We start from the raw sequence: 564,043 nt of genomic DNA on the forward strand, positions 1-564,043 counted from the left end.
GCCTGTTTGTTCATTAACTGCCACTGGTAGCTTTTCTTCCAATTCAGCCAGGCGCTCATGTGCTTCCTGCCAATCATCATCAGCTGCACCTGACCCAAAAATATCATCATTGAATTGATCAATCTCTACATCTTCTTCTCTCAGTCCCTGAAATTCATCTTCGTCTTCATCCAGAAGACAATCCTCCCAAGACTCATAGTGGAACATTCTTGGGGAGGTGGGGAGGGAGTGGGGAGGGGAGTGGGGGAGGGAGGGAAGAAGCACTGACTCCCTGGGCTCCTCCATGGGCAGGTCCTCCACCAGCTTGCGACCCCTGGCCACCTATTTCTGTTTCTCTTTTTTTGTTCCTATGAATTCTAGTTACTATCATGTATCATTTCCTTACTCCAATACAACTCTGCTGTCATTTACTTCCTTTATGCTGTTATTGTCAAATATATTACATTTCCATGTTATAGGCCCAACAATATAATTATGTACATACTGTATTATACAACTGCCTTTTAAATTTATTAAGAGAAGTAAAAAGAAATGTGCATTTGTGCTGCTTTTTGTAATTTTAATTATATTAATTTTGTTCTTTTTAAAAATGTGGTTTTGAATTTCCATGTGGATTTACTTGCTTTGTTTGAATAACCTTTACAATTTCTTATGTGGTAGGTCTGGGAAGGGCTTTATTTCACCTTCATTTTTGAAAGACAGTGTGTTACTGCTTGACAGAGCTTTTGTCGTTTGAGTACTTTGAATATATCATCCCACTACCTTCATCCCCTCCATTGCTTTGGATAAGAAGTCAGCTGTCAATCGATTGGTGTTCCATTGTAAGTGACACATCATTTTTCTCTTATATTTTTCAACATTTTCTTTCACTTTTAGCATTTCTAATATGATAGGTCTGTTCATGGATATCTTTGCATTCATTCTGATTACAGTTTGTTGAGATGCTTGTGAATAATGTTTATTCAACAAATTGTGGATGTATTTTGCCATTATTTCTTTGAATATTTTTGTGCTCATTTCTCTTTCTCCTTTCCTTCTGGTATTCTCATTACATGTATGTTCATGCACTTAAAAGTGCTCTGTTCATATTTTCTTGTTCTTCAAGGCTCTGTTCATATTTTCTTTGTTCTATTTTCTCATTCTATTTCATTTTATTTTCTTATTCTTTTTTCTAGTGGGAAGATGGAATTGAGGTTGCATAATTTCCATTGATCTGTTTGAAAGTTTTCTATTTACTCGCTGATGAAATTTATTTAGCCCTTCTAATGAATTTTTTATTTTGGTTACTGTAGTCTTCAACTCCAGAACTTACATTTGGTTCATTTTGTCATTTCTCCTTATTGATTTTCTTTATTTGATGAGATGTTATCTTTATATTTTCCTTTACTGCTGTGAATATATAATGGCTACATCGAAGTATTTGTCTATTAAATATGACATCTGTTCCCTGTCATAGGCCAACCTGTTGCCTGTTTTTTTTTGTTGTTGTTTTGTTTTGTTTTGTTTTTTTAACAGAGTCTTGCTCTGTTGCCCAGGCTGGAGTGTAGTGGTGTGATCTTGGCTCACTGCAACCTCTCCCTCCTGAATTCAAGCGATTCTCGTGTCTTAGCCTAGTTATAGGCACGTGCTACCATGCCTGCCTAATTTTTGTATTTTTAGTAGAGATGGGATTTCATCATGTAGTCCAGGCTGGTCTCAAACTCCTGAGCTCAAGTGATCTGCCAACCTTGGTCTCCAAAAGTGCTGGGATTATAGGTGTGACCCACTGCACCTGGCCTGCTTGCTGTTCTCCTGTGTATAGGTCCAACTTTCCCATTTGTTTGCATGTCTTAATTTACTTTTTATTATTTTCCTAATAAGTAGACATATTAGGAAATATACTGTAGTGATTTGCCTGTCCCCTTTCCAGAGCTTGTTCTTGTTGTTGTTTGCTTGGTTATGTATTTTGTGTTTTGGCTAAGCTATTTTAGTAAAATCGATTTCCCTTTCCCCTTGCAGTGTGAAGTATTTTGTGTTGTTCCTCAGCCTTAAACATATGCAGTTACCCTGGTGTGACAATGGTTTTAAACAGGAGTCTTTTTGACTATCTTTCCCTATCTCTCTGTTAAGATGACTGCCTCCTTGGTATTATTTCCGGCCCACTAAGCTCCGCTGCCTTCTATCTGGTCACTCCATTGTTTTCAACATTTCCTTGGAGCATAAATTATTAAGCAGTTTAATATAATTTAAGTCAGGCAGGGCTAATTTTTGAGGGCAGTTTTTAAGGTTTCTTTTGACCTTTGGAGGGCTCCTTAGCTGTCTCTTCCCATGGAATTATCTGATTAACTACCTGGCCTATGGTTTATGTCGTTGTGTTTACTTTGGGGGAGCTATTTGTTTGACACTGTTTCAGATAATGTCCATTCCTTTGGAGAGAGCTTCAGAGCTCTATTCTTATGGACTGCCACTTCCTCTGGACAAAATCTCTGAACCACCATTCTGGGTAATGGGCTGGGTGGTAGCCATCTTGTTTTTTATGTTATGAAACCTCTGCCTTAGAAGCAAGTGGAGGCAAGGGCAATCTGGGTCCAAATGAGTTCACTCTGCCTGGGTAGAGTTTCCAAACTCTGGGTGGGGCTGGGGGAAGCAAAGGAGCCCCAAACCTCTTAGTTGCGTTCACCAGGAATTTAGCCACTTTAACCAAGAGCTGGTGGGGATAAGAAACCCTGGAGGCATGCCCCTCCTGTTGATATATGACAAACCTTGATTGACAGCTGCAGCCCCATCATCTTGGCAGCATCCACCCACAGTGAAGCTTCTATCAAATTGAGCTGTGAAGAGTAAAAGGGAGTTGTGTCTTAAATGCCACAAATTCTCTTACCAAGTTCTTGGTTCTTACCAAGTTTTAGTAGAATTTCTTGATATTTCACTTCCTATATACTCTTTGGACACTTTCAGACCTCAAATGGCAAGGTTTTTATACATTTTTTTTGCCAGTTTTATTAGAAAATGAGTTTGCAGAGCCCCCCCATCTACCATCCAGAAGTGGAACTACATATAGTCATTTAACAATAGTTTAGCATTTTCTGTCATCTCATTCTGGAGAATCATAGATGTGGCAGAAATACATATTCTTGAAGAAAAAAATGTCTCCCTTATGGGTACTGTGATTTCAACAGGGTGTGGGATAAGTACATGACAACATGCATGGGATAGACACTCTGTTCTCTACAGATCTGTGCTTTGGAGTTAGAGAACATAAAAGATATATTGATGGTTATTACTTTTGACATGTGACAATCTAGTTGTAGCGTTTAAGATTAAATTTGGTTGTGAGTAAAATAGTAAAACTGCCCCAAATTAAAGTGGATAAAATATAATAAAAGTTAATTTCTCTGTCATATAATATGGATGTAAGCCTGATATTGTGGCCTTGCTCTAAACCAATCATGAATTTTACCATTCTGGCATCAGAAGGGAATGAGCACTCAGACTTATACAGAACTTGGAAGAATAGTAAATAATTCTGGTTACCCTTCACCCAGATTTCTCAAATATTAATATATTAAGCTAGTTTGTTTTAAGAGTTTTCCAGAATTGCCAAAATATTCACTTACATCCTACTTGCCATAAGTTATGTCACATGACAACACCTTGGAGAAATAACTGCAGTCCTTATTCTAGATAGTCATAGCCAACTATTAATAAAAATTACTGGTTCTATAATCATGAAAGCAGGGTAGAATGGATATGGGGGCCTAATAAATAACAGATCCTGACCCACTGAGGAATCCTGGAGATGGTTTCATTTTGATTAATTACAAATGAAGACAGTGAATCCCTGAGACCACAACTTGAGCAGAAGACTCATTGAAATGGAATGGTATTCTGGAAATTAAGACACACAGGTCCGTTTATCCCTCATACCCCAAGCTGGATGATCACAATACCCTGTAAAAGGATGACAGAAATCTTGTGTCTACTTTTTCTTCTTTTCTGGGGAGTCTATGAACATTCAAGACAACATCCATGACTGAATATTCTAAAACAAGTTTCTTTACAACGCTGCTCAGAAACACCATGACAAATTTAAATCAGAGCAATATCTCCAAAAATGGGAGGCAGATTAATGTATCATTTCAGCCAGGCCTTAAAAGGAGATAAACTTCTCAGCTATCACCATACATAAAACATAATTCAATAAAATACCAAATGCAAACAAGAGCAGATCATAGAAATGTAAGTTGAGAAAATTCAGAGTGAACTTCTGACCTTAGGATGACATTTTCAACTCTGAAACTATTAAAAGAATTCTAACAAAAGCAGCATCTTTTTTTCCATACCTGTAACTGCCATGTGCACTCACAGCAGCCAGATTTTTTGGTCTCTAATGCTTTTTTCCTCTAAAAGGAACCAGGACTCCCTAAGATAAGAGGGTATTAAATCATGAGTTGATTCCATGACTCAGGACAAGAGGCATGGGGGACATGAACCAACAAACAGGGTCAGTCTTAAACATCCTCTTATGGCCTGAAAACAATATTCCTTTAAAACATCAAAAGAAAAAAATAAGCAGTAAAAAAAAAATGTAAATGGATTCCTACTGGCCACATTATGTCAATTTGAGCATAAATAATAATAATTACTACAGGTGCTTCTCAACTTACAGGGAGTTATGTCCAAATAAACCCATCATAAATTGAAAACATCATACACCGTATGTGCATTTATGGTCTACAATATTTTCAATTTAACAATGGGTTTATCTAGATATAGCCCCATTTTAAGTCAAGGAGCATACTCTGACTGAGTATGTCTTAGTTTTGTGTTGCTATAAAGGAATATCTGAGGTTGGGTAATTAATAAAGAAAGAGGTTTATTTGGCTCAGTGTTCTGTAGGATTTACAAGAATCATGGTGCAACATCTGCTTCTGGTAAGGGCCTCAGGCTGCTTCCACTCATGGCAGATGAAAGGGGGCAGTGTATGCAGACATCACATGGCAAGAGAGGAAGCAAGAGGGTGAGGAAGGAGGTGCCAGGCTCTTTTGAACAACCAGCTCTCACAGGAACTAACAGAGTGATAATTCACCCCCCAATCCAGAGAGGACATTAATTTATTCATGAGGGATCTTCTCCCATGACCCACACACCTCCCATTAGGCCCCACCTCCAACATTGGGATCAAACTTCAATATGAGATTTGGAGGGGATAAATATCCAAACTATAGCAGCATATCACTTTTGTATTATTATAAAGCTGAAAATTATAAGTCAAACCATTTTAAGTTGGGGATTACAGGCATGAGCCACCGTGCCTGGCCACGATTTTTAAATTTGTACATACTTGGTTTGTAACTTTAACAAATATATTAAAGTGTTTTATTATGTTTGCAAAGGGACTCTGACTTCCAACACAGTACTGCCATGATTGCATGATGATAGAGTTTCATTGAAAGGCTGCCAGGGATCTTTCTTTTATGACAATTCTTAATGATACTACCAGGATGTGCAATGACCCAGAAAGGAGTTGTGCTAGGTTAATACCCAGGGAATCTGCTGATTTCAAAGAAGAAAGTTCAAGAGAATGGATAGAAAAAAGATGAAACTGGAAATAAAAAATAGGAACATAAGATTTGAAAGCCAAGTTTTATATAATCTTGTTTTATAAGTTGTATAACATCATTGCAATATCAATACCTGAAAAATACTTGGAAAATTATAACTTTACTTATGATTATAGATGCAATTACATGGTAAAAGATAGAATTAAGTAGTCTATTGAAAGAATAATCATCTGACCAGGGTATATTCATAAAAAGAAGAGCTATCAATATAAATTATCACTTTATAGATTTTTCAACACAATGGAATAAAATCACAAAGGATTATTCTTAATCTTAAAAAAAAATTAATCTAATTCATGATGCCACATCGGTATCATGTTTTGTTTTGGGGTTTTTTTGAGATGAAGTCTCACTCTGTCGCCCAGGCTGGAGTGCAGTGGCATGATCTTGGCTCACTGCAACCTCCACCTTCCAAGTTCGAGTGATTCTCCTGCCTCAGCTTCCCAAGTAGCTGGGATTACAGGAATGCACCACCATGTCCAGCTAATTTTTTTATTTTTAGGAGAGATGGAGTTTTGCCATGTTGGCCAAGTTGGTCTCAAACTCCTGACCTCAGGTGATCTGCCCACCTTGGCCTCCCAAAGTGCTGGGATTACAGGCATGAGCCACTGCTCCTGGCTTAATGGTATCATGTTTTACAGCTTGATTAAAAGGGTTAATATTTTTTCAAATTTTTATCAACAGCTCATGTACCAGCCATGGTATAGGTGCTGGTGATAAATGCTGAACAAAAATGAGGTTCCAGACAATCTTGGCTCCCTATACAATCCAAAGGGTGCCAGTTTTGTACTGAGTACAGTGTCAGCCATATCACACAAGTTGAATTATGTTGACGCTTTAATGGCATTCATTTCTCAGTAGTCTATTTCAATTTTCATTTTGTATTCAATCCAGGGCTTAAGTACACATGACTATAAATTTTCAGAGATGACAATGTCTCTCCATAGATTACTTACCCACTACAAACTAAATCTTTACAATGGACTTACGGCGGTTACCAGCTTACCCAAATGATCATCCTTAGTTTCACTAATGCAAGGACCTGTACTTAAATGTTTTCTGACAGTACAATATGACATACAAATAACCTACAAAGTATTCTTCCCCAAAACGTTAAATCTAGACCTAAGAAAGCCTCTGGACTTACTTTCCCTTGTAAAGAAAATACAACCAAGAACAAGGCTAAATGACACTATAAAGAAAGAAATCTAAACACATAGCCGACAACATGTCTGGGCTACTCAAAATTCAATGTCACTTTTTTAAAATGAGAAATGTTCTAGACCAGTGGCTCTCTAACTCTGGTTGGTATCACAGACACAAAACCTGGAGAAATAATAAAAAACAGAGGCCCAGGCTTATAAACTAGGGCTACACTTCTGTAGGTTTACTAAGTTCCACAGGGGATTCTGATACCCACCATAATTTGAGAGCATACCTTCATGGGCTTTCCATGCTACAATACACTAAAGAGAGATAACCAAATGCAATGCAGATTCTGCAATGGACTCTCCTTAGAAAATGAATAGCGGTAGGCCAGGCATGGGGGCTCATGCCTGTAATCCCAGCACTTTGGGAGGCCAAGGCGGGTGGATCACGAGGTCAGGAGATCGAGACCATCCTGGCTAACACAGTGAAACCCTGTCTCTACTAAAAATACAAAAAATTAGCTGGGCACGGTGGCGGGTGCCTGTAGTCCCAGCTACTCAGGAGGCTGACGTGGGAGAATGGCGTGAACCCAGGAGGCAGAGCTTGCAGTGAGCCCAGATCGCACCACTGCACTCCAGCCTGGGCGACAGAGCGAGACCCCATCTCAAAAAAAAAAAAAAAGAAAGAGAAAATGAATAGCTGTAAAAGATGGTTTGCAGGCCAATGAAGAAATCTGAAGATGGAATGATATTACAGAATTATGAATATTTTCCTTAAGGGTAATTATGGTACTATGGTTATACAATATTGTCTTTATGTTTGAGTAACACACATGCTGATGTAACAAGGGGTAAAGTGTCATGATATCTAAAACTTATTCTCAATGGTCTAAAACTTATTCTCAATGGTACAACAAATATACAAAAAATAAATGTGGCAAATTGTTAACAATTTTGAATCTAGGTGGGGGGGATATGTGTGTATATTTTACTATTCTTTCAAAACCCGCAACAATTATCAACTAGGTTCACCATCTTTTATGGGCAGGATTTGTGGTATCCCCAAACAATTACACTAGTAACAATTACACTAGTAATCAAAAAACACTGGTCACAGATCACCATAACAGATTTAACAATGAAAAAGTTTGAAATATTATGAAAACTAGCAAAGTGTGACACAAAGACATGAAATGTGCACATCCTGTTTGGAAAATGGTGCTGATAGACTTATTCACTGCAAGGTTGCTGCAAACCTTCAGTGTGTATAAAATGCAGTAACTGCAATGCACAATTAAGCAAGGTACGCCTGTATCCAGTAAAATATTTCACGGGCAGTAAACTGTGAACATGGCAGCTACTCTACATTCCTCACATCAATAACTTTCTCATCAAAATTATCTTCTCTGAACTCTAAGGCATTTAGTGTGGCTATAAAACATCCCACATTCCTTACACTCAAAGGAGTTCTCGGCTGTATGAATACTCTGATGTTGAGCAAATCCCAGGCCACGATGAAAGTTCTTCACACATTCTTTTATGTTCACAGGATTTCTCAACAATATGAATTCTCTGGTGTTGAGTAAATTTTTCATACATAGTGAAGGCTTGTCTACACTCCTTATATTCATAAAACTTCTAACTATAATGAATTTTCTGATGTTGAGTAAGCAGATCATTCACAGTAAGGGTTTGTTCACATTCTTTACATTCATAGGGTTTCATGCCAGTATGAATTCTGTGATGTGCAGAAAGGACTGAACTAAGTCTAAAAGTCTTCCCACATCCTTTACATTCACAGGGTTGCTCACCAGTATGAATTTTAACATGTTGAACAAGGCTCGAGCTACAAGTAAAGGTCTTTCCACATTCTTTACATTCATACGGTTCATACCAGTATGAATTCCTTGATGTGCAGTAAAGACTAAGCTAAATCCAAAAGTTTTCCACATTCTTTACACTCACAGGGTTTCTCAGCAGTATGGATTCTCAGATGTACAGTAAGATCATAATTACTGCTAAAGGCCTTTTCACATTCCTTACATTCATAGGGTTTCTCATCAGTATGAATTTTAACATGTTTAACAGGTTTGAACTATGACTAAAGGCTTTCCTACATTCTTCGCATTGATATGGTTTCTCACCAGTATGAATTCTCTGATGTACTCTAAGGTTTCTACCACTGGTAAAGCATTTCCCACATCCTTGACATTCATAAGGGTTCTCACGAATATGAAATCTATAATGTCCATGAAATTGGTAATGATATTGAAAGGCCTTCCCACATTCCTTACATTCAAAGGTTTTCACCCAAGTATGAATTTTCTGATGTTCATTAAGTTGCTACTGATGTCTGAAGGCTGTCCCACATTTCTTACATTCAAAGGGTTTCTCACCTGTACAAGTTTTTGATGCAGAGAAAGTTGTAGGTGAAGTCTAAAAGCCTTCCCACACTCCTTACATTCATAGGGTTTCTCACGAGTATGAATACTCTGAGGTTGAACAAGGTTTGAGCCACGATTAAAGGCCTTCCCACACTCCTTACATTTAAATGGCTTCTCACCAGTATGAATGATCTGATGTTGAGCAAGCTGTGTCAGTAGACCAAAGGCCTTTCCGCATTCTTTACATTCAAAGGGTTTCTCACCAGTATGAATTCGGTAATGTTCAGTAAGCTGGTAATGATATCTAAAGGTCTTCCTACACTCCTTACATACAAAGGGTTTCTCACTGGAATGAATTTTCTGATGCTGAATAAGGTTTGAACCACGACTAAAGCCTTTCCCACACTCCTTACATTCATATGGTTTTACACCAGCATGAATACTCTGATGTTGAACAAGGTTTGAGACACAATTAAAGGACTTCCCACATTCTTTACATTTAAATGACTTCTCACCTGTGTGAATGTTCTTATGGCGATTAAGCTGGGTGTGAAGACTGAAGGCCTTGCCACATTCCTTACATTCAAAGGGCTTCTCACCAGTATGAAATTTCTGATGTCGAATAAGGTGCATATGAAGTCGAAAGGCTTTCCCACATTCCTTACATTCAAAGGGTTTCTTTCCGGTATGAATACTTCGATGTTGATTAAGATTTGAACCACGACGAAAGAATTTCCCACATTCCTTACATTCAAAGGGTTTCTCACCTGTATGAGTTTTCTCATGTTAAGAAAGTTGTAGGTGAAGTCTAAAAGCCTTCCCACACTCCTTACATTCATAGGGCTTCTCACCAGTGTGAATACTCTGATGTTGAACAAGGTTCAAGCCACGATTGAAGGCCTTCCCAGTCTTTACATTCAAATGGTTTCTCACCAGTATGAATGTTCTTATGTCGAGCAAGCTGTGTCAGAAGACTAAAGGCCTTTCCACATTCTTTACATTCAAAGGGTTTCCCACCAGTATGCATTTGGCAATGTTGAATAAGTTGGTAATGATATCAAAAGGCCATCTCACATTCCCTACATACAAAGGGTTTCTCATTGGAATGAATTTTTTGATGCTGAATAAGATTTGCGCCACGATTAAAGCCTTTCCCACACTCCTTACATTGATATGGTTTTACACCAGCATGAATACTCTGGTGTTGAATAAGGTTTGAACTACGATTAAAGGACTTCCCACATTCTTTACATTCAAATGGTTTTTCACCTGTGTGAATATTCTTATGGCGATTAAGCTGATTGAGAAGACTAAAGGCCTTTCCACATTCCCTGCATTCAAAGGGCTTCTCACCCATATGAATCTTCTGATGTCGAACAAGCTTTGTTAGAAGAGTAAAGGCCTTTCTGCATTGTTTACATTCAAAGGGTTTCTCGCCAGTATGAATTCGGCAATGTTCAATGAGTTGGTAATGATATCGAAAGGCCATCTCACATTCCCTACATACAAAGGGTTTCTCATTGGAATGAATTTTTTGATGCTGAATAAGATTTGAACCACGATTAAAGGCTTTCCCACACTCCTTACATTGATATGGTTTTACGCCAGCATGAATACTTTGATGCTGAGTAAGGTTTGAGCTACGATTAAAAGACTTCCCACATTCCTTACATTCAAACAGTTTCTTAACTGTGTGAATGTTCTTATGGCGATTAAGCTGGGTGGGAAGATTAAAGGCTTTTCCACATTCCTTACATTCAAAAGGTTTCTCACCAGTATGAAATTTCTGATGTCGAGTAAGTTGTATGTGAAGTTGAAAGGCTTTCCCACATTCTTTGCATTTATAGGGTTTCTCTCCAGTATGAATACTCTGATGCTGAATAAGATTTGAACCACAACTAAAGTATTTCCCACATTCCTTACATTCATATGGTTTATGTGTATTATGAATAGGAGAAGCATGAGTATAAGCAGGCATTTCTTCATAGCTGATGATCTTCTGGTTGATATATCCTTCTTGATGTCCCTGTCGTCCCTCAAATCTACTTCTATATTCTGAGTCATTTCTAAAATAAAAGGCCTCGAGGCCAAGTGTTTTACTTATTTGCTTTATAACATGTTTGGGTAAATTTATTTCAAAAATATCATTTTCTGGAGATATTTTCTCAGGTCCATATTTTGACTCCAAATCTGAAAGAAATGAAGAAGGCAAACCTATTTTATTTTCCTATAACACACATGCATACAAAATCCATTAAACAAATGGCCTAAGTATAAAATATAATACTTTTAGGGAAGGGATCTGAAAAAGGAAAAGGGTGCCAATAATGAATTTATGTAAGATGGTGGTGTGCATAAGGGAACAGGTTAACTTTGTCAAATTTAGTTGTGAATCAAAACCATTTGGTAAGATTAAATATATTGATATTCAAGCAACTCAGATGTACAGAATCAGAATTTTTAGTGAAAAAAGCTTTTTTTTTTTTTTTTTTTTAAGACGGAGTTTCACTATTGTCGCCCAGGCTGCAGTGCAATGGCACAATCTCAGCTCACTGCAACCTCTACCTCCTGGGTTCAAGTGATTCTCTGGCCTCAGCCTCAGCCTCCAGAAGAGGTGGGATTACAAACGTCTGCCACTGTGCCTGGCTAATTTTGGTATTTTTAGTAGAGACAAGGTTTCACAATGTTGGCCAGGCTGGTCTGGAATGCCTAACATCAGGTGATCCACCCACCCTGGCCTCCCAAAGTGCTGGGATTACAGGTGTGAGCCATTGAACCTGGCCTCTATTTTTTTTTTTAAGAGACAGGGTCTCTCTCTGTTGCATAGGCTATAGTGCAATGGCATGATCACAGCTCACTGCAGCCTCAAACTCCCAGGCTCAAGCAATCCTCCTGCCTAAGCCTCCCAAGTGGCTACAGCTACAGGCACATGCCACTATGTCTGGACAATTTTTTTTTCTTTAGTCTTCCTGCAGTCCAAAGTCTGGCTAATTTTTACTTTATTTTTATTTTTACTTTGTAGAGATGGTGTCCCACCATGTTACCCAAGCTGGTCTTGAACTCCTGGCATCAAGCAATCCTCCTGCCTTGATCTCCCAACATGCTGTGATCACCAGTGGGAGCCATCACACCCAGCCAAAGCTGTATTTTTAATATCTCTACCAGATGATTCTGATTCAGATCAAAGTTTACAGATTATACTTAAAACTGGTTTTGAATGGTTTATCTTTAGTCTTAACACAAAATCCAAAAACCTTAACACAGAGAACAAAACTTCCTATCAGGGCACTGTCCTCCTTTGTGGCTGATCTCTAACCACTCCCTCCTTTTAGCAACCAGAACATGACATAACTTTTCTCTTATCTTCTTGCTTGCTTAGACTGCTTCATCTTCCAAGAATCCTCTGGCTTTGCTCTTTGTAACAAATATCCAACTCCTCTTTTTTTTTTCTGTTTATATATATATATTTTTAATTTTATTATTATTATACTTTAAGTTTTAGGGTACATGTGCACAATGTGCAGGTTTGTTACATATGTATACATGTGCCATGTTGGTGTGCTGCACCCATTAACTCGTCACTTAGCATTAGGTATATCTCCTAATGCTATCCCTCCCCCCTCCTCCCACCCCACAACAGTCCCCGGAGTGTGATGTTCCCCTTCCTGTGTCCATGTGTTCTCATTGTTCAATTCCCACCTATGAGTCAGAACATGCGGTGTTTGGTTTTTTGTCCTTGTGATAGTTTGCTGAGAATGATGGTTTCCAGTTTCATCCATGTCCCTACAAAGGACATGAACTCATCATTTTTTATGGCTGCATAGTATTCCATGGTGTATATGTGCCACATTTTCTTAATCCAGTCTATCATTGTTGGACATTTGGGTGGGTTCCAAGACTTTGCTATTGTGAATAATGCTGCAATAAACATACGTGTGCATGTGTCTTTATAGCAGCACGATTTATAATCCTTTAGGTATACACACAGTAATGGGATGGCTGGGTCAAATGGTATTTCTAGTTCTAGATCCCTGAGGAATCGCCACACTGACTTCCACAATGGTTGAACTAGTTAACAGTCCCACCAACAGTGTAAAAGTGTCCCTGTTTCTCCACATCCTCTCCAGCACCTGTTGTTTCCTGACTTTTTAATGATCGCCATTCTAACTGGTGTGGGATGGTATCTCATTGTGGTTTTGATTTGCATTTCTCTGATGGCCAGTGATGATGAGCATTTTTTCATGTGTTTTTTTGGCTGCATAAATGTCTTCTTTTGAGAAGTGTCTGTTCACATCCTTCGCCCACTTTTTGATGGGGTTGTTTTTTTCTTGTAAATTTGTTTGAGTTCATTGTAGATTCTGGATATTAGCCCTTTGTAAGATGAGTAGGTTGTGAAAATTTTCTCCTATTTTGTAGGTTGCCTGTTCACTCTGATGGTAGTTTCTTTTGCTGTGCAGAAGCTCTTTAGTTTAATTAGATCCCATTTGTCAATTTTGGCTTTTGTTGCCATTGCTTTTGGTGTTTTAGACATGAAGTCCTTGCCCATGCCTATGTCCTGAATGGTAATGCCTAGGTTTTCTTCTAGGGTTTTTATGGTTTTAGGTCTAACATGTAAGTCTTTAATCCATCTTGAATTGATTTTTGTATAAGGTGTAAGGAAGGGATCCAGTTTCAGCTTTCTACATATTGCTAGCCAGTTTACCCAGCACCATTTATTAAATAGGGAATCCTTTCCCCATTGCTTGTTTTTGTCAGGTTTGTCAAAGATCAGATAGTCATAGATATGCGGCATTATTTCTGAGGGCTCTGTTCTGTTCCATTGATCTATATCTCTGTTTTGGTACCAGTACCATGCTGTTTTGGTTACTGTAGCCTTGTAGTATAGTTTGAAGTCAGGTAGCGTGATGCCTCCAGCTTTGTTCTTTTGGCTTAGGATTGACTTGGCGATGCGGGCTCTTTTTTGGTTCCATATGAACTTTAAAGTAGTTTTTTCCAATTCTGTGAAGAAAGTCATTGGTAGCTTGATGGGGATGGCATTGAATCTATAAATTACCTTGGGCAGTATGGCCATTTTCACGATATTGATTCCTCCTACCCATGAGCATGGAATGTTCTTCCATTTGTTTGTATCCTCTTTTATTTCATTGAGCAGTGGTTTGTAGTTCTCCTTGAAGAGGTCCTTCACATCCCTTGTAAGTTTGATTCCTAGGTATTTTATTCTCTTTGAAGCAATTGTGAATGGGAGTTCACTCATGATTTGGCTCTCTGTTTGTCTGTTATTGGTGTATAAGAATGCTTGTGATTTTTGTACATTGATTTTGTATACTGAGACTTTGCTGAAGTTGCTTATCAGCTTAAGGAGATTTTGGGCTGAGACAATGGGGTTTTCTAGATATACAATCATGTCATCTGCAAACAGGGACAATTTGACTTCCTCTTTTCCTAATTGAATACCCTTTATTTCCTTCTCCTGCCTGATTGCCCTGGCCAGAACTTCCAACACTATGTTGAATAGGAGTGGTGAGAGAGGGCATCCCTGTCTTGTGCCAGTTTTCAAAGGGAATGCTTCCAGTTTTTGCCCATTCAGTATGATATTGGCTGTGGGTTTGTCATAGATAGCTCTTATTATTTTGAGATACGTCCCATCAATACCTAATTTATTGAGAGTTTTTAGCATGAATTTTGTTGAATTTTGTCAAAGGCCTTTTCTGCATCTATTGAGATAATCATGTGGTTTTTGTCTTTGGTTCTGTTTATATGCTGGATTACATTTATTGATTTGCATATGTTGAACCAGCCTTGCATCCCAGGGATGAAGCCCACTTGATCATGGTGGATAAGCTTTTTGATGTGCTGCTGGATTCAGTTTGCCAGTATTTTATTGAGGATTTTTGCATCAATGTTCATGAAGGATATTGGTCTAAAATTCTTTTTTGGTTGTGTCTCTGCCAGGCTTTGGTATCAGGATGATGCTGGCCTCACAGAATGAGTTAGGGAGGATTCCCTCTTTTTCTATTGATTGGAATAGTTTCAGAAGGAATGGTACCAGCTCCTCCTTGTACCTCTGGTAGAATTCGGCTGTGAATCCATCTGGTCCTGGACCTTTTTTGGTTGGTAAGCTATTGATTATTGCCACAATTTCAGAGCCTGTTATTGGTCTATTCAGAGATTCAACTTCTTCCTGGTTTAGTCTTGGGAGGGTGTATGTGTCAAGGAATTTATCCATTTCTTCTAGATTTTCTAGTTTATTTGTGTAGAGGTGTTTGTAGTATTCTCTGATGGTAGTTTGTATTTCTGTGGGATTGGTGGTGATATCCCCTTTATCATTTTTTATTGCATCTATTTGATTCTTCTCTCTTTTCTTCTTTATTAGTCTTGCTAGCGGTCTTTCAATTTTGTTGATCTTTTCAAAAGACCAGCTCCTGGATTCATTAATTTTTTGAAGGGTTTTTTGTGTCTCTATTTCCTTCGGTTCTGCTCTGATTTTCGTTATTTCTTGCCTTCTGCTAGCTTTTGAATGTGCTTGCTCTTGCTTTTCTAGTTAATTGTGATGTTAGGGTGTCAATTTTGGATCTTTCCTGCTTTCTCTTGTGAGCATTTAGTGCCATAAATTTCCCTCTACATACTGCTTTGAATGTGTCCCAGAGATTCTGGTATGTTGTGTCTTTGTTCTCGTTGGTTTCAAAGAACATCTTTATTTCTGCCTTCGTTTTGTTATGTACCCAGTAGTCACTCAGGAGCAGGTTGTTCAGTTTCCATGTAGTTGAGTGGTTTTGAGTGAGTTTCTTAATCCTGAGTTCTAGTTTGATTGCCCTGTGGTCTGAGAGACAGTTTGTTATAATTTCTGTTCTTTTACATTTGCTGAGGAGTGCTTTACTTCCAACTATGTGGTCAATTTTGGAATAGGTGTGGTGTGGTGCTGAAAAGAATGTATATTCTGTTGATTTGGGGTGGAGAGTTCTGTAGATATCTATTAGGTCTGCTTGGTGCAGAGCTGAGTTCAATTTCTGGGTATCCTTGTTAACTATCTGTCTGATGTTGACAGTGGGGTGATAAAGTCTCCCATTATTATTGTGTGGCAGTCTAAGTCTCTTTGTAGGTCACTAAGGACTTGCTTTATGAATCTGGGTGCTCCTGTATTGGGTGCATATATATTTAGGATAGTTAGCGCTTCTTGTTGAATTGATCCCTTTACCATTATGTAATGGCCTTGTCTCTTTTGATCTTTGTTGGTTTAAAGTCTGTTTTATCAGAGACTAGGATTGCAACCCCTGCCATTTTTTGTTTACCATTTGCTTGGTAGATCTTCCTCCATCCCTTTATTTTGAGCCTATGTGTGTCTCTGCATGTGAGGTGGGTTTCCTGAATACAGCACACTGATGGGTCTTGACTCTTTATCCAATTTGCCAGTCTGTGTCTTTTAATTGGAGAATTTAGCCCATTTACATTTAAAGTTAATATTGTTATGTGTGAATCTGGTCCTGTAATTATGATGTTAGCTGGTTATTTTGCTCATTACTTGATGCAGTTTCTTCCTAGCCTTGATGGTCTTTACATTTTGGCATGTTTTTGCAGTGGCTGGTACCGGTTGTTCCTTTCCATGTTTAGTGCTTCCTTCAGGAGCTCTTTTAGGGCAGGCCTGGTGGTGACAAAATCTCTCAGCATTTGCTTGTCTATAAAGGATTTTATTTCTCCTTCACTTACGAAGCTTAGTTTGGCTGGAATGAAATTCTGGGTTGAAAATTCTTTTAAGAATGTTGAATATTGGCCCACACTCTCTTCTGGCTTGTAGAGTTTCTGCCAAGAGATCCGCTGTTAGTGTGATGGGCTTCCCTTTGTGGGTAACCCGACCTTTTTCTCTGGCTGCCCTTAACATTTTTTCCTTCATTTCAACTTTGGTGAATCTGACAATTATGTGTCTTGGAGTTGCTCTTCTCGAGGAGTATCTTTGTGGCGTTCTCTGTATTTCCTGAATCTGAATGTTGGCCTGCCTTGCTGGATTGGGGAAGTTCTCCTGGATAATACCCTGCAGAGTGTTTTCCAACTTGGTTCCATTCTCCCTGTCACTTTCAGGTACACCAATCAGACGTAGATTTGGTCTTTTCACATAGTCCCATATTTCTTGGAGGCTTTGTTCTTTTTATTCTTTTTTCTCTAAACTTCCCTTCTCACTTCATTTCATTCATTTTGTCTTCCATCACTGATACCCTTTCTTCCAGTTGATCGCATCAGCTCCTGAGGCTTCTGCATTCTTCATGTAGTTCTCGAGCCTTGGCTTTCAGCTCCATCAGCTCCTTTAAGGACTTCTCTGCATTGGTTATTCTAGTTATCCATTCATCTAATTTTTTTTCATAGTTTTTAACCTTTTTGCCATTGGTTTGAATTTCCTCCTGTAGCTCGGAGTAGTTTGATCGTCTGAAGACTTCTTCTCTCAACTTGTCAAAGTCATTCTCTGTCCAGCTTTGTTCCATTGCTGGTGAGGAGCTGCATTCCTTTGGAAGAGGAGAGGCGCTCTGCTTTTTAGAGTTTCCAGTTTTTCTGCTCTGTTTTTTCCCCATCTTTGTGGTTTTATCTACTTTTGGTCTTTGATGATGGTGACGTACAGATGGGTTTTTGGTGTGGATGTCCTTTCTGTTTGTTAGTTTTCCTTCTAACAGACAGGACCCTCAGCTGCAGGTCTGTTGGAGTTTTCTGGAGGTCCACTCCAGACCCTGTTTGCCTGGGTATCAGCAGCGGTGGCTGCAGAACAGCAGTGGCTGTAGAACAGTGGATATTGGTGATCCGCAAATGCTGCTGCCTGATCGTTCCTCTGGAAGTTTTGTCTCAGAGGAGTACCTGGCCGTGTGAAGTGTCAGTCTGCCCCTACTGGGGGGTGCCTCCCAGTTAGGCTGCTCGGGGGTCAGGGACCCACTTGAGGAGGCAGTCTGCCCATTCTCAGATCTCCAGCTGCGTGCTGGGAGAACCACTACTCTCTTCAAAGCTGTCAGACAGGGACATTTAAGTCTGCAGAGGTTACTGCTGTCTTTTTGTTTGTCTGTGCCCTGCCCCCAGAGGTGGAGCCTACAGAGGCAGGCAGGCCTCCTTGAGCTGTGGTGGGCTCCACCCAGTTTGAGCTTCCTGGCAGCTTTGTTTACCTAATCAAGCCTGGGCAATGGCAGGCGCCCCTCCTCCAGCCTCGCTGCCGCCTTGCAGTTTGATCTCAAGACAGTTGTGCTAGCAATCAGCGAGACTCCGTGGGCATAGGACCCTCCGAGCCAGGTGCGGGATATAATCTCCTGGTGTGCCGTTTTTTAAGCCCATTGGAAAAGCACAATATTAGAGTGGGAGTGACCCGATTTTCCAGGTGCCGTCTGTCACCCCTTTCTTTGACTAGGAAAGGGAACTCCCTGACCCCTTGCATTTCCCGAGTGAGGCAATGCCTCACCCTGCTTTGGCTTGCGCACGGTGCGCTGCACCCGCTGCCCTGCATGCACTGTTTGGCACTCCCTAGTGAGATGAACCCAGTACCTCAGATGGAAATGCAGAAATCACCCGTCTTCTGCATCGCTCATGCTGGGAGCTGTATACTGGAGCTGTTCCTATTCGGCCATCTTGGTTCCACCCCCCTAACTCATCTTTTAAGCGTTAGGATAAATGTTTTCCTCAGAACATCTGAATGAATGAATAAGCCTCCGTAACATATGGGACATCATAAAACAACAAAATATTTGAATTTTCGAGGTCCTAGAGACAAAGAGAAAACATAAAGGATAGAAAATCTATTTAATGAAATAATAGCAGGAAACTTTCCAACTCTAGTAAGAGATGCAGACATCTTGATACAGGAAGCTCAGAGATACCCAAATAGATACAATACAAAAAGGTCTTCTCTATGGCATATTATGGTCAAAATATAAAAGTCAAAGACAAAAGAGAATACTAAAAACAGCAAGAGAAAATCATCTAGTCACTTACAAGGAAACTCTCATCAGCCTAACAGCAGATTTCTCAACAGAGAGAAATGAGAGAGAATGTGATTATACATTCAGTGTTGAAAGAAAAAAATCACCAGTCAAGGACACTATCCTCAGCAAAGTATTCTACAAAAATGAAAAAGAAATAGTCTTTCCCAGACAGCAAAAGGTGATGGAATTCATCACCACTGGACCAACCCTACAAGATATGTTTAAGAGTCCTACACCTAGAAGTGAAAGGACAATATCTACCATTGTGAAAACACACAAAAGTATAAAACCTACTGACACAGCAAACATACAAATAAGGACAAAGTTCTCAAATGTTACCCCTAAAGAAAACAACCAAACCACAATGATAAAAAATAAAAGAGAAAGGAACAAAGGATATACAAAACAACTAGAAATCAATTAATAAAATGATAAGAATCAGCCCTCACATATCAGTAATCACATTGAACGTCAATGGATTAAACTTCATTTAAAAGATACAGATGGGCTGAATGGATGAAAAAACATGATCCAACTATAAGCTGCCTACAAGAAACTCTTCTCACTGCTAAAGACACATATGGATTGAAAGTAAAAGAACAGGAAAAGATATTCCATACAAATGGAAACCAAAAGTGAGTAGAAATAGCTACATTTATATCAGAAAAAAACAGATTTTAAGTAAAAAACAGCAAAAAGAGATGAAGAAGGTCATCACATAATGATAAAGGGATCAATTCAGCAAGAGGATATAACAATTCTAAACACATAACACCAACACCAGAAAACCCAGATATATAAGGCAAATATTATTAGAGCAAAAGGGAGAGAGATACTGCAGTACAATAATCACTGGGGACGTCAATGTGCCACTCTCAGAATTAGATCATCTAGAGAGAAAATTAACAAAGAAACATTGGGTTTAAACATACCTGAGAGGATGAGGGAAAAAGGGAACTCTCATATACTGTTGGTGGGATATAAATTAGTACAATCACTATGGAAAACAGCATGCAGATTTCTCAAAAACCTGAAAATAGAACTACCATATGATCCAACAATCCCACTACTGGGTATTAATCCAAAGGAAGAGAAATCAGTATATCAAAATGATACTTGCACTTGTATGATTATTGTAGCATTATTCAAAATACCAAAGGTATGGAATCAACCTAAGTGTCCCCCAACAGACAAACAGATAAAGAAAATGTGATATATACACAATGGAATACTATTCAGGCATTTAAAAAATGAAATCATGTCATTTGCGGCAACATGGAGGGAATCGGAGGTCAGAAAGACAAATATCAGACTGAGTGCGGTGGCTCACACCTGTAATCCCAGCACTTTGGGAAGCCGAGGTGGGTGAATCACCTAAGGTCAGGAATTTGAGACCAGCCTGGCCAATGTGGTGAAACCCCGTCTCTATTAAAAATACAAAAATTAGCCAGGCATGGTGGCAGGCACCTGTAATCCCAGTTACTCTAGAGGCTGAGGCAGGAGAATTGCTTGAACCCAGGAGGTGGAGGTTGCAGTGGGCCAAGATCGCACCACTGCACTCCAGCCTGGGTGACAAGAATGAGACTCCAACTCAAAAAAAAGAAAGACAAATATCATATGTTCTCATTCATATCTGGAGGCTAAAAAAAGATCTCACAGAGGTAGAGAATAGAATGATAGAAACCAGAGGCTGGGAAGGGTGTGTGGGTGAGGGGTGTGGGATGAAGAGGAGTTGGTTAATGTTACAAACATACAGTTAAATATGAGGAATGACTTCTAATGTTCATAAGCAGAGTAGAGTGACTCTAATTAACAACAATGTATTGTATATTTCAAAATAGCTAGAAGACTTGAAATGTTCCTATCAGAAAGAAATGATAAACCCTCCTCTGGTGGATCCGATGGATACCTCAAATACCCTGACACTTGTTCATTACACATTCTATGCCTGGAACAAAACATAACATGTATCCCATAAATATGTACAAATATTGGGTATCAATTAAAAATGAATAAATAACTCTTGAAGAACTTCCCACATTCCTCACAATGACAGTCAAAACCCTGTATGATACGACTCCGACCTAACTCTCAGACCTCTCTTCCCGCTGTTCCATTACTTACTCCACCTTTGTGTTTCCTGCTCAGTCTGACTAGAGTACTTGAACCCTTACGTCACATCTCTATGCAAGCAAGCCCACTTCCAGACAGGTACCCTAAGCACCCAAGTGCTGCCATTCTCACCCCATCACTCCTATTTCCTTGTCTCTATAGCATTATTATTTGGTATTCCTTATCTATTCATTTGCTTACTTGTTTGAGGCATGTCTCACCAACTGCTGGTAAAGTCCATGACAGCAGTGACTTTCTCAGTCTTGTTCATTACCTGTACATTACAGTATTGACCAGAGCCAAGCACATGCCTTCTAGGAATGTGCACTCTATACATATTTACTGAACATGAATACATTTCTTAGTGAAAACACATGTAGAAATCTAAATGCAAAAGCAGACTTGGAAAGTAGCTGGATCCAAAATACGTGTTAAAAGTTTACACTGGGGGCCAGGAGAGTTTACACTGGGGGCCAGAAGCATTGGCTCATGCCTGTAATTTCAGCTACTTAGGAAGTTGAGGCAGGAAGACTACTTGAGGCCAAGAGTTCAAGATCAGCCGGGGCAACATAGCAAGATGCTGCCTCTTAAAAAATTTTAAAAACTGTTTAAAGTTTACACTGGGAAAGAAAGAGGAAACTCACTTTATTAAAAAAGGAAGAAAATAACAGAAATTAGGTGATTAGTAAATGATGAAGTTCCTTGGGGACAGCTCCTAGAGTGATCTTATTTCCTTCCCAGGTCTTGGGCATTTTTGTCCAATGGGGGACCTTGGGTTATTGAAGAAAGTTTTCCAAACCACATCTCAGGGGTGTGACTCCTCTCTGAGCACATGGGCTGTCCGGGACAATGATGGCTTCCCCCTGCCTGCTTTACTCTCACTTACCTGGATACCATCTGCTTGTTTCTTTACTTACAACAATCCAGGGCTCTTTCTCTTGCTCTAGTAATGTAATCACATCTGGCTTAGAAATGGAACTTCCTGCTTAAAAGAAATAACACATGTAGAATTTTTTTAATATAAAAATTTTTTTAAAACCCTGAGACCTAGTTAAACTTATAATAAATTACAAGCCAAAACAATATTGAGAAGAGACTCCAGATAAGAGAGGATTGAGTAAGGGATCAACTATGTTTAAAAAAAAAAAGCACTTTCATTTAAACTCATAATAGAAACTTATCCCTCAAGAGGAGGTATTATTTAGTGGTTAACAGCAGGAAACTTCAAGCCAGATTACCTGGTTGAAATCCTGTCTCTGCCACCCACTAGTACTTTGACATTAAGTAAGTCACTTGAACTCTCTGTCCTTCAGTTTTCCCAACTCTAAAACAGAAATATAATAATGCCTGTTTTATAGGATTGATACTAATATTAAATAAGGTAATATATGTAAAATACTTCTAACTCTCACTGATACGTAGTAGCACAAAGTTAAAAATTATTATGTTTATTGTCATTATTTATTTTGCATCCTTAGACATTTACAGCTCATTTTAAGAATTTTCACCCAACAGAAAAGCATACACTTCATGGCCTGAAACTTTCAACTACAAAACAAGTAACGGAATGTTTGTTGAAGGAAATGGAATATACTGACTTAGTGCTAAATAAGTTCTGTCAACCCAATCAGTATATGTAAATCATTGAGGCTGTGTTTTGTTTTGTTTTTCTGAGACAGTGTCTTGCTCTGTTGCCCAGGCTGAAGTACAGTGGCATGACCACGGCTCTCTGCAGCCTTGACCTCCCAGGTTCAAGCAATCATAGAGGCTCTTTTAATAGAAAAACTCAACACACTCTTCTCCTTACAGGTGGGCCAGAAAAACAAAAACAAACAAAGAAAATCTACAGTAATTCTGAGATCAAACATAATATGAAACCTGGTTCTTGAACAATATCATTCAACGAATATACAAGATTTCAAATTCAGCCCCATGGTCATGAAGAGAGAGAGGGGATTACAGAGATGACCAGCATAATGGAGGAGGCCCTGGTGCAGTAGGCAAGATGCAGAGGCTCCAGGGAGGTGCCTGTTTTCAACCCAACAAATCTCAATCCATTCCTTTGGGAATAAGAAGAAGGAATCCAACTACCTCTTAAAAGACAGCCCTGAAACTCATGATGAAGAAAGCTGATATTCCAGAGAACAGATACAAAAATAACTGGGACCAATGACCTTACCCAGTGAGATCAGGTGGCTGTAGTTCTCCAACATCACATCCCTGTACAAGGTCCTCTGATCAGGCTGCAGGCACTCCCACTCCTCCTGAGAGAAGTCAATGGCCACATCCCTGAATGTCACTGATCCCTGAAACCACAAACACATGGATTATGGTGAAATTGAAGAAAGTTGTCTCAAGACGAAAGGAGAGGAAGTGAAGGATTAAACTGCAATAAAGGAGCAATATGGAAAATTGCAGAGTGCCTACACATTCTTCAAGAATCCTGCTGCTGGCCTGGTGTGGTGGCTCATGCCTGTTATACCAGCACTTTGGGAGACCAAGGTGGAAGGACTGCTTGAGCCCAGGAGTTGGCAAACAGCCTGGGCAACATAACGAGATGCACTCCCTGGAAAAAAAAAAAAAAGAAAGAAAGAAAGAACTGTCGTGGTGGCATGTGCCTGCAGTCCCAGCTACTTGGGAAGCTGAGGTGGGAGTATTGCTTGAGCCTGGGAGTTCAATGCTGCAGCGAAGTGTGATGGCACTACCCTATCTCAAAAAAAAAAAAAAAAGGTGGCAGCATACAATTGAGGAATGCCGTTAATCCTCAAGCTCACTGTGGTATCAGATGATAGCAAAAGTATTTTTTCTTGTCATGACAAATGATTTTTATAAGCTGCGTAAAATTCAAAATAACTGACATATTAGATTTAGTCATATTTTTCTATTTATACATTTAAGATGGTCAGAGTCTCTAAGGTTTTCCCAAATTCAGAGAATCTGTAATCACCTACCACTCATGCCCTGAATAATCTCTGTTACTGCCCACTGTCCTCACTGATCACTTTCCTAAAAGCCTCATAAAGCAGAACACCTTGTCACGCTTGCAGACTGAGGCCACTCACTATGGAATTCTACCTTAGCTACCTAGAAAGCTCCAGTCTGTGGAGGAGTTTCAAGGTGTTCCCAAGTGTGGTCAAATGCGACAATCATCTGTAACTTATCAAACCCACAAGACCATGTCTCCCTGTGGGGACCAACTCCTCCACTGTTCCAACATTCTTTCTGACCAAGGACTGAGTTAAGCACAGACTGAATAACCTGCTCAAAGAAAACATCAAAGCCAGTGGGAAAACAGAGGTACGAATAGGAAGAGCACTGACTTTTATTTTTTGGTCACCAAACTTCACTGTAATGGGACAAAGTGGGGTGTAAGATCGTGGATCCTGGCCAGGCACAGTGGCTCACGCCTGTAATCCCAGCACTGTGGGAGGCCAAGGCAGGGGGATCATGAGGTCAGAAGATCGAGACCATCCTGGCTAATATGGTGAAATCCCATCTCTACCAAAAATACAAAAAATTAGCCAGGCGTGCTGTTGGGTGCCTGTAGTCCCAGCTACTCGGGAGGCTGAGGCAGGAGAATTGCTTGAACCTGGGAGGCAGAAGTTGCAATGAGCCAAGATCGCACCACTGCATTCCAGCCTGGGTGACAGACTCCGTCTCAAAAAAAAAAAAAAAAAAAAAAAAAAAAAAAAAAAAAAAAAAAATTGTGGATCCTTACGTAAGAAGGTTCAGGTTTAATAATAGCAGTCACCTAACCTAACCTGAAAGTCACCATATTTCAAGAAGACAGAAACACCAACTTACATGGACCATGTTTCTAGAATTACAAAATTGGTCAATCTTCCTCGGGCTTCTCCCCTGGAAAACAACAACAACAAAAAGGCTGTAAGTCAAGCTGTGTCCGAAAGCACTAGAACGAATAAATATTTTATCCTCCATTCCTATTTCTCAACTACTCCTGCTCACACGCACACTTCCACGCTTCTCCCGTCACTCCCTTTTTCCCTACACACACTCTCACAAATAAACTGGCAGTGAACAGGTGGAGTGTGGATGAAACCAAGCTCTCGCCTACATCCCAGGGAACCTGCGGCGGAAGCATGAATGCCGAGCACAGGCATTTCTGCCTTGAAGTTGCTCCAAAGAAACTCCAGCAGGAGGGCTTCCAGCCAGCCCTCCACTCTTGGGATACCTATCTTGGCCTAGGACTGGGCCTCTGATCCTGCTGTAAGCAATCCTCCTCCCCTAGTCCACCTTTCAGAGCTGAGAAGGGCTTGCATCATCCAATCCAGAACCTCTTTGTGAACTCAGGATTGGGTGCAGTGGGGCAAGGCATGAGAATTGGAAAGGATATAGACAGAATTGCATGGGCAGTGTTCAGCATTCTGAGTTCACCAAAAGCCAGCTGGTTAAGTACAGTTCAGAATAGCCATGTAATAGAATACGAAGTAATCATTAATTGTTCCAGACATATGATTAACAGAAAAATCAGGTTACAAAGCAGGATAAACAATAAGATTACATTTGTAAAATATATGTATATAGAAATATTAAGCAAAAGACTAATAGACCTCAATACAAAAATTTAGACAGGTATATGCAGGCTAACAGTGCTTATCTCTGTATTGTAGCCCCAATTTTCTTCTTTTTGCTAAAGAGTATGTCATAATTGTGACTATGCCCAGGCATTTAACTTAGAATATATAATTATATTCACACACACACACACACACACACACACATATACACATGTGTATGTATCTATATATGTACATATTTAAATGTACATACACATTTTTTTTTCTTGCGAGGAAATTGTTCTCCAAATTAGATGAAAGACACCTTTTATTTAGACATCTTCCTTTCAACTTGGGGACAAAAAAGGAAACTCTACTGAGCTCTTGTTTTTATGTAATAAATTTGTTTCCGTTATTTCCCAATTCTTGACCAACACTAAGATGTCTATGTTTTTCTATGTATGTTAGTACAATTTCTAAAAAAAATTGTCTACAAGTCTCTAACCAATTTCTTGTATGCATTAATGATGGTCATATTTCTACATCGGAATTCAAAAATAAAAATAAAACAGAGTTATCAGAGAGTGAGTACTTTTAATCATAAAAAACAAAAAACTGTGCCTGTCATGAGGATCAACAAAAAAGATTAATGTGACTATAACAAATAACATCAGCTAGTTCTAACATCCTTCAGCTGTATCTCACCAATATAATTAGACATTTTCATTATCAAGACTCTTCTCTGAATGAACACAATGCAGATAAGTGGCATCTGGAAACTACATGAGAAAATCTGTGGAATATACATCACCATGCTTGGTTCCCTTCTTCACCAAATAACTCATTAAAATACCATTTTGGATACAATTCCTACAGAATGCCTTACAAAAACCCTATCTTAGTATATGGGATTCATATACATGTAACATTTTCTTGAGTATCATTGTTCATAGCATGAATACTGCTTAATGGTATATCAAATATTTTTCTTTTCATAATTCTTTATAGACATCATTTTATTAGCTGCATAATACTCTATCACTTGAGTCTAGTATAATTTGCTTAGTGATTTCCATATTACAGGACACTTGATTTATATAAGATCATTTACAGTGTCATTCCAGGTATCACAATCTTTTGATTCTAGACTAAGGTTTTTCACCCTAGGCACTAATGACATATTGTGCTGTAGCACAATATTTTTTGGGGCTATAGGGAGGGTTATCCTGTGCACGGTACAATGTTCAGCAGTATCCCTGACCTCTATCCACTAGATCTAAGTAGCACCTCCCCCACAGTGTGACAACCAAAAGTTTTTAAACATCACCCCCGCTGAGAATCAATGTTCTATCTAGATCAATGGATCCAAACCTCATGGGTCACATACAGTTTTGATAGTCTTATGAAATCATATACTATTTCTCCCTCTAAAACCCACATTGATAAATTTCCATAGTACTTCAATACATTATTTCAAGAGCTCTGTGGTCCCCAAGACCATACGTGGAGTTACAGGAACTCAGATTAAGAATTTCAGTCCTACATTCTTGACAAAAATAGAAAAAAAAAATCCTAAAATGTGTATAGAACCACAAAAGACCCAAATAGCCAAAGCAGTCTGGAGCAAAAAGAACAAAGTTGGAGGCATCAAACTACCTGACTTCAATATATACTACAAAGCTATAGTAACCAAAACAGCATGATACTGACATAAAAACAGACACCTAGACAAATGGAACAGAATAGAAAGCCCCAGAATAAATCCATATGTTTACAACCAACTGATTTTTGAGACAGGTGCCAAGAACATACAATAAGGAAAAGACAGTCTCTTCAATACATACTGTTGTGAAAACTGGGGAGTCATACACAGAAGAATGAAATTAGACCCTTTTCTCAAACCATTATACAAAAATCAACTCTAAATGGATTAAAGATTTAAATGTAAGATCCCAAACTATGAAACAAATAGAAAAAAACGTACGGGGAAAGCTTCATGACATTGATCTGGGCAATAATTTTTTTTTTCTGGAAATGACTTCAAAAGCACAGGCAACAAAAGCAAACATAGACAAATGAAATTACATCAAGCTAAAAAAGCTTCTGCACAGCAAAGTGAAGAGACTACCTACAGAATGAGAGAAAATATTTGCAATCATGTATCTGATAAGGGGTTAATATCCAAAATGTGTGAGGAACTCAACAGCAAGAAAACAACCCAATTAAAAAATGGGCAAAGGACCTGATAAACACATCTCAAAAGACGACATATAAATGGCTACAGTATATGAAAAAATACTCAACATCACTAATCATCAGGGAAATGAAAATTAAACCTACAATAAGATATCACCTCATATGTGTTGGGGTGGCTATTGAAAAGACATAAGTTAACAAATGTTGGTGAGAATGTAGAGAAATGTGAACCATTGCACACTGTTGGTGAGAATGTAAAGTGACACAGACATTATGGAAAACAGTATGGAGGTTCCTCAAAAAATTAGAAATAGAACTACCATATGATCCAGCAATCTACTACTGGGTATTTATCCAAAGGAAATGAAATCTGTATATCAAAGAGACACCTGCACACCCATGTTTATTACAGCACTATTCACAATAGCCAAGATATGGAATCAATCTAACTGTCTATCAATGAATGGATAAAGAATATGTGGTATATATGCAGGTATATATACACAATGGAAAACTAGCCATAAAAAAAGGGAAATGCTGTCATTCGCAACGACATGGATGAACCTGGAGAAATTCATATTAAGTAAGCCAGGCACAGAAAGACAGATGATCTCACTCATCAGTGGAATCTAAAAAATGTTCATATAGGCCAGGTACGGTGGCTCACACTTGTAATCCCAGCACTTTCGAAAGCGGAGGCGAAGGCCGAGGCAGGCGGATCACCTAAGGTCCAGAGTTCGAGACCACCCTGGCCAACATGGCAAAACCCTGTCTCTACTAAAAATACAAAAATAAGCTGGGTGTGGTGGCATGCACCTGTAGTCCCAGCTACTCGGAAGGCTGGGGCAGGAGAATTACTTGAACCTGGGAGGCAGAGGTTGCAGTGAACCGAGATCACGCCACTGCACTCCAGCCTGGGCAACAGAGCGAGACACTCTCTCTCAAAAAAAGAAAAAACTTGATATCATAGAATTAGAGAAGAGAATGGTGTTTACAGGTCGGGGGTAATGTGGGTGAGGGAGGGAAGATGGTGTTGGCTGGGGAAATGTTGGTCAAAGGATATAAAATTTCAGGAAGATAAGAGAAATAAGCTCAAGAAATCTATTACACAACAACGTATCTACTATTAATAACGTATCTACTATTAATAACTATTCTGTAGTCTTGAAAAATGCTAAGAGAGTGGATATTAAGTGTTCTCACCACAAAAATAATAACTATGTGAGGTAATGCATTGCTAATTAGCTAGATTTAGTCATTCCACAATGTACATATACTATAAAACATCATGTTGCACACGATAAATACATACAATTTTATCTGTCAATTTAAAAAGAACTTCTGTCCTAGATCATTTGAGCAACTCACTCATTTTCTTACTATGCAAGCAGCAATCACAATGAATCACATATTCCCAATGCTCCTGTCCTATAGAAAGTCAAGGGAAATGACCTAAAATGACCACACGAAAACAAAAGCTAAAACATTAAACATTTATTAGTATATGCCTAGCACTGCTCTAAGAGGTTTTAGAGTATTAATTCATTCTAATGTTCATTACAAGCCTGAGAAGACCAGAAACGGACAGAACAAACATTCCAACCCAGATACTCTGGATCCACTCCCCTATTCTTAACCGCAACAGCGTACTGCCTCTCCCAGTTCACACAAATAGCCCAAAATGCAACCGGAACTGCCGAATCTCACAGAGATCTGGCAAGTATTACAATTATCATCTCATGGACTCTCCCGAAAAATCCTGACTCTGGTTGATACCAATTTCTGTGCAATCACTTTCCGATTCCTGAAAGCCTCACAGACGAATGGAAATCACCCAACCATCTCCATTCTTCCCTACTTGGAAAAGGAGGCCTGTAAAGACAGTCAGATACCTGGCGTGTGATTCCACAAACTAATCTTCTTTTCAAAGCAGAGTCTAAAATAAAGCTTTAATATAAACCTCTGGAGGACTATTTTTATACCAGCTTAGAAGAAGAGAGCGTACGGGAAGGTGTGAACGATTTGCCAAATGGCTCTGTGAATATTAAATGGCAAGGTGGGGAGCGGGCGGGGCGGGGAACGGCTCGCTGGGAGGCGGCACAATGGGAGGGGGCAAGAATCAATTTGCATATTCTCCTGAAATTCACTAAAAATTTACAGGAACCTCTATATTCTAAAATCAAAAACGCATTTCTTGAACAAATACAAAGCACAAACTCACCCTTGACTTAAGTGTGCAACAATAACGCTCTCATCCTCCTCCCGGTCCTTCTTTTGGATAATAATACGACTGGAGAAGGATACGGCAAGCGTGAGACTCCAGGCTTTTCTTGGAGCGCAGACTAAGTTTGAAAGCACCCTCCATGGCCACAACTTCCCTCACTTCGTACGAAATGAGAAGGAAATAAAAGGAGGAGGAATCGGTCTGAGTTCGAAGCTGGTTCCTGGGGACAGATCTCTGAGGGACGCTGGGTTCTCAACATGTAGCTGCCCTCCTGGGGGACCCTCAAGAGGCACTTCCAGCTCTCATATTCCCACCCCGAGTCCAGATCTGCAAAGCTTCATTCTCGGTTCAATATCTAACCTCCCTACTGGGGACATTTTCATTCCTCTGCTGCAGCCTCTGCAGCTTTGAAGGGGAAAGACGGAGGAAGCAGCAGGAGCCTAGTACCACCGGCACAGTGACACTCACACAGCCCCAGCAAAACGCACTGCGTCCACACGCCGTCCCGGTCCTGTGCACAGGGCCTCACGCACACACTCACACAGTCCCCTCCGTCACTCAAGATCGCACAATCCCCATCCTTTGATGCCCGCGCACACGCACGCCTAAGGATCTGGCAGATTCCGTCTGCGCCCCGGGTTCCTCCTCTGAGCGCCTCGCTCTCGCCCACCCGCACTGCCGGGTCGGTCAGGTTCGAGTCCCAGTCCACGAAGACCTCCCGCAGCCACCGATTTCTTCCTAGGACGTGAAGACCTTACCCAGCTAGGTCGTCAACCCCGGGAGACAGGAAGTGGAACCGCTAATTCCGGTGCGGTGGCCTCTGGGAAATACAGTCCTGAGCAGAAAGAACCTCAGAAGTCTTGGTCTATGGTCTGTTCAGGTTGATCCCAGCATACATTGGGGGCTCCTAAGGGACCCGAGCCTAATGGATTTGTGGGAGTTCCAGACTGTGGAGTGCAGAGGTTGCGGCCACGGGCGAGAATCCCCATCTGAGAGGAGCGTTGCCGTTTTCGGTGCGTCAGGGTAAATTACCTTTTCTCTCCATGCAGAAGAATGCAAATGAGCAGAACTTTTAAAGAAGAATTTAAAGTAAAATTACGTCAAAATGTAGCTGCTTTGACCTCTTCGTCTCAGATCCGAGCATAGGCTTCCCCTTTGTGCTATTTGAAGGGACTTAGGATAAATTTGAAAAGCCTGAACTAAAGAAATGGTTGGAGAGACTCCGTCTCAAAGAAAAAAGAAAGAAAGAAAGAAAAGGAATGGTTGGTTTTATACTAGAGCGGAAGTGTGGTTTACATGAGAGATTTCAGAATCAAATATACTTGATTTTTCAAGACAATCTTCCTGTTATCTGGAGAGAAAAACGTGATTCAGGACGGCATGGAAACAGATAAAAGTACACAGAGAATTACTTGCCTTATCTTGAAGGATGAATAATTAACACATTTTCTTAAAACAGTCTAAACAAATGCCAAAGGGGGTTTGTTTTTCGTAGGAAAAGCTTGATTTCACTGTTGTAATCTAGCAACATTGAACTTTCAAAATGATTTTTGTAGTTTCCTATGCTATATAAAGCGGAAACATGGAATAATGAAGAGCAAAATGTCTTTTCATTCCCGACTGTGACAGAAAACAAATAGCAAGATAACAAACTTAATTGGATCAATGATCACATTAAGTGTAACTGGTCTAACACCTTAACTTAAGAAGGTTGTCAGGTTGGATTTTTTTTTTTTTTAAAGTCAGACCCAAATACGTGCTACCTACAGGTAATACTTAAAATATAAAAGCACTAATAGGTTAAAAGTAAAAGGATGGAAAAATATATAAAATCCTAACACTAGTCAAAAGAAAGCTGGAGTGGCTATATTAAAAACAAAGTGACTTCACCAAAAAGACTATATCAGGGATAAAGAAAGTTACATCATAATAATGATGAAGGATACAGTTCATCCAGTGGAAAGAACAAACCTAAATTATGCTCTTAATACAGCTTCTAAGTATGTGAGTAAAAACCTATTAGATCAATAAAGTAACAGACAAATCCACAATTATAATCAGATATTTCAACATATCTCTCTTGGTAATTGATAGAACTAATGCAGAAAAGCAACAGGGTATAGATTATCTAAACAACATATCAACCTGCTTGATCTCATTTACACTTCTGGAACACTCTTCTCAAAGACAGTAAAATTCATCTTAGGTGGACAGGGGACACTTACCAGCATATACCATATTCTGGGCCATAAAACAAGTCTCAATAAATGAGTAAATGAACTCAAGTCATACAAAGCATGTTTTTGACAAAAATGGAATTAAATTAGAAATCAATAACAGCTCACTATATATTGTCCAAAGTAGTAAAAATTTGAAAATGTATGAATACTACGATAATTGAAATTATATAATGTTTGAAAATTTCCTTTATGAGTCATAATTTTCTGTTATATCCTAAAGGGTAAACAATAACATATTTGCATTAAAACAAAATAATGTTTTTGTAGTAAGGAAAAAATTTTAAGCTATCTATATTGACTATACATTAAAGAGCAGAATAATTATTTTTGGTATATATTCCAATGCTTTAATCAATTTCTTAGCCAGTATCACCATATTTTTAAGGATATTTTTTCAACACAGTCTATTATTTTTAAATTTTGATAAAATTGTATGTAATCTTTAACGCTGGACTTTATGGTTAATAAACTTGAAATTATAGCTACCTTCAAATGGCACTTCTCTGAACACCATACCTTTTAAATTGAGATATATACTCTGCATATACTAAGGTAATCAGAAGTCTTAGAATATATCCAATGAAATGGAAAATATCCTCATGAGTATTGTGAACATGGAATATTAGATTGCAAATATTTTAGCAGTTGATGTATTTTGCCTCCACAGTACATCTCTACTTTTTTTTTTTTTTTTTTGCCACTTAGTCTAGGAAGGGTACATTTATTTCAAAATTATTCCTAAAGCCAAACAAATTGGCTCAATTTATGATACCTTTGAATGTTAAGCCAAATTTAGGTGTTACAGAAACATAAACCTTCTCAATTGCATTCCATTCTAACACAAATTGTAAATGTATCCAGTTAGAAATGGGAGCGCCATCAAAAGACTACTGCCATAGCTGAAGAAATTCCTATGCAAAACTGAAGAATTTCAAAATTAAATCCTGTATATAATATGTTAGTTCATGACTTTATTTATTCAGTTTCTTCCTTAATTTGTAGGACTAAATCCCATTGTCTTCATGTTGGCAAGTTCTGATAACTGAAATTCTGTTGAATTTCTATACTGAATAGGAGTAAGGATAGATGATATCACTGTTTTGTGCCAAATCAACAGAATCTTAAACAACCAAAGGGTTAAAGAACAAATAAAAAGAGAATTTAGAAAACATTTGAGATAAATACAAATTTACTAAAGTTCATGAGATGCTTACTGCTCAGGGAAAAATTTATAGCTCTACATGCCTATAAAAAGGAGGAAAGATGTCAAATCAATAACCTAACTGTATACACTTAGGAATTAGAATATGAAAAATAGAAAAAAAAAAGCAAAGCCAGGAGAAGAAAGGAAATAATAAAGATAAAAGTGAGGTTAGATTAAATAGAAAATAGAAAAATAATAGAGAAAATTTACAAAATTAAAAGCTGGTTCTTTGAAAAGATCAAAAAAAGTGGCAAAACTGTAGCAGGACTGAACAAGAAAAAAGAGAAAACATCAAAATTACTAAAGTCAGAGCTGAAAGTGGAGACATTACTAAACTTACAAAAATGAAAATGATGATAGAAGAAAATTATAAACAATTGTATGTCAACAAAATAACCTAAATGGAAAGGAAAAAGTCCTAGAAACACACAAACTATCACTGACTCAAGAAAAAATAGAAAATCTTAACAGGAGTGATGTCAGCAAGATAGAAGAATGGGACTTTCCAGCACTTAGCTCTCACAGAAACATCAATTTAAACGTATATCTATGCATGAACAAACTTTCACAGGAGCTAAAGAATCCAAGTAGCTCACTCAGAGGGGATGGGAATGAAGCAGCTAGTAGACAACTGTCTCTGAGACAGCAAAAATGTTGGATTTAGCAAAGATCTGAAAGCAGCTATTTTAATTATGTTCAAAGAACTAAAACAAGCCATATGTAAAGAATTTAAAGAAGAGTATGACAATAATACCCTGCCAGAGACTATCGACAGAGAGATGGAAATTATTACTGCAATGAAAGAACCAAGTAGAAATTCTAGAGTTGAAAAGCACAATAACTGAAATGAAAAATTCACTAGAAGAACTCATAGCAGATTTAACCTGAAAAAAGAATTAGTGAACTTGAAAATAGGTCAAGTCCATAAAATTATGCAGTCTGAAGAACAGAAAGAAAAACAGAAGGAATAAAAATGAAGAAAGCATCAGAGGCATGCAGTACACCATCAAGCAAACCAGCATACATATAAGAGGAGGGTCAGAAGGAAAGAAAAAGAAAAAATGCTTGAAAAATAATGGCCAAACTCTCTGTGAAGTTGATCACACACATGCACACACACCTACATTTACAAGAATGTGAACACACTCCAAGTGGGATAAACCCAGATATTAATACTTAATCAACATGTCTCAAGGAGAGCTACCCCAGAGTCAAATTGTCAGAAGCCAAGAACAAAGGGAAATCTTGAAAACAGCAAGGGAAACATTATTCATCATATAAACGAGATTCTCAACAGGACTACTGGCTGACTTCTCATCAGAAACAACAGAGAACAAAAGGCAGTGGGATGAGATTCAAAGTACTAAAAACAAACAAACAAAACAAAACAAAAAAACAAATAAAACCCTACCAGTCAACCAAGAATTCTATATCCAGAATATTCTCTCTCAAAATATAGATAAAATAAAGAGAATTGCAGATAAGGACTGAAAGCCTTTGTTGCTAGCAGACTTTCCTAATAAGAAATATTAAAGTTCTTTAGGATGAAGGTGATGGTCACTGGAATCCACACAAAGAAATAATGAGCACTGATTAAAGTCATTACATAGGTAAATAAAAGATAATATACACTTTTACTTTTTTATTTTAACTGATTAAAGATAACTGCATAAAACCATAATTATACAATTGTATTATTTTGTTCATAATGTATAAAGTTGTAATTTGTGTCACATTCATATTACTATGATAGCACAAAGGAAGGGAGCTATATTGGAGTAAACTTTCTGTATACTATTGATATTATTTTATTTATTTTGATTTTTAAAATTTTATTTCTAATTTTTTGTAGAGACAGGGTCTCACTATATTGCCCAGGCTGGTCGTGAACTCCTGGGCTCAGGCAATCCTTCCACCTCAGCCTCCCAGAGTGCTGGGATTACAGGTGTGAGCTACCATGCCTGACGACTATTGTTATTATTTTAGCAATAATCTCAATTAGATTTTTTTAAGCTAAGATATACATTCGTTCTTTTTAAAAGCTGAAAACAGACGGAAAACAAAAGGATGGAAAAAGATACAAATAGGTACCATACAAATGGTGATCAGAAGAGAACAGGAATGGTTATACTACCATCAGACAAAACAGACTTTCAAAATGTTACTAAAGAAAAAGAGATTTATTTAATGATAAAAGGGCGAGTTAATTAGAAAAATATAACTACAATGAACGTATATGCTCCTAAAAACAGGAGGCTACATACATGAAAGGAAAACTGGCAAAACTGAAGAGAGAAAATGACAGCTCAACAATAGAAGGTGGAGATTTTAACACTCTATTCTCAATACATATAACAACTAGACAGAAAATCTGCAAGGATATAGAAGACTTAAACGACACTACAAACTAGTTTGTCTTAACTGATGGTTGGTTGAACACTCAACCAACAATAAAATACATACTCAACATGCAACATTTTCTAAACTAAACAATATACTAGACCTATATATGGCAAATCACTCTGACCACAGTGAAAATAAAATTAGAAATCAAACACTGAGGAAATTTGGGAAATGTAAAAATATTTTGAAATTATTCAACACATTGCTAAATACCCCATGGATCAAAGAATAAATTATAAGAGAAATTAGGATGTATTTTTTATTTTACTTCCTAAAAATAGAGATGAGAATCTCACTATGTTGACCAGGCTGGTCTCAAACTCCTGGCCTCAAGCAACCCTCCCATCTTGGCCTCCCAAAATGCTGGGATTACCGGCATGAACCATCGCACCTTGCCTAGAATGTATTTTTAATAAAAACAAAAACAATCCAAATTTTTGGAGCAGCTAAATATGTTTTTATTTTTAGCTTTAAATGCCTATAGTGCTAGAAAAGAATAAAGATGTAAAATCATTTGGTAGACTTCACCAGTGAAACCATGTAGTCTTTGGCTTTTCTTTGTTAGGAGGTATTAGATTGCTATTCATTCTTCTTACTGGTCATAGGTATATTCAGATTTTCTATTTCTTCATTATTGAGTCTTAGAAAGGTGTGTGTTTCTAGAAACTTTTCCATTTTGTCTAGGTTATCAAATTTATTGGAATACCATTGTAAAAAGTACTCTTGAATAATGCTTTTTATTAGTATACAGTTGGTAGGAATGGAATGTTCCCTGTTTCATTTCTGATCCTAGTTATTTCAGTCTTCCTCTCTTAATCAATCTGCCTAATGGTTCTCAATTTTGTTGAGCTTTCCAAATAACCAACTCTTAGTTTTACTAATTTTCTCTATTTTTTATTCTCTAATATGTTAATCTCAAGCCTAATATTTTCATTTCCTTCCTTCTACTAGCTTCAGATTTAGTTTCTTCTTCTTTTCTAGTTTCTAATGGCATAAAGTTAGGGGGCTGACTTGAAATCTTTCTTCTTTTTTAATGTAAACACTAACAGCTATAAAATTCCCTTAACACTGCTTTTGCTGCATCCCATAAATTTGGTATGTTGTGTTTTCATTTTCATTTACCTCATTTTCATTTGTTTTGATTTCTTCTTTGATCCACTAGTTTAGAGTGTGCTTAGTTTTCACATACTTGTGGATTTTACAGTTTTACTTATGCTATTGAATTCTAGTTTCAATATTTTAACATTATGACTTCTTCTGTGGCCTAAGACATAGTTTATCCTGGATAATAATCCACATGCACTTGAGGAAAATGTGCACTCTGCTATTGTTGAGTGGAAATGTTATGTATATATGTGTGTTAGGTCCAATTGGCTCAAGTCTCCTATTTCCTTATTTATCTTCTGTCCTGTTCCTCTACATATTATTAAAAGTAGTGTATTGAAGTCTCCTACTATTATTGCATAGATGTCTATTTCTTCCTTCAATTCTGTCAATGTGTCCTTCATATATTTTGGAGCTCAGGTGTTTAGTGTATATGTATTTGTAATTGATATATCTTCTTGGTAAGTTGACCCTTTTATTATATATTCTTTGTCTCTTCTAACCTTTTTTAACTTATATTTTGTCTGATATTAATACAGCCATGCCCACTCTTTTTAATTGCTGTTTGCATGAAATATCTTTTTTCATCTTTTCACTTTCTTTTTGTTTGTTTTTTAGACAGAGTCTCGCTCTGTCGCCCAGGCTGGAGCGCAGTGACACGATGTCGGCTCACTGCAAGCTCCGCCTCCAGGGTTCACGCCATTCTCCTGCCTCAGCCTCCTAAGTAGCTGGGATTACAGGCGCCCGCCACCAAGCCCGACTAAGTTTTTGTATTTTCAGTAGAGACGGGGTTTCTCCATGTTGGTCAGGTTGGTCTAAAACTCCTGACCTCAGGTGATCCGCCCGCCTCGGCCTCCCAAAGTGCTGGGATTACAGGCGTGAGCCACTGCGCCCAGCCCATCTTTTCACTTTCAAACTATGTGTGTCCTTAGACCTAAAGTGACTTTCTTATAGATAGCATTTAGTTGGATCTCGTTCATTTATCGTCTCCCAATCTATGTCTTTTGATTGCCAAGTTTGATCCATTTACATTTAAAGTAACTATTGATAAGGAATGACTTATTTTTGCCATGTTGTTTTTTTCTGTATGTATTATAGTTCACCCAGTCCCACATTTCTTTTCTTACTGCCTTCCTCTGTGTTGATTTTCTGTAATAACACATTTAAATTTTTTATTCATTGTATTTTTGTTATTTTCTTAATGGCTGCTGTAGGGTTTATTATATACATCTTAGAATCAGCTTCAGAATAATACTAACTTGATCCCAGTGAGATATATAAATGTTATTTATATAGTTCTAATCTATCCTACTTTTCAATTCTATTATTGTTCTACATTATTATGTCTACACATGCTACAGACTCAAAAATACATTATTATACTTATTCTGTATAGGTTTATGTCTATTAAGGATGGAATAGAGTATATATATATTTATATGGTATTTTTAATATATAGCTTTTTATTTACTATTTCTACTTCTTTTTATTTGTTCCTATGAATTCTAGTTACTATCGCGTATCATTTCTTTACTCCAATACAACTCTGCTGTCATTTACTTCCTTTATGCTGCTATTGTCAAATATATTACATTTCCATGTCATATGGCCAATAATACAATTACGTACATATTATACAATTGCTTTTTAAATCTATTAAGAGAAAAAAGTAAAAGAAATGTGCATTTATGCTGCCTTTTATAATTACCATTTTGTGTGTGTGAGACACAGAGTCTCACTTTGCTGCCCAGGCTGGAGTGAAGTGGCATGATCTCAGCTCACTGTAACCTCTGCCTCCTGGTTTCAAGCGATTCTCCTGCCTCACCTTCTGAGTAGTTGGGACTACAGGTGCACACCACCATGCCCAGATAATTTTTGTATTTTTAGTAGAGACGGGGTTTTGCCATGTTGGCCAGGCTGGTCTTGAACTCCCAACCTCAGGCAATCTGCCCGCCTTAGCCCCTCAAAGTGCTGAGATACCAGGCATGAGCCACTATGCCTGGCTATAATTACCTTTAATTATAAATATTAATTTTGTTCTTTTTAAAAATGTGATTTTAAATTTTCATGTGTTTTACTTGCTTTCAGTATTAATAACTTTTTTTTTTTTTTTTACAATTTCTCATATGGCAGATCTGGGAGGGCTTTGTTTCACCTTTTTTTTGAAGGCAGCATTACTAGAAATAAGATCACGGTTCACAAAGCTCTTGTCCTTTGAGTACTTTGAATGTATCATCCCACTGCCTTCATCCCCTCCATTGTTTCTGATGAGAAGTTTGCTGTTAATCTATTGGGGTACCCTTGTGGCACATTGTTTTTCTCTTACAGCTTTCAACATTTCCTTTCACTTTTAACATTTTTACTATGACGTGTCTGTTTGTGGATATGTTTGCATTCATTCTGTTCACAGTTTGTTGAGATGCTTGTGAGTATAGATTAATGTTTGTTCAATAAATTGTGGATGTTTTTAGCCATTATTTCTTTGAATATTTTTGTGCTTCTCTTTCTCCTCACCTTATGGTATTCTCATTACATGTACACTGGTGCACTGAAAGGCGTCCTGAATTTCTCTGAGGCTCTGTTTATATTTCTTTGTTCTATTTTCTCATCCTATTTCTTCATTTTCCTATTCTATTTTCTAATGGGAAGATGGAATTGAGGTTGCATAATTTCTATTGATCTATTTGAAAGTTTTCTAATTCTTCTGCCAGCTCAAACTTATTTAGCCCTTCTAATGTTTTTTTATATTAGTTATTATAGTCTTCAACTCCAGAATTTACATTTGGTTCATCTTATGATTTCCTTTATTGATATTCTTTATTTGATGAGACATTATCTTTGTATTTTCCCTTACTGCTGTGAATATATATATAATGGCTACCTTGAAGTTTCTGTCTTTTAAATCTGATATCTGTTCCCTGTCAAAGGCCATTTCTGTTGCCTGCTTTTTTCCTGTTTATAAGTCGAACATTTCAGTTTCTTTGTATGTCTTACAATTTCTTGTTGATAAGTGGACATATTAGGTAACATACTATAGCGATTCTGGATACTGATTCCCTGTCCCCTTCTTCAGAGTGGTTTTTGTTGTTCTTCAGAGTGGTTTTGTTGTTTGTTTTGTTTTGTTATTTGTTTTCTGCTTTGACTAAGCTATTTTAGTGAAGTAGCTTGCAGTGGGAAGCATTTTGTTGTTCTTCAGAGGGTGCAGCCTTGGACATATGCAGAGTTACTCGTAGTTATTTGTTTTGTGTTTTCACTAAGCTATTTTAGTGAAATAGCTTGCAGTGGGAAGCATTTTGTTGCTCTTCAGAGGGTACAGCCTTGGACATACGCAGAATATACCCTGGTATGGTTTTAAACAGGAGTCTCTTTGACCATCTTTCCCTGATCTCTCTGTTAAGATGTTTGTCTCCTTTGGTATTATTTCTAGCCCACTAGGCTCCACTGGCTTCTGTCTGATCAGTCTACTGTTCTCCACAAGTCCTTGGAGCATTAATTACTAAGCAGTTTGGTATAATTTAAGCCAAGCAGGGCTAGTTTTTGAGGCCAGTCTTTAAGGTTTCTTTTGACCTTAGAAGGGCTCCTTAGCTGTGTCTTCCCCTGGAATTACCTGATTAATTAGCTGACTTACGGTTCATGTTGTTTTTAATTAAGGGAAGTTTCTGACACTGTTTCAAATAAATTCCATTCTTCTTGAGAGAGCTTCAGAGCTCTACTCTTATACACTGTCTCTCCCTCTGGACAAAATCTCTGAACCACCATTCTGGGCAATGGGCTGGGTGGTAGCCATTTTGTTTCTCTTGTGAAACCTCTGCCTTACAAGCAAGCTGAGGCAAAGGCAATCAGGGCCCAAATCTGAGTTCACTGTGCCTGGGCAGAGCTTCCAACCTATGGGTGGGAGCGGGGGAAGCAATGGAGCCCCAAGCCTCTTAGTTGCATCACCAGGAATTTAGCCTCTTCAACTGAGAGGAGGTGGGAATAAGAATCCCTGGAAGCCTGACCCTCCTGTTGTTATAAAACTTGATTGAGAGCTGGAGCCGCATAATCCTGGCAGCATCCACCCAGTGTGAAGCTTCCATCAAACTGAGCTGTGAAGACAAGAAGAGAGTGGGCTGTGTCTTAAATACCACAAATTCTCACTGCTCTTACCAAGTTTTAGTAGACTTTGTTGTTAGATATTTCATTCACTGTATACTCTTTGCACTCTTTCAGATCTCAAATAGTAAGGTTTTAAAAATAGTTTTTGTTTTTTGTTTTTTTTTTTTTTACTTTTACTTGTCTTGCTGGTAAATGAGCCTGCAGAGTCTCCCTATCCTATCATCCAGAAGTGGAACTTCATACAGTCATCTAACAATCGTTTAGCATTTTCTGTCATCTCATTTTGGAGAATCATAGATGTGGCAGAAATACATATTCTTGAAGAAAAAAAATGTCTCCCTTACAGGTACTGTGGTTTTAATAGGGTGTGGGATAAGTACATGACAACATGCATGGGATAGATGCTCTGCTCTCTGCAGATCTGTGCTTTTGAGCTACAGAACATAGAAGAATATATTGACTGTTCTTAGTCTTAATATATGACAATCTAGGTGTATCATTTAAGATTAAATTTGGTTGTGAGTAAAATAGTAAAACTGCATCAAATTAAAGTGGATAAAACAAGATAAGGTTAATTTCTCTGTCATATAATATGGATGTAAGCCTGATATTATGGCCTTGCCCCAAACCAATCATGAATTCTTCCACTGCTGGCATCAGAATGGTATGAGCTCTCAGACTTACACAGAACTGGGGAAAATCGTAAAGAATTTCTGGATATCCCTCACCCAGATTTCTCAAATATTAATATATTAAGCCAGCTGTGTTTTAAGAGAGGTTTCCAGAACTGCAAAAAATATTCACTTACATCCTACTGGCCATAAGTTATGTCACATGACAACATCTTGGAAAAATTAATGCAGTGCTTACTCTAGATAGTCATAGCCAACTGTTAATAAAAATTACTGGTTCTATAATCCTGGACTCTAATCTGTAATAACAGACTCTGACCCGCTGGGGAATCCAAGGAGAAAGTTTCACTTTCCGCAATTACAAATAACCACAGTGCAACCCTAGAGACCACACTTGTGCAGAAGACTCATAGAAATGGAATGGTATCCTAGAAATTAGAACACACAGGTCTCTCATCCCCCATACTGCAAACTGGATTATCATAATACCCTATAGAAGGATGACAGAAGGCCAGGCTTGGTGGCTCACGCCTGTAATCCCAGCACTTTGGGAGGCCGAGACAGGAGGATCACGAGGTCAGGAGATCGAGACCATTCTGGCTAACACGGTGAAACCCCGTCTCTACTTAAAAAAAAAAAAAAAATACAAAAAAATTAGCTGGGCATGGTGGCGGGCGCCTGTAGTCCCAGCTACTCAGGAGGCTGAGGCAGGAGAATGGCGTGAACCCAGGAGGCGGAGCTTGCAGTGAGCCGAGATTGCGCCACTGCACTCCAGCCTGGGCGACAGAGCGAGACTCCGTCTCAAAAAAAAAAAAAAAGGATGACAGAAATCTTCTGTCCAGTTTTTTTCTGGAGAATCTATGAACATTCAAAATATTATCTATTGTCGGCTGGGCGAGATGTCTCACACCTGTAATCCCAGCACTTTGGGGTCTGAGGCGGGCGGATCACTTGAGGTTAGGAGTTCATGACCAGCCTGGCCAACATGCTGAAAGCTGTCTCTACTAAAAACACAAAAATTAGCTGGGCGTGGTGACAGGTATCTGTAATCCCAGCTACTTGGGAGGCTAAGGCAGGAAAATCGCTTGAACCTGGGAGGCAGAGGTTGTGGGTGAGCCACGACTGCACCATTGCACTCCAGCCTGGGCAACAAAAGCAAAACTCCATCTCAAATATAAATCTATCTATCTATCTATCTATCTATTATCCATTATTGAATGTTCTTCATAACACTGCTCAGAAACACCATGACAAATTTGAATCAGACCAATATCTCCAAAAATGGGCAAGCAGATTAATGTGTCATTTCAGGCAGGCCCTAGCAGGAGATAAACTTCTCAGCTATCACCATACATAAAACCTTATAATTCAATAAAATATCAAATGCAAACAAGAGCAGATCATAGAAATGTAAGTTGAGAAAAATCAGAGTGAACTTCTGACCTTACAATGACATTTTCTACTCTGAAACTATTAAAAGAATTCTAACAAAAGCAGCATCTTCTTCCATACCTGTAACTGCCATGTGCACCCATAGCAGCCAGATTTCTTGGTCTCAAAGGCTCTTTTCCTCTAAATAGAACCAGGACACCCTACGAGGGTACTGAATCATGGGTTGATTCCATGACTCAGGACAAGAGGCATGGGGAACATGGACCAACAAAGAAGGATCAGTCTAAAACATCTTCTTAGGACCTGAACACAATATTCATTTAAAAAGTGAAAAGAAAAAAAGAAGTCAAAAAAACAAATGTAACTGGACTCCTACTGGCTACACATCAAATTATCATAATTACTACAGATGCTTCTCAACTTATGACAGCGTTATATCCAAATAAACCCATCACAAATTGAAAACATCATATGCCAAATGTGTATTTATGACCTACAATATTTTCAACTTAACATAGCCCCATCTTAGTTTGAGAAGCATACTCTGACTGAGTATGTCTTAGTCCATTTTGTGTTGCTATAAAAGAATATCTGAGGCTGGGTGATTAATAAAGAGGTTTATTTGGCTCACTGTTCTGCAGAATGTACAAGAATCATGGTGCGGCATCTGCTTCTGCTAAGGGTCTCAGGCTGCTTCCACTCATGGCAGATGATGAAGGGAGAGCCAGTGTATGCAGACATCACATGGCAAGAGAGAAAACAAGAGGGTGAGGGAGGAGGTGCCAGGTTCTTTTGAACAACCAGCTCTCACAAAAATTAACAGAGTGATAGCTCACTCACCCCTAAATCCAGAGAGGGCATTAATTTATTCATGAGGGATCTTCCACCATGACCCAAACACCTTCCATTAGGCCCCACCTCCAACACTGAGATCAAACTTCAACATGAGATTTGGAGGGACAAATATCCAAACTATAGCAACATATCACTTTTGCACCATCATAAAGCTGAGAAATTGTTAGTTGACATTGTTGGGGACCATCTCTATAATAGTTCATTGGAACAAGTCTGTTAAAAATCATGTTCATACTGATACACAAAACATGTAATCATCATACATCTAGTATCATGTCACACTCAAAAGATAAATGGTTATAAATTTTACAAAAGGAGGCTGCAGTTAGGAATGTTTAATTTACTGTTTGTTGATAGTAGGTGAGAAAGAACTGTTCATATGCCTTTTTTCCACCAACTTGATGTTTGTTTAGAATGTATAGTTACCTATTTGTATTGATCTGTAAAAGCAAGATGGAACAAATACAGAAAAGTTTGAGTAAGCCAGACACTTTTGGAAGGGGCAGTGTACTAGAAATGGGAAAAATGTATCCATATTAACGGCTACTCATAACTCCTATGAATCAGGTAAAAGGAGGTCCAAATAAAAATCAGTGCTAGGGAGTGAAGGTCAGACTCACAAACCAAATAAACGAAATATTCAATACATTTCACAATAAGAAAATACCCTAATGTCCTAATGAAAAAGAATAAAAACACATACTCGATCCTCTTCTCCTAGGAGATGAAATATATTGTTTTAAAAATGAGTTACTCCAATAAGATATGAATAAGCAATACATAAATATATAATAAACATAACAGACCAGTTAGATATATAATAGACAACAGATTAAATACTGCTGACTAAGCACAACTTAAGGGGATTATATAATTAAATGTATCCAAAAAAACCATTATTTAATTGACCTGTCATTTTCTAATACATCTTTGTTACTAAAAATTTAAGCAACTTAGTAACCATGACTCTGGGTCATCTGATATCATAATGTGGTTCAAGGTCCAGCAATCTTCTGTTTCTTTGATTGTATTTCCTTGTTTCAGGACAGGTAAAAATGTTAATAGCATAATAAAGACCAAACTGTCCAATTATCAAAACTGTGAAGCAGCACCAATGTCAAAGAATTACAAATAAAAGGAATAAGAATTTTTTGAAAAGCAACTAAAATTGAGAAAATTCTTTTTGTAAGTGAATTCAGTATGTTCACTGAGCTTGTAAGCAAGGAAATAGTCTATGGATGCCTTCTCTGCTTTTAAAAGTAGTAGGTGATTTTTAAATTTTTACATACTTGGTTTGTAACTTTAGCAAATATTTTAAAGTGTTTTATTATGTTTGCAAAGGGACTGTGACTTCCAACTTAGAAATCCCAAGATTGCATGATGATAGAGTTTCACTGGAAGGCCTCCTGGGATCTCTCTTTTATGACAATTCTTAATGAGATACCAGAATGTGCAATGACCCATAAAGGAGTTGTGCTGGGTTAATACCCGGGGAATCTGTTGAGTTCAAAAAAGAAAGTCAAAGAGAATCAATATGAAAAAGATGAAAGTGGAAATAAAAAATAGGAACATGAGACTAGAAAGCCAGGTTTTAAATAGTCTCGTTTTGTAAGATTTATAAGATCATTGCATTAACAAAACCTGAAAACTGTTTAGAAAATTATAACTTTACCTATGATTATAGATACAATTAAATGTTAAGAAATAGAATTAAGTAGTCTATCAAAAGCATAATAATCTGATAAGGGTATATTCACAAAAAGAAGAAAGCTATCAATATAAATTATCATTTTATAGATTTTTAAATGCACTGGAATAAAATCACAAAGGATTATTATTGATCTTTAAAAAAGTTAAGCTCTCTAATTCATGATGCCACAATGGTATCATGTTTTATAGCTTGATTTAAAGGCTTAATTTTTTTCAAAGTTTATCAACAGCTCACGTACCAGCCATGATATATATAGGTGCTGATGATAAATGCTGAACAAAAACAAGGTTCCAGACAAAACAATCTTGGCTCCCTGAAAAAACTAGAGGGTGCTAATTTTGTAATGAATATACTGTCAGCCTTATCACACAAGTTGACTTATGTTGACAACCTTAATGGCATTCATTTTTGAATAGTCTATTTCAATTTTCATTTTGTATTCAATCCACAGCTAAAACACACATGACTATAAATATTCAGAGGTCAAAGTCTCTCCATAGATTGTTTATCCACTACAAATTAGATCTTTACAATGGACTTATGGCGGTTACCAGCTTACCCAAATGATCAAACTTAGTTTCACTAATGCAAGGACCTGTACTTAAATGTTTTCTGACAGTAAAACATGACATACAAATAGCCTACAAAGTATTCTTCTCCAAAATGTTTAATCTGACCTAACAGAGCCTCTGGACTCAAATTCCCTTGTACAGAATATGCAACAAAGAGAACAACGCTAAATGACACTATAAAGAAAGAAATCTAAACACATAGACAATTTTCCTGGGCTAATCAAAATTCAATCTCATTTTTTAAGAATGAGGAGATGGACCAGGCCTTTTCAAAACTATCAAGCAGATAGTCAGGGCCTGTGAAGTGTGCCAAAGAAATAATCCCCTGCACTGTAGGCCATACATTTCAATCCCTGTATCTTGTTAAGTTAATCCCCTCCTTGTTAAGTTTGTCTTTTCCAGAATCGAAGCTGTAAAGCCACAACTCGTTCTTCAAATGGAGCCCCAGATGCAGTCCATGACTAAAATCTACCGCGGACCCCTGGACCGGCCTGCTAGCCCATGCTCCAATGTTAATGACATCGAAGGCACCCCTCCAGAGGAAATCTCAACTGTACAACCCCTACTACACCCCAATTCAGCAGGAAGCAATTAGAGCAGTTGTTGGCCAACCTCCCCAACAGCACTTGGGTTTTCCTGTTGAGAGGGGGTACTGAGAGACAGGACTAGCTGGATTTCCTAGGCCGATTAAGAATCCCTAAGCTTAGATGGGAAGTTGACCACATCCACCTTTAAACACAGGGCTTGCAACTTAGCTCACACCTGACCCATCAGGTAGGAAAGAGAGCCCGCTAAAATGCTAATTAGGCAAAAACAGGAGGTAAAGAAATAGCCAATCATCTATTGCCTGAGAGCACAGCAGGAGGGACAATGATCAGGATATAAACCCAGGCATTCGAGCCGGCAACGACTACCCTCTTTGGGTCCCCTCCCTTTGTATGGGAGCTCTGTTTTCACTCTATTAAATCTTGCAACTGCAAAAAAAAAAAAAAAAAAAGAATGAGGAGAAAGGAGAAATGTTCTAGGTCAGTGGCTCTCTAACTCTGGTTGGTATCACAATCACCTGGAGAAATAATAAAAAACATAGAGGCCCAGAATTATAAGCTAGGGCTTAAGCCTCTGTAGCTTTACTAAGTGCCACTGTTGATTCTAATACCTACCAAAATTTGAGAGCCTACATTCATAGGATTTCCAGGCTACAATACACTAAAGAGAGATAACCAAATGCAATGCAGATTCTGCAATGGATTCTCCTTTGAATATGAATAGCTGTAATAGATGGTTTGGAAGCCAATGAAGAAATCTGAAAATGGAATGAGATTACAGAATTATGAATACTTTCCTTAACGGTAATTATGGTACAATGGCTATATGATATTGTCTTCATGTTTGGTTGATACACATGTTGATTAAATAAAGGGTAAAGTGTCATGATGTCTAAAACTTATTCTCAATGGTACAACAAATATACAAAAAATAAACGTGCAAATTGTTAACAATTTTGAATCTAGGTTGGGGTATATGATTGTATATTTGACTATTCTTTCAAAACCCACAACAAGTATCAACTAGGTTTACCATCTTTTATGGGGAGAATTTGTGGTATCCCAAAGCAATTACAATAGCAACATCAAAAATCACTGGTCATTGATCACCATGATAGATATATAACAATGAAATAGTTTGAAATGTTCTGAGAATTACCAAAATGTGACGTAAAGACATGAAATGCACACCTGACGTTGGGAAAATGGACCTGATCGTCTTGCTCACCACAGGGTTGCCACAAACCTTCAGTTTGTATAAAACACAATAACTGCAATGCACAATTCAGCGAGGTATGCCTGCATCTGGTAAATTATTTCATAGGGAGTATATTGTGAACATGACAACTACCCTATATTCCTCATTCAAAGACTTTCTCACAAGAATTATCTTCTCCGAACTCTAAGGTATTTAGTGTGGCTATAAAACGCCCCACATTCCTTACACTCAAAGATTTCTCAGAAGTATGAATACTCAGAAGTTGAGCAAATCCCAGGCCATGATGAAAGTTCTTCACACATTCTTCTATGTTCACAAGATTTCTCATCAATATGAGCTCTCTGGTGTTGAGTAAATTTTTCGTACACAGTGAAGGCTTGTCCACACTCCTTATGGTCACAAAATTTCTAACTATTCTGAATTTTCTGATGTTGAGACAGCTGATCATCCACAGTAAATGCTTTCCCATATTCCTTACATTATAGGGTTTCTCACCAGTATGAATTTTAACATGTTGAACAATGTTTGAGCTACAACTAAAGGTCTTCCCACATTCCGTACATTCACAGGGTTTCATACCAGTATGGATTCTTTGATGTGCAGTCAGGACCAAATTAAATCTGAAAGTTTTCCCACACTCCTTACATTCATAGAGTTTCTCACCAGTATGAATACTCTGATGTTGAACAAGGTTTGAGCCACTATTGAAGGCCTTCCCACATTTCTCAAATTCAAATGGCTTCTTGCCAGTATGAATGACCTGAAGTCCAGCAAGCTATGTCAGAAAACTGAAGGCCTTTCCACATTCTTTACATTCAAAGGGTTTTTTACCAGTGTGAATTTGGTAATGTTAAATAAGTTGGTAATGATATCTAAAGGTCTTCCTCCACTCCTAGCATACAAAGAGTTTCTCACTGGAATGAATTTTCTGATGCTGAATAACGTTTGAACCACGAATGAAGCCTTTCCCACACCCCTTACATTCACTTGGTTTTACACCAGCACGAATACTCTGATGTTGAACATGGTTTGAGACACGATTAAAGGACTTTCCACATTCCTTACATTCAAGATGGCTTCTCACCTGTGTGAATGTTCTTATGGCGATTAAGCTGGGTGGGAAGACTAAAAACCTTTCCACATTCCTTACATTCAAAGGGTTTCTCACCAGTATGCAATTTCTGATGTCGAATAAGTTGCATATGAAGTCGAAAGGCTTTCCCACACTCCTTACATTCAAAGGGTTTCTCACCAGTATGCAATTTCTGATGTCGAATAAGGTGCATATGAAGTCGAAAGGCTTTCCCACATTCCTTACATTCAAAGGGTTTCTTTCCAGTATGAATACTTCGATGTTGATTAAGATTTGAACCACGACGAAAGAATTTCCCACATTCCTTACATTCAAATGGTTTCTCACCTGTGTGAGTTTTCTGATGTTGGGAAAGTTGTAGGTAAAGTCTAAAAGCCTTCCCACACTCCTTACATTCATAGGGCTTCTCACCAGTGTGAATACTCTGATGTTGAACAAGGCTTGAGCCACGATTGAAGGCCTTCCCACAGTCTTGACATTCAAATGGCTTGTCACCAGTATGAATTCGAGAATGTTCAATAAGTTGGCAATGATATCTAAAGGCCATCTCACATTCCCTACATACAAAAGGTTTCTCATTGGAATGAATTTTCTGATGCTGAATAAGGTGTGCACCACGATTAAAGCCTTTCCCACACTCCTTACATTCATATGGTTTTATACCAGCATGAATACTCTGATGTTGAACAAGGTTTGAGCTACGATTAAAGGACTTCCCACATTCCTTACATTCAAACGGTTTTTCACCTGTGTGAATGTTCTTATGGCGATTAAGCTGGTTGAGAAGACTAAAGGCCTTCCCACATTCCCTGCATTCAAAGGGTTTCTCACCAGTATGAATCTTCTGATGTCGAACAAGCTTTGTCAGAAGAGTAAACGCCTTTCCACATTCTTTACATTCAAAGGGTTTCTCACCAGTATGAATTTGGCAATGTTCAATAAGTTGGTAATGATATCGAAAGGCCATCCCACATTCCTTACATACAAAGGGTTTCTCATTGGAATGAATTTTCTGATGCTGAATAAGGTGTGCACCACGATTAAAGCCTTTCCCACACTCCTTACATTCATATGGTTTTACACCAGAATGAATACTCTGATGTTGAACAAGGTTTGAACTACGATTAAAGGACTTCCCACATTCCTTACATTCAAACAGTTTCTCACCTGTGTGAATGTTCTTATGGCGATTAAGCAGGGTAAGAAGACTAAAGGCCTTTCCACATTCGTTACATTCAAAAGGTTTCTCACCAGTATGAAATTTCTGATGTCGAGTAAATTGTATGTGAAGTCGAAAGGCTTTCCCACACTCCTTACATTCAAAGGGTTTCTCTCCAGTATGAATACTCTGATGCTGAATAAGATTTGCACTACGACTAAAGTATTTCCCACATTCCTTACATTCATACGGTTTATGTGTATTGCAAATAAGAGAAGCATGAGGAGTATAAGTAGGCAGTTTTTCATAGCTGATCATCTTTTGATTGATATTTCCTTCTTGATATCCCTGTAGTCCCTCAAATCGTCTACATTCTGAGTCATTTCTAAAATAAAAGGCCTCAACGCCAAGAGTTGTACTTATTTGCTTTATAACCTGTTTGGGTAAATTTACTTCAGAGGTATCATTTTCTGGAGATGCTTTCTCAGGTCCATATTTTGACTCCAAATCTGAAAGAAATGAAGAAAGCAAACCTATTTTATTTTCCTATAACACACATGCATACAAAGTCCTTTCATCAACTGAAACCATCAATTCAAACCAATAAAACCTTTATTGATTTTATTAGCCAAAACCAACAAAGTTGGTAGATAGAACCTTTCTCATATCACTTCTGTTTCCAGTGGAAGCAAATGCACATCTGAGCCAGCCTGGTTATGTACATGTAAAAATCGGAAAACGAACCACAGAAGGTTGAACCTAACTAGGTCAACTATCTGTTGAAACATATTGATATGTTCTATAGGACTTAAGACCATGAGACCCATAGTTTCATAGTCAGTAATTAGAATGTCCAGGATGCAATCCAAATATACTGGCATATACAAGAAAATTTCAACTCACATTGGAAAAGAAAATCAACAGCAGCATTCTGCCAGGGGCCTGGGAATCACCCCACCCCTGCTTACCACAAGAACCAGCACGTACAACTGGGGGGCCTAAGGTCAGGTCCAGCAGACCCAGCTCTGTGCCCAAGTCCCCAAGCACACCATCTGGGGACCCGGGGATCACCCTGATCCATCTACCACCTTTGCTACCTAAGCACTCATCACAGAGGCCTAAGGTCAGACACATACAACCTGCTGTTTCCTCCACAACTGGTACCCACCGGTACTCACAACCAGAAGTTCTGGGGACTGGCCCACCCAGCCCATCACAGTCACCTCCAACACCAAGCACTTACTGCTTGGGAGCCAGAAGATTGTCCTGTTCACTACTACTACCATCACCCATGCCACACTTGCTGCCCAAGAATCCAAGAACCCATCCACCTACCCAGCATACCACTACCACTGCCAGCACTATCCAAACTACGAGGAGGCCAAAGAATCAATGTGCCTAGACACACTAATACTAGTACCAGCATACACTATGCTGGGGCCCCAAAACAGGCACATCTGGACTGCCACTGCCACCACCAGAGCCCAAGGACTTGCCTACCTTGTGTCCTTGTGCTAGGCCATTCTTGCATTAAAGGAATACCTGAGACTGGGTAATTTACGAAAAAATGAGTATTAACTGGCTCATGGTTCTGCAGGTTGTACATGGCGCTAGCATCTGCTCAGCTTCTGGAGAGGCTTTAGGGGCCTTTTACTCATAAAAGAAGGCAACACAGGACAAAGAATGTCACACAGCAAGAGAAGGAACAAGAGAGAGAACAAGAAGAAGTGCCATATACTTTTAAACAACCAGGTCTTGCAAGAACCCACTTACTATTGTGAGGACAGCACCAAGGGGATGGTGCTAAGCCATTCATGAGAAATCAACCCCTATGATCCAATTACCTCCCACCAGGCCCCATCTCCAACACTGGGGATTACATTTCAACATGAGATTTAGAAGTGAAAATATCTAAACTATATCACTCCTCATCCCCAATAAAACTTCACCGTACCCTCCACTAACCATTACAACCAAAGCCAATGAAGAAATCACAGACACCAAAGGCACTGTTTACAGCCAAAAAAAAATCATAACACTACATAACAACACTACTGCACACGCCCAGAATCAAAGCAAAAATGCCCTATCCAACCCTATTAACCATAGATACATCTTTAGGAAAAAAGCCTCCCCTACAAAAGCAAATTCAAAAAAATGGGAATAGACACAGGAAATAACAAAAAAAAAAAAAAAGAAGGAAACATGACATCTCCACAGGAACATAATAATTCTCCAGAAACATTCCAATGGGGGAAAAATGCTATATCCTAGCAAAAGAATTCAAAATAATTATATTAAAGAAGCTAAGTGAGATACAAGAGAATTCGGAAGAACAATACAAACAAATCAGAAAAAAAAAACCTCAGGATAAGAAGAAGAAACTTACCAATTTCATTATAAAAAAGAACCAAACAGAAATTCTGAAACTGAATAATTCATTGAATAAAATATAAAATACATTCAAAATCTTCAACAACAGACTAGATCAAGTAGAAGAATCTCAGAACATAAAGCCAATTCTTTTGAAATAACCCAGTCAGACAAAAATAGAAAAACAAAAAAAGAAAAAGAAACAAAGACTCTATATGGGACATCATAAAACAACCAAATATTTGAAATTTTGAGGTCCCAGCGATGAAGAGAAAAAATAAAGGAAAGAAAATCTATTTAATGAAATAACAGCTGGCAACTTTCCAATTCTAGCAAGAGATGTAGACATCCAGATACAGGAAGCTCAGAGATACCCAAATACATAACAACACAAAAACGTCTTCTCCATGGAACATTATGGTCAAAATACAAAAGTCAAAGACAAAGAGAGAATACTAAAAACAGCAAGAGAAACGCATCTAGTCATTTACAAGGGAACTCTCATCAGCCAAACAGCAGATTTCTCAACAGAAAGAAATGAGAGAGAATGAAATGGTATATTCAAAGTGTTGAAAGAAAAAACTTGCCAGTCAAGGATACTATCCTCAGCAAATTATAAAACATAAATGAAGAAGAAATAATCTTTCCCAGACAAAAGCTGAGGGCAGACCAGCTCTACAAGATATGCTTAAGAGTCCTACACCTAGAAGTGAAAGAATATCTGCCATTGTGAAAACACACAAAATTATAAAACCCACTGACACAGCAAACACACAAATAAGCAGAAAGAACCCAAATGTTACCCCTATAGAAAACAACCAAACCACAATGATAAAAAATAAAAGAGAAAGAAAGGAACAAAGGATACACAAATCAACTAGAAATCAATTAATAAAATGACAAGAATAAGCCCTCACATATCAGTAATCACATTGAATGTAAATGGATTAAACTTTTCATCTAAAAGATATAGATGGAATGGATTTTTTAAAAAGTGACCCAATTATATGCTGCCAACAGACTCATCTCACTGGTAAAGACATATATGGATTGAAAGTAAAGGAATGGTAAAAGATATTCCATGCAAATGGAAACCAAAAGTGAGCAGGAATAGCTATATTTATATCAGACAAAAAAGATTTTAAGTCAAAAGCAGCAAAAAAGAGACAAAGAACATCACTGTATAATGATAAAGGGATCAATTCAGCAAGCGGATATAACAATTCTAAACATACTATAATCCCAACAACAGAACACCCAGATATATAAGGTGAATATTATTAGATCAAAAGGGAGAGAGATGTACTCCAGTGCAATAATCATTGGGGATTTCAACACCCCACTCTGAATTACACAGATCATCTAGATAGAAAATTAACAAGAAACACTGGATTTAAACTTCACATTAGACAAAACAGGCCTAACAGACATTTACTGAACATTTCATCAAATAGCTACAGAATACACATTTTCTCATTAGCACACAGAACATTCTCTAGGATAGACCATATGTTAGGATGCAATTCTTAACAAATTCTTCAAAACCAAAATTATATCAAGTCTTTTCTGAGACATGGAATAGAATGAGAAATCAGTAACAAGAGGAACGTTGGAAACTGTACAACACATGAAAATTAAACAACCTGCTCCTATATAACCACTGGGTCAAGAAAGAACATAAGGAGGAAATTAAAAAATTTCTTGAAACAAATGAAAATCAGAATACAACATACCAAAACCTATGGGATACAGCAAAAGTACTGCTAAGAGCGAAGTTGATGGCAATAAACACCTACATTGAAAAAGCAGAAAGACTTCAAATAAACAATCTAGCGAAATCAGGGTAGAACTAAATAAAATACAGGCTAAATAATACAAAAGATCAATGAAATGGAAAGTTGTTTTTTAAAAAACATAAATAAAATTAATAAACCCCTAGCTAGACTAACCAAGAAGAAAAGAGAAGAAATAAGCAAAATCAGAAATAAAAAAGGAGATATTACCACTGACACCACAGAAACAGAAAAGATCATCAAAATAGAAAAGCTGAACAGGCCAATAATGAGTAATGAGATTGAATCAGTAATAAAATGTCACCCAAAAAAGAAAACTCCAGGACTGATGGCTTCACTGCTGAATTCTATCTACCAAACTCTCAAAGAACTAATTCTCCTGAAACTATTCCAAAAAATTTCAGAGAAGGGAATTCTCCTTAACTCTTTCTATGGAGCTGGCATACCATGAAACCAAAACCAGACAAGGAAGAAACAAAAAAAGAAAGTAGTTCTAACCTAAAGTCACATGAATGCCTATGTTTATTGTAGCACTATTCATAATAGCGAAGACATGGAATCAACCTAAATGTCCATCAATGGTTACCTGGATAAAGAAAATGTGGTACATATACACCAAGGAATACTACGCAACCATAAAAAAGAACAAGATTATGTGCAGCAATATGGATGGCATTGGATGCCATTATCCTAAGCAAATTAATTAAGGAACAGAAAACCAAATACTACATATTCTCACTTATAAATGGGAGCTAAACACCGAGTACACATGGACACAAAGAACAGAAAAACAGACATCAGGGCCTACTTGAGAGTAGAGGGTGGGAGGACGAAGATCCAAAAACTACCTATTGGGTACTATGCTTATTACCGGGGTGGTGAAATAATCTGTACACCAAACCCACCATAACATGCAATTCACCCATATAACAAACCCACTTATGTACCCCTTGGACCTAAAATAAAAGTTGGAAAATAATAATTAAAAATAAATAAATAAATGGTGCTGGAAAACTGGATATCCGTATGTGATAGAATGAAACCAGACCCCTATTTCTCACCGTATGCAAAAATCAACTGTAAATGGATTAAAGACTTAAATGTAAGACTCAAAACTATAAAACAACTAAAAGAAAACATAAAGGAAGTGCTTCAGGACATTGACCTAGGCAAAAATTTTCTGGTTCACACTGCAAAAGCACAGGCGGCAAAAACAAAAATAGACAAATGGAACTATATTAAACTAAACGCTTCTGCAGAGCAAAGGAAACTATCATCAGAGGGAATAGACGAAATTAAATGAGAGAAATTATTTGCAAACTATTTCTCTGACAAGAGACTCAAATAACAGCAAAAAAAAAAAAAAAAAAAAAATCCAATTAAAAAGTTGGCAAATGGGCTGGGCACGATGGCTCACACCTGTAATCCCAGGGCTTTGGGAGGCCGAGGCAGGCAGATCACCTGAGGTCAGGAGTTCAGGAACAACCTGGCCAACATGGTGAAACCCCATTTCTACTAAAAATACAAAAATTAGCCAGGTGTGGAGGTGGGCACCCGTCATCCCAGCTACTTGAGAAGCTGAGGCATGAGAATTGCTTGAACCCAACAGACAGAGGTTGCAGTGAGCCAAGATCACATTACTGCACTCCACACTGCAGGACAGAGCAAGATTCCACCTTAAAAAAAAAAAAAAGTTTACCCTGGGAAAAAAAGAGGCAACTTACTCCACTAAAAGGGGAAGGAAATAAGAGAACAGAAATTAGGCGATTAGTAAATGATGAAGTTCCTTGGTGATGGCTTCTGCTGTAATCTTTATTTCCTTCCCAGGTCTTGGGCATTTTTATCCAACAGGACTTGGGTCATTGAAGAAAGCTTTTCAAACCATATCTCAAGGGTATGACTCCTTTCTGAGCACATGTCCGGGACAATGATGGCTTCCCCCCGCCTGCTTTACCCTCACTTACCTGGATACCGTCTGCTTGTTTCTTTCCTTACAACCATCCAGGGCTCTTTCTCTTGCTCTAGTAATGTAATCACATCTGGTTTAGAAATGGAACTTCCTGCTTAAAAGAAACGACACATGTAGAATTTTTTTAATACAAAATTTTTTTTTCAAATCTTTGTGACCTGCTTAAACTTACAATAAATTACAAGTCAAAACAATATTGAAAAGAGACTTCAGATAAGAGTGAGAGGTTGAGTAAGAGAACTCTTTTCTAACTATGTTAGAAAAGGACTTTCTTTCATTTAAACTCAGAATCTTATCCCTCGAAAAGAGGTATAACTGAATGGTTGAGAGCAGGAAACTTCAATCCAGACTGCCAGGTTCAAATCCTATCTCTGCTACTCACTAGCAGTATGACCTCAGGTAAGTCACTTAAACTCTGTCCTTCAGTTTTCCCAACTCTAAAATGGGGATGATACAATACCTATTTTATAGGATTGATACTAAGACAAAATAAGTTATATATATGCAAAATACTTCTAACATTGCCTGATATACAGTAGCACAAAGTCAAGAATTATTGTTTATTATTGTCATTTATTTTGCATCCTTAGACATTTACAGCTCACTCAGTATATTCACTAAATGAAAATACATAAACTCCATGGTCTGAAACTTTCAACTGCAAAACAATGGAATGTTTATTGAAGGAAATGAAATGCATTCCCTTTAGTGTTAAATGAATTTCTGTCAACCCAATCAGTATACGTAAATAACAGACATTTTTGTTTGTTTGTTTTTGGTTTTGAGACAGGGTCTCGGTCTATTGCCCAGGCTGGAGTGCACTGATGGGTACAGCTCACTGCAGCCTCAACCTCCCAGTGATCATAGAGGTTTCTCTGATAGAAAAATTCAAGACACTCTTCTCCTTACAGATGGGTTAGAAAAACAAAAACAAACCAACAAACAGAAAATCTACAGTAATTCTGAGATCAAACATAATATGAAATCTGGTTCTTAGACAATATCTTTCAATGAATGTACAAGATTTCAAATTCAGCCCCATGGTCACGAAGAGAGAGGCAATTACAGAGAGGACCAGCGTAACGAAGGAGGCCATTGTGGAGTAGGCTAGATGCAGGGGCTCCAGGGAGGTGCCTGTTTTCAACCCAACAAATCCCAATCCATTCCTTTGGGAACAAGAAGAAGGAATTCAGCCACCTCTTAAAAGATAGCCCTGAAATTCATGGTGAAGAAAGCTGATATTCCAGAAAATAGATATAAAAATAGCTGGGACTCAATGACCTTACCCAGTGAGATCAGGTGGCTGTAGTTCTCCAACATCACATCCCTGTACAAGGTCCTCTGATCAGGCTGCAGGCACTCCCACTCCTCCTGAGAGAAGTCAATGGCCACATCCCTGAATGTCACTGATCCCTGAAACCACAAACACATGTATAATGGTGAAACTGAAGAAAGTTGTTTTAAGATGAAAGGAGAGGAAGTGAAGGAGTGTAGTGTAAGAAAAAAGCAATATGGAAATTCACAGAGTGCCTGCACATTCTTCAAGAAGTCTCCTGCTGGCTGAGTATGGTGGCTTATGCCTATAGTCCCAGCACTTTGGGAGGCAGAGATAGGAGGATTGCTTGAGCCTAGAAATTTGAGACCAGCCTGGGCAACATAATGATATCCCATCTCTGCAAAAATTAAATAAGTAACTGTGTGTGGTATCACGTACCTGTAGTCCCAGCTACTCGGGAGGCTGAGGTAGGAGTATTGCTTGAGCCCAGGAGTTCAAGGCTATAGTGAACTGTGATCACGCCACTGCACTCCAGCCTGGGCCACAGAGCAAGACTCTGTCTCAGAGAAAAAAAAAAAAAAAAACAAAAAACAGGTGGCATACAATTAAAGAATGTTCTTAATCCTCAAGTTCATTATGGTATGAGAGGATAGCAAAAGTATTTTTTCTTGTCATGACAACTGATTTTTATAAGCTGCATTAAAGTCAATAGAACTCACATATTAGATTTATTCATTTTTTTTCTATTTATACGTTGAGGATGGCCAGGGCCTCTAAGGATTTCCCCAATTCTGAGAATTTTTTATTTTTTATTTTTTTTCTGAGACAGAGTTTCACTCTGTTACCCAGGCTGGAGTGCAGTGGCACGATCGCAGCTCACTGCAACCTCCACCTCCCAGGTTCAAGCGATTCTCCTGCCTCAGCCTCCTGTGCAGCTGGGATTACAGGTGCACACCACCACAACAGGCTAATTTTTTTTTTCTTTTTTTAGAAGAGATGGGGTTTCACCATGTTGGCCAGGCTAGTCTCAAACTCCTGACCTCAAGTGATCCACCACCCACCTCGGCCTCCCAAAGTGCTGGGATTGCACGCATGAGCCACCATGTCCAGCCAGAGAATCTGTAATCACCTATCATTCATGCCCTGAATTATCTTCTCCCTGCTACTGCCCACTGTCCTCACCGATCATTTTCCTAAAAGCCTCATAAAGCAGATCACCTTGTCACACTTGCAGACTGAGGCTACTCACTATGGAATTCTACCTTAGCTACCTGGAAAGCTCTAGTCTGTAAAGTTTCAAAGTGTTCCCAAGTGTGGTCAATCATCTGTAACTTATCAAACCCATAAGACCCTGTTTCCCTGTGGGGACTGATTCCTCTACTGTTCCAATATTCTTCCTGACCAAGGTCTGAGCACAGAGCACAGACTGAATAACTTTTTCAAAGAAAACATCAAAGCCAGTAGGAAACAGAGGTACAAATAGGAAGAGCAGTGACTTTTTTTTTTTTGTCACCAACCTTCACTGTAATGGGACAAACTGGGGTGTAAGATCGTGAATTCTAGGTAAGAAGCTTCAGGTTAAATAATAACAGTCACCTAACCTGAAAGTCACCATATTTCAAGGAAAAGAGAGAAATACAAACTTACATGGACCATGTTGCTAGAATTACAAAACTGGTCAATCTTCCTCGGGCTTCTCCCCTGGAAAACAACAACAACAAAAAGGCCACAATTAAAGCTGTGTCTCAAAAGCAAATAACTATTTTATCCTCCGTTCCTATTTCTCAACTACTCCTGCTAACATGCACACTTCCACCCTTCTCCCATCACTCCCCTTGCCCCCACACACACTCTCTCACAAATAGCTGGCAGTGAACGGGTGGAGTAGGGATGAAACCAAGCTCTCGCCTGCATCCCAGGGAACCTGAGGCAGAAGCATGAATGCCGAGCACAGGCATTTCTGCCTTGAAGTTGTGGCTTCCAGCCAGTCCTCCATTCTTGGGATACCTATCTTGGCCTAGGACTGGACCTCTGATCCTGCCCTTAGCAGATCCTCCTCCCCCAGTCCCACCTTTCAGAGCTGAGAAGGGATCGCATCATCCAAACCAGAACCTCTTTGTGAAATCAGGATTGGGTGCAGTGGGGGAAGGCATGAGAACTGGAAAGCATATTTGCACCGGCAGTGTTTGCACCAAATTGCACTGGCAGTGTTCAGCATTCTGAATTCAGCAAAAGCCAGTTGGTTAATACAGTTCAGAACATCCACTTAATAGAATACAAAGTAAATATTAAACGTTCAAGATATATGATTAACAGAAAAATCAGGTTACAAAACAGGATAGATAATATGATTACGTTTGTAAAATATATGTATATAGAAATACTAATAAAAAGACTAACAGACATTAATAGAAAAAAATTTAGAAAATTATATACATGTTAAGAGTTCTCCTCTGTGTATTGTAGCTCCAATTTTCTTCTTTTTGCTTAAGAGCATTTCATGGCCGGGCACGGTGGCTCACACTTGTAATCCCAGCATTTTGGGAGGCTGAGGCAGGCAGATCACGAGGTCAGGAGATCGAGACCAACCTGGCCAACATGGTGATACCTCGTCTCTACTAAAAATACAAAAATTAGCTGGGTGTGGTGGTGCATGCCTATAATCCCAGCTACTCAGGAGGCTGAGGCACGAGAATCGCTTGAACCCAGGAGGCGGAGGTTGCAGTAAGCTGAGATCGCGCCACTGCACTCCAGCCTGGCAACAGAGCGAGCCTTCATATAAAAAAAAAATTGTAACTACATCCAAGCATTAACTTGGAATATATATAGTTATATTCACACACACACACACACGTGTGTGTATATATATATGTGTGTGTATATATATTTATATATATGTGTGTGTGTGTGTATGCATCTCTATATATGGACATATATAAATGTACATACACATTTCTTTCCTATGAGGAAACTTCTCCAAATTAGATGAAAGACACTTTTTATTTAGATATCTCCCTTTGAACTTGGGGGGTAAAAATCAGGATACTCTAATGAACTGTTGTTTTTACTTAACAAGTTTGTTTCCTTTATTTTCCAATTCTTGACCAACACTAAGATGTCTATGTTTTTCTATGTATGTTGGAGCAATCTCTAGAAAAAATTGTCTACAAGTCCCCAACCAATGTCTTGTATGCATTAATGATAGTCTATTTCTACTTTTGAAGTAAAAAATAAAAACAGAGTTATCAGGAAAAAAACCTGAGCCTGTCATGAGATTCAACAAAAGAGGTTAAAGTGACTATAACAAATAACATCAGCTAGTTCTAATATCCTTTAGCTGTATCTCACCAATATAACTAGATATTCTCATTATCAAGATTCTTCTTTGAATGAACACAATGCAGATAAGTGGCATTTGCAAACTATGTGAGAAAATTTGTGAAATATACACCACCATGCTTGGTTCCCCTCTTCACCAAATAACCAATTAAAATGTTATTTTAGATATAATTCTTATAGAATGCCTTTAGATAGAATTCTTATAGAATTCTTATACAAAAACCCTATCTTAGTATATGGGATTCATATAAAACATAACAATTTCTTTTTGGGGGGCAGGGGTGGAGTCTCACTCTGTCACCCAGGCTGGAGTGCTGTGGCCTGATCTCGGCTCACTGCAACCTCAGCCTCCCAGGTTCAAACAATTCTCCTGCCTCAGCCTCCTGAGTAGCTGGGATTACAGGCGCCTGCCACCACTCCCGGCTAGTTTTTATATTTTTAGTAGAGACAAGGTTTCACCACGTTGGCAAGGCTGGTCTCAAACTCCTGACCTCAAATGATCTGCCTGCCTCAGCCTCCTAAAGTGCTGGGATTTCAGGTGTGAGCCACCGCGCCCCGCCCCATGTAACATTTTCTTGAGTATTATTGTTCATAGCATGAATATTGCTTAATGATATATCAAATATTTTTCTTTTCATAATTCCTTATAGACATCATTTTATTACCTGCGTAATACTCTATCACTTGAGTCTAGTATGATTAGCTTAATGATTTCTGTATTATAGGACACTTATTTTATACAAGATCATTTACAATGTCATTCCAGATATCACAATCTTTTGATTCTAGACTACAGTTTTTCACCCTAGGCACTACTGACATATTGTGCTGGATAATTCTTAGATGGGAGAGTGGGGAGAGCTATCCTGTGCATAACACAATGTTTAGCAGCATTCCTGACCTCTATCCATTAGATCTAAGTAGCACCCTCCCCGACAGCATGACAACCGAAAGTTTCTAAACATCACCCCAGCTGAGAACCAATGTTCTATCTAGATCAATGGATCCAAACCTCATGGGTCACATAAATTTTTTTGATAATCTTATGAAATGATACACTATTTCTCCCCCTAAAACCCACATTTATAAATTTCTATAATACTTCAATATTTTATTTCAAGAGCTTTTGGTCCCTGAGACCATAAATGGAGTCACAGGAACTCAGGTTAAGAATTTCTGTCCTACATTCCTTACAGAAACAGGAAAAAAACAAAAAATGCTAAAATTTGTATAGAACCACAAAAGACCCAAATAGCCAAAGCAATCTTGAGCAAAAGGAACAAAGTTGGACACATCAAACTATCTGACTTCAAGATATACTACAAAGCTATAGTAACCAAAACAACAAGGTACTGACATAAAAACAGACACATAGACCAAAGAAACAGAATAGAGAGGCCCAGAATAAATCCATATATTTATAACCAACCGAGTTTTGAGGAGGGTACCAAGAACATACAATGGGGAAAAGAGAGACTCTTCAAAAAATACTGTTGTGAAAAGTAGGTATCCATACGCAGAAAAATGAAATTAGACCCTTATCTCAAACCATTATACAAAAATCAACTCTAAACAGATTGAAGACTTAAATGTAAGATCCTAAACTATGAAACAAATAGAAGAAAACATAGGGGGAAAGCTCTGTGAAACTGATCTGAGCAATGATTTTTTTTGGGATATGACCTCAAAAGCACAGGTAACAAAAGCAAAAATGAACGAATGAAATTATGTCAAGCTAAAAAGCTTCTGCAAAGAAAAGGAAACAATCAACAAAGTGAAGAGACATCTTGTAGAATGAGAGAAAATATTTGCAACCATATATATGATAAGAGATTAAGATCCAAAATGTATGCAGAAGTCAAACAACTCAACAGCAAAAAAAAAACCTGATTAAAAGATGGGCAAAGGACCTGAACAGGCACATCCCAAAAGAAGACATATAAATGGCCAACAGTTTATGAAAAAATACTCAACATCACTAATCATAAGGGAAATGAAAATTAAACCCGCAATAAGATATTAGCTCATACCTGTTAGGGTGGCTACTGGAAAGACAAATGTTAACAAGTATTGGCAAGAAAAGGGGAACGCTTACACACTGTGGGTGAGAATGTAAATGGGCACAGCCATTATGGAAAACAGTATGGAGGTTCCTCAAAAAATTAGACATAGAACTACCATATGATCCAGCCATCCCACTACTGGGAATATATCTCCAAAGGAAATGAAATCCGTATGTCAAAGAGATATCAGCATACCCATGTTTATTGCAGCATTATTCACAATAGCCAAGATATGGCATCAACCTACGTGTCTAACAATGAATAAATGGATAAAGAAAATGTGGTATATATGCAGGTATATTTACACAAGGGAATACTATTTAGCCATAAAAAGCAGGAAATTCTGTCATTTGCAAAAACATGGATGAACCTGGAGAACATCATATAAGTGAAGTAAGCCAAGCACAGAAAGACACATGATCTCACTCTTCAGCCGAATCTAAAAAAGTTGATATCATAGAAGTGGAGAGTAGAATCGTATTTACAGATCTGGGGTAATGTGGGTGAGGGAGGAAGGAGGGCAGTGTTGACTGGGGAAATGTTGGTCAAAGGATACAAAATTTCAGGAAGATAAGAGAAATAAGTTCAGGAGATCTATTACACAACAGGGTATCTACAATTAATAACAATATTCTGTAGTCTTGAAGAATGCTAGGAGGGTGGATATTAAGTGTTCTCACCACAAAAATGATAACTATGTGAGGTAATGCATTGTTAATTAGCTAGATTTAGTCATTCCACAATGTATACATACCATAAAACTTCATGTTGCACATGATAAATACATACAATTATATCTGTCGATTTAAAAAGAATTTCTGTCCTAGATCATTTGAGCCCCTCACTCATTTTCTTAATATACAAGCAGCAGTCGCAATGAATCACATATTCCCAATGCTCCTGTTCTGTAGAGAGTCAAGGGGAATGACTTAAAATGACTACACAAAAAACAACAGTTAAAACATATTAAACATTATTATATGCCTAGCACTGCTCTAAGGGGCTTTACAATATTAATTCATTCTAATGACAGAACCAATATTCCAACCCAGATACTCTGGATCCACTCCCCTATTCTTAACCACAACAGTGTACTGCCTCTCACAGTACACACACACACACACACACACACACACACACTCACACACACACACACGCCTAAAACACAACTGGAGCTGCCAAACTTCAGAGAGATCTGGCAAGTATTACAAATATCATCTCATGGACTCCCTGGAAAAATCCTGGCTCTTGTTGATACCAATTTCTGTGCGGTCACTTTTCCACTACCGAATGCCTCACAGACAATGGAGATCATCCAACCATCTCCATTCTTCCCTGTTTTGAAAAGGAGGTCTGTAAAGACCAACTGATGTCTGGTGTGTGATTCCACCTAAACACTAATCTCCTCCTTCTCAAATATGGGTCTAAAATGGAGCTTTAATATTAACTACTGGAGCTGTATTTCTATACCAGCTTCGAAAAAGAGAGCGCACGGGAAGGTGTGAACGATTTGCCAAATTGTTTTGTGACTATTAAGTGGAAAGGTGAAGGAGGGGGCACGAATCAATTTGCATATCCCCCTAGTTTCACTGAAAATTTAAGGGGAATCTCAATATTCTAAAATCAAAAACGCATGTCTTGAACAAATACAAAGCACAAACTCACCCTTGACTTTAGGTGTGCAGCAGTAACGCTCTCATCCTCCTCCAGGTCCTTCTTTTGGATAATACGACTGGAGAAGGATACGGCAAGCGTGAGACTCCAGGCATTTCTTGGAGCGCAGACTAAGTTTGAAAGCACCCTCCCTCCATAGCCACAATTTCCCTCACTTCACACGAAATAGGAAGGAAGTAAAAGGAAGAGGAATCGATTCAACCAGTACAACCAGTTTGGAGCTGGTTTCTGGGGACAGAGCTCTGAGGACGCTGTGGTTCTCAACATGTAGCTGCCCTCCTGGGGAACACTCGGGGGCACTTCTGCGCTTTCTTGTGTAAAGCTTCATTCTCGGCTCAATATCTGACCTCCCTACTGGGGCCATTCCTCTGCTGCAGTCCCCGCAGCTGTGAAGCGGAAAGAGGGAGGAAGCAGCAGGAGCCTAGGGGCACCGGCACAGTGTCACTCAGCAAAGTGCGCTGCGTCCACACGCCCTCCCGAGCCTGTGCGTAGAACCTCACGCACACACTCACACAGTCCCCTCCGTCACTCATGATCTCACAATCCCCCTCCTCTGATACCCGCGCACACACACGCCTGGGGATCCGGCAGATCCCGTCTGCACCCCGGGGTTCCTACTCTGAGCGCCTCCCTCTAGGCCACCCGCACTGTCGGGTCAGTCAGGCTGGAGCCCCAATCCGCAGAGATCTCCCGCAGCCACAGATCTCTTCCTCAGACGTGAAGACCTTACCCCACTATGTCGTGGACCCCGGAGACCGGAAGTGGACTGGCGCGGTGGCCGCTGGGAAATACAGTCCCGAACAGAAAAAGCCTCAGAAGCCTTGAGCTGTGATCCGTTCAGGTTGATCCCAGCATACTATGGGGGCTAACCCCTAAGGGAGCCGGGCCTAGTGGATTCGTGGGAGTTCCAGCCCGCGGGGTGCACAGGTTGTTGCCATGAGCAAGGATCCCCATCTGAGAAGAGCGTTTCCCTCTCGGAGCGTCAGTATAACTTACTTTTTCTCTCCATGGAGAATGCAAATGAGCAGAACTTTTAAAGAAGAAAGAAGAATTTAAAGTAAAATTATGTCAACATGTAGGTGCTTTAACTCCTTTGTCTCAGACCCCAGCGATAGGCTTCCACTTCTCTGTGCTATTTGAAGGGGACTTAGGAGAAATTTGAAAAGCTTGAACTAAAGAATTGGTTGGTTATATACTAGGAGAGGAAGTGTGGTTCACATTGGAGATTTCAGAATCAAATGTCCTGGATTCTTCGAGACAATGTTCCTGTTATCTGGAGAGAAAAACGTGATTCAGGACGACACGGAAACGGATAAAAATACACAGAGAATTACTTGCCTTATCTTGAAGGATGAATAATTAACACTTTGTTAAAACAGTATAAACAAATGCAAAAAAGGGCTTGCTTTTCCTAGGAAGAGCCTGATTTCACTGTTGTAGTCTAACAATATTTAACTTTCAAAATCATGTTTCTAGTTTCCTATGCTACATAAGGAGGAAACATGTAATAATAAAGAGCAAAACGTCTTTTCATTCCAGAATTGTGACAGAAAACAAATAAGACGATTAACTCAACCATATCAATAATCACATTAAATGTAAATGGTCTAAACACCTTAATTTAAAAAGATTGTCAGATTGGATTTTTTAAAAAGTCAGACCCAAATGTGCATCAATGATAGACTGGATTAAGAAAATGTGGCACATATACACCATGGAATACTATGCAGCCATAAAAAAGGATGAGTTCATGTCGTTTGTAGGGACATGGATGAAGCTGGAAACCATCATTCTGGGCAAACTATCACAAGGACAGAAAACCAAACACCAAATGTTCTCAGTCACAGGTGAGAACTGAACAATGAGAACACTTGGACACAGGGTGGAGAACATCACACACTGGGGTCTATAGTGGGGTCAGGGGAGCGGGGAGGGATAGCATTAGAAGATATACCTAACGTAAATGACGAGTTAATGGGTGCAGCACACCAACATGGCACATGTATACATATGTAACAAACCTGCACTTTGTGCACATGTACCCTAGAACTTAAAGTATAATAAAAAAAGATAATTAAATAAATAAATAAACAAAAAGTCAGACCCAAATGGGTGCTACCTACAGGTAATATGTTAAATGAAAAGCACTAAAAGGTTAAGAGTAAAAGGATGGAAAAATATACACCATCCTAACACTAGTCAAAAGAAAGCTGGAGTGGCTTTATTAAAAACAAAGTAGACTCCGGACAAAGACTATTACCAGAGATAAAGAAGGGCATAATAATGATAAAGGAGATAGCTCATCGAGTAGAAAAAAACAAACATAAATTTTGCTCCTAAAAGCAAAGCTTCTAAGTATGGGAAGAAAAATCTATTAGATCGAAAAGGAGACAGATCCACAATTATAGTCAGATATTTCAATATATCTCTCTTGGTAATTGATAGAACAAACACAGAAAAGCAACAGGGTATAGCAGATTTGAGCTACATATCAACTTACTTGATCTCATTTATATTTGAGAACACTCTCCTCAATGACAGTAAAATTCATCTATGTGGACAGGGGATACTTACCAGTATAGGCCATATTCTGGGCCATAAAACAAGTCTCAATAAATGTAAGAGGATTTGAGTCATACAAAGCATGTTCTTTGACAAAAATGGAATTAGAAATCAATAATAGCTGAATATATAATATATTGTCCAAAGTAGTACAAATTCGAAAATGTATGAATACTAAGGTAATTGAAATTATGTAATGTTTGAAAAATTCCTGTATTAATTATAATATTCTGTTATATCCTAAAGGGTGAAACAATAACATATATACGTTAAAGCAAAATAACAATTTTGTAGTAAGGAAAAAAATTTTTAAGCTATTTATGTTGACTAAACATTAGAATAAAGAGGAGAATAATAATATTTAAGTATATTCTGATACTTTAATCGATTTCCTAACCAATATCACCATTCTTTTTAAGTATTTTCTTTCAATGTGGTCTATTATTTTTAAATTTTGATAAAATTTTATGCAGTCTTCAATGTTGGACTTTATGTTTAATAAACTCAAAATTATAGCTACCTTCAAATGACTCTTCTCTGAACACCATGCTTTTTAAATTGAGATATATACTCTGTATATACTAAGGTAACTAGAAGTCTCAGAATATATCCAATGAAATGGAAGATATCCTCACAAGTATTGTGAATATTGAATATGGAAAAATTAGATTGCAGTTCATATTCTTGTAGTTAATGTATCTTGCCTTCAAGGTACATCTCTTTTTTTGCCATCTCTTTTTTGTACCCTAAGAAGGGTACATTTCTTTGATAATTATCTTTACAAGGCAAACATATTGGTTCTATTTATGATTCCTTTGAATGTTAAGCCAAATTTAGATGCTGCAGTAACATAAGGCTTCTCAACTGCGCTCCATTCTGACACAAATTGCAAATTGATCCAGTTAAAAATTGGAGCATCATCAAAAGACTATTCCCATAGCTGAAGAAATTCCTAAGTAAAATTGAAGAATTTCAAAATTAAATCCTGTATGCCATCTGATATTTCATGACTTAATTCATTCAGTTTCTTTCTTAATTTGTAGGACTAAATCCCATTGTCTTCATGTTGGCAAGTTCTGATAACTGAAATTCAGTTGAATTTCTATGTTGAATAGGAGTGGTAAGAGAAGACATCTTTGTCTTGTGCCAAATCAACACAATCTTAAACAACCAAAGGATTAAAGAATGAATACAAAAATTTAGAAAATATTTTAGATAAATACAAATAAAAACACATGTTACCAAAGTTTATGATATGCTTACTACTAAGAGAAAAATTTATAGCTCTACATGCCTACATAAAAGAAGAAAGATGTCAAATCAACAACCTAACTGTACAACTTTAGGAATTAGAACATGAAAAATAGCAAAAATAAATAAATAAATAAAAGACAAGAAAGGAAGGAAATAATAAAAATAAGAGTGGAGTTAAATAGAGAATAGAAAAATAATACAGAAAAATTACAAAATTAAAAGGGGTTCTTTGAAAAGATCAAAAGAAGTGGCAAAATCTTAGCTGGATTGACTGAGAAAAAAATAGAAAAGACTCAAATTACTAAAGTCAGAGGTGAAAGTGGAGACATTACTAACCTTACAGAAATGAAAATGATTATAGAAGAATATAAACAATTGTATGCCAACAAAATAAACTAAATGGAAAGGAACAATTCTTTTTTTGCAATATTTATTTATTATTATACTTTAAGTTCTGGGATACATGTACAGAATGTGCAGGTTTGTTACATAGGTATACAAGTGCCATGGTGGTTTGCTGCACCTATCAACTTGTCATCTACATTAGGTATTTCTCCTAATGCTATTCCTCCTCTAGTCCCCCACCCCCGACAGGCCCCAGTGTGTGATGAGGAACAATTCTTTACACAAACTGTCACTGATTCAAGAAGAAATAGAAAATCTTAAGAGGAGTGATGTCAGCAAGATTGGAGAATGGGACTTTCCAGCACTTAGCCCTCACATCAATTTAAACATCTGTTTACTCATGAACAAACTTTCACAAGAGCTAAAGTATCCAAGTAAGAGATTAGAGCACCTTGCTGCAGCACAGAAACAGGAAAAGATACATTAAAGAGGCTAAGAAGGACCGTTTTGCATTACCTAGTCCATCACTCTCCCAAGCCCAGAAATTATAGTGTGGTGAGATACCCTCCGTGTTAGAGGATGAATAAAGTGAACACCAACTTTGCTGTGGACCCTGGCAGCAGGACTACTCCACTGAAACCCAATGACCAGCTGGCCCCCTTGACCCAAACTCCAAGTTGGCACCCTCAGCTCCAGGCACAAAGCTGGCACCCACAGATCCAAGCTCCAGGATAACCCCCATGGATACAGGCTGTCAGCCTACCCAGCCCCTGTGGCTCCAGTCTTTAAGCTGGCTCCCATGGTCCTACACTCCAACAAACCCAGGGTTCAAACCCACTCCACCGCATCCAATATCCAGACCTGGCCCAGGAGACCCCAAGTGCCAGGCCAACTCCTAGAGACCAAAGCTTTAGAACCACACCTAAAAACACAGGCTCCAGGCTGGCCTCCATATCCCTAGGACAGCACCCACAGCCTCAAGCTTCAGACTGACCCCTGTGGAATCCAGACCCAACTGTGCCCCAGACCAGACCCAAGCTCCAGGCTGGTTCTTGTGACCCTATGCTCCAGTGGACCCAGGGTCCATGCCTGCCCAAGCAGATTCTGGAAGCAGGGTGACCCCTATGAGCTCAGGACCAAGGCATATTATGGGCCTATGTCCAGAACACCCCAGCAACAGGTCAACCTCTGTGGACCCAGACTTCAGGCTGGTTCCCATGGACACTGTCCTCAGGCCTATCCATTTGTTGACCCTGGCACCAGACCAGCATGTCTGATAACTTCAGCAGTAATCCCACCCACAAACTTCTCTATACAGCCCACCCAATATCTCTGATGAAGGGCTTTCACTACCAAAGCCAGTCTGTAAAGACTAGAAGGGATGCCTACTTCTTCAAATGTTCAACACCAAAGCAAGTTCACAAAGATCATGAATAATTAAGAAAACATAACACCAACACAAATCAAAATAAACCATCAGTAACCAACTCTAAAGAAATGAACATTTACAAAATGCCTGGCAAAGAATTCAAAATGACTGTTTTAAAGAAACTCAGTGAGCAAACAAGAGAATACAGATAAACACTAAACAAAATCAGGAAAATGATATAGGAACAAAATTAGAAGTTCAAAAAAAGAGATAGAAAACATAGAAAATTTTTGCAAACAAAAATTCTGGAACTAAAGAACACAATAACAGATTGAAAAATTCCATAGAATGCCTGAACAGCAGACTTAAGCAGAATAAAGAATTAATGAGATTGAAGACAGGTCATTTAAAAGTTAAAGCACAGGCCAGGTGCAATGGCTGACACCTGCAATTCCAAAACTTTGAGAGGCCAATGTGGGAGAATTGCTTGAGGCCAGGAGTTGAGACCAGCATGGGCAACATAGTGAGACCTTAATTCTATAAAACAAACAAAATTTTTTAATTTAAAAAACTTTAGCTGGGCGTGGTGGTGCAGAGCTGTAGTCCTAACTACTCAGGAGGCTGAGGCAGGAGGATAACTTGAGCCCAGGAGTTTGAGGCTGCAGTGAGCTATGTTCATGTCAGTGTACCCTAGCCTGGGTGACAGTAAGACTCTGTCCCAAACAAAACAAAACAAAAAAAGCTAAAAGGATTAAAAATGACTATAACTACAACAATTTGCCTATGGGTACATGATATATACAAGATACAAATTATACTTTGGAAGGCTGAGTTGGGCAGATCACTTGAGGTCAAGAGTTCAAGATTAGCCTGGCCAACATGGTAAAATCCCTTCTCTACCAAAAATACAAAAATTAATTGGGCGTGGTGGCATTTGCCTGTAGTCCCAGCTACTCAGGAGGCTAAGGCAGGAGAATCACTTGAACCCTGGAGACAGAGGTTGCAGTGAGCTGAGATCATGCCACTACACTCCAGTCTGGGTGACAGGGTGAGACTCTCCTGTCTCAAAAAAAAAAAAAAAAAAAAGGTACAAATTATGACATCAATAATGTAAAATATGAGAAGAGAAGAAAGAGTGTAGAATTTCTTTTTTTTTTTTGAGACAGAGTCTCGCTCTGATGCCCAGGCTGCAGTGCAGTGGTGCAATCTCGGCTCACTGCAAGCTCCGCCTCCTGGGTTCATGCCATTCTCCTGCCTCAGCCTCCCGAGTAGCTGGGACCACAGGTGCCCACCATCACGCCCGGATAATTTTTTATATTTTTAGTAGAGACAGGGTTTCACTGCATTGGCCAGGATGGTCTCGATCTCCTGACCTCGTGATCCACCCGCCTCGGCCTCCCAAAGTGCTGGGATTACAGGCGTGAACCACTGCACCCGGCCAAAGAGTGTAGAATTTTTGTATGCAGTTGAAGTTAAATTGTTATCAGCTTAAAATAGGCTACTACAATTATAAGATGTTTTAGGTAATCCTTATAGTAACTACAAAGAAAAATACCTACAGTAAATACAAAAGAAGACAAAGAGAAAGGAATCAAAGCATATCACTACAAAATATCATCAAATAACAAAGGAAAACAGCAAGGGAGAAAAATGGAACAAAGGAACTACAAAATAGAAAACAATTAACAAATGGCAGTAGTAATGAATAATTACTTTAAATGCAAATGGATTAAATTTGCCAATCAAAACACATACAGTGGTTGAATGGATTAAAAACAACAAGATCCAATAATATTCTGCCTACAACAGACTCAGTTGTAAGGACACACATAGGCTGAAATTGAAGAATTGGAAAAGATATTTCATACAAATGGTAACCAGAAGACACCAGTGGTTGATGGGTGCAGTGGTATATTCCTGTAGTCTCAGCTACTCAGGAGTCTGATGTGGGAGGATTGCTTGAGCTCAGGAGTTCAAGGTCAGCCTGGGTAACATAGCAACACCCATGTCTATTAAAATTTTTTAATTAAAATGGAAAAAAACAGAGAACAAGGGCAGCTATGCCTATATAAGACTAAATAAACTTTAAGTCAAAAAACTGTCATGAGACATAAAGAAACATTATTGTATAGTTATAAAGGGGTCAATTCAATAAGAAGATATAATAATTATAAATATATACGTGCCCAACAATGGAGCACCCAAATCTATGAAGCAAATGTTAAGAGAACTGAAAAGGGAAAGAGATAACAATACAATAATAGTAGAGGACTTCAATACTCTACTTTCAACCATTGATAGATAAAACAGACAGAAAATCAATAAGAAAATAGGGGACTTTAACAACAGTAGACACCAAATTAGGCATAATAAACATATATGGAACATTTCACCTAACAGCAGCAGAATACACATTCTTCTCAAGTGCACATAGAACATTCTTTGGAATAGGTCACACGTTAGGTCACAAAACAAGTCTAAACAAATTCAAGAAGATTGAAATCATGTCAAGTATCTTTTCTGACGACAATGAAATAAAACTAGAAATAACAGAAAGAAAATTGGAAAATGTACAAATATGTGGAAACTCATACACTACCGAACAACCAGTGGGTCAAAGAAGAAATCAAAAGGGAAATCAGAATATATATTGAGATGGCCAGGCACGGTGGCTCATGCCTGTAATCCCAGCAGTTTGGGAGGCCAAGGTGGCTAGATCACGTGAGGCCAGGAGTTTGAAACTAGCCTGGCCAACATGGTGAAACCTCATCTCTACTAAAAATACAAAAATTTGCCGGGCGTGGTGTTGCATGCCTTTAGTCCCAACTACTTGGGAGGCTGAGGAACGAGAATCACTTGAACCCAGGAGGAGGATGCTGCAGTGAGCCAAGATCATGCCACTGCACCACTACACTCCAGCCTAGGTGACAGAGCAAGATGCTGTCTCAAAAACAAACAAACAAAATATATATATACATATATATATATAGAAAGAGAGAGAGGGGTGGGGGGAGGGAGAGAGAAATACAAATGGAAACACAGCATACCAGAAGTTATTGGATGCAGCAAAAGTGCTTACAAGAGGGAAGTTTATAGTATAAATGCTTACATTTTAAAAAAAGAAAAAATTGTCACAAATAAATAACCTAACAATGTACCTCAAGGCCTACGGAGAGAAAACAACAACAACAACAAAAAAAACTGGACCTAAAATTAGCATAAAGAAGGAAACATTAAAGATCAGAGCAGAAATAAGTGAACTCATGACCAAAAAAAGGTTAATGAAATTAAGAGTTGGCTTTTCTGTAAGTCAAAATTGACAAATCTTTAGCTAGACTAAGGAAAAAAAAGAGAGAAAACTCAAAAAATAAAATCACAAATAAAAGAGTAGACATTACAAGAAATGCCACAAACAAAAGGATTAGAAGAGACAACTATGAACAATTATATGCAAACAAACTGGCTAACAGAAAAAATAGATAAATTTCTAGAAACATATAATCTGCCATGACTGAATAATGAAGAAATAGAGCCTGAATAGACTAATAACAAGTATGGAGATCAAATCAGCAATCAAAAACCTACAAAGGGAATCCCAGGACCAGATGGCTTCACAGCTGAATTCCATGAAACATTTAAAAACGAATTAACATGAATTATTCTCAAACTCTTCCAAAAAATTAAAGATAAAGGAATGCTTCAAAACTCACCTTATAAGTTTAGCACTGCCCTAATACCTGATACTCCCATCACAAGCAGCTAGAAAAAGAACAAATCAAGCCAAAGAATGTATAAAAGGAAGTACCACATATAAGAGCAGAAGTCAGTAAAATATAAAACAAATATACAATAGATAATGCAATATCGGAATTTGGTTCTTTTAAAAAATATATATAATTTAAAAACCTCTAGCAAAATGTATGAGAGAGAGAGGAGTGGAAGAGGGAGAGAGGAAAAGGAAGGAAGGAAGAAAGGGAGGGAGAGAGGGAGGGATAGAAGGAATTACTAATATCAGAAATGATAAATGAGGTCTGAATACAGACTCTGTAGACATTATAAGCCCTCAGAAATAATGCCGCATATCTACAACCATCTGATCTTTGACAAACCTGACAAAAACAAGCAATGGGGAAAGGATTCCCTATTTAATAAATGGTGCTGGGAAAACTGGCTAGCCATATGTAGAAAGCTGAAACTGGATCCCTTCCTTACACCTTATACAAAAATTAATTCAAGATGGATTAAAGACTTACATGTTAGACCTAAAACCATAAAAACCCTAGAAGAAAACCTAGGCAATACCATTCAGGACATAGGCATGCGCAAGGACTTCATGTCTAAAACACCAAAAACAATGGCAACAAAAGCCAAAATTGACAAATGGGATCTAATTAAACTAAAGAGCTTCTGCACAGCAAAAGAAACTACCATCAGAGTGAACAGGCAACCTACAAAATGGGAGAACATTTTCGCAACCTACTCATCTGACAAAGGGCTAATATCCAGAATCTACAATGAACTCAAACAAATTTACAAGAAAAAAACAAACAACCCCATTAAAAAGTGGGCGAAGGATATGAACAGACACTTCTCAAAAGAAGACATTTATGCAGCCAAAAAACACATGAAAAAATGCTCATCATCATTGGCCATCAGAGAAATGCAAATCAAAACCACAATGAGATACCATCCCACACCAGTTAAAATGGCGATCATTAAAAAGTCAGGAAACAAAAGGTGCTGGAGAGGATGTGGAGAAATAGGAACACTTTTACACTGTTGGTGGGACTGTTAACTAGTTCAACCATTGTGGAAGTCAGTGTGGCGATTCCTCAGGGATCTAGAACTAGAAATACCATTTGATCCAGCCATCCCATTACTGGGTATATACCCAAAGGATTATACATCATGCTGCTATAAAGACACATGCACATGTATGTTTATTGCGGCACTATTCACAATAGCAAGGACTTGGAACCAACCCAAATGTCCAACAATGATAGACTGGATTAAGAAAATGTGGCACATATACACCATGGAATACTATGCAGCCATAAAAAATGATGAGTTTATGTCCTTTGTAGGGACATGGATGAAACTGGAAACCATCATTCTCAGCAAACTATCACAAGGACAAAAAACCAAACACCGCATGTTCTGACTCATAGGTGGGAATTGAACAATGAGAACACATGGACACAGGAAGGGGAACATCACACATCGGGGACTGTTGTGGGGTGGGGGGAGGGGGGAGGGATAGCATTAGGAGATATACCTAATGCTAAATGACGAGTTAATGGGTGCAGCACACCAACATGGCACACGTATACATACGTAACAAACCTGCACATTGTGCGCATGTACCCTAAAACTTAAAGTATAATAATAATAAAATTTTTAAAAAAGATAATTAAGATAAAACAATAAAAACTTTTTGACATTTGACAATTTAGTTAAATGTCCAATTTTCTTGAGGAATAAAACTTGTACAAATTGACATAAGAAATAGAAATTCTGAATTATCCTTAATCTATTAAAAAAAAGGACTAGTATTTTTTTAATTCTCCCAAAAGAAAATTCCAAGTCTAAATTGCTTCACTAATGAATCCTTCTAAACATTTAAGAAATATCATCAACCTTAGACAAACTCATCCAGAGAATAGAAAAAAATGGAAACATTTCCCAACTCATTCTAAAAGTCCAGTCATTCTGATATTAAAACCTGACAAGGATACTTCAATTTGTATCTTATAAACATAAGTACAAAAATCTTTACCAAAATAATAGCAAATCAAGAAAAATATAAGAAGTATAATATATCACAACCAAGTAGGGTTTAAGAAATGCAAGGGTAGCATAACATTAAAAATCAATCAGTATAATTCTGGTATATTAACAGAAAATACAATCGTCTTGGTAGATTCAGAAAAACCACTTGATAGAAGTCAGTAGTTAAAACACAGCAAACTAAGAACAAAAAAAGCTTCCCTATTTTTATAAATATCATCTAATATGATTTGCTAAAGAACTTTAAAAAGCACTTTAGCAAATCATAAGATTTTTAAAAATGATTTAAAAGTTCATTTTAATCATAAGATTTACAAAGAACTTTAGCAAATCATAATTAATGATGAATTATTATAATTAACGTGAAAAATTGAAAGCTCTTCTTCTGAGATGAGAATTAAGCAAGGATACCCATTCTCACCACTTTATTTGAGGCTCCATTCAATGCATTAAAGCAAAACATATGAATAAAAGGCGTATCAATGGAATGAAAATAGACAACCTGTTGTTACTCACAGATGACATCATGGCAAAAATAGAAAATAAAAATGAATCTACAGCAATGTATTATATAATTTAGCAATGTCACTGGATTTAAATATAAAGTACAAATACAAAAAAGAAATATTATTTCTGTGTAATTTCTAAATACTACCAACAAAGAAATATAAAATGAAAATTTTAAAGTGGTGCCATTTAAAATATCAAGTATCTAGAAAAAAATCTAATAAATGGTGTAGAAAACTTCTACACTAGCCTAGCCCAGTGGTTCATGCCTGTAACCCTAGAACTTTGAGAGGCTGAGGAGGGAGGCTTGCTTGAGGGCAGGAATTCAAGACGAGCTTGGGTAACATAGTGAGACCCATGTCTCTACAAAAAATATTTAGCTGGGCATGATGGTGTGCCCCTGTAGTCCCAGCTACTCAGGAGGCTAAATTGGGAGGATCACTTGGGCCCAGGAGGTCAGGCTGCAGTGAACCATCATCACGCCACTGTACTCCAGCCTAGGTGACAGAGTGCGACCCTGTCTCAAAAAAAAGACTTTGGGAGCCTGAGGTGGGAGGATCACTTGGGCCCAGGATTCTAGACCAGCCTCAGCAACATGGTCAAACCCCAAAAATTTTATAAAAATTAGCCAGGCATGATGGCACACACCTGTAGCCTGGGAAATCGAGATTGCAGTGAGCCGTGCCACTGCACTCTAGCCTGGGCAGCACAGCAAGACCTTGTCTCAAAACAAAAACAAAACACAAATTGTTCCTGGAAAAAAATTAAATAAGACCTAAATCAGCAAGGGATACACTGTTTATAGATTGAAATACTCAATTTGGCTGGATGCTGTGGCTCACACCTGTAATCCCAGCGCTTTGGGAGGCCAAGGTGGGTGGATCACCTGAGGTCAAGAGTTCAAGACCAACCTGGCCAACATGATGAAACCATGTCTCTACTAAAAATACAAAAGTTAGATGGGCATGGTGGCAGCCACTTGTAATCCCAGCTACTCAGGAGGCTGAGGAATCGCTTGAACCCAAGAGGTGGAGGTTGCAGTGAGCTGAGATTGTGCCACTGCACTCCAGCCTGGGCAAAAAAAAAAAAAAAAAGATTGAAATACTCAATTTTTAAAAAATATCAATCCTTCCAAATAGATATATACATTAAATGCAACCCCAGTGAAAATTCCAGCAGGATTGTTTGTGAAAATGTATAGGCTGATTCCAAAATGGAAATGGAAAGATCAGAGATGAAGAAAAGTTCATTGAAGAGAAACTGAAGAAAAGAACAGAGCTGGAGGGCTTACTTAAAAGCCTTTATAATTAAGATAATGTAGCAATGGCACAGAGTTAGACAAATAGACCAATGGGAAAGAGTAGAGATTACAAAACTGAAGTAAAGACAAAACTGTATTCCCAAAAAAGTTGTGCCTAAGTGTCCCAAAGACATACACAAAAACAGTGCTGTTATGACAGTGGAAAAATACAGTGATATGAAAATAAAAACTGGCTGGGCATGGTGGCTCATGCATGTAATCCCAGCACTTTGGAAGGCTGAGGCGGGCAGATCATCTAAGGTTAGGAATTCGAGATCAGCCTGGCCAACATAGCGAAACCCCATCTCTACTAAAAGTACCAAAATTAGCTGGGCGTGATGGCGAATGCCTGTAGTCCCAGTTACTCGGGAGTCTGAGACAGGAGAATCACTTGAACCTGGGAGGCAGAGGTTGAAGTGAGCCAAGATTGCACTACTGCACTCCACGCTGGGCAAAAGAGCAAAGCTCTGTCTCAAAATAAATAAATAAATAAATAAATAAATAAATAAATAAATAAAAAGAAAGAAACTAAAAATTTCAACTACATGCAATAGTATGTATGAGTTTCAGGACATAATGTTGAGCCATAGAAGTCAGGCACAATGAGTATATGTACTGTGTGATTCCATTTATACAAAGCTCAAACACAATGAAACTAATCTACAGTTTTAGAGATTTGGATAGTGGTAACCTTTGGGATTAGTGACTTTATTATGGCATGAAAGTAGACCCTGGGATGTTGGTATTACTCTGTTTCTTAACCTGGATTTTGTTTTCAGGAGAGTATTCAAATTATGAAAATGTGAAGGTCTGTACACTTATGATTTGAACTCTTTCCTTTGTGAATGTTGCACTGAAATAAAATGTATGGGAAAAAAGACATAAGGTTAGGTAAATAATAGCCTGGAACTTTCATAAATCTTTTTTTTTTTTTATCTTTTGAAAAAAGATGTTACACTGTCACTCAGGCTGGAGTGCAGTGGCACTATCATGGCTCACTGCAGCCTCAACCTCATGGAAAATAACAAGTGTGATGTCAGTCTGAGGTCGGACAGGCAGTTGTTGGGCAGATGTCCTTGCAGAAGTATTTTTTTGTGTAAGATTACAATGGCCTTTGTGCAAGGTTGTGGTTTTGTTTTGTTTTGTTTTGTTTAGACACAACTCAAGTGATCCTCATGCCTCACCTCCCAAATACCTGGGACTGTAGATGCACGACATCTTGCCCAGCTCGATTGTGAGTTTTGCAAAGTCTTTTCTGTTATCAGGCATACAAGCTGAGAATCCCCTCTTCATAGCCCTCTTCATCCAACTCTATTTGTCAGGATTTGTTTAACATTAGTGATTCCATTTTGATTCTGGAAACTTTCACATTTCCCTCTTTCATTCAAGATCTTTCTCCAAAAACATCACTGATCAATCATCCTGTAGTTAAATTTTTATGTCCCTTAATGCTGACATGAACCTGTTGCAGTTGCTGGTCTTGACCCACATTGAGGGAAGTGATTGGTGACTAGGAATCAGTGTGAAAACCCTTTGAGCCACATTTAAACAACAAGGGGGATTTCAAAGGAGTGGCTGTTATGCCAAGTCTACGTGGAATCCATTACTAAATTCTATTTTGTCTGTTCTGTAGTTTTTTGGTAATCATCTGAAAGTGCTTGGCTAGCATTATTTTATTAGGAGTTGTATTCTGCAAAATTAACAAGTAACAAATACAAAGTTTTTAAAAGGGACAAAAACAAAGTAAAACTAACTGCAGTATGACAATCCCAGTTTGCATAATGGTCTTGAGACATGAACCTAGGCTTAAAGACAACTAATTGAATATAACAAGTGACCACAGAAAATTAGATGAGACCTATTGTAACCATGTGGCCTGTTTTCTTATTTTGTGTATATGCGTCTCTACTTTCCCAGAGGAATCTATCCAGGTACAGCATGTAACAGTATTAGCAATAGTACAGACCTTTTCTTATTTAACCAATAGATGCTAAAGGATTTCTTAGGTTAAGATTTCTTAAGTTACCAGCAGAAGCTGTTGAACGTAAAATTTCATTTACACCATAATATGGTTTGGCTCTGTGTCCCCACCCAAATCTCATGTCAAATTGTAATTCCCAGTGTTGGAGGAAGGGCCTGGTGGGAGGTGGCGGACTTCCCCCTGTCCCCCTTGCTGTTCTCGTGAAAAATGTGTAGCACCTCCCCACCTACGCCCTCTCTCTCTCTCTCTCTCTCCAGCCATGTGAAGATGTGCCTGCTTCCCCTTCACCTTCCACCATGATTGTAAGTTTCCTGAGGCCTCCCCAGAAACAGAAGCCTGTACAGCCCACAGAACAATGAGCTGATTAAACCTCTTCTTTATAAATTACCCAGTCTCAGGTATGTCTTTATAGCAGTGTGAGTGTGGACTAATTACACCATTATCCTGATAAGTGAAAACGGTAACATTAAGGGGAGCCTTGGGGAAAGCTGTTTACAACATAACAACATCAACTTCTCCTCCTGACTGGTAGTTTGAATGTCTGGGCATGACATTGGGTGGTTTGGAGAACTTTTTGTATGGTCCATACATCTGGCATGAGGCTTGTTCCTGAAAATTCATCTAGTTTCAGCTTATAGGGCTTTAGGAATGGAGCAGATTTTGTTTTCAGTTGGAGAGTTGTAGCCAAATATTGAAAAAAATTAGGAGAATTCATGAATGGGTCTAGTCTATAGGTAGATGACAAAAACTTGAAACTAATGCACAGGGCTACAATCTAATCTAATAATGGGTGTATTATAGTTTTTCTTTGAAACAAAGTTTTTCCCTCTACATTGATAATATAAAAATCTCAGATTTGGCAGGGCATGGTGGCTGATGCCTGTAATCTCAGCACTTTGGGAGACCAAGGTGAGTGGATCACTGGAGGTCAGGAATTCCAGACCAGCCTGGCCAACATGGTGAAACCCTGTCTCTACAAAAATACAAAAAATTAGCTGGGCATGGTGGCACACACCTGTAATCTCAGCTACTTGGGAGGCTGAGGCAGGAGAATCACTTGAACCCAGGAAGTGGAAGCAGAAAAAACATCTCAGATTTAAAAACCTTTTGAGATTAGGAAGCCAAACCTAGGCAGATGTTAGATTTTACTAAGAATCTTAAGGTTGTTGGGCCTGCCAGGAAGTGACCATTTTTAATCACTCATTGTAAGACTGGGAACTCCTGAAGCTAGGCATCTAGTGTACATTATTAAATGTGGCATTTCAGTCAAAAACCTTGGTAATAGAGCCAATGTTTCAAATTGCAATCTGGTTATAAAGAAAGCAGGTCTTTATTAAACTTGTGTAAATGAAAACAAGAATACTCACAAGTGGTTTCTGAATTTTGGAGAAATCAAGTAGAGAGAAAAAGCAAATGCTTCCATGTTTGTTGACAAAAGTACAATATACTTATTTACAAATTGTTGTAAACTATACCTTATGAAATAAAATGTCCTTAAATCTGGAAAACAAAACATTTAAGTAAAGGATGTTTTAAATAAAAGTTATAAAACATTATCTTTATCAGTTACTTAATTTTATGTAATTAATTTTTTGTTGTTCTTGATCCCAATTAATAGTTTTATCAGTCCATCAGTTTCTTTATTAGAGTTCTTGAAATTTTTATTTAATCCATTGATCTTAAAGCTGTCAGAAATCTGTGTTCAAGCCTGGTGCAGTGGCTCACACCTGTAATCCCAGTACTTTGGGAAGCCACAGCAGGAGGATAACTTGAGGCCAGGAGTTCAAGTCTAGCCTAGACAACATAGTGAGACCCCCTCTCTACAAAAAAATAAAAAAAATAAAACCAGCCAACCACAGCTGTGGACACCTATAGTCCCAGCTACTCGGGAGTCTGAGATGGGTAGATTACTTGATCACAGGAGTTCATAGCTTCAGTAAGCTATTATCATGTCACTGCACTCAAATTGGGTGACAGAGGGAGACCCTGTCACCAAAAAAAAAAAAAAGTCTGTTCAAGGGTACGTGTTAGAGTTGCTTTCTTGAAAAGCAATTTTGAACCATGGCTGATTATAAATGTTTTTAGAGAAGAATTCAAAACAATTACTGTAAATAACAAAAACGTAGACTAGCCATGAAGGCTCCCAATTTATCAAAACAGAATCACACATCACTGTAAAATCATGGTTATTCATTTAACCAGAGTGATAATCAAAAGGCTTCAAAAACAATACAGAAAATTTCATGGATATGAAAACTTTAACCCTTTCAAAGCTCACTTTTTCTAAGTAATCAAAAACCTAATAAAGACAATGTAGGAATTATCTTGATAAAATGTAAAATCTTTGGGGTTTTGTTTAAGACCAATTACAAAAAGCTAAATTAAAAACTTCTTGTATTCTAATTGTTTTTCCTTATGGGAAGCAAGTTTAGGTAAGCTGGAAGTCAAATCTAATGAAAAGGGTACTTGAATTTTATCAGACACAGGAAGAGTTTGTCCAAGGCTGTGAGTAAACACTATATTATAGAGGAATGTAAATAAGAAAACTAGTACCTTGAGCAGGGGGGAAAACATAGCTCTTAGTAACAGCATGGGAAGTTTCCTGGTTACACGAAGCAATTCAGACACATCAAGAAAAGCCAAGAGTACAGAATCAAGTTATACTGGAAGAAAGCACTGCTTTTCTTGACCTGCAAGATAAACATTTCAGCATTGGGCCATAACAGTAGGATTAAAACCGGGGGGTGGGGGGTGGGGGAAGTTACAGCAATTTTAAAAAAAAGGTTGAATGAGAAAGTTATCACCTCAGCCAAGCAAAAATGATATACCATTTCAAGGGGAGAAAGAACAGAAGGCAATGATGTATGACCATCACATCACATGCAGTGAGATACAGCGAAGGATGAACTTCTCATAAATAAATCTGAGAAGTTCCAAAAAGAAAACAATTTACCTTGAGAATAAAATCACATTCTGAATGAAAAAGATAGCATTTCGAACCTCAAACTAGGGAGGTTAATTATATCTCAGGAAGAAATAGAAATAATATAGAAAGATGGTTGTTAAACAGATTTCAGAATTAAAAACCAGAACCTCTTGTAATTTTATATAGAGCAAATCAATACTTTAAGAAAACCTTATTCTAACATAGAGGACTAAATTTTTTTAGTTTTGCATTAGTGCTTTTTTTTCTTTTTTTCTTTCTTTCTTTTTTTTTTTTTGTTTTTTTTGTTTAGACAGAGTCTTGCTCTGTCATCCAAGCTAGAGTGCAGTGGTGCCATCTCAGCTCACTGCAACCTCCACCTCCTGGGTTCAAGCAATTTTCCCGCCTCAGCCTCTTGAGTAGCTGGGACTACAGGCACCCACTACCATGCCCAGTGAATTTTTGTATTTTTACTAGAGGGAGGGTTTCGCAATGTTGGCTAGGCTGGTCTCGAACTCCTGACCTCAAGTGATCCTCCCAAAGTGCTGGGATTACAGGCATGAGCCACCATGCCCAGCCAGCATTTTTAATATCTGTATTAGTCCATTTCCACACTGCTATAAAGAACTACTTGAGACTGGGTAATTTATTTTTTTTTAAAAAAAGGTTCAATTGACTTACAGTTCTGCATAGCCAGGGAGGTGTCAGGAAACTTACAATCATGGCAGAAGGTGAAGGGGAAGCAAGGCACGTCTTACATGGCTGCAGGAGAGAGAGAGAAAGAGAGAAAGTGCCACACTTTTAAACCATCAGATTGTGTGAGAACTCACTCACTATCATGAGAACAGCGTGGGGTAAACCCACCCCCATGAACCAGGTCCCTCCACAACACATGGGGATAACAATTCAAGATGAGATTTGGGTGGGGACACAGAACCAAAGTGTATCAATATCAAACTTCAGTCTTTAGAAAGACTAAATTACAGCCAAGTTGATCCCACACAAAATTCTTTTTTTTTTTTTCTATCGAGACACAGTCTCACTCTGTTGCCCAGGCTGGAGTGCAGTGGTGTGCTCTTGGCTCACTGAAACCTCTGTCTCCTGGGTTCCAGTGATTCTCCTGAATCAGGCCCCCGAGTAGCTGGAATTACAGGCATTCACCACCACAACCAGCTAATTTTTGTATTTTTTTAGTAGAGACAGGGTTTCGTCATGTTGGCCAGGCTGATCTCGAACTCCTGACCTCAGGTGATCCACCTGCCTTGGCCTCCCAAAGTGCTGGGATTATAGGTGTGAGCCACCATGCCCAGCCAAATAAATTTTCTTTTCATGAACTTTATCACAATTTATTTAGACTATTGACAACATGCTTGGACTTTCTACTTTGTCCTATACTTCCTTTTTCTTAAATAACCAGTCATTTTACTTTAGGACAAAAATTTACCATGAAAAGATTCTTTCTCATACAAAATTATTCTTTTATTTTTTAACCTCCCTTACGAAAAATACATCTTCATATTCCTACCTTTTCTCACATTTCTCTCTCCTACTTATTGGTTCCTTTCTATCTTGTTTGATCTGAGAGCCTAAGCTTTAAAAACATTTATCTATTCCTTTTTCTTTTAGATTACTAATTTTTCAAATAAGTGTTTTATCATCATACACAATTGTTAGTCAGACAACTCCAAATTTATTTATTTATTTTTGATACAGAGTCTCACTCTGTCACCCAGGCTCGAGTGCAGTGATGCAATCTCTGCTGACTGCAATCTCTGCCTCCCGAGTTCAAGTGAATCTCGCGCCTCAGCCTCCCAAGTACCTGGGATTACAGGCATGGGCCACAAAACTGGCTAATTTTTGTATTTTTGGTAGAGACAGGTTTTGCCATGTTGGCCAGGCTGGTCTCAAACTCCTGGCCTCAAGCAATCTGCCCACCTTGGCCTCCCAAAGTGCTAAGATTACAGGCATGAGCCATCACACCCAGCCTAAATTTGTATTTCTAAAAGGTGTCTCGGTTGTTGGTTACCACAGAGTTGTAATTTTAAAGCTATTAATTCGAAAGCCCTTTAAAACTTCTTCTTTTAAAAATCTTGATTGGAATGCCATAAGCAGTGAGTTTTATCTCAACACCAGCAGAAAGGTCAGCAGATTCCAAGTAGGCAGAGAAAAAATTAGAGAGATAGAGAGCTTAGAAGACTCTACATGTTAACTCTATAGTTGCAGATTTTTTTTTAATAATGACCATCTAAGCTCTGAATTTTCCTTGCTGTAATTTGCCCATCAATGTAAAAATGTACACAAGAACAGGCCATAATATGTGCCAACTATAGTGGGTCCCAGAAAATCTGGCATGCCTTATTCATGTTTGAGAATGCCATTTTTTTTTTATTATACTTTAAGTTTTAGGGTACATGTGCACATTATGCAGGTTAGTTACTTATGTATACATGTGCCATGCTGGTGCGCTGCACCCACTAACTCGTCATCTAGCATTAGGTATATCTCCCAATGCTATCCCTCCCCCCTCCCCCCACCCCACCACAGTCCCCAGAGTGTGATATTCCCCTTCCTGTGTCCATGTGATCTCATTGTTCAATTCCCACCTATGAGTGAGAATATGCGGTGTTTGGTTTTTTGTTCTTGCGATAGTTTACTGAGAATGATGATTTCCAATTTCATCCATGTCCCTACAGAGGACACGAACTCATCATTTTTTATGGCTGCATAGTATTCCATGGTGTATATGTGCCACATTTTCTTAATCCAGTCTATCATTGTTGGACATTTGGGTTGGTTCCAAGTCTTTGCTATTGTGAATAATGCCGCAATAAACATACGTGTGCATGTGTCTTTATAGCAGCATGATTTATAGTCCTTTGGGTATATACCCAGTAATGGGATGGCTGGGTCAATGGTATTGCTAGTTCTAGATCCCTGAGGAATCGCCACACTGACTTCCACAATGGTTGAACTAGTTTACAGTCCCACCAACAGTGTAAAAGTGTTCCTATTTCTCCACATCCTCTCCAGCACGTGTTGTTTCCTGACTTTTTAATGATTGCCATTCTAACTGGTGTGAGATGGTATCTCATTGTGGTTTTGATTTGCATTTCTCTGATGGCCAGTGATGATGAGCATTTTTTCATGTGTTTTTTGGCTGCATAAATGTCTTCTTTTGAGAAGTGTCTGTTCATGTCCTTCACCCACTTTTTGATGGGATTGTTTGTTTGTTTCTTGTAAATTTGTTTGAGTTCATTGTAGATTCTGGATATTAGCCCTTTGTCAGATGAGTAGGTTGCGAAAATTTTCTCCCATTTTGTAGGTTGCCTGTTCACTCTGATGTTAGTTTCTTTTGCTGTGCAGAAGCTCTTTAGTTTAATTAGATCCCATTTGTCAATTTTGGCTTTTGTTGCCATTGCTTTTGGTGTGTTGGACACGAAGTCCTTGCCCATGCCTCGGTGCTCGACACGTTCAGAGAAACTTCTCTAGTAACAAACTATAGAAATGATCCCTGAAAGTATAGTCTTGAGAATGCCATTTTGTTTCTTATTCATCTCCTGGGAGCAAAGAAAATCTTCTAAGTCCTGTAAGGGAATTCAGAAGTTTTTAAAAAATTATTATTTTTTTATTTTATTATTTTTTTGATATGTAGTCTTGCTCTGTTGCCCAGGCTGGAGTGCAACGGCGCCATGTTGGCTCACTGCAACCTCTGCCTCCTGGATTCAAGTGATTCTCCAGCCTCAGCCTCCCGAGTGGTTGGGATTACAGGCTTGCGCCACCATGCCCAGCTAATTTTTGTGTTTTTAGTAGAGACGGGGTTTCACCATGTTGCCCAGGCTAGTCCGAACTCCTGACCTCAGGTGATCCACCCACCTCGGCTTCCTAGTGCTGGAATGATAGGCCTGAGCCACCGCACCCGGACAAATTCAGGAGTTTAGACCAGCGTTTTAGATGGTGGTGTCTGCCCTGGTAGCTGTAAAGTAGCCCTCGTGCATCCATCATTTAGAATATTTACTTTTGCTCCCGTAAGATTTTCAGAAACAAGCAAGGAAAAAGAGTCAAACCAAATAGAAGGAAACCAAGATAAGAATGTTCCAAATATTTTAACCCAGGTGTGCAGATCAAACAAAATATTAAACCAGAGAAGGTGCACAGACCAGAGAAGATGTGCCTCGCAGACAGGATGTAAATACTTTAGAAACCTAGAGCATTCAATGCAGAAAGATACTTGTCTCTATACCCGGAAGGACTTACCAGAAAAGACAAAAAGTCTTATTTCAGGAGGGATGTATGGTCTTTCATAAAAATGACCTTATCCAAACAAGATCCCAAATAAAGTCAAAAAGCCTCCAACAGAAGGAGGGAGGATCACTTGTAATTTGCCCATCACCAGGGCAGAAAAGGTGAGCCAGGGAAGTGACTCAGTAAGTACTGCACACTGGTTCCAAGTATCAACATTTCCTTCTTTTTGTTTTTGTTGTTGTTGTTTCTTTTTATTGAGACTGAGTCTCATTCTGTCGCCCAGGCTGGAGTGCAGCTACGTGATCTCACCTCACTGCAATGTCCACGTCCCGGGGTTCAAGCGATTCTCTGGCCTCCACCTCTTGAGTAGCTGGGATTACAGGTGCTTGCCACCACACCCAGCTAATTTTTGTATTTTTAGTATAGACGGGGTTTCACCATGTTGGCCAGGCTGGTCTGGACCTCCCAACCTCAGGTAATCTGCCCACCTCAGCCTCCCAGAGTGCTGGGATTACAGGTGTGAGCCACTATGCCTGGTCACCATTTCTTTTGCTAGTGAACTTTTTCAGGTCCTGTTTCAAACACCATATATGTCAACCTATTTAACAAACAGAAAGAGTCTCTCTAAAAGAAAAGATATTTGTTTAGCAATAGAGCATTGCAATGGGAATCTGTATACCATAGTGAAATATGTGCAAATTCAGGGAGATAAAGGAAGACAAGGGTTTTTAAATGAAAAAATGAGGAGGATTACATAATTGTTTTGAAATAATTATCCTTGGCTATAAAGATCAATAACAAGTCTGAGACTGGACAGGGAATTGTTGAGCAGATGTCCTTGCAGAAGTATTATTTGTATAAGGTTATGGTGGACTTTGTGCAAAGTTGTGGTTTTTGTAGTCTTTTGTGACAGTTTTTGTGATCAGGCATACAAGCATGAAAACCTTCTCTTCATGTTCTCCCCACGCTTGATTTGCCAGAGTTTTCTTTTTCATTTTTCTTCTTTTGGGACAGGATCTCACTCTGCCACCCAGGTTGGAGTACAGTGGTGTGATCATGGCTCACTGCGGCCTCAAACTCCTGGGCTCAAGCAATCCTCCTGCCTCAGCCTCCCAAGTAGCTGAAACCGCAGGCACCTGCCACCACACCCAGCTATTTTTTTTAATGTTTTGTAGAGATGGGGGGTCTCACTATGTTGCCCAGGCTGATCTTGAACTCCTGGTCTCAAGCAATCCTCCCACCTCGGCCTCCCAAAGTGCTGGAATTACAAGTGTGAGCCACTATTCCTGGCCCATGATATGTCAGTTTTCTTAACATTAGTGACTCCATTTTGATTCTGACAACTTTCACAGTTCTCTTACTAATATATGTTGTTGACAGCCTTCTCAAAGCAAACCTTCCATCTGAGCTTTACCCATACATATGTGTATATGATACATGACTAGCCACATGTATGATGCAGGTGCCTTAAAGACAGAGCAAACTACATGTGCTAAATAGAGTGTGCTCTTACCTTTACAGCCAAACCACAGCCTCTTCAGTTTGTCAGTATCAATAAACACCACCATGACCAATCCAGTTGCTCATGTGAGAGACTCGTGAGTCATTAACCATACTAACCTTTCTCAAACAACCCTTTATGAGGGCAAAGTGGCTGATGCCTGTAATCCCAACACTTTGGGAGGCTGAGGCAGGAGGACTGTTTGAGGCCAAGAGTTGGAGACCAGCCTGGGCAACATAGCTAGACCCCATCTCTAAAAATAAATATAAAAATTAGCCAGGTGTGGTGGTACGCCACTGTAATCCCAGCTACACAGGAGGCCAAGTGGGAGGATCGCTTGAGCCCAGGAGTTCAAGGCCACAGTGAGCCATGATCACACAACTACATTCCAGCCTGTGTGACAGCGTGAGACCCTATCTCTAAAAAATTTTTTTAAAGTACAAAAGAAAAAAAGACCTTTACGAAACACTTGCTATGTTTAGTGCATACTTCTTTCCCAAGGAATTATTGTGCAAGTCCAACGCTCTCCTTCATGCTGATTCTCATCATCTGTATCAGAGCCATCATCCCCTCTCACCTAGTTTACTTCAAACATCTTCAAAAGATCAAAACATCAACAGTTGTTTTGAAGATGTTTGAAGTAAACTAAGTGAGAGGGGATGATGGCTCTGACACAGATGCTTTTTCCCATGTTTACGCTTACTCAATTCAATAAACTATGCTCATAATTGTTAGGTAAACTAGACAATTTTTTAAATGTCTCCTGTCTCTTTGATAAAGTCCTTAAATTACCCAAAATTACTGTTGGGTACAAATTCCTAACCTAATCGATAAAACATGGCAGATGTTCACGGCATCCTAACTCAGTAACCTCAGCTCCTGCTCAATTCTCTTCTTGTTGGAACACAAGGCATAGCACACAGAATTTCCTTTCATTCTTTGCATGTCCTTTGTTCCTTTCTGCAAATGTTGTTCAAACAATGGTTTCCATTTGCCTAAAGTGCCTGCTATGGCTGGTTAACCTCTAAAATATTTAGGGAGCAGCCCAACCTGCAGATACAAAGATGTCAAAAAACGAAATTACAACACATTTACTTTAAAGACCTTAATTTATTTTATTTGTGATTCTAGAATCAAGCAGCACTTTATTCTACAAAATAGAATGAGTAGAGTTGCTGAGCAGAGCAGGGTGGTTTTACAGACAGAAAAGGGCTTAGGAAAACAGACACAGAGAACAGAAAGTGCCTTGGCCATTTCAAAGTTACTTCCCCTGTAAAGGTTAAAGCAGAGGGGGTTTCAATATCATGCCAGCTAAAACTGGTCAGGCCGGGTGCAGTGGCTCGTGCCTGTAATCCCAGCACTTTGGGAGGCTGAGGTGGGCAGATCACCTGAGGACAAGAGTTTGAGACCAGCCTGGACAATATGGTGAAATCCCGTCTCTACCAAAAATACAAAAATTAGTCGTGGGTGGTGGCGCATGTCTGTAATCCCAGCTATTCGGGAGGCTGAAGCATGAGAATCGCTTGAACCTGGGATAGAGAGGTTGCAGTGAGCCAAGATCACACCATTGCCCTCCAGCCTGGGCAACAGAGTGAGACTCTGACTTAAAAATAAAATAAAATAAAATAAAACTGGCCTGCTTGGAGATTTGGCTATCATCTCTCTCTCTCTCTCTCTCGAATTATTGGAAGGTCAGATAAATAACCTAGTTTCAGCTTGGTGGCATGGAACTTCAGCAGGAGTAACTCCATTTTTGTTTGGTCTGTTGAGCCTCATGCAGGGGCTCAGCCCAAACCAATGGCTAAACCATTGGCTAAATGGTAAAGTTTATTTAACAAAGGGGAGCTTTCCATGGTCCTGAAACAAACTACCCTGAGCTCCTCATTGCAGCAACCTATGCAACTACAACTATCATTGGTTCTGTAATTGTTTCTTTGATGTCTGGATTCCCCCACAGACTTTAAGGAAGTAGATACCTTTCTGTTTACTACTGAATAGGAGTGACACAGGGAAGGTACTTCTTCACAGTATGAGATGAGTGGATGAATGACTAGAGTATAAAACGCTGTCAGCAACTGGGTAGGCTCTACAACTTCCTCAGCAGGAGGACCAGAGGCTGGAAACATGGGTGTCACTTTTTAAGAGCAAAAGGGGGCTGATGGTTGGAAAACCAGATACTAGAAGAACGCTGGTTTTCATAAGCCACACCTGTGGATTGTCAAAAAGAAAAAGCACACATTTCAAAAGCAGAAGAGAAAGAAAAAAATAAGGCAAAAGTGCTCACAAGTATCAGAATAGATTTTGTGGCTCTGGTCTCTGGGGATATTTGTGAGCACTGTTTAGTGCCATGAATGTATCAGACTTGCCACTTGTACCTGTGAGGGAAAAAATATCTTGGAGCCACTGGCCCCATGCCATGATTCCCAAGCAAAAAACATCAATACAGGAGAAAATAACTGAACACATTGATTTTGTAATTGTATCAACTAATAGATGAGAACAATATCCAAGGTTTGATTTCACAGGGATATTTCTGCTACTCCATTGGCTAGTCATTCTCATGGGAACAATGAGATTTACCAGCAAGTGAAACACCCAGCTCACAATACAGGGAGAATTAATATGTTTGGGGGGTTTGAATTTGAGTTCTGCCCACCTGGAGTTTGTGGGGTTGATACTTAAGGCCTGGAAGCCACCTAAAAGACAGGTGGTGTTGAGAGAATTTCCCCAGGCCACTCTGTGACAATAAAAGACAAGTTTACATCCGACATCATCCAGGAAGTATTGCAACCCAAAAGCTGCCATCTTCTGAGGGATTCCTCCACAAAGAAGGATTGATGTATTGGCTAACACAAGATGGTTGGTTATTTGCTCTAACGGTCTCAATCTGTGTCTCCTAAAAAGAGAACAGATATAATAACAAAGGAGTAAAGAAAATTCCCCACAATCCCTATTCCAGTCTGTGTAAAGATAATCACACCCATTGCTACATCAATAGATAGCATTCCCTCAGTGACTGAGAGATGATGCTTTTGCTCAGATCCAGGAACCTGGAGAAAAATGGAAGGAACACATGAATTTCTTCAAGTGAAATGAAATGTACTTAATTTCTTTCAAATCTCCTTCCTGGGACCCCTATGCTATTGTCACACATAAAAATCCCATCCATGAAGGTTTTTTCTCCTCACCACCTAGTATATCTTTCTTGGTACCTATAACAACAGAAATTATCTTACTGGATTATCTTATTTCTATTGAAGGAAGACCATTTCCTCCAATGGAAAGATGAAGGTCATGAAGGCAGACATCTTGTCTACCCTGTTTTCAGCCCATAACTAAGGTTTAGAACAACATACTGTTAAGCAGTCAGTCAATATTTATCACATGAATAAATGAATGAACTACTGAACAGAGTCATTATTTCCGTGTCAAAAATTATTTCAATGTGTTCTTTACCTTAATAGATTTATTAACATGGGAAGCAGAATCTCTCCTTGATAGTTAAAAATATCTAGTGCATTAAGCTAATTGCATTATTCGAAACTACATATCCTTGCTTGATTTGGGGGTTTTGCTTTGTTTTGTTTGTGTAAAAATTTGGTCTTCTTGAGAGACAAGTGTTCAGTGTCCTATGTTGCACTTGATTCTATCAAATACTCTTTGTCAAGCATGATCTTTCTATAATCCAAAACAAATTTTGGACCAAGGACCCAAACTGAATTAGGCAGAGTACCTTAATAATAAAACATTAACAAAGATATAGTCCAGGAATACACATGATTAATATCAAAATGAACATTAGATATAATCTCATCTTGGCCGGGTGCAATGGCTCACGCCTATAATTCCAGCACTTTGGGAGGCTTAGGCAAGAAGATCGCTTGAGTCCAGGAGTTCGAGACCAGCCTGGGCAACACAGCAAAACCCTGTCTCTACAAAAATAAAACAATTGAAAAACAAAACGAACAAACAAAAAAGAATTCATCTCATTTCATTGGGGAAAAAGACTAACGTGACCACAGGCACCACAATTATTCAATATTTTTCTCACCTGGTCAATAAAATGGAAGGTAAAGTTTATCCCTCTTTGGGAAAGTTAGATGATTTTTATGTTACATTCAAAGAAACAACTAAAATATTTAGAAGTAATAAGATAGTAATTTGCCCAAATATAACACAAATAAAAGAATACACTGTGTATAAACACTTTGAAAATCTTAGGAGTAATCTAGATCAGTAATATGCCAGAAATATGAGCATTCTCAATCAAAAAGTGGAAAATAAATCTTGAATTAGTAGAATGAAATTCCATGTTCTTGGATGGAAAGACATAATGTGCTCTCAAGATTTGAAATTTCCTCAAATAAATTTGTAGATTCAATTCATTATGAATCAAAATTGCAAGGGACTATTTTAGGAGCTATACAATTTGCAACAAATTTTAACTACATTGCTCAAGAAAATCCAAGTCATTTTCCCACTTTTTTAAATGAAAAGTTTTCAACATACAGAAACTTAGCCATTTATTTAAAAAAGAAATGGATTAATTTCCTACCTAATTTCCTAAAACCTAATACAGCAATTAAAGTGTGTAGCACAAAAAAAGAATAGTCACACATATCAATGGTTCAGAACATTGTCCAGAAAAGTTATTTATAAGTTGGAAATTCAGCAAATTAGAATATAATTGATCAATATTAAGGATCTAGAAAAACAGATGAATGATTTGGGAAATATACAATTGGATGGCCAAATCAAATCATACAGACAAATTTCAGGGCAAAAAGAAAAAAATTAGGAAGAGATGGAACTCTCTTTTCTCACACACAGAAAGAAATAGCAGAGGCGCATTTGGCCACAAACCTGATGGCTAATCCTATGTGGACTCTTGGCTTGAGCAAAAAGAGGGGAGATGCCTCCCCAAGATCCATGTACCCTGAGGTTCAGTGAGATTTCATTAACTCACTAAACCTTTGCCAGCACTGACCTCTGTGGTAACCACTGCCCTGAACTGCATATATTCTTTCAAGGTTTTTATTGCTCCCCTGGAACACAGAGCAGAAGGTAGGGTCTACATCAGGTATGTGATTATAGGGTCAGTATCACATCTCAGAATCCAATTCTCAGATCCATGTAGCTATTACAAGGGAGGGTCCAGCTGAGAAAATTCACTAGTAAACACGCCTTCTTCTGTAGTTGAGTCTGGTGTTTATTCCAAAGAGTATTATGTGGATTTGAAGGTCAGAATCCTTAATACATGTAATTTTCTGCTGCACCAATTCTAATAAAATTCTGGACAATGCCTTGAAATTTTCACGCAGTGCATACAGAAAAATGTTCAGTATAATGAATTGCCCAAGTGCAGTCTCACCTTGACAAGGTCCAGTGGAAACAAAAGACACTAACATTTATTTAAGATAGCTTGTGCACCAGGCCTACAATTTTCTCTATTTTAATTTGAATTAATCTTGTCCCCATGCTTAAAGAATCTCAGGTTAAGAACAAACATTCTGCAGAAGGATGGGCTAAAAATCAAAGAACAAATCAAGGAACAGAGGTGGAAATTCAGACAGAACTTATACAGGGAAAGAGTTAAGGAGACATTGCAGGAAAATGGGTAAGAAAAGTAAATAATCTGCAATGACCAGAGAATATCTCTTCACAGTGAAAATGGGCTCTATTATGACTCTGGTATAGTCTCATGAAAAAGCATTAATGGTCCAGACATTGCATAGATTCCCATGTCTAAATATTCACCCTTTTCTTTCCCAGACGATTTTTAAGTCTGAAATAAAAACTCCACTCACCTAAGTAACCTCCATTCCAGGATGTTTTACCTAATGTTTACCAGATTTGTCCTGAGAGAGAAAGCTAAGCCTTTAGTTTTCATTGCCTTGACCTCATCTCTCTCTAGAGCTGTGCTTATTATGTTATTTCTAGCATCAGTGATAGTGTCTCCAAGAAAAATCTCTACACATTTTTTTCTCAGCATAATTAACTTATCCAAATTAATTATGAGTGTTTACAGAGAACATCCCAAGATGCTGCCAGAGGTAGCTGGAGAAAAAGTTTTCTGAACTCCCTATAGGGGTGAGGTCAAATAATTATGAGGCCTAAAACGTGAGGGATTGGAGAATAAACACATGATTCTGGCTATATTAAAAAACAACTCTAAGGGGTATATTTCTTAGAAGAGAATTTTTGGGTTCCTAAAAACCTGATGAATTCTACCTATTAAAGATTTAGTAGAAAAAAAAAGAGAGGAGAGGCGTTCCAAAGATAGAACATGTGGGACATATAAACAAGGTAGCAAGTGTTGACCTAGAACCCATTATAAGAGGTAAAATAAATGAGATGAGGTAGTGTGGTGGGAACCAACCTACTATGGACCAAGAGTATGTGGGGGTGAGGAAATGGAGGGAGGGAGTGTGGACCACTCTCTCAGTAAATATCGTTATAAAGGGGTACCCAGGGATTGATGAGGTTAAGGGAGAATTTAAATACTCATAGAAGGCTGGGTGAGGTTGGCTTATGTCTATAATCCCAGCACTTTGGGAGGCTAAGGCAGGAGGATTGCTTGAACCCAGGAGTTCAAGACTAGCCTGGTCTATAAAATTTTTAAAAATTGAAAACTTAGCCAAGTACAGTGGTACATGCCTGTGTTCCTAGCTACTTGGAGGCTGAGGTGGATCACTTGAGCCCAGGAGTTCAAGGCTGCAGTGAGCTATGATCACACTACTACACTCCAACATGAGCAACAGAGAGAGATCCTGTCTCTAAAATAAATAAATAAATAAATACTTATGGGTAAGATCTGGCAGATCAGAATGTGTTGAATTTAAGTAAACATATTTACATTTGTTAGATTGAGGCCTATCATTAGTTTAAAAAGAGTATAATCCATGGCATAAGTAAAGGAATTAATCTTAATTTTAAAGAGGAATATATCACTCATTAACATAAATTTAGGAAAAAAGAATGAGTGTAAAGTGAGGATTAATCTGAATTGTGTAAGGAAATAGAGGGATTTCTCAACTAGGAGAGGCTGAAGATGGCTTCAACTTCGCTAAGAAGCAGGAGACAAGCATATTTGAAAAGAGATAGAGAAGCATAGAGACCTGAGAGTAATTGAGAATATTTGAAAGCACAGCAGTGGATAATGGCAGGAAGAGTTGGAAGATGAAACAGAAGAGGGCTGTTGGGCAGAATCATAGCAGGGATTCGGATTATTGCCAATGAAACATTTATGACTGATGCCAATCTACCTGGTTGCTTATTCAGCTACACAAGACTTCTATAGTGTAACTATGGGAGAAGGGAAATGGAGACCAGATTCAATTAATAGGTTTTCCAGTTCAGAGTCATGGAATGACAATAAGAAAGGAATTATGGATACCGAAATAGAAAGGATTGACAAAAATATTACACTAAAGAGAGAAAGAAAGATTGAGATGAACTGGCATGACATAAATTGAGACTATATATTAATGGCCCAGAAGCCAATGAAAGAGAATAGAAAGATGTGTAGGAAAAAAAGCTGCAAACATCTACATGGAGACCCCCTAGAGTCTTCATAGGACACTAAATTGTGCATTCATAGGGTGAAATTCCATAGGATTGGGCATTTAAAAACCAGAAAATGGTGAACTAAACAATTCCCAGAGCTCAAAGACGGACAATGTTCAAGATATGACTGGCTTAGCCAGGCGCAGTGGCTCATGCCTGTAATCACAACACTTTGGGAGGCCAAGGCGGGCAAATCATGAGGTCAAGAGTTCAAGACCAGCCCTGGCCAACATGGTGAAACCCCATCTCTACTAAAAATACAAAAATTAGCCAGGTGTGGTGGGCGTCTATAGTTCCAGCTATCTGGGAGGCTGAGGTGGGAGAATTGCTTGAACCCAGGAAGCAGAGGTTGCAGTGAGCTGAGATGGTGCCACTGCACTCCAGCCTGGGTGAAAGAATGAGACTCCATCTCAAAAAAAAAAAAAAAATTAAGTCACTGGATGGGATTAACAATAGGTTACACAATGGAGAAGAAAAGATCAGTGAATTAGAAGAAATAGCAACAGAAACTATCCAAAATGGAGCAAAAGGTGACTATCATCATAAAGACAAAAGATGACAAGCATTGCTGAGGGTGTAGAGAAGAAGGACCCTTGTACATTGTTAGTGGGAATGTAAATTAGCCATTATGGAAAACAGTACTGAAGTTCTTCAAAAAATTAAAAATAGAGCTACCTTAGATCTAGCAATCCCACTTCGGAGTATATATCCAAAGAAAAAGAAATCAGTATCTCAAAGAGATATCTGCACTTTCACATTCATTGCAACATTATTTACAATAGCCAAGATATGGAAACAATCTAAGTGTCCCTCAACAGATAAATGGATAAATTATGAGAGATATATATTTTATATATATATATATATAAATATAGTTCACCTTTTAGAAAAATAAGGAAATCCTGCCATTTGTGACAACATGGATGATCCTAGAGGACATTCTACTAAGGGAAATAAGCCAGATGCCAAAAGACAAACACTGAATGATCTCACTCCTATGTGGAATCTAAAAAAGTCAAATTCATAGATGCAGAAAGTAGAATGATGGTTACAAGGAACAGGAGTAGGCAGAGGGATCTGGGTCAAAGGGTACAAAGTTTCAGTTATGTAGGATGGATAAGTTCTAGAAATTTAATGTACAGCATGGGGACTATTGTTAATAATACTGTATTGTATGCTTGAAATTTGCTGAGAGTACATCTTAAGTGTACTCATCACCAAAAAAATGCTAACTATGTAGACAGATGGACATACTAATTAGCTTACTGCAGTAATCAGTTTACCATGTGTATGTATATCAAAAAATCATGCTGTACATATTAAATATACACAATTTCAATTTTTTAAATAGAGCAAAAGAGATAAATAAAATATTGAATTTTTTTTTAAAGGAACAGAGCTTCCTTTACCTGTTAAATACTATCAGATGGGCTGTTATACATGTAATTAGAATCCCAGAAGGAAAAAAGGAAATATACATACATGTGTATTTTCTGTTTTTGTTTTTGTTTTTGTTTTTGAGACAGAATCTTGCCCTGTCACCCAGGCTGGAGTGCAATGGTGCGATCTCGGCTCACTGCAGTCTTCCCCTCCCAGGTTCAAGTGATTCTCCTGACTCAGCCTCCCGAGTAGCTGGGATTACAGGCACCCACCACCACACCTGGCTAATTTTTGTATTTTTAGTAGAGATGGGGTTTTGCCACGTTGGCCAGGCTGGTCTCAAACTCCTGACCTCAGGTGATCTGCCCACCTCAGCCTCCCAAAGTGCTAGGATTACAGGCGTGAAAACTCAGATGTTATTGTGGGAAAAGGTCTGCTGCCAGATTTCAGAGAAACCACCAAGAATTTTGGTAATCACATGACGTAGTGATAATGGGATATAGTGAAAAATTGGAGATTTGAGAGTCCTCAAATACTAATACCCAGATTCTTATGCTACATGCAGGCACAGCTAAAGAATTAAGCTGAAAAGCTCTTTAAAATAGTATGAAAATTCCCAATTTTTACATAACAAAGAAGCAAAGTACCATAAGGCTTTTATATGAATGCCATCAACAGCCATGCCTTAAGAATGTGAGCAAATGTGAGCAAATGGAGATAGACTAAATCTTGCAAACTTTGCAAATGAGCTCTGACCACACTCAGTACCAGCTCAGATTAATGTGATCAACTGCACAACTGTCTAATACAGAAAAAAGGTCACCTAAAACAATAAGGCTTAATACAATTAAAAATTATGAGACATTCTAAGATGCAAGAAATGTGACTAATAATCAACAAAAACAATATCAAATTTAAGCAAACAGATGGCCCACATATTGGAGATAGTAGACAAGGGCTAAATATATTTCCTCAAAGAATGTGGGGCTGTGCATTTTGCTTGGCTCCAAGGGACTGGCACAGACTCTTGCCTTGGTTTTGGCTCTCTCTACTGCAGTAGCTTCTCCAGCAGCAGCAGCAGAAGCTCTAAAGGGACAGAACACTTTCCTCCCTACTCTTTGGACTCAGACATTTAAGGAAATCTTTGATAGGTCTAACTACAGAGATAGTCAAACAGAATTTTCAATCATCACACACAAAAGGAATAAACACTCTGCAAAAAAAATTTTGAGAAAGTCACAAATGGATGCTCTAATCCTCAATGAGCAAAAATCAGCAGTCTCTGAGGAGTTAGAGAATCATTTTTTCAGAATTACCACATTATAATATTGATAGTATCCAGCTCTCAAAAAAATTACTAAGCATACAAATAAATAGGAAAATATGGCCCATTCACAGGAAAAAAAAAAATCTGATAGAGACCACACTCGAGGAATCTCTGACATTGCAATTACTAGTGAAAAACATTAAGTCAACTTTTAAACATGCTCAATGAGTAAAGGAAACCATGAATAAAGAACTAAAGAAAACCTGAAAATTACGTGTGAATAAAGTGAGAATACCCCTGAATACCTATAAAGATATAGAAAGGAACCAAACAGAAATTCTGGAGCTGAAAAGTACAATAAGTGGAAAATTCACTAGAGGTATTCGACAGCAGACTTGAGCAAGAAGAAGAAAGGATCCGTGAACTTAAATTTAAGGCCATCAAAATTATTCAGTCTAAGGAGCAGAACAAAAAAAAAGAATGAAGAAAATGAACAGAGTCCCAGGGATCTGTAGGACACCATCAAGTGTACCAACATATGCATCATAGGAATTCTGGAAGGAGAAGAAAGGAGCAGGAAAAAATTAAAGAAATAGTGGCTGAAACTTCCCAAATCTGATGAAAGACAAGAAGCTACACCTAAGCTCAACAAATTTTATCTTAACTACATGTAAACTCAACACACTTCAAGCAATATAAAGTCAAAGAAATTTACAGGTAGATTTACAAGTGAATCATCACATATGATAGATGCTCAATAAGATGAACAGTTGATTTCTAATCAGAAACCACAGAGGCCAGAGGGCAATGGTATGACACATTTAAAGTTCTAAAAGAAAAAAACTCAACCAAGAATTCTGTATCTAGCAAAACTGTCCTTCAAAAATAAAGGAGAAATTAATAAAGGAGAAGCATAAAAACTGAAGGAATTCATTACTAGTTGACCTGCCCTACAAGAAATGTCAAAGGGACTCTTCAGGCTGAGATAAAAGGATATTAGACAGGAACTTGAAGCCATTAGAAGAAATAAAGAACACTGGTAAAGGTAACTACACAGGTAAATACAAAATACAATTTATTGTAATTCTTCTCTTTTCCTTTGTGATGTAAAAGACAAATACATAGAACAATAATTATGTTATTGTTCTATTGTCTATGTTAATGAGAATTCAGTGTGTAAAGATATAACTTATGAGAATAACAAGATGAAGGAGAAAGAAGAGAAATGAATAAGAGCAGTGTTTGTACTCTATTGAAACTAAGTTGTTATTATTCAAACTCTTAAACAGCCAAGGGTCGAAAAAGACAGCAAAGAGAAATTAGAAAATGCCTTGAGACAAATTAAAATTAAAATGCAACATACTAAAACTTATGGGATGCAGGGAAAGCATTACTAGAGGGAAATTTATAGCTATGAATGACTACATTAAAAGGAGAAAAGATCTCAAATTAATAACCTAACTTTACACCTTAAGACTCTGGAAAAAGAAAAGTGGGCTAAACCTAAAGCTAGCATAGGAAAGGAAATAATAATGATTAGACCAGAGATACACAAAATACAGAATAAATACAATAGAGAAAAATCAACAAACCTAAAATTGTTTCTTTGAAAAAAATCAACAGAATTGACAAACCTGTAGTTAGATTAAGAAAATAAAGAAAGAAAACTCAAATTACTAAAATGAGAGGGGAGAGTGAGAGCATTACTACCAATTTTACAGAGATAAAGGGGATTATTAGAGAATATTAGGAACAGTTGTACACCAACAAATTGGATAACCTAGATAAAATGGATAAATTCCTAGAAACACACAGTCTACCAAAACTGATGCAAGAAGAAACAGAAAATCTAAATAGACCTATAACTAGTAAGGAGATTGAATCAATAATTTTTTTAAAAACACTTTATTAAACCCCTCCAAAGAAAATCTCAGGACCAGAAACCTTCATTGGGGAATTCTACCTAACATTTAAAGAAGAATTAACACCAACTCTTCTCAAATTCTTTCAAAAATTGAAGAAGAGGGAGGACTACCTCATTCATTCTAAGAGGCCAGCATTATGCTGATACAACAGCCAGACAAAGATACTAAAAGAAAACTACAAGCCAACATCCTTAAGGAAGATAGACGTCAATATCCTCAACAAAATACTAGCAAACCAAATTCAGCAGCATATTAAAATAACTATTCACTATGAACAAGTGGGATTTATCACCAGAATGCAAGAATTGTTAAACATAGAAATATCAATGTAATACACATTAATATTATGAAGGAAAAAAACCCAAGATCATATCAGTTGATGCAGAAAAATCATTTGACAAAATCCAACAGTGTTTCATCACAAGAATACTCAACAAATTAAGAACACAAGGGAACTTCCCCCAACATGATAATGATCATATATGAAGAACGTCCAGAGGCAGTGGCTCATGCCTGTAATTCCAGCACTTTGGGAGGCAGAGGCAGGAGGGTCATTTGAGCCCTGGGCGGCATGGTGAGACTGCATCTCTACAAAAATATATTAAAAGAAAATAGCCAGGCATGGTGGCATGCACTTGTGGTCTCAGCTACTCAGGAGGCTGAGGTGAGAGGCCGAGGTGGGAGGATTGCTTGAGTGCAGAAGTTGAGGCTGCAGTGAGACATGATTGTGCCATTGCATTCCAAGCTGGGCCTCAAAGCGAGACCCTGTATGAAAAGAAGAAAACCCACAGCTAAAATCATACTCAATAATGACAGACCGAATGTGTTTCCCTGGATGATTAAAATGTTCTAAATCTGGACAGTGATGACGGTTCCATAACCTTATGAATATACTAAAAACCACTAAATTGTACACTTTTATAAAAGTATGCATTTTATGTTATGTTACTTATATCTCAATAAAGCTGTTATTTAAAATGAACATGATATGGTCTCCACCAACAAGAAGCACAGAAACAATTTTGGGACGTTACAGAATTGAAAAAGATGATTTCTCAGCAACAAAGTCCTTATGTGCACAATAAAGTGATTAATATTTCCCAGGTGCTTTGCTAAGAAATATATATTGAGAGCTATGAGAGAAGTCTTCTCTTGTTTCTTTTCTTGTTTTTTTTTTTCTGATTGTTACTTTAACTTTTTTCTAGAGAATCTGTTTAATTGGGAAAATGCCAAGGTAAATATTCTCTATTGACATGATTCAACATTTTCTGTATAAATACTGATAAATGCTTATCGAATTAATTCATATTTAAAAGAATGGACATTTACTTGGGTCATATTGGTGTTTCTATTGGTGAGAATTTTGACAAAACCGAGATGCACCTTCTTTTTTTTGTTTTTTGAGGATTGTAGTTTTTTTTATTATTATTATACTTTAAGTTTTAGGGTACATGTGCACAATGTGCAGGTTAGTTACATATGTATACATGTGACATGCTGGTGCACTGCACCCACTAACTCGTCATCTAGCATTAGGTATATCTCCCAATGCTATCCCTCCCGCCTCCCCCCACCCCACAACAGTCCCCAGAGTGTGATGTTCCTCTTCCTGTGTCCATGTGTTCTCATTGTTCAATTCCCACCTATGAGTGAGAATATGCGGTGTTTGGTTTTTTGTTCTTGCGATAGTTTACTGGGGATGCACCTTCAAAGGGGAAATGAAGAATAATTTATTTATTTTTTCTAATTTTTATTTATTTAAAAAAAATTTTTTTGAGACGGGGTCTCACTCTGTCACCCAGGCTGAAGTGCAGTGGCGCAATCTTGGCTCACTGCAATCTCCACCTCCCAGGTTCAAGCGATTCTCTCACTCCAGCCTCCCGAGTATCTGGGACTACAGGCACCTGCCACCACATCCAGCTAATCTTGGTATTTTTAGTAGAGATGAGGTTTCGCCATGTTGGCCAGGCTGGTCTCGAACTCCTGACCTCAAGTGATCTGCCTGCCTCAGCCTCCCAAAGTGCTGGGATTACAGGCATGAGCCACCATGCCCAGCAAGAATAATTTAATAAAGAGAGTATTTACAGAAATGTATGGACGGGGTTAAGGGAAACCAACAAGGGATAGCAAACTATTTGAAGCTAGCAGCACCGATAGCCATTGCCCCTCCTCCTAGACCAGAAGGAGTTGAGGAGAAAATGGTTACCAAAGCCCAGGATACAGCAAGACCCAAGACAGCCTGGCAGAGAGGGGCTGGAGGAATGAATGCTCTGACATCATTGCATCTACCCTTTCATCCTCTGCTGAAGCCTCCCATTCACTGACCTCATCCAAAGCCAAGAGGTGAGTCCACTGATGTAATCTACACAAGCCAGCCTCCTGGGCACATAATAGAGTGGAGAAAGGTAAAGGGTGGACCTAGGAGGGAAAATGAAAAACAGCTGGCAGAGATCAATCTATTTGCTCCTCACTTGCTCTTTAGAATGGGGGATTCCAGCCAACCCAGGTTTTTAACCAAAGAGCTAAAGACACAGCATGAAAGGAAGGAGAACGCTCTTTGTTGCCACAACTGCAGTAATTGCACTTGATCTTTGTCCGGATGAAAAAAAAAATCTACTGTCAATTCAGCCATATTTCCATCAGAGGTCTTCATAAAAGGCTGCAGAAATGTGTTAAAGAAATAATTAGTAGCGGGATGTGGTGGCACGCACCTGTAATCCCCAGCTACATAAAAGGCAGGAGGATCACTTGAGCCCAAGTTCAAGACCAGCCTGAGCAAAATAGCAAGACCTGGTCTCAAAATAAAGAAATAAATAAATAATTTATTTTTAAAAATAAGCAATTAGCAAATATAAAACATGGCTGCTATAGTCACCACTTCTATAACTAGTCCTGAGGCCAGGGTGCTGAATACATAATTAATTGATTGATTAGAAATGCAAGAGACTATTCTGTCATTAATTATAATTGCATGCATGCAGTTGCCCTGGATATTTCCTGTGAAAGACTTTATCATCTTAATTATAGATCTTCCAGAGACAACCTTAAATAAAATGTATAGATATGTCTCTCTTTTGCGCAGGGGGTGGAGGGGTACTTAGCACATGGACACCTTTTTGTGTTTAGAGAATTCACTATTTTATTTTATTTTATTTTTGAGACAGAGTCTCACTCTGTCACCCAGGCTAGAGTGCAGGGGTGTGATCTCAGCTCACTGAAACCTCCACCTCCCGGCTTTAAGCGATTCTGCTGCCTCAGCCTCCTGAGTAGCTGGGACTATAGGCGCACACCACCACACCTGGCTAATTTTGTATTTTTAGTGGAGACGAGGTTTCGCCATGTTGGCCAGGCTGGTCTGGAACTCCCGACCTCAGGTGATCCACTCGCCTCGGCCTCCCAATGTGCTGGGATTATAGGCTTGAGCCACCGCACCTGGCTCATCAGACCATTTCATTGTCATGTTTTGAACATTGTTCTGGGGGGCTTCGACTCTCAATGGTTTGTTAAGGAACTCTTTTAAAAAAAAATAAACTCTTTGTATTTTTAATCAGCCTGATTCAGCTTCTGTTGTGTGTCTGTTACAAAGAAGTAAGTGAATTTACAACATCTTGTCCAATTAAATAGGATTTAAAGCAGGCACTTAGAAGCTGCCTGAAGAGGAGTGATTACCTTAGAATTAACAGGCTGTTGGATGTCAAGGCCCATGTTAGGAAAGATTATGAAGATTAAGAAAAGAAGACCCAGAGCTCTGCTCAGATTAACTAAATTCCCAAGCTGTAAAGTAATTACCCCAAGACCCATGGTCAAAAGAAATGGATTATGATCCCTGATATAGGAAAAAAAAAAACCTACAAAACCCAGAATAAGGAAGAGATAAGCGACCGAAAATATACCATCCAGATCATTAAATCATTTGGAATTAAGAAAATGTTTACTGCAGTACTGGTTCTCACTCCTACAGAAAAAGAAAGGAAGGATAGAAAAAACCATATTGGTTTTTGTTTTTGTTTTGTTTTGTTTTATCAGAGAGCTTTGAAGTATTTAGCATTTTGACCTGGTCTTTAATGGTCCAATATTTCTCTACCATGACTGGCAAGATTTGTGTGGCTGGGAATTTAATCAGAAAAGTAAAGAGAAGTGATTTCCCCACAAACTCTCAGATACACGTGGCAGATGTGGTTGGTTCTGGATCTTGAATATAGCACCATTATAATGTAGAGAAGGCAAAGCACCATAGGACCGTAACTTGCAAAAATTTTCATGCAAAGATTGCTCCCCCAGGGCCAAAAGTTGGAACTTTAAAATTATTTATGGACCCAATCCCCTTTCTGAAGGTGAGTTGATGTACCCCTGTGCAGTAGTATTTGTCTATTACATTTTTCATCAGACAGTACTTTAGACACCAAGCTTTCTTTTCTGAGTGGCTGCGTAAATTTATAGTCTTAGCACTCTATAACAAGGGGTAAGCATAGCAATGAAATATCACTGAGGAATTTATTGATCCTTTATTGAGATATGGCGACATGATTGCAGGACAGAAAAGAATGGATTCTTGCTTCTATCATATCCTAGACATTAGAAGGGGAAGTTGGAACCCACTTTCCCATGTGTTAGCTACATTTGGAGAGTGTTGAAAATAATAATAGCACAGCCTTTTAGAGCTGTTATGAAAAATATCACTTAGGGCACAAAGAACAGGAAAAAAAAAAAAGAGGCCAGACATGGTGGCTCACACCTGTAATTCCAACACTTTGGGAGGCCGAGGCAGGTGGATCACCTGAAGTTAGGAGTTCAAGACCAGCCTGACCAACATGGAGAAACCACGTCTCTACTAAAAATACAAAATTAGCCAGGTGTGGGTGGCACATGCCCATAATCCCAGCTACTCGGGAGGCTGAGGCAGGAGAATCATTTGAACCTGGAAGGCAGGGGTTGCGGTGACCCGAGATCGTGCCATTGCACTCCAGCCTGGGCAACAAGAGCAAAACTCTGTCTCAAAAAATAAATAAATAAATAATAAGAAAAAGAAAGTAAATTACCCCCATTCTTATCCCTTTATGTGTTAATTAATTATGGAAAACAATAGTGAAAGTTTCCTGACCCTGACCCCTAAAGGTCACCACTTGTATTAGTTAGCCCAGCAGCCATAACAAAATATCAGACTAGGTGGCTTAAAAAATACAGATATTTGTTTTCTCGCAGTTCTGGAGGCTAAAAGTCCAAGATCAAGGTATCAGCAGGTTTTGGTTTCTTCTGCGGCCTCTCCTTGACTTGCATGTGGCCACCTTCTCACTGTGTCCTCACTTGGCCTTTCCTCTGAACTTACACACTCCGGGTGGCTTTTCCTCTTCATATGAAGGCATCGCTAATATTGAACTAGGGCCCCACCCTTATTGCCTCACTTGACCTTAATTACTTTTTTTTTTTTTTTTTTTTTGGTGAGACAGAGTCTTGCTCTGTTGCCCAGGCTGGAGTATGCCCGAGTAGCTGAGATTACAGGCGTGTGCCACCATGCCTGGCTACTTTTTTTGTATTTTTAGTAGAAACGGGGTTTACCATGTTGGCCAGGCTGGTCTTGAACTCCTGACCTAAAGTGATCCACCTGCCATGGCATCCCAAAGTGCTGGGATTACAGGCATGAGCCACCATGCTCAGCCCTTAATTACGTCTTTAAAGGCCCAGTCTCCAAATACATTACGCTGTGGGTTAGGCTTCAATATAGAAATTTGGGGGGAACACTTTTCAGTTATAGCCCTCATCCTATGGGTCCCCCGAATTCATGTACTTCTCACATGCAAAATACACTCACCCTCATTCCAACACCTTCAAAAGTCTCAACCCATTCCAGCATCAATTCTAAGTCCAAAGTTTCATCTAAATCCCATCTAAGTCAGGTATGAGTGAGACTCAAGGTATGACTCATCTGTGGCAAAATTCCTCTGAAACCTGTGAACCCAGGAAACCAGACAAGTCACATGTGTCCAAAATACAATAGTGGGACAGGCATAGGATAGACATTCCAATTCCAAAAGGGAGAAATTGGAAAGAAGAAAGAAGCAACAGGTCCCAACTACATCCAAAATCTAGCAAGGTAAATTCCACTAGATCTTAAAGCTCAAGAAGATCTTAAAGCTCCTTTTGCCAGGCACGGTGACTCAAGCCTGTAATCCCAGCACTTTGGGAGGCCAAGGTGGGCGGATCACTTGAAGTCAGGAGTTCGAGACCACCCTGGCCAACATGGTGAAACCCCGTCTCTACCAAAAATACAAAAAAAAATTAGCCAGGAATGGTGGCAGGTGCTGTAATCCCATCTACTCGGGAGGCTGAAGCAGGAGAATCACTTGAAACAGGGAGGCAGAGATCTCAGTGAGCCGAGATCGTGCCAATGCACTCCAGCCTGGGCTACAGAGTGAGACTCCATTTCAAAAAATAAAAATAAAAAAAAGAATAATCCTCTTTGGCTTGATGCTTTGAACTCTGAGCCCACTGGGGCAGCAGCCTCACCCCCACAGTCTTGAGTGGAGGCCCGATTCCCATGACCTTGCGGGTCCACTTCCAAAGCTCTGGGTGGAGGCAGCCTAGCCCACTGAAACCAAGGAAGATATAGCCCCACCCCTTGAAATCCAGAAGGAGACAACTCTCCCTTATTCTGTCCCACCTCTGGCCCTTTCGTTGAAGCTGGCAGCATGTCTTCTGGTAAAATCTCATCTCTATTTCTGGTTTCTGCCAAGATGGCTGATAAAAACCATGAGTTGTACCCATGTTCTTCTCATCACATGATTTTCCAGGCAGACACCTGGTACTCTCTCAGAACATGCTTTTTCATTTTTTACAATATGCATAGGCTAAGAATACTCCAAATCTTCAAGTTCTGATTACCTCAGGTAATCCACCCATCTCAGCCTCCCAAACTGCTGTGATTACAGGCGTGAGCCACCGCACCCGGCCTGCATGAAGCAGTTTTCATCCTTGCCGCAATTCCAGGGGGCTAAGTGCTGGGCTAGCACCATTTCTCAGATGAAGAGACTGAGGCTCAGAGAGGTGAAGTGACTCATTCAAGATCACACAGGATGGAGCTGACTTCCAAACTGTTGATGTGATCCAAATATCCCTGCTCTTTGCCATCACCTCACATTTTACTTCCAGACTCAAACGTATGCCCTTCAGGTACAAGTTTCAGTTACCATTGGTTGTTGTTACTCTTTCCCTCCCTCTGCTAGAAACACTGAACTGGGACAAAGTGGGTGCTTTGTTCACTAAGCATATGGCTTAAACGTATCTCCTTGACTACATCAGATCTTCCTGGAAACAACACGTCAACTTCGGAGCATTTTTCTGAACACATATTATGTGCTAGGGGTGTCCTCAGTATTTTGTATGCATCAATTCATTTAATCTTCACAGCCACCCTGGGTATTACTATTAATCCACTTTACAGATGAGGAAATTGAAGTACAAAGAAATACTTTGCCCAAAGTCATACACCTAGGGTGTCAGGCTTTGTCAAAGCCAGGATTTGAATTCAGCCAGTTCACATTTTTAACCATACTATACTGTAACTTGGAGGGTCTGAAGGATGCACAAGACGAGGTGAATTTTTTGCCAAGAAGTCCACACTCAACCTCTGGGGTAGGCTGAATAACGGTCCCCAAAGATGTTCACATCCTAACCCCCAGAACCTGGGAATATACTGCAGTTTCCCTTACATGGCAATAGGGATGTTGCACATATGAAGCTAAGGATTTTTTTTTTTTTTGAGACAAAGTCTTGCTTTGTCACCCAGGCTGAAGTGCAGTGGTACCATCCTGGTTCACTGCAGCCTCGACCTCCCAGGCTCAGCAATTTACCCACTTTGGCCTCCCAAAGTGCTGGGACTACAGGCATGAGCCACTGGACTGGCCGAAATTAAGGATCTTGAGATGGAGAGATTATCCCGAATTATCCAGTGTGCCCAATCTAATCACCGGATTCTTATAAGAGAGAGAAGATGTAAGGACAAGGCAGAGGTCAAAGAGGAGAGAAGAAGCCACGCTGCCGGCTGTGAAGGTTTTACTTGTAGTGACTGTGAAGCCACTGCCAGTAATAAGCAGAGAAGAAACAGGATCTGATTTGCATTTCAACAGGAGAATGACTTCACAGGGAAGGGATAGAAGCAGAGAGTCCAGTTAGAAAACTATTGCAATATCCCAGGGAAGAGGTGATCTGTGTCCTGGCCCAGGTGTTTGCATGTGGAATACTTCACAGATAAAGCCAATGGGATTTGCCGACATATCAGACATGGCATACGGAAGAAAGAGAGGAGTCTGTCAAAGATGACTCCAAAGATTTCAGCCTAAGCAAAGGAAAAGATGCAGGTGCTGTTAACTGAGACGGGGAAGCCTGCAGGATAAGCAGGTTTGGGACGGAAGATCAGGATCTCAGCTTTGGATACAAGTAATTTGAGAGCCCATTAAACATTCAAGTGCAGAATTCAGAGGAGAGGTTTGCAGTGCCAATATAAGTTTGGGACTAACGGTGGATACAGAGATACCCTGTCCAGATCCCTCTTCCAAGCAGGATTTGCTGCTTCAGCCACTGGGAGTGCTGTCAGCAGACAACTTTCTGCTATCAAGTCCTTCAGGACCAGCCTCAATTGCAGAGAGCTGCCTTGCCCAAATGCATACCTTTCCGGGGAAAGCCCCAGTAAGGAATATAAGGCCCAGCAATCTCAGCCAAACAGATAACAAGTCTAATAAGCTATTCTCTTCATAAATTTGTACGGCTAAAACAGAATACACGAGACTGGGTAATTTACAAAGAACAGACATTTATTTTCTCATGGTTCTGGAGGCTGAGAAGTCCAAGATCAAGGCGCTAGCAGACTCAGTGTCTAATGAGGGTCTTATCTGTGCTTCCAAATGGTGCCTTGAACACTGTGTCCTCCGGAGGGGAGGAACACTGGTAGAAGGCGGAGGGCAAAAAAGGATAAACTCCCTTCATCAAGCCCTTTTATAATACCATTAATCCATTCACGAAGGTGGAGCCTTCATGACCTAAACACACCCCAAAAGTCTCACCTCCCAACACTGTTGGATTGGAGATTAAGGTTCCAACACACGAATTGTGGGGGACACATTGAGACCATAGCAGCTATCTATGCTGCAGAGCTCTTGCAGGGTTGACCATGGCCAAGGTTGTGCTACGTCTAATTCAAATTCTCCATCTGCTCAACCCTGGCTCCCCTCTCCCTTCCACAGGCGTCAACCCCTAATAAGTCTCTTGCACCCCAAACTGCATCTTAGTGTCTGCTTCCAGAGAACTCAAACAGCAACAGCCCTCAACAGCATATAGACGGTTATGCAAAGCCTAGAAGTTACATTTACCTTATTAACAGGTTCTTAAAGTATTTCATGCCAACTTCCCAAAAAAATAGACTCTTCTCTGTCCAGTGAGCCTAACATCCTGACCTGGAGAGGCAAGAGCAGGATTTTTTAAAAGCACTTCATAGAGGCCACAGTAGGAAAGGCCAAAGATGCCCAACCTCATCAGTATTCAGAATATTCTAATTAACACACAATGAGGCCAGGTACGGTGGCTCACACCAGTAATCCCAACACTTAGGGAGGCTGAGGTGGGAGGATCGCTTGAGCCCGGGAGTTCAAGACCCACCTGGGCAACATAGCAAGACTCTGCTCTCCACAAAAAGAAAGGGAAAACCCACAATGGCATACCATTTCATACCCAGCAGACTGTCGAAAATGTAAGTCTCTCAATATCAGGTTTTAATCCATAGAATAAAATAAATATCCACACTTCTGGGCCAGGTGCAGTGACTCACACCTGTAATCCCAGCACTTTGGGAGGCCAAAGCGGGTGGATCACTTGAGATCAGGAGTTTGAGACCTGCCTGGCCAACATGGTGAAACCCTGTCTGTACTAAAAAAAAAAAAAAAAAAAAAAATTAGCCAGGTGTGGTGGCACACACCTGTAATCCCAGCTACTCAGGAGGCTGAGGCATGAGAATCGCTTGAACCCAGGAGGCAGAGGTTGCAGTGAGCAGAGATCACAACACTACACTCCAGCCTGGGTGACAGAGTAAGACTCCACCTGAAAAATAATAAATAAATAAATAAATCACACTTCTGCATGGATCGAAATAAAAAAATAAATACATGAGGAGAAGGGATGGTTCTATCTTTCAGTAGATTTACAATTTATAAATGAAAAAGGAGAAAGGAATATGAAAAATTACCATTAGTCAAATGTCACAGCAATAACTGTTGCAGACAAGATCCACCAATGGATGCTAAAATTTGTGGGCACAAGTTTGAGAAGGAAAAAGACTTGTATAGTCTCAAAGGATCTCCTTCAAGATAGTTTTTGATTACCAAGGGGAAAATAGTAACTTTACAGTGGAGATGTGCAGCATACAGCAATTTAAGTGATCAAGGTCAGCATCACCAGCAATAAGATACACTGACATCAGGTGCCTCCTGATATCATGCACTGAGAAGGACACAACATCATTTATGTGGTGTCCTTGGCAAAAACTCATAACCTTAGTCCAGTCATGAGAAAATGTCAGACAAGCCCAAATTGAGGGATATCCTATAAACTAACTGATCAGTACCATTCAAAAGTGTCAAAGTCAGTTGGGCATGGTGGCTCACACCTATAATCCCAAAGCTTTGAGAGGTTGAGGCAGGAGGATTGCTTGAGGCCAATAATTCAAGATCGGCATGTGCAACATAGTGAGACCCCTTCCCGAAAAAAAAATTAGCTGGGCATCACGGCATGTGGCTGTAGTCCTAGCTACTCAAGAGGCTGAGGCAGGAGGATCCTCTGAGTCCAGGAGTTGAAGGTTGCAGTGAGCTATGATTTCACCACTGCACTCCAGCCTGGGCAACAGAAAGAGACCCTGCCTCTTAAAAAAGCAAAGTGTCAAAGTCATGAAACACAAGCAAATACAGAGGAAATGTTCTTGTCTAGAAGAGACACAACAACTGAACACAATATGGGAGTCTGGAACAGAAAAAAGAAAAAAAAAAGGACATCAATAGAAAAAGTGTTAACATTCAAATAAGATTGGTAGTTTAGTTGATACTGTGATACCAATGTTAATTTCCTAGTTTTGATCACTGTGCTATGCTAATAACAATAGAGGGAACAGGATGAGAGATATGCGGGACCTCTCTATACTATCTGCACTTTTCTGCAAGTCTAAAATTATCTAGCATTACAGCTTCCACCTCACTCTCTGCATTAACTTGCTCACTGTCTGGCCCTCCCCACAGTCCCCATGACGTTGGCCTAGCTTCCCCCAGAGCAAGTGGACCCAGAGGAGTGTGAGTGAGCCCCCTTGGAAGGGCATTCTCCAGTTCCTTTAAACCCTTCTGATGACTGAACCCCAGGCCAGTGTCTTTGAACCAGAACCATGTGGATAAGCCGCTCTCAAATACTTGACCCACAAACAGTGTGTGAGACAATAAATGTTTACTGCTTTGACCTCCCAGATTTTCTTTTTGAAATTCAGAAAGTTGTTGTTGCACATAATGGCGACTAGATGGCACCAGAATTCCAAGGATAGAAGCAGGCTGCCAGCATCATGAACTCAATTGCCTCTGAGTTTGTTTACAAATTTATTGCAATCCCAATACAGATATCATCAAGGGTTTTTGTGTGTATGTGTGTGTGTTTTTTTGTTTTGTTTTGTTTTGTTTTTTGCCCCAGACCCAGAAAGAAGCAGTACCAGCCGTGGCTGCCACCAACAACTTAGGCAGTAGCTCTACCAAATACTTAAAACAATACAAGTGGCCAGGCGTGGTGGCTCATGCCTATAATCCCAGCACTTTGGGAGGCCGAGGCGGGTGGATCACCTGAGGTCAGGAGTTCGAGACCATCCTGGCCAACATGGTGAAACCCCATCTCTACTAAAAAAACAAAAAGTAACTGGGCATGGTGGCAGGCACCTGTAATCCCAGCTACTCGAGAGGCTGAGGCAGGAGAATCCCTTGAACCCGGGAGGCAGAGGTTGCAGTGAGCCGAGTTCGCACCATTGCACTCCAGCCTGGGCGACAAGAACAAAACTCTGTATCAAAAAAATCAAAAATAATAAAAATAATACAATAAAAATAAAACAATATGCGTCCTTGCCATGGTTGGAGCTAAAAAAAAAGTAAATAAGAACAATATTTTAAAATGTGTTACTGATGCATGAATAAGCAGACAGATCAAGAGAAGGTTAGAAAATCCAAAGACAGAAGCAATTGCTGATGGAGATTTATATGATGATGTAGTAATTTCTAATTCAGGAAGGGACTTTAGAAAAGGTTTTAATTTAGTAGTGTAGAAGCAACTAGATGACCACGTGAAAACAAAGAAGCTTGAATGCATTTCCCACCCCATATACCAGATTAAATCCTAAACATATCAAAGATCTAAATGAAAAAACACAGCCTCACAGATAATAAAACACTGGTGAGTTCCCTCATGACCGGGGAGGGTGTAAATTTTCCAAACTATTACTCAAGATCCAGAAGCCATAAAAGAGAATTTTGTTAAATGACCAAACAAAAAAAACAAAAACCTTTTGCGTGGCCACAAAATAAGCCATACACAACCAATGACTACAGATGACAAAATAAGAAAAATATTTACCACTTATATCACAGAAGAGAAAGAGTTAAAATCCCTAAAATATAAACAGTGTCTAAAAATTAAGAGGAAAAAAAAACAAGAAACCTATTGAAAGCAGGCAAGATACATAAACAGAGAGTTCACGTTAAAAAATGCAAATGCCACCTAAATTTATAAAAATAGCCAGACACAGTGGCTCATCCCTGTAATCCCAGTACTTTAGAAGGGAAGGTGAGGGGATTGATTGATCCCAGGAGTTTAAGACCAGCCTGAGCAAGATGACAAAACCTTGTCTCTAAATAAAATAAAATAAATTAGCTGAGTATGGTGGCACACACCTGTGATCCCAGCTACTCAGGATGCTGAGGTGGGAGGATGGGAGGACTGCTGGAGCCCAGGAGTTCAAGGCTGCAGTGAGCTATGATTGCACCACTGCACTCCAGCCTGTGTGACCGAGTAAGACCCTGTCTCAAAAAATAAAAAATAAAATATCACACCTGTAATCCCAGAATTTTGAGAGGCTGAGGCAAGCAGATCACCTGAGGTCAGGAGTTCAAGACCAGCCTGGCCAACATGGCATGGTGCATGCCATGTTGCAGCCAGGCAACATGGTGCAGCCAGGCATGGTGGCATGCACCTGTAATCCCAGCTACTCAGGAGGCTGAGGCAGGAGAATCGCTTGAGTCTGGGAGACGAAGGTGGCAATGAGCCAGCCGAGATTGCACCACTCCACTCCAGCCTGACTGGCAAAGCAAGAGCCTGTCTCAAAAAATAAAAAATAAACTAAAGCTCAACCTCACTCATAATAAAAGAAACACAATTAAAACTGCCTTGAGATCCTATTTCTCACCTAACAGATTAGCAAAAATCCAAATGTTGGACAGCCCTCTTGTTGGCAACGCTGTGGGGAAACAGGGACTCTTCCATTTTACTGATGGAATATAAAAAGATAAAACCTCCATGGAGGAGAATTTGGCAATATCTAGTGAATTTGCCCTTTGACTCAGCAATCCTACTTCTAGGAATTAGGTCCAAAGACACAGACAGAAATAGGAAACTTCATATGAACGTGCCTCTTCACTGGAGCCCTATGCATGATAGCAAAAAACTGGAAACTATTGCAATAGCCATGAAGAGGGTGCTGCTTAAGTCAACTATGCTATATCCACAAATACAGAGCACTGTACAGCTGTGAAAATGAGTAAGATATATTAAGATTACATATATATGTGATGTGTGTGTATGTACAAGTGTGTACACACGTGTTTTTTGTTTTGTTTTTTTGACTTTTTTTTGTTTTGTTTTGAGACAGAGTCTTGCTCTGCCGCCCAGGCTGGAGTGCAATGGCACGATCTCAGCTCACTGTAACTTGCGCCTCCCAGGATACAAGCCATTCTCCTGCCTCAACCTCCCTAGTAGCTGGGACTACAGGCACGTACCATGACGCCCTAATTTTTGTATTTTTAGTAAAGATGGGGTTTTGTCATTTTTACCAGGCTGGTCTTGAACTCCTGACCTCAAGTGATCCGCCCACCTCAGCCTCCCAAAAGTCCTGGGATTACAGGCGTGAGCCACCGCACCCGGCCCATGTGTACACACATATATAGTCACCTCCAAGATGTAGTTAAGTGAAAAAACCAAAGTGCAAATTGGTATGAACAGGATGTACCTTTTGCTCAATAGAGAGGAAAATGAATACATATGTTCATTGGTTTATATTTTCCAAGTAAATGGAATGTCAAAACAATTTTTGCAATTGGGACTCAATCACCCACAAAACAATGGTTTTGGTTTTTTGTTTTCTTGAGACAGGGTCTTGTTCTGTCACCCAGGATGGAGTGCAGTGGTATGATCACAGCTCACTGCAGCCTCCACTTCCTGGGCTCAAGTGATCCTCCCACCTTAACCTCCAGAGTAGCTGGGACTGCAGACGTGTGTGATCACGCCCAGCTAATTTTTTACTTTTTATAGAGACGGGGTCTCATTATGTTGCCCAGGCTAAAACAATGTCTTAAAGTAATTTAAGATATATTAATTTGACATAAATCCCTAATGGGGTATATATATCCTCCTGGAAAAAAAAGCACCATAAGAAAATCTTAAACTATATTCAGTCATCATATTACTAGTGATAATATTGATATTTTAAAATTTTATATATTCACATATATATTCAGATATGCATATATATTCACATACTTCAAAACGTATGCTGATGTCACTACAATTCAAAATTCTCTTTTTTTCTTTGAGAATTCAACATTCTCTGAATAAGAAAAAAGAGGCATAATAATAACATTTTAGAAGTTGTAAAGGGCAAAACTAAACTATGGACACACATTTGGATAACTAATCACTATAAAGAAACACAGAGATGATTGCTATAAAAGTCAGGCTGGCCAGGCACGGTGGCTCACACCTGTAATCCCAGCACTTTGGGAGGTCCAGGCGGGCGGATCACCTGAGGTCAGGAATTCAAGATCAGCCTGGTCAACATGGCGAAACCCCATCTCTACTAAAAATACAAAAAAATTACCTGAGTGTGGTGGTGCACATCTGTAATCTCGCTACTGGTGAGGCTGAGGCATGAGAATCACTTGAACCTGGGAGGTGGAGGTAGCAGTGAGCCGAGATCATGCCACCTCACTCCAGCCTGGATGACAGAGTGAGACTCTATCTTAAAAAAAAAAAAAAAAAAAAAAAGTCAGGCTGAGGGTTAATTTTGGTAGAGAGAAGGGAGGGGCTGGGCCTGGGCGCCTGGGCTAGGGCACGTGGAGAGGCTTATGAACAGCTGGCAAATTCTATTTCTTGACTTAGATGTGGTTACAAGTGGCTTGCCTTAAAATAACACAATTTGTGTGTTTCGCTGAATTTCAGGAACTCCTATTTTAAGAACTTCCTGGGGTTTGTTTTTTTTTTTTTTTTAACAAAGAAATGTAGTACTTTGTTTTTTAAAAGGAAGATTTTTATTATATGAATCAATACCTAATAAATTAGAAGCAAAGCCTCTTGTAGAGAAAAAGATCCACCAATAAGGAGATCTGCATTTCTTCAGGGAAAAAAAAAATCATCACCATCACAGAATCGAAAACAAAGGAATAATCCTACAGATTTGGGAAGCTGGGGACTTTGCCTTTGTTTTCCTTATTTTAAATTAGGAATGCTGGCTGATGAAATCAGGGCACCCTGTGAAAAGAACTGTACCAGACATCTTGATCAGCACTATTTTGGGCCTCTGTAATGTCAAATAATTTTGAATATATTTTTGCTTTTACAACGTTATGCTAGCTGTGAAACCACTTGAAATGCAGCATTTCCTGACAATGACAAAGCTCCTCCACGAGAAACTCTCTTTCTAATGTGTTAAGAAATAGACTTACGTCAAAAAGAAAAGCATTCTCTATGAAACACAAACGCTTTGGAAGTGTCTAAAGGTGCCACAAAGGTTGCAATTCTCTCTCCACTTGCAAGAATTTTTTTTTTTTTTTTTTTTTTCCGAGATGGAGTCTTGCTCTGTCACCCAGGCTAGAGTGCAGTGGCTCGATCTCGGCTCACTGCAACCTCCACCTCCCAGGTTCAAGCAATTATCCAGCCTCATCCTCCCAAGTAGATGGGATTACAGGCACATGCCACCATGCCCGGCTAATTTTTGTATTTTTAGTAGAGACGGGGTTTCACCATGTTTGCCAGGCTGGTCTCAAACTCCTGACCTAGTGATCCACCCACCTCAGCCTCCCAAAGTGCTGGGATTACAGGCGTGAGCCACCAAGCCTGGCCTTTTTTTTTTTTTTTTTTTTTTTTAAAGACAGGGTCTCACTCTGTTGGCCAGGCTGAAGTGCAGTGGTGTGATCTCGGCTCACTGCAACCTTGAACTCCTGGGCTCAAGTGATCCTCCTGCCTTGGCCTCCCAAGGTGCTGGGATTACAGGTACCAGGTGAGCCTTCACACCCGGCTCACTTAAAAGATTATAGTGAGATCAAACGTGGAGAACTTCTGATCCGGATTCAAATGGTCTAGATTTATATTCTGGCTCCCTCACTTACTAGCTGTGTGACCTTAATCAAATCACTTAACCTCTCTGATTCTGTGACCACACACATAAAACTGAGACATGACAATGCCTACCTCCTAGAGGTTGTCGTGAGAATAAACTGTTTTAACAGAAGTAAGACACTTAGGATAGGTCAAAGCTACCTTGAGCTTTACTAGGCCAAGGGACCAGAGAAGCTCAGATCCAAGCACTCCATACTGAGTGGCCATGCTGCAAAACTCCCACAAACCCCAAATCAACACAGATTGGCTGGGTAAGGTGGCTCGCGCCTATAATCCCAGCACTTTGGGAGGCTGAGGTGGGTGGATCACTTGAGCCCAGGGATTTGAGACGAAAGAAAGAATGAGAGAGAGAGAGAGAAAGAGAGAAAGGAAGGGAGGAAGGGAGGAAGGGAGGAAGGGAGGGAGGAAGGAAGGAAGGAAGGAAGGAAGGAAGGAAGGAAGGAAGGAAGGAAGGAAGGCAGGCAGGAAGGCAGGAAGGCAGGAAGACAGGAAGACAGGAAGGAAGGAAGGAAGGAAGTTAGTTTATTCTCTTACCGTTCTGGAGGTCAGAAGCCAACAATCAGCTTCCCTGGGCAAGCAAGCAAGAAAGAGAAAAGAAAGGAAATAACACAGATTTATTCTCTTATAGTTCTGGAGGTCAGAAGCCAGTAATCAGCGTCCCTGGGCTAAAGTCAAGTGGTTGGCAGGGCTGATTCTTTCTGGAGGCACTGAGGGAAGACCTCATGTCCTTGTCTTTTTAGCCACCCATATCCCCTGGCTCGTGGCCCCCTCCTCCTTCTCCAAAAGTGGCCCTTGGCTGAGCGAGGTGGCTCATGCCTGTAATTCCAGCACTTAGGAAGACCAAGGCGGGTGGATCACCTGAGGTCAGGAGTTCAAGACCAGCCTAGCCAACATGACAAAACCCCATCTCCATTAAAAACATAAAAATTAGCCAGACGTAATGGTGAGCACCTGCAATCCCCGCTACTCGGGAGGTTGAGGCAGGAGAATTGCTTGAGCCCGGGAGGCGGAGGTTGCAAAGAGCTGAGATCACACCACTGCACTGCAACCTAAGCAACAGAGCAAGACTTCGTCTCAAAAAACAAACAAACAAACAAACCCGCATCCCTCTAATGTTTGCTTCCATTGTCACATCGACATCCCTCTGACCAACTTCTCCTGTGTCCCTCTTGTAACCATCTTTGTGATTCTATTCAGGACCCACCCAGGTAACCCAGGATCATTTCCCCAACTGAACAAACTTAATCACATCTGAGAGTCCATTTTGCCATATAAGGGAACGTTCACAGGTTCTAGGGATTAGGATGTAGAAACCTTCTTAATTATTATTAATACTTAGCCAAGCCTTGGGGGGCAAGAGAAACTTTTTCTTTTGTTTTTTGGTTTTGTTTTGTTTTGTTGTTGTTTTTTGTTGTTGTTGTTGTTTGAGATGAAGTCTCCCCCTGTCACCCAGGCTAGAGCTCAGTAGCACAATCTCAGCTCACTGCAACCTCCACCTCTGGGTTCAAGGGATTCTCATGCCTCAGACTCCCAAGTAGCTGGAATTATAGGAGCCTGCCACCACACCCAGCTAATTTTTTTTAGTAGAGATGAGGTTTCACCATGTTGACTAGGCTGGTCTCAAACTCCTGACCTCAAGTCTGCCTCGGTCTCCCAAAATGCTGGGATTACAGGCATGAGCCACTGTGCCATGTTTTTTTTGAGATTGAGTCTCACTCTGCTGCCCAGGGTGGAGTGCAGTGGTGCAATCTCAGCTCACTGCAACCTCCTCCTCCCAGATTCAAGCAATTCTAGTGCCTCAGCCTCCCGAGTAGCTGGGACTACAGGCACCCACCACCATGCCTGACTAATTTTTGTATTTTTAGTACAGATGGGGTTTTACCATGTTGGCCAGGCTGGTCTCGAAATCCTGACCTCAGGTGAACTGCCTGCCTCGGCCTCCCAAAGTGCTGGGCTTACAGGTGTGAGCCACCGTGCCCAAACTTTTTTGTTTTGTTTTGTTTTTGAGACAGGGTTTCCCTCTGTTGCCCAGGCTGGAGTGCAGTGGTGCTGTCACAGTTCACAGCAGCCTCAAACTCCCAAGCTCAAGTGATCCTCCCACTTCAGCCTCCCAAGTAGCTGAGACCATAGATGCGTGCCACCACACATGGCTTATTTATTTATTTAGTAGAGACAGGATCTCACTATGTTGCCCAGGCTGGTCTTGAACTCCTGGACTCAAGTGATTCTCCCACCTCGACCTCCCAACTGCTGGCATTACAGGCATGAGACACTGCACCCAGCCAGGACATGGAAACTTTGGAGGCCACATTATTCAGCCTACCACAGTCTCAAAGTGTGGTCTGATTCCATTCTGTTGGCTGTTTTATTTCTTCAGGTCTCAGACCTAACGTGGACCTGTGGGTGCTACTTAGGACGTAGGTCCAGCCAGAAGTCAGAGAAGGCTACTGGAACTGCCAGTTCAGGACCCTTGAGCTCCCCTGTACACGCCTTTGTGCAAATTAGGAAAAGGCTGTCCTCCCTTCCTCTGGGTAGACACAGCTCCACACCAGGATGTGTGGCTGGTGAAAGGGCACAGGTTGCATTTCAGCCTCCACATGCCTCCTGGGTCAAACAAATTTGTGCAGTGCACAACCTATACAACCCCAGTTTAACGCACAGGGCCCCCACCTCACCCTGATTTAAAAAAAAAAAAAAAATTAGGGAAGCATGCCCAGTCTTATTCTTGTCTTTCTCGGTATAATTTAGATCTGCACAAACTTTCTATCACGACTCACACTTCCTGAAACCCTGGAGCCTCCCAGATGTGAAATCACTGAGAGCTGGCTCTTCAGAAACAGTGACTCCTTTAACAGGCGGGCTTGGAGGACGTCTCTTGTGGGTCTAGGTCTTATAAAACTGACTCCTGCAGGGCTGCCGGGGACTGCTGGGAAACCCTTGGCGACTAGGGTCAGGGCTTCGCAGAGCCCCAGCGCAGGGTGAGATTGGAAGAATTACACTTCCGCCCAGGGGCAGAGCCCTGGCACAGGGTAGGATTGGAAGAATTACACCTCCGCCCTTCGGCCAACGACCAACACCTTTGGAGTCTGCAGAGGTTTGGAGGAGTCCGAGGAGACTTCAAGGCAGAGCTGGCAAGGTCTGGGAGGGAGCGTGGGCTTGCTGCGTTCTCCCCGCGCCCCGATTCCTACCCTCACGAAGGAGTAGCTGCTCTCTTGTGGGAAACCCATCCTTCAGCCCTTCCACGCATAGGGAGTGGGGTGGGAGGGAGAGCACAGCGCCCTGCTCTTTGTGAAGGCTGCCCCCACAGGGACGCTGGCAGGATCCACCCCATAAACAGTACAGTCTGGGATCAACGACACAGCTCTGTGGATCCTGGGATATCCCCCGTCATCTTTCATTCTCATTTTTCTTGGACATACTAAATTCGTCTCAATCGGAATGAAATTAACAATGATTTTTATTTTCCACTTGGGTGTTTTTTGTTTTTGTTTGGTGTGTAGTTTCCAAATGTTCAACAACTACCATGAATTACTTTTATAATCATAAGTCAATAATATTGTTATAAGGATGTTTCAGGGCTCTGAAATCCCAGCCGGTAACCCCAGCACTTTGGGAAGCTGAGGCAGAAGTCTGAGGGGCTTGAGGCCAGGAGTTTGAGACCAGCCTGGGCAACATAGTGAGATCCCCTTCTCTACACACACACAAAAAAATTGAAAATTAAAAAAATAGCCAGGTGTAGTGGCACGCTCCTGTAGTCCTAGGTACTCAGGAGGTGGTGGAGGATCACTTGAGCCTCGGAGGGTGAGGCTGCAGTGAGTTGTGATCCTGCTGCTGAACCCCATCCTGGGTGACAGACCAAGATCCCACCTCTAAGAGAAAAAATAAATTTTTGACTGGGTGCAGTGGCTCACACCTGTAATTCCAGCACTTTGGGAGGCCAAGGCGGGTTGATCATTTGAGGTCAGGAGTTCAAGACCAGCCTGGCCAACATGGTGAAACCCTGTCTCTACTAAAAATACAAAAAATTAGCCGGGCATGGTGGCAGGTGCCTGTAATCCCATCTAGTCAGGGGGCTAAAGCAGAATTGCTTGAACCTGGGAGGTGGAGGTTGCAGTGAGCCGAGATCACGTCACCACACTCTAGCCTGGGCAACAGAGCAAGACTCTGTCTCAAAAAAAACAAAACTTGGCCGGGCGTGGTAGCACGCACCTGTATCCCAGCTACTTGGGAAGCTGAGGCAGGAGAATCGCTTGAACCCAGGAGGTGGAGGTTGTAGTGAGCCGAGATCATGCCACTGCAGTCCAGCCTGGGCAACAGAGTAAAACAGTCTCAAACAAAGAGAAAAAAGAAAATTTTCAGAAAATAAAAACAATCCCTAATAGTAATCACATCCCGATAATACTCACTGTGTGCCAAGATCTGACCCAGAACTGTCTGTGCACTTTTGTTGTTGTTGTTGTTGTTTGTTTTTATTTTTTCATACAGGGTCTCACTCTGTCATCCAGGCTACAGTGCAGTGGCGCAATTATGGCTCACTGCAGCCTCGACCTCCTGGGCTTAAGTGATCCTCCCATCTCAGCCTCCCAAATAGCTGGGACTACAGGGGCGCATCACCGCACCCAGCTAATTGTTGTAATTTTTGTAGAGACGGGGTCTCACCATGTTGCCCAGGCTGGTTTCCAACTCCTGGATTCAAGCAATCCACCTACTTTAGTCTCCCAAAGTATCAGGATTATAGGCGTGAGCCACCGTGAGTAGTTCTTTTCGTCAGAATGGCATTTTTCAGGACATGCTTAATTGGTTAGAAACTAAAATGTGGTACACCCACCCAATGGGATATTAGCCATAAAAAGGAATGAAGTACTGATCCATACTACAACATGACTGAGCCACAACGACATGCCAAGCAGAAGAAGAGACAAAAGACCACACAATATATCATTCCATTTATATGAAATATCTGGAATAGGCCAATATACAGAGATGGAAAGTACATTCGTGGTTACCTAGGACTGAAGGACTTGGGGGATTAGGGAGTGACTGAATGGATACAGATACAGAATTTCTTGTTGGAGGCCAGACATGGTGGCTCACGCCTGTAATCCCAGCACTTTGGGAGGCCGAGGCAGGCAGATCACCTGAGTTCAGGAGTTCAAGACCAGCCTGGCTAATCTGGTGAAACTCTGTCTCTACCAAAAATACAAAAATTAGCCAGGTATGGTGGTGGGTGCCTGTAATCCCAGCTACTTGGGAGGCTGAGGCAGGAGAATCACTTGAACCCAGGAGGCAGAGGTTGCAGTGAGCCAAGATCATGCCACCACACTCCAACCTGGGCAACAGAGCCAGACTCCGTCTCAAAAAAAAAAAAATGTATTGTTGGAGTGATGAAAATGTTCTGGAATTGACTGTGGTAATGGTTGCACAACTCTGGAAATATGCCTGATATGGTTTGAATCTGTGTCCCCGCCCAAATCTCGTGTCCAGTTGTAATACCCAGTGTTGGAGGAAGGGCCTGGTGGGAGACGATTGGATCGGGGGGTGGAGTTCTCATGAATGGGTTAGCACCATCCCCTCAGTGCTGTTCTCGTGATAGTGAGTTATTATTTTGAGATCTGCTTGTTTAAAAGTGTGTATGTGTAGCACCTCCCCCGTCTCTCTTCCTCCTGCTCTGGCCATGTAAAGCACTGGCAACCCCTTTGCCTTCCGCCGTGATTGTAAGTTTCCTGAGGCCTCCCCAGAAGCAGACGCTGCCATGCTTCCTGTTCAACCTGCGGAACTGTGAGCCAATTAAACCTCTTTACAAATTACCCAGTCTCAGGTATTTCTTTATAGCAATGCAAGAATGACCCAATTCAATGCTAAAACTAAGTAATCGTATCTTTTAAATTGGTGGATTTTATAATATGTGAATTCTATCTTATTAGAGCTGTTCCTAAAAATAAAACAAAGAGCCTGGCACGGTGGCTCACACCTGTAATCCCAGCACTTTGGGAGGCGGGCGGGTCACCTGAGGTCGGGAGTCAGAGACCAGCCTGACCAACATGGAGACACCCCGTCTCTACTAAAAATACAAAATTAGCTGAGTGTGATGGTGCATGCCTGTAATCCCAGCTACTCGGGAGCCTGAGGCAGGAGAATCACTTGAACCCAGGAGGCGGAGGTTGTGGTGAGCTGAGATCATGACATCGCACTCCAGCCTGGGCAACAAGAGTGAAACTCCGTCTGAAAAAAATAAAATAAAATAAAATAAAAATAAATAAAGCAAAAAGCCTAGGGGCAGGAAGTCGAATTACCTTGACTTCTACTTACTGTCTGTTACTTCTAGCACATTGCCTCATGACCCAAGACAATTGCTTGAGCTCTAGACATCACATGTAAATTCCAGGCAATGAAAGCAAGGAAGGAAGAAGGGCATGGCATCTCCCTTGCAATGTGAATTACTGGAACTTGTGCAAACATTTCCATTTACGTGGTTTTAGTGCGGACACAGAAACAAAGCCACATCTAGCTGCAAAGGGGGCTTTTCAATCCCACCATTATAGGGAGTCATGCTTGAAGGGGGTTGGAAGGGTGTTGACCAAGCCAATCCCAAAGCGAAGTTATTAACCCCACTTTAAAGATGAGTAAACTGAGGCGCAGAGAGTGGAAGCTGCCTGCCCAAGGCCTCAGCTATTAGGTGGAAGGAAAGGAAAGGAGAGCCACTGTGCTCAAAGGTTCCAGCTCAGATCAGGAAATTCATCAAAGATGAGCCATCCCACTCACACCGAGACCATACTAGAATTAGTGTGACCAGTTCTGGATATGTGTCCCTTAATAGAGCCAGCGAGGACGTGGTCAGAACGGAGATGAGGCTGAGGTTTATGAAAGGCAAACACATTCAATGGTTAACCCAGGCCTGAAGCAGGCTGCCTGGATGGACAGGTTGTTTGTTTTTTGGGACAAAGTCTTGCTCTGTTGCCCAGGCTGGAGTGCAGTGGCTCGATCTCGGCTCACGACAACCTCCACCTCCCAGGTTCAAGTGGTTCTCCTGCCTCAGTCTCCCGAGCAGCTGGGACTATAGGTACGTGCCACCATGCCTGGCTAATTTTTGTATTTTTAGTACAGATGGAGTTTCACCATGTTAGCCAGGCTGGTCTCCAACCCCTGACCTTGTGATCTGCCCGCCTTGGCCTCCCAAAGTGCTGGAATTACAGGTGTGAGCCACCACACCTGGCTGATGGACAGTTTTTATAAGCTGTTATCAGGAAGGAATGCTTTTGGCTGCAATAACCAAAAAAAAATTTTTTTTAACCTGATGAACACTAGCTGAAACCTATAAGAAATTAATTTTATGCCTATTTTTCAAGGTCCAGAAGAAGGCTGTCTGGAACCATTTTTCTGGCTCAGGTGAGCCTAAAAACCAAGTCCTTATGGAAGGCTCACTCAAGGCCAGGAGTTCAAGACCAGCCTGGGCAATACAGCAAAACCCCATCTCTAAAAAATAAAAACAAAATTAGCTGGCGTGGCGACATGCATCTGTTGTCCTACCTACTTGGGAGGCTGAGGCAAGAGGATCTCTTGAGCCCAGGAGGTCAAGGCTGCAGTGAACTATGATTGCACCACTGCACTCCAACCTGGGCAACAGAGTGACACCATGTCTCTTAAAAATAAAAATAAATAAATACATTTTTTTAAAAACCCAGGCCTCTAGGAATCAGAGGTTTTCTGTGGGTCCCTAAAGAATGTCCATTTAACTTTATTAATACTTCCTTAGAGAATCAGCTCCAAAGACAGCTAAACATAACACAAGCGGTTAGGGCTTCAATGTAGAAACTTTGGAGGGCACAAACATAATAGGGGTGCACATTGGGGTGACAACCAGAAGGAACTGGGAAATGTGATTGCTATAAAAGACAGCACAGGCTGAGAGTGCTGGCTCACTCCTGTAATCCCAGCACTTTGGAGGCCAAGGTGGACAGATCACGAGGTCAGGAGTTCAAGACCAACCTGGCCAACATGGTGAAACCCCGCTCTACTAAAAATACAAAAATTAGCCAGGCCTGGTGGCACGTGCCTGTAGTCCCAGCAACTCAGGAGGCTGAGGCAGAAGAATTGCTTGAACCCGGGAGGCAGAGGTTGCAGTGAGCCGAGATCACGCCACTGTCACCCAGCCTGGGTGACAGAGCAAGATTCCGTCAAAAAAAAAAAAAAAAAAAGACAGCACAGTGGCTACCCAGGGGAGCAGGGAGAGGACTGCAATGGGGAACACGGCGGGGTTCCTGGGGTGCCCAGCAATGTTCTGTTCTTGAAGCAAGTGGAAGTTAAAAGGCTGTTGTCTTATCTCATTAAGGTAGACTTTTGTTTGGTGTAGCTGGCTTCCTTCCTTCCTTTTTTCTTTCTTTTTCTGGAGACAGGATCTCACTCTGTTCCACAGGCTGGAGTGCAGTGGCACTGTCATAGCTCACTGCAACCTCAACTGCCTCTGCTCAAGTGATCTTCCCACCTCAGCCTCCCAAGTAGCTGAGACTACGGGCACATACCTCCACACCCAACAATTTGGTGTCATTTTCTGTATATATGTTTTATTTTACAACCATAGGCTGATAAAATAGGCTCCCAGGCCCAGCACAGTGGCTCACTCCTATAATCCCAGCACTTTGGGAGGCCAAGGTGGGAGGATCACTTGAGCCCAGGAGTTTGATGCTGAACTCAGCTATAACCATGCCACTGCATTCCAGCCTGGGTGATAGAGTGAGACTCTGTCTTTTTTAACAACAAAAATAAAAAATAAAATAAAAATAAAAATAAGATGTGCTCCTCTGCTCCTGCTTCATCATCCAACCCTGTGTCTTTCTTCCTCCTCGTTGCAAAATAACTCCTGCATCTCCAGGTTGCACATCCACGTCTCCGGCAGGAAGTGAAGGGCAAACATCTAGAAACATCTAGAGTCTTCTCCACATAAAGTTTTGCCTTACCATTTAGAAAGAAAACCCTCTTCAGGCCCACAACAACCTCTGCCTCCCAGGTTCAAGTGATTCTTCTGCCTCAGCCTCCAGAGTAGCTGGGATTACAGGCGCCTGCCACCACGCCCGGCTAATTTTTGTATTTTTAGTAGAGACGGGGTTTCGCCAGGTTGGCTGCAGTAGTCTCGAACTCCTGACCTTGTGATCCACCTGCCTCGGCCTCCCAAAGTGCTGGGATTACAAGTGTGAGCCACTGCACCCAGCCAAATTAATTGATTCTTTAAACCCTGACATCTTAGAGCACCGATCCCCAACCTTTTTGGCACCAGGGACCAGTTTTGTGGATGACAATTTTTCCATGGGTAGGGTGGGTGAGGTGGGAATGGGGGGATGGTTTTGGGATGATTCAATGACATTACATTTATCAATAGCTTCTCATAAGGAGCGAGCAACCTAGGTCCCTTGCCTGCACAGTTCACAGTACGGTTCACGCTCCTATGAGAATCTAATGCCACCGCTGATCTGACAGCGGTGCTCAGGAGGCGGAGCTCAGCTTCCCTGGCTCACCTGCTGCTCACTCCTGCCGTGCAGCCCAGTTCCTAACAGGCCATGGACCCATATCAGTCCATGGCCTGGGGGTTGGGAACCCCTGTCTTAGACTACTAAGTCCCATTCTCCTGAATTCTTGTGGCATCAATTTTTCATCAGCCAAGCATCTAACCCTCCAGCCACAGCCCTTGAACAAGCTTGCCTCTGGTACTTCAGCTCGACTAACCTTCTGCAAAATCAGTGGTAACTGGGCCCTGCCCCTCCACCGTGGATATGGGGAACGGATGCCCTGCATCTACTCCCAAGCCCCGCCTACTGTGCCCTGGAGTACTGTAGAAGCTAGAAAGCTATTTTTAAAATAGTAACTTCACCACTCTCACCCAAATAATCAATACTTAATTGCCAAATGGTTTTCAGTGCTTACCCTCCTGTCTTAAAATATCACGTAGACCAGGCGCGGTCCCAGCACTTTGGGAGGCTAAGGTGGGCAGATCACAAGGTCAGGAGATCGAGACCATCCTGGCTAACATGATGAAACCCTGTCTCTACTAAAAAATACAAAAAAAAAAAAAAAAGCCGGGCGTGGCAGCACGCACCTGTAGTCCCAGCTACTCAGGAGGCTGAGGCAGGAGAATGAAGTGAACCCGGCAGGCAGAGCTTGCAGTGAGCTGAGATCGTGCCACTGCACTCCAGCCTGGGCAACAGAGCATGACTCAGTTTCAAAAAAAAAAAAAAAGATGTAATACTAATAGAAAATTTGAGGCTGGGCATAGTGGTTCCTGTCTGTAATCCCACCATTTTGGGAGGCTGAGGCAGAAGGATTGCTTGAGCCCAGGAGTTCAAGACCAGTCTGGGTAACACAGTGAATCCACATCTCTACAAAACATACAAAAATTAGCCAGGCATGTTGGTGCATGCCTGTAGTCCCAGCTACTCAGGAAGCTAAGGTGGAAGGATCTCTTGAGCCCATGCAGTGGAGACCACAGTGAGCCGAGATTGTACCACTGCACTTCAACCTGGGTGACAGAGCTAGACATTGTCTCTAAAGGAAAAAAAAGAGAGGCCAGGTGCAGTGGCTCATGCCCATAATCCCAGCACTTTGGGAGGCAAAGGCAGGTGGATCACCTGAGGTCAGGAGTTCAAGACCAGCCTGGCCAACATGGTAAAACCCCCGTCTCTACTAAAAATACAAAAATTAGCTGGATGTGGTGGTGGGTGCCTGTAATCCCAGCTACTCAGGAAGCTGAGGCAGGAGAATTGCTTGAACCTGGGAGGCAGAGGTTGTAGTGAGCCAAGATCGTGCCATTGCACTCCAGCCTGGGCAACAAGAGCAAAACTCCATCTCGAAAAGTAAAAAAAGAAAAGGAAAGAAATTTTGAGGTAACAGATGAGGAGATGATTGCTATGGAAAAGACAGTTTGTTACTCACAGTTCCCAAGAGGAAGGGGCACATGATTCCATGGGGGACCACACGAGGGAGCCTGAGTCAGTTAGGAGAAGAGACAGAGGAGGAAACTGGGCACGAACTTTTACCGTGGTTGCCACAGGAAGGAATTGCTGATGCTGCTTCTGAAGTGAAGTGTTGCTGGGGTAACACAAAAAAAGCAGGCAGACAGGAAGCAAAAGTCCCTTCTCCTGGAGGTGACCAGCCCCCGTGGAAGGGGTTCCGGGATGCAGAACTTTCAGTGCTAAAAATGGGAAAGATCTGGGGAAAGTGGGACGAGTTGATTACCCTACTTCTGCAGTCTCCTAGCAAACTGTCTTGCCAGAACCTAACATAGAACCATCTGGCAAAGCAGAAATGTGGCTTGCTTGTCCCAGCATCACAAAGCAGGGCACAGGATGGTGAGTTTGGAGCTCAGAGACAGTAACTCTGTAATTGATACTGACTTTTTTTTTTTTTTTTTTTTAAACAGAGTCTCACTCTGTCACCCAGGCTGGAGTGCAGTGGTGCGATCTTGGCTCACTGCAACCTCTGCCTCCCGGGTTCAAGCGATTCTCCCAGCCTCCCGAGTAACTGGGGCCACAGGCAAGCACCACCACGCCTGACTAATTTTGTATTTTTAGTAGAGACGGGGTTTCACCATGTTGGCCAGGCTGGTCTCAAACTCCTGACCTCAGGTGATCCACCTCCCTCAGCCCCCCAAAGTGCTGGAATTACAGGCATGAGCCACCTGGCCCAGCCTGATACTGACTGTTTATGATCTTCCTGGTCCTCTCCAATCCGTCCTCTGGGCTGCCATTGAGAGGAGCTTTATAAGTAGATAAAATTGATCATTTCAGACTCTTGCCAAAAGTTTTCCATAGTTACCTACCAGCCAACCAGGGTGAAATTTCAACTTTTTAATGAGGTATAAAATGTTCCTCAAAGTTATCCTCAGTTACAGCCCAGTTTTATCTCCTCTCCTGAACTTAACATTGCAGAAATATATAAATCTTTGAATTTTTAAAAAATAAATCATATTCTCCATTTTCTATGCTTTTAATACACTAGTCCCTCATCTGGATAAAAAGAAGATTAGGACGGGGGCAGTAGCTCACACCTGTAATCCCAGCACTTTGGGAGGCCAAGGTGGGCAGATCACCTGAGGTCAGGAGTTAGAGATCAGCCTGGCCAACATGGTAAAACTCCATCTCTACTAAAAATACAAAAATTAGCCAGACAGAGTGGTGTGAACCTGTAATCCCAGCTACTTGGGAGGCTGAGGCACGAGAATCACTGGAACCTCGGAGACAGAGGTTGCAGTGAGCCAAGATCATGCTGCTGCACTCCAGCCTGGGCGACAGAGGGAGACTCTGTCTCAAACCAAAAAAAAAAAAGCATATTAAGCCCCCCTTTTTAGAGATAGAGTTTTGGTCTGTCACCCACGCTGGAGTGCAGTGGCGCGATCACAGCTGGCTGACGCCTCAACTTCCTGGACTCAAGCTATCCTCCCACCTCAGTCTCCTAAGTAGCTGGGGCTACAGGCCCACACCACCATGGCCAGCTAATTTTTTTTTTTTTTTTTTTTTTTTGGCGAGACAGGGTCTTGCCCTGTTTCTCAGGCTGGTCTTGAACTCTTGGCCTCAGGTAATCCTTCCACCTCAGCCTCCCAAAGTGCTGGGATTACAGGCATGAGCCACTGTCCGCCCAGCCAAACCCCTTTTTTAGAAGAAAACATCAGATCAAAAGATGTGCTTCCACTTTAAGAATGGAAGTTAACTTCTGATCAGCTCAATGTTAGCTGGATTTGAAGGCCAAAGAAAATTGAAGCAAATGTATTTTTGAATTACACAGTATTTACTGTTCTCACGCTTCTGACACCCAAGGAGAAGAAAGATAACGCTCCCAGTGCTAATGAAACTTGCTAGGTTTTCTTTCCTGCTAAAGATATTTATACTTGAATTCTTTAATTTTTTAATTTTTTAGAAGCAGGGTCTCACTGTATCACCCAGGCTGGAATGCAGTAGCTTGGGCAGAGCTCACTGTAACCTTGAACTCCAGGGCTCAAGTGATCCTCCAACCTCGGTGTTGAGATTACAGGTGTGAGTCACTGCACCCAGCCTTAAATTCATTTTAAGGCTTGGAACAGCTTTAGATTAATTCCATAAATGAAAAAGCTGTGGTTGATTTGAAAATTAGAGATTGTTTATAAAATAATATCAGGGGATATAAATGATTCTGCAATCATTTACCAAGCTTTTCCTTAAATTCAAAGGCTAATAAGCTTGCATGGTTATCTGGTTAAAAGGATGATTTTGCTTTTTGTTTTTTGTTGAGACAGAGTCTCGCTATGTCACCCAGGCTCCCGAGTGCAATGGTTCCATCATAGATCACTGCAGCCTCAACCTCCCGGGATCAAGCGACCCTCCCATCTCAGCCTCCTGAGTAGCTGGGACCATAAGTGCCTGCTATCACATTTGGCTTTTTTTGTTTTTAATTTTCTGTAGAGATGTGGTCTCACTATGTTGCCAACGCTAGTCTTGAACCCCTGGGCTCAAGTGATCCTCCCCACTTGGCCTCCGAAAGTCCTAGGATTACAGGCATAAGCCACTGTGCCCAGCCTGACTTTGCTTTCCCCACTCCCCACCCTTTCTACTGCAACATTTTTTCTTTTCAAATCAGGTGATTTCTGACAGGTCTTCTTCAGTTTTTCTCCAGCATGAATTCCTTTGTGAAGACTTCTGAGGCAAACTCTAGGCTGTGTGGGATCCTATTGAATTCAGTACCTCCCTTCTATGAGCTCGACGGTAAATGTTTACTCAACTGTCTTTCCACCATGCTAAACCTTCTGTTGGGCAGAAACTGTGGCTTTCCATCTTCAGATTCCACATTTTGAGCACAATATCTTCCCTATAGTAGACACTCATCCTACCCTTGTTGAATACATGTAAAATGACTTTTGATGAAACCAAATTTACATAGAGAGAAGGGTGGCCACCAGGGATTCAGGGGGAAGGAGGGACATGGGAAGATATTGGTCAAAGGATATAAACTTGCAGCTATAGGATGAATAGGTTCTGCAGACCTCATGTAAAACTTGGTGACTGACTGTAGTTAACAATACTGTATTATATACTGGAAATTTGCTAACAGAGTAGGCCTTACATATTTTCACCACACACATAAACAGGTGACTGTATGGGGTGATGAATGTGTCAATTAGTTTGATTGTGATCATCATTTCACAATGTATTTCAAAAATCATATTGTAGGTTAGGCACAATGACTCACACTTATAATCCCAGCACTTTGGGAGGCCAAGGTGGGAGGATTGCTTGAGCCCAGGAGTTCAAGATCAGCCTGGGCAACACAATGAGACCCCATTTCCACAAAAAAAGAAATTTAAAAATTGACAGGATGTGGTGGTGCATGCCTAGAGTCCCAGCTATTTGGAAGGCTGAGGCGGGAGGATCACTTTGAGCCTGGGAGTTTGAGGCTGCAGTAAGTCGTGATCACACCACTGCACTCCAGCCTGGGCTACAGAGATCGATCCTGTCTCATTTTAAAAAAAAAAAAGAAAGAAAGAAAAAAAAGGCTGGGCGCGGTGGCTCACGCCTGTAATCCCAGCACTTTGGGAGGCCGAGACGGGTGGATCACGAGGTCAGGAGTTCGAGACCAGCCTGGCCAACATAGTGAAACTCCATCTCTACTAAAAATACAAAAGTTGGCCAGGCGTGGTGGCGCACCTGTAGTCCCAGCTACTCGGGAGGCTGAGGCAGGAGAATTGCTTGAACCTGGGAGGCGGAGGTTGCGGTAAGCCGAGATCACACCATTGTACTCCAGCCTGGGCAACAGAGCGAGACGCCATCTCAAAAAAGAAAGAAAGAAATCACCTTGTATACCCTTAAGTATATACAATTTTTATTTTTAAGTTATGCTTTAATAAAGCTGGGGGAAAAAAAGATGTTCAAATGCAGCCCCAGCCAATTCTTATTCAACTTTGGCCAAGTTTAGGATGATCTGAGTTTCTGCTGAATAGCAGAGCAGAAGCTATGGCGTGTTGTGGCTACAAGTGAGCGCGCTGGTGTCAAGCTGCTTGGTGAGATAGCTGCTGGCTGTTTGGCCTTGGGAAAGAGATTGAGCTCACCAGGCCTGAATTCTTTTCCTACAGAAGAATGATGTTGACAACAGTGCCTCATTCATTGCATGGAGGATTAACTGAGGCAATGAATGTTCAGTCCAGAGTACAGAGCTGGAGACTTTAGACAGAACTGAAATATTAGGTGGGCTGGGGGCAGTGGCTCACACACACCTGCAATCCCAGCACGTTGGGAAGCAGAGATGGATCACTTGAGCCCAGGAGTTCGAGACCAGTCTGAGCAACATAGTAAGACCCCATCTCTACAAAAAAATCAAATTAAATTAAAAATCAGCTAGGTGTGTGTGGGCGGGGGGAGCACACCTGTAGTCTCAGCTACCTGGGAGGCTGAGGTGGAAAGATCGTTTGAGCCCAGGAGTTGAAGACTACAGTGAGCTATGATTGCACCACTGCACTCCAGCCTGGAAGACAGAACAAGACCCTGTATCTAAAAATAAAACTTTTTGCTGGGTGCGGAGGCTCATGCCTGTAATCCCAGCACTTTGGGAGGCCGAGATAGTGGATCACCTGAGGTCAGATGTTCAAGACCAGGCTGACCAACATGGAGAAACCCCGTCTCCGTTAAAAATACAAAATAAGCTGGGCATGGTGGCGCATGCCTGTAATCCCAGCTACTTGGGAGGCTGAGGCAGGAGAATCACTTGAACCCAGGAGGCGGAGGTTGCAGTGAGCCGAGATCGTGCCATTGCACTCCAGCCTGAGCAATAAGACTAGAACTCTGTCTCAAAAAAAAAAAATTTTTTTTAAAATAATAAATAATTGAAATGTTAGCTGTTAGAGTTCTATTCTTTGAAATGTGGTAAATGGCACTTAACTCATAGTGTTGGGGTTTTTTATTGGTTTTTTTTTTAGACAGGGTCTCGCTCGCTCTGTCACCCAGGCTGGAGTACACTGGTGCAATATCAGCTCACTGAAACCTCCACCTCCCAGGTTTAAGGGATTCTTGTGCCTTGGCCTCCCAAGTAGCTGGGATTACAGGCCTGAGCCACCATGCCCAGTTGATTTTTGTATTTTCTGTAGAGACAGGGTCTTGCCATGTTGCCCAGGCTGGCCTCAAATTCCTGGGCTCAAATGATCCCCTAGCCTCAGCCTCCTGAAGTGCTGGGATTACAGGCGTGAGCCACCGCGCCCAGCTCATAGTATTGTTTTAAGGTTAGAAAGGTGTAATAGGGCCAGGCATGGTGGCACACGCCTGTAATCCCAGCACTTTCGGAGGCCAAGGCAGGCGGATCACCTGATGTCAGGAGTTCAAGACCAGTCAACATGGCGAAACCTCGTCTCCACTAAAAACACAAAAATTAGCCGGGTGTGATGGCAGGTGCCTGTAATCCCAGGTACTCAGGAGGCTGAGGCATGAGAATCGCTTGAACCCAGGAGGCAGAGGTTGCAGTGAGCCGAGATTGCGCCACTGCACTCCAGCCTGGGTGACACAGCAAGACTCTGTCTCAAAAAAAAAAAAAAAAAAAAGAAGAGAAGCAGAAGGGGAAGGGAAAAGGAGAGGGAAAGGGAAAGGAAAGGAAAGGAAAGGAGTAATAGGTTTGGTGACTCCAGTGATCTGGCATAAAGCAAGCCTTTGCCTGGGAAGTCCCAGACTTAATGCCCCTGATTGCCTCCTTTAGCTATTCCGGGGCAGATCCGTCTTCCCAAAATGTACCTAAGCAGCTAGTGCTGCCAGTTCTTGTGTGTCACTCAGAGAATAGGGTTTTCCCCAAAGGAAAGACCACTGATTATGTCAAGAGAGCTACAAGCCACTAAGCAACAATGCCTTTCATCTCCCTGACTTTGGCTATGAGTTGCTGGGAAAGCCAGCGTAACATTCCCAGGCCTGGGGTTGTATCACCTGGGAAGGAGCTGGTCTATGGAGCAGAGTGCTGGCCTTGAGCTTCTTAGTAACAAATGCCACTCAAAGGACATACAAGACAAGGTCAGCCCTCTGGTTTTTCAGACAACTGCCCAGGCCCACTGGTTGCAGTCCTACATCCCCAGTGACTTTTGCAAAGAGTGCAGCTGCAAAGCCGTGCCACTCTGCAGGGCCACAGCTCCACAGTGAAGCCCAGATCACACTCTGGGGCCGTGGCTCAGTCTGCTCATTTGGGAGAAACCCAGGACTCCCAGGGATCTAGCAGTAACATGGACCACAGTGCCTGTGAGGGCCCAGCATGGTGGCTCATGCCTATAATCCCAGCACTTTGGGAGGCTCAGGCAGAATTGCTTGAGCCTAGGAGGTCGAGGCTGCAGTGAGCTAGAACGGTGACACTGAACTCCAGCCTGGGCGACAGAGCAAGACTCTGTCTTAAAAAAATTTTTTTAAATAAAATGCTGATAACACAATTCTCACCTGAAATGCTCTCTCTTTGTAGATTAGTGTATAGCCTGAATTTTACCATTAGGAAAAAAAAGAGGAGAGGTGGTATTGAAGCATTTGTTACTAAGTAGAATGAACTGCATGTGCAAAGATTCAGAGGCGACATGCGTAGCAGATTCAAGAAACTCCCATAAATTCAGTATGACAAGCATGTCACTGTTCTATAATTTTTTATTTTTATTGGCAAATAAAAATTGTATATATTTTACTTTTTAAATTGAGATATAATTCATGTACTATAAAACTTGTCGTTTTGTTTGTTTTTTGTTTGGTAGGTTTTTTTGTTGTTGTTTTTGAGACGGAGTCTGGCTCTGTCACCCAGCTGGAGTGCAATGGCGTGATCTCAGCTCACTGCAACTTCTGCCTCCCGGGTTCAGGCGATTCTCCTGCCTCAGCCTCCTGAGTAGCTGGGACTACAGGCGTGCACCACCAGGCCCGGCTAATTTTTGGATTTTTGTTAGAGACAGGGTTTCTCCATGTTGGTCAGGCCGATCTTGAGCTCCTGACCTCAAGTTATTCTCCGCCTTGGCCTCCCAACAGTGCTAGGATTACAGGCGTGAGCCACCGTGCCCGGCCAAAATTGGCCGTTTTGAAGTCTACAACTCAGTGGGTTTTCATGTATTCACAATGTTGTGTGACCTTCACCACTAACTCAAGCACATTTTCACCACCCTGAAGAGAAACTCTGTACCCATCAGCAGCCACTTCCTGCTTTCCCTTTCCCCCAGCCCCTGGCAACCAATAATCTACTTTATATCTCTATGGATTTGCCTCTCTGGACATTTTATACAACTAGAAGGATACATTTGTCGTGTGTGTGTGTGTGTGTGTGTGTGTGTGTGTGTGTGTGTGAGAGAGAGAGAGAGAGAGAGAGAGAGAGAGAGAGAGAGAGAGAAAGAGAAAGAGAGAAAGAGAGAGAGAGATGGTCTTGCTACGTTGCCTAGGCTGGTCTCAAGAGTTCAGGCCTCAAACGATCCTCCCACTTCAGCCACCTGAGTCACTGGGATTACAGGCCCATGCCACCAAGCCCGGCTAATTTTTAAAAAAATTTTTAGAGATATGGTCTCACTACAACATTTATCCTTTAATGTCTGGTTTCATTCAAGGTTCATTCAGATGGCCAAGCCTGCTGTCACTGGGGACCTTCCTGAAGGGACAGCAAATATCATGACCAATAATGCAATCTGCCATACCTTGGCACGACAATACTATTTCCAGGTATTGTCACTATTTCTTCTCCATACTATTTTTTTTTTTGAGACAGGGTCTTGTTCTATTGTCCAGGCTGAAGTGCAGTGGTACAATCTTGGTTCATTGCAGCCTCAGCCTTCTGGACTCAAGCGATCCTCCCACCTCAGCCTCCTGAGTAGCTGGGACTATAGGTGTGCACCACAAAGCCCGGCTAATTTTTCTAGTGTTTTGTTATTGTTGTTTGTCGAGATGGGGTTTTTGCCATGTTGCCCAGGCTACTCTTAGACTCCTGTGCTCAGGCCATCCTCCTGCCTCAGCCACCCAAAGTGCTGGGATTACAGAAGTGAGCCACTGCACCTGGCCTATCCATAGTCTTTGTTGTTTTTTAACCCTGTCCCTTTGAGGCTTATGCTATTGAGCTGTACTGCTTCCACTTCCCCTTAGCAAGCCTCCTAGACAGATCCTCTGTTTTGGGGTTTGTTTTTTTTTTTGCTTTTTTTTTTTTTTTTTTTTGACAGAGTCTTGCTCTGTCGCCAGCCTGGAATGCAGTGGCATGATCTTGGTTCACTTCAACCTCCGCCTCCCGGGTTCAAGTGATTCTCCTGCCTCAACCTTCCAAGTAGCTGGGACTATAGGTGCACACCACCATGCCCAGCTCATTTTTGTATTTTTAGTAGAGACGGGATTTCACCATGTTGGCCAGGCTGGTCTTGAACTCCCGACCTCGTGATCCACCTGCCTCAGCCTCCCAAAGTGCGTGCTGGGATTACAGGCGTGAGTCACCGCACCCGGCCTCTTTTTTTTTTTTTTTTTTCTTAGAGACAAGGTCTTGCTTGATTGCCCAGACTGGAGTGCAGTGGTGTAATTACGGCTCACTGCAGGCTCGAACTCCTGGGCTCAAGCAGTTCTCCCATCTCAGCCCCACAAGTGGCTGGGACTACTGGTGCGCACCATCACACCAGGCTAACTTTACAAATTATTGTTATTATTATTATTATTATTTTTATTTTTATAGAGACTAGGTCTCACCTTTTTTTTTTTTTTTTTTCAGAAACAAGATCTTGCTCTGTTGTCCAAGCTGTAGAGTTGTGGTGCCATGATAGCTCACTGCAGCCTCAATCTCCTGTGCTCAAGTGATCCTCCCTCCTTGGCCTCCCGAGTAGCTGGAACTAAAGGCACATGCCACCACACCTGGCTAATTTTTGTTTTGTAGGGATGAAGTCTTGCATGTTGCCCAGGCTGGTCTCAAACTTGAACTCCCAGCCTCAAACTATCCCCTCTCCCCACCAAAGCCTCCCAAAGTGCTTTCAGGTGTTAGCCAACGCGCCGGGCCAGGTCCTCTTCTCCCTTGCTCTCCACGGTCTACTTGGAAATCTGAGAGTCGGCTGCGTGCAGTGGCTCATGCCTGTAGTCCCAGCACTTTGGGAGGCCAAGGTGGGCGGATCACCTGAGGTCAGGAGTTCGAGACCAGTCTGGCCAACATGGCGAAACCCCGTCTCTACTAAAAATACAAAAATTCGCCGGGCATGGTGGGTGAGCACCTGCAGTCCCAGCTGCTTGGGAGGCTGAGGCAGGAGAACTGCTTGAACCCAGGAGTCAGAGGTTGCCGTGAGCTGAGATCACGCCATTGTACTCCAGCCTGGGTGACAGAGCAAGACTTGGTCTCAAAAAAAAAAAAAGAAAAAAAAAAAAAAAAGAAATCCGAGAGTCATCCTTCACTCCTCCCTCTTCCTTACTCCCATAGCAGACTTCTTGGAATGTCCTGGAAGTTCTAAGCCTGTCACTTCTCATTCCCCACAGAAGTCACACTCTCCCAAGCCACCATCATCTCTGGCTTGAATTACTGCTGCAGGAGCCTTCCAAGTCTGGCTCCTACAATTAATTCATGATCCACCCAACAAGCACAGAACGTCAAGTCACTCCTCTCTTAAAATCCCCCATAGTTGCCCGTTTTCCCTTAGGAAGAGTCTAAAACCCTTAACTTTTTCTAGAAGGTTCCTCCAGGAGGTCTCTACTTGCTGTCTCAGCCTCGGACCCTCTGTGCTTCTTCAGCGTCCTGTGCTGGCACTCAATTACTTTAGGGGTTTCATGACACGGTTCTCTCCCTCCCACTCCTTTTCATCCTTGGGGACTTAGCTTGCTCCCCGAGGCCTCCCCACCCAGTAGTTCTCGGTCCCCGTGTGCCCACAGCGCCCTCTACTGCCCCTTCCCAAACGCGCAGCATGGGTGTTTGCCCAGCGCCTCTCTGCACACCCAGACTTCAAGCTGCAAGACGGCAAGCACTGCCTCCTCCACTGCTAAGTACCTGGCAAAGCAACTGTAGTCAGTAAATTTTTTTCCCCATTTTTTTAAATTTTTTTTTTTTTTTTTTTTTTTAGGTAAAGAAAGGCATTTATTAGGTCTGGGCATGGTGGCTCATACCTGTAATCCCAGCACTTTGGGAGGCCAAGGCCAGTGGATCACTTGAGGTCAGGTGTTCAAGACCAGCCTGGCCAACATGGTGAAACCCCATCTCCACTAAAAATACAAAAATTAGCTAGGGGTGGTGGTGCATGGCTGTAATCCTAGCTTCTCTGGAGGCTGAGGAGGGAGAATCGCGTGAACCCAGGAGGCAGAGGCTGTAGTGAGCCGAGATCGCGCCACTGCACTCCAGCCTGGGCGATGGAGGGAGACTCTATCTCAAAAAAAGAAAAAAGAAAAGAAAGGCATTTATTAGAGAAGGCATGAAAATACGTTGCAAGAGTGCAACAGGCAGCACTGCAGAGAAGGGGCTGTCTCCTCTCAGTAAATATTTTTTTCAATTAAAGAATGAGTTTGTCATACAAGAAGCCTGGAGAAAAGAAATGGTAAAGGTTGTGAAAGTTGTCAGAGTCAAAATGGAGTCACCAGGCCTGGCACGGTGGCTCAAGCCTGTAATCCCTACACTCTGGGATGCCGAGGAGGGCATATTGAGTTCAGGAGTTCGAGACCAGCCTGGGCAACATAGTAAAAGCCTGTCTCTACTAAAAATACAATTAGCCTAGTGTGGTGGTGCGTGCCTGTAATCCCAGTTTCTCAGGAGGCTGAGGTGGGAGAATCACCTGAGCCTGGGAGGTTGAGGCTGCAGTGAGCTGAGATCATACTGCTGCACATTCCAGCTTGGGAGACAGAGCAAGACCCTGTCTCAAAAAAGAATGGAACTGAAAAAAATAAATAAATAAACCCTGACATGGGAGTTCAAGAACACCCTGGACAACATAGCAAGACCCTGTCCCCCTCTCCCCCAAAAGAAGATGAAGAAAATTAGTTGGATGTGGTAGCACACACCTGTAGTCTCAGTTCAAGGCTGCAGTGAGCTATGATCTGGCCCCTGCACTCCAGCCTGGGTGACAGAACAAGACTGTTTATAAAAAAAAAAAATTATAAAAATTTTTTAAAAAGAAAACCCTGACAAATAGAGATGGGGAAGGCCATGAAGAGAAGATTGTCAGGGTTGGGTGCCTGATCACAAAAACTATTACAAAAGACTCCAACTCTGCAAAACCCACAACCTTGCATACACCAAAAATACTTCTGCAAGAACATCTTCCCAGCAATTGCCTATCCAACTTCAAACTGGCATCATACCCGTTACTGATCTTTGTAGCCAAGAATAATTATCTCAAAACAATTATGTACTGCTCCTCATTTTTTGTTTAAAAACCTTTGTCAGGCCGGGAGTGGTGGCTAAAGCCTGTAATCCCAGCACTTTGGGAGGCCAAGGCGGGCAGATCACTGAGGTTGGGAGTTCAAGACCAGCCTGACCAAGATGGAGAAACCCCGCCTCTACTAAAAATACAAAATTAGCCGGGTGTGGTGGCGCATGCCTGTAATCCCAGCTACTCGGGAGGCTGAGGCAGGAGAATCGCTTGAACCTGGGAGGCAGAGGCTGCAGTGAGCCGAGATCGCGCCACTGCAGACTCCAGCCTGGGCCACAAGAGCAAAACTCCATCTCAAAAAACAAAACAAAACAAAACAAAACAAGCTTTGTCTCCCTTTGCCTCCCGGAATATACACAGAGTTTACTGTGACAACTGCATTCCTATTGCAATGCTCTGTTCCCGAGTAAATACCTTTTTCTTTTAGAAAAGCTCTCTCTGTTATTTAGGTTGGCATGATTAATAGATGCAATGGTTAATGATTACTAGATAATTAATATTGATTAATGATTAATAATTGAGTAACAGATGTCATGGATAATAATTATGAATTATGATTAAATTAGCTTCCTGAATGTATTAGTCTACTTGGGTTGCTGTAACAAAATACCTTTGACTGGGTAATTTATAAATAATAGAAATTTGGCTGGATCTGGTAGTGTATGCCTGTAATCCCAGCACTTTCGGAGGCCAAAGCAGAAGGATTGCTTGAGGCTGGGAGTTCGAGACCAGCCTGGGCAACATAGCAAGACTCCATCTCTACAAATAAAACATTTTTTAACACTTTGGAAGGCCGAGGCAGGCAGATCACGAGGTGAGGGACCGAGACCATCATGGCCAGCATGGTGAAACCCCGTCTCTACTACAAATACAAAAAAATTAGCTGGGTGTGGTGGTGCATGCCTGTCATCCCAGCTACTTGGGAGGCTGAGGCAGGAGAATCGCTTGAACCCGGGAGATGGAAGTTGCAGTGGGCCGAGATTGCGCCACTGCACTCCAGCCTGACGACAGAGCAAGACTCCACTCTCAAAAAAAAAAAAAAAAAATTAAATTAGCCAGCCATGGTGGCATGAGCCTGTGGTCCCAGCTACTGGGGAGGCTGAGGCAGGAAGATCACCTGAACCCAGAAGATTGAGGCTACAGTGAGCCGTGATCATACCAGCACACTCCAGCCTGGGTGACAGAGTGAGACCCTGTCTCAATAAAAATAAAAAAAAAAAATCATAGAGCCTGGTGTGGTGGCTCACGCTTGTAATCTCAGCACTTTGGGAGACCGAGGCGGGTGGAACACTTGAGGCCAGGAGTTCGATATCAGCCTGGCAAACATGGTGAAACTTCATCTCTACCAAAAAACAACAACAAAACAACAACAAAAAATATATATATATACACACACACACAAAAAGTAGCCAGGCGTGGTGGCATGCACCTGTAGTCCCAGCTACTTGGAAGGCTGAGGCATGAGAACCCTTTGAACCCAGGAGGCAAAGGTTGCAGTGAGCCGAGACTGCGCCACTGTGCTCCAGCCTGTGCGGCAGAGTGAGACCGTCAAAAAAAATAAATAAATAAAAATAAAAAATAAAAAGACTAGGAATTTATTGCTCACAGTTCTGGAGACTGGGAAATCCAAGATCAAGGTGCCAGCAGATTTGGGATCTAATGAACACCCATTCCCTGTAAATGGCACTTTCTATGTATCTTCACCTGGCAAAAGAAAACGACAGCTCTCTGGAGCCCCTTTCTAAGGGCATTATTCCCATTCACGAGGGCAGAGCCCTCATGACACCATCACCTTCTAATACCATCACCTTGGTTATCTGGTTTCAACAGGGGAATTTTGGAGGGTCACAAACATTCAGGCCATAGCACTGGCTTATAAAGAGAAGCAGAACAGGGCTGGAAGCCCAGACACCCACGCCACCCCTGAATTACCATTAGTTCTCAACTCACCTGACATCATTCCCTTTCAGTGTTTCCTATGTTTCTTTTTCTTTTTTTTTTTTTTAAGACAGGGTCTCGCCATATGGCCCAGGCTGGTCTTGAACTCCTGGGCTCAAGTGATCCTCCTGTGTCCCGAATTGGTGGGTTCTTGGTCTCACTGACTTCAAGAATGAAACTGCGGACCCTCGCGGTGAGTGTTACAGCTCTTAAGGTGGCGCGTCTGGAGTTTGTTCCTTCTGATGTTCGGATGTGTTCGTGGTTTCGCTGGCTCAGAAGTGAAGCTGCAGACCTTGGCGGTGAGTGTTACAGCTCTTAAGGCGGCGCGTCTGGAGTTGTTTGTTCCTCCCAGTGGGCTCGTGGTCTCGCTGGCTTCAGGAGTGAAGCTACAGACCTTCGCGGTGAGTATCACAGCTCATAAAAGCAGTGTGGACCCAAAGAGTGACCAGTAGCAAGATTTATTGCAAAGAGCAAAAGAACAAAGCCACCACATTGTGGAAGGGGACCCCAGCCGGCTGCCACTGCTAGTTCGGGCAGCCTGCTTTTATTCTCTTATCTGGCCCCACCCACGTCCTGCTGATTGGTAGAGCCAAGTGGTCTGTTTTGACAGGGCACTGATTGGTGCGTTTACAATCCCTGAGCTAGACACAAAGGTTCTCCACGTCCCCATCAGATTAGTTAGATACAGAGTATCCACACAAAGTTCTCCAAGGCCCCACCAGAGTAGCTAGATACAGAGTGTTGATTGGTGCATTCACAAACCCTGAGCTAGACACAGGGTGCTGATTGGTGTATTTACAAACCTTGAGCTAGATACAGAGTGCCCATTGGTGTATTTACAATCCCTGAGCTAGACATAAAGGTTCTCCACATCCCCACCAGACTCAGGAGCCCAGCTGGCTTCACCCAGTGGATCCCGCACTGGGGCTGCAGGTGGAGCTGCCTGCCAGTCCCGCGCCGTGCACCCGCACTCCTCAGCCCTTGGGTGGTCGATGGGACTGGGCGCCGTGGAGCAGGGGGCGGCGCTCATCCGGGAGGCTCGGGCCGCACAGGAGCCCACGGAGGGGGTGGGAGGCTCAGGCATGGCGGGCTGCAGGTCCCGAGCCCTGCCCCGCGGGAAGGCAGCTAAGGCCCGGCGAGAAATCGAGCACAGCGCCAGTGGGCTGGCACTGCTGGGGGACCCAGTACACCCTCCGCAGCCGCTGGCCCGGGCGCTAAGCCCCTCATTGCCCAGGGCCGGCAGGGCCTGCCGGCTGCTCCAAGTGCGGGGCCCGCCAAGCCCGCGCCCACCCGGAACTCCAGCTGGCCCGCAAGCGCCGCGCGCAGCCCGGGTTCCCGCTCTCGCTTCGCCCTCCACACTTCCCTGCAAGCTGAGGGAGCCGGCTCCCGCCTTGGCCAGCCCAGAAAGGGGCTCCCACAGTGCGGCGGTGGGCTGAAGGGCTCCTCAAGTGCCGCCAAAGTGGGAGCCCAGGCAGAGGAGGCGCGGAGAGCGAGCGAGGGCTGTGAGAACTGCCAGCACGCTGTCACCTCTCACTCCTGCCTTGGCCCCCCTAAGTGCTGTGATTACAGGCATGAGCCACCACACCTGGCCCCTTCTATGCCTCTAGACCTCATGAAATGCCCTTCCGTGCTATGCCTGTTGAAAGAAAGCCAGTTTCACGCTTGAGAGAGTGTGTCCCTTCCTCTGCTCTCCCTGACTCCTGTTGTCTCGCCTCTCCCACAATCCTCCTTCTGGGTGTATCCCCGAGTCCTTCCCTTTTACCCACCCTGAGACTCCCACAGCTCTCTCAGTAGAGTCCTCCGCAGAAGTCTGGAGCCTCACCAGGATGTTGCCTGTCCCCGAGCTCATTTCTGAGTAGAAGGATTTGAAACCCTCAGAAATGACACCCTGAAAAAAGAAACAGAATGCTGCACCCGTGAGACACATCCCAGGCCTGGGCTTGTTAAGTCTGTCTGCCAAACCAGGCTGTGCTCTGGGTGTGAGGTGGACAGCTTTGCAAAGCCCCCTCCCCCGTGTCAAATCGTAGTTCCTCCCTCTGGGCTAAAAAGGGGGTGGTCTGAAATTAAAGCACTGGAGGCTGTGTTTGTCTGCGCAGGCTGCCATAGCAAAGTGCCACAGACTGGGTGGCTTAAACAACAGAAATTTATTTTCTTACAATGCTGAAGGCTTGGAAGTCTAAGATCAAGGTGTTGGCAGGTTTGATTTCTTCTGAGGCCTCTCTCCCTGGCTTGCAGTCAGCCGCCTACTCACTGTGTCCTCACATGTTCTGTTATCTATGCATACACATCCCTGCTGTCTCTCTGTGTCTAAATTTCCTCTTCTTGGCCAGGCATGGTGGCTCAGGCCTGTAATCCCAGCATTTTGGGAGGCAGCATTTGGGAGGACCACTTGAGGCCAGGAGTTCAAGACCAGCCTGGGCAACATAGTGAGACCCTGTCTATACTAAAAATACAAAAATTAGCCAGTTGTGGTGGCACATGCCTGTAGTCCCAGCTACTCAGGAGGCTGAGGCACGAGAATTGCTTGAACACAGGAGGTGGAGGTCACAGTGAGCCGAGATTGCGCCACTGCACTCCAGCCTGGGCAACAGAGTGAGACTCTGACTCAAAATTAATTAATTAATTAAAGACATCAGTCAGTTTGGAATTGGACCCAGCCTCATGACCCTATTTTAACTTTATCACGTCTTTAACAGCCCTATTTCTAAATACAGTCACATTCTGCGGTACTGGGGGTTAGGGCTTCCACATATGAATTTGGGGGAGGGGGAACATAAGTCAGCCATAACAGAGACAGTCCTTGGTTTTAGGATATTACCAATCCTTCAGGGTTCTCTGAATAAGAGCAATAACCAGTGGAAGAATAAGTAAATAAGTGTCATGTCTGAAAGCTAGAGACAGGATACAATTAATTTTTAAATGAATAGGTACAGGCTGGGTGTGGTGGCTCACACCTGTAAGCCTAGCAGTTTGGGAGGCCGAGGCCAGGAGGATCACTTGAGCTCAGGAGTTTGATACCAGCCTGGGCAACACAGTGAGACCTTGTCTCTATAAAGAAAAAAATTTTTTTGACCGGGCACAGTGGCTCCTGCCTGTAATCCTAGCACTTTGCGAGGCCAAGGCAGGCGGATCACCTGGGGTCAGGAGTTCGAGACCAGCCTGGCCAACATGGCAAAACCCTGTCTCTACTAAAAATACAAAAATTAGCCAGGCGTGGTGGCACAGGCCTGCTACTCAGGAGGCTGAGGCAAGAGAATCACTTGAACCAGGGAGGCAGAGGTTGCAGTGAGCCAAAGTTGCAGTGAGCCGAGGTCACGCCATTGCACTCCAGCCTGGGCAACAGAATGAGACTCTATCTCAAAAAAAATTTTTTTAATTAAAAAAAAAAGAATACGTATGAATAATTGTATGTCAGCTAGCTTTTTCTTTCTTTCTTTCGGATGGAGTTTCACTCTTGTTGCCCAGGCTGGAGTGCAATGGCGTAACCTCAGCTCACTGCAACCTCCGCCTCCTGGGTTCAAGTGATTCTCCTGCCTCAGCCTCCGGAGTAGCTGGGATTAAAGGCACCCACCACCACACCCAGCTAATTTTTTGTATTTTTAGTAGAGACAGAGTTTCCCCATGTTGGCCAGGCTGGTCTCGAACTCCTGACCTCAGGTGATCCACCTGCTTCGGTCTCCTAAAGTGCTGGGATTACAGGCGCGAGCCACCACACCCAATCAACTAGCTTTTTAACTCAATGAAAGAGAGCAGAGGAGGCCTGGGGTCCACACATCTGGGTCCTTCGCCTGGTTGTGCCACTGTTAAAGGAGAGACAGTACGATTTAAAGAGACTGGAAGATAAATAAAAAGGAAGGTTCCAAATTGCAGGAATTAGTATCTCCAAACAGCCTCAATCCTTTTGGAACTGGAAAGCAGGCCTGAAGGACTGAATGATAAAATTAGTAGTAACTCAGTATAAAGCAGAATATTTCTTTCCAACTCTGAGGACTGTGGTGCACATTTGATGGAAAGATGGGAAGAAAATCAAATGCACTAAACTTGTTCCAGGGGCAAGCACAGCAAAGTATCTGCCAAGAAGGGGGGATCCCAAAGAGAAAATTTATCAGCCTCAGTTTTGCGTGGGGTTAGCCTTGTTCACAAGGAATCCCAGGTATCCTGCCAATAGCATGGGATACATTGTTATGGGACAGATAATGCTAAGTACATAGTATCAGCATGAAGATCTAGAGAATATCTTCATACACTACATGGCAGGTTTGATTGTGAAATTTTTATTTTGTTTTGTTTTATTTTATTTTATTACTTTGAGACAGGGTTTCACTCTGTCGCCCAGGCTGGTGTGCAGTGGCGCAATCACAGCTCATTGCATCCTCCACCTCCCAAGTTCAAGTGATTCGCCTGCCTCAGCCTCCTGAGCAGCTGGGACGACAGTCGTGCGCCACCACGCCTGGCTAATTTTTTGTATTTTTTGTAAAGACAGTGTTTCATCATGTTACCCAGGCTGCTCTCAAACTCCTGGGCTCAAACAATCCACCCACCTTGGTCTCCTAAAGTGCTGGGATTACTGGTGTGAGCCATCACACCCTGCTGATTATGAAGTTTAAAAAGTTAAGTCCTGGCCGGGCGCAGTGGCTCATGCCTGTAATCCTAGCACTTTGGGAGGCCAAGGCAGGTGGATCACTTGAGGTCAGGAGTTTGAGACCAGCCTGACCAGCATGGTGAAATGCCATCTCTACTAAAAACACACAAAAAATTAGCCAGGCGTGGTGGTGTGCACCTGTAGTCCCAGCTACTCGGGAGGCTGAGGCAGGAGAATCGCTTGAATCCAGGAGGTGGAGGTCGCAGCGAGCCAAGATTGCGCCACTGCACTCCAGCCTGGGTGATAGAGCAAGATTCCATCTCAAAAAAAAAAAAAAAAAAAAAAAAGTTAAGCCCTCTGTATCACGTGAGTTTGTATGCTTGGGTAGAGGTACAGCTCTCCATTGTTCCTGGGCACACAGTAAGACTAAATGAAGGGAGTTTTGGCTGGGAAGCGTGTGTTTTCTATTGACATGTTCCCAGGCATGTGTGGACATGGCTGGCGTGGGCCTCAGGAGTAAGGCAAGGGGAATTCAGGATTTCCTCTCTCCAGGACACATGACAGCTTAGGTCACGTTCAAGTTCCTTTGTTATATGCTCTCATACAGTTGCATTCCTCTCCTTCTGTCTTAGTCCATTCAGGCTCCTTATAGCAAAATGCCATAAACTGGATGGCTTATAAACAACAAATATTGGCCAGGTACTGTAGCTCATGCCTGTAATTCCAACACTTTGGGAGGCCGAGGTGGGTGGATCACAAGGTCAGGAGTTTGAGACCAGCTTGACGAACATGGTGAAACCCTGCCTCTACTGAAAATACAAAAAATTAGCTGGGCATGGTGGCGCATGCCTGTAATCCCAGCTACTCAGGAGGCTGACACAGGAGAATCGCTTGAACCCAGGAGCTGGAGGTTGCAGGGAGTGAGATCACACCCTTGCACTCCAGCCTGGGCAACAAGAGCAAAACTCCGTCTCAAAAAAACGAAAGAAAGAAAAGGAAGGAAGGAAGGAAAAATATTTATTTTCCACATTTTCTAGAAGCTGTGAAGTCCAAGATCATGGCACAGACAGATTCGGTGTCTATCGAGGGCCCATTTCCTAGATGGTGCCCTCTCACTGTGTCCTCACATAGTAGAAGAGACAAACAAGCTCTCTTGGGCTTATTTTATATAAGCACTAATCCCAGCCTGAGCGCTCCACCCTCATGACTAATCACCTCCCCAAAGGCCTCAGCTTCTTTTTTTATTATTATTTTTTAAGCGATGAGGTCTCACTCGTTCACCCAGGCTGGAGTGCAGTGGCACCATCACAGCTCACTACAGCCTTGACCTCCCAGGCTCAAGTGATCCTCTCACCTCAGCCACCACAGTAGCTTGGACTACAGGCATGCACCACCATGCCCAGCTGATTTTTTTATTTTCTTGTGGAGACAGGGTCTCTCTAGGTTACCCAGGCTGGTCTCAAACTCCTGGGCTCAAGTGATCCTCCCACCTTGGCCTCCCAAAGTGCTGGGTTTACAGGCATAAGCCACAGTGCTCAACCATATTAACATTCTTGCTTGTGTGATGGATGCTATCACTGACGAAACCCTCCCAGGTCTCTGGTAGTGCCATGAATTTCTAATATTTTCAGACTCAAAGAAATGCCCAGAGTTCAAAGAAGAACACCAGAACCTCATTTGAACTCACCTGCCTGTCCCTAGTGAGGGGCAGTCATCTCAAATACAACTGACAATCAAGTTCAAATCTGATACTTTTATCATAGATTTATGAGCTAGCTGGTCCCAGGTGTGCATGGCCCACTTCTCCTTGTCCATGATCAAGACAATTTGCTTGGTATTTGCTTTTTATTTTTATTTTTTGAGATAGAGTCTTGGTCTGTCGCCCAGGCTGGAGTGCAGTGGCGCGGTCTAGGCTCACTGCAACAAAACCTCCACCTCCCAGGTTAAAGCAATTCTGTGCCTCAGCTTCCCAAGTTGCTCGGATTACAGGTGCCCACCACCACGCCTGGCTCATTTTTTGTATTTTTAGTAGAGACAGGGTTTCACCATCTTGGCCAGGCTGGTCCTGAACTCCTGACCTCATGATCCACCTACCTCAGCCTCCCAAAGTGCTGGGATTATAGCCGTGAGCCACCACACCCGGCCTGCTGTTTATTTTTCTACCAAAGATTTCTGTCCTCCGTTTTCTTCTCCCTCCAGCCCTTCTGACCCAGCTGGCCACAGGCCATGATAGATAAAGTGCAGAAGTCCTCACTGCCAAGCTGCTTCTCCCTTGTGACTAGGTCCATGCCAAGTATTTCTTTCTTAGAATAGAGCTACAAGAATTATAGAGGCTGAAGACTCTCATTAATAAACAGCCCTTTGCATTTGACAAGGTGTTACAGAAGAAGAAAGAAGTGAAATTTTTTTTTTTTTTTTGAGACAGAGTCTGGCCCTGTCACCCAGGCTGGAGTGCAGTGGCACAATCTCGGCTCACTGTGACCTCCACCTCCCAGGCTCAAGCCATCCTCCCACCTCAGCCTCCCGAGTAGCTGGGACTACAGGCACATGCCACCATCACACCCAGCTAATTTTTGTATTTTTTGTAGAGATGGGGTTTTGCCATGTCTGATCTGCCCAGGCTGGTCTTGAACTCCTGGACTCAAGCAATGCACCTGCCTAGGCCTCCCAAAGTGCTAGGATTACAGGTGTGAGTCACTGCGCCTGGCCAGAAGTGAGTATTCTTGATAGCCTCAGGAAATGAAAGATATATTACTGGGCCCATACTCAGCTCGTGGCAAAGCCACCTCCATCAACTGCCCCCATTCCAGCTGGCTGGCTGTGAAATTGCCTTTGCAAAAATTGTGACAGTGAAAGAAATATCACGTAACTGACTCCGTCTTGCTTCTAAGCTCACAGCTGTCTTTGCTCATTCCTGCACATAGGCCAAGCCAACTATATGAGGACTTTAGTTTATAGTTAACTTTAAAACAAAGCAAGCCAGGCATGGTGGCTCACGCCTGTAATCCCAGCACTTTGGGAGGCCGAGGTAGGTGGATCACTTGAGGTCAGGAGTTCGAGACCAGCCTGGCCAGCATGGTGAAACCCCATCTCTACTAAAAAAAACAACAATTAGCCAGGCATGGTGGCACACGCCTGTAATCCCAGCTACTTTGGAGGCTGAGGCAAGAGAATCACTTGAACCCAGGAGACAGAGGTTGCAGTGAGCCAAGATCACGCCACTGCACTCCAGCCTGGGCAACACAGCAAGACTCCATCTCAAAAAAATAAAAATAAAAAATAAAACGAATAAAATAAAGCTGATAACAGTCCCTTCCTGAAACTAACCCCCTTCTTGCTCAGGGACTGACTGACACTGCCTTTGTATAACTAATGAAAGACCTCAAGGTTAGAATTGTGGTAGGGGCCTGAATTCTGCTAAGATGAAGGCATAGTTAAACTCTAACAGCCATTGTTTCTTCTAAGATGTGGATATAGTTAAACTCTAACCAGTCATTGTTTTATAACTTGCCTTTTTTTGTAACTGCTTATTACTCAGAAATCATATAGCCAATGGTCACAAGATTTATAACTTCCCCAATTCCCCCATGGACAACATCACTATTGTACAATCAAAGACTGGTATTTGGGACATTTTCCAGACCTTGCATTCCGTATGGACCAACTGGCGCCACCTGGACCAGCAACTGACACCCAGGAGCTGACTTAGCACAGAAGACAGTTTCGATCCCCTATGATTTCATTCCTGACCCAATCACTCAGCATTCCTCATTCCCTAGTCCCCTGCTTGCCCAACTATCCTTGAAAAACCCTAGCCTCCAAATTCTTGGGGATGTGGATTTGAGAAATATCTCCTGTTCTCACTTGACTGGCCCTGTGATTATTAAACTTTCTCTGCTGTAACTCCTGCTGTTCTTGGTGTCTTGGCTTTTCTGGGCAGCAGGCAAGAAGAACCAGTTGGGTGATTACAGCAAGGATGGATTTCTTGCTCAGTTATGAGATCCTTCTTTGTAGCAGGCCATTATCCCGATGAGATAATAGGGATAATGGCCTGGCCATTATCCCCATTATCAGCCATCCTTGACTACTTTTGTCCAGAAGCACACCTCGCAACTTGTCTGAAGTGCAACCTACACCCACCCCAGTAGGAATTGCCCTGGGACATGACTGAGCTCTTCAGGCCCACGGCAGTGTCAACTGTGAGTCATGTAAAGGAGAAATGCCAAAGAAAAAAAATGAGACAAAAAATAGAGCCAAGGAAGACTCTGGGGATCTTCCAGGTTGTACAAACCAAAATAGGTTTTTGTTTGTTTGTTTGTTTTTGTTTGTTTATTTGTTTTTTTGAGACAGAGTCTTGCTCTGTCACCCAGGCAGGAGTGCAGTGGCACAATCTCGGCTCACTGCCAGCTCTGCCTCCCGGGTTCACACCATTCTCCTGCCTCAGCCTCCGGAGTAGCTGGGACTACAGGCACCGGCCACCACACCTGGCTAATTTTTTTTTTTTTTGTATTTTTAGTAGAGACAGGGTTTCACCGTGTTAGCCAGGATGGTCTCGATCTCCTGACCTCGTGATCCGCCCGTCTTGGCCTCCCAAAGTGCTGGGATTACAGGCTTGAGCCACCGCTCCTGGCCCAAAATAGGTTTGGGGGAAGGAAAGAGAGTGAAGGAATTACAAACAGATCCATCAACACCCTCCTTATCCTCAAAGTTTACTGTTTTTGTTTTATTTTGTTTTGTTTTGAGACAGGGTCTTATTCTGTCACCCAGGCCAGAGTGCAGTGGCGTGATCATGGCTCACTACAACCTCAACCTCCCGGGCTCAAGTGATTCTCCCACCTCAGCCTCCCGAGTAGCTGGGACTACAGGGCATCCACCATCATGCCCAGCTGATTTTATAAAATTTTTTTGTAGAGATGGGGTCTCACAATGTTGCTCAGGCTGGTCTCAAACACCTGGGCTCAAGCAATCCTCCTGTCTTGGCCTCCCAGAGTGCCAGGGTTACAGGCATGAGACACTATCCCTGGCTTACTGTGTTTTAAAGAAGTAAAGAAGTACTTCAGTGCCCTGACATGATCTTTACTGACAGTCAGATCTCCAGGCACGTTCAAAGGCGACTTGTCATATAATGATACATCCATTTCAATCCACTGGTCCAGGAGCTGCCTTTGGGGCATTAGGACAGCTGCGCCTCACAAGCCACTTCTGTTCTAGTCCACTCTTCAGGGCAGTTGACAGAACACAATGAGAATGTTCCAGCAAAGAAGTGTATACCTAAAGGTGAGTCACAGGTACCCAAAAGAAAGCAATACTGGTATGCACAAAATGAAAAGCTTCCCGGTAGATATTCCCATACCAGCTTCTTTCTTGCCCCATCCTCTGGCTTCTAACGGCCTCTTGCATCTTTCCTTGGCCAATTCTTTTCTCTCTCCATGTTTATTATCTCACCTCCCTTCCTCTCACCCCCAGTCCTTATTCTCATCTTCTGCTTCAGATTCCTGTCTTCTTTCTTTCTTTTTTTTTTTTTTGAGATGGAGTTTCGCTTTTGTTGCCCAGGTTGGAGTGCAGTGCTGCAATGTTGGTTCACCGCAACCTCTGCCTCCCAGGTTCAAGCGATTCTCCTGCCTCAGTCTCCCAAGTAGCTGGGATTACAGGCATGTGCCACCACGCCCAGCTAATTTTGTATTTTTAGTAGAGATGGGGTTTCTCCATGTTGGCCAGGCTGGTCTCAAACTCCCGACCTCAGGTGGTCTGCCCGCCTCAGCCTCCGAAAGTGCTGGGATTACAGGCTTGAGCCACTGCGCCCGGCCAATTCCTGTCTGTTTTCAAGAAAAAGGATTCATTCCCTTCTTGATCGGCATGTCCATCTTGACTCTTGCATGATCAACACCCTCTGTCCTACCCTGCAATCACCCTACCTCTTCCTCCTCACATTTATTGTCCCTCAGTGACAAATTTCTCCCCTGTTCTTTGCTTTTCAAAAGCAAGAACTAAGACAAATTTTGAGGCCAGGTGCAGTGGCTCATGCTTGTAATTCCAGCACTTTGCGAGGCTGCTGTGAGAGAATCGCTTGAGGCTGAGTTCAAGATCAGCCTGAGCAACAGAGTGAGACCCCGTCTCCACAACAACAACAACAAAAAAACAGAACAGCCAGGCGTGATGGCATGCACCTGTGGTCCCAGCTATTCGGGAAGCTAAGATGGGAGGATCACTTGAGCCCGGGAAGTTGGGGCTGCAGTGAGCCATGATCATGCAACTGAGCTCTAGCCTGGGCGCTCCAGCCTGCCTCCAAAAAAAAAAAAAAAAAAAAATTAAACTTCGAGATTATGGAGAGCTTCCTGATTGTTAAATATATCCTCAGACGGGGATGGTGGTGCACTCCAACTCTATGCCGATAGAAACTCCTGTACTTACAACCCTTCCAGACCTCATCCTATGCACCTCTTCATCCGTTCCCTTGTACCCTTTATATTAAACTGGTAAACATAAGTAAAGTGTCTTCCTGACTTCTGTGAGCTGTTCTAGAAAATTATCGAACATTATGAGGGAGGCATGCAAACCCCCCGATTTATAGCTGGTTGGTCAACCAAAAGAGTCAAACTCTGTAAAATATTTGAAGAGATTTATTCTGAGCCAAATACAAGTGACCATGACCCATAACACAACCCCAGGAGATCCTGGGAACACATGCCCAAGGTCATTGGGGCACAGCTTGCTTTTACACATTTTAGGGAAACATGAGACATCAACCAACACGTGTAAGATATACACTGGTTTGGTCTGGAAAGGTGGGACAACTGAAAGCAAGGTAGTGGGGTGGAAGGGAGGGGAGGTGGGGATTCCAGGTCATGGATGGATTCAAAGATTTTCTGATTGGCAGTTGGTTGAAAGAGTTTAACTAAAGACCTGGAGTCAATAGAAAGGAGTATCTGAGTTAGGATAAGGGACCAAGTTCTTTTTTTTTTTTTTTGAGACAGGGTCTCACTCTGTTGCCCACGCTGGAGTGGAGTGGCCCAATCTTGGCTCACTGCAACCTCCGCTTCCTGGGTTCAAGTGATTCTCATGCCTCAGCCTCCCTGTAACTGGGATTACAGGTGCGTGCCACTGCAAGAAATTTTACTATCTATTCTCTCTGAAGCCTGCTACCTGGAGGCTTCATCTCCATAAGAAGAACCTTGGTCTCGGCTGGGTGCAGTGGCTTATGCCTGTTAATCCCAGCACTTTGGGAGGCTGAAGCGGGTGGATCACCTGAGGTCAAGAGTTGGAGACTAGCCTGGTCAACATGGTGAAACCCCGTCTGTACTAAAAATATAAAAATCAGCAGCTGGGAGTGGTGGCTGCCTGTAGTCCCAGCTACTCAGGAGGCTGAGGCAGGAGAATTGCTTGAACCTGGGAGGTGGAGGTTGCAGTGAGCCAAAATCATGCCACTGCACTCCAGCCTGGGCACAGAGTGAGACTCTGTCTCAAAAAAAAAAAAAAAAAAAAAGAATTTTATTTTTGGTTTACATTGGTCAGAAGTACGGGAGTCCTGGGACTTGCAACTGGCATCTGAAGTTGGTGGGTGGGGCAATTTTGAGCCCTTCAGCTGTGGAATCTGCCCTAACTCCAGGTAGTATCAGAATTGAACTGAATTGTTGAATATCCAGTTGGTGGCCAGAGAATCAGAGAACTGGCTGTTGGTGTTGGAAAACATCCCAGGAGTCCTTGAAGTAGGAGAACAGAGAACCAAAAAGAGCATGAGAACCAGAGACAGAGTAAAAAGGATTCAAAGATGAGCTGTTCTGGAGTTTACTCCCTTACACACTCATCACCTATGGACAACCCACCTTTCAATAGACTTGGATGCTTATAGGCTCCCTGAATGGAGGCTGGATGAATTGGACACCTTGTGTGGATAAAGCATGAAAGAACTTCCACGTAAAACAAGATGGAACCAAACAGACACAATTGGAAACATCGCTATGGGCACCAATGGACCTACCTGCACTGTCCCTTAGGTATGGAGTCAGCAAATGCCACTGCAGTATCCCAAGAGTGAACAGGGTTTAGCAGGAGATCCTTTCACAGAGAAGAATCCTTCTAGGAAGTGCCCACTGAAACATCCAGTTAATCTAAGATTTAGGCACTGAGAATGGAGCACAGAAATTTTTTTTTTTTTTTTTTTTTTGAGACAGGACCTCACTCTGACGCCCATACTGGAGTGTAGTGGTACCTACATGGCTCACTGCAGCCTCAACCTCCTGGGCTCAAGAAATCCTCCCATCTCAGCCTCCTCAGTAGCTGAGACCACAGATATGTACCACCACACCCAATAATTTGTCTGATTTTTAGTAGGGACAGAGTCTCACCATGTTACCCAGGCTGGTCTCAAACCCCTGGGCCCAAGCGATCCTCCTGCCTCAGCCTCCCAAAGTGCTGGCCTTATAGGCGTGAGTCACTGTGCCTGGCTGCAAATTCTTATATCAAGACTTCATCCTTCTTTCTGTTTATAAATATCTGGAAGTTCCATGGAGCTATACCAGATGTCAGGAAGGGCCTCATTCAGAGTCTCATCTCTTGTTTTTCATGGTAATTAAAATCTTAAGGTTGGCTGGGCAAGGTGGCTCACACCTGTAATCCCAGCACTTTGGGAGGCTGAGGCAGGCAGATCACGAGGTCAGGGGATCGAGACCATCCTGGCTAACAGGGTGAAACCCCATCTCTACTAAAAATACAAAAAATTAGCCAGGCGTGGTGGCGGGCACCTGTAGTCCTAGCTACTCGGGAGGCTGAGGCAGGAGATTGGCATGAACCTGGGAGGCGGAGCTTGCTGTGAGCCGAGATCGTGCCACTGCACTCCAGCCTGGGCAACAGAGGTCAGGCTGGCTCAAAAAAAAAAAAAAAAATTAGCCAGGCGTGGTGGCGGGCACCTGTAATCCCAGTTTCTTGGGAGGCTGAGGCAGGAGAATTGCTTGAACCCAGTAGGCAAAGGTTGCAGTGAGCCAAGATGATGCCATTTCACTCCAGCCTGGGTGAGAGACAGAGACCCTGTCTCAAAAAAAAAAAAAAAATTTAAAGAGAATAGCTTCCTGTTGGTCCCCAGCCCAGAGCCAAGCAGCTCTGTGAGTGACATTAAGGTGGATGAAGATGACATAGCAGAGCAAATGGCAATGCTATCTTCCAACCAGAATTGTCAGTAATTTACCTCCAGCCCTGCCAAAGCCCAGGAGGAGGCTTAATTGAAGAAGGGATATTTGCAGGCCACAAATCAAAATGACATAAAGAATTATGAAAAACAGGCTGGGCGCAGTGGCTCACGCCTATAATCCCAGAACTTTGGGAGGCTGAGGTGGAGAGATCACTTGAGGTCAGGAGTTCAAGACCAGCCTGGCCAACATGTATTTTTTGTAGAGATGAGGTCTCGCTATGTTGCCCAGGTTAGTCGCCAAATACTGGCCTCAAGCAATCCACCCACCTCCCACAGCATTGAGATTGTAGGTGAGAGCCCCTGCCCCGGCCTCAAATTTCCCCTTTTCATAAGGACACCTGTCATATTGGAGTAGGGACCCACCTTACTCCAGTATCACCTCATCTTAACTACACCTGCAACAACCCTATTTCCAAATACAGTCAGAGGCACTGGGAGTTGGCACTTCAACATGTGAATCTGGGGGTGGGGTACCCACACCAGGCTCATAGACAAATAGGTTTCAAAATATGTAGATAATTTTCAATTAATCTGAAGACCGTCAAAGAGAAAAATTCTAACAGCTTTAGAAACTAAACAACACCAGACTTGTCAGCAGCAACAACAGATGCAAGAAGACAATGGGGTAGTATTTTGTTCAAAGAATAAAAGGAAAACACTTGGAACTTAGAGAATTTTATGTCTAGCAGAACTGTCATTTAAATGTGAGGGTACATAAAGATATTTTCAGATATAAAAAAGTGTCAAAAATTTATCCCGGGCCAGACGTAGTGGCTCATGCCTGTAATTCCAGCACTTTGGAAAGCCAAGGTGGGCGGATCATGAGGTCAGGAGTTCGTCACCAGCCTGGCCAGCACAGTGAAACCCTGTCTCTACTAAAAATACAAAAAAAAAAAAAATTAGCCGGGTGTGATGGCAGGTGCCTGCAGTCCCAGCTACTTGGGAGACTGAGTCAGGAGCATCACTTGTACACGGGAGGTGGAGGTTACAGTGAGCCAAGTTCCCACCACTGCACTCCAGCCTGAGCAACACAGTGAGACTCTGTCTCAAAAAAAAAAAAAAGTTTACCCCACAAAAACCTTCAAAAATAATCCTGGAGGAAGTATTACAGTGAGAAGAGAAACAACTTATGAGACACAGCAAATAATAGTGACTACATTTCTATGATAAATAAATAATGCCCCCAAAAGGCATATTTATACAAATCCAAAATCGAAAGACTACAAAATATCAATATGGCAGTTTCAGGGCAAAAGGAAGCAGAGGGGAGAATTTATGGGGTAGAATAAACACAAATTAGTCTGAGCATGTTAGGAATAACTACTATAACTTTTTTAAAATGTTTTAAATTAAATAATTTTCAAATCAGAAGTAGAAAATAATCAATGTATTCATGGAAGCAAGGAAAGGAGAAAAAAAGAGAGTATGGTAAATAAAAGACTGAAAAGAGACCAAAAAAAAAAAGTCTTTTGTTGTTGTTGCTGTAGAGATGGGATCTTGATCTGTTGCCCAGGCTGGAGTGCAGTGGCTCAGTCATAGCTCACTGCAAACTTGACCTTCTGGGTTCAAGCAATCCTCTCGCCTCAGCTTCCCAAGGTGCTGGGATTACAGGCATGGGCCACTGCACCTAGCCAGGAAAATGCATTTAAACCTGGGCTTTCAAGAATTTCCTTAGGGCTGGCCACGGTGGCTCACACCTATAATCCCAACATTTTGGGAGGCCAAAGTGGGAAGATCAGGAGTTCCAGATCAGCCTGGCCAACATGGTGAAACCTTGTCTCTACTAAAAATACAAAAATTAGCTAGGCGTGGTGGCAGGCTCCTGTAATCCCAGCTACTTGGGAGGCCGAGGCAGGAGAATTGCTTGAACCCAGGAGGGAGATCTCAGTTGCAGTGAGCTGAGATTGTGCCACTGCACTCTAGCCTGGGCAAGATAGCGAGACTCCATCTCAAAAAAAAAAAATCCTCATATAAAATCCCAAGGAACATAAGTTGATATTTTAAAAAATCACTAACAGGAAATAAACTACATAAGCAGAAGCAATAAGCCTCAGAATCAGACTCACAAATGGCACAGCCACTGGAATTATGCTGTACAGAATATAAAATAAATACAGTAAATCTTTAAAGAAATTAATGGCAGAGCTTTAAAAATACTGAAGGAAAAGCTGATTATTAAAACTGTCAAGGAAGATTTGAAGAGGAAAAACTAAAAATTATATAAGTGAAAACTTTAAAACCCAGTGAACAAATGAAATCGATTACAGCACAGCTAAAAAGAAAAGAAACTAGGCACATATTGGAAGAAATTATACAGGGTGTGGCCAGGCACAGTGGTTCACACCTGTAATCCCAGCACTTTGAGAGCCTCAGGCAGGAGGATGACTTGAGCCCAGGAGTTCGAGGCCAGCCTGGGCAACATAGCAAGACCTCGTCTCTACTAAAAATTTAAAAAATTAGCCAGGCGTGGTGGCGTGTACCTGTGGTCTCAGCTACTGGAGAGGCTGAGGTGGGAGGATCGCTTGAGCCTAGGAGGCAGAGGTTGCAGTGAGCCGAGATCGCACCACTGCACTCCAGCCTGGGCAACAGATTGAGACCCTGTCTCAAAGTCAAAAAAAAAAGAAGAAGAAAAGAGAGAGATTGTTAGAGATAGTATTAGGGAACCTGGCACTTGTAAGGAGAAAAGTAAAGTTAGTTCCCCACCTCTCCCCATAATACAAAGGTCAAATAAATGGGCTAGAAACCTAAATAAGGAAGGTAAAACCAGAAGGCTAGGACTGTATGTTAATTTCCTAGGGCTGCCGTAAAGTACCACAAACTGGGTGGCTTAACCCAACAGAAATCTATTGTCTCCCCATTCCTGGAAGCCAGCAGTCCAAACTCAAGGTGTCAGCAAGGCCACGCCCACTCTGAACCCTGCAGGGGAATCCTTCCTCACCTGGTCTTAGCTTCTGATGATTTATTGGCAGCCTTTGGAGTTGCTTCGCTTGTAGCTGCATAACTCTAATCTCTGCCTTTGTTGTCATATGGCATTCCGTGTGTGTGTGTGTGTGTGTGTGTGTGTGTGTGTGTGTGTGTGTGTGTCCTCACATGGCTATCTTATTTTTATTTATTTATTTATAGAGACGGGGTCTCACTGTGTTGCCCAGGCCGATCTTGAACTCCTGGGCTCAAGTGATTCTCCCACCTTGGCCTCCCAGAGTGCTGGGATTATAGGCGTGAGCCACGGCACCCAACCAGGCTGTCTTCTTATAAGGACAACAGTGATACGGCATTAGCAGCCCACCCTACTCTAGTATGACCTCATCTTAACTAATTACATCTGCAACGACCTTGTTTTAAATACAGTCACATTCTGAGGTACTGGGAGTAGGAATTCAACATATCCTTTTGGAAGAACACAATTCAACCCATAACAGCTGCTAGAAAAATGTAGAATATTGTTATGGCTTTGGAGTGAGCAAAGATTCTTCAACCCAGAAAGCACATATGGTGAAAATGTGACGGGTTTGACTACATGAAATTTAAAGATTTCTTCCAAACAAGGACATCAGAACATCATTGAAAAAATTAACACAGCTGGGCGAGGTGGCTCATGCCTGTAATCCTAGCACTTTGGGAGGCCAAGGAGGGCGGATTACTTGAGGTCAGAAATGGCGCATGCCTGTAATTTCAGCACCAGCCTGGTCAACATGGCGAAACTCAGTCTATACTGAAAATACAAAAATTAGCTGGGTGGGCGTGGTAGCTTATGCCTGTAATCCCAGCTACTAGGGAGGCTGAGGCAGGAGAATCACTTGAACCCAGGAGGTGGAGGTTGCAGTGAGCCAAGATTGTGCCACTGCACTCCAGCCTGGGCGACAGAGCGAGACTCCATCTTAAAAAAAGATTAAAAAATAAAAAGTTGACTTGATATTAGTCAAGGGATACAAAATATCAGTTATGCAAGATGAATAAGTTCTAGAGATCTAATGTACAATGACATGACTATCGTTAATAAGATTTTATTGTATACTTGAAATTTGTTATAAGGGTAGGTCTTAAGTGTTCTCACCACAAAAAAAAAAAAAAAGCTCCCCAACTCATTGAATAGGGCTAGCATTCTGCCAATGTCAAAACTAGGCAAGAATAACACCAGAAAATTCCATTTATGAAAACAAATGCAGGCCAGGCACAGTGGCTCATGCTTGTAATCCCAGCACCTTGGGAGGCCAAGGCAGGTGGATTCCTTGAGGCCAGGAGTTGGAGACCACTCCGGCCAACATGGCAAAACCCCATGTCTACTAAAAATGTAACAATTAGCTGGGCACAGTGGCATGCGCCTATAGTCTCAGCTCTGGAGGCTGAGGTGGGAGAATCGCTTGAACCCAGGAGGTGGGTGAGCTGAGATATCACCACTGCACTATAGCCTGGATGACACAGCAAGGCTGTCTCAAAAAAAAAAAAAAAGAAAGAAAAAAGAAAAGAAAAGAAATGCAAAACAACCCTAAATAAAGTATTATTAAATCAAATCCAGCAATGGTGAAAGCAAGAAAGAGGAGATAATCAACATTAATGGATTAAAGGCAGAAAAACCATCTGATCACATAAATAAATGCATAAAAAGCATTTGATAAAATGTAACACCTGCATTTAAAAAAGAAAGAAAGAAAGAAAGAAAAATCTCTAGCAAGTTAGGAATAGAACCTGATAAAGGACTTCTACTAGAAATCTACTGAAAGCATCATACTTAATGAAGAAACCTTAGGATCATTCCCTTAAATGTCTAGGACAAGACAAGAATTGTCCATTAATACCACTGCCATTCAACATTGTATTGGAACTCCTAGCCAAAGAGGAGAGGATTAAGAAAAAAAGCATAGACATCAGATATTTTAAAGCTGTAATTTTTTTCTTTTTTCTGGACAACAGGATCATCTAGCTAGAAAATCGAAGAGAATTATCTGTCAAGCTATTCTAGAACAAGCAAGAGTGAGTTCAACAAGGCAGCCAAATCCAAGATAATTTTTTTTCTTTTTTTTTTTGAGATGGAGTCTCACTCTGTCACCAGGCTGGAGTGCAGTGACGCAATCTCGGCTCACTGCAACCTCTGCCACCCGGTTCAAGCGATTCCCCTGCCTCAGCCTCCCGAGCAGCTGGGATTACAGGTGACTGCCACCGTGCCCTGACTAAATTTGTATTTTTAGTAGAGACAGGGTTTCACCATGTTGGCCAGGCTAGTCTTGAACTCCTGACCTTGTGATCCACCCGCCTTGGCCTCCCAAAGTGCTGGGATTACAGGCGAGAGCCACCTCACCGGGCCCAGAGACAACCTGTTCTGCAGCCCATTTGCTTCTTCCAGAGTCTCCCTCTGTCGTCCGGGCAAGAGTACACTGGCTCGATCTCGGCTCACTGCAACCTCCGCCTCCCAGTTTCAAGCGATTCTCCTGCCTCAGCCTCCTGAGTAGCTGAGATTACAGGCACCTGCCACCACGCCTGGCTAATTTTTGTATTTTTAGTAGAGATGAGGTTTCACCATGTTGTCCAGGCTGGTCTCAAACTCCTGACCTCAGGTGATTTGCCTGCCTCAGCCTCCCAAAGTGCTGCGATTACAGGTGTGTGAGCCACCGCCCCCACCCTCTATTTGCTTCTTTGAGATGAATCACCCCATAAATGATTGGTAAACAGAGTAATGATGTCAGCATAACACAAGCATGTTGGTTAACATGCAATTTTCTCCAGGAAGTTAACATTTTGAAGCAATCAGGGCCAAGCTTTCTCACAGTTAAAGGGGAAGCCTTAGTACTAAAAGAAGATCTTCAGAGGAAAAAGCTGCAAATCTACAGAAGTGTCTTCCTTTGGATCCACAGTGGCTGGTTTAGTGACTTCAAAGACCACCATATTTGTCACAGTGTTATGCCTATGGCAAATCCATGAATGCAGATGAAGAAATTGCAAATATATTTCTCCCATATTAAAATAACAGATTAATGAAAAAGATCACACCTTGGATCACATTTCCAGTTTTGATGAAAACGATCCCCATCAATAGTTAATATCTCCAACCAGCATCCCCAAAGAGGAAGCATAAGCCCCACCTTCAAGACTGCAAAGGGCTGCTGAAAGCAAATGCTCATGGAAATGTACCTATTCTAGTGTTTCTACTAGCATCATTATTGGTTTTGTAGCACTCTGAATATAAAGTTGTATACAAGAGGCCAGGCACGGTGCCTCACACTTGTAATTCCAGCACTTTGAGAGGCCGAGGCGGGCGGATCACGAGGTCAGGAGATCGAGATTATCCTGGCCAACATGGTGAAACCCTGTCTCTACTAAAAATACAAAAATTAGCTGGGCACGGTGGCGCCCACCTGTAATTCCAACTACTCGGGAGGCTGAAGCAGGAGAATCACTTGAACCAGGGAGTCGGAGGTTGTGGTGTGCCAAGATCGTGCCACTGCACTCCAGCCTGGCAACAGAGTGAGACTCCATCTCAAAAAAAAAAAAAAAAAAAGTTGTATACAGGTTTTTATTTTTACTTTTTTTTTTTTTGAGTCAGGGTCTCGCTCTGTCTCTCAGGCTGGAGTGCAGTCAGTGCCACAGTCACAGCTCACAGTAGCCTCGACCTCCTGGGCTCAGGTAATACCCCTATGCCTCAGTCTCCCGAGTAGCTGGGAACACAGGTGCACACCACCACACCTGGCTAATTTTTTATTTTTTTGTAGAGACGGAGTCTCCCTATGTTGCCCAGGCTAGTCTGAAACTCCTGGACTCCAGTAATTCTCCCTCCTCGGCCTCTGAAAGTGCTGGGATTACAGGCATGAGCCACCGTGCCCAGCTAGTTGCATATATTTTGAGCAATCTGTCTCTAACTCTATTTTTTCCATGAAGTCTTGTTAATTTTAGTGCACCGTTTTGAAGAACTGAAGGTTTTTAAAGAATGCATATAGCAGGTTATAGCAGAAACACTTATACTCAGAATGAAGCTGAGGCTCTCTCTTCCAACAAGCATTTTTGATATGTTCCGAGTGTCCCTGCTAGGTAGCCAGGAGACCAGGTAACCCACTTCCCTCTGACAGTGGAACAATTCCCCAAGGAGCCCGAGGGGCAGTTCTCTGGAGTTTGGGCACTAGAGTCCCTCTTATTTCCTCTTCTTCTCTCTTCCCTCTAGACCCCATACCACTCAGGAGAGGCCAAGTAAAAAGACCCAGAATTTTGCCTCTTACAAGCTTAGAGATCTTGAAGAAGTCACTGAACCTCTGCGGGACCTACTTTCCTCATTCTTTAAATAGAAAGGCAGTGGGTTTTTTGTTTGTTTGTTTTTTGTTGTTGTTTTTGTTGTTGTTGTTGTTGTTAATCGTGGCGATGGTTATTTATTTATTTATTTATTTTGAGACGGAGTCTTGCCCTGTCGTCCAGGCTGGAGTGCTGTGGCGTGATCTTGGCTCACTGCAACCTCCACCTCCCAGGTTCAAGCGATTCTCCTGCCTCAGCCTCCCGAGTAGCTGGGATGGATTACAGGCGCACACCACCACGCCCGGCTAATTTTTTTTTTTTTTTTTTAAATAGTAGAGACGGGGGTTTCACCATGCTGGCCAGGCTGGTCACGAACTCCTGGCCTCGTGATCCGCCCGCCTTGGCCTCCCATAGCGCTGAGATTACAGGCGTGAGCCACCGCGCCCGGCCTGGTTGTTAATTTTTAAAACTGCCTTTCATTTTTGCTTTGCCATTTATAGCTCTGTAGCCTTGCACAAATGACTTCACTTCTCTATGAGTCATCTGTAAAATGGGGCTCTTTGTGAAGACTTAACGATACCACGTGTACAAAGCTCTGAACACAACATGCACATTAAGCTCCCCGAAATTGAAACTCCTATAAAATAGGAATCGGGGATTCTCAAGAGCAGGAGTTCTGACTTCAGCAGAGGAACCCAGAGCTGGTGGGGAAAGCAGACGTGGCTGTGACATCCCCAGGGACACTAAACACATCCTCCCAGCCCCATCTTCCCCGCAGAGTCCCGCCACCGGCCCGACCCCTTAACTTGCTCCAACCACCCGCCGACGCCCGCAGCCCGCTGTTTGGGGGCCGCCCCCTGCAGCGCCAGGTCCCCGCGCGGACTACAGTTCCCAGCGTACATCTCGGTCGGGGGGTCCGAGGGGCCGTCCTGCCTCAGGGATAAGGTCCAGGCTGCGTTCGCGGCTCCGGGCAGTCACAGTCATGCACGCAGCTCCTATTTTTCGCGTTGCTAATCGCGTCCGTTGCAGTCCACCCCATCCTGGGCCGCGGCCCCCGCAGGGTCTGTGAGGAGCGCTTCCCCCCGCCCCGGGCGCCCGCTACGCCGCGTCCGAAGGAGGGGCCGAGGCCGGGCCCATCTCCCCGGGAGGACTCCTTCGGCTTCGTGGGGTGTCATGTCCATTGCGGCCCGAGGCTGGCCGCGGGGCTCTGCTGGAGGGCGCTGAGAGCCGGGCCCCGAGGCCTCACGGCCGGAGACTACAACTCCCAGGAGGCACCGCGGCGGCGGCGCCCACACGTCACTCGGGCCCCGCCGGTGGCCCGGGGAAGCAGCACGGGCGGGGGGCAGGGGCTGGGGCCGACCGGGAGGCCGGTGCCAAGGATGGGGGCCGCCCGGCTGCCCCGCGCGTGAGGAGGCCGAGGGGCGCGCCACCCCGGCCCGGGGCGGCCGCCCCAGGGGCCCCGCCACCCCCGCCCGGCCCGGCAGTCGTGGCCCGGGATGCGGAGCCGGGGGCCGCCGGTGGAGCTGCGCGGGGTGAGCGGCGCGGGGAACGGGGACTGCCTGCCGCCCTCGCCCTCGTCCCCCACCGGCGGACCCCGGCGGGCATTCGAGAGCCGCGCAGCCAGGCCCTCTTAGCCCTCTGCCGTTTGGGGGGCACGGGTGAACCTGCCGCCCCACTCCCACCCCGCCCCGCCCCTACAGCCAAATCGGAAGGGACGAGCCTGCCCTTTGAAAGGGTTTTTTTTCTTGCTCCTGCGGAGGGCGCCCCAGCCATGGCCCTCAGGAGCTCCCTAGACCCCGCAGGGACTGCCCTCCATCCCGGCCGCCGGGGCCCGCCCTCTGCATCCCGCGGGCAGCCTGTGTGAAGCGGCCTCCCGCAGCCCCCGGCCCCTCCCCCATGGAGGAGGAGGAGGGGGCGGTGGCCAAGGAGTGGGGCACGACCCCCGCGGGGCCCGTCTGGACCGCGGTGTTCGACTACGAGGCGGCGGGCGACGAGGAGCTGACCCTGCGGAGGGGCGATCGCGTCCAGGTGCTTTCCCAAGACTGTGCGGTGTCCGGCGACGAGGGCTGGTGGACCGGGCAGCTCCCCAGCGGCCGCGTGGGCGTCTTCCCCAGCAACTACGTGGCCCCCGGCGCCCCCGCTGCACCCGCGGGCCTCCAGCTGCCCCAGGAGATCCCCTTCCACGAGCTGCAGCTAGAGGAGATCATCGGTGTGGGGGGCTTTGGCAAGGTCTATCGGGCCCTGTGGCGTGGCGAGGAGGTGGCAGTCAAGGCCGCCCGGCTGGACCCTGAGAAGGACCCGGCAGTGACAGCGGAGCAGGTGTGCCAGGAAGCCCGGCTCTTTGGAGCCCTGCAGCACCCCAACATAATTGCCCTTAGGGGCGCCTGCCTCAACCCCCCACACCTCTGCCTAGTGATGGAGTATGCCCGGGGTGGCGCACTGAGCAGGGTGCTGGCAGGTCGCCGGGTGCCACCTCACGTGCTGGTCAACTGGGCTGTGCAGGTGGCCCGGGGCATGAACTACCTACACAATGATGCCCCTGTGCCCATCATCCACCGCGACCTCAAGTCCATCAACAGTAAGTGGTGTCCTCTCCCCAAAATTCCTTCCACAGAACCTCTCAAGGCCAGGCCTAGGTGGCGGGAAACAGGGTGAGGGACACCAGATGACACTGTGCCTGGAGTGAGAAGGGGCAGCAGTATGATACCTTCAGGGTGAAGGTGAGGTAGGCCTTGCCTGCCTTAAGGGAGAAAAAGGAGGCTCAGAAAGGTTGAAGGACTTACCTGCCTCCCAGGCTGCAGAGTCACAATCGCTCAATAAACATGTATCCATGAACAGCTGCGTTCCCTGCATGAACAGGACAGATGCAGTGCCTGCCTTCAAGGTGCTCGCCATCCAGCCATGCTGCCAGAGTCCACCAGGCAGAGACAAAAAGAGCCTACCCCGTCTGGAGTCAGTGTCTCTCAATCCCAGCACTATTGGCACTTGAGGCCAGATCATTGTTGTAGGGGCTGTCCTGTAAATTGTGAGTTGCTTAGCGGCATCTTTAGCCTCTTCCCACTAGATGTCATTAGCATTCCCTGCCCCCTGTCCCCAGCTATGACAACCAAAAGTGTCTCCAGGCATTGCAAATGTCCCCTGGGGGGCAGAATCACCCCCAGTTGAGAACCATTTCCTGGAGTCTTCATAGGCCGAGCTGGCCAAGGCAAACTGGAAAAGATGAGGGAGGAATTAAATGGATGTGGCTTATATAAAAGCTTCCAGGCTGCCTGATAGGTTCTCCAAAGTTGATTGGTTGGTTGAATAAATAATGGAGCCAGGTAGAAGGGAACATTCTGCAAGACTCATTTCTAGATGGAAGAGCTTCATGTGGTGTCAACAAGTATTAATTGAGCACCTATTAAGCAGGAGCCCAACTGGGAGTAAGACAGCCATGGTTTCTGCCCTGACAGTACTCACAGGCTAGCAATTTCATTCATTCATTCCACAGATATTTCCAGAGTGCTGTGTGCCAGACCCTGTCCCAGGGATACAGCAAGAAAAAAAAAATCTTACATTCCTGGCTCTCCCATTCGTGCTGTGCCCCATCTCACTCCCTTTCATTTCTTCATTCATTTGTTCATTCTTCCATTTGGTATTTACCAGGCCAGATCATGTGCTAAGCAAAGGCATCAGCAGTGGAGAAGGCCAGCATGTCCCCGGCCCTCACGTCACTCACAGTTAAGCCCCAAAATGTGAAGGTGCCCCCTTTGCTCTCAACACCCACATCTCATCTACTCCTGATTTCTGTCACTTCTACATCTTGAAATTTATTTTAATCCATCCCACTATTTTTAGGAATATATTGCTATTCCCCACCCATAGCAATTGTAAGCCCCTAGAATAGAGGGACTGCATCTTCCTTGCCTCCCAAGCCTGACATTTGTATATCAACAGAGAGCTTGGCTGGGCGCGGTGGCTCACGCCTGTAATCCCAGCACTTTGGGAGGCCGAGGTGGGTGCATCACCCGAGGTCAGGAGTTCGAGACCAGCCTGACCAATATGGTGAAACCCCTTCTCTACTAAAAATACAAAAATTAGCTGGGCATGGTGGTATGCACCTGTAATCCCAGCTACTCAGGCTGAGGCAGAAGAATCGCTTGAAACCAGGAGGTGGAGGTTGCAGTGAGCCGAGATTGCACCACTGCACTCCAGCCTGGGTGACAGAGCAAGACTCCATCGCAAAAAAAAAAAGCTAACATGTGACCACGATGTGCCAGAGCTGGTGCTGTGTCTGGGGAACTGATGCTTATGCCCCAGCACCTCTGAAATGTTGGGTAAATGGAGGCAGGGCCACCCAGCATGCTCCTGTTGAAGGCTGGGACTCCTCAGCCCTTCCTCACCTCTGCTGATTGACAGCACGCCCCACACCCCCAGGTTTTTTGTAGCCAGTGCTATCTGGCCAAAGGGTCAGTGGGCCTCTTATGGCCAGGGCTTCCTCCCGGGGTGATGGGTCTGCTCTGTGCCAGAAACAGAGGACACAGCGCCTCCACAGCACTGCTTCCCCACTCATCCTACCCTAAGGAGCGCCTCATCTGCCATCATTCATTCATTGGTTCATTCCACCAGTAATTCTTAAGTGCCTACTCTGTACTAGGCACTGTCCTCAGCTCTGGGATTACAGAAGTGAACAAGGCAAGATTTCTCCCTCCCCCAGCTATGGAATTTATATTCCGGTGAACAGGAATAAATGATGGATAGATGGATATCAAAATTTCAGAGAGTATCAGGGGCTCTCAGTGGACTAAGGCAAAGGCTGGAGCAGAGGGTTCTCTTTATTTAGATCAGGTGGTCAGGGAAGGCAACATTTGAGCAGAGACCTGAACAAAGGGGACCCAGCCTTACAAAGATCTGGGGAAGGGGAACAGTGGGGCACATGTCCTGAGGTGGGAGTGAGTGTGTCTCACTGGAGAACAGCAAGACCAGAACAGCAGGCATTGAGGCAGAGATGGGAGGAAGTAGGATCAGAAAGGCTGGCAGGAGCCACATCACATAGGACCTTGGGGGCCATGGTGAGGACTTGGGGTATTTTATTTGATGTAGTGGAAGCCATTAGAGGATTTGAAGCAGGGAGTGACATGATTACATAAAGATTTTGAAGGGGGACTGACTTAGGCCCAGCCTGGGAAATACAGAAATAAAGCATAAAACCATGAGATGTTCCCTCTGTCACAGGGTTTCGATACAAACAGGAGAGATGGGGACCTAAGAAGGCAAAACTTCTGCAGAGGTGGAGTTACAGACTAGGAATTTACAGTGGGGGCTTCCAGGAGGAGGTAACATTGAAGCCCGCCCGGCCTTTTTTTTTTTTTTTTTTGAGACAGAGTCATCTCACTCTATGACCCAGGCTGGAGTGCAGTAGTGTGATCACAGCTCACTGAACCTTCCGCCTCCCGGGTTCAAGTGATTCTTCCACCTCAACTTTCCAAGTAGGCAGGGCTACAGGCGTGCGCCACCACGCCTGGCTAATTTTTGTATTTCTAGTAGAGACGGTGGTCTCGCCATGTTGGCCAGGCTGGTCTTGAACTCCTGACCTCAGGTGATCCGCCTGCCTTAGCCTCCCAAAGTGCTAGGATTACAGGCATGAGCCACCACGTCCAATCTGAAGCTGGGCTTTAAAGGATGGGCAGGATTATCAATTGTGTGACCCTGGGTGATTTGCCAATCTCTGCCACCTTCAGTTCCTTCATCTGCCAAGTGGGCATGATAGTAGAACTACCTTACTATTATTATTATGACTGGGAAGTAGCCAGGAAAGGCAAAAGAGAAAAGTGGAGAAATTCGGAACAATTATGGCAATATCACACACTAATAATAACAGCTAACACTTTCAAAGGCCCTGTTGCTTCAGGCAATAAATTTTTACTGTAACGCTAGAAGGTAAATTCTGTTACGAGCCCCATTTCACAGAGGAGAAGTCTCGGTGTGAAGATTAAAGTAAACTGTACAAGGTTATGCAGCCAGGAAGAAACAGGGCTGAGATTCAAACCCAGGCAGTACACTGTGTACTTTGGGGCCTCTATGTGATAGAAGGTAGTAAAATATCCCAGCAGTTAAGAGATTGAGCTCTGATGACAAAACTAATTCAAGCCTTTGTCCTGCCATTTTCTAACCATGTGACCTCTTGGCCAAGTGACTTCTGAGCCTCTGTTAGCTAGTCAAGAAAAATGGGTTGTGGCTGGGTGCAGTGGTTTACTCTTGTAGTCCCAGCACTTTGGGAGTCTAAGGCTGGAGGATTGTTTAAGCCCAGAAGTTTGAGGCTACAGCAAGCCATAATCACACCACTGCACTCCAGTCTGAGTGACAGAAAAAGACCCTGTCTCTTTATTTATTTATTTTTTTCATTGAGATGGAGTCTCGCTCTGTCATCCAAGTTGGAGTGCAGTGGCACGATCTCGGCTCACTGCAACCTCCGCCTCCTGGGTTCAAGTGATCCTCTCGCCAAAGCCTCTCAAGTAGCTGGGACTACAGGCACCCGCCACCACACCCAGCTAATTTTTGTTATTTTTAGTAGAGACAGGGTTTCACTATGTTGGCCAGGCTGGTCTCGGACTCCTGACCTCAAGTGATCCACCTGCCTTGGCCTCCCAAAGTGCTGGGATTACAGGCATGAGCCACTGCTCCTGGCCAACCCTGTCTCTTTAAAAAAAAAAAAAAATGGCTGGGGGGGGTCATTCATGAGTCAATTCCTATAGAGAGCTTAGCACAGTACAAACACTAGCCGTGATCCTCATGGCTGTTAGTGACAACCCAGGTAGAAAGTAAGCTAGAACCATCCAGTATGTTTAGGGAATACTTCAGTCAGATTTTGTCACGATCATGCTGTGTAATAAGCTACCCCCAGAACTCGGCATCTTAAAACAACCATTGTGTATTACTGCTCCTGCATTTGCGGACCAGCTGGAGGGTAAACTGATGGAGGCTGGGCTCACCTGGAGAGGCTTTGCTCCAAGTAGCTCTCATCTTCTTGGACAAGCAGGCTAGCTGAGGCATGTTGTCATGGTGATGACACAAGTGCAAGAGGGCCAGCAGACATGCGAGGCCTGGGCTTGGAATTGGCACCCTGTCATTCTTAGCCAAAGCAAGTCATACGGCTGAGCCAGAGTCAGGGTGCACTCTGCCTTTGTTTTTGTTTTTTGTTTTTTCGGAGACAGAGTCTCGCTCTGTCACCCAGGCTGGAGTGCAATGGCGCAATCTCAGCTCACTGCAACCTCCACCTCCCAGGTTCAAGTGATTCTCATGCCTCAGCCTTCCAAGTAGCTGGGATTACAGGTGAGCACCATGATGCCTGGCTAATTTTTGTATTTTTAGTAGAGACGGGGTTTCACCATGTTGGCCAGGCTGGTCTCGAACTCCTGATCTCAAGTGATCCGCCCACCTTAGCCTCCCAAAGTGCTGGGATTACAGGTGTGAGCCACCGTGCCTGGCCATACTCTGCCTCTTTAGCAGAAAGAATGGCAAAGTCTCGTGGCAGAGTGTGGACACAGGAAGGGGTAGAATTGGGACCCTGACTGCAGTGTGCCACGGGAGTGATAGACACGAGGGGGAAGCCACGTTCTTCCCTTCTGCCCCAGGTTTGCAGTTCCTGCTTCCAGGGTAGCTGGGAACTCAAGGCCTGGAGGACCAAGGCCTTGGCTGTTGTTTCTTTTTTTTGAGACGAGGTCTCACTCTGTTGCCCAGGCTGGAGTGCAATGGCAAGACCATGGCTCACTGCAGCCTCAACCTCCTAGGCTCAAGTGATCCTCCCAACTTAGCCTCCCAAGTAGCTGGGACTGTAGGCACGCACCACCACACCCAGGTATTTTTTAAAATTTTTTGTAGAGATGAGGTCTTGCCATGTTGCACAGGCTGGTCTCGAACTCCTGGGCTCAAGTGACCCGCTTCAGCCTTGGCTGTTGGTTCTTGACCATTCGTGGAGCTCCCCAAAGCCCAGGACAGAATCAGGAGGGTAGAGGACACAGGGGGAGCTCCCTACTCCCTCGTGGGAGCCTGGGACAGGGATTAGACCTGGGCGGAGGGGCTCATGGATGTTCCAGGCCAGGAAAGGACCTGCCACAGAGTGGGGCAGCCTGAAGCAGTGAGAGGAGAGACGTGTTTCTAGCTGAGGCAGCGGGCCAGAACACTTGGGTCTGCAGCATGGCAGGTCTGGGGTGACCCACCTTTCTTCCCACCCCACAGTCCTGATCCTGGAGGCCATCGAGAACCACAACCTCGCAGACACGGTGCTCAAGATCACGGACTTTGGCCTCGCCCGCGAGTGGCACAAGACCACCAAGATGAGCGCTGCGGGGACCTACGCCTGGATGGCGCCGGAGGTTATCCGTCTCTCCCTCTTCTCCAAAAGCAGTGATGTCTGGAGGTGCTGAAAGGCGCAGCCGGGATGGCCTCTGGGGAGTGAGGGAGGGAGGAAGGGGTGAGGGCAGAGTGGGAGGGAGGGTCTCCTGCTGAAGCCAGGATCTCAGTCTGACAAAGGGACCTGCTGGCAAGGTCAGGCCACCAGACAAGTGCCAGTTACCTGTTCAGATAGCACAAATGGCAACTAGGGGGCACACTGGATTCGAATAAAAAACTCATAAGATCTAGAGACAAGGCCGGGCGCGGTGGCTCACACCTGTATTCCCAGCACTTTGGGAGGCCAAGGTGGGTGGATCACTTGAGGTCAGGAGTTTGAGACCAGCCTGACCAACATGGTGAAACCCCATCTCTACTAAAAATACTAAAATTACCTGGGCGTGGTGGCAGATGCCTGTGGTCCCAGCTACTTGGGAGACTGAGGCAGGAGAATCACTTGAGGCCGGGAGGCAGAGATTGCAGTGGGCTGGGATTGGCCACTGCACTCCAGCCTGGGTGACAGAGCGAGACTCTGTCTCCAAAAAAAGAAAAAATTTAAAAAAGCATAGAGACAGCATGTGGATGCTAGCACTGAAAGCCCCCTCAGACACTAGCCCATGCACTGTCCCATCTGTCAGACGGGAAAATGATTAATTCACTCATTCATTCCTTCATCTAACTGTACCGGGTTCTAGGGATATAGCAGAGAAGAAAAATACATGCAATCCCTGCCCTCAGGAATAGTAAGTCAGTCAACATACAAGAAGCTCTTTTTTATAAAGCTGTTTTTTAAGAAAATTATAATTTTTAAAGACAAGTACACCAGAAAAAAGTGTTAGTACAAAGTGCGAGGAGGCTGAGAGGAAGGGCTGGAAGACTACTTTTGGGAACGCTTCTCTGAGCAATCTGAGAAATGATACTTCATCTGAGTTCCAAGTGGCAAAAAGGAACCAGTCACGAAAAGTTTGGAGGAAGAAGGAGGTGCTGAGGTGAGCATGGTGTGTCCCAGAAACAGCAAAGAGGCCCATGTGGCTGCCACTGTGCAGGCAAGGAAGAGAGAGGTAGGAAATTATGTAGGAGAGGGAGCTGGAAGGCCCTGTGGGTGAGGGAGTGGCCTTCAGGTTTTATTCTAATGAAGTAGGAAGCCATGAGGAGCCATGTCTGAATAGAGTGGTAGCTCACACCTATAATCCCAGTACTTTGGGAGGCCAAGGTGGGAGGATCACTTGAGGCCAGGAATTTGAGACCAGCCTGGTCAATGTAGTGAGACCCCATCTATATGAAAAAGAAATTTTTAAATTAATTTTTATAAAAGGAAGTAAATAAAAACTTTGGAGGCCGGGTGCGGTGGCTCACGCCTGTAATCCTGGCACTTTGGGAGGCCCAGGTGGGTGAATCCCTTGACACCAGGAGTTTGAGACCAGCCTGGCCAACATGGTGAAACCCCATCTCTACTAAAAATACAAAAATTAGCCAGGCATGGTGGTGGGTGCCTGTAGTCCCAGCTACTCAGGAGGCTGAGGCAGGGGAATTGCTTGACTGCAGGAGGCAGAGGTTGAGATGGCGCCATTGCACTCCAGCCTGGGTGACAGAGCAAGACTCCATCTGAAAAAAAATACTTAAAAATAAAAGCTCCTTTGACTGTTAGGTAGAGACAGCCAATGATGGGTCTGTTGCTGTCACCAGTGAGAGTTGATGGTGGCCATGGAGACTTTCAACCCAGGACCTTCTGCTTGGTTGGAGCCAAACCTGGGTCTCCCCATTTACTGTTCCAGTCAATTCCCAGCTGAGGCTCCAGATTGTCCAAGCAGCAAATTAATGGGTATGGGACCGAGACAGATCAGACAGGAAGTCTCCAGCTCAGCCTAGAGCAGAGCAGCCCTTTGGGAGAATTTCCAACTGGCTGTACATCAGGCGTTCATTTGTGCTACCTTTTTTTTTTTTTTTTTTTTTTTTTTTGGGACAGAGTCTCACTCTGCCGCCCAGGCTGGAGTGCAATGGCACAATCTCGGCTCACTGCAACCTCCTCCTCCCAGATTCAAGCGATTCTTGTGCCTCAGCCTCCCGAGTAGCTGAGATTATAGGCATGCACTGGCTAATTTTTATATTTTTAGTGGAGACAGGGTTTCACCATGTTGGCTAGGCTGATCTTGAACTCCTGACCTCAGGTGATCCGCCCGCCTCAGCCTCCCAGAGTGCTGGGATTACAGGCATGAGTCACTGCACCCGGCCGGGCAGGCTAATTCTTTCTGATGTGGTCCTGTCCTGTACTTAGCAGGATGCAGGATATCCACACCTCCCCGCCATAAACTTCAGTAACATTCCCAGTCATTATTACAATCACAATAACCCCATAGGTTTCCAAGGACATGGGAGAGAGGGGTGGATCATGCTACCCTCCAGTTATAAACCACTGTTTTTTCCCCCACCTTGTGTGGTCTCCATTCTCAAGTTTACTTCATGATCCAAAATGACTGCTTGAGCTCCAGCGTTTTTTTTTTTTTTGTTTTTGTTTTTTTTTTGAGATGGAGTCTTGCTCTGTCGCCCAGGCCGGAGTACAGCAGCGCGATCTTGGCTCACTGAAACCTCTGCCTCCTGGGTTCAAGCAATTATCCTGCCTCAGCCTCCCAAGTAGCTGGGACTACAGGCACATGCCACCAGGCCCAGCTGATTTTTGTATTTATTTATTTATTTTTTTTAAAATTTTTCAGTAGAGACGGGGTTTCACCATATTGGCCAGGACAGCCTTGATCTCTTGACCTCATGATCTGCCCACCTGGGCCTCCTAAAGTGCTGGGATTACAGGCGTCAGCCACCGCACCCAGCCTTTTTTTTTTTTTTTAACAGGGTCTTGCTCTGTCACCCAGGCTGGAGTGCAGTGATGCCATCACAAATCATTGCAGCCTCAACCTCCTGGGCTCAAGTGATCCTCCCACCTCAGCCTCTCTAGTGGCTGGGACTACAGGCATGCCACCACACCAGGCTAATTTTTTGTAGAGACGAGGTCTCACTTTGTTTCCTACGCTGGTCTCGATCTCTTGGGCTCAAGAGGTCCTCTTGTCTTGGCCTCCCAAAGTGCTGAGATTACAGGCATGAGCCACTGTGCCTAGCTCCACACTCCAGCTTTTTTTTTTTTTTTTTTTAATTTTAAGTTCTGGGATACATGTGCAGAACGTGCAGGGTTTGTTACATAGGTATACATGTGCCATGGTAGTTTGCTGCACCCATCAACCCATCATCTAGGTTTGAAGCCCCGCGTGTGTTAGGTATTTGCCTAATGCTCTCCCTCCCCTTGCCCCCCACCCCCCAGGCTCCAGGTTTTATGTCTACATTCCAACCACAAGAAGGGGAAAAGAGGAAAATGGCACCCCTTCTTTTTATTTTTTGAGACGTAGTCTCACTCTGTCGTCCAGGCTGGAGTTCAGTGGCACGATCTCAGCTCACTGCAAGCTCCGCCTCCTGGGTTCACGCCATTCCCCTGCCTCAGCCTCCCGAGTAGCTGGGACTACAGGCGCCCGCCACCATGCCTGACTAATTTTTTGTATTTTTAGTAGAGACGGGGTTTCACCGTGCTAGCCAGGATGGTCTCAATCTCCTGACCTTGTGATCCGCCTGCCTCGGCCTCCCAAAGTGCTGGGATTACAGGCGTGAGCCACCGCGCCCGGCCTCATTTTCTTACCCATGTTGTTTTTGTTCCTGCGCTCCTGTGCCTGTCTGCTGTGCTGAGCTGCAGATGTGTCCTGCCGCGGCTTCGCAGGACAGGGATAAGTTGAGACAGGAAGCAAGAAGCCTTGCCTGTCAGGCTGCCCTTGGCATGACTAGAGTGTATGTGGGGATTTTCACCTCTTATTTTGGGGTCCATTCTGTTCCTTCTTTGAACAATAGTCTTTACAGGATAGGGTGTTTGGGGACAGATTTCATCTTATTTAAGATATAAATAATATAAAATTAACCCACTATAAATTTATTTTTCATTTAAAAAAATTTTTAAAAGACAGGCTCTTACTCTCCCACGCAGGCTAGAATGCGGTGGTATAGTCATAGCTCACTGCAGCCTTGAACTCTTGGGCTCAAGCCATCATCCCACCTCACACTCTTTCCCGGCTGGGCACCCCTTCTTTTTGAGGATACTTCCTGGAAGCTAGTTGCCTACTACACCCCCTCCTGCATCCCATGTACCAGAACTGTGGTCATGTGGCATGCTTAGCTGCAAAGGAGAATGGAAAATTCATGCAGGCAGCATGTGGCCAGCTCAGTTCACCAGCACTGTCACTGAAGAATGGGAGGCTGTCAGCTGCATGGGGGCAGTGATTGTGTCTATCTCTTCCCAATGTCTAAAATGGTGCTTGGCACACAGTAGGCACTTAATAAGTATACGTTGAATGGGCCGGGCGCAGTGGCTCATGCCTGTAATCCCAGCACTTTGGGAGGCTGAGGCAGGCGGAACCTGAGGTCAGGAGTTGGAGACCAGCCTGGCCAACATGGTGAAACCCCATCTCTACTAAAAATACACAAATTAGCTGGGATGGTGGTGCACACCTGTAATCCCAGCTACTTGGGAGGCTGAGGCACAAGAATCACTTGAACCCAAGAGGCAGAGGTTGCAGGGAGCCGAGATCATGCCACTGCACTCCAGCCTGGGTGACAGAGACTTTGTCTCAAAAAAAAAAAAAAGGATATGTTGAATGAATGCATGAGTGGGTAGTGGGGAGACCAGGGATGTACTCCAGGATAAACACCACACAGAATGGCCATCAGGATCTGGGAGGATGTAGAGTTTGCAGAGGAAGATAGCCTTGCAGGGACCACAGCACAGTGACGCACGCTCTAGTACCATGGAGCCACTGAGAGCACTGTCGTGGGCAGCAGGCAGACCTGAGTCCAAGTGTGGCTCCAACACTCACTAGCTGTGTGACCTTGGGCAAGCCCCTTACCTCTCTGAGCCTGTACCTGCTCATCAGCTAAAGCGGGGGTCATACCAAATCCTTCTGCCTTACAGGGCTGTTGTGAGGATTACTGAGTGCCTAGCACAGTGCCTGGCCTGCAGTAAGTGCTTTATAAATGTTAAATAATGTTAACTGGTTTTTAGAGGTAAGTACTGAGTGTTTTGGGGAAACATAGAGGAGGGGCCTCTGACCTAGCTTTGGAGGCTGTGGAATCAAGGAAGGCTTCCTGACAGAGGGGGCAACCTGTGTTGAGACTTGAGGGACAAATAGTTACACAAGGGAAGAGTGTTCTCCACAAAGGGAACAGCATGTGTGAAGGCCAGAGGTTAGAAAGCACAGGGCCTGCTCAGTATTCAGTGTGGCTGCAAGATGAAGCTGGGGTTAGAATGGGCTGAGAGTGTTTGGAAGTGAGGCTGCAGGGGTCATCAAAGACCAGGGCCAAGAAGGATGGATTTAGGTGGGATGCAGTGGCTCATGCCTGTAATCCCAGCACTTTGGGAAGCCGAGGCAGGAGGATCACTTGAGCCCAGGAGTTTGAGACCAGCCTGGGCAACATAGTGAGACCTCCATCTCTACAAAAATAAAAATAAGAAAGATGGATTTGGCCAGTAGGAACACGGGACCTGAAGATTTTCAGGCAGGGGAGAGGGAAGAGAGGCCGAGCAAAGGAGAGACGTCAGAGAGCCAAACCCACCCCATCTATTGGAGAACAAGGCCATGGAGGTCAAAGCAAGTTCTTGTGACCTCATTGGCCGGGGGTGGGTGTTGGGGTGAGGGCAGCCCTGCATGGGACCAAGGGCAGGGCTGGGTATAGGTGAGGATTGGGGTGGGCTGCGACATCACCCCTCCCTCTCCCCTGCCTGCAGCTTCGGGGTGCTGCTGTGGGAGCTGCTGACGGGGGAGGTCCCCTACCGTGAGATCGACGCCTTGGCCGTGGCGTATGGCGTGGCTATGAATAAGCTGACGCTGCCCATTCCCTCCACGTGCCCCGAGCCCTTTGCCCGCCTCCTGGAGGGTGAGCCGGGGCCCCGTGACGAGGGTAGGCTCAGCTTGGAGTGGCAGGGACCTGTGGGCCCAGACCTTCCCCCTTCACACCTATCCATACCAGTGGGCCCAGGAGTGAGGAAGAAGGGGCTGGAACCCACTGGACTCTAAACAGCCTCCCCATGGTTGGCTCCATCCCCCACATCCCAGCCCTTGTTTGGGCCAGGCCCAGAGCTCTCAGGACAACCTGTTAGGATTCCTTGGCCCTGGGATTCCACCTTGATCCTGATTCCACTACCAGCCCCTCCTCGGGGTGCAGGTCCTGGGGTTTCTCTCCCAGCGTTTCACTGAGTGGAATTGGCCAGGAGCTTGGCTTTGAATCCATTCCCCTCAGCTCCATAGCAGCTGTTTGTCTGCCATCCCCAGAAATTCTGCCTTCCTCTGAGCAGGCTGAGTCCCCAGAGCATGACCACTGACACCTCCATGCCCCACCACTGTCCTTCCTCCTCCCACCCCAGAATGCTGGGACCCAGACCCCCATGGGCGGCCAGATTTCGGTAGCATCTTGAAGCGGCTTGAAGTCATCGAACAGTCAGCCCTGTTCCAGATGCCACTGGAGTCCTTCCACTCACTGCAGGAAGACTGGAAGCTGGAGATTCAGCACATGTTTGATGACCTTCGGACCAAGGAGAAGGTGAAGGCAGGGGGCAAAGTGGGAAAGATGGAGCAAGACCCCTGAGTTCTGATGCCTTGGGCTGCTCAGAGACTCCTCCCCTGAACCCCAGCCTTTGGGTCCATGCAGGGTCAAGGGAGCCTTTTTTTGCATATTAAGAAAAGACAGCCTCCTGTTGGTGGATTAATAAGAAAAAGGCACCCTGTACTGAAGTACTTACAGGTGACACTGCATGATGTCTGGGGTTGGCTTTAAAATACTACAGCAGAAACGAAGAGAGGGCAAGAGGAGAGAAGGACGGGGATACAAGATTCGCAAAGCATAGGTAATTGTTGAAATTGGATGATGGGTACAGGGGGGTGCACTGTTCTCTGCTTTTGTGGATGTTTGAAGTTTTCTAAATTGAAGAGTTAAGAAAGAAAAAGAAAGAAAAAGCACCCCTTTCTTTGAGCTAACACAGTTCCCTGCCCTGGCACCCAGCTTGGCTAGCAAAGCATGAGTCGGGTGGTGAAACCAGTGTACCCCACAGCAAGGTACCCTTGTGTGAGGCACCAACCAGACGTAGCAGCCCTGGGTCCCTCCCCAGGAAGCAGAGCAGCTAAGCCCCTCCCCCCAGCCACCACCTCTCCTTCCCAGGAGCTTCGGAGCCGTGAGGAGGAGCTGCTGCGGGCGGCACAGGAGCAGCGCTTCCAGGAGGAGCAGCTGCGGCGGCGGGAGCAGGAGCTGGCAGAACGCGAGATGGACATCGTGGAACGGGAGCTGCACCTGCTCATGTGCCAGCTGAGCCAGGAGAAGCCCCGGGTCCGCAAGCGCAAGGGCAACTTCAAGCGCAGCCGCCTGCTCAAGCTGCGGGAAGGCGGCAGCCACATCAGCCTGCCCTCTGGTACCCACCCGTGTCCCCAGAGCGCCCCCCAAGAGGCTGCTGGGAGCAGCCCCGACCTAGGATTTATCTCTTCCTTTCTTTTTCAACTTGTTTTTATTGCTAAATATATCGCACATAGTCAGTGATCAGCCCAGTGCAGTGGCGAGCACTTGTAGTCCCAGCCTACTCAGGAGGCCAAGGTGGGAGGATCACTTGAGGCCAGAAGTTTGAGACCAGCCTGGGCAACATAGACCCCATATTTACCAAAAAAAAAAAAAATTTTTTTTTAATTAGCTGGGCACGTTGGCATGCACTTATAGTCCAAGCTACTGGGGAGGCTGAGGTGGGAGGATCACTTGAGTCCAGGAGTTCGAGGCTGCAGTGAGCTGTAATTGCACCACTGCACTCCAGTCTGGGCAGCAGAGCAAGACCCTATCTCTAAAGGGAAGAAGAAGAAAAAAAGACCAAAAACCTGTACAGCCAAATGAGTTACTCTAGTCACCCCCATGAAAGCAGAGAGAACCTCACAGCCATCCCAAGTGCTTTCTACCTGCCCCTCCAGACAACCTCACACCATCCCCTGAGAGGAACATCTGTCTTGACACTTAGGACAGTCACTTCTGAACTTTCTTTTTCATGTTATCTCTCTTTAAAAATATCTTTTAATCTGGCCAGGTGCAGTGGCTCACGCCTGTAATCTCAGCACTTTGGGAGGCCAAAGTGGGTGGATCACTTGAGGCTAGGAGTTCTAGAGCAGCCCGGCTCTAGAACATGGTGAAATCCCGCCTCTACTAAAACTACAAAATTAGCTGGGTGTGGTGGTGCACACGCCTGTAATCTCAGTTACTTGGGAGGCTGAGGCACAAGCATCGCTTGAACCCGGAAAGCAGAGGTTGCAGTGAGCCGAGATGGATCAACCTAATAGTTGATCTCAAGACTTAATCAGATTCAGATTCAGGTTTGATTTTTTTTTCCCCACACTGCTTCCCAGGTAATGCATTCAGGAGGGAGGCACGTAGTGTCTACTTGTCTCTTTCTGTGATGTTACAAGCCAGAAAGCAGTGCCTTAAGCAGCAGTGGCCAGTGGAAATATAATACAAGCCACGTGTATAATTTTAAATTTTCTAGTAAGCTACACATAAAAGCAAAAAGAAATAAGAGATGTCAATTTTAATATCTTTTATTAGGCCAGGTGGGGTGGCTCACGTCTGTAATCCCAGCACTTTGGGGGGCCAAGGCGGGCAGATCACCTGAGGTCAGGAGTTTGAGACCAGCCTGACCAACATGGAGAAACCCCATCTCTAATAAAACTACAAAATTAGCCGGGCGTGGTGGCGCATGCCTGTAATCCCAGCTACTCAGGAGGCTGAGGCAGGAGAATCGCTTGAACCTGGGAGGCAGAGGTTGCAGTGAGCCGAGATCGCGCCATTGCACTCCAGCCTGGGCGACAAGAGCAAAACTCCATCTCAAAAAATATATATATATTTTAATTTAGCCCAATATATCCATGCAATCAATACAAAATAATTGTGAGATATTTTACCTTCTTTTTTCACACTAAATCTTTGAAATCCAGATGTATTTTATATTTATGGCACATCTAAATTTGGACAGTAAATTTTCATTAAAATTTTTTTTTTTCTGAGATGGGGTCTTGCTATATTGCCCAGGGTGGTCTTGAACTCCTGCGCTCAGGCAGCGCTCCCACTTTGGCCTCCCAAAGTGCTGGGATTACAGGTGTGAGCTACTGTACCTGACCCATCAAAAATATTGGATCTGTATTTAGATTTCATAAAAGTTAGAGTTGAAAAAGTACATATACATACCCAAGTTGCTCCAAACATGCTTAAATGTTTCCAATAACCAAATGGAGTACCTGTTTTTTGTTGTTTTTTTTTTTGTTTTTGTTTTTGTTTTTTTTGAGATGGAGCCTCGCTCTGTCACCCAGGCTGGAGTGCAGTGGCGTGATCTCGGCTCACTGCAAGCTCTGCCTCCCAGGTTCATGCCATTCTCCTGCCTCAGCCTCGTAAATAGCTGGGACTACAGGCACCCGCCACCACGCCTGGCTCTTTTTTTTTTTTTTTTTTTTTTTTTTTGTATTTTTAGTAGAGACAGGGTTTCACCGTGTTAGCCAGGATGGTCTCAATCTCCTGACCTCGTGATCCACCCGCCTCGGCCTCCCAAAGTGCTGGGATTACAGATATGAGCCACCACGCCCAGCCCCCATACCTGTTTTTAAAATTTAAACTTAAATTGCGGTAATTACAATAAAATAAAGAGTTGGCTGGGCATGGTGGCTCACACCTGTAATTCCAGCACTTTGGGAGGTGGATGCTGGAGGATTGCTCGAGGCCAAGAGTTCAAGACCAGTCTGGTCACCACAGTGAGAACTCATCCTTTATATATATATATATATATATATATATATATATATATATACAGTTTAAAAATTAGATAAATAAAGGTTAAACTCCAATTCCCCCATTGCACAAGCCACATTTCAAGGTGCTCAGCTGCTACACGTAGCTACTGGCGGCCATATTGGACACTGAGGCCTAGGTCCTTGATCCACAAGAGCTCTTGTGCTTGTGCTTATTAAACCACAGTCCATTGCTGAGCCTCACCCCAACTTGCTGATTCAGGGAGGGCCCAAGAATTTGCATTGCCAAGAAGTTTTCAGCTGATGGTGATGCTGCTGTTCTGGGGCCCACACTCTGAGAACCACTGCATTAAGGAATGAAAAATGGCGGTGTTCCCATTCTAGAATTCCTTCTCTACTTCTACAGAAGAAAATTCCCTTTGGTAATCCCTGGAACCATTTGCTTAGGAAAGCTTCTCTTTCTTTCTGCAGGCTTTGAGCATAAGATCACAGTCCAGGCCTCTCCAACTCTGGATAAGCGGAAAGGATCCGATGGGGCCAGCCCCCCTGCAAGCCCCAGCATCATCCCCCGGCTGAGGGCCATTCGCCGTGAGTATCTCCCAAGGCCCTGACCAGTCAGTCAGTCAGTGAACAAATATTTTTGAGCACGATGTTTATACCTGGCACCAAGCCAGAGTAACAGCAAGAAAGAAGACAGACAAGGCCCTTTTCCTCATTCTTATCACAGGAAACAGATAGTAAACAAATAAGTCAGTAAGCAGGATAATTTCTTTTTTTTTTTTTTCTTTTTTTTTGGAGACAGACAGAGTCTCGCTCTGTCTCCCAGGCTGGAGTGCAGTGGTGCAATCTTAGCTCACTGCAACCTCCGCCTCCTGGGTTCCAGCGATTCTCCTGCCTCAGCCTCCCGAGTAGCTGTGGTTACAGTCACACATGACCACGCCTGCCTAATTTTTTGTATTTTTAATAGAGATGGGGGTTTCACCATGTTGGCCAGGCTGGTATCGAACTCCTGACCTCAAGTGATCCACCCACCTCAGCCTCACAAAGTGCTGGGATTACAGCATGAGCCACCGCGCCCGGGCGCAGGATAATTTCTAGTAGTGATAAGTTCTTTAAAGGAGCTAGGGAAGGGAATAAAAGAGGAGATGTATTAATCGGAGTTCTTCAGAGAAACAGAATCAACAGCATATGTTTAGATATATAGAAAGAGATGTATTGGCTGGGCACGATGACTCATAACTGTAATCCCAGCACTTTGGGAGGATGAAGTGGGAGGATTGCTTGAGCCTAGGAGTTCGACACCAGCCTGGGCAACAAAGCGAGACCCCATCTCTACTTAAAAACAAAAACAAAGGCCAGGCGCGGTGGCTCACGCCTGTAATTCCAGCACTTTGGGAGGCCGAGGCAGGCGGATCACGAGGTCAGGAGATCGAGACCATCCTGGCTAATACGGTGAAACCCCGTCTCTACTAAAAATACAAAAAGTCAGCCAGGTGCTGTGACGGGCACCTGTAGTCCCAGCTACTCGGGAGGCTGAGGCAGGAGAATGGCATGAGCCCGGGAGGCGGAGCATGCAGTGAGCCAAGATAGCGTCACTGCACTCCGGCCTGGGCGAAAGAGCGAGACTCCGTCTCAAAAAAAACAAAAACAAAAACAAAAACAAAAGAAATAGATGTATTATAAGGGATTGGCACATACGATTATGGAGGCTGGGAAGTCCTGCAATCTGCCTTCTGCAAGCCAGAGGCGTGGGAAAGCCGGTGATGTAGTTCCAAATCAAGTCCAAAGACCTGGCCCAGCACGGCGGCTCACGCCTGTAATCCCAACACTTTGGGAGACCGAGGCAGGTGGATCACCTGAGGTCAAGAGTTCAAGACCAGCCTGGCCAACATGGTGAAACCCAGTCTCTACTAAAAATGCAAAAATTAGCTAGGCGTGGTGGCGCATGCCTGTAATCCCAGCTACTCAGGAGACTGAGGCAGGAGAATCACTTGAACCTGAGAGGCGGAGGTTGCAGTGAGCCGAGATCGTGCCACTGCACTCCAGCCTGGGCGACAGAGTGAGACTCAGTCTCAAAAAAAAAAAAAAAAAATTGTCCAAAGACCTGAGAACCTGAGCACCAATGTCCAGTGTCTCAGGGCAGGAGAAGATGGATATCCATGCTCATGCAGAGAGCAAACTCACCCTTCCTCTGCTTTCCTAGACAAAAAGAGCTAACTCTCTTTTTGTTCTATCTGGGCCCTCAGTGGATTGGATGGTGCCCACCCACATTGGCGAGGACGATCTCTCTTTACTCAGTCCACTGATTGAAATGCTAATCATCCAGCAACACCCTCACAGAAATCATGTTTAACCAGCTACCTAGGCGTCCTTTGGCCCAGTCAAGTTGACGCATAAAATTACCCATCACAGAAGGGTTGCGATTTTCCATCTGGAAGCCCTATGGGAGGAGGTGAGGTTTGAGCAGGGACCTTCCTGCTGAGTGAGACAGGCTGAGACCTCAGGGAAGCATGCCCCTGGCGGAGGGAGCAGCAAAGGCAAAAGCTGGAGGTGAGAACAGCATGGGCTGCTTGTTAACCTGTTTGGCTGGAGCAGAGTGAATGGGAGGAGGACATAGGTTTTGTGATCAGGGAGTTCTCAGGGGTCAGATCAGGCAGGGCCCTGAGAGCAGGATAAGAGTCTGGATTTTCCTTTTTTTTTTTTTTTTTTTTTTAATTTTCATTTGACACCTTTGGTATGGATTTTTTTGTTTTTAATTTTTGTTTTTAGTTCTGGGGTACGTGTGCAGGATGTGCAGGTTTGTTACATAGGTAAACGTGTGCCATGGTGATTTGCTGCACCTGTCAACCCATCACCTAGGTAGTAAGCCCATGCATTAGCTATTTTTCCTAATATTCTCCCTCCCCCCACCCTACCCCCCAACAGGCCCCAGTGTCCATTGTTCCCCTCCCTGTGTCCATGTGATCTATTTGCTCAGCTCTCACTTATAAGTGAGAACATGCAGTGTTTGGCTTTCTGTTCCTGCATTAGTTTGCTGAGGATAATGGCTTCCAGCTCCATCCATGTCCCTGCAAAGGACATGATCTCATTCCTTTTTATGGCTGCATAGTATTCCATGGTGAGACAGACGCTCGCTCTGTCTCCCAGGCTGGAGTGCAATGGTGCGATCTCAACTCACTGCAACCTCTGCCTCCCAGGTTCAAGCGATTCTCCTGCCTCAGCCTCCCAAGTAGCTGGGACTACAGGCCTGCACCACCATGCCTGGCTAATTTTTGTATTTTTAGTAGAGATGGGGTTTTCACCATGTTGGCCAGGCTGGTCTCCAACTCCTGACCTCAAGTGATTCTTCTGCCTGGGCCTCCCAAAGTGCTGGGATTCCAGGCAAGAGCCACCGCACCTGGCCTGGTATGGACTTTCTTTTAACTGCCCTGGGGCAGCCCCCAGAGCCATGCGAGCAAGGCACTGAGGGAATCAAATTGACCTTTTTCCCTCTGGCTGCTGTAAGAAATAAAGGTGGAGAAAGCAGTGAGATGATGGAGGCCAGGCCAGGGTGGGGGACTTGGAAGGGACAGATGTCCACAGTCGGGGCTATATGGTAGAGACACGGTCATCGGAGTTTCCTGGTGGGTTGAAGGGTGAGAGGCTAGCTCCCAAGTTCCAACCCCTCATTCACCCCAGCACTGTCCCCACCCACAGCCCCCCTGCCCTCTGTCTGGGCACCTGCTTTGTACCAGGCCCAGGAGGTCAGTCCTGCAGGGGACACAGAGACAAATACCCATACCATGGCAGCAAACACTGGCACCAGATAGGTCCAGAGCATTGCAGGTACAGAGATGAAGGCAGCTGACCCCCAGGGAACTAACTACCCAGAGCTGGAGACCAGAAGCGCAGGCAGCCCGCCAGAATGAATGGTGAAGGGTTAGGCTGTGAAGAGGAGGGGAGGCTGGAGGAGTTGGCAGGGAACCGCTCATGGCCTTCAGTGCCAGGCGGAGGAGCTGGAACCTTGTCCTGACAGCAGTAGGGGGCTATGGGGAGATATATAGCAGGGAGGGTCACGACTGGAGTTCAAAAGAGCCCTTGGACTCCCAGGCGGAGGGTGGGCCTGAGCTGGGGGCACTGGAGGCTGGGAGCCCAGTGGGGACAGACCCTCCACCCAGTAACCAAGTGGCTTCTCTGGACCCAGTGACTCCCGTGGACTGTGGTGGCAGCAGCAGTGGCAGCAGCAGTGGAGGAAGTGGGACATGGAGCCGCGGTGGGCCCCCAAAGAAGGAAGAACTGGTCGGGGGCAAGAAGAAGGGACGAACGTGGGGGCCCAGCTCCACCCTGCAGAAGGAGCGGGTGGGAGGAGAGGAGAGGTGAGGTGTGGTGTGGTCATGCCCACCCTGTGCCCAAGCCCCAGCTCCCAGGCTCCAGGCCACAGGACTGAGATCTCCATCTCTCCCTGGACCCCGCAGGCTGAAGGGGCTGGGGGAAGGAAGCAAACAGTGGTCATCAAGTGCCCCCAACCTGGGCAAGTCCCCCAAACACACACCCATCGCCCCTGGCTTCGCCAGCCTCAATGAGATGGGTAAGAGCCTGGGTTCTTGTAAGGGGGTGGGGGTTCCCTGGCCAAAGGGGTGAGCCTCCTGGGGCTGAGCGAAGAGACCAGGTTTCACTGGGCCAGTGAGTGGAAGGCCTTCCTGGGAAGGGAGATGGTGGCCCCTGGGGCGTGGGGGGTCATTTCCAGGGGCAGGGACCACCCTTCTCTGAGGCTTCTCCGGGAGACAGATTCAAGAACGATGCTCGTGGGTCTTGGTCTTGCTGTTGGAGGGGTCATCGGGGGCTGTCCCTTGGCACAAGTCCCCGTGGGGCCCTGGCCAGCCCTGCAGCGGAGTGATGGCCCTCTCCGGTTGCAGAGGAGTTCGCGGAGGCAGAGGATGGAGGCAGCAGCGTGCCCCCTTCCCCCTACTCGACCCCGTCCTACCTCTCAGTGCCACTGCCTGCCGAGCCCTCCCCGGGGGCGCGGGCGCCGTGGGAGCCGACGCCGTCCGCGCCCCCCGCTCGGTGGGGACACGGCGCCCGGCGGCGCTGCGACCTGGCGCTGCTAGGCTGCGCCACGCTGCTGGGGGCTGTGGGCCTGGGCGCCGACGTAGCCGAGGCGCGCGCGGCCGACGGCGAGGAGCAGCGGCGCTGGCTCGACGGCCTCTTCTTTCCCCGCGCCGGCCGCTTCCCGCGGGGCCTCAGCCCACCCGCGCGTCCCCACGGCCGCCGCGAAGACGTGGGCCCCGGCCTGGGCCTGGCGCCCTCGGCCACCCTCGTGTCGCTGTCGTCCGTGTCCGACTGCAACTCCACGCGTTCACTGCTGCGCTCTGACAGTGACGAGGCCGCACCGGCCGCGCCCTCCCCACCACCCTCCCCGCCCGCGCCCACACCCACGCCCTCGCCCAGCACCAACCCCCTGGTGGACCTGGAGCTGGAGAGCTTCAAGAAGGACCCCCGCCAGTCGCTCACGCCCACCCACGTCACGGCTGCATGCGCTGTGAGCCGCGGGCACCGGCGGACGCCATCGGACGGGGCGCTGGGGCAGCGGGGGCCGCCCGAGCCCGCGGGCCATGGCCCTGGTGAGTGAGGCGCCCTGCACCCAGGTCACAGAAAACCCCTTCTTTCCTCCTCTGCCAGGGTCGCAAGTCGAGCCCAGCCACGACCCTCAGGCAGCCACCTTCTGCTTCTTGTGGAGGAGGGAGGGTCTGTGTCCCTTTACCGCTCACTCCTGGAGGCATCGGGGGTCTCCAGGGGACTGAGACACAGGCGGCAAACTGATGCCTATAAGGCCAGGCAGGTGCCTATAGCGGTGGTGACCAGCATGACCATCGCCAATTCTTACACAGCCTAGACACTGTTCTCCTCCATCTGTTAACTGGGTGGGAGATGCGGCCATAGCAGTGTTATTAAGTACCCACGTCAGGCACTGTGCTGCTTGTTTTAAGTTATGGTTATTCTATTTGCTCCTCACCTACGTAGTGAGGCACCATTTTTATCCCCCTTCAGAGCTAAGCCATGCCTGAGCTTAGCCCAATGCAGGAGAGTCGGGAAGACCAGGGCTTTGGCCCCAGGGGCTGCTGCTAAGCAGCAGTTCCAGAAGGTTAAGGAACATGCCAGGGTCCACCCAGAAGAGCAAGCAGCTGGGAGTGGTCCCAGTCTAGGTCAAGGTCCCAGCACTGCCACACTACAGATGGAAACTGGATGCAGCAAGATCCACGGATTTCTCGAGAGAAACCAGAACTTGTGCTTTTCATGTAAAAGCTCTGGGCTTTTTAATGCCACCCTCTGCCCCACCCCACTCACCTCCTCTGAACCTCTCTTACCAGGCCCTCGTGACCTTCTGGACTTCCCCCGCCTGCCCGACCCCCAGGCCCTGTTCCCAGCCCGCCGCCGGCCCCCTGAGTTCCCAGGCCGCCCCACCACCCTGACCTTTGCCCCGAGACCTCGGCCGGCTGCCAGTCGCCCCCGCTTGGACCCCTGGAAACTGGTCTCTTTCGGCCGGACACTCACCATCTCGCCTCCCAGCAGGCCAGACACTCCGGAGAGCCCTGGGCCCCCCAGCATGCAGCCCACACTGCTGGACATGGACATGGAGGGGCAGAACCAAGACAGCACAGTGCCCCTGTGCGGGGCCCACGGCTCCCACTAAGGCCTGCCCACCACCGCCCGCCTGGGCAGCCATGAATGTAGCGCCCCAGGCCCCGCCCCAGCCTGCCATGCCACAAGGTGGGGGAGGCCCTGGGCAGGATGTTCACTCTATTTATTGGGGAAGGAGGGAGGGGGGGGACACTTAACTTATTCCTTTGTACCCCAGGGGGTGGAGCCCTGTGCCCACCCTGCACTGGGGGGAGGGTGGGCAGGGATACTCAGGGACAGGGCATCATGGGGGATTTGGCACAAAATGGAGCATTAAAGGTAACCCCTGCCCCCTACCGCACTTGATTGTGTTCCTTTTTCCTTTTTTTTTTTTTTTTGGAGACAGAGTCTTGCTCTGTTGCCCAGGCTGGAGTGCAGTGGCACCATCTCAGCTCACTGCAACCTCCGCCTCCTGGGTTCAAGTGATTCTTCTGCCTCAGCCTCATGAGTAGCTGGGACTACAGGCTCCCGCCACCACACACAGATAATTTTTGTATATTTGGTAGAGACAGGGTTTCACCATGTCGACCAGGCTGCTCTCAAACTCCTGACCTCAAGTGATCCACCCATCTCGGCCTCCCAAAATGCTGGGATTACAGGCGTGAGCCACTGCGACTGGCCTAGACTGTTTCTTTCCCTGGCCCAGGCCCTGATGCTGGGTCATCCCAGTGGAACATTCCCCCCCACCCCACACACCCTCCCTGGGCTTCTCTGGGTTTCTAAGGTCCAAGGGATGAGGCCCTCCCTGGTCCCCCCAAGAACACCACACAAGTTATGCTCACCAGTGACAAGTGTTTTACCAACGAACACATGAGTCAGGGGGAAGTTACATGGTGAGGTGGGAGGGCGAGGGATAGAGAGGTCCCCCTGGATTGGCCTCAGCCAATTACATCCCGAGTCTGGGACCCAGCCCCACTGTCTTCCCGCTGGAGGCTGCAACGGTTCATCTTCAGCTGAGTCAGCTGGATGTAGCGGAGCACATTTGTGTCTGCAGGGGAGGTGGGCAGGGCATCATCTGGGTGTCCCGGGGCAGCAGGTGACTTCCACACCTCCCTGGCTCACACCCCATTCTCCGAAGTATCCAGCAGCTCGCTCACACAGCCAGTAGAGCCAGAGCCCTTCCCCAAAGCCCCAGTCACAGTCGGCAAAGCGGAGCCATCGCACACCTCTATGCGCCTGTATTTGCGGCACCCTCTGCCAGGAATGCCTCTTCGCAGAGGCTCCCGTCACACTTCTCATCCTCCAGCGACATCTGCAAGAAGTCTGTTCTCTCCGAGCCACTTAACAGGAAAACTAATCTCGTCTCGGCTCCCACAACCCTGCACCTGTTGTAATCCCTCTTCCTTCTTCATTGGCTCTTAATACAAAACTGAGTGTTGTGTCTGCCCTCCTGCACTCATGTGTGTAAGTGCACACATGCACGCACACACACACACACCCCAGTTTCCTGGCATCGCCCACCCGAGTGGATGAGTGGATGGTGCAGGAAGTGAATGAATAGGTGTGTGTGAATGGGTGAGTGGAGGAATGAGTGTGTGCGGTAGGCAGGGGTGGGACAGGGTAATGGAGATGACAGTGGGTGGATAGGGAAGTAACTGAGCAGGTGAATAGGAGATATCAGATGTGGCAATGACGGTAGATGAGAAATGGCCGGGGAGATGTCAGAGGAGCGATAGGTGGACGGATGTTTGAATGGCGGGTGAAGGGCGGGGTGGATGAATGGATGAGTGGGCGTGTAGGGAGTAGGTGGGTGGCGCAGCCCTACCTAGAAGCAGCTCCGCGGGAGGAGGGCTCTGCTGTTCTGCCCTGATCTTCCTGCCTGTTCCCTCCGCTGCAGCCCCTTTCCCCGCCCTGGGCCCAGCCCTCACCTTTGCCCCGCCCCGCCACTCACCTGTGGGTTCGCGGCTGCGGGCCTCCTGCAGGTAGCGCAGCGCGCGTGCGTAGTCGCCCAGGTGGTAGAAGGCAATGCCGGCACGGTAGGTGGCCTTGAAGTTGCCCTGCTGCTTCTCCAGTACCTTGAGACAGTACTCGCGCACGCGCTCGTAGTTTACCAGCTCCGACTGCAGCAGGCAAGCTGCGAGGGCGCCGCGGCCGGCACTCTCAGAGCCTGCTGGCACCCCCAGAACCCACCTGACTGCGAGGAGCCGAGGCTCCAGGCGGCAGGGAACCAGGCCTAAGGGATTGCTCCGGCAACCAGGGGCGCCAATCCGCTCGCCTATCGAAACAGGCGCAACTGCGCCGCCGCTAGGGGGCGCCAAAACACGGACAGGCGCCACTGGGCGATCCACCCAGAGCTGTCGGTGGGCAAGAGCACTAAGGCCCCGCGCGGGGGCGAGGGCCGGGACCTCGAGAGCCTGGCTCAGGGCAGACTTCCTCACCTTGGGTCCACGTGCGGCCAGGGGGTGGAAAGAATGACTCAGGGGAAGCGGGGCCCTGAAGACCCGACCCAAAGACCATTTCCTGCATCCCAGCTCCCTCCAGCCACAGACCCCTGTCATCCCCTACCCCTAATCCCTTTCCTTGATCAAGCTCTGAAGGCTCCCCCAGAAGCCCACAGCCCTGGACCCTTCAGCCCCAGGGCCCCTGCCCCCCAAGTCGCCAAGCTCTCCCGATTGCCCCCTCCCCTCGTGCCCCATCCCCCCACCCCCCGACGGCGTACCCGTGAGGGAGTCGTAACACTCCACCTCCGTGCTCTCCACCAGGCGCCGCTGCTCCTCGCTGAGGCGCGCCGGCCCGGGGCTGCTGGTGGGCCCGGGGGCGGGGGCGGGCAGGCCGCTAGGGCGGGCCCCCTGCGCCGCCTTCAGCTGCAGCAGCGCTCGGTGGTACTTGCCGATGGCCTCCCGGAACTTCTTCTCTCGATAGCAGCGCTGGCCCTCTGCCTTGAACGCCACGGCGGCACGCAGGCTGCTGTCGAGCGCCGCGCCCAGGCTCCCCGACGGCTCTGGGGTAGGACCGGGACGAGCCGAGCCATGGCGGGAGCCCGAGCCTGGGCCCGAGCCCGGTGGGGAGAGGGCGGGAGGCGGGCGCGGCGGAGGCTCCGGGGCAGCGCTGAGCATCAGCACCGGGGACAGCGCGCCGCGCTGCATTGTGGGAAACTCCTGCCGCCGCCGCTGCAGCTACCGCATCGCCCCCCGCGGGGCTGGTCCCCACCCTTTCTCCGCCCCCTCACCTCCGGCAGCCGACTCCGGCTGCCCCCTATGGGTCTAGGGAAACCCCTCGAGACTTCCCCCATGCTCACTCTCAAATTAACCAAGTCCTAGTTCTCCAGCCCGCCCCCCGATTTGTTCCCATTCCCCTTACCCTCCCCAACCTCCTGCCTGCTCTCCTCCCCGGTGCCCAAAGCTCCCGAAGATTTCTAGAAGGAAAGGACGAGCCTGGGGGAAAGAGCAGGAAGACATCAGCCTCACGGAAAGCTGGCTCTCAGCCCACTGGCCATTTGGCATATCGAATGAGAACACAGGATTTGGACCCAAGCTTCCCAAATTCAAATCCCTGCTTACTTTCTCACTAGTGGTATGACTTAGACAGCTCGCTTAAACTACCTGGAACTCTGTATCCTCATCAGTAACATGGGACAATAATATCACCTTTAGGGCCAGTCGAGGTGGCTCACGCCTGTAATCCCAGCACTTTGGGAGGTCGAGGCGGATGGATCGCTTGAGGTCAGAAGTTTGAGACCAGCCTGGCCAATATGGCAAAACTCCGTCTCTACTAATATACAATATATACAAAATTTTTGTATATATACACAAAAATTGGCCTGGTGTGGTGGCGTGCACCTGTAGTCCCAGCTACTCGGGAGACTGAGGCAGGAGAATCGCTTGAACCTGGGAGGCAGAGGTTGCAGTGAGCCGAGATTGTGCCACTGCACTCCAGCCTGGGTGACAGAGGGAGATGCCGTCTCAAAACAGGAAAGGAAAGGAAAGGGGAAAGAGGAAAGAGAAAAAAGGAAAGGAAAGGAATTAAAAATAATACCACCTTTGGGATTCATCTGTTAATTTATGAAACAAATATTCACTGACGTCCTTTCTGTGCCCAGCTCTGTGCTGGATGATGCTGGGACATAGCAGACACTGCGTGAGCTTCAGACCCTACTCTCACTGGGCCCCAGTTCAGTGGGAAGACAGACCAGTGACCAGACAGTGACAGCCCTGAGCAGGCTAGCCTGGGAAGCACAGGCAGAGGGGTCGGGGCCGAGGTGGAAGAGGCACAGGCAGAGGGGTCGGGGCTGGGATGTGGGAGGTACCTGCGCTGGGCTGAGGTGGTGACAAAGTCTTCCTGGAAGAGGGAATAACTCTAAAAACAAGAGAGATCTCCTTCTTGCCCTCATCCAGCTCGGCTGTCTATGGGGGAAAACAAGTGAGAGGGCAAACAAGTCCCCAGGAAAGGAAGCATGCAGGAGGCTTTCAAGAAAAAAAATCGAGGATGAATGAGTCAATTGCCCTTCAGTCCTCCTTTGCCGCCTCCTTAGCTGTGGGACCTGGGCCAAGTTCCTCGATCCTCCTCCTTCGGCTTCGTCTGTGCGACATGAGGATAGAAGGCAAGTTAACCTCAGAGCGGTTGCAGAGACCGAATTATCTTATGCAGGTAAGGCACTTAGCACAGGGCTTCATACATTAATGGGCAATTAACAACTGGTGTTTCTTATCGTCCATTAGACTCTGAGTCATGTGATCATGAGTGCCTGGCTCTGAGTCAGCATCCATATATACTTGTTGAATGAATGAGTGTGTCAGTGAATGGCATTATGCATTACTACTCCTTCCCCCTCCTCTGAGACTCTAGCTTGGGTCTCAGCCCCAGGCCTCCCCACTCTCCCCAACTCCACCCCCACAGCACATCCTCCAGCTGGAGGTCCCATGGCAGGTCACATGTGACAGACAGAAACCAGAACTCAGCACCTTCCCTCTCAACCAGAGCATCTGCCTCTATCTCTTATTGTACTTTGCTGTAAAACGCTTTTGCTGAGTGAGTTTCTCCCTTATCCCTGGGGTCCAGCCTTGAACACCTCAGGGGTGCAAACATTTTCCTCTCTGCATCTCCAAACCCAGGCTCAGTTAGGAGTGTAAAACTCGTGAGTTTGAGTTCTTGAGCAGTGCACACACCTTTCCCTACCTCCGGTGTGTCTGTTTTGTAATGAAAAACACAGAGATCTGGCTGGGCGCAGTGGCTCACACCTGTAATCCCAGGACTTTGGAAGGCCGGGGCAAGTGGATCACCTGAATTCAGGAGTTCGAGACCAGCCTGGGCAACATGGCAAAACCTTGTCTCTACCAAAAATACAAAAAATTAGCCAGGGGTGGTGGCGTGCACCACTTGGAAGGCTGAGGCGGGAAGATTGCTTGAACCCAAGAGGTGGAAGTTGCAGTGAGCTGAGATCACACCACTGCACTCCAACCTGAATGATGACAGAGTGAGACCCTGTCTCAAAAAATAAATAAATAAAAAAAAGGAGATCCGTTGATTCATAACCACGTTTTCTGACGAAGTAAATGCCTAGGTACCCAGGCACAGTAGCACAGGACAACTGTACCTAAAATCACAGTCCTGCTGGGATGCAATGCTAACACTTTACAACACCTCCTAGGTGTCAGACATTGTCATAAAGCTTTCCCTTTTATTTATTTTTTATTATTTATTTTGAGATGGAGTCTTGCACTGTCGCCGGGGCTGGAGTGCAATGACGTGACCTCGGCTCACGGCAACATCCACCTTCCAGGTTCAAGCGATTCTCTTGCATCAGCCTCCTGAGTAGCTCGGATTACAGAAGCCCGCCACCACACCCAGCTAATTTGTTGCATTTTTAGTAGAGACGGGGTTTCACTATGTTGACCAGGCCGGTCTCAAACTCCTGACCTCGTGATCCGCCTGCCTCGGTCTCCCAAAGTGCTGGGATTATAGACTTGAGCCACCGCACCTGGCTGCTTTACATATATTTTAACTCACATCGTCACCACAGTGTCAGGAGGTTGGTACCATAATTATCCCCACTGACACCTGGGCACTTCCCAGGTTAAGTATATCAGACCCCATTGATAAAACTCTTACTATCCAGGACTTACTACTACAAACTGATGACCTTCGCAGAGCATCTTCCAGGCTTGGGAGAACCTATCTTCATAGCCCAGTATATGTGATGTGTTGGGCTTGTACAACCATTAAGAAATATTGAATTAGGCCGGGTACGGTGGCTCAAGCCTGTAATCCCAGCACTTTGGGAGGCCGAGGCGGGAGGATCACCTGAGGTTAGGAGTTCGAGACCAGCCTGGCCAACATGGTGAAACATGTCTCTACTAAAAATACAAAAATTAGCCGGGCATGGTGGCAGGAGCCTGTAATCCCAGCTATTTGGGAAGCTGAGGCAAGAGAATCATTTGAACCCGGGAGGCGGAGTTTGCAGTGAGCCGAGACCGCGCCATTGCACTCCAGCAGCCTGGGCAACAAGAACGAAACTCCGTCTAAAACAACAACAACAAAAAAAAAAACAAACAAACAACAAAAAAAAACAGAAAGACTGAATTTTTTAGTTGACATCTAAACGCAGATATGGAATTGCAGAACCTCAGGTTTACTTGAATAAGATCTGAAAATCTGGCAACATCGAGGTAGCATTTCTTCTGACCGGGATGGGCATTCTCAATTCCCCCACAGTCCCCATCTCTTGTGATTTTTTGCCAGTCCTTAAGGGATCCCAGTTTTATCCCGCTGAATGACTCTTGGGGAAGCCCACCATTGCCCCCTGGTGGAGGAGTTCAGAATTTGCATTTTATCTCCCAGCAACCATTAAAGGAAGTGGTGAGCACATCCAATCAGAGGGATGCGAGGCCTAGAAAGCGACCAATCAAAAGCGAGAGGGGACTGGAATTCGACCAATGAGGGCAGAGAGCGCTCAGAATAAAATAAAGTCTTTTATTGAGATGAGAGACGGATACACACTGGGAGGGTTTTGTTTTTTGTTGTTGATTTTTTTGTGACTGAGTCTCAGTACTCAGGGAGGCTCAGACTGGAGGCGGCGGAGCAGGCAGGCGGCGGCAAGGCTGGTCCCCTGGCGCTGGGGCCGCGCATACTTGAGGAAGATTGCGGCGCGACCGGGCGCGGGACCTCGGAGTGCAGCGCGGGCCATGCACGGCTCGAGGGTGCCCAGTTCCTCGGGGCTGCAGCAGGGAGATGGAGAAACTGAGGCAGGGCAAGGGGTTGGAGATGACCCATCCTTGGAACTGGAGACTAAGAAGCGTCGATGTGGGTCCCCAAGGACAGGTCGGGGGCTCTCTTGAGATCGGGCACGCGTCCCGTCTTCAACTGGAGTGACTAGGCGAGCACCGGGGAGAGGTGGACACCCGATTCTTCCTACAGGGCGCGGCTAGTGCGGAGTCAGAAGACGTGAGGAAGCAAGGAGGGGAGCTGAGGATGGGCAGCCATCCTCTCTATGCTGGGCTCACAGGCTGAGGGAAACCATTTCGCCCTGCCTCCTGGTAGCATGGTTAGCGGCCCTAGCAGCTAAAAGAGCACCCCATCCACCACCAGATACAGAGATGGAGGACTCGAGGCCTGGGAGATCCTTCGTTCTCAGCCCTGGAAGGCAATAGGAGCATCTTCTGGGCCTGGGAGACTATCTTCCACCCTGGGGCAAGGTTAAGAGAACCCAGATCTAGACTAATGGGGTCCTCCCACCCCATTCTCTCCCACACCCAGAAAAATCAAGTCTAGGTGCCACCTCCTCCTCAATAATTGTCTCTCATTCTCTGAGACCGTAAAAATGACCAGGAAGGTAAGTCCCTGAAGCTGCGGTGACCCCATACACTTCCTCCGCCAAGACTACACCTGTAAAGTTCTGGCTGGAGCCTGGAGCCCGCCCCGTCGAGCAAGCGGTGCGCCAGGCTCAGAGCCGCAGCCGCACGACGACCCGGCTCCCATCCCGCCGCCTCGGCCTCCAGCAAAGACAGCTCCAGGAGGTAGGTGGCAAGTAGCATCACCTGCAAGTGAGGCGGGGCGACTGTCAGGCCACGCCCCACCTCGCGCCGGCCACGCCCCCACCCCGCGTATTCACAAGGGCTCACCTGGGGGCTGCTCCCTGCCAGCGCGGCCAGCAGCCCGAGGCACAGCAGCGGGCCCGGGTAGTGCAGCCGGAAATCCAGGCGGCTCAGGATGCGGCGCTCGGCGCGCAGCAGTTCCGCCCGTGAGAAGGAGTCCGCGCTCAGGAGGCAGAGGAAGGCGGGCTGCAGATGGGGGATGCGGGCGGGGGGTGAAGGAGTCTTGGATCCGGGCTGTTTACTCCCTGCCCTGGAAAGGCCCCAAGTTCCGGACCTCAGTTTCCTGGTGTGTAAAATGGGGCCATTGACTTGTGTCTGGAAGTCTTAGAGAGCACGGGCTTGAGGGTCCTGGGTTCAAGACCTAGGTTCGAGTTCAAACCCCATCATCTGCTCACTGTGTGACATAGGACATTCACTTAAGCTCTCTGCCTCAGCTACCCCCCGCCCCCCGTAAAACAGATACTACTCCCTGCTTCACCAGGCAGTTCTGATAAGGCACTGAACTCATGCATGTTGACGGTAACTATTCAAGATGGACTAGTTTATATTATTTTTATTTACTTTTCTAAATTAGAGACGAGGTCACCTTGGCTCCCCAAAGTGATTTGTTTTGTTTTGTTTTTTGTTGTTGTTGTTTGGTTTTTTTGGAGTGCAGTGGCGCGATCTCAGCTCACTGCAACTTCCGCCTCCTGGGTTCAAGCAATTATCCTACTTCAGCCTCCTGAGAAGCTGGGCCTACAGGCGTGCACCACCACACCGGGCTAATTTTTATATTTTTAGTAGAGACAGGGTTTCACCATGTTGGTCAGGCAGGTCTCAAACTCCTGATCTCAAGTGATCTGCCGGTTTCAGCCTTCCAAGGTGCTGAGATTACAGGCGTGAGCCACCACCCCCAGCCTTAAGACAGACTATTCTAGACTGAGTCCAAGTTCCAACTGCTTGATTTGGGGCAAATGTCTTCCTCTCTCTGAGCCTCGGTCTCCTCTTCTGTTTAAGGGACACATTGACAGCCCCTCCCTCATACATGTTGGGAATCCCAGACTCAGCACGGTGCTTGGCACACAGTAATCACTGAATCAGTTACTCCCCAAAGGACTCCATCCACCCTCCCAAACCCCACCCCGGAAGTACCTCGGGAAGCACGCACTCTTCCATTTTGCACGCCACAAACAGGCAAGCCACGCCCAGCAGCTGCAGGCGATGTAGGCGCACGCGGCCAGCGCTCAGGTAGGAATCAAGCAGGTGAACCGCCAGATAAAGTGTGTCACCAGCCAGACCCAGGTACTCCTGAGGAGGGGCAAGGGTGACCACAGGGTCCCGGGCAGCGACGCAAACTCAGCCCCCCACACCCTTCCAGATACCTACGTGCACCTGGACCAGCCAGTCTACCACCAGGGCGCGCATCTCCGGGGTCACAGCGCGGGGCAGGGCTCTCAGGGGCAGCACGCGGCACACCTGGGGTTGGGGCAGGGACGCTTCACTCTCCACACCTGTGTCTCTGCCTGTCTCCTGAGCTCCAGCCCTGGGTGCAGCAGCCTCCTCCAGTCAGTTGGACATCTTAGGCGTGCCACACCCAAACTGGACTCCAAATGAGCTCCTCTTACGTGTCCTCACCTAGAACTCTGGGCTTCGTTCCAGATGCCTCCATACCCACCTCTCCAGTCTGTAGCCCCCAGAGCCACGTGGACTCCTGGGCGTCTCCCCCTAGGTTCCCAGACTTCACTTTTTTTTTTTTTTTTTTTGAGACAAAGTCACTCTGTTGCCCAGGCTGGAGTGCAATGGCGCAATCTTGGCTCACTGCAACATCCGCCTCCTGGGTTCAAGCGATTCTCCCGCCTCAGCCTCCCGAGTAGCTGGGATTACAGGCATGTGGCACCATGCCCGGCTAATTTTTATATTTTTGTGGAGACGGGGTTTCACCACGTTGACCAGACTGGTCTTGAACTCCTGACCTCAGGTGATCCGCCCACCTCAGCCTCCCAAAGTGCTGGGATTACAGGTATGAGTCACTGCACCCGGCCTCAGACTTCAACTCTTGACCACCAATCCTCAACCCCTCTGCCTCAGAGCACCCAGAAGCGTCTTCCCAAAGAAAGATCTGACCAAGGAACTCCCCAGCTTAAAACCCTTCCATGGCTCCCAGTACCCTTGGAGAAAACTCTGATTTCTTTCAGGCTCTGCTCCAGCATCACCTCTTCCCTCTCTCTCCCCACAACCCACGCGTCAGCCACAGCTGCCTTCTTTTTGGCTCCTAGACTATACCAAGCCCATTCCTAACCCAGGCCCTTTGCACTTCCTGTTTCCTCTACAGAGAGGGTCCTTCCCCAGCCCCTTGCTCGACCTTTCCGTCATTCAACTAACATCTCCATGACTTTGTCTATACTCCTACCACCCGATCACTATCTCTTTGTCTCAGCATTTTCACTGTGAAGATGACTCCCTGTGTGCTTTGTCTATTTGGCCGCTAGGCTGCCAGTCCCACGAAGGCAGGGACTTCTGCCCACAACACAGGTGTCTCTCAGGTCCTAACAGAGATCCTGGCCCAGGAGAGTCGCAGGCAAGACGTTCAACAAACTCCTCCCTTCAGTCTTCCTTCTGCAGCAGGGATATCTGAAGGCTGGCGAGGCCAATGTTTTGGTTTGCGTGGCCTTTCCCTAGTTATTCTATGTGTTTGCTCATCTCCCCAGAACGAGGCCAGCATTGCAGCATCTCCAGCACCTAAAACATTTGCTACTAAACCATTAAATATTTGTTAAACAAATAAATGTGGAGGATAAGTACAGGGGACCATAAACACCCCAGGAGGGGCTGCAAAGAGCCCTGGGACGGTGGGAAAGGGCATTCCCAGCGGTAGAAACGGCGCTGTGTGAAAACAAAACAAAAGCCTGGACGTTGCAGGGAAAGAACGCCGGCTGCCAGTGATAGGGAGGAGACGCTGGAGCGGTGGGAGTTCAGAGTGGTGTTGAGTGGGTGCCGGGCTGTAGGCCGGCGTCGCCCTCACCAGGGCAGGCGGCGGGTAGGCTCACCATGACTTCGGCGAAGATGTCCCCGGCGTACTCGCGTTCTCCCTGCAGCCCCAGCGCGCTCAGCGCCTCCTCCAGCCCCGGCGGCCTCGCCAGGCGTCTTGGGGAGACACTGGGGCCCGCGGGGAAGCCGTCGGGGACTGCGGCGCTTGAAGGCTCTGCGTCGAGGGAGGCAGCGGGACTCTGCAAAGGAGAGGGCCTGGGGGCCCAGCGCCTAACGATAGACCCGAGCCGGGAGCCGGACCCCTGGTCCCTGCCTCTCACCAGCATCCTCCAGGAGGGTGTTGCGGGCGAGGCCAAGCACCGACCCTTGCAGCTAGGGGAAGAGACGCGCGGCGGGCGCTTTAAAGGCCCCTGGGCGCGTGCGCACTGAGCCCGCCTCGCCTGGGCAGGTGCACAAAGGTGAGTGCCCCGCAGGCTGGCTCTGTCCTCTCGAAGCCCTCTAAGGTCGGACAGCTGGAGACAGATCCTCATCCTGCTGCCCGGAAGCAGCCCCTCTGGGCCTCGCTTTCCTGACCATAAAGTCGGGATGATTTCACAATGTAGAATCAGGGTTTGCACCGTCAGAGGATGGATGTACAAACATAGATCGGAGGTTAGAATGACCCTTGTGGTGTCGGTGTCGCAATGGAATTGGAGATAAAATTGTGTGAACACATGGTTGTTTATATAGAAGTTAAGTGTTGTGTGGCCGGGTGTGGTGGCTCACTCCTGTAATCCCAGCACTTTGGGAGGCCGAGGCGGGCGGATCACGAGGTCAGGAGATGGAGACCATCCTGGCTAACACGGTGAAACCCCATCTCCACTAAAAATACAAAAAGTTAGCTGGGCGTGGTGCCAGGAGCCTGTAGTCCCAGCTACTCAGGAGGCTGAGGCAGGAGAATGGCATGAACCCTGGAGGCGGAACTTGCAGCGAGCCGAGATTGGGCCACTGTACTCCAGCTTGGGCGACAGAGCGAGACTCCGTCTCAAAAAAAAAAATTTTTTTTTTTAAAAAGTGGTTTGTATGCAAACATGTATTTCCTAGCTTAATCCACTGGGAGAGCTTAAGAGCAGCGACACCCCAATAGTGAGAAGCACCCCTAACATCCAAACCCTGGCTGCCGCATCCCATTCTCCACTAAAAGGAACCAGGGCTACTTGGAGAAATGGCTGATCCCAGGGTCATACAAGAGAAAGTACAAGATCTGGAATATTTTTGTGTGGCAGAAAGTGTCCCAATGGCAGGGCAAGTCACATAGATGCAGAAGTCACTAGCTAAATCTAGAAAATGTGAGCATCAAGATGATAGTCATGGATCACAAACCACTGAATAAAATTAAAATACAAGTTTATTCTGATATAACTCAGGCAGTGGGAAAGAAAAGCTCTTCTAATCTTTAGAACGTGAACTATAAATGTGTTTTGTTTTCAGACAGGGTCTCGCTCTGTCACCCAGGCTGGAGTGCAGTGGTGTGAACATGGCTTACTGCAGCCTCAACCTCCTAGGCTCAAGTGATCCTCCCATCTCAGGCTCCCAAGTAGCTAGGACTACAGGTGTGCGCCATCATGCTTGGCTAATTTTTAAATTTTTCTGTAGAGACTGGGGTATCACTTTGTTGCCTAGGCTGGTTTTGAACTCCTGGGCTCAAGCAATCCTCCCACCTTGCCTTCCCAAAGTGCTAGGATTACAGGTGTGAGCCACCATGACTGGCCGAACTAATAATGTAGAAGGATGGAAAATCCTATTTGGCAACCACCACAGCATCATTTCATGCAAGAAATATCAATAGATGTTCAAACTAGTGGGTGAACATCTGATAGGAATCGGGATATCTACAAAATGTTTCTACACAAGATGCTTATTAACTGTGTAAACCAAAAGGTATCTGAGATAGGTGTCAATCAATTTAGAAAGCTTATTTTGCCAAAGTTAAGGGTGTGCGTGTGACACAGCCTCAGGAGGTATTCGGGGCACAGCTTGGTTTTATACGTTTTATGGAGACATGAGACGTCATCAATATGTGTAAGCTGTACATTGGTTCGGTCCGGAAAGGCAAGACAACTCGAAGCAGGGGAGGGGGCTTCCAGGTCATAGAAAGGAGACAAACGGCTGCATTCTTTTGAGTTTGATTAGCCTTTTACTGAATGCACAATTTACAGGAAGAGCCATCCATGCCTAGTCTGGGTCAAACAATAGGGCAGAGGAAGCCATCAGATATGCATTGGTCTCATGTGAGCACAGGGATGACTTTGAACTCTGCCTGTCTTCTGTCCACAAGGAATTTCCTTGCGGGCAAATGGAGAGACGTAAGTAGCTTTAAAAAAAAAAAAAGATATACATATCTTTTTTTTTTTTTTTAGGCCAGGCGCAGTGGCTCACGCCTGTAATCCCAGCACTTTGGGAAGGTGAGGCAGGCAGATCACTTGAGGTAAGTTCGAGACCAGCCTGGCCAACATAGTGAAACCCTGTCTCTATTAAAAATACAAAAATTAGCTGGGTGTGGTGGTGGGTGCCTGTAATCTCAGCTACTGGTGAGGCTGAGACAGGAGAATCGCTTGAACCCTGGAGGCAGAGGTTGCAGAGAGCCAATATCGCACCATGGCACTCCAGCCTGGGCGATAGAGCGAGACTCCGTCTTAAAAAAAAGAGAAAAAGTGAGGCAACCAACCCTGGTTGAGGGAAAATAACTGCAAAATAACTGCCCTGTGAGTTTCACACCTGCCAACTGAATGCAACATGTGAGCCTGGTCATTAGCTAGGAATTTTTAACATACAAGGACATTAAGCATGACCATTAGCGAACACTATAAAATCTGTACAGAAGAGCAGTTTCAATGTTAGCTTCCTGACCTTGATAACTGGAGAGCAGTTATGTAGCAGAATGTTCTTTAGGACAGGTATACAATGTGGAGCAGGAGGTGGAGGGGTGAATGTAACATTCCGATCCCATTTTTGTCCGTTTTAAGTAAAATGCTATGACAAACCTGGCGAAGGGTATATTTTGTAATTCTTCTACATAACTTTTATTTTTGAATAGATTGACAGTTCCCACCTACCCCACACCCAATTTCCCCAATGAACATCTCATATTAGTGTGCCCCATTTGTCACAATCCGTTAGACCAATATTCATCTATTAAGTCCATGCTTTATTCAAGCCTTCCTTTTTCCCTACGTTCTTTTTCTATTTCAGGAGACATTACATTTAGTCACCATGACTCTTTTGGTTGATCTTGGATGTGTCACTTTCTCAGACTTTCCTGATTAACCACCTTGGCAGACAAATCCCTCAACTGAGATCTGTCTGATGTCTGCTTCCTCTCAGTGAGGTGGTGTGTGTCTGCAGGAGGAGGATCAGAGGGAAAGTGCCATTCTATCACATTAAAGGGATACTGTGAAGGTGATTCATCGGCAATGTTGGCCTCGATTGGCTGGATGATGTAGTGTTTGCCAGAGACCTTCACTGAAAAGTTACTTTTCCCCCTCTCCACACTGCACTCTTTGGAGGAGTCACTGCAGCTCACGCCTAAGAAGTGGGGGTTCCACAGCCCTCCTTGAAGGCTGTCTACAGAAATTACTTATGATTTTGTGTAGATTTGCGTATTCTCCCCATTTTGCCACTTAGCAATAGACTTATTTCACATTTTAGGTGAAAACCCAATATTATGCTATTTATTTTGTTGTTCAAATTCTTTTCAGCTTTGGCCACTGGAAGCTTTCTGTTGGCTCCTGTGTCCCTGTGACTTAAGCATATCAGTGCGTGCTTTCAGGCACTGCAAGATGCCCCAGGCTCATCTTGTACATTTCCTGCCCCAGGCCTGGAATAATCTTAGTACAGCACTATTTTTGAAAGTTTTCTGCAAGTCTGCAATTATTTCAAAATTTAAAGTATGTGAATGGCTACACATTTTTGGAAAGGTACTGGACATTAAAATCCTGGGATGTAGACAAACAAAAGCACCAGCACAGTACAGATGGATAGCTAGTTTATTACAGGACTGCTGGTAGCACCAAACGAAACCAAGTCAATTCCTGTTAACGGGGCAGCTGAAGCGGTTGAGGGGTGAACCCCAGGAAGCAGCTGGAAAGCCTGAGTTCCCCCCATGCAGCAGCTAAAAGGGAATCGCACTGCTACCCCCGACTCAACACAACCATCAATGCACGAGGGCAGCCCCCAGAGGCTTCACATTAACTGGAAAAGATTACACAAAAAGAGCAGGAAACTACCAATTTATGATGCGTGTCCATTTGCACAGAGGTAATCAGCACCAAAATGAGTACTCAAGGCCCTGCGACCTCGGGTGAATTTCCTTTCTTATACTCCTGCTTTGCTGTCTTTTTTAATGGCATGTATCATGTTTTTTTTATTTTTATTTTTAGAGACACAGTCTCACTGTCCCAGGCTGCAGTGCAGTGCCACAATCATAGCTCACTGCAGCCTCAAACTCCTGGGCTCAAGTGATCTTCCCACCTCACCTCAGCCTTCCAAGTTAGCTGGGATTGCAGGCATGCACCACCATGCCCAGCTAATTTTTGTATTTTTTGTAGAGATGAAGGTCTCCCTATGATGCCCAAGCTGGTCTCGAACCCCTGGCCTCAAGAGACCCGCCCGCCTCGGCCTCCCAAATTGCTGGGATTACAGGCATGAGCCACTGTGCCCAGTCACTGTTCTTTATATACAAAAAAGAACGTGTGAAATTTTTAAAATGTACATTGCAAAAGACGATTATTCTACTCAAAATTTATTTGGTAAGATTTTATTAAGACTCTAAGTTCAAACACCCTTCTTGGGAAAAGCTCTACAGGATAACCACACATGCTCAACTACGGGGCCAGCTGCTGCAGCTGTGGGACCCCATCCTGTGGAAGAGGAGAGAGGCACTAAAAAGATGAGGTAGCCAGGCCTGTGCCCACACTACAAGACCTGTGTCACCATGGTGTGAGGAGCAGCAACGTGGGTCAATTCGGGGCTGGGACGAGATGGAAGAGTAAAAGGCCTTTCTTCATAGGCCTGCCTATTTTATGACCACCAGGGTAGACTTTTGTAATTAAATTAAGGTCCACATGACTTTAGAAAGACAAACTAAAAAACCCCAACCAAACGAGTCTTAGCTGTAGCTAACTCTGATTTCTGTAAATTGGATCTGACTTTTTCTGCTTACATTCACTTAAAATCTCAAAGACTCAATGGGTGTGAAGTGCTAACACCTTGCGGCAAAATCTCAAATTCATCTGTGCCAGGCCCTCTGCACAGCAGGGCTCAGCAGGGCAGGCCAGGGCTCTGGTCCCTGGTCCCTTGCTGGGGGAGGTGTTCCATCCGGCCAGCGCCCGGCCATGCAGCCACGTGACTCAAGCACGGGAAGTGCAGGGGCCCAGACACATCCAGGCTAAAGGGCAGTGCCTAGGGGAGGGCTGACCCCAAGCTGAACGGGGTTCTAACCAAACGCTCAGGAGCTCCCAGGTGACAGCAACCACGCCACCATGAACACACCACTGGGTCTGTACTGGAATTTGGGGGCCTCAAGGCTTCCAGGTGGCAGCATAAACAGGGAGGTGGGGCAGGATAGGAATGCCCCCCTCTAAGGCTCGGCAGCCGGGTGGAATGAACCACTCCCTCTCATTCAGTGACAGCACAGGCACCCTCCTCATTCTGGGCTATCCAGATCTTCCAGCCCTGTCCCTCCACCCCACCTCTCTTAGCCTAAGCAGCACTGAGGGCCTGGAGTGGTCTCTGTCTACCCCACCCCCACATGCGGGGAGCCTTCCCATACCCCTCAGCCCCACAGCACCAGCTCCACCCACCCTCTCCAGCCTGAGCTCCTGCACACACCCCAGCTGCCCTCACCCTGAGCTCATTCTCACCTCCACGCCCCGGCTCAGTGCCCTCCTTGCTGAAGGGAGCGGCTAGTACAGGAGGAGCTGGGGCCCAGGGGTCCGACTCCATCACCAAGGCAAAGCCCAGAGTGGTTGGGCCGGCGTGAGTGCAGGCTGGGCCCTGGTCTGAAATGAGTGTCTTTATTGCTTGTACCGTACAAATATGAAGACGAGGAGAAAGGCCAGTAGGGACGGAGAACTGTCAGATAACGACATCGCACACAGAGGAAAAAGACCCTCACCCACCCGAACCAACCCCACCCCTCCCCACCCTGCCATGAACTGTGTAGTACAGGAGATGGGGTAGGGAGAGCAAACCCACAAAAGCTAAACTCCAAACACCCAGAGGTGTTGCTACAGGGAGGGGAGGCGTGGGCAGGGCAGCTCATGGATCACGGTGGGGCTCCTCCCACTAGGTCAGCACCCCTCCCCCACAGGATGAAATGCTCGGGCCAGGGACGGGGCCCAAGCCCACACACCATGCACACTGGAGGACATGCTGCCCTCACACAAACACACATGCACACACACCCACGTGTGCCTGCGTCCCGCCGACACACGCAGTCCGAGGCACGCACAGGAGTCCCACAGCACTGACATGGACGTGCACTCATGTTCAACCTTAAGGCTGCAGAACGTGGGGCCCTGGGAAGAGGGAGGGGTGAGGGGGGCCTAGGAGCCTCCCTTCTCAGAGGCCCCCCACCCCAATAGGTACCAGAGATGCCCACCCCCACCCCTCCCTGACCAAGTCCATGGGGCCCAATACTGTCCGGTGTAAGATTGTAACAGCCAAGGCTGGTGCCCCTCCACCCCCGCAGAGGAGAGGGTGAGCCCAGCCCATAGCCCCCCAGTGGGGCCAGGCCAGGCCCAGGGTCCAGCGGGAGGTAAGGCCAGCTGGAAGGAAGCCCTAGTAAGGCACGGGGCTGGGAGGCAGGCAGGTTTGCCCCCAAATGTTCCTCCTGCCTCATCCATAGGGTGAGGACAGTTTGGTGGGGAGGAGGCCGGACCAGGAGGCGGCACCCAGCCCGGCCACTCCTGGTTCCCCATGGTACAGATCCTAGGATCTGACTCCATTCACCAGGGAGCAGCCCTAACCCCCAGCCCTGCAGCTCCCAAGGGCCCCTGCCTGCCCCTGGACATTATTGCTTTTCTGCCCCCATAGGGGGACAGCGGGTGGGGGATTGGACCGCCCCGTGCCTGGCCACTCCGAACCTAGGCCACGGGGCCTGGAAGGCAGCACCACTGTCTGCCGGGTGTCGCGTCCCACCAGAAGGCAGCCTTCGTCCAGATGCAGCAGCGCAGAGGCAGACACCAGCACGACACCCAGGCCAGAAACTCAGGTAGGCCCCGGGCGCCATGCTTCACCCCTCACTGGGGCTTGTGTGGATTAAAACCTGAATCTCCAACCGCCCAACAGCCCAGGCCTGGGCGGGAGGTGGAGTCTTCCAAATGCGAGTCTGGGCACAAAGGTGAGGCTGGAGGCAGGGGCTGCAGGGGCCGCTGGGGTGCGTCTGGGAGGGGCCTGAAGAAGAACTGGAAAGGGGGTGAGGAGGTGGGGGTGGGGACACAAACCAAAAAGGCAAAGTAAAAAGTTAGGGGGAAAAAACCACCCAGCGGTGATGGCAGCGAGCGTGCGTCCTCTGCGTGGACAGACTGCTCACTCCCGGATGCTGGCCGAGTAGGAGAACTGGGGGAAGTGGGTCCGCTGGTCCAGCTCCAGTAAGCCCAGGCTGTCATCTGTGGGCGGCAGAGGTGGATGGGGAGGACCAGTCAGGAGAGGGCCTGGGACACCTGCCCAGACTCCCTGGGGAAACGGCCCCAGCTGGCGGGGGCTGCCCACAGGACAGGACAGGAAAGGCCCATCCCTCCGCAATGGAGGCCCTCAGCCACGGACCCACTCCCCAAACCCGAGCCCCGGGCGGCCTCCCCTGGGAGTTTCCTGTGCCCTTGCCCATGCGCCCCACAGCTGGCAGGGCCTTCTGAGCCTCCCACCTTCTCTCTGGCCCACACACCACCATGCCAGAGTCCAGCCCAGAGCCCTGTCCTGGCCTGCCTCTCACACCCTCCCATCCATTCTCCACGGGCAGCCGGGGGGCTTTCTAAAGGCCTGCTTGAACCCTGTCCCTCTCTGTGTGAAACCCTTCCATGGCTGGCTCCCCCCATGCAAGCAGTCCCCACCCCTCCCAGTGGCCCCCAGACCCTTGCACTCCAGCCCCATGCCCTCTCTTCTCACCACCATCTCCCTGGCTGCTGCCTGTCCTTAGCTATGCCATGCTTCTCCCATTGCTGGCATCCCACACGTCATTCCTCCGGCCAGCTGACATGTTTGCTTCCTCCTCTAGGAAGCCCTCCCTAACTGCAGGCCAGGTCAGATATTTCCTCTGGGATTCCCCAGTCCCTGGCCTCCCACGCCCTAGCCCTGAGCACTCCAGGCCGCCCACCCTACCTGGGCTGGGAGCTTTCCAGGGCAGGGCCCAGGGCTAGCTCAATCAGTGCTGTGTCCCCAGCATAGCCCAGCCCTGGGCTGAGTTCAGAGTAAGAACCCAAACAGCTGTAAAGCAGTGAACCCAGCCAGGCTCAGGGACCGGGCTGCCTCCTGCCCTGAGACCCTCGACTGAGCTCCAGAACGTGCTGCAGTCGATGGCTCCTGGTGGCCTCACCAGGTCCAAAGAGGACCAACAGCAAAAGGACCTGAGAGCAGACCTTGGGGAAATCTCCCAGACATGAAGCGGGGCCTTCGAGGGCCCTCCCTGAGAAGTGAGTTAAGAGCAGACCCCAACCCTCCACCACTGGGGCAGGCATACCAGCACGGGGGCCCCAGGCACTCACAGCGGTCAGGGGGTGTGATTGTGATGGACTGGGCGGTAAATTCATCATCGAAGTACCTTGTGTCGACCTCGGACGTGACCTGAGGTTTGAAGGGTGGCAGGAGCTACGGAGGAGAGGAGCTCAGGCTCAGGGACCCTGAGGCCAGGAGGCCTCAACCAAGGTCACCACGAGTGGGCGAGGGTCCTGCTGGGGCAAGCAGTGGGGCTCACCTTCTTCTGGACCACGTCCTGCCAGTTGATGCTGAGGAAGAACCTGTGCTCCATGACCTCCTTGGCATCGCTGGGCCCCCCACCAAGCCTGTGCAGAGACGGCCGTCAGCACCTGCCTCCCGGAGCAGCTGGGTTCGGGCAGACGGGCTTTCGGCGTAGGCAGGCCCTGTATGGCCCTTAATGATTCTGTCTTGACCACAAACCACTTCACAGAGGAGGAAACCGAGGCTCAGGGAGGGAGCTCACGTGCCCAGAGTCAGAGCCAGGGAGTCAGCAACCCGGACCCACGTGTCCTCACTGCCTGGCCTTACCCTGAGTCCAGAAAGGGAGTTAGTAGGGCAGGCTCCGTTCCTATCCTGGCTCTGCCACATATGGTTTGGCGGCCCCAGCCAGGCCCAGAGGATGCCCTGTTCCTCAGTGTCCCCATAAAATAAGGCAGTGTCAAGGATGGGCCTGCCCTGGGGGGAGCACTCCCTAAGTGCCACTGTGGACATTTTCAGGGGCTGTGTGGGGACGACACACTGCGACCCTACAAGCGAGCGCCCTTGTGGACGCTGCCCCCTCCAGGCCGCAGGGACAGTGGCAGCAGCTGGCGCTGGGCTGGGCAGGGCCGACGCCAGCCCTCACCTCTGCTTGGGGTCCTTCTTAAGCAGCCCAGCAAGCAGGGACTTGGCCTCGGGGCTGAGCGTGCGCGGGAAGCGGATCTCTTCCATGAGGATGAGCTCGAAGAGGCGCTCGTGGTCCTGGTTGTAGAAGGGCAGGCGGCCGCACATCATCTCGTACATGACCACACCCAGCCCCCACCAGTCCACGGCCCGGCCATAGTCATTGTCCTCCAGCACCTGAGGATGGAGGAGAAATGAGGGCTGGGCCCGTGGCCCTGAGGCTGGCATCACAGTCCTGCCCTCAGGGCATCTGGGCTGGAAACACACAGGTCTGGGGGATCCCCCTACCCTTGGCCTCACACGTTCCTACCCCCGCCAACCCCAGACACCTCAGGCGCCAGGTACTCCGGGGTCCCACAGAAGGTTTTCATGGTGGCCCCGTCACTGATGCCCTCTTTGCAGAGGCCAAAGTCAGTGATCTTGATGTGGCCATCTTTGTCCAGCATGAGGTTTTCCAGCTGTTGGAAAAGTCAACGGATCTCAGGCGCATGCTCCCAAGGCTTCCTGCCACCCCAGCCTTTCCTTCCAGGGAAAGATGCCCGGGGCTCCTGGACATCAACCCTCCCATGCCAGGCTGGGCCCAGCACACACAGCCTCACCCTCTGAGGCTCAGAGGGAGGCCAGATACAACCCTCCCCACCCCCTGGCCCACCCCCAGGGTACCTGGGAACAGCTGGGCAGGGAGAGCCGAGAGCCAGGCCCTGTCCACCCACCGTCCCCATTGTGAACTGCGGTTCTTAAGTTCGAACGTGGGGGCACTAGCTTTCTTCTATTCCTTTTTTCTAGACTTTTTGTCCTTTAATTATGAAATATGCAGCCAGGCAAAGTGGCTCACACCTGTAATCCCAGCAATTTGGGGGACTTAGGTGGCAGGATTGCTTGAACCCACGAGTTTGAGACCAGCCTGGGCAACACAGCGAGACCCCATCTCCATATTTCTTAATATGAAAAAAAAAATTGGCCAGGCATGGTGGCACACACCTATAGTCCCAGCTACTTGCGAGGCTGAGGTGGCATCTCCCCCTGGAAGGCCCTGTGTGCCCCTCCCGGTTACTGACCATCCCCCACAAGAATTAACCTCTACTTCCCATCTGTACCACTGCACACAGACACACCTGTGAACTGTGGACTCACCTCCTCTGTGCAGCTTTCCCTCGACATTAGCCTATGAGACGCGTCCACACTGTCGTGTGTAGCTGTAGCTCATTCCTAACTGCTGTGTGGCGCCCCACTGTGAGAACACTCCACAGTGGATCTGACTGTTCCTCTCACAGTGGATACTTGGGTTGTTCCAGTTGGGGCTAGAGTGAGTCCTGCTGCTGAGTGAGGGGGACACTTTCTAAGGTGAGTGTGTGTCCCCACTTCTCCTGTGCACACAGCTAGGGCAGATGGCTGGTGCTCAGCTTTGGTGGACACTGCCAAACTATCTTCTAAACGTGGCCGGGCGCGGGGGCTCATGCCTGTAATCCAAGCACTTTGGGAGGCTGAGGTGGGTGGATCACGAGGTCAGGAGTTTGAGACCAGCCTGGCCAATATGATGAAACCCTGTCTCTACTAAAAATACAAAAATTAGCTGGGCATGGTGGCGGGCACCTGTAATCCCAACTACTTGGGAGGCTGAGGCAGGACAATCGCTTGAACCCGGGAGGCAGAGGTTGCAGCGAGCTGAGATCACACCACTGCACTCAACAGAGTAAGACTCCTCAAAAATAAATAAATAAATAAATAAAAATAAAGTAGGTATTGTGCCAGTTCACACTCCACTAGCGGCCTAGGAGTGCTCATGGGAGGCTTGGAAAGGTCCCTACTTGGGGCAGCTTGCTACAGAACCACCACCCTGGACCTTGGTGGGGAGCCTGGCGAATGAGGGCAGAAGCTCAGCCCAACCTCCCCAGTGTGAGTCCCATGTGGTGTGCATGCCACAGGTCAGCCTGGTGCACACCCTGCCACTAACCTTGATGTCGCGGTATACCACGTCCCGTGAGTGCAAGTACTCAAGAGCCGAGACAATCTCTGCACCATAAAACCGGGCCCGCTCCTCTGTGAAGACACGCTCCCGGGACAGGTGGAAGAACAGCTGCAGGAGGAAGGGGTGGGGAGAGGAGGTCAGGCCCCAGCCCACCCACCTGCCCTCACCTTCCCAACCCCCTGCCCCAGCGCAGTGATGTGGTGACACCTGTGTCATGAACCAGCAAGTGACAGCTAGAAGGACCAATCAAGGCAGAGTGCAGAAGCTCACAAGTGACACAGAGCTGGGGGGGAAGGGCGAGGGTCCGCCAGGAGGCACCCATGAGAGGGTATGGGAGAGACATCCGAGACAGGAGGGAGGATGGCATGGAGGCAAAAAGAAGCACACGTCATGACCAAGTAACAATAGGCCATGGGCAAGCCCAGATCGGACAGATGAGCAAACCACGCATCCCAATGCAGGTGTGCCAACCACTGCACAGAGAAGGCGCGAGGCAAGGAGTGGGTGACAAAAGTGAGGCGACTCTGTAAGGGGAAGCTGAGCGGCTGCGGGAATCCACTTCGGGAGGACATGGGAACGGAGGGCTGCTAGGTTTTAACCCTTGGGCGCTTTCTCTGGGGACTTTAAGACCATCCTTCCCAGTGCTATCGCCCCACAGCCCTCTCCACACCTCTCTGGACTGGTTTGGACCTGACCCACCCACTCACTAGCTGTGTAAACTTGGGCAAGCCACTTAACCTCTCTGAGCCTCAGTGACTGCCCCCCCAAAATGGAGACGAAGCCGCCTGCCTCAAGGGAGAGGGGCACAAGATGACATTGACATTTCCCTCCACCCTTCCACCTCACCCACAGCTCCTCTCCATCCCGCCCCACCCTAAAGAAGGAGGCCCCAGAGGGCAAAGTCAAGGCAGCTGCGGCTCACCTCACCCCCGTTGGCATACTCCATCACAAAGCACAGGCGGTCGTGGGTCTGGAAGGCGTACTTCAGCGCCTGGGGGATGAAGGCAGCAGGGTGGGAGGTGGGAGGGAGGAGGGCTCTGCTGAGCCATGCCAGGGCGGGGCCCTGGCCCTGCTTATTCTGCACACACACACCCTGCCCTGGCTGGGGCCCCCAGGAGTCAGCCAGATGGGGTTCACATACCGGCTGCACCTTTTGGGGCATTAAGTGAAGGCATGGCTCTGTGGTAGGAAAGGGTTACATGCTGAACCATCTTGTCCTCTGCCTCCATCAGGCACAGCCAGGGGAGAACTAGAACTGTTCTGAGCAACCAGGGCTCTTGTTTTTACAGTAAAATGTGTTCAACTTACACACACAAGTGATTCTGCTGTGGCTGGGAGTGGCAAAGGCTTGGGAGCCAACTTCAATGACAGGATGGACAGGCTGTCAGTCAACAAACAGTAGTTCTCCACTGCACTAAGGAGATCTACAGAGAGTTCCTCAGAGACTCCCACCAGGGGGTCCTTCAGCTCATGACAACTCAACTACTCTGTTTTCTGCACTGAGGTACCTCATAAGATTTTATTTGAAAAAGTACTGTGGCTTAATAGGATACCTGGACAGCAACTGAGATAAAGAAATGATACATAAGCCATCCTCAATCTAGTCCATTTAACTGGTGGCCACTGGCCTTGATGGAGACTGCAGCCCAAACAGGCATCTACTCAGTCCAGGCTGACAGACAACACAATGCTAACACATCTGCTTCTATGAGCATATCTGAAAACAAAAACAAAAAAAATAATGTTTCCACTTCAACCAGCTGGGCTAAGTGCTCCTAACTCATAGAGACAGCAGCCATCAAATAATGTGGTATCTTCAGTTAGTTCAAATGCTTACATGAAGCCACCATCTATGAAGAAGCTGTCACCCTCCCACTCCCCGAGCCTGCTCACCCCCACCACATGTCTTGGTTCGGATGACTTGGCAGGGCGCAGCAACACCTTGCCCTGCCTGCCTGGCCTACCCCAAGACTGTGCTTTGTAGCAGAAAATTTGGGCTCTCTCTCTGAGCTCTGTCCAAAGGCTGGCCTCACACTGTCTGGGAAGGGGAGGGCAACTCACAGTGAGGAACGGGTGCCTGGTGTTCTGGAGGACTCGGCTCTCGGTGACTGTGTGAGCGACTTCATCCTGCAGACAGACTGCGGGTGAGGGGCTGGTGGGCAACACCACGCCTGCCCACCCCGCCCCGACGAAGGTGAGCAAGGCCTTGTGAAATGCAATTCCATTCCCAGCCATAAATGCAGAAAATCACAGGAGTGAAAAGTGAAAGCCTGCAAACCCTCAGCAAATAGCAGACCCAGACGAGGATCATCAGTGGCTCTCAAAGCCACAGGTGAAAAGTCAGCAGGAATGTCACAATGTAAGGACCAGGCTGCTAGGGGCAAGATACCTGTGACGTCCCTGCAAGGGAGACAAACAGACATCACGAGAGCCCCAAGGTGCCACCACAGGCTGTGGGAAGTCCCACCTAGAAAGCGTTCTTGCCCAAAGAAGGAACCGGACCTAACAAAGCTCTAGACAGCAGAACAGTGCTTCTTGGTGTGGTCCCCACACAGCACCTCAGCACCGCCTGGGAACTGGCAGCAATGCAAGTTCCTGGGACCTACCCCCAGGCCCACTGAGTCAGAAACTCGGGGTGGGCCCAGCACTGTCTCACAAGCCCTTTGGGTGACTCTAATTCAGGTTCTAATTTGGTACCTGACTGTACAGCAGAACCACCAGGAGTGGTTCCAAAAATCTGGAGCCACCTGCAGCAACCTGAACACAGGCTCTCCCTGGGGCAAGTTTATCCCCAGGGGACACCTGAGAATGTCTGAAGTCTTTTTTTTTTTTAGCTGGGGGTCTGGCTCTGTCGCCCAGGCTGGAGTGCAGTGGTGTGAACGTGGGTCACTACAGCCTCAACCTCTGAGGCTCAATTGATCCTCCCACTTCAGCCTCCTGAGCAGCTGGGACTACAGGTGCACGCCACTATGCCCAGCTAATTTATTTTTATTTTTATAGAGACAGGGTCTTGCTTTGTTGCCCAGGCTGGTCTCGAACTCCTGGGCTCAAGCGATCCTCCCACCTCAGCCTTCTAAAGTGCTGGAATTACAGGCGTGAGCTGTGGCGGCGCCCAACCCCAAAGTCATTTTTGATTGTCACAACCTGGGGAGCTACTATTGGCTTTAGTGGGTAGAAGCCAGGGGTGCTGCTAAAACCCTACAATGCACAGGGCTGCCCTACAGCACAGAACCGTCTGTCCCAAAATGTTAACAGTGCTGAGGCTGAGGAAGGCTGCCTTAGGCCCAATCGTCACATCAGGAATGAACAGCTGATTTGGTTGGCTCTGATGGCAGCACCACATGATTATATTCTTTACAGTCTTCATCTGTCAGGACACATGTTCAAGTATGGATGAGTGAAGTGACGTGTTGTCTAGGACAGGCCTTAAAGTATTCCAGAACAAGAGGGACAGGCAGAGCTAAGGAAACAAGGCTGGCTAAACGCTGATAACTGGTTAAACTGGACAATGGCTACATGGGGGTCCGTAATATTTATTTTCTTTTTAAATTTTTGAATGTCTTTGGAATCTTCCACTACAAAAAATTGAAATAAGGGAAAAAGTAGAATTCCATTCCTGGCCCGGCCTCCACCTGGGATACCCTGAGCAAAGCCCGGGCCTCCCCAACAGCGACGTCCTCCCCAACAGGCCCCAGCCTCCCTTGACAGTACCTGCTGGGTGGGGCCCCGAGGCTCGCTCTCTCCACAGGCACCCCCAGCCCCTACCAGAGGGTGGAGGTGGGGACTCAGCAGCAAGGCCTGCTGCTCCTCTCTGGGCCTCAGGCTCCCCCTTTTCTGACTAGGGGGAATTTGTGGGGGAAATAAGCCCACAGCAGCAGAAAGCGCGGGTAAGCGTCCAGGCCTCAGGGTCAGGCTCCAGACCGCAGCCCCCACAGAGGCCCGCGAGCGCAATTCCCGGGGCACGCACCTTGGCAATGATGACTTCCTTCCGCAGGATCTTCATGGCGTAGTAGCGGCCAGTGGCCTTCTCCCGCACCAGGATGACTTTGCCAAAGGTTCCCTTGCCAAGGAGTTTGAGATAGTCGAAGTCATTCATGGTCTGCCAGGGACAGGGAGAGTGGGGGCAGTCAGCGCCTGGCTCATGGCCCGTGGGAGGAAATTTTAACAAAAGAAAGAGGAAAACCAAAAGACACTGTTGCCAAACGGCTTAGGCTGGAGCAGGAAGGGAGGCTCTGGGCAGCAACTGTGTGTTCTGAAGCGGCCTTCAGACCAGGCTCTGCAGGCACAGGGCCTTGGGAGGGCTGGGCTCTGACGTGGGGGTAGCCAGGTCTTCACCAACTCCCAGGACGAACCTGCAGTGGGTCCACCCAAGGTTGCTCCCTCCCCTACGGGCATGGAGCACACCCTAGGGCACCTGCCACCTGAAATCACCCCACCCTGCAGGGCAGCCTTGTCTCTCAGCTGAGCCCCCTGAACTGTGTTATGGAAACCAAGGAGAGCAGGCCAGCACTAGGGGTGGGGGCACCGCAGGCTGGCAGCCCCACCCCTGCTCCCAGCACTTACCACTTTAGCCCGTGCCTTGCTGACCGCCACTTCCATCTCCTCAGCCATAGAGGAGTCACTGGGGGAGCCACACTTGTAGTCCATGGGGTCCTCGCCTGGGGCCCGCTGCTTGAGGCTGTTGGCGACCATCTGGATGGCCCGCATCCATTCCTCCCTGTGCAGGGACACACATGAGTCCCAGGAGCCAGGAGTCCTGGGCCTCAGAGTCGAACAGCTGAGTGCCACCTCCCAGCCACCCCCAGCAACAGGCAAGCAAATGACCACGTAACCATGGGAATTTGGGCAAGATCTGTCAGAACCAGAGAGAGCTGAAGGGACCTGAGTGAAATTCCACGCCAGGCGCGGTGGCTCATGCCTATAATCCCAGCACTTTGGGAGGCTGAGGCGGATGGATCACAAGGTTAGGAGTTCGAGACCAGCCTGGCCAACAGGGTGAAACCCCGTCTCTACTAAAAATACAAAAATTAGTCAGGGGTGGCATTCGCCTATAATCCCAGCTACTCAGGAGGCTGAGGCAGAAGAATTGCTTGAACCCGGGAGGCGGAGGGTGCAGTGAGCAGAGATCGCACCACTGCACTCCAGCCTGGTGACAGAGCGAGACTCCGTCTCAAAAAAAAAAAAAAAGTGGAATACCAAGAGCGATCACCAATTTCCCTAAAGTGACCGGCCTGAGGGCCATTTGAAGCCAGGCAGCAGGGAAATGATCAAAAAGGAGTGACCCTCTCTTTTCACAGCCCCTTGAAAATGAGCCACCACCCTGAGCCTTGAATGAGGGACAGACAGTGCTCCTGTGAATTCTTCGAAACAAATGACAAGCTCAAGTTTATAAGTTACCAATGTTTTGTAAAGTTAAACCAAGAGTAAGAAGCAGCATTCATTAGCCAAAGGAGCTGAAGACATTGCAAGGCAAGAGCTGGCCCGCAGGACTCCCTGGAGGGGACAGTCCACTGGGAGCAGGGAGTCTGCATGGCAGGGACAGAGGTCCTGGCAGCCCAGGGATGTAGAGGAGAGAAGCTGGTGGACAAGAAGTAGGTCCCAGCAGAAGGGAGCCTGGTTTAAGAACAGTTAACTAGAGGCTAAGCACTGTGGCTCACACCTGTAATCCCAGCATTTTGGGAGGCCGAGGTGGACCAAGTGCTTGAGCCGAAGCGTTCAAGACCAGCCTAGGCAACAAAGCAAGACCCATCTCTTAAAAAGTTTTTAAAAAACAAAAATAAAAAATAAAAACAGGCCAGGTGCAATGGCTCAAGCCTGTAATCCCAGCACTTTGGGAGGCCGAGGTGGAGGATCACTTGAGGTCAGGAGTTCAAGACCAGCCTGGCCAACATAGTAAAACCCAGTCTCTACTAAAAATACAAAAAATTAGCCGGGCGTGGTGACGGGCGCCTGTAATCCCAGCTACTTGGGAGGCTGAGGCAAGAGGATCATTTGAACCCGGGAGGCGGAGGTTGCAGTGAGCCAAGATCACGCCACTGCACTCCAGCCTGGACAACAGTGCGAGACTCCATCCCAAAATAATAATAAAATAATAATAATAATAATAATAATAATAAAATAAAGAACAATAAACTAGTTCTGTCACTCATGGTTTAGAACTTGCTGGGAGAGAACTGTCTTTGGGCTGGGCTCGGTGGCTCACACCTGCAATCCCGGCACTTTGGGAGACTGAGATGGGATGATGGCTTGCATCTGGGAGTTTGAGACCAGCCTAGGCAACATGGATACCCATTTTGTAGAGACCAAAGATAAAAAATTAGCCAGGTGTGGGGGCACATGCCTGTGGTCTCAGCTACTCAGGGGGCTAAGGTGGGAGAACTGCTTGAGCCCAGGAGGTGGAGGCTGCAGTGAGCCATGATCATACCACTGCAATCAGCAAAAAAAAAAAGAAAATAATTTTTTTTGGATACTTACAAACTGTTCTGCCTAATAAGTGAAAATGACCAGAGACCAAAATGAAAAATATATTAGGCTGAATTACACCAAATTGTCCACATCCCCCATTTTTGACCACACTGCAATTAGGTGTTTCAACCCAACGCATTTTGAACCCCCTGTGTATTTTGCTTGTATCTAGAAAATACCCATATGACCAACAAGAAAAATAAAATGTTCACTAAGAATAAGAAAATTCAGAGAGTGTAATCACACAACCTCTCAAATCCCAGTGATTTAAATAAGCCACAGGGAGTGCAGCCAGCCCTTCACAGCATTTTCCAGGATGGCCCCCGCCCCAGGGCAAGTGTCACTGCTCCTGTGTTCCTGAGGCACTGGGGCCCCTACCCAAGGTCACGCAGGGAACAAGTGTGGCTGGGACTGGGCTTCAAAATCCAAGCCGGGACACCCTGCTGGGCTGTATTCCTCCCCAGTCTCGTTTCCTGGTGTACCACGCGAAACTACTTCTATTCCCATCCATCCCACAACGCACCCTCTTCCACATTTTGACACTGCTGGAATGCAGATTAATCTCACAGTTGGGGTCTGTCTTGATTTAACTGGGCACGCCTTTTTCTTGGCACTAAATGAAACAGGGTGCCTCCCCAATGACAGCGCCTTCGATTTGATGAAATATCACAGCAGTGTTTAATACACAGGCTGTCGTGAGGTAGAATGCCTGTGAGGCATCTGTGCAATGAGACATTCCGCAGCTGGGGGAAAGATTGAGGCAGGTCTGTATGCTGACTTGGGATGATCTGAGACTTCTTAAGAGAAAAAGGAAGGTGCAGGGCTGGGCAAGGTAGCTCACTCATGTAATCCCTGCAATTTGGGAGGCAGAGGCTGGAGGACTGCTTGAGCCCAGGAATTCCAGACCAGCCTGGACAACATAAGAAGACCACGCCTTTATAAAAAAATTTCAAAATTAAGGAAGGTGAAGAACAGTATACAGTTCTGTGCTCCTAAGTTAGAAAATAATGAACTTCTGCAGACACATGCTCACATAGGCACAAACATCTCTAGAAGAGAAGTCATGATCCTGGAGCCCTGCCTGCCTCCAAGGGAGGGGAACTGGGAGTTGAAGGAAAGGAACAGCCTCTAATAACAAATGGGAAGCACTTGCTATCATCAACTATCCCTACTCCCACCCATTATGAAGGAGGAACTGGGGCACAGATTAAAAAAACAGATTCCAGAAAAACAGCAGTTGCTCCAGGCTCGGTAGCTGGAATCACAAAAGGCACGCTGCCCTCCCCACCCACTCAGAGACTGGAGTCCCCATAACCCATCTATGTCCACCCCACGGAGGCAGAGATTTCCACCTGCTTTGAACACAGTTCTGCCCCCAGAACTCATGGTGGATACTCAGTAGATACTTGGGTAATGAAAGAGTGAGGCAGCCAAAGTCCAAGTGGCCCCAGGGCCAGGGCGCAGCAGGGCCCAGTGCAGACCCGGGCAGAGCACGCACTGAGCCCTGGTGCACACCCAGGCAGAGCAGTGTTGGCTTCTGCACTCCCTGGCCCAACATCTCAAGCCAGTATTTCTCAACTTGCTTTAACCCATGCCCCCTTAGGAACAAATTACAGCCTAATTCCCAAACCCTACACTAATATTCCTGTTTCTCAAAAAAAAAAAAAAAAAAAAAAAGCGGGGGGCGGGGGCGGGGCAGGAGCCCATTCCATGACAGGCTTTTTTCTTTTTTGTTTCTTTTTGTTTTTGGAGACAGAGTCTCGCTTTGTTGCCAGGCTGGAGTGCAGTGGCTCCCAGGTTTAAGCGATTCTCCTGCCTCAGCCTCCAGAGTAGCTGGAACTACAGGCACCCGCCACCATGCCCAGCTAATTTTTGTATTTTTAGTAGAGACAGGGTTTCACCATGTTGGCCAGGATGGTCTCGATCTCTTGACCTCATGATCTGCCTGCCTCGGTCTCCCCAAGTGCTGGGATTACAGGTGTGAGCTGCTGTGCCCAGCCTTCCATGACATGCTTTATCAGACATAGTTGTCCTCTCACAAATTTTAAATTTTTTTAATGCTGACTCTGAGTAAATGATGGCGGATTGGGGAAAAAAAAATCACAGATCTCCTAAGAGATACAGTGAAGATATTAAAAAGGAAAATATGTCTCTCATATATAAAGATCTTGAAAGACTGTCACGTGAAGATGGCAGATTGCAGACTAAGATGTACAGCGTGGTATCATCTTTGTTTTCAAAGACAGGGGTGGAGAGAACACAGATGGTCCCTCTGTGGAGAGAACCCGAATACATGAAGGATGGCACTGCCACACCACCAGCCCAGAAGCAGCTCTGGGAGGCTACTCCGGATGGGAATCAGGAGCACAGGCCCTGGACCCACCCCAGCTGGGGCTCCAAGAGTGGCTCTGCCACCTGGACGAGCTCAGCCCTCCCAGCTCTCCCCTCCACCAGGGCCTGGGGCTAAGAGGTTGGTGGGCTGTGGGCGCAGAGCACCGCGCACAGGGCTGGGTGGAAGGGAGGGTGCCGAAGACACTCGCAGGGGCGGGCCTACCCCACCTACCTTGGCTCCCACTGCCCACCCTACAGAAAGCTCCAGAAACCACAGCGATGCAGGAGGTTATCTGGGAGTAACTGGGGCTCGCCTGCTGCCTGACTAGCTTCCGATCCAATTCTAACTGGACCAAAGTTGCAAGGTTGCAGCACTCGGAATTCCAGACGAAAAGCAAGGGCCTCTGTCCAGGATCCTTCTCAAGGGTTTGCAACATGGCGTCTGGGGCAAAGGGGAGCTCCCCATGAAGCTGGGCCTCAAGTATCTTCTAGCCCCCAGAGGAGAGCCCCTGGGTAAACCAGGACTGTAAAAATAACAGCACTGAGTGGCTAGCTCCAGACACCACCTCGCTTGATTCTCAAGAGCACTGCAATTCTCAAGAGCCAGCATTTCTGCTGTGGGGACTGAGGCACATGGAGGTGGAGTCACCTGTGAAGGTCACACAGCAGGGATGTGGCAGAGCTGGCACTCACCTGTGCACAGCCTACTCCTCCTTAGCACCACCCGCCTGTCCCTGAGCCTCAGTGAAGCGCTGAAAGCTACACGAGACTCAGGAGGGTAAAGCAGGGACCCTCTCTAGGGAAGGCTCATGGGACGCCCAGCCAGGGAGCCCACGGGCAAAGCGAAGGAAGAACTCTCCTCGGAAGCCATGATCTGCACCCGCCTTTCAGAGAGGGGCCCCCACCCCTGCCACTCAACAGCAGTCCCACGAACACCTTCCACTTGCAGAGGCTGGTACCACTGTGCGTTACGGTGGAGGACTCCTGTCGCCCTCCCAGCAACCCTGTGTAGTAGGTACTGCCATTCACTTCAGGCTAAAATGACAAGACCGAAGCACAGAGAGGCTCATCTGCCCACCGACAGAGGCCAGGGACACAAGAAGTGCCCAGGCACTTCTACCTCCAAGAGCACGTCCCCCATCGGTATTTTCTGGAACCTTCTCATCCTCATTTGGGCTCAGGGCCAGGGGAGGGACATGGGGGAGCCACGTTCGCCATGCCAACACTGGGAAGGGCACAGTACGGGGCAAGCATAGGCTCTGGGCCAGGAGCTGTGGGGTCATTGCCACCCAATGCGCTGCCTGCCTTCCGTACCAGCTGGGGACCTCACAGTGGGTGAGAGGACAGGCTCTGGGGGATGGCCTGGACGTGGATCCCAGCTCTGCCCCTTCCTGCAGGCAACACTGGGCAGGTTGTATGCCCTTCCTGTGCCTCGGTGGGTGAGGCACTAGAGGGTCCTATCAGGGTGAAATGAGACACTAGACATAAAGTGCTGAGAGCGGTGCCCAGCACAGTGAGGTCTCAGAAGGCTGTCATGAGAGTTCACCCAGCCGGCCTGCAAATGTGGAGCATTTCTGTGCACCAGGCTTGTTCAGGGCACTGCGGATGCAGCAGGGGACAAGCCCATCAGGGCTCCTGACCTCAAGGGGAGGACAAGTGTGTAGAAGCTCCAAGGCGGGGGCCAAACAGGGAGAATCCTTCTCAGAGGGCAGTGAGGGGAGGCCTGAGGAGATGACGTTTAAACCAGGACCTGAACAATGGCCATCCCCAGTGCCTAGAACAGGCCCTTGGCACACAGCTATGAAATAAATGAAATGGAGGGAAGGAGGCAGGGGATTGGGAGGGAAAGGAACCCAGGCAGAGGGAACTGCGTGGCAAAGACCCCAGGGCAGGAGCAAGCTGGGGTGTCTGTGGAAGGCACACAGGTGCCAGAATGGCTGGAGCCAACAGAGAGGAGTGGAGGAGATGAGGACAGAGAGGAGTGGAGGAGATGAGGACAGGGAGGAGCGGAGGAGATGAGGACAGGGAGGAGCGGAGGAGATGAGGACAGGGAGGAGCGGAGGAGATGAGGACAGGGAGGAGTGGAGGAGATGGGGACAGGGAGGAGTGGAGGAGATGAGGACAGGGAGGAGTGGAGGAGATGAGGACAGGGAGGAGTGGAGATGAGGACAGGGAGGAGTGGAGGAGATGAGGACAGGGAGGAGTGGAGGAGATGAGGACAGGGAGGAGTGGAGGAGATGAGGACAGGGAGGAGTGGAGGAGATGAGGACAGGGAGGAGTGGAGGAGATGAGGACAGGGAGGAGTGGAGGAGATGAGGACAGGGAGGAGTGGAGGAGATGAGGACAGGGAGGAGTGGAGATGAGGACAGGGAGGAGAGCATGCCCAGACCGCTCCGGCCTCTACGTGCCACCATGTTAGAGATCTGGGTCTCATCCTCAGCACCACAGGAAGTCGCTGAAGGGTTTTAGTCAGGGGGAACAGGCTCCAAATTTCTGTTTTAAGTCAGTAGCTGCTGTGTGGGCTACAGACTGGGGGCAGTGAGAGGAGACCCCGGCATCCTCCAGGAAAGAGATGCTGGTGGCAGAGGAGACAGAGGTAAGAAAGGTACCAGCGCTGCGTGTGCCAAAGCTGCCATGGGCAGGCCCTGCGCCAGTGCCTTCACGTTTACTTCCTCCTCTGCACCTCATGACGGCCAGGGAACTGAGCCCCACTGAGGGAGAGACATGGCAGCTGGCCTGAATCCAGGGCCTGGACCCCAGCCCTGGGCCATCCTGTGGGGCACCCCAGAGAGAAGCTCGGCGAAGCAGAGGTGGCAGGGCTGTCCTTCATGCACAAGCCCGTCCTCACCGCTTCAGGAGTGACGGCTGACTGTGGGGACTCTCCCCTAACCATCACTTCCCCGACCTAGAGGGGCATTTACAGCTGGAGGGCATCTGGGGCCCTCCCTGTGCACAGATAGTCTGCCTTGTGAGGAGAAAATAAGTTAATATATGAAAAGTCCTCGGAACAGGATCTAGCTCAGAGAATTTAATTATTTTTTATTCATCCAACAAACATTTACTGAACACCCATTTGTGTGCCAGATACATACATAAATATAAATGTCCCACTTGGTGGACAGGTGCTATGAAGAAAAGCACAGCTGGGGAAGGGCAAGACAGAGAAGGGAGGCAGGGCAGGACGCACTGGGGCGGCAACACTGGGGCAGAGACCTCGTGGAGTCGGGGAGAGCTGTGATGGCATCTCAGGGAAGAAGGCCTTAGACAAACACGACAGCAAGCGCTGAGGCCCTCGGGCAAGAGATGTGCTAGGCATGTTTAAGGAACAGCAAGGAGACACGTGGCTAAGTGAGGGTGCTTGTGGTAGGAAATGCTTCTGGAGAGGTCGCTGGATCATACAGGACTCTGCAGGACACAGCACGGACCTTGGAGTTTACTCTGAGTGGGACTGAAAGCCATTCAGAGTTCTAAGCAGAGAAAATATATGATAAGATTTACATCAAGGCCAGGCACGGTGGCTCACGCTTGTAATCCCAGCATTTTGGGAGGCCGAGGCGGGCGGATCACCTGAGGTCAGGAGTTCGAGACCAGCCTGACCAACATGAGAGAAACCCCATCTCTACTAAAAATACAAAATGAGCTAGGCATGGTGGCGCGTGCCTGTAATCCCAGCTACTCAGGAGGCTGAGGCGTGAGAATCACTTGAACCCAGGAGGAAGATGTTGCAGTGAGCCAAGATTGCGCCATTGTACTCCAGCCTGGGCAACAAGAGTGAAACTCTGTCTAAAAAAAAAAGAAAGAAAGATTTACGTCAAAAAGATCACACATGGCCAGGCACAGTGGCTCATGGCTGTAATCTTAGCACTCTGAGAGGTTAAGATGGGCAGATCACTTGAGCCCAGGAGTTCAAGACCAGCCTGGGCAACATGGTGAAACCCCATCTCTACAAAAAATACAAAAATTAGCCTGGTGTGGTGGCAGGCGCCTGTAGTTCTAGCTACTAGGGAGGCTGGGGTGGGAGGATCACCTAAATCCGGGAGATTGAGGCTGCAGTGAGTCGTGATTCTGCCACTGCACTGCAGCCTGGGCAACAGAGACCCCATCAAAACAACAACGAAAAGATCATACTCACCTGATGCACTATTAAGTATTCCTGCCTGCCAAGACCAGGGGTCTGCAAACTTTTTCCATCAAGGACCAGAAAGCTGGGTGTGGTGGTTTGTGCCTATAATCCCAGCACTTTGGGAGGTCGAGGAGGGAGGATTGCTTGAGACCAGGAGTTCCAGACCGGCCTGGACAACATAGCAAGACTCTGTCTCCACAAAAAAATTTAAAAATTTGCCAGGCATGGTGGTGCACACCTATAGTCCCAGCTACTCGGGATCCTGAGGCATAAGGATGGATTAAGCTCAGGAGTTTGAGACTGCAGTGAGCTATGATTGCACCGCTGCACTCCAGCCTGGGCAAGAGAGCAAGAACTTGTCTCTAAAAAAAAAGTTTTAAATTTAAAAAATTTTAATTAAAATTTTAAAAGGGCCAATTATTAAATTTTTTAGGTGTTGCAAGACAGTCTTTGTCACAACTACTTAACCCAGCCACAGTAAGCCAAAAGCAGCCAGACTATTCATGAACAAATGGACATGGTCATGTTCCAATAAAACTTTATTTACAAAAATGGAAGGCAGGGCCATAGTTTGCCAACCCTGTTCCAGGCCTAATTCTAGTTTACAAGAAATACAAACATGGGGAACAAAAGTAAACAACACCAAAAGGCAATAATGTGACACACCCAGAAGGTGTGACATTCTACAAGACAACTAGCCTGGCTTGTCAAAAAAATAAATAAAAAAATAAAAAATCAATGTCTTGGGGAGGAAAAAAAAAGACAAAGAGCTGAACTAGATTAAATAAAACAAGTCAAAGAGACATGTACCTTGAATGAATACTGGTTTTAAAACAATGTTCTAAAGGTTGCATATCCTTCAAAAGGTAACTAAAGAAATTCAAGTACGGCATGGATAAGGAGAAGTTACTAGTAAACAAAGATTATAATCATCTCAGGCGTGACAGCATCATGATTCTGTAGGAGAAAGTCCTTATTCTTAGGAGATGCCTGCTGAAACGCTAAGAATGTCACTAAGTATGAACACAAGTTCAAGTTCAGCATAAAACACAACCAGATGAAGCAGACACGGTGAATGCGGGACTGCAGAGTCTAGGAGTGGGGCGCGTGGAAGTCCATTCATTATACTATTCTTTCAACTTTTCTCCATGTGAAACACGTCTGCAGTGAAGTGGGGGACAGGGAGGAGGGTCTCTCCAGCTGGAGAGGCAACCAGGAGCCCAGTGAGGAGGCGCTGCAGCACCTAGCCAACAAGCAGTCACCGACTGGCACCCACCTGCCCTGCAACCCCTGCCTCCCTCCCCAGGCTTAAGAGAGGCCAGCTGACATCAGCCTGTGTGGGCCAGGGCTGTGAGGACAGCATCAGTCAGCCAGGAGCAGAGTGGAGGGGGCCTCCCTCTTGCTGGGTTTCTGGTTCACCCCCTCCACCCACCCATAGTTAAGGTCAGAAATCTGGGACCTGGTCTCTTAGTCGTTCCAGCAGTTTTCTCTTTGGCAACAGCAGCAGGTACCAAGAAGAAAAGGCAGGTGGGGCTCTCCAGCCTACAGAATCTTGGTAAAGGAAAGGGCACGTTGTCTTGTGAAAATGGAAACGAGACCATCTCTCCTGCCTACTAAAACACCTTGTCAGCTCCACCTTGTCAGTACCTGATGTGCCAGGTATTGCTGCATCAGCCGCTCCTATTTATCATTCCCCTGCATCGTGTAACTATCCTGGGACAAACCCCAATTTACTAAGCACCTGCCAAGCCCTGTGGGATCTCCACCTGCAGTCCAAGGCCTTGGCTGAGCTCTCCAGCTTCGAGCGCCTCCACTTCCCCTCTTCCAACACTCCTGGCCCCTTGGTTCTCTGGTGACACAGAACCCCCTGTAGTCCCTGGAATGCATGAGCTATTTCACCTCCAGGCCTTTGCATATGCTGTCCCTTCTGAACTTTCTCCTTGCTATCTCCGTGGCCAACTCCTATCCAGTCTTCAAAACCCAGCTCAACACCCAGGATCTATACACCCACTGGTCTTGATCTGTTTTTACTGGCCATTCATGTTTTGGTCCATAGTTTTCAACTGAGTAGCACCTCAGCTGGCTTGAGATGGTAATTTTGTTCCCCTCAGTAGGGCAAGTATATTTTTTACCTTGGGAGGATGTGCAACAATAATTATAGTATAGATTATAGTAACAAGTCTCATGATATTGTGGGTTCCTGAGCTGTACTGTCCAAGAAGGTAGCCACTAGCCATATGTGGCTCTTTAAATCAATTAAAATAAACTAGAAAAAATCCATTCCTCGGTGGCTGTATTTCAAATGCTCAATCGGCACAAGCAGTCAGCACAGGCAATTGGCACAGGTGCCTACTGGACAGTGCAGATAAAGGGCATTTCCACAATGGCCAGAAGTTTTCTTGGACGGCATGATTTTAGGGCTCTCTAGAGGGTCTGCTGAAACCTTACCCCATAGATAAGATAGAAGACTGTTTCTCAAAGTGAGGCCCAAAAGGACAAAGTGGGAAAAAGAAACATTTCCCACTGATTACAAAGGGCAAAGCTCCTTAATCTATAAAGAGCTAATACATAAATAAGAAAAAGACCAACTACCCAACAGAAAAATAGACAGACAATATAGACAGTTCAGAATAGGAACTCACACGGCCCTTGAGGGTCAAACTCATCCACAGAGAAAGAAAGGGAAGTTAAACACCCCGAGGTGCTGAATTTTTCCACTGCTCAGACTGGTACAAATCCAAATGTTTGAAAACACAAGGCCATGGGGGCACTCTCAGACATCACCTAATGGAAACATCGCAAAACCACAAACTTATTTTCCCTGTGCCTCGGCAATCCTGCATCTAAGCACTCGTCACACAGGTCTACCTGTGCGCACATCAAACGAGACAGACATGGCTATTTCACTGCAGCATTCCTTATAATGAGCCAAAGGCTGGAAACAACCCCAGTCATCACAATAAAGAACGGCTAAATAAACACACTTGGGACACGCATGTCCAACTGTCCAAAAAAAAAGAAAGCAAAACATGAAACAAAGCAGCTGCATCTCTGCATATATCAAGGCAAATTCCCCAAGGTACACTAAGGGAAAAAGCAAGTCCAGAAGCATGTACAATGCTACCTTTTGTATTAAAAAAAAAAAAAAAAAAAAAAAAAGGCAGCCAGGCACAAAGGTCTCCCTCTGCTCTTCGAGGGCACCTAAGAACAGTGATTAACTGGGGGGCAGGGAGGTGGATGGAAAGGGCAGGGTAGGGGAAGCTCCCACTAGACACCTCCTTATACTGTTTCAATTTTGAAATAGATGAGTCTTTATCATCTCTTCTGATTACTAAATTGATCTTTTTAAAATGACTCTCTGGACCACCTGCCTCAAAATCAATAGAGATGCTCATTAAGAATGTAGGTCCTGCCGGGCAGGGTGGCTCACGCCTGTAATCCCAGCACTTTGAAGGCCGAGGGAGATCACCTAAGGCCAAAAGTTCGAGACCAGTGTGGCCAACATGGCGAAACCCTGTCTCTACTAAAAATACAAAAATTAGCCAGATGTGGTGGCACATGCCTGTAATCCCAGCTACTTGGGAGGCTGAGGCAGGAGAATCACTTGAACCTGGGAGGCGGAAGTTGCAGTAAACTGAGATGGGGCCACTACACTCCAGCCTGGGCAACAGAGCAAGACTCCGTCTCAAAAAAAAAAAAAAAGGGGTCAGGTGTGGTGGCTTGCACCTGTAATCCCAGCACTTTGGGAGGCCGAGGCAGGCGGATCACCTGAGGTCAGGAGTTTGAGACCAGCCTGGCTAATATGGAGAAGGCCCTTTTCTACTAAAAATACAAAAACTAAGCCGGGCATGGTGGCACACACCTGTAATCCCAGCTACTTGGGAGGCTGAGGCAGGAAAATCGCTTGAACCCAGGAGGTGGAGGTTGCAGTGAGCCAAGATCATGCCACTGCATTCCAACTTGGGCAACAAGAGCGAAACTCCATTTCGGAAAAAAAAAAAAAAGAATGTAGCTCCCTGACCCTAGGCAGATCTCCAGGTAGTCACAGGTCTTGAGGCGAGGCCCAGCGGTCTAGACATTTCACGAGCTCTGCCTGTGATTCCGATGCACCCGCAAGTCAAAGGGCAGAGTAGGGTCTTCAGACTAAGAACCCCAGCTCTTCTCAGCCCCAGCTGGGGAGACCCCCCAACCAGAAGCGCAGATAGGAAACCCCGATGTAGGGTCCCAGGGAAAATCTCTCCAGCTGTACCTTTTCTCCTCACACCAGGCTTGCTCCCTCTCAAGGGCAGCCACACAGAGGCCCAGACTGACCTCTCATCTGGAGAATCCACGTGGAAGGTCCTCTCGATGACTGTGGTCCACTGCAGGCAGCGTATGACAAAGGTGTTGGGTCGCGGCCTCTCGGTCTTCATCAGCTGGCATTCTGCAGGCAGAGGGAACAGACAGCAGGGGGCTGAGGGGATAGCCCTACTAGCCTGCAGCCCAAAGTGCCCGAGCCACCTCCCACAGGCCTAGCCCCATGCTAGATGGTGCTGGGGACACTCTAGGGACTGAGACAGCCCTGGTCCTGTTCTCACAGGGCTCAGGGTCTTGTGTGTGTGTGTGTGGAAGGAGAGAAGCCCACCAGAGAGTAATGGCTCCATAGACAGGGCCGCGATGGGGACAAGCCTAGAGGTGTGCAGAAGCTCAGAGGTAGCATCCAACCCAGCCTGGGGGGTGGGGGGGCTTCCCAGAGGAAGCAGCTTCTCTGAACTAAGCCCTGAAGGAAAAGGGAACTTAGAGGGTACACGGAGAACAGACGCTCAGAGGTGAGAGGAGGTTCAAAATCCTCACGGGGTGGCCAATTCTGCTCCAAGGGTGAGGAGGGGTAAGTGAGAGACAGCCCTGGAGAGGTGGGCTGGGGCCAGCCAGGCAGGGCTTTGGAGGCCATGGGAAAGAATCTGGACTTTGTCCTCGGGGCAGCAGGGAGCCATAGAAGGCTTTAGATAGGGAAGAGACACAAACAGACTGAGACTGATCCCCTCTGGCTGCCATGTAGAGGGTGAGGCTGGAGGTTGGAAGGCCAGGGAGGTGGGGAGCCAGCTAGGGAGGATGGGGCCACACCAGAGTGGAGCCCTGCAGACAGGCCATGGGGAGAGGGCACTGAGGACCAGGCCCAGGCCTCTCGGCCTGCTGTCCCTGAGACGGAGACAGGAATAGAGCTGGGAGAGGCCTGAAGGTCAGGTTGGGATGTGGCACATGAGGGACCTTGAAGACACTTGGGGAGATGTGTCCAAGGAGCAGCCTGGGACAGGCTGGGAGTTCTAGTGAGACACTGAGGTTGGGAACAGATGTGTCAGGGTCACCAGCACATGTGGAGAGCAATCAGGAAAAGGCTTCATGCAGAGCAGCGTGGGACGGGGACTGGGTTCCAGAGCATGGCAGGAGAGGATAGTGGTCTGAGCTAAGGCACTGGCGGTGGAGATGGGGGTGCCTCTGTAATGTTCTTAGCAGGCGAACAACAGGACATGGTGACCCATCAGGTCAGCAAGGAAGGAAGGCGGCGGAAAGGGGCAGCGATGTGGACAGGACCATATTCTCCAAGGCTCAGTCAAGAGCTTGGGGCTTGTGAAACTTCACTGCCAGGGTCTGGCTGGAAGACATCCCTTTGGGTATCACAGAGGGACAGAGGACGCGAGGCCAGCCCTGTGACCAGCTGAGTGGGAAGCTGTGACCCCTCTACGTCCGAGGGACAGAGGATGGAGGCTGTTACCAAAGCACAGGATGGGAGGCACCTGCCACCAGCTGGGGACTCCAAGGCCTGGCTGACAGAAGCTGGAACCACAAGGAGGCAATGCATGGGGCTGGGTGTGGGCAAATGCCCTGGCTTCTCCCTCCCTCCCACTCTGCATCTACCCGCAGGACAGCCCCGCCTGGCCAGCTAACAAGGAGGGAGAGCAGGGGAAGGGTGAAAACAGATCCAAGGGCAAGCAGGCCCAGGACAGGCCCATGGCTCAATGACCAAGTCCCACAAGCCCCTAAGACCTGCCAGCCATCCTGTGAGCACCAGAACACTGACCCACTCATCCCAAGACACACCTGCTACGGAGAAGTTGTTTAAGGGGGGTAGAGTCTGATCAGGGGCCTCGGGCCTCTCCTTGTACCCAATGAAGGAGCCGTCGCTCTTCAGCAGGAAGTACCGTGGCCTCCAGGTCTTGATGTATTCACCTGAAATGAGGCAGGAAGGGAGGGAGAGAGGTTAGGACAAGGTTGAGTGATGTCCCAGGTAGGCGGCAGGAGGCCCAGTGTGATGGTGACTCACAAGGGGTACCACGGGGCGGGGAGGTGCGGGGGACACACGAGAATGCCTCTCCCGGAGGAGCCCTCCAGGTGGCCCCTGCTGACGCAGGCTGGGGCACTGGGCTGAGCCCGGGTGATCCACAGGTCATGCCTGGCAGGAAGGTGCCAGCAGCAGTGCCCTGGGGCACCAGTTGCCTCAGCGTGTGGCCAGGAGCAAGCTGTCTGTGCCAGCTCCTGGCCTAGTCCCAGGGGAGGCCCAGGCTTCCAAACACACATGCCCTGTGGCCCTGTAAGGCCAAATCCCATGGGCTGGGATTCACCAATACAGCTGTGCAGGTAGCTCCAATGCCAAAACACTTCTGTGCCAGGCAGGGTGGCACTGCTGCCACACCCTCCCAGCGCCCCTTGACTCTTTCCAACTGTTCTTCACCATGAATATCCAAGCACCCTACACGCACACACACACACACACACACACATACACACACACACGAACCCACTCCTCAGAGAGCTGCTAAGGATTAAAAGGAGATGGTGAAACATATCCACACAAAAACTTACACACAAATGTCCTCAACAGCATTATTCATAACAGCTAGCAAGTGGAAACAACCCTAATGTCCATCAACAACGAATGGATAAACAAAATGTAGCAGATTCATACAACGGAAAACTATTCAGTCATAAAAAGAAACGAAGTACTGAGACATGCTGCCATGTGGAGGAACCGTAACTTATGCTAAGTGAAAGAAGCCAGTCACAAAGGACCACGTATCATTATGACTCCATTTATATAAAAGGCCCAGAACAGGCAAATCTACAGAGATGAAAAGTAGGGCCCGGCACGGTGGCGCACACCTGGAATCCCAGCACTTTGGGAGGCCAAGGCGAGCAGATCACCTGAGGTCGGGAGTTGGAGACCAGCCTGACCAACATGGAGAAACCCCATCTCTACTAAAAATACAAAATTAGCCAGGCATGGTGGTGCATGCCTATAATCCCACTACTTGGGAGGCTGAGGCAGGAGACTCCTTGAACCTGGGAGGCAGAGGTTGCCGTGAGCCAAGATCACACCATTGCACTCCAGCCTGGGCAACAAGAGCGAAACTCCATCTCAAAAAAAAAAAAAAAAACCTGAGTATGGTGATGGATGCACAACTCTGAATATACTAAAACCAACTGAACTGTATGCTTTAAATGGATGAATCATGTAGTACATCAATTTTACCTCAACATGGCTATTAAACACCAGCACAGTGGCTCCCACCTGTAAAATCCTAGCACTTTGGGAGGCTGAGGCAGGCTTAAGTCTGGAGTTTGAGACGAGCCTGGGCAACATAGTGAGATCCGGTCTCCACAAAAAATGTTTTTTAATTAGCCAGGAGTGGTTGCGTGTGCCTGAAGTCCCAGCTACTCAGGAGGCCGAAATGGGAGAATCACCTGAGCTGAAGAAATTGAAGCTATGATGGTGCCACTGCAGTCCAGCCCAGTGACAGAGCAAGACCCTAGCTCTTAAAAAAAAAAAAAAAAAAAAGCATTTACAAAAGCCTCCAAAAAAATACTTAACCAAGGGGGGGTGAAGGGCTTGTATACTACAAAACATTGTTTAAAGAAATTAGAGATCTACATAAATGCAAAGACATCCTGTGTTCATGGATTAGAAGACAATATTGTTAAGATGGCAATACTACCCAAAGCAATATACAGATTCAATGCAATTCCTATCAAAATTCCAACAGGCTTTTTCTTTTTTCAGAAATAGAAAAGCCAATCCTCACATTCACATGGAATTTCAAAGGGCCCCAAAGAGCCAAAATAATATTGAAAAAGAAAAATAAAGTTAAATACTTTCCAATTTCAAAATTTACTATACAAAGCTATAGTAATCAAAACAGTACAGTTTATACAGGACAGACATACAGACCAATGGAAGATAATTCAGAGCCAAAAAATAAACCCAAATATCTACATTCAACTGATTTTCAACACAGGTGCCAAGATCATTCAATGGGGAAATAACAGTTTCTTCAACAAAGAGACTACATTTTTTCAAAACGAAAGAAAAGAAACCTAGAAGAAAAAATATCCTTACAATTTTTTTTGTTAATTTAAATACTGTTCCTTGCAGAGCAGGGAACAGTGACCCATAGGCAATGTGCCCAGAGTAGCCTATCCTCACAATCTTATCCCTATTTTGCAGATGAAGAAACTGAGGCAACTGGATATCCACATTCAAAAGAATGGATATCACATTCTTTTGTGATATCCTACTTCACACTATAAACCATATACAAAAATAAACTCAAAATGAATTGACCTGAATATAAGAGCTAAAACCACAAAAAAAGTCTAAGAATACATGAGTAAATCTCATTACTTTGAATTTGGCAATGAATTCTTAGATGACACCAAATGCACAAGCAACAAAAAGAAAAACTTCAAGTGAACTCATCAAAATTAAAAACCTTTGTGCATGAAAGGACACTGTCAAGAAAGTAAGAAGATAACCTACAGAATGGGTGGAAATACTTGGAAATCTAATAAGGGTCTATTAACCAGAACACATAAAGAACTCTTACAATGCAACAACAAAAAGACAAACCGCCTGATTTTAAAATGAGCAAAGGACTCAAAGAGATATTCCTCCAAAGATACACAAATGGTCAACAGAAAGATGAAAAGATGTTCAGCATCGTTAGTCATCTGGCAAACATAAATCAAAATCACGATGAAGGCCGGGCGTGGTAGCTCACACCTGTAATCCCAGCACTTTGGGAGGTCGAGGCAGGCGGATCACTTGAGGTCAGGAGTTCAAAACCAGCCTGGCCAACATGATCAAACCCCATCTCTACTAAAAATACAAAAATTAGCTGGGCATGGTGGCACATGCCTATAGTCCCAGTGCTTGGGAGGCTGAGGCCTGAGAATCATGTGAACCCAGGAGGTGGAGGTTACAGTGAGCTGAGATCGTGCCACTGCACTCCAGCATGGGAGACAGAGCAAGACTCTGTCTCAAAAAAAACAAAACAAAAACAAAAAAAACCCACACACACAATGAGGTACAACTTTACATGCCCAAGGATGGCTGTAATGAAAAAAAAACAAGTGTTGGCAAGGATATAAACTGACACCCTCATGCACTGCTGGTGGGAATGTAAAATGGTGCAGCTGCTTCTTCAAAAAGTTAAATATACCTCTGCCCGGCCGCCCCTACCGGGAAGTGAGGAGCCCCTCTGCCCGGCCAGCCGCCTCGTCCAGGAGGGAGGTGGGGGGGTCAGCCCCCCGCCTGGCCAGCCGCCCCGTCCGGGAGGCGAGGGGGGCCTCTGCCCGGCCGCCCCTACTGGGAAGTGAGGAGCCCCTCTGCCCGGCCAGCCGCCCCGTCCGGGAGGGAGGTGGGGGGGTCAGCCCCCCTCCCGGCCAGCCGCCCCATCCGGGAGGGAGGTGGGGGGGTCAGCCCCCCGCCCGGCCAGCCGCCCCATCCGGGAGGGAGGTGGGGGGATCAGCCCCCCGCCTGGCCAGCCGCCCCGTCCGGGAGGGAGGTGGGGGGATCAGCCCCCTGCCCGGCCAGCCGCCCTGTCCAGGAGGTGGGGGGGGCGCCTCTGCCCGGCCGCCCCTACTGGGAAGTGAGGAGCCCCTCTGCCCGGCCAGCCGCTCTGTCTGGGAGGGAGGTGGGGGGGTCAGCCCCCGGCCCGGCCAGCCGCCCCGTCCGGGAGGGAGGTGGGGGGGTTAGCCCCCCGCCTGGCCAGCCGCCCCATCCGGGAGGTGAGGGGCGCCTCTGCCCGGCCGCCCCTTCTGGGAAGTGAGGAGCCCCTCTGCCCGGCCAGCCGCCCCGTCCGGGAGGGAGGTGGGGGGGTCAGCCCCCCACCCGGCCAGCCGCCCCGTCCGGGAGGGAGGTGGGGGGGTCAGCCCCCCACCCGGCCAGCCGCCCCGTCCGGGAGGGAGGTGGGGGGTCAGCCCCCCGCCCGGCCAGCCGCCCCGTCCGGGAGGGAGGTGGGGGGGTCAGCCCCCCGCCCGGCCAGCCGCCCCGTCCGGGAGGGAGGTGGGGGGGTCAGCCCCCCGCCCGGCCAGCCGCCCCGCCCGGGAGGGAGGTGGGGGGTCAGCCCCCCGCCCGGCCAGCCGCCCCGTCCGGGAGGGAGGTGGGGGGGTCAGCCCCCCACCCGGCCAGCCGCCCCGTCCGGGAGGGAGGTGGGGGGATCAGCCCCCCGCCCGGCCAGCCACCCTGTCCGGGAGGTGAGGGGCGCCTCTGCCCGGCCGCCCCTACTGGGAAGTGAGGAGCCCCTCTGCCCGGCCAGCCGCCCTGTCCGGGAGGGAGGTGGGGGGTCAGCCCCCCGCCCGGCCAGCCGCCCCGTCCGGGAGGGAGGTGGGGGGGGGTCAGCCCCCCGCCCGGCCAGCCGCCCCGTCCGGGAGGTGAGGGGCGCTTCTGCCCGGCCGCCCCTACTGGGAAGTGAGGAGCTCCTCTGCCCGGCCACCACCCCATCTGGGAGGTGTACTCAACAGCTCATTGAGAACGGGCCATGAAGACAATGGCGGTTTTGTGGAATAGAAAGGGGGGAAAGGTGGGGAAAAGACTGAGAAATCGGATGGTTGCTGTGTCTGTGTAGAAAGAGGTAGACATGGGAGACTTTTCATTTTGTTCTGTACTAAGAAAAATTCTTCTGCCTTGGGATCCTGTTGATCTGTGACCTTACCCCCAACCCTGTGCTCTCTGAAACATGTGCTGTATCCACTCAGGGTTGAATGGATTAAGGGCGGTGCAAGATGTGCTTTGTTAAACAGATGCTTGAAGGCAGCATGTTCGTTAAGAGTCATCACCACTCCTTAATCTCAAGTACCCTGGGACACAAACACTGCGGAAGGCCGCAGGGTCCTCTGCCTAGGAAAACCAGAGAACTTTGTTCACTTGTTTATCTGCTGACCTTCCCTCCACTATTGTCCTGTGACCCTGCCAAATCCCACTCTGCGAGAAACACCCAAGAATGATCAATAAAAAAGAAAAAAAAAAAAAAGTTAAATATAGAATATATCACCCCGAGGCCGGGCACGGTGGTCACGCCTGTAATCCCAGCACTTTGGGAAGCCGAGGTGGGCGGATCCCAAGGTCAAGAGATAAAGACCATCCTGGCCAATATGGTGAAACCCCATCTCTACTAAAAATATAAAAATTAGCCAGGCGTGGTGGCGCACACCTGTAGTCCCAGCTACTCAGGAGGCTGAGGCAGGAGAATCACTTGAACCCAGGAGGCGGAGGCTGCAGTGAGCCGAGATCACGCCACTGCACTCCAGCCTGGTGACAGAGTGAGACTCCATCTCAAAAAAAAAAAAAAAAAAAAAAAGAATATATCACCCCAATGTCCATCAACAAATTAACAGATAACAAAATGTGATACATCTACAACATAGAGATTATTCATCCATAAGAAGGAATGACATATTGATATACGCTACTACATAGAGGAATCTCAAAAACATTAAGCTTAGCCAAGTGTGGCGGCACCTGCCTGTAGTCCCAGCTACTCTGGAGGCTGAGGCAGGAGGATCACTTGAGACCAGGAGGTTGAGGCTGCAGTGAGCCATGAGCCAAGGTCCCACCACTGCACTGCAGCCTGGGCGATAGCCCAAGACCCTGACTCAAAACAAAAAAACATGTTGCTAAGTTAAAGAAGCCAGTCACAAAAGGCCACATATGATTCCATTTACATGAAATGTCCAGAGTAGGTAAATTCATAGAGACAGAAAGTAAACTGGTGGTTAGCAGACATCAGGAGACAGGGGGTGCTATGAATTGAATTGTCCCCCAAAGTTCATGTGTTGGAAACTTGATCCCCAATGCAGCCTCATGGGAGGTATTTGGGTCAAGGGAGCACCACCCTCATGAATAGATTAATGACATTATCACAGAGTGGGTTCCTTATAAAAGGACGAGTTCGGCCGGGCGCAATGGCTCACGCCTGTAATCCCAGCACTTTGGGAGGCCAAGGCAGGTGGATCACCTGAGGTCAGGAGTTCAAGACCAGCCTGGCCGACATGGTGAAACCCCGTCTCTACTAATAATACAAAAATTAGCCAAGCATGGTGGCACACGCCTATAATCCCAGCTACTCAGGAGGCTGAAGCAGGAGAATTCCTTGAACCAAGGAGGCAGAGGTTGCAGTGAGCCGAGATCGCGCCACTGCACTCCAGCCTGGGCGACAGAGCAAGACTCCATCTCAAAAAAAAAAAAAACAAGACAAGTTCAGCCCTGTCTTGTTCTCTCTTACCCTTCCCCTTTCACCATGGGACGTGCGACAAGAAGATGCCAACCCTGAATCTCGGACTTCCCTACCTCCAGAACGGTAAGAAATAAGTTTCTGTTTATTATAAATTACCCAGTCTCGGGTAATGTGTTATAGCAGCACAGAATGAACTAAGACATAGGATACAAAAACTGACTGCTTAATGGGTACAAAGTTTTATTTTGGGGTAATGAAAAGGTTTTGAAACTAGATAGAGGTAGTGGTTACACAACATTGTGATATACTAAAGGCCAATGAATCATATGCTTCAAAATGGTTAATCTCACGTTATATAAATTTCATCCCCGTTTTTTTTTTTTTTAAAGGATAAAAACTAAAAAAAACCTCATCTGTGTTACTGGAGGTTAGGAGAGTGGTAACTGCTTGGGAGGAGCACAAGAGCTTCCGGGGACCGTCTTATTCTATTTCTTGAACTGTACACTGGGATTGGGGCGAGTTTATTATCCAGGCATTTATCTGTGGCCTTTCATACTTTGGTAACAAGCTAAGAAAAGAAACCTAAAAGCTGAACGCAGTGGCTCACAACTGTAATCCCAGCACTTTGGGAGGCCAAGACAGGAGACTCACTTGAGGCTAGGAGTTCAAGACCCACCTGGGCAATATAGCAAGACCATATACCTATGAAAAAAAAAAAAAAAAGACAAAAAAACAGGTAGAAGGAAAAATATCCTCACAATTGTATTCCTATTTTGCGAATGGGGAAACTGAGTCACAGAGCGGTCCTATTACTTTGCCCAAGCTTCCCAGCTGTTACCTGGGAGAGCCAGAATTGGAAAGCACAGCCCACATCTTGACTACTATACCGTCTGCCTCTAAACCGGCAGATGGAGCCCAGCATGGGGCGTGGCAGAGGGCAGGTGCTCTGCTAATGGTGGTGTGCTGCAGCTGTGTCAGAAGTGGGACCAGCACATGGCATGAGTGACTCTGATTAGATGTGCTATTACTACACCCTTGGCCTTAAGCACAGCTTGCTGGGTGAGAGGCAGCACGTGGGCCAGGCCTTGAGAGCACTAGTTCAGGAGTCAGAGGGCCTGAGTCCAACCTCAGCTCTACCCACTCCTTGCTGAAACCTCAAGCAAGTCACTCTTCCTACTGAACCTCAGCTTTCCAGTCTGTAAGGTGGCATGTGCTCCACAGGGCATCTATAAAAATTCAACAAAATCAGGCTTGCCTAGAGCAGAGACGGGTGTCTGGCACACAGTAAGTGCTCAGTAAACCAGCACTGCCATTATTTTAACCACCAAGGGGGTCGGTGGGGTGGTACAGGTCCCAAAAAAGCAGTAGTCAGCAGGGCCCACCTCACCTTGCCCACCTCTGCCAGCTGCTACTCAGAAAGATGGGCACTGGGAAGGCCCAAGAGTGCAGGTGTGCACAAGCGTGTGTGTAGGGTGCAAACCTGAGACAGGTGTGTCAGAGCTAGGCCATCCCAGATGACAGGGGCAGGCCTGTGGCTGGGTCATCTGGCCCCTTGTAACATGAATGCGGACACTGAAGGCCCAAGAGGGACCAAGACTCATTTAATGCCATCAGTAATCCTAGACCAGAGAGAAACTCTTGCCCCTCCAACAGTTCCACACCCATCCCAAGGCTCTCACAGTCCAGCCTAATGAGCCATGGCCTCCGCACGTGCAGGCCACGGGACAGGAGCCCATGACCCTGTGTACCCCAGCACATCACCCACACACCACACCAACCATTCATTCAACAACCATTTACTGAGTGCCTACTGTATGCCCACCACTTTTAGACGTGCTGGGGATACCACTGTGAAGAAGCCTCATGAAAATGCCTACCCTTGTAGAGCTGACAACATCAGAGATCTGGCTTGTTAACCCACTTTATAGATGTGAAACCAAGGCTCAGTGAGGTGACATGGCTTGCTCACAGTTGCACTAAGAGGAAGCAGCAGAACCAGGGTTAGAACCTTGATAGCTGCCAAGACTCAGGAAGCTCCATCAACAAACCCAGACTCCAGGCTCAGGCTGGGGGACTGGGCCATGGGACCTTAAAAGCCATCTCTGTCCAGAAAGAGCAGCAGGACACGAATCTCCTCTGCTCAGTCAGGTGGGGAGGCTGCTCCCAGGGAGGGGCGTCCATCCCTCATCGCTGCTCCCTGTCTGCGTCTGCAGGCTGGTACAGTGCAGGATGCGTGGCTCTTCCCGATGCCCGCAGTGCCAGCTTCCTGCCCCCTCTTTGAACAAGCCCACTTACCCCCTCAGGACTCACTGGCTGTCGCCTCTGGCATAACTGTGAGGCTCAATCCCCGATTTCCTTCAGGCCTTTATTCAGATGCCCCCTTCTCAGCGAAGCCCCCTCTGGCCACCCTGCCTGCCTCATGCCCTCCCATCCTCACGTTGCTTGTTTTTTCTCCATGGCTCGCGCCACCGTGAGACATGCATGTCTGCCTGGGAGCTGTCTGCCTCCCTATCAGCGCCCAAGATACTAACACGAGGATGGGATGTTTGCCTGTCGGGCTCACTGCTGGACCCCGGGACCTAGAACAGCGCCTGGCCCACAGGCGCTGCTCAGCACGTGTTTGCTGAATGAATGCAAGCGCACACAGGGCAGCCAACCGCCACACCTGGAGACCTTCTTTCCAGGGGGAGGCCCACAGAAGCTGGCCTGGGACAAAGCCATCTCTCAGCAGGTGGCGCTTCTTCCCATCTGCCTCCCAGTCTTGCTTGGCAGCCACTTGGGGACAAACAGCCCTGGGGTCAAAAAGGGTCTCTTCCCTGTCCTAACTTCACTGAAAGGGGACCTCAGCTTCCCACTAATACAAATGGATCAGGCCACGCATCGGCTCACGACATCACAGGGCTGCTCTCGTCTGGAGTGCCAAAGCCAAGGTCCTTTTCCATGACCTGCAGTCGCGACACGGCTGGACTCCGCGTTGCTCCTCTGCTTGCCTCCCCCAGCTCGCCCTAGCTCACACTGCTCCAGCCACGCTGTTACCAGAAAACACCAGGCACATCCCCACCTGGGAGCCTCTGTCCTTGCTGTCCCTCTCCCTGGGACACCCTTGCCCAGCCAGCATCTCACCTCCTCCAGGCTCCAGGCCTCTGACCACTGCCGTCTCCTCAGGGCAGCCTCTTGATGCCCCCCCGCCCCCAGCCCATTGTCCCTCACTCACAGTTCCCACTTTTCACCCCAGCACTTGCCACCCCGACATTCCATGTCTACTTATTTACTGCTTGCCCCACCCCCACTGGAATGTAAGCTCCATCAGGGGACCACTGTGTCTCGGAGCCCGGGGCTATCCGGCACAGCACACAGTCAATGAACACTTGCTAACTGAATGAATGCTGAATACTGCCTCACCATGTTAGTTCAGTGACGTGACTTCCCCTCTCTGGGCCTCAGTTTCTTCATCTATAAAATGGGGCTATGAATGAGATCACTCATGCACAGTCAGATCCCTGCTCTCCTGCCCAGATGACCACTGAAGGAGTCCACGAAACGGGGGCATAAGCAGCTGTGGGCCTGGGGCTGCGGAATGCTGGCTCCTCAGGCTGGTAAGACCCTCCGCCTCTGCCTCTCAGGGCACAGCTTCCAGGAGGAGCCAGCGTGGGAGAAAGAATCTGGCGGGCAAAAGCGGCCTCTTACCACGCTTGTGGAGCCAGCCTTCTTTGATGACAGACACCTCGTTCATGGTGGCAGCGTGGTACGCTGTCACCTAGCTCGGGACAGCTCAGGGCAGCAGGACATGCAGGAGGCACCGTGGACAGGGCACAGTCTGCAAGACAAGAGAGAAGCTGGTCAGGGCGGGAGGGGATTCCACACCAGCCCCTTCCCTGAGGACGCCGGGCTCTGAGGCCCTCTGGCTGTTCTGCCCACTCAGCAAAGGGTAAGGCCAGCAAGGGTGGCGTGGAGCCCGCTCTCAAGGACCCATTCTGAGCAGAGAGATGTGGCAATGTCCCCAGCGACCCCAATCTGGGGGAAGCAGAGCTCCCCGGCCTAAGCGCAGGCCAGACCCCAAACTCAGGACACCCATGCTGGGGGGAGGTGGCCCCTCTACCCACAGTCACTCCTGACTGAGCAAACATCAAGGTAGCCATGCCCTGCCCTCCCCGTGTCACTCCCATGGCCCAACACTGAGGTAACCCAGTATGAATGAGGCAGCCCAGGGTACCTGAGGGAGTGCGCAGAGCCACCAGCATCTGCCTGTCCCTCCACCATCTTACACACACACACTCTTTTCTCTCTCTCCCCACTCCCTTCTTTCCAAACCAGGAAGCCACCAACCTGCCACCTTCAACAAACTAAGCACACTCCCATCCCCCCATGCCATCCCATGCCATTCCCTGAGCCTCAGCGGCCTCCCTCCCCCCATCAGATGACAGAGAAAAGACAGGTCTCAGACAATCCGGGATCTTGAACAAGAAAGCAACCTACTGTGTATGCACGGTCTGGGGCCTAGAAGCCAGTCCTGGGGGCTTGACCAAGGCCCTGATCCCTACCCCAAGACCTTCACTTCTGTCCTCAGGGACCAGCAACCAACAGACTGAGGGACGCCGAGGCCACTGCTTCGTCTCAGGTTCCCAGAACGGAGGGGAGGAGGGCGCGAGGCAGCGCCAGCTGGGCCCCTACCTGGAGCCTGGGGCCTGGCCAGGGTCCACAGAGACCAAGGCGCCTTTGCCTTTCCCAGCCTGGGGTTATTTGCGGACAGCAGGTCGGGAGCTACGGTGGCCCCCAGAGAAGTGGCAGCTGGCTCTAGGGACACCATGGGCATCAGCTTTCTCTCGTGCCCCAGGGGAGCTGGTGGGCCGGACACGCTACTGCCTGGCATGTGACAGTGGCAGGCTGCCCAGGTCCCGGCAGAAGGAAGGGAGGTAAGTGGGAGGAAGCGGGAGGAAAGACAAGATGGACAATGACAGGGAAGTAAACAGGAGGGTGAGAAATCACATTCTGGGCTCCAAGCTGCAAAGGCAATGATGCGAGGCTGGGAGCAGCAATAAGGGGCTCCCCTTGCCAGCAACATGCCCGGCACCCCACAACCCAAACACACAGGACTGCCAGACTCTCAATCCTCAACATCCCCACATCTCAGCCGGGCACAGTGGCTCATGTCTGTAATCCCAACACTTTGGGAGGTCAAGGCAGGAGAATCCCTTGAGCCTAGGAGTTTGAGACCTGCCTGGGCAACGTAGTGAGAACTTGTCTCACTACCTAATTTTTTTCTACAAAAAAATTAAAAATTAAAAAATTAGCCAGGCATGGTGCTGTGCACCTGTAATGTCAGCTATTCGAGACAGGAGGATCACTCGAGCCTGGGAGGTCGAGGCTGCAGTGAGCCTTGATTGCACCACTGCACTCCAGCTTAGGTGACAGAATGAGACCCTGTCTCAAAAAATATATAAATATGTATGTATTTCTGTATCTCCCACTGTTCAGTGTGTCAACCTCTAACGTGACCATCTCTCCCCATCCTGCCCGCGGCCTGGCTCTAGTCAGGTCTGCCCCCATCTGCCCCCACCTCTTCCCCAAGTTCCTACGCTCCACTCTTGCTCCCTCCCACTCACCCCACATTCAGCAGCTAGAGGGATCCCCAACGCTGAACCTGTCTTTCTCCTGCTCAGAACCTTTGTGGCTCCCTGGTGTTCCCAGCAAAAAAGCCAAACTCCTCAGCTGAGGATCCAAGGCCCTTCAGGACCTGGCCTCTGCTGCCCTGCGTTCCAGGTGCATGAGCTGAGACGTGCACCTAGAAAGCCCTCGGGAAAGGCTAAGGACCATGACGTTGACTATTGCACCTCTCCAGCCTCTCCGCCCTACCTGACTCTCCATGTTACGCTTCTGTCACTCAAGCCCTTCCCTCTGGCCTCCATCAGGGACAGCACCTCCTTCTGGGTGTTCTTCTCTCTCTTCCTTGAGGTCTCAGCTAAACCAGTGCCTCCTCCAGGAAGCCTTCCCCACCTCAGAGGCTGCACTGTGTGCTCTTTGTGCACCCTCGGAGCAACCCTCCCAACACCTATTAACGCTAATGCAGCAGACCAGCAAAGCGTCTTATCTAATGAGCACATGAAGAAAGAGGCCAAGTGTCCCCAACTGACCCCCACCCCAGGACCACACACAGCCAGGGACACACTACCAGACTCTCTTCATGACACCAATCTTTTTTGGGGTGCATCCTAGACCCTGGATGGTACCAGCAACAGAATGTCACTAAGACACAGCCCTGCCTTCATGAGGCTCACAGTCTGGTGTGAGGGGCAGAAAAATACACGGATATGCAAATAATCAGGTGGTGGGGAGGCTGGAGAGTGGAAGAACAGGATGTTAGCTTGGTGTGGGGGACTTGCGAGCAGACACCCGAGTTAACTGAGGGAGTGAGCTGTGTAGACACATGAGGAAATGTATTTCAGCAGGGGAACAGAAAATGCAAGGACCTGAGGCAGGAGGGGGCCTGGTGAGGAGAAACACAAGAGAGAGGTGGACAGGGGAGAACACCAAGGGCCTTCTGGGCTATGGCTGGGACTGAGAGAAGCCCGTCCCCTACACGTACCTACACCACGCCTTCCCTGATGCAAGCTCAGTTCAAAATACTTCCCAAATGGCTGGGAGGGAGAACTCGGAGTCCAAAGGAAGGGCTGATGTGGAGGGAATAGAACAGGGGCTCCATGTCTCATCTCCCCTCTCGCTGGCCCACAGCGGCCCAGGGACATCGCCTCTCAGGGCCCTTGTAATGCAGCAGCACTAAAGCACCCACTGTGGGCCCAGGGCTCGGCCTACTGCCTGGCGCCCAATGAACAGCCAAACACACGGCTGCCATTATTCCAGAGAGAAGCAAAGGCAGCCAGGTATGGCCAAGAGTGGTCTGGGTTCCAGAGTCCAAGAGCCACCGCCAGCTGGGTGGCCTTGGGCAGGGTGCCGGCGCTCCCATGGAGTCTCTCCTGAATGCTCCCAACACCCCACCAGACAGTCAGTGACCATGCCCAGATGAGGACAGAAGCTGAGAGAAGGGAAGCTGTTTACCTTGGGTCTCCCAGCTGAGAAGCAGCGGAGGCCCTGGCCGCTGCTGGGATCAACAGAGCTGCTTTTTACAATCTCATCTCAGCAACTAAGGAGTCAGCACAGCTGGAGGGAGAGCAGGGGGAGGAGTTGGAAGATCCCCTGCGTCCCGCCTGGATCCTGCCCTGTCCTCCCACTGAGGGTGGTGCCTCAGCTGAGGTGTCCGTGACGCAGTCCTGTGGTGATGAAATACCAGCCACTGCAGCCAAGAAGATGGCTGGCTTAGGCCGGGCACGGTGGCTCACGCCTGTAATCCCAGCACTTTGGGAGGCTGAGGTGGGCGGATCACCTGAGGTCGGGAGTTCGAGACCAGCCTGACCAATATGGAGAAACCTTGTCTCTACTGAAAACAGAAAATTAGCTGGGCATGGTGTCACATGCTACTTGGGAGGCTGAGGCAGGAGAATCGCTTGAACCCGGGAGGTGGAGGTTGTGGAGAGCCAAGATCGCGCCATTGCACTCCAGCCTGGGCAACAAGAGCGAAACTACTTCTCAAAAAAAAAAGATGGCCTGATCACTCGGGGGGCTGCCAACGGAGGACACTCAGGCAGGGGGACAGAGACTCGCCTATGGAACCCCCACAGCACGCCCTGCGGAGGGGAGTCCCTGCACGGCCCCACCACACTCATTACTTCCTAAGGTTCCTGGGCATGAGTCTTCTGAGTGCCTGGGCCAGAGCTGCAGCTGTTGACTCAAGACAAGGTAAAAAGAGCAAGAGCACCTCACAGGAGAGGACACCCACACAACCAAGAAACATACATAATCTCATTAGTTACAGGCAAATGCAAATCATAACCACCTACCTGGGATGGCTCGAATTTTAAAAACTGACAAGGCCAACTGCTGGCTCGGATGTAGAGGAACCAGAACCCTTACTCATTATTGGTGGGAGGTGCAAAATGGTTCAACTACTGTGGAAAACTGTTAAGCAGTCAAAATTAAAGCTCAATATATGCCTATCCCATGACCTAGCAATTCCTCTCAAGGAAATTAGTGTATGTACAAAAGACTTGTACTACAATGTTGACAGCAGCAATATTCACAGTAACCCCAAACTGGTAACAGACCAGGAGTCTACCCACAAGAGAATGAATAAACAAACACGTAGATCCACAGTAGAACACTACTCAGCAACGAAAAGGACTAAACTGCTGCTGAATACAGCAGGGAAGGAGTGAGAGAATGTTATAGAGTGAAAGAAGTCAGCACTCTGCCCACGCCCCTCCTGCAGCCTGGAGCCCCGTGACCACCTGAGTCAGCTCCCACCCCTTCTCCGCTCGAACCCTCCTATGCAACATAAAAGCCAAAATCCCCAAAGCAGCCCCAGGACGCTACGCGGCCTGCAACATCCCCCTTTGCTTCTCTGAGGGCACTTCACTTCAGCAGTGCCTGGCTCCCTCAGCTGCCAGGATACACGGGGACGCCCCACCTCAGGGCCTTGCAGGCACTGCACCCTCAGGTGGAAACTCAGGCCCCTCTCCACTCTCTTCAGCCTCTGCTCACGTCCCTTTCTTGAGAAGCCTTCCTAACCTCCCTAGGCAAAGCATGCCCACCCTACCTCCCCTTACCCTTACCCTTCATTTTCCCCTAAGCACCCATCACCACCGATGTTACTGTATGTGTTTGCTTACGCTGACAGCCCACCACCCACACTGGAATGTCAGCACGACAAAGGCAGGACTCTTGGCTGCCTTGGCCACAGCTGGATCCCCAGAGCTTTGTAGGGTGTTGGGCACAGAGTGGAGTGGGTACTTAATAAGTATCTGTGGAATGAACATGTACAGAGTGAAGCCCTGTGCCCAGAACAGGCTCAAAATAAGCTCAATTCCTTTCCTTGCCACTTACTAAGTCCTTTTTCTCTCGCCCCCTCTCACTGACCTGGTTTTGATGCCAGACAGCACAGATGGGCTAGGGAGGCAGGTGGGGAAGCAGAGATCTGCGTCTCTTGGAGCTGGAGCTGGTGGGTGGGGCTCCTTCCTGGTGCTGCGGAGGCTCACTGGGGAGGTGGCAGCGACCCCCTCAGGAGCCTCTGTCGCCTGCACTCAGATCTGTGCCTTTCCACAGCGCCCAGAGGAAGACTTGCTCAGGAGATAAATTCAAAGACAACAGGAAGCTGGACGTGGTGGCTCACGCGTGTAATCCCAGCACTTTGGAAGGCTGAGGCAAGAGGATCTCTTAAGACCAGGAGTTCAAGACCAGCCTTGGTAACATAGCAAGACCTTATCTCTACAAAAAATATAAAAATTAGCCAGGTGTGGTGGTGCACACCTGTAGTCCCGGCTACTTGGGAGGCTGAGCCAGGAGGATTGCTTGAGCCCAGGAGGTTGAGGCTGCAGTGAGCTGACTACACCACCACACTCCAGCCTGGGAGACAGAGCAAAACTGTGTCTCAAAAAACAGACAAACAAACAAACAAAAAAAGCTGGCCGGGCACGGTGGCTCACACCTGTAATCTCAGCACTTTGGGAAGCCAAGGCAAGAGGATCCTCTGAACCCAGGAGTTTGAGACCAGCCTGAGCAACATGGTGAAACCCTGTGTCTGCCAAAAACAAAAAACAAAAAAACGTACATACATATATATGTATATACATATACGTATATATGTGTATACATACACGTATATATGTGTATATATACGTGTATATGTGTATATATACGTGTATATGTGTATATATACGTGTATATATGTGTATATATACGTGTATATGTGTATATATACGTGTATATGTGTATATATACGTGTATATATGTGTATATATACGTGTATATGTGTATATATATATATATACACGTATATATATATATATATATATAATAGTCAGGTGTGGTGGTGTGCACCTGTAGTTTCAGGTACCTAGGAGGCTGAGGTGGGAGGTTGACCTGAGCCCGGGAGGTAGAGGTTGCAGTGAGCTGAGATTGTGCCACTGCACTCCAGCCTGGGTGACAAAGCCAGACCCTGTCTCAAAAAAAAAAAAAATACCAAAAAAGCCAAAGACAACAGGAACTAGTGGTGTAACAGGCAGCATCTGCTCATGGGAACTCAGGAGAAAGGCACCTGGGGCAAGACGTGAGGGAACCAACTCCCTCATCTGCCACCAGCCATTCACCACTCTATAAACTGGTCCCAGCGTCTTGTGAGAACATTCTGGTAAAACTCATAAAGTGGAAAATGTACATGTGCTTGGAGGAATTTCTCCTGCAGAAAATGCTAGTGCCAGGGCACAGAAGTTCTAAGCTGGGAATTCTCAGCCTCAACACTAGTGACATTTGGGGATAGAGAATCCCTGATGTGGGGACTCTTCTGCACCCTGAAAAGGTTTGGCAGCATCCTGGGTCTCTACTCACTAAAGCCAACAGAACACCCTCCCCTGGTTACGACAATCAAACATGTCTTCAGTCATCACCAAATGTCTCCTGGGGTACAAAACCACCACCAGCTGACAACCGCTGTCCTAAGTATGTACTGCTGAAATAGGGAAACCTGGCAACAATCTAAAAGCTCACAACAGGGGTCTGGTGCTATATATTGGTTAATATCATGACTCTACTAAAAAGAGCAAGGCTCACATAGCCCATACCACGTGCCAGGCCCATTTGAGTGCTTCGCACATACCAATATAACCCTCACAGCAACGCTTTGAGGCAGACGCTCCTATTGTTTCTATGACAATGAGGAAACTGAGGCACAGAAGTGAAATGACTTGCCCTGTGACTTCATCTCAGGAAGTACAGGTGGCCCGGCTCCCCCACAACACCATGCCACACAGCCTTGAGAGTTAGGCAGATCTGGACTGGGGTCCTTGCTTGCCCACTTTCTAGACTCCCAAGCCTCCGTTTCCTCCTGTCCTTGCAAGGACAGACAGCAGCGCTTTCATCACAGGCTAATGCAGGGAAGGGCTCAGCACAGCACCCAGCGCGTGGAGACGGTCTGGCCACACAACACAACAAGCCATCCTGAGCACAGAAACACAGAAACCAGCCCTGCTGTGCTGACACTGAGACCATCAGCATTCGCTAACGAAGGCTCGCGGCACGACAGAATGCAGGCAGGATGCCTTTTCTGAAACACACACACACACGCCCTATCACCTCAATTCTACAATATGCGTATTGTTTCACATGCTGATGTCATTGAGATTGGCATGTACCTTGCAATCCATGGATAAAACTCACCTATCGCATTCTTTTCAGAAAAGCAGTTATATGATCAATAATGGACCTTATAGGGCATACTGTCCTTAGACTTCAGGGCACGGGGAGGTATGTGTTTAAATGTCACACGCACAGAAAAAAGAAATCCGAAGGAAATACGCCACACTAACAGAGGCAGGAGAGTGGGTGCAGCAGGCAAGGCAGCCTCAGGAACCAAATGCCAGCTTTTCAGCCCTGGCTGTGTCACCTGCTGTGAGACCTTGGGCAAGTCACCAAGTCATGTTCCCTTTCTTCACCTCTGTTTCCTCATCTGTATATTAGAGATAATAACTGCATATACCTAACTCTAAGGCTATTGGAGGGTTCAGTGAGTTAATCCACATGAAGTCCTCCCAAAAGAGCCTGTAAGAGCAACTGCTCAACACGTATCAAATATTATCATCACTGGCCAGGCGCGGTGGCTCATGACTGTAATCCCAGCACTTTGGGAGGCCGAGGCGGGCAAATCACAAGGTCAGGAGGTCGAGACCAGCCTGGCCAATATGGTGAAACTCTGTCTCTACTAAAAATTCAAAAATTAGCCGGGCTGGTGGCAGGCACCTGTAATTCCAGCTACTCAGGAGGCTGAGGCAGGAGAATTGCTTGGACCCGGGAGGCAGAGGTTGGAGTAAGCAGAGATTGCGCCACTGCACTCCAGCCTGAGGGACAGAGCAAGACTCCATCTCAAAAAAAAAAAAAAAAAAAAAAATTATTATTTCCTCTGATGGGTGGAGACATGGGAAACTTCACTTTCTATACTGTATGTTTCTGAACAGGTGAATTTTTACCTATTCTACCTCCTTGGTGAGAAGGTGGCACTGAAGAAACTTTTTTTTTTTTCCCTGAAAAGGTCTGGGTACTTCAAAAAAAAAAAAAAAGAGAGACTTTTTGTTTCTTTTTTCTTTTAAACACACTCCCTACACTCGCCCCATCTGTCTGCTTGGAGCAGGTGGGGCTGGAGGCAGGTTGAAGCCGTGGGCAGGCTGCAAAAGAAACGGGGACAAGAATAAGCACAGAGCAGATTCCTTCTCCTCCCTGCCACCCCACACACACACCTTCCCCCTCACGCCACCCAGGGCCTTACAGCACCCACAGAAATCATGTCAAATATTCTAGTCTGCTTGGCCACGGGCTCCATACACTCTGAGGGCTCCATGCTGCAACCAGCGGGATCCTCCACGCAGTTCTGACCCTGTCCCTCCCCTGCTCAGGACCTCTCCCTAGTGCCCATGGATCACGTCCAAGGCCCCTATGGAGGCTGCCAGGGGCTATCTGCCTTGGCCCCGCCTGCTCTCCAGCCTCACTGGTCTGCTCGCTCCAACACACAATCTCCCCTTCTCCTGGCCCCATGAAGACTCCCTGCTCTCACACCCCAAGACCTTTGCACATGCTGTACCCCTTGCCTGGCACTCTGTTCACCCATCTTCTTCACGAAGGCCTTCCCTGACCACCCCTTTCCCACGAGCAGCGGACTCTCAGAGCTCAGCCTTCCCTTCCCCTCACAGCACTTGCCTCTGTCACCTGCATGACTATGTGGGTAATGTTGCCTCTCCCACTGGACTGTGGGTTCCACAAGGCAGGGATACAGTCTGTCCTCGCCCCCACTGTGTCCCCAGCTCCACTCAGCACAGGGACGGGCCCATAGCTTTCATTAATTCAGGGGGGAGTGGTGAACAGAACCACAGCATTTGTGCCAAGTGAAGGTAAAACAAAAAATCCTGCATTCATTCATTCCACAAATATCACAACAACTCTGCATCATCACTGCTCGGGTCACCAGCGATTCAGCAGTGACCAAAACAGAACTCCCTGCCATTGCGGAGTTGGGGGAATGAGGGAACAGGCAGCAAAATAAAAAATAAATACATAAGCAAATTAGACAGGATAGCCAAAGCTAACAAATGCCATGGAGAAAAGGAGCACACGGAAGATTCAGTGCAGGGAAAGGGAGCAGGGGTTTCCGACTCTACACAGGATGGTGACAGAAGGGTGCACTGAGGCAGCGCAGTCTGAGCAAAACCGGAAGCAGGTGAGAGAGCCAGGGGGAGACCTGGGGAGGAACGCTGCAGGCAGGGGAGGAGCAGGGCTGAGGTGCGTTCGAGGCGCCTACAGGAGTGGGTGAAGGGGAGGGCCGGGAGATGTAGCTAGAGGAAGCTGGGGACCGCTGGGCAGGGCCTTGGGGGCCACTGTCAGCATTGTGGCTCTTATTTGGAGTGAGAGGGGAACTATCCGCCTGAGGCGAGCTGGGGAGTGGCGGAGGGGCAGCAGGTGGAACCCCTTGCATCCAGGGCAGGGCAGGAGTCCTTAGGGAGGCAGCCCTTCCTCTCCAGGAGCTGTCCCCAGAATAAGCCCTGGGCACTGGCCTGATGGGCTCACCACCTGCCTCACTTGAGAACCATGAGGACCTGCATGCAGCAGATGTGAAAACCGAGGATGGGAGAGATTCGGTGAATACCCACAGCGAGAGACAGCAGGGACACAGCCAAGGAGCCCGGACCCCTGTCCTCCGAGCCCTGAGCTGCCTCCACCTCCTTCTGCCTTTGCTCCCAAGAGACAGGGCCACCTCCCATCTTGTGTCGCCTCCTCCCACACCCCGGCCAGCCCTTCCTTACCGCCCCTGATGTGCACGCATGCACGGGAGCCCTCCAGTTGGACTGCATGGGGAATCCCTGACCCACGTCGCTCTGCATCGCCACCACCTCCCTGGGAGCTCCAGGGCAGGGCCCAGTGGCAAAAGGAGAAACCAGTGGGTATGCATCAAGGCTAATACTCAGTGAGCACTCACAAAGCACCAGGCATGGATTAATGTTCATCTTCACAGCCAGCCTGTGTTACTATCCCCGTTCCTCACATGGGAAAACTGAGGCCCAGGGAGAGAGTCACATGCACACAGTCACAGCGAGTAGGTGCAGGAGAGGGACCACAACCAGAGCAGAACTAGCCCACAGACCTTTCCATAACGACAGAAATGTGGTTACTAAATGTTTGAATGATGGCTAGTGCAACTAAAGAACTGACTTTTTACTTTTCTTTAATTGTAATTAATTAAAACTTAAAAAGCCATATGTGAGTCCGGGCACGATGACTCACGCCTGTAATCCCAGCACTTTGGGAGGCCGGAGGGGGGGCGGGGGGCGATCACGAGGTCAGGAGTTCAAGACCAGCCTGGCCAAGATGGTGAAACCCTGTCTCTACTAAAAATACAAAAATTAGCCAGGCGTGGTGGTAGGCGCCTGTAATCCCAGCTACTCGGGAGGCTGAGGCAGAGAATCGCTTGAACCCGGGAGGCGGCGGTTGTAGTGAGACAAGATCACACCACTGCACTCCAGCCTGGGTGACAGAAGAAGACTCCGTCTCAAAAAAAAAAAAAAAGTCCATACGTGGCTAGTAGCTACCATTCTGGAGTGCAATTCTATAGAATTCCTGCTAATTAAGCACCGGGAGCCTAAAGGCAGGAGGCAGGGATGTGACTCTCACAGGCCCAAGAGGAGCCAGATCATCCCAGCGCAGCTGGAAGCTCCCATGCTATACCCCATCTCTCCCGCACCCCAACGCAGCTTACCTGGGGAATTGGAGCAGGACTCAGGCCCAAACTCACACCCCTAGTCAACTCAAATCCTGACTCTACCACTTCCAGGCTACACAGGTCACTTCTCTGAACCTCAGCTTCCGCATCTGTAAAATGGAATCTTTTTTTTTTTTTTTTTTTTTTGAGACAGAGTCTCACTCTGTCGCCAGGCTGGAGTGCAGTAGTGCGATCTTGGCTCACTGCAACCTCTGCTTCCCAGGTTCAAGCAATTCTCCTGTCTCAACCTCCCGAATAGCTAGGATTATAGGCACCCACCACCACACCTGGCTAATTTTTGTATTTTTAGTACAGACAGGGTTTCACCATCTTGGCCAGGCTGGTACTGAACTCCTGACCTCGTGATCCACCCTCCTCGGCCTCCCAAAGTGCTGGGATTACAGGTGTGAACCACCGTGCCCAGCCTGTAGAATGGAATCTTAACACCAATCTGCCCAAGCACATGTTTATGTTATCTCAAAAGATAATTTTTGCAGGCCAGGTGCAGTGATTCACGCCTGTAATCCCAGCACTTTGGGAGGCTGAGGGATGTGGATCACTTGAGCCCAAAAGTTCAAGATCAGCCTGAGCAAAATAGGGAGACTCCCATCTCTACTGAAAATTGTTTTAAAAAAATTAGCCAGGTATGATGGTGCATGCCTGTAGTCCCAGCTACTCAGAAGGCTGAGGTGGGAGGATCACTTGAGCCAGTGAGGTCAAGGCTGCAATCAGCCATGATGGTGCCACTGCATTCCAGCCTGGGTGACAGAGCCAGACCCTGTCTCAAAAAAAAATGAAAAATTTAAAAAGATGATTTTTCTGATAACCATGGGTTGTCCTGGGGACCCAATGAGATGGCTTCACACACAGCTGGGGACAGGGCCAGTGCTTGAAAAATAGGTGGCAATTACATAAAGGACTCTGACATCAGGGGCCGTCCTGAGCCTGTCAGAGCCATGCAGTGGCAGCTAATGTTACTGCTGTCACTACTTGGTTCTAAAGGAATCATCCCAATAATTTCCAACATGCCCCTACTAACTTTTTGAAAATATCATCTAAATGAAAACACACAGCTAAAAAGAGTCAACGCCCTGCAGACACCTCCTCCCACCCACCAAGGCCTTCGGACACCAGTTTGAGAAGCTGGGCTCTAGGGCACCCTGTCTCCAAAGCAGAATATGGTCTGCTTTCTCCATCCCTGGCTGCCACCTGAATCCAGCCAGCTCTCTCCCACACAGGTCCCTCCCCACCCAACTGTGTCCCTTCTCTTTGGGGATAAAGCCCTGGATCCCCATCATAGCCCAGGCCCTGAGCCCTGCCACCCTGCTCTCTCCCCCTCACCCACTCCCCCGGCTCCAGCCACATGGGCCTGCTGTTCCACCAGCACATCCAGATATCGCCTTCCTTGCGGCCTTTACCTGGCTGCACCCCGTCCAGCCCACTTCCTCGGGCTCTCACATCACAGGGGCTCCTCAGCAGCCTTCCCAAGCCCCTCTCCCACCCAGTCCAGCTAGATCTCTGTTCCCTCCTTCAGCCACACCAAGCACTCACAGGCCAATGCAACCTCTCTGCCACCTCCGATCGCATCCAGAACTACACGTGGCACATAGAAGTGATTCAATCAATATTTGGAGACAGATGGAACACACAAATGACCAAGAACAGCCAAAGGCTGGCTCCTGAGGCTGTTCAGCAATCAGACCCCTAGGGCAGTGGGGAGGGGGTGCCTCCCATCCTCATCTCTTCCCCCTGGGCCCCCCTTGGGAGGGGCCAAGGTCATGGTATTGGGGGTGGAGAGAAGCAGCCACACCCCACATCCCAAGCAGGCATGGAATGGAGTCATTTCTGGATTACTGAGGCCTACTTTGTGCCAGCTCTGTCTAGGAGAAGAGAAAGCAGAAAAGAAATCATGATGACAACAGTGACAACTCCAGTCATAGCAGGCAGGGCAAGAAGATGAGGCTGTCTTCAAAAGGCAGCTTCGCCGACAGAGCAGGGTTCAACCATCATGCCTATTACTGACTTCCAGCAAATCCAATAACCTCTCTATGCCCGTTTCCTCCCCTGTACAACGGGGACGATCGGGACAGCGAGCTGCCAGGCTGTGGTGAGGATGAGTGAGAGCAGACACCTTAAGCTCTGCAGCAGTGCCCAGCACTGAGAGGCCAACTACTCACGAGAATGACCCCAATATTCTATGTGGCTTCCTGGGCCTCAGTTTCCTATCTACAAGATGGGAGTGCTAACACTGCCCACCTCCCAGGCTGCTGTGCAGGTTTGTAGAGCTAATATGCAGCGTCTGGTTGGGCAGGAGTACAGTGGTGGGAGTGATTCACATTCCTGTCTGGAGCCCTCCCATCAGCTAACAGGCCCTACCACTCTCTCCCAAGGACCAACAACGAGCCTGTGCCCACTGCCCTGCAGAGCCCCTTCTGTGCTCTCAGGTGCCCTCAGTCCTGTCTGGCAATCACCAGGAGTAGCATCAGCCCAAATTCATCCCGCACCTCCTCAGGAGGCCTGTGCTTTCCAACGCAGCAGCTCTGTGCATCCTCCCCACCGCCCCACTCAGCAGGAAGGTTCCCGTTTACAGCTGAGCAAAATGTACCTTAGGGAGAAGAAATAAGGCCCCAGAGCTCCACAGCCACCGAGAGGGGTGCCAAGAGCAGGGTTCTCGCCCACGTCAGCTACCCCCGGGACCAGGTCACTCAGCAGCCCCAGCTGGGTAAGTGTACACCAATAACCCACCAGACCATGAAGAACTTGAAGCCAGGCTGGAGAAGAGAACCGGGGAGCGGCAACTGCCCCAGCCCATTCGGAAAGGGCCCACAAAGTGGCAAACCGAGGAAGACTTGGGTTTCTGGCCTCACCCTTAGAAACAACATCTGCGAACGAGCTTCTCCAGCAGGACGGCTGGGCTGAAGAAACTCCTGCTGGGACCTCTGACATGCAGTCTCCTCTTGGCCGACCCGGCTTGCTGTCCCTCGCTCGGCACAGTCAGAGCACCTGGGCCCTGCTGTGGGTGCCGAGTTGGCAGTGGGTCCTGCCCCAAGGGGGCCAGGCTGAGCTCCCACCCAGCACCCCTCCCACACTCACTCCCTCCCTCCTGGTCCTGCTCCCAGGCTGTCTCCCCCAGCTGGGCCTCTCGCTGCTTGGCTGGCTGTCCAGAAGAGCCTGCCATGGAACCACCCCACCGTGCGGCCCGGAGGCCTGTGGTTGAGGGCCTTCCGCTGAGAGCTCTGGGAAGCTGAAGAGAGGCCCGGGGAGGGGTGACCCTGGGTCCTCCAGGGGCTTGGAGCTCAAGTCTGAAAGACACTCCTTTCCATCCCAACCCATCCCGGGGGCCTTCTGGAGACCCTAGAGGTTTGTTCTGAGGGGTTCTGCTCCTTCTAGGAAGATACCCTGGAACACACCTCAAAAAAAAAAAAAAAAAAAAAGCCAGAGCGCCTGCTCCCGCACCAAGCCTTAGGGGTGAGCCCATGGGTGGGATCAGAAGTCACACTCACCAGGGGCTACTGAGCTGTGGTCGGGGAATCTCTGGAAGCCCAGATTCATAGCCTGTCCCCAACACTTCCTGGTTGGGGGACTCAGCACAAGCTACAGAGGCTCTCCAGGCTTCAGTTCTCACCACTTGCAAAGCGGGAATGAGAGAAGATTCCTCCTGGGTCTAATGGGTCTTCACCCAGATCCTCCCATGGCTCCCTCACAGCACTCCAGTCCCTACCCACACGTCACCTCCTCAGGGAGGTCCTCCCTGATCACCCAGCTATAGTGGAGAAACATGCCCACACTCTCAACCTGGCCCTCATTTATTTTGCCTTCGTAATATCAACCACACCTGAGGCCAACCAGAGACCTGGGTGCTGGGCGCCAGTCACAAGCCCTGGTCTTTCCAATTCCAGAGGAGCACTGGGAATGGCGCAGGCCTACAGGCCCAGGGCAGCGTGGACGCAGGGTCAGCGGGTGCTGTCTGTATCAGGTGTGACTGCTGCCCTGCGTTGCTATTCAGTATTAGTCCGGCTGGTTGGGTTGGGGAGGAATGGGCAGAGAAATCAGCCCAATGAGCCTCCCCTCCTCTTTCCCTAAAAGTAACAGCCACGGGCTCTGGGGAACACGGTGTGAAAACCACAGGAGGGAGGCAACCCTCAGGCCTTTGCTGGCTGTAAGGCAGTGATGCTACTGGAGGGGAAGTGGGAGGCCTGTGAAACGCCCTGCTCCGCTCAGTCAAATCTACCCACGCCCCCAGGCAGGAGCCTGTGACCGGCTCCTGTGTCACCTGCTAACACCCTAAATCTGACCAGGCTGTTCCTGCTGAAATTCCAAACTCCTTCACAGACAGTCCACAAGGCCCCCAGTGAAAGGGCCCTGCCTGCCCCGCAGCCCCCGGACTCATCTCCTCCCTGCTCCCTCGCTCTGCCAAGCCACACAGGCCTCCGTGAGGCTTGTCCCTGCACCTCACCAAGCTCTGTCCTCCCTTCAGACCTTTGCACTGTGGTTCCCTCCACCTGGAGGGCTGTTCCTTCTCCTCCCATCCCACATGACTGCCTCACCTTGCCAAACTGGGATCAGCTCAGAGGCCCTCCCCACAGCCGCATGCATCTAAAGAAGTGCCCAGTCTGTCACCTGATTTGAATTCGCTGCCTAGCTCCTCCCCCTCTAACCGGCTCCTTGCTTATTCACCTGTTTCGGGTTGGTCTTGCTTAGCCCCAAAAGGATAGGGACTTTGGCAAGTACACTGCTGTATTCCCAGTACTGATGCAACGCTGGCACATACGAGGTGTTCAGTAAATGGTGGCGGATGAGCGAAACCTTTTCCTCGGCTCCACAATACCCTTAGGATCCATCCTCACCTCTCACCCAGGCCCACAGGCCAGTGCAGCACAGCCCCTGCCAACCCCTGCAGGCACTTCTGCTGCTCCCCCTGCCCAGGCCCAGCCTTCCTGCCACTCCCAGAGCTGTGAGCTGTGGTGGGCTGGGAACCAGGGGCAGTGGCATGCACCTACAGTCCCAGCTACTCAGGAGACTGAGGCAGGAGGATCACTTGAGCCCAGGAGTTCAAGACTAGCCTGAGCAACATAGCGAGACTCCCGTTTCCACAAAAAATTTAAAAATTAGCTAGGCATGGTGGCATGCACCTGTAGTCCCAGCTACTCAAGAGGATGAGGTGGAAGGATCACTAAAGCCTAGGAGGTCAAGCCTGCAGTGAGCTGTGATCACACCACTGCACTCCAGCCTGGGTGACAGAGGGAGGCCCTGTCTCAAAAGAAAAAAAAAAAAACAAGCACAGAGCCTGACCTCTGAAAAGACTCCAATGTGTCTACCTTGGAGGCGCTCAGGGCTGCAAAGCCACTGCGTGGAAGAGGAGTGGGCCCGGGAGCTGCCCTTGTCAGTTCTGACTTGATTGCATGTCTCCCCCGACCTCTGTTTCTGCATCTGTAAAACTGAGATGCTAATTTCAGCCCTGATCTCCTCCTAGTGCTCTCTGACACGGTTCTGTGAACTGGCAAAGGCCTTCAAAGTCCCGGCAGAAATACTAAGAATTACAATTGCTAAGACAGACCAACAGCTCACCATGTGTCGGGCACTGTTCTTAGTGAGGAGACATTTCCGGTAGGCTTATTGTATGCCAGAACAGTTATGAATGCTTCCCACAAATTAATCCACTCAGCCTTCACAATAATCCTATCAGGTGGGAATTATCATCATCCCCATGGCACCGATGATGAAATGAGCTCAGAAGGGTTGGGGAGCCTGCTCAAGGTCACACAGCCATGGAGTGGCAGGGCTGGCTTTGAACCCTGTGCTCTCACTCGCTTCCATACACCTCTTTACAGAGGCTGGAAACCAGAACATTGAAGTTCTGGATCCTAGCTGGGCCAGGCTGGGGAGCTGGATCCCGGAACGCTCGAGGGGACCAAAAGTAGGGGGTGGGGGAGGCTGGATGCCTCCGTTCCATAACATAATCATGACTGCCAACCAAGACTTACACAGTACCAGGCACCATTCTACGAGCTTCTCGTGGATTAATTCATTTAATCCTCACAACAGCCCAAGGTGGACGTCCTTCTGAGACCACTGTATGGGAGTGAACAGTGTGGTCCAAGGTCGCAGAGCTAGAACCGACTTCACCATCCTGCTGCTAGCTAACGCAGGTCCCTGGTAGCTGTGTCACCCCCTGCATGGCTCTCTTGCTGTCTTCTTCTCCCAGCACACACCTGCCCAGGGTTAAAGGATGCCTTGCCTCCACTCTGAGGAGGGACCAAGAAATGCTGGACTGGCTGTAGGCAGAGATGCTCAGGGCAGCCTGAGGCTCAGGGGTAAGAGGAAGGAAAGACACAGGACAGTCACCTCTATAGGTGGAGGACAGAGGACAGGGGTGACTCTATCCTGTCTTTCCTTCCTTTCACCCAGCCTGGAACCTGGTGAGCAAGGAATGCATGGCACTAGGGGCTCAGTGACCTGGGTTCAAATACTACCCTGGCACCCATAGGGTCTGATAAGACCTGGGGGAAGGCAATTCTTCCTCTGAACTTCAATTTCCGACTCTGCAAAAAAGGACACAAATACCATATAAAGCCCGAAGCACAGGGCTGGGCAGAGTATATGCTCACAGACAAAAGCCACTCCTCCAGTTTCTCCTTGACAAGAGGATCTGAGGCCAAGGTGGGCCAAGGGCTCACATCACACCTCTCCCACTTCAGCTATGAGACCTCTGGGAAATCTTTGCACTTCACAGTGAGTAAAATGATTCCTCATCTGTAAAATGGTATCACACTTCTAACTAGCTCGTAGCTCTCCATAAAATAGGCCTAACCACAGGTATGTTTTGAGACTTAAGTGAGATCACATGTACAAAAGCCCTGTCACACGCCTGGCATGGGGTGAATGCTATAAACACTGGGCATCCACTAGCTCTGGAAATGATCTGCCTCTCTGAGATGCTGTTTTCTCATCTAAAAGGGAGAGCATAACAACAGCGCCTACCGCTCTAGAATTCAAGTATTCAGCAAGTTTATCTATATGAAGCATTCCAAACAGTGTGTGGCCCACAGAATGCACTCAGTTACTGTCAGCCATCAATTTCATGATTACTGCTTTCACTGCCACTGTTAGCCCCATCAGGCAAACCCTCTAAAAGCTGGCAGGAGAGGACCAGAGGAACAAACCCCTAGTGGAGAAAGATTCTACAGAGTCACCGCTGCCTCAGACTGTGGGACCTTTCTCTCCAGGAACCACGAGGCACGGAAGCCAGTCAGCTTGGAAGTCACTGCTGTGGACTAGGGGCAACCATCTGCCCCCTCTGACCACATCACCAGCCCAGGTCTGCTGGGTCAATCAGGGACTGCAGCCAGTCCTCTGGGAACTCCAGACCCAGAGCAAAGGCTACAGGGCAAGCCAAGGTCATGATCTGGCCTAGGGAGCAGGGACACTGGCCACAGACCTCTGGGGCTGGCTGCTCCCAGCACCAGCCCACAGACCACAATAAGACACCAGATCCATGGGGGATCTGACTGTCCCAAGCCCTTCAGAGCAGCCTTCCTCCCTGGGCCAGGCTGGGCCAGGGGCACCCCCACTCCAAGTCCCATTGGCCTATGCAAAGAGGAACAGCTGGGAAAACAGCTCCCGGCCTCACTGCAAGGCCAACTGTTACTGCCTTGGTGGGGAGTGTAAACATGATGTGTGACTGAGCTGGTAACTGGGAGACACAAACAGCTTCGTGGCCAGCGACAGAGGAGCATGTAGTGGTCTGCGTTGGTTCCTGGACCCTTCACATCCACTGCCAACCAAGTTCAGCCCACGAGTGAACTCCTGCTGCTTCTCTGGGAAGGTAGGAGTGGATGAAGTTGAAAAGCAGCCCATTGGAGGCTCTAGTTACTCCAGCCCAGGCGTCTTGCTGAGCCCCAAGAGGTCTCCAAATGAGAGGAAGAGGTCCTCACAATCCCAAGATCAAGATGATCCCCAGAAAGCTTCCCTGGGGGGAAGAGGTGTTCCCCCAAACACTCTTTCCTCCCAAGTTTTAACAAGCGGGTGCAGGGGCACGGCTCCTCAAATCCAAGCCCAATCCCTCTTCCTCTTCAGAATGTTAAGGCTCAGACAACTTCAGTGACTTCTAACACAGCTTTCCTCCCTCCCCTATGGAAGGAAAGAACTGTTACTGCCTGGTAAATAATCTGAGAGGGTAATGGAATCCAGAGCTGCACCTCCATGGTCCAAAGCACCCCAGTAACCATGACGTTCCCTCCAGAGTCGTTAAGAAGTTCAATAAAGGCTGAGATCAGTGTACACCCCCAACGCCACACACGTCAAATACAGGAAACAGAAACCCCTCCTCACCAATCGGCATCACAGTCCTCCCAAAATACGCCCCTAAAACCCACTAGGGCCTGTCCCGCCCCGTCCCAGTCCCTTAAAGATCACAAACATCACAGTCCTTCTCTGATTTGGACTCCCCTATAAGCAGGGCTCCCCCAACGCCGTGGTGATATAACCCCGCCACAGTTGGGGAAGCATCCTCCCCAGAAGCCCCCACCCCTGTAAATACAGCACAGCAACGGCTTCCACAGCGCCAAAAAGGTACAGCCCTCTACACTTGATGCGGCGCGCCCCCTCGATAGCTTAGCCCGCGCACGCCAGGCTCGATCTGCCCGCCGCGCCCGAAGGGTCCAGCCCCCGGCCCGCGCACGCTGGGGCCTGCGCTCCCCGTCCCGCAAACTTGCAGCGCTCCCCCCACCGCCTCAGTGGTATGGCCCGCCGCCACCGCCCCGGCCCCCCGACGCTGGTCCCACCGCCCCCGCTCGGCCACCCCCACTCAGCTCCTGAAGGAGGGGCTCGAGGGCCGCGGTCCCCCCGCCGGGCACGGGTGGTACAGCCCATCGCGACACCGCGGGGGCCCGGACGCGACCATCGCGGGGGGGGCGTTCGGGGACACGCGCTGGCGCACTCACCTGTCACCGGCAGCCGCCCAGCCTCTCCGGCGGGGCTCTACCCCCGCCCATCGCCACGCTGCGCTGGTTCCCTTTCCTTGTGTTTCCCGGCAGCGGCAACGGCACCGGCAGCGGCGGCGGCGGCGGCGACGCCTCCTCCGAGGCAGGCCCAACGGCTCGCGCGGTGCGGCCCCCCCCGCCCCCTCCCCCCAGCCCCCGCTTACCGCCCCCTCCCACCCTCTGGACGGAAATACCGCCCTCTCGCGCCACAAACAGGAAGTGACGTGCAAAGAGCCAGAGACGAACTCTGAGAGAGCGACAGCGCAAGAGCAGGGCAGAGAAGGAGGCGGGCTCACAGCAGGGCGCCTGCGCACATTAGACAACTTTGGGCCTGTGTGGGTTAGAGATGGGCCTCGCTAGGCCGTGGGGCGGAAAGGCGAGATGGGGCTACGCAGGCGCACTAGGACTCCGACGTCTGCTTTCCCTAGGGCCTAGCCGCAGCGATTATTTCCCGGCAGCCCCTAGTCCGTATTTACATACGCTTTGATCTTGTTTTACTCAGTTCTGGGTTCTGACGCTCTTAAAGGACCCCGGAGCGGGAGTTAGTTAGGAGGGGTTTCCTTTTCAGTGTGCTCGTCATGGTTGAGCTCAGGCTCTGAAGCCACACAACCCCAGACTTGAATTTCCTCCTTTCTGGTGACTGTGGGCAGAAGGCTTGACCGTTTTCTGTGCCTCAGTATCCACATCTGCTAAATGGAAACAATCATCGCTGTGTCGCTGGCTTTTGAACCATTTTAATGTAAACAAAACGGTTTTTACCAATTAGTTCATTACTGCAAGATATTAATGCCACCTGCTCTCATCGTACATATTCCAGTGAATCTGGGATATAACATTTTATAATGCAACTTGGGCCCATAAAGGCCTTAAAATCACCCTGCGGCCGGGCGCGGTGGCTCACTCCTGTAATCCTAGCACTTGGGGAGGCCAAGGCAGACGGATCATGAGGTCAGGAGTTCGAGACAGCCTGGCCAACATAGTGAAACCCCGTCTCTACTCAAAATACAAAAAAAAAAAAAGCCGGGCATGTCGGTGTGTGCCTGTAATCCCAACTACTTGGGAGGCTTGAGACAGGAGAATCGCGTGAACCCGGGAGGCAGAGGTTTCAGTGAGCCGAGATCATGCCATTGCACTCCGGCCCGGGCGACAGTGCAAGTCTCCGTCTCGAAAAAAAAAAAAAAAAAAAGAAAGAAAGAAAAAAGAAAAAAAATGACCCTGCAAGAAAAGAGCTTTGCACAGATCCTAATCCGTATATTAGCTAGTATACTGGACAGCTGTGAGACATCTGGCTCCCAGCCCCTCCTCTCTCATAGGGGATTGTGCTGCCTCCTGAATTTGGGTTCCAGTATGCCATATAACTTGGCAATTGTATGCATTGGTAAGTGAGAAAAATGCCTGACTGAGAGTTGAATCCTGGGTCCACCTCAGTCTGTGAGAGTGTTTCAGGCAAATCCTGCTGAAGGTTCGGCTTTCGTTTTCTGAGATGTAAACCTAATGCTGGAACTAGCCCTTTCTTATTTGGTTTCTAGCTTGGAACTTGCTGCTCGGTATTCCTAATTCCCGGTCTTCCCCATCAGTCGGTGTTAATAACTCTGACCAATGCCTCCCCCTTCACAGCCCTAACCATTTTCATCTATTACTGTCTGGTGACAGGTCTGTTTCCCCCACTGCACAGGAAACCCAGTAAAGGAAGAGACCAAGACTGTCTCAGAGATCAGTGTGTATCCAACATTGCCCAGAGTGGGCTCTTGCAGAATGTTTGTTTCAAGCATTAGCCCTTCTGCCCTAATCTAGACTCAAGGTTACTGTGACCAACCCTCTTCACTCCTGTTCACACTGAACAGCTCACAGGCCATTCCCCTACGTCTAAGTCTCCCCTGGGCCAACTTGAATCCTAGCCCCTCCTAGGGCACTTAATTATGACACACTGAGATCTCACTGAAACCACCCATGTGCTTGTGTATAAACTCCTTGCAGCACTGGTAGTCAAGGGCAGTGGCTTTTTTTTTTTTTTTTTTTTTTTTTTTTGAGACTCACTGCATCGCCAGGCTGGAGTGCAGTGGCGAGATCTTGGCTCACTGCAACCTCTGCCCTCCGCCTCCCAGGTTCAAGCGATTCTCCTGCCTCGGCCTCCTGAGTAGCTGGGATTACAGGCACGGGCCAACACGCCCAGCTAATTTTTTTGTATTTTTAGTAGAGAGGGGGTTTCACCATGTTGGCCAGGATAGTCTCCATCTCTTGACCTCGTGATCCACCTGCCTTGGCCTCCCAAAGTGCCGGGATAACAGGTGTGAGCCACTGCACCCGGCTCTTTCTGGTTTTGGTTTTTTATTGTTTTTTTGAGACAGGGTTTCACCCCCTCTGTCACCGAGGTTGAAATGCAGTGGCACGATCTCAGTTCACTGCAACCGACACCTCCCATGCTCAAGCGATCCTCCCACTTCGGCCTCCCAAGTACTGGGACCACAGATGTGCGCCACTATGCCCAGCTAATTTTTTTGTATTTTTGGTAGAGACGGAGTTTCGCCATGTTGCCCAGACTGGTCTCAGACTCCTGAGCTGAGGTGATCCACCCACCTTAGCCTCCCAAAGAACTGGGATTAGAGATGTGAGCCACCGCGCTTGGCCTAATATTCTTTTTTTTTTTTTTTTTTTGACACAGTCTCACTCTGTCTCCCAGGCTGGAGTGCAGTGGTGCCATCCGCCATCTCGGCTCACTGAAACCTCCGCCTCCTAGGTTCAAGTGATTCTCCTGCCTCAGCCTCCTGAGTAGAGGGATTACAGGCGTGCACCACCACACCTGGCTAATTTTTGTATTTTTATTTATTTATTTATTTTTGAGTCTGAGTTTTGTTCTTGTTGCCCAGGCTGCAGTACAATAGCACGATCTCGGCTCACCACAACCTCCGCCTCCTGGGTTCAAGCGATTCTCCTGCCTCAGCCTCCCAAGTAGCTGGTATTACAGGCATGCACCACCACGCCTGGCTAATTTTGTATTTTTAGTAGAGATGGTGTTTCTCCATGTTGGTCAGGCTGGTCTCGAACTCCTGACCTCAGGTGATCTGCCCACCTTGGCCTCTCAAAGTGCTGGGATTACAGACATGAGCCACCACGCCCAGCCCTTAATATTCTATTTATTTCAATTCCGCAACCCTGCTGAACTGATTTTCTGGTTGTGCCTTGTAGTTTGTAAAACATTAGTCTAGGAGGTAAACAACACTTTTTAGCATTGATGATTAGTAGGCCCAGGTTCTAATCGTATCTTTTCTGTGTCCTTGTCAAAGTCACTTCACTTCTCTGAGCTTGCCTTTCTTTATTCTATTAAGACAGTAATAATATAATTTATGTAGCAATTGTTACAGGCCAAGTTCTGTGTAAACACACTCCCACTGATGCTATCCTGTTGCTATCTACACAGTAACCCTGGAGGTTAAATGTAACAGCACATTAAGGGCCTTGCTTGAGTTCCCAGGACAAGTTAAGGACAAAGACAGTATTTGAACCCAGACAGTTTGATACCAGAGCCTGTGCTCTTAACTCATCTCATGCTAGAAAATGGAAAAGTATTGGCCCTACTTTTGTGCCCTATGTTACTTCTGCAAATGGCTTAGTTATCTTTGGGGGGCCTCAAAGGCCATCCTGGGCAACATAGCGAGACTCTTTCTCTATTTTCAGCATCAAGGGTGAAACTTGAGGGCCACTTTGAATCTTGTGGCAGGGCAACACAGCGAGACCCTTTCCATTTCAGCATCAAGGGTGATCGATCGAGGCGACTGGGCATGGTGGCTCACACCTGTAATCCCAGCACTTTGGGAGGCAGAGGCAGGTGGATCACCTGAGGTCAGGAGTTCGAGAACAGCCTGGCCAACATGGTGAGACCCCATTTCTACTAAAAATACAAAAATTTAGCCGGGTGTGGTGGCAGGCGCCTATAATCCCAGCCACTTGGGAGACTGAGGCAGGAGAATTCCTTGAACCCGGGAGGTGGAGGTTGCAGTGAGTGGAGGTGGCACCATTGCACTCCAGCCTTGTCAACAAGAGCAAAACTCTATCTCAAAAAAAAAAAAAGAAAGAAAAAAAGTGTGAACCAGAAGAAAATTCCCTACAACCTCACCCCATTTTCTTCCATCTTAATCTAGTCTATAAACTCTCTCCCCATAACTATAAGTATGGACTGCACATGCACTTTGCTGGGTAGAGGGGGCCGGTAACTTATTAAAAGCTGTTCAAAGGTCTCTTGATTCAGAAAAAAGAAAACGATGAGGGATCTTGCCCCAAGGGTTGGAGAGGACACCTCCTCAAAGCCCCCTTCTGTGCCCAGGGAGTAGAAATCAGGCCCAGGAGTCCATTCCAAGGCTTCTCACAGAGGAGTCTCCTTATCGATGGCAACTGGACAAGCTGTGGGGACTAGTCACAAAATAATTTTTTTTTTTTGAGATGGAGTCTCTCTCTGTCACCAGGCTGGAGTGCAGTGGTGCGATCTCGGCTCACTGCAACCTCCACCTCCTGGGTTCAAGTGATTCTTCTGCCTCAGCCTCCCGAGTAGCTGGGATTACAGGCACCCACAACCATGCCCGGCTGATTTTTGTATTTTTAGTAGAGACAAGGTTTCACCATGTTAGCCAGGATGGTCTCAATCTCCTGACCTCGTGATCCGCCCACCTCAGCCTCCCAAAGTGCTGGGATTACAGGCGTGAGCCACCGTACCCGGCCCCATTTTTATTTTTTATTTAAAATATTAGGCTGGACACAGTGTCTCACACCTGTAATCCCAGCACTTTGGGAGGCCGAGGCAGGAGGATCACTTGAGGCCAGGAGTTAGAGACCAGCCTGGCCAACATGGCGAAACCCCGTCTCTACTAAAAATACAAAAATTAGGCCGGGAGGTGGCAGGCACCTGTAATCCCAGCTACTGGGAGGCGGAGGCATGAGAATCACTTGAACCCGGGAGGCAGAGGTTGCAGTGAGCCGAGACTGTGCCACTGCACTCCAGCCTGGGTGACAGAGCGAGACTCTAGCTCAAAAAATAAATAAACAAACAAACAAATAAATAAATAAATAAGTAAAATATTTAAAAGAGTTTCCCACATTATAAAGAAATGCCAAAATCATGTATTTGATTCCCGAGCCAGAATCTACAAAGCCCACTCCCCACTGCCTCCCCCAGATACTACTGTGTTGGGAAGATCCTTTCAGAGTAATGTTATTAATATATTTGGCAGAAGTACATATAAGCATCAGGGATTCCGCAAATGTTGGTTCCAATTTCCTTTTTTAAAATTTGTTTCTTTTTCAAAAATTGTAATGGAAGACACAGTGCACATTCAATTTTCTAATATATCGGAGATTCTCGAAACGTTTAAGTCCAGGTGCAGCATCTCAAGCCTGTAATCCCAGCACTTTGGGAGGCCGAGACAAGGAGATCACTCGAACTTAAAACTTCAAGACCAGCCTGGATAACATGACAAAACCCCTTCTCTACCAAAAAATACAAAAAAAAAAAAAAAAAAATTAGTCGGGTGCAGTCGCACACACCCATGGTCCCAACTACTCAAACAAAACAACAAATATTTAAGTGGTCATGCTAGGCTAGTATACTTTGTGTAGACCTTGGGATGAAGCTTTCTCTGCTCTTTTTTCTTTCTTTCTTTTCTTTTTCTTTTTCTTTTTTTTTTTTTTTTTTGAGATGGAGTCTCACTCCCGTCGCGCAGGCTGGACTGCAGTGGTGCGATCTCGGCTCACTGCAACCTCCACCTCCAGGGTTCAAGTGATTCTCCTTCCTCAGCCTCCCAAGTGGCTGGGATTACAGGTGCCCACCACCACCCCAAGCTAATTTTTGTATTTTTAGTAGAGGTGGGGTTTTGCCATGTTGTCCAGGCTGGTTTTGAACTCCTGGTCTCAGGTGATCCACCCGCTTCGGCCTCCCAAAGTACTAGGATTACAGACATGAGCCACCAAGCCCAGCCTCTTTTTTATTTATTATTTTATTACTATTTTGAGACAGAGTCTCACTCTGTCTTCCAGGCTGGAATGCAGTGGTGTGAACACACTCACTGCAGCCTTGACCTCCTGGGCTCAAGCAATCCTCCCACCTCAGACTCCAGAGTAGTTAGGACCACAAGCGCACACCACTACGCCCAGCTAATTTTTTTTTTTTTTTTTTTTGAGATGGAGTTTCGCTTTTGTTGCCCAGGCTGGAGTGCAATGGTGTGATCTCAGCTCACTGCATCCTCCACCTCCACCACCTGAGTTCAAGCGATTCTCTTGCCTCAGCCTCCCGAGTAGCTGGGATTACAGGCATGTGCCACCATGCCCGGCTAATTTTGTATTTTTAGTGGAGATGGGGTTTCTCATGTTGGTCAGGCTGGTCTCGAACTCCTGAACTCAGGTGATGCACCCGCCTCGGCTTCCCAAAGTCCTGGGATTACAGGCGTGGGCCACTGCACCCGGCCTGCCCAGCTAATTTTTAAATTTTTTAGAGATGGGGGGGGGGGGTCTCACCATGTTGCCCAGGCTGGTCTCGAACTCCTGGCCTCAAGCAGTCCTCCTGCCTCAGCCTCCCAAAGTGCTGGAATTACAGGCATGAGCCACCACACCCAGCCTTTTCTCCTCTCAATAAGATCAAACACCTTTATCAATCTGCTTCCAACACATAGATGGCTTCCAATCCCATGTGGAATATAAACCAAAGGCCTCACCGTGGCCTTCATGGCTGTATATGATCTGTCCCTGCCTGTTTCTCTAACTTCATCACAAACTACTCTTGTCCCTGGCCCATGTTCCAGACACACATACCTCCTCTCTGCCCCTCCAAAAAGACAAGCCTCAGGGCATTTGGGAACTTGCTGTCTCCTCTGGCTGGACTCTTCATGTCCTTGATCCTGATCTTGGCATGACTGGCTCCTTCTTTCTTTTCTTTCACAACTCTGTTCAAATCTCACCTCCGGGTGCAGTGGCTCATGCCCATAATCCCAGCACTTTGGGAGGCCGAGGCAGCTGGGTCACCTGAGGTCAGGAGTTCCAGACCGGCCCGGCCAACATGGTGAAATCCTGTCTCTACAAAAAAAATACAAAAATTAGCTAGGCATAATGGTGGCTGCCTGTAATCCCAGCTACTTGGGAGGCTGAAGTGGGAGAATCGCTTCAACCCGGGAGGCAGAGGTTGCACTGAGCTGAAATGGTGCCACTGCATTCCAGCCTGGGCAACAGAGCAAGACTCCGTCTCAAAAAAGAAAGAAACAAACAAAAAACCCAAATCTCACCTCCTTAGTGCTTTCCTTGGCCACTCCGAGTCTAAAAGGGCCATGCTGTCACTATGTTTGTAAGCATATTTGAATCCTCTACCTAGGACTTAACACTAAAATATTTTTGTTGTTTATTTTGTGTCCTCCCCCAAGCCAGAATATATATTTGCTCATGAGGACAAGGACTATTGGGCACCGCTGTATTCCCAGCCCATGGAAGAATGCCTATGAAAGAGTTCAGGACACACCACCCCAATATATGCCCATTTGATATGCTGATTACTTCAAACAGAGGGAACTCAGGGGAACAGTAAGTGCAGGGACTTTCTCTGACCTTCCCTTACCTGTCTGCACACGGATCCTCCAAAAGGAACTCCATTGTCATGAATCCCCTCCCCAGGAATCTTCTCAATCAGAGAAGATGAGCTCAGATCACAGGAGAGGAGACTGGAGGTTGACGTGATGCCCAGACTGTCACCTATTCTTCCGGGAAAACTTTTCTTAACTAATAGACAATCTGCATAACAACTTTTATTCACCATACACCTCCTCCCTGCACCCTCCCATAACTTATGTCACCACCACCTCCCAAAAGCCCCAAGCCCCTCTTCTTTTCTGCAGGTCAGGATGCTATATGATAAGCTTCAATCCTCTGACACTTCTTTAAATCTCATATTTTGTGGGACTCTCACATCTAAGTATGTAATTTTTTTTTTTTTTCTCGAGATGGAGTCTCACTCTGTTGCCCAGGCTGGAGTGCAGTGGTGCGATCTCGGCTCACTGCAACCTCTGCCTCCCAGGTTCAAGCAATTCTCCTGCCTCAGCCTTCCAAGTAGCTGGGATTACAGGTGCCCACCATGCCACCACGCCTGGCCAATTTTTATATTTTTAGTAGAGATGGGGTTTCACTATTTTGCCCAGGCTAGTCTCGAACTCCTGACCTCAAGTGATCTGCCCGCCTCAGCCTCCCAAAGTGCTGGGATTACAGGCATGAGCCACCGTGCCCAGCAATTTTTTGCTACTTTTTGTTTGTTTTTGTTTTGTTTCTGAGACAGAGTCTTGCTCTGTTGCCCAGGCTGGAGTGCAATGATACGATCTTGGCTCACTGCAACCTCCGCTTCCCGGGTTCAAGCGATTCTCCTGCCTCAGCCTCCTGAGTAGCTGGGATTACAGGCAAGTGCCACCAGGCCAGGCTAATTTTTCTATTTTTAGTAGAGACGGGGTTTCACCATGTTGATGAGGCTGGTCTCAAGCTCCTGACCTCATGATCCGCCTGCCTCGGCCTCCCAAAGTGCTGGGATTACAGGTGTGAGTCACCATGCTCGGCCTTTTGCTACTGTTAATCTGCCTTATATTGGTTTAATGTGTAAGTCAGCCAAAGAACTTAGAAGCATAGCAGGAGGGGCCGGGCGCAGCGGCTCATGCCTATAATCCTAGCATTTTGGGAGGCCGAGGCGGGCAGATCACGAGGTCAGGAATTAGTAGACCAGCCTGATTAACATGGTAAAACCCCGTCTCTATTAAAAATACAAAAATTAGCAAAGCATGATGGCGCATGCCTGTAATTCCAGCTATTTAAGAGGCTGAGGCAGGAGAATCCCTTGAACCTGTGAGGCGGAGGTTGCAGTGTACTGAGATGGCGCCACTGCACTCCAGCCTGGGCGACAGAGCAATAATCCGTCTCCAAAAAAAACGGGTAGCGGGAAGCCATTTTTCACTCCCTTCCAGTTTCTGGTGCCCAACGTGGGGCATCTTTCACTTTTTACTCTAGGACTGCTTCAGCAGCAGGCTCCTGACATGTCTGACCAAACACTGGCCACAGATAAGATTTCCTACCACATTAGCCCCCCAGATCTCTGCCTGTAGAGTCCAGCGGAAGCAAGATAGGTAAGGGTCTCTTTGTCTTTTTCCCTTTTCTAAGTTTGGATTAGCAGGAGAAAATGTGTGCGAACTAGTTCTTGTATAATAACTCTGGTTTTTTTGTTTGGTTATTTATTTTTTTTTTTTGGTAGTGAGGGGAGGTATTATTGTTTTCTGATTCCTCCCCTCCCAGAGATGGTCATTATTTTCCCATGTCTGTGTCTTTTGTGTTGTGTCATACAGAAGAGAATCATAGGGCAAGAACACAGGCCTCAAAGACTGGTGAGTTCACAGTTCTCTGCAAACCAATGTCTGTTCAGACTAATTTTGCTGTGGGTCCCCAAGACAAAAACCAGATGAGGTGCTCCTTGGGTCTTGTTTTATGTCCTCAGAGCTTGGCTTTTCCATCAGTGAGAACACTCTGGCCTCTGCCAGCTGAGGGTGCAAGTGTCAGCTTGTGTCAGCCAGCCAGTCAAATAGGCTGGAAGCCCACGATGCAGTGACAAGCAGCATTCTCTTTGTCCACTCGTGCCAGCTCTCAGGAGAGTTTGGTCCCAATAACTGTCCCAGTCCATAAGGGCTTTGTTGTCTCAACCTTCAATTGGACAGTGCTAGGAAAGTCCAATCCCAGTAGTGCTTGCCTGGTGTCACAGATTAGCGGGTCAGTGAGTGTCATGAGACACCATTTACACAAACACTATCCTTAATGCCTGTGGCAACAAAGGTCTTTGCTTTCTTTTTTTCTTTTTTGAGACGGAGTCTCGCCCTGTCGCCCAGGCTGGAGTGCAGTGGCTTAATCTCGCCTCACTGCAACCTCCGCCTCCTGGGTTCAAATGATTCTCCTGCCTCAGCCTCCCAAGTAGCTGGGATTACAGGTGCCTGCTACCACGCCCAGCTAATTTTTGTATTTTTAGTAGAGACAGGGTTTTACCATGTTGGCCAGGCTGGTCTTGAACTCCTGACCTCGTGATCCGCCTGCCTCAGCCTCCCAAAGTGCTGGGATGACAGGCGTGAGCCACCGTGCCCGGTCTAAACAGCTGTCTTATTGGTACCTATGGAAAGATCAAGAAGAAAAGAGGACAGAAAGGGATATAACAGCTAGTCTTAGAGACTCCTCTAACAAGATTAAAAAGCAGAAATCAGATTACTTTTTTTGTTTGTTTGAGACTGAGTCTCACTCTGTCGCCCAGGCTGGAGTGCAATAACGTGATCTCAGCTCACTGCAACCTCCGCCTCCCAGGTTCAAGCGATTCTCCCTGCCTCAGCCTCCTGAGTAGCTGACATTACAGGCGCCCGCCACCATACCCGGGTAATTTTTGTATTTTTAGTAGAGATGAGGTTTCACCATGTTGGTCAGGCTGGTCTCAAACTCCTGACCTCAGGTGATCCGCCCGCCTCAGCCTCCCAAAGTGCTGGGATTACATGCATGAGCCACCGTGCCTGGCCTAGATTATTTATTTACGTATTTATTTATTGAGACAGGGTCTCGCTCTGTCACCCAGGCTGGAGCGCAGCGTCGCAATCACCTCTCACTGCAGCCTCTGCCTCCTGGACTCAAGTGATCCTCCCACCTCAACCTCCCGAGTAGGTGGGACTACAGGCATGTGCCACCACTCCTGGCTAATATTTTTAGTTTTGTAGAGACAGGGTCTTGCCATGTTGCCCAGGCTGCTCTTAAACTCCTGGTCTCAAGTGATCCTCCTGCCCTGGCCTCCCAAAGTGCTGGGATTACAGGCATGAACCAACATGCCTGGCCCACTCATGTAAATTAAATACAGTCACGTGTCACTTAATGATGAGAATATGTTCTGAGAAATTCCTTCATTAGGCAATTTCGTCATTGTGTGAACATCAGAAAGTGTATTTATGCAAAGCTAGATCATATAGCCTACTATATACCTAGGCTGTAAGTTATAGTCTATTGCTATAAACTTGTACTGCATGTTATTGTACTGAATACTGAAGGCAATTGTAACACAATGCTGTTTGTTTGTTTGTTTTTATTTTTTTGAGACCAAGTTTTGCTCTGTCGCCCAGGCTGGAGTGAGTGGCACCATCTTGACTCACTGCACCTCTGCCTCCTGGATTGAAGCAATTCTCCTGCCTCAGCCTCCCGAGTAGCTGGGATTACAGGTGCACACCACCATGCCTGGCTAATTTTTTGTATTTTTAGTAGAGATGGGGTTTCGCCACATTGACCAGGCTGGTCTCGAACTCCTGACCTCAAGCAATCTGCCTGCCTCGGCCTCCCAAAACGCTAGGATCACAGGCATGAGCCATTGTGCCTGGCCAAGTGTTCGTATATCTAAACATAGAAAAGGTACAATAAAAGATAAACGTGGGCCAGGTGCAGTGGCTCACACCTGTAATCCCAGCACTTTGGGAGGCTGAGACAGGTGAATCACCTGAGGTCAGGAGTTCAAGACCAGCCTGGCCAACATGGTGAAACCCCATCTCTACTAAAAATACAAAAATTAGCTGGGCGTGGTGGCGGGCATCTGTAATCCCAGCTACTTGGGAGGCTAAGGCAAGAGAATTGCTTGAACCCAGGAGGCAGAGGTTGCAGTGAGCTGAGATCGCACCATTGTACTCCAGCTTGGGCAACAGCGCGAGACCCTGTCTCAAAAAAAAAAAGATAAAAGTGGTGCACTTGTAGAGGGCATCTCCATTATAACCTTATGGGACCACCATTATCTATGTGGTGCATTGCTCATTAAACATCATTATGCAGGAGATGACTGTATGCCTAAAACTGCTAGAAATATAGGAAGTAATCCAAATGCTTTTCAAGTTCACATGACTTGGGTACATCTTTGGTAAATAAAACTAGTTTAATATTGTTGGTTTAATGAAAAACAGCTCTGTCTTCTGACTTACAAAAAAAAATTAAACAAAAACAAAACCCAAAAAACCTTATACATGTATTTCACTTATGGTCCTTGCTTAGATGATGGCTGCCTGACATGCATTTGATGTAAAAATGGTGAATAGTGGGGACAGGCACAGTGGCTCATGCCTGTAATCCCAGCACTTTGGGAGGCCAAGGTGGGCAGATTAGTTGAAGTCAGGAGTACAGGACCAGCCTGGCCAACATAGTGAAACCCAGTCTCTACTAAAAATACAAAAAAAATTAGCCGGGTGCGGTGGCTCACGCCTGTAATCCCAACACCTTGGGAGGCCGAGGTGAGTGGATCACAAGGTCAGGAGTTCAAGATCAGCCTGGCCAAGATGGTGAAAACCTGTCTTTACTAAAAATACAAAAATTAGCTGGGCGTGGTGGCGGGCATCTGTAATCCCAGCTACTCTGGAGGCTGAGGCAGAGAATTGCTTGAACCCAGGAGGCAGAGGTTGTAGTGAGGCGAGATTGCACCACTGCACTCCAGCCTGGGCAACAGAGCGAGACTCCGTCTTGAAAAAAAAAACAAAAAAAAAATTAGCTGGGCGTGGTGGCGGGCACCTGTACTCCCAGCTACTCAGAAGGCTGAGGCAGGAGAATCGCTTGAACCTGAGAGGCGGAGGTTGCAGTGAGCTGAGATCGTGCCACTGCATTCCAGGCCGAGCGACAGAGGTGACTCCGTCTCAAAAAAAAAAAAAAAAATAGCGGGGTTTGGTGGTGCACACCTGTAATCCCAGCTACTCGGGAGGCTGAGGCAGGAGAAAGAATGGCTTGAACCCAGAGGCAGAGGCTGCAGTGAGCCGAGATAGAGTCACTACACTCCAGCTTGGGTGACAGAGTGAGACTGTCTCAAAAAAAAAAGAAAAAGAATGGTGACTAGGGAAATGACTTGGGAGAGCTGACTTTGTCTAATGTCTCATGAAACTTCCATGACTAATCTAAACATAATTGTTAAGAACATGTGAAATAAATAAATGTAAGTAGGATCAAAGTTGATAAATGAACTTTTCAACAACAATCGTGCTTTATGCTTTAACCCGGGAGGCGGAGGTTGCAGTGAGCTGAGATCATGCCATTGCTCTCCAGCCTGGGCTATAAGAGTGAAACATTGTCTCAAAAAAAAAGAAAAAAGAAAAAAGAAAAAATAATTGTGGTTTATAAATAGCTCTTTAAAACGGTTTCCCAACCTCACTGATAACTACACCCTTGGATGGCAGATATTAATTAAATATCCAGGTCATTTCCAAATAAAACAAAATACTAAAGCATTCATTGCTGAACACAGACACAAGTTTATTTACCTTTGGCTTCTTAAAATTTATAGAAAGAAATAATATATTTGGGTCCATAGGTAAACATGTCCTGTTTCATACTGAAAAACTATTCTGCGAGAAAACACGTTTCTAGAAATTATGTGTCTTCACAAAATGTTAGCTCATGACAGTTCAAAATCACTTACTTCCTAGGTTTCGCTGTAGAGTTGCTAAGACTTAAAATTCTCATATACAATTATATAACTACTATAAGTGACTCTGTATGCAAAGTGTACAAGGAAAGTAAGATGTTAGTGAGGTATGAAGATGTGGGGGGGTTTTGTTGAGGAAAAATAACTTAGTCTAGTTTATAAGTTGTTGCAGAATAAAGGAAGGAAGAAAAGATACAGGTAAAACTGGATGCATATAAAAGTTGGAAAGAATCTTTTGTGGTCAAACTGACCAAAATTGATTGAATTTATTATGTCTTAAAAATGAGCCTTAATATCAAGGGTACATTGATGCAAAACTAGAATTTGGCATTATCTTTTAAAATGCAAGATTTTCTTGTAGTATTGATAAAAAAGAGTGAAAGATTTTCTTTTTCACCTTTTAAGTAATCTGCCTTAAAAAAATTATGTCTTATCAAAATAATTTTCTCTTTCATGTTATCTTTTATCAGGCCTTCAATTACTTTCCAAGAAAATAAAATCCTCTCTATTAAGAGAGCTAATATATATATTTTTACAACTATATAACTTTCTTTATTTGCCTTCAAAGCCTTTTAATAATTACCCTGGTGATTATGAAATGAATATTAATAAATATTAAATGCTCATTAAATACTTAAATCATAAAATATTAAATGATTATAAAATGAACAGTTGATTAAATAGGATCCCAGATCACTATATAATTCAATAATCACTCTGGTAACCAGACTAATTATTAGTGACCTAAATTAATAGTTACCTGAGATCCTATTAATCAAATTTTTCCTTTTTTCTTTTCTTAATTTCAAAAAATATGGAAGGCCTCATGAATTTGTGAGTTATCCTTGCACAGGGGCCATGCTAATCTTCTCTGCATCATTCCAACTTTAGTATATGTGCTGCCAAAGCAAGCACTCATCAAGTGTTTTAAATCTTTTTTTACATTTTTGACAAACTTCCTAAAATCAAATTCTAAATTCAGTCTTTTGACCTTGAATTAATTTTGGAATTTGCCAGTTGAGCCCCTGAGAAAGCTCAAAAGATGTGTTTCTCACCTCGAAAAAGAGAGACATTAGCCAGGCACGGTGGCTCACGTCTGTAATCCCAGTACTTTGGGAGGCCGAGGCAGGTGGATCACCTGAAGTCAGGAGTTTAAGACCAGCCTGGCCGACATGGCGAAACCCTGTCTCTACTAAAAATACAAAAAAAATTAGCCAGGCGTGGTGACGGGCACCTATAATCCCAGCTACTCGGGAGGCTGAGGCAGGAGAATCGCTTGAACCCAGGGGGCGGAGGTTGCAGAGAGCCGAGATCGCACCATTGCACTCCAGCCTGGGTAACAGAGCGAAACTCTATCTGAAAAAAGAGAGACATTAGACTAATTAGGCTTATTTGAAATGTTAAATTAAATGGGAAACATTGTCAAATAATAAATGATGCTAAACGTTTATATTTATGAACCCAGGGTAGGAGGTGATGAGGGTGATAAAAAACATTTTTTTAAATAAGTTATATGGCCGGGTGCAATGGCTCGTGCTTGTAATCCCAGCACTTTGGGAGGCCAGGGCAGGTGGATCACGAGGTCAGGAGTTCAAGACCAGCCTAGCCAACACAATGAAACCCCGTCTCTACTAAAAATACAAAAATTAGCTGGGTGTGGTGGCAGCCACCTGTAATCCCAGCTACTTGGGAGGGTGAGGCAGGAGAATTGCTTGAACCCAGGAGGCGGAGGTTGCAGTGAGCCAAGATCGCACCACTGCATTCCAGCCTGGGCGACACAGCTAGACACCATCTCAAAAAAAAAAAAAGTTATATTTCTGGATATGTTACTGATATGAATGTTCTAAAAATTATAAGATTCCTAGAAATCTAATGTTATAAGTCATAATTTTGTTACTATGTTAACATGATATATGCCACAGAAATAACCAGGTTTCCTTGTCAATTGCTGGTTATAATGAACTCTCATCAGATTTTTTAACCATGGCCATTCTGTCTTGCTCATCAATAGTGTTTTGGTTCTTCTCTAAAAGCATTTGCAATCAGCTATTGCCCCAAATTGCTTCTTCAAGATTCATGGAAATGACTCTGACAAGTAGTCTGGAATAGAAGGTCCTAATAAACTTATGATTATAACATTGGACTGGGTAAGAATTTCCAAAACTCTAGTGGAAAAACTGGACTCAGAAAACTGCTGACTCGGCTAGGTGTGGTGGCTCATGCCTGTAATACTAGCACTTTGAGAGGCCCAGGCAGGCGGTTCATTTAAGGCCAGAAGCTCGAGACTAGCCTGGCCAACATAGAGAATCCCGGTCTCTACTAAAAATACAAACAAAACAAAAAAATTAGTTGAGTGTGGTGGTGCACACCTGTAATCCCAGCTACTCCAGAGGCTGAGGCACAAGAATCGCTTGAGCCCGGGAGGTGGAGGTTACAGTGAACCGAGGAACTCCAGCCTGGGTAACAGAGCGAGACTCTGTCTCAGAAAAGAAAAAGAAAAAGAAACCCTGCTAACAACATCAGGAAGAATAAGAATTACATGGGACTGAGCTGACGGATTGTAATTTTTTTTTAATACCTACAGTATTATAGTGCCATAGGCATAGTTTGATGGCAAGTCCCTGGCTTCATAACCTTGAGAGGCATTTATTTATTTATTTATTTATTTATTTATTTATTTATTTATTCTTGAGACAGAGTCTCGCTCTGTCGCCCAGGCTGGAGTGCAGTGGCGTGATCTTGGCTCACTGCAACCTCCGCCTCCCAGGTTCAAGAGATTCTCCCTGCCTCAGCCTCCCGAGTAGCTGGGATTACAGGAACCCACCACCATGCCCAGCTAATTTTTCTATTTTTGGTAGAGACGAGGTTTCGCCATGTTGGTCAGGCTGGTCTCAAACTCCTGACCTCGTGATCCACCTGCCTCGGCCTCCCAAAGTGCTGGGATTGCAGGTGCGAGCCACCGCGCCTGGCCTGAGAGGCTTTGCCTGGCCAACATAGAGAAACCCATCTCTACTAAAAATACAAAAATTTGCTGGGCATGGTGGCCCACGCCTGCAGTCCCAGCTACTTGGGAGGCTGAGACAGGAGAATCACTCGAACCTGGGAGGTGGAGGTTGCAGTGAGCCAAGATCACTCCACTGCACTCCAGCCTGGGTGACAGAGCGAGACTCTGTCTAGGAAAAAAATTTTTTAAAAAAAGGTCCAATCTGGGCCAGGCACAGTGGCTCATGCCTGTAATCCGAGCACTTTGGAAGGCCGAGGCAGGTGGATCACTTGAGGTCAGGAGTTGGAAAACAGCCTGGTCAACATGGAGAAACCCCATCTCTACTAAAAATACAAAACATTAGCCGGGCATGGTGGTGGGCCCCTGTAATCCCAGCTACTCAGGAGGCTGAGGCAGGAGAATCGCTTGAACCCGGGAGGCAGAGGTTGCAGTGAGCCAAGAACGTGCCACTGCACTCCAGCCTAGGCGACAGAACAAGACTCCATCTCCAAAAAGCAAAAAAAAGAATCTTTACAATCAATCATTATTCTTACTGCTCTTACATAAATAATCAGGCCAAGTTTAATAAGAGACCAACCTTATTTTGCAACAAATTGATATTTTTTTCCTTGAAACAGGGTCTTGCTCTATTACCCAGGCTGGAGTACAGTGGTAGGATCACGGCTCACTGCAGCCTCCACCCCCCAGGCTCAGATGATCCTTCTGAGGTCAGCCTCCTGAGTAGTCGGGACTACAGGCATGCACGAACATGTCTAATTTTTTTGTATTTCGTGTGCCACCAGGTCTGATTTTTTTGTATTTTTTATAGAGATGGGGTTTTGCCATGTTGCCCAGGCTGGTCTCCTAGACTAAAGCAATCTGCTCCTGCCTCGACTCCCAAAGTGCTGGGATTACAGGCATGAGCCACCACTCCTGGCAACAAATTGATCTCATTGTGATTGTGTCTGGCAGAAATGGGGGTGACTGTACAAAGAAAAATCATGTTTCAGAAGAAAACTATAGTGTATCCATTATTAGATTCTAGTTCATTGTTGTGGAGGGTTTGTTATTTACCTGGAAACTTGAGTGGATCCTGAATTCTTCCAGTTTCCTCAAATGTCTGGCTATGACTCTCCAAACTAACATTTCCAGTTTTTCTCCCTTCTGACTTGGAGTTACTGAAAGTAAGACTTCCTTTCCTGAAGCCCTGCAAGCTAAAACTAGAAGACTTGATAGAGACTTCAGATAAATCACCACAAACACTTAGGTATACACCACCTTCATGCCTACCGATATACAAACTAATCAGAAAGTTCACTGGGATCACACCTATAATCCCAGCATTTTGGGAGGCCGGGGTGGGAAGACCACCTGAGGTCAGGAGTTCAAGGCCAGCCTGGGCAATGTGGCGAAACCCCATACAAAAATTAGCCGGGCGGGGTGGCGGGTGCCTGTAATCCCAGCTACTTGGGAGGCTGAGGCAGGAGAATCGCTTGAACCTGGGAGGCGGAGGCTGCAGTGAGCCAAGATTGTGCCATTGCACTCCAGCCTGGGCAACAAGAGCAAAACTCCATCTAAAAAAAAAAAAAACAGGCCAGGCGCAGTAGCTCACACCTGTAATCCCAGCACTTTGGGAGGCCGAGGTGGGGGGATCACGAGGTCAGAAGATCGAGACCATCCTGGCTAACACGGTGAAACCCCATCTCTACTAAAAATACAAAAAATTAGCTGGGCGTGGTGGTGGGCACCTGTAGTCCCAGCTACTTGGGAGGCTGAGGCAAGAGAATGGCGTGAACCCAGGAGGCGGAGCTTGCAGTGAGCGGAGATCATACCACTGACTCCAGCCTGGGCAACAGAGCGAGACTCTGTCTCAAAAAAAAAAAGGCCGGCACAGTGGCTCATGCCTGTAATCCCAGCACTTTGGGAGGCCGAGGCAGGTGGATCACAAGGTCATCGAGACCATCCTGGCTAACACGGTAAAACCCCGTCTCTACTAAAAATACAAAAAATTAGCCGGGCGTGGTGGCATGCGCCTGTAGTCCCAGCTACTCAGGAGGCTGAGGCAGGAGAATCGCTTGAACCTGGCAGACAGAGGTTGCAATGAGCCGAGATCGCATCACTGCACTTCAGCCTGGGCGACAGAACGAGACTTTGTCTGAAAAAAAAAAAAAAAAAAAAAAAAAAAAAGTTCACTGGAACCCCTAATGCAAATTGCAACCAGGAAAATCTGTGTCAAATTATCACTGCCTGCCCCTACTCCAACTGAAAATGCTTTGATCCAGCATCTAGAAATCATGTCAATTGGCTGCCCTCCAGGCTCAGAAACTAGTTTACAGATTGCTGCAAACATTAACCTTATTCTTTTGTTTCCTCTTATTAAATACCTGTTTGCTTGTGCCATACAGAGGCCTGACTGTGATGGCAGCCCACCTGCCACACCACCTCCTGGAATGAGACAGAACTGATTAATTGGACTGACCTAGTCCCAGGTCTCATACTATTCAAACACTAATCTGATTTTTCTGTCATCCACCACCAAATCAACTTTTAGCATGTGGAACTTCTAGAGAAGTTTCAGATAGGAGAAATGAAGAAGTTTGAGAAATGCCATCCCAAAATACATCCCTTTGATAGACTGATTACTTCAAATGGAGGGAACCTGGGGAACAGCAAGGGCAGGGAGGACTTTCTTTGACCTTCCCTTATCTACCTAAACACGGATCCTCCAAAAGGAACTCCAGTGTCATGAATCCCCTCCCCAGGAATCTTCTCAATCAGGAAAGATGAGCTCAGATCACAGGAGATGAGACTGGAGGTTGGCACCACGCCCAGATCTATTCTTCTGGGACAACTTTTCTTAACTAAGAGACTTATAATCTGCGTAACAAGACAACTTTTATTCACCATACACTTCCTCCCTGCACCCTCCCATAATTTAGGTCACCACCACCTCCTAGAAGCCGCAAGCCCCTCTTTTTTCTGTAGCTCAGGATGCTATATAAGCTTCAATCATCTGGCCCTTCTTTGAATCTCATATATTGTGGGGCTCCTGTGCATACTTACTTAATTAAAATGAGTTTTTTTCTACTGTTAATCTGCCTTATGTCAATTTAATATGTAGCCCAGTCAAAGAACCTAGAAGGGTAGAGGGAAGCCATTTTTTGCTCCCCTACACCAGGCACATAGTTGGGACTTGGGGATCAAAAAATATTTGTTTACCAAATGCAGTTTTGATTAGGAAGGTTAAAGCTCTGTACTAGGCTGATTTTTATTCCAGGTCTGAACTTGTCTGTTTACCGAGTTGGCCAGGCACGGTGGCTCATGCCTGTCATCCCAGCACTTTGGAAAGCTGAGGTGGGCGGATCACTTGAGGCCAGGAGTTCGAGACCAGCCTGCTACTAAAAATACAAAAAATTAGGCCAGGCGCAGTGGCTCACGCCTGTAATCCCAGCACTTTGGGAGGCAAAGGAGAGCGGATCACCTGAGATCAGGAGTTCGACACCAGCCTGGCCAACATAGCGAAATCCCATTTCTACCAAAAATACAAAAATTAGCCAGGCGTTGTGGTGGGCACCTGTAATCCCAGCTAATCAGGAGGCTGAGGGAGGAGAATCGCTTGAACCTGGGAGGCAGAGGTTTCAGTGAGCCAAGATCGTGCCACTGTACTCCAGCCTGGGCGACACAGTCAGACTCTGTCTCAAAAAAAAAAAAAAAAAGGTAGATTTGAAATAGAAAAATCCTTACAACACAGCCTCCCACATTACTAAGAAAAACTGAAATAATATAAACACCACCTGATCTTTTTCAAGAAGAGAAAAATTTCACAGCTGCCCAGTGGATTTATAAACTCTATTCACACTTGCCACAAGATGGCGCCACATGAGCTGGTCATCCCTGCAGAAACCCAGCTATGTCTTGCAGGCATCAAGTCTTCCTAGAGCAATTTGCGGGACCATTATATTTGAACATTCACTGTCTAAAAGGAAGCTCTTACACGACACCTAAATGCAACATGTTAAGTCACCAGCGTGTCTCGGAAAGATAAATAAATAAATGTAACATGTGATCCTGAATTGGATTCCAAGCCAGGAGAAAAAACAGCAATAAGGAACGTTATTGGGACAATTGATGAAATTGGAACATGAATTTTGCATTAGATAAAAGTATCATGTCCATGTTAAATTTCTTGTTTTGATAGTTGTACTGTGCTTATGAAAGACAATGTTCGGCCAGACATGGTGACCCACGCCTGGAATCCCAGCACTTTGGGAGGCTGAGGCAGGTGGATCACCTGAGGTCAGGAGTTCAAAGACCAGCCAGCCCAACATGGTGAAACCCCATCTCTACTAAAGAATACAAAAATTAGCCGGACGTGGTGGTGGGCGCCTGTAATCCCAGCTACTGGGGAAGCTGAGGCAGGAGAATTGCTTGAACCCAGATGAAGGAGGTTGCAGTGAGCCAAGATCGCACCATTGCACTCCAGCCTGGGCGACAAGAGCAAAACTCTGTCTCAAAAAAAAAAAAAAAAAAGGAAAGAGAATGTTCTTGATCTTAGGAACTACACACAAGTGTCCTGAGGTAAAGAAAGACACATGATATTCTCCAACCTAATTCTGAAATGGCTCATAACACAATAGATATAGATGATGCATGTATCCTTATGGAGGGGAGAAAAGGGAACAGTAAGACAAATGGAACAAATTGTAAACAATTGGCAAATCTGGGTAAAGAGTATACAGAAATCCTTTGTACTCTTGTTACTTTTTTTTTTTTCTGAGACCAAGTCTCACTCTGCTGCCCAGGCTGGAGCGCAGTGGTGAGATCTCGGCTTACTGCAACTTCCGCCTCCCGGGTTCAAGCGATTCTCCTGCCTCAGCCTCCTGAGTAGCCGGGGGGACTACAGGCACCCACCATCACGCCCAGCTGATTTTTGTATTTTTAATAGAGACGGGATTTCACCATGTTGGTCAGGCTGGTCTTGAACTCCTGACCTCAGGTGATCTGCCAGCCTCGGCCTCCCAAAGTGCTGGGATTACAGGTGTGAGCCACTGCATCAGGCTTCTTGTTACTTTTCTAAAAGTTTACAATTATACTAAAATAAAGCATTACCAAAAAAGTTATTTTATAGCCTGTAAGAATGTCATTAAAACAATTTTTTTTTTTTTTTTGAGACAGAGCCTTGCTGTTGCCCAGGCTGGAGTGCAGTGGTGCCATCTCGGCTCACTGCAGGCTCCGCCCCCCGGGGTTCACGCCATTCTCCTGCCTCAGCCTCCTGAGTAGCTGGGACTACAGGCGCCCGCCACCTAGCCCAGCTAATTTTTTGTATTTTTAGTAGAGACGGGGTTTCACCATGTTAGCCAGGATGGTCTTGATCTCCTGACCTCGTGATCCGCCCGCCTGGGCCTCCCAAAGTGTTGGGATTACAGGCGTGAGCCACCGCGCCCGGCCCTTTTTTTTTTTTTTTTTTTTTTTGAGACGAAGTCCTGCTCTGTCACAGGCTACAGCGCAGTGGTGCAATCCTGGCTCACTGCAACCTCTGCCTCCCCGGTTCAAGTGATTCTTGTGCCTCAGCCTCCTGAGTAGCTGGGATTACAGGCGCATGCCACCATGCCCAGCTAACTTTTGTATTTAAGTAGACTCTGTGTTTCGCCATGTTGGCCAGACTGGTCTCGAACTCTTGTTTTGAAGTGATCCACCCACCTCTGCCTCCCAAAGTGCTGGGATTACAGGCATGAGCCACCATACCTGAGCAGGTGTGTTTGTTTGTTTGGAGACAGGGTCTCGTTCTGTCACCCAGACTAGAATGCAGTGGCATGAGCTCGGCTCACTGCAACCTCTGCCTCCTGGGCTCAAGGGATCCTCTTGCCTTAGCCTCCCTAGTAGCCGCCATACCTGGCTAATTTTTGTATTTTTTGTAGAGACAGGGTTTTGCCTTGTTGCCCAGGCTGGTATTGAACTCCTGAGCTCAAGCAATCCACCTGCCTCTGCCTCCCACAGTACTGGGATTACAGGAAATTTCAGAGATAAAATTAGGTATCAACACTGTATGCCAGGTACTGTTTTAAGCCTTTCACACTAATCGACTCATTTAATCCCCAAAACCATTCCATGGGATAGGTGCTATTATTACTCTCATCTTGGTTTTTTTGGTTTTGTGGCTTTTTTTTTTTTTTTGAGACAGTGTCTTGCTCTATCACCCAGGCTGGAGTGCAGTGATGCAATTTTGGCTCACTGCAACTCCGCCTCCCGGGTTCAAGCAATTCTCCTGCCTCAGCCTCCCAAGTAGCTGGGATTACAGTCACCCGCCACCACGCCCGGCTAATTATTACTCTCATCTTAGTGAAGAGGAAACTGAAGACAGGTTGAGTAACTTGTGGATCACACAGCTGTAGGATCAAGCTCTTCATAATAACACACAATCAAAAAGGTTTAAGGATGGCCAGGATATGCTCTACTGATAATTTAGGACCAAGTACTCTGTAAAATGTCTAGAGGGAGGAAAGGCAACTTTATTTATTTATTTATTTATTTAGAAACGAAGTCTCACTCTGTCGCCAGGCTGGAGTGCAGTGGTTTGATCTCGGCTCACAGCAACCTCTGCCTCCCAGGTTCAAGCAATTCTCCTGCCTCAGCCTCCAGAGTAGCTGGGATTACAGGCGCGTTGTCACCACACCCGGCTAATTTTTTGTATTTTTAGTAGAGATGGGGTTTCACCATGTTAGCCAGGATGGTCTCGCTCTCCTGACCTCGTGATCTGCCCGCCTCAGCCTCCCAAAGCGCTGGGATTACAGGTGTGAGCCACCGCGCCCAGCCAGAAAGTCAACTTTTTTTTTTTTTTTGAGACAGAGTCTTGTTCTGTCACCCAGGCTGCAGTGCAGTGGTGCAATCTTGGCTCACTGCAACCTCCACCTCCCAGGTTCAAGCAATTCTCCTGCCTCAGCCTCCCAAGTAGCTGGGATTACAGGTGCCCACGACCACGCCAGGCTAATTTCTGTATTTTTAGTGGAGACGGTTTCACCATATTGGCCAGGCTGGTCTCAAACTCCTGACCTTGCGATCCACCCACCTCAGCCTCCCAAAGTGTTGGGATTACAGGCGTGAGCCACGGCGCCCAGCCCCGGAAAGGCAACATTAAAGGACAACTTTGCTGTGATGAATTTAGGTGTTTTTGTTTTTGTTTTGAGATGGAGTCTCGCTCTGTCACCCAGGCTGGAGTGTAGTGGCACAATCTCAGCTCACTGCAATCTTTGCCTCCTGGGTTCAAGTGATTCTCCTGCCTCAGCCTCCCTAATAGCTGGGATTACGGGCATGCACCACCACACCCGGCTAATTTTTGTATTTTTAGTAGAGACGGGGTTTCGCCATGTTGGCCAGGCTGGTCTTGAACTCCTGACCTCAGGTGATCCACCTGCCTCAGCCTCCCAAAGTGCTAGGATTATAGGCATAAGCCACCACATCTGGCCGAATTTAAGTGCTCTGAGTCCCCTGCCTCAACCTGACACTGAAACTGATGCAAAACTCAGTCCTGAATTATGCAGTTTAACCAAAATAAAAGAGAGACATAAAGTGGCTGCTGATTATGTAGCTGAACCTACCAGCCATTATCACTGGAGGAGAAATCAGAATGTTCTTTAAACAAACCTGATTATTCTCAATACCCACTTTTATTTATTTGTTATTTGTTTGAAACAAGCAAATAAATAAAACAGGGTCTCACTCTGTCTCCCAGGCTGAAGTTCAGTAGCACGATCAGGGTTCACTGCAGCTTCAAACTCCTGGGCTCAGTCAATCCTCCCACCTCAACTTCCCAAGTAGCTGGGACTACAGGTGTGCACTACCATGCCTGGCTAATTTCTTGTATTTTTTGTAGAGAAGGGTTTCACCATGTTGCCCTGGCTGGTTTCAAACTCCTGGGCTCAAGGGATCCGCCCACCTCAGCTTCCCAGAGGGCTGGGATTACAGGCATGAGCCACTGTAGCTGGCCTCAATATCCGCTTTTAAATACATAAATGTTATAAACTCAAACTTATAAAACATAGAGACATTCCCTGTAACCCTGCAATTTTACTCCTAGGTATTTACCCTATGGATATGTTCACAGATGAGCAAAATATGGTATATACAAGAGGGACCATTTGTGATAGAAAAGGTCTTGGAAAACACCTAAGTGTCCATAATTATAAGACTGGTTAAATACATCATGATATAGCCACATAGGAATAGAACAGATTTTTTTTTTTTTTTTGAGACAGAATCTCACTCTGTCACCCAGGTTGGAGTGCAGTGGCACGACCTTGGCTCACTGCAACCTCCGCCTCCCAGGTTCAAGCAATTCTCATGCCTCAGCCTCCCAAATAGCTGGGATTACAGGCGTATGCCACTACACCTGACAAATTTTTGTGTTTTTAGTAAAGACAAGTTTTCGCCATGTTGGCCAGGCTGGTCTCAAACTCCTCACCTCAAGTGATCCGCCCGCCTCAGCCTCCCAAAGTGTTGGGATTACAGGCGTGAGCCACCACACCCAGAACAGAACATTTTATAAGAATACACAACAAAAGCACAGTGGCTCAAGCCTGTAATCCCAGCACTTTGGGAGGCCAAAGCAGGCAGATCGCTTGGGCCCAAGAGTTTGAGACTAGCCTGGGCAACATGGCCAGACCCTGTCTCTACAAAAAATTAAAAAATTAGCCGGGCATGTGCCTATAGTCCCAGCTACTTGGGAGGCTGAAGCAAGAGGATTACCTGAGCCCAGGAGGTCAAGGCTGCAGTAAGCTGTGATCATGCCACTGCACTCCAGCCTAGGCAGCACAGTGAGACCATGTTTCAAATAAACAAATAAATAAAAGTGGATATTGAAAATGATCAGGTTTGTTTGAAGAAAATTTTGATTTCTCCTCCAGTGATAATGGCTAGTAGGTTCAGCTACATAATCAGCAGCCACTTTATTTCTCTCTCTCTTTTTTTTTTTTTTTTTTTTTTGAGACACAGTCTCACTCTGTCACCCAGGCTGGTGTACGGTGGCTCGGTCTCAGCTCACTACAACCTCCAACTCCCAGGTTCAAGCGATTCTCCTGCCTCAGCCTGAGTAGCTGGGATTACAGGCATGCGCCACCACTCCTGGCTAATTTTTGTATTTTTAGTAGAGACGGGGTTTCTCCATGTTGGTCAGGCTGGTTTCGAACTTCTGACCTCAGGTGATCTGCCGGCCTCAGCCTCCCAAAGTGCTGGGATTACAGGCGGGAGCCACCGCGCCTCGCCTATTTCTCTCTTTTATTTTGGTTAAACCTTGCATAATTCAGGACTGATTTTTGCATCATTTGAGTGTCAAATTGAGGCAGGGGCTCAGAGCACTTAAACCTAAATTCATCATAGGAAAGTTGTCCCTTGAAGTTGCCTTTCCTCCCCGCGAACATTTTACAGAGTACTTGCTCCTGGGTGGCAGAGCGACCTTATCTCAAAAAAAAAAAAAAAGAATATGCAACAAAATATGCAGTTACTTTAAAAGGAGCTTTTTCCAATAAGGACACTAAATAAAATATGCTTAACATCATTAGCTATCAGAAAATGCAAATCAACACCACAGTAAGATGCCATTTAACACCCACTAGGACAACTATAATCAAAAAGTCAGATACTAGTAAGTGTTGGTGAGGATGTGGAGAAAATGGGACCCTCATATACTGCTGGTGGAAATGTAAGATCATACAGCTGATGGAAAACAGTCTGGCAGTTCTTCAGATGGTTAAAAATAGAATTATCATATGACCCAACAATTCTACTCCTAGGGTATATACCCAAGAGAATTGAAAACATATGTCTACACAGAATACTTGTACCTGAATATTGATAGCAGCATTATTCACAATAGCCCAAAAGTATAAACAACCCAAATGTCCATCAACTCATAGATAAACAAATGTAATACATCCATACAATGGAATATTATTTAGCCGATAAAGGAATGAAACTCTGATACATGCCTGGTGACAGAGTGAGACTCCATCTCAAAAAAAAAAAAAAGGAATACAGGCCAGCCACGGTGGCTCACATGTATAATCCCAGTGCTTTCAGAGGCTGAGGCAGGCAGGAGGATCACTTGAGCACAGGAGTTCAAGACCAGCCTGGGCTGGAGTGCAGTGGCATGATCTCAGGTTCAAGCGATTCTCGTGCCTCAGCCTCCCAAGTACCTGGGATCACAGGTGTGTGCCACCACACCCCGCTAATTTTTGTATTTTTAGTAGAGATGGAGTTTCACCATGTTGGCCAGGGTAGTCTCGAACTCCTGACCTGAGGTGATCCGCCCACCTCGGCCTTCCAAAAGTGCTGGGATTAAACATGTGAGCCACCGCACCCAGCCGAATTGTTCACTTTAAATTAGTGAATTGTCTGATACATGAATTATATCTCAGTAGAGCTGTTTTTCTAAAAGCTCGTTATGTACTAATATAAAACAATCTCCAAGGTATATTAAGTGAAAAAAGCAAAGTGTAAAACTATTAGATATGTAACCATCTGAGTAAGAAAATATAATTATGTTTGTAAATATACAGATATTTCTGGGGGAACTCATAAAACTCCAGTAACACTGACTGCCTCTGGAGAGGGGAACTGGATGACTGACGGACCCAGAGTAGAAGCAGAATTGTTATTTTTAAAATAAGAGATGCCCAAAAATACATAAAAATTAACACAATGAATACCATGTGCCTACCGCCCAGTTTTAAAAACCATTACACCAGGCGCAGTGGCTCACACCTATAATCCCAGCACTTTGGAAGGCCGAGGTGAGTGGATTGCTTGAGTCCAGGACTTCAAGACCAGCCTGGGCAACATAGCAAGCCCCCTTCTCTACAAAAAAACCTGCAAAAATTGGGCCGGGCGCAGTGGCTCACGACTGCAATCCCAGCACTTTGGGAGGCCAAGGCGGGTGGATCACCTGAGGTTGGGAGTTTGAGACCAGCCTGACCAACACGGAGAAACCCCGTCTCTACTAAAAATACAAAAAACTAGCCGGGCATGGTGGCGCATGCCTGTAATCTCAGCTACTTGGGAGGCTGAGGCAGGAGAATCGCTTGAACCCGGGAGGCACAGGTTGCGGTGAGCCAAAATCACGCCATTGCACTCCAGCCTGGGCAACAAGAGCAAAACTCGGTCTCAAAAAAAAAAAAAAAATTAGCCAAACATGGTGGCACGCACCTGTAGTCCCAGATACTCAGGAGGCTGAGGTGGGAGGATCACTTGACCCTGAGAGGCGGAGAGTGCAGTGAGTTGAGATTGCACCACTGCAGTCTAGCCTGGGCGACAGAGCAAGACCCTATCTCAAAAAATAATAATAATAAATAAAAATAAAAAATAAACACAAGGAGCCCCACTGTCTTACCCCACACCTTGCGCTTTCACAGGCTCACACTTCCTTCAGGTGGCGGAGTCCCTCACATGATGCAGTGAAGGGAGATGTGGAGTCTTGCTGGGTCGCCCAGGCTGGAGTGCAGTGGCACAATCTCGGCTCACTGCAATGTCTACCTCCTGGGTTCAAGCGACTCTCCTGCCTCAGCCTCCTGAGCAGCTGGGACTACAGGCCTATACCATCACGCCTGGCTACATTTTTGTATTTTTAGTAGAGACAGTGTTTCACCATGTTGGCCAGGCTGGTCTGGAACTCCTGACCTCAAGTGATCCACCTGCTTTGGCCTCCCAAAGTGCAGGGATTACAGGCGTGAGCCACCATGCCCGGCCCAATTTGCTTTTTTCACTCAGTGTTTTAGTTTATTCATATTGATATGTGCAACATTAGTTCATTTTCATTGATGTACACTATCCCACATCCAATATGTAAAACATAATGCATCCAACATTGGTGTCTTATTTTCCAACATGACCACAATGCGAGTTCTCATCCCACATGCTCTTCTTACAAGGAGATGTTGACTTCCTCTTACTGAGAAGTGGGATCTATCATGCCTCCTCCTGAATCTGATGGGCCAGTGACTGTGGCAGAAGTGAAGCCCTGTGGCTTCCAATGCTAGGTTAGAAAAGGCCATACAGGGCTGGGCATGGTGGCTCACGCCTGTAATCCCAGCACTTTGGGAGGCCGAGGCGGTCGGATCACGAGGTCAGGAGATCGAGACTATCCTGGCCAATATGGTGAAACCCCATCTCTACTAAAAATACAAAAAATTAGCCGGGCATGGTGGCGGGCGCCTGTAGTCCCAGCTACTTGGGAGGATGAGGCAGGAGAATGGCGTGAACCCGGGAGGCGGAGCTTGCAGTGAGCTGAGATCGCGCCACTGCACTCCAGCCTGGGCGACAGAGCGAGACTCCATCTCAAAAAAAAAAAAGAAAGAAAAGGCCATACAGTTTCCTCTGGCTCTCAAGAAGCTCCTTCTTGAAACCCAGCTGCCATGCTGTAAGGAAGCACAGGCCACAGGAAGAAGTCATGTGTAGGCATTCTGGCTGGCAGCCCAAGCTGGGCCCCAGATAAGTGCCAGTACTGGTTAACCACCAGGTATCTGAGGAAGTTTTAAGACGACACCAACCTCAGCCAACATCTTACTAAAATCACATGAGCGCCCCCAAGTGATAACAGCCTAATTAAGTCCAGTCAACCCCTGGGACTATAAGAGATAATAAAATGATTGTTAATTTAAGCCACTAAGTTTTGGGGTGATTAGTGATGCATTAGGTAACTGGAACAACTATGCCACAATCTGTCCATTCTCCAGTTGCTGGATATTTGTTTCCACATTTATGCTATTACAAACAGCACTGCTGTGAACATTCTCATACATGTCTTTTGCATGTACGTGGAAGTTTCTCCAGGGTATATATTTGCTAGGAGAGTAACTGCTGGGTTGGAAAGTGTGTCACCTTCAACTTTACCACAACCTACCAAATTATTTTCCAAGATGGTTGGTACCAGCTTACATTCCATCAGCAAAGTATATCCTCCCATTACTCCAAATCTTCCCTAACACTTGAGACTTAAGGTTTTTGCCAGTCTACTGGGTGCACAATGGTCTTATTTCATATCCTTTTAAGGACTGGAATTGTGTACTGTTCCCATGAATTAATCCAAAATAAGTGCTTAAACCTATAGTAATGTTGCTTTTTAAAATTTTTTATTTTTTCGAGACAGGGGCTCACTCTGTTGCCCAGGCTAGAGTGCAGTGTCGTGATCACAGCTCACTGCAGCTTCTACCTGTTGCGCTCAAGTGATCCTCCTGCCTCAGCCACCCAAGCAGCTGGGACTACAGCCATGCACCACCACGCCGAGCTAATTTTTAAATTTTTTGTAGAGATGGAGTTTCACCATGTTGCCCAGTCTGGTCTGGAACTCCTGGGCTGAAGAGATCTGCCTGCCTTGGCCTCCCCAAGTGTTGGGATTACAGGCATGAGCCACCATGCCCAGCCCGCTTTTCCTTTTTAAGAATGATTTACACATTGGGGTTCCATATTAAGGCTTCATTTTCTAAAATGGAGTTGTCACTGGTATGATGGCTCATGCCTGTAATTCCTACAATTACAGGCAAGAGGCAGGAGGATCATCTGAGTCCAGGAGTTCAAGGCTGCAGTAAGCTACGATTGTGCCTCTGCAATCTGGCCTGGGTGACAGAGCAAGATCCTGTCTCCATAATCCCAGCTACTCGGGAGGCAGAGGCTGCAGTGAGATTACACCACTGCACTCTGGCCTGGGCAACAGAGGGAGACTCTGTCTCAAAAAAAAAAAAAAAGGTATAGAAAAAAAGAAGGGAGGCTCCAGTAGCAGCCAAGCACATCTCATGCCTAGATCTTGGTTTCCACCACTGTTCTGCAATGAAAAGGACCAGGCTCCTTGGAAAAATGGTTGGCTCCAGGACTGGGGCAGGAAATATACAAGATGAGCCTGCAGCATCTCTAGAGCCTGAAAGTAAGGACACAGTAAAAACAAAAACAAGGCTGGGTGCGGTGGTTCACGCCTATAATCCCAGCACTTTGGGAGGCTGAGGCGGGCGGATCACCTAAGGTCAGGAGTTCGAGACCAGCCTGGCCAATGTGGTGAAACCCCATCTCTATTAAAAATACAAAAATTAGCCAGGCATCGTGGCATGTGCCTGTAATCCCAGCTACTCAGGAGGCTAAGGCAGGAGAATCGCTTGAACTCAGGAGGCGGAGGTTGTGGTGAGCTGAGATTGCACCATTGCACTCCAGCCTGGGCAACAAGAACGAAACTCCGTCTCAAAAACAAGAACAATGGGAGTATAACAAGTCAAAGGGACTCTGGAACCAACTGAAAGAGCTCCCCATGGCCAAAGTCAGACTAATGTGAGTGACAAAATAAAGAAAGTAACGTTGGATGATAACCTCAAATACAAAGTAAATATCCCTGAGTCCAAACTCATAAAAATAAATGACTAAGTTACTAAATGAGGAGAAGAGACACATTTCCTTTGCAGAAGAATTCCAAATAATTTATGTAAATCCCTTGCCCCCAAGGAGATGGAGCATAAACCCCCCAACTCCTTACATGCGGGCTGTGCAGTGAATTCCTTCCAAAGAGGACAAGGTGTAAAGGGAGAAAGAAGAGTAGCTTTACAAAGTGGAGAAACTTGACAAACAGGTGATCAGGATGAACAAAAACAGTGGTGAATCATGTGGTCAGTGTGTACCCTTGATATGTGATGAAATGACACTTCCCCTTTGAGGTCTTCCTCCAAAAAACACGTAACTCCAGTGTAATCATGAGAAAAATATCAGACAAATCCCAGCTGAGGGGCATCCCATAATATGTCTGACCGGAACTCTTCAAAACTATCAAAGTAGGCATCAAAACCAAAGAAAGTCTGAGCAACTGCCCTAGCCAAGAGGAACCTAAGGAGACATGACAACTCCTTACTTGTCAATATAAATGTCTGGAGCCAGAATGTTATCAAATTTGATAACATAATGTCATATGAGATCCTGGAACAGTAAAATACATTAGGCAAAACTAAGGCAATCTGAATAAACTATAGACTTTAGTTAATACTAATGGATCGATATTATTTCATTAATTGTGACAAACGTACCACCCCAATGTCAGATGTCATTAATATTAGGAGTAACTGAGCGTGGGGTATACAGCAGCTCTCTGCACTATCTTCTCAATTTTTTCTGCAACTCTAAAACTATTCTAAGGCCAGGTGTGGTGGCTCATGCCTGTAATCCCAACATTTTGGGAGGCTGAGGTGAGTACATTGCTTGAGCTCAGGAATTTGAGACCAGCTAGGGCAATATAGTGAGACCTCATCTCTACAAGAAAAAAAACAACTGGCCGGGCATGGTGGCTCACGCCTGTAATCCCAGCACTTTGGGAGGCCGAAGTGAGCAAATCACCTGAGGTCACGAATTCGCGACCAGCCTGGTTAACACGGTGAAACCCCATATCTACTAAAAATAAAAAAATTAGCCAGGCGTGGTGGCGCATGCCTGTAATCCCAGCTACTCAGGAGGCTGAGGCAGGAGAATTGCTTGAACCCGGCAGACGGAGGCTACAGTGAGCCGATATCACCCCACTGCACTCCAGCCTGGGCGAGAGAGTGACACTCCATCTCAAAAAAAAAAAAAAAAAATTTAAATTAAAAAATTAGCTGAGCATGGTGGCAGGTGCCCGTAGCCCCAGGTACTCAGGAGGCTGAGGCAATAGGATCACTTGAGCCTGGTAGGTGGAGGCTACAGTGAGCTGGGATCATACCACTGCACTCCAGTCTGGGTGACAGAGCAAGCCCCTATCTATAAATGAATAAATAAAGCTGTTCTAAAAATAAAGTCTATTACAAAAAAAAAAGAGAGAGAGAGAGAGAGATTTAGCCCTGATTTTGCAAAGGGAAATGTCTCCTCTGCTCCAGGACCCCGACAGGCCTTCAAAGTTGGGTCTATAGTTGCAGCACTCGCCAAACTAACTCAGGTCAGATGCCCAAAGGAGGGGTGGAGGTGGCTGCAGCTCAACTCTTGGCTCATCTCAGCAGCAGGGGGCTTGGGCACTGGAGAAAGGGGGGCTGAGGCTGGCCCAGGCCTTGGCCACTTGCCACAGATACTGCTAGTTTGCATCTGGCTTTAGTATCCACTGATGTGGGCTACCAGAGGAAGGGATGTGTCCAGAGGTGGCCTTGTCTCAGGGCGACCATCCACACAGAATCACTCTGCTGGGCTGCTGCAGGTCTGGTTCTGCAATTCAGCATGAGCCCTGGGCTCGCTGCACCACCATTTCCTCATCCGTTTATGGGATGAGAATAGGAAGACCCTGCCTTTTATGATGTTGCCCTCAGGATTCGACAAGTCCAACAACTTAGCCAAGCGTTGATTTAGTACTTCCTGGCACACAGGTGGTAGTCAACGTTAGCTCTCAGCATCCCCTGACCCAACTCCTCCAGCGGTCTCCAGCTGGAAGAGTCCAACTGCTCTTCATTCCTTTATGAAATGGGGTGGTCACTGTGTAAATAAATCACCTGAAGGATGCCAATCATCTTGGAGGAGAGGCTAGTTCAGATCTGCAATGGACTCATCACCAGTATTTGCACTTAAATAATGTAATGTAATAATGTGTTCTTCGAAGTCACCCCTGAATTGATCCCATGTGTAAGGAAAATTGTTCATTCTAGGACTACTTGTAATAGCACGAGGTAGGAAGCAACCTGAATTTCCTTCAAAAAGGAACTGGTTAAATAAATTAGACTACTAAGACACGTGTATGCTTGTACATGGATCCTATATGCTCCTCTGCTGTGTGTGTGTGTGTGTGTGTGTGTGTGTGTGTGTGTGTGTACATCTCACTGGAAAGATTACACAAGAAATTGGTTAACATTTGTAGTCTCTGAGGAAGGGACTAGGGGGCTAGGAGACATGGGAAGATACTTTTCACTGTAGAGACTTTTGTATCTTTTGCATTTTGAACCATGTGAATGTATTCTTAATTTTTTTTTTTTTTTTCGAGACAGAGTCTTGCTCTGTTGCCCAAGTGGAGTGCAGTGGTGCGATCACAGCTCACTGCAGCCTCAACCTCCTCAGCTCAAGGGATCCTCCCACCTCAGCCTTACAAGTAGCTGGGAATACAGGCATGAGCCACCAAACGTGGCTGTGAATGTATTATTTATGCTCAAAAATGCCTAACAGACAGGGCATGGTGGCTCATGCCTGTAATCCCAACACTTTGGAAAGCTGAGATGGGAGGATTGCTTGAGACTAGTAGTTTGAGACCAGCCTGGGCAACATAGAAAGACCCTGTCTCTAAAAAACTAAAAGTAAAAAGTGCTTATTGGAATCAGTGGAAAAAAAAAATCTACCCTGTGGGTCATGGCTGTTGGGGCGGGCTCGGGAGAACTGCCAAGTCAAATGTATAACGGGTGGGCCACTGTGACTCCGGAGCAGCTGGGAGGTGGAGGCGGCATCAGCTCAGGTCACAAGGATGTGGCTCTCAAGGCGAGCAGCATCCTAGCTGCAAATGCTTCCTAGGACAAGCCAATAAGGTTGGTGCGGACATCTACACATGGACAACTCTAGAGAGTCCAAATCCACTGGGTTTTGTGTTTTTTTTGTTTTTTTTTTTTTGAGACAGTCTCACTCTGTCGCCCAGGCTGGAGTGTAGTGGTATGATCTCTGCTCACTGCAACCTCCGCCTCCTGGGTTCAAGTGATTCTCGTGTCTCAGCCTCCCAAGTAGCTGTGATTACAGGCGTGCACCAACACACCGGCCAATTTTTGTATTTTTAGTAGAGATGGGGTTTTGCCATGTTGGCCAGGCTGGTCCCGAACTCCTGACTTCCAAGTGATCCACCTGCCTCAGCCTCCCAAAGTGCTGGGATTACAGGCGTAAGACACCATGCCAGGTCCAAAATCACTGTCTTAAGACCTCCGCCTTGACCCTTCTCCAAAAGGGCTATGTTTCAAATCTGCTATCAAGGCAGCCCAGGTGGCTGGGTGCAGTGGCTCATGTCTGTAATCCCAGCACTTTGGGAGGCCGGTGAGAGAGGATCACTTGATCCCAAGAGTTCGAGCCCAGCATAGGGTACATAGTGAGACCTCGTCTCCATAAAATATAAAATAAAATAAAAATTTTTTAAAGGCACCACAGGGTAGGGATTAAGGGGCAAGGATCCTGAAGTCTGCTCCCTGGGGTCAAACTCAGTCCTGCCACCCGCCAGCTGGGTGAGGCCTTCAGTAGTTAACTCCCCTCTCTGTGCCTCTGTAAAGCGCAACAATAAGAGAATCTCCCTGGCACAGCTAAACCCTGTGTGGTAAATTACCTATATATGTTTTTATATCATTGCAGTTCCTATTACACATTGAGAAATTACCATGGTTCTTAAATTTAGCAACTGGAACTCTTCCAGTTCACCCCAGCAGTTGTTAAAATTACCTATGAAGTGGAATCAGAGGAAATTATTAGGAAACAAAGAATGCTGAAGCTCAGCAGGGAAAGTGCGCATGTGTGAGCTCTTCCTGGTGGCAATGACCTGAAGGGGCGGCCCCTGGAATCTGAGGGCCAGCATTTGCTGTCCTTTGAGGTCAGGCCTCAGCCAGTCTCAGGAGGGTCTAGCCTGGGCCCCCACAGAGAAAGGCATCTATTACTGCTCTCTACAGCTGTCCCTCATCCTGAAGTCCAGCCCTTCACGGCCCATCCCCAGTGCCTGGGACACTGCATGACACACAGTCGGCCCCCAATATGACGTAACTGAAAAACTGAAAATAACGGATTTAGGAAGATGAAAGAAGTTCTGGAGATGGATGATGGCGAAGGGTACACAACAGTGTGAAAGTACTTAATGCCACTGAATGGTACAGTTTAAAATAGTTAAAATGGGCCAGGCGCGGTGGCTCACACCTGTAATCCCAGCACTTTGGGAGGCTGAGGCGGGCGGATCACCTAAGGTCAGGAGTTCGAGACCAGCCTGGCCAATGTGGTAAAACCCCATCTACTAAAAATATGAAAATTAGCTGGGAGTGGTGGCAGGTGCCTGTAATCCCAGCTACTAGGGAGGCTGAGGTAGGAGAATAGCTGGAACCCTGGAGGTGGAGGTTTCAGTGAGCCAAGATCATGACATTGTCCTCCAGCCTGGGCAACAAGAGCAAAACTCTAACTCAAAAAAAAAAAAATAAACAATAAAAATAAAATAAAATGGTTAAAATTGTAAATTTTACATGAGGTATATTTTCCCACAATGAAAATAAATAAATAAACGGATGAGATCTAGTCTCATCTTTACCTGCTCTCTCATTAATTCTCCTCCAACCCCCTGACCTCTCCTAGGCTGTCTCTTTTTGTCAGTTCCTGTTCTCTAAACAGGGAAAGGGCCCCAGATTCCCTCCTGGGTTCCCTCCAATCTCTATGATCCCTTTCCAGCTGGTATTACCAGGTCCTTGGCTTTTTTTTTTTTTTTTTTTTTTTTGAGATGGAGTCTCGCTCTTGTTGCCTAGGCTGGAGTGCAGTGGCACGATCTCAGCTCACTGCAACCTCCACCTCCCGGGTTCAAGCGATCCTCCTGCCTCAGCCTCCTAAGTAGCTGGGATTACAGGCACCTGTCACCACACCCGGCTAATTTTTGTATTTTTAGTAGAGACGGGGTTTCACCATCTTGGGCAGGCTGGTCTCGAACTCCTGACCTTGTGATCCACCCGCCTTGGCCTCCCAAACTGCTGGGATTACAAGCGTAAGCCACCACGCCCAGCCAAGGCCCTTGGCTTTGATTCCAGCTGTACCATGCGCACTGTCAGCAGCCATGAACCCCCGCCCAGGTGTCCGCCTGAGCCCCAGCGGGGACCCTAACAGGCGCAATGCAGTCAGAACACAGCTCCCTCTTCCTTGACCTTCCTCCCGTCTCCCCTTCTCTGTTAACAGCCGTTCCCCCAGATGCTCCGGTCTAACATCTAGGCGGGCCCTATGATTCTCATCTTCTCTAGCCCCAACTTCCAACCCATCAGCACATCCCACAGCTCTTCCTCCAAAGCACACCCTAAGCAGCCCAAGCGGCCCTCTTCCCTGCTCCCCACTGCCATGCCCTCGCAGCCATCCTGGCTTCCTGCCTGGACTGCTGCAGTGGCATCCACCCCAGCCCTCCCAGCCATTCCTTCTCCTCACAGAAGCCAGAGCGATGATCCTAAATGAAACTCAGCTCAGCACATCCCAGCTCCAAATCCTCCCGATCCAGCACTCCCGGGTCACTGTGCACACTCCTCCTCCTTGATCACAACACCCCCAGCCACCTAGCCCCTGCCCACCCACCTCTGCCTCATGCTGGAGGCAGGGCCCGCCCTCACTCACAGCCACCAGCCTTCTTCCTGTTCCTTGTCCCACCTCAGCACCTCTGCCCCTGGCTGTCCCTCTGCCTGAAAGCTCTCCTCCTGAACTTCATGAAGCCACATTCCCAACTTGGCCTCCATGTCACCCCTTCTGCAAGGCCTTCCTATCCACAACCACTGAAGTGGCCCTGGCCACTTTCTCCCACTCCTCAGATTCCTTGGCCAGCACCACCGCTTTTCCTACACCCCATCCCTGGAGAGGCCCTGCTCACTACCTGCTACCAGCTCCTAGGACAGGCCTGGCTCAGGGGCGCTGTGCAGCAGGGAGGGGTGGGCGACCAAACCAGTGGAAACTCATGGTCTCACAAACGGAGCCCATCATTTGGAAAGGTGCCAACAAGCAGGTGAAATCCATGGGGGGAGGGGATAGAGTGACAAAACCACTACGGCTTATTGGGGGCAGGGGGCGGCCTAACTGAATGGTGACTGTGGCCATTACTCCCCTTGACTCAGGGCTTGCAGCAGGGACATGGACCATGTGTGTGCAGGAAGCCTGACTTTTAGAGACACAGCCCAATCCTCTGCTAGCATCCCCAGCCCAGCTGCGCATAGTGTGAAACAGTCCTGCAACTCACCCTGAAGGAGGGGGGGAAATGATTTGAAAGTCACAAAAATATATTAAAACAGCAGCTGTCTTCACTCTAGGCACTGGCCTCCCTTCCCAGTGCCCCTTGCCCACCACCCGCCATACACTTTCAGAGACAGATGCCCAGGGCAGGAAAATGGATGCGCCTCAGCCGCAGCCCAGGGTCTGGAGAGGTCCCTCCAGCCTGGGAGTAGAGGGCGGCTAACAGTCTCAACAGGCTCGACGCCACCGCCGACGAGGGGGCCGCTGGGAGGCCGGAGGTACAGGAGGGTCGGGCAGGACGCAGCGGACAGTCGGGCCTTGCCACGGGGACAGAAAACAGAAGAGAAATGAACAAAGTGAAGACAGGGAGAGAGAGAAGTCACAGCAGTGGGGGGAGGCGCAGAGGAGTGAGGGAGGTCAGTGGTGAGTGGGGGAAGGGAGGCCCACCAGGTGACACCCACTCAGTTGAGGGGGACAGGGAGGCTGATGAGCTGGGGTCTGAGGCAGCAGACCCTGCTCAGGGGAAGAAGGGGAATGTAGGAGAGGAAGAGGCCCCCTGGCACTTGGGAGAGGTAGAAAAGTGGGTTCTGCCAAGGCCATAGCCAGAGAAGAAAGCACAGAGGACATGAGAGAAGGGGAGTCCTGGAGCGGGCCAGGCCAGCTGCGACGACCATCCCAGGCTAGGAGAAATGGGGTGATCCCCCGAATGCTCGGGCCTAGCTCTAGAGCCCGAGGGAGACAAGCTGTGTCATCCAGGAGCTGGTGGGAGGCGTGATGAAGCCAGGAGCCTGGGGCGGCCAGGGCAGATGCCCGCGGGCTCTGCTGCCTGCACCCCGCCCACAGGTGGGCTAGAAGGTCCTGCGGCCCAGTCTTTTGAACACGCTCACAGTGCCCGCGTGGTCCATCTGGGCACCAAGGCCCTCGCTGGAGCTGCTCCCCCGGGGCCCCACCAGAGTCCTCTTAATGGTGACCTTGACCTCGGCTGAGGACTTACTCTTGGTGCTGGTGACCTGGCTGTCCTGGGCCTCGGGCACAAGGGCAGCTGCGCCCAGTCTCTTGATGATGCTGACTTTAGACAAGGACTCCGGCTTCCTCTCAGGCCCAGACCGTGAGGAAAGCGCCAGGCGCCGCAGTGTCGGGGCAGCGGCCGTTGTCGCTGAGCTTGTGGCCTTGGCTTTGACAGTCAGTGCTGGCTGGGGACTGGCCTTGGCTGGGCCCCGTCCTAGCTTCTTCAGGACCCCGGCATACTGCAAGACAGAGCTGCTGCTGTCATTGTCGCTGTCCCAAGCCAGATCCTCGTCCGTTTCTGGGGTGGCCCCCAGGCGGCTGAAGACTCCTGTGGGCTGTGGAGGTCAGAGACAGGATGAATGAGTCACTGAGTCACTCAACACACATTCATGGAGAGCTGCTTCCTCTGTGCCTGGCCTCCTGGGACTCACAGTTGGGAGAAACACCCATCACTGACACCCCAGATAGTGGCGAGAGCCATGATGGGGGAGTCCAGGGGACTGGAGGAGCCCAGAGGAAGTACCTGACCTTCCTAGAAGTTCAGGGAGGGCGCCCTGAGAGGGGGGACATCTGAGCTGGAAGTAGGTCTAAGAAAGAGGGAAGAGGACGGGAGTCCCGCACAAAGGGAATGTCATTTGCAAGGTCAATAGGTGGGCATGAGTGGAGTGGAGAGATTAATCTGGTCATTCACTCCACGAATATTTTGAGTCCCAACTCTATATTGTACCTGGTCCTAGGCCGGCAGTGCTAGGGACACAGTGATGACCAAGACAGCCTCAGCGCTGCCCTCATGGGGCTCACAGTCCAGTGGGGAAGAGAGGCTTGGCATCAGAAATGACACAAATAATTCTGCAAGAATGACAGTAACGCATTCTAGACGGAGAAGGACAGCTGGAGGGCAGAAGACAGGGGTGGCTCCTCATCAGTCCAGAGGAACTTTCCCTGAGGCACCAACTTTGAAGCCAGGCCCTCCAAGATGAATTAGCAAAGAAAAGAGCATGTGCTATGCCCTGAAGGCAGGAAGCATAATCCTATGTATTGAGCACTCACTATGTGCCTAGCTCTTCATAGGGCTGGAACTTCCAGCCACATGATCCCGAGTGTTCCCATCCTCCTCATGGTAAGATTCTTGGAAGTGAGCAAGCCCGAGTTGCTGCACCCTGCAGAGCAGGACACTGGCAGGCAGGAAACGCAGCTGGGGGGCTCTGCAATAGTTCACCAACAGGTGCCGCACACCCCAGCACCATGCGGGGATGATCTTAACCCTACAGCCATCCTTGGAGGTGGGTCTATACAGATGAGGAGGCTGAAGTACAAAGGACTTAAGTGACATGGCCAAAGCCACGCAGTCAGGCCCCTGTGGGCTTCAGGGTGTACTCTGAACTACACACCAGGCCTGGGGCCTGTGGGACTGCGGGCCGTGGCAGGAAGTACAGGCTGCATCATGGGCACAGTGAAGAGCCTCTGCAGGGCTTCCAGCGAGGGGACGGGCCCTGTCCTGTGGGCCGCACACACTGCTGCTGTGGGGATAGGGGCTGGGGTCCACGGTAGCTGTGCGAGACCATTCAGGAGGCTATCATCCTATCCTGACAGGGAGAGGTGGCAGAGGAGGGAGAGACAGTAGAGTCATCAGACCCACTGACAGACTGCAATGGGGAGGGCAGGCAGCCCTCAGATGGGGCCCCAGGAGAGGGCTGACTTGGGGAAAGACACTAAGACCAGTTGGGGACATGGTGGGTGGGAGGCATCCAGGAGTACTGGACCCCCAGGGCTGGAAACCGGGAGAGAAGCCAGGGCAGAAGACAGATGGGAAAGCCGCCAGTGCAAAGCCAGGAACTGAGGCTGGAAAGCCAGGTTAGACGGCCCTGGGCCGAGTGAGGTTGAGAAGTGTTAAAGAGTCAGGAGCACCGCTCAGGGAGGACAACAGCTCGCACGCCCAGAATCGCTCCCCCATCCCCACTCACTTTACTCCCTGTCGTGGTGTCTGCCTTGGTCTCGGCGCCGAGGCGGTCAAACACAGACGTCCTATGGAGACCTGGGAGGGAAGTGAAGCCATCAGGGAGAGGCCCCGGTGGGCCAGGCCTAGGCTGAGCTCTGTACAGACACCAAGGCAGCCCAGACACCAGTAGCTCTGGGACAGGCAGGGCCAGACTGTGCTGAGTTGGGTGTTATGTCTACACTGTTGGCTCACACTGACCCTAACCCACCCCTATCTGGCTAGAGCCAAATGTGGGAAAGACCAGCTACAACTGGCAGATTCCCTACACCTCAGCACTAGCTCATGAACTGTGTGCACGGGAAGAGTTCTTAGCACCTGCATGTTCCTTTCACTTCTTGGGGTCAGGGACCTCTGAGAGAATCTGATGAGTGGTAGTGCATCCTCCCCTAAATTATAACCTAATAGCCATCAATAGAATGGTTACCAAATTATGGTATATGAATACTCTGGAAATAATAAACGACCATTGAAAAAAGAATGAAGAAGATCTACCTGCATTAATATGAGAAGATCTCAACAAAAAATTTATAGAACATGGGCCAGGCATGGCAGGGTGTACCTGTAATCCCTTTGGGAGGCTGAGGCAGGTGGATCACCTGAGCCCAGGAGTTTGGGAACAACCTGGGTAATATAGTGAGACCCCATGTCTAAATATATATATATATATGAACAAAAAAGTTATAGAACATGCCAAGAGTGGTGACTCATGTCTGTAATCCCAACATGGTGGGAGGTGGTGGTGGGCAGATCGCATGAGCCTAAGAGTTAGAAACCAGAATTTAAAAATTAGCTGGGTGTGGTGGCCCACATCTATAGTCCCTGCTACTGGGGAGGTAAGGTAGGAACCCAGGAGGTCGAGGCTGCAGTGAGCCGTGTTCGTACCACAGCACTCCAGCCCAGGCAACAGAGCAAGACTCTGTCTCAAAAAAAAAAAAAGAAAAGAAAAGTTAGGTCCAGGCATGGTGGCTCACGCCTGTAATCCCAGCACTTTGAGAGGCCAAGGCAGGTGGATCACCCGAGGTCAGGAGTTTGAGACCAGCTTGGCCAACATGATGAAACCCCGTCTCTACTAAAAATATAAAAATTAGCCGGGCACGGTGGCGTGCACCTGTAATCCCAGATGCTTGGGAGACTGAGGCAGGAGAATCACTTGAACTCAGGAAGCGGAAGTTGCAGTGAGCCAAGATTGTGCCACTGCACTCCAGCCTGGGTAACAGAGCAAGACTCCGTTTCAAAAAAAAAAAAAGTTATAGAACAATACTTACATTTTAAACACAAATACTATTTGTGTTTAAAAAAGAAAAACTAGGCTGAGTGTGGTGGCTCATACCTGTAATCCTAGCAATTTGGAAAGGTGAAGCAGGCAGATCACTTGAGCTCAGGAGTTTGAGACCAGCCTGGGCAACATGGCAAAACCCCCCCTCTACAAAAAATACAAAAATTAGGTGGGCATGGTGGCATGAGCCTGTAGTCCCAGCTACTCGGGAGGCTGAGGCAGGACTGCTTGAACCTGGGAGGTCGAGGAGACTGCAGTGAGTTGACAAGGTGCCACTGAACCCCAGCCTGGGTGATGAAGTGAGACCCTATCACAAAAAAATAAAAATTAAAACTAAAAAACAAAAAACTGCCTATATATGTGTTATGTATGTACATAGATGCTGGTCTGAAAAGGTTAACAAGAGACGGGGATATGGGAGTGAGGGAAAAGAGTTTGTTTTTACTGAATATGTTTCTGTATCATCTGAAAGTGCTGGAGTTACAGGCATGGGCCACCGTGCCCAGCCTTTTTAATAGAGATAGGGGCTCACTATGTTGCACGCTTGAACTCCTAGGCTCAAGCAATCTTCCCACCTCAGACTCCCAAAGTGCTGGAATTACAGGTGTGCGTCACCACACCCGACCAAGAGATCATCTCTGTACTCCAAGTCAGAAGGCCTAGCTTTGGACTATATCTCCACTCGTCTCCTCTGGTTCATATTAACGGTGCCACTTTGGGGTATTTGCCCTTGGCCAAGCACAGCCACTCATTTTACAGCAGGCCATCACTCTATCATTGCTCCTGCCCCTTGGGGAAGAGGTGCCAAGGAGCCCAGCTACACTAACTGCAGGATCAGAGGGCAGAGGTGATGTATTTCCCTCCTCTGCAGCCACCATCACTGTCCCCTTGGCCTACGGCTCCTGCATCCCCGTTAGAACCTGCTTCTCAGCCACCGTCTGTAGGATATGACGGGCCCTGTGTGATGCAGACGGAGGGACGTGGACCCCGCGGGGAAGCATGCCCCTGATGGGCCAGTACCTTTTGCAGCCTGCTGCTGCTCCAGGATCTTGCGGGTGCGGGGTGTGGTGCCTTTGGGCATGTTGATGACGTACTTCCCCTCCATCTCAGCAGTGACCCGGCGCCGCTTGGCAGGAACAGCCAGGCTCTCCTCCTCCCGGCAGGCCAGGGCTGCTGGGGGAAGAAAGCAGGGGTATCAGCACTCTCTGAGACAGAACGTTCTCCCAGGATGGAAGCTGGACACTAGGTGTCCTTTATCTCCACACATTCACGACTGGAATCCCTTACCTTCCCAACCACCCACATCACCACTGACCGAACCACAGAGAAACTCAGGTCTCTGTTACACGAGGTCACAGAAGGTGCTCAGAATCCCCAGGCTGTGGCAGGCCTCCCAGGCTTTCTGTGGCTCTGTCCCTATTCCAAGCAGGCTTCTGGCCCGGCCCAGCCCACATCCCCTCGGATGGGGAACCTGCTGGGTGGTGAAAAGGTTCTAGAGCTCCAAGCAGGCAGTGCTTTATGGCTGCACTCACTTGTCAACAAGCACTTGAGCTGTGTACACTTATGAGTGGTGGATTGTGCATAAGTTACACCTCAATTTAAAAAATGAATCCCCTCAAACGTGTTAAGGGTTAAAAGAGCCAGTTGCTCCCAGGCTCGCCATCTTCGCAATACTTTGTTACACTGATTTTAACTTTTTTTTTTTTTTTTTTTTTTTGAGACTGAGTTTTTGTTCTTGTTGCCCAGTCTGGAGTGCAATGGCACGATCTCAGCTCACTACAACCTCCGCCTCCTAGGTTCAATCGATTCTCCTGCCTCAGCCTCCCAAGTAGCTGGGATTACAGGCATGCACCACCACGCCCAGCTAATTTTTGTATTTTTGGTAGACATGGGGTTTCACCATGTTGGTCAGGCTGCTCTTGAACTCCTGACCTCAGGTGATCCGCCCACCTCGGCCTCCCAAAGTTCTGGGATTACAGGTATGAGCCACCCCACCCAGCCTACTTTTTTTTTTTTTTTTTTTTAATGTAGAGACAGGGTTTCATCATCTTGTGCAGGTTGGTCTTGAGCTCCTGGGCTCAAGTGATCCTCCTGCCTCAGCCTCCCAAAGTGCTGGGATTATAGACGTGAGCCACCATGCCCAGCCTGATTTTAACTTTTTTGCTCGTGGCACACAAATCAAAGGCCAGAAGAGGGTGAGGCACTTCCAAACCTGCAGGACAAAGGGGAGACTTAGTGATGGAGGTGGACGGGGCGTGATAGGAGTGGGTGTCAGAAACATGAAGCGCCCTGGGCCTCAGTTTCCACATTTGCCTTATGACACCATGAGGTCATTGCTGTGGGGATGGGTCCAGCAAAGGCTTAAGAGCATGGTGGATGGGAAGGCCTGGGAGCCCAGTGACTGCAGGCCTATTCCCAGCTCTCAAGCTGAGACCTGGAGGAGGACAGAGGCCAACACGGAGCAGTCTGGGAAGGAAGAGTGCTCAGGCCAAGGGGTCACCAGGAGCAAAGGCCCCATGATGGGAAGGAGGCTGGAGGGGAGCAAGCGAGCACGCAAAGTGGGGCGATGCAAGAGATGAATCTACATGATGCAGGGCCCTGCAGACCATGTGGGGAAGATGGCCTTTATTACTGGAATAATGGGGAGCCCTGGAGAGTTACAGCCCAGGGGGTGACAGGATCAGACTGAAGGTTTTCAAGGATGGATCCCGTGGCTGCTAAGAGGAGGCAAGAGGTTCTTAACCTATGACCCCAGGCATCAAGCACAGAGCTGGGCACAAGTAGGGGGCTCGGTGAACACCTGTTCACAAAGCCTGAACCCCTGAGTGAGAAGGCAATGCACACATGCCTCAACACACCAACTCAGGTGCTTCTGTCCATCCTCCTGGGTGGGGTATCGCCACCCCCCATGCTACAGATGAAGAAAGTGAGGCTCACAGACGTATGGCACCTTGACCAAGTTTACAGAGGTGATTCAGGTTCAAATGTTTTGTATACCTTGTGGCCTTCAAAGCACCTTACAATATTGGAAGCATGACCCCCAACACCTCCTACCAACCCACGTTCCCCTCCAGCTCCTCCTACCACCTGCCCATGTTCCCTCACCAGTGGCCTTGGCACTCTTTGCTGCCATCTTGTTGGATACAGTGACCGAGATCTTGGAGGTGCTGGTGTCCGGGCGCCTGGGGGGTGTGCTGGGTGGAGAGTCATGGTTCAGGCTGTTGGTGATCATTCGGGAGGCAGCTGTGGGGAGAAAAGGAGAGTCCGGTTGGGTGGGGTCCTGGAAGACAGGCCTCAATCCAGCAGTCTCAGGGTCAGGATGGAGAAGGTGAGGCTTGAGACTGAATGAGAAGGTCAGTGGGTGTCACCCTGTAACTGCACGGTACTCGTGATGGGGATGCTTGGGGGCAGGGTGGGCTGCATCTCCCCAGGAACTAGCCCATCCCTCCCTATCCTGGGAGCCTTTCCTGAGGCTCTAGACCACACTAGTTCTGATCACACCTCACCCATCAGTCACCCAGCCTCGTGCTGAGTTCGCTTCGCCCCTCCCGGAGCTGCTTCAGCCATGCTGGTCTCCAGGATCTTCCTCACCTAGCAGGTAGGCGCTTCCTCAGGGTCCCTGCTGTTCCTTCTGCCTGGCATGCAGTTCCCCAAGCACAGCGGAATTGCTGCGTCTCATCATTCAGGCCTCCTCTCTGATGGCAACTCCTCAGAGAGAACTTCCCTGACCACCCCATCAAAAACAGCACCTCCTCAACCTCTATCACCCTTACCCACTTTCATTTTCTTCACAGCCCTTACAACTGCTTGACATTAAACTCTATTTGTTTACTGGTAAACTCACTCACAAGAACATAAGCTCCACGAGGAGGCTGTGTCTGTTTACTGCTGTATCCCAGTGCCTAAAGTGGTGTCTGAGGACAGGCACAAGGGCGCATGCCTGTAATCCCTGCACTTTGGGAGGCCTAAGGGGATGGATCACTTGAACCCAGTTCAAGACCAGCCTGGGCAACATGGCAAAATCCCATCTCTACCAAAAATACAAAAAATCAGCCAGGCATGGTGGCACGTGCCTGTAGTCCCAGATACTCAGGAGGCTGAGGCAAGAGAATCACTTGAGCCCAGGAGGTCAAGGCTGCAGTGAGCTGTGATCGCACTACTGCACTCCAGCCTGGGCAACAGAGTGAAACCCAGTCTCAAAAACAGGGGGGAAAAAAAAGGAAAACTACATTAAACCATCACAGACCATTTAATAAAATGTGACCCCCAAGCACCCGTCACCCAGGTCAGGCATCAGGACATTATTGGTACCCAGAAGTCCCAGGACAGATCCTTCCCTATCAGACCTCCTCCCTCTCTGCAGGAAGAAATTCTTGGTTTTCAGGCCTGCTCTCTCTCCTCTGTTAATAATATACCCCAGCACTTCTTCAGACATTTTTCAGGTTGGATGGGTGGCTTTATGTCTAATGGCTGCAAACTCTCTGGCTATGCAGAATCTGTCCTGTGAGAGCCTCCATTCACAATACTCTTTACCTAGCTGAGTGCAATAGGATCAGGATTTTCTGCTATAAAAGGCAAGCTGTTAAGAGGGCCCTACCTCTCCTGCTGTACCCAGAGGGAAATATGCAGCTGAAAAGATGTCAGGAATGTGATGCTTTATCATCATGACAGGCAAGCCCCATTTGGGTGGCGGTTAAGCAACCAACTCTGTCTTTACTCTGTCTTGCATTTGCATTGCAGTCAGGATATCAGAATACAAAGAATTGTTCTCTTTCCCACTCCTGACAGACACATCATTCAATGTTCTAAAGTGTGTAAAGGTGATCATCTCAGGAATGTTTTTAGAGCATTCTTCCCACCCCTTTCTTTCTTTGCCTTATTCCCCTTCTCTTTTTATTTATTTATTTTCATTTATTTTCCCTTTCTTTTTTTTCTTTTTTTTTTGAGACAGAGTCTCGCTCTGTCGCCCAGGCTGGAGTGCAGTGGCGCGATCTTGACTCACTGCAAGCTCTGCCTCCCAGGTTCACACCATTCTCGTGCCTCGGCCTCCCGAGTAGCTGGGACTACAGGCGCCCATCACCATGCCCGGCTAATTTTTTTGTGTATTTTTAGTAGAGACGGGGTTTCACCATGTTAGCCAGGATGGTCTCGATCTCTCGAGGTCTGACCTCGTGATCCGCCCACCTTGGCCTCCCAAAATGCTGGGATTACAGGCGTGAGCCACCACACCCGGCCCTCTTTTTTTTTTTTTTTTTTTGAGACAGGGTCTCACTCTGTTGCCCACCATGATGGAGTACAGTGGTGCCATCATAACTCACTGCAGCCTCAAAGTCCTGGGCTCAAGCAATCCTCCCACCTCAGCCTCCCAAGCCTCCCACAGCTAATTTACTAATTTTTGTAGAGACAGGGTCTCACTATGTTGCCCAGGCTGGTCTCAAATGCCTAGCATCAAGTGATCTTCCCACCTGGGTCTCCCAAAGTGCTGGGATTAAAGGCATGGGCCACCATACCCAGCTGAACATTTCATTTATAAAGATTTGAAAGACTGGTAAAACTAATGTGTGCTGTTAGCAATCAGGGTAGTGGGTACCCTGGAGACAATGTGGTGGCTGGGAGGGGGCACAGGGGGATTCTGGCAGGCTGGTCATGTTTCCATTGCTGGATTTGGGTGCTGGCTACATGGGTGTCCCATCTGTGAATGGCACCCCACTGTAATATTATGAGTGAATGCTTTTCTGAATGTATGTTATGGAGGAGTGTTGCAGAAACGAACCCTAATTTGCTCAGCTTCTTTGCATCCACATCTTTGGGTAGGCCCTGCCCACAATGACTCTGGACTTAGCCATGTAACTTGCTTTGGCCAACAGGACAAGAGCAAATGTTGTACAAGCAGTGGCTTAAGAGGTGCTTTGCACACTGGGGCCAGCCCTCTTCTGCTGCTTTTAGGAACCCTGCAACCACCACTGTGAACAAGCCCAGGCTAGCCAGCTAGATAATTATGGACACGTAGCCAAGTCACCCTGTGGGCCCAGATAACATCAGGACAACCATCAGATATGTGAATGCGGCCGTCAACCCGGCTTCAACCTAGCTGCCAGGTGACCACTAAAATCAGCTGAGCTGGCCTAGAGCAGAACTGACCAGCCAACCCACAAAATCATGAGAAATAAACACCCATGTCTTAGCAAGACATGGTGGCTTGTGCTTGTAATCCCAGCTATTCAGGAGGCTGAGGCAGGAGGATCACTTGAGCCCAGGACTTTGAGGCTACAGTGAGCTATGACTGAACCACTACACTCCAGCCTGGGCAACAGAGTGAGACTCCCATCTCAAAAAATAAAAATACATGTCTGTGTTTTAAAGCACAGTTTTGGGCGGCTTAGTTATCAGCAAAGGGAAGCTAATGTGTATATTAAAATTTTAAAGTTTATTTTTAAAAAAGGTATCTGTCGGGTGCGGTGGCTAATGGCTGTAATCCCAACACTTTGGGGGGCCAAGGTGGGTGGATCACCTACAGTCAGGAGTTCGAGACCAGCCTGGCCAACATGGTAAAACCTCATCTCTACTAAAAATAACAAAAATTGGCTGGGCATGGTGGCAGGCACCTGTAATGCCAGCAACTCAGGAGGCTGAGGCAGGAGAATCGCTTGAACCCAGGAGGTGGAGGTTGCAGTGAGCCGAGATCATGCCATTGCACTCCAGCCTGAGCCACAAAAGCGAAACTCCATCTCAAAAAAAAAAAAAAAAAGGTATCATACTGCTTTTAAAAACCAAAAATAGCCAGGTGCAGTGGCTCATGCCTGCACTTTGGGAGGCTAAGGCAGGTGGATCGTTTGAAGTCAAGAGTTCAAGACTAGCCTGGCAAATGTGGCAAAACTCTGTCTCTACTAAAAATACAAAAATTGGCTGGGCATGGTGGCACACACATGTAATCCCAGATACTTGTGTGACTGAGGCACAAGAATCACTTAACCTGGGAGGCAGAGTTTGCAGTTAGCTAAGCGTGCCATCGCACTCCAACGTAGGCAACACAGCGAGACTATCTCAAGGAAAAAAAAAAAAAGGTCAGGTGCAGTGGTGGCTCACGCCTATAACCCCAGCACTTTGGGAGGCTGAGGCGGGTGGATCACCTGAGGTGTTCAAAACCAGCCTGGCCAACAGGGTGAAATTCTGTCTACTAAAAATACAAAAATTAGCCGGGCGTGGTGGCAGGCACCTGTAATCCCAGCTACTCGGGAGGCTGAGGCAGGAGAATTGCTTGAACCTGGGAGGCGGAGGTTGCAGTGAGCCAAGATCGCGCCACTGTACTCCAGCCTGGGCAACAGAGGGAGACTCCATCTCAAAAAAAAAAAAAGAAAAAGAAAAAATATAAATACAGTCAATATTCATCATTCATAGATTCCATATTTGCAAACTTGCCTACTCATTCAAATGTATTTGTAACCCCAAAATCAATACAGCAGTGCTTTCACTGTCATTCACAGACACACATAGAGAACATTTTGAGTTGCTCCAGACACGTTCCCAAATGAGGACAAAGAAGGCATTCTCACCCTCTTGTTTCAGGTCCCGCTCTGTAAACAAGCATCCTTTGCCCAGTCTACTTGATGTCATGAATGTGAACATTTTTCACATTTTTGTTGGTGATTTTGCTGTTTAAAATAGCCCCCTGGACGGGAGCGGTGGCTCACGCCTATAATCCCAGCACTTTGGGAGGCCGAAGCAGGCAGATCACTTGACGTCAGGAGTTCGAGACCAGCCTGGCCAAGATGGTGAAACCCCGTCTCTACTAAAAATACAAAAATTAGCCGGGTGTGGTGACAGGTGCCTGTAATCCCAGCTACTTAGGAGGCTGAGGCAGGAGGATCGCTTGAACCCGGGAGGTGGAGGTTGCAGTGAGCTGAGATCGTGCCACTGTACTCCAGCCTGGGCAACAGAGACTCCATCTCAAAAAAAATAAATAAATAAGAAAATAAATAAATAAATAAAATGGCCCTCAAAGCACAGTGTTGAAGTGCTGTCTGGCTTCCTAAATGTAAGAAGGGTATGATGTACCTGATCAAAAAAATGTGTGTGTGAGATAAGCATTGTGCAGGAATGAGTTACAGTGTTGTTGGCTATGAGTTCCCGGTTAATGAAATCAACATTATGTATTAACTACAGTGCCTTTAAAAGGAGACACACATAAAATAAAGCTATATATTTGACGACAGGCTTGCAGGAACCTAACCTAGTATTTCCCATAGGAGCAACGGATTCTCCATTGCTCTGTATTTCTTCTAGGAGCTAAGAATTCACTAAGTGTACATATTAACTTTACAGAACTTAATGACCACAGATGACAATTGACTGTGTGTACAGCCATTCACTACCCAGTTTATTTTTTCCCCTAAAAGAAGAGTAAGAATTCCTCCAATGGCTTTGTTTCTACCTTTGCAAATTACAGGCGGGGATGGGATGGCCAGACGTGTCCCCTTCCCTGACAGGGTATAAAAATCAAGGAAAAGAGGCCTGAATAGTTATTAGGACTCACCACTAGTGCCACGGCGAATTTCGCCTGCAAGGGGGCTAGGGCTGCAGGGTACTGACTCAGTGGCAGCTTTGCACATGTCCTGTGAAAAAAGAACAGGCACCTGGGTCACCACAGAAGAATCATGCAACAACCTAGAGATCTAAGCAACACCACAAGGATCAACACCTGACTGCTAGAGAAGATTCTAACACATTTCACTCCTAACCATAAGAAAGCATCAGATACCTCCAAACTGAGGGACACTCTATAAAATATCTGACCAGTATATTCAGATATATATATATCTGAAGTTCAGCCTCCTCACCTATTGAAAAAATAGGCCAGGTGCAGTGGTTCACGCCTGTAATCCCAGCACTTCGGGAGGCCGAAGCAGGTGGATCACCTGAGGTCAGGAGTTTGAGACCAGCCTGGCCAACACAGTGGGACGCTTATCTCTAGAAAAAATTAAAAAACTCGCCAAGCATGGTGTCACACACCTGTAGTCCCAATTATTCAGGGGCTGAGGTGGTAGGATTGCTTGAGCCCAGGAGTTTGAGGCTGCAGTAAGCTGTGATTGTACCACTGCATTCTAGCCTGGGCAACAGAGTGAGACCCTGTCTCAAAAATAGGTGAAAGATGGCCAGGTACAGTGGCTCACACCTGTAATCCCAGCCCTTTGAGAGGCCGGGGCAGGTGGATCACCTGAGGCCAGGAGTTCAAGACCACCCTGGGCAACATGGCAAAACCCCATCTCTACTAAAATTATAAAAACTAGCTGGGCATGGTGGCGCACGCCTGTAATCCCAATCACTCGGATGGCTGAGGTACGAGAATCTCTTGAACTTGGGAGGTGGAGACTGCAGTGAGCCAAGACAGCACCACTACACTCCAGCCTGGGCAACAGGGCAGGATTCTGTCTCAATTAAATAAAATAAAGAGGCCAGGCACAGGGGCACATGCCTGTAATCCCAACTACTCAGGAGGCTGAGGTAGGAGAATCACTTGCACCCGGGAGGCAGAGGTTGCAGTGAGCCGAGATAGTGCTACTGCACTCCAGCCTGGGCGATGGAGTGAGACCCTGTCTCAAAAATAAATAATAAACAAGTGAAGAAAGGAAGGAAGGAAGGGGGGTAGGGAGGGAGGGAGGGAGGAAGGAAGGAAGGGAGAAAGGGAAGGAGAGAGGGAGGGAAGGAGGAAGGGAGGGAGGGAGACAGTGCCTGGCAGGCCACAGCAAGTGCTTGGTAAGTGTTAGCTATTATATTAATCACTTAATGAGTACAACACTCCAGGTCTGGTGCTCAAGGCCACATATACTATCTGGTAGGTGGCCACAGCCACACTAGCATCAGGGCTGTGTGAGAAGCCCATTTCAAAGAGATCCAGGAAGGTGGGTCACTATAAGTGGAGGGGTCAAGACTGGAATGTCCAGGTTGTGAGCCAGGTTGCCATCTGGGTCCCACATAGGAAGCTGCTGTCCTGGAGATAATAATTATCACAAGGAAAATGTGAAGCAGCAATAATAGTTATTACAGAGGGACCCGAATACAGGCAGTTTCCACTGTGCTAGTGCTTCACATAGTTTAATACTCACAACCAGGGCTGGGAGCAGCAGCTCATGCCTGAAATCCCAGTATTTTGGGAGACCGAGGCAGGAGGATGGCCTGAGCCCAGGAGTTCGACACCAGCTTGGGCAACACGGCAAGACACCGTCTCAAAAAAATATATACAACCACCCTTCAAGATTTTTTTTTTTTTTTCTTGAGAGAGTCTCGCTCTGTCGCCCAGGCTGGAGTGCAGTGGTGCGATCTTGGCTCACTGCAAGCTCCGCCACCCACGTTCACGCCATTCTCCTGCCTCAGCCTCCCAAGTAGCTGGGACTACAGGTGCCCGCCACCACGCCCGGCTAATTTTTTGTATTTTTAGTACAGACGGGGTTTCACCATGTTAGCCAGGATGGTCTCAATCTCCTGACTTCGTGATCCGACCGCCTCGGCCTCCCAAAGTGCTGAGATTACAGGCGTGAGCCACCGCACCCGGCCAGGTTTGCCTCTCTTTCACAGATGCAGAAAATACAGCTCAGAGAGGTTGGGCAATGTGCCCAGCATCACACAGCAAATGGCTGAACCAGCCCTGGAACCCGGGTCGGCCTGCCTCTGCTGCCAGGCCTCCCATTGGCTCTGCAACTGACCCTCCACCTCCATGCCAAACCCAGAGACAGAGGGGCTGGGCACAGCACCCACCTGACGGTGCACCACTTTGGCATGCTTGAGAATGGCGATGATGTCACCCACCACGGTCACGCCCAGCTCATTCATTATCTCCTTATTGAGATCCAGCAGCATGCTCTTCTGAATCCTGCAGGGAAAGGTCAGCGGTGAGGCCCCAGGTGGGCCAGAGTGGGTGGGCCAGCCAGCTCCCCACCACCCCATCCCCAAGTTCAGCCTCCTCACCTATTATCCACAAACATCACGGCATAATTGACGGCAGGTCCTGGAGGAATGCCGGCTTCCTTAAAGAACTGGATCCACTCGGAAGTGGCTGTGGGGTTGGACAGGGCTCATTACTCACACTGTCCTCTTTAGAGAATAGCATTAGCAAAACCACAATCACAGCAGCTCCCACAAATTAAATGCTCATCATATGCCAGGCCCTGCATGGAGTGCTCCACACACACATGATGGAACTGAGCCTTCCTGACCCTGTGAGTTAAGCAGTATTAAGACTCGCCTGAGTTGCCGATGAGGAAAATGAGGCAGGGAAAGGTTGGGCAACCCATCCCAAGCCACAATGCTAAACAAGGGGCAGAGCTCCCAAACCTTTACCACAGCCTTTCTCCTTACAGCTCCACCCCGCCCCAGTGCTGGCTCTCTGCATCACTACACATGCTGGGCCCATGACTGATTTAGGGTAACTGGGACTCTGGGTTCTCTGCCCTAGTCCCCATCAGCCAGCCTAGGCCCAGAGGATGATAGGATCCTCAGGTGGCTGGAAAGAAGCATCATAGAGCCAGCCCATGAGCCTTGGCAAGCCCCCACCCGCCACAATAGCAAACCTCCCTCAGAGAGAGGCATGGAAGTTACTAACATGGGCTTCGGAGCTTGGGTTCGAATCCTAACCCTGCGATTTCCCTATGGAGGAACTTTGGGTAAGTTAACTCTTGGTGCCTTGGTTTCCTCATCTGTAAACCTGGGATAACAGATCTGACAAGTGTTTACCCAGCATTTGGCAAAGGACAGGTCCTGTCCTACACACGGGGGATACCACAAGGCACAAGATGAAGTCCCAGCCCTTGTGGAGCTGAGATTTTAGTGATAACAGCCCCAATGTCCTTGAGTCACTGTGCAGACTCAATGAGAACCTCCATATAAAAGGCTTTAAATGATGCTTGACCCAGAGGACATCCTCAAACCATGACAGCAATTATTATTATTATTATTATTATTATTATTATTACTATTACTCCCATCACCACTAAACATAGAGCCACGGCCAAGACCAGGCAGACCCCACCTATGAAACTTTATTCTTTCTAAATTTTCTTGGCTTCTTGGTGGGTGTGACCCTCAAACTGACCCCAACCTGCCAGGCCAGGTGATACCTAAGATCACTGATTCGAAGTAGAACTTTTTTTCACATTTTGACATCTCTGAAACTAGGATCTACTTCATGACTGACAGTGTGCCATAGTTTAATTAGCAAACTGTTTTTCTTTCTCAGTACATCCAACAATCCATGCTATTTTAGATTAGAAGAAATCTGTTATTACCTCACCCATTTTTCTTTTAAGACAATAGAGACTCAGAGCAGGGAAACAGACACACAGGTGACACGAGTGGCAGTGCTGGGCTCAGGTGAAACCCCATGGGCCACATCTCCAAGAAGGCCCCTGCCCAGCCAGCCACAGGCTGGTTACCCAGGGTGCTGACTGGCCCTTGGGGACTGAGGCTGGCGAGGAGCTCATGTCCTTAGGATTTCCTCTGCCAGGCCAGAGGAAAGGGGTACCATTTCCCTATGTTGTGCAGGCACCATCCACCTGCTAAGCCATAGGGCCCTGGGTCCCACTGACCAGAAGCAGGCACCTCTAACTATCAACAAGCACCACATAATGATTCCATGTATATGAAATGTCTAGAACAGGCAAATCTAAAGAGAAAGTAGATTAGTGGTTGCTAGGGGGACAGGGGAAGTGACTGCTAATGGGTATGGGGTTTTAATTTTTTTGAGACAGGGTCTCCCTCTGTCGCCTAGGCCAGAGTGCAGTGGCGCAATCATAGCTCACTGCCGTCTCAACCTCCTGGGCTCAAGCGATCTTCCCACCTCAGCTTCTCAAGTAGTTAAACTACAGGCGCATGCCACCAGGCCAGGCTAATTTTTTGTATATATATACATATATATATACACACACACACACACACACACACAAATATATATATATATACACAAATATATATATACACAAATATATACATACACACACACACAAATACATATATATATATATATACACATATATATATATTTCTTTTTAGATGGAGTCTCATTCTGTCACCCAGACTGGAGTGCAGTGGCGTAATCTCGGCTGACTGCAACCTCCACCTCCGGGTTCAAGCAATTCTCCTGCCTCAGCCTCCTGAGTAGCTAGGATTACAGCCACGCGCCACCATGAACAGCTAATTTTTGTATTTTTAGTAGAGACGGGGTTTCACCATGTTGGTCAGGCTGGTCTGAAACTCCTGACCGTGTGATCCACATGCCCTGGCCTCCCAAAGTGATGAGATTACAGGCGTGAGCCACCGCCCCCAGCATTTTTTTGTATTTTTTATAGAGACAGAGTTTTGCCATGTTGCCTAGGCTGGTCTCAAACTCCTGGACTCAAGCGATCCACCTGCCTCAGCCTCCCAAAGTGCTGGGATTACAGGCATGCACCATAACACCCTGCTAAGGTATGGGGTTTCAAGAGAGAGTGATAAAGATGTTTTAAAATTGATTATGGTGATGGCTGCACAACTCTGTGAACAGATAATATAAAAACCATTGAATTATACACCTTAACTAGGTAAAATGTATGATAAATGCATTATAGCTAAACTAAGCTGTTATTAAGGGGAGAAAAAAGTACCAAGTAGGTTGGGGGTAGCTCTCTGAGCCAAAGCCTATGATTGATTAATTGACTGATTGACTTTAAGGCTAGTCAAGTGAAGCAGTGGGAAGGGAGAAGGAACAAAGAAATCTGTAACTGGTTGTGATCAATTAGTTGTAAAGACCAATCAGTTCCTAGGGACCAGGCAAAGCCTGTGAATTTAACCAAGAGATTACTGAAACCCAGTGTCTGAGGAATTGAAAGAGTCCCCACATTAAGCACACACCATCATTTCATGTATTGCTAAGGAAGGAAAATATGCAGCCAATTAAACTGTCATAAGGCACTGGCTGTAAGATATACCCCTACTTCAGAAATATTAAGTTGTGCAATGATGTGAGTCTTGGAATCGATGAGATGTGGCTTGTTGCACACACCAGAAGACACGTACAAGAATATTCATAGCAGTTTGTCTGTGATAGCTCCAACCCAGTAATAATGCAATATCCATTGACAGCAGCATTGATAAACACACGGTGGTCACTCTCAAGGTGAAATACTATACAGCAGTGAAAAGAAAGTCAACATAGATGACCCTTAGACATTATGTTGAGCAAAAGAAGCCAGATACAAAAGAACACAAGGTATGATTTCATTCATGTAAATTCAAAACCAAAGTCTATAGAATAGGAATGTCCCACTGGTAATACAACTATAAAGAAAAGCAAGGAAGGCCAGGAGCGGTGGCTTACACCTGTAATCCCAGCACTTTGGGAGGCCGAGATGGACGGATCACCTGAGGTCAGGAGTTCAAGACCAGCCTGACCAACATAGAAAAACCCCATCTCTACTAAAAATACAAAATTAGCCAGGCATGGTGGCGCATGCCTGTAATCCCAGCTACTCAATCTGGAGGCTGAGGCAGGAGAATTGCTTGAACCCAGGAGGCAGAGGTTGCGGTGAGCCGAGATCGCACCATTGCATTCCAGCTTAGGCAACAAAAGCGAAACTCCATCTCAAAACAAAAAAAGAAAGGTAAGGCAAGAAAAGATGTTCACAAAATGATTTATTCCATATGGAGAATGGAGAAGAAAGGGGAGTGTAATTGGGGTAGGACTCTCAGGGGGCTGACAATATTCTCTTTTTTTGACCTGGATGGGTAATAGGGTTTGGATTTTTCAATCTTTTTATGGAACTATAATGTACATGCAAAAAAGTGCACAAGTCAATAGATCTTCCTAAACCAGACACACCTATGTAATCAGCACCCAAATCAAGAAATCAGGTATTTCTAATACCTCAGAACCCTTTATATTACCTTTAGAGTCTCTACTCACTCCTTCCCAGAGGCAACCACCACCTTCTAACAAAATAGATTGATTTTGCCTGCTTCTATGCTTTATATAAATGGAATTATAAAGAATACAGGCAGCCAGGCGCGGTGGCTCACGTCTGTAATCCCAGCCCTTTGGGAGGCCGAGGCAGGTGGATCACGAGGTCAAGAGATCGAGACCATCCTGGCCAACATGGTGAAACCCCATCTCTACTAAAAATACAAAAATTAGCTGGGCGTGGTGACACATGCCTGTAGTCCCAGCTACTTGGGAAGCTGAGGCAGGAGAATGGCGTGAACCCGGGAGGCAGAGCTTGCAGTGAGCGGAGATCATGCCACTGCACTCCAGCCTGGCGACAGAGCAAGACTCTGTCTCAAATAAAAAGGAATACAGGCCAGGCGCAGTGGTTCACATGTGTAATCCCAGCACTTTGGGAGGCTGAGGCAGGAGGATCTCTTGAGCACAGGAGTTCAAGACCAGCCCGGGCAACATGGCGAAACCCCATCTCTACAAAAAATACAAAAATTAGCCGGGCGTGATGGTGTGTGACTATAGTCCCAGCTACTCGGAGGCTGAGATGGGAGGATCACCTGAGCCTGGGAGGCAGAGGGTGCAGTGAGCTGAGATTGCATCACTGCACTCCAGCCTGGGCAACAGTGTGAGCCTGTCTCAAAAAAAAAAAAAAAAAAAAGGATATACTCAGACTTTGCTTTTTAATCACTCTTAAAACTATACAAATATATTTTATGGGCCAGGCGCGGTGGCTCATGCCTGTAATCCCAGCACTTAGGGAGGCCAAAGAGGGAAGATCACCTGAGGTCAGGAGTTCGAGACCAGCCTGGCCAACATGGTGAAACCCTGTCTCTACTAAAAATACAAAAATTAGCTGGGCGTGGTGGCACGCGCCTGTAATCCCAGCTACTTGGGAGGCTAAGACAGGAGAATCGCTTGAACCCGGGAGGTGGAGGCTGCAGTGAGCCGAGATCGTGCCATTGCACTCCAGCCTGGGCAACAAGAGCGAAACTCCATCTCAACAAACATATATATATAATATACTTTTCTATATTATAATAAATGTCAAAATTTTTCAAAGCCACCAACTAACCTCTGTGCCTTAGCAATCCCCAAATACAGAGCTTAAGGCTTGTGATAATAACAACACCTAAGGTTTGTTTAGAACTATGCCCAAGCTTTTACATGCTATAATCTCCTTAATCCCACGATGTGTGAATATCATTTCCATTTCACAGGTGAGAAAACCAAGGCTCTGTGAGGCCACGTGGGAGACCTGCTGGACTTCATAACCCACGTTCTTCACAGCTAAACTATACAGTCAGGAGAGAGATCCAGTGAGGAGGCGGGCAGGCCTCAAGCAGTTCCAGCCCCACCCTGCCACGGTCCTCAGAGTACAGCTGTTCCTGCCAGTGACCCAGTCCTCCCTCCCCCATCCCATCGTCCCCCACCAAGGCCATACCTCAAAAAGGGCAGTGGGGAGAGGGGGCCCTGGAGAGAAGGCCACAGACTCACCCATAGTCACGGAGACCATCGTCTCCCTGGCCCTGACACTGCTCCCTGGAGCCTGAAAGAGAAGAGAGGAGAGAGCCCATGAGTTGCTGCCGGCTGTGAGTGTTTGTCCCTCTCCTGTGCCTGTCTGTCTGCATGCCAGAGGAATGTTCCTGGGCTAGGGGCTCACCGCCCAGGAATAGCCTGGAGCAGCTGGCAGGAAGTCAGCCTGGGACAGAGCTGCCACCACCATCATCGCTTGTGCCTGAGACAAGGCCCAGGGACAGCAAATGTCCACAGCTCCATTCACACACACCCCAAAAGGTTGGCTGAAAAAGGAGTGCAACAGAAATAAGACACTTCTGGCCAAGACTTTAACAATAAATACCAGCCAAGCATGCTGGCTCATGCCTGTAATCCCAGCACTTTGGGAGGCCAAGGTGGGAGGATCACTTGAAGCCAGGAGTTCAAGACCAGCCTGGACAACATAGCAAGACCCTGTCTCAAAAAAAAAGGCTGGTCCGAAGGTAGTGAATTATCTCAATTGACTGTTCATAGTCCTTTACAGATGGAACTCCTTATTCTACTCTTTCTCCTTTTCTCACTACTGCAGTTGACTAGTCTTCAAACAAACAAACAAACAAACAAACAAACCCAAAACCCTATTCACTGAGAACCTACTATGTGTAAGGCACTTAGGGATACCAAGTTGAACAAAGCCATGGAACTTAGCAGCTAGCTGGGTACAGGGGACAGGGGAGACAGAGAGTAAACAAGCCAAACAGTTAATATAGTACGTTAGGAAGCCTTTAGTGCCACGGAGAAGACATGGAGGACCTGGGAAGGGAGGGGTTGTAATTTTCAGCAGAGTGATCAGGGAAGACCTAAAGCAACATTTAGAGACCTAAAGGGAGGGAAGCAATGAGCCATGTGGTTTTACAGAGAAAAAGTGTTCCAGAAGAAGGTACAGCAAGTCCAGCGCCCTGAGCCAGTGGCTCATCTGGCATGCTGGAGGGAAAGCAAGGAGCCAGTGTGGCTGCAGTGGAGCGAGCAGGGAGGACACTGGGAGGAGACAGGTCACAGAAGTGGCGACCTGATCATGAGACATCCCAGAGAAGACATGGAAAACCAATTTTCCCTTACATTAGCAGATGGTAAAAAGGTGGTGTTAAGGACATATTAGCACCAATGGAGACTGTCTCCGTTAAAAGCAGTGTTGAATGGGAACTAAAGGAAATAACTTTTTCATGTGCTGATTCAACGCTATGCAACTCCAGAATCACGGGGCCCACACTGCCCTGGCCCAAACTTTCTTCCTACTTAGCCCTCTGCCTCTTCCCTGACCCGGCTCCTCTGCCCTCTTCCCTCACTCTGCTCCCTTCTATCTACCGCAGCCCCCAATACTGATCCTCCCTCACCCCTGCATGGGGTGCAGAAGCCCTCTGTCCCAGAACCTTCCTGTTTACCACCCCATACGACCTGTCCCATCCCCTAACAGATTTTGATGGTATAATGAAGTGGTCAAGAGTAACAACTCTGCAACCAGACTGTACAGTTCAAATCCAGCTCTACCACTTATTAGCTGTGTGATCTCGGCAAGTGACTTCAACAGTCAGGCCGCGGTGTCCCCATTTGTGAATTGGGAGGGTGCAAACATGACTTACCTTAGAGGACTGCTATAAGGGCTGGATGAGTTTCTATGAATAAAAGCACTTGAGACAGTGCTTGGTGCCTACTAAGCACCCTGGAGGTGTTGTGCCTGGTCTCATCCTCCAGGCCTCCTTCCCCACACAGGTGCTTTGCCGGCCTCCCAGTTTTTAGAGGATGTCACCTGTGCCTGGAATGCCTGTCTCCTCCTGGCAACCTATCCTTCCTTCTGCTCCACTGCCATCTACTTTGTGACACTTTCCCTAAGTCCCCACATATGAGACTCTCTTCTCTATCCTCACTAGGGTTAATCTTGCCCTTCTCTGGCTTCTGCTCAATTTTTTTTTTTTTTTTTTTGAGACAAAGTATTGCTCTGTCGCCCAGGCTGGAGTGCAGTGGCGCGATCTCGGCTCACTGCAACCTTCGCCTCCTGGGTTCAAGCGGTTCTCCTGCCTCAGCCTCCCGCGCAGCTGGGACCACAGGCACTCGCCACCACACCCAGCTAATTTTTGTATTTTTAGTACAGATGGGGTTTCACCATGTTGGCCAGGCTAGTCTCGAACTCCTGACCTCAAGTGATCTGCCCACATCAGTTTCCCAAAGTGCTGGGATTACAGGCACCTGGCCTTCTGCTCAATCTCTTATTGATGAGTATGACCACAGACATCACTCTGTCCTGTACTCAACACTCTTAGATCCAATTTCCCTCCTGAATTTTACCACTGGCCAAAGACAATACAGGCCAGGAGCGGTGGCTCATGCCTGTAATCCCAGCACTTTGGGAGGTCGAGGCAGGTGGATCACCTGAGGTCAGGAGTTTGAGACCAGCCTGGCCAACATGGTGAAACCCCATCTCTACTAAAAATACAAAAATTAGTCGGGCGTGGTGGTGGGCGCCTGTAATCCCAGCTACTCGGCAGGCTGAGGCAGGAGAATCGCTTGAACCCAGGAGGCAGAGGTTGCAGTGAGCCGAGATCACACCACTGCACTCTAGCCTGAGTGACAGAGCGAGACTCTGTCTCAAAAAATAATAATAAAATAAAATACAGTACAACATGCATCTCTCAAAGAACAGCACGGAGAGGTCTCAGTAAGTCAGACAGAACATCTCACAAACCAAGCACTAACTGTGCATCAGGACCAGCGCCAAGCATCATGCAGATGCATCCCAACAGCTCAGCGACTGAGGACTATTATTAGCCCTGTTTTTATCGATGAAAAAACCCCGACTCATTGAGGTGCAGTCGTTTGTCAAATGGCACATCTAGCAACTGACCTTACTGGGATTCAAAAACAAGTTCTTCCTGATTCTGATGTCCAGGGAATAGGTCCCATTGAGTGCTTACTATGTACCAGGAACTGAGCATATACACATCTCAGTCACTCCTCACAACCACCCTCGGAAAGTTACAGATGAGAATGGCAGGTCCAAGATCACACAGCAAAAGGCTGGGCACAGTGGCTCAGGCCTGTCATCCCAGCACTTTAGGGGCAGGAGGATCCCTTGAGCCTAGGAGTTCAAGATCATATAGCAAGTAAAGGAAGCAGCAGGACTTGGACCCCAGGCAGTCCAATGGCTATGGTTCATGCTCATTGAGGGATTACTACCAGCCAGGTACTATGGTCTGTTTTTCAATGTCTCAGTTAATGCTAACCAGAATCCTTTAAGTACTGGTATTCTCCCCCAAGTGCTACAGACCCTACTGAATTAAATTTCCTCTCTCCACAATCTTAAAAGCCCATCTCCAGCACTGACTTTCCGAATAGTGAAAATTATAATAGTGATTTTAAAGACAGCAGCTCCCAAAACTCAAGGGATTACCACATACCAGACTCCATGTGCTAAGCCCTTAGAAGACCTGTATCCAAATCCCAATTTTACCACGTCCTAATCCTGACTCTGGACAAGTAGCTTAACCTTTCTGACCTCACTTCCCTCAACTGCACAATAAGAATGGTAAGGCCGGGTACGGTAACACACCTGTAGTCCCAGCACTTTAGGAGGCCGAAGCAGGAGGATCTCTGGAGCCCAGGATTTTGAGGCCAGCCTGGGCAATATAGCGAGACCCTGTCACTGTTAAAAAAAAAAAAAAAAAAAAAAACTGGGCGTGGTGGCTGACGCCTGTAATCACAGCACTTTGGGAGGCTGAGGCGGGTGGATCACCTGAGGTCAGGAGTTCGAGACCAGCCTGGCCAATATGGTGAAACCCCATCTCTACTAAAAATACAAAAATTAGCCAGGCATGGTGGTGTATGCCTGTAATCCAAGCTACTCAGTAGGCTAAGGTGGGAGAATCGCTTCAACCTGGGGTAGGGGGGGAGAGGTTGCAGTGAGCCAAGATTACGCCACTTCACTCCAGCCTGGGCAACAGAGCAAGACTCTGTCTCAAAAAAAAAAAAAAAAAAAAAGGAAAGGTGGCTGGGCGCAGTGGCTCATGCCTGTAATCCCAACGCTTTGGGAGGCCAAGGCAGTGGATCACAAGGTCAGGAGTTTGAGACCAGCCTGGCCAACATGGCGAAACTCCGCCTCTACTAAAAATACAAAAAACTAGCTGGGCATGGTGGCAGGCACCTGTAATCCCAGCTACTCGGGAGGCTGAGGCAGGAGAATCACTTGAACCCAGGAGGCAGAGGTTGCAGTGAGCCGAAACTGTACCACTACACTCCAGCCTGGGCAACAGAGTAAGACTCCATCTCAAAAAAAAAAAAAAAAAAAAAAGTAAGATTACCAATTCTTGGCCAGCACCTTGGGAGGCTGAGGCAGGTAGATAACCTGAGGTCAGGAATTCAAGACCAGCCTGGCCAACATAGTGAAACCCCATCTCTACTAAAAATACAAAAATTAGCCAGGCGTGGTGGTGGCACCTGTAATCCTAGCTACTCAGGAGGCTGAGGCAGGAGAATTGCTTAAGCCCGGGAGGCAGAGGTTGCAGTGATCCAAGATCGCACCACTGCACTCCAGCCTGGGCAACAGAGCGAGACCTTGTCTCAAATAAATAAATAAATAAATAAATAATAAAAATTAAAAAACACCATCTTAAAAAAAAAAAAAAGAGGACCCTTTTTTTTTTTTGAGATGAAGTCCCACTCTGTCGCCCAGGCTGGAGTGCAGTGGCATGATCTCGTCTCACTGCAACCTCTGCCTCCCAGGTTCAAGCAATTATCCTGCCTCAGCCTCCCAAGTAGCTGGGATTACAGGCCCCCACCACCATGCCCGGCTAATTTTCTGTAGTTCTAGTAGAGACGGGGTTTCACCGTGTTAGCCAGGATGGTCTCGATCTCCTGACCTCGTGATCCGCCCGTCTGGGCCTCCCAAAGTGCTAGGATTACAGGCGTGAGCCACCACGCCCAGCCAAGGACCCATTCTTAAAGGTGTTACAAGGATTAAACGAGTTAATAAACAGAGTCCTTAGAACAAAGATGCACGGCAGGTGGTTAAGTGCGATGTTAAGTGTGCATCAAATAAAACAAATCTTTAGTAAGCTAGGGAAACAGTGGGACAGTCACTGACTTAATGCTAGTTGTATACAAAGTGTGAGCTGGGAACAAGTATAAGGACAACTTAATGGGGGTCCATGGGATCTGACAACAGGGAATCACACAGTACAGGTTCTGAACAGTATCCCTATTCAAAGGGAATACGTAGTATTCCTTTTCAATTATCTTTCCATTTCAGTGTACAATGTAATGGGCTGTTCAGTTTCCATTGTATTTTACCTGAACTTTTCCTTCCTCTCATGGCCAGCAATGCTAGTTTTCCATTGAAGACAGCAATGCGCCGGGCACGGTGGCTCACACCTGTAATCCCAGCACTTTGGGAGGCAGAGGCGGGCAGATCACCTGAAGTCAGAAGTTCGAGACCAGCCTGACCAACATGCAGAAACCCCGTCTCTACTAAAATACAAAAAAAATTAGCCGGGCGTGGTGGCGCATGCCTGTAATCCCAGCTACTCGGGAGGTTGAGGCAGGAGAATCCCTTGAACCCAGGAAGCGGAGGTTGCGGTGAGACGAAAATTGCACCATTGCAATCCAGCCTGGGCAACAAGAGCGAAACTCCGTCTCAAAGAAAAAAAAAAGAAGAAGACAGCAATGCAAATTTGCCTTCTTAAATTAATTTACTGGGTAAAAAAAATGCACTAGTCATTATCAAGAAAAAGAAAAAAACTAGTACTTCAGGACTAAGCAAAATTGGTCAAATAGTAAGTGGCAGGATGTCGATTTCCCCGGCTCCAATTCTAAGTTTTTCCTATTGCTGTCTCTGAGCTTTCTCCCCCAGCTTCCCTGGAATTCCCAGCTACACCAATGACTCTCAGAATCATTATCATTATAGTCCCAATCCACGAGCTCTCACTGTGCCAGCCCCTCTGCTTAAAATCTTTACACACACAGATTTCATCAGAATCCTCAAGACGACCCTATGATATTGGGACTATCTGCTCTCATTGTACAGATGAGAAAAAACGGGGTTCAAGGAAGCGAAGACACAGGCCCCACTGCCGCACAGTGGAGCGGGACTTGAACCAAAATTCGACGGCTTCCAAACCCAACAATTTTTCATACTAAGCGCTCAAACATCAATACTAATAATAATAGTATAGTAACGAAGTGAGCGTTATGCGGAGGCGCTGAGCTAAGGGATCCAACGTACACGACCTGACTTCTCACTCCCATTTATAAAGCCGGTGATACAGTCGGATTCTAACCCCCATTCCACAGGGGAGGAAACTGAGGCTCAAAGAAACAAATCGTACGTCCGAAGCCGTACAACGGAGCCCGAACTGAGTCCAGACCCCCGGACGCCACCCGTCCCTACCGCAACCGGCCCAGTCCCACCACCCCCGGCCCGCGCCTCACCTGGCCCACCGGGCCCGCGCCCACTCGCGCCGCCCGCCCTCCCTCCCGGCGGCGCCAACTGTCAGACACTCCTCCCCCGGCCCGGGCTGCCCGCCCCGGAAGCATCCTCTCACCGCCGGAAGCTGAACTGACTCGTCCGCGGCCGCTCTACCCCAACAGGCCGCCACCAGCGAGAGTGCGGCCATAACCATCACGTGACCGCCCACCGACGCCAGCGAGAGTGCAGTCGTAACCGTCACGTGACCGCCCACCGTCGGCCCGGCGCTCCCCTCCGCCCGAAGCTCCTAGCCGCGCGGCCAATGAGAAAGGCGCATGCCTGGCCCCCGCCGGCCTGCAGTCTAGCCGTAGTGCGCCTGCGCGCGGCTAGGAGGGGCCGTCAGGCGGGGGTACAGCCTGGAAGGTGCGTGTGGGGCTGGGTCTCGGAGTGGGAGACGTGGAGTGCAGGTACTGTGCGATCTGGGGGCGCGGCGCCTCGGCTACCCTCCTCGTGTTGTCTTCCACGCTATAATGCATGGAATATAATATATATTATATGGAATATAATATATATAATTATAGCGTTGTCTTCCACGCTATAATTTATGTCGTCCTCGGTCTCTTTATGTCACCATTCCTCCTTCTGTCTCATCCCACTTAAATCCTCACAACTCCTTCTGTCGCCATCACCCTCTTTAAATCCTCACAACTCCTCTTGTTGTCATCAACGCCCTTAACTCGCTTTCGTTCCCCTTAAGCCCTCTTTGCCACCATAGGTCGTAATCGCTCCCTTTAAATTCGTCATCGCCATATGTTACCTGCATCCTGCTTTTGTTGCCATTTCTCCTTTATAAAATCCTCATTTCTCTTAAACCCTCATCACACCCCCAAGTCACCTTCGCATGGCTACTGTCCCCATCGCTCTTCTTAAATCGCGCTAATGCAACTCTTATGTCATCATTACCCCTTATGTCTTTGTCCCTCCTTTGGCATCACTGTTCCTCTGACCAGTCACCATCCACTCCTCATGTTTCCAGTTTTCCCCATAAGGAGCCACCCAGCCTTACAGTTATTTTTCTTCCCTCCGTGTCTTCGTCATTTCCCCGTGTCACATCTCACATAACATACGGGGTACTGCAGCCCATTACCTGGGGTGTGTCAGAATCCCAGCCCCACCACTACACCTCTGGATACCTTGACTGCCTTATGGCACCTTTCCAATCCCAACTTCATCTGCAAAATGCACACGGGGACATCCACATCAGGGCTGAGTGTGACGATTCTGTGAGTTTATTCTTGTGGTAGGCTCAGCTTGACATGGTGTTTTTGGCTAATATTGTTATTAACCATGTCACCCTCGGCCGGGTGCGGTGGCTCATGCCTGTAATCCCAGCACTTTGGGAGGCCAAGGTGGGCGGATCACCTGATGTCGGGAGTTCGAGACCAGCCTGATCAACATGGAGAAACCCCGTCTCTACTAAAAATACAAAATTAGCCGGGCGTGGTGGTGCATGCCTATAATCCCAGCTACTCGGGAGGCTGAGGCAGGAGAATGGCTTGAACCGGGGAGGTGGAGGTTGCAGTGAGCCGAGATCGCGCCATTGCACTGCAGCCTGGGCAACAAGAGTGAGACTCCGTCTCAAAAAATAATAATAATAATAGGCCAGGCGCGGTGGCTCACGCCTGTAATCCCAGCACTTTGGGAGGCCGAGGCGGGCGGATCACCTCAGGTCAGAAGTTCGAGACCAGCCTGACCAACATGGAGAAACCCCATCTCTATTAAAAATACAAAATTAGCCAGGCATGGTGGCACATGCCTGTAATCCCAGCTACTCGGGAGGCTGAGACAGGAGAATCGTTCGAATCCGAGAGGCGGAGGTTGCAGTGAGCCTAGATCATGCCATTGCACTGTAGCCTGGGCAACAAGAGCGAGACTCCGTCTCAAAAAAAAAAAAACAAACAAACAAACTGCATGATCTTGGGCAACTAGCTTAACCTCCCAGTGCCTCAGTTACTGCATCTGCAATATGGGAATGAAAACACAAATTAATCATTCCGCACATAATTCTTAAGCATGTACTATATATGTGCCCAACACTGCTAGACACTGGGGATACCTCAATGAACAATACAGACAAAAATATCTCGGCCTGGCGCAATGGCTCACACCTGTAATCCAAGCACTTTGGGAGGTGAAGTGGGTGGATCACCTGAGACCAGGAGTTTGAGACCAGCCTGGACAACATGGTGAAGCCCCATCTCTACTAAAAATGCAAAAATTAGCCAGGCATGGTGGCACGCCCCTATAATCTGAGCAACTCGGGAGGCTGAGGTGAGAGGATTGCTTGAACCCGGGAGGCGGAGGCTGCAGTGAGTTGAGATTGCACCACTGCACTCCAGCCTGGGTGACAGAGTGAGACCCCGTCTCAAAAAAAAAAAAAAATCTGGCCTTATGGACTGTGTACTACACTCTAGTGGGGGGAAGAGGCAATGGGTAAATAGGTAAGTAGATTATTGGATGTATTAGAAGGGGCATGGGGAATGTGGGGTCAAGGTTATAGTTTTAAATAGGGTGGTCAGGGAAAGCTTTCTGAGAAGGTGACATTTGAAACAAAGACTTGAAGGAGAAGAAAGAGTAGGGCTGGGCACGGTGGCTCACGCCTGTGATCACAGCACTTTGGGAGGCTGAGGAAGGTGGATCGCTGGAGCTCAGGAGTTTGAGATCAGCCTGGGCAACATAGCGAAACCCCATCTCTACAAAAATTAGCCAGGTATGGTGGTGTGCGCCTGTGGTCCCAGCTACCTGGGAGGCTGAGAGGTGGGGGGATCGCTTGAGCCTGGGAGTTCGAGGCTGCAGTGAGCCATGATTTTGCCAATACACCCCAGCCTGGGCAACAGAGGGAGACCCTGTCTCAAAAAAAAAAAAAAAACGGCCAGGCGTAGTGGCTCATGCCTATAATCCCAGCACTTTGGGAGGCCAAGGCTGGCAGATCACCTGAGGTCAGGAGTTCGAGACCAGCCTGACTAACATGGTGAAACCTCGTCTCTACTAAAATTACAAAAAATTAGGCAGGCATAGTGGCAGACACCTGTAATCCCAGCTATTCAGGAGGCTGAGGCAGGAGAATCGCTTGAACCCGGGAGGCGGAGGTTGCAGTGAACTAAGATTGCGCCATTGCACTCCAGTCTGGGCGACAGCGAGATTCTGTCTCAAAAAAAGAGAGAGAGAGAGAGAGAAAGAGTGACATGGCCCTCTGGGGGAACAGCATGCTGGGCAAAGAGAACAGCAAAAGCAAAAGTCTTGCGGTAGGAGCAAGCTTGGAATATTTAAGGAATAGCAAGGAGGTCAGTGAGAGAGGAGAGGGGCAAGAGACGACGTTGGAGGGGTGATGGGGCACATCATGGAAGGCCTTGTGAGCCATGCAGAAGGCTGGCTTTTACTCCAAGTGAGGTGGGAGCCACAGGAGGATGTGGAGCCGAGGAGGGATGCGGTCCAGTGTGACATGAAGCCATCACCCTGAGCTGTGGCAGCTCCAGAACTTCTACCCAGGATCGACTAGTGAGAGGCAGCCTTATTGGAAAGAGAGCCAGAATCTTCTTCAGTCCGCACTCACATATCCTTTATGTTGGGAGAAAGTTTCAAATATCCCTGTCAAAGATCGAGACCGGGCGTGGTGGTTCACGCCTATAATCCCAGCACTTTGGGAGGCTGAGGCGGGCGGATCACTTGAGGTCAGGAGTTCGAAACCACCCTGACCAACATGGTGAAACCTCATCTCTACCAAAATTATATAAAATTAACTGGGCGTTGTGGCGGGTGCCTGTAATCCCAGCTACTCAGGAGGCTGAGGCAGGAAAATCGCTTGAACCTGGGAGGTAGAGATTGCAGTGAGCCGAGATCACACCACTTCACTCCAGCCTGGGCAACAGAGCAAGACTCCATCTCAAATAAATAAATAAATAGTCATAAAATTTGAGGGCAGGCTAGGGAAATGCTAATGGAGTTTTTGAGAGGCCGGCGCCACCACGGGGTTCAGCTGCTGTCCCAGACGGTGGGGGGCAGGCAGCAGGGGATCTACAGATGATGAACAAACAACAGGAGAGGCAGCTGTCATGTGGCATCTGTCCCTGGAAGCTTGAGGCAGCTTGGGTTCAAATCCTTGCTCCATTTCCTCTCTTTTTTTAACCAAAGTCCAGTTCCAGGCTTACCCCATATCCTATTTCTCTTTATACCTGTGACTTCACCTCTCTGGATTCTTAATTCCCTAAGTGGGATTTTTAAGAGGACTGTTGTGAAAATTAAATATATTAAGTCCAATTTAAAAAAAAAACAAATATATTAAGTGCTTTGAGGCCAGGCACAGTGGCTTATGCCTGTAATCCCAGCACTTTGAGAGGTTGAGGTAGGCAGATCACTTGAGCCCAGCAGTTCAATAGCAGCCTGGGCAATGTGGTGAGATCCCGACTCTACAAAAAAATTAAAAACTAGCTGGGCATGGTGGCACACACCTGTGGTCCCAGCTACTCAGGAGGCTGAGGCGAGAGGATCACTTGAGCCCAGGAGTTCCAGGCTGCAGTGAGATGTGTTCCCACCACTGCATTCCAGCCTGGGCAACAAAGCGAGGAGACCCTGTCTCAAAAAAAATCAAAAATGAATGCAAGAAGCCCCATTGTCTCACTCCACACCCTGCACTTTTGCAGGCTCACGCCTCCCTCAAGCCGCAGGGTCCCTCGCCTGATGTGATGAAGGGAGATTTTGCATTGTTTGTTCATGAATTAGTTCAACCATGTACTGCCCTGGAATACAACTGAGCTCTGGGTTCAAATTCCCAGCTGATCCCTATAATCCCAGCACTTTGGGAGGCTGAGGTGGGCAGATCACTTGAGGTCAGGAGTTCGAGACCAGCCTGGCCAATATGGTGAAACACTGTCTTTACAAAAAATACAAAAATTAGCCAGGTGTGGTGGCGGGCACCTGTCATCTCACCTACTCAGGAGGTTGAGACATGAGAATCACTTGAACCTGGAAGATGGAGGTTGCTTTGAGCCGAGATCCTGCCACTGCACTCCAGTCTTGGTGACAGAGTGAGACACCATCTCAAAAAACAAACAAATTTCCAACTGACAAACCAATGCTGTGCAACCTAAGCAGGTAATTTCCCTGAGCCCTGCCACCTCATCTGAAAAACAGAGATGGTAACACTGCTTTGCCCTAAACTTACCATGTTATTATTTTTCTTTTCTTTTCTTTTCTTTTTTTTTATTTGAGATGGAGTCTTGCTCTGTCACCCAGGCTGGAGTGCAGTGGTGTGATCTCAGCTCACTTCAAGCTCTGCCTCCCAGGTTCACACCATCCTGCCTCAGCCTCCCGAGTAGCTGGGACTACAGGTGCCCGCCACCACGCCTGGCTAATTTTTTGTATTTTTAGTAGAGATGGGGTTTCACTGTGTTAACCAGGATGGTCTCAATCTCCTGACCTCATGATCCGCCCGCCTTGGCCGCCCAAAGTGCTGGGATTACAGGCGTGAGCCACCACACCTGGCCCTTCCATGTTATTATTTTTCTTTCTTTATTTTTTTGAGACAGGGTCTTGCTCTCTCACCCAGGCTGGAGTGCAGTGGTGCAGTCATGGCTAACTGCAGACCAAGCTCCCAGGCTCAAGCCATCCTCTTGCTTCAGCCTCCCATGTAGCTAGGGCTACAGGCGCATACCACCATCCCCAGCTATTTTTTAGCCTTTTTTTTTTTTTTTTTTTTTGAGACAGAGTCTCACTCTGTTGCCCAGGCTGGAGTGCAGTGGCGCGATCTCGGCTCACCGCAACCTCCACCTTCTGGGGTCAAGCGATTCCCCTGCCTCAGCCTCCTGAGTAGCTAGGATTACAGGCGCATGCCACCAGGCCCGGCTAATTTTTGTATTTTTAGTAGAGACGGGGTTTCACCATGTTGGTCAGGCTGGTCTCAAACTCCTGACCTCGTGATCTGACTGCCTCGGCCTCCCAAAGTGCTGGGATTACAGGCGTGAGCCACCACGCCTGGCCTAGGCTTTTTATTTTTCTGTAGAGACAAGATCTCACTTTGTTGCCCAGGCTGCCCAGGTCTCAAACTCCTGGGCTTAAGTAATCTTCCTGCTTTGGCCTCCTAAAGTGCTGGAATGACAGGTGTGAGTGAGCCACTGTGCCCAGCCATGTTATTATTATTATTTTATTTTTCATTGAGACACTGTCTTGTGTCACCCAGGCTGGCGTGCAGTGGTGCAAGCTCAGTTCACTACAACCTCTGCCTCCCGGGTTCCAGTAGTTCTCCTGCCTCAGCCTCCCAAGTACCTGGAATTACAAGTGTGTACCACCACGCCCTGCTAATTTTGTATTTTTGTATTTTTAACAGAGACAGGGTTTCGCCATGTTGGCCAGGCTGGTCTCGAGCTCCTGACCTCAAGTGATCCACCTGCCTCCCAAAGTGCTGGGATTACAGGTGTGAGCCATCGTGCCTGGCTGTGTTATTTTTGTTTTTGTGTTGTTGTTTTGAGACTAAGTCTCACTCTGTCGCCCAGGCTACAGTGCAGTGGCATGATCTCAGCTCACTGCAACCTCCGCCTCCCAGGTTCAAGCGATTCTCATGCCTCAGCCCCCTCAAGTAGCTGGGACTATAGATGCACACCAACACGCCCTGCTAATTTTTGTATTTTTAGTACAGATGGGGTTTCACCATGTTGGCCAGGCTGGTCTCGAACTCCTTACCTCAAGTGATGCACCCACCTCGGCCTCCCAAAGTGCTTGGATTACAAGCATGAGCCACCATGCCCGACCCTGTTGTTATTTTTGAACTGGGACATAAGCCTTTGGCAGTTGTGATGCCACTGTCTCCCTCCCCTGCTTTATTTTTTTCCAAGGCACATTCCATGTATTTCACTCATTTATTTTCACTCCCTCACTCCCTTAGTAGAATAACATCTTTAAGAAGACTTTTTTTCCTTTTTTTTTTTTGTTTTTTGTTTTTTTTGAGACAGAGTTTCGCTCTTGTTACCCAGGCTGAAGTGCAGTGGCGTGATCTCAGCTCACCGCAACCTCTGCCTCCCAGGTTCAAGCGATTCTCCTGCCTCACCCTCCCAAGTAGCTGGGACTACAGGCATGCGCCACCAGGGCCTGGCTGATTTTGTATTTTTAGTAGAGACGGGTTTCTCCATGTTGGCCAGGCTGGTCTCGAACTGCCAACCTCAGATGATCTGCCTGCCTCAGCCTCCCACAGTGCTTGGATTACAGGTGTGAGCCACCGTGCCGGCTCCTTTTTTTTTTTTTTTTTTTTCCTGCAATCTCAGTTTCTGGAGCAGGGCTTGTCAGCAAGTCATTATTGATTAAATATTAGTTGAATTAATAGATTAATTAACTGGCCACTGAGCACCTGCTATGCACTTTCCTATGCTCCATGGTACTGGGGACATGGCAGTGAGTTAGATAGCCTGGCCCTGCTGTCATAGGTCTCCCAGTCAAATAGGAGAGACGAACCCATCATTAGGCACTGCCAGCAGCAAGCACTGCCAGCTAATCACAGCACTGATTTTGAGCAGGAGTGGGACAGCTTAGATTTCTCTAGTTCCAATTTAGAAGTGTTCACCATTCATGATGCTTTCTTGGACCTATTTAATTGTTTTTCAGACTGACCGTCTTCTCTCCCTAGGAGGCATAGGCAGAGGGATCAGGGCTGGGAAAGGGAGGCCCAGGGGACTGTGTGAGCCCAGAGGGCTTCATGGAGGAGGTGGTATGTGAGCGGACAGAAATGAGCAAGGTGTGCTCAGCAGGGAAAGCAGCTGTGGGAGGGTCTGGTGATGAAAGTGTGGTTTTGGTTCAAGGAACTGAAAGATCATAAATATGGCTGGGGTGGGAAGAACGGTGAGAGAGTAGGCCAAAGAGGTCATTCAGGGAAGATCATTCAAGGCCCTGTCAGCCACAGTGAGGAGCTGAGACTGTGTACTGAGGACACCGGGGAGCCACAGAGTTTTTGAGCAGGAGAGGGATGTGTCAAATTCATGTGGAGGTGGGATTGCAAGGATTGAGTGGAGTCTGGAAGCCAAGGGAGGTGGCTGGAGTGGGGACCCAGGTGGGAGAGACTAAGTCAGAGCTTGTGGGGGAGGGTGAATTGGAGAGACCCTCACAGGACCAAGTCGACAAATTGTTGGGGTCCAGGACAAGGCCCAGGGCTGGGGGTAGTCAAGGAGAGCTTTCTGGAGGAGGAGGCACCAAGGCTGAGACCTGAAGGATGGGTTCAACAGCTCTTCTTGAAATGGGGACCTGGGGCAGGAAGATGGTAAGGACAGTTGGGGACATAGTAGGTGTGGGAGTCTGGGGACACCTTGAAGGAGGTATCTGGGGGGCCCTGGAACCTCTAGAGCTGGAGTCAGGGGAAAGGAGGAAACAAGACAGAGCTTTGGGTTGAGAAAGAGGGAACTGAAGCTGTAATGATGGGGGAAGGTCCACAGGGGCCTGTCCATGTAGGGCTCTATAGGACATGGTAAGAAGTTTGTACTTTGTCCTGGGGGCAATGGGGAGCCACAGAAGGATTTTGAGCAGGAGTGAGACAGCTTAGGGTTTTTAAGTTCCAGTTCAGAAGTGTTTATCATTCATGATGCTTTTTGGACCTATTTAATTGTTTTTCAGACTGACTGACTTCTCTCCCTAGGAGGGGCACTTATTTTAAAGGGTCCGTTGAAATAAAAGATCTAACTGCTGAAAATGAAAAATCAGTTTGCAAAACCAGTGTTCCGTTCTGTTTTCTGTAGACAATTGATGGTTCAGTCCAAAGAGGTCAGAAACAATTGATGGTTTAGTCCAAAGAGGTCTGTACCATCTAGTGAAAATCAGCACCATTAAACATGAGAACATTTCTGTTTTAAACCATTTGGAAGCCCCGTGAATTTTATTTTATTTTGTTATTTTTAAAATTAGAGACAGGGGTCTCGCTCTGTTGCCCAGGCTAGTCTCGAACTGCTGGGCTCAAGCGATCCTCCCACTTCAGCCTACCAAAGTGCTGGAATTACAGATGTGAGCTACTGCTCCTGGCCAGCCTGTGGATTTGTAAATGTCTCCTGTGGTGTGATCTGCCTCATGTTTCCTGTATGTAGGCTTCAGAAGCACACTCTGCATTCTCAGATGGCTTGAATCAGCCTTGACTTTTTCCCCACCCTCTCAGCCTGAATCTCAGGTTGAGATGCCATTGTCTGCACCCACCCTATATGCTCTGGGCTTAGAACTGATACCAGCTGGTTATCATTGTGTATAAAAGTGTCACTAGGTATAGAGAGACATCTAAAATAATCTCCTCTCAAATTTTTCTATTCTGCTGCTCCATTTCTTCTGCTTTCAATATTTTTTGAGCAATTACAATGGTCTGGGCCCTAGAGCTAGAGGAATAAATCAGACACGGACATAGCAAGGGACACATATGTTGATTATGTGTGATTAAAGTGTATACAAGATACGAGGGTGTACACAGATCTCACCAACTAGCATGTTTCAAGGGCTTACTGTGCTTCCTGCCTTCCATGGATGATCTCATTGGCTTCCCAACAAATGTGAGGTTGGTATTATTAATCTCCACATTGTTCAGAGAATGAAAGTGTGGCTTAGAGAAGGGAACCTCTTTTCCCAGTTCCACAGAGCTGAGATCTGAAGTCTGAGCTGTGGGACTCTGAGACCCACCCCCTTAACCATTCAGAGATCCCCCAGCCACCACCCTCCAGTGCATATAAGATGATACCCATTTCATTTGTTGTTTTGAGACCGTGTCTTGCTCTGTCGCCCAGGCTGGAGTGCAGTGGCACAATCATGGCTCACTGCAGCCTTGACCTCCTGGACTCAAGCAGTGGTCCCACCTCAGCCTCCCAAGTGGCTGGGACCACAGGCGTAGGCATGGGCTACCACACCTAGCCAATTATCTTTTTGTTTGTTTGTTTTTGAGATGGAGTTTCGCTCTTGTTGCCCAGACTGGCATGCAAGGATGCAATCTCGGCTCACTGCAACCTCTGCCTCCCAGGTTCAAGCAATTCTTGGACCTCAGCCTCCCGAGTAGCCTGCCACCATGCCAGGCTAATTTTTGTATTTTTGGTAGAGACGAGGTTTCACCATGTTGGCCAGGCTGGTCTCGAACTCCTGACCTCAGGTGATCCACCCATCTTGGCCTCCCAAAGTGCTGGGATTACAGGCATGAGCCACCGTGCCCAGCCGCCTAGCCAATTTTTTAAGTTTTTGTAGAGATGGGGTCACACCTTGTTGCCCCAACTGGTCTCAAACTCCTGAGCTCAAGCCATCCTCCCGCCTTGGCCTCCCAAAGTGCTGGGATTATAGGCATAAGCCACTGCGCCCTGCCAATATGGCTAATACCGGTTTATAGATGAGGCCAGCAGGGCTCAGAACTAAAGCCCCATGCTCAGCATCACTCAGCAAGAAAGTGGCAAAGGTGTGATCTGAACCATGAGCTCTCCAATTTAAAGGGCTGCTGTAGAGGAGGAATCAAATCTCCCACTGCCACCCTCCCCTGGGGGTGGGGTGTTCAGGGATCTGTGACCCAGTGGGTTTTACTTCCTCCTTTTTGCGGGCTATGGTGTCATACTCCAAGGGGGGCAGGACCACAAGGCAAGGGGACTAGGGGGTATTCTGTGGGCTGGGAGAGAGCACGCTTCCTGGCAGTGCCCTCTCCCAGATGAGACCTGATCTCTTTTTTGTTTTTTGGTTTTTTTTTGAGACAGAGTTTTGCTCTTGTTGCCCAGGCTGGAGTACAATGGCGCAATCTTGGCTCACTGCAACCTCCGCCTCCCAGGTTCAAGCGATTCTCCTGCCTCAGCCTCCTGAGTAGCTGGGATTACAGGCATGCGCCACCACGCCCGGCTAATTTTGTATTTTTAGTAGAGACGGGGTTTCACCATGTTGGTCAGGCTGGTGTTGAACTCCCGACCTCAGGTGATTTGCCCACCTCAGCCTCCCAAAGTGCTGGATTACAGGTGTGAGCCACTGCGCCCGACCGAGACCTGATTTCATCTCATGTCATACCAGCAAGGAGGCAAAGCATAAGTACCAACCTGGATGGGGCGTGCTGGGAGCCCCATGGAGGTTCTAGGGTCCTGAGAATACAGGCATTGAGATGGGCTGAGGAGGAACTCCAGCATCCGGCTGCCCGTGCCCACCTTCAGTTTCACCCTGCCCTGCTCCCACAAGGATCTGAGCAGGGAGGGGGCCTGATTTCCTTCTCCCGCTGAGACCACAGTCCTCTGGAGGCTAGGATCTGGTGATGGGGCACCCTAGCTAGGAGCCTGAGCCTCTTTATAATTTAGTTTCCATAGAAGTTATATGTGCATTTAAAAAAATTCAATGTAAGTAAAGACCTACAATGAAAAGCAACCGTCTTGTCTCTGGGGGTGGGATGGGGGATGCCTTTGCATGGGGAGCTGTTAGGAGCCTTGACAGTCACCTTTGCTGAGAGCCTCCTGCATGTCAGGGGCTCTTCTATGCACATTATATGTGTGCTAATTCCTTTTTTAAAACTTTACTTTTTGTAGAGATGAGTCCTGCTGTGTTGTGTAGGCTGGTCTTGAACTCCTGGCCTCACGCAATCCACCCCCAACCTTAGCCTCCCGGAGTGCAGGGATTACAGGTGTGAGCCACCTTTCCCAGCCTGTTGACTCCTTTAGTTCAGAGGAGTCAGTCAGATTTTAGACATCTCAAATGTTGTATGTTCAAAACCAAACTCCTGGTCTTTTCCCCAAACTTGTGCCTCCCTGTCTTGCCCAATCAGCTATTGACATCTCCAATCCTTGCAGTTGCTGCGGCCAAAACTCAGTCATCCCTCACTCCTTTACTGCTCTCAAACCCACATCCAGCCTAGAAATGCCATCCCCTCCACCTTCAAAATGCATCCAGACCCCGCCCTTTCTTCGACACTTGGCTGACCACACCCTGGTCCTGTCCACCCTTGGCTCCTGTCTGGATGCTCCCAGCAGCCTCCTCCCTGGGCTCCCTTGCCCTGCCCCAGTCTGTTCCCCACACACAGCCGCCAGGGGATCCTGTAACACCGGTGTTTGTTTATTCGGGCTGCTGTAACAAATTGCCACCAAGTTGGTGGCTTAACACAACAGAATGTATGGCCAGGCGCAGTGGCTCCTGCCTGTAATCCCAGCACTTTGGGAGGCCGAGACAGTCGATCATTTGAGGTTGCGCCACTGCACTCCAGCCTGGATAACAGAGCGAGACTCCGTCTTAAAAAAAAAAAAAAAAAGACAACAAATTCATTCTCTCAGTTTTGGAGCCGAAGTCCAAACTCAAGGTGTAGCAGGGCCATGCGCCTCCAGAAGCTGGAGGGGAGATTCCATTCCTCACCTTTCCCAGCTTCTAGTGGCTCCAGGCATTGCTGGGTTTATGGCCACATCACCCTAATGTCAGCCTCCCTGTTCACATGACCTTCTGCCTGTTCTATCTCTGAGGACAGTTGTGATTGGATTTAGGGCCCATCCAGATAGTCCAGGATGATCTCATCTCAAGATCCTAAATCTGATTACAATTGCAAAGATCCTTTTTCCAAATAAGGTCACATGCACATAAGTTCCGGGGATTATGCTTGCGTGGGACACATCTTTTTTGAGGCCACCATTCAACCCACTACAAAATCCAACTGAAGCCCAGCGAAGTGGCTCATGCCTGAAATCCCCGCACTGTGCGAGGCCAAGGCAGGAGGGTCGCCTGAGGCCAGAAGTTCAAGAGTAGCCTGGGCAGCGTAGGGAGATCCTCATCTCTTTTTTTTTTCGAGATGGAGTTTCATTCTTGTTACTCAGGCTGGAGTGCAATGGTGCAATCTTGGCTCACTATAACTTCCTCCTCCTGGGTTCAAGCGATTCTCCTGCTTCAGCAATCCCGAGTAGCTGGGATTACAGGCATGTGCCACCATGCCCAGCTAATTTTGTATTTTTAGTAGAGACAGGGTTTCTCCATGTTGGTCAGGCTGGTCTCGAACTCCCAACCTCAGGTGATCCGCCCACCTTGGCCTCCCAAAGTGCTGGGATTACAGGCATGAGCCATCACGCCCAGTGGAGATCCCCATCTCTTAAAAAAATCTGAAGCAGATCACATCGTCCTTCCCTGCTGGGAACCCACACGTGACCCTGTTCTACTCATCACAGTCCAGGCAGCCCTGCAGGATCTGGCCCTATCACCTCTGTGACATCTCCTCTCCCACTCCCCCCAGCCCACTTCACTGCAGACACACTGGCATCCTCACTCTTCTCCATCCACACCAGGCACATTCCTCCCTCGGGGCCTTTGTACTGATCATTTTTCCCACAGATGTCCATCTCACCCCACCTTGAAGTTTTTCTTCAGGTATCCCCTTCTCAGTGAGGCCTTTTCTGACCTCCTTATTAAATATCACAAACGATTCCACCCACACCCCCTTCCCTGATCCTCTATGGCACTTACTACCTTCTAACATTATATCATTTATTTATTATCTTGTTTATTATCCCCTTTTTTTTTATTTTTTGAGACGGAGTTTCCTTTGTCGCCCATGCTGGAGTGCAGTGGCGCCAACTCACTGCAACCTCCACCTCCCTGGTTCAAGCAATTCGCCCACCTCAGCCTCCTGAGTAGCTGAGATTACAGGCGCCCTCCACCACGCCCGGCTAATTTTTGTATTTTTAGTAGAGATGGGATTTCGCCATGTTGGCCAGGCTGGTCTCGAATGCCAGACCTCAGGTGATCCACCCACATCGGCCTCCCAAAGTGCTGGCATTACAGGCGTGAGCCACCGCGCCTGGCCTCTGTTTTTCCCTCGTGTCTATTTTGTTCACAGCTGTATCCCCAGTGCCTAAAACAATACCTGATGCACACAAGGCAACCAGTAAATGTGTGTAAAATTAACGAACAGCAAATGCTATTGTTACCATGCCCATTTTGCAGATGGAGAAACCAAGAGCACAGAGGTGTTGTCACTTCTCCAAGGTCAAACAGTCACTAAGTGCTGAAGCTCAGATTCAAACACAGGTATCTGGCTCTAGCACTTACTGTATTGTCTTGCCAGTCTCATCCAATCTAAATCGCTTCTCCAGTACTAGTTTTTATTTGTTTGTTTTTTATGAGACAGGCTCTCACTCTGTCAGCTGGGCTGGAGTGAGGTGGTGCGATCACTGCTCACTGCAGCCTCCACCTCCCAGATTCCAGCAATTCTCCTGCCTCAGCCTTCCACATAGTTGGAACTACACATCCACACCATCATACCAGGCTAATTTTCTTTCATTTGTTGTAGAGATTAGGTCTCACTATGTTGCCCAGGCTGGTCTCAAACTCCTGGGCTCAAGCAATCCTCCCACCTTGGCCTCCCAAAGTGCTGGGATTACACGTGTAAACCACCGTGCCTGGCCCTCCAATATTAGTTTACTTTTTAATCAAAAGTTAACACAATAAGAAAAATAATACAATTAAAACATCAAAAGTTAAAATTAAACTAATCATTACAGACCTGTAATCACTGTACAATTTGGAAGCCAAAACATCACTGACAATTTGAATGAAGTCCATCTATTTTCTTCCTATTTTTATTTTGTTTTTGTTTTTATTTTTTATTTTCTTGTAGAGACTGGGCCTTGCTATGTTGCCGAGGCTAGTCTGGAACTCCTGGGCTCAAGTAGTCCTCTCACCTCAGCCTCCCAAAGTGCTGAGATTACAGGTGTGAGCCACAGTGCCAGGCCTTTCTCCTTATTTTTGGTTTATTAGTGACCATCCCAGTTCTCCAGCCCTGACGCTGCCAGTCCTGTTACTTCAGATCTCCATGCCCCACCTCGCCTTCGGTTTTGTTTTTCTTCATCTTGGCTTCCCTAATTTCACATTGCCTGCTGTTCCAACTCCATATTCTTCAATAAAAATATGTCTCACCAAGGCCTTCAAAGAAAACTGAAGACAAGCATTTCCTGCACTCCCTCCTGCCTCCTCCACCCACAATGCTGTGGTCAACCGCCTCTAAGACTGATGTTATCTTCTGCTTCTCCTAGTGACCTCTGGAGTTTCAAATAACCTTAGTCTGTTGCTGTTTCTTGCTAGATTTTTTTGTTTGTTTGTTTGTTTGAGACGGAGTCTCGCTCTGTTTTAACCCAGGCTGGAGTGCAGTGGCGCAATCTCAGCTCACTGCAACCTCTGCCTCCCAGGTTCAAGCAATTCTCCTGCCTCAGTCTCCCGAGTAGCTGGGATTACAAGCGCCCGCCACCACGCCCAGCTAATTTTTACATTTTTGGTAGAGACAGGGTTTCACCACATTGGCCAGGCTGGTCTTGAACTCCTAACCTCAGGTGATCCACCCACCTCGGCCTCCCAAAGTGCTGAGATTACAGGCGTGAGCCACCACACCCGACCTGCTAGATCCTTTTTAGGCATCCCCATTTGTCTTCCTGCCATGAAAAGAGGGGATCTAGCATGTTCTACCCTCGCCAATCTGGGATCTGACATTGGTAGGGAGGAGTTTGCAAGTTATCCCTACAAATCTAGGTTGGATCTTGGAGTAAGGGGAGCACCTAGCTCTGAGAGTTTTCTTTTTCAAAAAAGAGTAATGCGCGCCCCTGATTTTTTAAAAGGTAATGAAACTGGGGACGGCTGTGTTTGCTTTATAATTATTTCTCAACCTACACCGAGATATTTTCTATACTTCTCTGAAAATAGCTTATGTTTCACAATTTTAAAAAAGAAAATAGGCTGGGCACAGTGGCTCATGCCTGTAATCCCAGCACTTTGGGAGGCCAAGGCAGGCGGATCACGAGGTCAGGAGTTCGAGACCAGCCTGGCCAACTTGGTGAAACCCTGTCTCTACTAAAAATACAAAAATTAGCTGGTCGTGATGGCAGGCGCCTGTAATCCCAGCTACTCGGGAGGCTGAGGCAGGAGAATCGCTTGAAACCGCAAGGCGGAGGTTGCAGTGAACCAAGATTGTGCCACTGCACTCCAGCCTGGGCAAAAGAGCGAAACACCGTCTCAGAAAAAAGAAAATAGGGGCCAGATGTGGTGGCTCATGCCTGTAATCTCAGAACTTTGGGAGGCCAAGGTAGGAGGATCACTTGAGTCCAGGAGTCCAGCCTGGGCAATAAGCAAGACCCCGTCTATACAAAATTAAAAAAAAAAAAAATTAGCTGCGGCTGGGCGCGGTGGCTCATGCCTGTAATCCCAGCACTTTTGGGGGCCGAGACGGGCGGATCACGAGGTCAGGAGATTGAGACCATCCTGGCTAACACGGTGAAACCCCATCTCTACTAAAAAATACAAAAAAAAAAAAAAAAAAATTAGCCGGGCATGGTGGCGGGCGCCTGTAGTCCCAGCTACTCGGGAAGCTGAGGTGGGCGAATTGCTCAAACCAGGGAGGTGGAGGTTGCAGTGAGCCGAGATGGCGCCACTGCACTCCAGTGTGGGAGAGACAGAGCGAGACTGCGTCTCCAAAAAAAAAAGCAGCTGGGCATGGTGGCACGTGCCTGTAGTCCCAGCTGCTTGGGAGGCTGAGGCAGGAGGATTGCTTGAGCCTGGGAAGTTGAGGCCGCAGTGAGCTATGATCGTGCTGCTGCACTCCAGCCTAGGGAACAGAACTCTGGCACTAAAAAAAGAAAAGAAAATAGGCTTACAATAAAAAGCAATCTTGACCTACCCCAAAATCCCACTCCCTTGAAGACAACCACGTCTGCCCTGTTGCTTCTCTCAGTAATACTCCTTTTCTGCAGTTATCTCTTGACTTCCTGCCATGTGTGTTTGGGGGAGCTTGAGGGAAGAGGGTGTCCCTGTCTCATTGAGAGAGGTGCCACCCTGCCGTGAAAAGAGGTGCCACCCTCTGTCAATTAGGAGAGGAGGGATGAGAGAGGAAAGGGGTCTCCAGTGTATTTCTCCAGCCGGGGCCTTAAATCCCTCTTGGGAGATATGGGATGGGGTGGATCGGAAAATAAATTTTTTTAAATCCCTACCAAAATATCAGCTGGCTTTTTTTAAAAAATCAAATACCAAAATCTAAATAGACTCCAACAGAAAATTCACCATCTCCTCTGACCTTTTCTTCCCATCTCATGCTGTGAACTGTCTTCTGTTGACTTTATCGCAACATTTCTTCATTCTGTTATTCAACCATGATCTCTCCGTTTCATTTTATAAGCGTTTTATTAATTTCATTTATGTATTTATTTTTGACTAGGTAATGCATGTCCATGGTACACAAATTCACAAGGTTTGTAAATGAGAAAAGACGTGAGGTTCCTTTTGTTCTTTACCTGTGGCCTCCCTGCCCTACACGGGGACTCTAGGGTGGAATGTAGCAAAGCCCATCCACCAGCCAGGTACTACCCCCCAACCCGGCCAGGCTGGAGCGACCGTGTCTGGGGAGCCGAGCCCCCCTTCTTGCTGCGGTGAGCCCGGACTGGGGCACGCACTGCGCAGACTCCCCGCTGCAGTGGGCGGAGCTCCCACAGGCCCCGCCCCCTCCTCCCACCCTCGTTCAGCCTGTCCAGACAGAAGCTGGGGCCCAGCGGAGGTAGCAGCAGACGCCTGAGAGCGAGGCCGAGGCCCCTCAGGGGTAGGTGGGGGGAGGCTGGCTGGGGGGATGGGCAGCGGGATGGCAGGGAGGCCCCGATGATCCCTGGCTGAGCTGTGTGGTGTGGGGGCACCTGAGGGCGGAGGAGCCACCTAGAATATACCCCTGTCCCAGGGCTGAGAAAAGCCAGGCACAAAGACCTGGGGCTCCGCTGACCTCATCCAGCGCTGCCTTTCTGGGGGTGTCTACAGGTTGGAGGAGGGAGAAGGGGGCTGCTAGAGGGGAGCTGCGTGGGTGCTGATGGGGGCAGGGTGGGCACTGCAGAGTGAAGAGCAGGCAGCAGAGCGTTGGATTTTGAGGGATTTCGAAATCCTGCTGACCAGTGACCAGCTTCCTCTTTTTGGGGTGGTGGGCAGTGTGCCAGTGGCCCCCATGATTATGAATAGCCCCAAGACTAATCACTCTTCTGTGATGTCTGTCCCTGGAAAGCGTAGAACACCCCACACAGTGCCCACTTTTGTTCTGCCAGTTTGGAGACCCTGACACACCCACCTTCTCACCTGGGCTCTGCGTATCCCCCAGCCTTGAGGGAAGATGAAGCCTAAACTGATGTACCAGGAGGTAGGTGGATTGGGGGGCTCAGCAGGGTGGAACTGGGTACAGTGGGGGTGGGGGTTCCCAAGAGCCACCTGTCACCCCCGTTGTTGTCCCCATCCCCAGCTGAAGGTGCCTGCAGAGGAGCCCACCAATGAGCTGCCCATGAATGAGATTGAGGCGTGGAAGGCTGCGGAAAAGGTAGGAGCCCTCCGCCACCCTCGCTCTGTCTCAGAGACGGGCTGGCTGACCACCTCCTCCTCCCCACAGAAAGCCCGCTGGGTCCTGCTGGTCCTCATTCTGGCGGTTGTGGGCTTCGGAGCCCTGATGACTCAGCTGTTTCTATGGGAATACGGCGACTTGCATCTCTTTGGGCCCAACCAGCGCCCAGCCCCCTGCTATGACCCTTGCGAGTAAGTTGGGGGTGCTGCAGGTGGTGGGGGAGGGGCCTGCCAGACCAGGTACACTTAAGCACACACTAAACAGGGCCTGCACTCAGCCCTACCCAGCGCTTGCGACAAGTGAGGAGGTTGCAGGCTCCCAAGTGCTCGCCCGCCCCCTCCTCCTCCACACACATAGTTTCTATGGCAGCCACAGCGTCATCTTCTATCCGGCCTGTGAACAGACACAGCATCTTCCACCCACATCTGTGGACCCACACACACATCTCAATACACGACCTTCCTTCCACACCTCTAGACAGACACGCAGAGGATCATGAGTCCAGGCACGCATTCAAATACACACAGTTTTAAAAAAATTTTTTAAAAGAAAAGAAAAACTCAAATACAGTTTAGCTGGGCTTGGTGGCTCACGCCTGTAATTGCAACACTTTGCGGGGCTGAGGCGGGAGGATTGCTTGAGCCCAGGAGTTCCAGACCAGCCTGGGCAACGTAGTGCGGCTCCATCTCTACTAAAAGTAAAAAAAGTAGCCAGGCATACTGGTGCACACCTGTAGTCCCAGCTACTCAAGAGGTTGAGGTGGGAGGATCACTTGAGCCCAGGGGTTCGAGGCTGCAGTGAGCCGAGATGGCGCCACTGCGCTTCCAGCCGGGGGGACAGGGCAAGACTCTGTCTCTAAAAAAAAAAAAAAAATACAGTCTATCCAACACACCCATGGACGGACAGCTGAGCACTCACCTCCCAGCCCTTGTTCTCCGGCACCGTATGGCTGATAGCATCCCCCACCCCCCAGAGCAGTGCTGGTGGAAAGCATTCCTGAGGGCCTGGACTTCCCCAATGCCTCCACGGGGAACCCTTCCACCAGCCAGGCCTGGCTGGGCCTGCTCGCCGGTGCGCACAGCAGCCTGGACATCGCCTCCTTCTACTGGACCCTCACCAACAATGACACCCACACGCAGGAGCCCTCTGCCCAGCAGGTACCTGCAACCTTGGCCCTGGCCGGCAGCAGGGGCAGGGGGTGGGAGGCAGCGGGGGCTGTGGGGAATGAAGGGGTTTCTCCTGCAGCCCAGGAGACAGAGGGGTGTGTCTCACACAGCGGATTGGACACAGGTGTTTGCAAGCAGCTGGCGTCACATGGCTCTCTGGACTGGGGGCGTTTGTCACGGTCATCTGTAGGCCTCTGAATGTCAGGGTGCGGGTTTGGTTACAAGGGATTATTAGGCTGGCAGATGTCACTCACCCACAAGCTGTCCTGACCCAGTCACACAAAGAAAGGGAAGAGTGGAGTAATTAACAGCCCAGCCTCAAGACAGGGGCCACCTCCCAGCTGTGTGACCCCAGGCAGGTCACCTCTTCTCTCCAGCTTCAGTTTCTTTATCTGTAAAATGGGGCCAATTTATAGCACCTGCTTCTTAGGGCTCTTGTGAGGATGAAATGGACTAATCCATGCAAATGTTAGCACAGTGCCTGGCACAGAGTCAGCCTTTGTGCGTCTGCTGTTACTATATCCTGGTATGGTCTGCAGACAAACTTAAAGAACATAAAAGCTTCACAATTTGAAAAGGAACAGCCTACATGGATAACCTCTTCCATTGAAAAACCATGAATTTGTTCCTTCTGTTTTCTTCTCCCTACTGGCTCTTTTTGTGAGAAGTTGTCTTAAAACTTAACTAAAATTACAAGGCTCCTTAAGAACTGCCTGAAGAAAATAATTATGGCCAAGTGTGGTGATTCACACCTGTAATCCCAGCACTTTGGGAGGCCTAGACAGGAAGATCACTGGAGCCCAAGAGTTCGAGACTAGCCTGAGCAACATAGTGAGACCCCCCCCCCCCCCCCGCCTCCCCTCAACCGTCTCTACTAAAAATAAAAAAAAATTAGCAGGGTGTTGTGGTGCATGCCTGCAGTCTCCGATACTCAGGAGATGGAAGGAGGAGGATGGCTTGAGCCCAGGAGTTGGAGGCTGCAGCGAGCCGTGATCATGCCGCTACACTCCAGCCCAGGCAACATAGCAAGACCCTGTCTCAAAAAAAAGAAAAAGAAAAAGTAATAATAATAATTACAAAAGTTAAAAACCAAAGCCAGGCATAATGGTACACACCTGTGGTCCCAGCTACTTGGGAGGCTGAAGCAGGAGGATGACTTGAGCCTAGGAATTGGAGGCTGCAGTGAGCCGTGATCATGCCACTGCACTCTAGCCTGGGCAACATAGTGAAACCCTGTCTCTAAAAAAAAATTTTTTTATGTTAAAAAACCGTATGAGCTCCCACTCCCTGCTGGCTCCCTCTAAAGTGGTTTAAAACACAGATGTAGGAGGCAGATGGTCTGGGTTCAAATCCTGCTCCATAGCTGGATGTGGTGGTGCACTCCTGAGGTACTAGCTACTTGGGAGACTGAGGCAGGCGGAATGCTTGAGCCCAGGAATTGAAGATCAGCCTGGGCAACATAGCAAGACCCTGTCTCAACAAACAAACAAAAAAACAAAAACAAAATCCCACTCCACTACTGAGTTCTCTGTGGGGATTATAATTAAACCAGCCTCACTGGGTTGTGAGAATTCAGTGAGTTCGCTGAGAAGGGGCCTAGAACAGGGCCTGGCACACAGTAGGTTCCAGGGCATCCTTGACTGTTGCTGTTGTTGGCATCATCGTGCCTCATCCGATACCTTCCAGGATCCCCTGCCTGAGCCTCGCCCCCACCATCCTGGGAGATGCCTGGAGGCCCTGCCTTGATGCTGAATTTTGAGAAAGTCCCTGGAGGGGCAGGAGGGGTCAGGAGGCCTTGGAGGGGGATCACAGGGCAACTAATTATTAAAGCAGATAAAGATGTTTAAAACAGATAAGGAAGTCTTTTAATATTTTAATCTGTAAAGTCTTTAATCTATGCAGGCTAATGTAAAGTCTGTTTACTCCTAATCATGTCTCAAAATAACTCCACCGGGCATTACCTTGTGGGGTTGGAGAGCTGGCTGGTCCAGCCCCTCAGAAGCTCTCCCCTCCCTGCAGGGTGAGGAGGTCCTCCGGCAGCTGCAGACCCTGGCACCAAAGGGCGTGAACGTCCGCATCGCTGTGAGCAAGCCCAACGGGCCCCAGCCACAGGCGGACCTGCAGGCTCTGCTGCAGAGCGGTGAGCTGGGGCCCAACTAGGGCTGGTCTGGGCCTGGGGGTACCCAGCCTGGCCCCTGATCTCTGCCCCTGCTGGTCACAGGTGCCCAGGTCCGCATGGTGGACATGCAGAAGCTGACCCATGGCGTCCTGCATACCAAGTTCTGGGTGGTGGACCAGACCCACTTCTACCTGGGCAGTGCCAACATGGACTGGCGTTCACTGACCCAGGTCTGTCTGCACCCTGTCTACCTTCCTTCCAGGCCACTCCCTGCCCCACAGGGCACCCAGCCTCCGACTGCATCCCTCACTCAATCCAGAGTCCTCTCCACCCATTCTCTGTAATGGCTTCCTTCTTGCCTCCTACCAGGCCTCCCTAATCCAAGCCATGCACGGTGGCTCATACCTATAATCTCAACACTTTGGGAGGCCAAGGTGGGAGGATTGCTTGAGCCCAGGAGTTGGAGACCAGCCTGGGCAACATAGTGAGACCCCATCTCTACCAAAAAAAAAAAAAAAATAAGCCTGGTGTGGTGGCACACACCTCTGGTCCCAGCTCCTTGGGAGACTGAGGTGGGAGGATCACTTGAGCCCAGGAGTTTGAGGCTACAGTGGGTTGTATTCATGCCACTGCACTCCAGCCTGAGCGACAGAGTGAGACCCTGTTAAAAAACAAAGAATCCCTAAATGGAGCCCTCTACTGCCCTCTCCCTGCTCCTGGAAGCTTGGGGCTCCCTCTGATCCCCAATTGCAGCTACCAGCCCTCTACAGGGCATTCAAGGACCTGCGCACCCATTTGATCTTCATTGTACATCTCTGTGTGCCTGCTCTAAGTCCAGCCCTATCCTGGGTAATGTTGGGAACATGGTGGTAACAGATGGACCTCATGGAACTCCCAGTCCAATGCAGACTGGCCTGTCACCTGACAGTGACAGCCCAGAGGGGTCAGGGCCGGGGTTGGGGAGACACAGGCAGAGGGTCAGGGCCAGGATGGAGGGAACAGAGGGCTGTGGAAGCTCAGAGACCCCAACCTGGGGCATTGGAGGGTTTCCCAAAGGAGGTATAACTAATCTGATCCCTGAAGGATAGGGAGGAATTAGCTCAAGATGGAACAGGAAACAGCTTGGGCAATGAGATGAAGATAAGACAGGACAATAACTCATGAATTCATTTCCTCAACAGATAGTTCCCCTAACCTTTAATCTCAGCAATTATGCAGGGAGATGCTGTAGATATAGCTGTGACTGAGACATCCCTGGTGCCTGTCCTCCCAGCCCAATGGGAAGACCAGTTTGTCACCAGAAAGAATGAGGAGGGAATCCCAAGGGACTATGAGAGCCCAGAGGAATGCCTGGTGCAAGCTGGGTAGTCACGGGAGGCTTCCTGAAGGAGGCAACATGTCAGCCTAGACCTAAGAATGAGTAGAAGCTAGCTCAGTGGAGGGTAGAAGCAACAGCAGATTGCAAACGTTCAGGAAACCTGGAGCTTTGGAATAACTGATTTTCATCAAAACTTAAGTTGATAATCATTCTAGGACTTTAGCTATTGGAGCTGGGGTGGAGGGGGTACTGTGGGACAGGGGGATAGACAGAGACCAGACTGGGGAGTGTCCCTGTCATCTGTGAGCACTAGGGCGCTATCCCTGAGCTCAGCACTGCCCTCCTACAGGTCAAGGAGCTGGGCGTGGTCATGTACAACTGCAGCTGCCTGGCTCGAGACCTGACCAAGATCTTTGAGGCCTACTGGTTCCTGGGCCAGGCAGGCAGCTCCATCCCATCAACTTGGCCCCGGTTCTATGACACCCGCTACAACCAAGAGACACCAATGGAGATCTGCCTCAATGGAACCCCTGCTCTGGCCTACCTGGCGGTGAGTCTGGGGCAAGTGGGGCCTGTCATGTCCCAGCCCCATGCCGTCACTCACAGCCTCCATCTGTCCCTGTTTGGTGATGACAGGGAGGGCATATCCTGACCATCAGTTCTCACCCCAGCTCATTCTGCTTGGTCAGGGGCCTGGAGTAGTTCCCAAGATCCCTCAGCCTCTATTTCAGTTAGAAAATGGGTATTGTTTCCAACCTGTTAGGGCTGCTGGGAGAGGTACCCTGGGTTCATGCACACCAAACCTTTGGTGCTCTATATCATCCAGTATAGCCACAGGTGGCTCTTTCAGTTTAAGTTAATTAAATGCAATTAACAATTCAGGCCAAGTGGGGTGGCTTATGCCTGTAATCCCAATACTTTGGGAGGTTGAGGTGACAGGATCACTTGAGGCCAGGAGTTTGAGACCAGCCTGGACAACATAGCAAGACTCCATCTTTACAAACAAACAAACAAACAAAACTAGCTGGGTTGGGTTGTGCATGCATGTAGTCCCAGCTACTCGGGAGGCTGAGGCAGGGGGATCACTTGAGCCCAGGAAATCTAGGCTGCAGTGAGCCATGATCACACCACTGTACTCCAGCCTGGGTGACAGCCTGTTTCAAAAAAAAATTTTTTCAAGCCAGGCATGGTTTCTCATCCCTGTAATCCCAGCACTTTGGGAGGCCAAGGCCAAGGTGGGAGGATCACTTGAGGCCAGGAGTTCAAGACCAGCCTGGGCAACATAGGGAGACATCATTTCTTTCTATTTTTTTTTTTTTTTTTGGTCTTATTATTTATTGTTCTAGATAGGATACCCAAGAACTAGGGAGACACCATTTCTACAAAAACATAATATTAATTAAAATTAGCTGGGTGTGGTTGTGTGCACCTGTAGTCCCTGGGGAGGCTAAGACAGGGGGATCACTTGAGCCCAGGAGTTCGAGGCTGCGTGAGCTGATTGTACCACTGCACTCCAGCCTGGGCAAGAGGCTGTTGCTCTGTCTCTAAAAAAAGACAAAATTCAGTTCCTCATGCAGTAGCCACATTTCATATGCTCAGTAGCACCTGTAGCAAGTGACCACCATATTGGACATTTCCATCACTGTGACAGGCTCTATTGGACAACACTGGCTCTCGCCCATGGCAGATACTGACCACTCTGGACAAGGCACTGATGTTTCTAGCTCTTGATAGTTTCACTAGTTGAGGCAGGCAACCCAGGTCTCCCTAGGTCCCCCTGAGCAAGTCACCTGTCCAAGCCCAGAGTCATCATGCAAGGCACGACCCTAAGGCGTGGACGCAGGGAAGTGTGACTCATTGGGGTCTTTCACTACAAGGGCCTCCCACAGGGGATCAAGGCTCTCCTCATTACCACTTCCCCTTTTAGAGCCTCAGTTTCCTTGTCTGTTGAGCATTAAGGAAGATGGGGGACCAGGCACAGTGGCTCATGCCTGTAATCCTAGTATTTTGGGAGTCCAGGATGGGCGGATCACTTGAGCTCAGGGGTTGGAGACCAGCCTGGGAAACGTGATGAAACCCCATCTCTACCAAAAATACAAAAATTAGCCTGAAGGGGTGGCGGGCACCTGTAATCCCAGCTACTCGGGAGGCTGAGGCAGGAGAATCACTTGAACCCAGGAGGTGGAGGTTGCAGGGAGCCGAGATTGCACCATTGCACTCCAGGCTGGGTGACAGAGTGAGACTCCACTTCAAAAAAAAAAAAAAAAAAAGGAGGGGCGGGGGAGCTGGGAAGAGGGCCTGGTGAGGCACTGGGCACCCGAGGGGTTCCCAGTCAAGGCAGGCTGTGAGCAAATCAGGGAAGAAAGTGACTCGAGGCTGGGCACAGTGGCTCACGCCTGTAATCCCAGCACTTTGGGAGGCCTAGGCAGGTGGATTGCCTGAGGTCAGGAGTTCGGGACCAGCCTGGCCAACATGGTGAAATCCCATCTCCGCTAAAAATACAAAAAAATTAGCTGGCTGTGGTGATGTACGCCTGTAGTCCCAGCTACTCGGGAGGCTGAGGCAGGAGAATCGCTTGAACCTAAGAGGCAGAGGTTGCAATGAGCTGAGATCATGCCACTGCACTCCAGCCTGGGAGACAGAGCAAGACTCCATCTCAAAAAAAAAAAAAAAAGACTTGATCAGAGGTCCTCAAACTGAGCATGCCCCAGAATCAGCTGGGCGGGCTTGTTAAAACCCAGATTCCTGGACCTCACCCCAGCACTCTGATTCAGTAGGCCATGTGCAGTGAGGCCCAGGAATTTGCATTTCTAACAAGTTCCCAGGTGATGCTGTTGCCGCTGGATCAGGGACCTTACGTTGAGAAGCACTGGGTTAGAGCATAAATTTCCGGAACCAGACAGCCTGGGTTCGAATCCTGGCTCCATTTATCTGCTGTGTGACTTTAAGTAAGTCACTTACCCTCTCTGAGCCTCAGTTTCCTCACATGTGAAATGGATGTGGTGATTGACCCTCTTCTTCATGGAGGCTGAGGATTCGGTGAGATCCACAGTACCTGGCTTGTGGTGAGCTGTCCGTATGTGGGGTCCATTGTGACGATGACCCTGACAGGGCACGTGTCTTAACTGTCCCCTCGCCCTCAGAGTGCGCCCCCACCCCTGTGTCCAAGTGGCCGCACTCCAGACCTGAAGGCTCTACTCAACGTGGTGGACAATGCCCGGAGTTTCATCTATGTCGCTGTCATGAACTACCTGCCCACTCTGGAGTTCTCCCACCCTCACAGGTACTGCTGGGTGTGGAGATAGGGAGCCGCTGCAGTTGGCCAGGAGATGGGAGAGGGAATCATGGAGATCAGAAAGCTGGTGGGGGCTCCAGGCAAGGGGACAGATGGAAGAGAAGCTGCAGGGAGAGACAGTCACCAGGAGGTGACCGGAAGAAGGTATCTAGGCACTTGAGACAGAGGAGAGATTACAGAGGAGACAGGGATGAGGTTTCAGGACAAGGTTTGAGGGAACAGAGAAAAGGATGAGAGGGCCGGGCGTGGTGGCTCACGCCTGTAATCCCAAAATTTTTCGGGGCTGAGGTGGGTGGATCACTTGAGGTCAGGAGTTCAAGACCAGCCTGGCTAACATGGTGAAATCCCATCTCTCCTAAAAATACAAAAATTAGCCGGGCGTGGTGGCACGCCCAGCTACTTGAGAGGCTGAGGCAGGAGAATTGCTTGAACCTAGGAGGTGGAGGTTGCAGTGAGTTGAGATTGCGCCACTGCTCTCCAGCCTGTGCGACAAACAGAGCGAGACTCTGTCTCAAAAAAACAACAACAAAAAAGAGAAGGCTCAGAATATTGGGGTTGAGGGCAGGAAGCCTGAGGCAGGGGTGCAGGATGTGGGATTTGGGGAGGTAGGAGGCATGGGCTGGAAACAGGACGAGGGGCTTGGGGGATGGGGACTAAAAGTATTTGGGTTTAGGGTAGCAAGCTTGGGGATTTGTGATCCTGGGATAAGAAGGATAACAACCGGCCGGACGCGGTGGCTCACGCCTGTAATCCCAGCACTTTGGGAGGCTGAGGCGGGTGGATCACAAGGTCAGGAGATCGAGACCATCCTGGCCAACATGGTGAAGCCCCGTCTCTACTAAAAATACAAAAAATTAGCCGGGTGTGGTGGCAGGCGCCTGTAGTCCCAGCTACTTGGGAGGCTGAGGCAGGAGAATCGCTTGAACCCGGGAGTCGGAGGTTGCAGTGAGCCGAGATCATGCCACTGCACTCCAGCCTGGGCGACGGAGCGAGACACCTTCTCAAAAAAAAAAAAAAAAAAAAAAAAAAAAAAGAAGGATAACAACCATACCCACTGCAACATCCAGGTGGATGATGGCACTTGTGGGGCTCAAAGAAGGTATTCTAGGAGCAGTAGATAAGACAGTGGGTCCAGGCATGGTGGCTCACGCCTGTAATCCCAACACTTTGGGAGGCCGAGGCGGAAGGATCCCTAGGAGTTTGAGACCAGCCTGGGCAACATGATGAGACCCCGTCTCTATAGAAAAATTGGAAGATTAGCCCAGTGCGGTGGCACTCACCTGCAGTCCCAGCTACTCAGGAGACTGAGGCAGGAGGATCACTTGAGCCCAGGAGTTGGAGGCTGCATTGAGCTATGGTCGTGCCACTACACTCCAGCCTGGGTGATAGAGCAAGAACCTGTCTCAAAAAGAAAAAAAAGAGGATGGACCGGGCACAGTGGCTCACGCCTGTAATCCCAGCACTTTGGGAGGCCAAGGCCGGCAGATCACCTGAGGTCGGGAGTTCCAGACCAGCCTGACAAACATGGAGAAACCCCGTCTCTACTAAAAATACAAAATTAGCCAGGCGTGGTAGCGCATGCCTGTAATCCTAGCTACCCGGGAGGCTGAGGCAGGAGAATCGCTTGAACCCAGGAGGCAGAGGTTGCAGTGAGCCGCGATTGTGCCATTGCACTCCAGCCTGGGCAACAAGAGCGAAATTCCACCTCAAAAAAGAAAGAAAGAAAGAAAGAAAGAGGATGACAACACTGGGTTTTGGGGAGCAGGAATGGGAGCCACAGCCAGGAAGAGGAAATAGGGATGTGGGATTTATGGAGACAGGAACAGGGTCTGGGAGCCAGCGATGAGGAAGTCCTCTCAATAGCTAAAGCAGGGCCCAGGCTTGGTTCCCCAAAGCTGAGGGCAAAGCCTGTGGACACAGCCACCCTCTGCATCCTGCCCCACCTCCTATACACCCGTCCTCAGGTTCTGGCCTGCCATTGACGATGGGCTGCGGCGGGCCGCCTACGAGCGTGGCGTCAAGGTGCGCCTGCTCATCAGCTGCTGGGGACACTCGGAGCCATCCATGCGGGCCTTCCTGCTCTCTCTGGCTGCCCTGCGTGACAACCATACCCACTCTGACATCCAGGTGGTAAGTACCGCCCCAAGCCACCCCTTGGCCCCTGTGTGGGGCAGTCCTAGGGACACAGCCCTCATGGGACTCGTCTGTCAACGACAAGGGCAACCCAGAGTGAGCCCTGTCACTGTGGGGAAACCATGGGTCAGGGCCAGGGTCGTGGGGCACAGGGAGAGGGGCCAGGACCGGGATGAGGGGGCACAGGCAGAGGGGCTGGGACCGGGATGGGGGTACAGAGAGAGAGGTGTTGGGACCAGGAATGGGGACATGGGCAGGTAGAGGGGTCAGGGCTGGGATTGGGAGCACAGGCAGAGGGGTCAGGGCTGGGATGGGGAGGCACAGGCAGAAGGGTCGGGGCCGGGTTGGAGGGCACAGAGAGAGGGGTTAGGGCCAGGGTTGGGGGCACAGGCAGAGGGGTCGGGGCCAGGATGGAGGAGGCCCAGGCAGAGGGGTGAGGGCTGGGGTGGGGGGCACAGAGAGAGGGTTTGGGACCAGGACTGGGGGAGTGGGCAGGTAGAGGGGTCGGGGCTGGGGTTGGGGGCACAGGCAGAGGGGTCAGGGCTGGGATGGAGGAGGTACAGGCAGAGGGGTCAGGGCTGGGATGGGGGGGCACAGGCAGAGGGGTCAGGGCTGGGATGGAGGAGGCCCAGGCAGAGGGGTCAGGGCCAGGGTGGGGGGGCACAGGCAGAGGGGTCAGGGCTGGGGTGGGGATGCCCAGAAGAAGCCTCTGCCCTAGCGGGAAGGGCCAAGGAAGATGTTCTGGAAATGGGGGCATCTGAGATGAGACCTCAGGAATGAACAGGAGCCATTCTGCCGGGAACAGTGTTTTGCAAATGAGACCACCGGGGCCTCCCTTTCAGCTTTCATTCTCAGAGGGCCCCTCCACCTGGCCCTGTTCTGGCCCCCGAGGATTCTATGGGAAGCAGTGGAGTCCCACAGATCTCGCTCCACACTCTGCTCCCTGATCCCGGGGCTCCTCCGACTACCCCTGCCTCTCACACTCCTTCCCATCCTCCCCTCCCACTCAGAAACTCTTTGTGGTCCCCGCGGATGAGGCCCAGGCTCGAATCCCATATGCCCGTGTCAACCACAACAAGTACATGGTGACTGAACGCGCCACCTACATCGGTGAGTGTCTTGAGCACCACGGGGCGCTGAAGAAGAGGGGGTTCAGACACCAGGGGCGGCCCCCCGAGGGTGCCCTTATGCTCCACCCATTCCTCTCTAGGAACCTCCAACTGGTCTGGCAACTACTTCACGGAGACGGCGGGCACCTCGCTGCTGGTGACGCAGAATGGGAGGGGCGGCCTGCGGAGCCAGCTGGAGGCCATTTTCCTGAGGGACTGGGACTCCCCTTACAGCCATGACCTTGACACCTCAGCTGACAGCGTGGGCAACGCCTGCCGCCTGCTCTGAGGCCCGATCCAGTGGACAGGCCAAGGCCTGCTAGGCCTCCGCGGACCCAGATGCTCTGGGTCACGGTCCCTGTCCCCGTGCCCCCGCTTCTGTCTGCCCCATTGTGGCTCCTCAGGCTCTCTCCCCTGCTCTCCCACCTCTACCTCTGCCCCCACCGGCCTGACGCTGTGGCCCCGGGACCCAGCAGAGCTGGGGGAGGGATCAGCCCCCAAAGAAATGGGGGTGCATGCTGGGCCTGGCCCCCTGGCCCACCCCCACTTTCCAGGGCAAAAAGGGCCCAGGGTTATAATAAGTAAATAACTTGTCTGTACAGCCTGTGCCTGACTGAGTGGTGTGAGATGGGGTGCAGGGGTAGGGGACAGCTGGCATGGGCCTCTGGTGGGGACATCTTTTTGTGCTGAGCCCTCAACATGTCACTGGCATGTGCTGAGCCCTCAGTGTGTGACTAGTGTGGGTTAGCATGTACTGAGCCCTCAGCATGTGCTGGCATGGGTTGGCATGTGCTGAGCCCTTAACATGTAGTGTACATGGGCTAACCTGTGCTGAGCATGCAGCGTGCCACCCTGTGGCCTGGCATGGACTTAGCACTCATGTAGCCAGCATGGGGTATGTGCTGCACAGAAGCATGTTCCCAGATTGATCAGCAAGGACCAAACCATTGCCACATCCCAAGGGTGAACAAGCATGGCTGAGCACCAGAGTGTGCACCAAGTGTGAATTTCGGCCTGCCAAGTGGATTTACACCCAGCATGTCCCAAATGTGGGTGAGTGCATGCCAACCCTGTAAACATGTAGGAAGGACAGGTCAACAGACAAGGAGACCCCAGCATCCGGCAAACTTGACTAACACATACTGAACACAGCATGTTCTGAGGGTGGATTCCCAACATGCCAAGCACATAGCGTATTTAGGACATGGGTTAGTCAACCAAGCACAGCTTTTCCCTCCTAGTGTGACAGCAGCCCAGGCTCCCGCCTAAGCCAGTGGTCAACTGGGCCCAGCATCGCAGAGCAAGTCACTGGGTGCCAGCCTGGAGCCCCCATTCCCCCCAGGGCCAGTCCAAGCCCCAGGCAGTGAGAGCAGGCTTGAAGCAGGACTGCTGAACAGTTCTATATTGAAATAGACACAGGCAGCAGGGCCAAGGGCGAGCGCAGGGCCAGCGGGGTGCAGCCCCCTTTCCTGCTGTCCTTCTGGCCAAGGAGCATGGGCCAGACTCCAAAGCCCTGCTGTATTTAGGAGAGGTGTGCAGGCACGCACCGCACCGCAGACGGGGAATGAGAATTTCTGGATAACTATCTTTCTGTAAGAATAATTTGTGGGTTCGGGAGATGGCTCTGAGGAGCAGTTCAGGTTGGGAGGGAATGCCAGCCCAGCTAGCGCAGCCCCCAGTGATGGGCAGGGGTGGAATCACCATCAGTGGTGCCCGGTGACATGCTGGAGGAAGCTGGTGGCCCCCCGGGGTGGACCATGCTGGTGGGAGCGGCGGGGTGGGAGCCCCTGAGCCCGTGGGCCCCTGACGCTCTCCAGGGTGCAGTCTGGCTCACTCAGCCATTCTCCAGGACAGCTGCTGGGGTCGAAGAGCTCAGGGTCTGGCCTCTGTGGGGGAAGAGAGAGGGGCATCAGCCAAGCAGTGTTAGTGTATTAGTGTCTGCTGAGCCTCTGTCACCTCCTCCTGATGAGGGTGAGCATGTGCTAGGGTCTTACCAGTGCTGGGCCTTTATTGCCCCTTTGTAGTGATGTGATGACAGCTCACTGCAGCCTCGACCTCCCTGGCTCAAGTGATCCTCCCACCTCAGCCTCCCGAGTAGCTGGGACTACAGGTGCATGCCACCAAAACCAGCTAATATTTCTAAATTTTTGGTGTAGACGGGATCTCACTATGTTGCCCAGGCTCTTTATCAAGCTTCTTATAAGTAGATTACTGTGCCCTGAGTTTTTGTCACAGCCTGGAAGTAGCTGAGTAAGTGCTGAGCCTTATCATATCTTGACGGTATTAGGTGTGTGCTGAGCCTCCTAAGTCCCTAATTGTATCCTGAACATGGGTGAGTGTGTGCTGAGCCTCCTCACACCCCAACTGTATCCTGAGCATGGGTGAGCCTCCTCACACCCAATCGTATCCTGAGCGTGGGTGAGTGTGTGTTGAGCCTCCTCACACACTAATCATATCCTGAGCACGGGTGAGTGTGTGCTGAGCCTCCTCCCACCCCAGTCGTATCCTGAGCATGGGTGAGTGTGTGCTGAGCCTCCTCATACCCTAATCATATCCTGAATGTGGGTTGAATGTGCTGAGCCTCCTCACATCCTAATCTTATCCTAAGGTGGGTGAGTGTGTGCTGAGCCTCCTCACATCCTAATTGTATCTTTGAATGTGGTTGAGTGTGTGCTGAGCCTCCTCACACCCTAATTGTATCCTGAATGCACCCGGCTCACCTGAGCTTCCATGGTCATATTGTCAATGTTGGGCCCATCCTCATCTCGCTGCAGGATGGCCAGTGGCTCAGCAGAGGCCCCGAGATGCTCTCCTTCCTCCCAGCTGCTGCCCCGGCAGGGCCTGTCATCCTCAGGCGAGACCTGGCTCAGCCGGATGAGGTTGCTGAAGTTGGAGTCGGACTTGGAACCTGCAGGTGGCTTGCGGGCCTTGTGGCGGCCTGCCAGGCGGCTGCTATAGAAGGCCAGGATGGGCTCAGGGCCCGAGTCGGGCATGTGGTGACCAGTGATGGCTGCCTTGAGGGGGGCCATCATGTCGGAGACCGCATCGGTGCAGGTCTCACCCCACAGCCCATGCCCAGCCTCCTGCAGACTCAGGTCATCCAGCTGGTCGATGGATCTTTGCATACCTGGTGCCTTCTCCTCTCGGAAGAAGGGGCTGCTGCCGGCCACACTGCCCATACCCGCGGCCTCCTTCTCCTCAGCCAGACGGTAGTAGGGGGTCCCATCTTCTGCGGCCACGACGGGCGTGGGGGGCTTCCCCTCCACCTGCAGCGAGAGGCGGTAGCTGCGCAGCGAGAGCTGGTAGTAGTGGGTGGTCTCGTGGGCACTGCGCAGCTGCTGCATGGACACGAAGGGGTGGCGCAGGGCAGCGCTGGGGCTGATGCGTTCGTGTGACTCCCAGGTCAGCATGCGCTTGATCAGCTCCACCATGCTCTTGAGGTCGGCGTGCTCCGCCAGTGCCTCCCGGTCAGGGAAGGTTAGCCGACTGGCCACACTGCCACCATTCACTGTCTCAATCTGGTCCAAGGACTTGAGCATATACTTGCGGCGCTCCAGTGGGCGCACCTGGCGGGGCATGGAGAAGGGGGCAGGGTTGACCATTGTGCAGGGCTAGGGCCCTGGGCACTCCTGCTGTGGCACCCACATGTAGCCCCGACTTCCAGGTCTGCCCATGATCTGCCTTGGAGCTCTCTGGCTGCTAGGAGGGCCACCCTGGATCCGTCCCACCCAAGCCCCTCTAATCTAACCCAAATCACTGGCCCAAGTTCCACCCCTTGCCCCAGACCTCCAGTCCCCCTCAGCACCATGGGTGCAGCCCCTACCAGCAGCTAGCAGAAGGGCTGCCCGGAATCTCTAGTCCTCCCTGGAATCAAATCCAGGTCCCTCTTACTGCCACAGCTCCACATTTGATCCCAGGCCTCCTGGTGGTCAAACCCAGACCCTTCTTGCTATAGTAGTTTGTCACCCCCTGCTATTAAACTGCCATTGACTTTTAGTCTCACCTGTGGTCCCATCCAGACCCTTCTTGCTGTGAAATCAAGACCTATGACCTCAAACTCCTAGTCCCCTCTGCTGTCTAACCCAGGCTCTTGCTGCACAGATTGGAGGGGCAAAGCCATAGAGGTAGCAGACTGGCTGCTGCCCCAAACCTCTAGAGTCACCTGAGGTCTCACTCAGATCCTTTTTTTTTTTGTATGTGTGTGAGACAGAGTTTCACTCTTGTTGCCCAGGCTGGAGTGCAGTGGTGCAATCTCGGCTCACTGCAACCTCCACCTCCCAGGTTCAAGCGATTCTCCTGCCTCAGCCTCCTGAGCAGCTGGAATTACAGGTGTCCACCACCATGCCCAGCTAATTTTTGTATTTTTAGTAGAGATGGGGTTTTACCATGTTGGCCAGGCTGGTCTCGAACTCCTGACCTCAGGTGATCCACCCACCTCGGCCTCCCAAAGTGCTGGGATTACAGGTGTGAGCCACTGTGCCTGGCCTTAGATCCTTTTTGTTATTTTTTTTTAAACAGGGTCTTGCTGTGTCGCCCAGACTGGGGTGTAATGGTGCAATCATAGCTCACTGCAACTGCCAACTCCTGGGTTCAAGTGATCTTCCCACCTCAGCCTCCCAAGTAGCTTGGAACTACCGGTGTGTGCCACCATGCCTGGCTAAATTTTAAAAAAATTTTTTCTAGAGACACAGTCTTGCTATGTCGCCCACGATGACTTCAAGTGATCCTCCTGCCTTGGCCCCCACCAAAGTGCGTGGACTACAGGCATAAGCCACTGCACCTGGCCTCTCTCGCAATTCTCATAGCCAATCTCAGACCTCATATATTCTCTGTGGTCTAATCCCTCTTGCCACACAAGTTGCTGACCCCGGAGCTGAAGCTGGCAGAGAAGCTGCCCCAATCGTCCTGTCACACTTATAGTATGACCCAGATCCCTCTTGCTAGAGCAGCCCCCACATCTGACTTCCAAACATCTAATTCTCCCTGCAGTTTCTCCCCCAGATCTATCTTGCTGCAGTTGCTGACCAGTCCCACATTTGATCTCACGCAGCTCTTTCTTGCTGTGAAAATGCCCTAGGCTGACCCCCAAGTTCCAGTCCTCATTGAGGTTTAGCCCAGAAATGTTTTTTTTCAATTATTAAAAAAATATTTTTTTGGCCGAGCACGGTGGCTCATGCCTGTAATCTCACTGCTTTGGGAGGTCGAGGTGGGTGGATCACGAGGTTGGGTGTCTGAGACCAGCCTGGCCAACATGGTAAAACCCCGTCTCTAGTAAAAATACAAAAAAATTGCCGGGTGTGATGGTGGGTGCCTGTAAGCCCAGCTACTCAGGAGGCTGAGGCAGGAGAATCTCTTGAACCTGGGAGGCAGAGGTTGCAGTGAGCTGAGACCGCACCACTGCACTCCAGCCTGAGCAACAGATCAAGACTCCGTCTTAAAATATATATATATATTTTTTTTTCTTTTCTTTTTTTTTTTTTTTTTTTTTTTTTGAGACGGAGTCTCGCTCTGTCGCCCAGGCTGGAGTGCAGTGGCGCGATCTCGGCTCACTGCAAGCTCCGCCTCCCGGGTTCACGCCATTCTCCTGCCTCAGCCTCCCGAGTAGCTGGGACTACAGGCGCCCGCTACCACGCCCGGCTAATTTTTTGTATTTTTAGTAGAGACGGGGTTTCACCGTGTTAGCCAGGATGGTCTCGATCTCCTGACCTCGTGATCCGCCCGCCTCGGCCTCCCAAAGTGCTGGGATTACAGGCGTGAGCCACCGCGCCCGGCCTCTTTTTTTTTTTTTTGAGACGGAGTCTCACTCTGTTGCCCAGGCTGGAGTGCAGTGGCGCGATCTCGGCTCACTGCAACCTCCGCCCTCTGGGTTCAAGCGATTCTCCTGCCTCAGCCCACCGAGTAGCTGGAATTACAGGCGTCTGCCACTGCGCCCAGCTAATTTTTTGTGTTTTTAGTAGAGACTGGGTTTCATCATCTTGGCCAGGCTGGTCTTGAACTCCTGACCTCGTGATCCACCCACCTCGGACTCCCAAAGTGCTGGGATTACAGGCGTAAGCCACCACACCCAGCCTCTGTTTTTTGTTCTTTTCATTCCATTCTTCTGGTCTGATAGATTTTTCTTTTTGAAACAGAGTCTTGCTCTGTCACCCAGGCTCAAGTGTAGTGGCATGATCATAGTTCACTGTAGCCTGGACCTCCCAGGCTCAAGGAATTCTCCTGCCTCAGCCTCCCATGTATCTGGGACAATAGGCCCATACCACCGTGCCCGGCTGATTTTTTTTTCCACGTTTTATAAAGAGGAGGTCTCACTATGTTCCCCAGGCTGGTCTCAAACCCCTAGGCTCAAGGGATCCTCCCACCACAGCCTCCCAAAGTGCTGGAATTACAGGTGTGAGCCACGTCGCCCACCCTAGAAATTTTTTTCATGTAACAGCCCCCACACTGACTGCCCTCACCCAACTTTTCCCTTACCTTCGTCTCGGCCAGGTAGTCAGCCAAGGACTTGAGCTGCCAGGGGTTGGCAGCGTCAGGGTGGGGGTTGCACTTGAAGAAGTGGTGGGCCTTGCGGGCGGCGTGCAACAGGTGCGGCTTGGGCAGGCCCTGGGTTTCGCAGATGTAGCGCACCTGGTCGTACTCGTTGTTGCCGGGGTAGAGAGGCCAGCCCAGGTGCAGCTCAGCCATGACGCAGCCCAGGGACCACACGTCCACCTTCTCGCAGAAGGGCAGCCCCAGCAGGATCTCAGGGGCCCGGTAGAAGCGCGACTGGATGTATGGCTCCTTCACATAGCGCACCTCGCTGAAAATGCTGGCGGATCCGAAGTCAATCACCTGTCGGGGGTGGGGAAGAGGGCGAGTGGGCAGGTCAAGCAGCAGGGACAGCCGAGCTGGGCCACCCCGGCATCTTTCACCTGGCATCTTCCTGCATCTGCTATTTGACTCTGGCCATCTCTGGGTCTGTGATTCTTTAGTTGCTTTGTTGGTTTTTGTTTGTTTGTTTGTTTGAGACAGAGTCTCACTCTTGTTGCCCAGTCTGGGGTGCAATGGCACGATCTCAGCACACTGCAACCTCCACCTCCCCGGTTCAAGCGATTCTCCTGCCTTAGCCTCCTGAGTAGCTGGGATTGCAGGCGCCCACCACCACACCCAGCTAATTTTTTGTATTTTTAGTAGAGACGGGGTTTCACTCTGTTGGCCAGGCTGGTCTCGAACTCCTGACCTCATGTGACCCACCCGCCTCGGCCTCCCAAAGTGCTGGGATTACAGGCGTGAGCCACCGCACCCAGCCTTTGTTGGTTTTTTTTTTTTTTTTTGAGACCGAGTCTCACTCTGTCGCCCAGGCTGGAGTGCAGTGGCGCAATCTTGGCTCATTGCAACCTCTGCCTCCTGGGTTCAAGTGATTCTCCAGCCTCAGTCTCCTGAATAGCTGGGTCTACAGGTGCACACCACCATGCCCTGCTAATTTTTGTATTTTTAGTAGAGACGGGGTTTCACCATGTTGACCAGGCTGGTCTTAAACTCCTGACCTCAGATGATCTGCCCTCCTCAGCCTCCCTAAGTGCTGGAATTACAGGCATGAGCCACCGCACCCAGCTGTGGCCGTAGTTGTTAAGTCCCTATCTCTGTCTCTTCCAGCCTTTGTGTCTGGTTAGAGTGACTGACTCTGTCTCTGTTTCTCTCCACTAGAACTATGCAAAGGAGGGTTAGGACCCTACTCTTCCTCTTGCACCCCACACCTTGTCCATCAGCCAACAGATCTAGAATCTGCTCCCTCTGCATGCCATCCACAGCCCCCACCCTGGTCCTATCCCGCATCCTCTCCAACCTAGACCAACGCGGGGGTCTCCTCGCTGGTCTCCCTGCTCCTCTCCTCTGCCCCCTAGTCTGTCTGTCACAAGCATCCAGGGGGATCCTGTGGCCGCCCGGGATAGATTGGGTCCTTCCCTACTCACAGCCACATCCTGTGACAAAAGCCAAAGTCCTCACCGTGGCCCACAGGTCTCCAACGTCTGCTCTGTCACCTCTCTGCCACATCTCCCACTCTCCCCATCACTCACCCTCCTCCAGCCACAAGGGTCTCCTCACTATTCCTTGAACAAGTCAGACATTCCCAGCTCAGGGCTTTTGCACTCACTGTTCCCTCTGCCTGGAATGCTCTTCCCTGCATGAGCACAGGGCTCCCTGCCTCACCTCCTTCAGGTCTTTACTGAAATATCACCTTTCTATCAAAAGGTGAAAGGCAAGACAAAAAAAAATGATCACCTTCTCAGTGAGACCTTCCCTAATCATTCTGTGAAAGCATCAGCCATCAGCCCCCACCCTTTCTATCCCCTGCCAGGCCCCTGTTTTTCTTTTTCTTTTCTTTCTTTTTTTTTTTTTTTTTGAGTCGGAGGTTTTTGAGACAGAGTTTTGCTCTTGTCACCCAGGCTGGAGTGCAATGGTGCAATCTTGGCTCACTGCAACCTCCTCCTCCCAGGTTCCAGTGATTCTCCTGCTTCAGCCTCCCAAGTAGCTGGGATTACAGGCGCACACCACCATGCGCAGCTAATTTTTATATTTTTAGTAGAGACGGGGTTTCACGATGATGGCCAGGCTGGTCTCGAACTCCTGACCGCAGGTGATCCACTCGCCTCGGCCTCCCAAAGTGCTAGGACAGGCGTGAGCCACCGCACCCAGGTCCACCATTGCTCTTAATGCCATTTCACACACTATATCTCTTAATTTTTTATTTTAATTTTATTTTTTAATTATTTATTTTTTTGTGATGGAGTCTCGCTCTGTTGGCCAGGCTGGAGAGCAGTGGTGTGATCTTGGCTCAATGCAACCTCCACCTACTGGATTCAAGTGATTCTCCTGCCTCAGCCTCCTGAGTAGCTGGGATTACAAGCGCTAATCTTTTGCATTTTTGGTAGAGACAGGCGGGGTTTCACCATGTTAGCCAGGCTGGTCTCAAACTCCTGACTCAGATGATCTGCCCGCCTCAGCCTCCCAAAGTGTTGGGATTACAGGCGTGAGCCACGGCGCCCAGCCCTTTTTTCCTTTTTAGAGACAGGATCTTGCTCTATCACCCAGGCTGGAGTACAGTGGCACCATCGTAGCTCACTGCAGCCGTGAACTCCAGGGCTCACAAGATCCTCCCGCCTCAGCCCCCTGAGTAGCTGGGACCACAGGCATGCACCTCCATACCCAGCTAATTTTTTAACTTTTTGTAGAGATAGAGATGGGTCTCACTATGTTGCCCAGGATGGCTCCTGGGCTCAAGTGATCCTCCTGCCTCAGCCTCCCAACATGCTGGGATTATAGGCATGAGGCCCTGCACCTGGCCCTAGTCTACTTCCTTATCAAGTTCAGTATTTCTCTCCCCAGCTAGGATGTCAGTCCCACGAGGGCAAAGAATTTATCCATTTTGTTCAATACTGTATCCCTAGATGCCTAGAACAGGGCTTGGCACACAGCAGGGGCTCAGTAAATAATGAGTGAATGAATGAATGTATGTATGGGCTTTGAGTTCCTTCATTCTATTTCCATCTCTTGCTTGTATCTCTCTCTCTCTGTCTCTCATTTGAGACAGTGGCTCACCCTGTCACCCAGGCTGGAATGCAGTGGCGCAATCTCGGCTCAAGGCAACCTCCACCTTCCAGGTTCAAGCGATTCTCCTGCCTCAGCCTCCCAAGTAGCTGGGACTACAGTCACATGCCACCATGCCCAGCTAATTTTTGTATTTTTAGTAGAGATGGGTTTTCACCATGTTACCCAGGCTGGTCTTGAACTCCTGGGCTCTAGTAATCCTCCCACCTCGGCCTCCCAAAGTCCTGAGATTCTAGGCATGAGCCACTGTGCCTGGCCATTTGTACCTCTCGTTCTTTCTTTGCAACTGCCTCTCCATCACTTGCCTGTCTCTTGTCTCTCAGTGTCTCTCTCTCTCTTTCCATCTCTGTCTCTGTGTCGTCCACTAGGAAGACACCTCCCTAAAGTCCCGGTCCTCTTCTGTCTTCCTCTTCAGGCACTGTTCACACCCGTCACAGGCCTTTGACACATGACAGGTGCTTGGCCAACAGCTGCGGAACCAACATTGCGAATGGCCGAAAGCCTTTGTCTCTCCCCATGCCTCTGGTGGAGCTGTCTGCCATTTTCACTCTGAATCTCCGTGACTCTCTCGGCCTGTTTCTTTTTCTTTTTCTTTTTCAGGTGGCTTCACTCTTTTGTCCAAGCTGGAGTGCAGCGGCATGATCTCGGCTCACTGCAACCTCCGCCCCCATCTGGGTTCAAGCGATTCTCCTGCATCAGCCTCCCAAGTAGCTGGGATTACAGGTGCACCCCACCACATCTGGCTAAGTTTTGTATTTTTAATAGAGACGGGATTTCACCATGTTGGCCAGGCTGGTCTTGAACTTCTGACCTCAGGTGATCCACCTGCCTCAGCCTCCCAAAGTGCTGGGATTACAGGCTTGGGCCACCACACCTGGCCAGCCTGTTTCCTTCTCTGAGTTTTTCTGCTTTTCATTCAGCCATTTCTCAGTTTTTTGTTTTTGTTTTGTGTTGAGACAGAGTCGAGCTCTGTCGCCCCGGCTGGAGTGCAGTGGCGTGATCTCAGCTCACTGCAAAACCTCTGCCTCCCAAGTTCAAGTGAGTCTCCTGCCTCTGCCCCCCAACTAACTGGGATTCCAGGTATGTGCCACCACGCCTGGCTAATTTTAGTTTAGTTTTTTTTTTTTTTCTGAGACAGAGGGACTTCCTCTGTCGCCCAGGCTGGAGTGCAGTGGCGTAATCTCAGCTCACTGCAACCTCTGCCTCCCGGGTTCTAAGCGATTCTCCTGCTTCAGCCTCTGGAGTAGCTAGGATTACAGGTGCCCGCCACCACACCCGGCTAATTTTTATACTTTTAGCAGAGATGAGGTTTCACCATATTGGTCAGGCTGGTCTTGAACTCCTGACCTCAGGTGATCCACCCGCCTCGGCCTCCCAAAGTGCTGGGATTACAGGCGTGAGCCACCGCACCTGGCCATCCCTCACCTTTCACTTGCAGAAAGCAGTATCATGAAATGGTTATTAATTGCGATTCTGATCCCAGAGTGCCAGGGCTTCAGTACCCAAGAGGCTGAGTGACCCTGGGCACTTAGTCTATGTTTGTGGAATTCATTCATTCATTCATTCATTCCACAGAAACAGTGGGGGTGATAATGCCGGCCAGGTGCTGTGGATCCGTCCTGTCTGTCCCCTGCTGTGTTTGTGGAAGTCCCTGCTTCCCTGGGTCTCTGTCCTTCCACCTCTTGGGGCAGAATAATCCACCTTTTTCTGTCTCTGTGTCTCTGGCAAGCATTCATTTAGCACTGGCTCCATGACTGCAGTGCTGGGAGATGTCAGGGACACAGCGATGATTAAGTCAGCCCCAGCCTTGCCCTCAGGGTGCCCCTGGTTCAGAAGCATCCAGATGGTATCAAACTCAAAAGCAGACAGAGGACTGGGCATGGTGGCTCACACTTGTAATTCCAGCACTTTGTTGAGGCCAAGGTGGGCAGATTGCTTGAACTCAGGACTTTGAGACCAGCCTGGGCAACATGATGAAATCCTGTTTCTACCAAAAAACACAAAAATTGGCTGGGCGTGGTGGCTCACGCCTGTAATCCCAGCACTTTGGGAGGCTGACGCAGGTGGATCACAAGGTCAGGAGTTTGAGACCAGCCTGGCCAACATGGCGAAACCCCATCTCTACTAAAAATACAAAAATTAGCCGGGCGTGGGTGGCGGGCACCTGTATTCCCAGCTACTCAGGAGGCTGAGGCAGGAGAATCGCTTGAACCCGGGAGGCAGAGGCAGTGAACCAAGATCATGCCATCATCACCCCGTCTCTGATAAGTACAAAAAAAATTAGCTGGGCGTGGTGGCGCATCCCTGTAATCCCAGCAACTCGGGAGGCTGAAGCAGGATAATCACTTGAACCCAGGAGGCGGAGGTTGCAGTGAGCTGAGATTGCGCCACTGCACTCAAGCCTGGGTAACAGAATGAAACTCCGTCTCAAAAATAATAATAATAATAATTTTAAAAAGTTAAAAAAAAATCTAGGGCTGGAAGAAGCTGGGAAAAAGACAAGGAACTAGGGACGCAGCCACCCTAGACGACCCCTACTCACCTTGACCCTGAAGGGGCAGCGGGTCTGGTCCACCAGCATGATGTTCTCAGGCTTGAGATCAGCGTGGATGATAGCCAGCTCCTTGAGCCGGGCCAGGGCTCTGAGCACCTGCAGGGTGACTGTACGGATGTGGCGGGCAGGGAGGGGCGCGAAGTTGTTCTCCTTCTGGAACTCAAAAAGGTTTTGCTCCAGCAGCTCAAAGACCAGGTAGAACTTGAGGGCGTCGTGGAAGAACTCAAGGAAGCGGATGACGTGGGCCTCTTCAGGGTCTAGGCCTCGCATGCAGTGCAGCAGCTTCAGCTCGTTCTTGATGATGCTGTTGCGGTAGGCGTCGTTCTTGAGGATCTTGATGGCCACCATCTCGCCCGTGCTCCGCCGCCAGCCCTTGGCTACCTCCCCGAAGGTCCCCTTGCCCAAGACCTCGATGATGTCGTAGCAGTCGGTCTCCGACTGGATGGTGGACATGGTGCCGCTGCTGCCAGACACCGCCCTGCCCAGGCCCCTGTACCACTGGCTCTGCCGCCCAGGCCTCCCGCCTGGCTGCTGACACAGCAGGCCCCCCAGTGGGGGAAAGAGAACCGCACTCGTGTCTCCTCCTATGAGGTTGGCCCCTGCTTCCCTGGCACCCCCAAACCCCCAGGCCACACTGTCAGTCTGCCAGGGGCTGCACCCCTCCCCAGAAACCCTCCTGGCTTGGGATGAGGGGCCCCAGGCCCCACCGAATGGGTTCCAGCGCTGTTGAGTGGCTCTGGTTCTGTTGTTGGAGACCTGAGCCCTGGCTGGAGTGGGGGTGGGGTGCCAGGCTGGGCCCCCCCTCCCCCGCCCAGTGGCGGAATCTTGCAAAGACCAAACAGGTGAAGTGTTGACAGAGGGGAGTCTAATCGTGGGCCTTGGGCATACAGGAATGGAGATAAGGCAGGAGTGAGGAAAGGTGGGCTTCTTGAGCTTGGGAGATGTGATGTGTGTGTGTCTGTGTTCAGAAAACTCCTGTCCCAGCCTGTGGCTACTGTAGGGTGAGGTTGTAAAAGGCCCTGAATGCCAGGCTAAGGAGTTTGGACTCTGTTCTGAGGGCACTGGGGAGCCACAGAAGGGCTTTGAGCAGGGGAGGGCAGGGTCAGATATGAGTGTCAGAAAGTTACTGTATGAAAAGGGATAGGTTGGAGCGGGTAAAAGTGGAAGCCCCAAGCCAGGGAAAGAGTCCAGGACAGGGCACAGATGGGAGAGGTTGGGGAGGAGAGGGCGAGGCCAATGGATGAGACACTCAAAAGGCCAGGAGAAGCAGCCGTGAGACCGACGGTTTGGGGGAAAGGCGGGAGCTGTCTAAGACCGGGCCTAGGGCTCTGACATGAAGGGGCAGTCCCCAAGAAACGGACATGGATAAGCAGCAGCTTGGGGGAGATGTTGAGGCCAAATTAGAAAATGTATTTATTTTTGGCTGGGTGCGGTGGGTCATGCCTGTAATCCCAGCACTTTAGGAGGCCAAGGAGGGCAGATCATAAGGTCAGGAGATCGAGACCATCCTGGCTAACACGGTGAAACTCTGTCTCTACTAAAAATACTAAAAATTAGCCAGGCATAGTGGAGGGCGCCTGTAGTCCCAGCTACTCGGGAGGCTAAGGCAGAAGAATAGCTTGAACCCGGGAGGTGGAGGTTGCAGTGAGCCGAGATTGCACCACTGCACTCCAGCCTGGGTGACAGAGCGAGACTCCATCTCAAAAAAAAAAAAAAGTGTTCATTTTTATTTATCTTTTTAATTTTTTGTAGAAATGGGGTCTCACCATGTTGTCCAGGCTGGTCTCAAGTGATCCTCCTGGCCTCAAGTGATCCTCCTGCCTCAACCTTCCAAAGTGCTGGGATTGTAGACATGAGCCACCACTCCAGCCGGATTAGAATATTTAACATCGGGCCGGGCTCGGTGGCTCATGCCTGTAATCCCAGCACTTTGGGAGGCTGAGGCAGGTGGATCACCTGAGGTCGGGAGTTCGAGACCAGCCTGACCAACATGGAGAAACCCCGTCTCTACTAAAAATACAAAATTAGCCGGGTGTGTTGGCACATGCCTGTAGTCCCAGCTACTCAAGAGGCTGAGGTCGGGAGGCTGAGGTATGAGAATTGCTTGAACGCGGGAGGCGGGGGTTGCAGTGAGCCAAGATCACGCCATTGCACTCCAGCCTGGGCAACAAGAGTGAAACTCCGTCTCAAAAAAAAAAAAAAAAGTAAAAGAAAATGTAACATCAAAACATTTAAACAAGGATGAAGTGCTTTAGAAGTCTTATCTGATCCTTACAACATACAAAGTAGGGATTTTATGGAAGAGAGAATCAAGGCACAAAGAAGTTTTTAAAGTGCCTGGCCAGGAGCGGTGGCTTACGCCTGTAATCCCAGCACTTTGAGAGGCCAAGGTGGGCAGATCACCTGAGGTCAGGAGTTTGAGACCAGCCTTGCCAACATGACAAAACCCCAACTCCACTAAAAATACAAAAATTAGCTGGGCATGGTGGTATACACCTGTAGTTCCAGCTACTTGGGAGGCTGAGGTCGGGAGGCTGAGGTATGAGAATCGCCTGAACCTGGAAGGCGGAGGTTGCTGTGAGCCAAGATTGCACCACTGCACTCCAGCATGGGTGACAGAGTGAGACTCTGTCTCAAAAAATAAAAATAAATAAATAAATGATAAAATAAAATGCCTAAGGTCACTCAAGTGACTGCCAGAGACAGCCTCTGACCCTAAGCAGCCTGGCTCCAGCGCCAAATTCTGAACCACCACCCACACAACCTCCTAAAAACCAGGAGACCTCTGGGGAAGGGGTGCAGAAGCTGCTGGGTCCCCAAGGGGATGCAGGAGAGAGTTTGGGAGTTGTCAGCACAGAGAGGAGGCGTGGAAGCCATGGGGGAGGGTGATGCACCCTAGGGAGGGTGTGGGGGTGGACAAGGGCCCGGGAGGAACCTCCGGTGCCCAAGGAGCACGGGGAGAGAGAGGTGTGGGGAAGAGGAGCAAGTGTCAGGAAGATCGAAGGGGCCTTGAAGAGTCAGGACAAGAGAGACAAAGGAAACCCTCAGGCGTGGCCACGGGGAGGTCACTGCTGACACAGACAAGGTAGGAGGAAAACCCCAAATGCTGGGGTCTTGGAAATGGGGGTGCACCGTGAGTGTAGATAACTCCTGCCATGTTTGGTGGGGGCAAAGAAAAAGTGTGTGGTGAGACAGTGACCTGAGGAAGGCCGGCTCGAAGGGACAAGGTACTCAAGTGAGTGGGGAATTCTGCCAGGCCCCTCATCCACTGAGACAGGATAGGGAGATGTGAGGAGAGTGAGGGGCTGTCGGGGCGAGACTTGGGACTGGATATTGAGTCTCCTTAGTCCAGTGTGGGACATCACAGAGAGACATGGAGGAGGCTGGAGGCCCTGCTGGGAGCCTCAGGACTTAGATCCTGAATTGAGATGGCAGGGATGGATGGCCCATGGCCCCTGGGAGCTGAGACCAGCACTGACAGGTGCTGAGGACCCTGGGACCTAGTTCCAAGAGGCGGCTGTGTTTCTGGGGTAGAGGCTTTGAGGGGACCAGGAGCGGCCTTCCTGGGTGGGGCCAGAGTGGACAGGGCAGTCAAACCAGCCAGACAGGAAAGAGAAGGCCAGGATGTGCAGAAGTGCCCTCACCGGCAGAGGGCAGGTGGGGAGCAACCAGCCTGGTAGGAGTGGGTCCCCCAGGACAGGCAGGCTTCCTGGCAGAGGGGTCCCGAAGCTGTGCTCTGCCAGGGAACATCCCAGAGTCCTCTTTAACAACCCCTGGGAATTCTCAAGGGCTAGGGACGTCTCCCTTCCCACCACGGCCTGTCCCAAGGCCATCCTGAGTCTTTGTTTTTGTTTTTGTTGAAACAGTCTGGCTCTGTTGCCCAGGCTGGAGTGCAGGGGCGCCATCAAGGCTCACTGCAGCCTCGACCTCCCAGGCTCAAGTGATCCTCCCACCTCAGCCTCCCGAGTAGCTGGGATTACAGGCACGGGCCACCATGCCTGGATATTTTTTGTATTTTTTGTAGGGATGAGGTTTCCCTATGTTTCCCAGGCTGGTCTTAAACTCCCGAGCTCAAGCAATCCTCCTGCTTTGGCCTCCCAAGTGCTGGGCTTACAGGCATAAGCCACTGCGCCCAACCCGCCCTGACTCTTCTCAGACCAAGTATGACCTGTTTCTCCCCTCACACCAGAGGTTCCCCTCAGGCCAGGCTCAGGCGACCGCTAGAACCTCCTCTTTGGAGACTGCCTTCTCTGCATCTCCCCTATACCCACTCCTGCCCCTCCCTGCCCCCTATGCACACAGAGGAGACAAATACATGGCTACTTCCAGATTATTTTATTCACATGGCTTGGTGGGGTACAGGCACTCCTGCCAGAGAGACAGGAGCAGGCCTCCCTGCCAGCCCTGGTCAGTCACCCACCTCCCGGCCCTCTTAGGGTTAGTGCTAGTTATCACACACACGACAGCGAGGGGGTAGAGAAAGGAAGGCAGGAAGGGATCCCCATCTGACTAGGGGCTTCAGACAGCCGCAGCCTGAGCCCCCTCCATCCTGGCCGGGCCTGGAGCCCCTGTCTCTGAAAACCCCACGCTGGGCAGCCGCACCTGGAATCCACCCTCTTCCTGGTCCCCACTCCCACTCCGGGCCTTGGGGCTTAGGGACACCCTGGGGAAGCGGAACTTGGGTGACTTCTCTCTGACGGGGGACTTGGGGCCTGCATCGCCCTCCTGCCCCCGAGAGGCTTTAGAAGGGGCCGCCAGGCCTACACGTGGCAAGCGGACCCGGCCCCGGCCCCGGCGACCCGAGGCCCCTTCCCCACTGCCCTCTTCCTCCTCCTCCTCCTCGGGGCTGGGGGAGCCTTCCCCAGTGACCATCTCACTTTGGCTGAAGCCCACTCGGGGCAGCCTGAGTTTGGGGCTCTTGGCCTTCTCACCCTCCTCGGCCCCCTCCTTGGCCCGCGCCAGGCCAAACCTGGGCAGCCGTACCTTGAGCTTGTGTCCGGCCTCTCCCTCCCCCTCTGCCACCTGGTACTTGGCATGGTTGCCCCCGGGTGGCGAGAGCTCCACGTCGGGCAGTGAGAGGCAGAAGGTACGCTCGGCCCCTGGGGGCTGCTCCTCAGCACCCTCGCCCCCCACCCTAGCTCTGGCCCCCAGTGTGGGCAACTTCAGCCTCAGCCCACCCTCGCCTGTGGCCGCCTCGCCCGCCTGTGCCTCTCGGCTTAGCCCCACGTCCAGCTCAAGCTGGGGCACTGTCACGGTGGGCATCTTGAAGACACCCTCACCCACCAGCAGCTCACCACCTGCAACCTGGGCTCCAGGCAGAGACAGGGTCACCTGGGGCACCTGAACCCTGTAGCCTGCTGTGCCGTCTGCTGAAGGGACTGTACTCTGAGCCTGCTGCCCTGGGGTACCTGCCTCCCCAAAGCCGGTCAGCTCCACCTGTGGCAGGGAGATGCCCAGCGGAGGCATCCTCAGCCCCGCCTCATGGCCCTCAGTGACCACCTGCCTGGCTGTGGACACCTTCAGGCCTGACAGCTGCATTCCACTGACGGCCACAGCCCCCTCTGCCCTCCCTTCCTCCTGGGCACCCAGCGTGACCAGCTCCACCTCGGGGATCTTAAGCTGCACAGCGGTGGACTCAGCCTTTTCCTCTGGGCTGGCACGATCACCTTGAACTTCTGCTTCCTTCCCTCGAGCCAGCCCAAAGGAGGGCATCTTCAGCTTGGGCATCTTCACCCTCCCATCCCAGCCCCAGCCCTTGCCCTCCAACTCAGCCATCCCTGGCACTAGTTCTGCTGCCTCAGTGTCCCGGCCTCTGACCCCAAACTTGGGCAGAGCAAACCTGGGCCCCTTGAACTTGAGGTCGGCCCCTGCCACCTCTACCTTGCCTGAGGGCAGGTGGGCATCCAGGCTGAGCTGCGGGATGGACAGATCGAGGGCAGGCAGCAGGCCTGCCTCCCCGGCCCCTTTGGCCTCAGCCTCAGCCCCTACCCGAGCCTTGGGGAGTGAGATGGCAAATTTGGATACCTTCAGCTTGGTAGCTCGCCCAGCCCCCTCAGCCTCTGCCTTAGCCACCTTTGGCCCCGAGAGTCCAAACTTAGGTAAGGAGAACTTGGAAGAGGGCTTGACTTTTATCTCCATCATCTCCAGCCGCCCTTCCTCAATTTCCACGGCGGGCAGCTGTGGGGTGACAATTTCAACAGAGGGCACTCGGAAGCCCACTTCCCTGACCCCTGCTGCCACCTCGGGGCCCTCTGCCCGCTCTCCCTTGCCCATTTTAGCGGCTGGGACCTGCCCCTGCAGGCCAAGTGCTCCTGGCAGGTCTAGCTCCACTGAAGGCAGAGTGAGAGAGGGGACACCCACATGAGCCTCACCATCCACCTCTGGCTGCAGACAGGGAAGTGTTACCAGCTTCCCTGAGACCTCAGCACCCGCCTCGCCTGGCTTGCCACGTGATGGGGACTCTGCCCTCCCTAGCTTGGGCATGGTCATCTTGGGCATCTTGAAGCCAAATTCCATCCCTTCTGCCTGTTCTGCCTTGGCGGCCTTTAGCTGCACCTCTGGAGCCCTGGGCATCTTCACCTCTGGTGCCTTCGGAAGATGCACGTCGGGAACCTTCGGCACTTGCATTTCCGGCAGCCGAATCTCTGACACTTTCGGCAGCTGCACCTCGGGGAGATGCACATCGGGCACAGCCATCTCAGGCACCTTGGGGAGTTTTATCTCTGGGAGCTTCATGTCAGGGACTTTCATTTCACAGACTTTGGGCAGCTGCACCTCTGGGAGGTGTACATCGGGCACGGCCATTTCAGGCACCTTGGGGAGTTTCATCTCTGAGACTTTTGGCAGCTGCACCTCGGGGAGTCGAACCTCTGGCACAGCCATCTCAGGCATTTTAGGGAGTTTCATCTCTGGGACTTTCGGGAGCTGCACTTCCGGGAGGTGCACATCGGGCACAGCCATCTCGGGCACCTTCGGGAGTTTCACCTCAGGGAGTTTCATCTCAGGGAGCTTCATCTCTGGGACTTTTGGAAGCTGCACTTCTGGGAGGTGCACATCGGGCACGGCCATCTCGGGCACCTTCGGGAGTTGCACTTCAGGGAGTTTCATCTCAGGAAGTTTCATCTCAGGCACCTTTGGAAGCTTCATCTCAGGGACTTTCATCTCTGGCACTTTCGGCAGCTGCACCTCTGGAAGCCGCACCTCTGGCACAGCCACCTCTGACACCTCTGGGAGTTTCATCTCTGACACTTTCAGCAGCTGTACCTCTGGAAGCCGCACCTCTGGCACAGCCATCTCTGGCACCTTTGGGAGTTTCATCTCCGACACTTTCAGCAGCTGTACCTCTGGAAGCCGCACCTCTGGCACAGCCATCTCTGGCACCTTTGGGAGTTTCATCTCTGACACTTTGGGCAGCTCTACCTCTGGAAGCCGCACCTCCGGCACAGCCATCTCTGGCACCTTTGGGAGTTTCATCTCTGACACCTTGGGGAGCTCCACCTCTGGGAGTCGAACCTCTGGAAGGGCTGCCTCGGGCACTTTTGGAAGCTTGACCTCAGGAGCCTTGGGGAGCTTCACTTCAGGTCCCTTGGGCACCTTGACCTCGGGCCCTGACACTCCGATGCCAAGGGAGGGCATCTTGATGGTGGGCAGCTTCAGCTTGCTCTCTACAACTTCAGGAGCAGTGGGCCGGGGCTCCAAGAGGGAAAGCCCAAAGGTGGGCATTCGAAGTCTGGGACCTTTCACCCTGGCCTCAGGGCTGACCTTGGCTACCTTGGCCTCAGCAACTTCCTTTGCTCGAGCCCCAAATCGGGGAAAACTAAGGCGGGGCATCTTCAGGGCCACCTCAGGTGCCTCTCCCCGGGCCTCCACCTCTGCACCCGGCAAGGCCAGGTCCACCCCCACAGTCGGTGCTGCCACATCCAGGGTGGGCACCACTACCGACACAGCCCCTTCCCGGGTCTCTAGGCAGGGAAGTGTGGGCAGAGTGGGCAGTGAGGGCAAGGCAGGCAGCTCCACCTGGGGGACCTGGATTCCCACGGCTGGGGCCTCCACAGCAGGCGGAGCCGGGGCTCCGAGCCCAAGGGTTGGCAGGTGGAGGGCAAAGCCACCAGCTGCCTCTGCTGAGGGGGCAGCCTTGGGGGCTGAGACCTGGGGGACACCCACCTCGGCCCCTGGCAGCCGCGGCCCAACCAGCTCCACCTGAGGGGCTGTGAAACGAGCTCCTGCGGCCACCTCAGCCTCCACCTTGGCTTTCCTGGGGGGAGGAGCGGCGGCGGCCAGCCGGGCTGCCTGAGCCTCTTCGGCCACTTCTCGTACACGCAGCCGAGGCAACTGGAGGCGCCGGCGGGCAGGGGCAGCTGGGACAGGACCCTTGACAGCCTCGGCTTTGAGGCCCCGACGCAGGCGGGAGAACTTGGGAAAGGAGAACTCGACGTCAACAGGGGCCAGGTCAGCGGGGACCCCCAGAGCCCCAGGCACCATCTTCTTCTTCTTCACAGGGGACAGACTCTGGATGTTCTGGGGAGAGAGGAGAGAGGCAGGAGGCGGTGGGACAGTGGGAGGCTGGGAGTGGACAGGAAGAGCCCCACCTGGTATTGGACCAGGCGGGGGGTGTGCTGGGTCAAGTATCTTGTTCCCCAAACATCATCCCCACTTCTTGCCTGTCATTTCACCATGAGTGCCCAGGAAAGCAGGCAGCCATCTAGAATCTCCAAATGAGTCAACAGGAGTGTAGGGACTGGGACCCAAGACTTCTAGATCCTGATCCGGGATTTTCCCCAACATCCTCATTCTAGAGATGGGGAAACTGAGGCCCAGGGAGAGAAACAACTTTGTCCAGGGCCACTCAGCAGTAATTGGGCCGGCACTCAGGCTGGAATCTGGCTTTCCTGGTTCGAAGTAGCCTGGTTCAGGACCCCTAGCAAGCCTGGATCCAATGGTGGGGACGCCTCTCCGAGGTGGGTGAGGGCCCTGGGCTGGGGTGGGTCTGTCCCCCTTCCCGGGGAAGAGTTTGGGGCAGAGAGGAAGGGGCAGAGGGTGGAATTAGCTTGGGTTAGTGACAAGACAGAGGGCAAGGCTGGCCCACGATGGCGGGGAATGGGGCTCACGGCGCAGAGACCGGATCGCTGGGGCAGTCCAGGGCCGGGGCCGGGCTAAGCACGCGTACCAGCTTGGCCACCTTGGCCCGCGGGCCCTTGATCTCGTAGCCAGACACGGTCCCGGGCCGCAGCGCCAGGTCCCCGGTGGGCACAGTGCGCTTCAGGCAGAAGGAGACTTTGTAAGGCTCGGCGCATTGCAGCAGGCGTAGTGCGTCCTCGTACTTGAAGTTCTCGAAGAACACTCGGGCACTCAGCAGCTGGTCCCCTGCGGGCGAGGTGGAGGTGCGCAGCACGTGGGCATCTCCCGGCTCCACCCGGGCCTAGTTCTGCCCACTTGCACGGAGCCCTCGCGGTGAGGACCCGCCCCAAATTTTAGTTTCTCCAATCCCCAGCGCAGGATTAAGTCGCAGTTACGCTAGTCCCCGCCCCATGACCTTATCCCCGCCCCCTGCAATGAACAAAGCCGCGCCCACTCAGGTCACGCCCGCACCTTGTCGCTCCCCTACCCATCCTTACGTTTCAGATACTGACTTTGCTTCTTTTACCGAGAGAACAGAATCAGAAGGGAACTTCCAGAATCTCCCACACTGTGTGTTCACCCCCTTTCTCCTGCGGCGACTTACTCCACTCGCCTTCCTGTTCCTGGGGATGAACTAACCCCACTCCTAGCTCAGGGCAATCTCTCCACCGCCTTCTCAGGGACATCCTCCAGCAATTCTCTCCTCTTCCCACGTCATCAGTTGTCCTTCTCGTCTACATTATTCCCATCAGCATACAAACATATTATTACTTCTCGCATAAGAAAGGTTGTCATGGCCTCACTCCCCCGGAGCTCCTGCCCCATTTATCTGTTCACCTTGATAGGCAAAAGGTATTCAGTTCTCCAGTGGCATTGTTACCAGTTCTCCAGTCACACCTCTGACCCTGCTTTCCAACACGCACATCTGAACTGCTCCTCTCAAGGTCCCAGGCAGTGACCTCTGTATAGTAAGTCCAAGGGTCAAGTCCCAGGCCTCATCTGCTTAAACCACTCAGCATCTGATCTAACCTCACTCTCTGTCATACCCTTGCTTCCCTTGGCTTCCAAGGTGCCACACCCTCTGGAGCGTCTCTGGGAGTTCCTTGTCAGTCTCCACAGATGTTTGCTTTCCCTCTCCCTGATTTCTTTCTTTCTTTTCTAAACAGTCTCACTATGTTGCCCAGTCCAATCTCAAATTCCTAGGCTCAACTGATCCTCCCACTCCAGCCTCCCAAAATGCTGATATTACAGGCATGAGCCACTACACCCAGCTTTCTTTCCTTTCTTTCTTTCACCCAGCTTTCTTTCCTTTCTTTCTTTCTTTCTGTCTGTCTGTCTTTCTTTTCTTTTCTTTTCTTTTTAGGTGGAGTTTTGCTCTTGTTGCCCAAGCTGGAGTGCAATGGCGCGATCTTGGCTCACCGCAACCTCTGCCTCCCGGGTTCAAGCGACCCTCCTGCCTCAGCCTCCTGAGTAGCTGGGACCACAGGCATGCACCACCACACCCAGCTAATTTTGTATTTTTAGTAGAGACAGGGTTTCTCCACGTTGGTCAGGCTGGTCTCGAACTCCCGACGTCAGGTGATCTGCCCGCCTTGGCCTCCTAAAGTGCTGGCATTACAGGCGTGAGCCACCGTGCCCAGCCCCTCCTCTTTTTTTTTAAGACAAGATCTCGCCAGGTGCGGTGGCTCATGCCTGTAATCCCAGCACTTTGGGAGGCCGAGGCAGGCGGATCACCTGAGGTCGGGAGTTCGAGACCAGCCTGACCAATATGGAGAAACCCTGTCTCTACTAAAAATACAAAATTGGCCAGGCATGTTGGCACATGTCTGTAATCCCAGCTACTAGGGAGGCCGAGGCAGGAGAATCACTTGAACCCGGGAGGCGGAGGTTGCGGTGAGCTGAGATCGCGCCATTGCACTCCAGCCTGGGCAACAAGAGCGAAATTCCATCTCAAAAAAAAAAAAAAAAAAAAGACAAGATCTCACTCTTCACCCAGGCTGTGGTACACTGGTGCAATGACAAATCACTGCAGCCTTGAACTTCCAGGCTCCAGCGATCCTCCTGCGAATGCAGGCCCATGCCACCACACCCAGCCTCTCTGGCCTCTTAAAGACACACTACCCCAGACCTCAGGACTTGGACCTCCTCTCTGTCTACATGCTCAAGTCACCCCTTGGGAATTCTTGGGAAGTTCATCCAGATTGAGAAGTTAAAAGATCATAAATCTGCTAACAATTCCCAAGTATATCTCTCCAGTCCAGCACTCTCCCCTCCACCCTAGACTCACATCCAACATCTCCATCATATCTCCACCTGGATGTCCCACACCACGCCTCTCCTTTAACAGATCCAAACTGCACTCCTGGTCTTTCTTAGTACTAGCCTCAGTGTGCTCTTTTTGAGGGACCAGCAACTCCATCCTCAGGTCAAAAATCCCCAGATCCATCCTGGACAACTCTCTTTCCATCATACCCAATATCCAGTCCTCAAAGCTCCTCCTTCAAAATATATCCAGAATCCAAATATATATATACCTCCGAAACCCTTTGGTCCTGAGCATCCTCATCTCTTACCTGGATAATCACAGTAGCCAGTTTGTTGATCTCCCTGCTCCTAAACCTGCCTTCATATATTCTACTGTTTGTTGTTGTTGGCCTTGTTTTTGAAACAGAATCTTGCTCTGTTGCCCAAGCTGGAGTGCAGTGGTGTGATCATGGCTCATTGCAGCTTCAGTCTCCTGGGCTCAAGCGATCCTCCCACCTTGGCTTCCCCAAGTGCTGGGATTACAGGTGTGAGCCACACAATGCTTGGCCATACTCTACTGTTAATGCAGCAGTTCAGCACAGTCAATTCACGTTTCTCCCTGCTCACAGCCCTCACAGAATAAAAGCCAAAGTCTTATAAAGCCCTCTAAAAAATGTCCTCCCCTTACCTCTCTGGCCTTCTCTCTTACTCTCCTCTTCACTAACTCAATTGCGTAGACACTGGCTTCCTCACTGTTTCTACCACACGCTAGGCATGGTCCCACCTTGGGGCATTTTTGCTGTCTGTTCCCTCTTCCAGATGGCCTCATAGCTTGTTCCCTTACCTCCTTTAGCCTTTTCACCCTTTCCAGCCCACCCCATTTTTTTTTTTTTTTTTAGGCGGAGTTTTGCTCTTTCGCTCAGGCTGGAGTGAAGTGGCGCGAACTCGGCTTACTGCAACCTTAAGCAATTCTCCTGCCTCAGTCTCCTGAGTAGCTGGGATTATAGGCGCCTACCACCACACCCGGCTAATTTTTGAATTTTTAGTAGAGACAGAGTTTCGCCATATTGGCCAGGCTGGCCTCGAACTCCTGACCTCAGGTGATCAGCCCACCTCAGCCTCCCAAAGTGCTAGGATTATGCACCCAGCCAAGCCCACCCCCATTTAAAAATGCAGCTGTAGGCCGGCCTCGGTGGCTCACTCCTGTAATCCCAGCACTTTGGGAGGCCGAGGAGGGCGGATCACGAGGTCAGAAGATGGAGACCATCCTGGCTAACACGGTGAAACCCCGTCTCTACTAAAAATACAAAAAAAATTAGCCGGGCGTGGTGGCGGGTGCCTGTAGTCCCAGTTACTAGGGAGGCTGAGGCAGGAGAATGGCATGAACACGGGAGGCAGAGCTTGCAGTGAGCCGAGATCGTGCCACTGCACTCCAGCCTGGGAGACAGAGCAAGACTCCGTCTCAAAAAAAATAAATAAGTAAATAAATAAAATAAAATAAAATAATAAAAATGCAGCTGTAGCACATTGTCCTCCTGGCAACTGTAGCACTTACTGCTTTCTAATTTACTAGGTATTTTACTTAATTTGCTTAAATATGTCTCTCCCGGCTGGGCGCGGTGGCTCACGCCTGTAATCCCAGCACTTTGGGAGGCCGAGGCGGGCAGATCACGAGGTCAGGAGATCGAGACCATCCTGGCTAACACGGTGAAACCTCGTCTCTACTAAAAATACAAAAAATTAGCCGGGCGTGGTTGTGAGCGCCTGTAGTCCCTCCCAGCTACTAGGGAGGCTGAGGCAGGAGAATGGTGTGAACCCGGGAGGCAGAGCTTGCAGTGAGCCGAGATTGCGCCACTGCACTCCAGCCTGGGCAACAGAGCGAGACTCCGTCTCAAAAAAAAAAAAAAAAAATCTCTCCCCACTGGAATGTAAGCTCCATAAGTGCAGGGACTGTTGTTCACTGTTTTGTTCACGGCTGAAGCCCAAGCAGCTAAGATAATGTCTGACATAGGGTGGGGCACGGTGGCTCACGCCTGTAATCCCAGCACTTTGGGAGACTGAGGCGGATGGGTCACCTGAGGTCGGGAGTTCGATACCAGCCTGGCCAACATGGTGAAACCCCGTCTCTACTAAAAATACAAAAATTAGCCGGGCGTGGTGGAGGGGACCTGTAATCCCAGCTACTCAGGAGGCTGAGGCAGGAGAATCGCTTGAACCAGGGAGGCGGAGGTGGCAGTGAGCCGAGATCGTGCCATTGCACTCCAGCCTGGGCAACAAGAGAGAAACTCCGTATCAAAATAAATAAATAAATAAAGTCTGAAATAGAAGGCACTAATAAATAGTTGTTGCATGAATAAATCACGTCAGCTTCATCCATATCCTAAAACATCCTTTACTCTTCCCAACCCCTCTAAGTGGCTCACTCCACCCTTTTCTCCTGCCCCAACAACAAAGACATTTACTAGCACTCACCTAGTTAAGCACTATGTGCCACTTAGCTATGTGCTAAGTGTTTTCACATACTGACTCGTTAAATCCTCAATACACAATAACCCCATACTAGAATAAGTCGCATTTCAGAGATGAGAAAACTGAGGCACAGAAAGATCACAAGCTAGTAAACGGGGGATGTGAAATTCGCACCCAGACAGTGAACCTCCGGAATTTGCTGTGAACAGTCAGCAAAGCCCCGCCCCAAGCCCTTAACCCCGCCTCCTGGTCGCCGGTCACGCCCCCATCCCCCCGGTCAGTTTCAGCCTCTCTTTGAACCCAAGGCAGATTCCTAACCCCGCCCCCGCAGTTCGACCCCGCCCCACACCCCGGGCCCGCCCACCTTCCTGCAGGCTGAGGCTCCTGGCGGCGGGTGAGTCCTCGCGCAGCTCCCGAACGAAGATTCCCTCTTTGCCGCCGCCCGCTACGTTGATGCCGCTGACCCCGGTCTGCGCCTCCGTCTCCACGATAATTTCCACCAACTCCGCCCGCTTCAGCTCCTGCAGAGGGCGGCGAGGTGTCGCGTTGGGGCTCTAGGGCCGGACCTCGCCCAGAGCCCGCCATTGCGCTCAACAGTGGCTCATATACATATATATACATATATATATTTATATATATTTAGAGACGGGGGTGGGGGACGGTCTCGCCACACTGCCCAGGCTGGTCTCGAACTCCTCCTGGGCCCAAGGGATCCTCCCGCCTCGGCCTCCCAAAGTGCTGGGATTACAGGCGTGAGCCACCGCGCCCGGCCAAAAGCGGCTGTTCAGCGGGCCTTCAGGGCACACGCCCCTCGGCGCTGCCCTCGCAGGACGTCGGGGCACACCCACTCCGGCGTCTCCCCTTTAAGCAAGCCTGCGGCTGGCTTTCTAGGACCCGCGGAACGGTTAAACAGCTCCGCGGGCCGGCTGGCCTCTCCGAGGCCCTGGAGCGGCAGCCGAAAGGGGTTAGGGGAGGAGACGGGGTTGTAAGGGGAGGGACTGCGTCGGAGTGGGCTGGAGAGAACTTCAGTTGTGATTGAGAGGCGGGACCAGGATCGTGGGGGCGTGGTCAGGTTGGGAGGGCGGGGCTGGGGGGGTTGGTGCGGGTAGGAGGGGTAAGACAACACAGGCCTGGGAGGAACAGCCAAATGGGGTATAGAAGGGTGCAAAAGATAGGAGAGGAATGTGGCCAGAGTTTATGGGAGGTTATTTGGAGCTGGGGCGGAGACCCTTATTATTTTTTTGTTGGGGGAGACAGGGTCTCTCACTCTGTCCCCAGGCTTGAGTGCAGTGGTGTGATCATGGCTCACTGCAGCCTCCACCTCCTTAAACTCAAGCAGACCTTCCGCTCCGGTCTCCCAAGTAGTTGGGAACACAGGCACGCGCCACCACGCCCAGCTAATTTTTAATTTTTTTTTTTAAGAGACAGGGGTATCACTGTGTTGCCCAGGCTGGTCTCAAACTCCTGGCCTCAAGAGATCCTCCTGTCTCAGCCTCCCAAAGCGCTGGGATTACAGGCATGAGCCACTGCATCTGGCCCGGAGACCCATATTCTACAAGCTGAATTTAACTATGGGGAAGGGGCTTTAATTACAGCAGAACAAGAGAATAGTTGAGGATGGGATTCTGAGGAAGGGGCTGGCTGGACCTTCAAGCCCTCTGGGATTGGCGGGACAGGGAGTGGGATTTGCCTCCCTGCAGGCTTGAATGTGTGTGAGAATGTGCTCTATTGTAAATTCAATGACCCGAAGACCTGTGAAACGCCCACAGGAGAGGGAATCCAGTGAAGGGGGTCTGCGTGGGTAATGAATGGGACTGGGAGACATGGCATTCCCGGTATTTACTGTAAATGATGCAGATTGGACCTGGCCCAGAAGCCACTATGGGATTCACAATAGGGCTTCCCAGAAGAGGCAGTGACAAACCTGGATCCTGTCTAGGAATCCAATCTGCTGTGTGTCTTAGGAAGAATCTTGCCCTCTCTGGACCCACTTCCCTGCTGCAAAATAGGGTAACATAGGCATACTGGAAGGAGGTTGCAGTAGGGATCTGAGAGGACGCTGTCATGGCCAACGCATTGGGGCCAGCACGGACTGGAATTGAGCCCAGGACTTGGAGGGTGAGCAGGTCTAGGCCAGATGCCCCACAACAGTGGCCCCAAGGGACTAGGGGGCTGAGCAGGGCAGTCTGGGTAAGGAGAGTTGTGGCTGGGACTGTAGGGAACAGCGTGACCACCAGTACCACCCTTTGGCTCAGCAGGCCCTGGGCTCAGCATTTTATGTGCAGAATCTCTTTTTTTTTTTTTTTTTGACGCGGAGTCTCGCTCTGTCACCCAGGCTGGGAGTGCAGTGGCACAATCTTGGCTCACTGCAACCTCCACCTCCCAGGTCAAGCGATTCTCCTGCCTCAGCCTCCCGAGTAGCTGGGATTACAGGTGCACGCCACCACGCCCAGCTAATTTTTGTATTTTTAGTAGAGATGGAGTTTCACCATGTTGGCCAGGATGGTCTCGATCTCTTGACTTCATGATCCACCCGCCTCAGCCTCCCAGAGTGCTGAGATGACAGCCATGAGCCACCGCGCCCGGCCACTTTTTTTTTTTAAGGGTCGGAGTCAGGCCAGGCGCGGTAGCTCACACCTATAATCCCAGCACTTTGGGAGGCCGAGGCGGGAGGATCACCTGAGGTCAGGAGTTCAAGACCAGCCTGGCCAACATGGCGAAACCCCATCTCTACTAAAAGTCCTAAAATTAGCCAGGCGTGGTGGTGGGCGCCTGTAATCCCAGCTACTCAGGAGACTGAGGCAGGAGAATTGCTTGAACCTGGGAGGCGGAGGTTGCAGTGAGCTGAGATCACACCACTGCACTCCAGCCTGGGTGACAAGACCAAGACTCCGTCTCAAAAAAAAAAAAAAAAAAGAGTCGGAGTCTTGTTTTGCCCAGGCTGGTCTCCAGCTCCTGGGCTCAAGGGATCCTCTGGACTCAGCCTCCCAGAGTGTTGGGATTACAGGTGTGAGCCATCGAATGCAGTCTGCAGGATCTCATTTCATCCTCTCCCTATAGCCTTGGGCAGTCACAGAGGAGGACACTAAGGCCCAGAGAGGTAAAGTGACTTGCCTAATGCCCTGTAGCAAGTTAAGTGGCTGGGCCTCAACCTTAGGTCTGTGACCCCAGAACTCATAGGCCATCCTGTGGGCAGAGAACTCCTGGCGCTCTACCCACTGCCTCTCGCCCCCAGTAGCAGCTTGGCCCCTGTAACAGTAGACCCGCTGTGTGCCTGGTATACAGTAAGACATGGTTGATGCCAATCCACCATCTCAGTAACAGTGACAGCAGCTGTCATTCAAAGAGGCTTCCTCAGCACCAGACTCTGTGCAAATGGCTCAAGTGGGAGTTCTCAGAGGTGGAGATCATTACCTCCATTTCTTTTTTTTTTTTTTTTGAGACAGAGTCTCGCTGCGACCCTCAGGCTGGCGTGCAATGGTGTGATCTCGGCTCACTGCCACCTCCACTTCCTGGGTTCAAGCAATTCTTCTGCCTCAGCCTCCCGAGTAGCTGGGACTACAGGTGTGCACCATCATGCCCGGCTAATTTTTGTATTTTTAGCAGAGATGGGGTTTCACCATATTGGCCAGGCTGGTCCCGAACTCCTAACCTCAAGTGATCCGCCCGCCTTGGCCTCCCGAAGTGATGGGATTATAGGTGTGAGCCACTGTGCCCAGCCCCATTACCTCCATTTCAGTGGGAAACTGAGGCTGAAAGAGGTGAGATCATCTGCCCAGGGCCACACAGCTGAAGTGGTAGGGTTGGGATTTGAGCCATGGGTCCAAGCCCATGTCCTTAACTGCTACATTATATGCCCTTGTGTGTGTGTGTGTGTGTGTGTGTGTGTGTGTGTGTGTGTGTGTGTTTAGACAGGGTCTTTTTTTTTTTTTTTACTTTGTTTTTCTTATTTATTCTTTCCACACAGGAGACTTAATGAGACAGGATCTTGCTCTTTCACCCAGGCTGGCGTGCAGTGGTTCAATCATATCTCACTGCAACCTCAACCTCCTGGGTTCAGGTGATCCTCCCACCTCAGCCTCCTGAGTAGCTGGGACTACAGGAATGCACCACCAAACCTGGCTAATTTTTTTTTCCGGTAGAGACAGGGTCTTCCTATGTTGCCCAGGCTTGTCTCAAACTCCTAGGCTTTAGCGATCCTCCTGCCTCGGCCTCCCAAAGTGCTGGAATTCCAGGCCTGCGCCACTGCACCTGGCATATACTGCCTCTTCTGATGAAGGGTTTCTGCCGGATTTTCTTCAGCTCCTTATTAATTTAGCTCCTTTGCGCGCCAATGAATTCACTGCCTTGAGTCTTAGCCTGTGCCAGACACTGCACTAAGGACATTACATATGTTAATTTTCTTCTCCTCACAGTGACCCATAAAATAGACCCTGTTATTATTTCCATTTCACAGATGGAGAGAATGAGGCACAGAGAGGCCAGAAAATGTCTCCTTGCTGCCCTAGTCTGTGCCTCCCCATTGCCCTCAAGTGCGCCTTGCAGGACACATGGGCACTCACCTCGGCACTCCGGCTCCTGGCCTCCATGGCGTTGCTGGGAGGCACCTGCACCCCAGGCTCCTGTGTCCTCTCCCCTTTCTGCTGCAGAACCAGCTTCAGTTCTGCATGGAGCAGCTGCCTCTGAGCCTGCGGGAGGACAGCAGTGGAGGCTTGAGGCCAGTAGGGGACGAGAGGTGGAGGCCATGCTTACAGGGAGAAAGCAGGGTGGGTATTGGAAGGGGAGAAGGGCCCCCACCCCAGCTGTCCTCTCACCGCTGCCTGGGTGCAGGCACTTCCTCCTAACAGGAGCCCAGCCCGAGGTGCCGCACAGCTGTCTGCAGGGCTCACGCCCTTCCGTGGGGTTCTTGCTGCCTGCCAGGGAAAGGGCAGGATGTGAAGCTCCAGGCAGGCAAGGAAGGGGTGGGGAGGGGCATATGGCACCAGCCTGCGCTCACCTGAGGGTCACCTCCAGCTCCTTGGGCCTCCTGGGTCCGGCGCTCTAAGAAGAATAATGTGAGCAGTGTTATTGGCTAACACCCACCGATGACTTCCTGAGTGACTGACCCTGCTGCGTTCTGCTGATACCCTATCCCCGTCGTGCAGGTGGGAAACTGAGCCTCAGAAGACCTTTACCCAGGATGACTCAGCTGGACAACACCCGGTAAAGCCAAAACTGACTCCGAGGCCTGTCTGGCAGCAGAGACCCCGTGCCAAAGATCTTGGCCAACTGAGGGGGCCAAATTCACTAAAAAATAATTGCTATTTGAGACAGGGTCTAGCTCTATTGCCCAGGCTGGAGTGCAGTGGTGCAATCACAGCACACTGCTGCCTCGGTCTCTGGGCTCAGGCGATCCTCCCACCTTGGCCTCCCGAGTAGCTGGGACCACAGGTGCATGCCACAACACCTGGCTACGTTTTTTTTGTTGTTGTTTTGTGTGTGTGTGTGTGTGTGTGTGAGAGAGAGAGAGAGAGAGAGAGTTTTGCTCTGTCACCTAGGCTGGAGTGCAATGGCGCGATCTTGGCTCACTGCAGCCTCCAACTCCTGGGTTCAAGTGATTCTCCCGCCTCAGCCTCCCGAGTAGTTGGGACTACAGGCACGCACCTTGGGACTACAGGTACGCACCGCCATACCCGGCTATTTCTTGTATTTTTAGTAGAGACGGAGTTTCACCATGCTGGCCAGGCTGGTCTTGAACTCCTGACTGCAAGTGATCAGCCCACCTTGGCCTCCCAAAGTGCTGGAATTACAGGCATGAGCCACCGCACCTGGCAACACCAGGTTAATTTTTTAAATTAATTTGTAGAGATGGGGTCTCCCTAGGTTGCCCAAACTGAGCTCCAACTCCTGGGCTCATGCTGTCCTCCTGCCTCAGCCTCTTGACGCTATAAAATAGTTATAGCCATTCCCATGTACTCCCAGTGAGCAAATCACAGCGCCTCTCTGTGCTTCAGTTATGTTGTCTATAAAATGTGGAGAATAAGAGCTTTTACCTCGCAGGGCTGTTCCGAGGCTCAAATGAGTTAATAAGTGTAAAGTGCCAGGCACCTGGCAGGTGCTTTATAAATACTTGCTATTATTATTATTATTATTATTATTTTGAGACAGAGTCTCACTCTGTTGTCCAAGCTGGAGTGAAGTGGTGCGAATTCGGCTTACTACAACCTCTGCCTCCTGGGTTCAAGTGATTCTCCTGCCTCAGCCTCCCAAGTAGCTGGGATTACAGGTGCCCGCCACCACGCCTGGCTACTTTTTGTATTTTTAGTAGAGATGGGGTTTCACCATGTTGGCCAGGCTGGTCTGGAACTCCTGACCTCAGGTGATCCACCCGCCTCAGCCTCCCAAAGTGCTGGGATTACAGGCATGAGCCACTGCACCTGTCAGGCCATTATTATTACTAAGAACTTCCTATGGCCCTGACCTTGTGTCGAGCGCCCCACATGCTCCACTGCACATGGCCCTCAGCACAGCCTTGTGCAATCAGCTACTACTGAGCCCAGTACAGAGGAGACACCTGAGGCTGGGGGAAGGGCTGTCACTAGCCCAGGTCACAAATGGTCGAGCCAGGACTTGAATTTGTCTGAAGGCTCCAGCCCTTTATCTGGGTAGTAATAATACCTGATGGGTACTGAGTGGTTAGTATTTGCTGGCCCCCGTGCTAAGACCTTCACCTTCTACTTCACCTCGGAAAACCCCATTTCCTGAGAGGCCAAAAGAACTTGCTCAAGGCCTCATAGCACAGCCAGAAGGAGGCAAAGCTGAAATTCACATGCAGCCACCCGCCAGGCCCATCTGGGGAAATGGAGATGAATACTCTCTCCCCCAACCCCCGACTCTGGGCTTGTCCTCACAGCCCCCACCTGGCATGCCAACCCGCCAACCCCTATTGCACAGGGAAAGGTCAGGCCTCACGCGGCACATTCCCTCACACAATGGCCCGTCTGCTGTGCTCAGTTGCATTCCGCCCCTGCCCACCCACCCTGGCCACACAATGGCCTTTCATAGCCCATCAGTGGCCAGGAGAGAGGACACGGGGACCCCTTAACACTCCCACAGCACCCACGCCCCCCACAGTGTAAGAGGGCTTCTCTCTGCATCTCCTAGGGGGTCCTGGTCTCTGTGGCCTTCCCTGGGATCCCCTGTGAGCCCCCTGCACCTTCCAGGCTGTGCCAGGACGTGAACTTGTCTAAAAACTCCAGCACGGGCTGGGCGCGTGGCTTAGGCCTGTAATCCCAACACTTTAGGAGGCCGAGGTGGGTGGATCACGAGGTCAGGGGTTCGAGACCAGCCTGGCCAATATGGTGAAACCCCGTTTCTACTAAAAATACAAAAATTAGCCAGGTGTGGCAGCGCGCGCCTGTAATCCCAGCTACTCGGGAGGCTGAGGCAGGAGAATCGCTTCAGCCTGGGAAGCGGAGGTTGTGGTGAGCTGAGAATGCACCACTGCACTCCAGCCTGTGCGACAGAGCGAGACTCCATCTCAAAAAAATAAAAATAAAAATAAAAAAAGCTCCAGCGCTTTAGCTGGACAATCACAATAACAACTGATGGGTATTGAGTGGTTAGTATTAATATTAGCTGGTCCCTGCACTAAGACCTTGTCTGCCATGTCTGGGGCATTTCCTCTGAATTGGGCCCTGTGCTAGCACCCACAGGCCTCAAAATCACCCTAGATGTTGTGGCTGTTACGGGGTGGAAACTGAGGCTCACAGAGGGGTCACCCAGCCAGAAAGGGGCAGAGCTAGGACCCGTGCCTGCCCTTCACCCCTGCTTCACCTTAATTTGCATTGGTGGCTCTGCGCATTGGGGCAGGAGCTGGGTTGGGCAGGAGGGGGCCAACGGTGCTAGAAACACACCCAGGCCAGGTGCCGGGCCTGGACCGGGCAGGCGCTTTATATACTTGACCTTGTGGGACCCCATTTAACTGATGAGTCAATGAGAGTTAAGAGACCGGTGATCACAGTGACAGAGTCGAGACTTGAGCCCAGGTGTGAAAGCGAACTCAGTTCCATTACCCAGGACTGATACACAGCACAGAGTCCTGAGCTGGGGACACGAGAAGCCTGAACCTTGTAGGTGGTAGTAGAGGGGGTCTCCTGGGTCATCAGCTCTCTGTCCCAGGCCCGTGGCTGTGAGGGTCATGCCCGGAGCCTGGCACAGGAAGTTCAGGCAGGGCAGGGACAAGAGAGAGTGCCCTCCTTCTTCGTCCCTGCCTGGACAGGCACCCAGCCCAGGTTATATTTAGCCCAAATGTGCTCTTCCTGAGCCACGTACCCAGCCCCTGGGGTAAGGTGGGGGCAGCTTCGGAAGGAAACCCACAGAGAGGACTCTGTGTTCCCAGCTCTGACTATCCCACTAGGCAGGGGAAAGAGGGGTGGGGAGGCTCCTGGGGAGGGTCCCTGCCTTGTGTTAGAGGCAGATCCACTGGGACCAGGCAGACAACTCCAGATGCCAGCAGCCTATTTCTTGGGTAGTTACTGTGGCATGACCCTGGCATATGCCAGAACTTTCAGAATCCCCAGGGTCCCCATTTCTTGAGCACCTACTATGTGCTAAGATCCTTCCTGTCTTGGCTCCTTAAATCTTTGTAACATCTCCCTGGAGTGGGTACAACTGAGATATCCATTTCAGATGCGACTCATGCCCTTCAGAGCAGCTGGGAGCGAGGGGTTGTCATTTGGAGGCTGCTGAGGGATCGGCTGAGGGCATTGCCCTTCTGGCCCTCTTTCCCTGGTGACTGCCACCAACTTCACTTGGGAACCCTGCCTGCTCAGAGCCTCAGCTTTCCCCCGCCACCAGCGTGATCTCTCATAGCAATGGGGGTCAGGGATTGGGCTGACTCATCCAGACCTCTAAACATTATCTGAGGCCACCTAGGGGGTCAGGGGGAGTTAAGGCAGTGGCCTCTGGCTGCCTCGGTTAGTCCCTGCTCCAGCACTTCCCAGGTGTGAGGACTTGGGCAAGATCCTTCATCTCTGGGGCCTCAGTTTCTCCATCTGTAAAATGGAGCCAATAAGAAAGGCTTTGAAGATTTGTGAGAGAACAGCAGGTGCTTAGAATATCCCTCATGTATAGTAAATGCTTAATTAATATAAACTCGTCTCTGACAGCAACAGGGAGAGTACGGAGGGAGGGAGCTGTTCCTCTCACAGTGTTGCACATCCAAGCTTTGCTCCTCAGTGGCCCCCACTTTCTCTGCTACCAAAGGGGAGCTTTGGCTGAGCGACAAAACCCAGCTCAGGCACCAGCCTGCCACCAACAGGATCCATGCTGCCTCCCTAGCACCCTACTCCAGGGACCCACCCCAGGCATCCTGCCCCAGCTCTGGTGTTTGTTAGTTTGTTTTTTGGAGACAGGGTCTCCCTCTGTCACTGAGACTGGAGTGCAGAGGTGTGATCACGGCTCACTGCAGCCCCGACCTCCTGGGCCCAACCCAATCTCCCATCTCAGCCTCCAGAGTAGCTGGGACCACAGGCATGCACCACCATGCCCAGCTAATTTAAAAAAATTTTTTTTGTTTTGTAGAGCTGGGGCCTCTCTATGTGGCCCAGGCTGGTCTCGAACTCCTGGGCTTAAGCAGTCCTGCCGCCTCAGCCTCCCAAAGTGCTGGGATTATAGGCATGAGCCACCATGCCTGGCTGCCCTAGCTCTTTAAAAGCAGCAACTCATTTACTCGGCGCCAGCCCTGTGAGGTGGCCTCCAGACATCAGCCCATTTTAGAGATGGGGAAACAGAGGCACAAAGGATGAAGTATCTTGCCCAAGGCTGCACAGCCAGAAAGGAGAGGAAAGGGGATTTGAACCACCAGCTCCAAAGTCTGTACCTTTAACACCTACACCACATGGCTTCCTGAGCCCCCAGACCCCCTCCCAGCACCTCCCGGGACCCTGAACCTCATTCCCACAGTGTCTCAGCCTGGCCAGGGAAGGGACCGGCCGGCTGATCTCTTACCGCTGAGCCTCCAGACACCTCGAGAGCTCCTGGTCCCGTCTGTCAGCCCTAGCCCTAGGCTGGGGGGGAAAAGGAATGGGGAGGGGGGAGGAGAGAGAGACCCCAGCCATTGGCTGCAGGGGTGTGACGTCACCAGAGGGTGGGTGGTGGAGAAACAAACATCCCCCTCCTCCAGCTACATCTATCCCCAAGGGGTGGGGGCCACGAGACAGCCACCAGCCGCCTCTCTCTTGCCTGGGCCGAGATCTCTGCCATGAGCTCAGCTTCAAGGATTTGCACGTTGGCTTCCTCGACTTGGAGAATCAGGACCCCACCCCAGCCCCACTGTTTCCTGGCTCCAGGACCCGGGCCTGGCCAACTGCCTCTACTGTAAACTCCTTTCACTCCCTCTCCCTGTCAACTTGGGTTCAAATCACAGCGCGACCACTTCCTCGCTGGGTGACCTGCTGCCAGTCACAGCTTCTCTTTGCGGATAGTAAGAGTACCCACCTTAAGGGGTTGTGGTGAAGACTAAACGAGTTAAAAGAGACTGAAAATGTAAGACAATGCCGGGCACATAATGAGGGTTACTAATAAGTATTTGGTATTATTTTTCACACAAATTAGGTGGCTGGCTCATCTTGCTGGGGGGTTTTGGCCCCTTTTCAGTAAGGCTGGGCACAGGGGACCCCCAGTTCTCTGTCTAATGGAGTTAATGTTTAGGGGGACACCTATCACATACTAAGTACCATGCTCAGTGCTGAAGCCCTGCTTTTGAATCAAGGGTGTAACATGGGCTCCTTATGCTCCCCACCCTTTTTTTTGAGACAAGGTCTCACTCTCTTGCCCCGGCTGGAGTGCAGTGGTGTGATCATGGCTCACTGCAGCCTCAACCTCCTGGGTTCAAGCAATCCTCCCGACTGAGCCCCCTCAAATAGCTGGGACCACAGGTATGCATCATCATGCCCAGCTAATTTTTGTATTTTTTGTAATGGCGAAATTTCACCATGTTGCCCAGGCTGGTCTCGAACTCCTGGGCTCAAGTGATCTTCCCACTTCGGCCTCCCAAAGTTCTGGGATTACAGGCGTGAGCCACTGCGTCCAGCTATGCCCAATTTATAGCTATGTGGCCAGGAGGTGGTGAAGCTGAGGTCCAACCCCTGTTCTCCTGGACCACAAAAACCCTGCTACACTCTTCTGCCCCTTCCACTTTGCAGACCAGAAGGCTCAGAGAAGGTAAGTGACTCTCCCAATATCACCATAGCAGGTCATTGGCAGGGGTCCAGAGTTGAACCCAGACCTGCCCGACTCCCAAGCCAAAGCTACCAGGCCTCACCCCCAACCCCTGGACCCTGGTCCAGCCCCCAGCCTGCCCTGACTCACCAGACCCCGGGGGGCGGCACAGGGAGCACAGGTACCCCCACATGCCACTTGAACCCACCCGGCTGCTGCCTCGGAAGCTCGTCGCTCTCTGAACCCAGGCCCCAGGCCTGGGCTGGGCTGAGGCTGGGGGATTACCCCCAAAGCGCATGTCAGCAGCTTCTGCCCCATTGTCCAGCCAGGCACAGACACCAAGCCCTGGCCTCTGTCGGCACCCTCGCCCCTCACACCAGCCTGGGTGGCCCCTCTGCAGACCTGTCCCCCATCTCACACCAGAGGGTTGGGGCCTACTTCAGAGGGCGTGGGGGACCAGGCCAGGATGGCAGGATCCCGGAATGCTGGGGGCCTCCCTCCCTTCTCTCTGAAATGCCCCCTGCCCACTCTCAGCCACCGGGGAAGGCAGGAATGTGCTGAGCTCTGGGAAATGCCTTCCAGGCCTGGCAGCAACCAAGCATTGGGGTGTGGCCAGAAGCCAGCCAGAGCCCTCCTCCCGGGAGGGGTAGAAGGGATGGTATGGTCGGGGCTCCCGATGGGCCTGAGGAGACCCTCACTTCATTGCAGTCTCTCTCCTTCATTGATTCACGCAAACATTCTTTCGTTCCTATATTCATTCAACAAACATTCACAAGCCCTGTTTAGTGGTAGGTCTTTTGCTGGGCACAGGGGACATCAACAGATCTAACTCCACCCCAGGGAGGAGGCGGCAAACTCAGGAAAGGATCCTGCAGGAGGTGATATCGGCAGTCAAACTGAATTAGCCAGGCGTGGTGGCGGGCACCTGTGAGCCCAGCTACTCGGGAGGCTGAGCAGGAGAATTGCTTAAACCCAGGAGGCAGAGGTTACAGTGAGGCAAGATTGCACCATTGCACTCCAGCCTGGGTGACAGAGCGAGACTCTGTCTCAAAAAGAAAATAATAATAAACAATAAAAGGAAGTCAAAATGGAAGATTGAGGAGGAGGGAGCTAAGGAGAAAAGGAGGGAAGGGGGTTCCAGGCAGAGGGACAAGTGTGGGCAAAGGACCAGAGGTGAGAAATGGAGCGGGTCTTCATTCACCATCAGGAAACATTCAGTGAGCACCTGGTCTTCTGTCCAGTCCCAGGCTGGATGGTGCCGGGGACACAGTGTGACTGGGACAGCTCAGGCCTGCATCCACACCATTCACAGTCCAGCAGGGAACAAACCCAGAAAGAGGAGGGTTGTGATGGGGCAATCATAGGCAGAGAGGTCAAAGCCTTGATGGGGAAGTCCAGAAAAGGTGGCTGCCCCAGCCTAGGAAGAGAAATCAAGGAGGGCTTCCTGGAGGAAGTGGCATTTGAGCTTGCACCTGGAGGATATATAGGAGTTAACCCAAAGCCATGGGTGGTGAAGGAATGACAGTGTGTTTCAGGTAGCGGGAACACCCTGTGCAAAGGCCCTTTGAGAAAATGGTTAAGGTGAGAGTATGAGGGAAAGGTAAGAGGCGGTCCAGGGGTCAGCAGGGCCATGAGGAGGGCCTCAGACTTTGTCCTGTGGGCCCTGAAGAGCTATCAGAGGGACAAAGTATGAATAGCACTGAGCTTTTAGGTACCTGAGGGCAGAAAGAGGCTGAGCTATCAGCCAGGCTAGCGTAGGGAAGAAAATCCCCCTCTCTCTGCTGAGGGTCAAACAGAAAAGGGAGGCTGGTACACAACATCCCCTCTCTTCCCTTGTCTCAGAGAGCAGAGATCTTTGCTTGTTCTCAGTCTTAGGGGAAAGCATTTAACCTTTTGCCATAAAGTAGGAAGTTAGCGGTCCGTGTTTTGTAGATACGCTTTATCAGGTTAAGGAAGCTTCTTTCCCTAGTTTGCTGTGAGTTTTTTGTTTTCTTGTTTTTGAGAGATGCGGGTCTCACTATGTTGCCCAGGCTGGCCTCAAACTCCTGGCCTCAAGCGATCCTCCTGCCTTGGCCTCCCAAAGTGCTGACATTACAGGCATGAGCCACTGTGCCTGGCCTGCTGTGAGTTATTTTCTTTCTTTTTTTTTTCTTTTTCTTTTGTTTTTTTTTTTGAGGCAGAGTTTTCGCTCTTTCACCCAGGCTGGAGCAAAGTGGCGCAATCTCGGCTCACTGCAACCTTCGCCCCCTGGGTTCAAGAGATTCTCCTGCCTCAGCCTCCCGAGTAGCTGGGATTACAGGCGCCTACCACCACACCCAGCTAATTTTTGTATTTTACACTTGATCTTAGCCAAAAGGCCAAGAAGCAATAATTTTGTATTTTTAGCAGAGATGGGGGTTTCGCCATGTTGGCCAGGCTGGTCTTGAACTCCTGACCTCAGGTAATCCACCCGCCTTGGCCTCTCAAACTGTTGCGGTTACAGGCATGAGTCACCACACCTGGACTGTTGTGAATTCTTATCACGAATGGTGTGTCTCTCTGTGTGTCTCTATCTTTGTGTCTCTCTGTTCTTCTGTTTCTCTCTGTCCTTATTCTTTGTCTCTCTTTCCTAGTTTCTTTCTGTCTCATTCTGTCTGTGCGTTTCTCTCTCTCTCTCTCTCTCTCTCTCTCTCTCTGTCATGCTTTCCCTCACCCAAGGGGGTGTGGCCATGGGAAGCTAAGTTGGGGGTGGCCCCAGTGTCCTGGTTCCGGCTGTGGCCACGGCAGTAAACACAGGACATCCTGTGAGGCTAGGGAAGGAGGTGGACGCTTCATCTCAGGGACCACCCTCTCCAGACTCAGTCTGAGCCAAGCAGGAGCCTTGGCCTGCCCTGCGTGGCCTAGCCACTCCGCCCCACCCAGTCCAGCCAAGGGACACTGGTGTCTCCCTCGAGCCCACCGTTCACGCCCACCCCCACACCCCAGTCCTCTCTCCTGAGCTCCCGGCCCAGGGCCCGGGCAGCTCCATGCCTTCCCCTGGGTGTCTCCCCAGCCTCTTGCACCCCCTGGGTCCCTCCTTGGCCTCAGCCCCAACCCCAGACTTGGTTCTCTCCCCAGTTGCCATCTCAGGGATGGCCCCAGTGTCTCCCAGTCCCCTGATTAGAGCCCTGAGCCTGGTCTGAGACCCCTCCTCCAGGCCTTGTCAGTCCCACAGCCTGTCTGCTGGGCCTCCTGAGTGCCTCTTCCCTCCCAACAGCTGCTCCGTCCCTCCCCAGATTCTCCACCCCTGGGATCCTGGGCTCCTGGCCTCCAGTGTCACCTCCCCGACGATGCCACCCACCTAGTGAAGGGATCCTTTTACTTCATGACTCCCCAGCGTCTTCAGAGTTAAGTCCCCCATCCAGGGTCCTATATGCCCTGGCCCCTGCGGACCCTTCCAGTCTTGTCATTTACCTTACTGCTTTCCTCCTCCTTCCAGCCAAACCCAGCAGCTTAGAGATCCCTGAAAATGTTGTAGGGTCTCTCTCTCAGTGACCCTTGCTGTTTCCTTGCCCACCAGAACAATAGTTCTTTGGGGCAGATACTGTTACTGTTCCAGTTTACAGGTGAGGACCCCGAGGCTCAGAGAAGTTAAGTACCTTGCCTAGAGTCACACAGCCACAGAGCGGTAACTCTTTTTTCTTTTCTTTTCTTTTCTTTTCTTTTCTTTTCTTTCTTTCTTTCTTTCTTTTCTTTCTTTCTTCCTTTCTTTTCTTTCTTCCTTTCTTTCTTTCCCTTCCTTCCTTTTTTCTTCTCTCTCTTTCCTTTCTTTCTTCCTTCCTTCCTCTCTCTCCCTTCCTTCCCTCCCTCCTTCCTTCCCTCCTGCCTTCCTTCCTTCCGTCTTTCCTTCTTTCTTTCTGACAGGGTCTTGTTCTGTCACCCAGGCTGGAGTGCAGTGGTGCAATCATGGCTCATTGCAGCCTCAAACTCCTGGCCTCAAGTGATCTTCTCACCTCAACCTCCTGAGTAGCTGGGACTACAGGCGTGAGCCGTCGCATCTGGCCAAAGCTGGGGTTCAAACCCAGGCAGTCTGGCTTTCAGGAACAGTCTCTTCTCTCCAGCTTACTGCTTCAATAATATCTCTGTTAGATTTCTAAAGCGTGCCGGGACTGCATACCATAGGTGCTCAATAAGTGTTTTTTAATTTTGTTTGGTTTGGTTTTTTTGAGATGGAGTCTCGCTCTGTCGCCAGGCTGGAGTGCAGCGGCACAATCTCGGCTCACTGCAACCTCCGCCTCCTGGGTTCAAGTGATTCTCCTGCCTCAGCCTCCTGAGTAGCTGGGATTACAGGCCCGCCACCTTGCCCAGATAATTTTTGTATTTTTAGTAGAAATGGGGTTTCACCATGTTGGCCAGGATGGTCTCAATCTCTTGACCTTGTGATCCACCTGCCTCGGCCTCCCAAAATGCTGGGATTACAGGCGTGAACCACCATGCCCGGCCGCTCAATAAGTGTCTAATGAATAGGGACAGAGGTAGAAGGTGAGCCTTGGAAAGTACAGAATTCAGACCCCAGAGAAGTGGGGTAATAAGGGCCCAGGGGCAGGGGAGAGATGTGGTCAGATTTACCCTTTACATAGGGATAGGCACACAGTAGGTGTGTGCTCATAAATTTTTGCTGAATGAAGGACAGGAAGAAGGGAGGGAGGAAAAGGAGACAAGATAGCTGGTCACAGCTCTTCCAGGTGTGTGAGAGAGAGAGAGAGAGAGAGAGAGAGTGTGTGTGTGTGTGTGTGTGTGTGTGTGTGTGTGTGTTTGGGGGGTGGTCCTGTGAATGCCATGGAGGAAAACTGGCCTAGGGGGTGTCATGGCAAGCATACACAGAGGCTCTGTGAAAGGTGGCAGTTGTGCCAGGGCTGGCGGCTCAGCTAGGAATGGTGTGGGCCCTGGAGTCTGCTGGCCAAGGTGGTGTGGCCTCCTGGGGTTGAGCCTGAGGGTGGAGCAGCACACCAGAGCCAGGGAGCCTGCACAACCCATCTGGGGGTGACACATGGGGAGAGAGGGGCAGGTCCTCACACATGAGCCATTCATAAACCTGAGGGCACCGGGCAGACGGGACCAGGGCTGATGTAGCCCATATGGTGCTTTTGTGTAAAAGACATGCCCCTTCCTGGAGGTACTTGACCTCCATCTGCTGGGAAACTTGTAATAAATATGTAAATGCAGGGTACCTGGAACACCAGTGGCAGCCCCTTACATACGGAGCCTATATGCAGTGCACAACCTATGCAACTGTACCTAGAGGCTCTGGGGAGAGGGGCCATCACTGGCAAAGCAGGCACAGGGGCAGATGGAAGGATCAGCTCACCCCATATTGGGCCTCGGAGACATCAGAAACAGGTCCTTAGCTGGGCACAGTGGTTTGTGCCTATAGTCCCAGCTACTCTGAGGGCTGAAGCCAGAAGATCCTTTGAGCCTAGGAGTTCAAGGCTGTACAGCACTATGATCACTCCTCTGTACAGACAGTGCTCTCCAGCCTGGACAACACAGTGAGACCCAATCTCTTTGAAAAAGCGGGGAAAGGAAAGAATAAGAAACAGGTCCACGGGAATCCCAGCACTTTGGGAGGCTGAGGTGGAAGGATTGCTTGAGCCTGGAGGTTCGAGACCAGCCTGGACAACACAGGGCAACACTGTCTCTACAAAAAATTTAAAAAATCGGCCAGGCGTGGTGGCTCACGCCTGTAATCCCAGCACTTTGGGAGGCCGAGGCAGGGCGGATCACTTGATATTAGGAGTTCAAGACTAGCCTGGCGAACATGGTGAAACTCTGTCTCTACTAAAAATACAAAAAATTAGCCGGGCATGGTGGCAGGTGCCTGTAATCCCAGCTACTCGGGAGGCTGAGGCAGAATTGCTTGAACCCAGGAGGCAGGGGCTGCAGTGAGCCGAGATTGCACCATTGCACTCCAGCCTGGGCGACAGAGCGAGAATCCATCTCAAAAAATAATAAATAAATAAATAAATAAATAAATAAAAATACGAATAAAAATAAAATCAGTTGGGCGTGGTGGCGTGCACCTGTAACCCCAGCTAATTGGGAGGCTGACGCGGGAGGATTGCTGAAGCCCAGGAATTCGAGGCTATAGTGAGCTATGATCGCGCCACTGCACTCTCCAGCCTGGGCGACAAAGCGAGACCCCGTCTCTAAAAAAAAAAAAAAAGAAAGAAAAAGAAAAGAAAGAAACAGGCCCGCAGAGTGTTGTAAACAGAGGGCGTTCATGATCCCTCGACCACTGGACAGATGTCCGGGGAACCCAAGACGGCGGCATCGCAGAGCCCGACTGGGCACCAGGGGGCGGTGCTGAACTCAGCCCAGGCGCCCAAGTTTTGAGTCTGCGGCAAAGCAGTCCGAGTCCCATTTGCCCGGGGCTGGAGTCACTCGGGGTTGGAGTCAGGCGCCTGGAAGACCCTCAGCCTGGACGACAGCTCCCCGCAGGCCATTTTCACCCGCTTCCGCGGCCCGCCTCATCCACTTCCAGAAATGGGCACAACTTCCTCTGCTCCTCCAGGAAGCACCACTCTGCCCGCCCCTTCCCGGCCCCTGGGGCCGACCCAGGCTCCCCATCTGGCCCAGCTCCACTCCTGCCTCTGCCTCCCCGAGGCTTCTGGCCAGAAGCGAGGCTCTGGGACCCCTCGATGGCGGCGTTTCCCTCACTCAAGGCCCCGCTGGCCCCTCGGGTCACCGTCCAGCCCCCTGCGCCTCTCTCCATGCGCACCCGCAGTTTTCACGGTGACACTCCCTCCCCTCCGTGCACCCCCCCTCAGGCTCCGCCCTGTCCCTGCGGCCGTCAGGAAGGACGCAGCCTGGGTCCCGTGCCAGGCCGCTGAGTGTGCGGCCCCTCCCAGCCAGGCCTGGAATGCGGCTGGACCGCGGGGGCGGCCGCTGACACCCGGCGCTCCAGCCAGGCCCAGCACACGGGCAGGTGGCCCCAGCTCGTCCGGGTCTGGGTTTCTTCTAGAAGGAAGGCACAGCTGCCTGCCCTGAGCTCCCTCTCTGCAGTCCAGCTACCAAGCCTAGTGGCTTTATTTCAGACACAGCTCCAAGCGTCCCTATCCTTTGCCCAGAGATTTAAGACCAGGAGTGAATTTTATTTTTAAAAATGGGCTGTTGTCCCCCTTTCCTCCCCCATTTTCCTGGAGAGCCGACTCTCAGGGCTCCTTGGAGAGGATCTGTCCAGGGTCCAGGTTTTGTGTTTTTATTTCGGGACCATTCTGAAAGCAATCTCCCCTTCGCTCCTCAATAAATACAGGTAGACTCCAGGCGAGGACTTGCTTTCATTTTTAAAAAGTTGCCTTGACTTCCTGCTAGCAAGGAAAAGAAATAAAATTTAAGAAAAAAAAAAAAAAAAAAGGCCAGGCACAGTGGCTCACGCCTGTAATCCCAGCACTTTGGGAGGCTGAGGCAGGCAGATCACGAGGTCAGAAGATGAAGACCATCCTGGCTAACACGGTGAAACCCTGTCTCTACAAAAAATATAAAAAATTAGTCGGTCCCAGCTAATTGGGAGGCCGAGGCAGGAGAATCGTTTGAACCCGGGAGGTGGAGGTTGCAGTGAGCCGAAGTCACGCCACTGCACTCCAGCCTGGGCGACAGAGTAAGAATCTGTCTTAAAAAAAAAAGAAAGAAAAAAAAAAGTGGCCTGGTAGGAGGATCGCTTGAGCCCAGGAGTTTGAGGCTGTAGTGAGCCATGATCAGACCACTGTACTTCAACCTGGGTGACAGAGCGAGACCCTATCTCAAAAAAAAAAAAAAAAAAAAAAGTTCATAATTTAAACCCCACCTCAAGTGATAATCTTGGAGCCTTGGTTTTCTCACCTGTAAAATGGGGATGATAATACTACCGATCTTGTAGGGCTGTTATAGGATTAAATGAGTTAACACAGTGACGTGCTTAGAAACTGTGCCTCGTACACAGTCTACGCCCAATAAAATGATGTTTTTATCTCGCCTTCACATTTGCCCAGAGACAAAGCAGCACACGGATTTGAGATTTCCCAGGACTGGCTTTAATTTGAAAAATCTGATTGGGGTCTCTTCCCATATCAGAGAAGGAACAGCCCAAGCTATGACCCCAGGGCCAGGGAATTCAGTCCCCACCAGACCCTGTCATTCCATCACTAGGGGGTAATTCCAGGCTCCCCCTGCCAGCCCTGAGACAGGAGGACGGATGTGAAGTTGCCCAGGACTGGATTCTGTCTCTCCAAAGTGGCCCAAGCCCTGTTTTCTGTACTAGGGAAGCCAGCTGTGTCTTTTCGAGGACAGTTGATCCAGCCAGCAGGCTCAGTTCAGATACCAGACAACCATCCCAGCACGAGGGCTCAGCGCCCTGGCCCCGGCGGCCGCTCCAGTGCCTGTGTGCCCACCAGCACATCCATGAGGTAGTCCAATTCGGCCTCGTCCAGCTCCGGAGCTTCCTCCTTGCCCGGCCCATCCTCAGGGACTGGTTTGAGGCCCTCAGAGGCTGGTGCCCAAAGTTCATTGTCATACATAGAGGTGTCAATATCCTCAAACAGGCCCTCGAGCCCATCGTCCAGTAGACAACCAGTGGCTGGGCCCAGCAGGTCCAAGGCACCCAGGCTGGGCGCTGCTCCCCCGATGCTACGGCCTGGTGGCCCTTCGTCTGCCAAGGGTTGGGGAGCCTGACTCAGGCCCTCAATGTGGCTGAGGTCCTCCAGGAGGCTGGCCATGGAGGCTGAAAGGGCAGCGTCTGAGCTTGCCAGTAAGTTGTCAGCCACACTGGGGGCTGCAGGTGGGCTGGGCACAGGTGGCAGGGCAGCCGCGGGTGCCATGGACGCCTGGATGCGCCGCAGAGTGTTCACGACCAGCACCAGGTGCCGCAGGTCCGGCTCACTCTGCTGCAGGCTGTGGTGGAGCTTGAGCACTGAGAGGTCAAAGAGGGAGCTAGAGGCCACGGCCTGGGGTGCCTGTGCCACCGCTGCGTGGCCAGGATCTAGCCACCAGGCGTCGACTGCCAGAGGTTCCTTCTCCTCCTCCTCCTCCCGTTTCCGCTTCAGACCCTTGCTCAGCATCTGCAGAGGGCAGGGAGTTATGGAGTTGTAGTCAGTTATAGAAAACAAATGTTAAGTTCAAAGCCTGGATCTGACAGTTGCTGCAGGTAGGATCTTGGGCAAGTCACTTAACCTCTCTGTGCCTAGCTTTTCTTAGGGAACTTTAAAGATATAGACAATTTTTATTTAACTGTATATGTATATTTATAGATTTTTTTTGAGATGGAGTCTCGCTCTGTTGCCCAGGCTGGAGTGTAATGCCGTGATCTCAGCTCATTGCAACCTCTGCCTCACGGGTTCAAATGATTCTCGTGCCTCAGCCTCCCCAAAAGCTAGGATTACAGGCGCACGCCACCACACCCGGCTAATTTTTGTATTTTTAGAAGAAGCACGGTTTCACCATGTTGGCCAGGCTGGTCTCAACCTCCTGGACCTCAAGTGATCCGCCCACCTCTGCCTCACAAAGTGCTGGGATTACATGCGTGAGCCACCGCGCCTGGCCTATAGACTTCTTAAATTTTAAATTTTATATTTAAGTATATTTATAGACTTTTTTATCTGAAAAAATAAAGATGGGGTCTCACTATATTGCCCAGGCTGGTCTCAAACTCCTGGCCTGAAGCGATCCTCCCCCCTCAGTCAATAAGTACTTTTTTTTTTCCCTTTTATTTTTTGTAGAGACAAGGTCTCACTATGCTGCCCAGGGTGGTCTCAAACTCCTTGCCTCAAGCCATCCTCCTGCCTCAGCCTCCCAAAGTACTGAGATTACAAGTGTGAGCTGCCTCACCCTGCCAATAAGTACACTTAATGATAACATTATTTCTTCAGTGAACCATGTGGAATGGCCAATATTCAACTTTTTCCCCTACAAAAGCAGCTGTTTCACATATTTTATTATAATAACATAATTATATCTAAATAAGTTATAATATTATAAATACTAAACTAGTTTCACGTAGTTTAATATTTATTGTCTACTATGACTATGTTTCAAACAGTAAATAAATAAGGAAACACAGGAAATGTACAGAGAATTACAGGAAGACACTAAAAGTTCCTAGAGACCTTTTAGATGATCAGAGAAGGCTCCTGTAAGGAGGTGACATTTGAATGGAGCCCTCAGGCCAGAGAAGTCAGCCATGGGAGACCCTGGGAAAAGCATTCCGGGAGGAGGGAACAACAAAAAAAGGCAGAGAAAAGCCCAGAGGCTGGATGGGCTTGAACTGGAAAGAGACCAGCATGGGTGGCACACAGAGAGTGACATGGTAGCAGACCAGATTGGGGAGCAGCTAGGGGAACGGGCACAAGCCAGGTCACAGAAAGCCACATATGCAGAAGTAGGGAGTTTGGATTTTATCCTGAGTGTGGTGGGCAGTCATTAAAGGAATTTGAGCAGGGAGGGAATGGTGCTGTGAGCTGATTAGGTTTCCGGAAGATCCCCCCCCATGGCTGCTTCGAGGAAGACTGTGGGGGGCAAAAAGAGGGGGGATCTGAGACCCACTGGTAGGCTGTACTCGTTTGGGACGGACGATGGTGATGGCCTGGAGTAGGAGCTGGTAGTGGCATGGAAGGAAGTCGGTCGAGTCAGGACTTATTTGGGAGGCAGAATAGACAGGGCTTGTCGGGAAATCGTGATCGGCACCGGGGTCAGTCACTGAGATAAGTTTGAGGGTCCACTGTTCTTGGAGTGGCGGGGGTAGGGCTGGAGTTTTGGACCCCTGGCGCTACCTACTTTTTTGGGCCAGGAAGACTGTAGAGTCCAGTTTCGGGACCCTGCCTAGCAAGATTTTAAGAGTGGCCCACCACACTACTCAAAACAGGGTCTTCGTCCCCTTCCCCGCAGTCCGGGGAGTCCGGAACCGCAGGAATTCCGCCCCCACCCCCGACTCCGCCCCCGGGTCCCGGCGCCCCCTAGCGGTGCCCAGGCCGGCTTTCCCCCGGGGATTCTGGCCCCTCTGACCCCAGGACCCCTTCTACTGCCCCGATTCCCGGCTGTGATTCCTGCCGGCCTCCCGGCGCCGTGCGAGCCGGGACCCCTGGCGGGCTGTTCTCTGCGCCCGGCCTCCGCTCGCTTCCGGCAGTGGAGGCGGCTCCTCCCGAAGCGGCGGCGGCGGGGGCGGGTGAGTCACGCAGCCGGAGCCAAGAAGCCGGCGCCTCCGCCCCCTTCTCGGACTGCGGCGTGATTCACCCGGCCCGGCCGGGGCAGACAGCACGTAGAGGTCCGTGCGTCTCGATCCCGGGCAGCCCCGGCGGGCACCTGTCGGACAGGTCAGGGATCGAACTCCGTGAAGGACCCGGCCGCTGGTAGCCCTTCTGTTCCCAGGCCCCTTCATTTACATACCTTGCTCACTAGCGGCCAATCAGAACGAAGAGGTACCCACCCACAACCAATCAGGAAACGGCGGCGGCAGCATCGCTTGCTGGCGCTCCTCCGGAAACCGGCGCCTGGGTCGCGAGACGCAGTTCTGACTCTGGCTCACGACTCCAGACTCCTAACTACCCTTAGCGACCGCCCACTCTCGTGGCTGCCCCGCCCTCCGCCCCAGGGATTGGCCCTGCATGGTGATGGGCGGAGCCTGTAGGGGGCGGATTCTGAAGGAGGGGCTTCAGGGCGCATGCCCGGGCAGCTGCGCGAGTGAGGGGTGGAAAGAGGTGGCTTTTTACTCCGGGGAACGGTGGCGAGTGGGGGCTTTTGCCTCTCAAAATACGAGCCCCTCACAACTACCCATGCACCTGCCAAACCCGGCAATTAAGCTTCTTACACATCCAGCCCCGACAGGGGTCTACACTACAGATAATGCCCGGGTTCAAATTCCGACTCCGGATTCCCCACTCACTGGATGCGTGACCTTGGAAAAATGATCAACCTCTTCAAGCTACACAAAGTTAAATGGGGATCGTCTTGCCTACCTCTTGACAGGATACTTTAAATAGGATCGTATCTATAAGAACACAATACCACACTCAAGCAATGCTGGACAGTTGGACTTAATTGTGGTTAAAGGCGGGAGTGAGGTGGGAGTGCGATACCAACGGAATCACATCCCGGGCTCCATTCCCTAAGCAGCTGTGTGACCTGGGGCAAGTGTTTTAATCCCTTCTGGTCTGTTTCTCCTTTAAAATGAGAGAAAATAGCGCCTAGTTTACAGGATTGTTTTTAAGGATGAAATTAATTCATGAAAAATCTTCAGAGTGGGGTGCAACATGTTTTGTGTTTTTTTTCATTTTATTTATTTATTTATTTGAGACAGATTCTCACTCCGTCGCCCAGGCTGGAGTGCAGGGGCACGATCTCGGTTCACTGTAACCTCCGCCTCCCAGGTTCAAGCAATTATCCTGCCTCAGCCTCCCGAGTAGCTGGGACTACAGGCGTGCGCCACCAAGCCCGGCTAATTTTTGTGTTTTTAGTAGAGATGGGGTTTCACCATGTTGGCCAGGCAGGTCTCAAACTCCTCACCTCAGGTGATCCGCCCTCCTCGGCCCCTGAGTGTTGGGATTACAGGCGTGAGCTACCGCGCCCAGCTGCTTATTATTTTTTTCTTTACTTTTTATTTTATTTTATTTTGTTTTTGAGACAGGGTCTCGCTCTGTCACCCAGGCTGAAGTGCAGGGGTGCCATCTCGGCTCACTGCAGCCTCCCGGGTTCAAGCCATCCTCCTGCCTCAGACCCCCAAGCAGCTGGGACTACAGGCGCACACCACCATGCCTGGTTAGCAACGTTGTTTCTTTGTTAGTAGTAATAGCTGTTGTAATAAGACAAGCTCTTAGTTCAAGGTGGATAGACATGCAGGATGGGGCTAGAGGTAGACAGGGTATAATACTCCTCCCATGGCCGGATGCAGTGGCTCACGCCTGAATACTCTCTCACCTAGATTTAATTGATAGTTGTTAGCTAGGCAACAACTGTAATCCAGTACTTTGGGAGGCCAAGGCAGGAGGGTCACTTGAGTCCAGGAGTTCACTTGAGTCCAGCCTGGGCAACACAGTGAGATCTCATCACTACAAAAAAATTTAAGAATTAGCCAGGCGTGGGCCGGGCGTGGTGGCTCACGCCTCTAATCTCAGCACTTTGGGAGGCCGAGGTGGGCAGATCACGAGGTCAGGAGTTCGAGACCAGCCTGGCCAACATGGTAAAACCCTGTCTCTACTAAAAATACAAAAAATCAGCCAGGTGTGGTGGCAGGCGCCTGTAATCCCAGCTACTCAGGAGGCTGAGGCAGGAGAATAGCTTGAACCCAGGAGGCGGAGGTTGCAGTGATCCAAGGCAGCGCCACTGCACTCCAGACTGGGTGACAGAGCAAGACTCTGTCTCAAAAAAAAAAAAAAAAAAAAGGATTAGCCAGGCGTGGTAGCATGTTCTTGTGGTCCCAGCTGCTTGTGGGGCTAAGGTGGGAGGATTCCTTGAGCCCAGGAGGTCAAGGCTGCAGTGAGCCATGTTCATGCCACTGCACTCTAGTCTGAGTAACAGAACAAGACCCTGTATCAAAAAAAAAAAAGAAAAAGAAAAAAGTAATGGTTGGTAACATTGTAGATAAAAGTTGCCTTTATCTACATATGTGTATATATTGTTTCTTTTGCTAAACCTTTAGAGAGTAAATTGCAAGCATCTTGATATTCTACCCTTAACAGCTCAGGAGGCATCTCTTAAGAATAAGGACATTAGGCCCTGTGCGTTGGCTCACACCTGTAATCCCAGCACTTTGGGAGGCTGAGGCGAGCGGATCACCAGAGGTCAGGAGTTCGAGACCAGCCTAACCAATATGATGAAACCCCGTCTCTACTAATAATACAAAAATTAGCCGGGCATGGTGGCATGTGCCTGTAATCCCAGCTACTCAGGAGGCTGAGACAGGAGAATTGCTTGAACCCAGGAGGTGGAGGTTGCAGTGAGCTGAGATTGCATCATTGCACTCCAGCCTGGGCAACAAGAGCAAAACTCCATCTAAAAAAAAAAAAAAAGAATAAGAACATTCATGTACAAGCCACAAAAATACTATTTCACATCTAATAGAATCAAGAATTCCACAATATCACCTAATAGCCAGTCTATATTCAAATCTCTCCAACTGACCCAAGAATATCCTTTATAGTTGCTTTCTTTTCTCCAAAATCAGGATCCAATGAAGGTTCACATGCTAATTTGGTTGTAATGAAGAAATTACATACTATATTTTATTCTCGAATATTCCCCCACCCAAATCCCTTTTTTTTTTTTTTTTTTTTTTGAGACAGAGTCTCGCTCTGTCGCCCAGGCTGGAGTGCAGTGGCGTGATCTCGGCTCACTGCAACCTCCATCTCCGGGTTAAAGTGATTCTCCTGCCTCAGCCTCCCGAGTAGCTGGGATTATTGGCGTGTGCCACCACGCCTGGCTAATTTTCTTGTGTTTTTAGTAGAGACAGGGTTTCGCCATGTTGTCCAGGCTGGTCTCAAACTCCTGACCTCAGGTGATCCACCCGCTTTGGCCTCCCAAAGTGCTGGGATTACAGGCATGAGCCACCACACTCAGCCTCAAATCCTTTTTGATGTTTTGTTGACATTGAATTTCTGGCAAAACAGCCTAGTCATGCTGCATAGTGTCCCACATTCTGGATTTGTCTGACTGTGTTTAATTTGTTCCTCTCTTTTTCCAATAAGCTGGAGGTTGGGTCTAGGGGCCTGGTGAGATTCTGCTTATGCAGTGAACAGGGAGACTCCACAGGGTGTGTCCTAATCCTTATTAATGTACTTCCTAATCCTAATGCATTATAGTAGTTGGCACCAGTGTCAGGATGTCCCACCATTGGTAATGCAGAGTTTCATCACGTGATTAAGATTGTGAGGGTTACATTGTAAAATAAATTTATCCTTTCTAGTTAGCAAATAACCTTTGGGATGATGCTTTAGAGCCTGTCAAGATCCTATCTCCAAGATGTATGTGGTGGCTCATGCCTGTAATGCCGGCACTTTGGGAGGCCAAGGCGGGAACTTGAGCCCAGGAGGTTTTGTGATTTTTTTTTTTTTTTTTTTTTTTTGAGATGGAGTCTCACTTTGTCGCCCAGGCTGGAGTGCAGTGGCACGATCTCGGCTCACTGCAAGCTCCGCCTCCTGGGTTCACGCCATTCTCCTGCCTCAGCCTCCTGAGTAGCTGGGACTACAGGCGCCCGCCACCTCGCCCGGCTAATTTTTTTTTCCTTTTTTTTTTTTTTTGTATTTTTAGTAGAGACGGGGTTTCACCATGTTAGCCAGGATGGTCTCAATCTCCTGACCTCGTGATCCGCCCGCCTTGGCCTCCCAAAGTGCTGGGATTATAGGCGTGAGCCACCGCACTTGGCCAGTTTTTTTTTTTTTTTTTTTTGAGATGGAGTCTTGCTCTGTCGCCCAGGCTGGTGTGTAATGGCGCGGTCTTGGCTCACTTCAACCTCTGCCTCCTGGGTTCAAGGATTCTCCTGCCTCAGCCTCCTGAGTAGCTAGGATACAGGCGCATGCCACTATGCCTGGCTAATTTTTGTATGTTTAGTAGAGACAGGGTTTCACCATGTTAGCCAGGCTGGCCTCAAACTCCTGACCTCAGGTGATCTGCCCACTTTGGCCTCCAAAAGTGCTGGGATTACAGGCGTGAGCCACCTTGGCCTCCCAAAGTGCTGGGATTACAGGCGTGAGCCACCATGTCTGGCTTTTTTTTTTTTTTTTTTTGGGATGGAGTCTCTGTCACCCAGGCTGGAGTGCAGTAGCACAATCTCAGCTCACTGCAACCTCTGCCTCCCGCGTTGAACGATTCTCCTGCCTCAGCCTCCTGGGTAGCTGGGATTATAGGCGTGCACCACCATGCCTGGCTAATTTTTGTATTTTCAGTAGAGACGGGGTTTCAACATGTTGGTCAGGCTGGTATCAAACTCCACCCACCTCACCCTCCCAAAGTGCTGGGATTACAGGCATGAGCCACTGTGCCTGGCCAGAGCCCAGGAGTTTGAGACTAGCCTGGGCAACACAGCAAGACCCAATCTCCACAAAATACTGGTATTTGTTTATGTTTTTTGTTTGTTTTTGAGACGGAGTCTCGCTCTGTCGCCAGGCTGGAGTGCAGTGGCCCTATCTACAGAATACTGTTTTTAAAAACTTATCCTAGCATGGTGGCATGCACCTGCAGTCCCAGCTTCTTGGGAGGCTGAGGTGGATCACTTGAGCCCAGGAGTTTGAGGCTGCAGTGAGCCATGATTGCACTAGTGCACGCCAGCCTGGGCGAAAGAGTGAGACCCCAAAAATATCCTGTTTTCCACTAACTTTTCACCCAACTGTTTGAGCATTCATTGACAATTGCTGCCTGAATTAACTACTGTAGTTAGCATTTTTGAGAACTTACTTTGGCCAGGAGCTTTATTCAAAACTAAAAGCTCTTCCCACAGCTCTGGAATTAACAAATGAGCTACTTGAAGAAGGTTAAGTCTCATTGCCAATTTATGGGACGAGTTTTTTTTTTTTTTTTTTTTTTTTTGAGACGGAGTTTCACTCTTGTTGCCCAGGCTGGAGTGCAATGGCACGGTTTCGGCTCACCACGGCCTCTGTCTCCCGGGTTCAAGAAATTGTCCTGCCTCAGCCTCTCGAGTAGCCGCGATTACAGGCATGCACCACCACGCGTGACTAATTTTGTATTTTTAGTAGAGACGGGGTTTCTCCCTGTTGGTCAGGCTGGTCTTGAACTTCCGACCTCAGGTGATCCGCCTGCCTCGGCCTCCCAAAGTGCTGGGATTACAGGCATGAGCCACCATGCCCGGTCCACGCCTGGCTCTTAAATTTTTTTGTAGTGATGAGATCTTACTATGTTGCCCAGGCTGATCTTGAACTCCTGGACTCAAGTGACCCTTTTGCCTTGGCCTCACAAAGTACTGGGATTATAGTTGTTCCCTGTCCAACAACTATCAAATAAATCTAGGTGAGATAGTATTCAGATGCTCAGAATACTATTTTCCCCATCTTTTCTATGTGCTTGAATTTTTAATAATAAAATTAAGGTAAGATGCTAATTAGAACCAGGCCCTCGCTAGGCAAATTCACATTTTCTGCCCTCCAGAATCCATTTTTATGGCTGGCAAAAGGGAGGCCTGGACCTGGAGTCTCCCAGTGGCTTACTCCAGGTCATACACTGAAGGAAAAGGAAATTTTCCTTTATGCCTGTAGTTCCAGCTGCTTCAGAGGCTGAGGTGGGAGGATCGCTTGAACCTGGGAGACAGAGGTTGCAGTGAGCCAGGATCAGGCTGCTGCTGCGCTGCACTCCATCCTGGGCGACAGAGCAAGACTCTGTAAAAAAAAAAAAAAAACAAGAACAAGAGCTCAGAGGAATCATCTGATTAATATATATTTATTAAACACCTACTATGTGGTGGCCACTGTTGTAGATGGTGAGGATACAGCACTGGGTAAATTTCACAGAGTCTCCCCTCTCATGGATCAGGGTAGGAGGTGAAGAGAGAAAATATATATGAAAACGAATACATTCATTGATTTGCAAACATTTATGTCTTGAGCCCCTTTTGTGTGCCAGACACTGTTATAGGCACTGAAGAAAGGGCAGTGAAATTACAGATGAAAATCTCTTATGGGAGCAGATGAACAATAAACAAATTACCTTGGCCGGGCGCCGTGGCTCACGCCTGTAATCCCAGCACTTTGGGAGGTCGAGGCAGGCAGATCACTTGAGGTCAGAAGTTCGAGACCAGCCTGACCAACATGGTGAAACCCCATCTCTACTAAAGATACAAAAGTTAGCCGGGTGTGGTGGCAAGTACCTGTACTCCCAGCTACTTGGGAGGTTGAGGCAAGAGAATCGTTTGAACCCAGGAGGCAGAGGTTGCAGTGAGCCGAGATCGTGCCACTGTGCTCCAGCCTGGGTGACAGAGCAAGACTCTGTCCGAAAAAAGAAAAGAAAACAATCTAAACAACAACAACAAAAAAAATCGAAAAAAAGAAAGCAAATTAAATCAATTTAATTTGCATTTTTAGTAGAGATGGGGTTTCGCCATATTGATCAGGCTGGTCTCGAACTCCTGACCTCAGGTGATCCGCCCGCCTCGGCCTCCCAAAGTGCTGGGATTACAGGCATGAGCCACCGCGTCTGGCCAGTTTTTTTAAAATTTTTTATTTGTAGAAGCAGAGTATCCCCATGTTGCCCAAGCTGGTCTTGAACTCCTGGGCTCGAGTGATCCTCCTGCCTCCGATTCCCAAAGTGCTGGGATTACAGGAGTGAGCCACCTGGCCGGGTCTACTTCTTTTGTTTCATCAGGTCTCTGCTGAATTGTCCCCTCTTCAGACATAACACCTCCTCCTCCCCAAAGCTGCACATCTCTCAGCTCACTGCAACCTCCATCTCCTGGATTCAAGCAATTCTCCTACCTCAGCCTCCCGAGTAGCTGGGATTACAGGCGCCTGCCACCATGCGCGGCTAATTTTTTTTTTTTTTTTTTTTTTTTTTAATAGAGACGAGGGTTTCATCATGTTGGCCAGACTAGTCTCGAACTCCTGACCTCAAGTGATCCACCCGCCTGGGCCTCTCAAAGTGTTGGGATCACAGGCATGAGCCACTGCACCCGGCCTGCTTTTTTCTTTTCCTTTGCAATTACCTGCTCCTAAGGTACTAGATAATTTGTGTGTTTTTTTTTGTTGTTGTTTTGTTTTGTTTTGAAAGTAGCCCAGCGTGATGGCAGGCGCCTGTAGTCCCAGCTACTTGGGTGGCTGAGACAGGAGAATTGCTTGAACCCGGGAGACGGAGGTTGCAGTGAGCCGAGACAGTGCCACTGCCATCTCAAAAAACAAAAACAAACAAAAAAATTAGCCGGGCGTGCCTGCAGTTCTAGGTACTTGGAAGGCTGAGGTAGGAGAATCACTTGAACCTGGAGTTTGAAGCTGCAGTGAGCTATGATTGCCCCACTGTACTCCAGCCTGGGCGACACAGAACGACTCTGTCTCAAAAAACGAACAAACCAAAACAAATGAGAGAGGTAGGAAAACTAGAGGAAGAGCATTCCAGACAGAGGCGAGAGCCAGTGCAAAGGCTCTGAAGTGCTGCCTGTCAGGAGACAAGGCCAGGGCAGCTGGACTGGGAGCTGCCGGGAAGGAGGTCCGAGAAGTGAGGCCTTTTAGCCTATTCTGTGGACCTTTGTTTTTTACTCCGAGCGGGATGAGAAGACCCTGGAAGATGAATCGATGAGAAAAATAATTTCCGTTTCCGTTCAGTGACTTGAAGAAAACAAAATAAGACGGGATAATCGCCTGTAACCAGGGTGGTCCTAGAGAGAGATTCTTCGAGGCGTTGACATTGGAGCTGGGGCCAGAAAATGGAGACGGAGCCAGGAATTCAAAGGCTGGGGGAAGGGAGAAGAGGAGAGGCCGGGCCTGGGGAAATGAAACCATCGGCGAAGCCACCGGGCCGGGCAAGCCTGGAGAGAAGCCTCCGCCTGCTGGGGAGGGAGGGAGGGAGGGGGGTCGGGAGGCGCGGCCCGCCCCATCCGGCCTCTGGGGAGGGAGGAGGCGCCAGGCCGGCTCCCGGCCGCGGCCGCCTCCCGGGTACCCCGGCCGGCCCAGGGCGGAGGGTGGGCAGCGGGGAGGGACTGGGCCTTCCCGCCACGCCCAGGGCGGGCCGCGGGCCCATCCCCCGCCGCGGAGGAGGGCAGGTTGGGGAACGTGGACACTGCCCTCGGGGACTCGGTTCCTTCTGCAGGGCCAGCCTTTCCACTTCTGTGGCCAGTTCTTTTTAACAAGTGCGGTGTTAAGGAAGGCGCTGGGCCTCTCGCAGCCTCAGTTTTTTCATCTGGAAAGAGGGTGCTCCTCTTACTGGCCTCATCGCGGTGCTAAGGAACTGTGCGATTCCCCTTCCCAGGGTTATCTTCAGGGCAGGCAGAGAGCTGCAGGGATAGGGGGAGGGCGGGGCACGGTGGCTCACTTTTTTGTTTTTGTTTGTTTGTTTCCAGACGAAGTCTTGCTCTGTCGCCCAGGCTGGAGTGCAGTGGCGCCATCTCGGCTCACTGCAACCTTCGCCTCCCGGGTTCAAGCAATTCTCCTGCCTCAGCCTCCCGAGTAGCTGGGATTACAGGCGCCCGCCACCACACCCGGCTAATTTTCAGTAGAGACAGGGTTTCACCATGTTGGCAAGGCTGGTCTCGAACTCCTAACCTCGTGATCCGCCTGCCTCGGCCTCCCAAAGTGCTGGGATTACAGGCATGATCCACCGCGCCTGGCCTGTTTGTTTTTGAGACGGAGTTTCGCTCTTGTCGCCCAGGCTGGAGTGCAGTGGCCCCATCTCAGCTCACTGCAATCTCCACCTCTCCGGTTCAAGCAATTCTCCTGCCTCAGCCTCTGGAGTAGCTGGGATTACAGGCAGCTGCCACCTTGCCCAGATAATTTTTGTATTTTTAGTAGAAATGGGGTTTCACTATGTTGGCGAGGCTGGTATTGAATTCCTGACCTCAAGTAATCCACCTGCCTCAGCCTCCCAAAGTGCTGGGATTGTAGGAGTGAGCCAGGGCGCCCTACCTGTTTTTGTTTTTGAAACAGGGTCTTGCTCTGTAGCCCAGGCTGGAGTGCAGCAGTGGGATCTCCTCTCACTGCAACCTCTGCCCATTCTGGGCTCAAGCGATCCTTCTACCTCAGCCTCACGAATAGCTGGGACTACAGGCGAGCACCACCACACCCAGTTTTTTTTTTTTTTTTTGGTTTTTTTTTTTTTTTTTTTTTTTTTTTTGAGTAGAGACAGGACCTCAGGGCCTCGCCATGTTACCCCAGGCTGGTCTCAAACTCCTGGGCTCAAGCAATCTGACTGCCTTGGCCTCCCAAAGTGCTGGGATTACAGGGGTGAGCCAACTTGCCTGGCCCTTCTTCAGGTTTTTACCCAAGTGTCACCTTGTCTCAGACGCCCTATCTGGCCATCCTATGTAAATTGCAACACCCTCCTCACTCCCCTGCTCCCCCCTGCCCCCACAGCATTTATCACCACCTGGCTGACTTACACATTTTCACTTCTTTTTTTTTTTTTGAGACAGAGTCTTGCTCTGTCGCCCAGGCTGGAGTGCAGTGGTGTGATCTCGGCTCACTGCAACCTCCGCCTCCCGGGTTCAAGTGATTCTCCTGCCTCAGCCTCCTGAGTAGCTGGGACTACAAGTGTGCATCACAATACCCAGCTAATTTTTGTATTTTTAGTAGAGATGGGGTTTTACCATGTTGGCCAGGCTGGTCTCGAACTCCTGACCTCAAATTATCCACCCACCTTGGCCTCCCAAAGTGTTGGGATTACAGGCTTGAGCCCCCACACCCGGCCTTATTTTTCTTTTTATTTACTTAATTATTTTTGAGACATAATTTTACTCTGGTTGCCCAGGCTGGAGTGCAGTGGCCTGATCTCAGTTCACTGCAACCTTCACCTCTCAGGTTCAAGCGATTCTCCTGCCTCAGCCTCTGGAGTAGCTGGGATTACAGGCGCCAGCCACCATGCCCAGCTAATTTTTTTGTATTTTTGGTAGAGAGGGGGTTTCACTGTGTTGGCCAGTCTGCTCTCGAACTCCTGACCTCAGGTGGTCCACTCGCCTTGGCCTCCCAAAGTGCTGGGATTGCAGGTGTGAGCCACAGCGCCCGGCCCTATCTAACTATATCTATCTATCTATCTATCTATCTATCTATCTATCTATCTATCTATCTATCTATCTATTTGGAGTGGGAGTCTCACTCTGTTGCTTAGGCTGGAGTGCAGTGCTGTGATCACAGCTCACTGTAACCTCCAACTGCTGGGCTGAAGAAGGGATCCTCCCACCCGAGCCTTCTGAATAGCTGGGACTAGCGTGCCCAGCTAATTTTTTTTTTAAATTGTTTTAGAGATGTGGTCTTGCTATGTTGCCCAAAGTGGTCTTGAATTCTTGGCCTCCAATAATCCTCCTGCCTCAGCCTCCTGAGTTACTGGGCTCATAGTCACGTGCTGCCGTGCCTGGCATTATTTTTCATGTGTATTTCACTCTTCCCCCACTGTTAAATTTCATGAGAGCAGGAATTGTCTATTTTATTTATTTTCCTGCTGAAGAGTGCCAGGTCCACAGCAGGCACTCAATAAATCTGAGCCATTATTGGAATCCTTGGCGTGCCTCAGGCTCCCTGACACTTTGCGGTGTGAGGCAGGTATTACTCCAGATCCTTCAGTTTGGAATATGGTGTATATGAGGAACAGCAGGGAATGGTGTGGTGGGAGTATAAGAGTGAGGGTGTGTAGGGGAGATGAGTTCAGAAAGGTGGGAGGGAAAGTTAGTCATTGCTAGGTCTGGAGTTCATTTTTTTTTTTTTTTTGAGACGGAGTCTTGCTCTGTCACCCAGGCTGGAGTGCAGTGGTGCAATCTCGGCTCACTGCAAGCTCCGCCTCCCGGGTTCACGCCATTCTCCTGCCTCAGCCTCCTGAGTAGCTGGGACTACAGGCACCCGCCACCTTGCCCGGCTAATTTTTTTGTATTTTTAGTAGAGACGGGGTTTCACCGTGTTAGCCAGGATGGTCTCAATCTCCTGACCTCGTGATCTGCCCGCCTCGGCCTCCCAAAGTGCTGGGATTACAGGTGTGAGCCACCGCACCCGGCCATTTTTTTTTTTTTTTTTTTTTTTTTTTTGAGACAGGACCTCCCTCTGTTGCTCTGTTCCAGATGGAGTGCTGGAGTGCAGTGGTGCTATCTCTGCTCACAGCCTCCATTTCCTGAGCTCAAGCGATCCTCCCACCTCAGCCTCCTGAGTAGGTGGGACTACAAGGGCATGCCATCAGCCCAGCTAATTTTATTTTAGTTTTTTGTAGAGATGGGGTCTCCCTATGTTGCCCAGGCTGGTCTTGAACTGGACACAAGCGATCTTCCTGTCTCAGCCTCCCAAAGTGCTGGGATTACAGGCGTGAATCACTGCACCTGGCCAAGTTTTTCAACAACAAATAATATTTTTTTTTTTTTGAGATGGAGTTTCGCTCTTGTTGCCCAGGCTGGAGTGCAATGGCACGATCTCAGCTCACCACAACCTCTGCCTCTTGGGTTCAAGTGATTCTCCTGCCTCAGCCTCCTGAGTAGCTGGGATTATAGCCATGTGCCACTACAACTGGCTAATTTTGTATTTTTAGTAGAGACAGGGTTTTTCCATGGTGGTCAGGCTGGTTTCGAACTCCCAGCCTCAGGTGATCCGACCGCCTTGGCCTCCCAAAGTGCTGGGATTATAGGCGTGAGCTACCGTGCCTGACCCTTCAACAACAAATAATTTTTGAGAGTGCAATTGTGCCAAGTATAGTTCTAGGCACAGACCAACACAACCCTCAGAGTTCCCAGGAGAGTAGGAGGCTACCTATAGATGAGAAATAAGTAACTCGAGATTGGGTAGATGCTACTAAAACAAAATCAGTCCGGGTGCAGTGGCTCATGCCTGTAATCCCAGCACTTTGGGAGGCCGAGGCGGGCGGATCACCTGAGGTCAGGAGTTCAAGACCAGCCTGACCAATATGGAGAAACGTTGTCTCTACTGAAAATACAAAATCAGCTGGGTGTGGTGGCGCATGCCTGTAATCCCAGCTGTTCGAGAGGCTGAGGCAGGAGAATCGCTTGAACCCAGGAGGCGGAGGTTGTGGTGAGCCAAGATCGCGCCATTGCACTCCAGCCTGGGCAACAAGAGTAAAACTCCGTGTCAAAAAAAAAAAAAAAAAAAAAATTAGCCAGGTGTGGTGGCACGTGCCTGTAATCCCAGCTACTCGGAAGGCTAAGGTAGAAGAATTGCTGGAACCGGGAGGTAGAGGCTGCAGTGAGCCAGAATCATGCCACTACACTCCATTCTAGGAGACAGAGCAAGACTGCATCTCAAAAAAAAGAAAGAAAGAAAATCAAACAAGTTGTGGTGGGGTGGTGACCCACCTGGATGTGTTGAGCTAGGAAGGGCAGGGAAGACCTCCCTGAGAAGGGGATATTGGGATTGGTGAAGCTATTGGGGAAAATGTCCACTGGGAAGATTTAACAGTTAGGGCAAAGGCCCTGGGGTGAGAAGGAGCTGGGGTCAAGGGAGCCCAGTTGAGTGATGGAGAGAGTGGGAGATGGAACTGAGAAAGTTGTCCGAAGTGAGAATAAGTCACTCCTTGCAGGTCTTGGTGGAGTTGGCGCTTTATTGAGTGTGTCAAGAAGTCACTGGAGGCCGGGCGTGGTGGCTCATGCCTGTAATCCCAGCACTTTGGGAGGCTGAGATGTGAGGATCGCTTGATTCCAGGAGTTCAAGACCAGCCTGGGCTACATGGCACAACCCCATCTCTACAAAAAATACAAAAATTAGTCAGGTGTGGTAGCACGTGCCTGTAGTCCCAGCTACTTGGGAGGCTGAGGCTGAGGTGGGAGAATTGCTTGAGCCCATCAGGTGGAGGTTGCAGTAAGCTGTGATTGTACCACTGCACTCCAGCCTGGGCGACAGAGCCAGAGACCCTGTCTCAAAAGAAGAAGAAGAAAAAAAAAAGGCACTGAAGGTTTCAAGGAGGAAGACATGATTCAATTGCCATCATATTGGGATGCAGACCTGGTTGCTTACCTTTTATTTTTATTTTTTACAATTCCACAGCAAATATCACACCTGGTTGCTTTTTTTTTTTTTTTTTTTTTGAGATGGAATCTCGCTCTGTCACTCAGGCTGGAGTGCAGTGGTATGATCTCAGCTCACTGCAACCTGTGCCTCCTGGATTCAAGTGATTCTCCTGCCTCAGCCTCCTGAGTAGCTGGGACCACAGGTGTTTGCCACCATGCCCAGCTAATTTTTTGTATTTTTAGTAGAGACAGGGCTTCGCCATGTTGGCCAGGCTGGTCTCAAACTCCTCACTTCAGGCAATCCTCCCGCCTTGGCCTCCCGAAGTACTGGAATTACAGGCCTGAGCCACCGCGCCTGGCCTTGTACCTGGTTGCTTTCTTTAGATCCTCTGGGCCACCTCATTCCTCTCTCTCTGGATTGGCACCCACCTCTTCAGGTTATCCCTCCACTTTCTGACAATGACCCCTTCAGGTTGAGAAATCTGGCTTTGACCCAGAAACCACAAGCAAAATCCCCATCCTTTCTCCACCCATGGACTATACTCAGGTGTTGTTCCTCCTCGCAGCCCTTCCAGAAAAGTCCCTAATGCTGTGTAGCTCACTTGCTTCATCTCTTCAAAGACCATTGTAAAGGCATAGCCTGTACAGGTATCACATTACCTCTTCCTTCACTTCCTTCACCTCCTTCTCCTCTCCCGTATCTCAGCAGCCTGGGCTTGTACCTCCGAAATAAAGCATCAGCACAGGTCAGGCACAGTGGCTCATGCCTGTAATCCCAGCACTTTGGGAGGCTGAGGCAGGCGGGTCACTTGAGGTTAAGAGTTGGAGACAAGCCTGGCCAACATGGTGAAACTGTCTCTATTTTTTAAAAAATACAAAAATTAGCTGGGCGTGGTGGCAAGCACCTGTAGTCACTGCTATTCGGGAGGCTGAGGCAGGAGAATTGCCTGAACCCGGGAGTGGAGGTTGCAGTGAGCCAAAATCCTGTCATTGCACTCCAGCCTGGGTGACAGAGTGAGACTCTGTCTCAAAAAAAAAAAAAAAAAAAAAAAAAAAAAAGCATTAGCACCATGATTCTAATCTGGGCTCTGCTTCCTAGCCAACTCTCCTAAAGAGGTCTTTTAGTACTGGGGGTCTTTGGGCATTTTCTTGCCCCTCTGGGCTCAGGAGCACATTCAGTGACACATACTCCGTGTGACTCAGTTTCTCCCTCCTGTGCCCACCCACGTGGCTGGTTAGTCTAAGAAGCAACATTTATAATAGTGAAGGACAAGGCTCTGGAGGCCATTTCAGCGTAGCTCCCTGGTCCTTGTTCTTCCTAGCTGTGTGGCTCTGAATTAAGTGACTTGTCCTCTCTAAACTTCTGGTTCCTCCTGTATAAAAAGTGGTAACAGTACTTACTTCTATATAATTATGAGGATTAACAGACTTAATTCAAATAAAGTGGCTAGAACAGTGCTCTTAACAAGCACTAATTTTTTTCTGAGGCTGGAGTGCAGTAGTGTGACCATGGCTTACTGCAGCCTCAACCTCCCAGGCTCAGGCGATCCTCCCAACTCAGCCTCCCCAGTAACTGGGACTACAGGCCACCATGCCTAGCTCCTTTTTGTATTTTTTGTAGAGGCAGTGTTTCGCCACATTTCCCAGGCTGGCCTCAAGCAGATCCTCCCAAAGTGCTAGGATTCCAAGTGGGAGCTAGAGCACTCAGCCAACAAGCACTCAATAAATGTCATGTACAATGATACACGTACCCCAACTATGGCATGGAAGTGGTGCTGATGTTTAGGAACTTACCAAGTCCCCCCCAACTGACCCAGTGAAGTTTAGAAACATTAGACAACATCCCTCCTTCCAAAATACTTTTATTAAAAAAAATTACAAACAATCAAAAAAAAAAAAAAAAGCCACCACAAACTCTGCCTTTCTTTTAAATAACGCGGCATGGAGCAGTTTGGTTTCCACCCTATTGCACGTGGTCCGGCCTGGTTATGAAATCAGGAGGCTGCTGAGACTGGGGTCCTGCCGAGGAAGTGGGGTTCAGCCTGGAGGGAGGAGACCAGCCCCTCCCACCCCCTCAAGGTGCAAGAGGCAGAGCCTGGGTTTCTATAGCAACCTGGCAGCACATCCCTGTCATCCTTCGACAGGCCCAGCTTTATCTTCCCTGAGGCCCCAGTGGTCACAGGGGAGTGGGAACTAGCAGGAAAGGTGGAAGAAATGTGTAAGTGGAAAATCAGACTCCCAGAAACAGAGTCTCGTTAAGGCATTTGGAATAGATAAATTAATTCAGGAAGACCCACCTTCACAGAAGGTCGGGGTAACCAGACACACACACACATGCAAGACAGTTTGTGGAACCCTGAAATGGGAACAAAGGAGGCCATAGTCACTGCTTCGAGCCCCCACAAAAACACACACCCAGAGTTGCATTCAGGGATCCAGGCCACCGAAGATGACATGAGGAAGGATCCCCTCTATCACAGTTTTAGGACCCCAGAATGATTTCCATGATGTGATCCAGTTCATTCCACTCCCAGGAACCTGGGGCACAGAAGAGGTTGTGAGGAGGCTCTGGTGGGGCCCGTGCAGGCTCCTTTTCTACCGCAGATGTGTCAATGTCCAGAAAGAAGTCATCCAGGCCAGAGTCCCCCAAGTACCGGGAGCTCAGAGCTTCTAAGAAGACTGGATCAGGCTGGGGTGGCACTTCATTCTGGAGGCCAAGGGGAGTCACTGGATTCTGAGGGGGCTCAGTCCCATCCATGGAGGTGTCCAGCTCCCTGAGGATAGAGCCAATGGTGGCTGACAGGGAGAAATCCTCCTCGCCCAGGAAGAGGGGCTCGGGGGGCAGGGCAGGGGCGGGAGCCAAGCGAAGTGCAGCCTGCAGCTGTTGGAGGGTGTTATGGATGAGGACATGCCTGCGGAGGCTGGGTGCTCGGGGGCCCAGGCTGCGCTGGACTTTGTCTAGAGAGATGCGGAGCAGGGCTTGCTGGTAGCTCTGAAGGCCTGCTGGACTCCACTCCCACCTCTCCTCCTCCTCTTCCAAATCAGAGTGTTTCCTCTTCAAGCCTCCCACCATGATGCCCTGTAGAGAGAAGAGGCGCATAGGGGAAGGTCAGACACCAGACACCGTAGTGCTGGCTCAAATCCCACTTTCTCAGGCCTATTGAGTTGTTAGTGATTTTTAATCATCGGAATCTCAGTTTACTGATCTATAAAATGAAGGCTGTCTGAATCCTACAAGGCTAAGAAGGTGAGTACATATACGATTAAGAAAATAAGATCTGGCCTTAAGTACAGCTAGATTTAAATCTCACTAACTTGCCTGTTGTGGCCTCAAACAGTGAATTTACATCCATGAGAATCAATTTCCTCATCTGCCAAGTACGGATCCTAACTCAAGTTCCTCTAAGCCTTAAAACTGTTCTTCCACAATATTAATTTCTTCAAACATGGAGCACGAAAGACAAGTGTGGAGCACAGAGACCTGGATTGGAAGTAGGGAACCCCCAATCTGAATTCTGTATTGGAAACTGCTCAGCTGCGTGATCATGGGAAGTGATCTGAATGAGTCAATTCTCAGGGCCTCAGTTTCCTCATCTGTAAAATGGGGACTGTAAAAAAATACTTCTCACCACCTCTGTCAAGGAGATGCCACGTATCTATAGGGCCCACCACACAGGAAGTGCTTAATGAACAAGAGTTGTGTTTGTTTTTTGTTAGAAACAGGGTCTCGCTCTGTCGCCCAGGGCTGAGTGCAGCAGCGCTATCACAGCTCACTGCAGTCTCGAAGTCCTGGGCTCAAGCGATCCTCCCGCCTCAGCTTCCTGAGTAGCTGGGATTACCACCACACCCGGCCTCGATCAAGAGTTAATTGCCAGTTATTCGCTCAACAGATTTACTGAGTGCCTACTATATTCGAAATCTCCTGGAGCCCTGTTGGGGAACCTATGTTGAGATTCTTCGTCAACAGTCGGGATATTTCTATGTCCTCTTCCTTAACCGACTGGGAGCGCTCCCAAGAGTAGGAAAGGGGCCTGTCTCATTCCCTCTGCCCGCGCTTTCAGATTCCCCCAAAGCGCGCCCCATAGGAAAACTTGCTAGAACTCAGCTCAGACCAAGCCCCGCCCCCTCGGGGGTCCCACTCAATCAGACCGCGACACTGTAAGGCCCCGCCCCCCCATGGGTCCTTACAGAGCATCCAGGAACGCCCCAATTTGGCCCAGGGGCTTCTGGGAAACGGGGGCCAACAGCCGCCAGGTACACGAATTGACGTCGAGCACGCACTACAATCCCCAGAGGGCTCCGCCCGTCCAGGGGACGAGCCACCCCCCTCACCCCGCTCTCCCTCAGGGCATGCGCACAGGAGCACAGGCGGGTGGGGGAAGGGAACCCGGACGTCCAGCTGCCGGCGCCCGCCGAGCCCCGCCCTCCATTGCCTCCGGGGCCGCGAGTCTGAGCTCCAGGCCCGGAACACCCCTCCCCCACCCCAGAGTCCGGCTCTAAATTTGCTTTCTCCCGGTCCCTCCGTTCCTTGAAAGTCCGCGATTCTCCTTCCAAACTGCCCTTGGATCCAGAGACCCAGATCCGAACACATCGCTCAAAGACGACAATGCTCCGATCTAGTTCGGGAGACTACGTATCCTAATTCTGATACTTCCTCCCACTTCTCCTAGTCTCCTGACTTTCAAACGCCCCTGGACTTCACCTCCAAACTCGCTGTCCGGCTCCAAGACCCGAACATTGAACTCTTCCCGGCAACCCCCTTCCCCCGCCAGTGCGTTTTGGAGTCCCAAGAATCCTTGACCCTAGTTCTCTCGCTTCTCCAAATACTCAGAATCTCAGCTCCGTACCTCTCACACCTTTTCCAGAACACGATAAAGCCCCGAATTCAACCCGTCCAGAAGACCCAAGTGGAATCGAATCTCCAGGTTCCCTGTCTCAAAAGTTCCTCCCCTCTGTTCTCTCGCTTCTCCAAAAGCCCAACGTCCCAGCTTCAAACTCCCTCCACTTGAAAATACTGCCCCAACAACCTCGCCTCCCCTCCTGGGTCTCGAACTCACTCTCAGGTCCCCAGACCCTCCCTATCATCACCCTGAATCTGAGGCCCCCTCCCCCGGTCCCACCCAGACCCCGCCTCCGCAAGTCCCCGGGGCGCGCTTCTCTCTCCCCTAGCCTAAGGTAAATTCCCAAGCCAGGCGACCACTCCTCACCGCAGCTGCCAGGTTCGCCACGACCACCTCCTGGAACGCCCACAGCGTCGCGACCCGCCAGTGCCAGGACCCACCAGTGACCGGCTGGAGCCTCGCTCACCTCGATGGGGCCTCTCCGTCTGGCCTCTGGCCCACCAGCCCCGCCCCGGAGCCGAGCCGCGAGCCGCGATTGGCTGGAGTCCCGCCCGCCGCGGGGCGTCGATTGGCTGGGCGGAGCCATCCGCCCGTGCCCCGAGACGCCGGATCCGCCCACCCCTCCCTAGCGCCCCGGGCCATTTAAAGAAGTGCAACTGGCAGGGGGCGGGGCAGCGCCTCCGGGGTGGAGGGCGGCCGGTCCAACAGAACCGCTTCCTTCCACTCAGCTACAGTCCTCGCTCCAAGATCGTCACCATTGCTCCCTGCGGTTCCTTTATGGTAGGCCTGGACTCCACCGTGGAGCCAGAGGGGCTGGCATGCCCCTCCCCAAGTCGCTGTGCAGGCGGGCGGGGCCGAGCAACCGGAGGAGGCCGCGCCCCCGGGGTTCCGAGGGAGGACGCTGGGGCGCGGGAGATGACGTAGCGAAAGACCAGCCAATAGTGTGGCGCGGCCCGCGTTGCCTAGGCGATCGTAGCCTCGCCCCCTTGCTGCCCCTCCCGCCCCCTATACATTACCGCGCGGCCCCTTCTTAATCCTCAGGTTTTCTCAGCACGTCCTCTGGTGGTCCCACCTGGGTCTTCTGACACCCTCTTTCCTTCCCTGCTCCATCAAGATGACTCCTCTGCTACTGTTCATGGCTTCCTACCCACCCCGAATACAAACTTCAAACTCCTTACTTTTGCCACAAAGCCCCTCACGACCTTGCTTGATGCGTTCTCCTGGTTCTCTCCGATCCTGCCCCATTGAGTCACTTCGTTTTTCTAAAATGGCTTCAAGCTCCCATTCACCCCATCAGGAAAACGAAAGGATTTTCTCTGTTTGTTTTCTTCCCTGCTTTACCCCAGTGTCTACAACAATGCCAGGTACATAATAAGTTCGCAAACATGACAATAAAAGGCCTCTGGATCTTTATTATTAATATTATTTTTTGCCGGGCGCAGTGGCGCACGCCTGTAATCCCAGCACTTTGGGAGGCGGAGGCGGACAGATCACTTGAGGTCAGGAGTTTGAGACCAGCCTGGCCAACAATGGTGAAACCCCGTCTCTACTAAAAATACAAAAATTAGCTGGGCGTGGTGGCGCACGCTTGTAATCTCAGCCACTTGGGAGGCTGAGGCAGGAGAATCGCTTGAACCTGGGAGGTTGAGGTTGCAGTGAAGGCGAGATCGTGCCACTGCACTCCAGCCTGGGTGACACAGAGATGGGGGAGGGGCGGAGTGGGGGTTTTCTTGTGTTGCCCAGGTTGGTTTTGAACTCCTGGCCTCAAGCAATCTTCTCGCCTCTGGATATTTAAACTTGTTTCCTCATCCTCAAAATATACCCTCAATTCCCAGGCTGCTTCTCAGAACACATTTCAAAGGTTTCCTCCTCTCCGAAGCCCTCCCTGGCAGTCCAGGTTGGGTTAGGATCCATTCTAGGATTCCATGGCCTCCTGTGCCGCCATCCCAGTCCTGGACTGTCAGTTACTATATGGACTGAGGAACGCCCCGCCGAGGGCAGGTACCAAGGATATCTCTGTCAACCACCTCTTGGTCTGCAGGATCACCTAGCACAGGGCTGGACACGTAGCAGGTCCCAGTGAAAGTTTGCTAAATGCTCAGGAATGTGACAGAAAAATAAGGCAGAAAGAAGACACTGCTAGTGTCCTGAAAGCCCACACCCGTAATGCTCCGCCCCTACAACGAGTTTCCCTAAGGGGAGGAGGCAGTTTTCTCCAGGCCACCTCTGGGAAGGGAGGTTTAAGCCTCCTCAGACCAGTTCTTGCCGGTTGGAGTTTGTCAACCAAGTCATCCTGATGTTTGCAGGATAAATGGGAGGGGAATAGGTAGGTGGGTGGTGTGGGTTGGAGGTAGGGAGAGAGAAGTGTCTTAGCTCACCCAGGCCTAGGGACGGTGTCCCTGGGAAAAAAAGAAAGGGACAGTAGGTTCCAAAAAAGGACATAATTAGGAAGGAGCAATTCTTCCCCTTACTCCTCCAAAACCTGCTCCTCCTATAGGGTCCACAACTCAGGAAAGCCCTACTGCATTTGGGTTTTTGTTTTTGAGACGGGGTCCCACTCTGTCGTGGATGCTGGAGTGCAGTGGCGCACCTTGGCTCACTGCAGCCTCAGCCTCCCTCCTGAAGCACTAGTGTAACTCTGTCCCCGGGTTACAGCCGTGTGCTTCTTTCTGATGCCTCCCCTCCACCCCTCACCAACTGTCCACGCAGGCTCCCAGGCATTCCTCACACCCACTCTCTCCTCCCTTCCTTACAGCTCCTCCTCCAACTCCCTCTGGGCTATCAGCCTCCATTCCTGGACCCTTCCTTTCCACCTTCACAGAGTAGCCAAAGGAAGCTTCATAAAACACCCAACTGTCCCCCCTGCCTTACCTCTCTGGTGCTCCACTCCTTGCATAAATCCTCAAAATAAAGCACAAACTTTTTTTTTATTTTCAGAGACAGGGTCTGGATCTGTCCTACAGGCTGGAGTGCAGTGGCCAGGCCTTGACCTCCTGGCCTCAAGCCATTCTCCCGCCTCAGCCTCCTGAGTATCTGGGACTACAGGTACATACCACCATGCCCAGCTAAGTTTTTAAAAATTATTTTGTAGAGATGGGGTCTCACTATGTTGCCCAACCTGGACTCCTGGCTTCAAGCCATCCTCCCACCTCAGCTTCCTGAGTATCTGGGACTATAGGTGCACACCACCATGCCCAGCTAAGTTATTATTATTATTATTATTATTATTATTATTATTATTGAGATGGAGTCTCGCTCTGTCACCCAGGCTGGAGTGCAGTGGCACAATCTCGGCTCACTGCAACCTCCACCTCCCAGGTTCAAGCGATTCTCCTGCCTCAGCCTCCTAAGTAGCTGGGATTACAAGTGTGCATCACCACACCTGGGTAATTTTTGTATTTTTAGTAGAGACAGGGTTTCACCATGTTCGCCAGGCTGGTCTTGAACTCCTGACCTCAAGTGATCTACCCGCCTCGGCCTCCCAATGTGCTGGGATTCCAAGCATGAGCCACCATGCCTGGCCAGACTCAATAAACTGTTACTGGGCGGGGCGCAGTGGCTCACGCCTGTAATCCCAGCACTTTGGGAGGCCGAGGCAGGCGGATCATGAGGTCAGGAGATCAAGATCATCCTGGCTAACACGGTGAAACCCTGTCTCTACTAAAAATACAAAAAAATTAGCTGGGTGTGGTAGTGGGCGCCTGTAGTCCCAGCTACTGGGGAGGCTGAGGCAGAGAATGGTGTGAACCTGGGAGGCGGAGCTTGCAGTGAGCCAGATTGCGCCACTGCACTCCAGCCTGGGCGACAGAGCAAGACTCGGTCTCAAAAAAATAAAAAAATAAAAATAAACTGTTACTGAACAAATGAATGAATGCATACCAAGCAAATCTTACACAGTGGCAGGCAGACACACCAAAATACTCAGACAGAGGCAGAGAGAGGAGGAGTCACACAGTCGGTTTCTCTAGAGTAATTTGAAGCTCTCGGCTCAACATTTATTGCCCCCTTCCTTTGCTCCTCATGTCCCAGAATGCCACCCTCCCAGATGGGGACAGAGTGCTACTGGTACTGGTGGGAGGGGTAGGTGCTGTGTCCGTCGTACTCATCGGTGGTGAGGCAGCGCAGCATGAAATGGCCCAGGTCATGTTTGGAGATGACCCTTGAGGGCCCTCGTCCATCCAGGGTCACTGTGTACGCCCCAGTTAGCGGCTGGTCTCCTATGAAGTAAAGACAAGAGGGGCTGGATAAAGCAGACACCTTTCCCTTCCCCCAAAATTCGACCCCCAGAAAGACCTTCCCAGGGTGCCTACTGTGTGTCCAGCCTGGGTGGTGTCACAGCCAAGAATGGACTTTCCATATGCAGGTGCTCATCTATATCCTTTGCTTCATTCATTCGATAAATCCTTATTGATTACCTATTGTGTGGCCAGGTGCTGGTCACCCAAGCAAGGGACAAAGCAGACAGGAATCCCCTGCCCTGGCCAGTGGCGGTGGCTCATGCCTGTAATCCTGGCACTTTGGGAGGCTGAGACAGGAGTATCACTCAAGCCCAGGAGTTTGAAACTATCCTGGGCAACACAGGGAGACCCTGAGTCCACTAAAAATACAAAAATCAGCCGGGTGCAGTGGCATGCCCCTGTAGTCCCAACTACTCAGGAGGCTGAGGCTGGAGAATTGCTTGAGCCAGGGAAGTTGAAGCTACAGTGAGCCTTGATCGTGACACTGCACTCCAGCCTGGACGACAGAGCAAGACCTTGTCTCTAACAACAACAACAATAACAACAACAAATATATATATATATTTGTCAGATAGATAGATATATATCTATCTGACAGTAACCAACTAAACTTAGGGATAAAATGTACCATCACCCAAACAGAGACAGGCTGGAATTATGCACAGTATGGAACACACACCCTTGGCTGTGTGTTTTCTTGGGACAAAGCAGACAGGAAGCTCCTGCCCTGGCTGGGCACGGTGGCTCACGCCTGTAATCTCAGCACTTTGGGAGGCCAAGGTGGGAGGATCACTTGAGCTCAGGAGTTTGAGACCAGCCAACATGGCAAAACCACATCTCTACAAAAAATGCAAAAATTCGCTGAGTGTGGTGGCTTATGCCTGTAGTCCCAGCTACTTGGGCAGGAGAATCACTTGAGCCCGGGAGGCGGAGGTTGCAGTGAGCCAAGATTGTGCCATTGCGCTCCAGCCTGGGCAACAGAGGGAGACCCTGTCTCAAAAAAAAAAAGGAACACACACCTTCACCCATGTGGCATTCCTGCCCAACATGTTTAATCTGAATCTGTGACAAAACAGCTAGAAAAATCCAGAATGTGGGCCTTTAAAGTCACCTGGCCTGGTTAATGTTATGAGAAACTTAAAGAAAAAGGGCAGGGTGGGTTGAATTTTTTTTTTTTCTTTTTTGGATAGAGTCTTGCTCTGTCACCCAGGCTGGAGTACAGTAGTGCAATCTTGGCTCACTGCAACCTCCGCCTCCCAGGTTCAAGCAATTCTTGTGCCTCAGCCTCCCGAGTATCTGGGATTACAGGTGTCCGCCACCACACCTGGCTAATTTTTGTATTTTTAGTAGAGACGGGGTCTCACCACATTGGCCAGGCTGGTCTCGAACTCCTGACCTCAAGAGATCCACCCGCCTCAGCCTCCCAAAGTGCTGGGATTACAGATGTGAGCCACCACCCTGGCCTGACAGTTGGGGAAATTTTACTACGGAGTGGATACTAAATGATATGACAGAGTAAATGTCACTTTCCTTAGGTGTGAGCATGTTTTGTGTGCAAATATCTTTCTTTTAGGAGATGGCTGTCTAGGTATTTAGGAGTGAAGTGCGACAATGTTGCAATTCCTCTCAAATGATTAAGCCAAATATACATATGCATATATTTTTTCACAATATATTCAGCAAAATCTAACTATATATTCATGGAGAGAGAGAGAGGAGGAGAGAGGGAGAGACAACAGGATAAAATGCTAAGCATTGAACCTAAACAAAGGGCTGATGTGTATTCATAAACCTTTAATGCTTTCAAATCGGGAGGTGTGGAAGTTTTCACACACTTGGCTGGGCGTGGTGGCTCACGCCTGTAATCCCAGCACTTTGGGAGGCCAAGGTGGGCAGATCACGAGGTCAAGAGATCGAGACCATCTTGGCCAATATGGTGAAACCCCGTCTCTACTAAAAATACAAAAATTAGCTGGGCGTGGTGGCACGCGCCTGTAGTCCCAGCTATTCGGGGGGCTGAGGCAGGAGAATCACTTGAACCCAGGAGGCAAAAGGTTGCAGTGAGCCAAGATCGCACCACTGTACTCCAGCCTGGCGACAGAGCAAGACTCTGTCTCAAAAAAAAAAAAAAAAAAAAAAAGCCAGGCGCGGTGGCTCACGTCTGTAATCCCAGCATTTTGGGAGGCTGAGGCGGGCGGATCACAAGGTCAGGAGATTGAGACCATCCTGGCTAACACTGTGAAACCCCGTCTCTATTAAAAAATACAAAAAATTAGCCAGGTGTGGTGGCGGGCGCCTGTAGTCCCAGCTACTCAGGAGGCTGAGGCAGGAGAATGGGGTTTCACCATGTTAGCCAGGATGGTCTCGATCTCCTGACCTTGTGATCTGCCAGCCTCGGCCTCTCAAAGTGCTGGGATTACAGGCGTGAGCCACCACACCCGGCCATTAATATCTATCTTTTCTTGTCTTTTTCTTTTTTTTTTTAGACAGGGTCTCACTCTATTACCCAGGCTGGAGTACAGCAGCCTGGGCAACAGTTTATTGCAGCCTTGATCTCCTGGGCTCAAGCCATCCTCCCGCCTCCCAGTAGCTGGGACCACAGGTGTATGCCACGACGCCCAGCTAATTTTTTTTTTTTTTGTAGAGATAAGTCTATGTTGCCCAGGCTGGTCTCAAACTCCTGGGCTGAAGCAATCCTCCCGTCTTGGCTTCCCAAAGTTCAATCCCTCACCACTCCCCAGAGGTGAAAGTCCCAACCCTGTAATCCAGCCTTAGTCTTTCTGGTGACCAGACCTGAAGCTGCCTAGGGGCTGCCAGCTCTCAGTGAACTCATTAGCATAGAAAAAGACATTTACCATTTTGGAGATTCCAAGGATTTTAGGAGTTGTATGCCAGGAAACAGGGACAAAGGCCAAATATATATGTCACAATATCATAGGAAGGTTTGCAATTTTAGGGTGGTCAGGGAAGGCCTTGCAGATCTCCCCAGAGGGCAGGAGGGAACAGGCAGATGGCATTGGTGCCACCAGGTCCCTGCCCTGCTTACCTATGTGTGGCGGCATCACAGCCACGTACTTCAGGCCTGATTCCTGCAGCACCTTGTGCATCCGGATGTGGTCATCAGTCACAGCCTGCAGTCGTGGGGGCACCTTGGTAGGGTCCCAGAGCAGGAAAGCTGGAGGGGAACACAGGGCAGGATCAGCCTGGGCTCTCTTGTCTTTTTTTTTTTTTTTTTGAGACAGAGTGTCGCTTTGTCACCCAGGCTGAGTGCAGTGGCGCAATCTCGGCTCACTGCAACCTCTGCCTCCCGGGTTCAAGCAATTCTCCTGCCTCAGCCTCCCCAGTAGCTGGGATTACAGGTGCACACCACCAGGCCTGGCTAATTTTTGTATTTTTAGTACAGACAGGGTTTTGCCATGTAGGCCAGGCTGGTCTCAAACTCCTGACCTCAGGTGATCCACCCTCCTCCACCTCCCAAAGTGCTGGAATTACAAGCATGAGCCACTGTGCCCAGCCAAGGGCTCGCTTGTCTTGATGCCAGGACAAAACCCTGCCATGGCTGACCATTGCTTTCCATTTGCAAAAACAGGGGAGTCCTCTGGGGCTCCTCTTTCCCTCACACCCCAGGTAAGAGCTGTCTGCTGATCACAATAATTCCAAATCTGACCTCTTCTCACTCCGCCTGGTCCTGTCCACTGTTACCTCTTGCCTGGACCAGCCCAGCAGCCTACTCCCTGGTCTCTCAGCCCCTCCTTCCCTCCTTCCAAGGAGCCCGTGAACACCCCTATCAGTTCACATCCATAGCTCCATCTCACTCAGGGTAAAAGCAAAGTCCCCATGGCCAGCCCTCAAGGCCCCACCTGATATGGCCCCATCAGCCCTCTGACATCCTTGCCTACCCTGCCTACCACTGTCTCTTACACGCCTCTGCTCCAGCCAGGTTCTGCCTCCCAGCCTTGGCAATGTCTGATTCCTCTGCCCCTGATGCATTTCCCTCTCTTTTTTATTTTCTCTGAGACAGGGTCTCATTCTGTTGTCCAGGCTGGAGGACAGTGGCGTGAACATGGCTCACTGCAGCCTTGACTTTCTGGGCTGAAGTGATCCTCCTGCCTTAGCCTCCTGAGGAGCTGGGACCACAGGGGTGAGCCACCAAACCCCACTATTTTTTTTTTTTTTTTTTTTTGAGACAGAGTTTCCTTCCCTCTTGCCACCCAGGCTGCAGTGCAATGGCATGATACCGGCCAAGCCTGGCTAATTTAAAAAAATTTTTTTAGGCCGGGTCTGGTGGCTAACCCCTGTAATCCCAGCACTTTGGGAGACTGAGGAGGCCAGATCGCCTGAGGTTAGGAGTTTGAGACCAGCCTGGCCAACATGGTGAAACCCCATCTCTACTAAAAATACAAAACTTAGCTGGGCATGGTGGTGCATGCCCGTAGTCCTAGCTACTCAGGAGGCTGAGGCTGGAGAATTGCTGGAACCCTTGAGGCGGAGGTTGCAGTGAGCTGAGGTCGCGCCACGGCACTCCAGCTTGGGAGACAGAGCAAGACTCCATCTCAAAAACAAAGCAGAACAAAACAAAACAAAAAAAACAAAAATTAGCCAGGTGTCGTGGTGCATGCCTGTAATCCCGGCTATTCTCAGGAAGCTGAGGCAGGAGAATCCCTTGAACCTGGGAGGCAGAGGTTGCAGTGAGCCGAGATCGTGCCATTGCATTCCAGCCTGGGTGACAGAGCAAGACTCCGTCTCAAAAGAAAAAGAAAAAAAAATTTTTTTTTGTAGCGATGGAGGTCTTACCAAGTTGCCCAGGCTAGTTTTGAACTCCCGGGCTTAAGCGATCCTTCCATCTCGACCTCCTAAATGCTGCGATTACAGGTGTGACCCAGGACCCTTTGCCATTTCCCTCTCGTAGCCACATGGCTCCCTGTTTTCTTTGCAGACTTTGCTCAAAGGTCACCTTTCCATGCAGCTTTTCTTGACTGTCCTGTTTAAAATTGCAAAATCCTGTCTCCCCCAGCCCAGTTTACCAATCCCTTTTCTTGGGGCCTTGTTTTCTCCCTAGGACCCTTCCCCTGCCACCACACCCTAGAGTTATCCTGTGACTCTATCACATTTCCTGCTCCAATCCCAGCCCTTAGAAGCATCTGGAACATTGTAGGTACTTACTAAATTTTTGTTCAGGAATTAGCTTTCAACAAGCTATAACTTGGCCAAGCTACACCAGCTGACATTTATAGAACTTTTACCTCAAGCCAAGAACTATGCTAAATATTTTTAGGAGCAGTTTCGTGAATAGTTAAAGAGCTTGGGTTTTGCCTAAAGTCAAGTACTGGATCGACCACTGGCCAGCTTCTTGTTTCCTCATGTGCAAACTGGGATGATATAAATTGTTCAAAGGCTGGGCAGAGTGGCTCACACCTGTAATCCCAGCACTTTGGGAGGCTGAGGTAGGAGGATCAGTTGAGCCCAGCAGTTCTAGACTCACCTGGGTACGATGGTGAGACCTGTCTCTACAGAAAATTAAAAAATTAGCCAGGCGTGGGGACCTGTGGTCTTAGCTGCTTAGATGGCTGAGGCGAGAGGATTGCTTGAGCTCAGGAGTTCGAGGCTGCAGTGAGCTGTGATTGCACCACTGCACTCCAGCCTGGACAACAGAGCAAGACCTTGTCTCAACAAAAAGAAATAAATAAATAGTTTGAGTAATATTAGTGGTTATAAAAAGGTGTGTCACAGAGACCAGCCTGGGCAACAAAGCCAGACCCTGTCGCAACAAAAAAATTTTAAAAATTAGATGGGCATGGTGGCACATGCCTGTGGTCTCAGCTACTCAGGAGGATCCCTTGAGCCTAGGAGTTGGAGGCGGTAGCGAGCTATGATGACATCATTCTCACTGCAACCTCCACCTACAAGTTTCAAGTGATTCTCCTGCCTAAGCCTCCTGAGTAGCTGGGATTACAGGCGTGTGCCACCACACCTGGCTAGTTTTTGTATTTTTGGTAGAGACGGGGTTTCACCATGTTGGCCAGGCTGGTCTCGAACTCCTGACCTCAAGCAATCCACCTGCCTTAGCCTCCTAAAGTGCTGGGATTACAGCGTGAGCCACTGCGCCTGGTCTAGGATTTCCTCTTTACAGATGAGAAAACTGCGGTGCAGAGTGTGAAGTGGGTTTTTGTCTGCAGCCTCCAGTCTCCAGTTCACAATCTCAAATCCAGTCTCTAACTTACCCCTAGTTTCTTTTTTCTTTTTTTTTCTGAGGCAGTCTCGCTCTGTCACCCAGGCTGGAGTGCAGTGGCACGATCTCAGCTCACTGCAAGCTCCTCCTCCCGGGTTTACGCCATTCTCCTGCCTCAGCCTCCCGAGTAGCTGGGACTATAGGCACCTGCCGCCACGCCTGGCTAATTTTTTGTATTTTTAGTAGAGACGGTGTTTCACTGTGTTAGCCAGGATGGTCTCAATCTCCTGACCTCGTGATCCACCCACCTTGGCCTCCCAAAGTGCTGGGATTACAGGCGTGAGCCACAGCGCCCGGCTGTTTTGTTGTGTTTTGAGACAGGGTCTTGCTCTGCAGCCAAGGCTGGAGTGCAGTGGTGCCATCACGGCTCACTGCAACCTCTGCCTTCTAGGCTCAAAGGATCCTCCTACCTAAGCTTCCCAAGTAGTGGGGACCACAGGTGTGTACCACCACACCCAGCTAATTTTTTGTATTTTTTTTTGTAGAGATGGAGTTTTGCTATGTTGCCCAGACTGGTCCTGCACTCCTGGACTCAAGCAATCTGCCCACCTTGGCCTCTCAAAGTGCTAGGATTACAGGCGTGAGCCACTGTGCCTGGCCTTACTCTGGGTTTCTTTCTAATCCTCTCAGATGCCTCCATAAAAAACAATCCTCCCCAAGCCCTAATGGATAAACTCCAAGCTCCTTAGATGACAAAAATCTTTCTAATCTTTTACCTTGACATTTGAATATGGAGGGAAGATTAAACTCTAATAATTAGAGGCTGGAAGATAATTAAAGTGTGACAATAGCACTGTGGTGCTGGAAGAGAAAGGTCCTTTTTCTTGGGACTTGCCGAAGGTGTCTGTGGGTGTGCAACTCCATTTCAAATAGTTTAGGAAGTCTGGGCGCAGTGGCTCATGCCTGTAATCCAGCACTTTGGGAGGCCAGATCACTTGAGGTCAGACCAGCCTGCCCAATATGGTGAAACCCCATCTATACTAAAAATACACACACACAAAATTAACCAGATGTGGTGGCAGGCACCTGTAATCCCAGCGACTCAGGAGGCTGAGGCAGGAGAATCCCTTGAACCCAGGAGGTGGATGTTGCAGTGAGCCAAGATCACGCCACTGTATTCCAGCCTGGGTGACAGAATGAGACTCTGTCTTAAATAAAAACAAACAAACAAAAAACCCAAATAGTTTAGGAGAACAAAAACAAAATCTATTTGTGTATGTGTATGTGCATAGATAAACCAATTACAAAACACAATCACAATTTTAAAATCAGGAATATGGCTGTTGGCCAGGTGCAGTGGCTCAGGTGTAATCCCAGCACTTTGGGAGGCTGAGGCTGGTGGATCGCTTGAGTCCGGGAGTTCGGGACCAGCCTGGGCAACATGGCGAAACTCTATCTCTACCAAAAATACAAAAATTAGCCAGCCTTATAACCCGGTCTCAAAATAAATAAATAAATAGATAGATAGATACAAACTTAAAAATAAAAAAAGAAAAGGAATATGGTTGTTCACACGACTATTAACTTTTCTGTTTAAAAATTTTTATAATAAAAAGTTAAAAAGTATATTGAGGACCTACACATTGAAGTAAGCAGCCATGATGTATGTAAGCTAACTTCAAATGGGTCAGAAAAAAAACATTGTGTGTCTGTGAACAGAGGACGGTAGGTGTACTTGTGTCCTTTCAATTTTTCTGTAAGTTTAAGATCATTTCCAGATAAAAAGTTAAGCTGGACTCAATGGCTCATACCTGTTGCCCCAGCTATTTGAGGGGCTAAAGTGAGGGGATTCCTTGAGCCCAGGGGTTCAAGGGTACAATGAGCTGTGATCAGGCCACTGCACTCCAGCCTGGGTGACAGAGCGAGACCTTGTCTCTATGTTTGTTTTTTTTTAATGAAAAAAAAAATCCTGGCACACCTAAGACTTTAATATTTAGAAAACAATCTAAACAAAAAAAAAATGAGAAAAAAGAAAGCAAATTAAATCAATTTTACAGGTTTGTCTTTTTCATGGAAGCAAAACTTAACCACTTAAATTGGTTTTTAAGACATGGGAGAGTCTGGGCGTGGTGGCTTATACCTGTAATCTCAGCACTTTGGAAGGCTGAGGTGGGAGGACTGCTTGAGGCCAGGAGTTCAACATCAGCCTGGCCAACATGGCGAAACCTTGTCTCTACCAAAAATACAAAAATTAGCAGGGCATGGTGGCAGGCGCCGGTAATCCCAGCTACTCAGGAGGCTGGGGCAGGAGAATCACTGTGGGCCACGATCTTGGTCTCAGGCACCATGAACCCGGGAGGTGGAGTGGCGGTTGCAGTGAGCTGATATCACGCCACTGCACTCCAGCCTGGGCAATGGAGTCAGACTTCATCTCAAAGAAAAAAAGACATGGGAGAAAAAAACAAAACTAAAATTAACAGCAGACCATTCCACTCTGCGAACAAAAGTAAGACCTTGTCTCTACAAAAATATCAAAAAATTAGCCAGGTGTGGTGGTGCATGCCTGTAGTCCCAGACGCTTGGGAGGCTGCAGTGGGGAGGATCACTTGAACCCAGACTGAGGCTGCAGTGAGCCATGGTTGCACCACTGCACTCCAGCCTGGGTGACAGAAAGTCTCAAAAAAAAAAAAAAAAAAAAGTGAACCATTCTGAAATCGCAAGTTTACTTGTGTATTACTTTTCCATTTCAAAGCTTGAGGAAAAAAGCCATAAATGATTTTGCTTCCTACCCTCCAACTAGGTCTGGCCTCCAGGCCTCTTTGCTTGCTTTGTCCTCTGCCTGGAGTGTAATTACAATCATCAGGCAGCCCTCCCTCATGCCACTTCCCTTTCCAGGGAGGCAATTTGTGTCATGAAACACACTTGAGGTCAGGAGTTCGAGACTAGCCTGGCCAACATGGCGAAACCCTGTCTCTACTAAAAATACAAAAATTAGCTGGGCATGGTGGTGCACACCTGTAGTCCCAGCTACCTGGGAGGCAGAGGCAGGAGAATCACTTGAGGCAGGAGAACCACCTCTGGGAGGCGGAGGTTGCAGGGAGCCAAGATCACGCCACTGCACTCCAGCCTGGGCATCAGAGCAAGACTCCATCTCAAACAAACCTCAAAATAACTATAAATAAATAAATAAATAAATAAATAAATGATTATACAACTATTTGCTTAATGTCCATGTCCCCATAATCGGGAGCTCTGTGAGGGCAGAGACCTAGTGTGTATCCACAGCTCTATCACTTCCTCTGGGAGGCCCACCCTGACCTCTCTCAGCCTAAGTCAGACGCCTCCTCTGGGCTCCCATAGTCCTGTAGTTTCTCCCATTGTGGCCCTATCCCCTCTGCCTGTCTCCCCCATCCCAGCTCCGATGATCTGGATGTCAGTTTGATCATGGATCTGTTTACCACCTCTCTCTGTGAGCCTTGTGTGTGCAGGGCCCAGGGCTGTACAGGTCACCACTGTGTCCCCAGCATCACCCAGTAAGGTTCAGGCACACAGCTGGTGTTCAGTAAATGCACAGTAACATGGAATGGCTTCAGCGTCACCTTTCAGAGGCCCCTGGGCTGCCTCCCCAGTACCCCCCAGTTTAGCCCCACCTCCATGATCCCACCACCCACCCGAGGTGCAGGCCACGACCTTGTCCACACCATGAGCCTTCATGGCTGCCACAATGTTCTGGGCGCCCTCGGACATCACTGTCGTGGGACCTTAGAGGGGACAGAGAGTGGCTATCACTGGTGGGCGGCGGCGGCGGCAGGGGTGGCAGGGGCGGGGCCGGGGGCGGGGGTGGCGCTGGGGGCCGAGGTGTAGGGGAGGGCCGTGGGCAGAGGGGGGGCTCAGTACTGAGGTCATTGCGGGTGCCCAGCAGCACGATGACAGCGTCCTGCCCAGCCACGGTCTTGTCCACATCGGCTGCCTGCAGAACATCCCCCACTACCACGTGGGCCGGCTGGGGCCCCTCTGATGGCAGCCTGGAGGAGTCCCGCACCAGCACTGTCACTTCGTAACCTGTGGGCAAAGAGGAGCAGAGAGCCTGGTCAGTGGGCTGGCACTCTTGGGCTCCAGGAGCTGGGTCCTAGAAGCCACCATGAACTCTCAAATCCATCCCCTCCTCTGTTCTGGGGAAGTGGTCGTCAAAACATTTTTGGTTTTTTCTTTTTGTTTGTTTTGTTTTTGAGACAGGGTCTTGCTCACTTGCCCAGGCTGCTGTGCAATGGTGCAGTCACAGCTCACTGCAGCCTCAGCCTCCGGGGTTCAACTGATCCTCCCATCTCAGCACCCCAAGTAACTGGGACCACAGTGCGCACCACCACACCCAGCTAATTTTGCAATCTTTTGTAGAGAAGGGGTTTTGCCATGTTGCCCAGGCTGGTCTTGAACTTCTGGGCTCAGGTGATCTGCCTGCCTCAGCCTCCCCATGAGCCACTGCGCCGTGGCCTTCAAACATTTTTGCTGGCATACCTACAGTTGATGCTTAGTATTGGGCTGATTATTAAAATAGACCATACCTTGGCCAGGCATGGTGGCTCACGCCTGTAATCTCAACACTTTGGGAGGCTGAGGCGGGCAGATCATCTGAGGTCAGGAGTTTGAGACCAGCCTGGACAACATGATGAAACCCCATTGCTACTAAAAATACAAAATTAGCCAGGCATGGTGGCACATACCTGTAATCCCAAGTACTTGGGAAGTTGAGGCAAAAGAATCACTTGACCTGACAGGCGGAGGTTGCAGTGAGCAGAGATTGCGCCAGTGCACTCCAGCCTAGATGACAAAGCGAGACTCTATCTCAAAAAAAAAAAAAAAAAAAAAAAAAAAAGACCATACCTTCATGATAATTCATAAATAATCTGAACTGAAGCCTCCAAGCACCACACCCTGTAAATTCCTTACCTTCTATTTATTATTATTATTATTTTTTGAGACGGAATCTCACTCTGTAACCCAGGCTAGAGTGCAGTGGCACAATCTCGGCTCACTGCAACCTCCGCCTCCCGGGTTCAGGCACGTGCCACCACACCTGGCTATCATTATTATTTTTTTTGAGATAGAGTCTCACTCTGTTGCCCAGGCTGGAGCACAGTGGCATGATCTCAGCTCACTGCAACCTCCGCCTCCCAAGTTCAAGCGATTCTTTTGCCTCAGCCTCCCGAGTAGCTGGGACTACAGGCGCATGCCACCACATCCAGCTAATTTTTGTGTTTCTAGTAGAGATAGGGTTTCACCATGTTGGCCAGGCTGGTCTTGAACTCCTAACCTCAGGTGATCCACCCACCTTGGCCTCCCAAAGTGCTGGGATTACAGGCATAAGCCACTGTACCCAGCCAGCAACTTCCCTACCCTCTAACAACTAAAGGGTTAATGCAGGCATTGCACTGGTCTCTGTCTCCCATCCATGGTCCTGGAAGAAACTGAGGTTCTGAGGGGGACATGGGTTGCCTACAGACTGACCAGTGCTGGGATTGGTCCCAGCCCCTGCTGCCCAGCCTTACTGCTGGGAAGCCCAGCCCTCCTTTAGTGCTCATTAAAGATTTTTAATATTGTCTTAGTATGTTCCTTCCCAAAATAATTTTGGATAATTTTGTTTCTCTTCAACACACACACACATACACACACATTTTAAAGTTCACAACTAACATATTTCTTCCTTTGTTTTAAACATTGGCAAAGGATGTTAACATTTGGGTATACTGTAATAGCAACATATATATATATATATATATATATATATATATATATATTTAGAGACAGGGTCTTGCTCTGTTGCCCAGGCTGGAGTGCAGGGGCGCCAATCATAGCTCACTGTAACCTCAAATTCCTGGGCTGATGCCTATTATAATCCCAGTGCTTTGGGAGGCCAAGACAGGAAGATTGTTTGAGGCCAGGAGTTTGAGACCAGACTGGGCAACAGAGTGAAACCCCGTCTCTGCAAAAAAAAAAAAAAAAAATCTAGCCAGGTGTGCTGGCGCAACCTGTAGTCTCAGCTACTCAGGTGGCTGAGGCTGTAGTGAGCTATGATTGTACCACTGCACTCCAGCCTGGGCTACAGAACAAGACTCTGTCTCAAAAATAAATAAATAAATGAAATAAAATAAAATAAACAAAAAGTTTAGGCTACTACCTGGCACAGAAATAAGAGCTACCTGGTGCTGGGCGTGATGGCTCACGCCTGTAATCCCAGCACTTTGGGAGGCCAAGGCAGGTGGATCACCTGAGGTTGGAAGTCCAAGACCAGCCTGACCAACACAGGGAAACCCCGCCTCTACTAAAAATACAAAATTAGCCAGGCATGGTGGTGCATGCCTGTAATCCCAGCTACTCGGGAGGCTGAGGCAGAAGAATCGCTTGAACCCAGGAGGTAGAGATTGCAGTCAGCTGAGATTGTGCCATTGCACGCCAGCCTGGGCAACAAGAGCGAAACTCCGTCTCAAACAAAACAAAACAAAACAAAACAAACAACAACAACAACAACAATAAACATAAAAAACCAAAAAACCCAAAAAGACACAATAAAAAAATTAAAAAAAGAGATGGGGTTTTGCATGTTGGCCAGGCTGGTCTCGAACTCCTGGACTCAAGTAATCTGCCTGGCATGGCCTCCCAAAGTGCTGGGATTACAGGCATGAGCTACCGAGCGTGGCCTATTACACTTTGTAATCATTTTGCAACTTTATCTCCTGGCCTGATCCAGGCCTACGTCTCCTTCCTGGTCCCTTGAAATGCCCTATGATAAAACCCATGCTCCTCATGCCAGCCTTCCAGGCCCCTCGGGATCTGGCTTCTCCTCTCCAGGCTCTGCTGAAGCCTCTGCCCTCTTCACCCACAGCACATTTTCTTTTTTTTTTTCTGAGACGGAGTCTCGCTCTGTTGCCCAGTCTGGAGTGCAGTGGCGCAGTCTCGGCTCACTGCAACCTCCATCTCATGGGTTCAAGCGATTCTCCTGCCTCAGCCTCCTGAGTAGCTGTGATTACAGGCGCCTGCCACCATGCCTGGCTAATTTTTTTGTATTTTTAGTAGAGATGGGGTTTCACGATGTTAGCCAGGCTGGTCTCGAACTCCTGACCGTGTGATCCACCTGCCTCAGCCCCCTAAAGTGTTGGGATTACAGGCGTGAGCCACTGCACCCGGCCCCAACTGCTCTTCTTTCAGTTCCTCAAATGCATGGTGCTGCTTCCTGCCTCCTGGACTTTGCACGTGCTGTGCCCTCTGCCTGGAATGCCCTTTACCCTCTTTACCCGGTCCCCCCAGTAACTTGTACTTCCTCTGTCACAGCCCTCTTTATGCTGACCTGCAGCAAACCAAGCACCCTGTGGGTCCAGGGACTGTGTCATATTTTCTGCCATCTCCCTGAACCTTTATAAACACAAAAGCACAGGCATTACTGCCCCAGGGACCTTGATCCAAACTCCAGCTCTGCCACTTACCAGCTGAGGAACCTCATGCAACCTCTTCCGTGATTGGACCTCAGCTTCCTCATCTCTGAAGTGAGGATCACAGCACCAGCCTCCCCGTGCTATGTGACCACCTTTCATAGGGGAATGACACAAGATCTGTGCTGCCCTCACACATGGGGGAGCAGCAGGGGCTTGCATGGGCCAATATGGGCATTCTTTTTTTTTTTTTTGAGATGAAGTCTCACTCTCTTGCCCAGGCTGGAGTGCAGTGGCGCAATCTCAGCTCACTGCAACCTCCGCCTCCCAGGTTCAAACGATTCTCCCACCTCAGCCTCCAGAGTAGCTGGGATTATAGGTGTGCACCACAACACCCGGCGAATTTTTTGTATTTTTAGTAGAGATGGGGTTTCACGGTGTTAGCCAGGGTGGTCTCGATCTCCTGACCTTGTGATCCGCCCACCTCGGCCTCCCAAAGTGCTGGGATTACAGGCGTGAGCCATGGTGCCTGGCCTCTTTTTAAGCTTTTTAAAAATCTCAGCCATTGGCCGGGCGTGGTGGCTCACGCCTGTAATCCCAGCACTTTGGGAGGCCAAGGCGGGCGGATCATGAGGTCAGGAGATGGAGACCATCCTGGTTAACACGGTGAAACCCCATCTCTACTAAAAATACAAAAAAAATTAGCTGGGCATGGTGGCAGGCGCCTGTAGTCCCAGCTACTTGGGAGGCTGAAGCAGGAGAATGGCTGAACTCGGGAGGCGGAGCTTGCAGTGAGCTGAGATTGTGCCACTGCACTCCAGCCTGGGCGACAGAGTGAGACTCTTGTCTCAAAAAAAAAAAAAAAAAAAAAAAAAAAAAAAAAAAAAAATCAGCCATCAATACAAAAAATTTCATTGCCTAACCTGGTGTACACAAACGCATACATATATAATTAAAATGAGTTTCACAAAACTAATACTTAACGTGATACATTTTGATACTATGTCATCATTTGTTACCCTATATTGTTGATACACGTTGTGACCATATGTTTCAGATCTCATTGTAACTCACAGTTTGAGAAGCATCAGGTTGCAACAACCCTGCAAGGTAGGTATCATTATCCTGTCCACATTGATGGGGAAACTGAGGCAATTTTAGGCAACCGGGCCAGGATCACACAGCTAGTAGGTAGAGAAGGTTGAATTTTTACCTAAGTAAGTCTGATCCAGAGACTGCAAAATTCAATGCTAGTCTAAGTACTTCCTATATAAGATCTCATTTAATTATCCCAAGAGCCCTAGGGCAAGTACTACCAGTTTTGTCATGATCTTACACATATCTAGGTACACAGATGACAAGGCATTTGGTCACAAAGGCTGTAAGCCGCAGAGCTGGTGACTTGAATGTGGGCAGGCTGGCACCAGAGTTCATGCCTGTTAAGACTCTTGGCCCTACAGAACCATTGTGAACTCCAGTTAATCCAAGCCCCTTCTCCCTCCCTCCCTCCCTCCCTCCTTCCCTCCCTCCCTCCCTTCTTTCCTTCCCTCCCTCCCTCCCTCCATCCCTCCCTCCCTTTCTTCCTTCCTTCTTTCCTTTCATCTTGCTGTGTCACCCAGGCTGGAGTGCAGTGGTGCAGTGATGCAATCTTAGCTCACTGCAACCTCCCAGGTTCAAGCGATTCTTGTGCCTCAGCCTCCCAAGTACCTGGAATTACAGGCACGTACCACTGTGCCCAGCTAATTTTTTTTTTTTTTGAGACAGAGTTTCACTCTTGTCGCCCAGGCTGGAATGCAGTGGCGTAATCTCGGCTCTGCACAACCTCTGCCTCCCGGATTCAAACTATTCTCCTGCCTCAGTCTGCCGAGTAACTGCGATTACAGGCACCAGCCACCATGCCCGGCTAATTTTTCGAATTTTTAGTAGAGACGGGGTTTCACTATATTGGTCAGGCTGGTCTCGAACTCCTGACCTCGTGATCCACCTGCCTCAGCCTCCCAAAGTGCTGAGATTACAGGCGTGAGCCACCGCACCCAGCCTCTTTTTCTTTCTTTTTATGTATTTTTTTAAATTTTAGAGACAGGGTCTCACCCTGTCACCCAGGCTGGAGTGCAGTGGTGCAAACACAGCTCACTGTAGCCTTGAACTCCTGAGCTCAAGCAATCCTCCCACCTGAGCCTTCTGAGTAGCTGGGACTACAGGCATGCATCACCACGCCCAGCTAATTTATTTTTATTTTTTTGTATTTTTGTAGAGATGGGGTCTTGCTATGTTGCCCAGGCTAGTCTCAAACTCCTGGCCTCAAGCCATCCTCCCGCCTTGGCCTCCCAAAGTGCTGGGATTATAGGCATGATCCACCGTGCCTGGCCAGCCCTTCCCTTTGCTGAGGGGGACAGCAAAGCTGAGAGCTGGGAAGAGATTTTTCAGAGCCACAGCTCTGAAGCTCCCTAGGCTCCAGTTCTTAACCCTCTGAGTGCAGTCCCAGCTATGACCAGCAGGGTGGGCGAGTGGAATTCGGTGGAATTAGTGGATTTCCAGGTGACTCAGCACCTCTCAACTTCTCTCTCTTACTTCCTTCTCCATTACTCCCGAATAAATGCTTATCAGCAAACTGGTTTTTACTGAGAGGCCCACAGCTCCCCACTCTCCACAAGTCAAGATCCTCACGTGGTCTCCCTGGGGAATGGGAGAGTTATGGACCTAGAGAAGAACTTTCAGAGTCCCTCCAAGAGAGAGAGCAGAGTGGGGTCCTGTTGGCCTCCACCCTTTTGGGGCACGCAGATAGTCAATATCTTCAGCGTCCCCAAGGCCTGCAAGGGTGGGGACCCATATCTGGAAGTCCCAGGCCCAGCTGGGAGTTGGTCAAGTCTGGGCTGTGGGGGCAGGGAGTGCTGGGGGATGGTTATCCCCTTTTCTGCCCTCTCTCCTGGGGCAACTCCAAATTTTCAGCGCTCATTGACTTTCCCAGGACTGCTGTCCCCAAGTCTTCACTCATGTCTCTCTGTGACTCCTTCCCATTAGGTACTCACAGCAACCTGACCCCCCAACTTTTTCAGTTTCCAGCCTGGGGACTTGTGGTGGTTAAGAGCATGAGCTGAGTTCAAATCCCAGTCCTGTCAGTTAACAGCTGTGTGATATTGGGCAAGTCACTCTCTGGGTCTCAGTTTTCTCATCTGTCAAGTAGGGTGATACTAGTTCCCACCCCATTTTGAAAGCTCTCATGTGAAGGGACGACAGAGCAAGCTTGGCTTAGTAAATCCTCTCTGGGAGTGCGAACAACCACCACCACAACCACAATAATGACAACCGCATTGCATAAGAGCCCTGGACTTACACACGACTGTGCCAGTGGAGTCCTCCCGGGGCTCCCAGGGCTCCCGGGGCCAATTCCTCTCTGGCTTGGACTCACATAAACTTGGATCTCACATCTTTCCCCATTTCTGCCCCCGTGGCCACTTGCTTTGGCCCCTGAGTCCTCATACACCTGGCCGGGGCGCTCATGGCCCCAATCAGCCTCGGCCCGACCCCATGGTGCCCCTTCCTAAAGTTCTGCCCGTCTGTCCCGTGACATGCCCCGCCCGCCCCGGCTCATGCCTGCTTGCACCGCCTGCGCCAGGGTGGTGAGCCCGGTCTGGCCAGTGGCGCCGAAGATCGCGATCTTCTTGACGGCCATCCTACGGGATCGTGGGGGTGCAAGGCCTCAGAGTCTCGGCACGCGCGGGAACCCACTGGCTGCTGGGCGGTGCTCTCTGCCCTACTCAAGCAGGAACAACGGGGCGGAGCTGGCTCGAAGGGCCACGCCTCAGCCTCTCTCCGCCCGCGGCTCAGGTCAAGGGGCGGGGCCTAACGCGGATGGGCGGGGCAGGCTTGCATTCGCTCACCGTCCAGCACCGCCCTCTCTGCGCGCCACTTAGACTGGAAGGCGGGGCCACAGAAGGCCACGCCTCCACATAGCAACAAATAGAGTGGACGGAGCCGAGATAACTTGTCACTCAGCGCTCTGCCTCCGCGCTCCACCTCCCGGAGAGGGGCGGGGCCAGGCGAGCCACACCCACGGCCTCTCGTAGCTCACGCCCCCTCTCCCAGAGCCTGGAGCGGATCTGGGGCGCACTCTAAGCCCCAGGGCCTCCCAGAACCAGCAAGGGGAGAAAGTTAGGGAGGACAGAGTGTGTGTGTGCACTTGGATGTAAGACACTGTGTCACGGCGTACCTATGCACTTATATGACCCAGTGTGACTCAGTGACCCGGAGGGCAAGCAGGACTGTGGGTGACACCTTGTGTCATCCTCTGAGTGTGATCCCGTGTTACAGTGTGACTACACGTGCGTGACACCACGTGTGGCAGGCATTGATTCTGTTCTTTTGTGACCTTGTGTTGACACCGTGGGTGACACTGCGTCAGCCTGTACGATAGGGTGTGGGACGTGTGAGGTGTGCTACATGGAAGCGTGAGACTAATTAGACTGTGACAGTGTGTGACACCACATGTCTCGTGTAAGGATGTGTGACACCGGGACCCCATTCGAGTGTGTGGCTGTGGGTGTCTGTGTTGCGCTGCTCATTGTGACCCCCTGTGACTATGATGTGTGAGGTGCGGCGGTGCAGCATGTGCGGGGCGACTGCTGTGAAGGTTCGAGTGTGTAGAGTGTGTGACACTGTGGCTGTGAAGCTGTGCGTGATGTGTGGGCCTATGACACTGTTTGTGACTGCCGGGGAGTGTGCGGCTGTGTGTGACAGGTGCATTTGTGTGTGACGCCGCGTGGGCGGTGGTGACCCTATTGGATTTGTGTGGTGGTGGGTGACACCGTTCCAGTGTGGACGCCGCGTGTGACGGCGTGAGGGTGTGACCCCGTGAGACCCCACAGGAGGGAGTGACGGCGCGCAAGCGCGTGGATGCGGGGGTGAGTTTGTGCGCCGAGGCCCCCGCGAGTATGGCAGCGTGGCGAGCGTGACCCCGTGGGAGTGTGCAGCGCGTGACGCCGCCGTGCCCTCGCGAGTGCAGCCGTGCACCCCACGCCGCGGCCGGGTGTGACTGCGCGTGGGCCTCGGGCGGCGGGGCGCGGGGACCGCGGGCGGGAGGGGGTCCCGGGGGCGCGCTGAGCGCGGCGGCGGCGCGAGAGAGGGAGGCGCGGCGGCGCATGCGGATCTGGCTGAGCCGCGGGCCGGCGGGGCCGAGCTGAGCCGGGCTGGGCCGGGCCGGGCCGGGCCGGGCAGCGGACGCCGACAGGGAGGGCGGTCGGTCGCGGCGAGCAGCGGAGACAGCGACGCTGGCGGCCGTGGGCCCAGGTGAGCTGCTAGGGGGGCCGACAGCCCCTTCCCCAAGCATGTCCCCACCTGGCGAGCATCCCTCCTCCGCGCGCACGGGGCATGGCTGGAGCCCCGGGTCTCCCCGGCTGGAGGGAGGCAAAGGGTCGAGGGCAGGACGAGCCCACAACCCCCCCACCCGGTCTAGCTTCCGCGCCACGCGTGGGTCTTACCCCCAGGCCTTGTCCTTCCCAGGCCCCCTCCTTGGGCGCAGTGTCTGGACCGCAGGGAGAGAGGCGCGGCCTGGGAAGGGTTAAAGCCTCTGATGCCACCGCAGCCCAGCGCCCCACCAGCCTTTGCGGGGGGGGGGTGTTGGGGGGAGGCTCGCAGGACACCCCTTCCCGGCTTCCCTATTACCTGCTCCCTTCCTTCCCATTCAATCGCGTTATGGCCAGAGCTGATCCTTGGCCTGGCCAGAGGGCTAACAGGAGTGCTAAGGGCCTCCCCATCTCTAAGTGTCCTCCACTGAAGAAAACAGCTGTAACCACCGTTTAACAGGGAGGGAAACTGAGGCACAGAAAGGCCAAGTTAAAGATACTCGGTTAAAGATACAGCAAGAATAAAGCGGAACTTGAATTCATTTCTGTCTGACTCCAGAAGAGGCAAATTGATTTGCTGAGATGTGTGAGGAAAAGATGAAGAATAATAGCAAGGAACATGTATCGAGGGCTTGCAGTGTACCAGATACCATGATCCCTGCATTAATAACTTACCTCTTCAAACACCGCTAAGAAACGGGTACGATTATCATTATTTTTTTTTTTTTTTTTTTTTTTTGAGACGGAGTTTCACTCTTGTCACCCAAGTTGGAGTGTAATGGCGCGATCTCGGCTCACTGCAACCTCTGCCTCCCGACTTCAAGCAGTTCTCCTGCCTCAGCCTCCCAAGTAGCTGGGATTACGGGCATGAGCTACCACGCCTGGCTAATTTTGAATTTTTAGTAGACATGGGGTTTCACTATGTTGGTAAGGCTGGTCTCCAACTCTTGACCTCAGGTGACCCACCCACCTCCTTGGCCTCTCAAAGTGCTGGGATTATAGGCATGAGCCACCACCTGGCCTACCCTTTTTTGTGTGTGTGACAGAGTTTCATTCTGTCATTCAGGCTGGAGTGCAGTGAGTCGATCTCAGCTCACTGCAACCTCCATCCCCCAGGTTCAAGCGATTCTCCTGCCTCAGCCTCCCAAGTAACTGGGACTACAGACACGTGCCACCACACCTGGCTAATTTTTGTTTTTTTTTTTAGTAAAGACCGGGTTTTGCCATGTTGGCCAGGCTGGTCTCGAATTCCTGGCCTCAAGTGATCCACCTACCTTGACCTCCCAAAGTGCTGAGATTATAAGCATGAGCCACCGTGCCGGGCCATCATTACTATTTTGCAGATGAACAAACTAAGGCCCAAAGAGTGGAAGTATTTCAGCCAAGGTCACACAGGTGGTAGGTAGCTGTGTGCTCACTTTCACTTTTCCATGGAAGGAGGGAAGAACAAAAATGGATTTGGGACTGGGCACAGTGGCTCACATGTGTAACCCCAGCACTTTGGGAAGTTGAAGTGGGCAAATAGCTTGAGCCCAGATGTTTGAGACCAGCCTGAGCAACATAGTGAGACCCCCTCTCTACAAAAAATACAAAAATTACCTGGTCATGGTGGAGCTTGCCTCTAGTCCCATCTACTCAGGAGGCTGAGGTGGGAGGATCGCGTGAGCACAAGAGTTGGAGGCTACAGGGAGCTATGATTGTGTCACTGCACTCTAGCCTGGGTGATAGAGCAATACCTTGTCTCAGAAAAAAAAAAAAAAAAGATTTCAATGTGTCCCCCTAAGGGACAATTTCCACTCTACTCACTCTACTGACCAAGACTTAGACCCTGCCTTCCTAGAATTCAGTGGGTTGGCAATTGTCTGGGTCTTTTGAGGACATTGATCTCCCAACTTCCTCCTTTGTTAGTCTTTTTTTTTTCTTTTTTCTTTTGAGAAGGAGTCTTACTCTGTCGCCCAGGCTAGAGTTTAGTGGCACAATCTCGGCTCACTACAACCTTCGCCTCCCAGTTTCAAGCAATTCTCCTGCCTCAGCCTCCCGAGTAGCTGGGATTACAGGCACCTGCAACCTCGCCCAGCTAATTTTTGTGTTTTTAGTAGAGATGGGGTTTCGCCATGTTGGCCAGGCTGGTCTCGAACTCCTGACCTCGTGATCCACCCGCCTCAGACTCCCAAAGTGCTAAGATTACAGGTGTGAGCCACCACGCCCAGCCGTTAGTCTTAGAATCAGGCCTGGGGGCCCAGAAGGTAAAGGAGATACATCTAATGTCACTTAACCCTTTAAATTTCTTCTCTTTTTTTTTTGTTTTTTTTGAGATGGAGTCTCACTCTCTCACCCAGGCTAGAGTGCAGTGGTGCGATCTCGGCTCACTGCAACCTCCGCCTCCCCGGTTCAAACAATTCTCCTGTCTCAGCCTCCCGAGTAGCTGGGATTACAGGCATGCACCACCATACCCGGCTAGTTTTTATATTTTTAGTAGAGGCGGGGTTTCACCATGTTGGCCAGGCTGGTCTGGAACTCCTGACCTCAGGTGATTCACCCACCTTGGCCTCCCAAAGTGCTGGGATTACAGGTGTGAGCCACCGTGCCCGGCCAATTTCTTCTTTTTTTAAATAATTTTTTGTTTTCTATTTTTTTATTTTCATTTAATTTAATTTTATTTTTTCTGAGATGGGGTCTCACTCTGTCGCCCAGGCTGGAGTGCAGTGGCGCGATCTCAGCTCACTGCAACCTCTGTCTCCCAGGTTCAAGCGATTCTACTGTCTCAGTCTCCTGAGTAGCTGGGATTATAGGTGCACAACGCCATGCCTGGCTAATTTCTTGTATTTTAGTAGAGATGGAGTTTCACCAAGTTGCCCAGACTGGTCTCGAACCCCTGAGCTCAGGCAATCCACCCGCCTTGGCCTCCCTAAGTGCCAGGATAACAGGCATGAGCCACCGTGCCCAGCCTATTTTTATTTTTTTATTTTTGTTTGAGATGGTGTCTCGCCCTGTTGCCCAAGCTGGAGTGCAGTGGTGCCATCTTGGCTCACTGCAACCTCTGCCTTCCCAGGTTCAAGTGATTCTCCTGCCTCAGCCTCCTGAGTAGCTGGGATTGCAGGCATGCACTACCATGCCCAGCTCATTTTTGTATTTTTAGTAGAGATGGGGTTTCACCATGTTGGCCGGGCTGGTCTTGAACTCCTGACCTCAAGCGATCCGCCTGCCTTGGCCTCCCAAAGTGCTGGGATTACAGGTATGAGCCACTGTGCCTGCCCCCTCCACTTTAAATTTTTTTTTTTTCTTCTTCTTTTTTTTTTCTTGAGAATGAGTCTTACTCTGTCGCCCAGGATAGAGTGCAGTGGCACAATCTCAGCTCATTGCAACCTCCGCCTCCTGGGTTCAAACGATTCTCCTCCCTCAGCCTCCTGAGTAGCTGAGATTACAGTAGCCCGAAACCACGCCCAGCTAATTTTTGTATTTTCAGTAGAGACCGGGTTTCACCATGTTGGCCAGGCTGGTCTCGAACTCCTCACCTCGTGATCCGTCTGCCTCGGCCTCCCAAAGTGCTGGGATTACAGGCAGGACCCACTGTGCCCAGCCCCATTAATGCAAACATTCTATCACCTTTTTTTTTTGAGACGGAGTCTTGCTCTGTCTCCCAGGCTGGAGTGCATTGGCATGATCTCGGCTCACTGCAGCCTCCACCTCCCAGGTTCAAGTGATTCTCCTGCCTCAGCCTCCTGAATACCTGGGATTACAAGTGTGTGACACCACGCCCAGCTAATTTTTGTATTTTTAGAGACAGGGTTTCACCATGTTGGCCAGGCTGGTCTTGAACTCCTGACCTCAGGTGATCTACCCATCTCAGCCCCAAAAAGTGCTGGGATTACATGCATGAGCCACCACGCCTGGCCCTATCATCTATGTTTGAATCCTAGATACTAACTGGCTGTGTAACCTTGGAAAAATAGATCAACTCCTCTGTGCCTCAGTTTCCTCCTCTGTAAAATAGGTGTAATAATAGCCAACTGTTAGGGAATTAAATTTGTGGAAATAATAAGAGAAGGTACATGAAGTACTGACCGCAGTGAAAGTGTTCAATATGTTCATTATTGTTATTACTGCATTACAGAACTCTATTGTTCTAATTATAACAGTGACAATTTGCTGAGCCCTTAATATGTGCCAGGGGCTAAGCCATGTGTTTTATCACATCCTGTGAAGTGGTGAGGGTGAACATTATTATTATTATTATTTGGAAATAGGGTCTCGCCATATTGCCCAGTTTGGAGTGCAGTGTCACTATTATAGATCACTGTAGCCTTGGCTTCTTGGGCTCAAGCCATCCTCCTGCCTCAGCCTCCTAAATAGCTGGGACTGCGGGTGGCAACCACCACATTTGGCTAATTTTTAAATTTGTTTTAAAGACAGTTTCTGGCTCTGCTGCCCAGGCTGGAGTGCAGTGGCGCTGTCTTGGCTCACTGCAACCTCCATTTCACAGGCTCAAGCCATCCTCACACCTCAGCCTCCTGAGTAGCTGGGATTACAGGCACGTTGCCACCACATCCGGCTATTTTTTTTTTTTTTTTTTTTTGAGACAGAGTTTCGCTTTTGTTGCCCAGGCTGGAGTGCAATGGCATGATCTTGGCTCACCACAACCTCCGCCTCCTGGGTTCAAGCGATTCTCCTGCCTCAGCCTCCCGAGTAGCTGGGATTACAGGCATACTCCACCTCGCCTGGAGAATTTTGTATTTTTATTAGAGACAGCGTTCTCCATGTTGGTCAGGCTGATCTCGAACTCCCAACCTCAGGTGATCTGCCCGCCTCTGCCTCCCAAAGTGCTGGGATTACAGGTGTGAGCCACCGTGCCCGGCCAATTTTTGTATTTTTTTGTAGAGACAGGGTTTCACCATGTTGCCCAGGCTTATCTCGAACTCCTGGGCTCAAGCAATCCGCCCTCCTCAGCCTCTCAAAGTGTTGGGATTATAGGCCTGAGCCACTGCGCCCAGCTTATTTTTATTTTTATAGAGATGAAATCTTGCTATGTTGCCCAGGCTGGTCTCCAACCCCTGGGCTCAAGCGATTCTCCTGCCTCTGCCTCCCAAAGTGCTGGGATTACAGGCATGAGCCACTGTGCCTAGGCCTTATCATTGTTATTGTGTCCACTTTAAAGACAGAGAAATTGAGGACAAGAGAGGGGACAGGACTCAAAGCCAGTCACTGTTAGAAATGAGACTTGATCCTAGACCTAACCTACCTCTCCCTATGTCCAGGCCTCACCTTCCCTGATGGCGCAGGTACCAGGGGAAGTGGACAACATGGAGGGCCTGCCTGCTCCTAACAACAACAACCCTGCTGCCCGCTGGGAGAGTCCGGATCGGGGCTGGGAGCGGGAGCAGCCGGCTGCGTCCACTGCAGCGGCCTCGCTCTTTGAGTGCTCCCGGATCAAGGCCTTGGCAGGTACCTGGAGGAGGGCTGGGGTGGGATGAGGAGGAGGGGGAAGGGGGAAGGGTGCCCGAGAACCTTGGTGGCTGGGAGGGTGGGAAAAGAGACCAGCACTGTCCAGTAGAACTTTCCATGATGGTGGAAATAGTCTATATCCATAATGTACAATATAATAATCACTAGTCTATGTGACTTTTGAATGCTAGAAATGTGGACAGTGCTATGTGACAGCCTTCGAGTTTTAAATTTTATTTAGTTTTAATTAAGTTTATTTATATATATATTTTTTGAGACAGAGTCTTATTCTGTTGCCCCGGGTGGGGTGCAGTGGCGAGATCTTGGGTCACTGCAATCTCCACCTCACCGGCTCAAGCCATCCTCCTACCTCAGCCCCCTGACTAGCTGGGACTACAGGTGCCCGCCACCACACCCAGCTAATTCTTTTTGTATTTTTAGTAGACACAGGGTTTCACTGTGTTTGCCAGGCTGGTTTTGAACTTCTGACCTTAAGTGATCCACTTGCTTTGGCTTCCCAAAGTGCTGGGATTACAGGCATGAGCCACTGCACCCGGCCCAGTTTTTTTTTTTTTTTTGAGACGGAGTTTCGCTCTTGTTGCCCAAGCTGGAGTGCAGTGGCGCGATCTCGGCTCACCACAACCTCCACCTCCCAGGTTCAAGCGATTATCCTGCCTCAGCCTCCTTAGTAGCTGGGATTACAGGCATGTGCCACCACGCCCAGCTAATTTTGTATTTTTACTAGAGATGGGGTTTCTCCATGTTGGTCAGGCTGGTCTCGAACTCCCAACCTCAGGTGATCCACATGTCTCGGCCTCCCAAAGTGCTGAGATTACAGGCATGAGCCACGGCACCCGGCCTGTTTTAATTAAATTTAAATAGCCACATGTGGCTTGTGACTGCTGTATAGGTCAGCACAGCCTTAGAGCCTTAGAAATGTACAGTCCCAGAATGGTGGGACTCTGTAAGCATATTCCCTTAGAATCCCGAAATGCAGAGCCATCAGATCTTTGGAACTTGAAATGTCTAAGAGATTCTTAGACCTCTTGAAATGAAGACCTCTGGCCTGGCGCGGTGGCTCACGCCTGTAATCCCAGCACTTTGGGAGGCAAAGGTGGACAGATCTCTTGAGTGCAGGAGTTCGAGACCATGTTCGCCAACATAGTGAAACCCTGTCTCTACTAAAAAAAAAAAAAAAAAAAAAAAATTAGCCAGGCGTGGTGGCATGCATCTGTAGTTCCAGCTATTTGGGAGGCTGAGGTGGGAGGATGGCCTGAGACTGTGAGGTGGAGATTGCAGTGAGTCAAGATCGCACCACTGCACTCCAGCCCCAGCAATAAAGCAAGAACCTATCTCAAAAAAAAAAAAGAAAAAAAAGAGCTGTGGAAATGTGAAACATTATCATCACAGTCCTAAGAAATTTTAGTCATTGTTCCCTAGGATCATAGGCCCTTAGAAACTGAAACTGTAATACACAGGAACCTTTGGGACTTGATAATACTAAACCTTTGGAGTTTCCAATTAGAAATGTGGATCTTGAGAAATTTGACATAGAGTGACCAAAACCTTCCTGCTTTTACCACCGAAACTGTCAGCCTTGGGCCAACCAGTACAGTGGGTCACCCTACCATTTTTTTTTTTTTTGAGTCAGGGTCTCACTCTTTCACCCAGGCTGGAGTGCAGTGGTGTGATCATGGCTCACTGCAGCCTTGAACTCCTGGGCTCAAGTGATCCTCCCACCTCAGCCTCCTGAATAGCTGGAACTACAGGCATGCGCCACCATGCCTGGCTAATTAAAAATAATTTTTTTTTTGGCCAAGCATGGTGGCTCATGCCTGTAATCCCAGCACTTTGGGAGGCTGAGGCGGATGGATCACTTGAGATCAAGAGTTTGAGACCAGCCTGACCAATATGGTGACACTACTAAAAATACAAAAATTAGATGGGTGTGGTGGTGGGCACCTGTAATCTCAGCTACCCGGGAGGCTGAGGCAGGAGAATCACTTGAACCCGGGAGATGGGGGTTTCAGTGAGCTGAGATCACACCATTTCAATCCAGCCTAAGTGACAAGAGCGAAACTCTGTCTCAAAAAAAAAAAAAAATTTTTTTTTGTAAGATGGGGTCTTGCTATGTTGCCCAGGCTGGTCTGGAACTCCTGGGCTCAAATAACCCTCCCACCTCGGCCTCCGAAAGTGCTTTGATTACAGGGGTGAGCCAGAGTGCCTAGTAGTCACCCTACTTTGATGTATCAGAACAATATTAGCAAAGACCAGAGAACTTTATAGTTAGAGAAAGACCTTAGACCTTTAGAACTGTAGACCCTTGAACCTTATTAGTACTTAGTATTCATAGAGGTTTGGAACCTTAGAAGTGTTTAATCATCAGCATTAAAACTGGCAAAGACCCTGAGGAGCCTCAGAGATATGGAACTTCATAATCATAAGCCTTTAAAACATGACACCCTAGCACCTTTGACCCTTGGGACCTTAACATCTTAGAAACACGGAGTGCTAGAATCGTAAAATATAGATGATCATAATCATGAATTCTTAAAACCCAAAGGTCAGAATCAGTTCCCTCCAAATCTTAGAACTTTAGTAATTCAGCAGTTTATAATCACAAGATGGATCTCTGATACTAAGATTTTTGGAACTTCATTTATTTATTTATTTATTTATTTATTTATTTGAGATGGAGTCTCACTCTGTTGCCCAGGCTGGAGTGCAGTGACGCAATGTCAGCTCACTGCAACCTCCACCTCCCAGGTTCATGAGATTCTCCCGCCTCGGCCTCCCGAGTAGCTGGGACTACAGGCCCGCACCACCTTTTTTTGAGACGGAGTTTCGCTCTTGTTGCCCAGGCTGGAGTGCAATGCCGCAGTCTCGGCTCACTGCAACCTCCGCCTCCTGGGTTCAAGCGATTCTCCTGCCTCAGCCTCCTGAGTAGCTGGGATTACAGGCGCCTGTCACCTTGCCTGGCTAATTTTTGTATTTTTAGTAGAGATGGGGGTTTCACCATGTTGGCCAGGCTGGTCTCGAACTCCTGACATCAGGTGACCCACCCGCCTCAGCTTCCCAAAGTGCTGGGATTACAAGCATAAGCCACTGAGCCTGGCAGAAGCCAGCTCTTAAAGGGCCTTGCGGGGTACCAGGGAGCTATGGAAAGATTTTAAGCAGAGGTGGGAAGATTTTAAGCAGAGGTGGGATATGGTTAAGATGAGAATTAAGGACTCTCCAAATCTTAGAACCATGCTTCTGAGAGCATCTTGCCCAGGGAAATGTAGAAATCCCCTTTAAGATTAAAAAAAAAAAATCCTCTCCAGTTTGGGCAACAAAGCAAGATCCTGTATGCACAAAACTTTAAAAATTAACTGGCCACAGTGGCATGTGCCTATATTACTCTGGAGGCTGAGGCAGGAGGATCGCTTGAGCCCAGGAATTGAAGGCAGTGATCTATGATGGCACCACTGCATTCCAACCTTCCAGCTTGGGCAACAGAGTGAGATCTCACCTTAAGAAATTTTATTTTATTTTCTTTTTTTTGAGACAGAGTCTCGCTCTGTCACCCAGGCTGGAGTGCAATGGCACGATCTTGGCTCACTACAACCTCTGCCTCCTGGGTTCAAGCTGTTCTCCTTCCTCTGCCTCCCGAGTAGTTGGTATTACAGGCGCCCGTCACCACGCCCAGCTAATATTTTGTATTTTTAGTAGAGATGGGGTTTCACCATGTTGGCCAGGCTGGTCTTGAACTCCTGACTTCAAGTGGTCCACCTGCCTCAGCCTCTCAAAGTGCTGGGATTACAGGCGTGAGCCACGCCCAGCCTGTATAATTTTCAAAAATGCTCACAAATGCACAATTCTGCTTAAATCTCCCATGCTTAGGGTTCACATATAGCTCTACAAGTAAAACACATTTATAGAGGAACTCCAGACCCCAAACCAGTAATATTCAGCTTAATAGTAACTTCATGATGCTGCTCTCCTGCTGAAACCACCTTGCCACTCAAAGTGCAAATGTGACGTAGACCACTACGCTGCATTTCTTTTGCATCCCTTTGCCCAGCTCTCTCATGGTTTTTCTCCCGCTTTTATTTTGAGGCAGAGTCTCACTCTGTCACCCAGGCTGGAGTGCAGTGGTGCGATCACGGCTCACTGCAGCCTCGACCTCCCAGGTCGCCTGTAATCCTAGCACTGAGGCGGAGATGGGAGCATCACTTGAGCCCAGGAGTTTGAGACCGACCTGGGCAACATAGTGAGACCCTGTCTCTATCAATTTTTTCAACATTAAGGAAAATTGTTTGGACCCCATGTTCAGTGTGTTCTCCTACTCACCCTCCACAGTTTGTGGCTCACTACTGTCATTGATCTGTGTGACGCCTCTCTCCAATTCTCTTTTATTCCCAAATCTCAAATCAATTTCTTCTCCCCTGTAGGCAACCACTGACATTGTTTTGTTTTGTTTTTTTAAATAAAGATGGGGTCTTGCTATGTTGCCTAGGCTGGTCTTGAACTCCTGGGCCCAAGCAATTTTCCCACCTCGACCTCCCAAAGTGTTGGGAAGCCACTGCTTCTGACCCCATTCAGATAGTTTTTAATGTGAATCTTTTTCTTTGCATGAGAATAATTTTGCAAAATGTGCATTGCTAATGAGTAAGCATATATATATATATATTTAACTTTTTATTATTAAAGTAGTTCATGACACAGAATGGCAGATAAATCATGCCAATATTTCCACAAATGAGTACTGTCTTGTAACCAGCACCCATATTAAAAAACAGAATATACAACGGGGTGTGGTGACTCATGCCTGTAATCCGAGTGCATTGGGAAACTGAGGCATGATGATCACTTGAGGCCAGGAGTTCAAGACCAGTCTGGGCAACATAGAGAGACCCCGTCTCTACAAAAAAATAAAAATAAAAATTAGCTGGGCGGGGCCAGGCGTGGTGGCTCACGCCTGTAATCCTAGCACTTTGGGAGGCAGAGGTGGATGGATCACGAGGTCAGGAGATTGAGACCATCCTGGCTAACACAGTGAAACCCTGTCTTTACTAAAAATACAGAAAATTAGCTGGGTGTGGTGGTGGGCACTTGTAGTCCCAGCTGCACGTGAGGCTGAGGCAGGAGAATGGTGTGAACCTGGGAGGCGGAGCTTGCAGTGAGCGGAGATCAAGCCACTGCACTCCAGCCGGGGCAACAGAGAGAGACTCCGTCTCAAAAAAAAAAAAAAAAAATTAGCTGGGTGTGGTGGCATGAGCCTGTAGTCCTAGCTACTCAAAAGGCTGAGGTGGGAAGATTGCTTGAGCCCGAGTTCCAGGCTGCAGTGACCTAAGAAGGTGCCACTGCCCTCCAACCTGGGCAACAGAATGAGATACCATCTCTAAAAAACAAACAAACAGAATGTGACATATGACAGCTCCAGAAAAGCATCCTCATGCCACCTCCCTATCACTACAGTCCAAGGGTATACTCTCTTAACTTCTAACAGCTCAGCTTCATTTTGCTGCTGTTTTAACTTTCTATAAATGGAATAATGCATTGTGTGTTGTTTTATGTCTGGCATTATTCACTCAACGTTATGCTTGTGGGAGATTCATCCATGTCTCCCTGTGCTTGTGGGTTGGTCCTTCTCCTTGCTGTATAGTGTTGCATGGTGTGAAAGTACCACAGTGTGTTTGTGCATTAACCTGTTGATAAGCATTTGGGTTGCTGCTAGTTTGGGGCTACTATAAATGGTGGTGTTGGGCCAGGTGTGGTGGCTCACACCTGTAATCCCAGCACTTTGGGAGGCCAAGGCAGGCGGATTACTTGAGTCCAGGAGTTCAAGACCAGCCTGGGCAATACAGTGAGACCCCATTTCTACTAAATATACAAAAAAGTTTCCTGGGTGTGGTGGTGCATGCCTGTAATCCCAGCTACTCAGGACGCTGAGGCAGGAGAATCACTTGAACCCAGGAGGTGGAGGTTGCGGTGAGCCAAGATAGTGCCACTGGACTCTAGCCTGGGTAACAGAGTGAGACTCTGTCTTAAATAAATAAATACATAAAATAAATGGTGATGTTCTCAAGTTTCTAGTACACATATTTGGTGGACATATGCGCTTGTTTCTGGTGGTTTACACCCACGCAGGAGTGAAGCTGTCCAATCATAGAGTAAGGGTATATATTTTATTTTACGTATATATGTATCTGTTGTTGTTAATTGAGACAAGGTCCCGCTATGTTGCTCAGGCTGGTCTCCAACTCCTAGGCTCAAGCAGTCCTCCTGCCTTGGCTGCCCAAAGTGTTTGGATTACATGTGTGAGCCATGCGCCCGGCCAAGTGAGTGCATATCTAACTTTAGTAGAGACTGCCCGTTTGTATCGTTTTATATTCCCACTAGCAGTGTACCAGAGATTCAGTTGGTGTGCACCCCACCCTTGCGATGGTCAGTTTTTTTGTTTGTTTGTTTGTTTGTTTTGAGACAGAGTCCCACTCTGTTGCCCAGGCTGGAGTGCAGTGGCGCAATCTCTGCTCACTGCAACCTCCGCCTCCTGAGTTCAAGCAATTCTCCTGTCTCAGCCTCTCAAGTAGCTGGGATTACAGGCGCACACCACCACGCCCAGCTAATTTTTGTATGTTTAGTAGAGACGGGGTTTCGCCATGTTGGCCAGGCTGGTCTCGAACTCCTGACCTCAGGTGATCTGCCTGCCTCAGCCTCCCAAAGTGCTGGGATTACAGGCGTGAGCCACCATGCCAAGCTGATGGTCAGTCTTTTTAATTTTAGCCATTTTGGTGGCTGTGCATTCTGTTGTGGTTTTACTTTGCATTTTCCTGATGACTAAGAACAACGAAGAAGGTGAAGCACATTTTCATACATTTATTGGCCATTCAAATATCCTTTAGTGAGATGGCCATTCAAGTCTTTTTTTTTTTTTTCTTTTGAGATGGAATCTTGCTCTGTTGCCCAGGCTGGAGTGCAATGGCACGATCTCAGCTCACTGTAACCTCCGCCTCCCAAGTTCAAGCAATTCTCCTGCCTCAGCCTTCTGAGTAGCTGGGAATACAGATGCCCGCCACCACACCTGGCTAATTCTTATATTTTTAGTAGAGATGGGGTTTCACCATATTGGCCAGGCTGGTCTCGAACTCCTGACCTCAGGTGATCGACCCACCTCTGCCTCCCAAAGTGCTCTGATTACAGGCGTGAGCCACCATGCCTGGCCTGATTTTTAATTTTTTATACAATGGGGTCTGGCTATGTTGCCAAGGCTGGTGTGGAACTCCTGGCCTCAAGCAGTCCTCCTGCCTCGGCCTCCCAAAGTGCTGGGATAATGGGCATGAGCCACCATGCCTGGCCTGATTTTTCTATTCCTGATTACAGTCTTGTTAGCATGGAGCAAGAGTTGAGAACTGAAATGCCCACCAAGACCAGATGGGCTGCATACACTGAGAGAACTGGGACCTCCTGTAAGAGGGCAGCGGCCACACAGCTCCCGTGATGGCAGCCTGGCAGGAATGGAGGTCCAGGGTTGCCATATCATGTGATATTTCATGAGAAGCCCAAAATCTAAATTTTTTAAAGACAAAGTCTTCCTATTTTAAAATGTTGGCAACTGATTTACATTTTTATAAAACGCAGTCGGGGTGCAACCAAATATATCTCAGAGGCTGGGCGCAGTGGCTCATGCCTGTAATCCCAGCACTTTGGGAGGCTGAGGCGGGTGGATCACCTGAGGTTGGGAGTTCGAGACCAACCTGACCAACATGGAGAAACCCTATCTCTACAAAATATACAAAATTAGCCGGGCTTCGTGGCGCATGCCTGTAATCCCAGCTACTCGGGAGGCTGAGGCAGGAGAATTGCTTGAAACTGGGGGGTGGAGGTTGCAGTGAGCCAAGATTACACCACTGCACTCCAGCCTAGGAGACAGAGGGAGACTCCATTTCAAAAAAAAAATAATAAATAATAAAATAAATAAATAAAATATATATGTATACACACACACACACATAGACACACACATCCCTACCTCTCTCAAGTATGAGTTCCCAAAATCGATGATCCCCCAGAATCCATTGAAGAAAGCCAAATCTAGTCCAAATCTCTCTTTTTGCGAATGTGAAAACTGGGGTCCCAAGAGGGGAGATGACCTCGAGAAGTCACCTGGCCAGTTATTAGTACAGACAGGGCAGAACCCAGTTGTCCTCATTCTGGTACCACTCTAGGGATGCACTAAAATTCCACTTTGGCTTTAGTACTAGCCAAAACCTGCTATTTGGCATGGGCATCATCTGTTAGAAGGCAGAAGATTAAATACTCAATTTAGCATCTTTTCTGCCATCACTTTCTCAGGTATGATTGATGATCAGTATTCACATAGGGTCCCATCTTATCTAAACAGCACAAAACCCACATTGACACAAACAAGATATTTCCTTTGCATTTACTGTTAATATTTGCATATTTGTTTTCAAACTAGAGGTAAACATTCAAGGTGCAATTTAAAGTTAAAAAAATACAGATAAGTAAATGTATATTTTCTACTGCTAGAGTAAGAAGCAATATTTTTTTTAATTGTATTTTTAATTTTAGTGGGTACATAGCAGTTATATATATTTAAGGGATAGATACTTTTGTGTTGCAGACAATCCAATTATACTCTTTTAATTATTTTAAAGTGTGCAATCAGGCCAGGTGCAGTAGCTCATGCCTGTAATCCCAGCACTGGGAGGCCAAGGCGGGTGGATCACTTGAGTCCAGGAGTTTGAGATAAGCCTGGGCAACATGGCTAAACCCTGACTCTTCTAAAAATACAAAAACTAGCCGGGCATGGTGGCGCATGCCTGTAGTCCCAGCTCTTCGCAAAGCTGAGGTGGAACGATGGCTTGAGCCTGGGAGGCAGAGGTTGCAGTGAGCCATGATCTTACATCACCGCACTCCAGCCTGGATTTTATACAGGGCAGACCCTGTATCAAAAAAAAAGAGAGAAAAACAAGTACAATTAAATTATGATTGAATATAATCACCCTGTTGTACTGATATCAAATACTAGATCTTACTCATTCTTTCCATATTTCATACCCATTAACCATCACCCCTTCCCTTAACCCCACTATTGATAATGTTACAAAAGGTAAATTTTATGAAAAAGGAAATTATTGAGAGATTTCAAATGGTTGAAGGAGAAATAGACTGGAAATATACATCTTTATTCCTGAATTAATGGAAAACTTAATAGGAAACAATATTATTTAGTAATGGGATTTTAACAGTAACTGTACAGGCTAAGCTGCCAACAAATCGACTTCACAGTACAGTGGCTTAATGGAGAAGCTGTTTCTCCCTCCCAGATAACCTCGAGATGATCAACACAGTTGGCAGGAAGACTCAGCTCAGAGAGGTCAGTGTACATTCCAGGTTAATTTCATCTTGTATTCTGTAGACATTGACCTTGGTTTTCCAGTTTATGGGAGTCAGGGGAAGAAAGAGGAAGGCCAGGCAGCAATTTTCTTTTTCTTTTTTAAACTTTATTTTTGGCCAGGTGAGGTGGCTCATGCCTGTAATCCTAGCACTTTGGGAGGCCAAGGGGGGCAGATCACGAGGTCAGGAGATCAAGACCATCCTGGCTAACATGGTGAAACCCCATCTCTACTAAAAAAAAATACAAAAAAAATTAGCCGGGCATGGTGGCGGGTACCTGTAGTCCCAGCTACTGAGGAGGCTGAGGCGGAAGAATGGCGTGAACCCGGGAGGCAAAGCTTGCAGTGAGCCGAGATCGCGCCACTGCGCTCCAGCCTGGGCGATAGAGTGAGACTCCGTCTCAAAAAAAAACAAAACAAAACCCAAAAAACAAAAAAACCACTTTATTGGCACCCACCACCATGCCCGCTAATTTTTGTTTTTCTGGTAGAGGTGGGGTTTCACCATGTTGGCCAGGCTGATCCCGAACTCCTGTCCTCAGGTGATCCACCTGCCTCAGCCTCCCAAAGTGCTGGGATCACAGGCATGAGCCACCGTGCCTGGCCTAAACTTTATTATTTATTTATTTTGGAGGCAGAGTCTCGCTTTGTAGCCCAAGCTGGAGTGCAGTGGCACGATCTCGGCTCACTGCAACCTCCACCTCCCTGGTTCAAGCGATTGTCATCCCTCAGCCTCCTGAGTAGCTGAGATTACAGATGTGCGCCACTAAGTCCTGCTAGTTTTTTGTATTTTTAGAAGAGACAGGGTTTCGCCAAGTTGCCCAGGCTGGTCTCGAACTCCTGAGCTCAGGCAATCCGCCTACCTTGGCCTCCCAAAGCGCCAGAATTACAGGTGTGAGCCACCGTGCCCGGCCTTTTTAAAACTTTAGATTATGAAATAATTACACATTCATAGGAAGTCGCAAAGATAATAGAGATGATAAAAAGACATGTAACTGGCTGGTTGTGGTGGCTCGAGCCTGTAATCTCAGCACTTTGGGAAGCGTACGTGGGAGGATTGCTTGAGCACAGAAGGTTGAGACCAGCCTGGGCAACATCGTGAGACCCTTGTCTCTACAAAAATAAAAATAAAAAAATCAGATGGGCATGGTGGCATGTGCCTGTAACCCCAGCTACTCAGGAGGTGGGAGGACTGCATAAGCCTGAGAGGTTGAGGCTGTAGTGAGCCATGATTGTGGCACTGCACTCAAGCCTAGGCGGCAGAGTGAGATTGTGACTCAAAAAAAAAGAAAAAAGAGTAATTCTACTAAAAAATGTCCAAGGGATTTGAATGACATTTCTCCAAAGATATACAACTGTCTGATGGAGCATGAAAAGATGCTCAACATCATTAGCCATTAGGGAAGTGCAAAAGAAAACCACAGTGAGGTACAACTTCACACCCACTAGGATGGCCATAAAAAAAAAAAAAAAAAAAGTAGAGGGAAATGACCAAGCCCAGTGGCTAACACCTGTAATCCCAGCACTTTGGGAGGCCTATGTGGGTGGATTCCTTGAGCCCAGGAGTTTGAGACCAGCCTGGGCAACATAGTGAGACCCCTGTCTCCACACCAAATACAAAAATTAGCCAGGCCTGGTGGCATGCTCCTTTGGTCCCAGCTACTTGGGAGGCTGCGATGGGAGGATCACCTGAGGCTGGGAGGCAGAGGTTGCAATGAGCCAAGATTGCACCATTGCATTCCAGCCTGGGCAACGTAGTGAGACCCCCGTCTCAAGGGAAAAAAAAGGAGGGGTTGGGAAACAGCAAGTGTTGGCAAGGATTTGGAGTCCTCACACATTGCTGGTGCAGCAACATTTTTTTTTTTTTTTTTTTTTTTGAGACAGGGTCTGGCTCTGTCACCCTTGCTGGAGTGCAGTGGCATGAGCACAGGTCACTGCAGCCTCAACCTCCCAAGCTCAAGCGATCCTCCTGCCTCAGCCACTCAAGGAGATGGGACTACAGGGGCATTCCACCCTGCCTGGCTAATTTTTTGTATTTTTTTGTAGAGACAGAGTCTTCACCATGTTCCCCAGGCAGGTCTCAAACTCCTGTACTCCAGCAATCCACCCGCCTTGGCCTCCCAAAGTGCTGGGATTACAGGCATGAGCCACCATGCCTGGCCTATGGTGCAGCTACTTTGGAAAACAGTTTGACAGTTCCTTAAGGCCGGGCACAATGGCTCATGCCTGTAATCCCAGCACTTTGGGAGGCTGAGGCCATGGCTGTATTTATCCATGTCCTCTCTGAACTGAGCTCTGTGAGGGCCCTGCTGTATTCACAGAGCCTTGAACAGGCACAGAGTGTGCATTCGAATATTTATTGAATGAATGAATGACTAGAGCCAACTGGGGTCACAAGCAGGGAAGGCTTCCTGTGCAAGTGACATGTCAGGAAAACTTCAAGGGACAGGAAGGTTGTCACCAGGTGGGTGGCAGAGGGTAGGGGAAGGCGTCACAGGTAGGAGGAGACATGACTGCTGAGGCTGGACTCTCTCTCTTTTTTTTTTTTTTTTTTGAGAAGGAGTCTTGCCCTGTTGCCCAGGCTGGAGTGCAGTGGCGTGATCTCGGCTCACTGCAACCTCCGCTCCCTGGTTCAAGCAATTCTCCTGCCTCAGTCTCCCGAGTAGCTGGGATTACAGGCATGCACCACCATGCCCGGTTAAGTTTCTTTTTGTATTTTTAGTAGAGACAGGATTTCACCATATTGGCCAGGCTGGTCTTGAACTCCTGACTTTGTGATCTGCCCGTCTCAGCCTTCCAAAGTGCTGGGATTATAGGCATGAGCCACCGCGCCCAGCCGACTCACTCTTTTTTTTTTTTTTTTTGAGATGGAGTCTTGCTCTGTCGCCCAGGCCGGAGTGCAGTGATGCGATCTTGGCTCACTGCAGCCTCCGCCTCCCAGGTTCAAGCAATTCTCCTGCCTCAGCCTCTCCAGTAGCTGGGATTATGGGCGCCCGCCACCATGTCCGGCTGCTTTTTGTATTTTTAGTAGAGACGGGGTTTCACCATGTTGGCCAGGCTGGTCTCGAACTCCTATCTCAAGTGATCCGCCTGTGAAGCTGGACTCTTGCAGAGAGCTGGGCCTGAGCAGGCTTGGCTCGCGGAGGGCTGGGGTGAAGGTGGAAGCGCCTGGGGGCTCATCAGGGCCTCTCCTCCAGATGAGCGGGAAGCCGTGCAGAAGAAAACCTTCACCAAGTGGGTGAACTCGCACCTCGCCCGCGTGGGCTGCCACATCGGGGACCTCTATGTGGACCTCCGGGACGGCTTCGTGCTCACGCGGCTCCTGGAAGTGCTGTCTGGGGAGCAGCTGGTGAGGGGGCCTGAAGGGCTGGGGCAGGGGTCCTCCCTGGGGTCTCAGGCTGGGGGTTGGGCTTCTCTGGAAGGGCTGAACTGCAAGCAGGGGCCTGGCTCATGGGCGAGTGGAACGTGCTGGAAGGGCCCTGTGGGTAAGAGGTCCCTCCACTCGGGTGTGTGGGGCTGTGGCGCTGGGGCGGAGCTTGGTTGTGAGAAGCCTGGGCGCGTGGCTGGAACCGAAGCTGATGGCTCGCTAGCTACGGTTGCGAGGCGGGGCTTCGGTGTAAGGGGCCGGGCTCTGTTGCAAGGGGCAGGGCTATTAGAGAAGGGAGGAGCTTTGTTAGAAGGGACTGGCCCGGGTTATGAGCTAGCAGGGGCATGCTATAAAACAGGGGCAGAACTGTGTTGCGGGTTGGGGGTGGGTAGTGGATGAAGGTGCGGGGATCTAGGCTAGGGGGCAGTGTTCGTTGGTAGGGTGACACCTAGGTCGTGGGTGTCTAGGGACGCAGACGGTGTCCTGGGATGTGGCTTGTTGTATAAATTGGGGCTGTGTCTCTGGGCTTGAATGGGGTTTCATCTAAAAGCGTGGGATTCTCATGGGGTAGAGATTTGTTAAAGGACTGGAGCCTGGATCTCAAGGAATTGTGAGGGGCATGGCTATGGAATAGGAACAAACAGCTGGGCGCTGTGGCTCATGCCTGTAATCTCAGCACTTTGGGGGGCCACGGCGGGAGGAACACTTGAGCCCAGGAGTTTCAGAACAGCCCGGGCAACATAATGAGACCCCCGTCTCTACGGTTTGTTTGTTTGTTTAAATTAACCAGGCGTGGTGGCGCAGGCCTGTAGTCCCAAGTACCCAGGAGGTTGAGGAGAGAGGATCGCTTGAGCCTGGGAGGTCGAGGCTGCAGTGAGCCATGATTGCACCACTGCTCTGCAGCCTGGGCGACAAAGCGAGACTCTGTTTCTCTCGCTTTTTTCTTAAATTTTTTATTCTTTTAAATAGATACGAGGCGTCACTATGTTGCCCAGGCTGATCTAGAACTCCTGGACTCAAGCGATCCTCCAGCCTCGGCCTCCCAAAGTGCTGGGATTACAGGCGTGAGCCACTGCGCCGGGCAGAGACCCTGTCTCAAAAATAAATAAATAAATAAATAAATAAATAAATAAATAAATAAATAACCCAAGCGCTGTGCTGAGACCCGTTTCTACAAAAAATTTTTTAAAAATCAAAAAGCATTAGCCGGGTGTGGTGGCGGGCACCTGTAGTCCCAGCTGCTCAGGAGGCTGAGGCAGGAGAATTGCGTGAACCCAGGAGGCAGAGGTTACAGTGAGTCAAGATCGCGCGACTGCACTCCAGCCTGGGCGACAGAGTGAGACTCCGTTTCAAAAACAACAACAAAAGCCAAAAAAAAAAAAAAAGAAAAAAAAAAGAATAGATAGGAACCAACGCTATTGGAAGGAATTGAGCTATAAACAAGGGGAAGAGCACTGGGGCAGGGCGGAGCTTGATTGGGACGGGCGTGGTTCTAGGTAGGGACCCTAAAGGGAAGCAGCGAGGGGTGTGACGCAGGAGTTTTTGTTTGTTTGTTTGAAACGAAGTCTCACTCCCTCACCCAGGCTGGAGTGCAGTGGTGTGATCTCGGCTCAACTGCAGCCTCCTCTTCCCGGGTTCAAAGGATTCTCCTGCCTCAGCCTCCCGAGTACCTAGGATTGCGGGAGCGCGCTACCAAGCCCGGCTAATTTTTGTATTTTTAGTTAGAGACAGTGTTTCGCCATGTTGGCCAGGCTGGTCTCGAACTCGTCGCCTCAAGTGACCCACCCGCCTCGGCCTCCCAAAGTGCTGGGATTACAGGATTGAGCCACTACGCCGGGGCGGCCATGGGATTAGTGGCAAAACATTGGTAGAGAGGGATCCAATGGCAGGGCCAGGGCTGAGACTATGGGCTAGGAGGGCGGGGCTTCATGATAGGGGGCGTGGCTATCAGGTTCGAAGTGGGGCGCCCGTGGAAGGGGCAGAGCCAGGGACGTGAATAAACCTTGAAGGGATGTGTTCTTTAAAGGGTCTGGCTATGGGAAGAGACAGGGCTTCTTTAGAAGGATTGAGTCCTGTGTCTTGGATAAAACGAGAGGAGGACAGCCTGATCCTGGACACTCAGGGGGCGTGGCCATGGGAGGCGGGCTTCTTTGGAAGCTGTGGGGTCGAGGGCGCCATACTCCTGTCTGTCCAGACCCCCGATCGCCCACCGCCCCTGTCGCCCTAGCCCAGGCCCACGCGCGGCCGCATGCGGATCCACTCACTGGAGAACGTGGACAAGGCGCTGCAGTTTCTGAAGGAGCAGCGCGTGCACCTGGAGAACGTGGGTTCGCATGACATCGTGGATGGGAATCACCGGCTGACGCTGGGGCTGGTCTGGACCATCATCCTGCGCTTCCAGGTGACCCGCGAGTGGCCCCTGCCAAGCCCCACAACATGGGACTTAGGAAGGCGTTCCCCACCATTTACCCATTCATTCTTTCCTTCCAATAATATCCTAATATGCTGGAATCCTATTCCAGGTGGTAGGGATGAAAATAATGATAAAAATAATTGTCACGATCACCACCATCACGATAATCATTTTGTATTGACCCTGTTCCAAACACTGTTCTAAGCACTTGACATTTAATACACACAGCAACCCCATAAATTAGGTACTATTTAGTACCCCATTTTACCAGTGAGGAAATGGAAGCCCAGATAGGTGGTGTCATCTGCCCAAGATCACATATAGCTGGGTGCTGGAGTTGAAATTCGAATCCAGGCAATCTTGATCCAGTATAGAGACAAATAGACAAAGGTGTGCCTTTTAGGAGCTTACATTGTGGTGAGGAAGACAGATAATAAATACATAAATATGTAAAGAAGACATGTATGGAAAAAGGACCAGTTCTAGTTAGAGAAGTTTAAAAAGCTATGCAGGGCCAGGTGAAGTGGCCTGTAATCCCAGCACTTTGGGAGGCTGAGATGGGAGGAACACTAAGGCCAGGAGTTTGAGACCAGCCTGGCCAACATAATGAGACCTTAAATAAATTTAAAAAATTAGCCAGGCATGGTGGTGCGTGCCTGTGGTCCCAGCTACTCAGGAGGCTGAGGCAGGAGGATCACTTGAGCCCAGTAGTGTGAGGCTGCCGTGAGCTATGATCATGCCACTGCACTCCAGCCTGGGCAACAGTGAGACCATGACTTAAAAGAAAAAAAAAGCTACGCAGAAAAATACAGATTATGATAAAACAGTAATAGGGATATAAAATGTCAGTTGGTGGTGTTGAGATTTTAGATATGGTGGTCAGAACAGTGCTGTCTGGGAAGTTGATGGCTGAATGACATACAAAGATGAAGAGAGAATGCATTCCAGGCAGGGAGCACAGCAGATGCAAAGTCCCTGAGATAGAAATGAGCTTGGCATGTTGGAAATACAGGAGGAAGAGCAGTGTGGCTAGAGAATGGGAGGCAATGGGAGACATGGAGGAGCTGAGGCTCAGGGGATGGAAGGGGCTAGGTGATCTGTGATGAGTAATTTGGATTTTATTCTGTCTGAGATGGGGAGAGGTTGCAACATTTTATCGAGGGAGGTGCATACAAGTTTAGAAAGATAGAACCCTTTGGCTGGGCATGGCGGCTCATGCCCATAATCCCAGCACTTTGGGAGGCTGAGGCAAGAGGATTACCTGAGTTTAGGAGTTCGAGACCAGCTTGGCCAACATGGTGAAACCCCATCTCTACTAAAAATACAGAAATTAACTGGGCTTCGTGGTGCATGCCTGTAATCCCAGCAACTCAGGAGGCTGAGGCAGGAGAATGTGAGCCGAGACCACACCACTGCTCTCCAGCCTGGGTAATAGACAGAGACTCTGTCTCAAAAAAAAAAAAAAAAAGTGACTGGGCTTGGTGGCTCACGCCTGTAATCCCAGCACTCTGAGAGGCTGAGGTGGTTGGATCACCTGAGGTCAGGAGTTCGAGACAAGCCTGACAAACATGGAGAAACCCTATCTCTACTAAAAATACCAAATTAGCTGGGCGTGGTGGCGCATGCCTGTAATCCCAGCTACTAGGGAGGCCAAGGCAGGAGAATCGCTTGAACCTGGGAGGTGGAGGTTGCGGTGAGCTGAGATCACACCATTGCACTCCAGCCTGGGCAACAAGAGTGAAACTCCATCTAAAAAAAAAAAAACAACAAAGAAAGATCCCTCTGGGTTGGAGGTGTTCACCAACATTGGGAGCTGAGAGCCCAGGGAGGAGGATGGAGTTGGACCAGGGTGGGACTATGGGGAAGCAACAAGGGGCAGGTGGGGAAGACACTCAGGGAGTGGAGTGGACAGGCCTTACGGGAGGGGAGAGGGAGAGGGTGTCCAGGGGAAGACTCAGAGCTCTGGCCTGGGGACTAGAGGATGATGGGGCTGCCCTGAGACAGGGACAGGGAGAAGGAGCAGGTGTGAGGAACACCCTGAGGGCAGTTTGAGATGGGTCCAGTGGTTATGGGTCCAGGACATTGGAGTTGGGGATGTTCCAGGTAGATGGAACAGCCAGTGCTAAAGAACCAAAGAGGGAGGATGCTTGTGATTCAGGGAAAAGGCCAGCAGGTATGGAGTGGAGTGAGCTGTTGAAGATGAGGTCATCAACTTACTGATGGGAGATCATGGGAACTTTTACTTTTACCTTGAATGAAACAGAGATACGGAGGGTGTTGAAAAGAGGAGCAAGGATCTGATTTGAGTGTTCGCAGGGTCCCTCTCTCTGCCATGTGGAGAACAGACTGTGGATGCAGGAGTGGGGAGATCAGCATGAAGGCCACCGCACTAGCCTAGGCAGGAGACGGCAGTGCCTTAGACCAGGAAAGTGGCCCAGATGCTCAGTTTGGAGGCTTCCTTGGAAACAGAGACTGAAGTCCTAACTGCTCCCCTAATTGTGGATGTCCTGGCCCTCAGGAATTATCCTCACACTCCTGGACCCCCACCCCCAGCCAGAAGCTGCCTCCCCCATCTCCTCTGTCACCTGCCACCTTCTCTGGTAGCAGATGGTGAGTGGGGGGCATTCGAAGCCTCGAGCTCTCCAGGCCCTGGTAGCCATTTTTTGTATCTTCACAGATTCAAGTCATCAAAATTGAGACTGAGGACAACAGAGAGACACGCTCAGCCAAGGATGCTCTGCTCTTGTGGTGTCAGATGAAGACAGCTGGGTAAGCACCCCCACCACCTTCCTTAGGAGGTTAGGCAAGTGGTCCCCTAACCTCTGCAATTCCTTCCCAGACAAGAGCTCAAGGGGCAGCCCATGTCCTCAGGGTCAAAAAGTTACATCTGAAACTAACCAGCTGGTAAATAAAATATGTCCACTTATCCAGCCTTGACTAATAATCCTTCCTAACATGCTGGAAGGCCAGGTTCAAATTTATTTTGAACTTGCTCTGTCACCCAAGCTGGAGTGCAGTGGCATGCACTGAATAGCTCACTGAAGCCTTGATCTCCTAGGTTCCAGTGATCCTCCCTCCTCAGCCTCCCAAGTAGCTGGGACCACTGCACCCCACCCAGTTTCAAATGTAGAACTCTTGGCCTCACTAGGCACAGTGTCTCATGCCTGTCACTTTGGGAGAATGAGGTGGAAGGATTACTTGAGGCTAGGACTTTGAGACCAGCCTAGGCAACATAGCAAGACCCCATCTCTACAAAAAGTTGTGGGGTTTTTTTGTTGTTGTTGTCGTTGTTGTTTTTAATCACAGGCATGGTGGCAGACGTCTGTAGTCGTAGCTTCTCAGGTTCCCAGGAGGCTGAGATGGGAGGATCATTTGAGTCCAGGAGTTCAAGGTGCAGTGAGCTACGATCATGCCACTGCACTCCAGCCTGGGCTACAGAGCAAGACCCTGTCTTGAAAATAAATAACAAACACATAAATAAATAAACAAATAAATAAATAAAAATAAAATAGAACTCTTGGACTCCTCAGAGACCAATGCTGGAAAGAGGTGAACTGTCCCCAGCCTGCTCTCTTCTCTCTCTCCCCCATCCCATTTCATCCTACATTTCAAGAGATCTCACATTCACCTATGTGGACCCTCAGTGCTATGTCCAAGCTCTGGCCACCCTCTCCCGCTGTGAGCATCACCCTTCTGCCTCACAGGGCATACACAGGAAAGTTCAAAGTCCTTGGTCGCTTCAGTGTGGCTGAGCTGGTGGCGGGGTGGGGTGCAGGCTCTACTGGGAAGGTTCCCTTTGGCCCCCAACTCTCTGCCCTGCAGGGAGCAGTAAGACCTGAAACTCAATTGTCCTCTGTAGAGCAGCCCCTGGGAGGATGGAGGGAGGGGCAGGTGTGGGATGGAGGTGGGCTTCTCTGACTCTCATCCTTCTGGCTGTCTTGCAAAGGAGATCATGGGGACTTTTGCCATCTGTTTCTCCATGTGTCTATCTCTATATCTGCTTTTCCTTGTACTTATCTCTTCTCTCCTCCCTCCTTCCCTCCTTTCCTCCTTCCCTTTTCTCTTCATGTCTTCTTTCTCTCTCCTCTCCTTTCCCTCCCCATCTCTGTCTATATCTTGCTCTCTGTCTTGATATCTCTCTCCTTCCTCTCTCTCTCCTTCCCTCTCTTCTCTCCTTTCTTTTGCTTCTCTTTTTCTCTTCTCTCCTGCTATCTATCTTCTATCAATCTATATATCTATCATCTATCAACCTATATCTATTACGTATGTATGTATGTATCTATCTATCTTCTATCAATCTATATATATATCATCTATCAACCTATATCTATTATCTATCTATCATCTATCTATCTATCAATCTATCACCTATTTATCATCTATCTATGTATCTACCTATCTCTCTCTCTACTCACCATCTATCACCTGTCTGTCTATCATCTATCTGTGTATCTACCTATCTCTCTCTCTACCTACCCAACACCCACTCATCCATCCATCTTTCTATGTTCTACCCCCTCTCTCTCATCTTCCTTCCCTATCATTCGGTCTCCCTCTGTCTTTTTCCCCTTTCTTCCCTCCTAACTCTCCCCATCTCTGCCTCTGTTTCTCCCTTCACCCTTCCAGTTACCCTGAGGTAAACATCCAGAATTTCACCACCAGCTGGCGGGATGGCTTGGCCTTCAATGCCCTCATTCACCGGCACAGGTACCACCTGGCCTGGGACAGCCCAGTCCTGCCCTCCAGCCCCCCATATCCCTGCAGCTGCACACCTGTACATGTACGTGTGTAGATGGCACACACAGACATAAAGACCCATCCCTTCGCCTCTACACACACATACACTTTTCTTTCCCTTCACACACATGCCCTGCACATTTACACACAGGAACACACACCCACACAGGCTCCTGTCCAGGCCACATACCCTGTGCACACATGGACACACATGAGCCCTCGCACAGATGCATACACACACACAGATACCCATGCACGTGCACAGCCTGCCCGCAGGGTAGGAAGCTCGCTCCCCTGTCACTGTCATGCCGCTGTGTACCCAGCACCTCCTCCTATCAGAAAATGCTTTCTCAGGCCAGGCGCGGTGGCTCACACTTGTAATCCCCGCACTTTGGGAGGCCAAGGTGGGAGATCACCTGATGTTAGGAGTTCAAGACCAGCCTGGCCAACATGGCAAAACCCCATCTCTACTAAAAATAAAAATAAAAAATTAGCCAGGTGTGGTGGTGCGCCCCTGTAATCCCAGCTACTGGGGAGGCTGAGGCAGGAGAATCGCTTAAACCCAGGAGGCAGAGGTTGCAATGAGCCGAGATTGTGCCACTGCACTCCAGCCTGGGCAACAGAGTGAGACTCCACCTCCGACCCCCCCACCACCACCAAAAAAAAGAAAAGAAAAGAAAAGAAAACACTTCCTCAAAGTGAGCCCTTAGAGTCCCCGTCCCTGTACACCCACGGATTCATACCTTGGGGCCTGATATTGAAATGGCTGAGGGTCAGACACCCACACAAATTAGACACACATCATGATCATTCACATGACATATTGGGGAAACTGAGACTCAGGCGCAGGAAGGGGCTTGTGGTGGTGTAGCTGAAGCCAGAACCCAGCTTTTTCTGCTGTGGACACCTGTCCACTCACAATCCCTGCCTCTCACACCTACACACACTCGTACACACATGGGGAGACCCAGACCCACCTCCATACACAGAAACTCACAAGCTGCACCAGGGTCATCCTCACACTAGGTGACATTCGCTCAGTGTTTTCTATGCACAGGCACTGTTCTAAGGGCTTCCCACTAAAACATTCAATAGTCAATGTATCCATTCAGTGTGTCCGATCCACCTATGGGCAGGTGCTATTTTTATTTATTTATTTATTTTGAGGGCGAGTCTCACTCTGTCCCCCAGGCTAGAGTGCAGTGGCACGATCTCGGCTCACTGCAACCTCTGCTTCCCAGATTCAAGTGATTCTCCTGCCTCAGCGTCCTGAGTAGCTAGGATTACAGGTGCCCGCCACCACACCTGGATAATTGTTGTATTTTTAGTAGAGATGAGGTTTCACCATGTTGGCCAGGCTGGTCTTGAACTCCTGACCTCAGGTGATCCACCCACCTCGGCCTCCCAAGTAGCTGGGATTACAGGCATGTGCCACCACGCCCGGCTAATTTTGTTTGTTTAGTGGAGATGGGGTTTCACCATTTGGGCCAGGCTGGTTTCAAACTCCTGACCTCAAGTGATCTGCCCAACTCAGCCCCCCAAAGTGCTGGGATTACAGGGATGAGCCACCATGCCTGGCTGGCAGGTGCTATTATTATCCCCATTTTAGAGGAAACCAAAGCACAGAGAAACGCAGTAGCTCACCTAGAGTGACACAACCAGGATATGACCAAGCTGGGGCTCAAGCTCTGATGAACTGGCTCTGGTCCTCACACTTCTAACCACTGCATAACACTACATAAGAATCCCCAAAGTAAGCATATGTGTGTCCGAGGTACATGTGTCCTGGCCAGACGCAGTGGCTCACACCTGTAATCCCAGCACTTTGGGAGGCCTAGGCAGGCAGATCACTTGAGGTCAGGAGTTCGAGACCAGCCTGGCCAACATGGTGAAACCCCGTCTCTACTAAAAATATAAAAATTAGCAGGGCATGGTGGTGCACACCTGCAATCCCAGCTACTGGAGAGGCTGAGGCAGGAGAATTGCTTGAACCTCGGAGGCGGAGGTTGCAGTGAGCTGGGATCGCGCCCCTGCACTCCAGCCTGGGTGACAGAGCGAGACTCCATCTCAAAAAAAAAAAAAAAAAAAAGAGGTACATGTGTCCTCACACAACACACATAAGGGCTGTACACACTCGTATTGTCATATGATTTCACAGAGACATACACAGGCAGGCACCGTGTGAGCTCATCTCTTCCAAGCACACTCAGGCTGGCCTACCCATTCATCTGTGTGCACAGGCCGGCCCAGCAACAAATGCACATGCACACACACATTCCCGGGAACGCACAGAGACATGCCCGCGTCCATCACACTCACATCACAGCTAAATGCTGCACAGCACACACAGCTTGCCCCTTGGCTAGACTGTGCCCTTCTGCCCATTGCCCTGGGCGGTGCTCAGACAAGGGTGGCTTCTTCCCTGCTTGCCTGCCGGCTCTGGAGCCTGCCTGCTGCCTGCCTGCTCTGTGCCCCTGCCCAGGCCTGATCTCGTGGACTTCAGCAAACTCACCAAGTCCAATGCCAACTACAACCTGCAGAGAGCCTTCCGCACAGCTGAGCAGCACCTGGGGCTGGCGCGGCTGCTGGATCCTGAAGGTGAGCCTCGCGCGGGCCCAGCCCAGACTTCGTCTTGGGGGACTCCCAACCCCAATGCCATGTCACACTCAACTCCATCCCACCCCAGCACCATCCCAAATCCTGAGGCCTCTCCAAATCCCAACTCTTTCCAAATCCCAACTGTCTCCTCAGCCTCCTCCCCTTGTGCCTCCCCTTCCTCATGTGCGATCCCTCCCACATCCCATCCTCACACCTCTTCCTCTCTCATCCCCAACCCTGTCCCAACGTAACCCCTCCTCTTCCCCATTCTCAATTTCCACCCATCCCCAACACCCTCCCCAACCCCGCTTTCAACCATCTCCCCCTAAACCAACTCCCACTCCCCTACCCCAGCCCCAAACCCAGTGGCATCTCCAACGCCATCCCCACCGCTAACGTCAACCCCATCTTCAAGTGTCTCCATCCCCACCACATCTTCAGCTCCAAATCCATTCCTATCCCCACCCTAATCCATTTCCAACCTCATTTCGCCCTAGCCCATCCCCATGTCTATCTCTCCCACAACTCCATCCTCATCCTCAGCTGCTTTTCCATTTCCAGTCTATCCCTAATCCCATCCCTGACTTCAGCCTCAGCCCCAAACCAGGATCAGCCCTGACACCCGTCTCCCATCCCAAATCAAAGCTGCTCCCTTCCTCTGAGCTCTACTGTGTGCCAGACACATGTCTGGGAACCTTATCAGAGCTGTTCACTTTCATCTTCACACTGACCTGGTTAGAGAGAATTTATCAACCCTGTTTTATTTTATTTTTTAATTAATTAATTAATTTATTTATTTATTTATTTTTTGAGATGGAGTCTCACTCTGTCGCCCAGGCTGGAGTGCAGTGGCATGATCTTGGCTCACTGCAAGCTCCACTTCCTGGGTTCACGCCATTCTCCTGCCTCAGCCTCCCAAGTAGCTTGGACTACAGGCGCCCGCCACCACGCCCGGCTAATTTTTTGTATTTTTAGTAGAGACGGGGTTTCACCGTGTTAGCCAGGATGGTCTCGATCTCCTGACCTTATGGTCCACCTCCTTGGCCTCCCAAAGTGCTGGGATTACAGGCATGAGCCACCATGCCCGGCCTATTTATTTAATTTTTGAGGTGGGGTCTGGCTCTGTTGCCCAGGCTGGAGTGCAGTGCCATGATCTCGGCTCACAGCAACCTCCACCTCACAGGCTCAAGTGATTCTCCCATCTCAGCCTCCCAAGTAGCTGGGACTACAGGCATGCGCCATCACACATGGCTAATTTTTGTATTTTTAGTAGAGGTGGGGTTTCATCATGTTGCCCAGGCTGGTCTCAAACTCCTGACCTCAGGTGATCTGCCCACTTTAGCCTCCTAAAGTGCTGGAATTATAGGTGTGGGCCACCGCGCCTGGACATTTTATTTTATTTATTTATTGTTCTTATGTTTATTTATTTATTTCTTTATTTGAGACAGAGCCTCGCTCTGTCACTCAGACTGGAGTGCAGTGGGGGCGATCCTAGCTCACTGCAACCTCTGCCTCCCGGGTTCAAGTGATTCTCCTGCCTCAGCCTCCCAAGTAACTGGGACTACAGGTGCATGCCACCAAGCCTGGCTAATTTTTTTTTTTTTTAATTTTTAGCAGAGACAGGGTTTCACCATTGTTAGCCAGGCTAGTCTCAAACTCCTGACCTCAAGTGATCTGCTCGCCTCGTCCTCCCAAAGAGCTGGGATTACAGGCGTGAGCCATCACACCTGGCTTACTTATTTATTTTTTTATCCAACTGAATTTAATATTTAAACCCTGTTTAATTATTATTATTATGTTTGAAACGGGGTCTCACTGTGTTGCCCAGGCTGGAGTGCAGTGGCACAATCTTGGCTCACTACAGCTTCAACCTCCTGTGCTCAAGCAATCCTCTCACCTCAGCCCCCAGAGTAGCTGGGGCTATAGGTGTGCATGACCATGCTCAGCTAATTTTTGATTTTTTTTTTTTGGTAGAGGTGGAGTCTCGCTATGTTGCCCAGGCTGGTCTCAAACTACTGGACTCAAGTGATCCTCCCACCTTGGCCTCCCAAAGTGCCTGGGATTACAGGACCGAGCCACATGCCTGGCTTAACCTGTCTTCTAAAGTGATGAGAATGACAGCTCAGGGATGTTGTCACTTGCCCAGCATCACACTGAAAATCAGGAAACCAGACCTTATGACTCCAGAATTCATGGTCTTAATCAGTCCTCTACCCTGCCTCTTATAGCTGTATCCTGTGCTCAGTGCCTAGTACGTAGTAGGTGCTAATGGATGTCAGTTGGACAAGGCAGTGAAGAATAAAGGCCAGGTATACTGTTGTGTATCCAGTGGGTAAATTAAAATGATATCACTCAGTCATGGTGATGGCTCGTGCCTGTAATCTCAGCACTTTGGGAGGTTAAGGCAGGAGGATCACTTGAGGCCAGAAGTTCAGGACCAGCCTGGGCAACATAGCGAAATCCCATCTCTACAAAAAAAAAAAAAAAAAAGAAAAGAAAAATCTTTGCTGAGCATGGTGGTACACACCTGTAGTCCCAGCTACACAGGAGGCCAAGGCAGGAGGATCACTTGAGCCCAGGAGTTCGAGGCTGCAGTGAGCTCTGATTACAACACTGCACCCCAGATCCCAACTCAAAAAGCAAAAAACAACAACCAATTAAAATGATGTTAGAATTTGTTGAGTTTCCCCTCTGTGCCAGGCTAGTCTTTCTAATACTTACATTGTTCCCAGGAGGCAGGAACCATGATAATCTTTATTATAACAATGGGGAACTGAGGCTTAGAGAAGCTAGGTTATTTTCTAAGGACATGCAGTGAGTAAGTGTTGAACTGGGATCCAGGTGCATGCTGCCTCCAAAGCCTATGTTCTTGACATCAAGCCTTGTGCACAATTTGCAAGCTAACTAAATTTTAATTTAGCACCTACTGTGTGCTGGGTAAGACAGAACAGTGATAAAGAAGATAGGCATATGGCTGGGCCCACGCCTATAGTGGCCCACGCCTATAGTCCCAGCACTATGGGAAGCTGAGGCAGGAGTATTGTTTCAGCCCAAGAGTTCAAGACTAGCCTGGGCAACACAGAGAGACCCTGTCTATGTTTTATAAAAAATAAAAAGTCTATTAAAAAAATTACAAAAAATTAGCCAGGTGTGGTGGTGTGTGCCTGTAATCTCAGCTACTTGGGAGGCTGAGGCACAAGAATTGCTTGAACCTGGGAGGCAGAGGTTGTGGTGGGCCAAGATCACGCTATTGCACTCCAGCCTGGGCAATAGCTTGAGACTCTGTCTCAAAAAAAAAGAAAGGAAAAGAAAAGAAAGGAAAGGAAAAGAAAGAAAACAGGCATAGTGTTTGTCCTCATGAAGCTCAAGCTCTAGATAATGACATAATCACATAAGTGAATATGTAATTACAAATTGTGATACATTCTGGGAAGGACATCATAAGATGCTAAGAGGAGAATAACATGAGGATTATCAACTATAGACAGAGTGAACATGGAGGCTTGTCTAAGGAAATTTGAGTTGAGCCAGGCATGGTGGTTCACACCTTTAGTTCTGACTACTCAGGAGGCTGAGGTGGGAGGATTGCTTGAACCTAGGAGCTCGAGGCTGCAGTGAGCTATGATTGCACCACTGCGCAATCAGCCTGGACAAGAGAGCCAGACTCCATCTCTTGAAAAAAAAAAAGTAAAAAGTTGAGCTCTGAAGAATAAGTGGGAATTAGGAACACAGAAAAGGAACAGTGCTCCAGACAGTGAGAACAGCACATGCAAAGGCCCTGAGGTGGAAGGTAGAAAGGTGTGTTCAAGAAACAAATATAGGCCAGGTGCGGTGGCTCACATCTGTAATCCCAGCACTTTGGGAGGCCGAGGTGGGCGGATCACCTGAGGTCAGCAGTTCGAGACCAGCCTGACCAACATGGTGAAGCCCTGTCTCTACTAAAAATATAAAATTAGCCAGGCATGGTGGTGCATGCCCATAACCCCAGCTACTTGGGAGGCTGAGACAGGAGAATCACTTGAACCTGGGAGGTAGAGGTTGCAGTGAGTTGAGATCATGCCATTGCACTCCAGCCTGGGCAACAAGAGCAAAATTCCATCTTAAAAAAAAAAAAGAAAAGGAAAGAAAAAGAAAAGTATAGCTTATTTCTCTGTGGTGGTTTATATGTGTCAGGCACTATTTAATTCCAGGAGGTAGATTTCTATTTGACGGATACAAAACCTGAGGAACAGAGAGGTTAATTATCTTGCCCAAGGTCACACAGCTAGTGAGAGTGGCTTCTCCATCCCTCCATCCAATACCTTCAAGCACGCTGTCAAAGTGCCCACTGTCTTGTTTCCCCACTCCCTCTTGCTTCCAGATGTGAACATGGAGGCTCCAGATGAGAAGTCCATCATCACCTACGTGGTCTCTTTCTACCACTATTTCTCCAAGATGAAGGCTCTGGCTGTGGAGGGGAAGCGTATCGGGAAGGTATAAGGAGCCAAGGAGTGGGTGAGTGGGAAGCTGGAAGCTGGTGGCAGGCACGGGTGGGATGAGGCTGACCCCCCTTCCTCTGCTGTGTCAGGTCTTGGACCAGGTGTTGGAGGTGGGGAAGATCATAGAACGCTACGAGGAGCTGGCGGCTGAGCTACTGGCCTGGATCCACCGCACCGTGGGCCTCATCAGCAATCAGAAATTTGCCAACTCCTTAAGTGGGGTGCAGCAGCAACTCCAGGCTTTCACGGCCTATTGCACGCTGGAGAAGCCTGTCAAGTGAGGCCCAGCTCTGGAGGGAGGGTGGGCAGGGGTGGCATGACGGCAGGGCTCCTGAGCTCATGCCCCTTCAGGTTCCAGGAGAAGGGGAACCTAGAGGTGCTGCTGTTCAGCATCCAGAGCAAACTGCGTGCCTGCAACCGTCGCCTCTTTGTGCCTCGGGAGGGCTGTGGCATCTGGGATATTGACAAGGTGAGGCCGGGGATGCAGGGGAGAGGCGGAGTTGCACTGTGGAGTTGTATAGGTTGCACACTGCTCAAGGGAATCATTCACATTGTAGACATGATGGATTAGATATTCATTCTGACAGTTTTTCAGTAGTAAAGTGTCATAAGGAAGCAATATTTTTTCCAATTTGCATGAAGTTGCCATAATGCTATGAGTGACCTCAGACTAAGTCAAGACCATTAAACTGTGGGGAGCTGTCAGAGTCTGAGTGCCTCCTCCCATCTCCTGCAGGCATGGGGTGAGCTGGAGAAGGCTGAGCATGAGCGGGAGGCTGCCCTACGGGCTGAGCTGATTCGGCAGGAGAAGCTGGAACTACTGGCACAGAGGTTTGACCACAAGGTGGCTATGAGGGAGAGCTGGCTGAATGAGAACCAGCGTCTGGTCTCCCAGGTACAAGGTGTAGGGCTTGGCTCCAGGGGAAAGGGACGGAGGGCGGGGCTGATGGTCCTGGGACCAGAGAGGGAGACTTGATCTTCTAGGCAACAGGGAAGAGTTAGATTAGTCTCCTGGTGATAAATGAGGATGGGGATGGGAGACTTGGCCTTCCAAGTGATTGTTGGGTGAGGGGAATGGGCCTGATCTCCAGGGTAATGGGAGAGTGAGGCTGGTCTCCAGGGTAACTAGAGAGGGCAGAATTCATCTTTTCAGGAATAGGGGGAGTGTTTTAAGTGACAAGGGAGGTTGTATCTTGTGTCTAGGGTAACTCAGAAGGATAGAATTGGTTTCCTAAGTAACACAGTCAGGTAAACCTGGTCCCTAATCTCCAGGACAGGGGAAGCATGGGCCTCCTTCCTGGGTAACAAGTTTAAGGTTAGAGATGTAACAGGAGGGTGGGACTTGTTTCCAGGGTAACTGGGGAGAGTGGGGCTGGTCTCTGGGGAAACGGGAAGGTGGGGTTGGTCTCTAGGGCAACAAGGGAGGGTGGGTCTGGTCTCCAGGGTAACTGGGGAAGATTGGGCTGGTCTCCAGGACAACAGGGGAGGGTGGAGCTGGTCTCCAGGATAATTGTGGAAGATGGGCTGGTCTCCAGGGCAACAGGGGATGGGGGGTTGGTCTTTAGAGTAACTGGGGAGGGTGGGGCTGGTCTCCAAGGTAACAATGGAGGGTGGGGCTGGTCTCCAGGTTACCTGGGTAACAGGGGAGGATGAGGCTGGTCTCCAGGATAACTAGGGAGGGCAGGGCCAGTCTCCAAGGTAATGGAGTGGGGAGTCCCCAGGGTCACGCAGGGTCAAGGTAACAGGTGGACTGCTGAGGCAGCATGGGTGAGTGTCTGGCTCACTGCCCCAGGACAACTTTGGGTATGAGCTGCCCGCAGTGGAGGCAGCCATGAAGAAACACGAAGCGATCGAGGCAGACATTGCGGCCTACGAGGAGCGGGTGCAGGGTGTGGCGGAGCTGGCCCAGGCATTGGCAGCCGAAGGCTACTACGATATCCGGCGGGTGGCAGCCCAGCGTGACAGTGTCCTGCGCCAGTGGGCCCTGCTAACTGGGCTTGTGGGTGCCCGGCGGACACGGCTTGAGCAGAACCTCGCCCTGCAGAAGGTCTTCCAGGAGATGGTGTACATGGTGGACTGGATGGAGGAGATGCAGGTGCCGGAGGGGGGCGGGGATGCGGGTGGAGTGCCAGGAGGGAGGGGAGGATGCAGACGCTGAAAGAGTTGTCAGACAGCTGGAGATGGAGAGGGAAGGGCAGAGATAGAAGAAGATAGAGAGAAAGCCAGGGAGACAAAAAGAGAGAACAAGAGAGAGAGGGAGAGAAAGATACAGAGATGGACAAGAGAGGCAGACAAAGAAACACAGAATGAGAAAGAGACAGAGACAAATAGAGAGAAATAGAAACATGCTGGACACGGTGGCTCACACCTGTAATCCCAGCACTTTGGGAGGCTGAGGCGGGCAGATCATCTGAGGTCAGGAGTTCAAGACCAGCCTGGCCAACATGGCGAAACCCCATCTCTACTAAAAAATACAAAAATTAGCCGGGCGAGGTACATCTACTCAGGAGGCAGAAGAATCACTTGAACCTGGGAGGCGGAGCTTGCAGTGAGCTGAGATCGTGCCACTGCATTCCAGCCTGGGTGACAGAGCCAGACTCTGTCTCAAAAAAAGAAGAAGAAGAAGAAAAAAGAATGAAAGGGAGGAAGGAAGGAAGGAAGGAGAACAGGAGACACAGACAGGAAGGTGAACAGGAGACGGAGAGAAAGAGAAAAGGGTAGAAATGTAGAAAGAGAGGCAGAGAAAGATGGAGACAAAGATGTATAGATAAGAAAGACGTGGAGGCAGAGAGACTGAGCCACTGTGACAGAGACAGAGCCCAGAAATGTGGAGTCCACGAGAGATGGAAACATTCAGAGAGAGACTGGTAGAGAGAGAGGGAGACAGAGACAGAACACCATGGCTAGCTGTGAGAGCTGACAGCAGCTGGGGCTCAGCTTTTTTCTTTCTGATGAGGAAACCGAGGTCCAGGCCACAGAGCTGGTAAGAGAGTCTTGAGGCTGGTCCATATCTCTCCAAGAGGGTCAGAGTCGGGAGTGATGGTGCAGAGTAGCAGGGGCTGGCACAGGCGATGGGGGAGAGGTGAGTGGCCCAGGGCAGTGCCAGAGGTGTGCTCAGTGCTGTCCCCGCTTGTAGGCTCAGCTGCTGTCCCGGGAGTGTGGGCAGCACCTGGTGGAGGCAGACGACCTGTTGCAGAAGCATGGACTGCTGGAGGGAGACATTGCGGCCCAGAGCGAGCGGGTGGAGGCTCTCAATGCCGCTGCCCTGCGCTTCTCCCAGCTGCAGGGTGAGTCTTGGGGCTGGGGCTGGGGCTATGGGTGGAGACTGTCAGGACTGGTGCTAATGGAGGCAAGAGTGACTCCTGAGAGAAGGAAAGAGTGAGCTCCTTTTCCTTGGAGGCATTTAAGCAGAGCCTAAGATTACATTCCACCGGGGAAGTCATAGGGAGAATCAGTGCCCTGAGTGGCAGGATGGGCCACTCGACCTCTTCCTGCTTTAGATTCTGCAGTAATAACCCACATTCATTGAGCACTTGTTATGTGCCAAGCCCTTCACAGATTGATCTCAACGAATACCATTTAAAAAGACTTGTGTGGGCTGGGCACGGTGGCTCATGCCTGTAATTCCAGCCCTTTTGGAGGCCGAGGCAGGAGGATCACTTGAGCCCAGGAATTCAAGACCAGCCTGGCCAACATAGAAAGACATCATCTGTACCAAAATAAATAAATAAATAAATTAGCCAGGCACGGTGATACAAGCCTGTAGTGCCAGCTACTTGGAGGCTGAGGCAGGAGGCTCACTTGAGGCCAGGAATTGGAGGCTTCAGTGAGCCATGATCATGCCACTACACTCCAGCCTGGGTGACACGGTGAGATCTTGTCTCTTAAAAAACCAAAAAGAAAACTTGTGCTAAGTAATGTTAATCAGGGCCTATTTAACACAAGTGATAGAAACTCAGTTCAAATGGCTTAAGGTGAAAAGGAGTGGATTGGCTAATGTAACCAAAATGTTCAGGGAAGCCTAGTCAACATGGCGAAACCCCGTCTCTACCAAAAATACAAAAAATTAGGTAGGCATGGTGGTGCACGCCTGTAGTCCCAGCCACTGCAGAGGCTGAGGTGGGAGAATCACCTGAGCCTGGGAAGTCGAGGCTGCAGTAAGCCAAGATTGTGCCACTAAACTCCAGCCTGGGCAACTGACTGAGACCCTGTCAGCAAAAAAAAAAAAAAAAAAAAAAAAAAAAGTCTGGGGAAGGGTGGGTTTTACCTCAGGCATGGCTGGATCCAGGTATGGCTCAAGGGTGCTTTTAGGACTCCATCTGAGACCAGGCATGGTGTCTCATGCCTGTAATTCCAGAGCTTTGGGAGGCAAAGATGTGAGGATTGCTTGAGGCCAGGAGTTTTGGGCAACATAGCGAGACCCCATCTCTATATCAAAAAAGAAAAAAAAAAGAAAAAGACTCAGGCCAGGCACGGTGGCTCATGCTTGTAATCCTAACACTTTGGAAGGCCGAGGCAGGCGGATCACTTGAGGTCAGGCTTTGGCCAACATGGTGAAACTCCGTCTCTTCTAAAAATACAAAAAAATTAGCCGGGCATAGTGGTGCACACCTGTAATCCTAGTTACTCAGGAGGCTGAGGTGGGAGGATTGCTTGAACCCAGGAGGCAGAGGTTGCCATGAGCCGAGATCGCACCACTGCACACTCCAGCCTAGGTGACAGAGCGAGACTCCTTCTCAAAACAAAAACAAAAGACTCCATCTCTCTCGTCTCTCTCCATCACTAGTCTTTGTGTTAGTGTCACTGTTGAGCAGTCCTGTCCCTTGTGGTATAAATCTGGGATCATTCAGCCCCAGGTATACAGCCTAACAGGTTAGCAGAGCCAATGGGACCCAGGCCCCTTTCTCCCAAGAGTTCTGACAAAAAGTCCTAGGAGAGCTTGCATTGGCTCACAGTGGGTTCCATCATTGCTCAGCCAATCATTGTGGCCCCAGGGCATGCAGTGATCTAATCGGCCACATGCACGTGACCTGCCTACCCCAGGGCCAGGAGTGGGGTCAGCCCATTACAAAGGCTTAGACTGAAAAAGAGGAGAGAGGGACGGCCTTACCAGATATGGATGGGACATGGATGCTGATAGGCAAAACCAAGACTGGCTCTAATAAGGTTCCTGTCTTACTTATGTCAATGCCCTCCAGCCAGAGACCACCAGGAGTCCCTCTGTGGTCAAACCAAGTTGGGTTTGGTGGCTCTTTACACCCACCATGGGGAGCCGTGGGGCTTCTCAGCAAGAAAGTATGATGGGGGGCCAGGCGCGGTGGCTCACGCCTGTAATCCCAGCACTTTGGGAGGCTGAGGTAGGTGGATCACATGAGGTCAGGAGTTCGAGACCAGCCTGGCCAACATGGTGAAACCCCATCCCTACTAAAAATACAAAAAATTAATTGGGTGTGGTGGCATGAGCCTGTAATCCCCGCAACCCAGAAGGCTGAGGCAGGAGAATCGCTTGAATCTGGGAGGTGGAGGTTGCAGTGAGCCTAGATCGTGCCACTGCACACCAGCCTGGGCAACAGAGCGAGACCTCATCTCAAAGAAATATATATATATATATATATATATATGACTGATGGCTTATTGTAGGATTTGGGCTTGTGTTAGGTGATTTGGAAGATGATTCAGTGTAGTGAGTTTTGCTGTGGATTGGATGCTGTCAGAATATGAGGGTGACTAGGTGATTGGGGTCTTAATCATTTTGATCTAGGTGGTGGGAGGAAGAGAAGGAGGCTGTTGCAGTCATTGGCAGCTGTCATTCATCTGAGCCGGCGAGGGGATGCGTGGTCATTTTTGTGGTTTGCACAGTGACCTTGATTTTGTCTGTGCTCAGGCAAGATTATGGAGCGAGCTTGGTTTTGTCCTACTCCATCGCGGTCAGAGTGGCCCCATCTGATATGAGCGTTCTGTGAGATTTTTTTAAAAATTATTATTATTGTTGTTGTTTATTGCTTTTTTTTTTTTTTTTTTAGACACTTGATCTCTCTATGTTACTCAGGCTGGTCTTGAACTCCTGGGCTCAAGCAATCCTCCCGCTTCCACCTCCCAGAGTGTTGGGATTACAGACGTGAGCCATTGTCCCTGGCCATTTCTGTGAGATTATTATTTTTACTTATTTATTTATTTTTGAGATGGAGTTTTGCTCTTGTTGTCCAGGCCGGATTGCAATGGCGCGATCTCGGCTCACTGCAACCTCTGCCTCCTGGGTTCAAGCGATTCTTCTGCCTCAGCCTCCTGAGTAGCTGGGATTATAGGCATGCGCCACCATGTCCGGCTAATTTTGTATTTTTAGTAGAGACTGGGTTTCTCCATGTTGGTCAGGCTGGTCTCAAACTCTTGACCTCAGGTGATCTGCCCGCTTTGGCCTCCCAAAGTGCTGGGATTACAGGTGTGAGGCACTGCGCTTGGCCTGTGAGATTATTTATACTCCTCAGAACACGATGGCTAGCCCTGAGTGCTGATGGCAGTTGGGGCTGCTTTATTTCTTTCTCACTGATGAGGAAACTGAGGCCCAGGCCATGGAGCTGATAAGAGGTTCTTGAGGCTGGTCCGTATCTCTCCATTAAGATGTTTTCCTCCTTTATCTGGAGCCCACAGCCCTTTGGAATCTTGGAGCATTATTCGAAAAGGAAGAACCTGTCTGGCTTGCAGGTTGATGGGGAAGTTTCTCACCCTAGCCGACCTGGGTCACATCCTAAATGCAAATGCTGAAGTTTCCCTCCACGCCCTGGTGTGGACATCCTGACCCTGGCTCAGCTCCCTCCCATCCCCATCTCACCTCCAGGGGAGGTTGTTGGGACCCTCTCCTTCACCTTAGCTAGGTTTGTCTCAGGAAGCTCCCTTTGCCCTCGCCTTGTGAGTTCTCGGCCCCTGTGACAATCAGCAGCTCCGAGAATACAGCAGAGGGGCCAGTGTGGGGAGTGCGAGTGTGGGGAGTGCGTTGTCATGGGGATGGGAGGCAGCGCTTCCTGATGGGTGGTCCAGAGTGTGAGCTCCTGATGGACCGCTTCTTAGCTGATCCTAGGGCAATCCTTCCCCTCTCTGAGGCTCAGTCTCTTCATCTGGAAAATGGGGCTGATAAGGATACTGGCCTCATAGGATGGTTGTGAGAATCAAATGACATTGTGTCAGAGTAAGGGCTGGGTACATGGAAACTGTTTTTTGTTGTTGTTGTTGTTTTGTTTTCTAAGACAGAGTCTCACTCTGTTGCCCAGGCTGGAGTACGGTGGCACTATCTCGGCTCACTGCAGCGTCAACATCCCTGGCTCAAGTGATCTTCCCACTTCAGCCTCCCGAGTAGCTGAGACTACAGGTGCACGCCACCATGCCCAGCTAATTTTTGTATTTTTGGTAGAGATGGGGTTTTGCCATGTTACCCAGGCTGGTCTCAAACTCCTGACCTCAAGTGATCTGCCTGCTTCGGCCTCCCAAAGTTAGGATTACAGGTGTAAGCCACTGCGCCTGGCAAGAAGCTGTTGTTATTGTAACTATTATTCAGTTGGATACCTTGTGGTTTGAGTCAACATCAGCAAATGTCCAGAATTACAGAAATCTCGCATTCCACATAGGGTAGTGTCTCACTTTTATGATCCAGTAAGAAATACACAGCCAGGCAGTGGCTCACGCCTGTAATCCCAGTACTTTGGGAGGCCAAGGTGGGTGAATTTCTTCAGCCCAGATATTGGAGACCAGCCAGCGAGACTCTATTTCTACAAGAAACTTAGAAAAAAAATTAGCCAGGCATGGTGTTGTGGGCCCATAGTCCCAGCTACTCAGGAAGCTGAGGCGGGAGGATTACTTGAGCCCAAGAGTTGGAGGCTGCAGTGAGCCATGATCATGCCACTGCACTCCAGCCTGGGTGATAGAGTGATACCCTATCTCTAAAATAAATAAATAAATAAATACACTTACCTCATGACTCAGAGTTCACATGCATACATGGGCACACAGGCTAACACAGAGGTTTTATAAAACAATACTTCCAGGCTGGGCGCGGTGGCTCACGCCTGTAATCCCAGCATTTTAGGAGGCTGAGGGGGGCGGATCATGAGGTCAGGAGTTCAAGACCAGTCTGGCCAACATAGCGAAACCCCATCTCTACTAAAAATACAAAAAAATTAGCTGGACATGGTGGCACGCGCCTGTAATCCCAACTACTCTGGAGGCTGAGGCAGGAGAATCACATCAACCTGGGAGGTGGAGGTTGCAGTGAGCTGAGATCAAGCCATTGCACTCCAGCCCAGGCGACAGTGAGAGACTCTGTCTCAATAAAACAAACAAACAATACCAAACAACAACAGCAACAACAACAACAAAAATACTTCCCCTGACCTTGTTTTGCATTGTGATATTTTCCGTTCCTTCTATTCCATTCCACCAAACAAATGCTGGCTGTGACCCATTAAATTAACTTCACTGTTTTCTAGTCGCCAACTAGCCATCCAGGAGGAAGGTGAACTATTTAAGGAAAAAGAGGGAGTTCGGGGTTAAGCACAGTGGCTCATGCCTATAATCCCAACACTTCGGGAGGCCAAGTGGAAGGATTGCTTGAGGCCAGCCGTTCAAGACCAGCCTGGCCAACATAGTGAGATCCTGTCTCTATTTTAAAAAGAAAAAGGAGTGCAGATAACCACTGGGATTGATAGATAATGCAACAGAGAATGACAGAGGGAACCTAGAAACATGGCTTAAGAAAAGAGAAGTTGGCCGGTGGCAGTGGCTCATGCCTGTAATCCCAGCAGTTTAGGAGGCCAAGGCGGGTGGATCACTTGAGGTCAGGAGTTTGAGACCAGCCTGGCCAGCATGGTGAAACCCCGTCTCTACTAAAAATACAAAAATAAGCCAGGCGTGGTGGCGGGCGCCTGTAATCCTAGCTACTGGGGAGGCTGAGGCAGGAGAATCGCTTAAACCTGGAGGTGGAGGTTGCAGTGAACCGAGATCGCGCTACTGCACTCCAGCCTGGGCAACAGAGTAAGAATCTGTCTCAAACACACAAACAAACAAAAAACAAAGAAGTTTCATTTGACTCAGTTCTGACATAAGCACAATTTTCACTCAAATATACAGAATCTGAGATGCTCTGAATCCATCCATCATTCAGTCAACAAATCACTACATTCACTAGGCTACAGCTCTGGGCTCCACCTTTTGCTGGGCAGTGTTTGGGATAGGGTGTGACAGACCCAGGTCCTGCCCTTAAGGAGCTCTCAGTCCAGTGGGGGAGACAGGACAAGGCAATGACAACACAGAGTAGTCAGGGCTAGAATGGGGAAGCAGAGAAGCCTGAGAGGGTCGAGGAGGAGCCTGCTCCAGCCTTGGGGTGTCAGGGAAGGCTGCCTGGAGGAGGAGCCACGTGACCCGGCATCTGATGAAGTCACACCAAGGACAGGGTAGGTAGCCCGCACCATCCTCTCTTGGGCGCCCCTTGGCTTGTGACCAATCCTGGATGCTCCCCTTCTCCTGGCTCAGGCTACCAGCCCTGCGACCCGCAGGTCATCTGCAACCGCGTGAACCACGTGCACGGCTGCCTGGCGGAGCTGCAGGAGCAGGCAGCGCGGCGACGCGCGGAGCTGGAGGCTTCGCGGAGCCTGTGGGCGCTGCTGCAGGAGCTGGAGGAGGCCGAAAGCTGGGCGCGCGACAAGGAGCGTCTCCTGGAGGCTGCGGGCGGCGGCGGTGCGGCAGGCGCAGCGGGAACAGCGGGCGGCGCGCATGACCTGTCCAGCACAGCGCGTCTCCTGGCCCAGCACAAGATCCTGCAGGGCGAGCTGGGCGGGCGGCGGGCGTTGCTGCAGCAGGCCCTGCGGTGTGGCGAGGAGCTGGTTGCGGCCGGCGGTGCCGTCGGCCCGGGAGCAGACACCGTGCACCTGGTAGGCCTGGCGGAGCGCGCGGCGAGCGCCCGGCGCCGCTGGCAAAGGCTGGAAGAGGCGGCGGCGCGGCGAGAGCGGCGGCTGCAGGAGGCGCGGGCGCTGCACCAGTTCGGCGCTGACCTCGACGGGCTGCTGGACTGGCTTCGCGACGCTTACCGCCTGGCAGCCGCCGGTGACTTCGGCCACGACGAAGCTTCCAGCCGCCGCCTGGCGCGCCAGCACCGCGCGCTCACCGGGGAGGTGGAGGCACATCGCGGGCCCGTGAGCGGCCTGCGGCGCCAGCTGGCGACATTCGGGGGTGCCAGTGGCGCAGGGCCACTGGTGGTGGCGCTGCAGGTGCGCGTGGTGGAAGCAGAGCAGTTGTTCGCTGAGGTGACCGAAGTGGCGGCGCTGAGGCGCCAGTGGCTGCGGGACGCGCTCGCTGTCTACCGCATGTTTGGCGAGGTGCACGCGTGTGAGCTGTGGATCGGCGAGAAGGAGCAATGGCTGCTCTCCATGCGTGTGCCGGATTCACTCGACGACGTCGAGGTGGTGCAGCACCGGTGAGCGCGCACATGTGGGACTCCGGGGTCCCCTTCCTCATGCACCCAGTCTCACCTTCATTGGCTCAACAGTTCCCATGTTTGCTCAGCTGAAACTAGGAGTTCCAATCCCTGCTTCACCCATAGCCAGCTTTGTGACAGTTCTGCAACCTGCCTAATCTTCCTGAACCTCAGCTTGCCCACCTGTATAATGGGGGTGATACTAGTCCCTACCCAGGCTTGTGATGAACGGTAAATGAGTTCATACATGCAGAATACGAAGCAAATGCCTGGGGGTAGAGGAAGCATTCCCCCGGCATTTGCTCTTGTTACCCAGGCTTACATTCGCCAAGCATGAAATCAACGACCTATGCTTCTACAGGGACACCTCAGTCTGGCCCCTCTGCTGGGAGGCCTCCCATTGCTTCTGCACAAATGTCACCTCCCTAGCTACTAAAATAGCTCTGATTCTTGTGATTTTCCATTGCTTCATCCTGTTTTACATTTCTTTGTAGCACTTACCATCCCATGACATATTATATACTGACTTGTCTGTTGGCTGACTTAGCAATGAGTTGTTCAATTAGTGGGTGAACAATGCCTATTCCCCCTCTGCACCACTCTCTCTGAGCATCTTATTCATCCATACATTCATTCAGCAGGTGTTTACTGAGTGCCTATGCCTTTCTAGGTCTTGTGCTGGGCACTGCTGGAAACACAGGGCTGCTCCTTGCCCCTACTGTGCCTGCAGTTGCCCAGTTCTTTGAAACATTGATTTAAAGATGGGAGGACCATGTCTAGCTTAAAATAGACCTCAGTGGCTGCCATGTGGAGGGCGGGTTGGAGCGGGTAAGAGTTGTGGCTGGGAACCCAGAGAGGCAACTGGGCTGGGGACCCAGATGGAACGGAACAAGATTAGACCAGGGCGGGAGGTAAGTAAACAGGCCATGGAGACCGATGGGCTGGAGCAATTTTCCAAAACAAAGCCCAGGGCTCTGGCCTGGCAGATGACAGTGCTGTCCCCAACATGGGGGCCCAGAGGAAGAACAAGTTTGAGTCAGGTGGGTGTGAATAGCCCCAAGAAGGTATACAGTAGGCTTTGAGGTCGAAGACAGGTTCAAAATGTAAGAGGTTGAGGCTGGAGACTGAGGTGTGACTGTCATGAGTTCAGGGGCAAAGACCAAGGCTGTGGGGCTGGGTGGAATCGTCGAAGAAGGGTGTGAAGGAAAACCCAGAGGGCTCAGGGTGGAGTTGCTGCTGAGGAATCTCACATTTAAACATCAGGTAGAGGCTGGGCGTGGTGGCTCACGCCTGTAATCCCAGCACTTTGGGAGGCCGAGGCAGGTGGATCATATAAGATCAGGAGTTGGAGACCAGCCTGGCTAACATGGTGAAATCCCGTTTCCACTAAAAATAGAGAAGTTAGCTGGGCGTGGTGGCGCATGCTTGTAATCCCAGCTACTTGGGAGGCTGAGACATGAGAATCGCTTGAATCCGGGAGGCAGAGGTTGCAGTGAGCCACAATCGCACCACTGCACTCCAGCCTGGGTGACAGAGCGAGACTCTGTCTCAATACATACATACATAAATTAATTAAATTAAATTAAATAAGTTAAATTAAATTAAATAAAATAAACAGCAAGTAGAAGAGAAGGAGCCCACAAAGGAGGCTAAAAAGGAGGGTGGATTGAGAATTAGGAGTAGAACCAGTAGAAGGTATTTCATAAAACCAAGGTCCGCAGGGTTCGGGTGTCTGAGCATCTCCATCCTCCTTCTGCAGATTCGAGAGCCTGGACCAAGAGATGAACAGCCTGATGGGCCGCGTTCTGGACGTGAACCGCACGGTCCAGGAGCTGGTGGAAGGAGGCCACCCCAGTTCAGATGAGGTGCGTTCCTGCCAGGACCACCTCAACAGCAGGTAGGAGGGCCTGGGGCTGGGAGTCCCTCCCATCCTTCCCTTCCACACTCACACAGCCATGGACAGCAAGATGTGCAATCTCAAACCCCTGGAATCATAATGGCCACCTGATAAATCAACAAAATGTTGACCAAAAATCATAATCCCTAATACTGGTGATGATGTGGTAAAATTAAAACATTTCAATTGGCTGTTCATTTATTTGTCCAGAAAGAATTTATTGGATATCTACAATCTGCCAGGAGTATTCCCAAGTACTTTATATACCTTTCTAAAGTATCCCAACATTCTTCCGGGCACAGTGGCTCATACTGTAATCCCAGCACTTCAGGAGGCTGAGATGGGTGGATCACTTGAGCTCATGAATTCAAGACCAGCCTGGGCAACATGGTGAAACCCCGTCTCTCTCTCTACACACACACACACACACACAAAATATATATACACATATATATACACACACACATATATATACACACACACATATGTATATATATATACACACATATATGTGTGTATATATATATATACAAAATTTAGCCAAGCATGGTGGTGCACATTTGTAGTCCCAGCTACATGGGAGGCTGAGTTGGGAGGATGCCTTGAGCCCAGGAGGTAGAGTTTGCAGTGAGCAGAGATTGTGCCACTGCACTCCAGCCTGGGCAATAGAGCCAGACCTTGTCTCAAAAAAAAAAAAAAAATTCCCACTATCCCAATTTCCATAGTAAAGATCCTAGAATTCAGAACTCTCTCTCTCTCTCTTTTGAGACAGGATCTTGCTCTGTTGCCCAGGTTGGAATACGGTGGCATGATCATGGCTCATTGCAGCCTCCAACACATAGGCTCAAGCGATCCTCCCACCTCTGCCTCCTGAGGAACTGGGACTACAGGTGCATATCACCATGCCCAGCTAATTAAAAAAATTTTTTTTGTAGAGACGGGGTCTCACTGTGTTGGCCATGCTGGTCTTACAACTCCTGGGCTCGGCTGGGCATGGTAGCTCACACCTGTAATCCCAGCACTTTGGGAGGCCAAGGCAGGTGGATCACCTGAGGTCAGGAGTTCGAGACCAGCCTGACCAATATGGTGAAACCCCATCTCTACTAAAAATACAAAAATTATCCGGGCATGGTGGCATGCGCCTGTAGTCCTAGCTACTCAGGAGGCTGAGGCAGAAGAATTGCTTGAACTCGGGAGGCAGAGGCTACAGTGAGCCAAGATCACACCACTGCACTCCAGCCTAGGTGACAGAGCAAGAATCTATACCAAAACAAACAAAGAAACAAACAAACAAACAAACAAACAAACAAAAACCTCCTGGCCTCCTCCCACCTCGGCCTTCCAAAGAGCTGGGATTACAGTGTAAGCTACTGCTCCTAGCCCAGAACTCTTTAAGATAAGTAACAAACTAATATCAGTACCTCTGGAATACTACCAGCAATTCTCCCAGTGCAGGTGGGGTTCATAGATGAAGATACAAGTCCAAAAAGGTGAACTCCTTATCCAAGATTACTCAGTCTATAAGTAGGAGTCAAATACAGTTCTGGCTGAATCCTGAGCTGTAGCTGTTTATCTAATATATCCAGTCTTCCTGGTAACACTATGAGGTGGAAACTACCCCACATTAGAGAGGAGAAAACTGGATCTCAGAGAGGCGAAGATGGAGGCCCAAGGTTACACAGCAAGTTAGGGGATCAAACCGGGCTTTGAAGATGGATATGTTTGACTTCAAAGACTGTGCTCTTTTTTCTTTTTTCTTTCTTGAGACAGGGTCTTGCTCTTTCGCCCAGACTGGAGTGCAGTGGTACGATCATGGCTCACTACAGCCTTCACCGCCCCCAACCCGAGCTCAAGAAATCCTCCTGCCTCAGCCTCTTGAGTAGTGGGACTATGGATGCACACCACTGCACCCGGCTAATTTTTGTATTTCTTGTACAGATGGGGTCTCACTCTGTTGCCCAGACTGGTCTCGAACTCCTGGGCTCGAGTGATCTTCTGCCTTGGCCTCCGCAAGTGTGGAATTACAGGCATGAGCCACTGCGCCCCACCCAAAGACTATGCTCTTGACTCTGTGCTGTAAGATTCCAATATCCAGGGATTTTAAAACCTCTGTAGCCGAGACCATCGCAAAGCATCCAGGCCTAAAAAGATAACTACAATCATAACAATTTACAGCATGTAGAGAGATCTATATGCCAAGTGCTTTAGCCACATGATCTCGTTACACACTCAATGAAGTGGACTTTATTATCCCCATTTTCCAGATAAGGAAACTGAAGATCAGAGAAGGAAATGATTTGCCCAAGGTCACATGGCAAATCTGGCCAGAGCAGAACTTGAACTCGGGTCTGCCTGATTTCAGAGTCCTAATCTCTGTCCTCGTGGTGTGTCCATTCTAGAGGGGGCAGAAAGACAGTTAAATACACTAATAAATGAACAAGATATTTAGAGAATCATAATGGCTTTATGCAAGAAACAGGCAGGGCATGGTGGCTCACGCCTGTAATCCTCGCATTTTGGGAGGCCGAGGCAAGCAGATCACTTGAGGTCAGGAGTTTGAGACCAGCCTGGCCAATGTGATGAAACCCCATCTCTATTAAAAATATAAAAACTAGCCGGGCGTGGTGGTGCACGCCTGTAATCCCAGCTACTTGGGAGGCTGAGGCAGGAGAATCCCATGAACCTGGGAGGTGGAGGTTGCAGTGAGCTGAGATCGTGCCACTGCACTCCAGCCTGGGCAACAGAGCAAGACTCTGTCTAAAAAAGAAAACAAAATTTTAAAAACCCAAACTATTGAGGACCCCAAGAGCTTGTTTTAGTGGGTCATATCTATTGCTATTTACTATATTAGAACTTAATACTGAGAAAATTTAAAATGTTTTTATTTTTATTTATTTATTTTGAGACAGGGTCTCATTACTCTGTCACCCAGGCTGGAGTGCAGTGGCACAATCATGGCTCACTGCAGCCTCGACTTCGCAGGCTCCAGCAATCCTCCCATCTCAGCCTCCCAAGTAGCTGGGACCATAGGTGTGCACCCCCACGCCCAGCTAATTTTTGTATTTTAGGAGTCTCACCATGTTGCCCAGGCTGCTCTCCAACTCCTGAGCTCAAGCGATCCACCTGCTTCCGCCTTCCAAAGTGCTGGGATTACAGGTGTGAACCACTGCACCCGGCTGAGAAATTTGAAAACATTATTTAAAAATAACAATAAACTGGGAGTGGTGCATGCCTGTAGTCACAGCTACCTGTGAGGCTGAGGTGGGAGGACCACTTGAGCCTGGGAATTGGAGGCTTCAGTGTGCCATAAACGAGTTCATGAATAGCCACTGTGTTCTAGCCTGGGCAACATAGTGAGATCTCATGTCTTAAAAAAAATTTTTTTAAATCTAAATATCTAACATGTTAATATAACTAACTTTTTTATTAAAAATAACTTTTCATAACACAAAATGTACTAAGAGTGGCATTGTTTCGTACCTTTGCAAATCTCTTTAAAGTCTGGTTTGAGAGATGGCAGCTGGGCTTCTCTTAAATCAGAGTCGGCTTCTGCACTCAGTCTCTCCTGCCGCCTCTGGAAAACTCCACTGAACACTCGGGAAAGAATGAGAGTGAAAAAGCAAATGGCGTCTTAACACATTTTTATGAAGATAGTTTTGTCTTCTGTCAGATTACATGTTGAGAACGGCTGCCCTAAGCAAAAGTGCTGCGTAGGGTTCCATTTTACACCGGCAGAAACTGGAGAAACTTTCTGAGGTCACACAATGGCTGGGTGGCTTGGGCCTGGATTCTACCCTGGGTCGGCTGGCCCTCCGCGCCCAAGAGAAGTCCCTGTCCTCCTCAAGTCACTCTCTTTCCCCTGGGCAGGTGGAACCGCATCGTGGAGCTAGTGGAACAGCGCAAAGAGGAAATGAGCGCGGTGCTGCTGGTGGAGAACCACGTGCTGGAGGTGGCCGAGGTGCGCGCCCAGGTGCGTGAGAAGCGGAGAGCTGTGGAGAGCGCGCCCCGGGCCGGCGGCGCCCTGCAGTGGCGTCTTAGCGGCCTAGAGGCCGCTCTGCAGGCGCTGGAGCCGCGCCAGGCGGCCCTTCTGGAGGAGGCAGCCCTGCTGGCTGAGCGCTTCCCGGCGCAGGCGGCGCGGCTGCACCAGGGCGGGGAGGAGCTGGGCGCTGAGTGGGGCGCGCTAGCTAGCGCGGCTCAGGCCTGCGGCGAGGCGGTGGCGGCAGCAGGGCGCCTGCAGCGCTTCCTACATGACCTCGACGCTTTCCTGGACTGGCTCGTGCGCGCCCAGGAGGCGGCGGGCGGCAGCGAGGGGCCCCTGCCCAACAGCCTAGAAGAGGCGGACGCGCTGCTGGCGCGCCACGCTGCGCTCAAGGAGGAGGTGGACCAGCGCGAGGAAGACTATGCTCGCATCGTGGCGGCCAGCGAGGCGCTGCTGGCCGCCGACGGCGCAGAGCTGGGCCCGGGCCTGGCACTAGACGAGTGGCTGCCACACCTCGAACTTGGCTGGCATAAACTGCTCGGCTTGTGGGAGGCGCGCAGGGAGGCGCTGGTCCAGGCGCACATCTACCAGCTCTTCCTGCGGGATCTACGCCAGGCGCTCGTGGTGCTGCGTAACCAGGTGCCCACTCGGGGTGTACATTTTGGAGAGGGAGAGTCTGAGGCCGCGGGGGGATTGCAGGGACAGGGACATGCGGGGGTGGGGAGGAGGGTGTTTCCTGGGACCACTGGGTTCTGAGGTGGGTGGGAGGTGAGAGAGTATCCGGAATGGATAACTGAGTTTGTGGATCATCCAGTGTGTGTGGAAGTGTGTATGTAACAGAATTTGAGGAGTATCATCAGTGGGGTAGGTTGGTGTCTTATCGGAGGTGACAGTTTGTGGGCTATCCCGAGTAAGTAATGCACGAGGATATTTATTGGAGTGGCTTCCTGGGTTCATGGATTATCTGAAAGGAAATAAGACTATGAGGTTGATTGGCGATGGTTAAATGGGGTTCAAAGAAGATCTTGGTATGGATAACAAAGGATTAGGATTATGGAGGTAGGTAACAGGCTGAGGGGTTATTGGAGTCAGTCAGTGATTGTGGATTACATGGTGTGGATGCCTAAATTAGCACAATATCTTCATTTCTGGGAATGACAACTATGGATTCTCTGGAGAGAGTAACTGTGTCTGTGGCATGAGGAACCAAGTGCAGTGGTTATCTGGGGACAGCCAATCCACTTTGGAGATCACTCTGGGATGGGAACCAAGTCTGAGAATTTTGGCAAGATGGAACAGCCAGTTTTCAGATTGTCCAGTGTTTGGGGATCATGTTAGAAAGGGTGCCTGCCTATACTGGTTATATAAGGGATGCTGACCCAGTTTGAGGATTATCTACAGCAGTGGTCCCCAATCTTTTTTTTTTTTTCTTTAGATAGAGTCTTGCTCTGTAGCTAGGCTGGAGGGCAGTGGTGTGATCTTAGCTCACTGAAACCTCAGCCTCCCGGGTTCAAACGATTCTCCTGCCTCAGCCTCCCGAGTAGCTGGGACTACAGGCGCGAGCCACCACGACCAGCTGATTTTTGTATTTTTAGTAGAGATGGGGTTTCACCATGTTGGCCAGGATGGTTTCGATCTCTTGACCTCATGATCCGCCTGCCTCGGCCTCCCAAAGTGTTGGGATTACAGACATGAGCCACTGCACCAGGCCCAGTCCCTAATCTTTTTGGCACCAAGGACCGGTTTTCTGGAAGACAATTTTTTCCACAAACCGGTGGGAAAAGGAGGAATGTTTTCAGGATGATTCAAGCGAATTACATTTATTGTCTGCTTTATTTCTATTGTTATTACATTATAACATATAATGAAATAATTATAAAATTCACTATAATGTAGAATCAGTGGGAGTCCTGAGCTTGTTTTCCTGCAACTAGACGTTCCCATCTAGTGACATCTAGGGGTGATGGGAGGCAGCGACAGATTATCAGGCATTAGATTCTCATAAGGAGTGTGCAACCTGGATCCCCCACATGCGCAGTTCACAATAGGGTTTGCATTCCTATGAGAATGTAAAGCTGCTGCTGATCTGACAGGAGGCAGAGCTCAGGCAGTAATGCTCACTCGCACCCCCTCCACCTCCTGCTATGCGGCCCAGTTTTTAACAGGCGATGGACTAGTACCCCTCTGTGGCTCAGGGCTTGGGAAATCCTGATCTAGGGAGTGGAGGAGAAAGGACAGAGAGGCCCTGAATCATAAGATTACTAAATATGGAGCTGAAGTGGCCTTGAGAGACCCTTTCTGACCCACCCATTTAAAAAATAGGGACAGGATCTTGCTATGCTGCCCAGGCTGGTCTGCAGCTCCTGGGCTCAAACAATCCCCCTGCTTTGGCCTCCCAAAGTGCTGGGATTGCAGGTGTGAGCCACCATGCCCGGCCCTGACCCACTCATTTTACTAGTTAGAAAACTAACCCCAGAGGGAAAAGAACTTCCTTGAGTTCACACAGTATCCAGTTTAGTTGTCTTCTTTTTTTGAGACAGTACCTCACTCTGTCACCCGGGCCAGAGTGCAGTGGCACGATCATGACTCACTCTAGCCTTGATCTATGGGGCTCAAGCAATCCTCAGCCCTCCAAGTAACTGGGACTACAGGCACGTGCCACCACGCCTGGTTAATTTTTTGTATTTTTAGTAGAGATGGGATTTCACCATGTTGCCCAGGCTGGTCTTGAACTCCTGGGGTCAAGTGATCCTCCCGCCTCTGCCTCCCAAAGTGCTGGGATTATAGGCATGAGCCACCGTGCCCAGCCTTCAGTCTTCATAGTAACCAAATTTTTTTTTTTTTTTTGAGATGGGGTCTTGCTCTGTCACCCAGGCTGGAGTGCAGTGGTGTGATCTTGGCTCACTGCACCTCCTCCGCCTTCTGGGTTCAAGCGATTCTCCTGCCTCAGCCTCCTGAGTAGCTGGGATAACAGGTGTGTGCCACTACACCTGGCTAATATTTGTATTTGTAGTAGAGATGAGGTTTCACCATGTTGGCCAGGCTGGTCTCGAACTCCTGACCTCAGGTGATCCACCCACCTCGGCCTCCCAAAGTGCTGGGATTACAGGCATGAGCCACCATGTCCGGCCTAATATTAACCAAATATTTACTGAGTGCCTCCTCTGTGCTGGGCACTATTTTGGGGCTGAGCACACCTCAGGCAACAAAATACAAAATCCTGCCCTCATGTGGTTGACATTCTAGTATGTAGGGGAGGAGAGAGTAAACAAGTCAATGCATCGCTAATATTGCCAGGTACATGCTATGAGAAATAATACAGGAGGGTTGGCTGGGTGTGGTGGCTCACGCCTGTAATCCCAGCACTTCGGGAGTCCAAGGCAGGTGGATTACCTGCGGTCAGGAGTTTGAGACCAGCCTGGCCAACATGGTGAAACCCCGTCTCTACCAAAAATACAAAAAAATTAGCCGGGCGTGGTGGTATGCACCTGTAATCCCAGATACTTGGGAGGCTGAGGCAGGAGAATCACTTGAACCCAGGAGGTGGAGGTTGCAGTGAGCCGGGATTGCACCACTGCATCCAGCCTGGGCAACAGAGTGAGACTCCATCTGCTCCCTCCCTGCCAAAAAGAAATAATACAGGAGGGTAGTGGGATAGGGCTGGGGTGGGAGTTGATAAATTTGGCAGGGTGGTCAGAGACCTGAAGAAAGTGAAGGGAGCCAGCCATGGGGGTATCTGGAGGGACAGACTCCCAGGCAGAAGCACCAGCATGGGCAACGGCCCCGAGGTGGGACCACAACTGGAATGTTCTATGCTTGCAAGGTTGCGGGGAGTGGTGGCAAGCCAGGCTGGCAGCCTCTCCCAGGTCCTGGAATGAAATGAGGCTGACCTTTGCACCACGCTCCCTCCTCCCCAGGAGATGGCGCTGTCTGGTGCGGAGCTCCCGGGCACAGTGGAATCGGTGGAGGAGGCCTTGAAACAGCACCGTGACTTTCTCACCACCATGGAGCTGAGCCAGCAAAAGATGCAGGTGGCCGTGCAGGCTGCAGAGGGCCTGCTGAGGCAGGGCAACATCTACGGGGAGCAGGCTCAGGAGGCTGTGACCCGGCTGCTGGAGAAGTAGGTCCCCTAGACCCATCCACCCCAGGGAGGGGGCAGAAGATGGGGCCCAGCATAGGGGAGTGGTGTGGGAGGCCAGGGTCCCACTCCTTTCATCACGATTTCTGCTTCTCTGGGGCTCTTTCCTATTTCTATTTAATTCCGTGTTGTCTTAGATTTGATTTAAGTGGATTTTTTTTTTGAGACGGGGTCTCACTTTGTTGCCCAGGCTGGAGTGCAGTGGCACGATCTCGGCTCACTGCAACCCTCACCTCCCAGGTTCAAGTGATTCTCCTGCCTCAGCCTCCCGAGTAGCTGGGGCTACAGGCATGAGCCACCACGCCGGCTAATTTTTGTATTTTTAGTAGAGACACGGTTTCACCATGTTGGCCAGACTGGTCTTGAACTCTTGACCACCTGCCTTGGCCTCCCAAAGTGCTGTGATTAGCGGCATGAGCCACTGCACCTGGCCTTAAGTGGATATATTGTGAAAAGGTAACCTGAGGCTGTCAACCCAAAAGATACAGAAGGATATACAATGAAAGGTTTCTTTCTCAAGTCTGCCCTGAGCATGGGATAGCTGGTCCTGTTGTTAAAATGTTAGGCTGGGTGCAGTGACTCATGCCTGTAATCCCAGCACTTCGGTAGGCTGAGACGGGAGGATTGCTTGTGCCGAAGAGTTCCAGACCAGCCTGGACAACATAGTGAGACCCTTTCTCTAAAATTAAAAAAAAAAAAAAGCTGGGCGTGGTGATGCGTGCCTGTAGTCCCAGCTACTCTTGAGGCTGAGATGGGAGGACTGTTTGAGTCCGGGAGATTGAGGCAGCAATGAACTGTGATCATACCACTGCACTCCAGCCTGGATGACACAGCAAGATTCTGTCCCCCCTCCAAAAAAAAAATGTGTTAACTTACTTCCCTAGATGCCTCATTATCCATCCTGCTCTTCTGCACCCTCCTTGGGAACCCCCAGACCTCCCCAGATCCAGCAGCTAGAGGCCAGGCACAGGTGTGCTCCAGCTTTCCAGATGGGACAGTGTCCCCTGCCAGGCTGGTTGTCAAATATTTTGCATAAGCACCTCTTCCTGGCCCCAGCCACTCTAGGAAGCATGCAAAGTGAGTGTCCGCGTGTCTCTGTGTCTCTCTCATCTCTTGAACCTCATTGTTCTCTGCTTCTGTCACCATCTGTCTCTTGCCACCACTCTCTTGTCTGTCCTTGCACTAATCAAGCGAAGATATTTATTGAGCATCTACTGTGTGCCAGGCACTATTGTAGGTAGGCACTGAACAAAACAACACCACCACCTCCAGCCATCATGGGAAGTCCTTTCTTGTCTTCCAGACCCAGTTCTGTCTGTCATTAGAGCTGTTTCTGCTCCTCCTGGTGACCCTAAATTTCTCCTCTCAGGCTCTCTGGCTCTCTCCGGCATGATCCAGGCCAGAACGGGACCCGGTACCCCTCCTTCTGTCTTCCCATCTCCTGACAGAAAGCATCCCTGGTCACTTCACTGTGCCACCCCCAGCCCCAGGACCGCTACCCCTTTTCTGTTTACGGCTCAGACATCCTTTCCTTAGATTTATCTGGGGCAAGGCAGCATGCTTCTAAAGGAAACTTTTATGGGAATTCTGTTCTTGAGGATGCAAACTCATCATTTAGTGCCCCTTTTCCATCCAGGCCTGGATCCTTCCTTTGTTCCACTTTTTTTTTTTTTTTTGAGACAGGGATCTTACTCTGTTGCCCAGGCTGGAGTGCAGTGGTGCAATCGTAGCTCACTGCAGCCTGGAACTCCTGGGCTCAACCAACTCTCCTGCCTCAGCCTCCTGAGTAGCTGGACTATAGGTGTGAGCCACTGAGCATGGCCTGTTCCACATTTCTTGAGCACCTGCTGCACGCCAGGCTTAGCAAAACGAGGAGGAGGAGCCCGGGGGACTGTTCATTCCATGATTCATTCATTCATTACTTTTCAGTCATTCATTAATTGCTCCTTTCACTCTATTGTTTATTCACTCATCCTCCAGTCAATTAAACATGTACTGAGCCCGTGCTCTGTACGGAGTGGGGGTGTGGTCACAGAAATGACCAGGACAGAACATGATTCCTGCCTCACAGAGCTCGAACGTTATCTGACAAGGATGGCCCAGAATGCTCGGGGCTGGGATGGAGGAAGCCCAGGCAGAAAGGTCAGGGCCCAGATGGGAGACGTGCAGCCGCTGTGGGAGAGGCGGCATTTGCCCCAGGGTTGTGGTGGGTGAGGTGTGGACACAGAGGGATTGAGACGGACTAATCTCTACACCTTCCCACCATCCCAGTCATTTATTTGTCTAGGGACACATTTCCCGCCCTGTGGGAGGAGTGGGAGGAGTTTCCACATCCGCCAAGGGGGCAGAGCCATACAGAGCTGGGGACTGGGGCCCTGGGGGTCTTAGACCTGGCTTCACCCCTGAATCTGTGACATTCAGGGCAAGTCACTTAGAGCTTCAGCTTGCCTGGCCCCTCACCTGGAACCTGTGTGTGAGGTGCTGTTCTTTTTTTTTTTTTTTTTTGAGATGGAGTCTCGCTCTGTCACCCAGGCAGGAGTGTAGTGGCGTGATCTCGCCTCACTGCAACCTCTGCCTCAAGGGTTCAAGCTGTTCTCCTGCTTCAGCCTCCTGAGTACTGGGATCACAGGAAAGAGCCACCATGTCCAACTAATTTTTGTATTTTTGGTAGAGACAGGGTTTTGCCATGTTGGCCAGGCTGGTCTCAAACTCCTGACTTCAAGTGATCCACCTGCCTCGGCTCCCCAAAGTGCTGGGATTACAGGCGTGAGCCACCGCGCTGGCCACTAGGTGCTGTTCTTATCTGCGTTTTGCATGTGAGGCTCAGAGGGGAAAACTGACTTGCCCAGAGTCATGGCCAGGAAGTACCACAGCCTGGATTTGAACCCTGTTGCTTTCTTTTCTTTCGTTTTTTTTTTTTTAAAGACAGGGTCTTTCTTTGTTGCCCAGGCTGGAGTGCAGTGGTGCGATCACTGCTCACTGCAGCCTCAATCTCCTGGGCTCAAACAATCCTCCTGCCTCAGCCTTCTGAGTAGCTGGGACTAAAAGCATGTGCCACCTTGCTCGGCTAATTTTTCATTCTTTTTTTGTAGAGATGAAGTCTCACTATATTGCCCAGGGTGGTTTCAAACTCTTGGGCTCAAGCAATCCTCCTACTGTGGCCTCCCCAAAGTGCTTGGATTACAGGCGTGAGCCATCGCGCCCGGCCTACTCTGTTGTTCTTTCACCCTCATGGAGACTCAGGGTCTTCCTCATCTCTAGGACTGATGCTTGACAGTTTGGCTGCTGAAGGCCCGGAAGGATTGATTTCAGCTCAATTTCAGAGGCATTTTGTCTTTCCTGGCTCCTAAGCTAAGTTGGGCAGGAGGCAGTCAGTGCTTCGCTTGCTTGTCTCAGGCCCTTCCTGTTCCTTCTCTCTGGTTCTGTCTCTGCAACTGTCTCCTATACACTCTGTCTCTTTGCTTCCATCTATCCATCTATTTCTGTATCTCTGTTTCCTGCTCCCTCTCTGTTTTTCTCTCCCTCCATCTGCACCTCTCTAACCCTGTCTTTTCTGCCTCTGTCTTTCACAGATACTGTACTTTTGTTTCTCCCATCTTTTTTCTCTCTGCCACTGTGTTTCTTGCATTCATTCATTTAACAAATATAAGTCGAGTGTGTACTGTATGCCAAGCCCTTTTTCTAAGCATTGGGGACACATCTATGAACAAAACAGACAAAAATCCCTGCCCTCGTGGAAATGATATATCCTAGCATGGGAGACAGCCAAGATAAATAAGTAACATATAGCACGTGTTAGATTGCGTTAAGTGCTAAGGAGAAAATTAAAGAAGGGAAGAAAGCCAGAAAGTGTTGGGGAGTGGTCAGGAGGGACCTCACGAAGAAGGTGATCTTTGAGTAGATGTTGGGGGAAGGAGCATTCCCAGCAGAGGGAACAGCTAGTGCCAAGGGCCTGAGGCTTGCTCAAGGCACAGCGAGAAGGGCAGTACAGTTACCACAGAGTGAGGGGGAAGAGTGCAAGGAGAATAAGAGTTTGGAAAGGTGGGGGTGTGGAGCCTGGTAGGTCAGAAAGGCCTCTGAGATTGGCTGAGTGCAGGAGCTCACTCCCATCCCAGCAATTTGGGAGGCCAAGGCGGGTGGATCACTTGAGGTCAGGAGTTCGAGACCAGCCTGGCCAACATGGCGAAAACCTGTCTCTACTAAAAATACAAAAATTAGCCAGGCCTGGTGGTGGGCGCCTGTAATCCTAGCTAGTTGGGAGGCTGAGGCCGGAGAATCGCTTGAACCTGGGGGGTGGAGGTTGTAGTGAGCCGAGATCATGCCACTGCACTCCAGCCTGGGCGATGGAGCGAGACTCCATCTCAAAAAAAAAAAAAAAAAAAAAAGGACTCTAAGGACTCTCATGGAGACCCTGGGAGGATAGTCTCATTCTCTCTCTCTCCCTGGGGGAGACAGATAGCAACAGAGCAGGGATGCATGGGAGCCCATGTGGGATGCCCCAGCCCCATCCACCAGGCCTCTTGGGCACTTTGCCTTGCACTGTGGGCAGGAGGCCAGACTGCCCGGGGCCCATGGTCCCAGCCGGCTCCAGGGTGGTACGGCCTGGGTCCAGCCTGGTCAGTTCAGTCAGGCCAAGGGCCTCGCTCTGCCTGCAGGAGTGCCCACTTCAGCTTCTCTGCGACTCTGCTGTCATCTCTCCCCATACTCTGCTCTCTTCCCTCTCTCCAACTCTGTGGCCCCCTGGTCTGTCTGTCGTCTGTGGGGCTGTCTTTTCCTGGTGGCATTTGCCACTCCTCTGCCTGTCTCTCTCTGGGCTGTCCCTGACCGGACTCCTCCTGTCACTTTCCCTCTCTCTGCCTCCTCTCTTTCGTCGTCTGCTGCTCCCTGAGTATCTTTCTGGCTCTGCCTTGCTCCATCTCTTTTCTCGTCTTTTTTTATTCTCTCTCTCGCTCTCTTTCTGGTGTCTCCTCTCACTTTCTCGTTTGTTTTGTTTTGTTTTTGTCCCTAGGTATGTCTGTCTTTACTTCGCTGTTATCTTTCTCTCTGGACTTGCCTTTTTTTCTCTCCGTCTATATCTCTTTCTTTCTAAGTGCCTGTCTCTGCCTCTCCCTTTCTCTTCCTCTGTCTCTCTCTCTGCCCTTCTTCAGCCCCGTCCCTGCGTCCCTGGCTTTGCCCCACTAATTCCTCTCTCTCTCTTACATATTTTCCACGCCCTTCTTCCCCTACCCAGCCCAGTGCCCTCACAGTCCTACTGCCAGCGCCGCACCCCCCAACCCGGGGCCTTTCCCCAGCCCTTATCTCCCCATCCCCAGGAACCAAGAAAACCAGTTACGGGCCCAGCAATGGATGCAAAAGCTACATGACCAACTTGAGCTGCAGCACTTCCTCCGAGACTGCCACGAGGTAGGAACTCCAGGTGTGCTGGGGACCGAGACATCCCCTTTAGTCGGGAGGGAAGTGCTTCTCGGCCGAGGTGGGGGTGGGGACGCCCCGTCTAAGTGGGTCGCGGAGCGATGCTCGCTCTAAGCCGCCAGGGGGCGCGCGGAGCCGGGTCTCAGTGCGCATGCTCCGCAAGTCCCTGCCCGCCCACGCCGACTCCGGGAAACGAAGGAGGGGCCCCGGGTGCCCCTGGCAACCGCGCGTGTCCGCGCCTACGGGTCCCGCGGGGACGCGCGCTGATCTCACCTTTCTCTCCTGAGATTTGTGAGAATCGCTCTACCCCAGGAGAGGGGCGGGGCGGGCGGTGGGGATAAGGGCCGAGGGCCGTGGGGGGGCCAGCGGCCCTGCGCCCTCCTGCAGCCAGCGATGGCTCTGAACCAAGCCCTCGCCCCTTTAAAGGTGTTCAGGAATCAAGCCCCTTCCCTTAGGGATGATCTGCACACATTAGGGACGATCTCCCCTAATCCGAGATGGTCCAGGACCCCTTCCTTATTAGTGACGGTTCAGGAGACCTGCTGTCTTCCCCTCCTTCCCTTGCATTCCATAGAAACGATTCTAGACTTTGGCCACATTAGAGATGGCCTAGTAAACATTTTCCTAAACCCTAAACAGAGATAGGCCTGGCCCTGAGCCCCTCCATCTGTGTGACCCAGGATCATCCCCTCCTCCATCATCACCCCGTACCTAAGTTTCTTCCAACCAAAGCTGGTTCAGGAACCAGGTCTAACCCCTAAACCCCTCAGCCTCAAAAGACGATTCGACCCTCCCCCCTATGTTGAACGCCCATGGGAGATTGTTCTCTCCGCATACGGAATAAACAAGGGCCTCCATACCGTGCCCCCCTCCCCCATAACTGGGGTAGGCCGGGACTTGAGCCACTGGAGGAACCCCCTGTTCCCCCTCGCCCCCACTGGAGATTGTGAGATGTTCCAGGTCGCCCTCCCATATCCCCTGTCCACATGTGGTGGCCAGGAGCCCGAGCTTCTTCCCATTAGAGATGGTTCAGGAGGCCCCCACCCAGCCCCTCACCATAATCCCCACTCCCATAGTGAGGCAGTCCAAGCCCCAGGCGCTCCCTCCCGGCATTAGATTTGGTCCAGGAGCACCCCCCATCCCTCATGAGATTGTTCTGGATCAGGTAGCAATCATCTGAGATGGCACAGAAGCCCCCCACCCGAAGCCTTGGGGCGAGTGGTGGTTCCTCCTGCACCCCCACCTGGGGCCCCGCAAAGAGGCGGGCAGGGAGGCAGGCAGGGGGCGCACGCGGGCGGGCGCGCGGCCGCGGCGCGGGGGCGAGGGAGGGGGCGCGCGGCCGCCGGAGCCTCAGCCTTCGCCGCCGCTGCCGCTGCCGTCGCAGTTGAGGGGCGAGCACCCGCCCGCCCGCTGCAGGGACGCCCCGCCAACGCCACTGCCGCTTCAGGTCTCGGGGGCGCCCAGGGGAGGGGGTTGGCGCGCACCCCGCGGACGCAGACAGGGGAGGGGGCTCGGGCGCGTGCCCGCCCGCCAGGGCCGCGGGAGGGAGGGGCGGGGCGGCGCGGGGGCGGGCCGGGCAGGCGCCCGGACCCCCGCCCTGGGGGAGGGGCAAGGACGCCGGGAGCTGTCCGCGGTGCTGGCGCGGGCGGGACTGAGGGGCCGGCCCCCAAGGGAGGGGAGCGAAGCGGGGGGACTTCTAAGACCACTTCTAGGGTAACCTGGATTTGCCCTAAGGGTTCAGGGCGTCTCAGCCTTTCGAGGGGGGGCTCTTCTCCGGGTAATGGGGCATCTAAGATTTGCCCTGGGGTTGGAGGTTTCTCAACCTTTTGGGGGGTTTCTTTCTTGTTTTGGGAGGATCTGTATCAGCCTTGGATGATGGAGGTGAATCACTTTTGGGGGGCTCTGCCTTGGAAGATGAGGGGCCTTGGATTTTCTCTGGGTCTAGGGGGCTCTGACTTTGTGGGGCTTTTCCTGGGTTGTTGGATAGTCTGGTTTTGCCCTCCATCATGAAGGAATCACTTTTGAGGGGGCTTTACTTTGAGGATGGGGTACCATCTCTTTAAGGGCTCTGCTTTCACTGCGGGCTGTGGTTGCCGTTGGACTCTTCCCTGCACGTCGGGAACCTGTGAATTGAGTTGGGGGGTTCAGCACTGGACTTGGTTCTAGTGTGTGTATGAAGGAGTGTGATGCTGTCCTGGACCCCTGGGGAGCACATGCTCAGGGGACATGGGCTGGGGTTTGGCCAGCTGGGGATCTGGGATTTGTCCTTGGCTGTGACTGCATTTGCCTCCCGGGACCGCGGAGCTGGAGTCCAGTGTTTGTTTTTTTTTTTTTTTTTTTTTTTTTTTTGCAGGAGGGAGGAGGGAGGATCTTGTGACTGGAGTGGGGAGGAGAAAGGGGAGGAGCAAACTGTTTCAGGGGCCAGGTTTGGTCATGAGTGGGGAAGTTCTGGCTTGGAGGATAAGTCTGGTTTTTTACTGGAGGGGGTTGGGGGAGGCTCAAAAAGCAGCCTGTGATTGATCCTCTCTAGTGCCGTGAGAGGGGCCCACTCTTGGTGCTTGCGTTTTGGATGAGTGGTTTTGTTGGTGGGTAGGAGGACTAGAACTGGCTTTAGTTGTAGGGGTGGGGGTGCTGGCCGGGCTTGGGAGGTCCGATCTGATCCACGATGGAGAGTCTGTGGCTAGATTTTGGGGTAGACTGGTTTGGAGAGCCAGAACACAGCTTTGTTTTTCACATTTGGCTGGGGTTGGCTTTGGTTGAGGGCTAGAACTGGTCATGGTTTGGGGATCTGTGGTCTTAGAGTCCCAGGGCTAGAATTGGGGAGCCCTGTGGGCTCATTGGGGTGCTAGATCTCGATTATGGAGGATGGGCCTACTCCAGATTAGAGGGTTAGTTTAGAGAGAGCTAGAGTTGGCTTTAATTGGGAGGTTGTTTGGGGGGTTTATCTGGCCATACTGGAGGAACTGGGGCTAGATATGGGGGCTTCATTTGATACCCTTGGGAATGGGTTGAGGCTCTTGAATTGGTCCTTATTGGGGGGTGGCTAAGATTGAATGAAGTGTCTAAGTGTTGCTATGGGAGGGGTGGTCCTGGGGATGAATTGGGAGTTAGCTAAATTGGGTTGGAGAGCTTGTTTTGGGGGGGTGATCTGTCCCCAAGTCTAAGAGGCTGACTGGCCCTGCCTTGGGGGCTTGTGGGGAGTTGAGGAGGGCTTCCCTCAGGACAGGGGACAGGGGAGCAAAGGATTGGGCATTCTGGGGACCCTTCCATCCATCCTCTATCCAGGAAAGAGCTTGAGCCGCACCCACCCCCAATATAAAGGCCTCACTTGCAAAGGTTTTTTCATCCTTTCCTATTCCTTCCACCCATACACCCTAGCAGCCCAGGCCCTGAACCTGGGACTTCCTGAAGGGATGGGGGGCTGTGGCAGGTTGAGGGGACCAGCTGAGCCCTCCTGCCCTGTTATGCACAGCTGGATGGCTGGATCCATGAGAAGATGCTGATGGCGCGGGATGGCACGCGGGAGGACAGCCACAAGCTGCATAAGAGATGGCTCCGGCACCAGGCATTCATGGCCGAGCTGGCTCAGAATAAGGAGTGGCTGGAGAAGATCGAGCGGGTGAGGAAGCTGATGGCCCCTCTGCCTATGCCAGGTGCAGGAGGCCTCCAGGGAGCCCATGTCTCACCTGCTGCACCCGCTGCTGCCATCCTGCTGGTCTTACACCTCTGGACTGACTCAAATCAGCTCCAGATCTGCTCCTAGCTATGTGGCTTTGAGTGATTCATGTAACATCTTTGAGCTTCAATTTGCTCATCTGTAAAGTGGCCAGCATCTCTTCTGAATGGTGCCTGTATCCTACTGTTTGTTAAATATTTCACTTCTTAATATAACCTCCTCTACCAGGTTCCTTCCATACCATTTGGGGCATTGAAGATGGAAGGTTGGGGAGATGGGCTGGGACAGACCCTGGGAAGCCCAGGGTTAAAGTAAACTTTGGATTCTTAGAGCCCTGGTTTCTAACTGTGTCTATGCCTGTTACCAGCTGTGGGGCCTTAGGTAATTGTGTTAACCTCTGGGAGCCTCAGTTTGCTCTTCTATAAAATTAAGGAAATAATAAATATAGCTACTTCCTGGGCTCTGTGCACATAAAGTGCTTAACACAAGGCCACGCACCTAAGAGCTGTAATTACTGTGGTCTTGTTACTTTTAATACTTAATGTTACCTAAGTAGCTCTGGGCCACTAAGAACCTTGACTTCAGTCTTGGAGGGACTGAGGTAGATATTTGCTCCCAGCCTCAACCCTCAGAACTTCCCCCTCCTCTGGCTGAACCCCTAGACCTGTAGCCCTGGATATACACACTTTTCTGACTCACACAGAGACACCCACGTTGGCCTTAAACCCTTAAATGGTCATTGATGTTTCATAAATGGTGGCATATGGCGAAGGCAGTCTTCTTGACTTTGAGTTTAATGGAAGTTCATTCTCTCCCTGCCTCTCTGGCTCCCTCTGTCTTTCTTTCCTGTCTGTCTATCCCTCTATCCTTGTCTTTCTTACGGTCCTCTCCCCATGTTTCTGATTTTCTGTGCCTGTCTCTCTGTTGATCACTCTGTGACTGTTTGTCTCTCCCTGACTCCTTCCCATGTCTCTGTGTCCATCTATCTCTCCCTCTATCTCTCTGTCTCCCTCCCCTCACTTCTGTCTGTCTGTCTCTCTCTTCTTGTCTCTTTTCCTTGGTTCCTTCCATTTCTGGGCCTATCTCTGCATCCACCCCTCATGTCTCTCTCTCCCTATGTGTCTCCCACTCCCTGCCTCTGATTCTCTTTTCACATCTTTCCCTGTGTCCTGTCACTCTCCCACACTTCTCTGATTCTCCCCACCATCTATCTTTCTTCTCCATCTCCTGCCATCCACCCACTTGGGGCAGGAGGGCCAGCAACTGATGCAGGAGAAGCCCGAACTGGCGGCCTCCGTGCGGAAGAAGCTGGGCGAGATCCGCCAGTGCTGGGCAGAGCTGGAGAGCACCACCCAGGCCAAGGCACGGCAGCTCTTTGAGGCCAGCAAAGCAGACCAGCTGGTGCAGAGCTTTGCTGAGCTGGACAAGAAGCTCCTTCACATGGAGAGCCAGCTGCAAGACGTGGACCCTGGAGGAGACCTGGCCACTGTCAACAGTCAGCTCAAGAAGCTGCAGGTATGGTCTTCCTGGCCCAGATGAGGGCTCCCTATGCCACATGGGGGCCAGGTCAGGGTCCAGCCCCACTCAAGGTATGTCAAATGGAGGGGATTTAATACAGGGATTTATTTCAAACTTGTAGAAGATGAGAAAGGGAATATTGAAGCAATCCAGCTAGTAATAACTGTTGGAAGCAGCCACCACCCCCTAAGGTATGGAGTACAAAGGGAAAAGGAAGGATCTAGAGCCACAAAGCAGTAGGTAAATGACTAGCATGCTAAAGGTTTCACAGGACCCTGACACTCATTTCCTGGATGGAGAAACCAAGGCTCAGGGGTATGGGAATGGCTTTGCATGGAATAACAATGACATTCATTGAGCATTCCTCTACCAGTCTCTGGGCCAAGCACTCACTGAACTCCTCCCAGCCACTTCTGGAGATTGGTACTGTTATTATCCTGCTTTACCAATGGGGAAACTGAGGCACAGAAAGTAAGGCACCTGGCCCAAGGACACACAGCTAACCAGTGTCTCCTTTATGAAACAGGGCACTCTTAGAGAACAGACACAGCGTCTGCTTTGTATCTGCTCCCAGCTTGGCAGCTCCATGCTTGGTACACAGCAGTTCACGTGGAATGACCAGAGGTGAACGTAGCCATTGTTTCTCACCTCCCAGGGAGTAATGGCTCCTGCCTTTGATTTTCTTTTTTTGTTGCTGTTGTTGATGTTGTTGTTTGTTTTTTTCTTCAAGATAGTTACTCACTCTGTCGCCCAAGCTGGAGTACAGTGGCTTGATCTCAGTCCATTGCAGCCTCAAACTCTTGGGCTCAAGTGATTCTCCCACTTCAGCCTTCCAAGTAGCTGAGACCACAAGTGCATACCACCACGTCTGGATAATCTTTTTAAATTTTTTATAGAGACAGGGTCTCACCATATTGCCTAGGGTAGTCTCAAACTCTTGGGCTCAAGCAACCCTCCCGCCTAAGCCTTCCAAAGTGCTGGGATTACAGGTGTGAGCCATGGTATCTGGCCCACGTGACTCCTGCTTTTACCTGTCAGGAACAATGCCTGACTGACTGATGGGAAACTGAGGTTCCAGGAGGTGAGAGGTGAACTTACTTGTCCAGAGTAGCAAATAGCAAAGCCTGGATTTCAATCCAGTGCCCTTGACTCTTCACTCCTCCTTTTTGATATATTTCCTATGTAGTTATATAGTGCTTGGCATAGTGTATGGCAAAAAAAAAAAAAGGCTAGTAAGAAATACATAATGACACTGATTAATATGTATTCATTCATCTCTGTGGCAAATAATTATTAGGTACCAGCTGGGTGTGGTGGCTCACGCCTGTAACCCCAGCACTTTGGGAGGCCGAGGCGGGCGGATCGCGAGGTCAACAGTTCGAGACCAGCCTGACCAATGTGGTCAAACCTCATCTCTACTAAAAACCCAAAAAGAAATTAGCCGGGCATGGTGGCGCATGCCTGTAATCCTAGCTACTCAGGAGGCTGTAATCCCAGCTACTCAGGAGGCTGAGGCAGGAGAATCACTTGAACGGGGAGGCAGAGGTTGCAGTGAGCTGAGATTGCATCATTGCACTCCAGCCTGGGAGACAGAGCGAGACTCCATCTCAAAAAATAAAAAAAAAATAATAATAATTAGGTACCTACTACGTGCCCGGCACTTTTCTGGGTGTTGGGATATAGCAGTGGGCAAAATGGATGAAAAGTTACTGCCTTCATGGTGATCCCATTCTGGTTGGGGGAACAGGCAAAAGAACAAAAAGACAAACAGATCTGAATGTGATGGCCAATGAGGTCAGTTCGTTCTTTTTCCCTCCACTCCCCTCCCCTTCCCCTCTCTTTTCTTTTCTTTCTTTTCCCCTCCCTTCCTTCCTTCCTTCCTTGCTTCCTTCATTGGAGTCTTGCTCTGTCACCCAGGCTGGAGTGCGGTGGTGCAATGTCTGCTCACTGCAACCTCTACCTCCCAGGTTCAAGCAGTTCTCCTGCCTCAGCCTCCTGAATAGCTGGGATTACAGGCATGTGCCACTACACCCAGCTAATTTTTTTATTTTTAGTAGAGATGGGGTTTCACCATGTTGGCCAGGCTGGTCTCGAACTCCTGACCACAGGTGATTCACCCGCCTTGGCCTCCCAAAGTACTAGGATTACAGGTGTGAGCCACTGTGCCCGGCCAGTGAGGTCACTACTTTATATAGAATAGCAGTTCTCAAATGTCTGGGTCTCCAGGACCCCCCTTACACTCTTAAACCGCATTGAGATCCTTAGAAAGCTTTGTTTGTGTGGGTTAGACCTATTGACATTCACTGTATTAAAAATGAAAATCGAGGCCAGGCATAGTGGCTCATGCCTGTATCCCAGCACTTTGGGAGGCCGAGGCAGGAGGATTGCTTGAGCCTAGGAGTTTGAGACTAGCCTGGGTAACAGAGCAACAGCCTGACTCTATTTTATTTTATTTAGTTATTTGAGCTAGGATCTCGCTCTGTCAGCAGGCTGGAGTGCAGTGGTGCGATCACGGCTCACTGCAGCCTCAACCTCTGGGGCTCAAGTGATGCTCCTCCCTCAGTCCCGCAAGTAGCTGGGACTACGGACCCACACCACCATGCCTGATTGATTTTTTTTTTTAAGAAACAGAATCTCACTATGTTGGCCAGTCTTTATCTCTATTTATTGAACTAAAAAAAAAAAATTAAAACGGAGTCTGGCTCTGCCACCTAGGCTGGAGTGCAGTGGCTTGATCTCGGCTCACTGCAACCTCTGCCTCCTGGGTTCAAGCAATTCTCCTGCCTCAGTCTCTGGAGTAGCTGGGATTACAGGCCTGTGCCACCAAGCCTGGCTAATTTTTGTATTTTTAGTAGAGATGGGGTTTCAGCATGTTGCCCAGGCTGGTCTCGAACTCGTGGCCTCAGGTGATCGGCCTGCCTTGGCCTCCCAAAGTGCTGGGATTACAGGCATGAGCCATGGCATCCAGACTGTAGTTCTCTTTCATGTCTAGAATAGAAGAGAGCTAGCTTCTCCCATCCGTGTCTGTATTCAATCCATTTCACTAGCACAGGTCATCAGGTCTCTGAAAAACACTGCTGCATGCTGGAGAGAGAATGAGAATGGTGAAGGCAAATAACATCTTAGTATTTTTATAAAAATAGTTGTAACCTTGCAGATGCCTTGAAAAGATCTCAGGGATCCCCCAGGGGTTCCTTGGCCACGGTTTGAGAACTGCTGATGTACAAAATGTGCTGGGCACTGTTAACTCCTCTCTCCTCCCCAACAGCCCCATGAGGGAGGTCCTGTTATTATCCCCACCCAGCAGAAAACCACAGCACAGAAAGGATCCGTGGCTCACAGAGGTCACATGGCTACCAAGTGGCTATTCAATACCACCTTTAGTCCCTCCCTGAGCCTCTGTCCTCCCTCTTAAATAGGACTCTATCATCAGTGCAGGTCTCCCAGGGCCAGGTGGGGATGTGCACAGAAAGGAGCCACTTAGCACAGTGCCCAGGATGTGGTAAGCCTGCAAGAAAGGGGCATCTGACTGTCAGGGTCCCAGCCAGAAACAGAAGCAGGCTCACCTGCAGAAAACTTGAGTTTCTTGACAAAGGTGTGAGTGGAGAACGGGGAAGCTGCAGGAAGCATATAGGGCTGTGGGACTCATGGAGGGGAGCTTTTGCTCCTCCCTAGCCAGAGAAGGTAGAGAAGGAAAAGTTATTGGAACTTGGAAGGGGAGAGTTGCCAGATAGGAGCTGGCACTCTTAGTCAAGAACGGCAGCCATGGCCAGACGCAGTGGCTCACGCCTGTAATCCCAGCACTTTGGGAGGCCAAGGCGGGTGGTTCACTTGAGATCAGGAATTCAAGACCAACCTGGGCAACATGGCAAAACCCCGTCTCTACTAAAAATACAAAAATTAGCCGAACGTGGTGGCACATGCCTGTAATCCCAGCTACTCGGGAGGCTGGGGCATGAGAATCGCTTGAACTTGAGAGGCGGAGGTTGCAGTGAGGCAAGATTGCACCACTGCACTCCAGCCTGGGTGACAGAGTGAGACTCTGTCTCAAAAAAAAAAAAAAAAAGAAAGAAAGAAAGAACGGCAGCCAGACCATGGCACCATAGCAGGGAAGAGCTGGGGAGATAATACCCCAGACTCACTTTCCTCTGGGCTTCCCTTTGTCAACCAGGGCTGGCTTCATGGGTGTTTGCCCGTGCAGTGACACAGGGCTCCATGCTTGGTTTAATGCCCTACTATTGATGTCTTGAATTTTTTTGTTTTTGAGGCAGTTTCTACCTCTGTCACCCAGGCTGAAGTGCAATGGCGTGATCATGGCTCACTGCAGCCTTGAACTCCTGGACTCAAGTGAACCTGTCACCTCAGCCTCCTGAGTAGCTGGGACTACAGGCGTGTGCCACCACGCCCAGATAATTTTTGTAGTATTTTATAGAGACAGGGGCCTCACTGTGTTGCCCAGGCTGGTCTCAAACTCCTGGCCTCAAGTGATCCTCCTACGTTAGTCTCCCAAAGTGCTGGGATTACAGGGGTGAAGCACTGCCCCTGGATAAAATTCTTAATAAATATTTGAACAAGGGACCTTGTGTTTTCATTTTGCACTGAGAAGTATAAGCCATGTTTGAGGCCAACCCACATGGAAGCCAGAGGACAGGAGGGCTGGTCCATGCAGGTCAGTCCTGCACAGGACAGGGTGAAGAAGCTTGGACTATGGGTCTCAAGATCCCGGGCTGAAGCATCCACCCACCTCGGCCTCCCAAAGTGCTGGGATTCCAGGCGTGAGCCACTGCCCCAGCCTATTGCTAGGATTCATAATTATCTTGCAGTGATTACTAATTCTTCCCCAGCAGTGTTTTGCAGTGGCTGAAGGCACAGACTTGGGACTCCAGCAGGTCTGGTTCTGAGTCACAGCTCTCCCACTTGCTGCCTTTGTCTCTCCCTCTGAGCCTCAGATGCCTTCTCCTTGCAATGGGAAGGACCTCAATGCTCACCCCCTGGTGGATAGCAGGAGTGTGGGAAGCAGCAGAGCATCTCAGTGAAGGGCATGGATGCTGGCGCTGGGCTGCCTGGGTCAAGCCCTGGCTCTGTGCCTTATCACCCGGATAGCCCAAGGAGGTTACTTTTCTCTCCGTGCTTCAGTTTCTTTTTCTTTTTTTAAGAGGGAGTCTCACTCTGTTGCCCAGGCTGGAGTGCAGTGGCATGACCTCGGCTCACTGCAACCTCCGCCTCCTGGCTTCAAGTGATTATCCTGCCTCAGCGTCCTGAGTAGCTGGGATTACAGGCACCTGCCACCACGCCTGGCTAATTTTTGTATTTTTAGTAGAGACGGGGTTTCACCATGTTGGCCAGGCTGGTCTCAAACTCCTGACCTCAAGTGATCCACCCACCTCCACCTCCCAAAGTGCTGGGATTACAGGCATGAGCCACCGCGCCTGGCTGTGCCTCATTTTCTTCTTCAGTAAAATGGGCATAATGATATTTCTGACCTCATAAGGACATTGTGAAGGTGAAAAGACATAATGCATTAAGTGGTTTCAGAACTGCTGACCCAACAAATCTAAGATTCAGTATTTATTCACAGGTCTTTAATTTTTTTTTTTTTTAGACCAAGTTTTGCTCTTGTCACCCAGGCTGGAGTTCAGTGGCACAATCTCGGCTCACTGCAACCCTCTGCCTCCTGGGTTCAAGTGATTCTCCTGCCTCAGCCTCCCGAGTAGCTGGGACTACAGGCACCCGCCACCATACCCGGCTAATTTTTGTATTTTTAGTAGAGATGGGGTTTCGCCATGTTGTCCAGGCTGGTCCCAAACTCCTGACCTCAAGTGATCCGCCCGCCTCGGCCTCCCAAAGTGCTGGGATAATAGGCATGAACCACCGTGCCTGGCCAGTCTTTAATTTTAACTGTCATAAAACTGAGAGCATATCACCATCACTCTACTGTTTTCAAAAGCTAGTTGTTTCACCTTCGCTTTGGTTGTTACTTATGTGATACACGGTTACTTCATTTGTTTTTGTTCATATTCCATTTGGGGCATTTACCCCTCTCCATGCTGCTTTTTAATTTTAATTTATTTTTATTTTTTGATAGATGGGGTCTCACTATGTTACCCAGGCTGGTCACAAACTCCTGGGCTCAAACAGTTCTCCTGCCTTAGCCCCTCAAAGTGCTGGGATTATTCGCGTGAGCCACTGCACCTGGCCCCAAAACACATTTTAAAAAAGCAACATGGATGATTGGGCACAGTGGCTCATGCCTGTAATCCCAGCACTTTGTGAGGCCAAGGCAGGAGGATTGCTTGAGCCCAGGTGTTCCAGACCAGCCTGGGCAACATAGCGAGATTCACATGCCTGTGTTCCCAGCTACTCAGAAGGCTGAAGTGGGAGGATCACTTGAGCCCAGGAGGTTGAAGCTGCAGTGAGCTGTGATCGTGTCACTGCACTCCAATCTGGTCGACAGAGTGAGACCCCCATCTCAAAAAAAAAAAAAAAAAAAGAAAAGTAATTTGCAGGTGGTAAATGAAATATTTATATAGTGTTAAAAGTTAGAACCATCTTTAGCTCACTTGCTTTTGCCAAATTGCCTGCCCAGGTCCTTCTGTGGCTGCTCACTCTCTCCCCAGCAGTACACATGAGCTCCTGTTTCCTCTCGTCCTTGCCAACACTTGGTTTTGTCAGACATTTTAGATCTTTCTCAGTCCGATGGCTGGGAAGTGGTATCTCACTGCAGTGTGTGTATTTGTATTTTTTTCCAATGCTACTGGCGAGCTTGACCATCTTTGACCTTCTTTTGTACTATTTAGGTTTTAGAGGAAGGAGTTGGGGCCTCCTGCTTTAGCCAGAGTACAGAGTTAGCTCTTCCCTCCCTGTAGGGGGTTCAGTCTCAACCAAGCCCAGCAAACCATGAGATGGGGGTCCCCATTGTTCAAGGGAGGGGCTGAAGCCCAGAGGAGACAAGGGAGTGGCCCTGGGGTCACACAGTGATGGGTGCCAGAGGCAGGCTCCAGCATGAGACTCCTGGGCCCTTTTCCCAGCAGAGGGAGCCCGAGGCAGGAAGTGACTGTGTGGGCCATGGCACCCAGACGGAGCCCAGCTGCCCCTCAGGAGCTGCTACTGGGGAAGGGACCTGCCAAGGCCCTGCTGTCCCCTGGGGCATACACAGGAGAGGGGTTGGCTGCCATCCAGCCTGGCACGTTTCCTGGCTGTCCCATCCACCCTTAGGGCACTGGGGCCAGGCTGGGCTGAGGGAGGTACTGGCTCGGGGTCTGAGGGGTGTAGTGGTGTGCAGTGTGTGAGCGATCTGTCCCCCTCAGCCTCTGTCCTGTCCTCCCGTCGCCATCTCTGTGTCTCTCTCTTCCCTTTGTGTCCCTCTCTGTCCTACTCTCTCACTCCCTTCTCTCTGTCTCTTTATTTATTTATTTTGAGACAGAATCTTACTCTGTCACCCAGGCTGGAGTGCAGTGGCGCGATCTTGGCTCACTGCAATCTCCGCCTCCCAGGTTCAAGCGATTCCCCAGCCTCCCGAGTAGCTGGGATTACAGGCACCCGCCACCATGCCTGGCTAATTTTTGTATTTTTTTATTTTTATTTTTTCTTTTTGAGACAGAATCTCACTCTGTCACCCAGGCTGGAGTGCAATGGCACAGTCTCAGCTTGCTGCAATCTCCGCCTCCCAGATTCAAGCGATTCTCCTGCGTCAGCCTCCCAAGTAGTTGTGATTACAGGCGTGAGCCACCACGCCCGGCTAATTTTTGTATTTTTAGTAGAGATGGGGTTTCACCATGTTGGCCAGGTTGGTCTTGAACTCCTGACCTCAGGTGATCTGCCTACCTTGGCCTCCCAGAGTTCTGGGATTACAGGCGTGAGCCACCACCCCAGTCTCTCTGTCTCTTTTTATTTGACTTCTCTGTCTCTGCCTCCTTCCCTTGTTCCTCATGTCCTCCTTGTGTCCTCTCCCTCATCCCGCACCACACCCGCTGCTGCAGCAGGCTCTCTGGGACCCCACCTCCCAGGTCCTGGCCACGTGACCCAGAATCCTCTCTCGGGGCCTGTCGCCAAGCTGTGCTTCCTGGCCAAGAAGCCAGATGGTGGAGTCTCAAGTCCCGGCTCCCCAGCCCTCAGGGACCTGGCCAGCTGGTCGGCCTCAGCCACAGGCTCCTGCTTGGAGAGGTGGGGGACTGGTCTCCTGCCAGATGAGAAAATGCACTAGAGGCTTTGCAGCTGCCAGGCTCTGTCCCTGGGGACCCCACACTTTTTCCAGGCCCACACCCACCCTAAGCAAAGCTGTTTCTCTGGCCAAGGAAACACCCTCCTCCCCATGTTCTGCTTCTCTGTCCCATGTTTTTGTATCCAGCTCAGCATGGCCTAGGAGAGGAGTGCACATTCAGGGACTATACAGTCCCAGTCCTTGCCTTATTGGGACTCAAGGCAAGGGACCCCATCCTTTCTTTCTTTCCTTTTTTTTTTTTTTGTTTTTTTTGTTTGTTTGTTTTTTGAGACAGAGTCTCACTCTGTTGCCCAGGCTGGAGTGCAGTGGCGCAATCTCGGCTAATTATGTCTTCATAATTCACAAATTATGTCTTCAATTTATGAAGGTGCTGGCTCGGGGTCTGAGGGGTGGAGTGATCAGTAACTCAAATTACGTCTTCACAAATCTCCTTGTCTTTATTTCTGAGCACCGCTTTCTTCTGTGTTGGCCTCATGGTCAGGGAGTCCCTGATGTTGGCAGGATGACCCCAGGATGCCCGGCCTACCTCCTCCCAACTTAGGAAGCCCATGGGAAAGAGAGCATCTCTTCTGTGCACACACATTTTCCTGGCGAAAATGGGGAGAGTGGCCGGGCACAGTGGCTCACACCTGTAATCCCACACTTTAGGAGGCCAAGATGGGAGGATTGCTTGAGGCCAGGAGTTGGAGACCAGCCTGGCCAACACAGCGAGACCCCACCTCTACCAAAAAAGAAAAAGTGGGAAGAGTTTTCATTGGCCCATCTAAGGTTACGTGCTCGTATCTGACCCAATCTTTATGACCAGGGTGTTTTCAGTGTTCTGATTGGCCCCATTTGGGTCATGTGATTACCCATGACTCTCTAGGTTTCATTTGCCCTTCAGGAAGCTCAGGACCTGAGAGTGAGTTTTGATGTATTTGGAAGGAGAGGATGGATTTTGGGCAGGCAAAACCAACAACTCTGCACTACAGAACCTTGAATCAAGAAGTCTTGGCTTGGTTCTTGAGTTTGGGGTTTTGTTTTGCAGTCATTTGTGGTAATCTGCTACCACTTAATTTTTTAATTGTTATTTTGTTTTCTTCTCTAGCTTTCCTCCATCTGTTTAGAATTACAAGGGTAATATATGAATATATTCTTTTGGGAAAAAATTTTACTAACCGAGCAGTCTTCAGTAAAACATAAAGTCTCACTCCTATCTGCCTCCCAATCCCACATCCCAAAGAGAGCCTCAGTTATTTGGTGTGCATCCATCTAGACGTCTTTCTGTGCATTTACAAGTGTACCTATATGGATGTTTAATGTTTTTATATTATTTGCTTTTCATGTTTAATTTCAATTTTTGAATAAATAAATTTTCATGGTGAAGACATCAAAACCTCTAGGGAAATCCCATGGGAAAATTATCCCCTTCATCCCTGTTCCCCATTCATTAAGTTCTCATCCCCTCCCCCAGTAAGTACCATCTGTTATGAACTTCTTGTTTACTCCAGGGAATTTTTATGCATGTGCAATCCACTATAAATTTATATTCATAGGTAGGTTCTAAATTGCTTCTTCTTCTTCTTTTTTGTTTGTTTGTTTGTTGTTGAGACTGAGTTTCACTCTTTTTGCCCAAGCTGGAGCGCAATGGCGTGATCTCAGCTCACTGCAACCTCCGCCTCCCGGGTTCAAGCAATTCTCCTGCCTCAGCCTCCCAAGTAGCTGGGATAACAGGCGCCTGCCACCATGCCCGGCTAATTTTTTGTATTTTTAGTAGAGACCGGGTTTCACCATGTTGGCCAGGATGGTGTCTATCTCTTGACCTCGTGATCCGCCCGCCTCAGCCTTCCAAAGTGCTGGGATTACAGACGTGAGCCATTGTGCCTGGCTTTTTTTTTTTTTTTTTTTTTTTTGAGATGGAGTTTTGCTTTTGTTGCCCGGGCTGGAGTGCAGTGGCATGATCTCGGCTCACTGCAACCTCTGCCTCCCGAGTTCAAGTGATTCTCCTGCCTCAGGCTCCCGAGTAGCTGGGATTACAGGTGTCTGCCATCACGCCTGGCTAATTTTTTGTGTTTTTAGTAGAGATGGGGTTTCACCATGTTGGCCAGGCAAGTATCAAACTCCTGACTTCAGGTGATCCACTCGCCTTGGCCTCCCAGAGTGCTAGGATTACAGGCATGAGCCACCGCACCCAGCATGCTTTTTCTTCTTAACAGTAACACTTGGCTATTATTCCATACTGGTCTGGATTTGTTTAACCATTTTACTCTTTTTTTTTTTTTTTTTTAAGAGAGGGGGTCTAGCTGTGTTGCCCAGGCTGGTCTCAAACTCCTGGGCTCAAGCATTTCTCCCACCTCAACCTCCTAAGTAGCTGGGATTACAGGCATGAGCTGCTGCACCTGACTTAACCATTTCTCTCTTGATGGGCATTGAGATTGCTTCCAGTTTTTTCCCATTAAAAACTCTGCTGTGATACTACAACTTTGTGCATCTGTGCCAGTATTTCTTTTTTTTTTCTTAAAAAAATATATTATTATTATTATTTAAAATTTTTTTTTTCGGGATGGAGTCTTGCTGTGTCACCCAGGCTGAACTGCAGCGACGTGATCTCGGCTCACTGCAACCTCCACCTCCCAAGTTCAAGCAATTCTCCTGCCTCAGCCTCCCAAGTAGCTGGGATTACAGGCATGCATCACCACGCCTAGCTAATTTTTGTATTTTTAGTAGAGATGGGGTTTCACCATGTTGGCCAGGCTGGTCTCAAACTCCTGACCTTGTGATCTGCCTGCCTTGGCCTCCCAAAGTGCTGGGATTACAGGCGTGAGCCACTGCACTTGGCCTATGACAGTATTTCTTTAGTTATATTACTAGAAATGCAAGTGCTGGGTCAAGCAGATGCATATTTTGCATTTTGATGCAAAGACCTGCCAAATTGCCTTCCAAAAAGGCTCTACCAATTTATGCCACCACTGACAGTGGCTGAGTGTGCCCATCTCCAAACATCTTTGCCAGCATTAGATACTATAAGTCTTTTACATTTTTGCCAACCTAAAGTGTAGAAAAGAATGCCTTGGCCAGGCACAGTGGCTCACTCCTGTAATCCCAGCACTTTGGGAGGCCAAGGTGGGTGGATCACGTGTAGTCAAGAGTTCAAAACTAGCCTGGCCAACATGGTGAAACCCCATCTCTATTAAAAATTCAAAACTGGCCAGGCATGGTGGCTCACGCCTGTAATCCCAGCACTTTGGGAGGCCAAGGCAGGCAGATCACGAGGTCAGGAGATCAAGACCATCCTGGCTAACATGGTGAAACCCCATCTCTACTAAAAATACAAAAAAAATTAGCCAGGCATGGTGGTGGGCGCCTGTAGTCCCAGCTACTTGGGAGGCTGAGGCAGGAGAATGCCGTGAACCCAGGAGGCAGAGCTTGGAGCTTGCAGTGAGCCAAGATAGCACCATTGCACTCCAGCCTGGGTGAAAGAGCGAGACTCTGCCTCAAAAAAAAAAAAAAAAAATTCAAAATTAACTGGGCGTGGTGATGTGTGCCTGTGATCCCAGCTACTCAGGAGGCTGAGGCAGGAGAATCACTTGAACTGAGGAGGCAGAGGTTGCAGTGAGCCGAGATCATGCCATTGCACTCCAGCCTGGGCAAAAAGAGCAAAACTCCATCTCAAAAAAAAAAAGAAAGAAAAGAAAAAAGAAAAGGAAGTCTTGTTTTAATTTCTATTTTCCAGCTTATTAATAAGACTGGGCATCTTTTCATATCCTTGTTTTGTCTGTTGCCTGTTCACATCTGATGCCCATTTCTCTTTTTGGGCAGTCCTTTTTTTTTGCTGATGTCATTCATGTATGCATTGAACAAATCATAACTGGAGGCCTATTGTGTACCAACAATTGTTCTAGGCTTTCAAGAATATAGCAGTGAGTGTGACACAGCCCCTCCCATCATGTGGGTCACATTCTGGAAGCAAGGGACCAATAAAAATACAAAAGTACCTGAGTGCAGTGGCTCACACCTGTAATCCCAGCACTTTGGAAGGCCAACGTGAGAATAGTTTGAGTCCAGGAGTTCAAGACCAGCCTGGGCAACATAGCAAGACCCCATCTTTATGACAAATTTCAAAAATGAGCTGGGCATGGTGGTGTGTGCTTGTAGTCCTAGCTACTTGGGAGGCTGAGGCAAGAGGATCCCTTGAGCCCAGGAGTTCAAGGCTGCAGAGAGCTATTATCTCCCTACTGCATGCCAACCTGGATGACAGAGCAAGACCCTGTCAAAAAACAAAACACACACACAAATTAAGAGAGTTGTCTGATGGTGGTAAGCACTGTGAAGACAAAGCAGGATGGAGGGAAATTCTTTGATTGTTAAACTAGTTCCTTGCACTGATACATATCAGTTTTTACAGTTTGTCATTTGCCTTCTAACTCTATGAAATTTTGGTTGATGCAGAAGTATTTTTTAATTTTTTTTTAATTATACTTTAAATTCTAGGGTACATGTGCACAACGTGCAGGTTTGTTACATAGGAATTCATGTGCCATGTTGGTGTGCTGCACCCATTAACTCGTCATTTACATTAGGTATTTCTCTTAATGATATCCCTCCCCCCTCCCCCCACCCCACGACAGGCCCCAGTGTGTGATGTTCCCTGCCCTGTGTCCAAGTGTTCTCATTGTTCAGCTCCCACCTATGAGTGAGAACGTGCGGTGTTTGGTTTTCTGTCCTTGCGATAGTTTGCTCAGAATGATGGTTTCCAGCTTCACCCATGTCCCTACAAAGGACATGAACTCATCCTTCTTTATGGCTGCATAGTATTCCATGGTGTATATGTGCCACATTTTCTTAATCCAGTCTATCATTGATGGACATTTGGGTTGGTTCCAAGTCTTTGCTAATGTGAATAGTGCCACAATAAACATACGTGTGCATGTGTCTTTATAGTAGCATGATTTATAATCCTTTGGGTATATACCCAGTAATGGGATCACTGGGTCAAATGGTATTTCTAGTTCTAGATCCTTGAGGAATCGCCACACTGTCTTCCCCAATGGTTGAACCAATTTACATTCCCACCAACAGTGTAAAAGTGTTCCTGTTTCTCCACATCCTCTCCAGCATCTGTTGTTTCCTGACTTTTTAATGATCTCTATTCTAACTGGTGTGAGATGATATCTCATTGTGGTTTTGATTTGCATTTATCTGATGACCGGTGATGGTGAGCATTTTTTCATATGTCTGTTGGCTGATGCAGAAGTATTTTTATGTGATCAAATTATAAATCTTTCCCTTTATGTTTTTTATGCTTGGAAAGATTTTTCTCCATCCCAACATTATAAAAGCATTTGCCCAGGTTTTCTTTTAGTGCCTTATGGATTTACTTACTCCGTTTAGGTCTTTAATCCATCTGGAATTGTTTTCAGTACAAACAGCAAGGAAAAGATCCAGCTAAATTGGTTAGCCATTGGCCCATGACCATTCATTAAATAATCCATCTTTCCCTTGGGGATTTGAATTGGCACCTATGAAACACATGAATTTTCCTGTGTATTTGGGTCTGCTTTTGCACTTTCTGTCTATTCCTATGACACACCAGCCATCCAAATTACTATAGCTTTGCATTTATTTTTGATAATTTCTTACTATCAAATTTTTTTATCCGGTAATCCCAGCACTTTGGGAGGCCAGGATGGGCAGATCACTTGAGGTTATGAGTTTGAGACCAGCCTGACCAACATGGTGAAACCCCATCTCTACTAAAAATACAAAAAATCAGCAAGGCATGGTGTCAGGTGCCTGTAGTCCCAGCTACTTGGGAGGTCAAGGCACGAGAATCACTTGAACCTGGGAGGTGGAGGTTGCAGTGAGCTGAGGTTGCCCACTGCACTCCAGCCTGGATGACACAGCACCCAGGCTGATTTGTTCATCCGTCTCCAAAAAACAAAAAACAAAAAAAAAATTCAGCTGGGTGCCGTGGCTCACGCCTGTAATCCCAGCACTTTGGGAGGCCAAGGTGGGCGGATCACCTGAGGTCAGGAGTTCAAGACCAGCCTGGCCAATATGGTGAAACCCCATCTCTACAAAAATACAAAAATTAGCCGGGCATGATGGCAGGTGCCTGTAATCCCAGCTACTCAGGAGGCTGAGGCGGGAGAGTCGCTTGAGGCCAGGAGGTGAAGGTTGCAGTGAGCCAAGATTACGCCATTGCACTCCAGCCTGGGCAACAGAGCGAGACTCCATCTCAAAAAAAAAAAAAAAAAAAAAGCGTTAACAAAAAATTATTACTATATTTGATGGTAATAATTTTGGAAAGTTGACTCTTTGGACAAATTCTTTAACTTCTCTTGGCCTCGGTTTCCTCATCTGTAAAACAGGGAGACTACCAATCTTGAAGGGTTGTTCTGGGAATTAGTGAATTAATGGACCACTTTAGTTCCGGGGTCAGGTAAGCCTCTTTGAGAAGGTAATACTCCAGCTGAAATCTGATTGACAAGGAAGAGCATGCCTGGCAGAGGAAACAGCAAAGGCAAAGGCTCCGAGGCAGGGACTAGCTTAGTGTGATGCAGGTTCATGCGGAGCGCATCGCTCCTGGAGGGGTCTGAACAAGGAGAGGGTGGAAGGGTGGGCCGCGGTGAGGGGTCTGGCTGTCACCATAAGGGTACTGGAGAGCCACAGCAGGATCAGGAGGGCGGGTGGGGCCCATTGACCCTGCCTCTGTCCCCACAGTCCATGGAGTCGCAGGTGGAGGAGTGGTACCGCGAGGTGGGAGAGCTGCAGGCGCAGACGGCGGCGCTGCCGCTGGAGCCGGCGAGCAAGGAGCTGGTGGGTGAGCGGCAGAACGCGGTGGGCGAGCGCCTGGTGCGCCTGCTCGAGCCGTTGCAGGAGCGCCGCCGCTTGCTGCTGGCCTCCAAGGAGTTGCACCAGGTGGCGCACGACCTGGACGACGAGCTGGTGAGGCCAGCGCAGGGGCCTGGGGCGGGGCGGGGCGGGGGAGCGGAGAAGGTGGGCATGGGGCGGGGCTGAAGATGGAGAAGGCTGAGACCCTCCCACTCATACGCTGAAAGACGCATTCAGTCCTTCACTCATTCATTCATTCACACTCATTTACTCACTTTGAATCATTCGTTGATTTATTCATGAAGTCACTCATTTATTTATTCACTCATCCATAGTTTGTTCTTTCCTCCACTCATTTATTTACTTACTATTCATTCATTCACTCCTCTGTTCCTCATTCCATCACTCAATTTCCTGATTTGCTCATTCATTTGCTCACTCAGTTGATCATTCTAGCCCCAGCCCTGTGTTTGGATGATAGTGGGACCACAGGGGTGGCCAAGGCAGACCCCATTGTGCCCCAGAGGGTTCAGAGTCCAACGGGGAAAACAGACTTGTCCCCAGACAGTGACAATTGAGGGTGGTTAGGAATATGATAGGAAACAAGACCTGTATGTGCAAAGGCCAACGGTGTGAGCCTGGCTTAAGTGCAGAGAGCAAGAAAGAGTATGTCAACAGAGGAGACTGAGACAGGTGTGGTGGTGCCTGTAGTCCCAGCTACATGGGAGGCTGAGGTAGGAGGATTATTTGAGCCTGGGGATTCGATCCCATCTCAAAGAAAAAAAAAAAACAAAAAATGGAGGAGGCTGAAGATTCAACTGGGCTCTTAGGCAAGGAAGGGCCTGGGATGCCGTGCAGGTTTAAAGTTTAGTTGCGATGCAGGGGTTCTTGGATGCATTCTCCCCTTGACCTGCTTCCTGTGTCCTCTCCAGGCATGGGTTCAGGAGCGGCTGCCACTGGCCATGCAGACAGAGCGAGGCAACGGTTTGCAGGCGGTCCAGCAGCACATCAAAAAGAACCAGGTGAGCAGAGCCAGGTGAGGGAGCGAGTTAGGACATTTGGATACATGTGATAGAAACAGCTGAAGGTGGTTAAAGCCAAAACAATGAATGTATTGGCTTTTGGAATTAACAAGACTGTGGACAGCAGATACAGATGTATCCAGGTGCTGCCATATATTTTCATGACTCTTGGCTCTATTTTTTTTTTGTTGAGATGGAGCCTTGCTTTGTTGCCCAGGCTGGAGTTTAGTGGCACAATCTTTGCTCACTGCAACCTCCACTTCCTGAGTTCAAGCGATTCTCTTGCCTCAGCCACCCAAGTAGCTGGGATTACATGTGTGCACCACCACACCTGGCTAATTTTTGTATTTTTAGTAGAGATGGACGGCGGGGGGTGGGGTGTTTCACCAGGTTGGCCAGGCTGGTCTCGAACTCCTGGCCTCAAGTGATCCACTCGCCTCAGCCTCCCAAAGTGCTGAGATTACAGGTGTGAGCCACCGCGCCCGGCCTGTTTGTTTTTCTGCATGAGTTTTCTTCTTAGGCCAGTCCTCCTCTCCTGGTGATAAAAGGCCTCCAATGGATTCAGGTTTACCTCCCACCAGCAAAACTGAAGAGAATTTCCCACCTCAATAATGTCAGCAGTAGTCTCAGGAATAACTCTCATTGGCTCACCATGCCCATGGCATCCCACGCCCATCCCTGAACTAATCATGATGGATGGGGTTTCGGACTGCTCCTTGGGCTGGCCTGGTTAAGCGCCCTCCCCTGGAACCTGCTGCTGGAATCAGCCTTAGCTTAATTACCAAGGCTGAGATGGAGGCAAAGGGGGTTTCCCAAAGGAAAATCAGGGGCTTGAGACTAGAAGGAAGGGGAATAGCTATTGGACAAGGAAAAAGTAAAACAACAACAAACAAAATCACAAAACATCGAGTTAGCCTGGTGTGATGGTGTACCCCTGTAGTCCCAGCTACTCTGGAGGCTGGGGAGGGAGGGTCCCTTGAGTCCAGAGGTCAAAGCTGCAGTGAGCCTTGAACACCCCACTGCACTCCACCCTGTGCAACAGAATGAGACCCTATCTCTCTCTCTCTCACACACACACGTCCCCCAAAACAAACAAACAAAAACACCCATAGGGACAAAGGACAGAGATAATCAGCAAGAGGATACTACTGCCCCCTAACCTGAGCAAGGTGGGGGAGGGGGCCTTTCAGCTCCTAAAAAATCTCTGAATCTGTTCATTCCTCTGGGGCTCAGTTTCCACGTCTAAAGTAGAGTTGGTTTAGAGCAGTGGTTCTCAAACTGCATACGAAGGGAACCTGTTCCTTGGTCAAAGCCACTATTTCACCAAAGCCTAAAGCAAGACATAAAAGAGGAATAATAATAATAAGGCATTGTGCCAGGTGTGGTGGCTCATGCCTGTAATCCCAGCACTCTGGGAGGCCAAGGCGGGATGATCACTTGAGCCCAGGAGTTTGAGACCAGCCTGGGCAACATGGGGAAACCCCGTCTCTACCAGAAATACAAAAATTAGCTGAGCGTAGTAGAAGGTGCCTGTAATCCCAGCTACCTGGGAGGCTGAGGCAGGAGAATCGCTTGAACCCAGGAGGCAGAGGTTGCAGTGAGCCAAGATCACACCACTGCACTCCAGCCTGGGTGACAGAGTGAGACCCTGTCTCAAAAAAAAAAAAAAAAATCGATTAAAGATTTACTATGTGCTGGCTGGGTGCAGTGGCTCATGCCTGAAATCCCAGCACTTTGGGAGGCTGAGGTGGGTGGATCACCTGAGGTCAGGAGTTCGAGACCAGCCTGACCAACATGGTGAAACCCTGTCTCTACTAAAAATGCAAAAAATTAAGGCCAGGTGCGGTGGCTCACGCCTGTAATCCCAGCACTTTGGGAGGCCGAGGCGAGTGGATCACGAGGTCAGGAGATCGAGATCATCCTGGCTAAAACGGTGAAACCGCGTCTCTACTAAAAACACAAAAAATTAGCCGGGCGAGGTGGCGGGCGCCTGTAATCCCAGCTACTCGGGAGGCTGGGGCAGGAGAATCGCTTGAACCTAGGAGGTGGAGGTTGCAGTGGGCCAAGATTGCACCATTGCCATACAGCCTGAGTGTCAAGAGCGAGACTCCGTCTCAAAAAAAAAAAAAAAAAAAAAGATTAAAAAAAAAAAAGATTTACTATGTGCTAAGTACTGTCTTAGGGTTTATGCTGATTATTTAATTTAATCCCCTCTATAACCCTATGAGGTGGATATTGTCATTATCCTCATTTCACCAAACAATGTATGTTGGAAGAATAGGGCACTGAAGGATGGTGGGGAGGTGGGTCTACAGATTATTTTGGAAGCTTCCTGATCATTCTGCAGTAGGTAGAGTTATTTAAGAGACTGGAGTTTTGCTGAGATTTTGTTTTCCTGTCTTGATGAAAATACTCTTGGTTGTCAACAGTGTTGGGGACAGAACTGGCTTATCGTTGTCATGGTTGAGGAAACTGATCAAGTGCACTTAGTACTTAAAATTGGGGGAGCTCAGCTGTGTGTGCAGTGAGAGTGCTGGATACACAGGGGCTGTTAAGCAAAAAATAGCTGCAAATATTATGCATTTGGTGCATGCAGGCTCAGTTCCAAGTGCTCCATAGTTTATCACCTTATAACAACCCCGCAAGGTAGATTATCTCAGCCTGATACTAGCTGTGTGACCTTAGCAAATTCCTCACTCTCTCTGTGCCTCAGTCTTCTCATCTGTAAAATGGAGATGGTAATGTTGTCTGGCTCCATAGGTTGGGAGTGAGGAGGTGTGAGGCTATATTATGTAAAGCTCTTACTTAGCAAAGCACCTGGCAGGTAGCAGGGTAGCAGACACTCAAGAATCGTTGGCTGGCCGGGCACAGTGGCTCATGCTTATAAGCCTAGCACTTTGGGAAGCCAAGGTGGGAGGATCACTTGAGGCCAGGAGTTCAAGACCGGCCTGAGTAACATAGCAAGACCTCGTCTCTCCAAAAATATTTTTTAAAATAGCGGGGCATGGTGGTGCACACCTGTAGTCCCAGCCACTTGGGAGGCTGAGGCAGGAGGATCACTTGAGCCCAGGAGTTTAAAGCTGCTGCATTCCATCCTGGGTGATAGAGTGACACCCTGTCTCTAAAAAAGCAAAATAAGAAGAGGACTTGCTGGCTGTTATTATCTTTATCAGTTGAGTCACACAAAAAGTTAAATAACGTTAAGGCACACAAAAAGTTAAAAAAGACTCACAAAAAGTTAAATAAGGTACTCTGTAAGTAAATAAGGTTAAGGCACACAAAAAGTTAAATAAGGTACTCTGCAAGTACAGAGCTGGTTGAGGGAACCTTCTGGGGGATGGAAGTGTTCCGCACGCTGATCTGGGCACACCGGTGTATGTGTCTGTACAAATGTGTGCAACTGTATACCTAAGATTTGTGCACTTCACCGTATACAAATGATACCTCGGCTGCTAAGCTGCAGGGTTTCTTTATTAGGGCCCATCTTGGGTCGGCAAGCGGCTTGGCTCAGAGCACAGTCTCTGGAACCAGCCTCCTGTGTTCAAATCCTGTCACTCCTTACTGGCTGCTTGTTCTTGGGCGCCGTACTTCGCCCCTCTGTGCCTGTTTTCCCACCTGCAGCAAGCATAGGGTTATGATGAGTGAGGGAGTATCAGCAAAATGTTTACATGGTCTTGGCACGTGGTTAGCGAGCTGGGGGTGCTTGTTAATTGCCCCGTGGGCCGTGCCAGTAGCAGAGGAGCGTGTGGTCTTGCAGGGCCTCGGAACGCCCCCTCTCCACCCACATCCCCTTACCTCCTGCCCCCAGGGCCTGCGGCGGGAGATCCAGGCGCATGGGCCGCGCCTGGAGGAGGTGCTGGAGCGCGCGGGCGCGCTGGCGTCGCTGCGCAGCCCGGAGGCAGAGGCAGTGCGCCGGGGCCTGGAGCAGCTGCAGAGCGCCTGGGCCGGACTGCGGGAGGCTGCCGAGCGACGGCAGCAGGTGCTGGACGCCGCCTTCCAGGTGGAGCAGTACTACTTCGACGTGGCTGAGGTGGAGGCGTGGCTGGGCGAGCAGGAGCTGCTCATGATGAGTGAGGACAAGGGCAAGGTGCGCCCGAGCTGGGGTTGCGGAGGGCCTGGGGGCGCTGGAGCTGGGGGCCGCCGCTGCCGCCTCATCGTGGGCGCTTTGTGCCCCCAGGACGAACAGAGCACCCTGCAGCTGCTCAAGAAACACCTGCAGCTGGAGCAAGGCGTGGAGAACTACGAGGAAAGCATCGCGCAGCTGTCGCGCCAGTGCCGGGCGCTGCTGGAGATGGGGCACCCGGACAGGTGGGCGGGCGCGTGGCCGGTTCACAGGAATGGTCCAGTAGGACCTGAAGCTTCGCTGTTGGGAGTTGGCGCAGCGCTGGAATTGGACGTTGGGTGGGAGAGGGCCTCCTTGCTGTGTGCTGGAGCCCTCGAATTTGGCAAGTGGGCGGGCCGGAATGGGGGGACACGGCCCAGGGATGGTTGAGAGGGTGGGGCCAGGAGCACCTGGATTTGAGTGTAGTAGTGGGGACCTTGTGGGGGGAGAAAAGAGTAGGCGATGTCTAGGACTGGGGTAGAGAAGAATTTACTCAGGACAGGCAAGGGGCTCTTTCTACTCAGTGTCTGGGAGGACAGAAAAGCCTGTGCTGAGATTGGCTATGGCGGTGGGGCTGGAGACCTCCTGGTGCAGTGGGGTGATGTTGCCTCGTGTAGGCGGATGCTGAGCTCCAGGCCTGGACCAGGGATGGAATCTGTAAGGAGGTACAGAGAGAGACCTCTGTCCAAGTGGGCTCAGAGATTGGGGCTAGAGGTGGGATGCATTGGCTGGGGACCCAACCTGGGAGTCCAGAGTCCCACCGAGGTTCCTGGATAGGAGGGGCGTGAGACTGAGATAGAAACCGGGTGAGGCTGCCGAGGTGGGCGGATCACTTGAGGTCAGGAGTTGGAGACCAGCTTGGCCAACATGGTGAAACCCTGTCTCTACTAAAAATAAAAAATTAGCCGGGCATGGTGGCACGTGCCTGTAGTCCTAGCTACTGGGGAGGCTGAGGCAGGAGAATGGCTTGAACCTGGGTGGCAGAGGTTGCAGTGAGCTGAGATCGCGCCACTGCACTCCAGCCTGGTGACAGAGCAAGACTCCGTCTCAAAAAAAAAAAAAAAAAGAAAAAAAGAAAAAAAAAGAAAGGAAACTGGGTGAGGCTGGATAGAGGTGAGCTTATCCATTTAGGGAAGCAGAGCTTTCCCTGCATGCTGAAATGCAGGGCTTTCTGAACCCAAGACTTGCAGAAAACAGAGTCCTGGCCAGGTGTAGTGGCTCACACCTGTAATCTCAACACTGGGAGGCTGAGGCAGGAGGATCGTTTGAGCCCAGGAGTTTGAGAACAGAGGGAACATAGTGAGACCTCATCTCTACAAAGAAATCAAAAAGTTAGCCAGGTGTAGAGTCATGTGCCTGTGGTCCCACTTGGGAGGCTGCAATGGGAGGATTGCTTGAGCATGGGAAGTGGAGGCTGCAGTGAGTTGTGATCACACCACTGCACTCCAGCCTGAGCAACAGAGCAAGACCCTGTCTCCAAAAAAAAAGAAAAAAGAAAAGAAAACAGAGCTCTACCTGGGGACACAGCCGTGTCTGAAGATTCCAAGGAAACACAGCCCTGTCCTGGGGAGGGGGTTTAGGGGGGTCACGCTCTGCCCCAGAAGTCTCAGGGGTCCATCCCTGCCCCTCCATGTCCCCCATCAGCGAGCAGATCAGCCGGCGGCAGTCTCAGGTGGACCGCCTGTACGTGGCGCTCAAGGAGCTGGGTGAGGAGCGCCGGGTGGCTCTGGAACAGCAGTACTGGCTGTACCAGCTCAGCCGCCAGGTGAGCGAGCTTGAGCACTGGATTGCCGAGAAGGAGGTGGTGGCTGGCTCACCCGAGCTCGGCCAGGACTTTGAGCATGTCTCGGTGAGCATCATTAGTAATAAGTGATACCAGGAGCTACCATTAAGGTTCTCTGGGCCTTAGTTTCCTCATCTATAGTATGAGGATAATAACAGCACCCGCCTCATGGCTCTGCTGTGAGACAAATGAGTTAATATAATGTAAAGCACTGAGGACCCTGCTTGGCACACATGCTGCCTCACACAGTGTTGGTTATTATTATCAGCTTATTATTTTATTGTTACTTATTGTTATTTTTATTGTTACTGTTTTGTTACTGTTCTTGCCAGGTGTTCAGTAAGTGTTAGATATTATTTTTTATGATGATGATGATGATGATTGTCATTACTCTTACCTGCCACAAAATGGTAGCCTCTGCCAGGTGTGGTGGTTCATGCCTGTAATCCCAACACTTTGGGAGGCCAAGGCAGGTGGATCACTTGAGGTCAGGAGTATGAGACCAGCCTGGCCAACATAGTGAAACCCCGTCTCTACTAAAAACACAAAAAAATCAGCTGGGTGTGGTGGCGCATGCCTGTAGTCCTAGCTGTTTGGGAGGCTGAGGCAGGAGAATCGCTTGAACTGGGGAGGTGAAGGTTGCTGTAAGTGGCTGTTGAACCGCTGCATGCCAACCTGGGCGACAGAGCAAGACTCTGTATCAAAAAGAAAAAAAAACATTGTAGGCTGGAGGGGGCTGGTGTATGCTGCCCCTTTACTCACTTTGCTGTACACCCCCCTCCCCACTTCCTGATGGCAGGTGCTGCAGGAGAAATTCTCAGAGTTTGCCAGCGAGACAGGTACGGCAGGGCGGGAACGGCTGGCAGCTGTGAACCAGATGGTGGATGAGCTGATCGAGTGTGGCCATACAGCAGCGGCCACCATGGCCGAGTGGAAGGACGGACTGAACGAGGCCTGGGCTGAGCTGCTGGAGCTCATGGGCACACGGGCCCAGCTGCTGGCCGCCTCTCGGGAGCTTCATAAGTTCTTCAGTGACGCCCGAGAGCTTCAGGGACAGATTGAGGAGAAGCGGAGGCGGCTGCCCCGCCTGACCACCCCGCCTGAGCCGAGACCCAGTGCCAGTTCCATGCAGCGGACCCTGAGAGCCTTTGAGCATGACCTGCAGCTCCTCGTGTCCCAGGTGGGGCGCCGGTGGCCATCAGGGCAGGTGGGAGGGCCTGGACAGCTGTGGGCAGCAGAGTGGGCAAAAATCAGGCTGTGGAGCAGGTCGAAATTAGGCAGTGGCACAGACAGAAAGCGGACTACAGAACAGGAAGAAATTAGATAATGGAGCAGATAGAAAATGGACTGATGGAATGGTATATAGAAATCAGGTACTGGCAGGGAAAAGTGGTACCTTAGAAGGTCTCACAGATATTAAACAGCTTCTGGCTGGGCGTGGTGGCTCCCTTTGGGAGGCCAACGCAGGCGGATCATCTGAGGTCAGGAGTTTAAGACCAGCCTGGTCAACGTGGTGAAACCCCATCTCTACTAAAAATACGAAAATTAGCCAGGTCTGGTGGCGGGCACCTGTAATCCCAGCTACTTGGGAGGCTGAGGCAGGAGAATCACTTGAACCCGGGAGGAGGAGGTTGCAGTGAGCCCAGATCTCGCCATTGCACTCCAGCCTATGTGACAAGAGTGACACTCTGTCTCAAAAAAAAAAAAAAAAAAAAGCTTCCAATAGATATTGGGCAGTGGTTCTCCTAAAACTGTGAGTTTTACCTAAATCCAGATCAAGGGTCTAAAGGGAATTTTGAGAAGTCTGAGAGGAATTTGACTGTGGTGTAGATAGAAATTAGACTACAGACAAGGCCAGGCGCGGTGGCTCACGCCTGTAATCCCAACACTTTGGGAGGTTGAGGCGGGCAGATCATGAGGTCAGGAGTTCAAGACCAGTCTGACCAACATGATGAAACCCCGTCTCTACTAAAAATACAAAAATTAGCAGGAATGGTGGTGGGCACCTGTAATCCCAGCTACACAGGAGACTGAGGCAGGAGAATCGCTTGAACCCGGGAGGCGGAGGTTGCAGTGAGCTGAGATCACGCCACTGCACGCCAGCCTGGGCGACAGAGTGAGACTCCATCTCAAAAAAAAAAAAGAACTTAGATAACAGGTCTCTGATGGAAATCATATGACTTTTCTGAAATTAATTTGATGGGGGCGAATTTAATGAAAAAGGCAACAGAGATATTAGAAATTAGGCAGAGGTTCTGGCCAGAATTCGGATGTGGATCTGAGCAGTCAGATGGAAATGAAGCTGCGGGCCCAATACAACTCAGGCAGCAGGAAATTGGGTTGCAGTTCTAATGGAAGGTAGAAGTTGGGCAATTTTTGTTTGTTTGTTTGTTTATTTTTGAGACAGGGTCTCACTCTGTCACCCAGGCTGGAGTGCAGTGGCGCGATCTCAGCTCACTGCACCCTCTGCCTCCCAGGCTTAAGCGATTCTCCTGCCTCAGCCTTCCAAATAGCTGGGATTACATGCATGCGCCACCACACCTGGCTGATTTTTATATTTTTAGTAGAGACGGGATTTCACCATGTTGGCCAGGCTGGCCTCGAAATCCTGACCTCAGGTGATCTACCCGTCTCGGCCTCCCAAAGTGCTGGGATTACAGGCATGAGCTACTATGCCCAGCTGGCAATTATTATTATTATTATTATTATTATTATTATTATTATGAGGCAGAGTCTCTCTTTGTCACCCAGGTTGGAGTGTAGTGGTCTAATCTCGCCTCACTGCAACCTCTGCCTCCCGGGTTCAAGCGATTCTCCCACTTCAGCCTCGAGTAGCTGGGACTACAGGTGCGAGCCACCACACCCAGCTAATTTTTGTATTTTTAGTAGAGATGGGGTTTCACCATGTTGGCCAGGCTGATCTTGAACTCTTGACCTCAAGTGATCTGCCCACCTTGGCCTCCCAAAGTGCTGGGGTTATAGGCATGAGCCACCGCACCCAGCCCAGTTATTTTTTATAAATCCTACAAATGACTTAGAAATCAGGCTGAGAGATTCATAGTAATAAGTGGTGGATCTGTTAGAGATGGGGAGGTCACACCAAAATAAATCAGGAGATTGAACCAACAGCGTGAGCAGCAGGCTGAGCACAGTGGCTTATGCCTGTAATCTCAGCACTTTGGGAGGCCAACCTGGGAGGATTGCTTGAGCCCAGGAGTTCAAGATGAGCCTGGGCAACATAGTAAGACTCCATCTCTATTACAACATATATGTATATATCCTGGTACAGTGGCATGCACCTGTAGTTCAGCTATTAGTAGGCTGAGGCAGGAGGATCACTTGAGCCCGGGATGTCAAGGCTGCAGTGAATTGTGTTTGTGCCACTGCACTGCAGCCTGGGCAACAGAGCAAGACCCTGTCTCAGAAAAACAAACAAACAAAAAACCCAAAACCCAAAAGAGAGTGAGCAGAGCTCATACAGCAGAATGAATGGAAATTGGGCAGGGGACTAATGGCAATTGAACAGCCATCGTGTAGGAAACTGGGCTACTATGAAGGAGTGGGTTTGAAATAAACCGAGTTAAAAAAAAATTAGCACATCTAAAAGACATCAAAGTGGAAAGGGGTTTCCTGAAAGACCCAAGGTAGGGGTGGGCCTGCCTGAAAACATAGGTGGCAGACCCAATAGAAATAAAGCTCTCAGACCAAAAGAAATCCGGCAGTGGGTTGAAAGAGACGTGGTAGTAGATCTAAAAGAAGTCAGAACGCGGGTAAGTCAAAGAGAAATCAGGCAGCAGATAGACAGGAGCCTGGCTGTGGGATCACAGTGTGAGGCTCCTTATATCTTGAGGTTCTGCGCTGGAGCAGATGGCGGGAGGGAGGGCACAGCCTGGGCCCCGTGGAGGGCTGGCGCCCGACCTGGCATGCCCTTCAGGTACGGCAGCTGCAGGAGGGGGCGGCCCAGCTGCGGACGGTGTATGCGGGTGAACATGCTGAGGCCATCGCTAGCCGGGAGCAGGAGGTGCTGCAGGGTTGGAAAGAGCTGCTGTCAGCCTGTGAGGATGCCCGCCTGCATGTCAGCTCCACAGCCGACGCCCTGCGCTTCCACAGCCAAGTCCGCGACCTTCTCTCCTGGATGGATGGCATCGCCAGCCAGATTGGGGCAGCCGACAAGCCCAGGTGCCCCTCATCCCTCCTCGGGCTTCCTGCCTCCCCCTGGTGGCCTCCCCCAGCCACCCCCAGCCCATTGACAGCCCCCTTCTCAATGGAATGACAACAGCCAATATCTGTGTGCGCCTCTGTGTGCTAGGCACTGTTCTAGGTGCTTCGTGTGTATTCAGACCCCTTTTCTAGGCCTGTCATTGGGGACTTCGGTCATGGGGCATCCTTCTGTCCGCTGTCCTTCCCAGTTGCCTATTATTACCCTCTCCATGGGATGTCGCAGCATGAAACAGGCTAAAGAGAGGATGGGCAAGCGAGGTGTGGGACTGTATTTGTGAGGGTAGGTGAAGAATTCTAACAATTCCAGCATCTCAGTGGCTTCATTAGTGGGCATTGGCTTATTGCTCACATAGTGGTTGGATGTGAGTGTCCAGCAGAATCCTGTCCCCTGGTGATTGGGAGCCAGGGTCCTTCCATCATGCCACCCTGGGAGTCACGTGCTGGACCCTCTGCATCCCGCTGCAGATGGGAAAAGATAGCAGGAGGATCACACAGAAGGTTTTAGGGATAAAGCCGGCACCCACACACTGCCAGCCCGGTGGCCTAACCTGTCTGCCAGGGAGGCTGCAAATTTTTTTTTCTCTTGAGATGGAGTCTTGCTCTGTTGCCCAGGCTGGAGTGCAGTGGCACAATATCACCTCACTGCAACCTCCGTCTCCCAGGTTCAAGTGATTCTCCTGCCTCAGCCTCCCAAGTAGCTGGGACTACAGGCGCCCACCACCACGTCTGGCTAATTTTGTATTTTTAGTAGAGAAAGGGTTTCACCATGTTGGCCACTCTGGTCTCAAACTCCTGGCCTCAAGTGGTCCACCCGCCTCAGCCTTCCAAAGTGCTGGGATTACAGGCGTAAGCCACTGTGCCTGACCTAGGCTGGAAATTTAGTTTCATGGTGTGGCTAGGAAGAAAAGGACCTAGGGAATCAGGGACACCTGGCATTGCTTCTGGGAATGCAGATCCTGCAGCCTGCATTCATTTACTCAGCAAATATGTATTAAATGCATATGGTGTGCCATGTGGTGAGCAAGGCCAAGCACTTGCCCTGAGACAGATTGCATTCTCATAGCACTTATTACTCTCTGAAATATAGCATGGGGATGGGGCACAGTGGCTCACGCCTGTAATCCCAGCACTTTGGGAGGCTGAGGCAGGCAGATCACCTGAGCTCAGGAGTTTGAGACCAGCCTAGCCAACATGGCAAAACTCCGTCTCTACTAAAAATACAAAAATTAGCCAGGCATAGTGGTGGACACCTGTAATCCCAGCTACTTGGGAGGCTGAGGCAGGAGAATCGCTTGAACCCGGGAGGTGGAGGTCACAGTGAGCCAAGATCGTGCCACTGCACTCCAGCCTGGGTTACAAGAGCAAAACTCCGTCTCAAAAAAAAAAAAAGAAAAGAAAAGAAAAAAAAATGAAATATAGCATGGGTATATATACATAGGAAGGGAATGATAGCTGGCAAAGTCTCTCTGAGGATGTGCGTTTGACTGGAGACCTGAATGAAGTGATGGGTGAGTCAGGTAAAGTTTTGAGGGAAGAGTTTTCTAGGTGGAGGGACCCACAAGTGCAAGGGCCCAGAAGTGGGCTGTAGTTAGGCATGTGTGAGGAAAAGCTAGAGATCACTGTGGCCAGATGGAGGGAGGGAGTGAGGGAGTGTAGGGTGAGAGGAAGTGAGTACAGAGGGGCACTGGGGCCCTGGAAACCACACATGGTGAGGAGCATGCCTTCTCTATGAGGAACGTGGGAGCCATGTGAGAGTTTAGAGCAGAGTGGAGTGATGTGATGTGTACATTTGAGAAAAATAGGCCGGGCATGGTGGCTCATACCTGTCATCCCAGCACTTTGGGAGGCCAAGGCGGGTGGATCACTTGAGGACAGGACTTTGAGACCAGCCTGGCCAATGTGGCGAAACCCCGCCTCTACTAAAAATACAAAAATTAGCTGGGTGTTGTGGCATGTGCCTGTAATCCCAGCTACTGGGGAGGCTGAGGCAGGAGAATTGCTTGAACCTGGAAGGTGGAGGTTGCAGTGTGCTGAGATCGTACCACTGCACTCCAGCCTGGGCAACAGAGCGAGACTCCGTGTCAAAAAAAAAAAAAAAAAAAAGGCTGGGCACAGTGGCTCACACCTGTAATCCCAGCATTTTGGGAGGCTGAGGTGGGTGGATCACTTGAGGTCGGGAGTTCGAGAGCAGCCTGACCAACATAGAGAAACCTCATCTCTACTAAAAATACAAACTTAGCCGGGTGTGGTGGCACATGCCTGTAATCCCAGCTACTTGGGAGGCTGAGGCAGAATTGCTTGAACCCAGGAGGCGGAGGTTGCGGTGAGCCAAGATTGTGCCATTGCACTCCAGCCTGGGCAACAAGAGCGAAATTCCATCTCAAAAAAAAAAAATAAATAAATATACAGGGAAGTAAAGGTAACCCACATGTGTATCGTGAACACTTGGCTTGAACAACCATCAACATTTGGCCAATCTAGCCAAAAGAGGTGGCTCACGCCTGTAATCCCAACACTGGGAGGCCAAGGCAAGAGGATCACTTGAGGCCAGGAGTTTGAGACTACCCTACACAACATAGTGAGACCCCATCTCTACAAAAAAGAAAAAAATTAGTCAAGCATGGTGGTGTGCATGCCTGTTGTCCCAGCTACTTGGGAGTCTGAGGGAGGAGGATCACTTGAGTCCAGGAGGGTCAGGCTGCAGTGAGCCATGATTATGCCATTTCACTCCAGCCTGGGTGACAGAGCGAGATTCTGTCTTAAAAAAAATTTTTTTTTTTTAATTAGCTGTGCATTGTGGTGCATGCCTGTAGTCCCAGCTACCCTGGAGGCTAAGCCAGGAGGATCACTTAAGCCTAGGTGGTAGATTCAAACCATAGCATGAAGCTATGATTGCCAACTGATGGAAGCTTCAGAAACTTGGAATTTGTTTTGGACATAAGATGGCTTAGAATGGTGCTGTCCAATAGTTATATAACACGAGCCACAAATGCGAGCCACATATATACTTTAAAATCTTCTTGTGGCCATACTAACAAAGCAAAGCAAATGAAACTTAATTTTAGTAATACATTTTTATTTAACCTGACATACCCAAAGTATTATCACTTCAACAGGTAGTCAGTATTAAAACTATTAATGAGGCCAGGCAGTCTCGAACTTCTGGCCTCAGGTGATCCGCCCGCCTCAGCCTCCCAATCTCAGCCAAGTGGAGATCGCACCACTGCAGTCCAGCCTGGGTGACAGAATGAGACTCCGTCTCAAAAACAACAACAAACAAAACAAAGAAACAAAACTATTAATGAGGCCGGGCGCAGTGGCTCATGCCTGTAATCTCGGCTGAGATTGGGAGGCTAAGGCAGGCAGATCACCTGAGGCCAGAAGTTCGAGACCAGCTTGGCCAACATGCCAAAAATCCATCTCTACTGAAAATACAGAACAAAAAATTAGCCAGGCTTGGTGGCGGGCACCTGTAATCCCAGCTACTCGGGAGGCTGAGGCAGGAGAATTGCTTGAACCCAGAAGGTGGAGGCTGCAGTGAGCCAAGATCACGCCATTGCACTCCAGCCTGGGCAAGAAGAGCAAATCTCTGTCTCAAAAACAAACAAACAAACAAAGGCTGGGTGCGGTGGCTCACGCCTGTAATCCCTGCACTTTGGGAGGCCTAGGCAGGCGGATCACCTGAGGTCAGGAGTTTGAGACCAGCCTGACAAACATGTTGAAACCCCGTTTCTACTAAAAATACCAAAAAAATTAGCCAGGCATGGTGGCAGGCACCTGTAATCCCAGCTACTCAGGAAGCTGAGGCAGGGGAATCGCTTGAACCTACCTAGAAGGGGGAGGTTGCAGTGAGCGGAAATCGCACCACTGCACAACAACAACAAAAAACTATTAATGAGACATTTTACATTCTTTTTTACATTAACTCCACAAAATCTGGTGTGCATTTTACACTTTACACCAAAATTCAGACTGGCCACATTTCAAGTGCTCACATGTCTAGTGGCTACTGCCTTGGAGAGCACAGACTTGGAACGTTAAAATCATTGGCTAGTGGAACCTTCAGAAGCATAGCTAGAAAAAGAAAATTTGGATCTTGGCTGGGTGTGGTGGCTTATGCCCATAGCCTTGAACTTTGGGAGGCTGAGGCAGGTGGATTGCTTGAGCCCAGGGGTTTGAGACCAGCCTGGGCAACATAGCAAGACCCTGTCTCTACAGAAAATGAAAAATTAGTTGGGTGTGATGGTGTGCACCTGTGGTCCCCGCTACTCAGGAGGCTGAGGCAGGAGGATTGCATGAGCCCAGGAGGTTGAGACTGAAGTGAGCTGCAATCTTGCCACTGCACTCCAGTCTGGGCAACAGAGCAAGACCCTATTAAAAAAAAAAAAAGGAAAATTTGGATCTTGAAATCCTAGAAGGTTAGAATCACCAAAGTGTGAAATTTTAGAAACTTGGAAAATTTGAATCATTGAATTAGTGAACCATGGACCCTCAGAATTTGGTCATCGAAAGTAGGTGTCTCCGTCTGGTTTGGTGACTCACGCCTGTAATCCCAGCACTTTGAGAGGCTGAGATGGGAGGATCACCTGAGGTCAGGAGTTCAAGACCAGCCTGGCCAACATGGAGAAACCCCATCTCTACTAAAAATATAAAAATTATCTGGGCGTGGTGGCAGGTGCCTGTAATCCCAGCTACTCAGGAGGCTGAGGCAGGAGAATCGCCTCAACTCAGGAGGTGGAGTTTGCAGTGAGCCGAGATCGCCCCACTGCACTCCAGCCTGGGCCATAGGGTGAGACTTTATCTCAAAAAAAAAAAAAAAAAAAAAAAGAAAAGAAAAGAAAGTAGGTGTCTTGAGGTGGTATGGGATGTCAGCCTCAAGGATTTGGGGTCACCAGGAGCCACATGTATGGGGCAGGCTGAGGAGGCTCCCTGTGGCTCAGATCCCTGCCTGCCACCCACTGCAGGGACGTGTCATCAGTGGAGGTGCTCATGAACTACCACCAGGGCCTGAAGACTGAGCTGGAGGCACGGGTGCCTGAGCTGACCACCTGCCAGGAGCTGGGGCGATCTCTGCTGCTCAACAAAAGTGCCATGGCTGATGAGGTGGGGAGCAGGGAGGGGGTCCCCCTCTGCCACCCGGGCACATTGGGGTGGAAGCCATTCCACACCCTGACTTCCCTCCCACCCACCTGCCACTCCCAGATCCAGGCACAGCTGGACAAGCTGGGAACCAGGAAGGAGGAGGTGTCGGAAAAGTGGGACCGCCATTGGGAGTGGCTGCAGCAGAGTGAGTGGGGGCCCAGGCACACGTGGTTCAAGGGCACAGGGACATGCTCCAGCCTGTCCAGCCAAGGCCCAGAGGGTGACAGGAGCATGCTTTGCACCCTACCCATGGGTCTCCAGAAGCAAACATAAGGGCCTGGAAGGGTGGACAAGGGGGCTGCCTTGCCATTGAATACCCACCCTTGAAAAAAAAGTCTTAAAGTCCTGGGTGGGAGGACATTAAGGAAGGAGGAATGGGAGTCAGAAAGGAGGAATGATGCCCACTGAAATAGCCCCAGCCTCTGCCATTCCTGCAGAGCCCAGGATGGTCAGGGCTGGGGTATGGAAAGCCGGAGGGGTGTGGAAGGCCAGGGGAAACAGCCATTGCCCCCAGGAAGGGCCCCAGATGCCCCAGAATCCTTACCCTGCATGCCCCTCCTCAGTGCTGGAGGTGCACCAGTTTGCCCAGGAGGCGGTGGTGGCTGATGCCTGGCTGACAGCCCAGGAGCCGCTCCTGCAGAGCCGGGAGCTGGGCAGCAGCGTGGATGAGGTGGAGCAGCTTATCCGGCGACATGAGGCCTTCCGCAAAGCGGCTGCAGCCTGGGAAGAGAGGTTCAGCTCTCTGCGGCGCCTGACCACGGTCAGCTCCCCAGATACTGCCCCATTACCCCCACCCCCACCAAGACCCCCACACCCATGGCTCTATATGAGACAGACACACCGAGACGTGGTGCTTGGTCCTGTGTTGTGTGAGTGCCAAGACAGACTCTTGCTAGGCTCCCAGTGGAGCAGAGGGACAGACCTGTCACCAGTGACAGCCCAGAATGTCAGGGATGTGATAGGGGAAGAACAAGCAGAGGGATAGTGCCTGGGATGGGGGAGAGGGAGGGGGAACTGGCCTGGGGGATTCTATTCTGAGACTTGAATAATTAGGTGAAGAGATTGTAGTAATAAAAAGGATTAGGCCAGGTGTGATGGCTCATGCCTGTAGTCCCAGCATTTTGGGAGACCAAGATGGGTGGATCACTTGAGGCCAGGAGTTTGAGACCAGCCTGGCCAACGTGGTGAAACCCCATCTCTACTAAAAATGCAAAAATTAGCTGGGCGTGGTGGTGCACGCCTGTAATCCCAGCTACTCGGGAGGCTGAGGCAGGATAATCACTTGAACTTGGGAGGCAGAGGTTGCAGTGAACCAAGATCGTGCCACTGCCTGGGTAACAGAACAAGACTCCATCTCAAAACAACAACAACAATTAAAAAAAAAAAAAAAAAAAAAAAAAACCGCTTAAAGTCTGGGTGGGGTGGCTCACACCAGTACTCTCTTTGGAAGCCTAGGCAGGAGGATCACTTGAACCCAGGAGTTCAAGACCAGCCTTGGCAACATACTGAGAACCCGTCTCTACCAAAACCAAAAGCAAACAAAGAAAAAACAGCCAGGCGTGATGGCACGTGCCTGTAGTCCCAGCTACTCAGAGGGGTGACTGAGACTCGAGGATCACTTGAGCACTGGAGGTCAAGGCTGCAATGAGATATGATCTTGCCGCTTGCACTCCAGCCTGGGCGACAGAGCAAGACTGTCTCAAAAATAAATAAATAAATAAATAAATAAATAAATAAATAAATAAAGTCTTAAAGTCCTGGGTGGGGGGACATTAAGGAAGGAGAAATGGGAGTCAGAAAGGCACGCAGAGCAATTGATTTACCCAATTTAAAAAAAAGTGATTTAGCCAATTCTTAAAAGAGCAATAGGTGTTTGCCGGAGAGAATAGGCTTTAAGTTCTTGGCAGAGAGCAAAGCATCGCACAGGCCTGGACACCTTGCTTTTTCAAGGAGCTGATCAATTGAGTGATGAGGCAGAAAACCCAGGCCGCCTCCCCGGACCTCCCCCTTACCCTGCCCCGGCCCCACGCCTCCAACCTAACCCTGGTCCCTCCATCCTCAGATCGAGAAAATCAAAGCGGAACAGAGCAAGCAGCCGCCTACCCCACTGCTGGGGCGCAAGTTCTTTGGGGACCCCACGGAACTGGCGGCCAAGGCGGCGCCCCTGCTGCGGCCAGGGGGCTATGAAAGGGGCTTGGAGCCCCTGGCCCGCCGAGCCTCGGACACGCTCTCGGCCGAGGTGCGGACTCGGGTGGGGTATGTGCGCCAGGAGCTCAAGCCCGAGCGCCTCCAGCCGCGCATTGACCGGCTGCCGGAGATCCCGGGGAGGGTGGAGCCCGCGGCCCTGCCGGCCGCACCAGAGGACGCGGCGGAGACCCCCGTGACCCCCGCGGCGGCGGAGCAGGTGCGGCCACGACCGGAGCGCCAGGAGTCAGCTGATCGCGCGGAGGAGCTGCCCAGGAGGCGGCGGCCCGAGCGGCAAGAGTCAGTCGATCAATCCGAGGAGGCTGCGCGGAGGCGGCGGCCGGAGCGGCAGGAGTCAGCGGAGCACGAGGCGGCACACAGCCTTACCCTGGGCCGCTACGAGCAGATGGAGCGGCGGCGCGAGCGGCGTGAGCGGCGCTTGGAGCGGCAGGAGTCCAGCGAACAGGAGATGCCCATCAGAGGAGACCTGGTCAAGGGGTGAGGTGCCCGCCTTATGACCAGAAAGTGAGGGGAGGGGAAAGCGGAGAGCTCCTAGAACCCCTCAGGCCCAGTGAAAGGGCTTCAGGGCTCAGAACTTCCCAAAGAAGGAGATATCGCCGCGGTACCCATTTTGCAGAGGTGTAAACTGAAGCTGCAAGATAATCGATGTGCCCATTGTTACACAGAAAGGGGAGCCCTTCCTGTTGAAAGAAAAGGCAGACTGCCTTGCTCCAGACGTAGGTTCTCGGCCCCTGGGTTGTGACTCCTGCATCAAGTCTCCCGGGTACCCCGAGGCAGGGATTTTGTCCTCTCTGTGCCTCAGTTTGCCCACTGGGCTAATGGTGGAACCCTCACCTCCTTGATTGGAGAGGAGACCCTTTATCACAATTCTCTCAGCAGCCTTATGAAGTGGGGGCTGTTGTCTTCTCCATTGTATGACTAGGGCAACTGAGGCACAAAAAGGGCAAGTCACTCAGCTTAAACGAACCAGGACTTTCAGAATCCAGAGTTGGCCAGTGTGTGTTGTGCAGATCTGTCCAGTCAGCTGTGTGTGTCTCCAGAAAGAGGCCTTTGGTCAGGAGACAATGACTTCTTGATTCTTTTTAAATTTCACATTTCATGAACATTTGCTGAGTGCCCACTCTGCCTGGCATGTGCTGAGTCGAGCGGTGACTGAACCAGTCCCATCCCTGACTTTAGAGACTCACAGTCCATTGAGAAAAACAGGCTTGTCATCAATGATGACCCAGAATTATCTGGGCTGGAATGGGGGCGATCGGGGGACTGGAGAGTCAGCGGTGGGTGGAGAAAGGCAACGTTTGCAAGTTGTTCTTTGTGCTGCTTAAAATTCAAAGGGGCATCTGGGCGCGGTGGCTCACGCCTGTAATCTCAGCACTTTGGGAGGCTGAGGTGGGCGGATCACTTGAGGTCAGAAGTTCGAGACCAACCTGGCCAATATAGCAAAACCCTGTCTCTACTAAAAATGCAAAAATTAGCCGGCATGGTGGCGCACGCCTGTAGTACCAGCTACTTGGGAGGCTGAGACAGGGGAATCGCTTCAACACAGGAGGCAGAGGTTGCAGTGAGCCGAGATCATGCACCACTACACTCCAGCCTGGGCAACAGAGCAAGACTCCGTCTCAAAAAAAAAAAAAAAAATTCAAAGGGGCGAGAGGTTTGGTCTTCCATTCAGCAGACACGTCCCAAACACCTGTGGTACCTAAGGCGGGCATCTGAGAGAAACAGCTGCAGAAGTGGGCAGGGGCCTGGCACTTCCAGCTAAGAAGTGGAGGCTCCTCTGCCCAGCCAGACAGGTCCGTGGGAGAAGGAACCCTGGTTTCATTGGGTCTTTCTGTCCCCCATCCCCCAGGAAGGCCACCCTGGCTGACATTGTGGAACAGCTGCAGGAGAAAGAGGCAGGCCCAGGGCTGCCTGCTGGGGTAAGTTGAGCCTCGGATGGGTGGGGATACGAGGACCCCTTTTTCAGAGCAGGAGGCAGGATCTCAGAAACAGCCAGTGCCTAGCCCTGGCAGGACCCATTCCCTACCTGGACCCTGCAGAGACAGCATGGACTCTCAGGGTCCCCAGAATCTGAAAATGTCCCCCTTAGAAAGACGGGGCACCTACCTAAGAGACCCCTACTCCCCCTCCACAGACAGACACACACACACACACACACACACACACACACACAGACACACACACAGACTCTTCCCACATCTGTCCTGGACTCCGTATTTCTTCAGCCCAGTGGGGTCCCAAATTTCTTCATAGCCTCATACACACACACACAGAAGGAAGCCCCAGGTTCCTCCTGCAGACAGTGGGGACACGCCCTGCTTGCACCCCCACCTCCAGAGATCTGGCTGCCTCTTCCCACCACCGAGAGGGATTCCAAACCAATGAGTCCTAACAGACTCACTCCCAAGACCCATGGGGCCCTAAGAATTGGGCCTCCAACCCTGAGGTCCTCCCATACTCGCCTCCGAGACAAATGGCCCTGTAGACAGATGGGACCCCAGACCCATGACTCCCCCAAACAGATGACCCCCACACCCTCTCCATGGACAGCACCCCTCTTCCCCCTCCCTTCACACAGCCGTCGCTGCCTCAGCCACGCGAGCTTCCCCCAGGTCGCCTGCCCAACGGGCTTGAGCTGCCCGAGCGGACACCTCGGCCGGACCGGCCCCGGGCGCGGGACCGGCCCAAGCCGCGACGGCGGCCGCGGCCCAGAGAGGGTGGTGAGGGCGGGGGAAGCCGGCGCTCGCGCTCCGCCCCGGCCCAGGGCGGCTCCGCCCCCGCGCCTCCGCCACCGCCCACTCACACAGTGCAGCACGAGGGCTTCCTACTGCGCAAGCGCGAGCTCGACGCTAACCGCAAGTCGTCCAACCGGTGAGCGTGTGGGCGGGGCTTTGGAAGGTGGGTCTCAGGCTCAGGGTGACCACTGCGTGGAGCGGTGGGACTGAGGAGGGGGTGTGGCTCAACTTCAGGCCCTCCAGCAGGTGGGGGTAGTAGGTGGGGCCGGAGCTGGGGGGGTGGTGGTGGCTTAAATCAAGAAAGCCAACCAATGAGCAGGAGGGGGTGTGGTTTAACGTCAGGCCCTCCAACCCGTAGGGGTAGTAGATGGGGCCAGATGAGGGGTGGGGCTCAACTTTGATGATTCCAACCAATGAACAGGAAGGGGTAGGACCTAAGGTTAGTGCATCTAATGGATGATGGGTAGAGCTTAGGTGGGAACAGAAGGAAAATGTTCTGAAAGTGAGTAAATTGGAACCTAACCTCTTAGCAACCAACCCAGGAGTTGATTAGCTAAATAGCAAAGAGGGAGGCATCTAGTTGAGAAGGTTTCAATGGCTTGTCGTGGAGCTTGGAGAGGTCACTCAACCAATGAGTGGGGTGGGTCTACCCTTGAAGTTTCAAATTGGGGGAGGGTCCGAAAACGGGCAGAGCCCAAACTAATGAGGGTAGGGGTTGGGAAGGGGGAGTCATCTCTTACAGGTTTCCAAATGAGGGTCTAGCCATGATGTGCCTGCTCTTGGGGAGTCCAGCTCCTGCTTGTCCACCCTCTTTTTGTCCAACTGAGAGGCAGAATCAGGGGACAAGTGGAGCCAAAAAGGGGTATCACCGGCCAGTAATGGAGTGAGTCCCAAGATATGAAGTGGGCAGGACAGATTCAGATTTTGCTAGTGGAATCTGTAGGTGGTCTTTCTTCCTCGTACCTAATGCCAAGGTAGGAATAAACAAGGGCACCTAGTATGTCTTGCTTTTGGAGGGATTCCTCCAGGATCGAGGCTTTGGATGACTGGAGAGACAGGAATTCTTTATTTCAGACAGTAGACCAATAGACTTCCCTTGAGAAAGCTCCATGAGTGGGGAGGATTGAGTGGAGCAAAGGCTTATGGAGGAGACAGTTTAAGACTTACCTTCAGGAAATTCAGTATGGGAGGGGATAAGGAAGGGAAATCTCAGCCTGGGCAAAGGCTTGATACTGAGAGACTTAGATGCTCCCCTCAGGGCAGCAACAGCCTTAAGGAAGAGCATTTTAGGCCCAACTAGGGCGCAACTAGGGCGCAAAGGTCCAGAGGTAGGAAGGCTCAGACATATTCAGCCCTTGAGGATGTTAATGAAGAGTTATTAGGCAGAGTGCTGCGGCTCTGCCTTGAGCCCCATCTTGTCGCTCCAGGTCGTGGGTGAGCCTGTACTGTGTGCTTAGTAAGGGGGAACTGGGCTTCTACAAGGACTCCAAGGGCCCGGCATCCGGGAGCACACACGGTGGGGAACCGCTGCTCAGCCTGCACAAGGCCACCAGCGAGGTGGCTAGTGACTACAAGAAAAAGAAGCATGTCTTCAAGCTCCAGTGAGCCCCCCAATGGGCAGGAGGGAGGGATCCAAGGCTCAGCTTCAACTCCCAGTGGGACCCTGGCTTCCCTGGGGGACACTTGGTGGGCAGGTGGCCTGGGCCGTTTCCCCAGATCTCTCAAGTCCTGTGTCCCTTCCTGCAGGACCCAGGATGGCAGTGAGTTTTTGCTCCAGGCAAAAGATGAGGTGAGATCTGGTCCTTTCCTCCCTCTGTGTGGACCTCAGTAATGACCTGGCTGTCTGGCTCCTGACCCAGAGTGATGGGGCTGTGAGAAGGGTCACTCACAGGCCAGAGTTATCAGGGCTGTAATGGGAAAGCCCACAGGCACTGAGAGCCCAAAGGAGGTTCCTAACCCAGTGGGGAGTGGGAAGGGCTTCAGGGAGGGCTGCCTGCAGATCCTGATGACAAAGTCCAACATCTTTGCCGTGGTCACTCAGGTGAGACTGGAATAGGAGGGAGTTCGCTTTAAAAAGGGGTGATTTGGCCAGGCGCGGTGGCTCACGCTTGTAATCCCAGTACTTTGGGAGGCCAAGACAGGCAGAACTCCTGAGGTCAGGAGTTCGAGACCAGCCTGGCCAACATGGTGAAACCCCGTCTCTACTAAAAAATACAAAAATTAACTGGGCATGGTGGCAGGTGCCTTAATCCCAGCTACTTGGGAGGCAGAGGCAGGAGAATCGTTTGAACCTAGAAGGCGGAGGTTGCAGTGAGCCGAAATGGAGCCATTGCACTCAAGCCTGGGGGACAACAGCGAGACTTCTTTCGAAAATAAAATAAAAATAAAAAGGGTGATTCAGAGGGACGGTGGGGGTCTAAAAAAAGGAGTGATTCAGGTTGGGCACCATGGCTCATGCCTGTAATCCCAGCACTTTGGGAGGCCAAGGCAGGAGACTGCTTGAGCCCAGGACTTCAAGATCAGCCTGGGCAACACAGAAAGATCCCATCTCTATGGGTAATAATAATAATAAATTAGCCAGGAGTGGTGGCACATGCCTGTGGTCCCAGCTACTCAGGAGGCCGAGTGGAAGGATCACCTGAACCAGGGAGGTCAAGGCTACAATGAGCTGTGATTGTGCTATGGCACTCCAGGCTGGGTGACAGAGTGAGATTCTGTCTCAAAAACAAGAGGGGGTGGGTGATCTAGGTAGAGGGAACTGCAAGTGCAGAGGACCAGAGGTGCAGTATTGCAAAGGGTTAACTGCTGGAGGACAGAGTTCATGGAAGAAGGTCCCAGAAAGGTTCCCAGGAGATAGGTGTCTCAGGACAGTATGGGCCATTTGGAGGAGATTGGATTTTTTACCTAAGGGCACTGGAGAGCTAGGGGGGATTACAGTGATGTGTAAAAAAGATTCCCGGCTGGGCGCAGTGGCTTACGCCTGTAATCCCAGCACTTCGGGAGGCCGAGGCGGGTGGATCACCTGAGGTCGGGAGTTTGAGGCCAGCCTGACCAACATGGAGAAACCCCATCTCTTATGGTGCATGCCTGTAATCCCAGCTACTCGGGAGGCTGAGGCAGGAGGATTGCTTGAACCCGGAAGGCAGAGGTTGCAGTGAGCTGAGATAGCGCCATTGCACTCCAGCCTGGGCAACAAGAGCAAAACTCCATCTCAAAACCAAAATAAACAGGCCGGGCACGGTGGCTTACGCCTGTAATCCCAGCACTTTGGGAGGCCGAGGCGGGCAGATCACAAGGTCAGGAGATCGAGACCATCCTGGCTGACACGGTGAAACCCCGTCTCTACTAAAAATACAAAAAAATTAGCTGGGCATGGTGGCGGGCGCCTGTAGTCCCAGCTACTTGGGAGGCTGAGGCAGAAGAATGGCTTGAACCTGGGAGGCGGAGCTTGCAGTGAGCTGAGATTGCGCCACTGCACTCCAGCCTGAGCGACAGAGCGAGACTCCATCTCAAAACAAAACAAACAAACAAAACAAAACAAAACAAAAAAAGATTCCTTTGGCTACTTGGGTGGGTAGCCCAGGCCGCGGCCAGGGCAGGGACCCAAGTGGGAGAGCGCATGGCTGGGCCACACAGGCCTGTGGGGAGAGGAGGAAGAGGAGTCTGAGAGAGGCAAGCATAAAGGTGGTTTGAAGAGATGTTGAGAGTAATAACTAACACTTGTTATCTCATTCAATCTTCACAAGATGCAATGAAGAAGTGGGCTTTTTTTTTTTTTTGAGACAGAGTTTCTCTCTTGTCGCCCAGGCTGGAGTGCCATGGCGCAATCTCAGCTCACTGCAACCTCCACTTCCCAGGTTCAAGCGATTCTCCTGCCTCAGCTACCTGGGTGGCTGGGATTACAGGCTTGCGCCACCATGCCCGGCTAATTTATGTATTTTTAGTAGAGACGGGGTTTCTCCATGTTGGTCAGGCTGGTCTCAAACTCCTGACCTCAGGTGATCCACCCGCCTCAGCCTCCCAAAGTGCTGGGATTACAGGCATGAGCCACCACACCCGGCCAGAAGTAGGCCTTTACCCACTACATGCCTTCTTTTACTTATCTGCACAATGAAGATTAAAAATAGTTTCTTGGCCTGGCATGGTGCCTCACACCTGTAATTCCAGCACTTTGGGAGGCTGAGGTGGGCAGATCATTTGAGGTCAGGAGTTCGAGACCAGTGTGGCCAACATGGCGAAACCCCATCTCTACTAAAAATACAAAAAGTAGCCAGGCATGGTGGCACGTGCCTGTAGTCCCAGATACTCAGGAGACTGAGGCACAAGAATCTCTTGAACCTGGGAGATGGAGGTTGCAGTGAGCTGACATCGAGCCATTGCACTCCAGCCTGGGGGACAGAGCAAGATTCTGTCTCAAAAAAAAAAAAAAAAAAAAGTTTCTTATCATAGGGTTACTGTGAGAATTAAATTGCTCCATGTTTAATTGATACATGATAAACTGATAATTAGCACAGGGCCTAGTAAATATCAGTGCTCTAGTAGTGCCTGCCCATATTATTATCATTGTTTGTGTCATTTATCTCTGTAGTAGGAAGTATATACAATCCTATTGCATAGGTTTAAGGGAATTAATCCACTAAAGTGTTTGGAACAGAGCCTGGCACATATTGCTATGTAACTGCATCATCATCATCATCCCTTTTTAATAGATGAGAAAACTGAATTTCAGAGAGGGTAGTCTGATCTGAAATTCACCTATTATTCCAGCTTCTCTCTTCCAAATACGGCCTCTGTGCCCTGTTTCTTCCCCCAGGAGGAGATGAACGGCTGGCTGGAGGCTGTGGCTTCCTCGGTGGCGGAACACGCAGAGATCGCCCGCTGGGGCCAGACACTACCCACTACTTCATCCACAGATGAGGGCAACCCTAAGAGGGAAAGCGGAGATCGCAGGGCCAGCGGGCGCAGGAAGTGACTTCCCACCCCCAGGACCTGACACATCTCGTCTCCCCTCTTTTCCGCACTGTGGGCACAAAGACACTTTTTCTTCCGCAGGGGCGGGAGCCCCTAGTTCCAACATTGAGGACGCGTGACATGGTGGGCACCAGAAAGGAGGGGACTTCTCCTGCACCCCAAGAAGTGGTGGGGAGATTGCTGCCCCTATAGCCATATCTCGGCCCCTTCCCACTCACCACCCCCACCCCAGGTGCTGGGGGTCCCTTATTTTTATGCAATAACTGAGCTTGATGGGGGTGGGCAGGGGGCCAGTTGAGCCAAGCCCCCAGCCCCGATCTGCAGATCCTGCCCCAAGAAGCTGGGGTGGTGGGGGCAGTAATTCCTGCCCCCCTCTCTGCCCTAGGGATGGGCACGGGGGCGCTGGTGAGGTCCCCTGGACCATCCAGGGTGCTAGGGGGCAGGGAGGGGACACCCCCTCCCCGCCTTTACCTCACTTCCAATGCTGCCTTGATCTCTGTCTGGGAGGGGGGAGTGAAGGGGCCCTAGCCCCCTGCACTCCGCCGCCTCAGAGCCATGTGGTTAATTACTGACGTAGTTTATTTTTGCAAAACGTCGATCTCCTCCTCCCCCGCCCCGCATCCGCGAAGGCTTTTAATGGGAGGGGCGTCAAAGCTCAAAACTGTTTTCCTCTCTCCTCCCCCCTCCAGTTGTAAATGCCACTTCATGAGGGGAGGGGCGAGGGGAAGCCCACCCCTGCATGCTTCTGGCTGGAGCACCTCCCTGGGGAGTCGGGGGATTGGGTTGTGGGCAGTCCCCATGGCCGCCTGGAGAAGCCGCTGGGGCCCGGGGGTGTGGGGCGGTGTGGCGGGCGCACACTGTATGTACCTATAATAAACCCTTTGGCTTTGACGGTCTATGGTCCTTTGTTTGGGTTTTCTGGGCTGCGCCCGGGAGGATTGAAAGGAGGGCTGTGGTGGCTGTAGGGGTGGGTGCGGGGTGGGGAGAGGGGCACGGGGGTACCGTGGCTGCGGAGAACATCCAGATGTACCCTTTTATGTGGACTTAATTTCGGGGTCTAAACACACGCCCCTTGACGAGAACCTAGAGGGATGGAGAATATTTCGTTATGCTTCGTAATAAACTTCCCCAAAGGAGACTCCGGGTCCGCCCCGTCAAGTTCAGGAAAGGCGGACCCCTTTAAGGAGGCGGAAAAGTTAACCGCGATGGGCAGGCGCTCTGTCCAATCGCTAGTGACGCCTGGAGTCTCTGGCCCAATGAGCAGCCTATGCAGGCGGGGTCCGGGTGCACACCCGGAAGTGGGTGCGGGCCAGCCGGCTCGCCCGGGGGCCATGGCAGCAGCGGCTACTGCTGCCGAGGGGGTCCCGAGTCGGGGGCCTCCCGGGGAAGTCATTCATCTGAATGTGGGAGGCAAGAGGTGAGTGTGGGAGACTCCTGAGGTCCCATCCTCGGGGGCGGGAAGCGGGGTGGGAGTATCCGCCTCTCCTGGGGGAATCCCTGTCCATCAAGGGTTGCTCCGCCCCCCCCTTTGGAGGCGCGAGATTCTGGAAAAACGCCGGGGGAGGGGGAAGGGGAGGGAACCCTGGATCCTGCGGGAGGGGGACGCATTCCTCACCCGCTCCTCTTCATCTCTTGCGTCCGTTTACCTTCCCCGCCCAGATTCAGTACCTCTCGCCAGACTCTCACCTGGATCCCAGACTCCTTCTTCTCCAGGTGATCGGGAGAGCGAGTTTGGGGCGAGGGTAGGAGGGATGGAGAGGGCGTGGGAGACCTAATATCCACTCCCCCGGCCCGTGACGCCTGCTCGGTGTCCCTTCCCTGCAGTCTTCTGAGCGGACGCATCTCGACGCTGAAAGATGAGACCGGAGCAGTGAGTCGGACAAGAGCTGAAATGGGATGGGGGGGAGGGGTTGGTAGGAAGAGGGGCAGGACCCCACTCAGTCCTGCCTTTTACCCCATCCATCCTCTGCCCCCCTTTCCCGCAGATCTTCATCGACAGGGACCCTACAGTCTTCGCCCCCATCCTCAACTTCCTGCGCACCAAAGAGTTGGATCCCAGGTTGGCATGGAAAAAGGGGAGGGAGTCCCTCACTGTCTTCACCCCCTGAGGAGTTCTTTCACTTCCTCTGAATGTCCACGTGAGCTCCATTCTATTAGAATTCTCATTCAGAACCTTGATCACAGGCCGGGCGCGCCGGGATTGCTCACGCCTGTAATCCCAACACTTTGGGAGGCCGAGGTGGGAGGATCACTTGAGCCCAGGATTTGGAGACTAGCCTGGGCAACATAGCGAGACCCCTTCTCTAAAAAAGCAAACAGGCAAAACTTCATGAGAATCTTGATCGTGTTAAAATTTTATGTCCTTCGATTTCTCCCTACACACACACACACACACACACACACACACACACACTCAACATTTCCTCCACCCATATCATCACTCCTTAGCATCTTTATTCCATCAAAACTTTCTACCCCTTGACATTCTCTGTGCAGTTTTGAAAATTACCCTCTCAGCATTCTCTGTTCACCCCCACACCTAGACCCTGACCTCTAGTCAATTCTACTACCCAGGGGTGTCCACGGTTCCAGCCTCCTCCATGAAGCCCAGTTCTATGGGCTCACTCCTCTGGGTAAGTGGGAGCCCCCAGCTATCATCCTCATTGTATAGAAAACCAACTCTGTGATGCTACCTGCCCCTCTTCCCCTTCTCTCCTGAAAGAGGGCTGGGGTAGAGGTGGGAGGACTGGTTATGGCCCTGGCCGGGTCTGTATTCGTACTGGGAGGAGTATTGGTACTCTGTGTAGAAAGAAATGGGGAGGGGGAAATGGGGTGGCCTCAGCATCTCCCTAAGTCCCAGCCTTTAAGTCCTCCTGTTGCAGTTCGTCGCCTGCAGCTTCGAGAGGAGTTGGATCGATCTTCTTGTGGAAACGTCCTCTTCAATGGTTACCTGCCACCACCAGGTAGGCACTCCCAATGGAATGGAGGGGCGCGGAGGTGGGCTAAAGACTACATTTCCCATTAGGCTGCAGCTCTCGGGTGCCTGTGCTGTGAGTCCTGAGATACAGTGGGAGGTGTAGTTCCCTATCAGATGCTTGGGCTGATGCTTGGAAAGGAAGTTGGAAACAGCATTTCCCATGAGGCAATGGGCCAGCTAACTCTTGAGGCTCAGAAGGATGTCTTGGAGCCCCATGGGAGTTGTAGTCCAGGTTTGGTTTCTTTGTAGGGGGGCTTTGGAAGACCTGGGATTCTTCGCATGGAGGGGAGAAATATTAATAGGAAGTTATTGACAGTAATGCCCATGATAGCCAGCCCACTGGCCATGGAAGGTATGCCCCAGTGGTTATTGGAACTAGGCTTTTCTGATTGGTAGAAGGAACAGAGTAGGGAAATTTCATCTACAGCTTTATTCCCCTAACTGCAGTCAGCACCTGCTACCTTCATGAAAGTTGCCAGATATAAAGACCTGTAGTAGTACTTTTCCAACTTAGTTTTATCCTGTTTTCCAAAAAACAATCATTTATTTATTTAATTAATTTTATGAGACAGGGTCTGGCTTTGTCACCCAGGCTGGAGTGCAGTGGTGCGATCTTGGCTCACTGCAACCTCTGCCTCTCAGATTCAAGCCATCCTTCCACCTCAGCTCTGCCACTGAATAGCTGAGACTACAAGCACTCGCCACCATGCCCGGCTAATTAAAAAAATAATAATCATTTTAAATGCAAGCTTTATATTATAAATACAAAGTAAACATGAAAATAAAACCCAAACATAGCAGTGTTATTAAACTCTGGCCTGTAGCAGTGGCTCACACCTGTAATCCTAGCAGTTTGGAGGCCGAGACAGGTGGATTACTTGAGACCTGGAGTTTGAGACCAGCCCAGGTGACACAGCAAGACCTCATCTCTGCTAAAAATAAAAAAAAATTAGCCAGGTGTGGTGGTATGCACCTGTGGTCCCAGCTACTTAGGATGCTGGAGTGCGAGGATCGCTTGAGCCCAGGAGGTCAAGGCTGCAGTGAACTATGATCACGCATTACACCCCAGCCTGGGTGACAGAGCGAGATGCTGTCTCAAAACAAAACAAAACGAAAAACAACTCTGGCTAGATGCTATTGCTTGCCAAGGGTGCAGTCTTCCATTTATTAAAAGTGAAAATTAGGGCCAGGCACATTGGCTCATGCCTGTAATCCCAGCACTTTGGGAGGCTGAGGTGGGTGGATCACCTGAGGTCAGGAGTTCAAGACCAGCCTGGCCAACATGGTGAAACCTTATCTCTGCCAAAAATATAAAAGATTAGCCATGTGTCGTGGTGGGTGCTTGTAATCTCAGCTACTTGGGAGGCTGAGGCAGGAGAATCACTTGAACCCAGGAGGCAGAGGTTGCAGTGAGCCAAGATTGCGCCATTGCACTCCAGCCTGTGCAACGAGCGAAACTCCAACTCAAAAAAAAAAAAACCAAAAAAAAAACTGGAAAATTAGGTAATACTGCAGATTCATTAATATCACAGCAGCACTAAACTCAGTCTCCCTCTGTGCTGGGCTCAAGGGAACTGAAAGGGAAGTAACTTGCTATGTGGTTCAGTGTCATTTCATGCTGTGTCACTGCACCACTTAAAATCTTCACCCGGAGACTATGTCCCACACATGGGGAAATCAATCACCGTCATATTTTAAGTGCTTGCTGTGTGACAGCCACGATTACAATGACTGTTACTCTACCTCTTATTCTCACTGTAGTGTTCCCAGTGAAGCGGCGGAACCGGCACAGCCTAGTGGGGCCTCAGCAGCTAGGAGGACGGCCAGCCCCTGTCCGACGGAGCAACACGATGCCCCCCAACCTTGGCAATGCAGGGCTGCTGGGCCGAATGCTGGATGAGAAAACCCCTCCCTCACCCTCAGGTACGTTTCTATCTCGTGGAAGGTTGGGGCAGCTGTGGGGTCCCTGTGACCCTCTTCTGATCCCTACTCTTCCCCTCAAGGACAACCTGAGGAGCCGGGGATGGTGCGCCTGGTGTGTGGACACCATAACTGGATCGCTGTGGCCTATACCCAGTTTCTAGTCTGCTACAGGTGCTTGGGGAGGGAGTGGCAGGAGGTCCCAGCCCTGTTGATGAGAAGGGCATGCGGTGAGGGTTGGTGATGTCCCCTCGATCCTACAGGTTGAAGGAAGCCTCTGGCTGGCAGCTGGTGTTTTCCAGCCCCCGCCTGGACTGGCCCATCGAACGACTGGCGCTCACAGCCCGGGTGCATGGTGGGGCTTTGGGTGAACATGACAAGATGGTGGCAGCAGCCACCGGCAGCGAGATCCTGCTATGGGCTCTGCAGGCGGAAGGCGGTGGCTCCGAGATAGGTATGACCCCAAGCCTTTTCCAGAACCCTCTGTCCTTTAAATTCTATGGCCTGTTAAAGTGACCCACCCCATAAAATCCTCAAACCCATAAGAATTCTCTGCTCTATTAGATCTGTTTGTGTCATTAGAATGCTCCAGCCCTTCAGAATTCTGTATCCTGTTAGAATTCCCTGGCTTCCTAGAAAAATCCACCCACATACAATTCTCCCTCCATCAGAATTCCCTGCCCTGTTAGATCTCTTGGTTTTGTTAGAATGTGCTATTCTGTGTGGCCATGAGAAATGTCTGACTTGGCCCGGTGCGGTGGCTCATGCTTGTAATCCCAGCCCTTTGGGAGGCTGAGGCGGGCAGATCACTTGAGGTCAGGAGTTTGAGACCCCCTTGGCCAACAGGGTGAAACCCCGTCTTTACTTCAAAAATACAAAAAAATTAGCTGGGTGTGGTGGCACGTGCCTGTAATCCCAGCTACTCAGGAGTTTAAGGCAGGAGAATCACTGGAACCTGGGAGGCAGATGTTGCAGTGAGCTGAGATCGCACCACTGCATTCCAGCCTGAGCGACAGAGTGGACAGAGTGAGACACCATCTCAAAAAAAAAAAAAAAAAAAAAAAAAGAAATCTCTGACTTATGGCTGGGCACAGTAACTCACACCTGTAGTTCCAGCACTTTGGGAGGCCATGGCAGGAGAATTGCTTGAGGCCAGGAGTTCGAGGCTGCCGTGAGCTATGTAAGCCATGATTGCACCACTGCACTCCAGCCTGGACAACAGAGCAAGACCCTGTCTCAAAGCCACAACAACAAATCTCGGACTTACTAATCTGTCCCCAAATAAATCTCAGCCCTCGTAAGAATCCCCTGCCACCAGTGGAGGTTTTTTTTGCCTTATTGCAAAGCTCAGTGCTGTTAGAATTCCAGACCGCTTTAGAATCCCATACCCCATCAGAAATCTTCTGGCCCATTTTATCTTCTCTAATTCCTGCTGGAATCTTCACTTTTTTTTTTTTTGAAATGGAGTCATTCTCTGTTGCCCAGATTGGAGTACAGTGGTATGATCTCGGCTCACTGCAACCTCTGCCTCCTGGGGTCACACAATTCTCCTTCCTCAACCTCCCAAGTAGCTGGGACTACAGGTGTGTGCTACCACACTCAGCTAATTTTTATATTTTTTAGTAGAGATGGAGTTTCATCATGTTGACCAGGCTGGTCTCAAACTCCTGGCCTCAAATGATCCACCCACCTGAGCCTCTCAAAGTGTTGGGATTACAGGTGTGAGCCACCGTGCCCAGCCCCTGATGGAATCTTCTATCCTTCAAGGATTCTGTGGTCCCACTGAATCCTCTGGTCCTTGGAGTTCTTCCTCCCACCTCTCCTCCTCCATGAGGCAGGGTTCCAGCTGAGCCCTTTTTGCCCACTGCAGGGGTCTTTCATCTGGGGGTGCCTGTGGAGGCCTTGTTCTTCGTCGGGAACCAGCTCATTGCTACAAGCCACACGGGGCGCATCGGGGTGTGGAATGCCGTCACCAAGCACTGGCAGGTCAGAGTTCTGGCCAGCCTGGCTGCCCCCTTCCCAGTTTTCCAGACTGTACAGACCGAGGAAGGGGTTCACGTCTGCCCCCACCCCCACCCCCTAAGCCTGGAGGAAGCCAGAGAACCAGCAGCTGGCCAGAGCCTGGGGATGTCTGTGATAAAGGCCTAAGGAGCATCAGGGAAGCCTTCCTGGAGGAGGTGCTGCAGAGCCCACATGAAGCATGAATGGGTTTGAAAAGCAGGAGGGAGGATTGTCTTGGGACTGGGTGAGAGAACAGGTTAAGGGGGATGCTGTAGAAGACAAGAACTGGCTTGGCTCGGTGGCTCACACTTGTAATCCCAGCACTTTGGGAGGCTGAGGTGGGAGGATGGCTTTGGGAGAAAGACAGACAGAGGCAGAGAAAGAGACAGAGAGGCAGAAAACCAGGCAAATAGAAAATCAGAAGGAGGTGACAGAGAAGGGTAGACAGAGTCAAACCAGACTGAACCACTGTGGCAGATGGGGGAACTCAGAGAGATAAATGGAGATGAATTAGAGTCATGTCAGAAGTACATAGTGGAGGCCGGGTGCAGTGACTCCCGCCCGTAATCCCAGCACTTTGGGAGGCCGAGGCAAGAGGATGGCTTGAGCCCAGGAGTTTGACGCCAGCCTGGGAAACATAATAAGACTCTGTCTCTACAAAAAATTTAAAAAATTAAAACTTTAAAAAGTACAGAGTCCAGGAGAGGCCAAGAGTCAGACAGACAGAGGCATCAAAGGGAGGAAGGGAGGGAACAAGACAGGGACAAAGGTAGGCCTGGGGTGGACGGGGCTGGGGAGCAGTGGGTGGGTTCTGGAGGTGGAGGAGAGGGCCCATCCTCTGTGAGGGGTCACCACGGAAGCAAAGGAATGGAAGGGCTCCCGGCTACAGCCTGTCCTGCCCCACCCCCAGGTCCAGGAGGTGCAGCCCATCACCAGTTATGACGCGGCAGGCTCCTTCCTCCTCCTGGGCTGCAACAACGGCTCCATTTACTACGTGGGTGAGCAGCAGCCTGTGTCCCGGGTGCCCGAGACCCTCCCCTGGGAGAGGGGAAGGGAGGGAGAGAGGCTGGGGCACCTGGAACAAACCCGCTCCACCCTCCCTGCCCACCCCAGATGTGCAGAAGTTCCCCTTGCGCATGAAAGACAACGACCTCCTTGTCAGCGAGCTCTATCGGGACCCAGCGGAGGATGGGGTCACCGCCCTCAGTGTCTACCTCACCCCCAAGACCAGTAAGCTATGACCCGGCTTCCCCTGCTGCTGTCACCTGCCAGCCCCAGCCCCAGCCTGCAGCTGTCCCCCAACTTGTGTAGCATGACCCAGGGGGGTTTATCGAGGGGCGGCAGATTCAACTCTCTCTCATTTTTTTTTCTGAGACAGAGTCTCATTCTGTTGCCCAGGCTGGAGTGCAGTGGTGCAATCTTGGCTCACTGCAACCTCCACCTCCTGAGTTCAAGCGATTCTCCTGCCTCAGCCTCCCAAGTAGCTAGGATTACAGGCGCCCACTGCCACGCCTGGCTAATTTTTGTAGTTTTAGTAGAGATGGGGTTTCACCATGTTGGCCAGGCTGGTCTTGAACTCCTGACCTCAGATGATCCTCCCACCTCAGCCCCTCAAAGTACTGGGATTACAGACGTGAGCCACTGCGCCCAGCCAGATTCAACTCTCATCCAGTCATTCAACAAATATTTACTGAGTATCCCTGTATATAAGCACCGTTCTAGGTGCTAGATGGTGGCCAGCCTCTCCACTAGGGGCAGAATGGACCATTAGGAGTTAATCTTTGTGTTTCTTTCCCATCTTTGTGATTAAGGCATGATGTTCACATGTTCATAAAACAACACAGATGCAGGTTTTACAGCAGATGAAGCTGAGTTCTCTTACTTGAGACAGTTTTTTGTTTTGTTTTCTTGACATCAAATGCAGAATGGGTTAATTTTTGAGACGTAATTCTCATACCATAAAATTTCCCATTTGAACGTGCACAATTCAGCGGATTTTAGTATATTCACAAGGTTGTACAACTATCACCATGAACAAATTCCAGAGTATGTTCATCACCCCCGTAAGAAACCCCCTGATCTTTAGCAGTAACTCCACATTTCTCACTTCTGATACCCTCTAGAAATCACTAATATGCTTTCTCTTTTTGTTTGAGACAAGGTCTCGCTCTGCTGCCCAGGCTGGAGTGCAGTGGCATGATCTCAGCTCACTGCAATCTCTGCCTCTTGGGTTCAAGCGATTCTCATGCCTCAGCTTCCTGAGTAGGGGAGGATTACAGGTGTGCATCACCATGCCTGGCTAATTTTTCTACTTTAAGTAGAGACTGGGTTACGCCACGTTGGCCAGGCTCAATATGCTTCCTATACCTATGGATTTGCTTGTTCTGGACAATTCCTGTAAATGGGATCATACATTATATGGTCTTTTGTGTCTGCATTTTTCACTTAGCATATTTTTTTAAATGGTTAGTGTTTTCTGGGTCTTAAGATATCCTTACCTATTCTAGGTTACAAAGATCTTCTCCTGAATTTCTTCTAGAAGATTTACAGTTTTAGTTTTTACATGGAAGTCTGTTCTATCAGAAATTAAATTTTATGTATGGTGTGAGGCAGAGATTATTCTTTTTTTAAAAAAAATATAGACAGGGTCTTGCTCTGTTGCCCAGGCTAGAGTGCAGTGGCATGATATCAGTTCTCTGCAACCTCCGCCACTCGGGCTCAAGCGATTCTTCTACCTCAACCTCCTGAACAGCGGAACCACAGGCATGCATCACCACACCTGTCTAATTTTTGTATTTTTTTGTAGAGACAGGGTTTTGCCATGTTGCCCAGGCTACTCTTGAACTCCTGGGCTCAAGTGATTCTCACACTTTGGCCTCCAAAGTGCTAGAAATACAGACTTGAGTCACTGTGCTTGGCCATAGCTGCTGCTGCTGCTTTTCTTTTTTTTTTAAAGCAGAAATAAGTTAATAATACACCTAACTTCATGACACATTATCACCTTTCTTCTTTGTAAGGCCCTTTTCTTATTTCTTTTTTTTCTTTCTTTCTTTCTTTCTTTCTTTCTTTTTTTTTTTTTTTGTCTTTTCCTGAGACAGAGTATCGCTCTGTCATTCAACCCAGGCTGGAGTGCAATGGTGCAATCTCAGCTCACTACAACCTCTGCCTCCTGGGTTCAAGCAATTCTCCAGACTCAGCCTCCCAAGTAGCTGGGATTACGAGTGCCTGCCACCATGCCCAGCTAATTTTTTTGTTTTTAGTAGAGGCAGGGTTTTGCCACGTTGGCTAAGCAAGTCTTGAACTCTTGGGATTCTCCTCTCGTCGTCTCCCAAAGTGCTGGAATTACAGGCATGGGCTGCTGCACCCGGCCTCTTTCTTATTTCACTTACTTACTCATTTCTTCCTCATCTCCCTTCCCGCCACATGCCACTATTATGTCATTTTTGTTTGTTTTTTGAGACAGTCTCGCTTCGTCACCTAGGCTGGAGTGCAGTGGCGCAATCATAGCTTACTGCAGCCTCACCCCCTGGGCTCAAGTGATCCTCCTACTTCAGCCTCTTGAGTAGCTGGGATCATAGGTGAATGCCATCACACCCAACTAGTTTTTTAAAAATCTTTTGTAGAGATGAGGGTCTCACTATGTTGCCCAGGCTGGCCTCAAACGCCTGGCCTCAAGCAATCTTCCTGCCTCGGCCTCTGTTCTCTGTTTTACTTTCTCTTTCCTCTCTTATTTGCTGTTTCACTGTTACAATTTCTGTCTCTGGGCCTCTCCTCCTCTGACCTGTGCCTTTGTCTCCCTGTTCCTCCATTTCCCGCATCTCATCACCATCTTTTTGTGTCCTTCCCTCTCTCCTTGCTTTCTGACTGTGTCTCTGTTCTGTGTCTCTTTCTTTCTTTCTTTCTTTCTTTTTTTTGAGACAGAGTCACATTCTGTCATGCAGGCTGGAGTGCAGTGGCGTGGTCTTGGCTCATTGCAACCTCTGCCTCCTGGGTTCAAGCAATTCTCATGCCTCAGCCTCCTGAGTAGCTGGGATTACAGGTGCGCACCACCACCACCAGCTAATTTTTGTATTTTTAGTAGAGACGGTTTCAGCACGTTGGCCAGGCTGGTCTTGAACACCTGACCTCAAGCGATCCACCCACCTCAGCTTCCCAAAGTGATGGGATTACGGCGTGAGCCACCGTGCCCGGCCTCTCCTTGCTTTCTGACTGTGTCTCTGTTCTGTGCCTGTTTCTTTCTCCCTGCCCTGGTTTCTGTCTCTGTGGCCCAGGCCCTCTCCTCATCCTTGGCCCCTCACCAGGTGACAGTGGGAACTGGATCGAGATCGCCTATGGCACCAGCTCAGGGGGCGTGCGGGTCATCGTGCAGCACCCGGAGACTGTGGGCTCGGGGCCTCAGCTCTTCCAGACCTTCACTGTGCACCGCAGCCCCGTCACCAAGATCATGCTGTCGGAGAAGCACCTCATCTCAGGTGAGCCTCTGTGGGGTGCTCCAGTGCTGGGAGAGACAGCTCAGATGGGAGTGTGGAGACAGGAGGATGAGAATTTCCACTGGGGAGGGACATTGTGTAGGAAGAGAGCTCTGGCGGAGAGGATTGACCTGGGATGGGACTGTAATTGCAGAAGTGAGAGAATACCATAGGGGATCAGTCTGGGGAAGAGTGAATCTGTGTGTGTTTGGGAATCCATCAATTCAGCAACGATTTACGGGGCACCCACCATGTGCCAGGCATAGGGGATACAGTGATGAACAAGACAGGCCAAGTCCCTGCCCTCTTGGAGCTGACATTCTAGCAGGGATGGCAGACAATAAATCTATAAAAATGGACATCAATGGCCAGGTGCGGTGGCTCACACCTATAATCCCAGCACTTTGGGAGGCCAAGGCGGGTAGATTACTTGAGGTCAGGAGTTCGAGACCAGCCTGGCCAACATGGTGAAACCCCACCTCTACCAAAAATATAAAAAATTAGCCAGGTATGGTGGCGCGTGCCTGTAATCCCCGCTACTCGGGAGGCCGAGGGAGGAGAATTGCTTGAACCTGGGAGGTGGAGATTGCAGAGAGCCAAGATCATGCTACTGCACTCCAGCCTGGGCAACAGAGCGAGACTCCATCTCAAAAATAAATAGATAAAAATGCAAATCAGGCTGGGCACTGTGGCTCATGCCTATAATCCCAGCACTTTGGGAGGCCAAGGTGGGAGGATTGCTTGAGGCTAGGAGTGTGAGACCAACCTGGACAACAAAGTGAGACATTGTTTCTACAAAAAATTTTTTAAAAATTAGCCAAGTATGGTGGCATGCACCTGTGGTCCCAGCTTCTTGGGAGGCTGAGGTGGAGGGATCACTTGAGCCCAAGAGTCAGGGGCTGCAATCGGCTATGATTGCACCCCTGCACTCCAGCCCAGGCAACAAAGCAAGACTCTATGTCATAAAATATTAATAAAATAATCTAAATCAACACCAGGCAATGATAAGGGCTATGAATAAACATGAAGCTGTGTGTGGCTAGAGAGTGTCAAGTCGCTGGAGAGGGGTCGTTCAGGGAAGGCCTGAGGAAGGACCTTTGAGCAGAAATAACGGAATGAGCAGTGCAGATTGGTAGGGACAAGCATTCAGGCCGAGGGAACAGGCATTGCAAAGGCTCTGAGGTGAGAGGATGCCTGAGGAAGTGCAGGGAGCCACTTGTGCCTGGAACAGAGTAAATGAGGGGGAGAATGGGAGGAGATGAGGGTATGGAGGTGACAAGGGCAGGAGCCACAGAGGGCTCCGAGCAGGGGAGGGACATGACTAGCTTCAGGTGTTCACAGGCTCCACCTGGCTGCCCGTGGGAGCACACTACTGGGATAGGACAGGAGCAGGGACCTCTGGGAGGGGCGTGCTGATACGGTCCAGGCAGGTGACGAAATGGACCAGGACCAGTGTGGGGCAGAGGATAGGGCAAGGTGAGATCAGGCTCTGGAACAGTTTTGGAGGCAGAGGCAACAGGGTTTTTAACATTTGGAATTCTGGGGAGGAAAGGATTCTCTGAAAGGGAAGAACTCAGCAAGGGCTGACCCTCCTGAAACGGGGCTGTCCTGAGGCTCTGGACGGGCAGGCAGCATTGATGCCTGCACCAGGCCTGACTTCCTGCTCTCCTTGTGCCCCTCAGTCTGTGCCGACAACAACCACGTGCGGACATGGTCTGTGACTCGCTTCCGCGGCATGATTTCCACCCAGCCCGGCTCCACCCCACTCGCTTCCTTTAAGATCCTGGCTCTGGAGTCGGCAGATGGGCATGGCGGCTGCAGTGCTGGCAATGACATTGGTGCCTACTGGCTCCTGGCCTTCCCACCCCACTGACCCCCTTACCTGACCCCTGTTGACCTCCGCTGATTCCCACTTGCGGCCACCTGACCCAGGAGCCTGCAACGATTGGGGTGTCCTGATCCTTGAGGCACCTGAACTCCACTGACTGCCGCAACCCCCCAGCCCTCTCTGGCCCTGCCCAACTCTAACAGCCTGGGGATGGGACTGGGGTCTTGGGGTGGTGGGTTTCATCAGTGGGGAAGGAAGTCTGAGGCTGAGGGAATCCCAGCTGGCCCTGACCCCTGCCCCTGCCTGGCCCAGGCCCCTACGGTGAGCGGGACGACCAGCAAGTGTTCATCCAGAAGGTGGTGCCCAGCGCCAGCCAGCTCTTTGTGCGTCTCTCATCTACTGGGCAGCGGTGAGGACAGTCCTGTCCAACAGGGAGGGAGGACAGTCCTGTCCAACAGGGAGGGAGGTCAGGGGAGAAGGCAAGATGCTAGCCAGATCACTGAGGCCAGAAAGGGGTCCCAGCCAAGGAGCATTGAAGGAGCAAAGGCTGGGAGGGAGGACAGGCCTGGTAGGTTTGTCTTCTGGTATCAAAGGTGTGACAGGTGTTGGTGGGAGTGACCTGGCGCAGTGCCAGCCCAGTGCAGGCAGGGCCAGGTTGAAGGCACAGGGGGTGGGGTCAGGGTGGGATGGGGGCCCAGGGGGAGGGGTCGGGGTGGGATGGGGGGCCCAGGGGGAGAGGTCGGGGTGGGATGGGGGGCCCAGGGGGAGAGGTCGGGGTGGGATGGGGGGACCAGGGGGAGGGGTTGGGGTGGGATAGGGGGACCAGGGGCCGGGGTCGGGATGGGATGGAGGAGACCCAGGGAGCTGTAGGAGCCTTGCTTCAGCTGGGAAAGGGGCCTCGGAGGATGTTCTGGATGAAGAGACTCTGAGCAGAGACCTAGAGGACAAGTAGGAAGGAACAGAAGAAAGAAGGGAGGGGAAGGGGGCCCCAGCCTGAGGGAACTGTATGTGCAGAGGCTGAGAAGGGCCAAATAGGGTCACATGGGAAGGACACGTGGGCTCCTGGGCTGGAGCACAGAACAGGAGGTGAGGATGGGATGCAGATGCGGGCGGGCCTTGTCAGGCTGTGGAAGGGCTGAGGCTTTGTCCCGTGTGTGGAGCTGTGGCCACTGCACGGGGGATGAAAGGAGGCTTGATGGGAGGCCAGGAGCCCAGGGAGGAGGCCAGGAGGCTGATAGGAGGTGGGGGAGCAGCTGGGACGGGCCTCGGGTCTTCCCTGCAGTGGGAGCAGGGAAGAGCAGAAGCTCTGGGAGACTCCCTGGGTGTTTGGGGCTGGGGTGTCCAAGAGCTGCTGGACCCTTGGGACTGGAACTCAAGAGAAAAGCAGGCTAGGGATGGATAAAGATTGGGATGGCCCCTGGAGAGGCAGGAACTGCAGCCACAGTGGTGGGGACTGGGACTAGGAAGGGTGAGAAAGCGAGGGTGACCACCTCCCCCACTGCACCCCCCAGGGTGTGCTCCGTGCGCTCCGTGGACGGCTCACCCACGACGGCCTTCACAGTGCTGGAGTGCGAGGGCTCCCGGCGGCTCGGCTCTCGGCCCCGGCGCTACCTGCTCACCGGCCAGGCCAACGGCAGCTTGGCCATGTGGGACCTAACCACCGCCATGGACGGCCTCGGCCAGGCCCCTGGTACTCCCTGCCCCACCCCAATCCCGTCCCAAGCCCCACAGCCTCACCCAGAACCACTCTCCACAGCCAACTTCTTGATCTCTCTCCCAGGCCCTTGCCCTCTGACCCCTTTTCCTTTGACCCCCTCTCTGCTCCCCATCCCTTCCTGCCCTTGTTTTTCAACCCCTGTCTCAGCCTCTGGCCCCCATGCGTTGATCTCTGCTTCCTCTCTCCTGTCCTGACCCTCGGTGCTTGCACTGCAATGCAACCCAGGCCCTTGCCCTATAACCCCTGTCTTGCCCCCTGACCCTGCTTCCGTGCCCCCCAGCAGGTGGCCTGACGGAGCAAGAGCTGATGGAACAGCTGGAACACTGCGAGCTGGCCCCGCCAGCTCCCTCAGCTCCCTCATGGGGCTGTCTCCCCAGCCCCTCACCCCGCATCTCCCTCACCAGGTAGCCACAACTCCACTTCCCCTTCTGTGCAATGAGGGGAGAGGGGACAGCGTGGTGTTCCCGGGGACAGAGTGGCCCAGCTGCCCCGTGATGACGTGCACTTACTGTCCTTACTTCCTCAGCCTCCACTCAGCCTCCAGCAACACCTCCTTGTCTGGCCACCGTGGGAGCCCAAGCCCCCCGCAGGCTGAGGCCCGGCGCCGTGGTGGGGGCAGCTTTGTGGAACGCTGCCAGGAACTGGTGCGGAGTGGGCCAGACCTCCGACGGCCACCCACACCAGCCCCTTGGCCCTCCAGCGGTCTCAGCACTCCCCTCACACCTCCCAAGATGAAGCTCAATGAAACTTCCTTTTGAACAACGCAACTGCCATGATGCCTTGGGATGCCCTGGTCCTGGGGGACTCAGGTGCCTCCCTGATTCCTGTGGGAACCCCGGGTTCAGGGCCAGGGCCTCCTTGGAATAAATGGTTATTGTTACTAGGTCCCCACCTTCCCTCTTTTCTGGAAGCCAAAGTCACCGTCCCCAATAAAGTCCTCACTGCCAACATCTTGCTTATTCTTAGCAGGTTTGGGACTCCCCAGGAAAGGGGTGGGGAAGATGTGGGACCCAACCCGATATATGCAAAATCAGGAACATCTACCTCTCTTGTTTAAGCAAAGGGAGGCCAGGCATGGTGGCTCACACCTATAATCCTGGCACTTTGGGAGGCCAGTTTGCTTGTGCTCAGGAGTTTCAGACTAGCCTGGGCAACATAACAAAACCCCATTTCTACAAAAAAATACAAAAATTAAGCAGGCATGGTGGTGCATGCCTGTGGTCCCAGCTTCTTGGGAGGCTGAGGTGGGAGGATCACTTGAGCCTAGGAGGCCAAGGCTACAGTGAGCCATGATCACACCACTGTACTCCAGCCTGAGTGACAGAGTGAGATCCTGTC

General features: G+C 48.8%; 14 protein-coding genes, 1 non-coding gene and 1 pseudogene across 81 annotated transcripts; 4 read left to right on the forward strand and 12 right to left on the reverse strand.

Annotated features, from left to right (window-relative positions):
* Nucleotides 1–7,432: 7,432 nt before the first annotated feature.
* Nucleotides 7,433–117,623, reverse strand: LOC100978560 (zinc finger protein 780B). Its single transcript, XM_063600266.1, is given in 11 exon segments — nt 7,433–10,042; nt 10,044–11,325; nt 22,078–22,173; nt 23,371–23,497; nt 24,996–25,049; nt 50,788–50,861; nt 56,483–56,578; nt 57,774–57,900; nt 59,411–59,464; nt 83,549–83,629; nt 115,900–117,623. Coding segments are annotated over 10 exon segments (2,937 nt in total). The 5' UTR covers nt 83,591–83,629; nt 115,900–117,623; the 3' UTR covers nt 7,433–9,057.
* LOC112437925 (small nucleolar RNA U3) lies at nt 86,298–86,394 on the reverse strand (annotated as a pseudogene).
* A 46,312-nt stretch (nt 117,624–163,935) lies between the features above and the next one.
* MAP3K10 (mitogen-activated protein kinase kinase kinase 10) lies at nt 163,936–188,900 on the forward strand. 2 transcript variants are annotated; one of them, XM_034946464.4, is made up of 10 exons: nt 163,936–165,219; nt 170,859–171,039; nt 176,824–176,972; nt 177,460–177,635; nt 178,251–178,497; nt 181,328–181,444; nt 185,040–185,211; nt 185,311–185,423; nt 185,752–186,456; nt 187,204–188,900. In XM_034946464.4, the coding sequence occupies exons 1-10, from the start codon at nt 164,538–164,540 to the stop codon at nt 187,524–187,526; spliced, it is 2,865 nt and encodes a 954-aa protein (XP_034802355.1). In that variant the 5' UTR covers nt 163,936–164,537; the 3' UTR covers nt 187,527–188,900. The 2 variants fall into 2 exon arrangements, with proteins under 2 accessions (XP_034802355.1, XP_034802354.1); XM_034946463.3 differs by having other exon boundaries at nt 164,130–165,219; nt 176,824–176,996.
* Nucleotides 188,286–190,739, reverse strand: TTC9B (tetratricopeptide repeat domain 9B). Its single transcript, XM_034945112.3, has 3 exons — nt 190,173–190,739; nt 189,405–189,587; nt 188,286–188,501 (listed from the first exon to the last, which is right to left on the reverse strand). Exons 1-3 carry the CDS (start codon nt 190,597–190,599, stop codon nt 188,392–188,394), a joined length of 720 nt encoding a protein of 239 aa, XP_034801003.1. The 5' UTR covers nt 190,600–190,739; the 3' UTR covers nt 188,286–188,391.
* Nucleotides 190,740–194,401: 3,662 nt separating this feature from the next.
* On the reverse strand, nt 194,402–199,382 carry CCNP (cyclin P). 2 transcript variants are annotated; one of them, XM_008964933.5, is made up of 6 exons: nt 198,570–199,382; nt 196,909–196,998; nt 196,675–196,830; nt 195,571–195,729; nt 195,335–195,486; nt 194,402–194,667 (listed from the first exon to the last, which is right to left on the reverse strand). In XM_008964933.5, the coding sequence occupies exons 1-6, from the start codon at nt 199,038–199,040 to the stop codon at nt 194,502–194,504; spliced, it is 1,194 nt and encodes a 397-aa protein (XP_008963181.4). In that variant the 5' UTR covers nt 199,041–199,382; the 3' UTR covers nt 194,402–194,501. The 2 variants fall into 2 exon arrangements, with proteins under 2 accessions (XP_008963181.4, XP_008963182.4); XM_008964934.5 differs by lacking the exon at nt 196,909–196,998 and having other exon boundaries at nt 198,570–199,336.
* Nucleotides 199,383–202,517: 3,135 nt separating this feature from the next.
* AKT2 (AKT serine/threonine kinase 2) lies at nt 202,518–266,378 on the reverse strand. 18 transcript variants are annotated; one of them, XR_010110892.1, is made up of 17 exons: nt 253,850–258,663; nt 253,214–253,359; nt 239,189–239,318; nt 229,092–229,220; nt 227,325–227,436; nt 214,658–214,811; nt 214,062–214,193; nt 212,156–212,221; nt 211,017–211,085; nt 210,080–210,202; nt 208,455–208,583; nt 208,088–208,302; nt 207,461–207,548; nt 207,252–207,354; nt 205,635–206,159; nt 204,954–205,067; nt 202,518–204,548 (listed from the first exon to the last, which is right to left on the reverse strand). XR_010110892.1 is itself a non-coding variant. In XM_063600288.1 (16 exons), the coding sequence occupies exons 4-16, from the start codon at nt 239,232–239,234 to the stop codon at nt 206,080–206,082; spliced, it is 1,446 nt and encodes a 481-aa protein (XP_063456358.1). In that variant the 5' UTR covers nt 239,235–239,318; nt 242,555–242,656; nt 243,394–243,511; nt 244,469–247,483; the 3' UTR covers nt 204,548–206,079. The 18 variants fall into 18 exon arrangements, 13 of the variants coding, with proteins under 13 accessions (XP_063456358.1, XP_034801768.2, XP_063456356.1 ...); XR_010110890.1 differs by having other exon boundaries at nt 202,518–203,408; nt 204,411–204,548; nt 204,954–206,159; XR_010110889.1 differs by having other exon boundaries at nt 204,548–204,621.
* A 152-nt stretch (nt 266,379–266,530) lies between these two features.
* Nucleotides 266,531–324,072, reverse strand: C20H19orf47 (chromosome 20 C19orf47 homolog). 12 transcript variants are annotated; one of them, XM_063600291.1, is made up of 10 exons: nt 323,979–324,063; nt 317,389–317,440; nt 311,898–311,985; nt 311,688–311,802; nt 309,469–309,547; nt 304,041–304,178; nt 301,956–302,108; nt 299,625–299,695; nt 297,647–297,995; nt 266,531–269,483 (listed from the first exon to the last, which is right to left on the reverse strand). In XM_063600291.1, the coding sequence occupies exons 1-10, from the start codon at nt 324,054–324,056 to the stop codon at nt 269,461–269,463; spliced, it is 1,146 nt and encodes a 381-aa protein (XP_063456361.1). In that variant the 5' UTR covers nt 324,057–324,063; the 3' UTR covers nt 266,531–269,460. The 12 variants fall into 12 exon arrangements, with proteins under 12 accessions (XP_063456361.1, XP_054959200.1, XP_034800518.1 ...); XM_055103225.2 differs by lacking the exon at nt 323,979–324,063 and adding an exon at nt 323,866–323,945; XM_034944627.3 differs by lacking the exon at nt 266,531–269,483 and adding an exon at nt 296,682–296,969.
* LOC112437934 (U6 spliceosomal RNA) lies at nt 273,601–273,707 on the reverse strand. Its single transcript, XR_003026436.1, has one exon. It is a non-coding gene; the product is annotated as a U6 spliceosomal RNA (small nuclear RNA).
* Nucleotides 323,995–353,918, forward strand: PLD3 (phospholipase D family member 3). 30 transcript variants are annotated; one of them, XM_055103221.2, is made up of 13 exons: nt 323,995–324,265; nt 341,028–341,405; nt 341,893–341,984; nt 342,084–342,158; nt 342,228–342,370; nt 343,153–343,336; nt 345,365–345,485; nt 345,567–345,694; nt 347,132–347,332; nt 349,926–350,065; nt 352,042–352,207; nt 353,221–353,320; nt 353,421–353,918. In XM_055103221.2, exons 3-13 carry the CDS (start codon nt 341,958–341,960, stop codon nt 353,606–353,608), a joined length of 1,473 nt encoding a protein of 490 aa, XP_054959196.1. In that variant the 5' UTR covers nt 323,995–324,265; nt 341,028–341,405; nt 341,893–341,957; the 3' UTR covers nt 353,609–353,918. The 30 variants fall into 30 exon arrangements, with proteins under 30 accessions (XP_054959196.1, XP_054959190.1, XP_063456348.1 ...); XM_055103215.2 differs by having other exon boundaries at nt 324,115–324,309; XM_063600278.1 differs by having other exon boundaries at nt 324,117–324,265; nt 341,332–341,405.
* A 154-nt stretch (nt 353,919–354,072) lies between these two features.
* On the reverse strand, nt 354,073–366,750 carry HIPK4 (homeodomain interacting protein kinase 4). Its single transcript, XM_063600267.1, has 3 exons — nt 365,447–366,750; nt 359,791–360,147; nt 354,073–356,885 (listed from the first exon to the last, which is right to left on the reverse strand). The coding sequence occupies exons 1-3, from the start codon at nt 365,909–365,911 to the stop codon at nt 356,010–356,012; spliced, it is 1,698 nt and encodes a 565-aa protein (XP_063456337.1). The 5' UTR covers nt 365,912–366,750; the 3' UTR covers nt 354,073–356,009.
* Nucleotides 366,751–369,778: 3,028 nt separating this feature from the next.
* PRX (periaxin) lies at nt 369,779–389,319 on the reverse strand. The gene is made up of 7 exons (XM_003812486.6): nt 389,279–389,319; nt 384,285–384,328; nt 384,103–384,201; nt 383,851–383,976; nt 379,653–379,809; nt 374,625–374,821; nt 369,779–373,975 (listed from the first exon to the last, which is right to left on the reverse strand). The coding sequence occupies exons 4-7, from the start codon at nt 383,875–383,877 to the stop codon at nt 369,977–369,979; spliced, it is 4,380 nt and encodes a 1,459-aa protein (XP_003812534.1). The 5' UTR covers nt 383,878–383,976; nt 384,103–384,201; nt 384,285–384,328; nt 389,279–389,319; the 3' UTR covers nt 369,779–369,976.
* A 9,175-nt stretch (nt 389,320–398,494) lies between these two features.
* SERTAD1 (SERTA domain containing 1) lies at nt 398,495–402,017 on the reverse strand. 2 transcript variants are annotated; one of them, XM_034945136.1, is made up of 2 exons: nt 401,861–402,017; nt 398,495–399,540 (listed from the first exon to the last, which is right to left on the reverse strand). In XM_034945136.1, the coding sequence occupies exon 2, from the start codon at nt 399,538–399,540 to the stop codon at nt 398,830–398,832; it is 711 nt and encodes a 236-aa protein (XP_034801027.1). In that variant the 5' UTR covers nt 401,861–402,017; the 3' UTR covers nt 398,495–398,829. The 2 variants fall into 2 exon arrangements, with proteins under 2 accessions (XP_034801027.1, XP_024782527.2); XM_024926759.3 differs by having other exon boundaries at nt 401,901–402,004.
* Nucleotides 402,018–416,890: 14,873 nt separating this feature from the next.
* Nucleotides 416,891–420,749, reverse strand: SERTAD3 (SERTA domain containing 3). 2 transcript variants are annotated; one of them, XM_008964914.5, is made up of 2 exons: nt 420,354–420,749; nt 416,891–418,125 (listed from the first exon to the last, which is right to left on the reverse strand). In XM_008964914.5, the coding sequence occupies exons 1-2, from the start codon at nt 420,471–420,473 to the stop codon at nt 417,529–417,531; spliced, it is 717 nt and encodes a 238-aa protein (XP_008963162.1). In that variant the 5' UTR covers nt 420,474–420,749; the 3' UTR covers nt 416,891–417,528. The 2 variants fall into 2 exon arrangements, with proteins under 2 accessions (XP_008963162.1, XP_003812531.1); XM_003812483.7 differs by having other exon boundaries at nt 420,254–420,389.
* A 3,097-nt stretch (nt 420,750–423,846) lies between these two features.
* BLVRB (biliverdin reductase B) lies at nt 423,847–441,621 on the reverse strand. The gene is made up of 5 exons (XM_003812482.4): nt 441,313–441,621; nt 434,192–434,356; nt 433,966–434,055; nt 427,172–427,300; nt 423,847–424,104 (listed from the first exon to the last, which is right to left on the reverse strand). Exons 1-5 carry the CDS (start codon nt 441,389–441,391, stop codon nt 423,947–423,949), a joined length of 621 nt encoding a protein of 206 aa, XP_003812530.1. The 5' UTR covers nt 441,392–441,621; the 3' UTR covers nt 423,847–423,946.
* Nucleotides 441,622–442,698: 1,077 nt separating this feature from the next.
* On the forward strand, nt 442,699–548,689 carry SPTBN4 (spectrin beta, non-erythrocytic 4). Of its 5 annotated transcripts, XM_034945099.4 has the most exons (36): nt 442,699–443,004; nt 448,316–448,502; nt 461,104–461,255; nt 463,501–463,674; nt 466,364–466,455; nt 468,313–468,393; nt 470,906–471,021; nt 475,382–475,494; nt 475,589–475,776; nt 475,851–475,968; nt 476,236–476,394; nt 477,292–477,594; nt 478,636–478,786; nt 485,019–485,958; nt 487,718–487,855; nt 491,723–492,473; nt 495,752–495,954; nt 501,285–501,375; nt 504,857–505,003; nt 506,312–506,575; nt 521,502–521,726; nt 522,545–522,634; nt 526,443–526,721; nt 526,812–526,942; nt 528,381–528,585; nt 529,319–529,699; nt 532,454–532,698; nt 537,705–537,843; nt 537,943–538,027; nt 538,446–538,642; nt 539,945–540,564; nt 541,937–542,006; nt 542,666–542,958; nt 544,250–544,423; nt 544,569–544,611; nt 547,636–548,689. In XM_034945099.4, exons 2-36 carry the CDS (start codon nt 448,331–448,333, stop codon nt 547,792–547,794), a joined length of 7,689 nt encoding a protein of 2,562 aa, XP_034800990.2. In that variant the 5' UTR covers nt 442,699–443,004; nt 448,316–448,330; the 3' UTR covers nt 547,795–548,689. The 5 variants fall into 5 exon arrangements, with proteins under 5 accessions (XP_034800990.2, XP_034800992.2, XP_034800993.2 ...); XM_034945100.2 differs by lacking the exons at nt 544,250–544,423; nt 544,569–544,611 and having other exon boundaries at nt 442,863–443,004; nt 547,636–547,778; XM_034945101.3 differs by lacking the exons at nt 539,945–540,564; nt 541,937–542,006; nt 542,666–542,958; ... (1 more) ...; nt 544,569–544,611; nt 547,636–548,689 and adding an exon at nt 539,333–539,628 and having other exon boundaries at nt 442,862–443,004.
* A 377-nt stretch (nt 548,690–549,066) lies between these two features.
* Nucleotides 549,067–563,653, forward strand: SHKBP1 (SH3KBP1 binding protein 1). 2 transcript variants are annotated; one of them, XM_003812481.5, is made up of 18 exons: nt 549,067–549,210; nt 549,453–549,506; nt 549,618–549,663; nt 549,779–549,852; nt 550,368–550,426; nt 550,676–550,756; nt 552,532–552,693; nt 552,774–552,864; nt 552,954–553,144; nt 554,561–554,676; nt 555,602–555,689; nt 555,805–555,921; nt 558,993–559,163; nt 560,843–560,998; nt 561,301–561,397; nt 562,500–562,678; nt 562,986–563,109; nt 563,232–563,653. In XM_003812481.5, the coding sequence occupies exons 1-18, from the start codon at nt 549,125–549,127 to the stop codon at nt 563,461–563,463; spliced, it is 2,124 nt and encodes a 707-aa protein (XP_003812529.1). In that variant the 5' UTR covers nt 549,067–549,124; the 3' UTR covers nt 563,464–563,653. The 2 variants fall into 2 exon arrangements, with proteins under 2 accessions (XP_003812529.1, XP_054959147.1); XM_055103172.2 differs by having other exon boundaries at nt 562,989–563,109.
* The last annotated feature ends 390 nt before the right edge of the window (nt 563,654–564,043 follow it).

This window comes from Pan paniscus, chromosome 20 (genome assembly GCF_029289425.2).
Source record: "Pan paniscus chromosome 20, NHGRI_mPanPan1-v2.0_pri, whole genome shotgun sequence".
NCBI classification, from domain to species: Eukaryota; Metazoa; Chordata; class Mammalia; order Primates; family Hominidae; genus Pan; species Pan paniscus.

Excerpts from the sequence above, each read along its gene's own strand:
- MAP3K10 (XM_034946463.3), top strand. The coding sequence starts at position 164,538 with ATGGAGGAGGAGGAGGGGGCGGTGGCCAAGGAGTGGGGCACGACCCCC. Across the intron at positions 181,445-185,039 it reads CCGGCTGAGGGCCATTCGCC|TGACTCCCGTGGACTGTGGT; the intron begins GTGAGTATCTCC and ends CTCTGGACCCAG. Across the intron at positions 185,424-185,751 it reads CGCCAGCCTCAATGAGATGG|AGGAGTTCGCGGAGGCAGAG; the intron begins GTAAGAGCCTGG and ends CTCCGGTTGCAG.
- TTC9B (XM_034945112.3), bottom strand. The coding sequence starts at position 190,599 with ATGCAGCGCGGCGCGCTGTCCCCGGTGCTGATGCTCAGCGCTGCCCCG. Across the intron at positions 189,588-190,172 it reads GTGTTACGACTCCCTCACGG|CTTGCCTGCTGCAGTCGGAG; the intron begins GTACGCCGTCGG and ends GCGCCCTCGCAG. Across the intron at positions 188,502-189,404 it reads CCGCAGCCGCGAACCCACAG|ACACAAATGTGCTCCGCTAC; the intron begins GTGAGTGGCGGG and ends CCTCCCCTGCAG.
- CCNP (XM_008964933.5), bottom strand. The coding sequence starts at position 199,040 with ATGAGGATCTGTCTCCAGCTGTCCGACCTTAGAGGGCTTCGAGAGGAC. Across the intron at positions 196,831-196,908 it reads ACTGGCTGGTCCAGGTGCAC|GAGTACCTGGGTCTGGCTGG; the intron begins GTAGGTATCTGG and ends GCCCCTCCTCAG. Across the intron at positions 194,668-195,334 it reads CTCCAGCCAGAACTTTACAG|CCCCGAGGAACTGGGCACCC; the intron begins GTGTAGTCTTGG and ends TCCCTGCTGCAG.
- AKT2 (XM_063600287.1), bottom strand. The coding sequence starts at position 239,234 with ATGAACGAGGTGTCTGTCATCAAAGAAGGCTGGCTCCACAAGCGTG. Across the intron at positions 211,086-212,155 it reads CCAGGCACCCGTTCCTCACT|GCGCTGAAGTACGCCTTCCA; the intron begins GTGAGTTGCCCT and ends TTCATCCCCCAG. Across the intron at positions 206,160-207,251 it reads AATCACACCCCCTGACCGCT|ATGACAGCCTGGGCTTACTG; the intron begins GTGAGTGCCTGG and ends TGCCGCCCACAG.
- C20H19orf47 (XM_034944625.3), bottom strand. The coding sequence starts at position 324,056 with ATGGTTATGGCCGCACTCTCGCTGGTGGCGGCCTGTTGGGGTAGAGCG. Across the intron at positions 309,548-311,687 it reads CCAAAGTGGTGCACCGTCAG|GACATGTGCAAAGCTGCCAC; the intron begins GTGGGTGCTGTG and ends CTTTTTTCACAG. Across the intron at positions 302,109-304,040 it reads AAAGAGTGCCAAGGCCACTG|CAGCCCTGGCCTGCCGGGAG; the intron begins GTGAGGGAACAT and ends TTCTTCCCCCAG.
- PLD3 (XM_063600268.1), top strand. The coding sequence starts at position 341,958 with ATGAAGCCTAAACTGATGTACCAGGAG. Across the intron at positions 341,985-342,083 it reads CTAAACTGATGTACCAGGAG|CTGAAGGTGCCTGCAGAGGA; the intron begins GTAGGTGGATTG and ends CCCCATCCCCAG. Across the intron at positions 350,066-352,041 it reads GAGTTCTCCCACCCTCACAG|GTTCTGGCCTGCCATTGACG; the intron begins GTACTGCTGGGT and ends ACCCGTCCTCAG.
- HIPK4 (XM_063600267.1), bottom strand. The coding sequence starts at position 365,911 with ATGTCCACCATCCAGTCGGAGACCGACTGCTACGACATCATCGAGGTC. Across the intron at positions 360,148-365,446 it reads GCTGCCCCTTCAGGGTCAAG|GTGATTGACTTCGGATCCGC; the intron begins GTGAGTAGGGGT and ends CACCCCCGACAG. Across the intron at positions 356,886-359,790 it reads ACTACCTGGCCGAGACGAAG|GTGCGCCCACTGGAGCGCCG; the intron begins GTAAGGGAAAAG and ends ATGCCCCGCCAG.
- PRX (XM_003812486.6), bottom strand. The coding sequence starts at position 383,877 with ATGGAGGCCAGGAGCCGGAGTGCCGAG. Across the intron at positions 374,822-379,652 it reads GAGCCTCAGCCTGCAGGAAG|GGGACCAGCTGCTGAGTGCC; the intron begins GTGGGCGGGCCC and ends CCTCGCCCGCAG. Across the intron at positions 373,976-374,624 it reads GGGCCAAGGTGGCCAAGCTG|AACATCCAGAGTCTGTCCCC; the intron begins GTACGCGTGCTT and ends CTCTCTCCCCAG.
- SERTAD1 (XM_024926759.3), bottom strand. The coding sequence starts at position 401,933 with ATGCTGCCGCCGCCGTTTCCTGATTGGTTGTGG. Across the intron at positions 399,541-401,900 it reads CGTTTCCTGATTGGTTGTGG|ATGCTGAGCAAGGGTCTGAA; the intron begins GTGGGTACCTCT and ends TGCCCTCTGCAG.
- SERTAD3 (XM_008964914.5), bottom strand. The coding sequence starts at position 420,473 with ATGGCTCCGCCCAGCCAATCGACGCCCCGCGGCGGGCGGGACTCCAGC. Across the intron at positions 418,126-420,353 it reads GACGGAGAGGCCCCATCGAG|GGCATCATGGTGGGAGGCTT; the intron begins GTGAGCGAGGCT and ends TTCTCTCTACAG.
- BLVRB (XM_003812482.4), bottom strand. The coding sequence starts at position 441,391 with ATGGCCGTCAAGAAGATCGCGATCTTCGGCGCCACTGGCCAGACCGGG. Across the intron at positions 434,056-434,191 it reads GGGCACCCGCAATGACCTCA|GTCCCACGACAGTGATGTCC; the intron begins GTACTGAGCCCC and ends GTCCCCTCTAAG. Across the intron at positions 424,105-427,171 it reads TGTGATGCCGCCACACATAG|GAGACCAGCCGCTAACTGGG; the intron begins GTAAGCAGGGCA and ends TTTACTTCATAG.
- SPTBN4 (XM_034945099.4), top strand. The coding sequence starts at position 448,331 with ATGGCGCAGGTACCAGGGGAAGTGGACAACATGGAGGGCCTGCCTGCT. Across the intron at positions 461,256-463,500 it reads TGCTGTCTGGGGAGCAGCTG|CCCAGGCCCACGCGCGGCCG; the intron begins GTGAGGGGGCCT and ends CTGTCGCCCTAG. Across the intron at positions 485,959-487,717 it reads GTCGAGGTGGTGCAGCACCG|ATTCGAGAGCCTGGACCAAG; the intron begins GTGAGCGCGCAC and ends CTCCTTCTGCAG.
- SHKBP1 (XM_003812481.5), top strand. The coding sequence starts at position 549,125 with ATGGCAGCAGCGGCTACTGCTGCCGAGGGGGTCCCGAGTCGGGGGCCT. Across the intron at positions 549,664-549,778 it reads TGAAAGATGAGACCGGAGCA|ATCTTCATCGACAGGGACCC; the intron begins GTGAGTCGGACA and ends CCTTTCCCGCAG. Across the intron at positions 552,865-552,953 it reads CAGTTTCTAGTCTGCTACAG|GTTGAAGGAAGCCTCTGGCT; the intron begins GTGCTTGGGGAG and ends TCGATCCTACAG.